The 446,929-nt window shown below is 34.7% G+C and overlaps 19 protein-coding genes and 1 long non-coding RNA gene across 40 annotated transcripts; 14 read left to right on the top strand and 6 right to left on the bottom strand.

The window, feature by feature from the left end:
* Positions 1–379: 379 nt before the first annotated feature.
* dvl1a (dishevelled segment polarity protein 1a) lies at positions 380–46,319 on the bottom strand. Of its 3 annotated transcripts, none has more exons than XM_051096043.1 (15): positions 45,882–46,319; positions 32,449–32,518; positions 27,452–27,573; positions 22,550–22,662; positions 15,609–15,747; positions 13,242–13,335; positions 13,091–13,160; positions 12,761–12,900; positions 11,137–11,213; positions 10,222–10,289; positions 10,055–10,132; positions 9,823–9,957; positions 9,503–9,670; positions 8,801–9,019; positions 380–3,212 (listed from the first exon to the last, which is right to left on the bottom strand). In XM_051096043.1, exons 1-15 carry the CDS (start codon positions 46,049–46,051, stop codon positions 2,677–2,679), a joined length of 2,199 nt encoding a protein of 732 aa, XP_050952000.1. In that variant the 5' UTR covers positions 46,052–46,319; the 3' UTR covers positions 380–2,676. The 3 variants fall into 3 exon arrangements, with proteins under 3 accessions (XP_050952000.1, XP_050951999.1, XP_050951998.1); XM_051096042.1 differs by having other exon boundaries at positions 22,544–22,662; XM_051096041.1 differs by having other exon boundaries at positions 13,242–13,341; positions 22,544–22,662; positions 45,882–46,318.
* A 2,569-nt stretch (positions 46,320–48,888) lies between these two features.
* Positions 48,889–59,609, bottom strand: mxra8b (matrix-remodelling associated 8b). Of its 2 annotated transcripts, XM_051096052.1 has the most exons (10): positions 59,438–59,609; positions 57,928–57,954; positions 57,521–57,823; positions 57,326–57,427; positions 55,978–56,481; positions 51,701–51,859; positions 51,533–51,557; positions 51,311–51,381; positions 49,805–49,882; positions 48,889–49,716 (listed from the first exon to the last, which is right to left on the bottom strand). In XM_051096052.1, exons 1-10 carry the CDS (start codon positions 59,454–59,456, stop codon positions 49,691–49,693), a joined length of 1,314 nt encoding a protein of 437 aa, XP_050952009.1. In that variant the 5' UTR covers positions 59,457–59,609; the 3' UTR covers positions 48,889–49,690. The 2 variants fall into 2 exon arrangements, with proteins under 2 accessions (XP_050952009.1, XP_050952010.1); XM_051096053.1 differs by lacking the exons at positions 48,889–49,716; positions 49,805–49,882 and having other exon boundaries at positions 51,533–51,559; positions 51,702–51,859.
* Positions 59,610–61,118: 1,509 nt separating this feature from the next.
* aurkaip1 (aurora kinase A interacting protein 1) lies at positions 61,119–63,563 on the bottom strand. The gene is made up of 4 exons (XM_051096069.1): positions 63,486–63,563; positions 62,667–62,762; positions 62,110–62,576; positions 61,119–61,396 (listed from the first exon to the last, which is right to left on the bottom strand). The coding sequence occupies exons 2-4, from the start codon at positions 62,716–62,718 to the stop codon at positions 61,280–61,282; spliced, it is 636 nt and encodes a 211-aa protein (XP_050952026.1). The 5' UTR covers positions 62,719–62,762; positions 63,486–63,563; the 3' UTR covers positions 61,119–61,279.
* A 3,557-nt stretch (positions 63,564–67,120) lies between these two features.
* On the top strand, positions 67,121–79,122 carry slc25a33 (solute carrier family 25 member 33). The gene is made up of 7 exons (XM_051096060.1): positions 67,121–67,287; positions 71,020–71,193; positions 72,060–72,137; positions 75,637–75,737; positions 75,902–75,968; positions 76,549–76,829; positions 78,213–79,122. Exons 1-7 carry the CDS (start codon positions 67,247–67,249, stop codon positions 78,413–78,415), a joined length of 945 nt encoding a protein of 314 aa, XP_050952017.1. The 5' UTR covers positions 67,121–67,246; the 3' UTR covers positions 78,416–79,122.
* Positions 79,123–80,796: 1,674 nt separating this feature from the next.
* tmem201 (transmembrane protein 201) lies at positions 80,797–95,835 on the top strand. The gene is made up of 11 exons (XM_051096044.1): positions 80,797–81,002; positions 82,113–82,233; positions 83,345–83,533; positions 83,815–83,994; positions 84,472–84,824; positions 85,637–85,840; positions 88,621–88,847; positions 93,710–93,772; positions 93,892–94,173; positions 94,821–94,949; positions 95,042–95,835. Exons 1-11 carry the CDS (start codon positions 80,809–80,811, stop codon positions 95,137–95,139), a joined length of 2,040 nt encoding a protein of 679 aa, XP_050952001.1. The 5' UTR covers positions 80,797–80,808; the 3' UTR covers positions 95,140–95,835.
* A 2,296-nt stretch (positions 95,836–98,131) lies between these two features.
* foxl2l (forkhead box L2-like) lies at positions 98,132–103,126 on the top strand. Of its 2 annotated transcripts, none has more exons than XM_051096061.1 (2): positions 98,132–98,939; positions 102,977–103,126. In XM_051096061.1, the coding sequence occupies exons 1-2, from the start codon at positions 98,169–98,171 to the stop codon at positions 103,124–103,126; spliced, it is 921 nt and encodes a 306-aa protein (XP_050952018.1). In that variant the 5' UTR covers positions 98,132–98,168. The 2 variants fall into 2 exon arrangements, 1 of the variants encoding a protein (XP_050952018.1); XR_007825487.1 differs by lacking the exon at positions 98,132–98,939 and adding an exon at positions 102,687–102,829 and having other exon boundaries at positions 102,977–103,105.
* Positions 103,127–103,134: 8 nt separating this feature from the next.
* On the top strand, positions 103,135–131,226 carry pik3cd (phosphatidylinositol-4,5-bisphosphate 3-kinase, catalytic subunit delta). Of its 2 annotated transcripts, none has more exons than XM_051096035.1 (23): positions 103,135–103,359; positions 105,028–105,202; positions 106,460–106,688; positions 107,693–107,919; positions 110,716–110,895; positions 111,556–111,711; positions 113,521–113,610; positions 115,705–115,923; positions 118,524–118,620; positions 118,845–118,975; positions 119,065–119,115; positions 119,341–119,508; positions 121,589–121,710; positions 122,028–122,171; positions 122,262–122,361; positions 122,916–123,094; positions 123,510–123,610; positions 123,732–123,810; positions 124,785–124,952; positions 126,007–126,130; positions 126,314–126,459; positions 128,023–128,155; positions 130,129–131,226. In XM_051096035.1, the coding sequence occupies exons 2-23, from the start codon at positions 105,062–105,064 to the stop codon at positions 130,261–130,263; spliced, it is 3,120 nt and encodes a 1,039-aa protein (XP_050951992.1). In that variant the 5' UTR covers positions 103,135–103,359; positions 105,028–105,061; the 3' UTR covers positions 130,264–131,226. The 2 variants fall into 2 exon arrangements, with proteins under 2 accessions (XP_050951992.1, XP_050951991.1); XM_051096034.1 differs by having other exon boundaries at positions 105,031–105,202.
* Positions 131,227–136,350: 5,124 nt separating this feature from the next.
* On the top strand, positions 136,351–160,766 carry ctnnbip1 (catenin, beta interacting protein 1). Of its 2 annotated transcripts, none has more exons than XM_051096074.1 (4): positions 136,351–136,502; positions 144,990–145,107; positions 147,000–147,090; positions 160,235–160,766. In XM_051096074.1, the coding sequence occupies exons 2-4, from the start codon at positions 145,012–145,014 to the stop codon at positions 160,291–160,293; spliced, it is 246 nt and encodes an 81-aa protein (XP_050952031.1). In that variant the 5' UTR covers positions 136,351–136,502; positions 144,990–145,011; the 3' UTR covers positions 160,294–160,766. The 2 variants fall into 2 exon arrangements, with proteins under 2 accessions (XP_050952031.1, XP_050952032.1); XM_051096075.1 differs by having other exon boundaries at positions 136,364–136,502; positions 144,993–145,107.
* A 24,466-nt stretch (positions 160,767–185,232) lies between these two features.
* Positions 185,233–237,698, top strand: clstn1 (calsyntenin 1). 4 transcript variants are annotated; one of them, XM_051096036.1, is made up of 19 exons: positions 185,234–185,557; positions 203,529–203,651; positions 212,334–212,363; positions 213,776–213,971; positions 215,756–215,964; positions 216,226–216,375; positions 218,019–218,204; positions 218,405–218,653; positions 219,912–220,033; positions 221,811–221,973; positions 223,867–223,917; positions 226,450–226,607; positions 226,944–227,092; positions 227,194–227,432; positions 229,302–229,472; positions 229,652–229,797; positions 231,533–231,668; positions 232,086–232,270; positions 234,449–237,698. In XM_051096036.1, the coding sequence occupies exons 1-19, from the start codon at positions 185,476–185,478 to the stop codon at positions 234,635–234,637; spliced, it is 2,934 nt and encodes a 977-aa protein (XP_050951993.1). In that variant the 5' UTR covers positions 185,234–185,475; the 3' UTR covers positions 234,638–237,698. The 4 variants fall into 4 exon arrangements, with proteins under 4 accessions (XP_050951996.1, XP_050951993.1, XP_050951994.1 ...); XM_051096039.1 differs by lacking the exon at positions 223,867–223,917 and having other exon boundaries at positions 185,233–185,557; XM_051096037.1 differs by lacking the exon at positions 212,334–212,363.
* A 2,467-nt stretch (positions 237,699–240,165) lies between these two features.
* lzic (leucine zipper and CTNNBIP1 domain containing) lies at positions 240,166–243,187 on the bottom strand. Of its 2 annotated transcripts, none has more exons than XM_051096071.1 (7): positions 243,150–243,187; positions 242,601–242,708; positions 242,381–242,516; positions 241,140–241,238; positions 240,964–241,059; positions 240,786–240,867; positions 240,166–240,695 (listed from the first exon to the last, which is right to left on the bottom strand). In XM_051096071.1, exons 2-7 carry the CDS (start codon positions 242,699–242,701, stop codon positions 240,637–240,639), a joined length of 573 nt encoding a protein of 190 aa, XP_050952028.1. In that variant the 5' UTR covers positions 242,702–242,708; positions 243,150–243,187; the 3' UTR covers positions 240,166–240,636. The 2 variants fall into 2 exon arrangements, with proteins under 2 accessions (XP_050952028.1, XP_050952027.1); XM_051096070.1 differs by having other exon boundaries at positions 240,167–240,695; positions 243,046–243,163.
* Positions 243,188–243,190: 3 nt separating this feature from the next.
* nmnat1 (nicotinamide nucleotide adenylyltransferase 1) lies at positions 243,191–249,378 on the top strand. 2 transcript variants are annotated; one of them, XM_051096062.1, is made up of 5 exons: positions 243,191–243,281; positions 243,786–243,921; positions 245,352–245,535; positions 245,773–245,906; positions 247,698–249,378. In XM_051096062.1, the coding sequence occupies exons 1-5, from the start codon at positions 243,237–243,239 to the stop codon at positions 248,090–248,092; spliced, it is 894 nt and encodes a 297-aa protein (XP_050952019.1). In that variant the 5' UTR covers positions 243,191–243,236; the 3' UTR covers positions 248,093–249,378. The 2 variants fall into 2 exon arrangements, with proteins under 2 accessions (XP_050952019.1, XP_050952020.1); XM_051096063.1 differs by having other exon boundaries at positions 243,262–243,448; positions 247,698–249,375.
* Positions 249,379–249,760: 382 nt separating this feature from the next.
* Positions 249,761–252,270, top strand: rbp7a (retinol binding protein 7a, cellular). The gene is made up of 4 exons (XM_051096072.1): positions 249,761–250,452; positions 250,583–250,761; positions 251,442–251,543; positions 251,631–252,270. The coding sequence occupies exons 1-4, from the start codon at positions 250,380–250,382 to the stop codon at positions 251,682–251,684; spliced, it is 408 nt and encodes a 135-aa protein (XP_050952029.1). The 5' UTR covers positions 249,761–250,379; the 3' UTR covers positions 251,685–252,270.
* Positions 252,271–252,774: 504 nt separating this feature from the next.
* ube4b (ubiquitination factor E4B, UFD2 homolog (S. cerevisiae)) lies at positions 252,775–283,146 on the top strand. Its single transcript, XM_051096026.1, is given in 30 exon segments — positions 252,775–253,083; positions 254,697–254,916; positions 258,972–259,107; positions 259,440–259,527; positions 259,901–260,045; positions 260,131–260,356; positions 261,513–261,902; positions 262,009–262,119; positions 264,904–264,934; positions 264,936–265,046; positions 266,307–266,407; positions 266,929–267,043; positions 267,860–267,943; positions 268,156–268,212; positions 268,297–268,413; positions 268,523–268,621; positions 269,828–269,941; positions 273,468–273,666; positions 273,751–273,889; positions 274,447–274,546; positions 276,253–276,380; positions 276,488–276,586; positions 276,684–276,919; positions 277,004–277,130; positions 278,398–278,542; positions 278,790–278,924; positions 279,381–279,572; positions 280,109–280,283; positions 281,827–281,973; positions 282,114–283,146. Coding segments are annotated over 30 exon segments (4,053 nt in total). The 5' UTR covers positions 252,775–253,059; the 3' UTR covers positions 282,176–283,146.
* Positions 283,147–284,019: 873 nt separating this feature from the next.
* On the top strand, positions 284,020–375,321 carry kif1b (kinesin family member 1B). The gene is given in 49 exon segments (XM_051096076.1): positions 284,020–284,289; positions 287,878–288,022; positions 314,165–314,241; positions 314,426–314,605; positions 314,837–314,902; positions 316,010–316,188; positions 317,574–317,685; positions 318,290–318,367; positions 318,560–318,625; positions 318,738–318,755; positions 318,975–319,050; positions 320,554–320,632; positions 320,767–320,909; positions 321,290–321,331; positions 327,295–327,506; positions 330,735–330,814; positions 331,095–331,170; positions 333,540–333,619; positions 334,024–334,130; positions 334,336–334,419; positions 334,979–335,159; positions 336,398–336,470; positions 345,380–345,482; positions 346,736–346,884; positions 347,507–347,685; positions 348,098–348,238; positions 348,887–349,138; positions 352,553–352,671; positions 352,839–352,924; positions 354,503–354,632; positions 355,111–355,255; positions 355,410–355,503; positions 355,708–355,826; positions 356,812–356,867; positions 359,509–359,617; positions 360,440–360,506; positions 362,293–362,377; positions 362,538–362,643; positions 365,893–366,007; positions 366,097–366,230; positions 366,399–366,460; positions 366,872–367,017; positions 367,106–367,348; positions 368,094–368,165; positions 368,257–368,357; positions 368,449–368,601; positions 368,992–369,184; positions 369,274–369,392; positions 371,342–375,321. Coding segments are annotated over 48 exon segments (5,436 nt in total). The 5' UTR covers positions 284,020–284,289; positions 287,878–287,916; the 3' UTR covers positions 371,385–375,321.
* Positions 375,322–376,910: 1,589 nt separating this feature from the next.
* On the top strand, positions 376,911–383,909 carry pgd (phosphogluconate dehydrogenase). The gene is made up of 13 exons (XM_051097156.1): positions 376,911–377,064; positions 377,362–377,437; positions 377,527–377,706; positions 377,792–377,857; positions 377,941–378,059; positions 378,135–378,204; positions 378,288–378,422; positions 378,590–378,779; positions 381,265–381,395; positions 381,515–381,648; positions 381,948–382,047; positions 383,153–383,275; positions 383,425–383,909. Exons 1-13 carry the CDS (start codon positions 376,973–376,975, stop codon positions 383,542–383,544), a joined length of 1,536 nt encoding a protein of 511 aa, XP_050953113.1. The 5' UTR covers positions 376,911–376,972; the 3' UTR covers positions 383,545–383,909.
* Positions 383,910–387,200: 3,291 nt separating this feature from the next.
* LOC127154366 (uncharacterized) lies at positions 387,201–396,793 on the top strand. Its single transcript, XR_007825479.1, has 4 exons — positions 387,201–387,502; positions 389,498–389,632; positions 391,149–391,247; positions 396,649–396,793. It is a non-coding gene; the product is annotated as an uncharacterized LOC127154366 (long non-coding RNA).
* A 2,819-nt stretch (positions 396,794–399,612) lies between these two features.
* sst6 (somatostatin 6) lies at positions 399,613–400,844 on the top strand. The gene is made up of 3 exons (XM_051096934.1): positions 399,613–399,728; positions 400,022–400,200; positions 400,389–400,844. Exons 2-3 carry the CDS (start codon positions 400,051–400,053, stop codon positions 400,575–400,577), a joined length of 339 nt encoding a protein of 112 aa, XP_050952891.1. The 5' UTR covers positions 399,613–399,728; positions 400,022–400,050; the 3' UTR covers positions 400,578–400,844.
* A 685-nt stretch (positions 400,845–401,529) lies between these two features.
* On the bottom strand, positions 401,530–406,194 carry zgc:64002 (uncharacterized protein LOC393330 homolog). The gene is made up of 3 exons (XM_051097466.1): positions 405,904–406,194; positions 405,612–405,819; positions 401,530–402,244 (listed from the first exon to the last, which is right to left on the bottom strand). The coding sequence occupies exons 1-3, from the start codon at positions 406,061–406,063 to the stop codon at positions 401,818–401,820; spliced, it is 795 nt and encodes a 264-aa protein (XP_050953423.1). The 5' UTR covers positions 406,064–406,194; the 3' UTR covers positions 401,530–401,817.
* A 115-nt stretch (positions 406,195–406,309) lies between these two features.
* On the top strand, positions 406,310–422,444 carry c23h1orf127 (chromosome 23 C1orf127 homolog). Of its 4 annotated transcripts, none has more exons than XM_051097460.1 (12): positions 406,310–406,323; positions 411,525–411,629; positions 415,149–415,228; positions 415,306–415,407; positions 416,831–416,955; positions 417,076–417,219; positions 417,295–417,333; positions 417,429–417,566; positions 417,940–418,024; positions 418,120–418,316; positions 419,358–419,481; positions 419,609–422,444. In XM_051097460.1, exons 3-12 carry the CDS (start codon positions 415,201–415,203, stop codon positions 419,854–419,856), a joined length of 1,230 nt encoding a protein of 409 aa, XP_050953417.1. In that variant the 5' UTR covers positions 406,310–406,323; positions 411,525–411,629; positions 415,149–415,200; the 3' UTR covers positions 419,857–422,444. The 4 variants fall into 4 exon arrangements, with proteins under 4 accessions (XP_050953417.1, XP_050953416.1, XP_050953415.1 ...); XM_051097458.1 differs by lacking the exons at positions 406,310–406,323; positions 411,525–411,629 and adding exons at positions 412,733–412,761; positions 414,953–415,064; XM_051097459.1 differs by lacking the exons at positions 406,310–406,323; positions 411,525–411,629 and adding an exon at positions 412,718–412,761.
* tardbpa (TAR DNA binding protein a) lies at positions 407,161–412,681 on the bottom strand. Of its 7 annotated transcripts, none has more exons than XR_007825578.1 (7): positions 412,018–412,679; positions 411,668–411,831; positions 409,944–410,084; positions 409,590–409,760; positions 409,429–409,513; positions 408,473–408,619; positions 407,161–407,717 (listed from the first exon to the last, which is right to left on the bottom strand). XR_007825578.1 is itself a non-coding variant. In XM_051097463.1 (6 exons), exons 1-5 carry the CDS (start codon positions 412,256–412,258, stop codon positions 409,037–409,039), a joined length of 1,209 nt encoding a protein of 402 aa, XP_050953420.1. In that variant the 5' UTR covers positions 412,259–412,679; the 3' UTR covers positions 407,788–408,619; positions 408,988–409,036. The 7 variants fall into 7 exon arrangements, 5 of the variants coding, with proteins under 5 accessions (XP_050953420.1, XP_050953419.1, XP_050953422.1 ...); XR_007825577.1 differs by having other exon boundaries at positions 409,590–409,775; positions 412,018–412,677; XM_051097463.1 differs by lacking the exon at positions 407,161–407,717 and having other exon boundaries at positions 407,788–408,619; positions 408,988–409,513; positions 409,590–409,775.
* Positions 422,445–446,929: the final 24,485 nt, after the last annotated feature.

Genomic DNA, 446,929 nt, shown 5'->3' on the forward strand with positions numbered 1-446,929 from the left:
TTGTACTACTACGCCAAAGCTCTGGAAATATGATCCCAAACAGAAACTATGATGTGGAGAAAAATCTTCTCAAGTTTCATAATACAAGATAAGCGCACACATCACAGAGCTTGTCTAGTAAAATATTGGGCACATAGTACAATGATGAGTAGACATGAGACATCTGCTCTTTGAAAATGATCTGGTGTTGAACCAGCACTAATCATGCAGACAAAAAAAGACTGAGAAAATTCTTTCTTAATTCAAAACACAGACTATCACCGCCTTAAGCTTTTCCAGACACTCCTATGTTTTTTGGCCAAACAGTAAAATTCTTAGTAGTAAAAAACAATCTGTTTTTAAATAAAGAAAGGGAAAAAAAACGCGTCAAGACAATGGCTGGCCACTTCTTAATACATAAATTTTATTTTCTCAGTTTTATATATATATTTATATAATATATTTATGTTGTCATATTTACAATTATTCCTCTTTTGTGAAGAAACAATAAAGCAAAGAGCTTTCACTGCAATCAGCGTTTCATCCTAAAGGGCCCAGAAGTTACATTTCAAAAGTGCTTGACAAACTCTTGGCTCAGGCAGACAGGTCAGTTCATGGAACAGAATGTTACGAACGAAGACAACACCTCACTGCTTTACCAAGAAATTTGACCATAAAAACAACCTATTCTTTCCTCCATAAAAACAGCTGTTTTAGAACAAAAATCATGACTCACTAATTGTCAAGGGACTTTGGTTAGCCTATCTGCCTGTTTTGATATCTATATTATAACTCACAGGGCCTACTAGCACTCTACTGCATTAACTGTACAGTGACGTTCGTAATACAGTGGTAAATACTAAGACAACTGGTGACATCTGAACAGTCAGGTCACAGACTCTATGAAAAGCACCTGTTTGTTATTGTTAAAAATGTATCACATACATTTGGAGTTCATGATGGATGTTTTTGCAACATTACAATAAACATTTATTTAGCGATAGCTTAACATGCTATCAAGCTAATGAGGGAATTTTGAGTTGTAGCCTCACGAGACAATACATTCAGCGATGTTTAGGGATATCAATTGTCATTATGATGTCTGATTGTCAACAGGGTTATGACTCTGGGAGTATAGAGTCAAATGCAACTGTGTAAGACAAAAATCATCCAGCGCATGGATACGTGTAAAAGTACGGACTATGTAAAGAGCCGTCGTGCCAGTAGTCTGGCTTTTAACTTGTGCAAAGTGCAGAGCAGCTGAGTATAAGAAGCAGACAGTCTGATACACTGACTTTCCTGTTAAAAGCTTATTAGTTGTGTTATCTTGTGCTGCTACTGCAGTATTGTAGTTTTTGTGTCAGAGTCTAAATTAACTCTGCAGTTGTGCTTTTTTTTAGTGTCCTTCGGTGATCAAAACAACATTGAATGGACATTAAAGGAACAGGTGACCTAAAAATGAAAAATCTGTCATTATTTGTTCACTCTTATGTAGTTGTTGCTATTGTTTTCTTTTTTCTCAAATACTTTCTCTCTTTTGTTGAACAAAAAGAAATGTAAAAAAGAAAAAAAAAAATCCTGGTGGGTTTTTTTTTTTTTTTTTTTTTTTTTTTTTACCTATAATAGAAGTGAATGAGGACAGGGGCTGTCAAGATCTGAAAATTAAATTAAATAAAATAAAATAAAATAAAATTAAATTAAATTAAATTAAATTAAATTAAATTAAATTAAATTAAATTAAATTAAATTAAATAAATTAAATTTAAAACAAAAAAATCTGCCATCATTTGCTCACTCTTATTTTTTTTTATTTTATTTTCTTAAATACTTTTCTGCTGAACACATTTTTTGCCGAAGACATTTTTTTAAATATCTTGGTTGATTTTTTTCCATATAATAGAAATTAATGGGGTCTGGGGCTGTCAAGCTCTGAAATAAAAATAAAATAAAATTAAATTAAATTAAATTAAAAATCTGCCATCGTTTGCTTACTCTTATGTTTTTTTTTTTAATTAAATTTTTTTTTTCCTAAATATTTTCTCTCTTCTGTTGAACATAAGAATTTAAAAAAAAAATATATATATCCTGGCCATTCTTTTCCATATAATAGAAGTGAATGGGGACTGAGCCTGTCAAGCTATGAAAAAATAAAATAAAATAATTGAAATAAAATGTAAAATCTGCTTCTCTTCTGTTGAAATGTTGTTTTAGCATTATGTATATGCTTTTAATTGGCTTCATTTGAAAGTTTGTCATTTTATTATGTAAATTTGTCATTTTTATTAGTTATTTTTATATATTTCTACATATTTCTAGATAATATTTCTATATTTCATTTATTTTCAATTATTTGAGAACATTTCTAATTTTCATTTGTTTTTTTATCTAATATTTATATTTTATTTCAGATTTATTTCAATTACTGAAAACTATTTTTAATACTTTTAGTTAACAATTACAACAGCATTTTTTGTTTCACAGAAGAAAGAAAGTGGATAAATGAGTAAGTGACAAATGAGTAAGTATAATGAGTCAATGTCAGAATTTTCATTATTGGGTGAACCGTCCCTTTAAACGCTTTAAATGGGGCTGTCAGTTTGTACATTCTCAGTGCAGGGATCGTCAGTAGCAAAAATTCATGAAGCAAACTGCGGGAAATAGGCCTTGTGCTCTGAAGGGGTTGAAGGCACTCTCCTGTCACATAATATCAACGAAAAATTCACAAGGATTGCCCATAGCGTGTTGAAATGACTGCCGACTAGCCGTGAGTTCTGGGGGGACGTTTCCTAGCTCCCGGACGGGAGGAGCCCCAGGTGGGCTGTTGCTTGCTGCCGCTTTGGGGGCGAGGTGAGCGAGGCAGTATGGAGGGGGAAGACCCGGCGGGCCGTATGAAGAGCCGTGACTTCTCTCACTGTGGGCACAGGATAGATGATTGGGCTGAATGAAAGGGGCATGGCTGTACGTGAAGTTGTGGCTAAGCTGCGAGACGCTGTGACACTGGCCGTGGCTGTACCCAGAGTGAGCGTAGCTGTGGCTTGAGTGGGCGTGACTGGTGGCAGAGCGGCTGTGGCTTTGATGACTCAGCTGACTGGGTGCCCTCTCACCCCTCCTTCCAATCCATGTTCCCAGTTCTGATTCGCTGCCCCCACAGCACGGTGCCTTATGGTCCTTCTCTCGAGGGGAAGGTCTCCGTCCTTTGCCAGCGCTGGGGTTGGAGCCACTGCTTCTGCTGCCTGAGGTGAGAGAAAAATGTGCTTGGACAAATGTAGTATTATTTTCCCTCACAAAACCATATGCTAACCAGACTCGACAAGCAATGACAGCCATTTTTTCTATGTTGCCCGAATTTCGAATTACAGCTGTGACAAGCAAATCTATGTTTGGTTAGTTGCTTGATTTATATTTCTGCAGTGTCAACCCACTTGAAATCTCACTTGGATAAAAATCAAGCTTCTCATCTACACTATCTTTTAAAAGTTTGAGGTGAAGAGTTTTGGAAAGGACTGAATATTTTTATTCAGCATTGATGTATTAAATTGATGACAGTAAAGAGTTTTTGAACAGTAAGATTTGTAATGTTTTTTAAAGAAGTCTCTTCTGCTCACCAAGCCTGCATTTATTTGATCCAAAGTACAGCAAAAGCAGTAATATTGTGAAATATTTTTAATATTTAAAATAACTGCTTTATATATGAATATATATTAAAAAAATTTATTCTTGTGATCAAAGCTAAATTTTCAGCATCATTACTTCAGTCTTTAGTGCCACATGATCCTTCAGAAACCATTCTAATATGCTGATTTGCTAAAATGTTTCCTTGATGAATAGAAAGACCCAAAGATCAGCATTTATCTGAAATAAATAGCTTTTGTAATATTTTTATATATATATATATATATATATATATTTTTTTTTTTTTTTTTTTTTTTTTGGAAAGAAATGATAGTTTTAAGTTGCCAAAAGTTGAACAAATCCCTCATTCTGTTAAAAAAATTTTTTCAAATTCTTTCTCTTCTGTTGAACATAAAAAGAGATTTTTTTTTTAAATATTCTGCTCGTTCTTTACCTTATAATAGAAGTGACTGGGGCCGTCAAGCTCTAAAATAAAATACAATAAAATGAAATAAAAATAATACTTTAAATTGATCAAAAGTGATGATAAAGATTTCGATTTCAGATAAATGCTGTTCTTCTGAACTTTCTATTCATCAAAAAAATCGGAAAAATTATACTCAGCTGTTTTTAACATAATAATAATAATAATAATAATAATAATAATAAATGTTTTTTTGAGCAGCAAATCAGAATATTAGAATGATTTCTGAAAAATCATGTGACTGGAGTAATGATGCTAAAAATTCAGCTTTGAAATCACAGGAATAAATAACATTTTAAAATATATTTAAATAGAAAACAGTTACTTTAAATAGTAAAAACATTTCATAATTTTACTGTTTTTGCTGTACTTTGGATTAAATAAATGCAAGCTTGGTGAACAGAATTAGCTCGGTGAGTAGTGTATGCTGCTATAAAAATGTTTCAAATATGTTCTTATTAATTTTCTATTCATCCATGAATCCTGAAAAAAAGAAAAAGTATCAAGGTGTCATATTCTGAACAACTGTATTCAACATTAATAATAAAAAGAGTGTTTCTTGAGCAGCAAATCAGGAAATTAGAATAAGTTCTCAAGGATCATGTGACATTGAACACTGCAGTAATGACTTCTAAAAATTCAACTTTGTCATAACAGGAATAAGTTAAATTTATATTATAATAAAATATATTATATACAAAATATATTAATATTTTGACCAATAAAAAACTAATTTCAAAAACGTTAAAAAAAAACAAACTCTAATTTTACACCGGTCATGTATATTTAACATCAAGCATATATTTAAGGAGAGAATGATTGAGAAAGTTCGAAAAATCGAACAAGTCCCTAATGCTGTGCAGCATCATTTTTTTGACAACCCATTTCATTCCTGTCTCTACTGAAACTGCCAAAATTGCCAAAATATTTAGAAATATTCAGCATGTAATGCTAAAAACAAGCAAAAAAATACAAATCCCCCATTTCTGGCAAGAAACAGCATTAAAAAGCCATCTAGAGAGGCATCAACGAAGGTACATGTTCTTAGTTTTACGCTCTTCATCTGTGCTTTGATTGGCTGCAATGTTGTTGGGTCACACCTGGTTAGGATACGACGTGAAGGACATCAATACCATGAGGGTATTAACAACACCAATACATCAACAAAAACCATACAGTACGAATATGAACATTTTGTGGTGGTTATGCATTTGCACTGAAGGTACGTCAAAATGATGGATGGCCTAAATTTTTCAGACAACTCACGTCATACAGTACTGTCATACAGTACAGTAATGGAAATTTTTATTTTAACTGCTCCTAGTTGATTCAGACTTTGGCAAAAAGAGTGAGTGTATTACATATCAAACAATGAGAACCAGTTGGATTCTCATGCACAATGAGGGTAAAACTGCACATGCCCACACAAGAAACACAAACAAGCAACACAGCTGGGGAGTCACAGTGACCACCCCAATGAGTCATACGGCATATGAAGATAAACCACTAGAATAACAAGATGTCAAGGTGAAAAGGTGGAGCGGGAAAACGTTTAAATGAGAGTGCTAATCTTACCGGATCCCCCATGAATAGAAGAAATTTCCATCAGTCTACATATGACCAGCAAAACAGAGGGAACATCAGAATTACGACAAGTTGCCCAACCAGATTTTCTATCTCATACTCCCACACCGACTATACCAAGAAGTTCTTCAAAAAAACAAACAACAACCCTGCACCCTAGTTTCTGTGATGCCACCATATGTTATGTAGCAACCAAACTTGAGTATGCTGAACCGGTGTTAAGAAGTCACTAAAGGAGAAGTTCACTTCCAGAACAATAATTTACTCACTCCTTGGATGACATTTACTCACATCTTGGATGACAAGGGTGTGAGTAAATTATCTGTACATTTTTGTTCTGGATGTGAACTAAGGTCAGTGACCTCTGTACTAACTCCACCATGCCTATTATGCAAAGGGTGGCATAAGCAGTGTAAATGATTTAAACATCTGGCCATACCACATATATGGAATATCCAGCTGAAAACAGCAACAATGATGAAGTTCTGAAAATGGAATAATTAAAAAGAAAATAGTTGGCATTTGAGATCTTACTGTTAAATCAGATTTTCTCAGATATTTATTTATTGACTTATTTACTTTTTTTTTAATAAAGTCATTTAATTTAAAGAAAACAGAATTGCAACACTTAATAAATGTAACAATGATAAAGATATAAATATATTTTCACATACACTAGCAGTGAAGTATTTGAACAGTAAAATATACGTTTTTTAAAGAAGTCTCTTCTGCTCACCAAGCCTGCATTTATTTGATTCAAAATACAGCAAAAGCAGTAATATTGTGAAATATTTGTACTATTTAAAATAAGTGCTTCCTGTTTGAATACATTTTAAAATGTAATTGATTCCTGTGATCTATATATATATATATATATATATATATTTTTTTAGCAAGGATGCTTTAAATTCATCAAAAGTGATGATAAAGATATTTATAATGTTACAAAAGATTTCTATTTCAGATAAACATTCTTCTGAACTTTTTATTCATGAAAGAAACCTGTAAAAAATTCTACTCTTATTATTCTATAATAATAATAATAATAATAATAAAGTAAATAAATAAAATAAAATGATAAAGACATTTATAATGTTACAAAAGATTTCTATTTCAGATAAACATTCTTCTGAACTTTTTATTCATGAAAGAAACCTGTAAAAAATTCTACTCTTATTATTCTATAATAATAATAATAATAATAATAATAATAAAGTAAATAAATAAAATAAAATGATAAAGACATTTATAATGTTACAAAAGATTTCTATTTCAGATAAACATTCTTCTGAACTTTCTATTCATGAAAGAAACCTGAAAAAATTCTACTCTTATTATTCTATAATAATAATAATAATAATAAAGTAAATAAATAAAATAAAATGATAAAGACATTTATAATGTTACAAAAGATTTCTATTTCAGATAAATAGTCTTCTGAACTTTTTATTCATGAAAGAAACCTGAAAAATTCTACTCTTATTATTCTATAATAATAATAATAATAATAATAATGAACTAAATAAAGTAAATAAATAAAATAAAATAAAATAAAATGATAAAGACATTTATAATGTTACAAAAGATTTCTATTTCAGATAAACATTCTTCTGAACTTTTTATTCATGAAAGAAACCTGAAAAAAAAATTCTACTCTTATTATTCTATAATAATAATAATAATAATAATAATAATAATAATAATGTAAATAAAGTAAATAAATAAATAAAATAAAATGATAAAGACATTTATAATGTTACTAAATAATATTATTATTATTAATAATAATAATAATGCTAAAAATTCAGGTTTAAAAATCACAGGAATAAATTACATTTTAAAATATTCAAATAGAAAACACTTATTTTAAATAGTAAAAATATCTCAAAAATGTACTGTCTTTGCTGTACTCTGTCTTTGATAGAGGTATTTTAAAAATGTTTAGTGCAAGTTACAGAAAAAGCAATTCAATTTTATATTATTCTATATTACTCGTTATTATTCATGTATTATATATCATATTTTTAAAATTTATAATCAATCAAATCATTATAAATCATTGTCTCTCCTTTAAAGTTTAGTAGCAACAATACAAAACCATCAGAATTTTTCCTGTTTGTGCTGTGTATCTTTAGAATTTAATGTTTAATAAAATGCATTTTCCATATCAACTTTGTCAGGCATGCTGTTTAGTTATATATATCCGGGTGTCAATATTTAACTCTGTCCTAAATCTTTAACTTATAATATGTCTAGTTCCTCGAACGACATTACAGATCAATTACAATCATTCACATTATAAATGTTGTCCAGCAATGGCATTATGAATGCAACATCAGCCTTTGTTTACTTCTAGTTTACCTGTATCTGACTCATTACTTACTATGCATTTGATTTACAAGAGTAACAACTGCTAATACGTCATAATAGTAGATTTTTGCTCCCACTTTATATTACAGTAGGTGGCCTTAACTACTATGTACTATGTAATTTAAATTAATCATGATACAATGCACTCACTGTGTACATACATGTTTTTAAAAAAATACCTGCATGTAATTACATTTCTAGTTATACTGTAATTTAACCTAATCCACCCTTAAACCTACTCATAACACCAAACCTGGCCTTAACCTTACCCGTATCCCACCTAAATGGCAGCAGAAGTGTTTTGCAATACAATATGAACACAATAAGTACATTGTACATTTTAATGTAAGTACATAGTAATTAAGTAATATTTTCTGAATGAATGGACAAAACTGAAAAGTGTTCTAATTATGCAAATATGTGCACATGATTTACTAGCCTTGTGCCATTGATGTCATTCTGGCTAAGTGCCGTGTTCATTCAGGTACTGAAAGCAAAACTCATCTGCATGAACATATTGTAGTATTCTACCTATTCATCCTACATGTAGATTTACAATAAACCCACTAATGGTTTCCATTCTACTGTAATAAATTCCATTTACAATACATGTGAACATGTGAAGTTGTTACTTAACATCCTTAGGCACTCCTGAAACCAAAAGAAAAAGTCAGACAGGAAGCTCACGTGGGGACGAGCGTGGAAAGGGGTTTTCCCTTTTATCCATCAGTGCATCATATATTGCACTGTATTACACACAAAAACACCCACCTTCGCTCTGCTGGCTGCCTGCACTGCCACTGTGGAAACTGTGGCAAGGGTCCGAGTATCCTGGAGGGAAGCCTGGTGGAGGAGTGGGGTAACCTGGGTAAGGGTAGGGCTGACCGCCGAGGGGCCAAGGGTTGGTTCCCGGTGGAGGAAGAGGAGCGAGACCATCGTGGTCAGAGCCTCCACCACTAGATCCCTCATTCAGATTGAGAGAAGCCATATCTAAAACCAGAAGAATGTAAATAGAATTAAAATTATCAGTATTTGACAACATTTAATTGTAGTATTATTAATGACGTTTTATGACTCTAAGCACTAAATCTTTGACTTTAAACCTTTAAGCCAGATCTTATCTTAATGTATTAAAGGTATTCTAGTGTTCAAAAGTTTGGGGGGGGGGGTTTGACAGAAATTAATACTTTCATTTAGCAAGATACAAGAAATTGATCAAAAGTGACAGTAGAGACAGTGTTTGTAACTGATAATAATCAGTAATGTTTCTTAAGCACAAAATCAGCATATCGGAATGATTTCTGAAGAATCATGTAACACTAAAAACAGCTTTGCATCACATTAATAAATTACACTTCAAAATACACTAAAATCGAACACAGTTATTTTAAATTCTAATAATATTTAATAATAATTCAGTATTTTTAATCAAGTAAATGTAGCCTTGATGATATAACAGTGTGTTGACTGTACTTTGACACAGGTCTCCAAAGGTGTAGTAGCACTGCTCCGAAAAGGTAATTTTATTGACTGTGTGTCTCAGGTAGCCATGTTTCAACAAACTGCTGGCGTATTTTCTAGCATCCCGACGGTCCTTGAAGCCCTCCACCCGTGAGAATAACCAGTCGACAACATCAGCCCCTGGAACAGAGATTGAGCAATAAGAAAAATAACAAAAATTACACTGATTATACAAAAAAAATTACCAAAAACTTGATGCAAGTTACAAGGAAAGTACCTCTCATTCAACAAAATTTAAACCACAGCAAAAAAAAAAAAAAAAAAGCACAAACCGATGACAGCATTGGCTATAGTGATCTTCAACCACATTCGGTCTCTGATCTCCAGGCCTGAATCTGGTAACTGCATGACCTTTACAATAGTTGCCATATCTGTTTTTGACACTGAAAGGGGGACATCATCAAACTCTGTGAAATGAGGGAGAACAACAGTGTTGAGCATGATAAATCTGCTGTTCTACTATCAAATGATCTCCAGAATGCAATAATGTGACTTTGATCATACCATAATGTGGGTATGGCCCAGAAAGTGCTGTAGTGTGTGAGATCCAGGCAGCAGGGTCGATGGGTCTCACTGGTTCAGCTGAGAACAGACAGACAGCAGAATTTAAGTACAATACAAAAAGGTAATACATCTATAATACAGCTGCTATAATAGCAGGCAGAAGGTACCTCTAGGGATGGTGAAGTAGCTTCTAGGAGAGGGGTCCCAACATTTCGCCACTGTTAAGCTTATTGGCCTGTAGAGGAGAAAGACAACATGAAACAATGTTAAAGGATTAGTTCACTTCCAGAACAAAAATGTACTGATAATTTGCTCACCCCCCTGTGGAAAAAACATTTCAGGAATTATAGTGGACTTCTATGGAGTTTCAGTGCAGCTTCAAAGGGCTCTAAATGATCCCAGCTAAGGAGGGATTTCTTGAAAAATGTACAATTTGTACACTTTTTAACCATAAATGCTTGTCTTGTCCCAACTCATTTTCTCCTCCAACTTCGATATTGTCGTACATCGCTGTTTTACCTTTTTTAAAGGGTGTTTGACCTTCTTTGCACATTAAATTTCTTAACACTGGGTCGGTACTTCTGCATCGATGTAGGACGATTTTGAAGTTGGAGGAGAAAATGTGACGGGAGTTTATCGACATACCCTAACTGCATTGAACCGGAGTGCACAGAGTATGCATGCGCATCGCAGAGCTAGACAGGACGAGCATTTGAGGTTAAAAAGTATATAAACAAATTTTTTTTAGACAACAACTAATCGTTTTGCTAGATAAGACCCTTCTTCCTTGGATGGGATTGTTTAGAGCCCTTTGAAGCTGCATTTAAACTGCATTTTGGAAGTTCAAACTCAGGGCCACCACAGCAGCCCACTATATGGAGAAAAATCCTGAAATGTTTTCCTCAAAAAACATAATTTCTTCACAGCTGAAGAAAGAAAGACATGAACATCTTGGATAACAAGGGGGTAAGTAAATTATCTGTAAATTTTGTTCTGGAAGTGAACTAATCTTTTAAAGAAAGCATTACGACAGATTTACTGACAATTTATTAAACAACTGGGAGTGTAGCACCCAACCTCACCCAGGTTTGGAGACGATTTCCCGTAGGATCCTGACAGCATCATCATTGCTCATGTTTTCAAAGTTCACGTCATTGACCTGGGGGAATTAAACCTGACATTATTTAATGCATTAATAATTGCTTAAACTTATTTAAACTTTTTAAACTATAAACTTTTTAGCCAAAAACTTAAATTTTGTTATTAATTACTCACCCTGATGTAATTCCAAACAAGCAAGACCTTCGTTCATCTTCGGAATACAAATATAAAGGTTTTTTTGATAAAATCCGAGAGCTTTCTGAACCTGCATAGACAGCAATGCAACTACTACGTTCAAGGCCCCGAAAAGCAGTAAGGACATTGTTAAAATAGTCCATGTGACATTAGTGGTTCAACCGTAATTTTATGAAGCTATGAGAATACTTTTTGTTCGCAAAGAAGAAAAATAACAACAGAAAGCTCTCGGATTTTATCAAAATATCTTAATATGTGTTCCGAAGATGAACAAAGGTCTTATGGGTTAGGAACGACATGAGGGTGAGTAATAAATGGAAGATTTCTTTTTTTTTTTTTAACAAAGGAAACAAACAATCCTTTGTTTCCCTCAAACTCATGAGTAGTAGTACAGAACATAAAAGGAGAATAACTGAAGGGAATCCTAGTCACTCTTTTCAATAAAAAGAAAGTAAATGAAAACTAGGTCTCCCAAGCTCAAAAATGATTAAGAACTTCCATAAACGCATCATAAAAGTCATAAATGATGTTACGCTCTAGATTCTGAAGTCTGATAGCTATGTGTAACAAACAGATCAAAATTTAAGTCAACAACAACCTGTTCCTCACGTTAAGCTATTATATATAATATTGAGTTAAGTAGTTTGGACTTCTTTCATAGTGAATCTTTAGTACTATTTCATTGTAATTGCATGAAAAGGGATGTTCAGGACATTATCAAAAATATCTTTTACCTTTTATGTTTCACATAAGAAGGAAATTCAAATAAGTCTGGAGCAAAATGGTATGTAATTAATAATGTCTTTTAGCTGAATTCATTCTCCAAAAGAATGCCTACGAAACTGCCTGTTTGTTTATACATGTGACTTTTTCTGATCAGTTGGTTATCATTCTGCAAAATTCACCTAATAACACAGGGTCATTTAAACATGATGGTTTCTAAATCAGATCACTAGGGTTAGGAAAACCCCTTGTTATGTAAATAAATGACATGACCTGAAAGCACCACTCTGGCCTTTGAGGTTAGTGACACCCAAAAGGTCTTTCATACCAGGAAGAAAAGAGAGTGAAGCACAGTAAGGCTACAACACAGGGAGCTGACCCAACTAAACTTTGACAATTCCACAAGTGCATTTAGAAACTAAAAAGAGAAGAGACTTACAATAACAGGCCAGTTTCAGTTCTGTTAATAGAATCACTGTTAGAGTAAATTATCTATTTTGCAACGACATTGAGGATATACTCAAAATGTTTTTCCTGGTGATAACATTCAAGTGGTATTTACCTAATAACATGCGGGTGAGTAAATGCTGACAGAATTTCCCTTTAAGTAACATTGTGACTACTGGCAATTACTTGAACGCACGTATCATTTTTATTCTTCTTAAAAGTACAGTCTGAGTATTTTACCTGTAATAACATGTCTCCAGGCTCAATTCTGCCGTCAGCCGCCACCGCTCCACCTTTCATAATGGAGCCAATATAGATGCCTCCATCTCCTCTGTCATTACTCTGACCCACTATACTGATACCCAGGAAATTGTACTTCTCTGTGAGGAAAAGAGATAAGGCTGTTTCCAGTGAAGTGATCATCTATATTTAGGGCACTGTTGTGCACACTAGACCTTAAAAAACAGGAGGTACAGTTTAGCCAAGTGGACAGATAAAACAAAAGGGGGTGGAGGCACGGGGACAGATGATGGAAAACAGAAGGAAGTAAACTGGTGAATAAGCTCTTACCCATGTTGAGAGTGACAGTGATAATGTTGAGGCTCATTGTGGAGTCTGTAATACTACTGAAAGATGAGGACTGTCAAAAGAACATACAAAAGATTAGTACAGATCAAACACTAACACACAGAGATGTGTGCTTTTTCCTCCAAGTCCTCACCCTGTCCATTTTGGTGACTTTCTGCCTCCGTCGTCGGCGTTTGTGTCTACGCATGAGGTGTGATGAAGAGCTCTGCTCGGTTGAACTGCTAAGTCTGTGGCTTCAGACAAAATGAGAGGTCACGGCAGAGTTTAATGCTACATTAATGAAGCAGGATGTTATTATGAAAGTGCTTTATTTTGGTAGCCAAACATGATCTCCAATATGAGTTCCGTTTTAAGGTCAATTCTCAGTTCCCAGTTCTTAATTAAACAGAGTACTGCATAATTTATTTTGACATTATAACTTTTATTCTGACAGAAGCATGCATTCACAATTTTATTTTCCAAAATTTAATGTTGAAAGGGCCCTTGCACCCTGGCTCACTGCCACCCATTGGATTTAGGAAAACAGCTAACATGTGTCAAATATGAGGAATATGTCAAAGTCATTTATATGTGCCAAACTTCCCGCTGCCAGCTGATGGTGCTATGACTATTACTGAATATTGGCATGTAGATGTGTTCAAACCAGAACTTTGAACCAACATGTGAAGTTTGGAGCAGATTGAACATGGTAAGCCTGAGTTAGTGTAAATCATGACATATCCTGTTGCCAACAGGTGGCGCTATGATTATAACTGAATATTGGCCTTTAGATGTCTTCGGGCCAGAACTCTTCCCAAACATGTTAAGTCTAGTGCAGATTGGACATTGCATGTTTAAGTTAAATTCCTGTTGCCAGCAGGTGGCGCTATGATTGTAACAGTATATTGGCCTTTAGATGTGTTCAGGCCAGGAGTCTTATCGAATAGTTGCAGTTTTAATGTTAAATTCAAATATCAAATATAATGTTGATGTTATTAAATCTTTGGGAGGAGTTTGTTACAGCGTAAAACGTCACTTTCTGTTGCCAGCAGGTGGCCCCATGACTATAACTGAATATGGGCATGGGCATGTCTTCAGGACACGACTCTTATTAAACGTGAATTTTGGTGCAGATCGGACATTGTATGCCTGAATCATAAAAACCTTGTTGTTTCGTGGTGAAACATCGAAGTTTGGCCACGACGTAGTCAATTTGCGGTAATCAGTATTAAGCCGCAACACCGGTTTCGTCACTTGCCCACTGTGGCACCGCGATAAAGACAAAGCGGTGATGGAAGATTTAGTTTTGAAATGAAATACAAAAGCTGCTTTAAAAATATTTAGGATTTTGAAAGGCCTGTTGACTGTTGCTGTTTATCTAAAAGGTGATTTTGTAAACTCATTGGAAAAACATTTGTTTCTTATTTATTTTGTTCCACCATGTTGGGCGATTTTCAGTTTTTTTATAATTAAACTTTGTTATTTTATATTAGGCCTATACCATGGTGTATTTTTATTCATTTTGTTAATAAATTAATCATACTATGTTTAAAATAAGCAAGCTGTCGTGGTACTGTTTTGTTGTCGTCCATTCAATCAATTGATGCCAAACTGACGCATTTACAACCTATTTAAAAGCGAAGAAAACTCGAATTAACTAACTAACTAACGAGAAAATTCAAAATAACAGACCTCCTGTTGGGTTTCGGATTTCGTACCGGAGACTTTTTTGTAGGTATTGCTGTGTTACATGTGTCTACCTACTTTCGTACACATGCGTGAAACGTAGCTCGAGGGGTACGTCGTTGAAAGTTTATAGGTGGCGCTATCAGGCAATTTTAACACATCCACTTCTGAAACCCATGTCAGATGTAAATTTTCACCACTTTTCACGATTTTCAGAGTTTCATGATTTTTCAAGCATGTTTAGACCCTCAAAAATGCAATTCATTTTGGAGAAGAAGAAGAAACTGAGTAGTATTATTTAAATAAAATTAATTTTAAACCAATGAGAAGTTACATCAAACACCAGAAGAAAACTAATGTGTAGGTCAATGGCAAAATGTCCAAAAAGGTGGGAAAAGTTGTTTAATACTGAATACTGGATATCTGCAATTTTTTTTAGAGATGCACAATATATGGGCATCATAACTATTACAGCTTGAAATTAGAGATTCATTTAATTGAGGCTTATAATATAATAACACCTGATAATGTAATCTTCAGCAAATTTCAATGATTTTTTTTTTTTTTTAGTACACATAAATAATGATTAATGAATGCATTGGGAACTATGGGAACAAATGTAAGATTTCAACTGATGAACCATATTTCAAATTTAATTTTAAAGATCAATTTCATATTTATTTCTTTGGGCAGCTTTACAAATTAAATTAGAGGGAAATGTCATGCCAGTGGGCAAATAAGTAGTCATTCTCTGGAAAGGAAATGAATCCTGCATTCTGGCCCAATAAAATTCATATTAACTTCTTGTGAAATGAAACACTGAGCAATGTCTGACCTGCTGGCATCCTCATCCTCCTCGCTGTCGATAAAAGAGCTGGATTCCAGCTCACTGCTCATCACTGATGCACTGTCATAGCCAACAGCTGAGTCACGATTGGTCCGCTCCGATTTCGAGTGACCGTTCACGCGAGGGACTGAGAGAAAACAAAAAAGACATTGTTGTAAAAGCAGAGGAAGGTGACAGTATAACAGTTCAAAGACAGAAAACAGTACACAATTCTGGGAAAGGCATAATGACAAATTAGATAAACAGTGATGTTTTGTCTTGATATGGACTTATAAGAACAGTCATTGTTTAAATGGAATTGAGTCAGGATGTTTCATGTTTCAAACAATATACGAATAAAAGTGTGCAATCATACGTGCGTTATGCAGAAGAACTGAAGGTTTATGACCTTTTTTAGTCAGAAAACATGGCTGGGGTATACATACAGAGACAAGGACGAAGCTGCGTTTCTGGGTGGCATCGGACGCGCTGAAACGGTCTGACCAAACGATAAGATCGTTGTGGACCCCGAGAACGACCGAAACATTCCAGTACTGCAGGTGTGCCCATTTCAGACCATTATGTTCCACACAGCCATTCGTACGCACAAATGAATCACAGCTATATTAGCCAACCACATTTCACTCTTCACATAAGAGTAAGCTCTATCATTCTTCTGCCATATGTCTGTTCACAGAACAATGGTATCAAGGGTACAGGCAGAGGCCGGCAGGGAGGTGAGCTGCACGCCTGCAGCTGAGTGAAACAGCCAATTAGGAACCCCTTTTTTTCTGAAAGGACGGTTCACAGGTCGGTAATGCATTTATAGCCTCTCCAGAGTCCTTTTAGGCTCAGTTTAGTTTGTGCCAGGAAAGAGAGAGATAACGGAAGATGAAGATGAATTCGCTTAAGATGTGTGCAGCAAAACAATGTTTCCTCTACATCGGACTTCAGGAGATGACCTTATGCCTGTGAGGTGCAATAATAATGTAAGTGACCAGTATATTAAAAAATATACTAAAATCAAAACAGATTATAAAATAGTATAGTAATGCTTTTTATATTTGCTGAATTGTTCGCTAATCCAGTTAAATATACTTATTTTAATATATTAAGATAATTATATAATTAAGATACTTATTTTAATATATGAAGATATATATATAAAAGAGTATACGCACTAAAATAAATGCGCTGAACAAAAAAAATACATAAATAACAAATAATAAATAATATTTTTTTTATTAAAACATTATAATAAAATAATAAATGATAAAATAATAATATTATACATATATAACAAAATAAAAAAAATGTATGACTATTTTTATCAAATTATTTATTAAATACCATTTAATTAAGAAATAACACTATAATATAGTGCTATATATATATAATTATTTGTTACTGTTTTTACAAAAATTATTTATTAAATATTTTATTAATACATTTTGAAATAATACTAAGAGTATATTAGTTATAATAAATAATAGATAACTAATAAAATCTTAAAAATAATCTTATATTTTATATTTAAGCAATATATATATAATGCTTAAATATAAAATATAATATAAGATTATTTGTAAGATTATATATATATATATATATATATATAAAGTCTTACAAATAATCTTATATTATTTATATATATATATATATATATATATATATATATATATATATAAATGTATTACATTTTCATGAAATTATTTATTAAATACCATATTTAATTTTAAAATAATACTAAGAGTATATGCACTGAAATAAATTTGCTGAAATAAATAAATAATCTTACATTCAGTAATATATATATATATATATATATATATATATTTTCTTTCTAAATGAAATACCATTTCATTGTAATTAGTATGACAATAATAAAATTATTATTATTAATAATAAATGTCCTGAAGTATATAATCTTGTTATTTACTTGTATTTATCTTAACTTTATAACTAAAATTTTACTTTATCAGTAGCTCATTCTAGATAGTTCTAAAAATTCGCAGCATCAACATACAACAAAATAGAGCTTTTAACAACATAACTACATTTTTTCTTTGCATACAACATCAGTTCAAATTAATTATAGGGGGTGGTGCACATCAAGCAAAAAGAAATCGTAACGTTTATGATAAAATCATGCAATTTACTTTAAACTGAAAATATCTGCACAAAATACTCTTTTTATCAGAGAGATGCATTTGTCTTACCTCCGCTGCTGCACAGTTTTCATTACAGTGCTGCACCTCTCATTAGCTTGCAGCATTTCAAGAGCTCAATGAAACGTAACCTCCTTTACGCGGGAACTCATCTGTCTATCAGACGTGCCCTCGCATCAGTTTCCACTTTACTGGTGCAGGAGTGTGTAAAACAATAAACTGGCCCTGAGCAAGGGTGAAGTCATATACTACTCATATACTGTATAAGCCTCTGGGCACACCTGCCGCTGATAACTGATGGTTTAACGGTAAAGTTCTTCTCAAAGAAAAACTGTCATTTTGTTGTGTATTCATGTTGACAGCGAAACTCCACACAAAGATGAATTCACGAAATCTTGTTTAACCTAAAGACGAGCCAAACCCAAAACAAATCAACACCTACATGTGCACCACACAGCAAAATGGAAACTTAATATTGGTGGCTCAGCATGGTTAACAGATAAGCGCCTGAGGCTAGAAAAGAGATCTCGTCTCTCGCTCCTTCTGCCCCTAGGGCACACACCTGTCCTTAGTAACCAAACACATATTCTTCATCGATTCACACCCAGCAGAGGTCAGCACCGGGACAACCTTGACAATCCCCCTCTGAATCCGCAGGCATGACAGAAAGTGAGTGCAAAAGCCATCAGAATTTTGCATCTGTTGTTGTTGAAATGAAAAAGTAGGGCGACCATACACGCTCTTTTTCCTGGACACATCCTACATTACCTAAAATATCCAGGTTTTGTTTTCCTGTTATGTATGGTCACCCTAGAAAAAGTAAATCTGCTTTTCTAAACCAAGAGCTAAATGAAACTGCAAAGTGATTTCAGTTAATTAACTAAATTTAAAATTTAAAATTTAAAATTTAAAATTTAAATTAACTAATTTAAAAAAAAAAAAATCATACAAATCAATATATTTGATATATATTATACACAGTATGTATTAGATAATAATAATAATAATAATATATTCTGTTAAAATAAAAATACAATATAAAAGACTAAATTCTGATCAAATACAAAATGAGATTTTAAAAAACAGGTTTTTGAGCTCACCAAGGCTGTACTGTATCCAAAATAATGTATAAACTTTGAAATAAAAGATTTTTTAACTTTGAAATCATGACAAGAACACAAATATGTGTGTGTGTGTGCGTGTGTGTGTTCACTTATTTATTTTAATGTACACTACCACTCAAAAGTTTTTGAACAGTAAGATTTATAATGTTTTTTAAAGAAGTTTCTTCTGCTCACCAAGCCTGCATTTATGTTAAAAACTGTAAACTTTTGAAATATTTTAACCGTTTTCTACTGGAATATATTTTAAAATGTATTTTATTCCTGTGATTTCACAGCTGAATTTTTAGCATCATTTCTCCAGTCACATGATTCTTCAGAAAGCATTCTAACATTCTGATTTGCTGCTCAAAAAACATTTATTATTATTACTATTATTATTATTATGTTAAAAACAGCTGAGTAGAATTCTTTCAGGTTTCTTTGATGAATAGAAAGTTCAGAAGAACAGCATTTACCTGAAATAGAAATCTATTATTAGAAATTATCTATTAGAAATCTATTATCTGAAATAGAAATCTAAATATAACATTATAAATGTCTTTTTTATCACTTCTGATCAACAAGCATCCTTGCTAAATAAAAGTATTAATTTCTATTAAAAAATAATTAAATAAATTATACTAACTCCAAGTTTTCGAATGGTATAGTGTATAATGTTACAAAAGCTTTTTACTTCAGATAAATGCTGATCTTTGCATCTTTCTATTCAAAGAATCCTGAAAAAAAAATGTACTCAGCAGTTTTAAATATGGATAATATTAATAAAAATATGAAAAATTTCTTGAACAGCAGATCACCATATTAGAATGATTTCTGAAGGATCATGTGACACTGAAGAGTAATGATGCTGAAAATTTAGCTTTGATCAAATGTAAATAAATTACATTTTAAAATATATTCAAATAGTAAGCAGTTATTTTATTATATACGCTGCTTTTTAGATCAAAGATAAAATAAATGCAGGCTTGGTGAGCAGAAGAGACTTCTTGGTTATATATACATATATATATATATACATGTTCGTTTAATATATATTTTATCATGGTAGTGCGTGCAATATAAAGTGCACAATAAGTGCAATAGAGTACTATGCAAGACTATTTCTGGAGAATAAACGGGGAGCTGACCTGACACATTTCTCGCACGTTCTACATCCAAAAACCCCTGAGACACACCGCACAGCTACACGACTGCTCCAGACATACACATGCTAAACGAATAGATACTTTAAAGACAGACTCAAAAAACACCGGTATAGTGTGGATCACAACCATTAAACCAGTGTTGGGGAGCAACACTACACTCCAGAAGTTCCCTGTGGGAGTCTGATGTCTCTAACAGACAGTCAGAAACACAGGGGTTCAACAAATATACATAAATCATCAGTATATTCAGCAAGCGCACAAACACCTCCATCTGTCTCTTGTGTCTGACGGTGTCGCTGCTAATGAAGCTACACTAATTAATGCATTTGGCACTAATGAGGTGCAAACAGCAGGAGAAATCGAGAGGAAGAGCATGGACAGAACCGGAGAAACAGTGGGGCTTCCACAAATACATCAGATAGCTGTGAGAAGGAAGCAATCCTGTACTTTTCTATACAGTAAGAGGCCGTTCAAGATAATGAGGTTCAACAATGTAGACAATCCAGTTCGGACTTTTTCAATCACCTTGAAATCTACTGTCAATACACATAAACCTTTAATCTATTTTCATTACAGGCAAAAAAACCTAGAAGGAGCCAAGAACATTCTTTGCTGATGACAGAATATTTTTCCGTGCAAAAGGAAGTTTTTAGATTTCCAAGTGACCGCTCTTTACCCAGTGCTCAAATCAGCATGCACACCAACAAAAACAAACTCTCTGTACTGGTTTTAAGTAAGTAAACTACCACAGAACAAGGACATTTTGGGAAAAACTCAGCTACATCCTGCAACACCCTCTGACAACTGTGGAGCTCTAAAAGTGATGACGTTAAAGGAATATTAGAGGGAAATTACTTCAATATTTAGTCACTTTTATGGGAATTATTTTTGTCATACACTACCATTTAAAAGTTTGTTTTTTTTTTCCCAAAGAACAAAATCGTATTCAGCAAACTAATCGAAAGGGACTGTAATGTTAAAAAAGATTTCCATTTCAAATAAATGCCGTTCTTTTAAACTATCTATTCAAAGAACTCAGAAACATTAAGCACAACTGTTTTTAACACTGATAATAAAAAGTAATATTTATCGAGCACCAAATCATCATTTTGAATGATTTCTGAAGCATCATGTGACACTGAACTCTGGAGTAATGATGCTAAACACTTAGATTATGTCTGCTCATTTAAATTTTTAATAATATAATATTTTACAATATCACAGTTTTTACTTTATTTTCAAATAAATGCAGCCTTGATGAGAATAAAATACTTCAAAAACATTTTTACATTTTTTACTAACACCAGACTGTTGAACGCTAAAATAAAATAATAAAGAAAGAACTAACTTTACATTTAATATAACATTTTGTTAATATATATATTAAAAAAACAACATAATGATTGGTGATTTTTAATGTCATGAGGATGCCGTTTTTAGCCTGTTTCTACCTCTATTTTCCAATACTGCTGTTTTTTCAAATAAATGCAGCCTTGATGAGCATAAGATACTTTAAAACATTTTTACATTTTTACCAACACCAAACTTCTGAATGGTAAAATAAAATAAAATAAAATAAAATAAAACTCTACATTTAATATAAAATTTTGTTAATATATATTAAAAAACAACATTTATTGGTTGGTGTTTTTTTAATGTCATGAGGATGCCGATATAGCCTTTTTCTACCTCTATTTTCCAATACCGCTGTTTTTATTGTATTTTCAAATAAATGCAGCCTTGATGACCATTAGATACTTTAAAACATTTTTACATTTTTACCAACACCATGGTAAAATATTGAATGGTAAAATAAAATAAAATAAAATAAACTAACTCTACATTTAATATAGAATTTTGTTAATATATATTAAAAAACAACATTTATTGGTTGGTGTTTTTTTAATGTCATGAGGATACCGATTTTAGCCTGTTTCTACCTCTATTTTCCAATAACGCTGTTTTTATTGTATTTTCAAATAAATGCAGCCTTGATGAGCATAAGATACTTTAAAACATTTTTACATTTTTACCAACACCAAACTTTTGAATGGTAAAATAAAATAAAGAACTAACTCTACATTAAATATAAAACTTTGTTAATATATATTACAAAACAACATTTAATGTTTGATGCCATTTTTAGCCTGTCTCTACCTCTGATACTAATTGACAAATTGGCACTATTAAACTCACCTTACAAAACTAATTAAAACACATTTTATAATGACCCACCTGTAAATATTACTACCTGAGCAGCAACTGTCCTAAAACAACAACACATTCACCTACTCATAAGCTTTTGTTTTTGTTTTTTGTCTCGCGTGTCTGTGCTTGGAATGCTTAGCTCCTGACAGACACTCATCACCTGGGGAAACACCTGGGGCAAGAACTCCCTTTACAAACAATCTCATATGTATCATATGTTTCCTGATCCCTGGCACATGATATGTGATGTGTGTATAGTGTGCGAACCGGTCTGTTTTAATCTGCTCAAAGTCACTCACACTCACTTTCTCGTGCCCTCCTGTGAGCTCGCTCCCTCTCCCGCTCTCTCCGCTGGCTCTGGAGAGACTCCGTCCCTGTCTCTGTGTCCAATCCATCCCGACTACTCACCGCATTGGCACTAATACACACACACACACACAAAAACAAAGAGAGGTCTTTATTATATGGTTTCGAAACCATGTCTATTATGCTGAGTCACAATACACTTAGCCACAAAAGTAGAGAAAATGTTCTGAGGAACCTTATGATTATCTACATTCAATGTCATCGCCTACAGATATTTCATTGTTTAGGGGTATATGATTTACAGCCGTGCATTTTCAGCAGCTGTCACTAGTTATTCAAAGCTGAGACTGTAGAATGTAGTAAAAAGTATTTAGGAGCAGCTGAGATGAACAGCAGGAGTTCCAAATCCTGCAGGGCTGTGGTCTTGCCCTAGAAGAGCAGGTTGGGGGTAAATGGGGCCACGATGCAGTATATGCCAATATGCCAAAGGCTAGTTATTCTATCAGAGTCGGTAGAAGGCTCAGGGCAGAAAAAGAAACATGAGGTTGGTGAGAATAGCTCGCTGTGACAAAGCATAGATGCTAACACATGATAACGCATGAGAAAAAAGCTGTCATTTGTTGCACGGTTACTCTGTCGGAAAAAAAAACATAATGAAATCATAATCGGAAATCATAATGACTAAGAGAGTGATATTTTTGTATGTATTTTAGCATGGAAACCTGCAAAAGGATCATTCGTTCAACTTCCAAAGAACGCATAAATGCAGTGTAAGTCAATTTGGATAAAAGCACCTGCTAAAATCATAAATACACATAAATAAATATATATGTATGTATGTATGTGTATACACACACACACACACACACACACACATACACACATATATATATATATATATATATAAATAAACGGCCACACTATTACTACCTACAGAAAATATGCCGTAAATGTAATTTGATTTAATAGATGTTAATACACATTTAGTAGAGATTTTATAGGCATACTGTTACGGTTACATGTTTTGCATAATTCTTTTAATAAACTAACCACTGTAACAATGCAAATAGCGCTTACAGAATGCTTCTGAGTGATTATTCATGAACTTTTCCCAGTATTGTATCACTTAAATTTACCTAGACATAGATTTTCCCATTTAAATTTATTTGTTATTTAAAAGCATACATAAAAATTAACATGAACTCACATCTTAAAGGGATAGTTCACCCAAAAATGACATTTCTGTCATTAATTACTCACCCTCATGTCGCTCCAAACCTGTAAGACTTTTGTTCATCTTAGGAACACAAATGAAGATATTTTTGATGAAATCCGAGAGCTTTCTGACCCTGCATAGACAGCAATACAACTATTACATTCAAGGCCCAGAAAGGTAGTAAGGACCATAATTTTATGAAGCTACAAGAATACTTTTTGTGCACAAAGAAAATAAAAATAACGACTTTATTCAGCTTTCATAAAAGTTTCATAAAATTAAGATTGAACCACTGATGTCACATGGACTATTTTAACGATGCCCTTACTACGTTTCTGGACCTTGAACGTGGTAGTTTCTCTTGCTGGAGGGTCAGAAAGCTATTGGATTTCATCAAAAATATCTTAATTTGTGTTCTGAAGTTGAACAAAGGTATTGCGGGTTTAACCGACAAGAGGGTATTTCAATGACAGAATTTTCATTTTTTGGTGAACTATCCCTTTAAGAATTACCAAATTCTTATTATTTAAGTTTCAAGCCATTTTTCTCTGTATTTCAAACATACAATAAAGTTATTTATAAAGCTTGTGAATTTCCGTTGAACTTTTAAACCTGCTCACAAACAAGAATGTAGACAAACCATTGTAATTTAATGATACTGCTTTGGGAAAAATATCTTAAACCAAACAAATAAATAATACTTGAATGATTTCAATCTTGGAAATCGAATCTAACCAAAGTTCACTTGCATACAGTCATTCACATACCAAAAAGGAAAGTCCCGCCCGTCCAGCACGATTAGTTCAAAATATAAAGCAGTGTGCTAATGTCTCTCCCTGCTGGATGGAGTGCGTTATTTCACCAGTATGGTGATAATTCAGCACATCAAGTACATCAATCAAAACACCAAAATGTATACATTAAATCAGTGGTTCAAAATTAGGTCACAGGTCTGTGCTGAGAGCAAGCTTAAGGGAGAAACAAAGCTGAATGTAAATAATAAAATCTTCTAAAGGCAAAAGTGGCACAGAAGCACTTTAATAGTGGCATTTAGGTCTCTTCACATAGACTGTTTAATGCTGCTTATACACAACAATTTACACAGTGATTAAAAGGGGCTGAGGTGAGTCAGAACAGGTATAATTTAGCTTACCATTATGTCTTTACATTGACTTTTGAGTTGGCACTGAGCAGTCTTAATGGGATAGTACACCCAAAAATGTAAATTCTGTCATTAATTACTCACCCTCATGTCGTTCCAAACCCGTAAGACCTTTATTCATCTTTAAAACACAAATTCAAATATTTTTGATGAAATCCGAGAGCTTTTTGACCCTGCATAGACAGGTACTTAAGGTATTAAGGAAATCAATAAAATAGTCTATGTGACAGCAGCAGTTCAACCATAATGTTGGTTTTCTTTGCAAACAATAAGTATCCTCGTAGCTTAATAAAATTATGGTTGAACCACTGTTGTCACATGGACTATTTTAACAATATCCTTACTACCTTTCTGGGCTTTGAACGTGGTTGCGTTGCTGTCTATGCAGGGTCAGAGAGCTCTCGGATTTCATCAAAAATATCTTAATTTGTGTTTCGAAGATGAACAAAGGTCTTATGGATTTGAAATAACGTGAAGGTGAGTAACTAATAACAGAATTTACATTTTTGGGTGAACTAACCCTTTAACTCAACTGTGTAAAGATCCCTTTATATAATCATGAATAATTAGGACAGCAAAATACAATTTATGCATTTGCACTATATGCAATTAATGCATTTATTGCATATTTCTTGTACTCTATGAGTGCGTTTATGTTGGATTTTTAATGGGGCAGCAGGCAGACGGACGGTTCAGTCCTAAAGGAGACCGAGGCAGCTGTATCACCCCGCGGAGCCCGCGGGGCAACTGAGACGGGTGCTTTTAATGTCCACTAATCCGGATTAGCTGCTCAAGGGACAGGCGAAAACATACTCTCCTCACCCTACCAAACGTATTCAGCAGATCCAATAAATAATGCACAGCACAAAGAGAGCAGGCAGAGGATAACATTTGGTTACTTACTAATGCTTACAGTGAAGCTTTTATGATGGAAATGAGGGAGATTTCTTGTGGGAGAAACATTCATATTAATTTCAAGCAAAATTGGCTGGCAGTCTGTTGGAGAGACGCTGGGGAAAAGAACTGATGGGAGAAAAGAAGGGGTCTGTGGTTCACCTTCACGTGTTCTGGCACTAGATGGCACTAGACACTATAGAAACAAGCGATGAGAATTCTTTGGTGAGGTGAGGAGGTTACAACAAAAAAACAGTCCGAAAGTCAAACATTAGATAAAGAAATTGCAGGGCTTTCACAAAGTGAACAGGTGCAACAGAGATGCACAAAGAAAGGCTGTTGCAAAATCGCCCTGAAGCTCGTTGATCTAAATTTAGCCTTCAACATCTTCAATATGAACAAAGAGAATATTTAATCTGTGTGTTTGCGGTAGAAGCACAACATAACCAGATCTGCAACAGTGCACAATTCTTAAAGCCTTCTTTTTTTGAACCCAAGCAAACGGGGACGATTTTATGTATATATACCAGACAAACGTTTGTGAACAGTTGGATTTTTAATGTTTTTTAAAGAAGTCTCTTCTGCTCACCAAATCAGAATATTAGAGTGATTTCTGAAGGATCATGTGACTGGAGTAATAATGCTAAAAATTCAGTTTTGAAATCACAGGAATAAATGATATTTCAAAATAAATTAAAATATAAAACTTGTTTTAAATAGTACAAATATTTCAAAGTGTTATTGTTTTTGCTGTACTTTGGATCAAATAAATGCAGGCTTGGTATGCATATATACAATTATATAATATATTCCTTTAAGTGTTTGAGTCAATTTAATAAAATCTAAAAACGAATAGGTCCAAGAAAGATTCCTGAATCCAACATGAGCTTTGATTTTTATGACAGCTATAATTGCTATAACTGGTATTTTCCCAAGAACATGAATTATTATGTGGGAAGCTGCATATGAGTGAAAGCATGCATTGCTAACATGACTGGTTGAAGACCTGACCGCATAAAGGCTGGCAAATCAAACAAACACATTGAACTTTGTGGGGCAAACATGTATCCTATTAAAATGCAGCTCAAGAGACAGTCGCTGAAATTGGACTGTGATTCACACATGTGGCTCCCGGAAGGACAAGAATGATATTTTCCCTCCAGCTGGATAACAGACATCTGCTACTGCTGCGACTGTGGTCAGGAACTCAGAACAACTCAAATCAAATCAGCAGTTTTGTAATGCCTGTCAAAAGTGTGTTTTGAGTTCATGCAGACATTTGCAGATGTATTTTTTTGATTATTCAAAAACACAATGCATATAAAGTGCATTTATACAATTCATACAATGACTTAAATACACTTCTTCTGTGTTGAACAGTTGTATTTTTAGGCCTTAACATGTCTTAAACTGTCCAGAGATTGCAATGCAGAAGAAAGGCCTATTAAAAAGCTAAAATACAGTGAAATGTATCGTTTTAAAAAACCTTGATTGAAATTTAATTTCATTATCTTTATTTGTCAGACATCAGGTTATAACATCAGGTCCTTATCAGACCTTAGTGGTGAACCACGGGCCTAAAAAGTGAGTAATAAATGTCAGACAAATTATGTGCACAGTATTACTCACTGGAAAGAGGGGGGTCTGGAATCTCCAATCCCTCCAGTTCGCTCCAAGGGTGGTGGCAGCTCTTTGTGGCTCTCTGTGCACTGAGATCCCCCATCCGAATGTGTGCCTTCAGCCAACACCAACTACAGCCAAACACACACACACACACACAATTACCCACAAAAGCTTCAGGAAGAAACTCTCCAGACTAACTACTAGCCCTGCATAAATAAGTAGACCAGCAGAAGGAAGAGAAGAGAGTGCATTTGTTTGAGCAGACAGGAGTGTGAAACATTGACGCATTAAGGCAAGTCAGTTCACTTGGCAGACTTCTCAATAAAGCCCCTGGGTGGCTATTTCAACATATTATTCAACATAATATGCCATTACTAATATAATTAGGGTTTTTTTTGTAAGTAAGCTATAGCATATGTGCATTTATAATAAATGTATTTAGACTGTTTTTCATACAAATACCTAGGAACCATATTACATTTTTACCATGGTATGGAGGTGCTATATTTGTGGTTTTAACTGTTATTATCATGATTTATGGATTATACTATGGAAGAGCAATGGTTAATAAAAAAAAAAAAAACTCAAACAGTAAAAATAATTAAATTTCACCATATAAAAATGAGGTTGCTACAATTTTTTACAGATATTACTGATTTTGATAATGAACATAAATCTACATCTGCGTCCTAACTCAAGCTACTATCAAATGTGTATTTCTAAGAGACAAAAAAAGTTATATTATTATTATTATTATTATTATCAGGAAACACAACCTGTTTCTTGATTTGAACCAATATTACTCAATAAAACATGCAAAACTAAGAATTTTTTTTTCTATCAAGATTTTTATCTTGTTAAGGAAAATGACTGGAAAAAGTGTGAAGAATTAAAAAAAACATGAAGCGTTTGTCATGTTCTGACCATAAAGAATGTTTTAAAGCCACATTTAACCATCTAGTTCAGGGGTTCCTGGAGATCGACTTTCCTGCAGAGTTTAGTTCCGACCCTAATCAAACCCACCTGTGTGTAATTATCAAGCGCTCCTTGAGATTCTAATTAGCTAGTTCAGGTGTGTTTGGTCAGGGTTGGAGCTGAACTCTGCAGGAAAGTCGATCTCCAGTACCAGGGTTGAGCACCCCGTTCACATTGTAGCAAAAATCTGCCTCTAAACTTAAAAGAAATAAAAATTTGACATTTATCGTGATAATTATCGATATCGAATGATATGAAAAAAAATTATTGTGATAATTTTTGGACCATATTGCCCAGCCCTATTATTGATGCACACTTTGCTCAAATCACACAAAAAAATTCAGGTTGGTCCAGTTGAATTGCATGCAATAGAATAGCAAGTATTTCTATGAGTGGTCTGACTCCTCCACCTTATTTTGTCAGAGATTAAAAAGGTGTCTTATGATGTGGTAAAGTGCTTTCATGACCCTTATAATAGGTGGTGGATGTGGATACCTGAGGCTATAACCATATTGTTCATATTCTCTGCATGAATCAATGATAAAACCTTCAAGTACGGCAGAAATCCAATGCACTGTTACAGCAGTGATCATGTTATGGCACACCGAAGGTCTCCGTGTTTGGACAGCAGGCAGTGAAGCACATATTTCAGTGGAGCACAGCTCAATGTCATGTATCTCAGCATGTCTGTGCAGCTCTCTGCAGCTGGAGGCTCGCTGGAGTCCACTAACCTGTATTTTGCACCTCACATCAACTCTACACGACACTACTGGTGTAACACCTGCTTGTAGGAGTGTAGATGTGTATTTCAGAGGCAATTATCAGATTAATCGGATAAATTGCCTTGCTTTTGCTGCAACTATCACGTGTAAATATTTAATCATGCCTGTATTTGTATGAAGTTTACTGATATAATAAAGTCACAGAGTTTAATTTAGATGTAATCCATTTTACTTTTATGCGACATGAAACAGGACATATTCAATGAGAAAAATGTCAGAGAGGACTTGATTTTATCCACTGGGAATTGAACAGATATTAAAAAGTGGTTTGTACTGTAATTGTTTCAAAAGGCTTTGGTGTCATCATCACACACAAAAAAAAGCTTCAGAGGCAGAGCAAGTTTAACGGTTTAATCAAAGATTACAAAGTACAAACATCATTTGTGTAAACACCATGGACTGTTTTTCTGCTGGTTTTCTGGTCTTAACAGGTTTAAGATGGTCTCCCTGCCTGACCAAGCTGGTGTTTATCTATTTACCTGGTTGGCCAACTGAAATACGCCTGAATGGTTTTGATTTACCTAAAACAGCTGGTTCATAAGAGTCATTGATTCAAGAATCAGAATACACTGAACATGCTGTATTGGTTTATTCACTAAAAAGAACCAGCTCATTGGAGTAATTTGTTCAGGAATCTCAGGAATAAGAGTCACTTGATCAAGAATTGGACTACACTGGTCGTGCTGTATTTGACTGATTCACTAAAATTAACCAGTTCATTAGAGACATTTGTTCAATAATCGGACTACACTAATTGCACTAATTGATTTATGCACTAAAAAGAATTAGTTCACAGGAGTCACTTGTTCAGGAGTCAGACTACACTGGTCGAGCTGCATTTGTTTGATTCACTAAAACGAACCAGTTCATAACAGACATTCATTCAATACTAAAAACTACACTAGTTGTGCTTTATCGGTTTATTTACTAAAAAGAACTAGTTCATAAGAGTCACTTGTTCAAGAATCAGACTACACTGGTTGTGTTTTACTGATTCAGTAAAAAGAACTAGTTCACAAGAGACTGGTCGCGCTGTATTTGTTTGATTCACTAAAATGAACCAGCTCATAAGAGACAATCATACAATAATCAGACTACACTAGCTGTGCTTTATTGGTTTGTTAACTAAAAAAAAGTTCATAAGAGTCACTTGTTTGAAAATCAGACTACACTGGTCGCACTATTTGTTTGATTCACTAAAATTAACCAGTTCATAACTGGAGACGTTCTTTTAATAATCTGACTAGTTTTATTGATTTATTCATTGGTTTATTCACTAAAAATAAATAGTTCATACACTGTAAAAAACAATTTGCTGAGTCAACTTAAAATAATTTGTAACCTGACTGCCTTAAAATTTTAAATTCAGTCAACTTAAAAAAAGTTTATTCAACTTGAAATGTTAAATTATACTAAGTGACAACTTAGATATTTGATTTGAATCCACTTAAAATTTTAAGGCAGCTGGGTTACTTACCCATCTGTTAAGTTTAGCAAACACAAATATATAAGTTTTTACTTAGTACAACTTAACATTTCAAGTTGACTAAACTTATTTTAGTTGACTGAACTTAAAATTTTAAGGCAGCAGGGTAACAAATTATTTTAAGCTGACTCAACAAATTGTGTTTTTAATTTTTTAGAGTGTAGGAGTCACTTGTTCAAGAATTGGACTACACTGGTCGAGCTGTATTTTGTCTGATTTGCTGAAAATGAACCAGTTCATTAGAGACATTTGTTTAATAATCTGACTACACTAGCTGCATTTTACTGATTTATGCACTAAAAAGAACTAATTCACAAGAGTCACTTGTTCAGGAATCAGACTACACTGGTCGTGCTGTATTTGTTTGACTCACTAAAATGAACCAGTTCATTAGAGACCATTTGTTCAATAATCTGACTACACTAGTTGCATTTTATTGATTTATGCACTAAAAAGAATTTGTTTACAAGAATCACTTGTTCAGGAATCAGACTACACTGGTTGAGCTGTATTTGTTTGACTCACTAAAATAAAACAGTTCATAAGAGACATTTGTTTAATAATCAGACTACACTAGTTGCATTTCATAAGAGTCACTTGTTCAAGAATCAAACTACACTGATCGTGCTATTTAATCGATTCACTAAAAAAAAAACAGTTCATAAGAGACATACGTTCAATAATCGGACTACACTATTAGCACTTTATTCATTTATTCACTAAAAAGAATTAGTTAACAAGAGTCACTTGTTTAGGAATCAGACTACACTGGTTGAGCTGTATTTGTCTTATTCACTAAAATGAACCAGTTACAAAAGACATTTGTTCAACAATCGGACTACACTCGTTATGCTTTATTGGCTTATTCACTAAAAATAACTAGTTCACAAGAATCACTTCCTCAGGAATCCAAATACGCTGGTTTGAATCACTAAAAAGGATCACTTCATAAGAAACATTCATTCAATAATCAGACTACACTAGTTGCGCTTTATTGGGTATTTTCACTGAAAAGGAATAGTTCATACTATCGTACAAAAAGCCGCCCTCCTTAGTTACTGTTCCCATGTCCGACAAACAATGCTGCGCTCTACACATGATGTTCTCACGCAGTGAAAAACATTGCAGAAGAAAGAGGAAACTGATAACACACAGACAAGATCTTAGCTTTAAAATGTTGTAATTTTTTAAGAAATTCAAACAATAAAAAGCATTTTGTGGCACAATTGGACTACGCTGGTTGTGATGTAATTGTTTGATTCACTAAAATGAACCCGTTCATAAGAGTCATTCATTCAATAATCAGATTACACTATCTACACTTCACTGGTTTATTTACCAAAAAGAACTAGTTCAAAAGAGTCACTTGTTTAGGAATCAGACTACACTGGTTGTGCTGTATTTGTCTGATTTACTAAAATGAACCAGTTCATAAGAGACATTCGCTCACTAGTTGTGCTTTATTAGTTTATTCACTAAAATGAAGCAGTTCATTAGAGACATTTGATCAAGAATCAGACTACACTGGTTTCACATTTGTTTGATTCACTAAATGAACCGATTCATAAGAATCATTCATTCAGGAATTTGTTCCCTGTGTTTGTTCCTCTAAAACCAGCCAACAGACTGGCCAGAGAGACCATCTAAAAAGCTTAGGCTGTTTTAAGCTGGGCTTTTTTTCAGCAGGGTTGATACGCTGATATTTCGTAATGTCACAATCTGTCCAACACAAAGAGGAGGGCACCATCCGTCTCACTTACCCAGGACACCACTCTGCCGTTGAAGCAGGGCAGCTTGGCGTTATCATCGGAGATTTCTTCTTTGACGACTCTGCGGGAAAGAACACAAACTGTTAGGGAGCAGCACCCAGGGTTGCACACCAGTGTTCCCGTCTATTTGCAAAAGCTGAGGCATACTGAAAGCATGTCACGCTCAAACAGCGGAATTTTCCACTTAGCTCTCAACTGCTGGCTGCTCATGATGAGAATGCTGAACGCCCCTGTTGACCGACTACTCTGTTGAAAACTACTCCGTTTTACAACAGGCCTCATTAGTACCTCATGCACATTCCAGATTACCTACTAAAACTGCTGTTGCTGGACTGATAAAGTGGCTTAGTATAAATGTAGATCTAATGTTTCTCTAAGTGTGTGAGCGTTTATGAGTACTAAGGGGCTGCACGTATATATACATTCAAGTGTGGCCACATTTATATGTGTGAAAGGTACAGCAAGGGTGTCAGGGCACAGGAGGTTATTAATAGAGTGAGTGAGTGTGTTAGCAGAGTGTCCATCCCAGGCTGTAAATTCCCAACATAAATACCACACAGTTACCCTTTAACCCTCCCAGTCGAGTTCAGCAGTCACACACCTGCTGGTCTTCTGTCACTGAGCACAGGCCTAGTCCATACACACACATACAAACCACATGAGACTGGCAAGATCCCTTAAGGATCCATATGCAGCCTGACAAAATAGGATTACTTGGGATGTACAATATATCCGTGTACAATATGTGACCCTGGACCACAAAACCAGTCTTAAGTAGCACAGGTATATTTGTAGCAATAGCCAACATTACATTGTATGGGTCAAAATGATCAATTTTTCTTTTATGCCAAAAATCATGTTCAATGAAGATACTTTGTAAATTTCCTACCTTAAATACATCAAACCCTAATTTTTGATTAGTAATACGCATTGCTAAGAACTTCATTTGGATGATTTTAAAGACAATTTTTTCAATATTTAGATTTTTTTTGTATTCTCAGATTCCAGATTTTCAAATAGTTGTATCTCGGCCAAATACTGTCCTATCCTAACAAACTATGCATCCAAAAATTGACCCTCATGACTGGTTTTGTAGTCCAGGGTCCCATATATCATTCAACAGATAGACTACAGTACATTGGTAGCATTGCATTTGTTTGATTTACTAAAAAGGATAAGTTATAAGAGTCATTTGATAGATTTAAGACTCTATCTACACTGGCCACACTGTATGATATTGATTCACTAAAAAGAGCCAGATCATATGAGTAATTCGATCAAGAATCAGATTTCAGTGGTCATGCTGCATTTGTTTGATTTGTTGAAAAGAACCGGTTTATTAGACTAATTTGTTCAGGAGTCATGCTACACTGATTTCCCTGTATTTGTTTGATTCACTAAAAAGAACTGGTTCATCAAAGTAGTTGTTCGGAAATCTTACTATACTAGTTGTGCTGTATGTTTCTGATTCACTTCACTGAACATGCAAAGAAGATTAAACACCCTTAACAAAAAAGGTAAAACAGCGATATAGGGCGATTTTGAAGTTGAGGGAGAATATGAGATGGAACTTTTCGACATACTCTAACTGTCATAAGCCGGAAAAAAACAGAGTTCAGGCAGAGCAAAACAAGATGAGCGTTTGACATTAAAAAGTATACATATTGTATTATTTTTATGAAACTAACCGATCGTTTCGCTACATAAGACCCTTCTTCGTCATCTGGGATTGTTTATTACTATTCATTTTGGAAGTTCAAACTTGCAGGCACCATTGAAGTCCACTATACGGAGAAAAATGCTGAAATGTTTTCCTCAAAAAACATAATTTTTTTATGACTGAAGAAAGAAAGACATGAACATCTTGGATGACAAGGGTGTAGAGTAAATTATCTGTAAATTTTTGTTCTGGAAGTAGACTTCTCCTTTAAAGGGGTCATCAGATGCCCATTTTCCACAAGTTGATATGATTCTTTAGGGTCTTAATGAAAAGTCTCTAATATACTTTGGTTAAAAATTCTCAATGGTAGTGTAAAACAACACCCTTTTTACCTTGCCAAAATCAGCTCTGCAAAAATCATCTCATTCTGGTCGAGGCTGCTTTAAATGCAAATGAGCTCTGCTCGCCCTGCCCCTCTCTTCTCTCTGTGGAGTTACGAGCATGTTTACTTTAGCCACGTTTAGCTGTTAAACTTGCTAACTAGCACATTATTAGGAAAGGTGATCACAAAGATTCATAAAAAACCCTTATGCTCACTTCTGCTGTAAGTGAAGCTGGATCACGAATGATTCGCGTGAACAAAGACGGATATATGTAGATCAGGAGACGCATTCCCTTCACAAACAACGTAATCCACTGCATCTTTAGCGGCTCAGATGTCAGGAGTAAATGATGACCACTACGTTCATTATTACATCCAGCAACACAACACCTCAATCGCTCAATTTTTGTCTAACTTACATCCCTGCTCCAGCATCAAAACATGGAGGTTGGACTGTTACAGCTGATCTGAGGTAAGACACTCATGTCAATCAACTATCGTGGGAGCGGCCTCTGTGGGTGTGACGCCACAACGACAGGCATCTGAAAATGGCTCGATTTGAAAAAGGGAATATTATTTTTACAGATTCATTAAAAACCACTGCATGGATTGTTTATCATTATAGGGTAGATTTGTACATACACTGACAACACACATTAATGTTCAAACTACATGTAAAAGTGAACTTAGCATCTGATGACCCCTTTAAAAGAGCTGGTTCCTAAAATAACAACAACAAAAAAAAGGTACATAAGAGCCATTTTGCTCATTAATCAGACGATACTAGTCACGGTGTATTTGGTACATTAAAAATAACCATTACATTAGTCATTTGTTCAAGAATCGGACCACACTGGTCGACACTACCAGTCAAAGGTTTTTGAACAGTAAGGTTTTTAATGTTTTTTTAACCATTTTTACCATTTAAAATAACTGTTTTCTATTTGAATATATTTTAAAATATAATTTATTCCTGTGATTTCAACGCTGATTTTTTTAGCATCATTACTCCAGTCTTCAGTGTCACATGATCCTTCTGAAATCATTGTAATATGCTGATTTGCTGTTCAAGAAACATTTTTATTATTATTATCAATATTTAATACAGTTAAGTACATTTTTTTTAGGACTCTTTGATGAATAAAAATTCCAAATACCAGTATTTATCTGAAATAAAAAGCTTTTGTAACATTATACACCATACCATTCAAAAGCTTGGAGTTTTCAACATAATAGTAATAGTAATTGTTTTTTAAACAGAAAATATATTTTTAGAATAGATACTATATTTAGAATATTAGAATGATTTCTGAAGGATCATGTGAATGGAGAAATAAATTACATTTTAAAATATATTCAAATATAAACCAAATTACTTAGACCAAATAAATGCAGGCTTGGTGAGCAGAAGAGACTTGGGAATCATGCTGCAAGAAATCCTGAAAACCATTTGATTCCGGCTTTTTTTTTTTTCTCAGTTTCCAACCCAGTTTTTTAGAAAGATCACAGAGCTTAGCATCTGCAATCAAAACTGACAGAACAACATGAACCGAAACATCTCTCAAATTCTTCAAATACCAAACAACAAATATGTCAACAATTCCCTCATAGGAGAAACATCTGAAAAAGGTTTCACAGTTCAGATTTAAGGTATGAGTGCATGTTGCAGATTATGATATGAAGAGTGTCTTCAGATAATGTTAACCACAGTCTTATTTTAATCCTAAATTGAACACAGCCACTCTAAAAACCCATTAGAAGCTCCTGAGGGAACACATGGCAAATTAGCCCTATGGGTTTGCATACAAACTCCACTCTGCTTTTTGTCATGTACTAGCTTGTGCTTTTCTAACATTTTCAAACCTTTTTTAACTTGTTATGTTACTGGCTACTTATGTTATGGCAACCGCTCGTGTTGCAGAATTCCTCCAGATCCCTACTGGATTAAAGCATCTGCTAAATGAATAAATGAGGAATAGATGTAACATCAGTAATCATATTTCGACCACAAACATAAAAATCAATATTGTGCAGTGCTAAAATGTGTTGATGGAGCATTATGACTTGAGAAATTCCATCAGCCTCTCGTAATTATATCGTCTTCCTTTCTGCTCCTCCAGAACTTCCAGGTCACATCACCCACACGGCTCTGAGACCAAGGAGGTGAGTAGAGCGGGAGCATGTGGTTGCTAATAACATGGTCTTTTGGAAAGAGTCACAAAACAAGGAGAGCTGTTGCAGTTTGTTCAAGCGTCCTGAACCCAGCACAGGAAACAGGGGTGTAACTCTAGTCATGGGTAGGAAGTGTTTGTGTCCTCTCAAGAGGTCTTTACAATATACAGCAACATACAGCGAGGAGTGTGGGGGTAGCCATAAGGAAGTGTGGTTTGTCCAAACTCATGAGGAAAGGTAACGCCTTCGGTTACACTAGAGTATAAATCTGTTCTTCTGGGTAATTATGTCAGCTTTAAGCTTAAACACTTCTTACAACTATTTAAACTACTATCTGAACTTAATTCAACAATTACTTCTCTTCCGTGTCAGTCTTTGACACGCATTCATTAGAGTCAAAAAGTATTCTTGTATCTTCATAAAATTACAATTGAACCACTGATGTCACATGGACTATTTTAACAATGTCCTTACTACCTTTGTGGGCCTTTAACATGTCAGTTGTGTTGCTGTCTATGCAAGGTCTGAAAGCTACCTAATATATTAAAATCAATAAACAGCTGTGCTCATAAGTGTACATACCCCTTGCAAAATACGCAAATATGTTAATAATTTTAACAAAATAAGAGAGATTGTGAAACTTGCATGTTATTCTTTATTTAGTACTGACCTGAATAAGCTATTTCACGTAACAGATGTTTATATATACTCCACAAGAAGAAAAAAATAACTGAATTTATAAAAATTACCCCATTCAAAAGTCTACATACCCTTGAATCGTAATACTTTCCAACAATGACTGTATAATTTTGAGATCCACATTTTCACACTGAGGACAACTGAGGGACTCATATGCAACTATTATGAGTTGTCCTCAGTATGAAAAGATGGATCTCAAAATCATACAGTCAATGTTGGAAAGGGTTAAAATACACAAAAATGCTGGAAAACCAAAGAATTTGTGGGACCTGAAGGATTTTTCTGAAGAACGGCAGGCAGTTTAACTGTCCAGAACTATCAAGGGACTCTTAAACAACTATCACTAAACAGAAAAACAGTCGTGGATCATTCAGGAAACGACACACAGTATTAAGATTCAAGGGTATGTAGACTTTTGTATAGAGTCATTTTTATAAATTTAGTTATTTTTTCCTCTTGTGGAGAATATGTAAACATCTGTTACGTGAAATATCTTATTCAGGTCAGTACTAAATAAAGAATAACAAGCAATTTTCATGATCTCTCTTATTTTGTTAAAATTATTAACATTTTTGCATATTCTGCAAGGGGTATGTACACTTATGAACCATGCCCATGCCCTTATTCATAAATCTATAGGGCTTTTCTGACTAGCAACCACATGGTCATGATATCATTTATCTGCTTCAGGGATTTCCTGTGATGTGAGACCGTTCCATCTGTGAGCTGCGGCACAGCTCAGCATGATCCTATAACAAATAATGAGGCCCGAGACGAGGGCCAACTCAGTTCGGTTAATTCCTGATAATCAGTTAGTGAATGAGACCATGAGATAGATTATTTCACCTACAAGCTGTTAAGAACAGAGTGCCACTTCCACATCACTTCCAGCCAACCGCATCCCTACACACAACACACGACAGCAGCACTTTAAAAATTAAACACATCTGAAATCTTTCTGTGAAGTCAATAGGGGGCTGATAAAAAATACATCAACTTGGCCTGACACTGAGGAATCCATTACAGAGTAACCATTAGTTAAAACACGAGCGCAGCGTGTACTGAACAAAGGCAGCTTAAAAGCAATGAAATCCATCTGGATCATTATTCCCAGTCTTCATTCATACGCTCCACTGATATCCCGTTAAACACATCAGATTTATTTAAGATTATGTTAGCCAACAATCACACGCAGCAGCAGCAGTGAAATGGAGGTAACTCAGGCACGCATCGGCCCTCAGAGAGATGGTGTTTGGGTGTCTGCCGTTGCTGTCTATCTTCAAAGCCGGTTTACAGGGGCATTAACAGACTGTGGTGGATAATATCAGAAGATATTATCAGAAGCAGCAGAATGCTGTTTATTATTTCGGAGGACACACATGGTGGGGATCTGTGGCAGTAATAGTGGGATTAGCCATGTTTATGTTGGACACTGTAGGGCTAGTTATGATGTGATAATAAGGGGTGTGTCTCTATGCCATCCCAGAGTTCATAGGTTCATCTCATCACTGATCTGTAAATGTAAATGTTGACTAACTCACATTACAGAGGCCCATTTTTGAGACTGTGCTGGTTGAATTTCTTCCTGCTTTATGAATGGTAGAAGAATGAACAATGCAAGGCTGTCTAAAAATAATGTTCGCCGCATTTAGCTGCACACAAAATAAATCAGCTCCCCCTGGGACGCATTTATGGTTCTGAAATGTGTCCAGATCCAAGCTGTGACTCATAGTTTTGTAGTCAGCATACTGAACCTCAAAGTAGGACTGCTTGGTTATGGCAAAAAATCATAATCATGCTTATTTTGATCAATGTTGTAATCACCATTTTGTTTAATGATTAGGAGTGTATATCAAGTGTATTTTGATTTCCATACCACAGAAGAAACTAATACTAGGCTATGTAATGTAACTTTTTAAAGAAAAATCCCTCAAAAAAATCTATTTTTGAGTCTCGTCAGTAATACAACAAAAATAAATAAGATTAAAGCTGCAAGCAGCGGTGAAAGGGCCCTCGCATCCAGGCTCACCGCCACCCGGTGGCTTTAGGAAAACAGCGAACGGTGAGCAATATGCATTTAAAGTGGTAAATACAGGAGGAATATGTCAAAGTCATTTATATGTGCCAAACTTCCTGCTGCCAGCTGGTGGCGCTATGACTATGACTGAATATGTAGGTGTCTTCAAGCCATGACTTTGATCAAACATATGAAGTTTGGTGCAGATTGAACTTGGTATGTTTGAGTTAGTGTAAGACATGACATTTCCTGTTGCCAACAGGTGCCGCTATTATTATAACCGAATATTGGCCTTTAGATGTGTTCTTATCGAACGAGTGAAGTTTGGGGCAGATCAGACATTGTATGGCTGAGTTATAACAACATCCTTTTACATGGTGAAACATCGAAATTTGTCAGGCCGCCACAGACATGCCCTTTAGCGAAAACTCAAGATCTTCGCAATTCAACATTGCAAAGGCCTTTACAGTAGACTAACAAAATATAATGTTGATGTCATTAAATCTCTATGAGGAGTTTGTTAGAGTATAAAACATGCCACTTCCTGTTGCCAGCAGGTGGCGCTATGACTATAACTGAAAATTGGCATGGACATGTGTTCAGGACAGGACTCTTATCAAACATCTTAACTTTGGTGCAAGTTGGACATTGTATGCCTGAATTATAACAACTTTCTGTTTCATGGAAGGTTATCATGCCGCAATGGACACACCCTTTAACGAAAACTCGCAATTTAACGTCACAAAGGGCTTTAGATTACACTGACCAAATTTGGTGTTGATCTGTTTAAATCTCTATGATTAGTTTGTGTACATACAAAGCCTGGCAATGGCAAAACGGCACAAAACTTAGCTAGAAAATTAAAAATAACCGACTTCCTGTTGGGTTTCGGACTTCGTGACGGCAGACTTTTTTGTAGGTATTGGTGTGTTACATGTGTCTACCGAATTTCGTACATGTATGTGAAACAGCTTGAGGGGCACTTCGTTAAAACTTTTTAGGTGGCGCTATCAAGCCATTTTGCCACACCCACTTCTGAAGCCCATATTAGATATAAATTTTCACCACATTTGATGTGTGTGCAAAGTTTCATAAGTTAGAGCATGTTTAGGTCCACAAAAATGCAATTCATTTTGCACTGTAAAAAACAATTTGTTGAGTCAACTTAAAATAATTTGTAACCTGGCTGCCTTAAATTAAGTTCAGTCAACTCAAAAAAAGTTTATTCAACTTGAAATGTTAAATTATACTAAGTGACAAATTAGATACTTGAGTTGAATCAACTTAAAATATTAAGGCAGCTGGGTTACGTATTTATCTGTTAAGTTTAGCAAACACAAATATGTAAGTTGTTACTTAGTACAACTTAACATTTCAAGTTGAATAAACTTATTTTAGTTGACTGAACTTAAAATTTTAAGGCAGCAGGGTAACAAATTATTGTAAACTGACTCAACAAATTGTGTTTTTTATTTTTCACAGTGTGGAGAAAAAGAAGAAACTGAGCAATTCCAATAGGGTCCTCGCACCATTGGTGCTCAGGCCCTAAAAAATGATAAACAATAGGACAAAACAGAGAAATGCTTTAAGTCTGGGCTTTTAAGGAAGGACAAAAACGCCATTTTAAATCAAATAATAGTATTTGTTTTATCTTGATTATTTCATAATCATTCGAATCCAAAAACAAAATTGAAACTAAAATTCAGTTAATTGCACAACATATGTTGTTACTTCACATTTTAGTACAACAAAGTAGCCAAGGAGAACCTAGTAAACTATAGCAGTCTGGCATTGAAGGTCAAGCGTTGTTTGTTCACGCCATCAACTTCACGGTCACCAGGGCCAACTGTGCACTCAGTGCTAGGTGTGACAGGAAAGCAACGCTGTTAGTAAACTATCCTATGTTAACAGGAAAAGCAAGTTTTTTTAGAAGGTTGTGTTAGAACACCAACAAGCGTTGCAGTGCATATGAGTTTAAAAGGGTCTGGTGAATGGCAGCTATGTGGAATTAAAAAGCATTCAAGTTGAAATGAAGAAAAATAACCGCATTTCTATCCAAGACAAACCACTTAATTTCTGTGCCTGTTTCTTTGAGCCTTATCAGATTAAATGAGGCAGTCATTTCTGAACATAAATAATCAAGAGACTACCATTGCAAATCACATTACAGAAACAACGACAATAAAACAGAAAAGCAATATTGTTAGAAACACTTTTTCAGATTTACATTTTTCCATGAACGATAAAAACATTGACAGTCAACAGAACGGTACTGTGTTGTGTATAGGGTTGCAAAATTCTGGGAATTTTCAAGACTGGAAACTTTCCTTGGAAATTAACGGGAATATACAGGAATTAACAGGAATTATTGGGAATAAACTGGGAATTTGCTAAATTGCAGGAACTGGGAATGTAAATGTAGCTGAGAAGAAAAACTTGCAGCACAATCTTGGTTAAAACAACCAGATTTAATGCAATTTTAGTTGAATTTCTACCCTACACATTGTTCAATCACATGCACACAGCACCCTGCTTACTGCCACACACCCTACATGCATTGTGCATTCCTCTATAACATGCACAGATCATTTCTTGAATCCTGCACACAGAATATCAAAATGTTCATTATGTTTAGTGTTCATGTATATTACATAAATATTACAAATACCTTCTGCTAGCCAGTATCAAACAGAAGTACAGAACTGGTTAAAAGTTTGGACAGATTACTATTTTTAATGTTTTTGAACATCTCTTATGATTTCTTATGTTCATCAAGCCTTCATTTATTTTTCAGCATAAATACAGAACAAAACAGTAATACTGTAAAGTATTATTACAATTTAACATTTAAGGTTTTCTGTTTTAATATACTTTAAAATATAATGTATTGCTATGAAAAAGCTGAATTTTCAGCACCATTACTACAGTCTTCACTGTCACATGCGACATGATCCTTCAGAAATCATACTAAAATGCTGATTTATGCTGCTTAATATTTTTTTATTACCTGTGATACTTTTTTTGACAGGATTCTTTAATGAAAAAGAAAAAAGAACAGCATTTTTTTTTTAATATAAATCCTTGTTTAACAGTACAATACTGTTCAAAAGTTCGGGGTCAGTTTGTTTTTTTTCTTTCTTTGAAAAGAAATCAATTCTTTTATTCAACAAGGATGTGCTAAATGAATAAAAAGTAATAGTAAAGTTTTCAGTTTTGAATAAATGATTTTTTTTTAAGTTGAATCCCAGAAGAAAGCACTAGAGATTCCAAAAAAAAATCCAAAGATGTCATTTTTAAAATTTGTATTAGTTTGCATGCATGTCAGCTCATGATCAAACAAAATGCGGAAATTTATAGGTGTTTATGATACAGCTTCTCTAAATTTCCCCAAATTTCCAATTAATTCCCATAAATTTCCAAACTGGAATATTTCCAATATTCCCTGGACGAAGTTTCCATGAAAAGTTGCCCCTTTGCAACCCTAGTTGTGTGCGATCACTAACATATATAGCTACAGTTATCATTCTTGGTCTGAACAGGCCTTTAGTCAGTTCATTTGACTTTTGAGGAATGTAATTTGAGTTGAATAAATAAATAGCTGAACCAGCTGTTTTTGTTATCTTTGTGCACAGAAAGTATTCTCATAGCTTCATAAAATTACAGTTGAACCACTGATGTTTAATGATGTCTCTACTACCTTTCTGGGCCTTGAATATGGTAGCTGTGTTGCTGTCTATGCAAGGTCAGAAATCTCTTGGATTTTATCTAAAATATCTTAATTTTTGTTCTGAAGATGAACAAAGGTCTTACGGGTTTGGAACGACATGACGGTGAGTAATTAAGTACATAATTTTAATTTTTGTGCGTACTAACCCTTTAAAAGAAACTAAAAGAAAAATTGACAATCCCAGTTAGAAGACTGTTTATTATATGCACTATTAAAGATACAGATTATTGATTGATTATGTTGTATTTTCTTAAGTACTGTGAAATGAACAGCTTGTAATTCTGCACTGCTATTCTTATTGCTACTATAATTAAATTAAATAGCATGTAATATAACAGACACTGTTTCTAATGAGCATCATTTCTTTTTAGAATACACTCAGTGTTGTTAGAATATTGCCTACTCAAAACACTAGGTGACCTATTGTGAATGACTATGAATGCTTCTCAAATTTGACTCAATTTCAAAATGAACAGAGAAATAGAAAGCTGAATGGACAGCTGCTTGTTTTATCTGACAGCCTGTTTGCCATTTGGAAATATTAGGCAACTGATCCATTCATGTTGGGTGACATTGACAAATTAGAAAGTGACAGTTCTGCCTGACAGCTGCTGGTTCACAGACTCTCACATCCCCTCAACTAACCTCACTCTATTGCAGGTCATTTTGAAGTGACAGAAAATGACTGAAAATCCGCTATACTGAGTTTGCTGTCTGAACAAATTAGGACCTGTGAGATGTTCAGCGGATTTAAAGATTATGTTTGATGTCTTCTTTTGATCTGGTCAACACTGGTCAGTGCATCTGACCCGTCGGTCTAACATGGAAGCAATTCTGATCAATTTTAATTAACTTAATTGGGAGTGTGTTTGTTTTAGAGTTCTAAAAGGTGCTGTCACCTTTCAAAGAGCAGGCTGACTTTGCCATGTCGTGTTCAGATTTTCTGTTACAATGCATCTGAAGGCCTGGCCTTAACTTCAAAAGCTTCAAATCGAGAAAAACCAGAGCACAAGTCACTGTCAAATGGAGTTACAACACAAGACACTGTATTAGGAAACAACCATGATATATTTGCACCATGTGGACAACTGAAGCATGCCACTGGAGTTGACAAAATTAGCTCTGTTGCAGTGCATGTGTGGTGCTGTGGCAAGCCATTTCACATTTATTCATTAAAACTAACTAGTATTTATTATGTATTTATTAGTAAATATGCCATCTTTTTCACTAATCATTTGACTAATTTCACTCTAAACGCCTGCTGTCTGCAGAGGCTTGTCCAGTCCCCATTTTAAAATTAAATCACTGATGGTGCTCTACCCTTAATGCACAGCACATCTATTTCTATATATCTATAAATCGATAGATTTTTGTCCCATCCATTGCTAAGGTTATGACTGTCATTCACTGTTATTTAGAGAGTGCATAAATATGCAGATGTCATTCCTGAAACTTTGCAGTATATGGTCAAAAACTCAGCAGTGACTTTCTTTCTTTGAATTTGCATTCAAGAAATCAATAGAAATCCTTGTGATTGGCTACACTACTCAACACTGCAAAAACTTTTATTGTTTTCCAGAGTGCAAATGCAAATACGGATTGCCAGACCTTCAAATGAGGGTGCTTTTGCTTTCGTTTCGTGTTGCTTTCACTCTCTAACATTCTGTAGAACCTAGCCTGGACTTGGCTAACCGCTCCAAATTAAAGCGGGGCTGGCATCAGGGATTTCCAGACTAAATTGATACTGATACCTCCCAATGTCGCCCCTGTTGGTACTTATTTCAGTTGTGTAATTCAGTCTATTTAATTAGTCACTAGACTTTTTGAGTCTCTTCAGATATTAGTAGGTGTTATTTTTGCTACTAGTCACTGAACAGTGAGTATCTGAATATTAAAGTAACTTTTTTATTGTTACTGGTAAAAAATGCTATTTTTGTTACTAAATTACATGGTTACCTGCAATTCAGACAGTAATAGAAACCAGTAACTGCTAGAACTGTTACTGAAATTTTAAAAAAAGGACTAAGTTGCAATTTGCTGCCAGTGACAATTTCATAGTCAGGCTACTTGTCACTTGTTAGGGAAAAAATGAGTAAGACTTATATAATAAATACCAGTGACTACTGGAATAAGTACTAGTCCAATAAATATCCAATTCATAGTGAAAATTAAACTTGAAATTGAAAAGGTATTAGTCAGTCCTGGATTACTCACTAGTAACTGGTTTTGTTACACAAAGGTGACCGTGAAAGTTGAGTGATTAACTTGCATTCCATACAGACCTACTATCCACTTACTGACCTCTGTATAGATTCTAGATACATAATAGTCTATTATCTATATTTCAATCGACACGCCCCTTCAAACGTCACAACTCGGCAACTCCTTTATTATCTGGAACTCCGAAAGACTTCGCTTTGTGCTAGAATCGTAATTACGATTTTCGATACTTCTGTTTTGATTTTAAAGGACGGAAATGTTAAAGTGGCTTGCCACAGTGGTGGAGGGCTCTGAGTCGAGCACACGCACCCGCGCAGGAACGCGCACTTTAGAACACGGGTTCAAAGCAGGTGCCAGCAGCAACAATGTAACAATGTGGCAACGTCACAACGAACGTTTAGAACGAAACGTTCTAAACGCTTTCCAGGTTTGACAGCGTCTGTAAGGCATGTGACTGCCATAATGCTGAGTCGATCATGGGTGTGATCGGGTTTGATGAATATTAAGCACACTACAATATAAGAAAATCGTATTTCTCCCTACTTACCCGAAATCCTGATCCATAGATTTGAAAAAGAATTTATAACTGTTGACCGGACGGTTGTTGAGGACATTTTTAAAATCCGCCAACGTGACTTTTTCCGGAGAAACCGTCAGTTTCACTAAATAAGGGGTTTCTTCTTCGTCGATATGGTATATAATTTTGGTCTCCGCCATGAGTAGGCTTATATGGGTAGGACAATCATTGACAGAAGAAGGAGCAAGGGTTGCAGCAGCGCGATACAAAATATATTTGTAGACTATAACTCGTCAAGTGCCATATATGCGCTTTAAGGCGACATTGCTGGTTGCCGGTTTCACGTAGGCAAGCAAAAATCCTGGTCTTGGACGGAGTCAGCGGTTCCAGACATAATCGGAGCTTGCGCGTCTCTATCACGGCGTCAATGTTTCTCTCTGATCGCCAGTAAAACAGGAAGGGACGGTTCACATCCCTACGAGCTGGAGTTCAGGATATTTTACCATTACAGGTTTCTCGTAGAGGTAGGCTGCCCTCTAGCGGTAGACAGTGTCCGCGACAGTCACTCGACTGAACTGCTGTGGCTCCGCTAAGCCAACAGCTGTTCAACACTGGACCTCATATGTCCTTGCGAGGTAAACCTCTGCAAAAATGCTGTGTGTGTGTGTGTGTGTGTGTGTGTGTGTGCGCGTGCGTCTGTGTTTTCAACACAGGTCGAAGACAAAGGCTGGGGTAAACAAATACTATTACAAATATATAAATACATATTATATTAATAAATATATACATATATATTACTATTACAAGTATATTATAAGGGGTTTCAAACATTATATTTCAGAAGTTAAATGCGCTAAAAAAAACACGCTCGCGAACATAATATATAATAACATGCTTGGTCGTTGTCTGTATGGGACTGTACATTGACTAAACAGAGACCTACTGTCATCGACGTTGTAGATTTACATATCACAGATATATCATAAAAGTAATTTGTGACCCTGGATCACAAAACCAGTCATAAGGGTCATTTTTTCAAAATTGAGATTCATGCATCATGTGAAAGCTGGATAAATAAGCTTTTCATTGATGTGTATAGTTTGTTAGGATAGGACATTTTTTGACCGAGATACAGCTATTTAAAAATCAGGAATCTGAGAGTGCAAAAAAATCAAAATATTGAGAAAACTGCCTTTAAAGTTCTTCAAATAATGTTCTTAACTATGTATATGACTAATCAAAAATTCAGTTTTCATACATTTACAGTAGGAATTTTACAAAATATCTTCATGGAACATGATCTTTATTTAATTTCCTAATGATTTTTGCCATAAAAGAAAAATCAATCATTTTGACCCATACAATGTATTTTTGGCTATTGCTACAAATAAACCCCAGCGACTTAAGACTGGTTTTGTGGTCCAGGGTCACATTTGTCTTGCACTAGAGGCACCAAAATCTAAATGTCAAATGTTATTTGTTTGTTTGTTTAGAACAAAACAAATTGTACAAACAGGAATATATAGGCCTATATCCAAACATGTCGAAAATATAGGAAACATACAGAAAATACAGAATATGTACAACATTTGGTCAAAACTATGTTTTGACCCAGCAGTTGGGTTAAATTTTATTCAGAGTAGTTTTATTTAACTTAACCATTTGTTTAAAAAAATACTATATTTCTTGCTTAAAATGAATCCAAAATAGGTTGGAAATTAACATTTATAAATATAGTATGATTAACAACAAAAATAATAATTTACATTTTTAAATTGCTTATTAATAAATGTTCACCTTTTGATTATTGCTGATGCCTCTACTAATTATGTGTATGATTTTTAATTTACAACCTATGTGGGTTCATTTTAAGCCAGACATATATTAATCTTTAAACAATAGTTGAGGTAAATAAAACTACCCAACCCAACAGCTGGGTCAAAACATATTTCCATATTTCACCCAGCAGCTGGGCAGTTTTTAATTAACTGAATTAATGAAATGTAATTGTGTAATTAATTAAAAACGTAATTCATGAAATCAAACACACAAATAGATTTGTCTCACAATCTGATGAGGAACACATCACATCAGCTTAACAGCAACAATGCACCTTAGAACATTACCAAAATAAATTAATAATCAATAATTAATTTTTGTTAAAAATATTATTTATTGATCGATTTTTTTTATAGATAGATAGATAGATAGATTAAAAATGTATTTAATATATATATATAGACAATATGTGAAAATCATATATGAAAATGTCAACGACAGATACATCAGCATGAATCTATATACAGTATGCATTTAGCATTAGCAACTACAATGGAACATTTTATTGCACACGTGACAATATATAGTTTTAATAAATGTGGCAATGCAGCAGTCCTAAATAAAAGAAGGCTTACATAATACAGGGAAAAATTAACACTATTATCATAGTTGTGGCCAATCGCTTTATAAGGCAAAGTAACTAGATCAAGTAAGCAGTCATTCCCTTCTGTCGTGTTTAATGCATGTTGTTGCCACCACCACCTTACCCCATATCCGTATAAAAAAAGACAAAAAGTGTAATAAAACTATACAAACGTACAATGTTCTGAAGTGCATGTGCGAGCACCAATTACATACGTTTTGGGTGATTATATATTTTCTAACAGCAGGGGGCAGCTCTGTTCTTCGCTATACTTTCTATAGTCCAGAAGTTATTGAACCCTATACAGGACATCGTCTTTTTTAAATGACGCTTATAAAATTCCATTTAAAATATAATAATGTCCAACCAATTAATTTTAGTAATGTCATTTGACAAATACTAAACTTAGCTTGCTTTAAATATTGCACACAAGCACAGCTAGTTTCCCATTGCCAGTTCTCTGTGGGACATATGACATCCATTAAAACATTGCGATCAGAATCTGGTAACAGTGCGTCTGAACATTTGTTACATGGCACTTTGTCAAGTCGATAGGGGAGATAATGGAGCTACAATGTCTTACATATAGAAATAATGAATCTTAATTACACAAAATATTTCAGAATAAACTTTATTATATTTGTAAATTGGTCCTCTACACCGACATGATCATGTATACCTCTTTAAAGATAAATGTAGAATCCAGATCAAAGAAAAACTACTGCATGAATGCTTAGTAACCTGTGTAAATGAACATCACTGACCAAGGAAAGTGAAAGATAAATGGGACTTTCTCATATTGCAAAAGCAAATAAGTTGTAACTGTACCATCTAGGCCTACATAATGCTGTAAAACATAGACTGAAAAACAACAAAAGGACCAAAGAAGTCCTGGTCAAAAGGACTCAAAATTCATACAAAAGATACATGTACATCAGAATAGCAGAAACAGTACATTTAATTGCTTTTGAGGTTCACTTGTGTACCATTTTTGACTATTTTGACCTGAAGCCACAGCTATTTGTTTGCTTCCTGAGTTTTATAAGAAATTTCCATTCAGATCCAGACACTTACAGTGGTTTCTACCACAGACACAATTTTTAAATTGTTTAAATTTAGAAATTGAACACAGAAGAGTACCAAATGCTGAATTCAGAAAATTGCTCTACCACATTTTACATACGTGTAACTTGAAATCAATAGATTACCATTATGGTACACAGCGATTACGTTAAGAAAAAGATTTCAATTGAATTGACTTACCATTATCAAAAGAATCTAAGTATTATAAGTTCATGTAAGCAGTAATTAAGCTGTAGAAAGACAGTAATTCCGGTCCTCTTCTCAACGTAAATGTAAAGTCCTTGAATCTCTTCTCATTCAGAATGCTCTGGACCAGCCAGCAGCTCACTATGAATCACTTCCATGACATTCTCTCCATTTCTTTAGATGAGAGAGAGGAAGACAGGAGAGAGTGTGTAAATACATCACAATGCTTCTGAATTAAATTGACTAATTGAAACCACATTACCTCTGTTTAGGTCGATAACTTTTGGAGAGGGATAGTTGTTTGCCGCTGCCCTTTCTTTCATTATGTTGTTCTTGTACTCTAAAGAAAAATACTTTTCTTCAATAAATGCTGACATAAATATGAAAACATGAAAAAGTATGGTAAATCACCATCTATTAATATATAGTTGAAGTCAAAAGTTTACATACACCTTGCAGAATCTGCAAAATGTTAATTATTTTACCAATATAAGAGGGATCACACAAAATGCATGTTATTTTTTATTTAATACTGACCTAAATAAGATATTTCACATAAAAGATGTTTACATATAGTCCACAAGACAAAAGAATAGTTGAACCCTAACTGCCCGCTGTTCTTCAGAAAAATCCTTCAAGCCCCACAAATTCTTAGTTTTTTGAGCAGTTTTGTGTATTTGAACCCTTTCCAACAATGACTGTATGATTTTGAGATCTATCTTTTCGCACTGAGGACAACTGAGGGACTCATATGCAACTATTACAGAAGGTTCAAATGCTCACTGATGCTCCAGAAGGAAAAACCATACATTAAGACCTGGGGTTTAAACTTTTGAATGGAATGAAGATGTGTACATTTTTCTTATTTTGCCTAAAAATCGTATTTTTTTCATTTGGTACTGCCCTTCAGAAGCTACAGAAGATACTTACATGTTCCTCAGAAGACAAAATAAGTTAAATTTACCCTGATCTTCAAATTCAAAAGTTTTCACCCCTTGGCCCCTAATGCATTGTTTTTCCTTCTGAAGCATCAGTGAGAGTTTGAACCTTCTGTAATAGTTGCATATGAGTCCCTCAGTTGTCCACCAGTGTGAAAAGATGGATCTCAAAATCATACAGTCATTGTCACAAAGGGTTAAAATACACAAAAATGCTGAAAAACCAAAGAATTTGTGGGATCTTTCCAAAGAACAGCAGGCAGTTTAACTGTGCAGGACAAACAAGTGACTCATGAACAACTATTACTAAACAGAAAACACAGCTGTGGATCATTCAGGAGTATTAAGAATCAAATGTATGTAAACTTTTGAACAGGATCATTTTAATAAATTCAACTATTATTTTCTCTTGTGGACTAAATGTAAACATCTTTTATATGAAATATGTTATTCAGGTCAGTACTAAATAAAAAATGCATTTTGTATGATCCCTCTTATTTTGGTAAAATAATATTTTGCAGATTCTGCAAAGTGTATGAAAACTTTTGACTTCAACTGTACATCAGATGTGAGACACTAAAAAGAAAAAGAGACACAAAAATATATTTTACTGGAAAAAAATCCTGTGGTAATGTAATCCGGGAATCGTTGTTCTTGAGAATATTGAAAAACTAAAACTAAAAAACCAAACCAAATCACACTTCTTTAGACTTTACAGAGCACTAGTCTGTAAGCACTACAGTCTTTCCTGGTCATTTTCACAAACTCCTGCTTTTAAATGACCGACTTCAGCTTTAAGAGAAATTATGGAAAAATGTGGTTTCGCTTACCTAGTCGCAAGTCCTCTTGATTGTAGGGTTGCAGTTCTGTGGCATCGAGCTCAATGGATGTGCTCCGCCCCCTGCCAAGTAAAGCAAAAGTCATGCTTTTATGTATTACCAAATGTAAAATGATTATTGTGGGTCTTACTTGACTCAAAAACACTAAATAAAAAATTGTGAAGCAGAACTGACAAAACTGGAGAACTTTATTAGTCCATTTTCAATCCTTACCGCTCAGACCGTCGAACCTCAAACTCTGAAACAGACAGAATATGAAATGTCAAAAGAAAGTTCCATTAGATTCAAGCCAATTAATTTTACATTTAAATGTTTCCAACTTGCAAAGCCAAACATATTTATTTTCCTGTTCATCACTTTATCCATTCCTCATGATCCTACCTTTTTTTCTGCAGTGCCTCATGGTCATAATGATTCCAATGAGCATTAACAGAAGCAGCAGGAAGATTGCCAGGATGTAGCCCACTTGGTGCAAGAGGTTAGTTTGATTCTCAGGCAGAATTACATTGAGGACATGAGGCGCATCCACCATGTTTGTGTCTGCTCACCAAGAAGAAAGAAAACATGAGAAGACCAGATGAACGAGAACTCTTAAATATATGATTTTAAAACATTTAATTACTTTCTGCTGTACTAAAAGGCAAGAAACAAAGCTGAAAAGCCAAATTGCTAGTTTGTTTTTCCCATTTCACCCAGGCCTGGCAGGCAAGGGGAGAGGGACCAGGTTTCATGTCAGAATGGCCAAAACAGGCATAATGAGTTCCAGACCTGATGTCATGCCGCAGCAATGGAGAAAAAAAAACACAAACCACCAGAATGAGAAGCGATAGTGCAGGCGGAGAGAAATACCACCACTTCATGGTCAGTCTGTCTGGAGACATTTTCCACTTATTTAGTGTCCCACAATAACAATGAGAATTTAGATTTAATCTGCTATATTTTCAGGGACTGCATGTCAGTAGCGCTTATAAGACCGAACAAACCAAACAAACTCACTGAATGCTGCTGTTTGTGTTTTTCAGTATTGTAAATCTTGTTTTTGGCTTAACAACACAAAAATGACTTCATTCTGAAACTAACAGACATTATGATTGCTTCATGAGTCAGTATGTCTCATTGTAATGAACAATGAAGAATCAAATGAGTCACACATCGATCGTAGTTGTGTAATACTGAAGCGTGTAACATTTAACAATGCAAAATGTATTGGAACACAACACATACACAAATTTTGTGTATTATTTATAATGCCAATTAATGAATAATTACAAAAATTATATTATAGACATTATATTATATACACTACCAGTCAAAAGTTTTTGAACAGTAAGATTTTTAATGTTTTAAGGAAATCTCTTCTGCTCACCAAGCCTGCATGATCCAAAGTACAGCCAAAAAAACATTAAAAATTCTGAAATATTTTTACAATTTAAAATAACAGTTTTCTATTTTAATATATTTTAAAATATAATTTATTCCTGTGATCACAGCTAAATTTTCAGCATCATTACTTTAGTCTTCAGTGTCACTTGATCCTTCCGAAATCATTATAATATGCTGATTTGCTGTTCAAGAAACAATTTTTATTAATGTTATTATCAATATTTAATGAAAAAAAAAGTTGAGGGTTTTTTTTAGGATTCTTTGATGAATACAAACATCCAAAGATCAGCATTTATCTGAAATAAAAAGTTTTTGTAACATTATACACTACACCATTCACTATGGTATCAGTAGAATGTATTTATTTATTTTTAGTAATTTTATTTAGCGAGGATGCTTTAAATTGATCAGAAGTGATGATAAAGACATTTATAATGTTACTAAAGATGTCTATTTCAGATAAATGGTGTTCTTGTGAACTTTCTGTTCATCAAAGAAACCTGAAAAAAATCTTCTCAGCTGTTGTCAACATAATAGGAATAAAAAATGTTTTCTGAGCAGCAAATCAGAATATTAGAATGATTTCTGAAGGATCATGTGACTGGAGTAATGATGCTAAAAATTCAGCTTTGAAATCACAGCAATAAATTACATTTTAAAATATTTTCAAATAGAAAAAAGTTACTTTAAATAGAAATATTTCTAAATTTTACTGTTTTTGCTGTACTTTGGATCAAATAAATGCAGGCTTGGTGAACAGAAAAAATCATGCTGTTCAAAAACTTTAACTGGTAGTGTATTTATAAGTATTTTAAAATAAAAATTGCTAGTTACCGTATCATTTAAAAACTACAAAAAGGTCACATTCAGACAATACACTAAATCTATAAGATAGCTGACTGACACGGCCACATCTCTTTCTACTTATAGTGGACTGGGGCAAAATGTTTACAGGCATGTGAAGATGTGAATCTAACACGGACCATTCCCGCTTTGCGCTTTCATGTTACAGCGGGCCAGATGTTGTACAGATGTGGCTTTTTGTGTCAAAAACCAGCCCATTGCCAATGCAAGACGGGGAATATTGTCTGAGCAATGATGGTAAAATCTGCTAACCCCATAAGAAAGCAAGACGTTGCTGTGACCTTTTGTGGGGCTGTTATAGTTTATAAAGTGAGCTCAGCCATTGCTAAGCGGAGGAAATATGATGCACTCTTTCAATAAAACCTCCCCCACCTCCTTTATGACCTATTCACATTCACATTTCTGTTGAAAACATTCACTCGTACAAACTCATCTTGAGTGTTTTGTAACACAGAGACTGCAATGCCAGAGCCAAAATGATTGGAGTGAGTCAATCTGAACAAAGACTGAAAAACAAAGGCAGCTCTAAAAACAAAAAACTAAGAGAGAGATGGAGAGATTACTGTAAAAAACCCACTGCAGACTGGAGAAGACAGAGAAGAAAAGCAAACAGAGAGAAAAAGGCACAAAGTAAATATAGTTCTCAGGCAACATTCCTCCCCCAAACCCAAATATACATGTAAGGGGAGGAGCGAAGGAGCTGATTAGGAAAACACAGAAATACATGTTTACAACTTACAAGCTTGGAAAAATTCTTTTTTCTTAAAGGAGAAGTTCACTTCCAGAACAAAAATTTACAGATAATTTACTCACCCACATGTCATCCAAGATGTTTGTGTCTTTCTTTCTTCAGTCGTAATGAAATTATGTTTCTTGAGGAAAACATTTCAGAAGTGTTTCACCATATAGTGGACTTCTATAGGGCCCGTGAGTTTGAACTTCCAAAATGCAGTTTAAATGCAGCTTCAAAGGGCTCTAAACAATCCCAGCCGAGGAAGAAGGGTCTTATCTAGCAAGATGATTGGTTATTAATTTTTTTTTTTAAATGTACTATTTATATACTTTTTAAACTCAAATGCTTGTCTTGTCTAGCTCTGCGATGCACATGCAAACTCTGTGTAATCCGGGTCAATACAGTTAGGGAATGTTGAAAAACTCCCAGTGTTTACAAAGTGAACGAGCGAGGAGGGTCAAACACCCTTTACAAAAAAAAAGGTAAACAGCAATGTAGGACGATTTTGAAATTGGATTTTGAATGCATTTAAACTGCATTTTGGACATTCAAACTCACGGGCACCATAGAAGTCCACTATATAGAGAAAATTCCTGAAATGTTTTCTTCAAAAAACATAATTTCTTCACGACTGAAGAAAGACATGAACATCTTCGATGACAAGGGGGTGAGTAAATTATCTGTAGATTTTTGTTCTGGAATTGAACTTTTCCTTTAAAGTCCTTCATCTGGCATGAAGCAAAAAAGAAAAAGATGCAGAATTTGTTTGAAGAATCATATGACAGATCTTGCCATACAGCTTGCCAAAAAAAGCACCATAAAAGTGATTCATACACATTGTGCACTATATTCCAAATCTTCCACAGCCAAATAATAGTTTTGCGCTGGAAAGCCCCCAAAATGTAAGCCTTTATTCACTAATAACAACCTAAAAATTCAAAAATGGCACATCAACGTCACAAACATTGGTTTAACGGTATTTGTGATTTCAGAAAACTTGGAAATATAGTGCTTAAGTTGTATGGACCATTTATATGGTGATTTTTTTGGTTGTATATTGACATTCCTTGGTCACTTTAGGGTCAATAGTTGCATTACAGTTATTCAAAAACTAATACATTCAAATAAATTACACCATACATGACTGGAACAAAATGAGTAAATAATGTAAATGACACAATTTTGCAATTTGCTTCTAAAAAATCTAAGATAACAAATAAAAGACTTAAAGGGATAGTTCACCCAAAGATGAAAATTCTGTCAAGTAATTATTCACCCTCATGTTGTTCCAAACCTGTAAGACCTTTGTTCATCTTCGTGCATCGAAGACTGACTCGGAAGAGAAGAAATTGTTGAATAAAGTCGTTATTTTTGTTTTGTTTTTTTTGCACACAAAATATTCTTGTAGCTTTATAAACTTACACTTGAACCACTGATGTCACATGAACTATTTTAACGAAGTCCTTACTACCTTTCTGGGCTTTGAACGTGTCAGTTGTGTTGCTGTCTATGCAGGGTCAGAAAGCTCTCAGATTTTATCAAAAATACTTTAATTTGTGCTCCGAAGATGAATGAAGGTCTTACAGGTTTGGAACGACATGAAGGTGAATAATTAATGACAGAATTTTAATTTTGGTGTAAAGTATCCCTTTAAATCACATAAAAAATATTCTCTTACTTGGGTCATCAGCAGGCAGGACAGGATATGTTTTTGGTGCTTCAGAATAAGTTTTTGATGCTTCAGTAGAGGAACGCGCTGGAGGCAATGGCTGGACAAAAGGGCCAACGATCACCCTGAAGATTCGTCTTTCATGAAGGCCACAATAGTGATGGTGAAGGTGGCAGGAATACAGGCCTTTATCAGAGGGCTGAATGTTGTGGACGCTCAAGGAGAAATCCCCCATGGAGAAGGCATCAGCTGAGATGTTCATCTTATTCCGGAGGAAAAGCGGTCCGTATTGCCGATTCTCTCCAGAGGCGTACATATCGACGAGGCGGTCTGCTCGGTCACGGGTGACCCCAGGTGCCTGCCAGTCCCAGTGGACCACCTGCTGCTGGCCCTCGTCCCTCTGACTTTCCGTCCACAATTGTCTGCGATTCACACAGGGAAGCACCACACTCTTCCCCACCAGAACCACAAACACAGATTTTTCACCATCCCAGACACGCTTTTCCTTTCGAGCTGCAGAGATTGACATATTATTAAAAACTTCCCTTCTTGTGCTTATCCGTTTATACAGTTGAGGTCAAAAGTTTACATACACCTTGCAGAATCTACAAAATGTTAATTATTTTACCAAAATATCATATAAAATTCATGTTATTTTTTATTTAGTACTGACCTGAATAAGATATTTTACATAAAAAAACATGTTTTTTGTTTAGTAATAGTAGTTCATGAGTCTCTTGTTTGTCCTAAACAGTTCTGCCCACTGTTCTTTAGAAAAATCCTTCAGGTCCCATAAATTCTTTTTTTTGGGGGGGGGGGGGGGATTTTTGCATTTTTGTGTATTTGAATCCTTTCCAACAATGACTGAATAATTCTGAGATCCATCTTTTCACACTGAGGACAACTGAGAGACTCATATGCAACTATTACAGAAGGTTCAAACACTCACTGACGCTCCAAAAGATATTTTTTCATTTAGTACAACCCTTCAGAAGCCAAAGGAGATACTTACATGTTTCCCAGAAGACAAAATAAATTAAATTTACCCTGATTTTCAAATTCAAAAGTTTTGAACTGGATCATTCAGGTTACAACAGAGTATTCAGAATCAAATGTATGTAAACTTTTGAACAGGGTCATTTTTATAAATTAAACTATTATGTTCTCTTGTTGACTATATGTAAACATCCTTTATGTGAAATAACTTATTCAGGTCAGTACTAAATAAAAAATAACATGCATTTTGTATGATCCCTCTTATTTTGGTCAAATTAACATTTTGCAGATTTTGCAAGGTGTATGTAAACTTTCGACCTCAACTGTAGATAAACTATAGATGTCAAGATTATTCTCTTACGTGATTTAGTGACGTTGAGCTGGATTTTAATGGACTGGTGGACCTTGCAATAGTGGTGATGTAGGTTGCAAGTATAGATACCTTTATCATCCATGTCCACATCTGCACAAACAAAACAGCAACACCAGAATGGCAAATATTAAATATCACAAGCCAAAAGAGTGACATGGACATGGTCTAAAAGGATAAACCTACTATTAATAACTAGCGAGAAATTTCCATCGCTGAAGGCATCTTTTGAAATAGTAATTCGTCCCTTATTGTAGTCATTATACAAGCGCTCAGTTCCCCCTGAGAACATGTCTAAGATGCGCTCCACAGTGTAATCGGGTTGGTTCCGGATCAGGTCCCAGTGCACAACACGCTGACGGTCTCGCAGGCGATCCTGCCTCCAAACCATCCGCTGGTTATGACAAGGCAGAAGAACATCAGACCCGGCTGGAACGGTAATGTTCCTTGCCTCCACAACAACACTCGGCATGGTGTTTTGTGCCCAGGCTAAAAGACAACACATACATTACATTACATATTCATTTAGGTTTATGCAGTGTGACTAAATATTAGAAAAATTCTGCCAAACAACTGTTTTGTTGGACACTCACCACATGGTACGATCAAGGCAGTCCAGACTGAAATAAGAACAAGAACACAGGTGAAGTTAAAGGTGAAGTCACATTTAATGATGTAATCTGAATATGAAAATTTGGTGTTCTGCCCAAATCACTATCGGTGTTTATACTGTTAGTATTCACATTGTCACAGTCAGTGTTATATTGTAAATGCAGACACATTACAACTCAGAACTGCAGAAGACTTATATTAGTAAATGTTGTATTTGCTGCTGCGCCAACACAAAGAAATTTACAGCACAGAGAATCCATTCATTCCCTCTCAGCAGTCAGACCTGTAATCCAGAAGATAAATACTGACTTTCTGAAGGCCTCTCCACAACAATCACTAAAAGTACAGCAGATTTCTAAGTAGGAAAAAAATATATCTATAAAATAGAAACAGCCAAGGTCACAGCACATGGACTGTAAACTACCACCATCCAATACCAGATGTGTGGTCAAGTGAGGAATGCAAGGAGTGAATTTTTGATTTGCTAAATCTATAAAATATACATTTATATACTAAGGAATTCGTTAAAAAATGACTGCCTGCCTCTGTAATTCTTTTCAATAAATTGAGGCCAAGTAACACAAAATGTCAATATCATATTATTTGTTACATTGAAAAGAAACAACTAAATGCTAAAAATCCCATTTAAAGTAAGTAAAAGCTAACTTAAATGAAAGAGATTGTTTAGTAAAGCAGTTTGGTATAAGCGTCTGAACGCTGAGCCGGAAAGCAAGTATGGCCACAAAAAAAAATTCAAAACTCCAAACCCTGTAATTATCTTTATTGGTATGACATTGTCTAAACAAGAAGACTATTAAATATTGACGTGTCTTTCCACACAAAAGACTACAATTAAGTTTAAAAAAAAAATACAAGGTGAGCAAAAATAACTTTTTGGTTTGCCCTCCTCTGTGATGCATTTTGATATATATTCTCAGACTAAGTTTTACACTCTTTTAACAGAAATAAGGGAGAATTAAGAAAAACACTGCTACGCTTCCCTGGAAAAAGTAGCACATGGAGGAAAGCACACAACATCGTTTACTATTGCTGATGTTGCAGAATGACGGTGACTCACTGACTGGTTCATAACTAATAAATATGACAGACATTGGTTAGGCTTAAGCCCTAATTTAGTGCAGCACAATAACACACACTCTTTTAAACATGTCAGGCTGTATAACGTAAAAAGATACGGAGGGGGGGGAGAAGCAGAAAGCAGCTGAAAAGATGTTTTGCCAAATATATAGACACATTAGCATCTATTTTGACACAGAAAATCTAAAAACAATGTGAAGGGGAGTTGGCAGGACGCCAGCAAGAGACTAACTGCAAGACGTAAAGACAAAGTTAATGCGCAATTCCGCATTTACCGTGAAGGATGCAGCATAGAAGACAATATTCAGAGTGTTGTGTAGGTAAAGATGTCAAAGCATTTAAAATAAGTTAAAGAAGTTTGAGAAATCGTTAAAAAACGATTTGGCTACTTACTGTATGGCACAAGAAACATGTCCGAAAAGTGGTGAAGATATTTGTTAATTCTGTTGCGCGATGAAACTGTTGTTGTTGTTTTTTTCAAGGACTGTTACCTCACCTTTTAAGTTTCGTCGACCAGCGACAGAAAACAAAATCTTTGCCGTCTGCTAGTCTGGACCACTGACATGCTCCTCCTCCAGAACATTTAGCATCATGAAATACTAAACTCTCTCACATTTACTGCAAATATTTCCGAAATTATACGGGGTTTCAACCACAACGCAGGATCGTATCTACATAACAAAAAAGTATACGGGTATTTAAACAAAACAATAAAGTAGAAAAATATATACACTACCAGTCAAAAGTTTTTGAACAGTATGATTTTTAATGTTCTCACAAAGCCTGCATTTATTTAATCCAAAGTACAGCAGAAACAGTAAAATTATTACATATTTTTACTATTTATATAGTAGAATAACTGTTTTCCATTTGAATTTTTAAAAATGTGATTTATTCCTGTAATTTCAAAGCTGAATTTTTAGCATCATTTCGCCAGTCACATGATCTTTAAGAATTAATTCTAATATTTTGAGTTTGCTGCTCAAAAAAACATTTATTATTATTATGTTGAAAAGAGCTGAGTAGAATTTTTTTCAGTTTTCTTTAATGAATACAAGCATTTATCTGAAATAGAAATCTTTTGTAACTTTATAAATGTCTTTATCACTTTTTATCATTTTAAAGCATCCTTGCTAAATAAAAGTATTAATTTCTATAATTTCTTTACCCAAAAAAAGGGGGGGAAAAAATAAAAAATACTGACTCCAAGCTTTTGGTGTAGTGTATAATGTTACAAAAGCTTTTTTTTTTTTTTTTTTTTTTCTTTAGATCTTTATATTCACCAGAGAATCCTGAAATTTTACTCAACTGTTTTAAATATTGATAGTAATAATAAAAAAATGTTTCTTGCACAACAAATCAGCATATTAGAATGATTTCTGAAGGATCATGTGACACTTAAGTAATGATGCTGAAAATTCAGCTTTGATCACAGGAATAAATTACATTTTAAAATATATTCAAATAGAAAGCAGTTATTTTAAATAGAAAAAATGTTCTTTTGCTATATTTTAGATCAAATAACTGCAGGCTTGATGAGCAGAAGATAACACTTTAAAAAAATATTTTGACTGGTAGTGTAATTTACAACAAATATTAAATATACTATTTTGGATATACATATAAACGCTATTTTAACCAATTATTTACTTATACATGTAGTATTTATGAATATTTGCACTTTAATTATTTAAAAATATATTTAATAAACATCTAAAAAGGTATATTAAAACAGTAGCAGACAACTTAAATATAATACATTAGTAATACATATAAATACTTTTAGTAAAAGCTTATAATTAACTAAAAAACATTTGACATTTAACAGGTTCTTTTATAGCATTACAGACATAAATTGTTCTTTATTTCAGCTGTTGGTTTGGGACGAGGCCTGTCCTGAGCCTCAGGACTTACCAGACAGAAAAATATTATAGTACAGTAGGCACAGAGGTGATTTGCTTCACCCTAGTGGTGACTAGAGGATATACTTTCATAAAAAAAAAAAAAAAAAAAAAATGGAGATGGGTTTTGTTTGAGTCATTTATATAAGGGACTATATGCTTTTAAAACAATACACATCACTTAGAGGTGGGAAATGAGGTCTTTTTATTGTAGTAATAAGTACATATGCAGTACATACGGATTTCAAGTCACTGTTTTGCTCCAGATGCAGTAGCAGTAGAGTGAATTGTATTATGAAAAACCACAAAAACATTTAAATAACACAGATGTTAATTAATCTCTTTTATTCTGACTCGTTCTGACATAGACTTGGGGTGCTGTCCATCCGTCTGGGCCTCTCTTCAGTCCAGCTCGCCTAACAATCCGGGCAAGATCTCTTTCAAACTTAGCCTGAAAATTTAAGAAATAAATTAAATTGAACAAAACACATCAGTATGGTCTCTTAATGTAAATGTCTTGTATTCACAATGCTTCCTTCCTCCATTACCTCCATTATTAAAAAAAAAAAAATTGGAATTAATTTTTACTGTATCTTCTAAACTGCAAAAAAAGTGATGCTCTTCCTCAGTATTTCTGCTATATTTTTCTGTGCAAATGTCTAAAGAATCTTACATCAAGATACAATAAGAAATATTATTTTAAAAGAAATTAAGTTTATGATTAAAAAGTGAGAAAGTGAGGTAACGATTAAAACAAGAACAAATATTTGCCTGTCAGCTCAAAAAATCTTAATTTCAAGGGGAAAACAAGTTTCCATGCCTCATGTTCTTGCTTTAAGCATAAGCTCACTTCATTTTGTTAGATTTCTCAGAAAACATGCCTTCCTATGTTAAATTTTGGTATCACAAAATGTATCTTAATTTTAAAATGTCTAGAAAAAAATAAAGAGAAAGACATGTATGCAACATTTAATGCCATAACTTATGTCCTTCTGCTCCGATTTATGATCTTTCTAATTTGTTGAAGGGTGAATTAAGATTTTTAAAAACTTTTTTATACCCGAAGAAATCCTGAATATACTTACCAATTGAAAACATTTTATCACATTAAAAAAAAAAAAAAACACATTATTTACTATAATAATGATGACTAACATAACTGACCTGTTTTTTCTTTCTCCTGACATCTCTCACCCTCCTCCTCAGGAACTTGGTCCGTTTTAGCAGCTTCTTGTATTTGTGCCTGTTCATCTTCCTTCGTCGGATCTGCAGTACGTTCTTGCAGTTCAGTGGTGTTGAGCTTTCTCCATCTTCCAGTACTGGCACCGCAAATGGAGGCAGCACCATGGATTTTCCCACAATCTCACCTTCATCCAGAGGCGGTGAAGCCTCCAGCAATGGGGGGAGAGAATAGCGCAGAGAAAGCCAGCTTTCCAAGGGTGAAACCGATAGTTTACGGGGCACAAGAACCTCCTCTAACTCTGGCTCAAAAGGTGTCCATAGTTTGGGTGGAAGTTTGTTGTCAGCAGCTGAAGTAAAGCATCTGTTTGAATACTGAAGAGCTCTGAAATGGATAGAGTGACAGTGTTGCACAACACTGCATAACGCCTGGCTCTGTTTCTGCAATGAACCTAGAAAAGGAAAGAAAAATTATGGAGCGTTGCACAATGATTATTTTGAAGAATTAAATGCATTCTTGGCACAACATTGAACAAGCTTACCAGACACTTTGGAAAGCAGGTTCAGCTGTGAAACCACCCTTGGAAGAAACATGGCTTTTAGTCCTATGGCCTTTGCACCCTCAAGAGCATCATGAACTGAAACACAAAATACACAGAATTTTTCACATATTTTCTTTGTTATATAAAGATCACATTGAAAGTATCTTGGAAACTTTTTGCAAAGCGTTTATTTATTGCTATTTTTTTCTAGCATAAACATAAAATGCTTTAACATTTACATATTTTATTGTTTTTTTAAAACGTCATTCAGGACCCAGAATTTTCATTTCAATTTTTTGTAACATTTTAAAACTATAATAAACCAAACACAACGTAAAATAGTCAAACAATATATATATATATATATATATATATATATATATATATACATACATACATATACACACTTTTTTTATTTTATAATTATTCCTATCATTTTTACAGAAATTATGGTAACTTTGCTACCAGCAAATTAACTGCACGCTTTAGATGAAATATGAAAGTGTAAAAATAAAAACGATTAAAAATATGATGTATTTAAGACAAATAAAACAGCTAATAAAATCACTAAATGCTTTGTCAGTAATGTGTCAGAACTGATATAGTGATAGGAATGACACAGTATATACTACAATGCAGCTCACGCTGGAGGATCTTCCATTCAAACCAGTAACGTTAGCAACTGTTAACGTTAGCTGGCTTCTTAGCTTAAAACGATAACCGTTAGCATTACCTGATACGTATATATATACATTGATACATTTGTAAACAAATAGGCAACTCTTTAGCTTTTTTAGAAATATCAATAAGATTACATACCTTGCCTGTACAAAAATGTTCAATGTGACTCTGTCTACTTCCGGTCCATTGAATATGGACGTTCCCCTTGAAACGGATTTAACCTTCAAAGGTTCCGAGCCAGATGTGTCTGGTTAACGTTACAAATAGCTGTTGTACTGTATGCCTGAATCGAATCAGGTATTTGCTTGAGTGCTGAATCTTACTGAATTATGTTAACGGATAAATTCGTTTGTTTTGAGAAGTGTAAACGACACCAAATCAAAATATGGTCAAATATACACCAAAAATGAGCATTGTCAGTGTGGATAAGAACGAATGAAATATCTCACAATCACAAACATTTTAAAAATAGATTTGTTTTTTTTTATAAAACAATCTTGTTTATTAAACAATCTAACATTTAAAAAAAATAGTGTCTTTCTCACGTCTTGATGTCACCTGTTTCTCCTAAAGATGGCGCGGTTTTTCAACAATCTGAAACCGTATAACTAATCACAGTTTGCTTTGCAGGTTTCCTGTTTTTTTTTTTTTTTTTTTTTTTTTTTTTTTTTTAGTTCTTTTATTGCTTTTTGTTGTGTGGTTATTTTTTATAATACTTGTGTTTATTGTTAGGATTGCAATTTATTTATTGCTATCTGTAGCTATTAACTACTTATTATGTCATCCATTTGTTACTGTTTTTGAAAAGAAAATTTGGTTGAGAATAACAAGAATTCTTTTCATTCTAAATAGGCATATGTGACCCTGGACCACAAAACCAGTCTTAAGTAGCATGGATATATTTGTTGCAATAGCCAAAAATACATAGTATGGGTTAAAATTGTCAGTTTTTCTTTTATGCCAAAAACCATTAGAATATTAAGTAAAGATCATGTTCCATGAAAATATTTTTGTAAATTTCCTACTGTAAATATCAAAACTTAATTTTTGAATAGTAATATGTATTGTTAAGAGCTTCATTTGGATAAATTTAAAGGCGGTTTTCTCAATATTTTGATTTTTTTTTCCACAATCTGATTCCAGATTTTTAAATTTCAAATAGTTGTGCCAGTTTTGCCGATCTTGGTCAAATGTTGTCCTATCCTAAAAAAAATTGTGGTCAAGGGTCAGAGGAGAAATGCAGTAATAATAAATAAATATTGGCACTTGTGTAATTATAACCATGAAACTCATTTCCTGTATTGCTTTAGCTAGCAGCACTATTGCACATCCTTGCTTATGTAATACATTCGGTCTGTTGCCTGTTGTGTACCTTTGGTTGATCCAAAAGGCAGGACTCTGACCATGAAGGTCATGAACTGTCTCAACTCACTACCATATATCTGCAGGAATTTGGTACAGAACCAAAGACCGTGACATCTCAGTCATGGTATATTTGATATTCTCTTGAAGAGAAGCAGGCAAGATTAATATAGCTAATATTAGATACATGCTGTCTCATCTGAGAATTTCCCGGGAGTTAGAATCCATATGCGACAGTAACATCACCAGCCAAGTCATGTTATGTAAGTAAAGTGTTTTGCCAAGACTGTCTGCCATTACAATTCACGGTAGCCAAAAAAACACATGTGAGCAGAAACACCCACAGAACTGTCAACACTGTAAAGTAACTATAATTAGGTCTCATTGTTTTGATAAGTCTTATGTTTATAAGTTTAAATTTAGTCAGAATCATATCTTTAAACAGAGCAGTTAAACAAAAATAAAGTGGAAGTGGTGATGATAGTTATCGCTATCTGCAAGGCAAGGTGAATAAACATCTGGAATAACTGGTCCTACAGGATGTCAGTTAGTCAACCATAAATGTTTACAGTCCAGCCTTAAAATGAAAACAATAGAGACCTCTAGGTGTTTTTCTGTAGAGTGTTTTATTATTAACCAGTGGATATCTTCAACAAGATGATGATAGTGTTTTGTTTTGTTTTTTTCTGGCTACCCAGCATAATTAGCAAACGCAGTGTAGTGTCAACAATTCTTCACGACCTAGTTATCAGTACATAGTTAATAAGTGTGCAGCTGGAATTTTGTACCTCCCTCCCCTCACACACCCCCTCTTCTCATAGGCTGCTTTGCTCGTAATAGCTTGTCTGTCCAATTACTTTTTTACATGCCTGAGTGCTGGATATGGTATCATATTTATCCCACAATTAACCACAGATACACTGCAGGCGTCTCCACCATTTTAGCTTGTCTATTTTGGCACATTATACATTAGGCTGCTCTATAAGAAATAAACAATTACATTGTGCATTGTGCATAATTAAGCACATTGCATTGCACAGATAAATTAAATAAATTCCTGTAAAAAATTACACTACCAGTCAAAAGTTTTTGAACAGTAAGATTTTTAATGTTTTTAAAGAAGTCTTTCCTGCTCACCAAGCCTGCAATTGTGTGTTACAAAGTACAGCAAAAAGAGTAAAATTATGACATATTTTTACTGTTTAAAATAACTGTGTTCTATCTGAATATATTTTAAAATGTAAATTATTTCAAAACTGAATTTTTAGCATCATTACTCCTGTCACATGATCCTTAAGAAATTATTCTAATATTCTGATTTGCTGCTCAAAAAATATTTATTATTATGATGATGTTAAAAACAGCTGAGTTGAATTTTTTCAGGTTTCTTTGATGAAAAGAAAGTTCAGAAGAACAGCATTTATCTAAAATAGAAATCTTTTGTAACCAGTGTCTTTATCATCAATTTTGATCAGTTTTCTAAATAAAAAGTATTAAAATAAATTGCTAAATTTCTATTATTTCCCCAAAAATAAATAAAAATTATACTGACTCCAGGCTTTTGAATGGTATAGTCTATTATGTTACAAAAGCTTTTTATTTCAGATAAATGCTGATCTTTGGATCTTTCTATTCATTAAAGAATCTTGAAAAAAAAAATACTATAATAATTCTGAAAGATCATTTGGGACTGAAGGCTGGAGTAATGATTGAAAATGTAGTTTTGTTCACAGGAATAAATTACATTTTAAAATATATTAAAACAGAAAACAGTAAAAATATTTCACAATATTACTGCTTGCATTTCGGATCAAATTAATGCATGCTTGGTGAGCAGAAGAGACTTTAAAAAACATTAAAAATCTTACTGTTCAAAAACTTTTGACTGGTAGTGTACATAAAAATTCTTGACTTGTTTCTTTTTCTGTTTAACCTTTTATATACTGTAAAATGTTACATAAGATATTTAATAGCTAAATATACAAAATATTAATGTACCTATATATAAAAACCAAAATAGCCATTAATTTAAAATAAAAACTTTCAGATTCAAAAAGTTTAAAACATACAGTGCTCATTGATTCTCCGTGTTTGGTGATTGTTCAGGAAATATAGAATATAGAATATAAAAAAAGATTAATTAAATTTGCATTTTAGAGTATTTTTGGATTACATAATTCGGCAGCTACTATGCAGATAAATTAAATTCATATAAAATAAAGTCAGTACATAAAATTCTCGACTGCGAATTTATCCGTATTTAACCTTTTATATAATGCAGAATGTTACATGATATTCTGCAGCAGGTTCATTTTACAGTTTTGTTTGTGAACGAACCGATTGGCGTGACGTCATGGACAACACCTCCGTCCAGCCCCTATGACGTGAGTTCAGACTACTTCTCAGGTTCTGCGTTATCCGGGTTTTTAGAGCTAGAGAAGCCGGTTATCGAGCATCATCAGGCCGCTGGCCTAAGTGACTACATTTTGTTTCTGTTTAAAGTTTAACGTTTTTGTACGGTACGATGGCTCTTTGAAATGGCGCAGAAAGACACGCTGTTACATCTCTTCGCAGGGGGGTGAGTGGAAATGACTTTTAAATCCATATGAAGTCGAGCATGACGGTTCTCAGGCTGGAAGGTCGAAAGCAGTTTAAACGCACTGCGGTGACATGTACTGAATGTCACATTCATATCAGACAAGAACGCAATTTTAGAACAGTATTTCTGTTATTAATATTTAATCTGTGATATTTGGACGATGAGTTTAAATGAAGACAGCGCTTGTTAGCTTTTAGCTAGCGGTGAAACTAGCCAGCGCATCATCAGCCAGTCACGCGACCGAAGAGGTTTAGATTAAATCTAAATATGCGAGCAGGTTTAGTGCTCAAATCACATTCATACATGAATGAGTTAATAATACTTTATTACCGGCTGTAAAATAGTGCTTGAAGAGTAAAAAGTTTATTTCGGTCAAGCCTGTCAAAGACACACAGAGCAATGTGTCGCGTTACGTAATGTTATGTCAGGAACCATGAGACGAGGTCCTTCATATACCGCTATTAAAATGTAAAATATACGCATATACGTATGAAGTGTGGATTTAGGAAATAACTAAATAATCGTTTACGCAGAGCTAGTTTGATATAGCACCCTTTGAATGTTTAAATAATGCGTTTTGCTTTAGATTAATACATCCAAGGTCATTCCGTAATTATTTACGTCCTGCGACCTGTATTTGATACCAGTACTTGTATGCTACTAATATAAGACCGATATTGATTTATTCTTGTTATTTTGTACTAGTGTATATCACGCTTTTCTCAGTACCCACGAGAACGCGCCTGTGTTTTCTGCGCATTTAAATGCGTTGGTTTTGCGCAGGCTGATTCAATGCCACCTGCTCTTAGCGAAATGTGGCTGGGGGTAGTGTTTGATTCTTTCAAGGACAGAGAGCTTCATACTTATGTTGAACATGTGTGCTAGAGAGTAATGAATGTAGGTGAACGTGTGACTGTTATTTACAAGGACAATTGAAGTGCATGTGTTTGCAGGCTGAAGAATTCATATGCGTTTAGACGCTTTAACACAGTTCCTAAAATTGTGAAGTGATATTATTTTAATTAAAATATATTGCACCATAATTAAATTAGTACCTTTTATTTATTGTACTGAAAGTATTTTAGTTAATCAGTTTATTAGCATTTGTCTGAAATAAAAAGCTTTTGTAACATTACGCACTATACCACTCAGAAGCTTAGAGTCAGTATTTTTTGTGGAAAGAAAATATAAAAATTAATACTTTTTATAGCAAGGGAGCTTTAAATTGATCAGAAGTGACGATAAAGATATTTATAATGTTGCAAAAGATTTGTATTTCTACTAAATGATGTTCTTCTGAACTTTCTACTCATCAAAGAAACCTAAAAAACCTACTCGGCTGTTTTCAACGTAATAATAATAAATGTTTTTGAGCAGCAAATCAGAATATTAGAATGATTTCTAAAGGATCAGGTGACTGGAGTAAGTATGCTAAAAATTCAGTTTTGAAACCACAGGATTCAATAACATTTTAAATTGTATTCAAATAGAAAACCGTTATCTTAAATAGTAAATATATTTCAAAATATTTGATGTACTTTGGATCAAATAAATGCAGGCTTGCTGAGTAAAAGAGACTTCTTTAAAACATTAAAAATCTTTCTGTTCAAAAACTTCTAACTTGTCAATGTTGCAAAGATGAAGATTTAAAATGTATAATAATCTAAAATATGTACCATTCCCAAAATACTAAATTTTACTTACTGGTTCTTTGACCTTTGACAAGGTGTGGCGCCCCTTTTTAGATTATCTGCTGGCTAACTCTCTTGATACTTAAGATGATCATAAATATATAAATATATATATTTTTATCCATGCCTTTGCCTCTGCTTTTTTTCTTGCTTTGTTTTCTTGTAAAATTATAAAGTTGATATTCCATGCAGAAAATCTAATAGAGAAATATGAGAGAAAAAAAAACAAGAACAAGCTTAACAAAAAAAAAAAAAAAAAGCGAAAATACACTTGCCCAAGGCAAAACGTAAGTCCTCAAATTAAGTCTGTCAAAAAAACTGTTATCATAGATGTAATCCTGTAATTGTCACAAGTGTAAACCTTGACAGGCAAAGAGGGATGTTACCACATCAGGATTTTGCATGTTGCCAGTTATTGTTTGGTTATATAACTGAGGTTACACATTAATAATTTCAACACCAGATTGTTAACGATCTCACGAAGTTTTGAGCTCAAGTAACATTAGTTAGATTCAGGTGACTTGTTATGAAGGGCACAGACATCTGCATGTTTGTTGTATTCAAACGTGCACATTATATAATCATGCCCCAAGCTTTGTTTGTCTATTTCAAAATGATCTTTTATAAAAAAACATTACCCTTGGTGCTCTGCGAGCTGATGAAAAGGCAAACTATGCGAAGCAAGTCAATAGGAGACTTGCTTGCATCAGTGTTGGGCTCAAGGCTTTTGTTGAGGACGTCTGCCCTTGTAACTGAATGTGCTTCTCAGACAGATTTGTGATTAATCTGTCTCTTATTTGCGGTCTTGAGGTCAGAGGCATTGTGCTCTTCACATGTCTTGTACTTCTCTAACAACACAACCTGTGACCTGTGTCAACATGTTTTGATTTGGTGTGAAACATGATCTGTGATTTGAGCTCTTGCGAGTTTATTTGCCTCAAGTCTTACTAGCAATAAACAAGATACATAACAGGTTATTAATTATAATTATAATGTTTTTTTTTTTGTATTGGTTATAAAAATGTCTTACAGGTTGGACTGCATTTTTCCCTCTATATTATTTTGCAGCTTGTTTTTGTGTTTCATTTATTTACATGCCCATTCTCCTCTTCTCAGTTTTCTTTAGTTTGATTTAGAGCCAATTAGGTTAAACCAGTGTAAGCCTCTAATCTTTAATTTTGTAACGTGAATCACAATCAATGTTACCTGCGTCACATTATGTAATTTTGGCAAAGTTCAGTTTGTTTTTCTTGACCTTACTCTTGTTCTTTTAACTCATACAACGTCCAGAAAGGTTGTCCGCAAGCGTTGCTGACGTGCACACATATATTTGTGTCTAAAGTTTAGTTTGAACTGGATTTTAGTGTTACCTCAAACAGCAAATGTAACGGCAATCTTTATCAAATTTTGTAATCTTTTGTTTGTTTATTTAATCTAGAGGTCCTCAGCCTTTTTTGGACACATCCCAATTTTTAGGTTGCACAGTTCTTTTGAGTTTATATTAAACTTTTTTTTTTTATTGTTATTAGTTATATACAATATTTATTTTGCATATTTTTACCTTTATTTATTTTAGATATACATTATAGATATTGATGCTCTATCATTCAATAGTTTGGGGTTGGTATGATTATTATATATATATATATTTTTTTTTGTAATTGAAAAAAGTCTCATGCTCACAAAGATAAAAAAAAATACAGTAATATTGTGAAATATTATTGTAATTTAAAATAGCTGTTTTCCAATCAAATATATTTTAAAATGTAATTTATTCCTGTGATAGTAAAGCTGAATATTTAGCAGTCATTACTCCAGTCTTCAGTGTCACATGATCCTTCAGAAATCATTCTAATATGCTGATTTGGTGCTTATTATCAATGTTGAAAAAACAGTTGTAATACTTGTTTTTTCATGATTCTTTGATATATAGAAAGTTCAAAAGTTTTGTAATAATCTTTATTGTTCCATATGAGCAATTTAATATATAGATGCTAAATAAAAGTATTTTTCTCCACAGATGTGGTGGAACCGTAGGTGCCATCATGACCTGCCCCCTGGAGGTGTTAAAAACCAGACTACAATCATCTGGCCTCACCCTCAGACCTGTTTTCCAGGTTCAGCTGGGTACAGTCAATGGGGCTGGCGTCATTAGACCAGGACCCGTCACCCCTAGCCTGCTACAGGTGTTACGGTAAGCAAGGAAGTACAAACAATATGACACATTCATCCACCCTGAACGTTAATGTGCCTAAGCATAAATCCGGAAACTCTGTGGGGCGGCACCGTTTGACGTCTGAAGTCTGTTATGTGGATGCATTTAGCAACTGGATTTGATCTCCTAAATCAAAGCAGATTAAAGCAGCTCTTATCCTGCTGTTAGCTACAGCAGTTGATGATGATAAGGGGTGGCTTTGCCTTATGTAAAGGCACAAGAGTTTGTAAGTGTCGCTGTGAATGTCTATTTTGGGTAATTGGGCACAGCATGGCATTGCTCGCAGGAACCGGCACCGTCACATGATGCCGCCTTGCTGTGCTCAGATTACTAGACGCAAACTCAAGGTGTCCCTTACTAAGCGTCTCTGAGGGAGTGTCAGGGTCTGTTTGACTTCCAAAACCACAAGAGAGACATTTCAATTTAGTTGAACTCTTCAGTATCTATCTTGGCAAAAGGACACCATGTTTAGCCTTGTTTCTTCATGAGGAAGCAATTGCCCTGTGACTCATTTTTTTGTGGTGAAAAAAGTGGCTTTTCCTTTTAGGAAGTGATATTATTAATGTGTAATGACAAAAAGGACTCGAGGAAAGTCACTTCGTGAGAAGCATGATTCATCACTGTCAACACGCAGCATTTGTCTGATTGAGAGGGGGTTGTTTCTTATGGGTGGATTCTAAAGGAAATGAATAACCATAAAGGTGTCATTAGTTTTGCAGCATAATTGCAGTGTTTAAAACAAGCTGTGTTGGTGGATTACAGACTTGTTTGTGCAATCTGACTGAAATGCGAAGCCACACGCTAGTGTTACATCTGTCTAAATCTCATCTCTTTGTCCTCTTCAGGTCAATTCTAGAGAAAGAAGGACCAAAATCTCTATTCAGAGGATTGGGCCCAAATCTTGTTGGTGTTGCACCCTCAAGGTAATTGTTCAATTCAGTTTGTGCAAGTTAAGGTTAGATTATAAATTATTGACACTACTGGTTAATTTGTTATACTTGCATGTATACATACAGTGGGTACGGAAAGTATTCAGACCCCCTTAAATGTTTCACTCTTTGTTATATTGCAGCCATTTGCTAAACTCATTTAAGTTCATTTTTTTTCCTCATTAATGTACACACAGCACCCCATATTGACAGAAAAACACAGAATTGTTGACATTTTTGCAGATTTATTAAAAAAGAAAAACTGAAATATCACATGGTCCTAAGTATTCAGACCCTTTGCTCAGTATTTAGTAGAAGCACCCTTTTGATCTAATACAGCCATGAGTCTTTTTGGGAAAGATGCAACAAGTTTTTCACACCTGGATTTGGGGATCCTCTGCCATTCCTCCTTGCAGATCCTCTCCAGTTCTGTCAGGTTGGATGGTAAACGTTGGTGGACAGCCATTTTTAGGTCTCTCCAGAGATGCTCAATTGGGTTTAAGTCAGGGCTCCGGCTGGGCCATTCAAGAACAGTCACAGAGTTGTTGTGAAGCCACTCCTTCGTTATTTTAGCTGTGTGCTTAGGTTCATTGTCTTGTTGGAAGGTAAACCTTCGGCCCAGTCTGAGGTCCTGAGCACTCTGGAGAAAGTTTTAGTCCAGGATATCCCTGTACTTGGCCGCATTCATCTTTCCCTCGATTGCAACCAGTTGTTCTGTCCCTGCAGCTGAAAAACACCCCCACAGCATGATGCTGCCACCACCATGCTTCACTGTTGGGACTGTATTGGACAGGTGATGAGCAGTGCCTGGTTTTCTCCACACATACCGCTTAGAATTAAGGCCAAAAAGCTCTATCTTGGTCTCATCAAACCAGAGAATCTTATTTCTCACCATCTTGGAGTCCTTCAGGTGTTTTTTAGCAAACTCCATGTGAAGAGGCTTCCATCGGGGCACTCTGCCATAAATCCCCAACTGGTGGAGGGCTGCAGTGATGGTTGACTTTCTACAACTTTCTCCCATCTCCCGACTGCATCTCTGGAGCTCAGCCACAGTGATCTTTGGGTTCTTCTTTACCTCTCTCACCAAGGCTCTTCTCCCCCGATAGCTCAGTTTGGCCGGACGGCCAGCTCTAGGAAGTGTTCTGGCCGTCCCGAACGTCTTCCATTTAAGGATTTTGGAGGCCACTGTGCTCTTAGGAACCTTAAGTGCAGCAGAAATTTTTTGTAACCTTGGCCAGATCTGTGCCTTGCCACAATTCTGTCTCCGAGCTCTTCAGGCAGTTCCTTTGACCTCATGATTATCATTTGCACTGTGAGCTGTAAGGTCTTATATAGACAGGTGTGTGGCTTTCCTAATCAAGTCCAGTCAGTATAATCAAACACAGTTGGACTCAAATGAAGGTGTAGAACCATCTCAAGGATGATCAGAAGAAATGGACAGTACCTGAGTTAAATATATGAGTGTCACAGCAAAGGGTCTGAATACTTAGGACCATGCGATATTTCAGTTTTTCTTTTTTAATAAATCTGCAAAAATGTCAACAATTCTGTGTTTTTCTGTCAATATGGGGTGCTGTGTGTACATTCATGAGGAAAAAAATGAACTTAAATGATTTTAGCAAATGGCTGCAATATAACAAAGAGTGAAAAATTTAAGGGGGTCTGAATACTTTCCGTACCCACTGTACATAATCAGTCAAAAATTATTTAATGTTTTTAAAGTCTCTTCTGCTCACCAAGCCTGAATTTATTTGATCCAAATATAGCAAAACAGGTACAGTTTTTAAATATTTGCACTATTTAAAATAACAGAATCCTAAAACAAATGTACTCAACTGTTCTAAATATTGATGATGATAACAATAATAATAATAAATTTTTCTTGAACAGCAAATCAGCATATTATAATGGTTTCTGAAGGATCATGTGACACTGAAGACTGGAGAAATGATGCTGAAAATTTTGCTTTGATCACAGGAGCAAATTAAATAAATTAAATGCAGGCTTGTTGAGCAGAAGAGAATTCTTTTCAAATATCAAAAATCTTACTGTTTAAAAACTTTTGACTGGTAGTTACTGGTAGTAAAATGAACATGGAAAATTATTGCCAGTATTGTGTTTGCGTCATTCCTCAAAGGGTCAGTGACATGAATATTGACAAGGCATAAAACAGTAAAGATACTTCCTGACTAAGAGCTGACTTTTGGTTGGATATAGTCCAGTAGTAACAGTTGTTGTTTTTTATTTACGTGAGGAAAAAGAGTTTGTCTTAAGACGAGATAAAATGTGCCTACTTTATTAGAGGATGATATTATTATTATTATATTTTAAAAAATATATTTTTCTACCTAACAATAAAAATGCCTTTTCTTGTAGCTTTAATTTTCAATTAGGGAAAAAAAAGTTGGTGAATGAGTTTAGTCAATTTTTTTTTTTTCCCCACGTACATCATATGCACAATAATAATGTACCCTTTTCACAAGGCTGTGATGACAGGCTTCATCGGTTGTCAGCATCATGAAACCACCAAATTTATCTTTATATTTTCCTTTTGTAAAAAAATGATTTCTTTTTATTATATTACCTTTTGATTAAAAAAAAAAAAACAAGTTAACCCTAAAGCGAGGGTGTTTCTAATAAAGTGGGACTACTATGGGAGTGGTAGTAATTTTAATATCTTTTTTCTTGCTTCTGGCTACTGTTATCAGTCTCTCTATTTCCCCCCTTTTTTTGAAAGCTAAAACACTATTGTGGAGTTTTTTTTTTTTTTTTTTTTTTTTTTTTTGCTATTTGAGCAAAAGGGAATGCAAAAAATATATTTGCCGTAGTCTCCCATTGACTGCTGTAGATGTTTACCCAACTGTGATGACTTTGCTACTGAGAAACCTGGAAATGAGAAAAAGGTCCAAACTAATGTACAATAATAAAACCACAATATAATGGTTCACTAAATTTCTCCATAACAGTCACTGTACCTTTCCTTGTCATTTTGTTTGAATAAGAAAAGAATAGCTGATGTTTAAATAAGGTACAGAAGTGACATGTATTAAGTAATAAGTATTGTTTGTTAGTTTATTCTTGAGAATTGCTCTTAGGAACAATTCTCACGCTAGATTACTAAATTACATTCGAATTAAAATGAATTAAGCAAGCTACTATTTTTTTTTTTTTCCCCCACACTCCTTCAGGCTATAGTTACTCCCTAAAAATGTGGTCATTGTTTCTCACAGTCATCATGGCATTAGATCTGGTTGCTTATTCAGCTCTTTGTGCAGTCTGTTCCAGACATTCAGCAAAGAGAACGGACCGCACTGTCAGGAACTCTCCCTGCAAGCTGTTTGGCTTGATAAAACATTGGCAGCCTTTCAGTGCCAATGGCCTTTTTCATATTAAAATGAACTCTGCACTGTCATGCATGGAGAGAGGAAGCAGGGGGTGTTGAGTTCAGCAGAGTAAAGGTGCTGATGTTCTGTTGTCCTTCTGTTTTCTTCAGGGCCATCTATTTTGCAGCTTATTCAAAGTCTAAAGAGACTTTCAATGGCATCTTTGTCCCAAACAGTGGAATCGTCCACATGTCTTCAGCCGGCTTTGCAGGTGCTTTAAGCTTGTTAAAAAACATTTATGCAACATTGCTGATAACGTTTCCCAGAACCTGAGTGAAATTTATACAACTGTTTGATGATTGCAAAGAAGAGTGGGTGTTTGAATATCTAATTGCATTGTTTTTTTTTTTTTTTTTTTTTTTTTTTTTTTTACAGCATTCGTCACAAATTCCCTGATGAATCCCATCTGGATGGTCAAAACAAGAATGCAGCTTGAGAAAAAGTATGTTAATGCTGTAGACTTTCACCCTGGTTAATTCTCAACAGGGAAATTGCACGAGGACATGACACACATCTATATCAGATCCCTGCGTGTGAGATCTAACACACCCCGTGATACCGTGACGATAATGAGTTTTTTAGGAGGGGGGATGTATAAACTATTAGCACTGTCTGTGTTACGCAAGTGTCATGATTATTAGCATGTGATCCAGTCTGCTACAGTACAAATATCCACCTTGACACGGCCGTCGAGGCTTAGCAGGCATGTTCTATATTTATGCTATTAAGAACACCAGCAGTAAACTGCCAGAGTCAGATGAGAAAAGTATGTCAGATGGTACAGTCTGAAAATAGCCTGGCATTTAATTCTCCCTCCAGCTCTACACGCAAACCACGTTGTGCAATGTAAATTAAAGTTGCAAATGAACCTTTCAAAGTCTTTGACCTTGAATTAAGTATTCGGTGCCTGAGCTTTGTTTTGAAAAGCAGAAGTGTTACCTCACAACTAATCGTGTTAAATTCTTGACCTTTGTAATCCATATCTTCCAGCTCACCTGACCGACTGTCTCTTTGTCCACCAGGGCACGTGGGGAGAAGAAAATGAACGCGTTCCAGTGTGCGCGGTATGTGTACAAGACAGAAGGCATGCGAGGTTTTTACCGGGGCCTGACGGCGTCGTACGCCGGCATCTCTGAGACCATGATCTGCTTCCTCATTTACGAGACACTGAAGAAGTACCTAGCGCAGAGACGATTCACCACACCTGACACTGACACAGAAAAAGGGGCCTCAGATTTTCTGGGGCTTATGGTTGCTGCTGCATTTGCCAAGGGTTGCGCCTCCTGCATAGCTTATCCACATGGTAGGTTGTTATTACCTGTCAACCAGTGTAAACCAGCATCAGCCAGTCTGTGTCTAAAGATAAACATAGGTTGCTTCATGTTTATCGGTAGGACTTGCACTTTTATGAGAATGCATTTTATATCCATTAAAATGTTATATGAAGTTTTATTGGTCATTACCACAACATGCAGTTATTCCCAATGGGATGAATTGCTAAAAAAAAACACCCGTGAAGAACCTGTTAAGGTTATAATTATTAACTTTAAAATGGATAAGGAAATAATAAATGTACTTAAAACATGACGTTAAAGACAATTACATTGCAAAGTTATTTTGAACTTTTTCACAAAAAAAAAAAATCTAAATATATTCATGATGCATATAAAAAAATAAATAATAATAATATATATATATATATATATATATTAAATATAAAGAAATACTTAGTTATACAAAACTATATATATATATATATAAATATAAATATAAATATATAAATTTTATTATTTAAAAAAACTTCTGTTTTTGTGACTGAAATAATGGCAAATTCAGTTTTGTTATCACAGGATTAAAAATTAGATTAAAAAAGAAAATGATTATTTTAAATTGTAATATTTCACAATATTAATAATATAGCTGTAATTATACATTTTTTGATCAAATAAATTCAGCGTTCTTTTCATTCTTTAAAAAAAAAAAAATAAAATAAAATAAATTTTATATATATATATATATATATATATATATATATATATATATATATATATAATACCATCCCCAAACTTTTGAATGGTAGTGTATAAATATTTAATGAAAGGAAAAGGGAAAAAGTCACTTTTTAACAAAAGATATTATGTTTTTATACACTACTGTTCAAAAGGGGTCAGCAAGATTTTAAAAATATATACTTTCTATCAGCAAGGATACATGAAATTAATCAAAAGTGATGGTAAAGATAATTTTAGTGCTGTCAAACGATTAATCACTATTATTTGCATCCAAAATAAAAGTTTGTTCACATAATATATGTGTATATTTATGTATATATAAATACACACACATAGTATATATTTTGAAAATATTTACATGTACTCATTTATATAATTGATATTATATTTTAAAAAAAATTATATATAAACATATCATTTTTCTTAAATATATACATGCATGTGTGTGTATTTATATATACATAATAAATATACAGTACACACACATATAGTACATAACTATTTTATATTTTGGATGCGATTAAATCGTGATTAATCATTTGACAGCACTAATAATTTTACAAAAGTTTTTTTTATTTAAAATCAGTTCATTCAATTTGATATTGCATAAGGATTTGCAGAAACTTCTACATCTCCTCATTTTACTGATCAACTTTTCTTGGTGTGTTTTCCAGAGGTCATTCGGACAAGACTAAGAGAAGAGGGGAGCAAATACAAGTACTTCTTTCAGACGGCGCGCCTTGTGGCGGTGGAAGAGGGATACGCAGCTTTTTACAGAGGACTCATTCCACAGCTCATCAGACAGATCCCCAACACAGCCATAGTGCTGTCCACCTATGAGCTCATTGTCCATCTGCTGGGTGAACCCTCCAAATAAAGCTGCACACAACAAGCACAAAGATACTTTTGACCCGCAGCTAAAGTGGACAGAAAAAAATTCACTGCGGACAGGGATGTTTATTTGACTTACCCAAAGACTTTAAATAGCTTTTTTTTTATTTTATGTTGAATGCATATGATATCAGAACTGTTTTGCTTGTTTGTGTGTTATGTAAGTGGCGCATATTGCATAGCTACTCCAAGATGTTTCTGTATACTGTATCAGTGTACAGCAGAATGTCCTTTCAATAGTGCTTTTAAGTTAACTAAATTATTGTTATTATAAGTAGCGGAGTTCGGTTGTAGCCTGTTGAATTTTTTGGATCTATGATATGGTACATGTTAAAGAGCTTTGGAGTTAATCATTAGTGGATCCGGGTTTTATTATTACATTCTTGGAAAGAATGCATATGATACTGTAATGGGGGCGTAGAATAGCTTGTTAGGAGCCGACAAGCTCACGTTGCAATATTTTGTAATACTTTCCTGCTTTATGACAACTAGTAGCACTGGAATCTGACCAATCAATTCCATTCACCTCTTTACTAGAAACCTTTCATCTGTTTACTTCGTTACGTTGTTCATCTTTTACAGGAAAGGAGGGCCTTGATGCATATGCTGCTGTTGGTTTAATGAAATAAATTATGATTATTTTTTTGTGCAGATGAAATGAGCCACGTAAATAAATACGCCTTTTTAAGTTTGTTTGGATGAGTATATGACTGTTGGCAAGACTTTGAAAACAAAGGAAGCATCAATAATCCTAGGAACCCAGCTGTGTACTTGAATGTTCCAAAACATGAGCAAATCAACATGATCTTTGAGCCTCATAGTAGTAGATGTCCTATCTCTTGTAACACAATGCAGTGCAAAGTGAGAGGCACATACGAATCGGTTGTTTTGTTGAAGATAACATTCAAGTTATGTCAACATTCAGTTGAGGTCAAACGTTTAGATACACCTTGCAGAATCTGCAAAATGCATGTTATTATATATATATATATTTTTCTTGTTTAGTACTGACTTGAATGACTATGATTTTGAGATCCATCCTTTCACACTAAGGACAACTGAGGGACTCCTATGCAACAATTACAGAAGTTTCAAATGCTCACTGATTCTTCAGAAGGAAAAGCATTAAGAGCCAGGGGTGTAAACTTTTGAACAAAATGAAGATGTGTACATTGTTCCTATTTTGCCTACATATCTTATTTTTTTCATTTAGTATTGGCCTTCAGAAGCTACAGAAGGCACTTACATCATTCCCAGAAGACAAAATAACTTAAATTTACCCTGATCTTCAAATTCCAAAAGTTTTCAATCCCCAGCTCTTAATGCATTGTGTTTCCTTATGACACATCAGTGAGTGTTTGAACCTTCTGTAATAGTTGCATATGAGTCCCTCAGTTGTCCTCAGTGTGAAAATATGGATCTTATAACTTACACAGTCATTGTTTGAAAGGGTTCAAATACACAAAAATGCTGAAGGCTTTTTCTGAAGAACAGTGGGCTGTTTAACAGTTCAGGACTAACAAGGGGCTCATGAACAACTATTACTAAACAAAAAAACAAAACATCATTTAGTAACAACACAATTTTAAGAATCAAATTCAGTCATTATTTTCTCTTGTGGACTATATGTAAATATCTTTTATGTGAAATATCCTATTCAGGTCAGTACTAAATATAAATAAAAATAACATGCATATTTGTAAGTCAGTAACATTCTGCAGATTCTGCAAGGTGTGTGTAATCTTTTGACCTTTTAAGCATGTTATCTTATGTTATGATTTAGCAAGATAAGAATCCACTGTTCGGAAAACAGGTTTTTAGCATGTCGTAATATCTTTGTAAAGCTTGTGAATGGCTGTTACTTACGTTGCCTCAAGAGGGCAGGTTTATACTTTATAAACCTTCACTTTCTTGATCAGGCAAGATTTTATTTATTGAATTCATGGCGTATAGTAGTAATTACAGGAAAGGTAAACAGAGCTAGAACAGATAAAGATAATTGTTTAATGTTAAAAATGCAATATATATATATATATATATATATATATATATATATATATATATATATATATATAAATACTAAATGTATTGTGCAACAGGTATGGAGTCTACAAAATAATATTATGCAAAAATATTTCATTTTTTATTTAGGAACAGATAACTTATGTTATTCCATCGATTCATTATATATTTAAATTTGACATTTTAATGTTTTACATATTTAAAATATTTGATTTAAACAATTAACACGTAATAATGTACATTATTATTATATATTATTATTATTATTATTATTAATTTTCCGTTGAGAAGTGCAACTTTTATTTTGACAGCTGTTTGACCGCTTTCATGACCTGGATATGACCATGTTGTAGATTGATGTGCGCTTCTGTCGCCGCATGCACTACTTCCAGCGTGTGGCTTCTTGCAAATAACACTACAGTCAATATCCCGTTTTTTACAATGGAGACCTTTAACCAAATACTGTTACAGTACCCGCCATTTGTAGTCGGAGGTGTCGGAGCAACAGCGATAGCTGCAGGAGGAGCGCTCATCTATAGAATTGCAACCAGGTATTGTTTCCCTGCCCATAAGATGTCGCTGGGCCTCGTATAACAGACGTGAATATCTAGCTAAGTCTACAAAATAGACTGCATTTTCGCGGTTTCCTCTATAGTTGTCGTGCACTGGCAGTAGTAGCATTTCATTTCGGCTGAAAAATACTCGTGCGGAATTATTGAACGGAGCGCGGGTTATACAAACAAGCCCGCGAGATTTAGTAAAATGGATAAGGCGAGTCTTATCTGTGGTATTTCAAAACACACCAAATTGACCGTTATATTAATATTTTCCACCGAAATTGTTATAAGTACGACAGTTGTTACATCTTTAAATCTCCGATTAATAAATGTAATAATTTCTTCAGTCCTTTCATGGATTTATTTCTTTTTTTTCTGACGGCAGTGGTGGTTAAGTTACTGATAACTTACCTATTCTGAGTAATTATGTTATTGTGAATGAAAACTATTAATTAACTTACTATTGTAAGAGCAACTTCTCTGGAAATGACTCATGTCTATCAAACTGAAAAATGATGCGTATAATGCTAGACTGAAAGCAATAGTGGAAGATCACCACTTATTTTGTTGGTGTTACATAAATGCTCTGCTCTAATAATAAATGAGTCAGTCATAGTTTTTCTAGTCCAAGGTATTAATTTACACCTTTTAATGGAGTACTGAGATATGTTGTAATTTCCTGGATTTTAATTCTTTCGAATTTCTGCCTAAAATGTTTCATGTCATCACTTGTCTTCATGTGGATGACATTATCATCCTTTGTAATATCTCAGGCTGAGTTTGTCAGTGTAATCACGCCCTTATCAGCTTGTAAATAGAAACTCTATTCGTGCTATTGTTTGGTCCCCAGACACTGATTGTGCTGTCTGGAAAAACTAAATCACAGTTTTACATTAGAGTCAATGCTCTGGCTTTACATTAGTGTCCATGGAATGTCTTGGAATGTCCTATGGAAGTTGATACAAACACATTTGGCTGCTGTAGTTCTAATTATTAGATTGCAAAACTATAGTTTGTCCACAGAACAGGCCTGTTGAACTTTTCTGTTGTTAATGCATGGTAGTTTGCAGCAGTTCACCTAAATCTGAGCCTTTTATTCGACAGGAAAAAACCAACTCATGTCAAAGTGAATTGTTGGTTCTGCAATCAGGACACAATTGTCCCCTATGGGAACAGAAACTGCTGGGATTGTCCATACTGTGAACAGTATAATGGCTTTCAGGAGGTATTGACTTTTTGTGTTTATAAAATTTGTTTGTTCTGTCTAAAGTTAAATGTTTTGAAAAGACAAAAAATGTACATTTTACATATATTTATTTATACACTGTCTTTCAAAGTTTGGGGATGGTAAGATTTTTAAAATGTTTTTGAAAGAAGTCTCTTATGCTGACCATGCCATGCCTTTATTTGATCAAAAAATATGGTAAAACAGTAATATATTTTTATGTGTTTTAAAGTGCAATTTGTTACTATGATGGCAAAGCTGAATTTTCATTATTTCAGAAATCACTCTGATGTATTATATTCTATTCTATTTTATTCTATTTATTCTATTATTATCAGTGTTAAAAAACAGTTGTGCAGCTTAATATTTTTTGGTAAACTAATACATTTTTTAAGATCTTTTGATACATTATAAATGTCTTTCGAATGACTTTGAATTTATATGTATACGTACATACGGACTATCAGTCAAACGTTTTTGAACAGGATGTTTTTAAATGTTTTTTTTTTGTTGTTTTTTTTAAAGTCTCTTCTGCTCACCAAGCTTGCATTTTTATGATCCAAAGTACGACACAAACAGTAACATTTTGAAATATTTTTACTGTTTAAAATAACTTTTCTTTTTGAATGTATTTAAAAATGTAATTTATTCTTGTGATTTCAAAGCTGAATTTTTTGCATCATTACTCTAGTCACACAATCCTTCAGAAATCATTCTAATATTCTGATTTCATCATGTGACACTGAAGACTGGAGTAACGATGCTGAAAATGTAGATGTGATCACAGGAATAAATTGTATTTTAAAATATATTCAAATAGAAAGCAGTTATTATAAATAGTAACAATATTTCAAAATTATGCTGTACTTTGGGTCAAATAAATGCAGGTTTGGTGAGCAGAAGAGTCTTAAAAACAGTAAAAATCTTACTGTTCAAAAACTTTTGACTGGTAGTGTATATAACGTAATAACTATAATGTAATATTTGTTTTATTGATTATTTATATTAAAAAATAACAAAAAATAATAATAATTTCATATATATATGCTATAAATGTACATTAAGTCTGTGTCAAGCAACTTTTTGTTGTATGCTTGTTTTTGATCTGTAGAACGGGGACTACAACAAACCTATTCCTGCTCAGTACATGGAGCATCTCAACCATGGTGTTTCAGCCGGTGTCCCGGAGTCACCAAAGACTTTGCAGTGGGTCAACTGTCAAATGCTTCTGTGCAAGAAGTGCAACAACAACCAAACGCTGAAGATTAAGCAGCTGGCCTCATTCATTCCCAGGGATGATGTAAGTTTATAATTCACCCATTTAATCTCTTAATATCAAGATGACCAAGGTCTAAATCTCATGTCTGAACTCAATTAGTTTTTATGCTTTTTATGCAGTTTTGAGGCAAAAATGCCTTGTATTACTTGTAGGCATCTAAACCTTTCTATACCTGAAAGTTGTATTTATTTTAAATTATTTTTATGTGCATTTATTTTTAAAATGTGAAAAGCATCCGCACAAAAATAAGTTGCATGCATGCATTTGCTAATTTTATTGCAATATGTTCACCCTGATGGCAGGAAAACTATGATGAGGAGATTGAGGTGTATAAGCACCACCTTGAACAGACCTACAAGTTGTGCCGGCCATGCCAGACGGCGGTGGAGTACTACATCAAACACCAGAATCGACAGCTGCGGGCTCTGCTCTTCAACCACCAGCTCAGACGCAGTCGGGATGCTGATAAAGCCTTTATTAAGGTGGTTATCTCTATATATTTATGCAGTTTCAAATCAAGCCACAAGACATGACATGAAAAATATGGAAGAGTCCTCTTGTATAGCAACCTGAAGTGTATATTCTAGAATACTAAGAGCTTGATTAGGCGCCAAGGTCTTGACATGGAAAAATTGCACCGAGTTTAGATGTTGCCAAGATAAAACTGCAGTTTTACAGCAACCTAGGTATCGTCTGTAACATGTATCAAGTATGATTAATGACCAGTCTGTTACTAGTGCTTTCTTAAACTGCAGATAAATGTGTGGAATTGATTGCCAGAGATAAAGAAAAACCTGTTCTCTCTTGTTTCCTTTTGTGTCCTGAGTATTTTATTGTGCAGCTTCTGTTGATTTCAAGTTTAGATTTTAGTCAAGCTTGGCATGCAAGTTTCAAATGCTATTCCCATATCAAGTGATCTTTCATTTTTTTTTTTTTTTTTTTTAATCTTTTTTCTACAGAACACCTACTCGCTCACCACACCAGCCTGGTTGATCTTGCTCCGAGTCCTTGCGTTTCTCGCCTGTGCCTTTCTGGTAGCTGTGGCTTTGTCTGGATATGGAGATGTGGCCGCCTCTGTCACGCAGACCTTAACCGGAGGAGTCACGCCACCTAAACGCCCCCGCCAAAATGACAGTGAAAGCAAGGCTGAGGAGAGCAACATGATGTGGGATGATCTGGTGGGTCTTCTGCCGGAAAAGGCTGTGGAGAACGCTCGACTCGTCTGGCAGTCTGGAAGTGATCATCAGATGGCTGTGGCCTCCGTTGGTCTCCTAACTTGCATTACAGGTGTCTTAATGGCAGGACCTGTCAGGTGATCAAATTAAGATATATGTAATTTATTTTATATATGTAATTTATTTCATTTCTTCAGTGTCTCATGATCCTTCATAAATCATTCTAATATGCTGATTTGCTGTGCAAGAAACATTTTTTTAAATTATTATTATAAATATTTAAAACAGTTGAGTACATTTTTTTTTGTAGGATTTTTTGATGAATAGAAAAATCCAAAGATAAGCATTTATCTGAAATAAAAAACATTTTTAACATTTAAAAAACAAAATTATGCACTACATCATTAAAAAGCCTTGGAGTGGGGGGAGAAATTATAAAAATTAATACTTTTATTTTGCAAGGATGCTTTAAATTGAGCGGAAGTGATGATAAAGACATTTATCATGTTACAAAATGTTTCTGTTTCAGATAAATGCTGTTCTTCTATTCATCAAAGAAACCTGAAAAAAATTCTGCTTAGCTGTTTTCAACATTAATAATAATAAATGTTTTTTGAGCAGCAAATCACAATATTATAATGATTTCTGAAGGATTGTGACTGGAGTGATGATGCTAAAAATTCAGCTTTGAAATCACAAGAATAAAATACATTTTAAAATATATTCAAATAGAAAACTGTTATTGTAAAAAATAAAAAATATTTCAAAATTGTACTTTGTATTCAAATAAATGCAGGCTTGGTGAGCAGACGGTACTTCTTTAAAAGACATAAAAAATTGTACTGTTCAAAAGCTTTTGACTGGTATAGAATGTGAAATGGATAAATATATTTATAATTACTATATAAAAATGCATAATTGAATATATATACATTTATTTTCTTTCAAGGTTGAGGAGGATTGACGCTGTGGCCTCTGTGCTTTGGCTCCTGGTGATATGTTTTTACCTGGCAGAGTGTTACCTCAAGACGGACATCCCTGATTGGTTGGAAACGGTCAAGTTGGGCATCACTTCTGTGTGTTGTCTGGTGGGATTCGCTGCCGCTGTGGCAACACACAAATCCACGAGTCAGAGAAGAGCCAGAGGTCGCAGGTCAGAATCTGAGCAGTGACACTAAGCTAAGATATTTTATGGGATCTGTAAGCGAGGACACTGTTGGGACATGTAGAATCAAGGGTTTGGATTTTTTTTTTTTTTTTTTTTTTTTTTTTTGTCAGATTGGGAAAATTTTTCTCCCAACTGTCTTCAATTTACACTAACTAACTCATGCACTCATTATAAACCTCCATGGCCAAGAAACTGGCTAAATAGGCCGTGCTGATATATAAAAAATAGTCTGCGCTCAAAGTACTAGAAAAGTACTATAATTTCGTAGTATAGTGCTTGACATTACCACCGTGTGCATAATTTGATAAGGCAGAACATCAGGTTTAGTCATTTTATGTTTAAGTATGTATAGGTTTGAGGTACCTGGTAAAGATACAGACTAGTTCATGAGTGAATTATTTTTTTTACGCATCTTGTGGTGTGTAATGATGTTTTTGCATTGAAATAGAAAATGCATTGTTCACCAAGAAATTGCAATGGTGCTTAGGGATTTGAGGATTTTTTCCGTCTGATCCATTGCGTCATTTACTTCAGATTTAAAATTTACAAAACGTGCAGCTTAAACTACCTAAAGCTATAACCATTATGTCAAAAGTAAAAAATCCGGTATTATGCCAGTACTGCTCCAATCTCATAGTTGCAATCTTATAACAAATGTGATATTATCAGTATTTAGTTATTAACATACAAATATGTTAGACTTGTGTTATATTTTTATCTCAAGTACTCAGCATTGAGTTTTGAGGTTAAGTTACATCTAAACACATTTGAGAGAGTCTCAAAATATTTGTGCCTCTCTTTGTGTCGATTTTTAATAAACTTGAATTTCAAGTCCTTTTTCACTGATTTGTAATCGTTGCATCAGTACAGAATTTATGCAATATTTTTTTTTAAGACTTTGCATAGCACTATGCATATTATATTTACTATACTGTAAAGTGTTATAAGTGCACTACATTGTATTACATGTCATTTAGTTTAAAAACTACTAACCACACTAAAGCTCTATAACATGTAGCCATCTCTTTCAAGTGTCTGTAAGAAAAAGACACATTTTCAAAACTTCTACAAAGTTTTGTAGGGATTGTATTGATAACTAAACGTATTGTAATCGCATCTTGCATACTGTATTTTGGCTGTGGTCTAGAAACGTGTGACATTGTGACAGTACGACTGTAGATTGTATGTTTTTGTAGGTTTGCATCACTGTATTTCCCAAGTTACTGTACGCATGTGGCATATGCTGTGACGTTTGTTTTTTGCTGTGATTGAAGTACTTACTAATGTGACTTAGACACTTACTGTCTGCCACTTTTCTGTTATTTAAATCAATTATGTTCATTGCCATTAGATGTGTATCAGCTTATGCAGATCTCATGGTACCTGTCCATCTCCGACGAGCTTTAATATTTATAATTTTGTATTACCAAAAGGTAAAATGTCCCCAATGTAAAGCTTTTTTATGATGACTTGTGGCACATTTTACTTATTTGCGTATTTGACTGTAGACATCAGTATCGTTGAATATTCAGAAAATTTGTATCCTCATTATAATAGTTTTGCTTGCCAAAGGCTGATGGTTGGTAAATAATAATAATGGTGTGTATTTAGACTTGACATTCATGTAAGTATCTCAAAATGATGTATAACATTTATTTAGCGCAGCATTGTGTTTTTGAGGGTATACTTGATCCTTTGAGTATTTCACTAGATACATTTAGATTGTCTGGAAGTATGATGCCTCCCAAATTTCATATGATTCAAATGTGAGTAAATAAGTGAAGCTGAATTTAGCACTGAGGTAGGACCTGTCAAGGTGAAATCACAGATCTGTGCATGTTGTATCAGAAGGCGCATGGTTATGTCAGATTGATTGGAAGGATGGTAATTGATCCTAAAGAATATTGCCTATTTTAATATTGGTTTGTGTCTTGTCAAATCCAGTTACTTACTAAGTTAAAACTTTGATTTGGACCAGCTTAGGTGGTCTCTGACCACTACAAGTTTAAAAATCCGTTAGGAGCTTTTTGATACTTCATTGCTCACAAGTTGGAAGTAGCTGTCTAATTTTAAGAAACCTCCAACTGAAATAATCGGTTTGTCGCATTGCTGTGCTTTTTCTGGTATGTCATTAACACCTGATCAGTGGTTTCTGGTGATTTTGACATGGAATGATCCCAAGATATAATGTGAAATAAACAAATGCATTGTTGAATAGTGTAAAACCATTTCCGTCCAGAAACTTAAACTTGTGTTTTGAGTACAGCAGCATGTTGGAGCTGTATTATACTTGGGTTGTATTGCATCTTTTTATACTTGTATTATTTAACCGTATTATTATGAAAGTGAAATAAAACGCTGATAAAAATGCGAACTGTGTGTTTGCCATTTATTTATTTAGATTTAGATTACAGATTATTTGAGATGGAAGCTTTTTGTGCTTTTATAAATTAGAGAAACGTAACCCAGAAATTAGTATGACTTGTTAAATGTCTGTACAAGTGGATATGGACTGAAAAGTTGCTAATTTAAAATTTCATACATTTACACATATGCTATCTTAAATTGCTTGTATTTATCTGCACTGCAATCTACTTTATCTTTAGTTCATTCCAATGAAGAGCCATAATCAGATGTACCATTTCAACATGCTTTATTTATTTTCTGTATCTTCATGCTTTTGAATTCTGTGGAAGTTGACTACTTTAAGAGATATTTGCTCTATAGAACTCAGCAGTGGACCGATTCTCTTCTGTTTGTTGCAGGTATCTGTCTGGCAGCTCTCCCGGGCCGTACTACAGTAATCACTGTCCCTCACTGTCTGCACCTGTGTCTGGAACCTCTACCTTCATCCCAACACCTCCGCCCAACCTATCACAGCTGCTCATCCGCCAGCAAAGTCACAGAACGCGCAAAGCCTCGCCCTCCTCGCTGCCTGGGCGGCTCAACAGGGCCCTCTCTCTGGGAACTATCCCCTCCCTCGCACGAGCAGGTAAAATATTAGATGCACACTGTCACCTAAACTTATTGTAATTTTATAAGAAGTTCATTGTTTTTCGCTGTCTGTATGTGTATTTGAATTATATAAATATGTTATGATAAAAAATTTATTGAACAAAAATACAGTAACAATGAATATTCTTATTAAAATTTAACTGTTTTCTTTTTAAAATGTTTTATTCCTGTGAGGTAAAGCTGAATTTTTTAGCAGCCATTACTCCAGTCTTCAGTGTCATGTGATCCTTCAGAAATCATTCTAATATGCTAATTTGGTGCTGAAGAAACATTTCTTCTTATTATTATCAGTGTTAAAACCAATTTTTTCAGCTGAATGTTCAAAACATGTAAAATTTTGGGGCAAGATATGGAAAAAGTTTTACTCACCAATGAGAAATAAAATTGTATCATGGTTTCCACAAAAATATTGAGCAGTTTTCAGCTCTGAAAATAACTATTATTAATAATTGAACACCAATAATAATTAATAATAACTGAGCACCAAATCAGCTTATTACTATACTTTCTTATGACGATACTACACTGAAGTAAATGTTACTGAAAATTCAGCTTTGCCATTACAGAAATAATTACATTTTAAAATATATTACAATAGAACTGTAATTTTACAACATTTTACAACATTACTGTTTTTACCTTATCTTTTAACAAAATAATGCAACTTTTTAAACATGCATATAGCCTGCTGATATAAATATTAAATATTATTTTAAATAAAACTAATTATAACTAAATATATATTGCAATAAAAATTCATGTGCTGTGCAACAAAATGATTATAATAGTCGTATAATGTAGAACAGCCTTCATTTATCATGGATTCCACAAAAATTGAGCAATTTTCAACATAATAACTATTATTAATAATTAAACACCAATAATAATAATAACTGAGCATCAAATCAGCACATTAGTATAATTTCCAAAGATGACACTGAAGACTGAAGTAATGGTTACTAATAATTTTAGTGTTGCCATCACAGGAATAATTACATTTTAAAATAATAAAACTGTAGTTTTACAATATTTTACATCATTACTGTTTTTACTGTATCTTTTAAAAAATAAATGCATTTTTTTAACCATGCATAGCTTGCTGATATAAATATTAAAAAAAAAATTAAATAAACTAATTATAATTAAATAAATATTGCATATTATATTATATTATATTATATTATATGCTAATTATAGCTAAACAAACATTGCAATAAAAATTAACAGGCTGTGCATTGAAATGGGCTCTCTGTATAATAGTTGTAATAGTCATAAAATGTACAAAAGCCTTCACTTTGTTTGTAAAGTTAAAAGCTGTGCAGCTATAGTGAGAATAATTAATTGTAATAGTCATATAATGTAGAAAAGCCTTCACTTATCATGGTTTCAACAAAAACATAGAGCAATTTTCAACATTGATAATAACTTTTGTTAATAATTGAACACCAATCATAATTATTAATAACTGAGCACCAAATCAGCATATTAGTATGATTTCTAAAGCCGACACTGAAGACTGAAGTAATAGTTACTAATAAATTCATCTTGGCCATCACAGAAATAATTATAGTTTAAAATATATTAAATATATTAAAAGTGTAATTTTTACAATATTTTAAAATAAGTAATATAAAATAAATGTGCATTTTTTTTAATCCATACATATTGATAAATACATGCTGATATAAATATTAAAAATTGCCTTAAATAAAACAAATTGTAATTAAATGTCAATAAAAATGAATGGGCTTTCTGCAAAATAGTTGTAGTACTATAATGTAGAAAAGCCTTTACTTTGTGAAGTTGTGAGATGTGCTACTACAGTGAGAGGCCCCAGGTGCTGTTTTGTGGAACCAATGCAAAAGTGCATGATGGGAAGGATGTGGGTCACTGACTGACTGAATGCATGGTACATGGAACTCGGCTCACTCTTCACCCCAGACGGAGCCGCACCTAGCAGGGGAATTTTGCCAACTGCCAAAGAAAACTGCGGAGTGTGATTGAGAAATAGTCTGTTCTGTATCTCTGGCTACCGGCATGCTACAGGGGTTTTCCCACCGCTGATGAGTTTCACGTTACAGGAAGTGACAAATATACATTGTTTTATTAACAGCAGGTCTGTTTTATCTTGTTATGCCATTACGTTTAGAAAAGAGTAAACCTATACATGAAACCTGCCATTATTTACTCACCGTCATACTGTTTCAAATCTGAATGACGTTATTTTGACGTTATTGACCGCAAGCTATCAAGCTTCAAAAATTGAGTTGTGTGAAGAACATTATTCACTAAAAATGTCCATTAGCTCTTGTATTAAATATGATGAAGATATATCAGTGTATGGAAAAGATATTTCAAAATTCACATTTTGTAAAACAAAATGAGTAAATTGAATTTGATTCCTGCTTATGCTTTAAAAAAAATGGTTTACTTAATTGAGCCACAGTTTTGAGCTACCAATATATTGTTTATACTATATATCAAAGGGGATTGCAGGGGCAACAGCTTGGATCGCCATAGCTTTTAACTTTGACCTGTCAGTAAACGGGACTTTGTGATACACACAGGCTTTTAAAGCCTGGGATCAGGGTGATTTCGGGAGTGGTGTTTAAATGACTGTTGTGAGACGGTAGAAGAATCATGGTTCGTTTCATGTGTGGATCTTCAGACGAGACCAGATGAGATGGCAAACGTCAGCCTCCTGTAATCAGATGCAGTGGCTCGGCAGGTGTGATAAAAAGGGCCAGAGCTTGATCTTTACGCTCTTGATTTAATCGCACACACTTGTCTGAGAAATCTCAGTGCTTGATTTGTTTTCCACCTCATTGCATTATACGGAGATGGGTATGTAATTGTGATGTTTAACAGCTAATAAGTTTTATTTTTATGAAATATCACTAAGAGTCCAGTGAGATCTTTCGCAGCTCGTTTTTACAGAAGCATTAGAGTATCACTCATCTCCCCGTCACACTTCTACAGGAGGTCTTGAAAAGGCTTTTGTGTGAGCGGGGCCGGTACCTGCTCCATCATGTACCTCCATCCATCTGCTCTATAATGTTCAGTAATGGTGCTGCTCTTCTACGGCTGCAGCTGTGTTGGCTCCACATATGGAGACATTCCTGGAATGACAGTATGAGAGTGTTAAATGTCTCTACTTTGCAGTTGGATGGCTTGTGTTGTATGATAAAAATTGCTAGGAATTTCTGTCAGTCTTTTGTGGGATAGGTACCTTTCACTTTTTTAAAAAGCAGCCATGGAAATGTTACAAATAAGAAAATGTGGGGTTGGTATTATTATTTTAATTTACGATGCTTTTTAAAGTGACAGTAAAGACATTTATAATGTTGCAAAACATTAGTTTCGAGTAAGTCGCATTTGCCACTGAAAACTACTGTGTGCGACTATGAAAAAATATTTAGGAGCACCAGTGCGACTGACCCGATCAGCATATTTGTGTTTGCGCTGAGGGGAGCTTCAAAGGTTTCTGTGTTTTTGCAAAATTAAGTAATGTATTACAGACATATCTCACGAATTCCTTTCAAAGTATAGATAGAGTGTAAATAAGACATTCATTCATTGGAACTTTGTGAGATTGCGATGAACTAAGATGAGTGACAGCTTTTAATGACTTTTAAGGGAGTTTGTAAATGAGATATTGATTTAATACAACAGTTCAGTAAACAAGAAGTTAATATTAAGTAACTAACATTGTCTGATTACAACACTATTGCCTCATTTTGCTCTATTTCATCATCAAAATTAGGTTGAAACGAGTCATAACTGAGCCGCTGCACAACTCCGTTCAAACACAGCCGTGTTTTGTTTATGAATAAACTTGTTTTTTATCTAGTGAGTCAATGATTCAATTTCCCATTCATGAAGACAGTCACTTGCTTTATTCCTGAATGAATCAGACATTCGAACAAATCCAATGAATGAATGATTCAGTAATTAGATCAGTTACTTCCCAGCACCTACTGGTAGTTTTAGTTTCATTATTAAAGCATCTTTCCAGTTATTTAAATCATTTAATATTTCTGTATTCAAAATTTTATATTTAAAACATTAATCTCAGCATAAATTTATAAATTTGATTGCACTTATGCCACCTCTGAGCCTCATCAAACATGAAAATACACCTACAAGCCACTTTTGTGTTCTTCTGTGCCACCTCTGTAGTACAAATTAATTTTGTTAATACTGATTTCATTTGATTGGTAACATACCAAAAAAGCTTATAAAATAGAAAAGACATAAAATGTGACATACTTTTAGTAAAGTTAGAAAAATGCCATTACAAAGATAAAAACAAAATTCCCCTGTAAATCACTTTGAGTCAAATATCACCTCGTAATGCAAAGGCTAATTTTTGATCAGATTTTTAAATTGATTAGAAGGTGCTCCTGAAATTTGGGTGTTTTTTAGTTAGATGTAAAAGTGAACATAAGAGTCTTCATTTTCTCCCGACATCAGAGCCATTGAGGACGCAGTGGATTCGTTTTGCTTTTGATGGTAATGCACCATCGAGTACACACACAAAAAAAAAACAATTAAAGAGAGGGTGGAGTCAGCAGTCGCTCATTATCATTTAAAGAGCCATGCACCGGCTGCAACTGTCTGATGTACCATTTGTACATTTCTGAGTGATCATGTGACATTGAAGACTGGAATAATGGCTCCACAGCAGGAAAAAATGACATTTAAAAACTTATCAAAATTGAAAACAGTTATTTGAAACTGTAATAATAACATGATCACTTTTACTTTATTTTTGATTAAACAAAAGATTTTAAAAATAACTATCCAAACAATTGTGCTTATTTGTTCTTTTACTTGTAGATTCAGGTTTCCTGTTTAGTGGGAGTAGACCATCTTCACAGTGTAAAGACTCTCCACCTTCAGGTAACTCAGAGGAAGTGAAGGAATTGTTGTATACATCTTTATGAACTTAAACCAGATACTTATCTCTCACATCACCATTTGATAAAACAGCGTAATTAATTTCTTTAATTTTTCAATAGATTACTACTCTCTAAAATCAGGAAGCCGACCCTCCTCTCCTGGACCGTCTCCAACCCCTTCCGTGGCAGGATCCGTCACTTCCACCTCCAGCTCCGCCAGGCAACGTCGGCCACTCATCAGCCCGGCCAGACTCAACATCAGTGGTCAAAAGCTGCGGCTTTTCTCCTCTCCTCTGGAGCCTTTGAGTGTGGCCTCACCACTTCCCTTTCTTTCAGAGCCAAGCCACGTGCACAGCGGAGGATTCTTGCCTGATGTTCCCCACTTCCACTCACAGAATCATGGTATAGTAGGCTTTTTAATTTTCTGTTAAAGGGATAGTTCACCCAAAAATGAAAATTCTGTCATTGATTACTCACCCTCATGTCGTTCCAAACCTGTAAGACCTTTGTTCATCTTTGGAACACAAAATAAGATATTTTTGATGAAATGTGTAAGCTTTCTGACCCCAAAAAGTAAAAGTACAGTTAAACCACTGATGTCACATGGAGTGTTTTAGGGATGTCCTTACTACTTTTCTAGGCCTTGAACATGGTAGTTGCGCTGCTGTCTATGCAGCATCAGAAAGCTCTCGGATTTCATCAAAAATATCTTAATGTGTGTTCTGAAGATGAAAGAAGGTCTTACAGGTTTGAAACAACATGAGAATGAGTAATGACAGAATTTTCATTTTGGGTTGAACTATCTTTTTAAGAATTTGAGCTGATTGACAGCATAGAGTGCCCCCAACATTTTATCAAAATTTCCTATTTAAGAATTCAAATGCTTTTTTATGGCCGACAGGCTATTGCTAGTTTTGAGGAACAGTACTGAAGAACAACAACTGAAGAAATCTCAGTTTAACATATAAGGGCGAACCTTGTTTATATGTTCTGTTTTTAAAATTTTAACTGTTAATATTGACATAGATATGATTTTGTTTGGGTTTCAGGTTCAGTGATCGATGAGGGCAGTGTGTTTGAGCATGTAGAGAAGCGAATGGGCAGCTCCTCTACATCTTCAAACTGCCATGTAGACACAACCACAGGAAATGGAACCGACAACAAACCTGGATGGAAGGGTACGAATAGGACGTTTGTTAAAGTTGCAGCATTTAAACTAACTGGGTTACTCTGTTCAGCATAATTATTTGTTGTTTGTGTCTTTTCACAGGTTTTTTGGGCTTGACGCTTTGGCCTGGTCTGCTCTTCGCCAGCCTGACCATTAACTTAACCTTCATCGGTGTCTATCTATACTACAATTGGAGATGAGAATACAGATCAGACCTCAGGAGTTGAAGGTCAAAGTGGGATGTACACTGGTCTTTGTCACCTGTGTGCTGGAAATACGTGGATTGCATTTCCCTTAGGTGACGACTACAACTTCATTCTTGCTGCTCAATAAAATGGAGAATAAATGAATTCTCAAATAAATGAGAAGACCGAATTCTCTCAACTTGAGCTCTGTTAAATACAGCTGAGATTTCGCAAAGTATGATGTGAGCTTTGTAAAACATGTTTTGGTGCATGTTCAGTCATTTCTTTGTGTTTTTAAACACTGGATGTGTTTCAGAATGAATGATTGTGCTGTTTAGTTTAACAGAATTATGTCTGTTGGGCATGTAATGCATCTTTATAAAAAATTAGTTTGACGACTTTGCCATAATGCTGTACATTGAAGTGTTTCTGTTTATCCTACTTCCTCAAAGAATAATTCCATGTCATGTCATTATCGTAATGATGTGATATTACAAGGTGCAATATGTTTGTGTTGATCTAATTTTGTCAACAATGTGAGCCTGAAAGATTTGGTTTAGCAAATGTCTGTTACTTTGTCCACTGAGCCTCTGTCTCCATTTTATGATTCGACTCATAATGTCAAGGGAAACAGAATAACATGCATATTTTGTACATAAGATAAAGGTGTTTCAATTACCAGATTGAAATAAATCTCTCTTGTAATAGTTACACTGGTTTTGGTGTCTTCTGTATTTTTAAGTAAACGCTGCTAGAGATTTTTTGGAGCATGTATTTGTAAAGTCAGTTGTTTTGTTAAGGGTTTTCCTTGATCTTACTGATAAGTAAAATTTGTGTTGCAGTTCCCATATCATCATGCACATGAACCATTCCCTTATTCTTGCATGTTGCCCTTTTGAATTTTAGTATTAAAGAATGATTCAATAATTTTCAAAAAATATACAAGGGAAACTGAAAGTATTATAAAAGGTTTTCCAGAGTGCCAGAGTTTATCTTTCTCCATCACTGGCTGAGTGTAGACAGTCTGTCTCCTGAAAGAATGATAACAATCTGAATTCTCTCAGTATAGGACGTTATAGAGTGGGTGGTTATTTGAGAGATTATTAGGTTGTCAATGTCCATTGTCCACCTTCCAGAAAAGTAAAGAACAGAATGCAAAATCAATTTAATTACAAGCTGTTAATGTGTTTTGCAAATGGAGGTTTACCATTCAGAAGTTAAGTGGATAAGAAGGATTTCTGATCTATTTCAACTTATAGCATAGTGAGTGTGATGACTTTAATGGAGGTAACTGAAGATCTGAGGCACTGTAGTTCGCAATGTATTTGTCAATGCACATAAAGATGAAACTGGCAGAGTGGGAAATTCCAACAAAAAAAAAAAAAAAGAAAAAAAAGAGGCAAGTTAATACATGCATCTTGCTGTAAGAATGTTTTATGTTAGTTTTAAGACACATTCAGACCAAGAACATTAGCTGGTGGTCAATTATATATACTGTACACTACACTACCAATCAAAAGTTTTAGAACAGTAAGATTTTTAGTTGTTTTTTTTTTTTTTTAAGAAATCTCTTCTGCTCACCAAGCCTGCATTTATTTGATCCAAAGTACATTTTACTATTTAAAATAACTGTTTTCTATTGGAATATATTTTAAAATGTAGTTTATTCCTGTGATCAAACTAAATTTTCAGCATCATTCCTTCAGAAATCATTCTAATATTGTCGCCTTAGAATTATAAGGTTCTATCTGCATTCTGAGCACTTTTGACATATTAAGCTTCAAAGTTTTTGCGCTCCATAGACTTCTATAGATAGAACCATTTTTGTTCTCTAAAAAAGCCCCAAAATGTACACAGCTTACAAAAGAAACATCACATAATGTAAATAAGTTGTCCAAAAATTGTGAAATTTTACTATTACGTTATTAAAAACAAAAGCTGTACCTGTTAATATTATTTAATGAACTTTAACTAATATGAACTAACAATGAAGATTATTACTACATATTAGTTAATGAATTAACTAACCATAATGGACATTAGTGTTGTCAAAATTATAGTAATTCTGGTTCATTTTAAGCTCAATGTGCATGCAAGTCTTAAAGCAGAATGTAATCCACAAGACTTTCATTTTCAGCCTAAATAATGCTATAATTTCAGATAATCAATTCCAGTCCATAATAAGAACAAAAAACTATAAATTTAACTAATTTTTTTAAGCCTTTTTTTTTTTTTTTTTTTTTTTTTTTACTTTTTCCTCCCTTTTAGGTAGCCCATATTTCAAGAAAAAAAAATCACATCAACAAATATAAAGTTATATCTTAAACGTATAATTTATTATATCGAAAATATAGCCTTAACAAGGCGGTACCTTTGATGGCACCTTTCATATATTTGATTGGACGGAGCAGTTGTGGGAAACTGTGCAAAAGATGAAGTTTACAAACCAGATGCTCTTTGATCTTGAGACGTGCGCAGTCCACAAAATCCCAAATGCATTAGTTATAAATGTGTTTGAATATTATATGATTCTAATATTATTTTAGCCCATCAGGATTATTTTTAATTATAGACCTACGGAATAAAAAGGTGCGCATACACTTTTTAAAATATGATCAAAAAGAATAATAGCTGGAGTTTAAAATAGCAAACTTTAAGTTATAGTATCCTATAGTTTTTATTTAATCTAGTATTTTAAATGAAATTGCACAATCATTCACGACATTAATAATAATAATAAAACGAAAAATATATATTTTTATTTTAACGCAGTTAGCAAGTGTTTTTTTAATACCGGCGACATCAAAGAGATGTTTACTCTTAACATTTACCGAGCAGTCAAAATACGTCTGCGACCCTCGCGCACCTCTTTCATGTTGAATTCGCGAACTTTTAACCTCGGTTTCAGGATACCGACACGAGGCAGTGCAGGTAGGTGGAGACTAAAGCAAAACCGAAGCACACCTGGACACTTTTAACTTTACACCTGTGCTGTGCGCTGCAGAGAATCTCGCCGTTTCATTCATCCAGCTCAAGCCCATCTCATGGATCGCAGCGCGGAGTCTGGAAACCAGCCATCCCCCGATCCCGCAGAGGACGCCCCGTGTACCGCAGGGGATGGAGGAGCCGCTGCAGCCCCCGAAAAGCCACCTTATTCCTACGTGGCTCTCATTGCAATGGCCATCAGAGAAAGCGAGGAGAAGAAGCTGACCCTGAATGACATCTACAGCTTCATCATATCCAAGTTCCCATACTACGAGAAGAACAAGAAAGGATGGCAGAACAGCATCAGACACAACCTGAGCCTCAACGAGTGCTTCGTGAAAATTCCCCGGGAGAGCGGCGGGGAGAGGAAGGGGAACTTCTGGACGCTAGACCCGGCGTTTAACGATATGTTCGAGAAAGGGAATTACAGGCGCAGGAGGCGCGTCAAGAGACCCTATCGACCACCACCCTTACCGTCTGGATTTAACTTTACCGACTCGTACTGCCTGCAACAGGAGCCTGTTTACTGGCAAAGCCCGTTCGTCAGCACCAACTCCTGGAGTCACCAGTCCAGCTCTCCGACGCACATCTCCAGCTACCTGCCGCCCATGCTTGGCAACGCGCGCCCTCTGTCTCCAAACGATTACGCCAACTCTCCCGTGACTTATTACCACGGTCAACACCATCACCTTCACCCGTCCTACAGACCGTACCACCGGCATCCGAACGCTCTGGTGCCTCTGAGCGGCATGACGCCACCGGTGAGCCCGGGCGGAAGCTCCATCTCCACCTGCAGCTACCCCCCGCCGCAGAACAGCCACCCTGAACTGGTACACCATCATCCGTTTGACTGACGGACAGACATGTGAAAACTTAATATAAGTAGGCAAAAAATTTCATTTGGATATGGATTTGCTATTTTTGTTACGTTTATTACGTTGGAAATGTTAAATGTGCCGTTTCAAGTCAGTTAGGTCGAAATGTTGCGTTCGCTCAAGTAATGTTGCATTACTTTTATTACTGTATATATATGCAGTAAAGAGTTAACAGTTGTTTTTATGGATTTTCATCAATATAACATTGTTACATCGTTTAACTATTGTTCACTACGAAGAATCGAATAACTGTTCAAACGCACTTGGTTATTAGTTTCCATAAATTTCAGCAAATGCATCAAGATACATACACATATTTATTTTTTATCGTATGTTGAGGTAACGTTAGTTAATTAAAGATCTTGTAATGGATGTACGGTTTCCATCGTTTAAAAATGTTTTTGCTTCTTTATTTGGTTGAAACTCTTTGCACACGTGGTTTACAAGAGTTCTTTACACATGCAAAAGTGTATTTACTTTTAAAACGTTTTGTATATTGAATAGACATATTCATTGTCTGGATTTCTGGAGTTTGAGAATATTTTTATATGTAAGTGTTCATAACCTGTTTGAATTTTTCTCTATAAAATTCATTGGTCATACAAGTCTCATTTATTTGACCATTTATTTATGGATATAACTAATTGCTTTTGGTCAAACCTAATTTAAGAAATACAAATATTTTGGTATATGATTATAAAAATATGCGTTTATTTGTAGAAAAAGCACATTACCAACTTCTCATAGAAAAACGCATAAAATGGCACTGAAAATCACTTGTTCTTCAATATCTATTTATCCAGTGTCTGTAAATGCTGTGTGCACTGGAAATACTTAATTATAATGGAAATTCATGATTGATGGTGATTAAAATGATTAATGATATGATCAATCCAAAATATGAGTAAGATTATGATTATATGTAATTCTATAATACACGGTATAGCTAAATTGCACCCCCTTGTGGCCTTTTGACACATTGTCTTCTAAAAAGATGTTTTACTATTTCATTTTTCATTGTAACATGTTATATAGACAGATTATGTTGATTGACCACTGTTTATATAATTAATCTGAACATATATTTTATTATATAGAAGAATGTACAGTACCAGTCAAAAGCAGTAAGATATTTAATTTTTTAAAGAAGTCTCTTCTGCTCATCAAGCCTGCATTTATTTGACCCAAAAGCAAAAGCAGTAATACTGTGAAATATTTTTACTATTTAAAATAAAAAATATATAAAAATATCACTATTTAAATTACAAATGATATTTATTCCTGTGATCAAAGCTAAATATTTAGCATCATTACTCCAGTCTTCAGTCTCACATGAACCTTCAGAAATCATTTTAATACGCTGGTTTGCTGTTCAAGAATAATTTTTTAATATTATTATCATCAATATTTAAAACAGTTGAGTACATTTTTTTAGGATTCTGTGATGAATAGAACGATCCAAAGCATTTATCTGAAATAAAAAGCTTTTGTAACATTATAAACTATACCATTCAAAAGCTTGGAGTCAGTATTTTTATTTTTTGAGAAAGAAATTAAATTAATATTTTTATTTAGCAAAGGTAAAGACATTTATAATGTTACAAAATATTTTTATTTCAGATAAATTCAGTTCCTCTGAACTTTCTATTCATCAAAGAAACCTGAAATAAATAATCTCAGCTGTTTTCAACATAACAATAATAATGTTACACTTTCTGACCAGCAAATCAGAATATTAGAATGATTTCTAAAGGATCATGTGACTGGAGTAACGATGCCAATAATTCAGCTTTGAAATCACAGAAATAAATTATTATTAAAATATATTCAAATAAAAAACAGTTATTTTAAATATTTTAAATTGTACTGTTTTTGCTGTACTTCAAAATAAATGCAGGCTTGGTAAACAGAAGAGACTTCTTTATAAACATTCAAAACCTTACTGTTCAAAAACTTTTGACTGGTACTGTACATATATTGATGTGTGGAGGCTCTAAACATTTTTCTGTGATTCCATTTGCAGATCAAAGTTCACTGATCCTAATTTAAGTGATGTACAAAACAGACTACAGCTTAAACTGGTCATTCCCTGACATAAAGTGCCTTTGAACAGGGAAATATAATATCATAGTTTTATCTTGACATAAAAACCAGCCCATATTCAAACACAAGCTGCTGGTTGAACAAACAAGAGATCATTTGTACTGAAAGACGGCGTGTCAGAATCCCAAGGATAGACGAGGCTCTGAAACTGTTGCCATGGTGAGGAAAGACTGTTACTGTAACAGCAAAATTTCAAAGAAATGTTTGATGCATTGTAAGTGCAATATGACTATTGGACCATGCTCTCAGACGCAGGGTTGTAGTCCGTCCACAGTTTCCCTTAAAGGCATCCAAGGCTTCTTTCTACAGCCAGATTTGATTAGTTCATGGGCTGTAATGTTATTGCACGTGTTTGGTTTTCCCCATCACCTCCAGTAACTTCCCTGCGGTGGTCGGCTGTCTGGCAGCTGGGTGCACTTTGGCCTGCAATGACTGGTGGGCAGGGGTTGAAGGTGGGTGGATGTGGGCGCAGGGGTCTTTGACTTCATTTCACTGTGAGTTTCTGTTCTGCACATACACTTCCTGTTTTCACAAGCTGCGAGCTTTCAATGGTGCAGTGCATTTTGAAGGCTTGTTATCACCACAGCACCACTGTAGTCTTTTGGATGGCTGAAAAGAAGGCCTATAAACGTCTGTCCAGATGATTAAACAGCATGTGGCTAATTACATGCAGTTCCAGGCTTTGGATTCAAGTGTGTTTTCATAAATGGGGCATTGTACTCTGTTTGAATCACAAAACATGTATTTTTTATATAAATGCATTTTTTTTGTAGGGCACCTCTTTTAAACTTCACTTTATGCGAGTATTCTCAGCGATAAAATAATAGCCTTTTACTAGACGTCTCCTTGCTGAAGGCAGACATCCTTATTTGACTGAATGACTGGTGCTTTTAAGCGACTTCCCCATGGACCCATAATCGTTATTCGCTGTCAGTGGCATCCACAATTAGAGCTTCCTTACTCTCTCACAGGAAGACACGTCTGACCGGTTTTATTTAGAAATGAGGAAATAATAAGTTCAGTAATTCAGCCTGTTATGTACAGCATTTACCCATACAGGTATCACGTGTTGGATAATACTAATAAACATGCTCTGGACTACAGTTTAGAAGTGAATCATTAGTGTTTTTGAACAAATAATTTAGACATTGGCTGGCGTAACACCGCCCACCTTGGAAGACTGACTTTAACGTGAGCCAATAGCATTCGAGTACTGGGATTGACTGCGCATTTCATTGGTTGAACATATAAAATGAATACGCCCCCTACAGTGAAGCGTCGGCCTTTTTCAGTCTAAACAAGACGCGAACGAGGATCTTTTGAGTGACTGAACGAAATTGTAACGTAGGCCAGTCTCGACAAGAGAAAGCGGCTGAAAAATTATGATTCAAGTATTGAAACGTGACCGAATCGGTTGAGTGAATGATTCAGTGACGTAAATTCGATTTTGGTAAACAGATTCAAAAGATTCGAATCGATGGAATGAATCAAAAGGCACATGCGTTATATTGCATATGTTTTATTATCCTTTGTTAATTTCTAGCTAACAACGCATAAATATGATTGAAATGAATTAAGCAATCACAGTGACAGGTTTCAAACGAATGCAGCATGTCGCAAGCGTGCAAACAGACCTCAAAAGCAGAGGAAGCCAGACGGTGATGTGCTGAGGCAGAGTTAGGGACCGTTACTATTGTTTCAAACGTTTTGAAAAGTGTAAACATTTATGACGTGTGTGAAAGGTAAAATTATAACATCATTGTCATGGATAAAATGGCGTTAGTTCATTTAAAGTTGTAAATCAACAAAAATATCAATATATATATTTGATATTAAACTGTAAAGCTTTCTCCAAACATAAACATCATCTCATTTCTCTCTAAATGAAGGATTTCATGAGGCGCAGACGTTCTGACAGTCTCATGCCGTGCATGAATGACAACAAGGGAGAAAAAGAAAGAGAGAGAAAGGAGGAGGAAGCAAGTGAGGGCGAGAAAGAGGAAGAGAGAGAGAGGCACTACACACAACTATGTCGATGATCCCTGCGAGTTAGGAACGCGGTGCTCAACGCGCAGTGCAGACGGCCACTTTAACACGTCCAATCACTAAAGGATTATCAACACTTCTGCTGTCATTTCACACCATTCAAATACTGGCGTCTTGATCTGTGACCGAAATTCAGGCGCCTGGAAGATATCGATTTTCAATGTCAAAGTAAAGGAGCATCGCTGATTCTGAAGATGGAGAAATGAACCACCGGTGAGGCTTCAAGGTAAGTTCGCGCTGTCACATTGTCATGTTTGTTTCATGTTTCCCGTCACGACAAAATGAAACGAGCTGAGGCTTATTCACGGTGGATCACGCAAAAATGTGTTGACAACTGCCATTTTAAAAATGCATCATAAATAATGTGGTATTTTTAATGGCTACGACTTTATACACATTGTATATTTTCGACAGACGCGTAGTTAAAAATATATTACAATATTTGCAAAATTTCTATGTTGATGTGAGATGATGTGCGCCACGTTTCTCGGATATTGGCCCTCCGGCCGGCTTTGTAACCCTAGACAGTCCGACAATTCATCACAGAGCTGCAGTGTGTGCTTCAGACACATGCACAGCATATATGATATTAGATATTGATTAATATGATACAATAGAAAATCTCATGTCTGGAACACCATACTGTATATGATTAATTGCACTTGAATTCTGCTTTAAATTGATTTGATCATTTTTCATTAAAAATGTAAAGTGTAACTGTATTGTAGTGTGCATATACACAACATGTCTGCCTTTACAAGAGATTAATATTGTTTATTTTGACTGTATGTAATGTACACCCTGGTATGCACTGCTTTCATTTTCTTTAGCAGGTCATTGGGTTGATGTTACAGTGTTACAGCTACAGTATTATATTGCATGTAAATATTGCATAAAATGTATAAATGTACTGCATAATTAGACATTATAAACGTTAAATATGTAGCACATAAAAGTAATATATTTCATAATAAAAAAGCTCATGTGCAACATAATTGAAGTTTATAATAACTTGCATTGCAGTATACTTCTATGTATTCTCATTTCACAATGTATTAATTGTACTTGACGTTTTATTTGACGTATTACGAAAATATTTTGTAAATTCGATTAAGTTGTAGTGATCAGATCATAGTTAAGTTGTAGTGATCATAGAAATCTGTGATTATTCAAAACAATTTTCCGAATTACTCTTTTACTAACGTATTCGATTGCTGCTAGATATTATAAAATTATATTAATCATAATATGTGATCCCTGACCACAAAAGCAGTCATGAGGATCTTTTTTTTTTTAAATTGAGATTTATACATCATCTAAAAGCTGCATAAATAAACTTTTCATTAATGTACAATGTTTGGACAATGTATGGCCGATATACAACTATTTTTTGGGAATCTGAGGGTGCAGAAAAATCATAATATTGAGAAAATCACCTTTAAAGTTGTCCAAATGAAGTTCTTAGCAATGCATATTGCTAATCAAAAAATGAAGTTTTGATATATTTACGGTAGGAAGTGTACAAAATATCTTCATGGAACATGGTTTTTACTTAATGATTACCTAATGGTTTTTGGCATAAAAGAAAAATTGATCATTTTGACCCATACAATGTATTTTTGGCTACTGCTACAAATATACCCGTGCTACTTAAGACAGCATCTCATATGAATTCTATATTGTTCTGCACATTTACAAGCAAAGTGTCTTAATAATTATTTATTATGCAGCATATGTTGCACGCTCTCTCTCTTCTCGCTGAATATTAATTGAGCGTCTTGAGGTCACTCCCTGCCTCTGTAATTGGTTCAGTGGGTTGTAACAGCGAGTAAACACTTCATGCATGCTCAGTATTGTATGACTTGATCTGTTGTAAACATCTATCTTTGTTCAGCAGTGGGGTCAGCTGTAGATGAGTTTCCTGCACCATGCCGCCGGGGGTCTACGGCATGCAGGATGTGTGGGAGAGGGAGGGTCGGCAACAGGTCAACATGGAGTTCCTCCTCCCCACGGGGATCTACCTCAACTTTCCCGTAGCATGCAATGACACCATCAGTACCATCAAGAAGGTGAGGAGACCCTCTGATCACATGTAAACATGGGAGAACATTTTTTTTGTAATGAGAATCAACATTTTAGACTAAGATAGATAAAAAAAAAAAAAAAAAAAACAGAACAAATACGGAAGAACTTTGGAAGTCTTAATATAACTTCTAAGTCTTTAATATAACTAAAAAAAATATTTATTTTTAATATGAGGTCATAAAAGTAATAATTAAAATAACTAATGCTAACGATTAATTGTGATTAATCACATCCAAAATAAAAGTTTTTATGCACATGCACTTATGTGCGTACCGTGTATATTTATTATGTATATATAAATAAACACACATGCATGTATATATTTAAGAAAAATGTTATGCTTATATATTAAATATATTTTTTAATATAAATTATATGAATTTAAACATGTAAATACATGTAAAAATTTGCACAATATATATTGTATGTGTGTGTCTTTATATATACATAATAAATATACACAGTACACACACATATATTATGTAAACAAAAACCTTTACTTTGGATGCAATTAATCGCAATTAATCATTGCCCAGCATTAAAAATAACAAATAATAATAATAATCATAAAAAGAGCAAAACTCTTTTTAAAAACTGCACTTGATTGATGCATGGTGATTAAAAATCTAGTATTTAATTATTTGTATATATTTATTACATTTGCTGTTTATTATATTCATATATTCAGATGGTTTAAAAAAAATCTTATATTTGAGCAATTTATATAAATTTTTATATAAATAACTTGGAAGCAATGCAGTTGTTTAAGAAGTAAAATGTTTTTTTTTTTCTCCTTTTTACATTCAATATAGCCCTTCCAAGTTTTGTTATATGTACTCTTGTTTCTACAATATGCTTAGTTATCAATTACAAAAAAGTATTTTACTGAACGGGTAAGTTAGCACACAATAATAATAAATAATACAATTAATATGCTTAGTAAAACATCAGTTACTACTGATGATAATGGACAAGTTGTAGACTTCTCTGCTAGGAAGACTATTTCTGTGCTGGTAAACCAATATAGGCATGATGTTCGCTACCACAAAATGCATGTTTTTTCTATTGAGTCTGGTTGACTAAGGAAGCCTTACTGGTTTAGCTAGTCAGGGGGCTTACCAGCATCATATGCTGGGTAATACTATTTAAAACACAGCATTCACTGGTATTAGATTATCTGCAATAAAATTATTGGAATCCACTGCAGTCAAATAAATCTTAATTTGTGGCTTGTGTCTTAGATGGTATGGAAGAACGCCAGGAACGAGCCTCTGTTCAGTGCCCTGAGTGACCCGGATGCCTACGTCTTCACCTGCATCAACAGGACCGCAGAGCGGGAGGAGCTGGAAGACGAGCAGCGACGCTTATGTGACGTTCAGCCGTTCATGCCAATTCTCAGGCTGGTGGCCCGGGAGGGAGACCGAGTGGAGAAGCTCATCACCACCCAGATCAGTCTGCTTATAGGAAAAGGTTTGTGTCATACTGGTCCTCAGCTGACCTGGAAGCAGCTTAGCGTTTACACTCTTAAAAATAAAGGTTCTTTATTGGCATCAAAGGTTCTGTGAAGAACCTTGAACATCCATAGAACCTTTCAAATACAGAAAAGGTTCTTTATAGTCAAAAAAGGTTCTTTAGATTTTTAAAATGTTTTCAAAAATGGTTCTTTTATGAACTGTTTACTAAAAAGGTTCTTTGGAGAACCAAAAATAGTTCTTCTATGGCTGCAAAAACACCCTTTTGGAGCCTTTAATTTAAAGAGTGTACACTTTTGGTTCCCCAAAGAACCTTCAGTGAACAGTTTCTAAAAGAACCATTTTCATGAACCTTTTTCGACTATAAAGAACCTTTTCTGCATTTAAAAGTTTCCATGGATGTTCAGGGTTCTTCACAGAACCATTGATGCCAATAAAGAACCTTTATTTTTTAGTGTATTCACCACTGCAGCAGAATAATATGGTTTTGGCAGCTGTTGAAGGAATTAGGAAGAATAAATAAAAAATTATGAACATGATGGCCTGATTCAGAAATTCTGGTTTCTAAATGTCTCTTGGTTTTGATCGTTTCCCCTTTTCTTATGTTAGGTGGTTTTGTTAATGGTTTTTGAGAATGGTCATGCAATATCTTCATGTTGCCTTCTGCCTAATTCAACTAGCTTCTACCGAGTGTTTTGAATTTGCGCCAAAATACTCTAGATTTTGGCCAATGAAAGATATTTTAGGTTTTTTCTGTTTTATTTTGCTGTCCTAAAAATGCACGATTATACGATTAATTGGAATTATTATTCGGTTTTAGCATAGTTCTTCCCTGCTAATTTTTCGACAACATTACAGAACAGACTTGCAGCCTGTTTTTTTTCTTTTATTTTATTTTTGTCTCAGAGAGTTTTTTTTATTTTTAGCATTTTCATAATGACTGTTGAGAGTGCAGTTTTAGCATTCGGACTTTGTTCTAAATGGTAAAAACCTTCTCCACAGGTCACCATGAATTTGACTCCCAAAAGAACCATGAGGTGAACGAATTCCGAACAAAAATGCGGACGTTTTGTGAAGAGCGTGCTCAGGAGCGTCAGATGTTGCCGTGGGACCAATGGATGAAGTACAACTTCCCATGTGACTTGGAGCCGTGCTCTGTAGTGGCACAATCTAAGAAGTCGCGCATCGTCAAAAAGATTTTTGTCAATGTGAAGTTTGAAGGCAGCGAGGTAAGTAAGGTCATATTGTACATTGGGAATTCATTACTTTAGTGTAATGCTATGTGTTTTCTGATTGTGCTGATAATGTGAGCATGTAGTTGTTGACTGTTTAATCCTCTCATGCAAAAAAACGTCTAATTTTAGACTGACATATTTTCTGCCTTTGATATGACAAATCGTAACAGTCAGGAGACATTTACACGGTGATGATGTCACTGCAGCATCTGCATGCACACATGGCTCTCACTGACCCAGTTTTCCAGAGTGAAGCCTTTGATAGTATTTGTATGTGTTGTGATGCCTGTCAATCCCCCACCCACTCAACACGAATGTTATTTACCTATGATCTTCAACCTTGTAATGAGTCTGAAGCGTGCAAAAAAAACTCCAGCAACACTTGTTTTTATAATGCATGACATGGATCAAAAGGCAGGCTGTTTCGACACTGCATTTGCAGAGAAAAACAATCACATTATGAGTAATTAATCATACTATTGTGAGTGAAGCATGACCCTATCCGCATCAGTGATTATGAGCGAGTTTTCGACTTTTTTTACTACAACTAGAGCATGTTTTCTCGAACTTTTTGAACCAAGGACCCCTTTCATAACACAAACTGTTCAAAGACACAAGAGAAGTCACTGTTACCATGGAAATGAGAATCATGGCAACCGTGACCACCCACTCCCATAAAGCATAGTCTCCCCACACTCTCAATCAACTTGGCAGTCCGGCATTCTCAGTTTTTGTGTATATTCAGATGCAAAATTCCTATTTTTTTATTATACAGTTCCATTTAGGGTTGTTATGATGTTTTTAAGTTTCTTATGCTCAATAAGCACTATTTCATTGATTAAAAAAAACTAAAAACAGTAATATTGTGAACATTTTAAAAATTTAAAAGTTTTCTATTTGAATATATTTTAAAATGTAATTTATTCCTGTGATGGCAAAGCTGAAATTTCAACAGCTGTTACTGCAGTCTTCAATGTCACTCAATCCTTCAGAAATCATTCTAATATGCTGATTTTTTGCTCAAGAAACATTTCTTATTATTGTCAGTGTTGTGCTGCTTATTTTTGTGGAAACCGTGACATTTTTGTTCAAGATTCTTTGCTCAATAAAAGTTTTTAGGAAAAGAAACCACTGACAGTAAATTATGACTATAATAAAAAAACATTTTTTATGAAGCCCGTTTCTGACACTGAATAAAAAATGTAAAAGTTGTGACTTTTTATCTCACAACTCTGCCATTTTTCTCGCATTTGCGAGTTTTTGACTTTTTTTCGCAGAATTGTGACATATATACTCGCAAATGTGAGTTATAAAGTCCGAAGTGACGAAGTGTTAGATGTAAACTTGCAATTCTGAGAAATAGTCAGAACTGCAAGATATAAACTCACTATTCTGACTTTTTTCTCAGAATTGTGAGTTTATATCTCAAAATCGTGACTTTTTTTTCTCAGAATTGCGAGTTTACATCTTGCAGTTCTGACTTTTTTTCTCAGTATTGTGAGATATATACACCGAAATGTGAGTTATAAAGTCAGAATTGTGAGTTGTGAAATCGCAATTCCGAGAAATAATGTCAGAACTGCGAGATATAAACTCACAATTCTTTTTTTCTCAGAAGTGCAAGTTTTTATATCACATTCGTGACTTTTTTTCTCAGAATTGTGAGGTTATATCTCGCAATTGCGAGTTATAAAGTCAGAATTGCGAGATGTAAAATTACAATTCTGAGAAATTAAGTCAGAACTGTGAGATATAAACCCACATTTCTGCCTTTTTTTCTCAAAATTGCAAGTTTATATCTTGAAATTGACTTTCAGAATTGCGAGTTTATGTCTCGAAAACGTGATTTTTTTTTTTCTCAGAATTGTGAGATATATACACAGAAATGTGAGTTATGAAGTCAGAATTGTGAGTTGTAAAATGCGAGATATAAACTCACATTTCTGCCTTTTTTTCTCAAAATTGCAAGTTTATATCTCGAAATTGACTTTCAGAAAACGTGACTTTTTTAGTATAACTCACATTTGTGTGTATATATAACTCAGAATTGTGAGTTGTAAAATCGCAATTCTGAGAAAATCAGAACTGCAAGATATAAACTCACAATTTTAACTTTTTTCTCAGAATTGCGAGGTTATATCGCGCAATTGCGAGTTATAAAGTCAGAATTGCGAGATGTAAAATCACAATTCTGAGAAATGAAGTCAGAACTGCGAGATATAAAATCACATTTCTGTCTTTTTTTCCCTCAGAGTTGCGAGTTTATATCTCGAAATAGTGACTTCTTTTCTCAGAATTGCAAGTCTGACTTTATAACATGCAATTGTGAGTTATTAAGTCAAAATTGTGAGATATAAACTCACAATTCTGAAATCATATCAGTCTTTTTCCCCCTCATAATTGGACTTTATATGGACTTTCGCAATTGTGAGTGTATATCTCACAATTCTAAAAAAAATTTAAGAATTGCGAGGACAAAAAAGTATGAATTGCGAGATATGAATGTACAATTGCGAGTACAATTGCGGAAAAAAAAAAAAAAAAGATTTGAGAGATAAAAAGTCACAAAAACCTTTTTTTATTCTGTGGCGGGAACGGACTGTATCATGTTTTTGTATTATCGTCATGATTTATTGTCAGTAGTTCAACCTAAATTGTAGGCTTACTCTTTTACTAATGAAAGGATGTAGGAAATGAATAGGCAGATTTCTTCTGCAACCCAAACTGCAGGAACAGGCGGTCACTTTTTGGACCCCCCCTGGTTATGCGTTTCACATTTTCACTTTGCAGGAGACCTTCGTTCTCCAGCAAGATCCACAGGACCTGCCGATGGTTCTGAAACGGAACGCCTTGAGAAAGAAGTCCACCGTGTTCCGATCAACGAAGCAGGAGAGGGCAGAAGACTACACCCTTCAGGTTAACGGGAGATGGGAGTTCATTTATGGAGAATATCCACTCTGCCAGTTTAAAGTAAGTCTGAAAATCACAACATCTTCTCGACTTCACAGCAATTTCTTTCAAATTTGTGTGAGAGCACCACACTTTCAGACTCTGGGCTGTATGTCTTTTTATATCTTGTCTTACTGTTTCACTAGTTTTTCTTTATATACTCCATTTTGCTGCAATGTAAAGTTTGTCAGGCTCTTCAGAAGCCTTGATGATTTGAATTCATCATAGGACTTCACGGCTCTGAAACAGTTGTTGATTTAGAAACTACTTGTACCTGCAAAGATGAGTCATACATCTCCACCAGCCTTCAAAACATCAGCTACGTTGAGGATAATGTGATTTCAGCTGCATTACGCTACCTAAATGAACAGGCCGCAGGATCTGATGATGATTAGTCCAGGAGTACTGGATCTGGTCCGGTCTTTATAGTGTACATTTTGGAAAACAGGAACTGATAAAACCATCTGTACCTCGGCTAACATTTCCGTCCCTCGCTGTCTGCCTCTGATTGTCTGTTTACGAAAAAACATACATTTTGTCCTTTACCTAATTCATTTTTTTATTTAAGAGTTTTGGGGGCTTTTTTGATGGTGAAAAGATGACAAGAATGAATGGATTTATGACTTGGGCCAGATGTGAACTTGCGTCTCTAATATGTTCTCCTTTTTTCACCGTTCGCAGTATATTTTTACATGTTTGCATGGAGGCATTACCCCACATCTGACCATGGTGCATCATTCAGTCATCATCAAGTACCAGGAGGAACAGGGTGGCCTCAGTAACCAGGTGTCCAGGAGTCGAGCTCAGTCTAAACCGCCCCCACTGCCTCTGAAAAGGGTGAGAAGGCACTTTTACACCGGAACACGATCTGTTATTAACAGAGGAACTAGCTTGTCATGTTTCTCTTGTAGCTTGTGTTGTAGACTTTAACCTCTGTGAACTCAATTTGCAATGCGACATACTCACAATCATTTACCCGTGGTGACTTTTTGATCATCTGTGACCCCTTCGTGGAAGTGCTTTGAATTAATGAGATGGAGCATAAAGTGTTTTTTCCTGGCTAGTTGGCTTCCGGAATTTAAAAAATGTAAATAATTAATTGCAGCAACTCTGCTAGTTTTGATTAGCTTGACAGTAGCTGCAATTTCGTACACACTGTCATGGCAATTTCCAACTACTTTACGCTTTGGTGAATTTGTGTCTAATTTGTATGATTTTGTGTTTTTGTATAATCTACAAAAGGATTGGGGGTGGACTTTCGTGCTTACCTTTTTTTTTTTTTTTTTTTTTTTTTTTTTTCTAAAAATCAGGTTTCCATACAAATTGTATTGTCAAAAATCAAACAAAATCACAAAATAGTTACATTTTCTTGGTGAGATTAGGTTAGACATTTTCCAGCAAACAGAGATGTAGGGTGACAAAACGCTTCATTGCTAATGTTTGTTGTGTTGTTTTGGGAAGTAGAATTATTTGTAGTGAATTAGTTCATTTGGAGAGTTTATTTAAATAGACTGGTTGAACAATGATTCATTGATTCGTCACTGCACGGACATACCTCCTTCTTTAATTTAATTAATATTCTGTAGTTAAATATAGATGTTTTTCACCATTTTTCAACACATTAATATAAATTAGGGTGTTGTTTTGTTTTGGTTTTTGTGTAGATGTTAAAGTTATACACTATAAAGTTATACAGTCAAAAGTTTTTGAACAGTAATATTTTTAACGTGTTTTAAAGAAGTCTCTTCTGCTCACCAAGCCTGCATTTATTTGATCCAAAGTACAGCAAAAACTGTACAATTTTAAAAATATTTTTATGATTTAAAAATAACTGTTTTCCTAACTGTTTTGTAATTTATTCCTGTGATTTCAAAGCTGAATTTTTAGCATCATTACTCCAGTCTCATGATCCTTCAGAAATCATTCTAATATTCTGATTTGTTGCTCAAAGACATTTATTATTATTATTTTGTTTAAAACAGTTAAGTGAATTTTTTTCAGGTTTCTTTGATGAATAAGAAAGCTCAGAAGAACAGCATTCATATGAAATAGAAATCTTTTGTACCATTAGACATGTCTTTATCATCACTTTTGCATCAATTTAAAAGCATCCTTGCGAAATAAAAGTATTAATTTCTATGATTTCTTTACCAAAAAAAAAAAAATACTGACTCCAAGCTTGTGAATGGTATAGTGTATAATGTTACCAAAGCTTTTTACTTCAGATAAATGCTGATCTTTGTGGCAGAAAAGCTGCTCTGGTTTAAAAAGTAAATTGTAGCCTGTATTATTACAGTTATGCCTTTATTAAGATATTAAGAACTACAATTTTAAACAGGTAGCCGTTTCAAATTAACTTCCCCAACACTACTAAGCTTGTGCTTTTCTCATGTGGTTGTCTGATGTACCTGATATACCGTTCGATGAAAGAGAGATATTGAACCAAAACGAGCTGCTTGGTTTACATTCACAACAGTAGATTCTCACTCATGTTAGTTCCTCATTCTGTTGTTTGGTTTTGGTTTCTCTGTAACTGTTAAGCATGCTTGCACATTCAATTGTTAGCTTGCGATAAAATTACAAAGATATGTTAAGGAAAATGTTTCAAATGTTAAATAACTTTTTGTTTTTTTTTTCTCTTTACAGCAAAACACATCTTCGCTGTGGTCTATCCATGAGCCTTTCTATATCTACCTTCTACAGGGTAGCCGAGTGAATGCGGATGAAGGCATGAAGGTAAAATTGCATTCTTGTTTACTTGTTTGTTTGTTTATCTTCATTAGTTTATTGTTAGTAGGATGCGAGTTATGTTGTTTAGCGTCCTAACTGTGGCAGGTAGTGAGGGGTGAAATCATGAACACTGTGGTCATGTGACCCTGACCGCATATTTCCCATAATTCATCAGAAGCGGTTAAGTGAAACATCAAAACAGGAAGTGGGGAGTGACTATCTGGCTTTACGGCTCTCTCTTGGGCCTAGATTCTTAGAAAAGGCCAGCACTGTTGCTTATGTTCACCACTTGCATCTCCTTTTTTGCTTGTCGGAGAAGTCAACAGTCATTGAACGGTTGTTTCTATTTTAAAATATTCATGAGAAACGCATGAAGACTGGTTTTTGTTTTTATCACCTAGCCTGAGGAACAATTATTGCAGTGGTGGACGTTGTTAAATATGTTTGCATGACAAAGCATTTTAGCATGCAAAAACTATAAACTTTCATGCAGTTTCCTCATAGTGAATTGCTTAAGGAAATAATTTCTTGTTTTACAAAAAGGAACTAGCAATGATATTTTGATATGGGTTTGACATGATTTTCAGTTCATTGAACTTCATTGTTCACGGTATTTTGTTTGTTTTATTCTTAGTGTTTATTGTTCTGCAATTTTTGCTTGTCTCTTGCCGCAGAGCTCGAGATTTGTTTTAGCGCGTTTATCAGTCTTGTTCTCTGGCAGATTCTCTGTTTCAGTCTTAAGGGAAGCTTTTACACATTTTATTTGTGCTCTAGTAAGTGAAAACTGTGGTGAGTTTTAACCCAATTATGACTGAGCTAAATAGATAAAGGTTAAGTTTTGGTGTATTAAGGCCTAGTAAAGCTGTTTGCCCGGGGCTAGTTGTCACATTTTTACTGTCTGTATTACTTAGTAATTTCTATTATACATTTCCATCATTATTGTTAAAAAAAAAAAAAAAAAAAAATTAAAATAATAAATAAATAAATATGTATATCTCTTTATTTTTTAGCATTTAATTTCTATTAAATTTTCCATCATTATTGCTCACAAAAAAAAAAATATATATATATATATATATATATATATAAACATTAAAACATTAAAAGAATATAGATGTGTGTGTGTGTGTGTGTGTATATATATATATATATATATATATATTCTTCTTTTAATTTTTTTCATGTTTTTTTAAACATGTAATTTCTAGTAAACATTCTCATCATTATTGCTTACAATATATATATAAAATATACCTTACAAAAATACTGGTGCTGTAAAATAAACCTAAAATCTAAAATAAACGTTTTTGTTTACATATAATATGTGTGTGTACTGTGTATATTTATTATGTATATATAAATACACACAAATGCATGTATATATTTAAGAAATATGTTATGTTTATATATTAAATATATTTAAATATAACATAAATTATATGAATATAAATATATAATGTAAATGTTTTCAAAATATATACTGTATGTGTATTTTTATATATATAATAAATATACGCAGTACACACACACATGTATTATGTAAACAAAAACCTTTAATTTGAAAGCGATTAATCATGATTAGTCGCAATTAATCGCTTGACAACACTACAATATACCAAACCATCAAGCAACTGTATAAAGTGAAACCATTTAAAACATGGGTTTATGATAAATGCACTTGTCCTGAGGGCACACCGTCAACCTTTCAATTAAAATCTGTTTTTATTATTTTATTAATTTAAAAAAATATATGATTATTGTATATTATTGAATATTGATTATTGTAAGTTTAAAGTTGTAAAATTAAGTTGTAAATTTGAAGAATATAGTTATTTTAATTAAAGAAGGTTGTAAACAATTTTGCACAAACGAAAGCACTGCTAGAGAAAAACACATTTATTTCTTCTGACAGCTGTCCTGTGTAACGAGTTACCCAACATGCTTTTTATGCCAAACACTCATTTACTTCCTCATACTCGCTTCATTCATTCATCTTTTATTTTCATCAAAATGAAAGTAAGTTCTGTCTTGTTAAAACTGCACTCTTTAAGGCAGATTTGAGACTAATTTCCAGTTCTGCAAACATTATCTTTCTCTCAGCTGGTGGTTCAGGCCGGCCTCTTCCACGGCAGTGAGCTCCTGTGCAAAGTGGTGACCAGTAACGAGGTCAGCGTTTCCTCTGAACCCGTATGGGACCAAAAACTAGTGTTTGAGATCAGCGTGAGTGACCTGCCTCGCATGAGCCGCCTCTGCTTTGCCCTCTATGGCGTCATCGAGAAGACCAAGAAGCGCCCTACCAAGAAGAAAAACAAAAGAGCGGTATGTTTCAGTTCAGTTCAGCAACAAACAAGTCACTTAGCAACCAGCAGACTGACTAACGAGAGATGAGACACCTAACAGATGCTATACTTGGAGAGGCTGACATGCATGGCAGCTGAACATGTCCATACTGAATGTTGTTTTCATGTCAAATACACATAACATACCATTGGTAGTACAGTCAGCATGATGCAATATTATTTAAACCCTCATAACAGGATGTTGTGGTCCATTTTCTGCTCAATGCGAGTAACCCAAGTTAAAACGTTAGGACGGAGCAGGTAGCTGATGTCAAATCAGAACTCACCAGACCGCCTCTTCATGGCCCTGTCTCTGTCATATAGCGTGTGGTGTTAACTGAAGGCGCTGTGTTGAAATTCCCAGGTGTCAAAGTGTGTGTGCGTGTGTGTGTTTGTGTGTATGGTGGGCTGCTGTTGGCAACGCATCCACTTCTGCTTTCAGTGTTACTTCTCTTTCAGTGAACTAGAGAAGAAGTCCACATGGGTGTGAGACATGAAGAGAAAAAAACTCTCTCCTCCTGTTGTACTCGCATTGTACTAGTTCTGACGGAAGCCCATATTTGACCATTTTAAAATTGAAATGTATTGGTAATCTCCAGTTTCTGATTAAATATTTACATGTAGATGCAGTAATAATGTTCTATAAATAATATAAAATAGATTTTTTAAATTTGCAATGTTTTGTAAATTATTCTGTAATTCTTTAAGAATTATAAATTACTTTATAAAATTGTGTTAAAAATATTTGTAATGAATTCTAAAGTATTTTATTTAAAATTATTTTAAAAATTGATTATAAAATAATTTCTGAATAACTTTTAAGATTTTAAAATATGTATTTTTATACGCCGCTACTATGTAGATTTTGAAACTGAATTAAAATAAAATGTGCAATAGAGTGTTTTTTTTAACTAATTATTTATCTCTAGATTTTCACATGTAAATGTAGGATTTTGAATGTATAAATAATCCTTATTTTTTTTAAAAAGTTATCATTTTATAATTTATAATGCATTCTACATTATTTTATAACATTTTCATTTAAGGCTCACTCTTTCATATTTATTGAAAGGGAAAAAGAAACTAGTTTGTGATTTATGTAAGAATCTGTGGAGTGTAAAACTTTACTATTTTTACAGAATATCCATTTTAAAATGATACTATGTTTTTATTTAGAAAATATATTAATGGACATTTTTAAAAAGGATTCTCCTAAAATAATAAGGTTGAAAGACTATTTTAGTTTTAGTTATTTTTGGTTATTTTAGTATATATTGTTTTTTGTTTGGGGGTGATGGAATTGCTTTTGCCATAAATATAGCCATCACTGCTGGCATGGCATCAAATCATGAATAAATACATTTTATGTTTACGTTACCAGTCTAAAGTTTTCGAACAGTAAGATTTTTTTGCATTTATTTGATCCAAAGTACAGCAAAAACAGTCTAAATATTTTTACTATTTAAAATAACAGTTTTCTTTGAATATATTTTAAAATGTAATTTATTAATGTGATTTTTAGAATTTTTAGCATCATTACTCCAGTCACGTGATCCTTCAGAAATCATTCTAATATTCTGATTTGCTGCTCAAAAAAACATTTTTTATTATTATTATGTTGAAAACAGCTGAGTAGAATTTTTTCAGGTTTCTTTGATAAATAGAGAGTTCAGAAGAACAGCATTTATCTGAAACAGCAATCTTTTGTAACATTATAAACGTCTTTATCATCACTTTTGATCAATTTAAAGCATCCGCGCCAAATAAAAGTATTCATTTCTATAACCCCCCCCCAAAAATATACTGACTCCTAACTTTTGAATGGTAAAGTAATGTTACAAAAGCTTTTAATTTCAGATAAATGCTGATCTGTGGATTTTTCTATTATTTAAAGAAACCTGAAAAAACATACTCAACTGTTTTAAATATTGATAATAATAAAAAAAATTGCTGAACAGCAAATCAACATATTAGAATGATTTCTGAAGGATCATGTGACATTGAAGACTGGAAATAGAGCTTTAATCACAGGAATAAATTACATTTTAAAATATATTCAAATAGAAAATAGTAAAATATTTTAACATTTTACTGTTTTTGCTGTACTTTGGATCAAATACATGCAGGCTTGGTGAGCAGCAGAGACAAAACTTTTAATTAAATATTGTTAAAATGCACAACTATTTGCAGCAAACTTTTATTTTATATATATGTTTTTTCCGTATTACTTTTTCCTTTTATATTTGACTGAATCTCTTCACAAATGATGCGATTTTCTAAAAATACTATTGATTGCAGTGATGTCTGTCTGCACAAATGGCAGCACTTAACTCGACAACTGGACTACATTTTCAATCATACACAGGAAGTATTAGATCTCTTTTATGGGCATATTGAAAATCACTGCTATTGTGGCTGGAATATTTGGTTAGTCAGTTGAATTGTCACTTCCCACAGCTGAGACATTAACGTACAGCGTTGTTTACATGACAGTGTCACCTCTCCCACATAAAATGACAGTTGTGTAAAGTGTAGTGCCAGTATGGTTAATATACATCTAAATGGTCTCTCCTTCCACAGGACTGCCCTTTGGCCTGGGTTAACACGATGGTGTTTGACTACAAGGACCAGCTGAAAACTGGAGAATTTTCCCTGTCCACATGGCCATCAGTACCAGGTACTTTAAAATGAACAGTAGCTTGTGCTATTTACAGCTACTTCGTTTGGTATGACATTTGGTAGAGTTTTTTTAGGGGTTTCTGCTGTATGTAGTCGTAGGAGTGATTTTATAGCACTGCTAAGTCTTGTAAGTTCCCATATTTTGAAAAGCTATTTTTAGTTATTGCATATAAGGATTAGGATCCTCAATTTAGGTTTTAAGCTGAATTGCTTTATGTGTAGATGATAAAGGAGATCTGTTGAATCCAATGGGAACTGTGGAGAAAAATCCAAACATCGACAGCACGGCAGGTCTCATGATTCGGTTTCCCAACATCAGGCCACACCCCCTGTATTATCCTCCAATTGAAAAGGTGCCTTTTTGTAGTTCTCCTTAATGCTTTGTATGTTTTATGGAAATGACATGTAAATGCTCAATCATTATCTTTCTATTTCTTTTCAGCTAAATGAGCTGGGTATGAATGGTGAAAAAACTGTTGCTACAAAAGAAGAGGTAAGAAATAACATGCACTGGTCTGTTAGAGGAGAAACATGCAAATACGTCAGGCATGAAATTGAAATGGTTGCTACATTAGGGCCTGTATTTATACAGCATTGTTAAGAGTTGTGGTTTGCTGAAGCATTTAACATTTTCCAATCATTGGTTCATATCACAAGAGACGAAAGCAACTAAAACTACTTTAGCAGACTTCTAACGAATGTTATTGTCTTCTTTCAGAACGGGAAACTGAGAGAGATTGTGGACAATAAAAACTACACAGAGTTCTTTGAGGATGAGAAGGAGCTTCTGTGGAAGTTACGTGAAGAGGTGAGGCTACGATACCCGGAGAGCCTCCCCAAACTCCTCCTCATCACCAAGTGGAACAAACACGAGGACGTGGCTCAGGTATGTTGAACCACTTGTTTCTCGGAATGTGAATATTTTTAGACATTGAGAAATGTAACCCTTTCACTTAGCTAAGAATCTTTTATCTAATCTGGGACAAAAATGACTGGTGTTTTTAAAAACCGCTTGTAAATCTCTCATTATGCTGTATTGTCTTAGAGTCTCATTTTGTCAATGTTCACTCAAAAAACTGATGTCCAATGTGATAATATTACAGTAGTTATTAGTGTTGTCAAAAGTACTGATCTGGGTAACAGTCAGTACTGAAATTTTAAAATGTGAGGATACCAACATTTGACAATTCTTAAACATCTCTGACCGGCCATTGTTTTCACACGCTCAACAGAGATGTCTGTGATTGGCTGCAGTGATCTGTGTACAGTGATACAATGTATCTGCTCATAGACGGATCCTCTGATAGACGCGGCTTTCAAATGCTCTCATGTGTATCTGTGTAAGCGCTTGGTGAAGAGCGTGAAGCGATGATCACTGTAGCCAGTCATAGACGTATGTGACCTCAAAAACACAAAAACATTCATAAGGGTAAATGTTTTAAAATAAATTGAGATTTATACATCATCTGAAAGCTGAATAAGTAAGCTTGTTTGTTAGGCCAGTATTTGGTTGAGATACAGCTATTTGAAAATCTGGAATCTGAGGGTGCAAAAATAAATCAAAATATTGAGAATATCACCTTTAAAATTGTCAAAATGAAGTGTTTAGCAATGCATATTATTAATCAAAAATTAAGTTATGATATATTTATGGTTGGAAATTTACAAAATAACTTTATGGAACATGATCTTTGCTTAATATCCTAATGATTTTTTGCATAAAAAATGATAATTTTGACCCATGCAATCTATTTTTAGGTATTACTACAAATATTCTTGTGCTACTCAAGACTGTTTTTTTGGTCCAGGGTCACATATCTGTTGAGCGCATGAACACAATGGCCAATCAGAGGTGTTTAAGAATCAACAAATGCTGGTATTGTTATTGGTATAGTGATTTTTAAAATTTCAGTACCAACAGTAGTAATTACCATTTTCAGGAAAAAGATCTTCTCTGGGTCAAAATGACTCAACGCAAGGGTTAATTATTTAAAGAATACCACATTAAAGTCCAATTTAAAATAAATTCTGATTTTAAATTAAAAAATAAAAAAACAAAAAAATTAAAAAATGAAAAAATTTAAATTCTGTCATTAATTACTCACCCTCGTGTCGTTCAAAAACTGTAAGACCTTCGTTTATCTTCGTTACACAAATTAAGATATTTTTCATGAAATCCGAGAGCTAACCCTGCACAGACAGCAATGCAACTACCACGTTCAAGGCCCAGAAAGCTAGTAATGACATCATTAAAATAGTCCATATGACATCAGTGGTTCAAGTGTAATTTTATTAAGCTACGAGAATACTTTTTGGCTGCAAAGAAAACAAAAATAGCTTTTTTTTTAAGACTTATTTTTGGCATTTTAAGCCGTTATTATGACAGTACAGATCAGAATGGACAGGAAGCAAAGTGGGAGAGAGATAGGGGGCGGGATTGGGAAAGGTCCTCGAGTCGGGATTCGAACACGGGATGCCCGTAGCGCAGCCCACAAGGCTATCGCACCGACGAAACCAAAAATAACTTTGTTATTCTCATAGCTTCATAAAATTACGGATGAACCATGGACACATGGACTATTTTAATGATGTCCTCACTACCTTTCCTGGACTTAAACGTTGGCTTTCTGTCTATCCAGGGTCAGAAAGCTCTTAAATTTCATTCAGAATATCTTAATTTGTGTTCCGAAGATGAACAAAGGTCTTACGGGTTTGAAACGACATGACGATGAGTAATTAATGACAGAATTTTCATTTTTGGCTGAACTATCCCTTTATAAAATTACTGGCAAAACGGACAACGTTTTGTTTAATTGCGTTCATTTCCTTCTTCAGGATTGATTTGCTCATTACACCACATCTCTAACACATCTTTACCACCACCCAGAGCATTTCTCTTTCTGATATTATGGTTTGAGAGGCTGTTGCACACTCCCAATCAGTGCGGTTTTTCTTCCTTTTCTCAGATGGTTGGTTTGTTACGGAAATGGCCAGAATTGCCTGCTCTACATGCTTTAGAACTTCTGGACTACAGTTTCCCTGACCCTCATGTCCGCTCCTTCACCATCCGCTGCCTCAGGAAGCTGCGGTGGGTGGCACTACCTCTATAATCAACACCTGCTCTTGAGAGCTTTAAAAAAAAGTAGCAGGGATGGGTGCACAGGCTCTGTCATGCGTATATGTCAACTTCAGAGGAACAAACATCTTTATTCAAATTGCTTTTAACACATTTGTAGAGACATTCAAATAAGCACTTGCGGGTATTTTGTTAATATTTTATTTCATTTGTATGTCAAGAGAGCCTTGTCTGAGTTGGATATTTATGAGGGATTTATATTCAAATGAATTCATATTCATATACAAGTTAAAAATGGCTCATCTAACGTGCTTAGTTTTTCTCAACAGTGATGATGAGCTCTTCCAGTACCTTTTGCAACTGGTCCAGGTTCTGAAGTATGAATCCTATCTGGATTGTGACTTGACCTGCTTCTTGCTTGAGAGAGCCCTGGCCAACAAGAAAATAGGTCACTTCTTGTTTTGGCACCTCAGGTATAAATCCATCTTCTTACAGTGCTCTACAGCGATGCACCCCCATTCCTTTCAGTGTAAATTTAGGCTTTGTTTTTGCTTTCTCTAAAGGTCAGAAATGCATGTTTCCTCAGTCAGTTTGAGATTTGGACTTATTCTGGAGGCGTACTGTCGTGGGAGCATCTTTCACATCAAGAGCTTAATGAAGCAGGTTTGTTGCATGTATTCTTTATGTCTTTATGTTTGTGCATATATACTCTGTCTGTTTATGAACTGAACTGATGTGAACTACTATTTTGCTTTCCGGGGCCATTTTTGACACTTGGGGCCCAAACTTAGCACTTGACTTGTTTTCTCGCTTGCTCTTTCTGGTAATTGTCACTTTGCGTTGTGTCTTTTCTTGTAAGATACAACGCCTGTTCGTTCAGGCACATAAATGTACATGTGTAAATATAGTAAGTAAGCACAAGGGTGCTGGAATACGTTTTTTCATTTCAGCAGCAGTTCCAAAGTGACTGTGCTCAGAACTCGTCTTCTTTTGAATGTTTAATAATAGCCAAACCACTGGAAGGAAGGGGAACTTCACTACGCTGCTCAAAGTTTGCAGCTGTTTTTACATGCCTTCTCACATAGCGATTCTCACACCCTTGTTAAATGCCTGCTGCTTTAATTCAGTCCTGTTTTGTGATGGTGACCAAATTTAATGTGCACATATGGATTTGTGTATACACAGTATGTACTTATTATTATCTCTGTTTCTTACAGAATGAGGCTCTGAATAAAATGAAAGCTCTCAATGACTTTGTGAAGTCAGGCAGTCAGAAAACAACCAGGATACAGACAATAGAGGACATGAAAGTGTGCATCAAACAGGACACTTACTTGGAAGCACTTTCGGATGTTGTTTCCCCTCTCAACCCAAGCATCGTGCTGTGTGAAATATGGTACCATTCACATGCATGTTAATAAAGTAGATTTATAGTGAGAGATTTAAGAGGTTGTTGTGTCAGCTCTTGTTAACAAATGATATTTCTTTGGTTAACATCTTACAGAGGGAGTGTTATTTAGAAATGTAGATTTTGTGATAACTGGAATGATTGTGCAAAACATTTAAGTAATCTCTCATTATGCATTTTTTAAAAGTTTCTATCCTAGGTTGTTTTAGGTTTTTAAGATGTAACTAAATTTACGACATGGTGTAATATTACAGAAGCAATCATTTTAAATCTGTAATCCCGTTAAATGATTAGGTGCAATGCATACAAGTGACGTACAAGCAGTTACCAGAAAGCGAAGAGCCTGCTTTGCAACCATATGTGTACGTGTGCTGTTTCTTGATGCTAATCTGTTTTGTTTCAGTGCGGACATGTGTAAGTTCATGGACTCAAAAATGAAACCCCTGTGGCTCATGTACAAGAACAAATTTGATACTGTGGGCATTATCTTCAAGAATGGAGACGGTATGGACACATGCTACCACACTGTTTGTTTGCACTTAATTTTTTTTTACTTTTATAAATTAGTCATTGGAAAAAAGACTTTGACCTTTTTCTGTTTTTTTTTTTTCTTTTTCTTTTTTAGATCTGAGGCAGGATATGCTAACCCTTCAGATGATTCAGTTAATGGATGTTTTATGGAAATTGGAAGGTCTTGACCTGAGGTTTGTTTTCCATCAAGATGATACATTTTCTGCAAAAATGAAATGTTATATTTTAATTATATTTATTTTATATATATAATTTTTCTGTTGTAAAGGTTAATTTTTTTTAGATGTATTATTTTATCATTATACAATTATTATAATTTTTAAATATGTATGTTAATATAGAATTTTATTAATAAAACTTTTACAAATAAAATTACATATATATATTTAAAGATATAAATATCTTTAATATTTTTTGAAATAAATTTCATATATATATATATACACATATATATACACATATATATATATACATACATATATATATATATATATATATATATATATATATTTATTTATTTATTTATTTATTTATTTATATATATATATATATATTGTAAACTATAAATATTTTATAAATATATTTTTTATAATATTAAATATTTATTTTATATATATAATTTTTCTGTTGTAAAGGTTAATTTTTTTTAGATGTATTATTTTATCATTATACAATTATTATAATTTTTAAATATGTATGTTAATATAGAATTTTATTAATAAAACTTTTACAAATAAAATTACATATATATATTTAAAGATATAAATATCTTTAATATTTTTTGAAATAAATTTCATATATATATATATACACATATATATACATACATATATATATATATATATATATATTTATTTATTTATTTATTTATTTATTTATATATATATATATATATATATATTGTAAACTATAAATATTTTATAAATATATTTTTTATAATATTAAATATTTATTTTAAGATATAAATTTATATAAAAAAATAGAAATACAATTCATGTACATACGTACTATTTTTATATTTAATAATTTTATTTCATATTAATATTTAATCATTTTATTTTGAGAGCGAGAGAGAGAGAAATTCTGTGGAGGAAAATGCACTGCATAAATAAATAATTTCTGTTAATATTTATTTGTTGGGTCCCAGAATGCTTCCTTACGGATGCCTGTCAACCGGGGATAAAACGGGTCTCATCGAGGTGGTGAAAAACTCAGACACTATCGCCAACATCCAGAGAAACAACAGCAACAGCGCAGCCACTGCTGCCTTCAACAAAGACGCTCTTCTCAACTGGCTCAAATCCAAAAACCCAGGGTGAGCAGCACACTCTCTAACCTTACACCGCGCCACAGCCCGTGTGGTGTGATCGCTGCAAGTGAGCGTATCGTAGTCAACCACTTTAGCATCATTTTGCATGAGCCATGCATGCAGTTTTCTACTCTGAAACCTGACAGGGTTAAAACTGTCGTGGCTCATTTGACCTTTTGGTTTATATGAAACTGTAGTGTAACATCAAATGCACTTTGGTTGCATAAGTTGCAGCAGTGGAGTAAATTTACCCCGTGTTATGCTGCGTCTACAATTTCATTTGTTCTTGGCAGGTGTTTTCTACCAAAGTGGCTTGATGTGCATATTGTTTTTTGTGATAACAGCTAAGTATACAAGATGAAACCACAACGTGTGTCGCATTGTATAACACAGTCTCTTTTTGCAAGTTGCCGATCCTGTCAGGATGGAAAAAAAAATGACCTTTTCAGAAATGCACTGGTTTAGAGAAGTCTGAGTGTCGGGGTCTTTTTGGGGTCAAACTAACCTTCAGCATCAGCACTTATTCACGGTGTACTTGAGGACATGACTGATCTTTACACCATTTGTGTGTGTCTTTTAGCATTTAGGCAACTGACAAAACTACTTTTGGTTAAGTGCATGTGGCTAACCAAACAAAAAAACAGCTACTCATCATGATGCATGCATGATTTTTTCCTCGAGTATCCTGTTTATACATGACCTCTTGAACTCTTGAAACTAGAGTGCAATAAACTGAAGATGTTGATATCTTGTCTGAAACAGATATATGCCCCCTGTGGACATATCCAGTTCTGCTCGCTGGTTGTCAGCTTAATGTAAATGTTATGCTGTATCATAATGAATAACAGAGTATGGGACGCTCGTAATAGATACGATTCTGTCCATTGCTTCCAGAATGAATGATGTTGTCTGATGTTTTAATGCTGCATTTTGATCTATCGATTATATGTAATGTACATTATACGTTTGTATGCACATAGAGTATATGTATGCGCTAATGGGTTTTCAAATAGGAAGATAGCAGTTATGAATTACAATATTATTCTTTTCCCATTTTCAGGGATAAACTGGATCAGGCCATTGAGGATTTCACCCTCTCCTGCGCAGGCTACTGTGTAGCTACATATGTTCTGGGAATAGGGGACCGTCACAGTGACAATATAATGATCAGGGAAACGGGTCAGGTGAGAGTGAACTCATTGCCCCACTAGTGCTGTGTAATCATAAATTGTATCACAAGATGGCAGTAGCCATCCATATGAGAATGGATTGCACCTATCCTATTTCACATACTCAAGGATTGGTGCCATTTTATAGTAGTGTTTTAGGTTTGAATTTTGAAGTTGTTTTCTCCGTATTGTTTGTAGTTATTCCATATAGATTTCGGGCACTTTCTGGGGAACTTCAAGAGCAAATTCGGGATCAACAGAGAGCGTGTGCCTTTCATTCTGACATACGACTTTGTCCATGTAATTCAGGAGGGACGGACCAGCAACAATGAGAAATTTGAACGGTCAGTACATATGTACTTCTTAATTCTCAACTTTAATGCCACAAAGCTAGTTGGCATATTCTGACTTTCATTTAGTGTTTTGTTCTAAACTATAACCATTCTGTTTCTGTAGTATACTTTCATTTTTATCAGCTGCATTTATCAAAAGTTCAACACCTGTTTGAAACTGTCACACAAAGAAGCAAAGGAGAAGTTCACTTTCAGAATAAAAATGTACAGATAATTTACTCACCCCCTTGTCATCCAAAATGTTTGTGTCTTTCTTTCTTCAGCTGATAAGAAAATATGTTTCTTGAGGGGAAAAAATTCAGGAATTATCTCCATATGATGGACTTCAATGATGGCCCCAAGTTTGAACTTTCAAAATGCAGTTTAAATGCAGCTTCAAATGGTTCTAAACGATCCCAGCCAAAGAAGAAGGGTCTTATCTAGCAAAGCGATCGGTCATTTTCAAAGCAAATTGACAATTTATATACTTTTTAACCTCAAACGCTCGTCTTTTCTAAGTCTGCGTGAACAATATGTTCAATACAGTTAGGGTATGTCAAAAAACTCCCATCTAGTTTTCTTCCGCAACTTTAAAATCATCCTACATCGCTGCAGAAGTACAGACCCAGTGTTTACAAAGTGAACATGCGAAGAAGATCAAACGGCCTAAAACAGCGATGTAGGACGATTTTGACGTTGAAGAAGAAAACAAGACGGGAGTTTTTCAACATACCCTAACTGTATTGACCTGGATTACACAGACTACGCATGCACATCACAGAGACGAGACAAGACGAGCATTTGAGGTTAAAAAGTGTATAAACTGTCAATTTGTTTTTGAAAATGACAGATCGTTTCGCTAGACCTTTCTTCTTCAGCTGGGATCGTTTAGAGCCATTTGAAGGTGCATTTAAACTGCAATTTGAAAGTTTAAACTTGGGGGCATCATTGAAGTCCACTATATGGAGATTATTCCTGAAATGTTTTTCTTAAGAAACAATTAAAAGTAATTTCTTATTGACTGAAGAAAGAAAGACATAAACATCTTAGATGACAAGGGAGTGAGTAAATTATGTGTACATCTTTCGTTCTGGACTTCTCCTTTAAATGCATAGTTCAACCAAAAATTTTCATTATGTTATTAATTAGTCATTACCTCAATGTTGTTCCAAACCTATAACACCTTCGTTCATCTTCAAAACAAATTACGATATTTTTGATGAAATCTGAGAGCTTTCGGACCCTGCGTAGACAGCAACCCAACTGACACATTCAAGGCCCAGAAAGGTAGTAAGCAAAAATATCTTAATTTGTGTTCTGAAGATGGATGAAGGTTTTATGGGCTTCTTAATAAATGACAAAATATTCATTTTTGTGTGAACTATCATTTAGCATATCAACTAGCATTTTTGTACATTCCTCTGCAATGTATGGAAACTGCTCTCTGCTTATGACCTTAACAGGCTACATTTATATGTAACCTGCTAAAAAATAGAAGGTTTTTGTTTGGAAAGAGAATTTGTATAATTCATGGCTGAGTAAGGAAAGAGTGGATGTGTTTTTTATCTTTGCCAGGTTTCGTAAGTGCTGTGAACAAGCCTATAAAATCCTTTGCCGGAATGGGACTCTTTTTGTGAATCTTTTTGCCTTGATGAAAGCTGCAGGACTCCCTGAGCTCAGTTCTTCCAAAGATATCCAATATCTCAAGGTAAGAACTGCACAGACAGTTTTTATTTATTACCCAGGAGATGAAAATGTACAGTTTCTCTAGTGCTTTACAAGCATGAAATATCAAATATAAATGGAGGATGTCTAAAGACACTGTTATATATCAGATTTGTTTTTAGAACAAGGCTAAAACAAAATGTTACCTATAATTATTTGTTATAGGTATAATTCAGGCAATATGTATTGTTTTTGTGGAACACAAAAAATACACTACCAGTCAGAAGTTTTTGAATAATAAGATTTTTAATGTTGAAGTCTCTTGCTCACCAAGCCTGTATTTATTTGGTCCAAAATACAGTAAACGCAGTAATATTGAAATTTTTACTATTTAAAATAACTTTCTATTTGAATATATTTTAATCATCATTCAATATCTTCAGCATCATTACTTCAGTCTTTAGTGTCACATTATCTTTTGTTGATTTGCTGTTCAAGAAACTGATCAATAATAATAATAATAATAATATTATTATTATTATTATTATCCATTTTTTTAAAAACAGTTGAATACATTTTTTGGGATTCTTTGATTAATAGAAAGATCCAAACATCAGCATTTATCTGAAATAAAAAGCTTTTGTAACATTATACACTCTACCATTCAAAAGCTTGAAGTCAGTATAATTTTTTTGGGGGGCGGCGATTTAAGATTTCTATTTCAGATAAATACAGTTTTTCTGAAAAATTCTACTCAGCTGTTTTCAACATATTATTATTATTATTATTATTATTAATAATAACTGTTTTTGAGCAGCAAATCAGCATATTAGATTGATTTCTGGAAAAATTCAGCTTCTAAAAATTCAGCTTTGAAATCACAGGAATAAATTACATTTTAAAATGTATTCAAATAGAAAACAGTTATTTTAAATACTACAAATATTTCAGAATTTTGTTGTTTTTGCTGTACTTTGGATCGAATAAATGCAGGCTTAGTGAGCAGAAGAGACTTCTTCAAAAAAAAATTACAAATCTTTTGACTTGTAGTGTACATTTTGAAGAGCTGTTTCTGTACATAACATGAAAATATAATATGATGGGGTCCAAAAAAATCTTAAAAATATCTTCATATTATATCATATAATATATATAATATCTTAATAATAATATAATATCTTAATATTATCAATAAAAATACAGTAACATAAATTAGCAAATGATGACATCAAAAAGAATAGTTTACCCCAAAAAATAATGTTTGCTGAAAATATACTCCCCCTCAGGCCATCTAAGAAGTAGATGAGTTTGTTTCTTCACTGGAACAGATTCAGCATCACATCACTTGCTCACCAATAGATCTTCTGCAGTGAATGGGTGCCGTCAGAATGAGAGTCTAAACAACTGCGCAAAAAACACAATAATCCAAAACAAATTCATCAAGACGTTTTTAACTTCCAGCTAAAATACGAGTCCTCTATCCATAATATTGTCCCTTCTGAATCAGGAGAGAAATATGCACAGATCAAGCACTGTTTACAAGTATCATGTGAACAGTCCTAAACAGATATATTGATGGATTTTGATGTGAGAGGACAACAAGGGATGGACTTTTTCACTGAAGGAAGTGTTATTATGGCCAGTTAAAATGCCTTGATTATAGATTTATTTCTTACAAACACAGAACTTTTCTTTTCACAAGATGTTAACTGTTCGACTGGAGACATTACTTGTAGATTATTGTGATGTTTTTATCAGTTGTTTGGACTTTCATTCTGACGGCACCCATTCACCGCAGAAGTAAGTAAGTGATGTAATGCTGAATTTCGTCAAATTGTTCTGATGATGAAACAAACTCATCTACATCTTGGGTGGCCTGAGGGTGAGAAAATTAAGCAAATTCTCCTGTAAGAATAGTCTCGTTGATTAGAGGAATAATGAATGTCATAACTAGGTGGATTCAGAATATAATCAAGTGGTGACCTCCATCATGACCTCTTGTCCTTTTTCTCACAGGACTCTTTGGCACTGGGGAAATCTGAGGAGGAAGCACTGAAGAACTTTAAAGTGAAATTTAATGAAGCTCTAAGAGAGAGCTGGAAGACCAAGGTGAACTGGATGATGCACACTTTTGCCAAAGATAACAGATAAATGGCACTCGATCACAGGAGACCCACTGAACCCCTTATGATGCTGAGTTTTGATTTAAACCAATGCAGCTTTGAACACGATATATGTTGCACTGCTGTCTGGCATTTATGGCATTATACTTCCATGCAAAGGCAAAATGCAGTCAAAACGGTTTCTGCGTTTTGCCTTTGCAGGGCAGTATGTACATCAACAGCTGTTTAGCGAATGTTTACATCTGTGACGTAATAGTAAATAATGCTATACATTTGTTTTAGTGAGACCTACTGCTTGAAATGAGAGTCATTTCAGAAACATGTTGTATTTGCAACACACTGCACTGGGAATCGAAGCTACTAACTTAACAAACTATTGGCGTGCCACTAATTTAACTAGCATCTCTGGTTTGTTTTTGTCACACTTATGTACCTGCACGGAAAAAGCGAAGAGCAAGTTTGATTAACGTATTTATAATTTCTAACTGTATGGCATACATGCCTTTGTTCTGTGGAAGAAAGCACTTTGGGTGTTTTCATATGGTTTACATTTTTGTTTCAGGATTTTTGTTTCTCTGTTTACATGAATGTGTTTGGTTGTACATATTCTTTAGTGTATCATACTTATATTTACATTCCTTAAAACAGTATTTTTTCATTTGAATGATTTGTATAATAAGAAAATTGTTCAACAGGAGAGCCTTTGTATAGTGGTGTACATGAGAAGACATTTTGTATGTCTGTGTAGAAATGAGCCTTAAATATTTTGTATTTGTGAGGTATTCTGTGCCTTTGGGATGAGACACAAGCCATCTTGAAGTCGTGTCCAAAGAGTTCGCTTCGTGTTTGCTGAAATCTGTTTAAAGGGTATGAGGTGTGTACTACTGTACTATAAATCAGGGTAAAAGTGGAATATAATTGCTCTGTAGAACATTGCGCTGTTAATTGTGTGCCTATTTTGAAGACAAGAGTCAGTCAAGCTTGTGTTTTCTCTTCCGGTAAACCTTAATCAATTTAAGAATGTATCTCCACAGTATTCTCTGACTGAATCCACTGCTACCTGACTCATGAAGATACTTTTTTCTCAACAGATGCATAAATGTTGTTTATTTTGAGTCTTAAATATCCTCTACAATGTGAATTTTTAAAAGAGATTTAAAGTTAAATCCATCTACTCTTTATATATAAAAGTACTATAAACATCCACCTCATATCATTTTAATTATGTAAGGACGATTAGTGAGAGGAAGAATAACTTTCACATAATGAATGGATTTTAGCATCGGTTTAGGTAATGATTACCATCTATTGGACTACTAACCGAGTACCTCTCATGCTGTGGTCTTGTCCTAGCCATTGTTATTCTGATTTCACAGTGTGAAATGCCAGGATTTTGAATTTCTCGGTTTACTAATGTATTGTTTCAGTTTTTAAACATGACTGCTTTATGAAGTTTTCTCGGATGTAATGAATAATGGAAGTGTGCTAGCATTCTCATTTTGCCATAAATTATTGATTATGAAATTGATTTGTGTGTTATTTACTTTCAGTCAAATGGTTTTTGATAGTAAGACCTTTAGCTGTCTATGCATCTGCCGTCTGAGGCAGAGAAATAACAAACTGATATATTTTTCTCACATTAAAAGACTAGTTCATCCAAAAAATGAAAGTGTACTCACCCTCAGGCCATCTTTGGATGTAGATGTAATTTGTGTGTTCATCTGAACAGATTTGGAGACATTTAGCATTCGTGCTCACCAGTGGATAGAGTCCAAAGAGCTGAAAAACATCACAATAATCCATAAGTACATAAGTAATCCACATGACTCCACTATGTCAATTAATGTCTTATGATGTGAAAAATGTATTTGTTAGAAACAAATCCATCATTAAGAAAATGTTAACTTTGCTTTCACCTAAAATAGGAGTTCTGTATAATATTGCTTTCTTCGGCGTAAAGTCGTTTATAGTCTGAATCAAGAGAGAAATATGCACAGTTATACTATATTGCTGTTGAATGCTTGAATCTGATTGGCTGACGAACGTTCTAAGGCGTGCAAATATTTTCAGGGAAACGTATGGCGAACGTAGTTCCAGGCAGCTCTTGACCGCATAACATCCATATCACTTCGTTACACGATTTTATTTATTTCAAAGGTCCTTACAGTCTAAAACAGCAAAATAACCAAAACCCAAAACGAGGTGGCCGCATCACCACCTCGGGTGTGCATTATTTTCTAAGAATTCAACGCCCCGTCGTCAGTTATTGCGCTTATACTATGGTTACCACACCTCATGACATCGACTAGATGATATACTTCAAGGCATTCGTCCGGTTTTTGTCGTTAAAACGCTATTGTGAGTAGGATTAATTTCTTACGCAGCTCATCCAACGTGGCCGTATCACCACCTCTGGTGGGCGTTATTTTCTAATTCAACGGCTCGTCGTCAGTTATTCCTTACATCAAGTACCGTTTATATGTGAAAATTGTTCAAAACAGTTCTAAACAAATATGTTGGTGGATTTTAATGTGATAGAACAGCAGATGATGGGCTTTTTTAAGTGGAGGAAGTGTTATTATGGTTCATTTTAGCCAGCAATGGTTAAACTTAAAAAGCCTCAATAATTGAATTTGTTTTCTACAAACACGCAGCTTTTTCATATCACAAGAGGTTAATTGATGAGCTGGAGTGTGTGGATTACTTGTGGATTATTGTGATGTTTTTATCAGCTGTTTGGACTGTCTTTCTGATGGCACCCATTCACTACAGAGGATCCGTGAGTGAGCAAGTGGTGAATTATCTAATTTCTTCAAATCTGTTTGGATTAAGAAACAAATGCATCTCATCGTCTCTTGAGTACATTTTCAGCGAGTGTTCATTTTTGGATGAACTGTTCCTTTAAGACAACTGTCAGAATGTGGCCGATTTACCCGAATTCACCCTACTTAATTTCCAGAATTCAGATTAGTGTGGGACAGGAAGTTAAATACGCCTGATCAGCATTTGAATGTTATTATTGTGTGCGCTGGAGAAATATACACAACAAAAATGAAATGGAGATAAAAGGGGAAGTCAAAGCTGCATGAGACCTCAATCTTTATTGTGTAATGAATGATAAACGAGGCTTTCCCAGTGTGAGGAGTACAGTAAATGAGACTGCTGGGAAACTCAGTAACACATGCTCTCAGACTAAGCCATAGAAATAGTGCTGATAACAGTAAGAACAATGAATTCTGTTTCAGTTCAGTTAAAGGATTTTCTGTAATACAGCAATCAGTTTTTAATCCTGAGAAACGTGAAACCCACTCGGGCACTTTAATGACTTATTGTAAAAGCTTATTATACATATTAAGAAAGCTTTAATACAGTTTCTTACTCTATGGAATTGAAATGGGTTTATTAGTACCTGTCATGTTCGTGATGTCTAAACAACTGCAAACTACAAGTAATTGAATATGGTACTTAGTTATTACACCATCAAGGAGATTATATACTGTGTAAGGTTTATGTCAGTAATAGGAATATATGATGAAACTGTAAAATCCCATTAAGTGTCTTCTTTGTTACAGTATTTAGAGAGAAAAAGATTACATTGATAATATTATGTCAGAAAACAGCTGATGAATGCAATCAAAAGAACTTTACATGAGATTGCCACAAAAGCACTTTTTAGATAAAGTAACTATACTAAAACTGAAAAATATTATGAACTAGTACATTGGTCTATTTGTGAGTGGTAAACAGGACAAAAACTATGTGGTGTAAATGAAAAAAAACAAAAAAAACTATTGTGGTACAGCCAGTGTATATTCACTGCTCCAGAAACATTTATCATTTACATTTATTGTTATCAATCTGTCAGGTCATGCTTAGGTACCTTTCGGAATGGTATATGACTTTTCATATTTCTTGTTATAATCTAATATGATATAAAAATAATTATTTGTGTTTATTATCAACACATTATGTTGATTATATTATATTATATTATATTATATTATGTGAAATATGAAAGATTTTATTATTATTTGATTTTTTATTTTTATTTTAATTTTTTAAATTCTTTTTTACTACTGATCTGTCAGTTTAATGCTTAGCTACTTTTTAGAATGTTATGTAGACTTTTTATTCCTCTTGTTATAATATATTAAAAATATTTCATAATGTAATAGAATGATAAAGTGCGAAACATTTTATTTTATAAAAAAAAAGTGTTTTTTTTACATTTATTCTCAGAATGTTGATATTTCCACTTGTTATAATACAATACAAAAATATATAATATTATTATATTATATTATATTATATCATGATGAAGTATGAAAGATTTTATTATTATTTGATTTTTTATTTTTATTTTTATTTTTTTAATTCTTTATTGCTACTGATGTCTCAGTTAGTCATGCTTAGGTACTTTTTAGAATGTTATGTAGACTTTTTATTCCTCTTCTTATAATATATTAAAATGTTTCAGAATATGATATACTGATAAAGTATGAAACATTTTATTTTATTAAAAGAAAAGATTAGATCAGTGTTTTTTTCACGTTTATTCTCAGAATGTTATGACTTTTCATTCCCCTTGATATAATATAATATAATATAATATAATATAATGCTTAGGTACTTTTTAGAATGTTATGAAGACTTTTTATTTATCTTGTTATAATATATTAAAAATATCTAATTTAATATAATATAATGACAAAACAAGAAACATTTTATTTTAAAATAAGATTAGATCAGTGGGTTTTTTTTTTTTTACATTTATTCTCAGAATAATAATAATATAATATAATATAATATAATATAATATAATATAATATAATATAATATAATATAATAATGATAAAGTATGAAATATTTTATTTTACTAGATTTATTTATTTATTTATTTATTTTATTGCTACTGATCTCTCGGTTTAATGCTTAGGTATTTTTTAGAATGTTATGTAGACTTTTTATTCCTCTTTTTATAATATATTAAAATGTTTCAGAATATGATATACTGATAAAGTATGAAACATTTTATTTTATTAAAAGAAATGATTAGATCAGTGTTTTTTTCACGTTTATTCTCAGAATGTTATGACTTTTCATTCCCCTTGATATAATATAATATAATATAACATAATATAATATAATGCTTAGGTACTTTTTAGAATGTTATGAAGACTTTTTATTAATCTTGTTATAATATATTAAAAATATTTAATTTAATATAATATAATGACAAAACAAGAAACATTTTATTTTAAAATAAGATTAGATTAGTGTTTTTTTTCTTTCTAAGAATAATATAATATAATGTAATATAATATAATGATGAAGTATGAAATATTTTATTTTACTAGATTTATTTATTTATTTATTTATTTATTTATTTATTTTATTGCTACTGATTATGTAGACTTTTTATTCCTCTTGTTATAATATATTAAAAATATTTCATAATGTAATATAATGATAAAGTGTAACATTTATAATATATTAAAAATATTTCATAATGTAATATAATGATAAAGTGCAAAACATTTTATTTTCTAAAAAAAAGATCTGTGTTTTTTTACATTTTTCTCAGAATGTTGATATTTCCACTTGTTATAATACAATACAAAAATATATAATATTATTATATTCTTGTTATAATATATTAAAAATATTTAATTTAATATAATATGACAAAACAAGAAACATTTTTTTTAAAATAAGATTAGATCAGTGGGTTTTTTGTACGTTTATTTTCAGAATAATATAATATAATATAATATAATAATGATAAAGTATGAAATATTTTATTTTATTAGATTTCTTTCTTTCTTTTATTGCTACTGATCTGTCGGTTTAATGCTTGGGTATTTTTTAGAATGTTATGCAGACTTTTTATTCCTCTTGTTATAATATATTACAAATATTTCATAAGTAATGACAAAGGATGTCTACTGTACATTCTCAGAATGTTATGACTTTCCATTCATCTTCTTATAATATATGTAATAAATATATGCCAAGCCCTCTCTGTGCTTGCTCACTGATCACTAGTTGGATATTGGCACGAGTGTACCGCAGCGTCACAGCGCCCTCTGATGGCGACGGTCACGTGTCGCACCGGCAGGAACTGATTCAGCAGCAGCGGCGCGTTTACGCTCTTGAGTCACTCCAGCGCTGCCGACTGTCGGGATGTGACCCCGGAACAGGACGCCTCCTTATACACAACACAGCTCTCAAATACAACAAAAACGACAGAATCCTGGACCAGGAGAGGTAAGACGTCAAAGCGGAGGTGTTTGAGGCAGCATATGAAAATTACGCCCCAAAACGAGGCGCGAATGCAAGCGGTTTGGCTGTTTTTCGGTTGCTAGCGAGCTAATGTGTGTGTATGTGAATGGGAATTGTGGGAACTTCATTCAGGGCTTTGTTACAGCCCCACTGTCCGATTTGCCTGTTAAAACACCCCCTGTATTTTACGCACACTAACTTTTCTCCATTAAACACCTCAGTCGTAGATAAAATACAGTCTGTTTTACTGACATTCTTCATTTTGAAGATAAATGAGAGATGTATGCGCGCGTTTTGTCACAGAAAGACAGAAGGGGACTGGAGTCATTTCAGTCCGCTTACTGAGTGCTGTACTAGTTCAGTATTAGATATATACTTTGCACGCTTAAAATGTTATTATAATCTCATTTGCATATTAATGACGTCGTTTATGAGCTTTACACTTTGTACTGTTTGCCTCAGTGCTTTTAGTGCTCTTTCAGCACATGAATCTGCTGCTGTGAATGCACAGATGTGGTTGCTTTAATCTGCTTTTAAAGAAAAAAAAAATTCTCACCTAATTCTATAAGTGCAGCACTTTTGTGGTGAGTTTTGTGTTTGCTTGCATCAATTTAATTTTTCTAGGTTTATCTGACTCAGTTCAGGAAGAATCTCAGTCACTCAGCCACATTATCATGTCTTAGTGGCAATGATAGTCTATTTTTAGTCTCTCCACACCCTAAACTCATTGTGAATACAGAATACATCTGTCTGGCTCACATTCGGCTATGAAACTGGCAGTCTGCCTGTAGTGGGCACTTGAACCGCGCTGGCCTTCGAGAGCTGACGGGACAGGGCAGGGCCAGCTACTTGTGAACTTGGAAGTGAAACGGTATTTTCTTCAGTCTTCGCATTCTCCTGAGGGATTCTGATTCTTTGAAACCACGAAAGACGGTTCTCCTCCTTTACGCCAGGGGGGGCAGGTGCAGTTCATGGACCGCTCAACCTCTGCGTCCCGAAGGGAGATCATCAGCTGCCTTTGAGCTACAAGCTTAGGCATGAACTCAGACCTCCTGCCAAGCCAAGCTTCATCACATTTTTTTTTTGTTGTTGTGGGGAGCCCAGCCCCCCTGGTGTCGCTTGGCATCCCCCAACTCCCTCTCTTTTCTGTCCGTCAGACACAACACAGGCTGGGTTTATGCCTTACAGGCCTGCTCCTACATGATCAAGGCCGGGATCCAGGCTTAAATCAGCCTCTGCAAATGTGGCTTCTTTCTGCGGCAATTAGCGGAATCCTTTTCGTGTTGCTTAAATTTTCAGTGGTCGGCTTTCTTTGACTTTGAAGAATTTTGCTTGCACACTATTAATGATCTCAATCCTTTTCTGGCAATATTACATTTTAATACATTAAAAAGTGTATATATGATTTAAAAATGTAAAACATAATAATTTTGGACAGTAAGATTTTTCATGTTTTTTTAAAGAAGTCTCTTCTGCTCACCAAGCCTGCATTTATTTGATCCAAAATACAGCAAAAGCAGTAATATTGTGAAATATTTTTACTATTTATAATAACTGGTTTCTATTTTAATATATTTTAAAATGCAATTTATTCCTGTGAACAAAGCTACATTTTCAGCATCGTTACTCCAGTTTTCAGTGTCACATGATCCTTCAGAAATCATTAATATGCTGATTTGCTGTTCAAGAAACATTTATTATTATCAGTATTTAAAACTGTGTTTTTTGGGGTGGGGGAAAGAAATTATAAAAATTATTTAGAAATAATTTTATTTAGCAAGGATGCTTTAAATTGATCAAGTGTCATTAAAGACATTTATAATGTAACAAAAGATTTCTATTTCAAATAAATGTTATTCTGAACTTTTTATACATCAAAGAAACCTGAAAAATTCTACTCATAATAAACGTTTTTTGAGCAGCAATTCAGAATATTAGAATGATTTCTGAAGGATCATGTGACTGGAGTAATGATGCTAAAAATTCAGCTTTGATATCACAGGAATAAATTACATTTTAAAATATGTTCAAATACAAAGCAGTTATTTTAAATATTTAAAAACATTTAAATATTTAAACATTTTTTGTTGTACTTTGGATCAAATAAATGCAGGCTTGGTGAGCAGAAGAAATGTTCTTTAAAAACATTAAAAAAAAAAATTGACTGGTACTGTATATTTTTGTATCTTTATATTTTAGTTTATAAATTTTTATTTTTATCCGGTTTAAATCTCAGACAGATTAGCCACACCTTATGAAGACATGCCTGACTTCCTGCTTTGAAATCCAATGTTTGAGCCCATTTTGTTCAAGTTTTCTTAAATCGTATTATGAGGAGAACTGTCTTGTCATCGTTTCATATAGCTGTATATCTCCAACAGCCGGTGCAGCAGTGATCCCAGAGGGAGCTTCCCACTGCAGTGGGTTTTGTATTGTGATTCATGACGAGCACTCTGGTGCATGACAACCATCTTGTGAAACACTTATACTTGATGGATTTGAATACCGAGACATTGCATTGACAAAATAAGCCTTAGAAAGCTCCAGTAATATTTAAGATCCTTCACACCCTGTCATAAAAAGTTAGTTGCGATTAAACTTATGGTGAAATAAATTAAGGTCACACTTATTTTTTTAAACTGTATGTGTGCGAAGCTAAAATTCCAAAGTATGATTCAAATTCAAATTATTTTTGTAATGACTTGTATTTAGTTTACAGGGATTGCATTGCTGGGTCATGCTTCATGCATTGCTAACAAGTCATGACCTAGTTATCAGTCATACCGGCTCTGGCTGCCTCATCTCTATTGTTGTCAAATACACCAACTATTGTTTCCACACTATAAATAGCTGTTTTACCATTAAATTTCCTGGCAAGTGATTCGAGCATATCCGTACTTGGAATTTATAGTTTCTAAACGTAATTACAACACATTTTCTGTCGAAATCACCTCTGTTTGTCTTTTATTTTGTTTTTGTTAGACAGGAAAGTAGGCAGAGAGAAGGGGAACAAAGTAAGGACAGTCAAACCAGCTTGTTGTTTGTTGTAGGTGGTTTCTGGTTGTAATTATAATCTGATTATAACCCACTGAATGCTGATTGGTCCATTTAGCTTTTGGTTATCTCAGTTTGGTCAAGGGTTGGTGGTTGAGAGAAATGATGGTGGCTGAATCACCATTCACTCAGACAAAACTTAAAATTCTTTTTATCCCTTTTAGTATTACTTTATTAGTTAAAGTAATACTAAAAGGGATAAAATTTATTACTCATTCAGTCCAGCTGCTCTTGAAGAGGAAGTGATGTTGTTTGGCAGGATGACATGCTCGCTGACAGAATTACTTGGGCGTACAATTAGTTTTGGGATTTGGTAGTTAGTTCCATCCTATAAGTCAATATCATGTGCTTCCCTTGGGGCAAAGGTTGTATAACATCCTGTGATCCATAGCGAAATCCACTGTGTCTTGGGAATTTGTTACACCATGGAAAACCATTTGTGCTAATTATGTTTTAGATGACGATTGGTTAACCTTCCAACTGCAAATACAGTAGGTGGTTTGTTTATTCTCATTTTGAGGGCATCTTTTCTTGATGAGCTTTAGTTCTTTAGTTTAGTTCTTTATGGTTTAGATCTGGTCAACACATGGATTTTGATTGCTTTTCATACATTACACGGCTTAAAAAATATGTGGAGACCCAAACAACACGTCTTAATTTCTAAACCATGTGCATTTTTAAAGTTGGAGTTGGTCCTCTGTAACATCTTCCACTCTTCTCGGAAGGCTTTTCTCTAGATGTTGGAACACGACTGCAGGGATTTGCTCCCCTTCCAACACAAGCATCAGTGATGTCTGCCTTACTGCTTTTTGCATGCTAAATAGATGAGAAGTGCTCATTTTCGGATGTTTCTTACTGAGCTAATGCGAAAGATGTTTCTTGAGTTGAAGACTCATTCTGATGCATGATTTCTGTCACATGTTCAAACAATTGAGGAATCTTTCTCTGCAAGCTGTTTGTGAGGATTCAAATGACTTGATGAGTCTATAAATAGAACTGCTATCTGGATTGTGGATCTCCTTCCAGAGCTTCTGCACCTTCCCTACATGGATAGTGGCAGGAGTCACTGATAAACTGATCTTTTGCCGTATCGTTGCTTTGGCTCAGTGTTATGACCTTGCAGCAGTGAGACAGCACCCAGTGACCAAACCAAAACTGAAACACTTTGGCTTTGTCTGCTTTTAAAACAGGCGCTCTGTGTTGTGATTTGAATTAAGCTCCAATTAAATTGTGGGGAACCAAATGACACTAACTTGAGCCTCAGTGCAGCCTGGGTCATGACCGAACCAGAGGATGGGTGGTCTATATTTAGCCCATTGCCACATGATTTGACATCTTCCACCGTGAAATCAGGAAAAGTCTAAAATGACATCTGGTGGCAATGACACTGATTAGATTAGTGTTTTTTTTTTTTTCATAGAATCTTTCTGAGAAAAAAATTGTTTCAGGTAACATGCTGTGTGAAATTTGTATAGCTCTATTGAAACCTGGTTACAAATCCTATAGGATTTAAAACAGAATAAATATAGGAATTGTACAGTATATTTTATTTATTTATGGTTTTTTTTTTAGATTTATTTTTGGCATTTTTACGCCTTTATTTGAATAGGACAAGTGTAGATGGACAGGAAGCGAAGTGGAAGAGAGAGAAGGGGGTGGGATCGGGAAAGGTCCATGAGGCGGGATTCGAACTCGGGTCGCCCGCAGCGCAATGGTGCTATATGTCGACGCGCTAACCACAAGCAAGGCTATTGGCGTTGACACATTTTATTTAATTAATTTTTAAAAATGTATTATATTATAGTTAGTTATATAGTTTTGAGATATATATATATATATATATATATATATATATATATATATATATATATATATATATATATATATATATATATATATTTATATTTATATATTTATATATTTATATATTTATTTATTTATTTATATTTTAAGGTTTATTAAAAATACCATAATTGCATTGTTTAACATTTTGTTTTATACTTGGGGTAAATAATTTAAATTTGGGAACGCCTGACTAAAGCTTGTAAAATTTTTAGATTGCATCTAATTTTATGACTGGAATCACGGAATCCAGTCATAAAAATGGAATTTACTGTACAATGTGGAATGTCACGGAATTCGCTAAATTTTTGATGTATAAATCAAAACTAGGGCAGTACAATTAACAAGTGTCTGTGAATATTAGGGCACAAAAATACTATTTAAATATGAATCCTGCATGTTCTGTGTGTCTCTGTGTGAATGAATGGCACAGATGCGCAGTTTCGTTTACTGCACACATACTGAAGTGCGTGAGAAGCTCACAGTGTTTTCAGCCTCTGCTTTCTCAATATGTGAGTACATGAACACGTAAACATAATCTCCAGAGCTGCTCTGAGAATTGCTTCATGAGCATTTTACTGTTTCTCGTGAGAAAAACTACATGTACACTCAGAAACTTAAAGGTCTTTACAACAACCCGTCAAAATAAAAGTTTGGTTTAATTTCAAGAAACTGTGACAGAAATATATTACTCAATGTAATAATAGTACAACTACTACTGCTAAAATTATTGAACATTATTTTTAGGGAATGTTTACCAGAAAAATTGTTTTGCTTTCCAGAAAAAAAAAAAAATTCTGAACATAAGTAAATAAATAAAATAATAATATATTATTATTAAAAAAAATAATAATAGAATTTAAGTTTTTTTTTTTTTGTTTAGTAAAATCAACTAATTAGAGATGCTTTTGATTGTTAAAATTGAGTGAAACCATTCAAATGAAATCCAGTTAATGGAAAACAGAATTTGGTAAAAAATAAAAATTTTTGAGAAAAAAATATTTCGTAGGGCTTTAGATTATTTTTGTAAATCTTTTAATAAATTGCTGTTAAATTTTGTGTTTTTCATGATATCAATTAATTAGGCATGATTTTTGATTAATATTTCTTAATTTAACCATTAAAACACGGTCTAGAAAATTTAAAAATCGGGAAAAAACGGAAATCCAGAAAAATTTAATCTGAAAATTATAAAATCTGAATTTAGAAGAAAAAGAAAAGAATTTGAGAAATGGATTTTATTGATCCAGAACAATATAGGTCCATAATATTGATTATTTGCCATAAAACAATTAACATCTATAAGTAGGTATTTATAAAGCTGGATTTTTAATGTTGTGCTTCCATAACCTCCTCTTTTCCAAATTACATTTTCCTAAATGTAGAAATGTATATTTTGAAGTCATCTTGTGCTGTGGGATGGCTTGTCTTATCCATCTGCAATATAAAAAAATGTGACTCTGGACCACAAAACCAGGCAATAGCCAAACATGCATTGTATGGGTCAAAATGATCTATTTTTCTTTTATGCCAAAAATCATTAGCATATTAAGTAAAGTAAAAATCACGTTCCATGAAGATATTTTGTAAATTTCCTACTGTAAATATATCAAAACTTAATTTTTGATTAGTAATATGCACTGCTAAGAACTTCAGTTGGACAAATTTAAAGGCGATTTTCTCAATACTTAGGTGTTTTTTTGTTTTTTTTTTTGCACCCTCAGATTCCAGATATTCAGATATTTGATTTAATGTAATGTATATTTAATGTATTAATTGTCCTATCCTAACAAACCATACATCATTGGAAAGCTTTCAGATGATTTATAAATCAGTTTCAAAACATTTACCCATATGACTGGTTTTGTGATTGAGGGTTGCATATATTTTTTTTTGTGTCATTGTGTGTTGTCATTCTATGATTAAACTCAAAGGTGTAGTTAATTTAATTTATGTTAGACACAATTATGGGTCTAACACAAACTATAAAAATGTAAATGATTTTAACAATGATTTGCTTTATTTTTGCACACTGTCATCCACATATTTTATGAAATCTGCAGACTTGCTCAAACAAAACACCTGCTCCAGAGCCGCGGTGTGCTACACATCTAAAGCCCTGAAAGATTATGGAGCATTTTTTAGACATTCATACCCACAGTCTTAGAAGGATGAAGTAAGTGCGTTGTTATGCGTTGGCTTTCCATGGATGTTTGCGGCAAAGCTGAGCTGCAGTGAGTCTGCCTGCTGTCTGGCCTGTCTCGTCTCCAGCAGGAAGGACAGTCATGATCAAAAGCGAGAGAGGGAGAGCGAGCCGTCTCCCCCCTGAAGGTGTGCCTGGTGTCACAGAGCTGCCGAGCTGACGCTCCGGTCCCTCTTGTGTCTTTCATCTGCGAGCACTCCTCATCCCCCCACGGCTGCCAGCGAGACGCAGCAGAATAAAGTGCATGGTTTATTGAATACGAAGCCCTTTTGATGCCACGGCCCTTTGGTGACTGATGAGTCTGTGACTGTAGAGGAAATCTGGGTTAGTTATTTTGCCAGTGTCGCCCGTTTCTATATCACTTTGTCTTAAACGCTTTCCGGCTTACGTTAAGTGCCTTCAGAAATTTAAGCTGTTAACATGCCAGATTGGCCATGCGGAGGTACTGTCGTTCTTAAAGTCAAGGCCAGACAAACGCATCCGTCGTCAAATGAAGGTTTGAACCAGCTTTTCAATTAAATATAGGCTAACCCCACATCAAACAAGCTGTCAACATGTATTAGAGGCTCTTTGTGAAGATAAGAGGGCGTGAGACATCACAGGCTGGGTGTCGCCAAAGGATTCACTCTGACACATTCACTAAACCCAGAGAATACATTTGATGCCATTCATTTTGCTCCTTTCTGTGGGTGATGTACTTCCTCCCCACATCTGTTTTTTTCCTGCACGAGTTGCATTATTGCACTGATTATGGATTAGATGATATTACTGCAGTTTGTTTCTTTGTTTGTCATGATGCTGTTTTCTGGAACAGAACATTTGAGGCATCAGATCAGTTTTGCAAATTTACCGTGTTATTGCTTTCTTTTGTGATTATGTTCTTTTTTTCTCCTTAAGGTCCTTAAAAATGTTTCACATGGAGTGTAAGTTTGAAAATAGGTCATTAGGAAGTGAGCAAGATGAGGGAAAGCTGGGAGCACGGATAGATCTGCCATTAAATATGCATGAGGGCCATTTATGATGCTGTCAACCTGCTTCATGATCTGAAGTGTGTTCAGACTTCACACACTGTCATTCTGCTTAATTAGACGCTTTCTGCATTCAGCAAAGGTTACGATGGGTTTCATTTTTTTTTTTAAGCCAAATGTGTTGCCTGATTGCTGAAGGGGTTTTCTTTAGTATAACATTGTTTAGTTTATATAAACGCAATTGAAATGTTCACTGCAGTTCAGTTTAGGTCTGATTCACATTTCTCATAGATCATATTTTTTGCATGAAACCCAAGTAGGAATGCATTCAACTCACAAGTTCTGAAAATAAAATTTGGGGTATAAATAATTGAATGCTCTCTTGCTCTGTGTGTGGTTGCTCAGCAGTGCGTCAGGAGCAGGGGGGATGAACCGAGAGGAAGCCCCTGGCAAGTCTCCTGAGGAGATGTACATCCAGCAGAAGGTGCGGGTGCTGCTCATGCTCAAGAAAATGGGATCAAATGTAAGTGTCAGACCACTGAGAATAAGACGTCTTCTGATGTGCTTTAAAGATGACTTAAAATAGCGTTCACTTTTAACATAACAGATGTGACACATTTTGGAGTGTTCTGTGAGAAATAATATGAGCAGGACATGAATTTTTCTGTCAGGATTAAATTAGATGTCATTGGTTTATATTATGTTCTCCCAGCTGCACAACCTTGGTTACATTTTATTGAAAGATTGACTATTAAAACACTTTTTCTTTAGAATAACCGGCATTTTTTTTTTAAAATTTAATAATAATGTCTGTTGTCTTGAATTTGGTGACAATTTAACAATTTCTTTGTTCTGTCAAATTGATCTAGCGTTTGACAGTGGCATTTTAAAGAGATAGTTTACCTAAAAATGAAAATTCTGTCATTAAGTACTCCCCCTCATGTTGTTCCAAACCTGTAAGACCTTTGTTCATCTTCAGAACACCAATTAAGATATTTTTGATGAAATCTGTGAACAACTGATATGTTTAAGGCCCAGAAAGGTGGTAAGGACATCATTAAAATAGTCTATGTGACATCAGTGGTTCAACCGTAATTTTATGAAGCTACTAGAATACTTTTTATGCGCAAAGAAAACAAAAATACCAACCTTATTCAGTAATTTCTTCTCTTCTGTTTCAGTCTTTGATGCATGTTCACAAAAGTACCACTACATGTGTGTGTATTCAGGGCTCCAGACTAATATTAGAGAGCATTGGCAAAAGCGCCACTAAGTTCAACAGATGGTGGCGCCAGGAGCACATTTGTAGCGCTAGGGGCTGGTGTGTGGGAATATTAAAAATATAGATCATTTAATCATATTACTTTTGTTTTGCAGTAATAAGTACAGTCACTAATGCTCATTTCTTGTTTATTTCATGTACAGATTTGACAATAAAGCACTAAGTGAGTTGGGAAGCATACAAAATTTAATTTATTAATAACAGTAATGTGCAAAATCTAATTTTTATATAGAAAATGTGTACATTCTACTCTTATGAAATGTACCATTATTCTTCTATAGTATTATATGGAACTGAACAACAACTTATGTGTATGTAAAAATTATGTGTGTGTTAATCGCATTTTGAAGAAAAGTTCATTTTTTAAGGCACCTTGTGAATTTTCTTTCTTCATACAAAAAAAGTGTAAAATTCTGTTCAGGGCTCAGGCAAGTTTGTTTGCATTGCAGTCCGAGCTGATAAACAGCCCACGCCGTGCAGCTCAGCGTAGCGTGGTTTTGTTATGCTTTTGTTTATGCATTTGCCATTTGTGCAGCACTTATGAGTTGAACAACCTGGTGGTGCGACCACTTACAAAATTTAATTGAACCATCAGGAAAAAATGGTCTCAAAATGCAAGCATTTGTTCATGGTCTGGCGCCCTGGTATTCAGCTGCTTGTAAATAAGGTGCAGTGTGTCCGGGTTCTACGTCAGCGGCACCACACGCATACGTTGCGATACTCTCATGAACACGCGTCGAAGACTGACATGGAAGAGAAGAAACTGTTGAATGAAGTCGCTATTTTTGTTTTCTTGGCACACAAAAAGTATTCTCATAGTTTCATAAAATTTGGTTGAACCACTGATGTCTCTATTTTAGACTATTTTAATGAGGTCCTTACCACTTTTCTGGGCCTTGAATGTGGTAGTTGTGATGCTGTCTATGCAGGGTCAGAAAGCTCTCGTATTTCATCAAAAATATTTGAATTTGTGTTCTAAAGATGAACGAAGGTCTTGAAAGTTTGGAACAACATAATTAATGATGGAATTTTCATTTTAGAATGAACTATCCCTGAAGTGATTCTGGACACTGGCATGGATTTTCATTGCCAAATGTGAAGTTATTTTTTTTTTTTTGTCCCCACCCTTACAGCTGACACCAAACGAGGAAGCGTTTCTGCGGAATTATGCAGGCGTGGTGCACAGTCAGATGAGTCAGTTGCCACAGCACCCTATTGACCAGGGTAAGTCAACATTTACAGCCTGAACACCACAGGCCAAACCTCCACCCTTTACCACGAACACTCTTACTCACTGAGGTACTGGTTCTTATCAAACTGGACATTGAAAGATTAGAAGGATTATTGTCTTTATTGGTTGTTTAATTTATAATAGGAAGTGGTGTTGTGCATGATAGGGCAAGTCGACTCTAAATCATGTATAAATTGTATTTGAACTTGTGACAAAGGTGAAATAGGAATTTTGTAAATAACAACTACCATGTGTTAAGCAACTGACATAGTTATGTACATGTTTTTTTGTGGGGGCAAATTTTTATAAAATGATTAGCTTATTTAAACAATGTAAAAAATGTGTACATAAACAATGTTTAAATATTTTAATAATATTTGTAGAGAGAAAATATGTATAATGTGTACAGTGGTGGCCAAAATTATTAGAACACTAGTATTTTCACCAGGTAAAAAATGGTTTTAAGTCAGTTATTTCTATCTTTTGCTGTAATGTGTCAGTAGGAAATATCAGTTTACATTTCCAAACCTTCATTTTGCCATTAATTGTAATAATCCAGTGAGATTTTTGTTTGCACAAGGAGTCTGACAACAGCCAGTGCTCCACATAGAGATCTGATCCAGTCTGTCTGGAATGACGTGAAGAAACAGAACAAACTGAGACAGACTAAATCCAGAAGAACTGTGACAATGTCTCCAAGATGCATCAAGAGACCTACCTGCAAAGCTACCTGAAAAACTATGCACCTAGGTCAAAAGCTGCTTGAAATATTAAGGATAGTCACACCAAATGTTGATTATAATTTAGTTAATAAAAGCTATTTGATAAAGAAAATCTATTTATGACAATATTTTTGAGAGCATCCTCATTTTACAGTGCCTAAAACTTTGAACAGTACTGTAACTTTGCAGGTAGGTTTCTTGAAGCATCTTGGAGACGTTGCCACAGTTCTTCTGGATTTAGCTTTTCACAGTTTGTTCTGTTTCCTCATGTCATTCCAGACAGACTGAATAATGGCGAGATCAGATCTCTGTGTGGAGCACTGGCTGTTGTCAGACTCCTTGTGAAAAAAAAAAAAATCTCACTGGATTATTAGTTAATGGCAAAATGAAAGTTTAGAAATGTTAACTAATATTTCCTACTAACAGTCAAAGATAGAAACAACTGATTTAAAACCATTTTTAGCTGGTGAAAATACTAGTGTTCTAATAATTTTGGCCACCACTGTATATACATGGGGAAAAAAAACATTGCAGTATTTCATTGTTCTGTAGCTTGCTCCACAGGAGGGCGCTAGCACAACATAAATGTTTCAGGTAGGCAGTTTAAATGCTGCATGCTGTATATTGTAGGGCAATTTCCTTTTTAACCGAGATTATCAACTGATCTATAGGTTTAAAGTGAAATAACTTCACTTAGTTGCACTATATGCCATAGTACGAATTAAACTGTAATGCTTAGTCTTACTAAGATGCATTAACTGAGGACCTTGTTACCAAAATCACTTGCTCCAAGAAATGTGTTTTTTTTTTAATGTTGTGAATAACTCTAGGTGTATCGAAGAATTGAGCACACATTTTGTTTTCATTAAACATGCATATGAGCCGGGTTGTTAGGCAAGGAAACCAATGCTGTGCTCTTTTTGGAAGGATCTTCATAAATAATGCAGTAGCGGAAGAAAGATGGATGTAGATGTCATTGTGTGCTGTACTTCAGGGATTTTTCTAGCTCAAATTACTTTTTGTGCAGAGCTTTCTGTGTTTGCTCCTACATTAGAAAATATTCCATTGCTGATGAGCCAACATTTTGATGAGTGATTTTTAAGATGTTGTGATGTTTCTAGAATAAGAAATGTAAATGGCAGCCCTTAGATGAAAGCGATCAGTAGACGCTTTTGGTCTCCTGCAGTATAATGAGGTTGAGATGAAAGGGAGAGCACACTTAATGAACAACACACGATGAAGTACAATAACCTTTATTTAATGCACAGAAAGATGTTTGAGCAGTATCAGCAAGATTAGTCTATTGCTATTAGGAGAAACTGTGACATCTCATTCTCTGGCGTACAATCTGTTTCAACTCTTAAATAAAGCATGTGCTAAAAAGGTGAATTGGAGAATGTGTTTAGTAGTACTCACTTATTTTAGTTCAAATTAAACAGATAATGTAGTATCACTACATGGCTATCTGAGGATTTAGCTAATGTAATATTGGTGCAAATGGATGGCATTTCAGATCTACACATGCTAATGCTTTCCTTCGCACATCAGGCAAAATAGTGCCGCATCTCAGGAGGCTATACCGCAGTTGGATGAATTATTTACGTATCAAGCTGTCTCAGAGGGCTGCCTGTGTTTGCGTCCAACACCTTGGAAAATGAGTCACCCGGTGACTAGTATATCTGCAGATATGGCTATTTTTGTTTCTCATAATGCTTACGAAAAAAAAGAACATGCTTTATATTTAAAAGCATGAATGATCTGTAGGCCTCTCAGATTTCTAGTGTAAATTAAAAGGCTGCTGTCTGTATACTTAACAGGAACCATCTAATGAAAAGAGTTCATTTGTGTTGGGCACATTTGTGTGTAGAATAGACTCGGACCACTGACCTCAATGGTTATTGTTCTCACATGTGAATAAACACAGTTGTGTTGAACTTTTTTTTCTTTCTCTATTTTTTGGGAAAGAAATGTGTGCAAATCTGTATGTTTACTCCTTCAGAAGCTCCAAACCTGCCACTTGCCCTGTTTACTTGTCTACGGATTAAACAAATTTGCATTCAGGACCATCTAATTGGCTAATTAGCATAGACGCATATTCTAAATTTTGTAATGCAATTTTAATCAAATCTAAAGCCTTGAAGTTTAGAGGATGAAACTGGATAGTGGTGTCTGGGGGAGGGCGGTGGGCGTAAGAGAACTTTGAGAGTTCAGGCAGCTCAAAGCTACATGCCATGCCAAGCGAACTCATTAAAGGGATAGTTCACCCAAAAATGAAAATTCGGTCATTAAGTACTCACCCTCATGTCGTTCCAAACCTTTAAGACCTTCGTTGATCTTCAGAACACAAATGAAGATATTTTTGATAAAATCTGAGAGCTTTCTGACCCTGACAACAATGCAACTACCACATTCAAGGCCCGGAAAGGTAGTAAGGACATTGTAAAAATAGTCCGTGTGACATCAGTGGTTCAACCGTAATGGTATGAAGCTATGAGAATACTTTGTGTGTGCAAAGAAAACAAAAATAACAGCTTTATTCAACAGTTTCTTCTCTTCTGTGTGAGTCTTCAACACAAGAGTATTATGACACATGCATGTGGTGCTGCTGACGCAGAAGTTAGTGCAGAGCAACAATTAATCACATCCAAAATAAAAGTTTTTTTGTGTACACAATATATGTGTGTGTACTATTATATATGTATACATATATAATAGTACACACACATATATTATATATAATAGTACACACACATATATAAAAAAAAACTTTTATTTTGGATGAATCATGATTAATCGTTGCTCAGCACTAATTTTATTATTTATGTGTAATATGATTTAAATTATTTTTACATTTTATTCTTAAAATATAATAATAATATTTTTTTAAAAAATAGTGTAAAAACATAAGTTATATAAATAACAGGCATTTGTGATGCTTTTTTTTAAAATCCAGCGCTTAATATAATATATTTTTTATTTATATTTTTAAGGTTTATTAAAATGTAATGAGACTTTTTTTTTTTTTTTTTTTTTTTTTTTTTTTTGCAAAGATGTTGTAAACTGCACTATATTTTTAAAAATACTGTTTTATACTCAGGATAAATAATTTAGGTCACAAACTGTTAAAAAAAAATCTGTAAAATTTACTATATATAAAAAAGTGGCAGCTGTTTGTAAAAATTTGATTGTAAAAATATGGTAGCAATGTTTTAGGTTTTCAGATTTAACTTAAATTTACATTTAAAAACTGTTTCATTACCTGATGTAATGTTAATATATCAACCTTTTAAAATACTGAAATCTGTTTAGTACCTTTGTAATACACTGATAACCACCAAAAGCAGGTAGTGAGAAAGTCACATAATGAACCATAGTTCATCACTAGCAGCTTTTCCACAAGTGTATAAATATATATATATATATATATATATATATATATATATATAGAAGGTGTTATTCACACAAATGCTAAACACTATCATGGTAACACGTGATACTGAAATGCAATAAGCATCAATTTAACAACATTAGATGTAACATACAACCCTAACTGAACATAAACTGGTAAGAAAAAAACTAAGAGGAACATATTTCAATGAAAAAGCATCAAATGTGAAATGTAACACAGGGAATTATGGAAAGGTCCATTTTCATTGTTTTCAATGTAAATTATATGTTCTTTTTCACTTCCAAAAACTGTATTTTACCATAAAATTACATTAGTTTTTCAGTTTTCCATATATGTGACCCTGGACCACAAAACTTAAGTCGCTGGGGTATATTTGTAGCAGCAGCCAAAAATACATTGCATGGGTCAAAATTATTGATTTTTCTTTTATGCCAAAAATCATTAGGAAATTAAGTAAAGATCATGTTCCATGAAGATGGAAAAATTCCTACTGTAAATATATCAAAACTTTTAGTTTAGTTTAGTAATATGCGTTAAGAACTTTATTTGGACAACTTTATAGGCAATTTCTCAATACTAAGATTTTTTGCAGCCTCAGATTCCAGATTTTCAAACAGTTGTATCTCAGTCAAATATTGTTCTATCATTGTTCAAACCATACATCAGTGGAAAGATTATTTATTCAGCTTTCAGATGTATAAATCTCAATTTGGAAAAAAATGACCCTTATGACTGGTTTTGTGGTGCAGGGTGACATATAGTAAGGAAACTCACCGTTAACCAATTAATAATTGTAATTTTTTACCAGTTTTAACTGTTAAAATCACAAAATTTGAGTTGTAGCATTAGTAGAAATAATAATAAAAAGAAGTGTGAGTGGCAGGCCAGTCTGTGACTGAACTCTGATCCTCATTATTGGCTGAAAGCCGACAATGAGGCTGTGAGAGAGCCTGCCGCCCCTTTTGTGCAGGCCTTGGGGACCGAACAACAGAGCAAGTACAGTAGACAGTTTCCATGGCGATGGAATGGGTGGCAAACACGGGGTGGACAAGGGCTTGGTGGTGGTGTGTGAATGAGGAAGGGAGAGGAACAGGCCTCATTAGGGGACCCTCAGTCAAACCCGATTGTTAATTACAGACGGACGGTGTGAGAACATCGCACTTGCTCGTTTGACAGCGTTTGAAAAGATGCTGCTCTTTTACGTCCCCCATACAAGCTTTTATTGTCTTTGTTGTGTAAGTGCCTGCCCTTTTAAAGAGTTCAAAGCTATGCATTCGTTAGTTATGTATTATCCATCTTTTAGACTGACACAGCCGAGTCAACAGTCTTTTGTCTTGTGTCTGCCGGTATAATCCTCAGACAGTATAATCCCAGAATACACTTCATCAGTGGACCGATATGACACAGAGAGCACATTTAAGACCCTTCATCATTAAACCAGTGACTCTTTGCCTAAAAACACAAAAATTTTTCATAGTGTGCACAAACTACAAACCATTTTTTACTTCTCTAAATAGACCTCATGATGGCTTGAATGAATTACTTTTGCTACATGGCTCAAATTAATACAGTAAGTGTAAAAAAACAAGTTACATGATTAATTTCCTCTCTGGCGCTGTTTTTTTTAAGCCTAGCCCAAATATGTCCAGTTTTTGTGTATCTGCAATCGTTTTGTTTGCCAGCTGTGAACAGTGTGTTTTTTAGGTGGTCCACTGGCGCAGCATAATACTGCAGTCGATGTTATTAAACCGCCCTGTCGCCGTCCTGCTGTTCACGTCGTTATCCTCTTCTCCTGGAGCAGATTGTGACCCGTTTCTAATTGCAGTAGTAATGGTCTTAAAGTCTCTTTCCCCCGATAAGCAAATTAATGAGGCACAGAGCCTGCTTTAAGGAAATTTCACTGGCATGTGGAGCAGAAAGTAACACTGAGTGTCTGATATTTGAGATATTTAATTTATTTACAATATGAATGTGTTTTAAACTTATTTAATGTGTGTGTAATATCGTGAGTCATATTTTGGCTGGGTGAAGTCTTTTGTAGATGTAAAAATGTCTTGTGTGATGCACACAGAAGGGTGTGGGGGTGTATGTGTGGTTGTGTGTCAATCCCACACACGCTCACAGCTCGTGATCCATCACTGCTGGCCATGTTTTAACCACACTTCCTGAAATGGCCTACTAATACCATATCTGCTATCTCAACTCCTCAGCCGTGATCTGCACGCAATTATCTTTTTAAGTGTGCGCTGTTAAAAGTGTGCCCCGTCTGGTCCGTTATTACAGTATATTATAGCTATTATCAGATGATTTGTATGCGTGGGTTAAACAGTCTGTTTTACTATAGCTGTTAAACAGGGAACTTTTTTACATTTTCCTATAACCATACTAGGGATTTTGAATTAAAGGTGTACTTGGTCATTTAAAGTCAGTGTTTAATGCCATAGTAAAAATAGATCTTTTAGAATTTAAAAAAAAAATTTATTTAGATTTTCTTCAGTCAATTTTCAGTCTTTTTTTCCCTTTCCTTATTTTAGTCTCAGGGTTTTTTTTATTTTTAGTATTATTTTCTCCCATTTAGAGGCAACTCTCACAAAATAAAACAGCTTTTATTACATTATATTATATTATATTATATTATATTATATTATATTATATTATATTAATGGTATCCATTTAATATCTTTTTAATTACATGTAATATGGTTTACATAATTATCTTTACATGTTACTTCTAAAATAATAATAATAATAATAATAATAGAAAAATTATAGAAAGTATGTAAAAAGAGAAATTAGATACATTGTAAAAAAACAAAAACACAAAAAAAAGTGCTTAAAAATATCTATTTTTATTTATATTTTAAGGCTTAATAAAATGAAATAAGAAAAGTAAAATCTGACATATTCAACATCTGAAGATGTTGTAAAATGGACAGTATTTTTAAGCATTTTTTTATAGGATAAATATTTTAGGTCACAGGTTTGGGAACCCATATCATAATACTATTATTATTAATGTCAGTGTTTAATGTCTTTGTAGAAATAGATCTCTATATTTTTAAATTTTTTAATTTAGTTTTTTTTTTTTTAATTTGTAGTGTATTTCAGTTCACTTTTTTTCCCCTTTCTTTATATTATACTATATTATATTATATTACATTATATTAACTTTATTAATAGTATCCATTTAATATTATTTGATTTTATATGCTTATATACTATTACTGATATACACAATCATCTTAACGTTACCTCTGAAATAATAATATTAATAATAATATAAATTTTTCATAAATTGTTCATAATAATAGAAAATTTTCATAAATTGTTTAAAAATAGAAATTATATACATTTATATAAATAAATTTTATAAAATTATATAAATAAAAAATTCTGTGCTTAAAAAAATGTTGTTGTTTTTTTGTTTGTTTTTTGTTTTAGATTTTAAGGCTTATTAAAATGTGCTAAAAATAAAATCTGACATTCAACATGCAAAGATGTTGTAAAATGCACTGTATTTTTAAACATTTTGTTTTACACTTGGGATATATAATTTGTGTCATAGGTTTGGGGAACCATATAATAATAATAATAATAATACTATTTGTACCATATAATAATATTAATGCTATTGCAGAAATAGATATTTATATATATTTTTTATTTTTAATTAATTAATTAATTTTATTATTTTATTTTATTTTAGTGTCTTCTGTTGTCTTTTTTCCCTTTATTCTTTTTTTTCTCCCTTGGGAAAAAAACAACTCGCACCAGCTGAAATAAAACTGCTTTTATTATTATATTATATTATATTATATTATACATTTACTGTGAGTGATTAAAAAATCTGTTCTTATTTCTTTGTGTACTTTTTTTTTTTTTTTTTCTTTTTTTTTTTTAGTAAGGTAAAAATAACTGATTGCACATTTCTGGCACGTTCATTGAATTAGAGGAAATTGTACATGTAAAGATCTCCCCTTCGCAATTAAAACTGCTGTCTCTTTAGTATCATAGACCACAGGTGTTTTGCAATGATTATGGATTACGATGAGTGTATGGTTTTTAGAAGTTGAACAGGGCAGTATTTAAGAGCGGCAGTGATACAAGGAGGCAGACAGCTGCTGTTTGTTCATAGGTGTTTGCTGCCGGCCGGATTGTGATGCAATCTGATTCTGAGCTGTTGCTAGGCGACGGCTCATGAGGGCTCTGACGTCTACGGCGCGTTTGGCTTGTGCTCCTCTGACACAGCGTGCGTCGCAGGGAGTGGCTCCACCATAACGAAGACGGCCGGAAGATGGAAAGGGACATTTTCGTACATGCTCTCTCCATCCTCCCTTCCGCTTAACGCACATTCAGTTAAACTGTGAGGATTTCGAGAGTGGTTATAAAGCCTCGTCCTTGTCTTTGTCCCCTCCCTACCATGATCGGGCCGTTACGCAAGCATTATGCAACCCTAAGATGATACAGGATCAAAGACATGCTGTTGATGGTTTAGTAGCCACAGTCTCATTTTCTTTAGTTTGGTTTTCTTTGGGTTTGCGTCATGTTTACTGTCTGTACAGTCTTTACTATTTTATTTGGGTGTATTTTTTTATGCCTATTTCAGCTTGTTGTGCAGAGATATTTCCTAAAAAGTATAAAAATACAACTCTGTGACATTTTTTATTTTATTCTGCTGCAGACTGAAATTAGACCCATTTTTAGTAGAATCAGACGGCATTCAGCTTGTGAACAGGGTGTGAACCTTCACTGTTTTCAGTAAGGTGCTAACACTCTTGTTTGAAGCTCTCTATGTGAATGTTTCTGTTTTGTTTCTGTTCCTGTCTACTTAAAGGGAGAGTTCATCAAAAAATTTTAATTGTCATTAATTAGTCACCCTCATGTCAATCCAAACCCGTAAGACGTTTGTTCATCTTGAGAAGACAAGTTAAGATATTTTTGATGAAATTCGAGAGCTTTCTGACCCTGCATAGGCAGCAACGCAACTGACATTTCATCAAAAATATCTTCATCTGTTCTGAAGATGAATGAAGGTCTAATGGGTTTGGAATGACATGAGGGTGAGTAATTAATGACAGAATTGTATTTTTTGAGTGAACTGTCCCTTTAATAAGATTGTTAATAAGAATATTGTCGTTTGAGTGTTGACGTTAGAGGCCGTTACTGTTAAAAGATCAGCCTTTTATTTATTTATTTGATCCAAAAATCCCGAATTATTATTATTTTTTGTTTTAAAAAATAGAAATTTGATTGAGGGCAAAAAGAAACATAATAATGCTAAGATGTATATATATATATATGAAGAAATTGTTTTGTTTGTATTGTTTTGGTAATATTATTTTAATCATTTTTTGTAGATTATTTTAAACATTTTGTATTATATCTTCATTTTCAGTGCAGTCTCAGACTTAACAATTGTGTTAGACAGATCTCCCTAAATATGGACTATTCAGATTCCTTTTTATATTAATATTCAACTGTCCAACAAAATGCCAAAATTATAATGGATTTTCCTTGATTTGGAAGTTTCTTGTTTTGTTTTTTTTTTTTTTTTGTTTTTGTTTTTTTTTTTTTTTTTTTTTTTTTTTTTTTATTCTTGACCTTTACTGCATTTGATTGTAATTTGAGAGGTTTGTGGTTTTCGGTGCAGTACTTTTCTAGGGCCCTGTGAAATCCATTTAATTTTTTCTCCATATTCTTTTTTTGTTGTTGTTGTTGTTGTTGTTGTTGTTGTTGTTCCAAATTCATTTTTTCCATTTTTATTTTTCTAGATTCCGTTTTTTCCGTTGTAATTTTTCTAGACTGTTTAATTGGTAAAATTAAATTTTTATTAATCAAAAAGCATATCTAATGAACTGAAATCATGAAACTTACAATATGTAACAGCAATTTTTTTTTTTCTTCTCAAATTTTATTTTATTTTTACCAAATTCTATTTTTGTTAATGTTCTGGATTCAGTTTAAAAGTTTCAATAAATTTTAATAATCATAAGCATCTCCAATTAATTGATTGAGTGTATTTACATTTTTCTGCTAAATAAATTCTGGGAAATTATTTTTCGGGCAAAAATTGAAAGTGTTATTATAATTAAAATATGAAAATTTAAATTATGGGTAATAATTCCGCATTATGTCCATGTTTTCCACATCGCGAAAATCATAGGGCCCTACTTTTTGTATTTTTTTTTTTATTTATTTTTTATTTTTTTAGTACAGACAAGTTTTGGATAAAATATCCTAATATTGCAACACTCCACAGGAATGTCTAAGTAAAGAGCATCATCAAAATACACTGGCCTTCAGTGAAGTACAAAGGGCAGCTTTGATGTTGAGTGCGTCTTTTGCGTTTTGACAGTTAGACAGAGTATCTTAAAGTTCTGGAGGATTTAACTGGTCATTTTATGTAGAGGAAGTGGGGTGTTTGATTTTGTGAGTTGGAGTACATGAAAGGCAGAGGAAATTAACATGCCGACGTTCTGCTCTCTGCTTATCAAGCTTTGACCGGGACAGTCAAAACACTACTTTACTTCAAACCAGTTTAGAATAAAAATTCGCTCTAGAACTAAAGATTGCCAAACACATAAGACATCAGGCTACATCACCTAAACACATCAGCATTTTCTATGCAGCAATTCCTCTATGACCTTCACAATAATCCAGCCAGAACTCAAGGTTTTTTGCTGTTTATGTTGTGTTTACACATTTGTGGTATTGTTATTAATCCGTGTTCATCATGGTTCAGCTGGACCTACAAATCCTGTTTACCTGGTTTGCAGGGGTTTGTTTTCCTTCCCCTGGCGGGATCGTTAATTCAGGATTGGAATTGATTAACACCTTCCCTCTGCTGAGAATCTGCCCCGAACCTGACTGAAATCACAAACGCCCGCAGACTTCCCGCAGTCCTCTGGTGACATTTTCACGTCTTTAGAGGACATCTCTCACAGTGTTTGTTTTCAGATATGGACACTAGTAGATTTGGTTTATAGAGGCGTTCAGATGCATTTCTTATCAGTGAGGCACAGAACACCCTAAGCAGTGGTTGCTACTGCGGGTGTTGTGTCTCATGCCACATGCTACAAAAAGCAGATGCTGATTTGACCATGTGTTTGTGAACAAACTTTAGGGCTATAGGTGTCTGCTCTGTATTTATTATTAATATGATCTTGTTAGTCTCTTATGAATGGATTCATTATGATAGACTGTGAACAACCATCTCCACAGTTCTCCAGGTCAGAGATTAGGGCAGAAGGAGTATCAATTTGTAAAATATTGATTTGAGGGGTCAGCAGGGTCAGTGATGTTTAAACAAATCGCTCATCTTTACAACAGACTTTAGATACCTTGGCATTGTTTGAAATAGCACACTGCTAGCTTATTGTATGGACTGACCGACATGCTATTTAAAAATAATAATAATATGTATGCCTCCATTCAGAACACTGCCCTATATTATTATTGTTTATTTTATTTACCCCTAGTTTTACTGTAATTTTTCCAACTGGAGTGTTTGTAAGGCAGACGCTCGTAAGGCATTGTCTGAGTTTAATTACACACCACGCAGCCTCAATGTTTGCTCTTCAGCCATTATAATAATGTTTGGAGCCATTAGACAGGCTCACATAATTTGCTCTGTTCTGAAGATTACATTTTCCTTACCTAATAAAGTTGTTAAGGATAACAGCCTGGAGAGTGGCTATATTTATTTTTGTACGTGCAGTGTTGCAGTACAAATAGTCTTGAAATAATTAATCTCATCAGAGCATGAGTTATTTCATTTTTGAGAATGTCTTTATGTAGAATGCTTTGTGCATATGGTCAGTTGGGCGACTATTGTGCATTCGTGGCAAACACAGTTCGCGTCATTCGTGTCACCTGGCGCAAATTCACCTTTAATCGTGTCTTTGCATTGTAAGTACATACTGTTAAATATGTGTTTGGTGTGAACACACCATAATTCATTCAAGTCCCCAAAAAGGCTGGTCGTCCACATAAGACAAATGCACGAGAAGACAGGATAATGCAGAGACTCTCAGTGGGGAATGGGTTCAGCACTGCAGCTGGAATTGCTTGCCAGTTCAGTGCTGAACAGGGTAAGAATCTGTCTCGGGACGTTTAAGAGAAGTCAAATTGAAAGTGTAAAGCCTCTCATCAGCAGAAAGGATCAAAAAGCTGAGTTCAACTGCCGAGGAGGATGTTGTGTGGAGAGAGTAGAACTGGTCCAAAGTTCACTTTAGTGATGAGAGCAAGTTTAATTTATTTGGGTCTGATTGTAAACATTTTGTTTGACGTCAAACTGAGGAAAGACTGATATTGTGATACTGATTCGGAGGAAGTGTCATGGTTTGGGGGATGTTTTCTGTAGCAGGAGTTGGGCCTCTTGTACATGGAAGGGTGAATGCAAATGTTCATCAGAACCTCCTTCAGCAAAATGCAGTTCATTCCATGCAAGCATTTCCCAATCAGCCTGCAATTTTCATGCAAGACAGTGTCCCCGTCATTTCAAAACCGGTTAAGCAGTTTATTGAAGCTCAGAACTTTGAAATAATGAAATGCCCGGCTCATAGTCCTGACCTAAACCTGACTGAAAATCTCTGGAAAATCCTTGGCAAAGTTATGGCTAAGAAACACACTACAGTCAACGAAGAGAGTGGAAGAAGTCAAGATCACACCTGCACAGTGCAAGAAACTACTGATGTTATGCGGCCGCAGATGTGCTGAAGTCATTCAAAGCGAGGGCCTCTACACTTCCTATTAATTTCTGACAGTTGTAACCCTCCGAAATTTTAGTTGTAGTCATCTTTTGTTCTACAGTGGTTATTGCGATTTTAATTTTGATCACTGTGTTTTCCACAAAATAAAGGTTTTTGTTGAAATGCCTTGGATATATATATATTTTTTTATCCTCACTATATAGCATATAATCTGTGAATCTGTCCGATGCTAATCGAAATTATATCACTGGTTTTTATCATATCACTAATTTTGATTGTTTTGTCCTTTTCCCAGGAGCTGAGGATGTGGTGATGGCCTTCTCAAGATCAGAGACAGAGGACAGGAGACAGTGACCTCTCGCCATGCCGAGTCACTACAGCTGAACACAACACAACACTGTTGACGGATGGAGAGGGCGGAGCCTGAGACGAGAGAGGGGCGGGGCTCTGCTGCATGCCAGTTGCCCCACTTCCCTTCTCTTCCCCATTCCCCTCTTCTTCCTCACACTAACTGTTACACTATCAGGCCCTGCGGCCGCACTACCTGACGACTTACAGCAAACGAGTCAGAAAGAGTCCTGGCGGGTAAATATTTCGTTTTTGGGGTTTTAAGTTTAGTTTGTTCATCATCCTTCCGTAAGTGGCGTTTTATATTTGTTCCCACGAGAGACTTAATGGACCAAGAGCTTCATTTGTCTGGTCAAACTACGAAAGAATATAAATCGCCTTATGGGTTATGTTATTACAAACGATTACTTTTTTGTTTTCCGTGTATGTAGTTTCTTTTTATTGTCCACAGGATTGTGCAGGTAGACGTTTTTTTTTTTCCGTTTGTTTGTTTACTTTAATATTTTCAGGGTTTTGGATTGTTTGGTAGTCGTTCGCATCAAAAATTCATCAAAATAACATTAATGTTGTTGTGGAGGATACCGAATTGTCAAAACGGACGAGGCCCGTACACAAGCACACACTCACAGAACGTTGTACACAAATGATGTTTCATGATCTCTTTTTTCGATGTTTGGATTAATGTGAAATTTCATAGGCTTTTTTGTACAGAACGTGAGAAAAAAGTAGAAAAGTGAACGAGTTGTGCCAACTGTGTTTTTATGTAAAATATTTCTAAAGGTATCTAATGAATGTCTTAGGTCCTTATTTATTTTTTCAATGTCTTAAAATGTAGACAAATACAGACCCCTTTTAAACCTCAATTCTGATTTGTAACCACGTTTTAATACAAATGATTTTAGAAACGGTAATAACGACAAATTTACATGGAAAGCCTCAGCCTTAAGCGTTAACAGGACGTGCCATACTCAGATGCGAGTATGTGTCAGCATATATTTGACTGTCTGATTCAGTGGTGCTAGTGAAACACGTTTTTAGTTATTCTAATTGAAGTCGGAGATAATATAAGCTTGTGTGAATTCAGAGGACGCTAAACGTCCTGTGATGACTTAATGAAAACCAAACCTATTTTCTATTAGGAGTTCAATGAAATCGATTTTTTTTTTGTTGTTTTGGCCTCTGACCTTTTTGGTAACATTATTTCATGTTCAGTATTTAATGCGTATTCATGTTTTGTTAACTTGCTTAACATAATTATTGTATCTTAGTGTTTTGAAATGACGCATGCCTGCATTGTGGTCTCTGGTGTATGTTCAAGTAGCTCTGTAATAATGGTCACAGGAGCCTTGCTGCATTAAACATCAATGTACACCTCTTTTTAAATCTGTGGATGTAAGTCCTTTGAAAATGGCTTTTATAGTTCTCGCTAATATCAGCAATAAGTATTTGATTGAATGTCTTTTTTCAGTCATCAAGATTGCTTGTCCATTATGACAGGAACATGCATCTGATTTCTTTTTAACTATAAATCTTTATTTTGTCTATGCATTTTTTTTTTGTTAAAACATCAGAAGCATACGATCGTGTCTTACATGCAGTCATTTCAGGTTGGGTTTGTGGCCTTTGAGCTTTGCATCCATTGAATGTCACTCTGGATTCTTGGTTTAATTCATTGACTTCACTGCATGTTGTCCGTACTCGCTTGAGCTGTTAAACTATTTAATGTGAATTGCTTTTTTTTTTATTGTTTAGAAATTCAATTGAATGGTTGTTTTATGCCCTATGGCCGTCAACCTCGTCCCTTGACTTAAATGCGTCCAAAATCTATACCAACTGAACCATTAAAGGAGTTGAAAACTGCCTGTTGTATTGAACGTTTTTGTTTTCACTGGTGTTTATTCTGAAATCATAGAGTATGAAGGACTGCGGTGTGTTTTTGAACCTTCTGTCTGTGAGATAAGAAATAAGCTGGAGGAAGATCTCATAATAAGGGCATATTTTGCTTCTTTATAGGAGTCTCTAGAATCTGCTCTGGGTTCTGATAAGATACCAGCATTTGAAAAACAGAAGCAAGGACACAATAGATTATGGATGCGCAAAAAAATGTTTTAAACTTATATGAATGCAGTGTGATAAGTCATATTGTGTGTTTCCTGTTTTGGTTTCAAAACAAGCAAACAATTAATATTTAAATGTTACATACAGTTGAGGTCAAAAGTTTACATACACCTTGTAGAATGCAAAATGTTAATTATTTTGCCAAAATAAGAGGGATCATACAAACTGCATGTTGTTGTTTTTTTTTTTAATGAATGTTTCAAGATATTTCACATAAAAAATGCTTACATATAGTCTACAAAAATGCTTCAGGTCCCACAAATTCTTTGGTTTTTCAGCATTTTTGTGTATTTGAACCCTTTCCAACAATGACTGATTTTGTGATCCATCTTTTCACACTGAGGACAACTGAGGGACTCGTATGCAACTATTACAGAAGGTTGAAATGCTCACTGATGCTCCAGCCGGGGGTGAAAACTTTTGAACAATGGAGATTTTTCTTTTTTTTGCCTAAATATCATATTTTTTTCATTTAGTACTGCCCTTTAGAAGCTACAGAAAATACTTGCATGTTTCCCAGAAGTTAATTTACCCTGTTCTTCAAAATCAAAAAGTTTTCACCACCCTGCTCTTAATGCATCGTGTTTCCTTCTGGAGCATCAGTGAGCGTTTGAACCTTCTGTAATAGTTGCATATGAGTCCCTCAGTTGTCCTCATTGTGAAAAGATGAATCTTAAAATCACACAGTCATTGTTGGAAAGGGTTCAAATACACAAAATGCTGAAAAACCAAAGAATTTGTGGAACCTGAAGGATTTTTCAGAAGAACAGCAGTATGTATTTTATGTGAAATATCTTATTCAGGTCAGTACTAAATAAAAAAATAACATGCATTTTGTAATATCCCTCCTATCCTGGTAAAATAACATTTTGCAGATTCTGCAAGGTGTATGTAAACTTTTAACCTCAACTGTATGATTGGGTCTTTTGTTTTAAAGTACAAATAAACATTTGTGATTTGGTTCTCTTAATCACTATCATTTACAATATTACCAGCAATGACTTTGTCCTTCAGTGTGCATTACAGTATTTTGAAGTCAGAAGTGAAGGTACAGTATACAGGATTCTGCTAACCGCAGACTGCGCTCTGTTTCCTTATTCTGATTACATGAATTCCCTATATAATAACCAACATCTGTTGAGTGCTTCTCCCGCCATCTTCCACAGATGGTCAAATCCTGTGATTTAGAGGAGGCTGGCTGTGGGAACGAAGCGCCAGCTGCTGTGGAATTTAAATGGGTATGCATCATCCTCAATTGGATCACCATTTTCAGAGCATGACACTGACACACAGCTCTGTCACCTGACTAGATGAATCTGCGCCCATCCCACATCTATTAGGCGCAAAGTATTTTACCCCCCGGTCCCTTTCCTTCTGCCTGAAACCGTGCGCACATCTCAGATCTCTGCAATATGAAGCCTCTTGCCCTAAAACGTAACTTGAATATTCATGATGTCTGTTTAGAGAAAGTTGGCTAATGGTTTGAAGGCATACTGTATGCTCGGAATGGAGCCCAGCCTTTTGGCCGGCTTAATAAGCTGTGCTGATACTGTCTGGGGAGACATGAGTGCAAAATGAAAGCAATGATGTGTTACAGAAGCACAATAGAGTCTATAACCATCTTTAAACAGAGTTAGATGAAGTACACAATTCCTTAAAGGGTTAGTTCACCCAGAAATTAAAATTCTGTAATTAATTACTCACCCTCAGGTTGTTCCAAACCTGTAAGACCTTCGTTCATCTTCAAACACAAATTAAGATATTTTTGATGAAATCTGAGAGCTTTCTGACTGTGCATAGTATGATGCATGTTTTGTGAACACACATCCAAGACTGACATGGAAGGGAAGAAATGATTAACCAAAGTTGTTGTTTTTGTTTTCTTTATACACAAAAAGTATTCTTTTAGCTTCATAAAATTATGCTTGAACCAGTGATGTCACATGGATTATTTTAACAATGTCCTTGCTACTTTTCTGGGCCTTGAACGTGGCAGTTGTGTTGCTGTCTATGCAGGGTCAGAAAGCTCTTAGATTTCATCTTAATTTGTGTTCTGAATATGAACGAAGATCTTATGGGTTAGTTCTTCATTATTTGGAAGAAACCAACGCGATAGCGATGTCCGATTCATGAACGAATTGTTCTTTGGAACAAACTCATTCCAATGAACCGATTGAACCGGTTCACGAATCAAATAGATGATTCATTTATAAATGAAGGGATAATGTTTAGGCAATTACTTTTTATTATTTTTAAGAGTTTAAATAGGTTGACTTTCATTATTATTAGGAATTGTTAGAATTCATCTTGAGGATAATATTATCAACTCAGCGAACGGTAACTGACTCGCTTCGACCGGATGATTAAATCATTTTGATAAGCCGAATTTATAAATGAATCATCTATTTGATTCGTGAACAATCGGCTCATTGGAATGAGTTTGTTCAATCGGCTCATTGGAATGAGTTTGTTCCAAAGTTTAAACAACATTATTTCATGAATCGGACATCGCTATCGCGTCGGTTTCTTCCAAATAACGAAGTTTAGGGAATTACCTTTTATTATTTTTAAGAGTTTAAATAGGTTAACGCACATTATTATTAGGAATTGTTAGAATTCATCTTGAGGATAATATTATCAACTCAGCGAACGGTAACTGACTCGCTTCGACCGGATGATTAAATCATTTTGATAAGCCGAATTTATAAATGAATCATCTATTTGATTCGTGAACCGGTTCAATCGGCTCATTGAAATGAGTTTGTTCCAAAGAACAATTCGTTCACGAATCGGACATCGCTATCGCGTCGGTTTCTTCCAAATAACGAAGAACTAAACGATTTTCTGAAAAGTGGTGAGGTAAAAAGTAGTGTAGTAAACACTACATAAAGTAAAACATTCTCTTGCAAGAAATCCACAGTCAACGGTTTCTCCAGTAACCCCATCATAAAGGTAAATATACGATATTACATAAAGTTGGAATTAGACGGATAGAAGCCTAAATAAAAGTGTTCATCTTCTGAAAAGCATTATAATGAAATTGACCCACCATATTTTTAACGTAATATCGGGCGCGGCCACTTCCGGTGTCACTGGCCTAGATGTAAGAACAGTTTTTTATGCTGCTTCGGCTGTTTTTCTTATTATATCCCTTACGAAAATTAACCATGGTTTTATTGTAGTAAAAGTGTAGTAACTATGGTTTTGTGGCGTATTGATTACCATTTGTAAAACCACAGTTTTACCACAAATACCATGGTTAAACTGTGGTTAGATGGTTAATTTGTAGTTACCATGGTTTAACTATAGTAACCTTAGTTTTTTGGTTTTATTTGTAGTAAATCAATGGTTCATTTTCGTAAGGGATTGTTGTAATTCATCGCCATAATCATAAACACCAGTTTGAAGCACAAATACCGTGTACTTTCTGGTTATTTAGCTATAGGGGCTAATGAATCGGAATTCAGGCACATTAAGAATTTGAATAAATAAATAAATAAATAAAAATCACGTTGCAAAATAGCTAGGTCACTGCAAAATCTCATATTAGAGCCATGTGAATATCTGCCCACTGGTTGAGCTTATTTTAATAAGCTTGCGTGGAGAGCAGGACTCAACATGTTCTTAACTATCTCCTTCTGGCAATAATTTCACCACTTAATTTAAAGACACTTTCAAACGATCTGAAAACGCTGACATGCTCAGACTACTCCACACCTCAGCTCATGTGTTACCACTATATCCAGTGATGATATTCAAGCAATATCAAGCTTACACTTGTAAATCGCAAGGTAAATCACTTCTGAAGCGTTCTGTGATGAGTTAAACATTGCTTCTTTCACTCCATCCTCTTCCTGCACGCCTCTTCATTGTTTTCAACCATATACTTTATGGATTTGGCTGATATTAATGAGTCATATGTGGGTGGGGAGCCACTGTTTTTTCACTCTGAGTCTCCTGTCCTCAAACTGCTCTCTGTTTAAATGAGGAGCCAGAATTCAACCCATACTGATTAATCCTGGGTGCATCTCATCTCACTCAACCAGAGACGTCTGCATTCATTTGTGCCGGATCACAAAGAGCACATTAGTCTGACCATCTGCTGCATAAGTTCTTTCCTTCAATAATTAAAAGGATAACTTGACAGTTTTTACATAATCACTATGCTGCATTTCATTTGGATTCTGTTTAATTTGAGTTTCCAGTTGCTTCTAGTCTAGTCTAGTTAGAATCCACTTACAACTATAGACTTAGAATTATTTATTTACTGACATTTATACACTTTCATTAAATGGATAGCAGGTATAATTTGGAGAAGTAATAGCCACAGGTGGAAATCATAAAACATTTTCTTAATTAATGAAATGAGGAAGGATATTTAAACTATACATATGTTGTGCATTTATAATTTTATTTATTTTTACACCTGCATCGCAATAATTTAAAGTAACTGTGCACATGATGTAAAGACAATTATATTTTTGACAGTGTCCATTTTAAAAATTGTCACAGAAATGATGCACACATGAGCTGATGCTGTTTCAGGTTCATTTTAGCACGTCCTATTTATATACCGACTATGTTACAAGCATTAATATGAAGCATTCAGGATGGTGTCCATCATTCCTGGTGTTTTCATAATGAGTCCTGTCCACCTATGGCCTTCCCATGCACCCGTCTGTCTCCTGCTTTTGCCATCAGGATGTCCTCCCACCTCCAGCGGAGGTTTGAAATGTGTGTGAGAAAATAAGCATATCACTGGAAAATAGGAAAAACAGTTGATAGGAGATATATAGTTGAGGTTATTGCCCATATGGCCATATAAAACAAAGGTTCCCTTAAAAGCTTTTCTCCCATATCAGTTCTATCACTTATGTGAGCACTAATAGAAAAGAATGTGTTGATATTGTCAGGGCCAGTAACATCTCATTTAGCTTGTCTCTGCGGTTGCCATAGATACAGCACATTGCATGCTAATTATGCAGCGGTCAGGCTGCAGCCGAAGGTCTGAGTCTTTTATTAACCTGAATTTTTGTACCAGGAACTCCACAGAGACACACCTCGGCACGATCAGTTGCATGTTGATGGAACGGGATAACATGAGACGTGCTCATTAATATGGGCTGATAGGAGTATATATTAGATCACACATATTTACTGCTATTATAAGATCCAGTGTGTGCGTTACTAGGCAATCTTTATATAGCCTTGAACATTGGGAGCCGCAGAAAAAAACTGTGCTATGCCGTCAGTGTCTGTCAAGATGACTAAATGTGCTTCTATAAGAATTAAAATACTCACCTTCTTAATCAGTGAGACATTTTTTATTTGAGAAGTCAGATTTTGATCTCTTTATGGGAACACATCTCTGCTTTGTGACTTTGAGTCTGAAAACTTAAAGGAGAAGTCTACTTCCAGACCAAAAATGGACAGATAATGTACTCACCCCTTGTCATCCAAGATGTTCATGTCTATCTTTCTTCAGCCATAAAGAAATTATGTTTTTTTAGAGAAACATTTCGGGATTTTTCTCCATATAATGGACTGATTTGGTGCCTCTATTTTGAACTTCCAAAATGCAGTTTAAATGCGACTTCAAATGATCCCAAATGCGGTTGTAAATCATCCCAGCCAAGGAAGAAGGGTCTTATCTAGCAAAATGATTGATTATTTTCATAAAAATAATACAATTTATATATTTTTTAATGTCAAGCGCTCATCTTGTCTCACTCTGCCTGAACTGTTTTTTTCTGGTTTATGACAGTTAGGGTATGTCGAAAAATTCCCATCTCATGTTCGCCCTCAACTTCAAAATTATCTTGTATCACTGTTTTACCTTTTTTGTTAAGGGTGTTTGATCTTCTTTGCATGTTCACTGCGAAGACTGGGTCGGTACTTCTGCAGTGATGTAGGATGATTCGATATGATTTTTGAAGTTAAGGGAGAAAATATGATTGGAGTTTTTCGACATAATCTAACTGTCTTGAGGCAGAATACACAGAGTTCAGGGAGAGCAAGACAACACGAGCATTTGAGATTAAAAAGTATTTAAATGATATATTTTTTAATGAAAATAACCGATCGTTTCGCTAAATAAGACCCTTCTTCCCCTTCCTTTCCAGCGCATTTGGGATCGTTTGAAGCCGCATTTAAACTGCATCTTGGAAGTTCAAAATCGGAGCACCATATCCGTCCATTATATTGAGAAAAATCCTGAAATGTTTCCCTCCAAAAACATAATTTCTTTACGGCTGAAGAAAAACATCTTGGATAACAAGGGGGTGAGTAACCCTGCCTCTTTTGTGGTCGCTCCAACCCGTAGACATGAAAGTCAACTCGAGGCAACGGTGTTAAAGTAGCCCAATTCCCGTGGGAAAACTACAGACTTGGCAACACTGAGCTGGATGCCTTTGTCCATATAAGCGATTTCCTTGAAAGTAACTTGTTTTATTACTCCTATTGGTCTCACCTGTGGACTTTCTGCGCGAGGGCGCCCTCCGGTGTTGAGTATGAATGAAACAAATCACACATGAGAGTTGAATGCTTCATAATGGCGCTGGTGCTGGATTATTATATGTCAAATTATCGTATGTGTACTATTCATTTTCAAATATTGCCAATACGGTATATTAGGACATCACTGATTAACACAATAAGTATATTTAATTACTTAAGTATATTTAATTACTTATCACAATTATCATCAATATATCTCGACATCCCTCTATAATAATAATAAAAACTAGCAAATTTACTATAGAGAAATCTGTTTCTACTTGAGTTTTTTAGTAGACTGACTTTTACTACTTTTATGCTGCAAATTTTGAAAAGCCGCAGGCAGCAGCCAAAGACGCTGAGGCACAGACAGCGACGTCTGTTGCAAGCAATTCAGAATATGATTTTTATTTCTTTGGATTGTCAAAAAACATATTTTTTCTAGCTCAAACTACTTTTAATTTGACACAGCATCTTCAAAATGCATCGCTCATGCATTTGTACACAGACCAACAAATAAAAACGCCAAAATACAAAAACACTTCTACCTCTGAAAGATTGATTGCGACATTTCAGTCGACTGAACTAGAATCAGCAACTCTGTTCTCAATCTGGTATACATCACTTTTGTCTAAAAGGTAGAACTGGCCCTAGATCAGCTGATGTTGTTGTGCGAGACAGTTAATTAGGTCTCTAGAGCGGTTCTGGTGAGGGCAGGACGGGCATGTGGTGACTCAGCAGACTCAGCATAGCCTGGCAATGCATCCATCACTCCACAGGCAGCCAGCGCTGAGGAACCTGCTGTTCTTTTGACTCTTGGCTGATGATCTCCTGCTGGGCACAGCCACAGTACTGCTGAACTCAATCTGACAGCTTCCTTCAAGATTCTTTCTTGTTGCATTCCTATGCCATAGATGTTTTTGGCCTAAGATGAACACAGCCTCTTTGAATCCTCGTAGCGTGTCTTCTGAATCAGGAGCTGGAAGAGATGGGTAAATAATTCATCCAGCCACGTGTACCTTATCCTGAGTAAACAAGGGTGCAGCTCTGCCTGCCGACCATTAAAGCTGTGTTTTCTTAGCCTGTAGCATTATGAGTCAAAGTTCAAAGTTTGTGTTGAAGGAAGTAAAACAACCAGATTTTTTACTGCATCGCCTTCAGGGTTCGGATAGCATCTCACCAGGGGTTATTTGTGTACTTTTGTCCACATTTGTCCTTCCTGGCTATGTTGTTTTTCTTTTTTTCTATTTGTGCCAAGCAAAAAAATATGCTTTTTTAAAATATAAGCCCAATATAAAGGGATAGTTCACCCAAAAATGAAAATTCTGTCATTAATTATTCACCCTCATGTTGTTCCAAACCCATAAGACCTTCGTTTATCTTCAGAACACAAATTAAGATATTTTTGATAAAATTCGAAAGCTTTCTGACCCTGCATAGACAGCAACACAACCACCACGTTCAAGGCCCAGAAAGGTAGTAAGGACATCAATAAAATAGTCTATACATTTAATTGAAATCTTATTTTAACTAATGTAATCACACAGTAAATCTGCCTAGCGAATAACTCCAGGGATAATTTTGAACCTGGTATGTTATGCTATGCTGTTCTACACTATTTCAGTACATTGGACTGTGGATGGTTTTCATAGTACCCAGATCCACAGACACTAAACTTAAAATTAACCAGCAGCTGTTCTCACGCTATCTTATCCTGCAGATACAGATTCCCAAAATACTTCTGTGCCTTGTTCAAGAGTGCAACTGGAGACATTTTGAGACTGGGCTATTCTAGACAGGACCGTCCACTCTTCATGTGGACATGTGAGTGTGCGTCTACAGGATTTGGAAATGATGACATCTTTGATGGAGTGGACTATTTATGGTGAGTATTAGAAGATCCAAATAGGAAGTGCACTAATAGTTTCCTGTGGGTGTGGAAATGACTTCAGAACTCAAGTAATGTCAACATTAGATGGCTATATGAATCTGTAGACGAGATCATTTTTTGTACAGTGTTCATACAGATTATAAAACAGCGTTTTACTGCCACGTTAAAAGATAAAAAAACTAAGATTACAAGATTAAAGTCGTAATATAAGCAAAATTATGAGAATAAAGTCGAAATTACGAGAATAAAGTTGAAATATTTCAACAATAAAGTCAAAGTTATAAGAATAAAGTTGAAATGTGTCGAGAATAAAGTCAAAATTCCAAGAATAAAGTCAAAATGTTTCAAGAATAAAGTTGAAATATTACGAGAATAATTCCAAGAATTAATTCGTAGAAATTGTGAGATTAAAGTTATAATATTTTGAGAATATATTCTAGCCTTTTGTGCATGCAAATAGCCTGGATTGGGAGCACCAGGACATATTCCAAAGTCTCAGCTTTCAAAATCAGTCAGTTTTATAGCAAAATACAAACAATATGTCTTTTATAATAATGTCTTTTTCATGCTCTTTAATGTAGTGTGACAGATCGCTGTATTCACCTCAGTTTAAGCACCATGTGAATCAATCATCTTTCCGATGACAGTGAGGCATTCGTTTCATTAAATTAGGCTGTACTGTTTTTTTTCATTCCTTCTGATGTTCCTTCATGTTTATATCATGCTATAAACTTGAAATAAATATAATTTGTATTTTGTAATAAAATTGACAGAAATTGAAAGCTGAGCTGTGTTATATAAAAAGCAACAAAGCACAAAATTACTGCGATTACAGGGTGGCTGGCTTGCTACAGATAATAAATGGAAGATGAAGACGTTTATTTCCAATCATTTACTGTATTATACCATTAATAAAACAGTTTGTGAATAGTCACTTATATACCTCAAAAAATTACAACAATATAAATACATGTGAGAAATGAAAGATTGAACAGGCACAGACGTTTTTGCGGAGTAGGTAGTGGAATTTTCATAAAGAAAACTGTATAATTTAATGAAACGAATGTCTCATTGTAATCAACAAGACAATTGATTCACATGAATACAGTGATGTGTCCCACCACATTAAAGAGCATTGCAAGACACATTGTTTGTATTTCTCCCTAAAACTGACAGATTTTCTTCAGTGTTATATTAAAACTTTGTTTTACATTAAAAGTACCAAAAGCACAAAGCTTATTGCTATTGGGTGGTTGGTGCACTACAAATAGGCCTAATGATTGCAGTCGAAGACGTGAAATACTATTTCCAAGCATACTGTCCCTGCAAGTATAACACATGTTATGATTTCTGCTAATAATGCCACATATATTCAAATAAATTCTGATGGCCTGGCAACTTCTCCCAGTGCTCCCAGTCTGGGCTATTTGTATGCACAGGCTATACTCTCAAAATATTATAACTTTATTGCTACAATTTAATTCTCGTAATTTCGACTTTATTCTCAAAACATTTCAACTTTATTCTCAGAATTTCAACTTTTTTCTTGAAACATTTAGACTTTGTTCTCATAATTTTGACTTTATTCTTGAAACATTTCGATTTATTCTCAAAACATTTAGACTTTATTCTCATAATTTCAACTTTATTCTCATAAATTTGACTATTCTCATGATATTATGACTTCAATCTCATAATCTTCGATTTTTTTTTAACGTGGCACTGAAACACTGTCGTACATTATAATATCTAGTTCATGGAAGAGAAGAAATTGTTAAATAAAGTTGTTATTTTTGTTTTCTTTGCACACACAAAGTATTCTCATAGCTTCATAACGTTATGGTTCAACCACTGATGTCACATGGACTATTTTAACAATTTCCTTACTACCTTTCCAGGCCTTTTTTATAAAAAATATCTTAATTTGCATTCCGAAGAGTAACAAAGGTCTTATGGGTTTGGAACGACATGAGGGTGAGTAATTAATGACAGAATTTTCATTTTTGGGTGAACTATCCCTTTAATGAAAATAAAATCTGTTAGTATTAATAAAACACCAGTATCTGCAGCATACAAGTTAATGTAGCACAGGCAGTAGGCAGTAGTTTAAGCTGTCTGGATATGATTAAGAGAGAATGACTATGACATATGTGCACATCTCTGCTGCTCTTCAGTGTAAGCTAATGTTTCTCTGTTTTTCAGGTAGGGAAATATCCTCTCAGCTCGCGCTGCGCTGACAGCCTCAGATGAATCACCCTCGTTTATTCTGCTGATGCTGCAGGTCTACGAGAGCCGGGAATTTAATATGCGGCTGTGGGAGAGAAGAGCAACGGGTGCTGGAGAGGATCAATAATTGAAAGGTCACACAGAGTGGCTGAACCGCTGTATGTGAGCTATATGAGGAGCTCATTGTGTGTTTGAGTATGTGTGTGTGTGTGTGGTTTTTACACAGATAAGATGAGGTTTACTAGGCATGTGTGGATGGTGACACATAGGGCACAATGTTTTTATTTGCTGTGCCACAATATTCAGTGTAGATTATTATATACTATATGACAGATGGTGAGATTCAGTAATCTAATAATCAAATAAACAAACAATCAAATCTGAAATAATCTCTGTAGATGTTGTGATTTCTTCCTTATTTTCTTACAGAGGAAATCTTATTGCATAGTGATGCTCAGACCTCAGATGATTTGATTTTTGGTCCTGGAAGAGTTGGATGACAAATGTTTGATCAAGTCAAGTCACCTATATTTATATAGCGCTTTTAACAGTACAGATTGTGACAGCGGCTGTACAGTATTAAATAGGAAATAGTGCAACAATAATGCAAAAGGGCAACAGTAAACACTTAATTTTTCGGTTAAAGGCAGTTCATCATTTAATTTAATGATGTCATCATTTAGCTCAGTTCGGTTTAAATTTGTTGATGTCATATACTACCAGTCAAAAGTTTTTGATTTTTATTTTTTTTCTCTTCTGCTCACCAAGCCTGCATTTAGTTGATCCAAAGTACAGCAAAAACAGTAACATTTTGAAATATTTGTATTATTTAAAATTAGTTTTTTTAATTTTAATATATTTTGAAATGTAATTTATTAATTTGATCAAAGCTACATTTTTAGCATCATTACGGTCTTTAGTGTCACTTGATCCTTAATGATTTGCTGTTTAAGAAACATTTATTATTATTATTATTATTATTATTATCAACATTTAAAACAGTAGAGTAATTTTATTCAGGATTCTTTGATCAATAGAAAGATCCAAAGGTCAGCATTAATCTGAAATAAAAGCTTTTGTAACATTATGCATTATAACATTCAAAAGCTTGAAGTCTTGGAGTCTTTTTTTGAGGTTAAATTATAGAAATTATTACTTTTATTCAGCAAGGGTGTTTTGAATTGAACAAAAGTGATGATAAAGACATTTATAATGTTACAAAAGATTTCTATTTTAGATAAATGCTGTTCTTCTGGACTTTCTATTAATCAAAGTAACCTGAAAAAATTCAACTTTTTATTATTATTAAATTCCACTTAATAATAATAATAATAATAATAATAAATGTTTTTGGAGTAAACATTATAAAATATTCAGCTTTGAAATCACAGGAATAAATTACATTTTAAAATATATTTAAATATAAAAGTTATTTAAATAGTAAAAATATTTCAAACTTTTACTGTTTTTGTTGTACTTTGGATCAAATAAATTTAGGCTTGGTGAGCAGAAGAGACTTTAAAAACATTACAAATCTTACTGTTCAAAAACTTTTGACTGGTAGTGTATAAATCTGACTTTTTGTACATTTTTATTTTGTTTATTTTCTAACCCCATTTGGTTAGCGTCTCCTCAGTGTGTTCACTTTCTCAAGCTAATCTCACTATTCTTAGCTCTCCACCCAAGTTTTAGTGATATTCATTCTGTTCTTCCTCTTCAAAGCAACATGTTTTCACCAGAGCTTGCATGAAAGCCTTTGAAGAAGAAACCGGTCTTTTGCATCACTGAAGCTTTTTAACAGAGCCAGGTCTTTCGGTGAGTGTTCAGACTTGCAGCTGATATATCTAGAGGCTCAGCATTTCACCTGATTATACTGTGACCATCTTCGTTGATAAAACTCTGGATAAATCTTACTTCAGTCATATTATGATCTCCTCGCCATCAGGGGAGAAGCCCCATATTGCTTCCACAGGAAACTGCAACAAATCCATCCACCCCCAAGTATGGCTGCAATATGACAGAGGTGTATATCCACAGCTTCCTGCGTCTGGGCAGCAGGTTTTCTCATATATTTCTTAGGAATTTTTATAACAGAGGAATTATTGGTTATTTGTACAGTTTTTATTTAACTTGCAAGAGAGCTTTCTGGGCCTTGAAAATGGAAGCTGTGCTGCATTACTGTCTATGTAAGGTGAGAAAGCTCACTGGTTTCATCGAAAATATCTTAATTTGTGTTCCTAACAGGTATGGAACAACGTGAGGGTGAGTAATTAATGACAGAATTGTAATTTTTGGCTGAACTTTTCCTTTAAGCTCTGAGTGTTCAGTTCTCAGTATATGTTCTGATACCATTCTAAGTGTTTCTGGTTTGTGCTGGTTTCATTCCAGAGATGCCGTGACCCTTGCAGAGTTGCAGTTGCAGTAATGGGCTCTTACCCGTTAAGAGCCTAACCTCAGTGTCTCTTGGGATGGTTGTCTGCAGGTGAGTGATGGGGTTTGTGTGTGTCTGAGTATGTGATGGCGTAGGCCTTGTCCCTGATCGCTCTGTGTTGTGAGGTAGAAGGGCATGAAGGAGGCTTTTACTTCAAGGCCATGATACGGCACGTCAACATATCGCTTTTGTAGGGGTCAGAGGTCACTGTCTGTTAAACTCAATTGTCAGTTCTCTTCATAAGCAGACTGCACTCATCAAACGCTTCCCATATAGGGAAATTCCTACCTGTGTTGCACAGAACTAATAAAATTAGAGATGAGAACTGTAAGGAATCTGACTATTCTGGTAGCTGCATTGCTGTCTATGCAAGGTCAGAAAGGTTCACTTCCAGAACAAAAATTTACAGATTATTTACTTACCCCCTTGTCATCCAAGATGTTTGTCTTTCTTTTTTCAGTTGATAAAAAATGATGTTTCTTGAGGAAGAATTGCAAAGTCAGACTTCTATGATGCCCCCAAGTTTTAACTTCCAAAATGCAGTATAAATGCACCTTCAAATGGCTCTAAATGATCCCAGCCGAGGAAGAACGGTCTTATCTAGCAAACCGATCGGCCATTTTTCGAAACAAATTAAAAATGTATATATTTTCTAACCTCAAACACTCGTCTTGTCTTGATACGGTCAATACAGTTAGGGTATGTGAATATGCAAAGAAGATCAAACGCCCTTTACAAAAAAAGGTAAAACAGCAATGATGGACGATTTTGACGTTAAAGAAAACGTAATGGTTTGGAACGACATGAAGTGAGGCAATTAATGACAGAATTTTCATTTTTGGGTGAAGTATCCTTTTAAGAAGGTCAGACGTTTGGATCTCACTACATACTGGTTAAATAGATTGAGTATTGAGTGTTATGTGAGGCTATCTGCGGTAGCTGATCTTCACATAATAAACAAGTCAGAGCACATTACAAGATATTAGGGCAGGTCTAATGTAGGTCATATTCCAGTTAGTCTTTTCTCCAGGGGAAGCGATTTTTTTTCCTTCCAGATTTAAGCACCAGACACTGAGCTTCGTTCTAATAAGACCTTGTGGTTTTAGAATACAGCTCCTGTCTTCAGTTCTGTTTGACTCTGACGCACTCTGTCTTGTCTCTGAGGACACCTCTGCCAGGCAACAGATGAAAATGTTCTCCACAGCAAAGCAGCAACACCTCAGAAGAGAAAATCTCAATAATTGACAGGCCTCTGACAGCTCTGTCTCACACAGTTTGCGAGTGTGTGACGTGTTTGTACAAGAAGAGCTCTTCAGCTGCAACTAAACCTTTGAAATGATAATCTAAAATATGATATAGGCCTATCGTTTGAGCATTAAAGTATGAATCAGCAATCATTTATATATACAGTTTTAATCTCGTCTCATTTCTGTTTGCTTCATAAAATTAAGGTTGAACCACTGATGCCACATGGACTGTTTTAATGATGTCCTTACTATTATTCTAGGCCTTGAATGTGTCGGCGGCGTTGCTGTCTATGCATGGTCAGAAAGCTCTTGGATTTCTGAAGTGTTCTGAAGATGAACGAAGGTCTTACGGTTTTGGAACGATATGAGGGTGAGTAATTAATGACAGAATTTTCATTTTTGAGTGAAATATCCCTTTAATTTCAGGACTGAATCATTTGAATGAACCATTTAGACCAGTATAATAAACTACATCAAGCAATTCACTGACAAGTTCTGATTGAAAAAAATGATTCATTTACAAATCAGGCATTTGTTTTAGTGATTTTGACTGAATTTTGATTATTTAATGATTTGTTCCTTTAAAGAAACAGAGGTTTAATAGGAAATTGACCTTGAGCAGTAGTACAGGAAGCTGATTTGCATTTGGTGTGAAGATTGGAATGAATGAATCATAATATTGATGCTTTGAATACCCTCCCTGTTCAATATGCATGAAATAGACTTGAGGCACAGCTAATAGGATGATCCTCCGCAATCTATGGCCTCATTTTAAGCACCAACATCTTATCGCAAATTATCATACATTTCCTTTGGATTAAAGATTCCTCTTAATGTAACTACAGAATAGAAAAGAACAGGATGTCACACTACAAATTGTCAGACTTTAGCGGTGTGAACAGTTGTCTGCCCTCTTTATATGACTGAACCAGTGCATCAATCTTTTTTAATGTGTCATTTGAGATGTCTCACTCCAGTTCTTCCTCTTTCTTTTGTTCGTGCCTCTCACAGGACCACACACAAGAGAGCTGAAAGCCTATTATCTACGAACACTTTCGGTGGCGTACTGTTATCTGTTTTCATGTCTCAAAGCTAGTTTTAAGACACCCACAACTGAGTGTTTCTTCTCTTTTGTGAATTCGGAATCAGGGCAGATTTAAGAACAAACAAGTTCTCACACTAGATTTCAAAAACAAAGAAAGTCCGTGGCTTACAAAGAGTTAGGGAGGAAAATTGGGCCTCTATTATAATCACTGCACAAAGGAGAATTAGAAACAGCACAAAGGATGAGAATGCACAATATAGCACTGACAAAACTAATAATGCATTCAGAACCAAAGTTTCCCTCCTGTGGACAAAGAAATGGAATAACTATTTCCAATTAGACCAATGGAACTTCATAATAACTGCTACTTATGAAAGTGACGGATTTGTGGAAAACTCAGTTCAACTGGAAATTCAACTTTCAAGAAAAAAAAAGAAGGAGAGGAGATGAGAGCAGTGGATTTATTGATTTATTTACTGTGTATTACACTGCTGCCACACAGATCTAATATAAACTTGTGATTTCTTTCCCAGTTGTTCACCTTCACAGACATAACTGACTGTTTTTGTAACTCCTGTGTGTTTTTAACATAAACTTGTGTGTATTTGATAGTTTAAGCGCAATAAGACATGCAAGAGGACTTAGTTTAGTACTCACATGCTATGTAACAGGCGCTTTCTGGTGTGGTTTAAAACGCATGATTTCAGTGCCATAGATGTGATAATCAAAACCAAACTATGGAAGGCCGTTTCTGCCACTGAATAAAATTTTTTTTTTTTAAAAGTTAATTGCTACTTTTTATCTCACAATTTTGACTTTTTCACTTTCTCACAATTGTGATACAAACTCTCAATTCTGACTTTTTTCTCAGAATTGTGAGATATAAACTTGCATTTGCGTGTTAAGTCAGAATTGTGAAATATGAAATTGCAGTTCTGGAGAAATAAAGTCAGAAATAGTCAGATATAGTTTTTTTCTCAGAATTTTGTGATAATCTCACAATTGCAAGGAATAAAGTCAGAATTACAAGATAAAAATGTATATATATATATATATAAATATGATATACATTATATGTTTTTTTCTCAGAATTCTGACTTGCAATTCTGACTTTTTTCTCAGAATTGTGAGATATAAATTTGCAATTGCGAGTTATAAAGTCAGTATTGGGAGATATAGTCACAATTATGACATTTTTTTTTCTCAGAATTGTGTGATAATCTCACAATTGCAAGAAATATAGTCAGAATTGCAAGATAAAAACTTGTATATATATAAATATGATATAAATTATATAAATTTGCAATTGCAAGTTATAAAGTCCAGTTTTGAGGGGAAAAAAAAGACTGATATGTTCTTAAAATTGCAAGTTTATATATCACAATTCTGAATTGATAACTCACAATTGTGTGTTATAAAGTCACAATTGCGATATAAACCCACAATTCTGAGAAAAAAGTAAAGAAAAAAAAGATTAAAAAAACTTTTCTCAGAATTGTTAGATATGAAGTTGCATTTCTGAGAAATAGGCAGAATTGCGAGATACAGTCACAATTCCCACTTTTTTTTCTCAGAATTGTCTGATAATCTCACAATTGGAAAAAAAATAAAGTCAGAATTGCAAGATAAAAACTTGGAATTCTGATTTTTTTTGTCCCAGATTTGTGAGATATAAAGTTGCAATTTTAAGAAATAAGTGTAGAATTGTGAGATATAAATTCACAGTTCTGACGTTTTTCCTCAGAATTTTGTGATAATCTCACAATTGCAAGAAATAAAGTCAGAATTGCAAGTTAAAAACATATATATATAAATATGATATAAATTATATAAATTTGCAATTGCAAGTTATAAAGTCCAGTTTTGAGGGGAAAAAAAAGACTATGTTCTCAGAATTGCGAGTTTATATCTCACAATTCTGACTTCATAACTCACAGTTGTGTGTTATAAAGTCACAATTGCAATATAAACCAGCAATTCTGAGAAAAAAAGTCACAATTGTGAGTTTATAAAGATTTGTCTCGCAATTGTAACTTTATAACACACAACTGCAAGTTTATATCACGCAATTCTGAGGAAAAAATTCTAAATTGTGAAATGTAAACTCGCACTTGCGAGGTAAGTCAGAATTGTGAGATGACACTGATTATCTCTTTTATTTTTTATATACTGTAAAGACAGCTCTATTTTGGAAAAGGGGACGGGGAGCAGCAGCCCATTTGCAGTTAAAGAGACATGCATTAAAAGGTAATGTAAAATGGGGCATTATAGGTCTCCTTTAAAAAAAAAAGAGATTTGTGACATCAGTCATCAGGAAAGTCTTTTCGGTGTGCATTTAATAAGATTATAAAAACAAAAACATATTCTTTGGAACATTCTGCAATGAATCATGCAAAATAAGGCTTGCAATTGTAATTTAAAGGCTTATACTGTGGATAAAATGGCCTCACCATCAACTTTGTGCTATAGGACATTCACCAGGCTTTTCATGCACTGGGAGCCAGAAAATGTGGTCTTTCATAAAGATTGAAAGTGACTGAGGGAGTGAGGAATTGACTGGACATACAAGGACTGAAATCTTGTCGAACCAAGGAGATGACAAGTAGCATTACATTTGAGATGTAAGAAGACTTCAAGTTTTCTCCACAGGTCTTTTTTTACCTTTAGAAAAAATATGGAAGGGCTGGAAACGGTGCTGTCAGTTATCATCCTGATAGAAAGGTCAACCAATTGCAACTCTCTTTATTCAGTTTATTTATCTCACCAGAGCGAGACTGGACAATATCCAAAGGTCACTTCAAATAAGACAACTGCTCTCTCTTTTCTAATCACTTTACATCTAATGCATCTCGACTGATCTAACGTATTGTCCACACTTGTATAATATCCAACACACTTATATAAAAACATGCATGTTTTTGTTCCCAAATGTCCTCCATCACAAAAGAGCTCAGATCACCATGACTGCCGATTCTGCAGTCTGTTACTATTGGAAACAGGAAAAAAAAAAGATAGAGGCTGAAGCTTGGTATGAAAGAAGAACACTGGCATATCATAATTTTTCTGAAGTGATAAACTCTAGTCCTAAATCCCATTGTCTCTAAAGGGAAGGCTTAACATGAGGAGACAGAGACTTCAAATTCTCTCTGGCTTTGAGGCAGGGATGCTGAATCAAGTTGGAAGAATTGGATGATTTCAGTCTGAGCATGGTGTCTTTGATGTCTCGAGATGTTGCTTGAGAAGTGCTGTGATTCTTTGTGCTCTCATGTGTAATGACTCACTGATGAAATGGCGGAGAAAGATGAAAAATTAAAGAAAGGAAAAACAGATCAGCATGCAATCACAGCCACAGGTGGGCTCAGCAGGCAAACAGCTCCAAATATCGGGAAGAAATTTTACATTAACTCACTAGAATTTCAGGCATTTGTGTTGAATTTGTATAAGTGAAAGAGACTTCTTTCCTTTCAGTTTTGCATAGCTGTTTGTGTGCGTCTCTTTTTAGGGAATCTCAATATGTAGAAGGCATAATCAAGATAGCTAAAATATATAGCAATCAAACACTGAACAGATTCTCTGTGGGCCTGATGATGACTCATGCTAATCAATGTATTTTATTTTCTTTTTATGACATCAATTCGGTGCCTTCTTCAGAATGTCTTTCAGGAAGTATGAGCTGTCAAGCCCTGATGTGCCCTTTATTCTCTCTCTTATTTTGCATGGATGAACATGAATTGACCTTACACTCGATTCTTAATTGATTCTGTTTAGAATTTTTCTACTATATGGGCCATTCTTCAGAATTGGTTCGAAATCAGAGATGGAAACGTCTTCAAAAAATGTATTTTTTCACAATTTTTGTATGTATGCAAATTGTATAATATGCAAGGTACACATTTCTATTAATTGTGCAGTTAATTCTCATATTGTATTTTAAGAAAGTTTTGGAATATTTGTCCTCTCCCCAAATTTGTCACTACCAAAACACAGTGATATATAACTTAACCTATTTTGCTTACATCTTTCTTGTAAGTATATTTTGTCTAGTTTATTAAAAAGTGTTTAGAGGTAAATCAATAACAATTGCAAATTTAACAATATTTCAAGTGTGATTTATGAGATTTGTTGTATTTTGAATCCAGTTTTGCTTTGTAAAAGACAAAAATTTTATCATAATGATTTCAGACTTAAAGATTCATTAGCAAACACCGTCATAACGTTGATAATTCCGTATACTTTATTTTTGACAAAACATCCCATGTTTCGGTCTTAACTGCACTTTTTTTGGTAGTGACAGTAATGTTTTGGTACATTACAGACATTTAACCCACATACTAAAACAGTACTAAAACCTAAAATACAAAAAATTTGCATAACTGCGCTAAAGTTTTGTTTAGTTCCTCCAAATAAAGTATTATGTTTTTCCTTTTGTCACTACCGAAACAGTGATGACATGTTTCGGTCGTGACTGTTAAGGTAGTGACAATTTTATGGGATAACACCTAAAAAAAAAACCAAACATGTCACTACCAAAACACCAAATGTTTTGTTTGTGAGTGTTTCGGTAGCGACAATTTTAAATACTTTTTGAAGTTAGCTCAAAGATGCTAATCAGCACATGGTTGGCTAGCACAGTTATGAACATTGTACACATATAAAAAATAAATGTTACGGAGTAACTCTCAAAAAACTGTGCTTAATTACATAAAAAAGGTGGATGTCAGTGACGTTCTTTAAAGATACACAGATTTTTCATAATTTTGAGCACTACCTCAAAATGATGGGCCTATCTACTCACCATGTAGCTATGAGAGAGAGTGACGCTAATATTTCCTGATCATAAATGTAGGGGTGTAGTTAAAATCAGTCTCAGACAATGGACTAAAACATACACTGTTTTGGTAGTGACATGAAAATGCAGGACACTTTTTTTTTACATAAAGTTTCATCAAAGTTTCATCAGTTTACAAAGAAATTATTAAATGTTTTTTTGAACATCAGTTTATATATATGCAATATATATAAATATATATCTAAATTAGTAAAGGTTAAAACTGTCAGTATGAAATGGGGGGTGCTGGCTGTATCCTGAAATGCTCATAAATCAAAAATATCAATAGAGGGCTGGTGGGCCACTGCCATTTAAACAACTGCAGTAAACAAAATATCATAATAAATAATAACCATAATTATAAGGTTGGTAGTTATAAAATTTAAAATTCATCAGCTGTCCAGAGACGTAATGACACTGTTAGCCAGCCAGGAAGGAAATGTCATTAACCATAACTTTTTCAAAGATATCTGACCTCTCACCTCAGACCGATACTTCTCCATCCCCCACCTTCTGCCTTTAATTTCCACCCAGTGATTTTCACTGTGTGCATAGATTCAATGTTCTTTTGAAACGTCCTTCAAAATATATCAAAAAGCAACTCATAACATCTAATCATATGCTGTTGCTGAAAGCATCTTCAAAATGCACCAAAATTGAATGCTAATATTTTACACAGAAATGAGATGAATAAAAAAAAAACATGCTGTATCTCAGCCTTGGGAAGGAAAAACCTCCAATGTACAGTATGTGAGATTTAACAATGACTTGCAGCAAAGATTACAACAAACTGGATGAAATTCAGCCTTTAAAAATCAGCTTTAAATCTTCTGAATGGCACATTCAACAAAATCAGCCAAATAGGCTAGCTGAATCATTCCTGTTATACAGTTCTCACAATTTTTTAAAGATGAACATCACATTAGTTAGCGTTCTTTTATCACAACATCAAAATAAATCAGCATAGGGGTGAATAAATACTTTTACTACATTTGGGCTGATTCTCTAATACGAAACATTTCAAATGAAAACATGTTTCCTTGCAGATTTATTTTATAGGCTTTCTGCACTCCTACTTAACTTTCTATGTTAGTCTTCTTGCATATTTTTCCTTAAACTAACAAAAGCCAGGTCCTGCCTTTACAGGATAGTGTTTTCATGACGCATTATTGGCGCCAATGAGCATGACCAAAGCCAGTGAACCGAACAAAACTTACATATTTTGCTGATTATTGCTGCTGAAAATGGTAAATTATTGTCATGTTTTGGGCTGTACTAATCAGTTGGACCAGGAAAAACACAGACAAAAACATAAAACTATAGACTGACAAAATATATAACAAATCAGGGAGAAGAGTTTCAAAAACTACCTGAGGAAAGAATGCATTTGTGGTTGGCCAAACTGAACCAAGAATCTAGACATTTATGTTTGTTCTTATCATTTCCATTCAGGTAGATTAAATATTAGGCTAATATCTTAATTAATACTGCTTGTAAGTATCTTTACCACCTATTAACTTTAGTTTGTCAAAATATTGCGCCATTTCCTGCTTACTAAGTCATTCTCTAGCCTATATGATTTATAAACTTCCACACATCTTTTCCCCGTGGTTTAGACAGCATAAATTAGCAGAACAGCATATTTAGTAGTACATTAACGTGCAATCCACGCTGTTGTTTACATCCGAGTATCACCAATATGGCCGGCCATCCAGGTAACTGACCAAATCGTGACATAAGTGCAAACCCTCTACGTTATAGTCAGAAAATATTAGTCCTAATTGCAGTTTTTTTTGGGAATGAGGCTAAGCAACTAGCTTATGAAATCTCAAGTGCATTTTCCTGTTTGACAACTCGTAGACCTATTTATGATAATCCTGATTATCATATGTTGATAATTGGGAATGTTGGCCAAACTGACATTTATGTTTGTTCTTATCATTTCTGTTCAGGTACATTAAATATTAGGCTAACATCTTAATTAATACTGCTCATAAGTATCTTTACCACCTATTAACTTTAGTTTGTCAAAATATTGCGCCATTTCCTACTTACTAAGTCATTCTCTAGCCTATATGATTTATAAACTTGTACACATCTTTTCCCTGTGGTATTGACAGCATAAATTAGCAGAACAGCATATTTAGTAGTACATTAACGTGCAATCCACGCTGTTGTTTACATCCGAGTATCACCAATATGGCAGGCCATCCAGGTAACTGACCAAATCGTGACATAAGTGCAAACCCTCTACGTTATGAAATCTCAAGTGCATTTTCCCGTTTGACAACTGGTAGACCTATTTATGATAATCCCGATAACAAGGCAACAGGAAGTTACATCATTTCTGTGTGAAAACAACAACACAAACATGAGCGAGAGATTAATTTTATGGCATTTGTTTCACACTAAAACGCCCAGTCATAGTATAAAACTACAATGAAAATATTAAAATGTCAAAAGACGGTTGGAAACCTTCATACAAGCTAACTCAGTCGTTGACACTAAACCATCATAATCACGTCGGATTAAGCAGTAAAGGATTGGAGAACGTTTTGATTTACACACCGCATCTTTTCAATCCACACCCTCTCTCTGTCTTTCTGAGCTTGACTATGCAAAGGGCAAAGCGGGCGGCTCGCACTCCCACAATAACAGTCGTGACGTCAGCCCGTCACCGCTCCCGTTGGATGCAGCTGCGGAGCGGCGAGAGAGACTGAACGGTGATTGAAAGAGAAGAGAGCTGAACGGCGGTGGCGGCGGCAGCCATCTTAAAACAACCGCACTAATCCGAGATATACATCTTCTGGATATTTTTACAACGCTGAGCTAAATCAGATTCTACCGGGCGAGAGGAGACAGAGTAACATTGTTTAAATCCTTCGCTGTTTTTGTAACGAAGACGGGATGCGGATCCGTGGGGTGAAACCTTTCGCTTCTGCAGTCGGTCTGCTTTTAGGACTATTATGCGCGGTGGAGGCAGCCAAAGGTAAAGACCTCATTTTATTTCAAATGATAAAATGAATATGTAAATGTTTAAATTCTCTGGTGTGAGAAGATATTAATACAACGCGTTTTTTAAAGGTTGTGTCCTCAATATTAATAATCGCGCAATCTCGGTGTGTGGATGCTGCGCGCCGCACATCGCAGCTTATTAAAAATCAATCTCTGCTCTAATTTCCCGTCTCATACTAAAAAGTTGTTATGATAATAATTGATGTGGCCTGTCAGCTGTGAAATGTCCACTCTCCCTCACGGTTCCTCTTCGCTTGACAGCTATTTTTGAGTGTCAATCCTTTAACACAACAGTTTTTTGTGCCAACACCCCGTGGCCAAGACTTCAGCCTTCAGCTATTTGTACATCAGAGTGCATTGCTTGGAAATCAAACCTGTGCGTTCTCGAAGGCAGCGTGTTACATTTTATATATGACAGCTAAGTTGTTCGTGTTGTTATATATTATAGAGATAAAATGAAGTGTGCAGTCCGCATTGCAGATCCTCTGTGGAATACTATGTGGTCTGGTTTTAAAAATTCATCTTTGAAATGGCTCTAGCGCAGCTAAATATGACTGAAGGACATCGCTGCAGGTGCACGCGCAGACATTACAGCAATGTCACACACACACACACACACACACACACACCACTAGATGTGCGAAACATTTGGTTGTGAAACGCTGCCTTTCCAGAAATATCCGACTTTGCAGTTACCTTGTTCGTTATTCTTAAAGGTACAAATGTGAATTTGCTCTGAAGTTAAAGCAGAGTATGCGAATGCTATGAAAGAAATATACCATTTAACAACATTTACGTTGTTTGTTTGTTTACATCGGTCAATGACGTGTCGTTTTTCGTCGTCTGAGTATCATACAGCTTCAAATGTTTTTATAATGATCAGTTTTCTTAATTAAAATATCATTCCAGCGTTTTATCTTTTGAGGGGCAAAGTCAAAATTGCCAACTGTTTTGAACATTGAGTGTTTAAGGGGCAAAATTGTTAGATGGTTACACCACTTGACCTTTTTGGAGTCATTAGGTCAATTTCTTTGTAGAAAACAGAAGCAAATGAAACAAATGTGAAAACAATGATTACATTTCTAATGTCTTGTCACATGAAAACAAGGTTTTTAAAATATTGCACTTTTTTTGATCTTAGTTTGTATTTGACCCACATACAAATCAAATCAAAGTTGGATATCATTCATTAATAGGGGTGCTAATAATTGTCAGTCATTATGTTGTTGCCATGTGAGGCAGCTGGGAATGCATGGCCTGAGGCTATTAACATATAACATAATTACAAAATTGTTTTATGGTCTGTGGTGCAATTCATGCATTGGGCCTTCATTTAGAACTTTTGATGTTTGATCCATGGTTTTCAAGTATTTAACATTTTACATCAAGTAATAAACCAACCTGAGTACCTCAGTTGTTGTCCTTGAAATCAAGTATTGAATGCGTTAGTGTTATCATGACCTTCATAGACATATTAATAGGAAAAAATCCACATAACATTATCTGAACAGTAAAACTATGCAAATTCAGAAACAACAACAAAAGTGTGGTTTATCAGGCATTGAGACAAATATTGCATTTGTATTATCCATACCAGGGACTAGAGACTCTGCAATAAAATACTGTTGGGTTCGATTGGATGCAGAGACACTGATGTCAACAACAAATCAAATTATAGATTTTGAATATGCTTATAGGTTAATAAGCATATTCATCCACAACTCTTAACAGAACAGACCTGCAACCCATTTTTGGGTTGCACGCCATTAAAGAACCATTGGTTTCCTTGCTTTACCAAAGACATCTTTAGCCTAGTGTAAAATTGAAATAATTTTGTACAGTTCCTAACTTGTATACTATACTAAAAGTACTCTTTGAACCTGTGAATTTTCCTAGTTTTTCATCACTTGAAAATTATGATTGCTTGACAGCCAAAAAATGTGTCACTATTTCGAGTAGCACTTGTGATTTGTCTAAAACTCACAGGCGAGTAAAGTCCTCCATTTTGCTCTCTTTTACAGAGTCTCTGTAATTCACACCTCCACAGATTATTACCATGTCTCACTCTGTGTTTATTAGCCTTGAATAACTTTATTACCCATGATACATTTGACAGGGTCTCTTTTGAGTTTGACTAGCTTTGTTTAAACACACCTGCTCGCTTCCCTGCTGTTATCAGTTGAGCGAAAACCCCACCTTCACACCAAATTACACACCCCTGCAAACCACCACGAGACATCTGTGGATCTCCTAAGTAATATTGTGTTCGTTTAGTGGATATTTTTAAAGTTTAATTATAAAACTCCTCCAAAGGCTGCCATATTTTATTTTTCTGAAGAGTGGCGAGAGGTTAATTAACGCATTAATTCAAGCTGTACTCACAAAGCGGTTGCTTTTACTTTTTAAAAGGTGTGAAGGGATTTTCTTTTATTTAATTGAAAAGCTTCAGTAAGAAAAGAATCTTTGGAAAGTTACCAAAGTATTTCAGAGAATCTTACTTTTTATAGCGTACAACAGTGATTAATTTCTATAAAATGGCTTCTTGTGAGTGGTGGTTGTTTGATTTGTACAAACTTGCTCATAATTTTGCACGTTACGAAAAACTGGAGAAGAATATTCATAGCTACTTGTAGATCCCTTAAGCAGTTTACAAGATTTCAGATTGGAGAAGGTTTTGTATAAACAGCTGCTTGTTCAACTCCATGGCCCCCGGTCAAATGTTTTGCCTGTTTCAGCAAAGTGAATCCTGTAGCAGAATGTCTTAACTTAAAGATGGCTTGATGGATAATCTCTCAGGATTCTTCCCATAGGAACTAGAACACTTGATGTGTTGGTTTTGCAGATAGCTAGACGTCCATTAGCAGCTCTCTGCTTCAACGTAGGGCCCATTAATTCGAGGAACAGTGGGAAGAGAATATACACAGCGTCAAGGATGGATAAAATAAGCTGAGCAGACTTTCTCTCAGGAGGAGGTATTGGACTCATTGTTCCTTACGGTGAAGCAGGGAACGCACAGGGACTGTTGTTGACGCATGCTGTTAGAACTTAATTACTTTTAGGCTTTTAGGGTATATCTGAAGCGTTTTGGCTCATTCATTTATAAATTTATTATCATGCTTTTGTTTTCAAATGGAAAGGTTCCATTTTAAGTTTCTCTTTTGAGTTCATTGCCCTGTGAGTTGCAGTTGTTTATTTACTGAGAACCAAAAGTGTCATATGTTGTGCTGTTTATTCATGGAATTTGTACTCTGGGAAACAAAGGGTCTCTTGGCTGAGAGCTCAGAGCCGCGTGCCGCAATAAGCACGTCACAATGTGCCCACTGTTTGACGCAACTCTGAATTATTTGACTTATGTACCAATCTTGAATTCCAAGGACTTTGTAAGCATAACGGATAAGAACACATTGCTCATCTGTTTTTTAAAAATTGCTGCATTTTCACTTTTAGCGCAGCCAGTGTGGCAGAAATTCCCTTAGACAATCAGCCCTTAGTCATCGTGGCGGCTGGGCAGTCAGTGGTAATTTCATTGGCCCCATTGCGAGCTGAATTGAGTCAGTGATCTGTCAAGAATAGGTCATTACGTACTGAATATTGGGTCTGTCTCTTTGACTCGCATGGTAGCCGCTTGACTGCTATTGTTGGTCTTCCTAAAACAACACGGTGCGTTTGAAGTATAGAGGCCAAATTGTAATCTTTTTTTCTAGATAGGGATGTGCAAAACAGCAATAAAGGGAACCCGGGTATTAAGACTTGTATGGCTTAATATAACATAAATGATGTCTCCTACTGAAATATGTAGCAGAACACTCATGAAAAGCTTGCATTATTTAAAAAATCCATATCATTTTATACATATTTTGAAATATGGGGGCTATTATTTAGATTTTGATTATTTCGAAAAATGCTGATACAGTGCAACATTGTGTGGCTTCTGGTTGTAATTTTCAGTCGAAGGGCAACAAGAGAAGTGATTTAAGTCTTCACTGCTTTTCCAAGTAATTAAGAAGAGGAGAAAAGAATGGGAATATGCCTGTGGATGAATAAACTTCCTAAAGACCCACGTCTTTGTTCTCTCCACTTTAGCCCTGATGCCTTTAAGGCTTTTAGTAGACCACAGCTACTTAAAGAGCTTACAAACAGCAGAGACAAGAAACGCTAGATGCCATCCTGGCAGGAGGTAAACATGCAATGCTTGTCATGTCGCCACAGCCACTGAAGGAGTTTCTCAGCGTGTATTTCTCTTGATATCTGGGGTGTTTAAACTCATTGTGTGGGAAAAAAAAATAAGGAACGGCATTTGGTTTAATCCTATGCTTATAGCCACCTGTAAGCTCTTTCAATAGCTGTGGTCATCGTATCAGCATTTTATTTTCAGAGTTATGTAATCTGAATTGTGTTGCGGTAAAAATAGCACCTGTAGCTCACCGAGCGCAACTATTTCACATCATAATGGCGCCCCCCATAGTCCAAAATGTGTATAAAACGATGTGGATTTTTTAAATGGCGTAAATCATGGTTTTTCTACTACATATTTCAGTCATCATTTACATTATATTAAGCTATACATGTTATAATACCCAGCGTTCCCTTTAAAAAAATGTTTTTTGACAATTAGCAGACCAACAGATTGCATCTTCAGCTGTATATGGATACTCTTGAAGGTTTAAAGATAAATCTTTTTCTTGATCACTCAGGAAGAGCTGGAACAAAAGATTAAAGAGCATTCTTCAGTGCCCTAAAACTGAGACCTTAATGTAGATATTATTGAAACCTATTTGGACAGTAACCCAACCCATAACATCATTACCTGCTTACATTTCAGGTCAACCCAGTCCACATGCGGAGTGCTCTGAAGAGCGCCCATCCATTCAGTGTCTGTCAGGGTTTGCGCTCTTTGTTTAGCTTGATAAATGCAGCCCTCTGCTATTCTCTGCCTCAGCGCGTCAGCACCATGACTCCATGGGAACAGGTAACCAGAGAGTAGGTGTTACCTGTGGATAGAGGTCTGTGCAGCCCAGCCTCCAGAGACATGAAAAGCAGCTCTGTGTTCTATGGCTACGGCTCACTTTCACTCTCACTGGGCCTTTGTGCGCTCCATACTGAGCTGTGATTGAGCACCATTCACACGCCCTGCCCCCACCCTTACTGAAAACGCCTGGGCCTTGTTCTGTTGCAACTGCTCTGGTGGACAAACAGATACTTCCTTGAGTACACACTGACCCTCTGCTTTGGTTTGGGTATGAACCTGTCCTACTGGGAGATATATTGGGCAGTAGGGCTTGGAGTTTCCCTTACGTATTCACTACAGGGTCTTAAACCTCAATAAACTCTTAAGTTGCCTGGCCGATGTGGCCTGTTTTAACAGGTGATGCCATTTATACATTTGTGTGCAAACTAAACTATCCCTTTAAAACTTAATGAACATTCAGTTTTAACCGGTAGTGCCATTTTTAAGTCTGTGTGCAAACATTTAAGTGAAGTTGTCAACTTTAGATAAACTTTAAACTCATTTAAGTCTGTGTACTAATGAATTTCACATAGTTATAGGGAATTAGGGGCTTTATTCTCCCTTTAGAAAATCACAGTGATGGCCCTTATGAATATTTGCTGGGAAATTCATTATTATAGATGAGATGATTAGCTTTATCTGCGCATTATTTCTTTTAGTCATGAGGTAATAGCGAACAATAACAACAACCCATTTTCTTCAACCCATAAGCGGATTCATTAGATATTGTTTCATTAGAGACGTTTCCAGCACACAAAAATGAATACAGCACAAGCTGTGATGTCTGATTTAAAAACATGGCTCTTATGAACCAGTTCTTTCAAACTCGCTTGTGAGTTAGCAGTTTGTATCAGAGTCACTCAGTCGGTAGTTTCACTTTGTTGTTGTTTATAATTATTTATATTAGTGCTTGAAAATATTTACATGTATTTACAAGCATATATTTATATTCATATAATTTATATTATATATAAATGTAATTAATATATAAATACATTCTTAAATATATACATGCATATGTGTGGATTTATATATATACATAATAAATATACACAAGTACACACATATAATCTGTAAACAAAAACGTTTATTTTGAATGCGATTAAGCATGATTAATCACGATTACTCATTTGACAGCACTAATTTATATTGTTTTATATAAAAATGGTCTGTATGATTTATTAGCTAAGGTGTTTTGGCTCCTAAATGTGACCCTGGACCACAAAACCAGTCATAAGAGTCCATTTTTGATAGCTTTTTGAGCGGAATAAATAAATAAATATGCTTTCAAATAATGTGTGGTTTGTTATAATAGGACAATATTTGTCCGAGATACAACTATTTGAAAATCTGGAATCTGAGGGTGCAAAAAAAATCAAAATATTGAGAAAATAACCTTTAAAGTTTTCCGAATAAAGTTCTTAGCAATGCGTATTACTAATCAAAAAGTTTTGATAAATTTACGGTGGGAAATTTACAGAATATCTTCATGGACCATGATCTTTACTTAATATCCTAATGAATTCTGGCATAAAAGAAAAATAGATCATTTTAATATATTTTGGCCAATTGCTACAAATATACCCATGCTACTTGGTCCAGGGTCCATTTTAGGTGTAGACCATTCCTTAGTCTTTTTTTTACTCTGGAGCCCTGTATTGAGTTTCAGATTGTGCCTTCATGAGTGTATTCATGTTGCAAAACGCCATCTTATCCATCTGTATCCGTCGTTTCAGTCGTTGAGTGATTTGTACCCTAGCAGGCCATTGTATTGACATCTCAGGATGGCCCATTGTCCTGCATTATTCCCATGAGAATGGGGTTCGCTCAGCAAAGACGTCAAACCACGGTAACAAATTTCAGATGATGCTTCAAAGGGAAGCTGTTTTAAAGTCGCTTTCAAAAGTAACTGCAAATCCATCAAGTGTGAAAGCCAATCCATTTTCAGGTCTGCCGAGGTGTAGATCAGTAGTTATCTTTTACTACCACCGATAGACCTTGAATTGTGAAGCAGCTGTGTGCTCTGTGAGAACTCGCAGCTCGCTCGCACTCGAGGTGAGAACGGAGGCGTCTGTGGTGTTAATTGACAAAGGCTGTGGTAGATCGCACTCCGGGTGCAGTTTCTGGGCCATGCTGACCGGAAATAGCCACCCCTTGTTAAACCACTTAAATATCTATGTATCTGTACAGAACATAGGAGAAAGCCCATGTTGAAGATCTTTAAGATGATGTGTGGAAAACTGTCTAAACTGGCATTTTGGAGATTATTTTTGATATACATGTGGTTTTGATTCCCAGTTGCCATATATATAAGCGTTCAGGCTGTTTCGTCTTGAGGGATTGTAGCAGATGGATGAACAAGCATGGCTGACACCATAACCTTTAGCCTCCCCTCGTCAATCAAATCATAATGCAACAAACACACATTCACACTCTGCTATTGTTTCATCAGTCTGCTGTTTTAATTCATTTCTCTGAGAATATCATTCGGTCTCGCTCACCATTTTAAGACACCCATTCACCAGCACGTCCCCAACCCCCCCGTGTCAAATAATGGTCAAAATTAGGCTGAACAAAGTATGTTGCTTAATTGCTTTATGCTCGACTGCAACAGAAACTATTTCTCATGGGTTACTGAGCCAACAGCTAATTAATTGCTTCCGTTTGCCATTTGCTGGCTGTTGTTAGCCCTGTAGAGTAATGTATGAGTGGAAAATTACAGGAAAAAGTCTTGGTGGTTTCCTTTGGAGTTCCACCACCCAACAAGTGATATTCTTAAATCTACAACAACATCTGTGTAATTTAATTTTAGCAACTGCAAAAGAAGATTGATGGCGTGGCTATAGTTGTGATACACGGATGTAAACAACAGCATGAATTGCACTGTTAATGCACTACTGAATATGTTGTTCTGCTAATTTATGCTGTCTAGACCACAGATAAAACGTGTGGAAGCTGCTAAATCATAAAGAGAATGACTTAGTTAGCAGGAAAGGGTGCAACTAAAGTTAATAGGTGGTAAAGATACATACGAGCAGTATTAAGATATTAGCCTAATATTTCACTAATATTTTCCTAGATAGTTTTTTTGCACTCTTCTCTTTGATTTGTTATAACTTTTGGCAGTCTATAGTACTCCAAATGTTTTACCTGGTCCAACCGATTAGTACAGACCAAAACATGACAATAATTGACCGTGTTCAGCAGCAATAATCAGCAAAATATGCAAGTTTCATTCGGTTAAGTGGCATTGTTTACGTTCAGTGCGGCTTATATGGTCCACTCGATTGATGATGCCTCGTGAAAACACTTTATGTGCATTCTCGGTTCAGTTTCAAATAGAAACCACAATTCTTCCACGAGTCTGAACTAAGCAAAATAACATGTAATTTACCAGATGTTTGAATGCATTATCCACTTTATTTTTCAATGCGGAAGTAATCTGTTTGCTGGTAATGTGTTAGATGTCCGGTTCATAATCCACCATAGGGAAATAACAAGAAGAAAATCGAAGTGCAGTAAACCGTAAAACAGTTTGCACTGCAAACCAGTGTGTTCATAATTAAGATAATACATTAAAATAATATAGTAAGACACACCAATTTGCAATATCAAGCAGCAAAACGAGCTTTTTGTGCAGCTAAAAATAGCTGGAAGTGGATGAGACCAGAAGACACTTCTGGCTTTTTTTTTTTTGCTGCAAGGATTTTATCTGGACCTTTTCCCACCAAATGCCTATAAAAATGTTGAAATATGTTGAAACGTTTGACTCGAGCATATGTGACACACCACAGCACTTAGTAAAGTCGTACAAGTCTGTGACCTTGTAAGTGAATGAAACAGGAGCATCTCATTATGGGATTAGGTGTCAGTAGGTTTACATGCTGGCTAACAGGATTGCATGCCAGGCATAGCACAATAGTGCCTGACCCCGACCCCCCATCTGCGCTCGGGCGCATGCTGTCTGACCAGAGCCCCTGTAATAATATTTGTCATCGATCAGATAACGTAACGATAGCTGCACACGGTCTGCATCCTATCCGGTCACGGTGACGCAATCTGACTGGATGGCTGTGCTGGATAAAGTATGTAAAAGACTGTGACTAGGCGATTCTCTGCTTGCCAACTTCAATATGTAGCTTGGAATGTGTTTGGATATAAAGCCGCTGGCTTGTTCTGGATGCCTGCGCTGTAGTGTCACAGACTGGGTTTATTTATCCCTTTAGACATATACATGCAAAAAAACACACACAGGACCTGGTTAGTCTGAGGTTCTTTAGTATTTGTGTAAGATCTCCTAATCTTTGGTGCTGCTGGGACGGAGGCAGCTCCAGGCCAACTGTGTTTCCTCACTCGGCTGCATCATTAGCCACTAATTTGTGCCTGCTAGCATTCAAAAGATTTGATTACGGCTAAATGGCTTAATTTGCGGATATTATCCAAATGACTGTAATCTGGAGAATGGATGGTGGCAAACGGTTTGTGCTTGTCAGATACAAATATTATTGTCTGCAACTGTTGAAAATAGGTGCTCTTAATTGCTCTAATGACCATGTTCTGTATTCTCTAGTTTGGTGAAGGTGAAGGGTGTAATTTATGTGCTGGAATTATAAAGTAACTGATATAAGATAATAATAATAATAATAATAATAATAATACTTAATGTGCCAAAAAAAAAACTTTAATCATCTTTGACAAATTATTAGATTAGCATTATATTATATTATGTTATATTAATGTGAAATATAATGCTAATATAATGCTAAGAATCTTATTGTGTTCTTTCAGCCCCATCTATTTTAGTATTATTAATAATAAATGAATAAAGCATTGATATTATTATTAATGTTAACTTTAATGTCCAAAAATGAACTTTAATAAACTTTGAAAAATTATATTATATTATATTATTATACTATAGTTGTTAAATATAATGTTAAGAATCTTATTGTTCTTTCAACCCTATTTAATTTTGTATTAATAATAATAAAAAATAAACAAAACATTGTTGTTATTGTTGTTGTTATTATTATTAAATATATTAAATTATTATATTATATTATAATACTTTAGTATTAATAATAATAAATAAATGCATTATTATTATTATTGTTATTATTATTATTATTATTATTCATGTTGACTTTAATGTCGAAAAATGAACTTTTTATCAACTTTGACAAATTATTATATTAATTATATTATATTATATTATATTGTATTATATTACATTATATTATTAATAATAATATAATGTTAAGAATCTTATTTTGTTCTTTCAATATTACATTATTATGTTAATAATAATAAGAATAATAATAAAATCAAGAATGTGTAATTATTAATTTTAACATCCGAAAATAAACTTTTAACCACTCTGAAAAATATAATTATTAATTCTTATATTATATCATTATATTATGTTTATTGACCTAATTTGCTTTTGTAATACATGTTCCTGTTTTTATTATTAGTACTATTGGTTAATTTACCAATTAAAAATGAACTTGACCACTTTGACGCTTATATATTATATTATATTATATTATATTATATTATCTTGTCTTGTCTTGTACTGTTACTTTCTTTTCTGTTCCAGTCTGCTTGAGCCTTAAAAAAAAAGACATTCTAAAAATAAACGCATTACTACCCTTTTAGCATGCTGTTGATGAACCATTCTGAATAAAAATGGATTGAACGCCAATCTCAGCGTACTTATTTACTCTGCTGTGCTCAAGTGTTAGTACTGCTCTAATGCACCAGTTACATAACATTGATTTGCATGGCATTCATGTATAAAACACTCTGCTGTAACAACCTCTTCAGACATCGACAAAACCGAGAGCGTTTCCATCTATAGCGACCTGTAGCCTTTAACCACTTGTCTCGACATCCGTTACTTTTGTCGCAACAGTCGCACTGTATTCCTGCTCTGCAAGCATCTAAAGTGTTTCTATGCAAAACGCATGTAAAAACAGCCAACTGGCTGCCTGCCGTCCCAAAAGCTTGCCTTGTGCCAGTGCTGCAGGGCGTTCAGAAATGATATCAACCACATCAGAGCTCCTTCAGTAATCAGATTCATTCTACGCCAGCCTAGTAAGCAGCGCTTCCTCTTTGATACCCGCTCGTTTGGTTTATAATGATGCACACCAGACATCAGTGTGGGCTTTTCAAACGTAAGCTGTTTTTAATGGTTCATTAAGGGCTTCAAGGAAGTTTAAAGAAAAAAATAATTGGCGTTTGATTGGTAAATGTGTTTTTGGTAAATGAAGGAGTGATGTGTGTGCCATATGTTATATGAGTGTGTGTGGGAGTGTGGCCAGTGTTTAGCAGGTGTTTGGCTGCTGTGTTTAGTGGTTTTCTCTAGCTGGGATCAATGCCACGGCTGAACGCGCTCCAAGAGGTCTCGAGGACCCTTATTGAGATGTACCAAAACATTTCCAAATAAAGACTCATTCATTGAATTGTCTGGTTGTCCATGGAGCATCTTTATAATTCACACCTTGTTGCCTGTTCGTAAAGAGGTTCTCAGTGTGTTTCTTTGTATGTTAATATGTGACGATAATTGTGTTTTCAGTGTATTTGTTCTAGCAAAAGGGGTTGTGAGTACAAACACTTCTTTGTTGGTGTAAAACCAGCTTAACTTCAAGTGTTTGTCCACTCAGCTACAAATGTCCCACGTTGCTGCTTTGATTTATTTTCCTTTACCTACTGAGGCTTTCTAAGGCATTTTCAAATAGTGTAGTGTTGTTTGCCTGATGCAACAAGCATAATTCATGTTTTGATGTTTTAAAAACATGATTTGAAAGAATTTTGTTGTCCAGGGTCACATATGGTATTTTAAATTGTCCTAATATTGTTTAGGAGTCCCCTACAACAGGTCTAAATGCATCTAAGGTCAGAAAACATTGTAATTTTCTTATATACATTTAGACATATGATTTGGAAATGATTTGTTCGATCAGTTCTGAGCATGGTTGCCAGGTTTTCACAACAAAACCCTCCCAGTTGCTACTCAAAACTACCCCAATCACATTTCAAGGGGTTCCCTTATTAAAAATCGCATTCTGGAGGATAGAATACATGTTTTTTGTTGGAGTTCCCCTGGTAAATTCGTATTTCAGGGGCTAAATATGACATTATTGGGGTCACTTCAATCCGCGGAGATCAAAAACAACATGCGGCAACAGTGTTAAAGTAGCCCAATTCTTGGTAACACTGGTTCTGAGCGTAAGGTCTGTAAACCCCTCCCTTCCATAAGCCTACTCTGCTCTGATTGGTCAGCTGGCCAAGCCTATTGTGATTGGTACAGAGAGGAGTACTCGAGTAAGTTAGCCAGCGCTGCCATCAGAGTTCCCAAGTCTGTGGTTGTTTTTGATGTCCGTGGGCTCAAGTAACCCCAGTAACGTCATATTTAGCCCCTGGACTGCGAATTTATCAGGGGAACCCGGACAAAAACAAAACATGTATTTTACACCCCGTGGCATGAATTTTAACGGGGACCGTCTCGAAATGTGATTGGGCTAGTTTAGGGCTAGTTTTGAGTAGCGACAACCTGGCAACCCTGGCTACCGTTGACAGAGCATGTACCAAAACAATAATATAGTGCTTCAATCCATCTTAAAATAATGACATATGTTAACACTTACGTAAGCAAAACGTGCCCACAGCTAAAGTTTAGTGAACACTTAACAAAACAATAATGGTGGATACCTTAGCCAAGTGCTAATGTGACTAACTGATGAAACAGCACAGTTTGTAAACCAAAATATGTCTGCATTTTTTATTATTACACAAAGTAATTAGAACCACAGTCTACATTACTCAACACATTCTTAAGAAATGGTGGGTTCACAGCAAATTATCAGCACTATTCTAGTAATATCTTGGTTTACCTGGAAACCTAAAGCTGCAACACTTATCATCAAATGTTAGTACAAACAACTTGATATTTTGAGCACTCTATTGAAAACGTACTCATAACATATCAATTGTACTTACAGGTTGTGGTTCGGAAATGCTTTTGAGTCCAAATAAAGATGATTAGAAGCCAACAAAGATTTGTGGGCAAGTCAAACTGTTCGTATTACGTGGGCAGGCGGGATTATGCAAATGTGTTACCCAGTTATGTATATCAGTAACAGGCAGAAGATTCGAAAATATAACAACTCTTGTTGCACAATTCTTAAAAGCTGAAGAATTCCAAAGGAACTCTGTTACTTTGACAGGAAAATACAACAAATAATATCGTTTACATGTAGCGTGTCAATTCAGCATGGTCTGTAAGACTCTCATGCTCTCTCTCTTTGTGTGTGTGAGACAAAGCGACGGCGAGTCGTGCACCTTCACACTAGAGTTTTCGGTACGTCAAATACAGGTACGCTGTGCATCCATTGAGATAAACTGAAAAATATCGCAGATCGCTTGACAGAGAATGAAACGCTGAAGTGCTCAGTCATTGTTCAGCGAGTGAAATACTTATACTTAGCATCCAACTCACACACTGGCGAGTAAAATCTGAGAATTTATTAGCCAGTGTCAAATATTAAACATCATTTAGTCACCCAGAGGGAAGATTAGTCGCATATGCGAATGATTTACTCGCAATGTAGAGAGTTGTCAGTAGGTGGTGGCAAATAACTGCATGAGTGAGTCATTGAGTCGTTCATTCATTTAACCGATTCGTTCAAACAGCTGATTGATTCAGTAACAAAACACTGTCATGTGTTGCTCAGAGATGCAAAACAGTTTTGCTGTGGCTTTGTTTGAAACAATTTGTTGTCGAAATTCAGCAAGAACAGGAACTTGTCTAAAATGTAAGTCTGTTAATGTTATATTTTTGTTTATTGGGCTGTTTTATAAAATGAGTGTCACATTTGCCGTAATGCTGATGTTTGAAAACAAAAAAAAAAAGTCACTCTTTGTGTGATAATAATTAGGCTATATGAGATAATATAAATATAAAAAACATATAACAGTTGTATGGGGCATTTTTGCCCTCTTGAATTCTAATACATTCTAAATGTATTTTAATTAACTAAATCATTCAGTGAAAACGTGAACTCTATATGTGTAGTAGTCTAGCCTACATCGTCCTGTATGCGTTCACTCTCTGAATGTGTTTTTGTTTGGTTTTTACAATATACATAATCAAGTATATTGTAAAAACCAAACAAAAACACATCCAGAGAGTTTGTCAAATCGCATTTTAAAAAACAATTACGACTTATGGTAGACCATACATATTGCACAACCCTAGTGTTTAAAAGGAGAAAAAAACAACTTTGAGGGAAACTGGCACAAAATAGAAAGGTATGTTGTAGCTACTTACTACAGTCACTGTGGCTCTTTTGTTATTAAATATAATAAATTACACATTTCAGATTGTGTTTTATGTTTGCTGGTAGTTGGCAGATGAAAGGTTTTGGCTTTTGCATTTCAGATTGACCATAATAACATTTGTTTTTTTTTTTACCTGAGTGATTTAGTCACATGATTTGAGTGTGTATATATATAAAAATGCTTATTTTGGTAATTCTATTAATGGTTTTTCCATTCAACATTGAATATACAGTATTTAAAATTACTGTATTGTCTCTTATGCTTACCAAAGCAGCATTTTTTTGTTTCACAAAAATGTGAAATATTATTGCAAATTAAAATAACTGTTTTCCATTGTAATATATTTTGAAATATAATATATTTGTCAATTTATGCCTGAATTTTCAGCATCATCACTCACATGATCCTTCAGAAATCATTCTAATATGCTGATTTGGTTTTCAAAAAACATTTATTATTATCAATGCTGAAAACAGTTGTGCTGCTTAGTATTTTTGTGGAAACTGTTATACATTTTTCTTCAGTGTTCTTTGATAAATAGAAAGTTTAGAAGAACATCATTTTGAATGGTACTGCATGGAAATTTAGCTGTTGAGACACCCTAGTAACTTTCGAGAACATCCTTAATTTCTTCTGAATCTAGCTAGTTAAAGTAATATGTGACCCTAGACCACAAAATTAGTCATAAGGGTCAACATTGAGATTAATACATTATTTTAAGTTTGCAACTGATGTATGGTTTGTTAGGACAGCACAATATGTGGCCGAGATACAACAATTTGAAAATCTGGAATCTGATGGTGCAAAATCAAAATATTGAGAAAATCACCTTTAAAGTTGTCCAAATGAAGTTCTTAGCAATGCATATTACTAATCAAAATATATATATTTACAGTAGAGAATTAATCAGATATCTTTATGGTACATGATCTTTACTTAACATCCTAATGATTTTTGGCATAAAAGAAAAAGTTATCATTTTGACCCATACAGTGGTATTGTTGGCTATTGATACAAATATACCAGTGTTACCTTTGACTGGTTTTGTGGTCCAGGGTCACATATGTATCCTAAACAATGTACGTTATGTTCTGGTCTCATTCTCTTTATTAGTAGCGTTATGTCCCAGTTTGCCCTTTAAGCATGTGACTTACCTCGGCTCTTAAGGTTTTATAAACCTGGGATTTTAAAGCAGATTATCAGGGTAGTCTGGTCTGACAATCTGTCCACAGACAACCAGCAGAAGCTGCACCCTTAGGTCATGTGAACCCACTTTAGTAAGACGATTTATGAGCCAGATCACAAATTTCACAGACAATACTAAGTCCTGGCCTTCGTCCCAGCTCTCTTTGTACTGGATACAGCGTTAGAATCCTGCATCATGTGTTTGTAGCATTGATAGACGTACAATTGTCGGTTTCTGAACCATGTGCAGATTTAAATCACAAATGTATTGCAGCTGAAAATTAACAGGGTAAAGAAACATGGAAATGAAGCGACAGTTCTGTCAAGCATTCAGTTTTCCAGGAGGTGTGAAATTGGATCTGGCGTGTAATATGAACGGAGGTGAGCATTATGGTGTTATTGCTGTAGAGGTTATATCCTTCAATTAGTGTCACTGATCAGGCTTCTGCCTGCGGGGTGAGTCGTAAGACACCGCTGCACAGAAACCACGCCGAAGCCAATAAATCATCCGTATTCGCTCCAGCTGCTGCACACCACGCAGATATTTTTAGACAGCAGTTTTCTGAGGTGTATAGGATGGAAGCTGTTAGCACAGTAGATGTTGAAGAATTTACATGCACACGAGTCATAGATTTAGCTTTTACTGGTTTAGCTTGAGTGATGAGCTGACATAAGATATATCTTTCAGTCAGTGTGTATTTTCATATAGCTATAGGCATTTGCATTTATTCATTTAGCAGGTGCTTTTTATCCAAAGTGATTTACAAATGATGAGAAACACATTTTCATAAAGGAGCTAGCAATATTAGCACTACCAAAGTACAGAATTAGAGTAAATGTATAGATTTATCACGTAATAAAAATAAGTACACAGTTTTCATGACAATTATATTTGTATGTGTTTGCAGTAATCTTAATGGTTAAAAATGTACTTAAAATACATTTTATTTAAGTAAAATACTTATTTATATTTAAAAAAACTTTTTTTGAATTTTCATCTTTTTGTTGTTGTCATATGTTTTAAATTTTGTCATTTTAATGCATACCCATATTGTCATATATTTTTTATGTTGTAATTTAATGAATATTTGAAAATATACAGTAAATATACATTTACTTAAAATAAAAAAATAAACCTTTAATGGAAAAAAAAAAAATCTTTTAAGGTGAATACCTGTATTTATATTTGATATTATCAGTGTGTATCACTGAAAATGTGATCATTTTCTCACCTTTATTAAGTTGTATATTTTGCAAATGTATTTTTTTTTTTAAAGTAATGCATTTAAAATTACATTAATAATATATGACAAAAAATAAATAAATTATAAATGTAAAATGTTAATAAGTAATTATATTTATTTAATTATTAAGATTATTCTATATACATACACAATGATTTTCATGAGAGTTGTGTACTTAATATTTTTATTTTTATTGTCCACAAACAAATTTGATGAAAAAGACTGTACTTTATTGAGGATCTGTTGCTTGGAATATGGTTCCCATAAATATACAAAAGAGTAACTGTACATATGTATTTCAAAGTAAATATTTTTGTTATGCAATAAATGTAATTTTTGTATTTTACTCTATACTTTGGGACTGCTAGAAGATTTATTCCCTGACATTAAAAAAATATGCAAAACAGTAAGTAGTCAAGAGGTATTTTTGATCATAGCTCATATTAAATTGTGTACTGGGAGTCCATTTTGTCCAAATAGTATCTAGTACAATAACTATCTGTTTATAGTTTTGGTTAAGGATCAGCTAAGCACTTACTGAAGAGCCGTGTCTTTTAGCTATGTTTTGAAAGACGTGTTTCTCAACAGCTGATTCAGTCCGACAGCCTTGTGATGGACCCTGCAGTTGACGACATCAGTCTGCTGAGCTCATTTTGCTTCCCTGCGGCCTCCAGCTTCCTGCCGCTGCCTCGCTGTCAGCTCGGCGCACAATGAGATCAGCACTGCAGGAGTATCCCCTTTCACCCAGCAACTGCTGATGTACTCACATTTCGGGTACAGGCACTGATTAGCCGCTGAAGAGAGCAATCTGCCCTTCACATCAACCTCTGCGTCCAGACAGTGCTGCTGCTGTTACTGCAGTGTTTCTGCAGTCTGAAGCTAAAGCACACCGCATCTGTCCTTTCTTTCAGAGCTCAAAGCCTTCAGTCAACGCTAATGAGCTGCTGAGCTTCTGCGTGCTCTCAGCCCGAACAAACAGACGCGGCAAATGCCACTGCGCAGTACTTCTGCGTTATGTCAGAGTGTGATTTTACGCTCTGGCATACAGTTGTGCTGACACATAGTGTATCCTCAGAGAAAACCAAAATAATTGGTTGTTGTCTGGGCTTGGTTTTTATTCAGCAACAATATAAACTTCTACTGTTTCTGTTTTCCTCCCCCAACAGTAAATAAGCACAAGCCATGGATTGAGACCACGTATCACGGTATCGTAACGGAAAATGACGACAAAGTTCTCCTGGACCCTCCGCTGATAGCCTTGGATAAAGATGCCCCGTTGCGCTATGCAGGTAAGATCCTCCATCTTCTGGTCTCAAAATGAGGCTGTCAGCCATTTTGCTTCCTCATGCCTTCCAAACCATAAAGAGATGGAAAATGAAAGTTCTGTCATCATTTCTTACATAAAAAGGGTATTTTTTTCCTAGGTGTATCTTTCTGTGTAATGAAAGTGAATGGAAAATGGGACTGTAAAGTAACAAAATAACAAAATAAAGAACTGTAAAAGTATTGAAAATGTATACTTTGGTTATCAATAACTAAAACTAAAACCATTAAAAAATCCATTATTTGACATTAACTGAAATAAAATAAAATATAAAAAGTTGTTTTATTTTAGCATGTTGCCAGTGCAACATTTCTAGTTTTCATTTAGTTTAAGTTGAAATGCGAAAATAATTAAATAAGAGTAGGCTAAATATATAGATTTATTACATAATAAAAATATTAAATACACAATTCATGAAAATTTAAATTTATGTATTTACAATAGTGCTGTCAGTCAATTAATTGCAGTCAAGTACATCCAAAATAAAAGTTTTTGATTACATAATATATGGGTGTGTATATTTATGATGTATATATGATTACACACTTGTGTATATACATTAATATACATACTTTTTTAAAATATATACTATATTTATATATGCATAATGAATATACACAATATACACACACATATTACGTAAGCAAAAACTTTTATTTTGGATGTGATTAATCGTTTGACAGCAGTAATTTACAATAATCATAATAATTTAATAAATGTCATATTCATAAATAAATGTCATATTTTTAAAGTTGTAATTTTAATGCATAGCTAAAAATATACAGCAGCAAAATATACATTTAATGAAGGTGAGAGAATAAAAAAAAGATCTTTTAAGGTCAATCCCTATAATATAGGAGTTAATATTTTCAGTGAAAATCGAATCATTTTCTCTTACATTGTATTTTTTAAGGTATGCATTAAAACTACATTAAAAGTATATATAAAAAATACTTATTAAAATAAAACCAGCTGTAAAATATAAATGTAAAATATAAGTAAGTAATTATATTTATTTGTTTAATTTTTAAAATTGTTATATACATACATAATGATTTTCATGAGAACTGTGTACTTAATATTTTTATTATATAGTAAATGTAATTTGTGTATTTCTCATTTAGCATTATGTTGAAATGCTAAAATAACTAAAACTAAATAAGCTAAAATTAAAAAATGAAATTTCAAAAAATACTAAAAATGACAGAGAAACACAACATAATTGCTAAATTTAAAATGTAAGCAGAAAATATAAAAATAAAATTCAAAGTATTAGCAAAAACTATAATGGTATATCAGTGATACTAAAGTAACACTGCTTTGCTTTGGCTCTCAAATCAAAATGTGAACCAGCAGATTTTTTTTTTGCCGTAGTCCATTTGAAATGACATTGGTTATTGTTTGTCATGTGAGCAAATTGTTGATATTGAATCATATGAGGTGGTTTTAATAGTGTTTTTTTGTCATATTTGACTTTGACAGCCTCAGTCCTCATTTACTTATGTTATATGAAATAAATGAGCAGGATACTTGAAAAAAAATGACAGAATTTTCATTTTGATCATAAGAAGTTTGTTGCAATAATGACTGTGGAGTATATGCACCTGATTTGTCTACAGTTATTAAAGCTGTCAAATGAAGTTGCATTATGATGAAATACTTACTCATGTTTTCATGATAAACTAGTCAGATAGGAACCATAATTAAAGTCTTTTGTGAATTCGTATTGAACCGTTTTTCTCTTGCTCTGGACTTTTGGTTCTTTAGTTTGATAATGTATCAAAGGTACGACAAAGCTTTCGTAGCTACTCCCATCTTGCCAATTATCTTTAGTAAACAGTGTTACGCCTTAAAATAGCTCTGTAACAAACCATAATTACATTTTGAATAAAAGACCTAATATCATCGGCCTGCTGTTGAACTTGTTATAATGTACTGATATGATTGGTGAAGTCAGCTGTTGTTGGTAATTAGGTTTGTAGGTATTATTACAGACTCTAATGCTCTAGGTTAATGGGGTTGTTTGTTTCTCCATGTACTTCTTTATGCTTCTTGAGTTTATATTTGCTCATATCCCTAGACATTTACCAGCAGATGTAGTGCAAAACTGAATATCTAAGTTCCACTGATCCCTACAAAGTCCAGGTGTGGGTGATGATGGATGTTGGCCGTGTGCTTTTCCCTTATCTTTTTTCCACATTGGAGATAAGAAGCTAGCAGATCCAATTGAGGCATTTTTAAGCATGTTGGAGTAATAAGCTCATATTTAATCAGTACAGTTGAAGATAGGCAGTCCATAAATCCGTCCCTTTTTTTAAATTGCCTCTTCCGGCAGCTGGTCGGCAGACTTCTAGAGCTCTTCGGATATCAAGATCAATGAAATTTCTTCTTACTCGGCTTGTTTCCTGCAAGAGGGAATGTGCAGCCCTAGCATTGGCTCTGGCCATTTTTAATCACTTAGAGATTTACTTTGACCTCGTTTCAAATCTCTTTATGCAGTGGTCCATTGTCAACGCACTCCCTCCTTTCTCACGGTTTTAGTAGCAGTCCTTGTTATTCTCCTGCCGCACCCTGAATATGGGACACCGTTATCAAATTAGTGGGAAAAAGATTGGTCCACATGCACTAATGTGGTTTACCTTGAGTTAGTTGTATAAATATTAAAGCATTTAGGTCATTTTTCACTGATAATCTTCCCCTCAAGCCACAGCACCTCATAAATATATAATTCCTCCAATTGTTCATAAGCAATCATTTCAGTAAGCTTTGTTTGTGTGAGCCAGCAGTGAGAGTGCAGACATTTGGCACACTGATTATATTAACAAGCTTTCTTAAATTCACTTTGAAGTGTCACATGGCTGTGTGGGTGACTGCCGCATTCTTAGCATCTCTGCCAATGCCGGGCTGCTCAGGACATGGTGCCGTGCTGACTAACTCACTTTACTCTGATCAGGGAGCTTGGCGAAAGCCATACAAAACTGTTGTGCCATTTAGATTCATTTAAATCAGACCATGCTGCTAAAACTAACCTTGCTGAGGTACACAAACATCTTGAGTTGACTTCTTATATTGTATTAGGAAAAATTGACATTTTAATTGTATTTAGATCATTTATATATAATATATAATTAAATTATTTTTATAGTTTTAATTAATTTATATATATAGAGGTATATAGTATTAGTATTGGTATCAGTGTATTAAATAGGAATTTATTATATCTGTTTATTATATATTTCTATATTTCTACTACATTTGTACAAAATCCAGGGCTGGGTAAAAACAATCAATTTCTCGATTTTAATCGATTTTAATTTTTACAAAATGATATTGATTCTCAAATCCCAAAATCGATTAGTCTAGCCTGTTTTCAGTTAATGAACGGAACATTGTAGCGCGCCGCCCATGCAATAAATCGTAATAAGCTTTGTGCTTTGTTACTTTTAATATGAAACAAAGTCTCAGATTTCAAATTCTGTTAAATACTGTTTTGCCGCTGTTTAATTTGGCCTCAGTTTAAGAGAAGCAGCGTGAAGTGCACATGAACTGATCATCTCCTACATTTTAATGCCAGTTTCAGCACAAAATAAACATGAATGAACATCCGAAGTATGTTAAAAGAAAGAGCATAACTTACCAAAATCCGTTTTCTGTCTCATGTAATCGATCAATTAGTGTTTCAGCGTAGAAAGACGGCAATATAACGGCTTGTAAACAATGTGTCCCGTAACGTCACATTTACCTCAGAAAAAAAAACATTCTGTGACCATAAACTCGTTAGTCAGCTAGAAAAATGAACTCTAAAGATAAGCATTTTGCTAAATATCTGCACCATATATATTCATTAGAATTTTTTACTGTTCTTCAATGTTTCATTTATGTTTGAATAAATTTGTCAGGTTTTTATAACAGCCACCATTTAAATGTTTATATTTCAAAAAAACAAACTGGAGTAGAACTTGGAGTAGAACTTTGCTGCTCAAAAACATTTAATATCATTATGTTGAAAACAGCAACAACAGCAATTTAAAACATCCTTACTAAATAAAAGTATTACTTTCTATAATTTGTCCCCCCAAAAAAGACTGACTCCAAGCTTTTAAATGGTATAGTATATAATGTTATAAAAGATTTTTTTTATTTCAGATAAATGTTGATCTTTCTATTAATCAAAGAATATAAAAAAATGTTTTAAATGTTGATAATATTGTTTCTTGAACAGCAAATCAGCATATTAGAATGATTTCTGAAGGATAATGTGACATTTAAGACTGGAGTAATGATGCTGAAAATTTAGCTTTGATCACAGGAATTAATGACATTTTAAAATATATTCAAATAGAAAGCAGTTATTATAAATAGTAAAGTGATTTCACAATATTACTGCTTTTGCTGTATTTTGGATCAAATAAATGCAGGCTTATTGAGCAGAAGAGAATTCTTTAAAAAACATGAAAAATCTTACTGTCTAAAAATATATGAATGGTACTGTATATTCAGAATAATCGGTATTAAATTTAATTGAATCGAATCAGAAATCAAATCAAATTGCAACCTTGTGAATCAGAATTGAATCATGAAGTTTGTGTCAAATCCCAGCCCTACTAAGCTCCTAAGTGTTAGGCCTAGAATTAAACATTGTGGAATTTAATAGTTAGATTACTGATTGAATTCATAGCAAAGGCATTTTTGCTCCCAGCATCTCTGTGGTCATTTTGTTGAATGTGTGGATTTATTTAGTGTATATGAAAAGTTACTTCAAAGGGAGCCGTGTCCCATCAGGGGCAGACACGCAGCACCATGATTGATGTTCTGCTGGCTTTTTATAAACCAGCTCCAAGCATCGATTTCCACTGCAGACATTATGTACTCTATAGAGAGCTCTTACATTCCTATCAGTGGAAGACTATTCAGTTCCAGCTCGCTGTCAATTTCAATATTTCGTCTGCCTGAGACCTTTAACTTTTTTAGACCTCTAAAACTTAAATCCTTTGGCAGTAATGAAGCAGAAGTAAACCAAATAAACAATTAAGTCCCTCCACTCATCTTTTTGTCCCTCACATCTCAGCTATTGTTATCTTCATCGATTCCTCTGTGCAATATAGCAGTCTGAGGGAATGAATCAATATTCATTGTGTTTTTTCTGATGGGAAATGGAGAACTATTGGAGTTGGCACTTGGCATGCGGGCTGAAGCGCCAGTCAGGGTTTTAGGGGAAGTGTGGGGATGTACAGTCATTAAAGCTCCAGAATGCACTGATGAGGCACAAAGCTTCCACCGCATGACTTGCTCTGAACAGCAGATCCTAATGGAAAATCCATCTCTAATTGTTGGGGTAAAAACAGGGTGGACAGGTCCACCAGCAGAGGCCACCGATAGGGTCAAACAGGACTCTCTAGCACTCAGCCAAGCAGAACAAAACAGACACTTTTTAAAATAAAGTTGGCTAATTTTAGTGCTGATACAACTATAAATACATTTTTGGCTAACCCTTATGCTTTCATATGGTTGCACCATTTATTCTTTTAACCTTAACAGGACCTCTATGGCAATTTCCTCCTGTGCTCAAGGCTGTTTTTTGTGTTTCTGTGACTGTTAATGTGGGCTCATCAAAGTATATTGTTTTGTGCTGTATACAGTCATGTTAGGGCTCAGAATACCCTCACAGTTAGCATGATGCAGATTGCTGCAAATTATACTATCTGTGAGATTGTCTCACATTTGCAATACAAGGAGTATTTAAATATCAAAATGATCTGTACTAGGGCTGGGCGATATAGAAATGAAGGTTTTTAAGGAAAAAAATTCCAGGATTTTTCTCCATATAGTCGGTTTCAATGGTGGCCAGTGGGTTGAGGGTCCAAATTGCAGTTTCAGTGCAGCGTCAAAGGGCTCTACATGATGCCAGCTGAGAAATAAGGGTCTTACCTAGTGATATGATCTGTCATTTTCTCAAAAAATACACATTTATATACTTTTTAACCACAAATCCTCATCTTGCACTAGCTCAACCTCACGCATGACATAAGTACCAACCCAGTGTTTACAAAGTGAACGTGCAAAGAACGCCCTTTACAAAAAAAACAGTAAACCAATGTCACATGATTTTGAAGTTGGAGGAGAATGAGATGGAGTTTTTTGCCCTACCCTACTTTTTTTTTTAACCAAAGTACACAGACGAAGAACTAACCGCATGTGACCTTTCAAACGTGATTACGCAATGCATAAAACGCACATGCTCATCACAGTGTAAGACGAGCATTTGTGGTTAAAAAGTAGTTATTTAAATTAGGAATGGACAGTATTATTGCACCGATATCGGAATCGTCCGATAATGGCATTAAATGTAAACTGCCCTCCAATAGTTTGGAAACACCCCTGGCAAAGTGTGGTTTTGGACGATATCAGCACAAATCCTTATCATTTTTTGGTGCAAATAAATTAAAGTAAGTTGACATTATCATTACAGACCAGCAATAATAATTTTCATTTTGATTACATAATAATAGCAATATATACATGTCAAAGTCAGACATGCCCCTTTGCCAGCTGTGATGCCTGGTTACTGGTTTAAACTTGGCCCAGGTTTTTAAAAGATTTTTGGGTCAGCACACCTTAAACGCTTCACCAATTGATTGCCAATTTAGTTTAGAATGCAGTGAATTTAGGCCCAGATTATGCAGAGCTGTAATAGCTGCTAATGTTGGATATTTTGCTGAATCAAAAATTAAATTTTTTTTCTATGTATAAACTTTTTATGTAATAAAATATGTTTTTGTAGTTTGTGTTGTCCCTTATCAGTGCAAAATTACCACAAATTAAAAAGGATTCATGCCAATTTTGTCTAAAACCCCGCTTTTCTAGGGCGTTTCCAAACTTTTGGAGGGCAGGCCTAATGCCTGTTCAGTAAGAAGTTTTAATTCCGTAGGGGCGCTGTTGGCCTATTTCTAATAAAATGAAAGTAAAATACACAAATAACATTTAGACTGTTTCTGATTAAATAAAGCAGTAAATGATGTTGTAAAATTATGAGTATGTTTGTTTTACTTTAAAGGTCAGAAGCTATAGCTTACATGAATTAAAAAAAAAAATCATAAACATGACACTTGTAAATTAAGTAATTTTATATATACACATTTATTCATTAATGCATAATGTAGTATTTTTTTTAAACAAATTATGAGCTATAAAAAACTTTTTTTTTGCTTTGGACCATCTACAAATTTAATATCTTAAAATAAAATGTTAAGGTTACCACTGCATTATCCTGAAAAATAAATAAATAAATAAAGTGTGGTTTTGGATGATATCAGCAAAAATCCTTATCATTTTTTGGTGCAAATACATTAAAGTAACTTGACGTTATCATTGTCATTATCATATCATTACCACTGCATTATTCTAAAAAAATTAAAATAAATAAATAAATTTAAAAAAATGCAGTGATTGATATATAGTTTTTATAGTTATTTTCAAAGCTTCAATGTACTGTCATTTATAAAATAAATTCATTATTGTTTATTTAATTCTAACAAACAAGTTCTTGTTAAAAATGAACTAAAATTAAAAATAATTTGCTTATAATGTCTGCACAGTAGAGACTGTTGTTTCCAAACAAAAGGAAATGTATCGGTATCGGCATCGGTTATCGGCTGAAATGAGTTAAAAAAAATATTGGCATACTGGATATCGGCAAAAATCCAATATCATGCAACCCTACTACAAAGGGCTCTACAAGATCCCAACTGAGAAATAAGGCTTTTGTCTAGCAAAACAGTCATAATTTTCTACAAAAAATATGAATTTATACCTTTTAACCACAAATGCTCATCTTGCACTTGCTTGACCTCACATGTGACGTAAGCGGAAGTACCAACCCAGTGTTTACAAAGCGAACGTGCAAAGAAAGTCAAGCACCTTTTACAAAAAAAGGTAAAACGATGTTGGACGATTTTGAAGTTGGAGGACAAAATGAGATTTTTTGCCCTACCGTACCTTTTTAAACCAAAGTACACAGATAAAGAACTAACTGTACGTGACTTTTCCATGTGTGAAAACGCACATGCACACATGCGTTGATTAAAAAGTATATAAATGTTTATTTTTTTAAGAAAATGACCAATTGTTTTACTAGACAAGACCCTTACTCCTCGTCTGGGATTGCGTAGAGCCCTTTGAAGCTGCTTTGAAACTGCAAATTGGACCTTAAACCTGTTAGCCACCATTGAAATCCACTACATGGAGGAAAATCCTGGAATGTTTTCCTCAAAAAGTTTAATTTCTTTGCATCTGAAAAGAGAAAGACATGAACATCTTGGATGACAGTGGGGGTGAGTAAATTATCAAGAAGTCGTATCTGTCCCTATGCTCTCATAAAGAGGTTGTGACACGGTCTTCGAGAATCTTAATGGCCAAGTTAAAAGCACATTAAAACCATTTCTACATTCACAGTGTTGTTTAATTTTATATCGCAGCAAAGCGATCATAAATATTCAATATCGCCCAACCCAGCGTGAAAACTCAAATGAGGTATTTTGAGTCCTCGGCTGCTTTTGTGACATCTGTCTTCTCTTTCTTGTCTCTGTGTTTCTGTGCATCTCATTCTTTCTCTGACTGACCTGGGTTTATCTTTTCTCCCTTCTTGTAGAGAGTTTTGAGGTGACCTTCACCAAAGAAGGTGATGATGGGCTCTTTCTACTGCCTTGTAACCGTTTTATTAACCCACTAACGCAAAAAACAAAAGAATCGGCACTTCACATGGAAACTCCTGTCATGCTCTTTTTTTTTTTTTTTTTTTTTTAAACCTCTTCCCAGTTCTTCTTTTTTAGTTTGGTTTTCTGTTTTCTCTCACCTTTGAATTCGTTGGAAATGACAATTTAGCTACTGGATGACAAGTGTGATGCGGGGACAACAGAACATAGAAATATCTATGCATGAGACATCCATTGAAGTTTGCAGATCCTAACAGTACTTCAGCTCAAAAAAAAGGGAAATAATGCGCGTACACCAGATTCTGGGGGGGAACGTCAATCTGAACGTCTTAGAAGTTTGTTTTCCTTTTTGTAAAGTAGCTTTTAGGGGTTCACTGTTAGCACAACAGATTTTAAGTCTAAGACTCTGACGCTACGGAGTTTAGTTCCCGCTCAAAAGTGACATTGCTGAGATTGTTAAATGATGCAAACTCTCTGCTGTCCGGTCTGTGGTGTGGTTTGATCTCTAGTTTGAGCCTGTTCACCCTCTCCTCCACTAATTTTAAATACACGGCATGGCAACTACTGCTGGTTGATGTGGATGTCAAGCAAATGGATATTTCTAACCCCAGCTCTCATCCAGCCTTTAAGTTTACTGCCTCTGCTCCTCTGTTTTGTTTTATTGTTTCATTCTTTCAGTTCTTTTAAAGGTTTGAGAGAGACAACATTGCACAGGAAGACTTCCTTCACACCAAAATCTAGTTTTAAGGGCATTTAAAACTTCAAATGAGGGTTTTTTGCTTGTTTGTTTGTATATTTGCTTTGATTTGTGAACTTCTGATAGGATGCTGGATCTGTGTCATAAATCCTTCTCATCGCCCCATGGTTAACTTTTAACATTTTAACCTTGCTTTCTTGTTTAAATGTGTTACTTTTAACCAAAAATCTGCATTAAACACCTAAAGTACTTCCTTAAATATGTTATGCTATTAAAAATAACAGATATCTGTTCATTGGTTCATATCATTTCCTTCCTGTCCTTGTGTATTAAGTATTCCTGTGAAATGCCTGTCCACATTCTGGGTTTCTTACTGCATGACTGGATGCAATGTGATTAAATGGCTTGGACCAGACACTCAGTATCCCCCTTTTAACTCTCCCTTCCACTTCCCGAATACTCACCCCCATCCCACAGTGCTTCTGGCTTTCTCCACAGACGCCTTCACCTCCCACCTCCCCTCAGTGTTTCGATCCCTTTGGCTGCCAAACCAACTTTGGCTGTTCTTATTTGAGTGTGGCGTGTTATTAGTTTTGTTGTGGGTTTCTTTTATCTCGTGAACAGCAGCTGGCGCTTCGGCTCACGGGTGGGCTTGACTAAACACAAGTGTGCCGTTTGCAGGGGAGATCTGCGGCTTCAGGATTCACGGGCAGAACGTGCCGTTCGAGGCGGTGGTGCTGGATAAGTCCACTGGCGAGGGTGTCATCCGGGCCAAGGATAAACTGGATTGTGAGCTGCAAAAGGAGCACACCTTTACCATCCAGGCCTACGACTGTGGAGAGGGACCTGATGGCAGCAACATGAAGAAATCTCACAAGTGTGTATCCTGTTTGCAAGCTTTCATTGATAAAATAAAAAGTGCTGGAAATATTAGTGGGAATGACACCGAAATGTAGCCAGAATGGTTCATTTAAGCATTCTAAGTGTTTCAAAATGTTTTTAAAAGTGTGGTGTTGGTAAGATTTTAAAGTGTTTTTGAAAGAAGTATCTTGTGCTCACCAAGGCTGCATTTATTTGATCAAAAAAATATTATTTTAATTTAAAATAAATTTCTGTTTGAATATATTTTAAAATGTAATTTATTCCTGTGATGCACAGCTGAATTTTTGGCATCATTAATTCAGTCTTCAGTGTTACATGATCCTTTAGAAATGATTCTAATATGCTGATTTGGTGCCTAAAAACATTTCATATTATTATCAATGTTAAAAATAACATTTTTGTGGAAACAGTTTTCTTATAGAAGTAGAGCAGCATTTATTTGAAATAGAAATCTTTTATAACATTATAAATGTCTTTTCTTCACTTTTGATCAATTTAATGCATCCTTACTGAATGACATTATTTTAACATATTTAACTTTTAGAATAATTTTTAAAAAACCTTACGGACCCCAGAGTTTTGAACATTTATTTATATAATTTATTTCGACATAGTAACTGCACTGTAAAAAATTAATTTTTTAAAATTGCAAATAAAACAAAGATTATTGAAGTACATTTTACAACAAAATACTATTCCAGTTTTTCTACATCAAAATTTCACATTTACACTAACAGTCAAAAGTTTTTGAACAGTAAGGTTTTTAATGTTTTTTTGAAGTACAGCAAAAACAGTAAAAATATAAGAAATATTTTTAATATTTAAAATAACTGATATCTATTTGAATATATTTTAAAATGTAATTTATTCTTGTAATTTGAAAGCTGAATTTTTAGCATCATTACTCCAGTCACAAGATTCTTCAGAAATCATTCTAATATTTTGATTTGCTGCTCAGAAAAACTATTATTATTATTATTATTATTATTATTATTGTTATGTTGAGTATAATTTTTCAGTATCTTTGATGAATAGAAAATTCAGAAGAAGCATTTATTTAAAATGGAAATCTTTTGTAAAAAAAAAAAAATAAAAAAATACTCCAAGCTTTTAAATGGTATAGTGTATAATGTTAAATATTTATAATAATGATGATAATAATAATAATAATAATAATAAAATGTTTCTTGAACACCAAATCAGCATATTAGAATGATTTCTGAAGGATCATGTGACACAGGAGTTATGATGCTGAAAATGTAGTTTTGATCAAAGGAATAAATTACATTTGAAAATATATTCAAATAGAAAAGAGTTATCTTAAATAGTAAAAATATTTCACAATAATACTTTATTGTGTAAATTTGACCGATAGTGTAAATCAATGGGCTATTTGCGGTTTCTTCATGAAATTTCTTATTTGTTTCTTGATATTAAGAAAATTCAGCACTGAAAAATTAAATAATTTAGTAAACGGACGCATATGTATTTTCCCTTTTACCCTTGTTGTTAAATATCTTTTTTATCAGTTCTAGGTATGCTTATTTTTATATCTATTTTTTTTTGTACCATTCAGAAGCCATAACCCATTTGAAACATTCAATTCTTATGACACATAACTAGATATTAGAACACTAGAGGGTCCTGTCAATGACTGTGCCCCATCAGATCATGCTTAAATGAATCATCCATCTGTTAACAAACAAGACTTGCGTCACTGGCTTGCTTATTCCCACTTGTCCGATTCCAGTTTATTAATTACGCTTTGATGTTGCCCAGGGCTACCGTCCACATCCAAGTGAATGACGTGAACGAGTATTCACCGGTGTTCAAAGAGAAGTCCTACAAAGCCACAGTGATCGAGGGCAAAAAGTATGACAGCATCCTGAAGGTGGAGGCCGTGGACGCTGACTGCTCTTTCCAGTTTAGTCAGATCTGCAGCTATGAGATTGTCACCCCCGATGTCCCCTTTACGATTGACAAGGATGGTAAGTGCCACCAGTCCAGATCTCCTGCCAGAACTCCAAGTTATATCCCTCAGAGTGATATTGACTTCTAGGTCATTGTTATTCATGTGCCTATAAAAATTGATTTGTGGAAACAAGCAGCCATTTTAGGATCCAAAGCGTACCTAACATCGACGTTAGCAATCTGTCACCTTGAGTTGTGGTCTGAATTTAAGGATGATCATTTCGATTTGGCTTACCTACCGTGTGAGGTCATTGCTTGTCAATTCTGCTTATGAACAGGCAACATCAAGAACACAGAGAAGCTGAACTACAGCAAGGAGCGCATGTACAAACTCACTGTGACCGCATATGACTGCGGTAAAAACCGTGCATCTGAGGACGTTCTTGTGAAAATCAACATCAAGCCCACCTGCAAACCAAGCTGGCAAGGTATCAAAGACCTCTGGATCTTTTGTCCCCTCATACAGTCAAACAAACACAGCTGTATTATTTTGTTGTTTAAAGCTGGAGAGCTCAGCTATTTTGTTTGTGTACATGGACTTAACTGTTTAAAGGGGACGTCAGATGCACAATTCACTTTTACATGGTGTTTGCATATAAATGTGTCTTAGCAGTGTGTGAACACAACCACCCTACAATGACAAAAATCTATTCACTCCTTTTTTTTAATTCCCACAAAAACTAAACCGTCTCAATTATCAAGCCGTTTTGATTTTCGGAGCAGTATGACATCATACTGCTCAGGCTCCGCCCACAGCTGCTGACAGACTGTCCCATATTAGCATATTCCCACCCTTAGCCTTAATTATCAAGCCGTTTTGATTTTCTGAGCAGTATGATGTCATACTGCTCAGGCTCCGCCCACAGCTGCTGACAGACTGTCCCATATTAGCATATTCCCGCCCTTAGCCTTAATTATCAAGCCGTTTTGATTTTCTGAGCAGTATGATGTCATACTGCTCAGGCTCCGCCCACAGCTGCTGACAGACTGTCCCATATTAGCATATTCCCACCCTTAGCCTTAATTATCAAGCCGTTTTGATTTTCTGAGCAGTATGATGTCATACTGCTCAGGCTCCGCCCACGATCGCTGACAGACTTTCCCATATTAGCATATTCCCGCCCCTAGCCAGTTACACACTCTGCCATTTTCTCCATGCTCAGGCAGCTGTAATGACAATGTCTCATGAGCAATGCAGGTGTTTTGTATGTGGATGTAAAAGTGAACATAAGAGTCTTCATTTTCTCCCAACGTCAGAGACACTGCGCCACAGAATACACAATAAAAATTGGAAGAGAGGAGGTGGAGTTAGCAGTAGCTCATTAGCATTTAAAGAGACATGCAACGAAACAGGTCACTGTAAATGGTAGGCTATTGTTGGCTATTGTTGCAATAGCCAACAATACATTGTCTGGGTCAAAATTATAGATTTTTCTTGATTTTTTTTCGATTTACCAAACTTCTTTTATTGCCAAATATCACTAGGATATTAAGTAAAGATCATGTTCCATAAAGACATTTTGCAAATTTCCTACTGTAAATATATCAACTTAATTTTTGACTAATAGTATTCATTGCTAAGAACTTCATTTGGACAACAAAGGTGATTGTCTCAATATTTCATTTTTTGGCACCCTCAGATTCCAGATTTCCAAATAGTTGTATCTTGGACAAATATTGTCCTATCCTAACATGCATCAATGGAAAGCTTATTTGTTCACAAATTGACCCTATGACTAGTTTTGTGGTCCAGGGTCACATATGTCAACATTTCTTCTTTATCATCAATATTTCTTAAGCAGCAAATCGACATATTAGAATGATTTCTATAGTATTGTGTCACTAAAGATTAACTTTGGTATCATAGAAAGCAGCTATTTTAAAATATAATAATATTTCACAATAATACTTTCTTTCAAAATCATGACAAACCCAAACTTTTGAATGGTAGTGTATGTAAAAAATTATAATTTCAGGTGTTTTTCATTGTTAGTTCATGTTAACTAATATTAGTGAATACTCTTTGTGAGTGTGTTTTTTGGATGACACATTTTCTCTCTATTGTTTATAGGATTTAATAAACGGATTGAATATGAGCCTGGTACAGGCAGTCTAGCCCTGTTCCCCAGCATGCACCTGGAGACCTGCGAGGAGCCAATCACCTCCATTCAGGCCAGCATTATGCTGGAGACCAATCACATTGGCAAGGGCTGTGATCGCGACACGTACTCTGAAAAATCCCTGCACAAGCTGTGCGGTGAGTCCCAGCGTCCTTATTATAATAGAGTTACATTAACATCAATATCATTAAATGTGCTTATTACATTAAGCAACTCGAGTGTAAACTATTTTTGACTCATTAACATAATCGTATTACCTGCATAATCCCGCAGGCACATGCTGAACCATAATGCAACCAATATTTTGAGATGAATAAGTGTTTGTGTGCCCATCCAGGTGCCAGCGCTGGCACTGTGGAGCTGTTGCCTGCTCCCAGCAACTCTGCCAACTGGACCGTTGGCTTGCCCACTGACAACGGGCACGACAGCGACCAGGTGTTTGAGTTCAACGGCACCCAGGCCATCAAGGTCCCTGAGGGTGTGGTGAGCACCACCCTGAAAGAGCCCTTCACCATCTCAGTGTGGATGAGGCACGGACCTGGTGGCAGGGAGAAAGAGACCATACTCTGCAACTCTGACAAGACCAGTAATGACATTCACAAACAAAAAAACACTGACATGACTGATAGGATGATGATAGCTTAAATGTTTCTGTTTCCTCTTCGTCTTTTTACTTCAGTAGGGCTGTCAAAATAATCATGTTAGTTCATGCAATTAATTTAATGTGTTATTAACACTGTTAACACATTTATTTAATATGACATTATAATGGATGAAGTGATGCACTTGACTGCACTGTTTTATCACAGCTTATTATTTTTAAATCTGTTATTTTATTTCTATTATTGTTGTATTTTAGTTTAGTTTAGTCTATCAGGTATTTTATAGAGTATTACAAAATATAAACACTTCAATAATCAATTTTTTTTGTTGGTTTTATATAAATATATACACATAAATATACAACAGTGTTCAAAAGTGTGGGGTCAGTAATTTTTTTAGGAAATATTTAAATTGAATTTTAATTTAATTTAATTTAATTTTATTTTATTCTCTCGGCCATTTTATGTGTGGCATTCCAAAAAAATTCCATAAAGATGACTTATGAATTGTTCAAATTTGACTATTTTTATTTTATTTCATTTTAATAATAATAATAATAATTCTAAAAGAATATGTCTTTTAGCAAGGGTGCTTTAAATTGTTCAAATGTGATGGTAATTTTATTTTATTTTGATATTTTATTTTAATCTCTCAGTAATTTTGTTTTATATGTTATTCAATTGTATTTTTATTATTTTATTTTATTTTTATTTTATTTTTTTTATTTCTCAGCCATTGATGTATTGTTTTCTTTTCTTTAAAAGAAATTAAATGCAGCAACTTAAAAAAAAAACATTTGAAAACAACAATATAATTAGCATTGCTGTAAAATTTTCACTAGAGAAGCATCTCATGACATTTTTGAAGATTATGAAACGGTTGCTTATAGTAGTTCTGTGGGTTAGAAATCTCATACTATGATCTCACTCTCTGGTCATTGAAGCGAAATTCCCATCGCTAGAAAAAGCTCATCAGCTGGCCCTTATGTAAGGCCGGTTACATCACAGATATTCCCCCGTTTATGAGAAATTGCTCATTGTTTTCTAGGAGAGTGCGGCTGTAGCAATCCATGCATACTGCGAAGTGTACAGCACAGCACAGTGCATATTAAATCTATTTAGCCACATTTGACCGTGAAAACACCACAGATTTTTAACATGCAATCTGCCATATAATAAACAAGTGTATTAACATGAATTACCATAGACACAAATAATTCCTGTTTATTGTGTCTCCTGCAGAGATGAACAGGCACCACTATTCCCTGTACGTACACAACTGTCGTCTTGTGCTGCTGCTGCGTCAGGAACCTACCGAATCGGAGAACTACAAACCAGCTGAATTCCACTGGAAACTCGATCAAGTGAGTCAACTTAAGACCCTTTAGAAAAACTCAGTTTTCAAAGACGCCCTTGTGTTACAAAACGCTATGTTTAGCTTGGTAGCAATAAATAGGCCACCTCATGTGTTGAATTAGGGTGTAAACATACTTAAAGCTGTGCTCCACAACATTCTCTATTCATATAGTCCATATTACACTTTCTACCTTTCTAACCCAGTAATAGTGTTTTTATACATGAAACATTACAATAAAAAGAGAAGAAACATTAAAATACCTGATTTAAAGGAGAGCTCCACTTCCAGAACAACAATTCACAAGTGATGTACTCACCCCCTTGCCATCCAGGATGTTCATGTCTTTCTGTCTTCAGTTGTGAAGAAATTATGGTTTTTGAGGAAAGCATTTCAGGATTTTTCTCTATATAATAGACTTTGTTGGTGCCCCGATTTTGAAATTCCAAAATGCAGTTTAAATAGAGCTTCAAAGGGCTCAGCCGAGGAAGAAGGGTCTTATCTAGCGAAACGATCGTCATTTTTTCGGAAAATGAAAATGTGTATACTTTTCAAGCACAAAACTCGTGTAGCACAGGCTCTGGGATGCGCGTCTACGACGCTATGTACTATTGAATCACGTCGAAAGTCACAACGGAACTACAGGCAAAGTGTTTACAAAGCGAACGCGCAAAGACTAAGACAGTGCAAGTAAGTCAAACACTGTTTACAGACAAAAAGGTACGATGTTGTCGGACGATTCTGAAGTTGTAGGAGAAAATAGGATGGAGTTTTTTCACCATACTCTACCTTTTTGAGCTGGAGTACACAGATAATGAGCTTAGACGTGATTTGTAGTAGTGATGGGAAGTTCGGATCATTTTACCGACTCGGACCTTTGAGTCTCGTTCAGCAAAATGAACAAATCTTTTTTTTCGAGTCATTTCGTTCATTTTAGCAAAATATAATTAAAATGTTACGTGTTACTTCCCTAACACATCTACTGCTTACACAAATGTTGATCACACTACAAACAAGACAAAACTATAATGCTATAAGAAACAGAAAAGATTAATTCATTGTTTACCTGGGTGTTTAGTCTATGACTAGCTCACCTCACTATCTGACAAGTTTTCGGGTTTGAGTCGTTTGTTCTTCACATGACAGCCCCATAAGATGAACAACTCGAAAAACCCAAAGACTCGAAACAGGTGAGCTAATTCCAGTACAGAACCTAATAGGATGTTGCGCGTGCGCGACTGAAAGAATCCCCGAGATGACTCGTTTTTCTTGAGTCACATTAAAGATACGTTCAAAATGAGATTTGTTGATCACTAATTCGTAGCATCGTGGACGCGCATCCCAGAGCCTGTGCTACACGAGCTTTTGTGCTTAAAAAGTATACAAATTTTCTTTTTCCGAAACAAAATTACAGATCGTTTGCTAGATTAGACCCTTCTTCCTCGGCTGGGATTGTTTAGAGCCCTTTGAAGCTGCATTTGAACTACATTTTGGAAGTTCAAAATCAGGGCACCAATGAAGTCCATTATATGGAGAAAAATCTTAATGTTTCCCTCAAAAAACATAATTTCTTTACGACTGAAGACAGAAAGACATGAACATTTTCGATGACAAGGGGGTGAGTTAATTATTTATAAATTGTTGTTCTGGAAGTGGACTTCTCCTTTAAGCAAACCTAACTGTCCATTTAGGAAGGTACATTTTGTCCTCTAAATGCAAATCTGTATGCTGTAGCTGAAGCAGTCTACAGTTAAACCGAGGCCCTGATCTAGTATCTCCTCTCCCAGGTGTGTGACAAAGAATGGCATCACTATGTGTTGAACATTGAGTTCCCAGCAGTGACTTTGTTTGTGGATGGTGCCACCTTTGAGCCCTTCCTGGTCACGGAGGATTACCCTCTGCATGCCTCCAAGATCGAAACCCAGCTCACCATCGGCGCCTGCTGGCAAGGTACTCTCGCTAATGATCTATTGATTCTTCGCACACACAATGATGCAACCTCAGGTTTAGACTTGAAACCTCTTTGTCGCCAGCTGCAGCTGAAATATATGCATGCTCTATATTAGTAAGTAGTTTGTCTTTGCAATTTGTAGAGAGAGAGTTTAATAACCCCAGTCATAGATGAAATAAGAATTTGTTTTTGCCAGATGTCATTAATTAGATGATTTTACAGACATTTTGTGGCTTTTATTCCATGTCATTTTTTTTTACTAGTGTACTTTTTAAAAGTGTAAAAGTGTAAAAAAAAAAAGAATACTATTTCATTATTATTATTATTTAGGGTTTTTATTTAGGGTTATTATTAAGTGTGAAGAACTGAAACCCTATCATTTTTGTAGGGATTTTTACTATTATATTTACTATTATTATTGTAATTATTATTAACAACCGGTGTTGGGGGTAATGCATTACAAGTAATACGAGTTAAATAATCAGATTACTTTAAGTAACAAAAAAAAAAAAAAAAAAAAAAAAAAAAAAATATATATATATATATATATATATATATATATATATATATATATATATATATATATATATATATATATAAAATTAAATAAAAAAAAATCAATATAATATAAATAAAACAGGTGCAGAGGCACTTCCTTCAGCCTGAGGGTTATTAATTTCACTTATGGTCTTAAATGGCCTTTACAGTTGCTTAAAAATATAAATTTTGTTTTTTTGGTATAAAAAATTAATAAGCAAACCTAGCTCAGGTGACAAAAAGTAATGCAAAAGTAACATAATGCATTACTTTCCATAAAACGTAACTAAGTAATGCAATTAGTTACTTTTTTTATGTAGTAACACAATATTGTAATGCATTACTTTTAAAAGTAACTTTCCCCAACGTTATTAATAACTAATATTAAGAATTGTTAGCTGTATTCAATATTTTTTAAATACAGGACATTTAATTACTTGAATTAAACACTTACACACTAGCAGTCATAAGTTTTTGAACAGTAAGATTTTTCATGTTTTTTAAAGAAGTCTCTCTTGCTCACCAAACCTGCATTTATTTGATCCAAAGTACAGAAGAAACAGTCATTTTTGAAATATTTTTTACTATTTAAAATAACTGCTTTTTATTTGAATATATTTTAAAATGTCATTAATTCTTGTGATTTCTGAATTTTTAGCATCTGTACTCCAGTCACATGATCCTTTACCAAAATAAGATTTGCGGCTCGAAAAAACATTTATTATGATGTTGAAAACAGCTGAGTAAAATTTTTCAGGTTTCCTTGATGAATAGAAAGTTCAGAAGAACAGCTTTTATCTGAAATAGAAATCATTTGTAACATTATAAATGTCTTTATCATCACTTCTGATTAATTTAAAGCATCTGCGCTAAATAAAAGCATTAATTTCTTTAATTTAATTACCAAAAAATAAATAAATACTGACTCCAAGCTTTTGAATGGTATAGTGTATAATGTTACAAAAGCGTTTTGGATCATATCATCTGACACTGAAGACTTGAGTAATGATGCTGAAAATTTAGAACACAGGAATAAATTACTTTTTAAAATATATTTAAATAGAAAACAGTTATTTTAAATAGTAAAAATATTTAGAATTTGTACTGTTTTTGCTGTACTTTGGATCAAATAAATGCAGGCTTGGTGAGCAGAAGAGACGACTTTAAAAAACATTAAAAATCTTACTGTTCAAAAAATCTGACTGGTTGTGTATACAATATTTAGAATTAAAATTTGAAATACTGTATTTCTTGGCGTCTTTAATGCATGACAACATGTATCAAGTGACTTTCTTTCCCTTAACTATGTATATTGAGTCCTGGTCTTTCCCTGCTTTTCTGTCTTACCTCCACAGACCTCTCAGGACATGACAATGATACTGAGACTCTCTCAGAGCCTTTGACAGGTTGCCCTTGTCTTTCCTGATTACCCCAATATGTCAAAACGCACGTCTATTAACGCCCTGCGCATGTGCGGTTCTTCTGCAGTGTGAGATTCGGCTGCAGGAGGACCGTTCATGCACAGCTTCAGTCTGCAACGGCATAACATTTGTAGCATGATGCGATTAAGTCGAGAGACGCCATGTCATAAACCCTGCCTGTCTTGTTCTTCATTCCGTTTTCTTAATTCATCAGTCCAGCTCCATCTAATTTCAGTTTGCTTCCAGATCTGGTGAAGTACACAGCAGACAGTATATTACAAGCAAAACAACTCCAACTGACCTTAGGGATCTGCATGTTTTTATGATAAATCAGAGGGTTTGGCTGCATTCCTTGCTGTGGTTTGCAGGATTATTTATGCCAGTGCTATAAGTGCAGCAGTCAGACAGTGTCTCATTTCTTACTCTGTGACCTTGCTGCCTCCGAGAGCAGCTTTACAGCATCACTCAGTGTCACATTACTACTGAGGTCATTCTGACCATTCCCGCATCTCTCTGTGTCCTTCAGACGCAGTCGTACTATAGAGGACATTAGATGCTGCTAGAAACATACAGTACTATGCTTTCATTTTCATCTTAAAGGGACTGTTCACCCAAAAATGAAAAGTGTTTTTAAAATATTGTTTTGAATGTATGTAACATTTTTTACACAGTGCTTTTCCATACAACTACATCTGTCAAAGCCAAAACACCGTAAAAATAGGCCATATGACCCATTTGTCCAATTTAAAAAAGGTGGATTTTTCAAATTATAAAGTTATATTAAAATATTTTTTTTCTTAATGCATTTGTTATTTAATAAATTATAAACAAAATAAATAATTAATGTGTTTTATTAAAATAAAACATTTATTAAGCAAAGACGCATGAAATTGATCCAAAATGACAGCAAAGACATTTATAGTGTTACAAAAAGTATATTTAATTTATGTATATGTATATATTTTGTATATATATAGAGAGAGAGAGAGAGAGAGAATTTGATAGAACATGTAACAAAATTCAGCTTTGCCATCAAAGGAATAGATTACATTTAAAATATATTAAAACAGAGAACAGATATTTTAAATTGTAGTATTATTTTTAGTATTTTGTATCTAATAAATGTAAATAAATCTTTTAAAAACATTCAGAAAACTTACTGACTCTGAACTTTTAAAGGGTAGTGTTTCTATTTTAATATACATATATTTAAAATATAATAAATTAGAAAAAAATATTATATTATATTTTTCTTGTATTTTTGAGCTTATAAATGTGGATATATCTTTTGAAAACATAAAAAATCTTACAGACACTGAACTTTTAAAATGTAGTGTAAATGTACTGTTTTCTAGTTAAATATATATTTGTATTAAACTGTCTGTAATGTATTAAAATAGAAAACAGATATTTTAAATTGATAAATCTAATAAATGTAGATAAATCTTTCAAAAACATTGAGAAATCTTACCAACTGAATTTTTGAAAGGCAGTGTACAGGTACTTCTTTCTATTTTAATATATATTTAAAATATACTAAAACAGAAAACAGATATTTTAAATTGTAGCAATATTTGTAGTATTTTTGATCTAATAAATGTAGATAAATGTTTCAAAAACATAAAAAAAATCTTACAGACTTTGAACTTTTGAAATGTGTAAATGTACTGTTTTCTATTTTAATATATATTTAAAATATGTTAAAATAGAAAATGGATATTTTAAATTGTAGTAATAATTGTATTTTTTTATGCAGATAAATCTTTCAAAAACATCAAAAAATCTTACCAACTGAACTTTTGAAAAGTAGTGTAAAGGTACTTTTTTCTATTTTAATACATATTTAAAATAGAAAACAGATATTTTAATTCCTAGCAATATTTGTAGTATTTTCGATCTGATAAATGTAGATCAATCTTTCAAAAACATTAACAAATCTTACAGACTCTGGGCTTTGGAAAATGCACTTTTCAGACTGCATTTATGTTGCTTTTTGGTTAGTTTTTATGTCTTTTTGGAGCTTTACAGATGTGGTCTCTGTTAACAGTCATTCTATACAAGGAGCAGCGTAAGGTTCTTCAAAAATCTCTACTTGTATGTTTTATGAAATAATAAGCACATTTGATTTGAAATTATGCAAATAATGAACAGATTTTCCTTTTTGGGTTATCTATTCCTTAAATGTTGATAACAAGTTCAAAAACACACAGCATTATCCTCACCAAACCATTTAGAAATATACAAATATGTGTAGATTCATGTTGCCTCATTTTCTTATGTGCCACTTTGTGTTCATTCCCATTCATTTGCCTTTTTTCCCCCACCAAAAGTTGCATGAGGCTACAGGCCTAAATCAGGTCATCCATCATCCTGTGTGACGCACCGGGTGGCACCAGCACTGAACACTTAACATGCATGAGCATCAGTCACACGGCCTGTGCACACTGAGCATGCTTGAGCACAGCAGAGCGTACATTCGGTATCTAACAGGCTCTGTCCCGCTCCGGGTTTGTGTAGGTGGCAGCGCCCGCATGACTCAGTACTTCCGGGGCAACCTAGCTGGACTCATGATCCGCTCCGGCAAACTGGAGAACAAGAAAGTTATCGACTGCCTCTACACCTGCAAGGAAGGTCTTGACGTGCAGCTTCCAGAGGAAGTAGCCTCTGCTGTGAAAGTGAGTGCATGTGAATGTTGAAGAACACTGCTTTCATTCTTTTAGGCAAAAACAAACAAAATACTGAGAAAATCACTTTTAAAGTTGCCCAAAGAAAGTTCTTAGCAATGCATATTACTAATCAAAAATTAAGTTTTGATATATTTACGGCAGGAAATTTACTAAATGATTTTTACTTAATGCCTTATGATTTTTGGCATAATAGAAAAATGTATAGTTTTGACCCATACAATGTATTGCTGGCTATTACTACAAATATCCCCGTGCTACTTCCAGGGCCACATTTGTGTTTCCAAGGTTAACCAAATGGATATACGTTTCTCTGTCTCTCTCTAGGTGGAGTTTAACCCCAACCAGTCCTCTCTGAGTCTGGAGGGAGATGACATTGAGAGCTTTGAGAAGGTCATGCAGCACATCTCCTACCTAAACTCGCGGCAGTTCCCCACCCCAGGAATCCGCCATCTGCGTGTGTCCACCACAGTCAAGTTAGTTTCCATCATTACAGTTAATCTGCATTAGGCTAGCAAGCCCCACCCACTTTGAAATATTATTGGCCCAAAAAATGATCTCTTTTGCAATTCTTTAGATGCTTCAATGAGGAGACGTGCATCTCCGTGCCTGACTCTGAAGGCTACGTGATGGTTCTCCAGCCAGAGGAGCCAAAGATCAGCCTCAGTGGAATAGACCATTTTGCCCGCGGAGCAGCTGAATTCGAGAGCACGGAGGGCGTCACGCTCTTCCCTGAGCTGCGCATCGTCAGCACCATCACACGTGAGGTGGAGGTGGAAGCTGAGACCGAAGCCGAAGGCGAGGATGATCCCACAGGTAAGCTGGGAATGTGAGATACATATATTTTGCTGAGAAAGGTGAAGAGAGGAAAAATGGATTATGAAAGAAAAATAATTTATTCCAAATCTGTATGACATTTGTCTAATACACAAGAAAAGATGTTATAAGAATTTGGAACAGCACATTAAAGGACTCCACTTCCAGAACAACAGTTTACAAATAATTTACTCACCCACTTGTCATTCAAGATGTTCATGTCTTTCTGTCTTCAGTCGTAAAGAAATTATGGTTTTTGAGGAAAACATTTCAGGATTTTTCTGCATATAATGGACTTCATTGGTGCCCCGAATTTTGAACTTCCAAAATGCAGTTTAAATGCAGCTTCAAAGGGCTCTAAACGATCCCAGCCGAGGAAAAAGGGTCTTATCTAGCGAAACGATCGGTCATTTTTTTCGAAAAATAAAAAGTTGTATATTTTTCAAGCACAAAAGCTCGTGTAGCACAGGCTCTGGGATGCACGTCCACAATGCTACGAATTAGTAATGGGTCGTTCTTGAATCTTTAATGTGACTCGGGAAGAACGAGTCGTCTCAGGGAGTGATTCATTCAGTCGTGCATGCGCAAAATCCTATTAGGTTCTGTACTGAATTAATTCACCTCTTTCTTGGGGTTTTCAAGTTGTTCGTTCATCTTATGGGGCTGTCACATGATGAACGAACGACTCAAACCCGAAAACTTGTCAGATAAGAGGTGAGGTGAGCTAATCATAGACTAAAGACCCAGTTAAATTAATCTTTTCTGTTTCTTATAGCATTATAGTTTTGTCTTGTTTGTAGTGTGATCAACATTTGTGTAAGCAGTAGATGTGTTAGGGAAGTAACACGTAACGTTTTAATTATGTTTTGTTAAAATGAACAAAATGACTCAAAACGATTTGTTCATTTTGCTGAACGAGACTCAAAGGTCAGAGTTGGTAAAATGATCCGAACTTCCCATCACTACTACAAATCACGTGTAAGTTCATCATCTGTGTACTGTGTATGGCGAAAAACTCCATCTTATTTTCTCCTACAACTTGAGAGGAGGACATTGTTGTACCTTTTTGTTTGTAAACAGCATTTACAAACTTACTTGCACTTTCTTAGTCTTTGCGCATTCGCTTTGTAAACACTGGGTCTGTAGTTCCACCTACGTTCCGTGTGACCTTTCGACGTGATTCAGTAGTACGTAGTGTCATGAAATCGCATCCCAGAGCCTGTGCTACACAAGCTTTTGTGCTTAAAAAGTAAAAATTGTTATTTTCTGAAAAAAATTACAGATCGTTTCACTAGTTAAGACCCTTCTTCCTCGGCTGGGATTATTTAGAGCCCTTTGAAGCTGCATTTAAACTACATTTTGGAAGTTCAAAATTTGGGCACCAATGAAGTCCATTATATGGAGAAAAATCCTGAAAAGCTTTTCTCAAAAATAATAATTTCTTCACGACTGAAGACAGAAAGACACGAACATCTTGGATGACAAAGCGGTGAGTAAATTATTTGTGAATTGTTGTTCTGAAAGTGGAGTTCTCCGGAAAGTGGAAATGCAAATGGTTAAACAGTTTCTTGAAGCAATATTTTGGATTCAAATAGTGGTAGAAATACTGACGTTGTCTATATAATGGATTCTAGGATGAAATGTATAGCTTATGCTATAGGAAAAGAGAGTCTAAGAGGTTTTCCTTTAGCTAATGTATTTTTAATGCATTGTAAGTGTTTCTAACAGATTACCTTGCTTCTTACAATCGATATTTGCCATAAAATTGCATAGTGGACTGTTTCTGGACATTCAAGTCTTTCCTAGATTAAATTTAATCAAATGGAGAGTTTGCTCTAACTTACTTACGAATGTTTTTTTATTTGGCAGTGCAAGAGACGGTGGTATCTGAGGAGATCATGCATAACTTAGACACGTGTGAGGTGACTGTGGTGGGAGATGAACTGAATGGAGATCATGAGAGTTTGGAGGTGGATCTGGCTCAGATCCAGCAGAGAGCTCTGGAGATGAGCTCCTCCAACGTGGGCATGGTCATCACAGGTACTCATCCACCTGCATCAACAAACAACTGCTGTATATTTGTACTCATTTGTTGGATTACATTTGAGTTTTGTTCATCGTAGTTTATATTCAGCATCTTGCTGAAAGGCTGATCCGATGGTATTGAAACTTCGGTGCTGTAATCTTGACAAACAGTTAAAGCTTGTCTCTGTCCACAGGGGTTAACACCATGGCGAACTATGAACAGGTTCTGCACCTGATCCGCTACAGGAATTGGCACACAGAGGCTCTCTTTGACAGGAAGTTTAAACTTGTCTGCTCTGAACTCAATGGCCGCTACATCAGCAATGAATTCAAAGTCGAGGTATGACTGACCACACGCTGTTATCAGTGTCATTACTTAATGTATTACCTTCACTAAAATGTTTTACTGAAACCATAGTTTCTGCTTAAACACCACAGTACCTACAGTTAACTGTGTATATACACACATCCATTCAAAATCTTTGGGGTCAGTAAGATTTTTTTTCTTGTGTGAATGTATTAAACTGAACAAAAGTGACAGTAAAGACGTTTATAATGTTATAAAAGATTTCTGTTTTGAAATAAATGCTGTTCTTTTGAACTTTCTATTCATCAAAGAATCTTGAAAAAATCAAAAACAAGCAGAAAAACTGTTTTCAACAATGATTACATTAAGAAATATTTCTTGTGTGCCAAATCAGCATATTAGAATGATTTCTAAAGGATCATGTGATATTGAAGACTGGAGTAATGATGCTGAAAATTTAGCTTTGATCACAGGAAAAAATGACATTTTAAAATATATTCAGATGTTTTTTTAAGGCAGTTACTGTATTTTTGGTTAAATAAATGCAACCTTGATGCGTATAAGAGACTAGTTTCAAAAACATAAAAAGTCTTATGCACACCAAACTATTGTCTAGACTGAAAAAAAAATTACTTTTTTAATTAATTCTATTCATTATTTTTTTAAGCTTTCAGTTTTTACATATATATACAATGCCGTTCAAAAGTTTGGAATCAGTAAGATTTCTGTAAGATGTTTTCTTCTACGATGTTTTTATGATCTTGTGAAATATTATTACAGTTTAAAATAATTGGTTCTATTTTAATATATTTTAAAATATAATTTATTCCCGTGATGCAAAGCTGAATTTTCATCAGCCATTTTCCAGTCTTTAATGTCAGATGATCCTTCAGAAATCATTCTAATATAGTGATTTATTACTTTTAATTATCAGTGTTGAAAACACTTGTGCTGCTTAATATTTTTGGAAGCTGTGATTCTTTTTTTCAGGATTCTTTGATGAATAAAAAGTTAAAAAGAACAGCTTTTTATTAAAAATAGAAATCTTTCCTAACAATAGAAGTCTTTACTATCACTTTTTATCAGTTTAACAAATCCTTGCTGAATAGAAGTATTAATTTCTTTAAAAAAAAGAAATAATAAAAATGTACTGATCACAGACTTTTAAATGGTAGTGTATATTGTTACAAAATATTAATATTTTGAATAAATCCTGTTCTTTTTAACTTTTTATTCATTAAAGAAAAAAAAGTATCACAGGTTCCAACAAAATATTAGGCAGCACAACTGTTTTCAACATTGATAATAAATCAGCAAATTAGAATGATTTCTGAACGATCATGTGACATTAAAGACTGGGATAATGATGCTGAAAATTCAGCTTTGAAATCACAGGAATAAATTACATTTTAAAACATATTCACACATGTTTGTTTGTTTACATTGAAATAATATTTCACAAAAATACTGTTTTTTTTTTCTGGATTTTTGATTAAATAAATGCAGCCTTGATGAGTATAAGAAACTTATTTAAAATAAATAAATAAATAAAAGTATTACGGACCTTTTAACTGTCTAATTTTTTTATTATATGTAAATATGTAAATGCAAAAAATCATTGGTTATATTTAAGTGTTCTGTATGTTATATACAAGGCTATATCAAAATAAGCCAAATAAGCATATAAAGAGACTAATTCTGTAGCAAATTGTATTGTGTTGTACTGTGCAGATGGCAGTTGTATGACTGTCTTTGTTTATGTAATCAGGTCAACGTGATCCATACAGCCAACCCCATGGATCACGCTAACAACGCTATGGTACAGCCTCAGTTCATCAACCAAGTACAGCACGCTTCCGTGGACCTGTCTGGACACAACCTAGTCAACACACATCAGGCCTCAGGTATTTCTTCTTCATCCCTCCATTTCCTTCTCCTCCCGTTCTCTGATCCATCTGTTCAGCTTCTCGTGGAAATAAAGGCGTTTCATTGGCTGCACAGTATCTCTCCTAGATTATTGCACTAATCTCTCATTAAAGATAATCCAGACTTTGTAATCAAATGAATAAGCTGTTTAATGTCGAGCTCAAAACTGAATCCAGTTTCTTTCTATGAGTTTTCCCGCAGCTTAAAGTCAATTCAAAAAGTAGGGCAGTTATGGAGCGCCGTGTACTTAGCCCGTTTTTAATGGCGCACTTTTAGGGATTATATACAAGTGCTGTCTACAACATCTGGACAGCTGGTGAGGGGCACCTCAGACAACCTCTTTTAGGTGTTTTTTCATCCTGAATGCCAAATCTGTGTGCATCCATTCTTCACAGTTGTCCCCAGCGCTGCCACCATCGTTATTGTTGTGTGCGTGAGCTTCCTGGTGTTTATGATCATCCTGGGCGTCTTCCGTATCCGTGCTGCCCACCAGCGCACCATGAGGGACCAGGAAAACGGCAAAGAAAATGAGATGGACTGGGATGACTCTGCACTCACCATCACTGTCAACCCAATGGAGGTGCGTTCTTGAAACAGTGCTTACTCGCTTATGTATAATTAATGCAGCAGAGGACTAAACCCATCAAAAACTCAATGTACCATTGTAAAAATGCCCCATCCCACCTCCTTCTGCTTATTTATTCCACTAATTTGAATTTTCAATCAACTGAACAACAATTTTTTGAATAATGGTTGTTGTAAGAAGTGTTAAATTAGGTCATTTCAGGGATATTGCACTTATTGAGAGATCATTTGATGTGATTCATAAAGCCCAGACTTCCATTATAGGGCTTGGCATAAAATTATTGGTTCACTTCATTTCAAGTTTAATTTATTTTAAAAATTTTTTTTTTTTTTTTTTTAGAAATTATCTTGTACTATAATCCATTTATATATTTGATACATAATGGCTTATTTTATTTCATTTTATTGTGTGTCATGCATGTGACAGTAACTAACATCAGTGGACTGTGAACATGCAGATTGTGCAGCCCTCTATAATTATAAAATATTCTAAAATTAAAAAAAGGTTAGATATTTTATTTTATATTATTTTATTTTATTTTAGTTTGTCATGTGACATTAACCAACATCAGTGTACCGTGTACATACAGATCGTGCAGCCCTATATAAATAAAAATTATCCTAAAATAAAAACAGTCAAAATAAAACACTTACTAAAAAGTTTAGATAATTTATTTTATTTTTTATTTATTTTAATTTAGTTTTTTTATGTCGTGTGACATTAACCAATATTAGTGGACTTTGTACATGTAGATCGTGCAGTCCTATGTAAATGAAAATTATTCTAAAATAAAAACGGTCAAAATAAAACACTTACTAAAAAAAGTTAGATATTTTGTAGATATTTTATTTTTATTTATTTTATTATTTGAATGTCATATGATATTAACCAACATCAGTAGACTGTGTACATGCAGATAGTGTAGCCCTATATAAATAATAAAATATTATTTAATATAAAAACACAAAATAGAACAAAGATTAGATATTTTCTTTTTTATTTGTTTTATTTATTTATTTATTTTATTTTGTGAAATTAACTAACATCAGTGGACCATGTACATGCAGATTGTATGGCCCTATATAAATAAAAAATAAAACGTTAAAATGAAATACTAAAAAATATTTTTATTTTATTTTATTTTACATTAACATGCAAATGTGTTGTCAAATTATTGAAATATTAATGTAAAATCTCACGGGTGTTTCAATAAAACATTTACATTAGAGCTTCAGCTGACAAGAAAGTTTCGATTTTTTTTTTTTTTTTTTTTTTTTTTTTTTTTTTACTTATTTTGTGACATTAACATCAGTGGACCATATTCAAATTTAAAATGGTTAAAATAAACACTTACTAAAAAATGTTAGATTTTTATTTTATTTTAACCAACATGCAGATGTGTTGTTAAATTATTGAAATATTAACCTAAAATCTCAGGGGTGTTTCAAGTAAACATTTTACATTAGAGCTTCAGCTGACAAAAAATTTGGATATTTTATTTTATTTATGTATTTTTTTACATTAACTAACATCAGTGGACCATGTACATACAGATTGTGCAGCCCTATATAAATAAAAAATATTCTAAAATAAAAAACTTACTAAAAAAGGTTTGATTAATTTAATTTAATTTAATTTAATTTAATTTAATTTAATTTAATTTAATTTAATTTTAATTTTATTTTATTTTATTTTACACTAACCAACATAGAGATGTGTCATTAAATTATTGAAATAGTAACCTAAAATCGCACAAAGGTTTCAAGTAAACATTTTACATTAGAGTTTTATCTGACAAAAACGTTTGGAGACATTTGGTGACATTAACTAACATCAGTGGACCATGTACATGCAGATTGTGCAGCCCTATATAAATAAAAAAATAATAATTTTATTTCTACTTGTTTTATTTTAATTTTAATTTTATTTTACTTTATTTTATGTGACATTAACCAACATGCAGTTGTGTCGTTACACTGTTGAAATATTAACCTAAAATCTCACGGGTGTTTCAAGTAAATATTTTAAATTAGAGCTTCATCTGACAAAAAACTTTGGGAACTCCTGTTTAAAAAAAAAAAAGTATGATTCCTCATAAATCGACTCTTTTGAATGAATCCGCATACATCTATTATACAGTTTAAAGAACATCCCGTTCTCTCATCCACTTAGACTTACGAGGATCAGCACAGCAGCGAAGAAGAAGGAGACGAGGAAGAGGAAGAAAGCGAGGACGGAGAGGAGGAAGACGACATCACCAGCGCCGAGTCAGACAGCAGCGAGGATGAGGGAGGCGAACAGGAAGACCAGCAGGGCTCGAGCAGACAGCAGCAGCTGGAGTGGGACGACTCCACCTACTGATCCTCCTGAACACACAACAGTACACACTACTTACCAACACACACGTACACACACACACTCACACACACAATGACAAATCCACCCATGCACAGTCACATCCCTCTGCCAATAGGGACGCCCACGTTCCCCCTACCTAAGGAGCCATGCGTAAAAAACGCGGAAAACACTGAAAACTAACCGATTATACAATATATGTACAATATAGATGCGAATATATCCGGTGTCTGTCGTGACAGGTGTTGCAGTCCGCTTCATTTCCACCCGCCGAGGCTTCCCTATCGACATCTTATCGTGGTGGTATTCAGTGTAGTATAGTATCACAGCTCAATGCAAGTTCCTAATTTATTGAATCCTTTCCGAGGGAGTCCCGGCCTACGTTCGCATTTTCTTTCAACTCCGTACGGACGCATCCCTGCACTTTTACGTTCAAGCTTCGAGAATGATTTAATGTATATTCCTTGCACATGATGTTCTAGGTTGATTTGCTACAGGAATACTAAAGTTTTTTTTTTTTTTTTTTTTTTGTAGAAAAACTCCTTTCACTTTATATTGCATGGCAAGATTTGCAATCATGGGTATGGAAGAAAAACAACTGCTTTTTGATATTTTGTAAATACAACCATGTAATTAGTCAACGTGTTAGTGAAAGCCTAACCAACGGTTTCCGGTATCTAAAAAGACACTGCTGTAGAATATTTATGTCAGATGCTTTTAGCATGTTTCAGAAATCTCGTACAAAACACGTCCGCTTCACGGAGAGAAACCCATGACAGGCTGAGGTTTCTGTGGCAAAGTGTCGCTCATTTTGTCTTTTCTCTTGGAGGTGGGGTGTGCATCTTTTCGTTCCGTTTCATAGTGTTGGATGGGCGTAGAGTCGGTTCAGTGCTTTGGCTTTACATATTCTAATTCTAGCTGGGCTTGCGACGGCACAAATGCTACACCGAGGCTTCAATGTTTTTAATTCAGTGACGTTTTGGGGACTAATAATCACATTCAGGTGATAAATATACAGTTGTTGTTTTTTTTTCACGTGGTACTGTATGTTGTACAGTTTAGACACTGCAGTTATTTAAGCCATTCTTAAGTGATAGTGCTTGTATTTTCTGTAATAAATAGCGACCAATTGGAATCACAGTATGCACTCTCAACATTTATGACTGAAATGACATGGGAAATGGGTGCGCTGGTGATTTATCGACTGTCTGTTGCGTACTGTTACAACAGTCAGTTATATGAACAAAATTATGAGGGGTTATTTTAATTAATTATATATATATATATATATACACACACACACACCTCTAATTTTGTATTTTTAAAGTGATTTTCTTTCCTAATTTTAATATTTCAAGATTAACCCACGTTATTCTTCTCATTTCAAAGCCCCTAAAAGCATTAAAAGGGCTAATTTGCCTCATTAAAAGAAATTCAACTCTTAAAGCTTAAAATATTTTTGCAGTATGGCCGTTGGATTTTATTGTACATGGAACTGTACTGTAGAGTTGTGTAAAGATATTTGTTTACATTGGTAAACTTTTATTCCGTTTTGGTGACGCTATCAATCTAGTCCAGATTTGCAGGTCATTTCTCTTCAGAATCATGTCATAGTTTCATTTCCTACCGTGATTGGATGTTTCAGGATGCACCCCGTTTGAAAACGGTTAACTACTGGAGAAAATAATTTTTAGTTCGCATTGGGCTTGAAAGAGAATGTTAATATTTAGGAGATTGTACATTGTTTGATTGTTTAGGAAAGACGGATGTGAAGCTTTAGGGTACTACATTCAGATTTTTTTGTTTACATGCATGGATATTCTCAGTTTTAAGGCCTAAGCTATGAGGCTTTGTTACGATTGGTGGTATGAATATATTTTATGTTACGTCAGAAGGGGTACGAGTTGTCGAGAAGGTCTGTTTTTGTGACCCGGCAGATTTTTAGTTTTCGTTACATGTTTTGGTCATCAGGTTCCCCCTCAAAATTGACCTTTTGACCTTTTTAGAAAAGGTCCAGAATTCAGCTGGTGGAATTGGGAGTGCCTTTTGCCTATCACAGCGCATTAATAACAAAACTAACCAAACACTCATCCATGCCATTTTAGTTGTTGCAGTTTTCTCATTTTATAATTATTTAATAGTAGATTTCTTACAGGTATGGGGAAGTGATTTTACTTTTATTTAATTTTCTGTTAGGGATCAACAGCTAGTGGACGTTTGAATTGTCCTGCATAGATGTCTTGTGTTCATGTTGATGTGTAGAGAAAATAGGTCCATACTGTATCATCAATGAATATTGTACTAAATCATGTTTGAGGAAATCCACTTGGAAAAGATGTACATTATTATAGGCAGCATATGTGGGTATGTGTGTATAGTGAAAGGTGTATCTCCTGAAAACGCTGTATGAAATTCACAAGATGATTTCTCACAAGTCTCTCACAGTGCAGTCTTTTAAAAAAATAAAACGTTTGATTGATTGTAGACCATTCCATGAGACCAAATTTAGTATAATCAATGTTTGTACTGAAAATCGCACAATTGTTTGTATCTTCCCTCCTTTCCCCAGACGCAAATATTCATCTGCAGGTTCTCAAGGGAAAAAAAAAAATCATGTGAATTGTATTTCAAATGTGATTTTGTCATGTGGTTTTAAGACGCTGGCGCAGAAACTTTCCATAATAAATAAGCGGTCTGTGCCGAGTGTTGAACGGCTGCAGATGGTGGGTGTCTAAACGGGGCATTGTCTTTGCATGTATAACACAAGATATAAATATTTCCTGTAACTGGCACATGGTACTGTGGGTTTGGAGTGGAGTAGATGGGACAGGAGACTGGTGATACTACTGAATCAAAGATGATCTGTCTCAGATTTGCAGCCTTCAGTGGTCATTGTTCACGTTTTTGATTACTTTTATTTTTTTTGCTCTAGAAATGAAAACCGGGGATGTTGTAGAACTGTTGGATGCTGCCTTCCAGCTCATTCACTTTTCTATTATTCAGAGGAATAATTATAGTGAAGTTGATGCTTGCTCATGAACAAAATAAAGGATGAGATGGGAATAAAGTTGTGTTGAGTTTCGATTTTTTTCACTTGATACATGATACACACTTGCACAGTTTCGGTCTATGCCCACCTTTACACAACAAGAGACTGTTATTGTAAATAGAGAAAAGAAAAATGCTGACAGCTTTTCAGATGTTGATCACCAAATATATTCAAATACAAAATATTTACAAATTTCAATAATAATAATAATAATAAAAATAAAATTGTATATATATACACTACCGTTCAAAAGTTTGGGGTCAGTACATTTTTATTGTTTCTTTTTTTTTTTTAAGAAATTAATACTTTTATTCACCAAGGATGTATTAAGTTAATAATTAAAAGTTTATTAAAAGTTAATAATAAATAATTTACATTGTTATAAAATATTTATATTTTGAATAAACACTGTACTTTTTAAACTTGTTATTCATGAAAGAATCCTGAAGAAAAAAAAAAATCACAGGTTCCAAAAAATATTTGGCAGCACAACTGTTGATATTATCCAACATTGATCATTCTAATAATAAATCCGCATATTAGAATGATTTCTCAAGGATCATGTGACACTTAAGACTGGAGTAACAGCTGATAAAAATTCAGCTTTTCATCACAGGAATAAATTCTATTTTAAAGTATGTTAAAATAAAAAAACATTATTTTATATTGTAAAAACATTTTGCAATATTACTGTTTTTTTTCTATATTTTTAATCAAATACATGCAGCCTTGATGAGCATAAGAGACCCCAAACTTTTGAACGGTAGTGTATGTATATATATAGAGAGAAAGAGAGAGAGAGAACTTCACTTTTTAAAAATAAAATCAAAGAGATACTTTAAAAAACAATGGAATAAAATGCAAAAATTATTTCAACATCATCTTCATAAGTTGAAATTTTGGGGTTAGGTTTCGGGACAATTGAAAGTATCCACTACATGATGATTTTATTAGGGCTGGCAAACAATTAACCGTGATTAATCGCTTACAAAATAAAAGTTTGAGTTTGCCTAATATATGTGTGTGCACTGTGTGTAATTATTATGTATATATAAATACAAGCACATTCATGTACAAATTTAAGAAATATTTACAAGTATATGTATTTATTATAATTTTTATAGAATTTATATTATATATAAATAAAAATATTTTGTACATAACATATTTCTCTTAAATATATACATTAATTTGTGTGTATTTATATATACATAATAATTGTATACCGTGATTAATCGTTTGCCAGCTCTAGACTTTATATATATTAAGCTTAATGATATTAGCACAGTCTTTTTTATGAATTTATATATTTGAATATTATATTTACGATAATGTCTATATGTGTAATTATACAAATATTTTCATTTTTTATATTATTTACACATTTTACACATTTACACACACACACAGGGTTTGCACCTACGTCACGATTTGGTCAGTTATCCCGATGTAAACAACAGCATTGTCAGACCGATTAGTACAGCCCAAAATATTACAATAATTGACCATTTTCAGCAGCAATAATCAGCAAAAATGCGAGTTTCGTTAGGTTTAGTGGCGCCAATATGGCCGATTGATGACGTGTAGTGAAAACACTCTATAATGTATTGAATCTGCATATGTAATAAGTAAAATATATTGTCTGTCTACCCACCTTAATTCTCCCGTGAGAGCGGGCGCGGCCATTTGTAAATTTTATGAATCTGGCTTCCGGTTTCATCGAACAAAACTCGTTTTCCTGTTTAATATTGCACAATGGTGTGTTTTACCACGTTATTTTAATGTATTGTCTTGATTATGAACACACTGGTTTGTAGTGCAAACCGTTTTACCTTTTACTGCACGTTGTTATTCTTCTCGTTTCTCTGTAGCGGCTAATAAACCGGAAGTCTCGCCCATAGTCTTACTTTAGGGTTGAAGAACAAGGTGGGTAAGTTTGCCTATATTTATCTAACCGTTTAAAAGCTTCTACTATCCTTATTTCTTTTAGGCTTTAAGAAAAGAAATATTTCTTAATCGGAAGGGTTTTAATTATTCACCTTGATCTTTCCTCACGTATTTCATGTTTCATAAGGCCTGTATAATGAAGGTGAATTACAGACCACAGTAATGTTGACAGGACTAGAGTGCCACCTAGTGCTTGAAAACTGAATAATATTATCTAATTCTTTTCTATAAAACGACTCAGTGGTTTAAAGAAGATCCTGCTAATGTCATGGTAAAATGATTAGATTAACAGATCATTTTTTTTAAATGTTAAAAAAATATTATAAAAAAATTTGTAGTGTGGAATTTGGAATTTCTTATAAGGTTTATAAACTTTCACATATTCATAATGATCATAATTCAGTCTGTAGTGGAATTTGCAGAGATTAAACCTGTTTTTTTCAACCAAATACAACATGCAATGCAGTGCAAACAAAACCAAAGATACTGTTATTGTAAATAGAGAAAAGAAAAACGCTGACAGCTTTTCAGATGTTGATCACCAAATATATTCAAATACAAAATATTTACAAATTTCACACTGGTTAAAAAAGTAATGACAAACAAAATTAAAATGCATAGTAATTAGTCTATTTTACTATCAAATACTAGTACCAAAAGGCTTATTGGCAAACAGGTTGAAGATAAGGTTAATAAATTACATTACAACCAGAGGGTTTAAAATAAATCAAGAACTTTTTGAATAAAGACAATCTTACCTCTGTGTATTCTAAAATGATGTGTAAATGTTTGAGACATTCTACTGAAAATGTAAACATTTTTTCACTGTACCCAAATGTATAGGATGTACACAATACAAATAACAGTCTGATGAATCTCAACGTACATACTTTTAGTTAAATAACCACATGATGTCATTCGACAATTCTGTTCCTAAGTGTACAAACTGCCACCATTGTTTAAAAAATTACGGCAAATACTGTAAAATGCACGGACATCATTTAGGCCTTTATGTCTGGGTCTTCCCAACTCCAGAACTGGCCAATGCCATTATCTTATCCTCAGACCCTGGAAAGGTAAGATACATTTGATTATTAAAGAAGTATTTATTAAGCAAAGTATGCTTCAATAGTAATAATCAGCGGCTTCTCATCTTACCCAGGCTTGCAGTCACCTTCTCAAAGTGGCTCAGAGTGGCACTAGCATTTGCAGCAAGAAAAGCTTCATCCTCTGTTGTCAGCTGTGCATTCAGACAAGTTACAGATATCAGAAACAGTTTAACACGCGAGTCTTAAAATAGATGTGAGAGTATTTGTGTCAATAATAACCTCCTCACCTTCTCGCCAAGTTTTCTCAGAGCTGTGAGGATCTCCACTTTCTGCTGAGTGTACACATCTCGAGGGAGCTTTCCAACCATCACATCGCGGTCCATCTGAATTCAAACGGTATCATATGAACATTTTTAAGCCTTTGCATATTTGAAAATGTTAATATTTAAAAAGCGCTTGTCACCTCAGCCAGTCTTGTCCTCAGTTGCCCCGGCTGCTTTTTAGCAAACAGTCGAATGACTTCAGGGGTCTTGAATGCCTGACTGATGGCAGCTTGGATCGCCTGATAAATATTTGCAGTCATAAATGATCTCTCAACATACAAAATTAATTATACTAGTAGAGTAAAAGCTAGCAGTATAAATGTCAAAAAAATCATATATGGGCCATTCTACAGAATTGGTTCAAATGTTGAAAAAAAATGTCTTTTTCCACAAATTGTGTATGTATGCAAATTGTATAATATCCAAGGAACACATTTCTAGTGATTGTGTAGTTTACTCTCATATTGTATTTTCAGAAGGTTTTGGAATATTTGTCCTCTCCCCAAATTCATCACTACCAAGAAATATATAATTTAATAAGAAGGGTTATATTGACCTATTAAGATTTTTTTTTTTTTTACATAAAGCTTCATAATTTACAAATAATAATAGTAATAATAATAATAATAAAAATAATAATAATAAAAATAAAATTGTGTGTGTGTGTGTGTGTGTGTGTATATATATATATAGAGAGAGAGAGAGAGAGAGAGAGAGAGAGAGAGGTTCACTTTTTAAAAGTAAAATCAAAGGGATACTTTAAAAAAAACAATGGAATAAAATGCAAAAATTATTTCAACATCATTTTCATAAAATGAAATTTTGGGGTTAGGTTTCGGGACAATTAAAAGTATCCACTACATGATTTTATTAGGGCTGGCAAACGATTAATCGCGATTAATCGCTTACAAAATAAAAGTTTGAGTTTGCCTAATATATATGTGTGTACTGTGTGTAATTATTATGTATATGAAAATACAAGCACATTCATGTACATATTTAAGAAATATTTACAAGTATATGTATTTATTATCATTTTTATAGAATTTATTATACATAAATAAAAATATTTTGTACATAACATATTTCTCTTAAATATATACATTAATTTGTGTGTATTTATATATACATAATAATTGTATACTGTGATTAATCGTGTGCCAGCTCTAGATTTTATATATATATATATATTAAGCTTAATGATACTTTAAATATTATTGTGGCTTATAATTGATAACAAAATGATCTTAGTTAACATCTAAGATTTGAATACTTAAATGCTTTTTAAATATATATTTTTCGGTTGTGGGACAACAGCTTGCACCAATTCTGTAGAATGGCCTATATATAAATGTTAATATAATAAAATGTAAATTCTTACCAGTTGCATCCCCCCCAGTTCATCAACTAGTGTCATATTCCCAGACATCAACTTCTTTAATGACTCATTGAACTCGCTCAACTGTTCTAGTGTCTCTTTTTTGGTTTCTTCATATTCCTCCTCATCAAGCTCTTCTCTGCAATAGAAAAATTTTAAATATGAAATATGAAATGTGTGTATTTTTCTGTGCTTGTAACTGAATGTGGTGGGATGTCATTACCTGCACTCCTCTAAATCCTGCAGCTGTTGCATTAACCGGTCCAGCTGTTCTTCCATGTTTTGCCTAAGTTTGCTTGTTTCTGATGCCCCTCGAGAAGCCATTGTTTATCTTTTTAAATAAATAACAAGCATAATCACTTTTTAGCACCATCTATTCATGCATTCATACTACAAATAAGAATGTCACAGCTGTTATAATCTGATATGTAAGTTATTTCTGAACTGATCAGAATTAGTATACAGTATTGTTTGTATAAAGATACATATCTGGTATCACATTCATGAAATGGATACAATAAATCACATTCTTTTGTCACCCTGTTTAATTTCTATCTCACTGCGCAGTTAGCTTAGCTTGCACTAAAATCTATAACGTTATATATAAAGAAACAAATGCACGAAATATAAACGGCGTTGTTTTACGTGAATCGAATAGCGATTCTCACCCGTAATTTTTCTCCAAAAAAGTCCTATTGATAAAGACAAAATTACAATAAGATTTAAGTTCCTAAGTCCAGTTGCTAAGGTGTGGTTTGCTAACACTATTTACCTTCTATAGAAAACCAATGGATTTTTTTCTGCGTAAACTCTGCGCAGAGTTGATTCTCACGAACACGTAGGAATTGCGCATGATCACATGCGCATTGATCATTTGTTCCACAGTATTGCTATCACAACAAGGGTAAAATACGAATATTTTTAAGAACTTCATATTTTGTTTGTGCTACTGTTTCTAGCATTTCTATTTCGCTTCATCTGTTCGTTAATGAATAAAGTCGGTGAAGTTTTACTGAAGCACAACCACTGCAGGCAGATAAAGAGAAAGCACGAGACTAGTTGGTTGAATTGGTAAGAAGTAAACAGGTCCTGCTTGGAATGGCGTTTTATTGTCTGGAATATTATTCTTAAACGCATTTGTATCATTAAGAATAGTTATTTACTACATAAAATACAGTTTCCTCATTAACTATAGTAGTAATGCTACACCTTGCTAAGTTACCTACAAACGAGAAAACGAGATTTAGTTGTGATTTCAATTTAGGTAAAATTTATATTTAACAAAAACAACAATAAAAATATATTCAAAAACGAACCTTTATTATTAATTTGTATATGTATGTCATATATAAAATATGTTTTCTAAATATTGTCTATATTTAGATTACTTTTTTTTTTTTTTTTGCAGACAGCATCTTTCATTGGATCAATGTCATCACAAGAGAAAACCAAAGTGGTGCTGCTGGCATGTGGGTCCTTCAACCCCATCACAAACATGCACCTGCGTATGTTCGAACTGGCTCGGGATCACTTGGAAGACACTGGTATGTTTTAAATTAAAAATGTATTAGAGGGATAGTTCACCCAAAAATAAAAATCTTGTCATCATTTACTCACCCTCAAGTTGTTTCAAACGTGTATGAGGTTTCTTTTTTTCTATAGAACACAAAAGATCAACCAAACAGTTGACTTCCATAGTATGGAAAGAAAAATCATTCTTCAAAGTATCTTGAAATAGAACAACATGAGGATGAGTAAGTGATGACAAGAATTTATTTTTTGGATGAATTATTCCTTTAATGTTAATCTGTTTTATTGTACAGTTGAAGTTAAAAGTTTACATACACCTTGCAGAATCTGCAAAATGTTAATTATTTTAGTTTACATACATTTGATTCTTAATACTGTGTTGTTGCCTGAACGATCCACAGCTGTTTTTTTGTTTAATGATAGTTGTTCATAAGTCTCTTGACTGTCCTGAACTGTTAAATTGCTGCGGTTCTTCTAAAAAAATCCTTTAGGTCCCACAAATGTTTTGGTTTTTCAGCATTTTTGTGTATTTGAACCCTTTCCAACAATGACTGTATGATTTTGAGATCAATCTTTTCACTCTGAGTACAACTATGGGACTCATATGCAACTATTACAGAAGGTTCAAACACTCACTGATGCTTCAGAAGGAAAAACAATGCATTAAGAGCTGGGGGTGAAAACTTTTTGAATTGAAAGATCAGGATAAATTGAACTTATTTTGTCTTCTGGGAAACATGTACGTATCTTTTCTAGCTTCTGAAGGGCAGTACTAAATGTAAAAATATGATATTTAGGCAAAATAAGAAAAATGTACACATCTTCATTCTGTTCAAAAGTTTACACTCCTGGCTCTTAATGCATTGTTTTTCCTTCTGAAGCATCAGTGAGTGTTTGAACCTTTTGTAACAGTTGCATATGAGTCCCTCAGTTGTTCTGAGTGTGAAAAGATGAATCTCAAAATCATGTAGTAGTTGTTGGAAAGGGTTCAAATACACAAAAATGCTGAAAAACCAAAGAATTTGTGGGACCTGAAGGATTTTGTCTGAAGAACAGCGGGGAGTTTAACTGTTTAAGACACAAGGGACTCATAAACAACTACCCCTTAATGAAAAAAGCTGTGGATCATTCAGGTAACAGCACAGTTTTAAGAATCAAGTGTATGTAAACTTTTGAACGGAGTCATTTTTATAAATTCAACTATTTCTTTCTCTTGTGGACTACACGTAAAAGTCTTTTATGTGAAATATGTTATTCAGGTCAGTACTAAATAAAAAATAACATGCATTTTGTATGATCCCTCTTATTTTGGTAAAATAATTAACATTTTGCAGATTCTGCAAGGTGTATGTAAAATTTTTACTTCAACTGTATAAGTCATCTGTTTTGTTATCGCTCATCAAACATGCATATTTAACATACATAACTTTTTTCGTTGACTTAGGAAGATATAGAGTGGTGAAAGGCATAATCTCTCCTGTTGGAGACGGCTATAAAAAGAAAGGTCTGATTGAAGCCTGTCATCGGTTAGAGATGGCTAGACTAGCCACGCAGGACTCTGATTGGATCACAGTGGATGACTGGGAGAGCCAGCAGCCGGAGTGGGTGGAGACAGTCAAAGTCGTTCGGTGGGAATGTCTTAAGATCGTGCTTTCAGAGAACATTTCATTTTGGGTGAAGTGAAAGATAATTCTGACACACCCGTTCTGTTTTGCACCTATTGTAGTGTTTTCTATTTTTGCATGAGTTCAGTGTCACATCTAATCTTTTGTGTTTGGACGTCATATTTGATGTGCTACCACGTCAAAATGATTAAAGTGTTTCGCAGAATTAACATTAAATCAGATCATTCTGATCTTTACTAGGCATCATCATGCAGAACTTACTTCCAGCGAGAACAACAATGACGATGTGGACACAGTGAGGTGTGGGAAGAGGAGAAAGCTGGAGAAAAATAAAAACACCCATCAGAGCTGCTCTTATATTAACACAGAAGCAGGTATGGTAAACTAATAAAATGAGGGAAAATAAATGTTCTTACTCAGGGCACTTAAAAGGGTGTTTACCTTGAAATGTCACTCTGTCACAATACCTGAAAACAGACAATAAAATTAACGGCTGATGTACCCCCGGGACAGTAGAGAAACAATGTAAAGCGAGGTATATTTATGAGTGTTTACACAGTTCAACACAATCTGCATCTCTCAGCACTGTCTGACAGCATTCCTCTGCTAGTGGAACACTTTGAAGCAAATGTAAAGGTGTAATAAGTGAGAATTTAAACAACTAATGAAGAGAAACAGCTGAAATGCTTTTTTCCTACTGGATTTTGTCTTTGCAGTGTGCTCCTATTTATGCAGCAGTAACTAGTCTTAACAACATACTAAAATGAAACAATAATTTAAATTATATTTATATTTTTGTAACACAATTTAGTGTTTTTTTTGTTGTTGTTCTTTAATTAGTTTTTATTTTATTATATATATATTTTTAAATATTAAATATATAAAAATATTAAATACAAATGCAACAAATATAAAAATATAATATAATATACAAACTGTATATAAGTATATATATATATATATTCAGAAATTATTCTAATATGCTGATTTGATGTGCAAGGAACATTTCTAAATGTTAGTGTGCTGAGTTTTATAGAGTTTAAAAGAACAGCATTTATTTGTAATATAAATGTTTTGTAGTATTATAAATGTTTTTAGTGTCAATTTTTGATTTAATTTCTGTTTTTATTAATATATATATATATATATATATATATAAATATACACACACACACACACACACATTTTTTTTTTTCACACACCAGGATTCTTTAATAAATAAAAGTTAAAAAGAACAGCATTTATTTAAAATAGAAATATTTTGTAACAATGTAAACTACCATTTAAATGTTTGTGGTCAGTAAATTTTTATTCTCTCTCTCTCTCTTTTTTTTTTTTTTTTTTTTTTTTGAAAGAAATTAATACTTTTATTCACCAAGGATGTGTTAAATTGATAAAAGGTGATAGCACAGACTGTTCTTTTTAACTTTTTATTTGTTAAAGAATCCTGAAAAAAGTATCACCGGTTACAAAAAATATTAGACAGCACAAGTGTTTCCAACATTGATTAATAAAAGTAATAAATTAGCGTATTAGAATGATTTCTGAAGGGTCATGTGACACTGAGGACTGGCTTAATGGCTGATGAAAATTCAGCTTTGCATCACAGGGATAAATTAAATTTTAAAATATATTAAAATACAAAATCATTATTTTAAACTGTAATAATATTTCACAATATTACTGTTATTTTCTGTGTTTTTAATGAATAAATGCAGCCTTGTAAGCATAAGACATTTCTTAAAAAAAATCTACTAATCCGTACTAATCCACAGTGTGCGTGTATATATATATATATATATATATATAAAAATATATACACATTTAAGAATTCCAATGCAAAAGCCTCTAAAAGCAATCTTGGTCAAAAATGAGATAACGATACTAAATGTGAATGCTTTCCACACATAGTATGTGTTCATCAAGTACTTTCACTTCAGATGCGCTAAATCCCAGCCTTAACCCATTCAGAAATACCAGTATAAATAAGTTATAATGTCCTCTTTTGTTGGACAACAGGTTTAGAAAGCCTTATTGCATTTCATTAGAAGGGAAGACGCTTTGCATGTGTTGCTTTTTCAAATATAAACGGGGAGGCATTTCCTCATCTCAGCACGTGAAATCACTTATGTGCTGTGTATTATTGTCATAAATCTATATTGTAGACCCCCCTCATCTGAACCTCCTGTGTGGTGCTGATATTCTGGAGTCATTTGGTATCCCCAACCTTTGGAAGCCAGAAGACATTGAAGAAATAGTGGACCGCTACGGTGTGGCGTGCATCACCAGATATGGCAGCGACCCTGAGAAGTTTATCAATCAGTCGGATGTGCTATACAAACACCGTAAGAACATCCATGTGATTCGGGAATGGGTGACCAATGAGATCTCAGCCACCCATGTGCGCCGTGCCCTACGCAGAGGACAGAGCATACGTTACCTCCTGCCCGATCCTGTGGTGCGCTATATCAATGATCACAGTCTGTACAGCGCTGAGAGCGAGCAGAAGAATGCTGAAGTTATCCTTGCCCCTTTTCAGAGATACACCAGCACTAACTAGACTAATGCTAGTCTGATGTTTAAATGGAGCATTTAAACATCAGATATTTTTATCTGTGCATTTACGCACTGTAAATGATACACCAGCACTAACTAGACTGATGCTCTGATGTGTTTGAAGCAGTTTCTTGTTCCATTTGTGATCTTTGATAGAAGGCTGGTCTGACAAACACAGAACTGACCCATAAAGCTTTTTTGAACTCACTTGGTTGTGAGTGATTGCTTTGCATTGTATCATGAATGATTCATTATTATCAATAATATATGATGAATTTTATGAAATATAATTTTATTTGAGATTGATACATTTATGTAACTTTTATAGTAGTTCACTGCAAAGTACAGAAAATCACTTTTTTTTTTTTTTTAGAAAATATTTTTGAGATTTTACCTCACCTATTCCATTTGGCTGCTAATAAAAGGAAAATGTTTACAATCATCCTTTTCTCTTTTTCATTATAAGACATATCTGTAATCTATGAACCAAAATGCTTGCATAACAAGTGTTAAGGGTCATTGTGAAGGTTGCTCTAGAATTCAAGCTATGCCACATTTACATTTATGTGACAAGGGCGAACATTCGCTCTGAGCATTTAAACATCAGATATTTTTATCTGTGCATTTACGCACTGTAAATGATACACCAGCACTAACTAGACTGATGCTCTGATGCGTTTGAAGCAGTTTCTTGTTCCATTTGTGATCTTTGATAGAAGGCTGGTCTGACAAACACAGAACTGACCCATAAAGCTTTTTTGAACTCACTTGGTTGTGAGTGATTGCTTTGCATTGTATCATGAATGATTCATTATTATCAATAATATATGATGAATTTTATGAAATATAATTTCATTTGAGATTGATACATTTATATTACTTTTATAGTAGTTCACTGCAAAGTACAGAAAATCACTTTTTTTTTTTTAGAAAATATTTTTGAGATTTTACCTCACCTATTCCATTTGGCTGCTAATAAAAGGAAAATGTTTACAATCATCCTTTTCTCTTTTTCATTATAAGACATCTGTAATCTATGAACCAAAATGCTTGCATAACAAGTGTTAAAGGTCATTGTGAAGGTTGCTCTAGAATTCAAGCTATGCCACATTTACATTTATGTGACAAGGGCGAACATTCGCTCTGAGCATTTAAACATCAGATATTTGTATCTGTGCATTTACGGTGCTGACATCTTGGCATGTGGAGAGCAGAAATAGTGAAGATCTCACCATAGTTAGGACACGACCTGTTAGATCAGTGCTAATATATAAAACCCTTTGCTTTACCTCGCATAAATAGAACTAAATAAAAGTGGGAATTCCCAGGAATGAAATAGTTTTCCGTGGAGGTAAAACATATCCGTAAAACATCCGTCATCCCTTCAGGCATGTCCTCGTGACATGGTAAAATTTAGAAATAATAAACACAAATAAGACTACGTAAGTTTCACTGACTCACAAAACTCATATGACTGAAAGATTTTTTTCCCCATTCATTGACGAAATGTGTCCGTCACTTTCGTTGATTACATTTGCATATAATAAAAAACATCTTAGCAGGTGTAAAACTCACTTTCAAGTCACATTTGACACCTTTTAGTTTTATGTATTGTGATCAGATTTGTTTAATCAGTCATGTGATTCATAAAAGATGCCTTAAATAGATTATGCCCAACAACAGGATTATATTTTATCCATAATGCCTCTTAATTTAATTTTAGTTAACACCTACTCATCTTCACACGCTTACAAAAAAAGTTTCGGTCACTTTATCATCTTTCAAGAAATTCACAGTAATTTCAAGTGCGTGATTGTTTTTCTTTGTGGCGCTCATGTGATGAAGATATCATATGTGGGATCATGGAACTTTTTTTAGCATATTTTTGCTGCTAAGAAACCTTTGTTCAAGTTACAAGGAAGAACAGAAAAAACTGAAGGCGTACAAACGAAGCTGACGAAAGTAAAGTGAATGTAAACATTCTATAAAACGACACTGAAGACTTTGTAATGGATATATCGCAGATTTGAATCATTTTTATGACTGACTTAACCTCTAAACAGGTACTATTATGTTTACGGGTGTGTTTTAGCAAGCTATTTGCACACAAACACTTGCCAGACACCTTTACGTACGGCACGACCTTTGAAGAGTTGACGACGTGCAAATTAGAATACGTAGAATACTAACGACCGCCCACTCAGACAACACATAAAAGCGGTAGGAGTCCTTCTGTCTGTCATACCTTGCACCTTATTTTCTACTGGAAAATTTTGCAGACGGATAACAAAATGCCTGTAAGCCTCTGTGGAACATGGGACATGGTGAGCAATGTCAACATGGAGGGATACATGATTGCTTTAGGTAAGAGTGCATTCTTTTTACTATTGAAATTAATATTTGTTCTTAATTCTGTTGCTAAAATTGACATATAGCTTATTATTATATTACATTATGTCAGGAGTAATAGGTCCTAAACTTTGTCCTCTCACAGGTATCAGTCTGTACACCCGCAAGATCGCCCTGAAGCTAAAACATCGTAAGGTGATCGAGCAGGTGGGGGATCAATATGTCGCCAAGACTCTCAGCACCTTAAGAAACTACACTTTCTCCTTCAGAGTCAATGAGGAGTTTGAAGAGTTCACCAAGGGACTGGATGACAGACACTGCAAGGTACTGCAAAGTTTTATCATTATATATTGCAACACATAATTTGTGACCCTGGACCACAAAACCAGTCATAAGGGTCAATTTTTCGAAACTGAGCTTTATATATCATCTGAAAGCTGAATAAACAAGTTTTCCATTAATGTATGGTTTGTTAGGATAGGACAATATTTGGCTGAGACACGGCTATTTGAATACGTGGAATCTGAGGGTGCAAAAAATATCAAAATATTGAGAAAAATCACCTTTAAAGTTGTCCAAATGAAGCTCTAACTAATGCATATTACTAATCAAAAATTAAGTTTTGATATATTTACGGTAGGAATTTTACTAAATATCTTCATGAAACATGATCTTTACTTAATTTCCTAATGATTTTTGGTGTAAAAGAAAAATCAATAATTTTGACCCATGCAATATATTTTTGACTGGTTTTGTGATCCAGGGTCACATTTAGTGTCAGTACTGTAGTAAGTACAAGTAACATGTAGCATGACAAGGTAAAATTAAATTTTACCTTATTCTTTTATTTTCATTACATTTTATACAACAGAAAATTGAAAGCACTTGAAAGTCTTAAAGCACATCCCTTTAGGATGTTTGAATACAAATATTTGCTGCAAAGACAATATGGAGAATGCACTTAAAGCACTGTTTTAACACTATACGTAAATCTATTTGTCTAGTCTCTGGTGACATGGGAGGGGAACAAGTTGGTATGCATTCAAAAGGGTGAGAAGAAGAACAGAGGTTGGGCGCACTGGATAGAGGATGACAAACTCCATTTGGTAAGTGTGAAATGGATCTTACACTATAAAAATCTATAATGCATGTTACACACTTGACTAATAATCATAATTCTCAACGCTTTACAGGAGTTGTACTGTGAAGATCAAGTCTGCAAGCAAGTATTCAAAAGGGTTGTTTGAGGCCCTGCTGTGGCGTTTACTACAAGACAAGGTGTATTGATGTAAACAAAGCTGTTTACACTTTATATCAAAGGAATTTGAGGCAAGAAAATGAACCAGGAGTTTCAACTTGTGCCTCGAGACCTGACTAAGCGATTACATTCAGTGAGCGGCTTGCGGACTGGGCCAGAGTGTATAGGAGCATGATTTTCTAGTGCCACTAGGTGGCGCAATAACACCATGAACAAACAGGACTCGGGTCAACAGCAGTTTTCCCTGGAAGTACTGTATGTTGTCAATAGTTGTGCCATCATTGCCTAATCATGTTTACATGTAATACAAGAACCACACTCACAGACATTTAGCAATGTGCTTCTGTATTTCTGCAAGCCAGAAGCATTATTTCACCACAATGTGACTTAATAAGGACCATGCCGCTTTTTGAATGCTTTTTAAAACATATTTTGTGTTTTGTTTATTTTTATAATCTTAAGATTTACAGTTTTGTATGTGTATGTGACAGCTAAATATACAAACTTTGTTCATTCAATTACTTGAATTTAACACCTTGTTCAATTACTTGAATGCCCCTTACTGTGCAATAAAAATTAGAGCAAGTTATAATATACTTTGTGTGTTTATTTGCCAATACTGCAATGCACAAATCATCATCATCATCTCTCTTTTTAAAACGACAGAAGAAATACAAAGTCATTCAGCAAATCTACAAAAGAAACTATTAATATACTTTGAAAATAAGAGTAGTATGTTAAGAGTATAAGAGCCAGTCAAAAGACTACTAACAAATTAATCAGGAAGATAACAAACTTATAAGAATAGAAAATTAACCGATAAAGAAACATAAAGACATGGAGCGATTAAGAATTACTACATCACTTGAGTCAAAATGATGCAATATATTTATTATTTATTTATTCAATCGTGAACAGAACTGCTGTCATGATTAATTCTTTTTAAGCTATCTAATAGCTATGTAGGATGTATCCGCAGCTATTAATTTAACCAAATACGACTTGATTCTGAAGAAAACAAGTCTCTTGAGGTCGCCTCAGCAGTGAAATCAGTTTCCTGAACTGCCGCAGCCTGGAATGTGTCGATCTCGCGTCACGTGACTCCAGATCCAAAATGGCCGCGTCGGTGTTTTGACGAATAATACTTTTGTGTTTGTTTCATTCTTAACAGAAACCGAAGATAACCCTTTCCGATCGGAAAAAATCGGCCAATCGCGTTTGATGTTTTAATATAAAGATTTAAATTAGACAATCACAGCTCATTGATATTTGTTTTATGGTTCAGACTATGCACTTTTGGTGTTTATAAGGAAGCTAGCTGACTGGCTAGCAACATAATTAAGCTGAAAATTAAAAGAAAGGCAATGGAGCAGCTCAGTCCTGAAGAGGTAAGGCTATTTCGGCATTGTTTCGTGTATTTCCAGTCGAAACTGTTTTTGTGCTGGCATGCCTGTTATGTTTTTGTGTTTTATTAAAGGCTTATTGGCTTGTCATTGTCACCTTCTTTTTCAATCGCAGTAATGATAGGATAAGCTAACAGGACACCGGCTAATCAACAGCCCACTGTATCCAGATTACATTTATTTCGCGTAGAAATATGAAGCTAGGTTTTGAATCTCATTTTGAGCCACTTAAGTGCCGATACAGAAGCGAAATTAAATGAGAATACGGAGGTTATTTTCAGTCAGCTCGTTAGCAAGTGATACGTTTGCTTAACTGGATCTGCAAGCCTCGACCGTCCGCTTTTTTCGTATTTTTTATTTTTACAATTAAAATAACATCCTTGTCGTTTTCGGTCGCTGGGGAGCGTTTAACCAGTTGACAAGTTAAAATTTCTTTTGTGAAGCTTTCTTCACTGGGAATCCAAAATGGCTGAAAGACTGTCGTGTGAAGAAATAAAATCATTTTGCACCAGATGTTTACTCAATTTAACTTACAGTCGTGATAAAATGTGCAATTCAAGAGGTTAACTTTGCCAAGGGTATGCATTTGATTAAATGGCATCTGGTTTAGAAACTGAAATCATGCGCAACAAGCTTTTGTCAGGCGTCAGGTCAGTAATATTGATCATGGGGTCAGCTGTCGAAGCTTAAAATCTTTGTATTAACTCGAAAAAACGTAGTATTTATGGTAATGTTTATTATAAGTGCGTTTTATCCCACAAAGCACTTGGTTTCAGGTTTTGGATGTTGTTATGTGGCACTGGCTGTTGTTGCTGTACGACACTGGTGTGTATTTACAGTCAGGGCTTTGTGTTTAGTTGTTCTGCTGTAAATTAAGACCAAACTCTGCCCAGCTCTGACCTAAAAACAACTTAAACCAGCCTATGCAGGTTTGCTGGTCTCAATCTGGTCATGTTTGAGCTGGTCAGACTGGAGGACCAGCTAAACCCAGTAAAACAACTTAAGCTGGTTCAAGTAGCTTTTTCACCAGCTGTCTTATATTATGGTAAACTAATAGTTTCTTTTAAAAGAATGAAATAAATAATAAATTGAAATATAGGCCTACATTTTCCAAATAAGCTGCTGTATTCATCTATAATTGCTTTTATTCTGTGTTAGATACTGTGTTAGCTAAATCTGAAATATACAATTAAACATGATTTGCAAAGGAAGTATGTCTGTGAACTGTGATGCATCATCCTTTGCTGATTCAAACTAGGTTTTACCTTTTTTGCAGTTTTGTTTTATCTAGTCATGCATTTTCGTCCTTGCCATTTCAACAAACATCATTTGCTGTGGAAGCCGAGGCCTTCTCAATCTCAAATGACTCGTTCCACTTTGTAGAAATGATTTGTCAATACTGAAAATATAGGACTCTACAAACATACTACTCTTTGCCAAAGCATATGTGAAATAGTATATAGAAGTCTCTTTGCTTTTATAATAAAGGTCTGCCCTTGTGTTTACCAGCTAGGAGCAGTTGAGGTCATCAGACTGTAAACTATTGCTCGTTATTGATTTGTAATTAGATTAAATTGTAATTAATCTGCCTTGTTTAGATCCGTAGAAGGCGACTGGCCCGGTTAGCTGGAGGGCAGACGTCACAGCCCAGCACCCCCCTCAGCACCCCTTTGACATCCCCACAGAGAGAGACTCCCCCAGGACCCTTGCCAGGGCCCTCCGGGGCCTCATCACAGCCTGTCCCACCAGCTCCATCTCACACTCTGGGCTTAAATGCCCAAAATGTCACCCCTGCCACATCTCCTATGGGGGCCTCGGGTAAGTGCTTTGTGGACTTTATCATTCAAAAAGACTGACAGCAAAGACGCTTAGAATGTTGCAGAATATTTCTATTTTAAATAAATGCTGTTTTTTGGAATTGTATATGCATCAAAGGATTCTGAAAAATGTATTCTGTAAAATGTATCAGTTTCCACAAAAATATTAGCAGCACATTTATGACTTGTGTAATGATGCTAACAATTCAGTGTTGCCATCCCAGAATAAATATATATTAAATAAATGCATAATATTTGACAATTATGTGTGTGTGTATATATAAAAATATATAAAATTGTCAAATATTTTTACTTTTTAAAACAACTGTTTTCTGTTTGAATCCATTTTAAAATGTAATTTATTCCTGTGATTTCAAAGCTGAATTTTTAGAATCATTACTCCACTCCTACTTAAATATTGATAATAATAATAATAATAATAACACATGTTTCTTGAACAGCAAAGATCATGTGACACTGAAGACTGGAGTAATGATGCTGAAAATGTAGCTTTGATGACAGCAATAAATTACATTTTAAAATATATATTCAAGTAGAAAGCAGTTATTTTAAATAGTAAAAATATTACAAAACTTTACTGTTTTTGCTGTACTTTGGATCAAATAAATGCAGGCTTTTTGAGCAGAAGAGACTTCTTTAAAAAAAAAAATCTTACTGTTCAAAAACTTTTGACTGGTAGTGTTAAAATACACAGCACAATATATTTTACAATATGTATTACAAACATTTATTTTTAATGCGATTAATCATGATGAATCGATTTGACAACATGTACCTAAATAGAAAACAATTATTTACTATGTAATAATACATCATAATGTTACTGTTTCAAATGTATCTTTGATGGAAAAACGGTGTTAGTTCTGACATAAAAACATTAATATTATTGACCCCAAACTTTGAAAAAATAATGTATATTTGAGAGAGTAAAAATGTTACAGACATTCAGAACGTGGGGATTTCCCTTGTTTTCATTTTTAAAAATGCAAAGCGGATTGTTTTCTGTTCAGACACAGCCTTTCTGTTCAGGGGAATTTTTTGAAGGCATGAAACATGATTTTTATATTGCACCTGACCAGATCAATAAATGCAGTTTTATGCAGAGTTATCCATTATACCACCAGGTTGCAGGCGGCTCTGCTGCAGCATCCCAGTTCGTTTCAGTGTTTTTTAAATTACAAATATTGGGTATTTTATGGACACAGTGCATTTGAGCAGACAGATTTGTATCGGAGTTGTATTTGAAGTCCCATTCAGTGTAAATACATTTGCAATGACTATAATATTGTCTTAGTATAAAATGTTGAGGATAAAATGACCAATGTAATAATATTGAGGGCCTAAGTGGCCTATTTGAAATTCTGTGTGGATGAAGCTGGTTCAAGCTGTGTAGCATTAGCTGTTTGTACTTCACTAGTGATTTAATTATGGCCTTGTTGTAAAGATTTTTTTGAGCAGTGTTGATATCAAGGTAAGAGATTTTTGGCTCGCTGCGTCTTGCCGTGAAGAAATTGCACAGTCATGGAGGTGGCACAGCCTTGGCCAGGCTTTAAATAAGGGCACGTAGACAGACAAAGCTGATGATTCTTTTATTCTCGTGGTGCCGTAGTCCTTTTTGTTTTATTTGATAAATGTCAGTGTGCCCTGTTGTAAAGTTCCACTTTAGTTTCATTTTTACAGTGTAAAAACCTTTGGTCTTGTATTGTCTTGTAGATAAGATTTCTGTAATTTTAGGCTGTGTTATGTATTGAGAACAGAAAACATTACGTTTAAATTAAGCTGTGCTGGTTGATGCTAATTTGTTTCTTATTCTCTCGTGCATTCGTTTTTGTTTGTATCACACATTAGATCAAAACAAGCTTTGCTTGTTTTTTTTGTTCTGGTTTTTGGCACTCATCTACTGTTCATTTAAAAATCATTTCAGTTAAAGTCTTTATAATTGCATGTTTAATTACTTTGGAGCCTTGCTAAACTGAAATGGGGATTGAATTGTGTTTTGAGCTGGTGTGTTTTGTCATTGGAAACAACTATGTACTGTGTCCACTACCACACATTATTCCAGGTCTTCGCAGTTACATGAAAAAGCTGTTCCAGCACAAGCCTGCTCTTTGTTGTAGCTGCTTTCTGGACTGTACAGCATTGAGATGTAATCAATCATAAGACAGAAACCAGGTCCAGTGCATTCACTCCTCTATTAATATCCTTTAAACAGTCTGGTTCGGTTTGTTTTTAACCTCTAACTCAAAATATTAAATGACTGCAGTTAGTTTATTCCATTTTTTTTGTTAATCATTTTAGCCTTGGGAGATATTTTCAAAGAAATCTCAAATACGTTTTTGAAAATCTCCAGTATAATAATAATTCATTATGCAAATATACTGTATGTTAAAAAGATTAGCAATTCCAATTAAGAATGCAATTTTTTGTTTGTGCCTTTCTGCATTTCTTTACTCTTTTTTTTTTTTCACATTAGTGAAATTTTAGGGAAAATTCACAGACTGTAAAAGTTCATTGATAATAGTGTAGCAATGTATGAAGCAAGAGCAAGTCACAGAAACACAGAAGTCACTCTTAAACCAAGCAGCTTTCTCTTGGTCAACACAGCAAATTCACTTGGCTAAGATTATGAGAAGGCTGTCTGAGGAAATCTTTTGTCCTCACACAAAATTTTTGAAAGTGTGAATTCTAGTTGAAGTGACTGGATTTTTTTATGAAATATGGCTGCATGCACTGGTGAAAAAAAATCTAATTGCATGTTTGTTTGTTTGGTTTTTTTTCTTCAGTAATATTGTGATTTTTAAAATTTGATAAAACAAAAAAAATTCCAATTGCATGTTTTTTGTTTGTTTTTTTGTGATGAAAATTGTGATTTTGATTTAAAATTTTGTACATGGAAAAAAAAATCCAATTACATACAATTGTATTTGTTTTTTACTGATGAAAGCTGTGATTGTTTTTTAAAATTTGATAATGGAAAAAAAAAAAAAAAAAATCCAATTGCATGTTTTGTTTTGTGATGAAATTTGTGATTGTGATTTAAAATTGGATAAATGAAGAAAAAAATCCAGTTGCATGTTTTTTTTTTCTGATGAAAGTTTTGATTAAAAAAAAAAAAAAGATTTTTTTTGTGATGAAATTTGTGATTTGTAATTTAAAAATTGGATAAATTAAGAAAAAAATCCAATTACATTTTTTTTTGGTGATGAAATTATTGATGATTTAAAACTGGATAAAAAAAATCCAATTACATGTTTTTTTCCTGTGATTTGTGATTGTGATTTAAAGTTGGATAAACGAGGCAAAAAATCCATTTGCAGTTTTTTGTTTTTTTGTTTTTTTCCTGATGAAAGTTATGATTTTGTTTTAAAATTTGACAAAATGAAAAAAGGAGAAATCTAATTGCATGTTTATCTGATGAAATTTGTGATTTGTGATTTTAAAATTCAGAAAAAAAAGAAAATCGAGGTTTGCTTGCTTTAGGGCTGCACAATTTGGCCAAAATATTGTGATTATATATCAATAAGCCTATTAACTAGTAATATTATTATTATTATTATTATTATTATTATTATTATTATTACCGAATAAAAACATTAAAATTCTAAATGAAAACAATGAATATCCTAACAACACTCTGATTATTTTAATTGGTATATTGTTTTAAAATGTACTTTGATTCACTGTGGTGCACTAGTATGTGCTTCAAGAATTGCTGATGTAGATTTAGATTTTCCTTTCTCTGACTCTGCTTATTTTCTAGGTAAAAGAGGTCCATATTTTGAGACAAGTGTTTATTAACCTTGGAAGATTTTGTGAGAATTAGGGAGCCGTTTTCACTGGAAGAAACAGAATGTTTGATTGTTCAAAATTAATGTTCTTTAGTTAAACTTTAACTATGTGGTTTGTTTTCCAGCCATGAAAGTTTTAGAAAGTTTTTCTTGAGCTTGATTACAGCTTAGCCATTTTTTTCCATGACACAATCAGCAGGATCGTTCTCAAACACACTGTTTCCTTTTGTGCTTTCCATTACCGTAGGGGTTGCTTACCGCAGCCAGAGCAGCGAGGGGGTCAGCTCGCTCTCCAGCTCTCCATCCAACAGCCTGGAGACGCAGTCCCAATCCCTGTCCCGCTCCCAGAGCATGGACATTGACACGGCCTCCTGCGAGAAGAGGTGAGAGACAGCCGTGAACCTTTGTCCTCTCTGAACTCCTAATCAATGATATAGCATGACGTAAGAGGTCAAACTGAGATTGGGCTGGAGATGAAGTATTGTATCTCACTTGCTGACGGCCAGAGATCTCACTTTAAATAAAGCTGCACAATCTCTCTACCGTTGGATTGCGAATCATTTTGTACCGTAGCCACATATTCCCTAAAGTGCATATAAAAATACGTACAGCTGGAAGTTTATGTAATTAATGTAACCCTCTAGATCATTATCTACATAGTTTTTGCATCTCCTATGGTTCCTTTATAACATGCAGTGCTCTTTGTGGTCTTCAGCATGTCCCAAGTAGATGTGGACTCAGGAATTGAGAATATGGAGGTGGAAGACAGTGATCGCAGAGAGAAAAGGAACCTGGCTGAAAAGGTAACCAGATGCACCAATAAAAAGAGAATTATTTTCATTTTATGGTCGATAACTGGTAAGTGGCATATTGAAATGTCAGAAATTCTGTCGTTAATTAAACACCCTCATGTCATTCCAAACCCGTAAGACTTTAGTTCATCTTTGGAACACAAATTAAGATAATTTTGCTGAAATCTGAGAACTTTCTGACCCTGCATAAACAGCAACGCAACTGACACGTTTAAGGCCCAGAAAGATAGTAAGGACATTGTTAAAATAGTCCATGAGACATCAGTGGTTCAACTATAATTTTATGAAGCTACAAAAATACTTTTTGTGAGCAAAAGTTTCAAACTTTGTTTGGTTAAGTGACGTGCTGAATGAATATTTGCAGGATTCGTCATCCAGCTCTGACGTCTCTGAAGAGCAGGCTTTGCACCTCATCTGTAAGATCTTGCGTGTGTCCTGGAAGGAGCAGGACCGTGATGTCATCTTCCTCCCCTCACTTGCTGCTGAATTCCAGAAAAACCCTAGGGATGGTATGGACAGAAAGCAACAGATGATGTAACACAAGGAATTTAGATTTTTCTGTAATTGAATTGCGCTGTTTTTTTCTTCTTTTAGTTTACTCTGACTTCAAAGACCTGATCGGACAGATCTTAATGGAGGCTCTCATGATGTCCACACGTTCGCGTGACTGTAACCCATTTGCCAGCTTGACCGCCACATCTCAGCCAATTACTGCTGCCAGATCCCCGGACCGTCACCTGACGCTCGTCCCACCCTCCAGCCAGAGCGGCAGTCCCATGATGCCCTGCGCTGGTTCATTCGGTGCCAGCTCTCTTTCCAGGCAAGTGTGATAGCTGACAACCTCTCCTTCTCACCTACATTGGCGGCCAAAATTTGGACTAATTAAGATTTTTAAATGTTTTTCAAAGACATCTCTTATGCTTACCAAGGCAGCATTTAATTGAATGCATTTTAAATATACAGTAAAAACGGATATTGTGAAGTAGTATTAGAATTTAACATAACTCTTCTCTATTTTATTATATATTATATATTCTTCGTTTTTTCAGCATTTTTGTGTATGCATATGCAACTGTTACAGAAGGTTCAAACACTCACTGATGCTCCAAAAGAAAACATGATGCATTAAAACTTCTTGACTTTGAAGATCAGGGTAAATTTAATGTATTTTCTCTTCTGGGAAACGTGTACCTATTTTCTGTAGTCTCTGAAGGGCAATAATAAATGAAAAAAATATGATATTTAGGAAAAATAAGAAAAATGTGCACATTCTGAAAACATCAAGAGTTTTCACCCCCTGGCTCTTAATGCATCTTTTTCCTTCTGGAGCATCAGTGAGCATTTGAATCTTCTGTAATAGTTTCATATGAGTCCCTCAGTTGTCTTCAGTGGATCTCAAAATCATACAATCATTGTTAGAAAGGGTTCAAATACACAAAAATGCTGGAAAACCAAAGAATTTGTGGGACCTGAAGGATTTTTCTGAAGAACAGCAGGCAGTTTAGCTGTTCAGGACAAACGAGGGACTCATGAACAACTAGCACAAAATAACACAGCTGTGGGTCATTCAGGTAACAACACAGTATTAAGAATCAAGGGGATGTAAACTTTTGAACAGGGTCGTTTTTATAAATTCAGCTATTATTTTCTCTTGTGGACTATATGTAAACGTCTTTTATGTGAAGTATCTTATTCAGGTCAGTACTAAATAAAAAATAACATGCATTTTGTAGGATCCCTCTTATTTTGGTCAAATAATTGACATTTTTAATGATTCTGAAGCCTTGGTGAGCAGAAGAGACTTCTTTCAAAAACAAAAAAACAACAAAAAATAAATAATAATAATTCCAAACTTTTGGCCGCCAGTGCACACATCCACCTACACCCCTTTGTCTCACATTCTTGATTTCTCTTTCAATTTCCTCCGCCTTCTATGTTTCCGCCTTCATTTTCATCAATGTCTTTGTTGTTTTCAGTCTTTACGGTTGTAGCCCAAACCCACTCGCTCTGAGCTCTGCCAGAATGAGTGCTCCATCTGTCCCACTGGCTTCTGCAGCCGCCCTCCCGGTTCCCCCAAGTCCTCCTGTCTCTCGCCCTCCCACCAGCCTTGCACCTCCCTCTCCATCCGCCCCTCTGCCCATCTCCCAGAGATACAGACCCTACTCCCTTAGCTCATCCATCCCCATAAGCCCAAGCCCCAGATCTACTCCATCTGGTATGCTTACACCCCCTACAACTTCAGGTATACCCTCCAGCCCTACCCCTAGACACCATAGCACCCACACCTCCATGCCTTTCCCCATCCTCCCCGGCTCCCCCAGCACTATGGCCAGAAGGACCGCACTAGCTGCCCGGATGCCGTCTAGGTACCTTTTTTTCACCCTGCTAGATGTGAAGTTGCATTTTTGTAGTCTTTTGTGTTTTTATTCAGCCTATATGTCTGCTTTTATTTACACACTGTGGCCATACCAGCCCTTTCTCCCTCCTCTTCTTCGCCCTGTCCGACTTGCCTCAGGACAGCAGTGATGAAGAGCTGGAGGAAGAAGAAGAGGAGGATTTTTCAGGGGTTCAGTTTGGGTCCAGGTATCAGTGCCAACGTGTGTTGCATGCTTCAGCGTGCTGCCTGGCCACTAACAACAGCCCGCTGTGCCCAATGTTGGCACCGCAACGGGCAAAAAGAATGACACCAAATAGTGGAGTTTGATCATGTGGTAGTTGATCTCATCAAATTCAGCTTTTCTGTGGACAGAGCTTTGCTGTCAGCTCAAATAGTGTTCATTACACAAGGATTTTTTAGACCCATTCAGCTCAAAGCAGAAATGTGAGCCAGCAGACCTTTAAACTCCCACACAGGACGTGTGTGCTGGATAACAGCGGTGGTGGAGGACTGATTGTCGAGCGATCGGATAATGCTAGCTGACTGTGTAACAGAACTAATGAGAGCCAGAAGCCTGCTGTGGAGTGTTGTCTCACCCTAGAGTTCACTAATGCATGCTGTCTCATGACCAAAGACCGGCAGGGGGAACGCAAGTATTAGAGGCCTGCTTTTGTTGTCCTCTTGTCTTACGTTTTGCCGTCATTTACACATGGTATTAACATCTGTTTCCATGGGTCGAGTGACAAATGCTTGGTGCTAAATACAGATGTAAATTGATTCCAAAACAGTTTGTGTTCCAGTCACACAAAACAAATCAGTCGTAGTTACTTAGAAATGCATGTAACCACTTTATATTTGTGACCCTGGACCACAAAACCAGTCTTAAGTAGCTCGGTTGTATTTGTAGCAATAGCCAGAAATACACCGTATTAGTCAAAATTATCGATTTTTCTTTTATGCCAAAAATCATTAGGATGTTAAGTAAAGATCATGTTCCATGAAGATATTTTGTAGATTTTCCACTGTAGATATATCAACTTAATTTTTGATTAGTAATATGCATTGCTAAGAACTTCATTTGGACAACTTTAAAGGCAATTTTCTTAATATTTTGTTTTTTTTTGCACCCTCAGATTTTCAATTAGTTGTATCTCGGCCAAATATTGTAGCTTTCAAATGATGTAAAAATCTCATCATTTTGGCTTTGTCGTCCAGGGTCACATTTGTACATTTCATGTGAAAACCTAGAAATATGGATGTGTGTGTGTGTTTTTTTTTTTTTTTTTCCTCAAGCCAGGCAAATTATGATAATATAATACAATTTTTGTAATTTCTAAACTAAACTACCACTGAGAAGTCAAAAAGATGTTTTAAGTTAAGTCACGTATGCTCATCCAGGTTGCATTTATTTAATCAAAAATACAGTAAAAATATCACTGTGAAATATTATATTTAAAAATAATATTTCACAGTTATATTTAAATTATTTTTTAAATATATTTTAAAATGTAATTTATTTTTGTGATGGCGAAGCTGAATTTTCAGCATTATTACTCCAGTCTTTAGTTGGATTGAGTAAGAAAATATATAGATTTCTCAGTTTTAATTGTTTTGTATTTTTTGAAACTATATTGATTTCTAAATACCAAGAATCGATTAGTCTAGCCTGTTTTTAAGCAATGTATGCATCTCCCATACAATAAATCGTAGTAATCTTTGTGCTTTATTTTTAATATGAAACTGTCAGATTCTGTCCATTTTATTTAGAGATGCACTGATTGCAATTTTCTTAACCGTTTCCGATTTTCGTATTTTTTTTTTTTTGTAAGTGTGACCTGCCAATACTGATTTTTTTATTTTTTTTTTATTTATTTTTTTTTTGCAGATTCCTTTTTTCTTTTTAAGAACTATAATTGAGAGCATACACAAACAAAAATCTATACTTTTTTTTTTTTTTTCCAATGCAAAAAAATAAATAAATAAAAATATTTATTAAACATTACAATTCCCCCAATCTTGACTAAGTCATTCAGAAATGAGGCAAGTGTCTTTTGTGAATGGGTTTCTGAACCATTGACTCACTTCATTTGTTCAAAAGCAAGGATTCATTCAGTAACGAAACACCACTGTGTTACTCGGCTTTGATCGGAACTATATTCATCAGCGAAATTGAGCAAAAGCAGTCAATATTGTGACTAAAATGAAGGTCACTTAATTTTAACTTCTTGTTTATTGAGCTACTATTTTATAAAATTAGTGTTACATTGCAATCGCGTTGATATTCGGGTTAAACATCTTGCTTATGCAATGCTGCTTACCTAAATCATGTATTATAATATTTTTTTCTACCGCACTGTGCATCTCTAACTTTCTATGAGTGCTGTTGTGCTCACTTGTTTCGATTTCTGCACAAGTCTCTCTCACATACTTACTCAGACTGCGCAAGTCTCAGCTGGCACGACATGAATACATTATCATTCTCCGTAAGTGTGATGTAAAAATGGCCCATAATGTGGAAAAATGGCTAATTCCGATCCCTGTCTGGTCAATCGGTGCATCTCTAATTTTATTACATTATTCAAACAATAAATACTGTTTGGCACTGTTTAATGTGATGTGACAATCACTGTAGCGCCTTAGTTTAAGAGAAGCGGCTTTGATACCAGTTTCAGCATGAAGTAATCACATGTCAAGACGTCAATATACAGCTTGCATTGTGGGGCGTTTTGTTTGTTTTAACCATTGCTTGTAATGGAGATAAACTTTCATTTATATCTGAAGTTATGGCTGTTCTAAAGATAATTATTTTGAAAGCTTTGGTATAAAAGGAAAACATTTAATTTTGATAGACATGTCATTGATGGCTAAAGCTGTGTGGTTTTGGCTGTTTATTTAGTTTGGGGTTTTCCCCAGAAGGTTCATCCACTCCCTACAACCTCCTTTATTGAAGGCAATATTTATATCTCATAACTCTCTCTTTCTCTCTCTAGCCTGGGTGCATCCGGAGGGGGGGATGGCTGGTGACTCAGGTAGTGACCGCTTTACCATAGAGTCCTGTAAAGAGACGGAGATGCTCAACTACCTCATCGAGCGTTTTGACAGTGTGGGAATGGAAGAGAGAAAGGCCCCAAAGGTAGCTGCTGATAAACATTATGGACACATTTCTACAGTGTTAATTCAGAACCCAAGCAATGTAATTATATTCTGGTATAACTAGCGTTACAGGAAAACAACTCATTACTTAAGCGATTTATCAGAAGGTCTTTTTTTAGTAGGTCAGAATAGAAGTGGAGGTGTTGAGCAGGTGAAAGTGAAAGACAAGTCTTGTCAGGCTTAGGGTAATTCCGTCTTTGCCATGAGTCTTTCATATTGTGTCTCATTTATCAGCCTGTCTACACTAGACATGAGCGTCAAAAGTAATTTGCTCCTATTATAATCAGTTAAGCTCCCAGAAGTAGTTTGTTGCAGCATGTTGCTTCACGAAGGGCCTGTTTCAGTTTCTACCATGGTTTCTATTATCAGTCTGTCAGAAATAAGTTACTTAAAGGGATAGTTTACCGAAAAATGAAAATTACCCCATGATTTACTCGCTTTCAAGCCATTCTAGGTGTATATGACTTTCTTCTTTCAGACGAATACAATCGGAGTTATATTAAAGTCCACTTCCAGAACAAAAATTTACAGATAATTTACTCACCCCCTTGTCATCCAAGATGTTCATGTCTTTCTTTCTTCAGTTGTAAAGAAATTTTTTTTTTTGAGGAAAACATTTTTGAGGGAGAAAATATGATTGTTTGTTAGTGGAAGCTATAGGTTATGGTTTATAAAGTTTTAAATATGCATTTTTTTGTTACACAAACACATCGATTCGCTTCATAAGGCCTTTACCCCACAGAGCCATGTGGACCGCTTTTTATGATGGATGTATGCACTTTACTGGACTTTAAAATCTCAACACCCATTCACTGCCATTATAAAGCTTGCAAGAGCCGGTAACTACTTTTTTTTTTTTTTATATAACTCTGACTGTATTCGTGTGAAAGAAGAAAGTCATATACACCTAGGATGGCTTGAGGGTGAGTAAATCATGGGGTAATTTTAATTTTTAGGTGAACTACCCCTTTAAATTTTCTTTTTTTAATGTCATAGTTTTATTTTGCAATTAACTTATATAAGGCTGTATGTCAAAGCCAGATTGTGTGGCGTTTCTGGTCTGTTGTACTTTGCAGTTGTGTATAAATATAAGCTATATGATTATAATTACATAGAAAAAAAAAAAAATCTTTTCTCTTCATTCAGCCATTTTGCTTTTCATTGTTGACCTTGAGCTTCAAGCTCAGGGTATTTTGTCTATGTTCAGACACGGTGTTATTCATATGCTTTTCTTTTTCAGATGTGCAGCCAGCCAGCTGTCAGTCAGCTGCTTAGCAACATACGTTCCCAGTGCATTTCCCATGCTGCACTAGTGCTTCAAGGTGCCCTCACACAGCCCAGGTCAGTTACAGCAGCTTTTTTCAATGCATTGTAAAGGTTTTTTTTTTTAACAGGTTTTCACATTAGACCTCTGTGGATCTGAATCTTTGACCTTTGGAATTCAGTTTTGCTGTCCAAACCACATGGTTTCATTACATTTTGCAGTCCTACACAGTTTGTGCAAGTGAAACACTATAATATGTCTTTTAAAGTATAAAGCATTTCTTATAGCTGCCTGTCTGTGCAGAAATTAGCTTCAGGAAGCAGCTTCGTTTTGTACGTGTTAAGCTTTTTCCACGGTTGTTGCTTGGCTACAGCATTAAACATCAATTGCTGCTAGTACTCGCATTGACGATGCAGATAAACAGTATGAAAAGAGACCTGCGGGGAATGAGAGCAGAATCAAGCTCCAGTTCATAACCGTAGTGTGAAAACAGACCTAGTTTGAGTTTGTTGCATGGTCTGTCAGTTCAAATGCACATGAGCGTAATACATTTTGAATGAGATTGCCGCCCTCTTTCTCTCTCTTTGCTCTTAAATAGGGCCCCTCTACAGCCCTCCCTGCTGGTTCCCTACATGCTGTGCCGGAACCTTCCATACGGATTCATCCAGGAGTTGGTGCGCATGACTCACCAGGAAGAGGAGGTGTTTAAACAGGTGGGAGTTGCAGCAGATTACCGAGACGGGCTGCATGCTGCGTCATTTTACTTTTGAAGCTCAAGAGGTTTTTATTACTGATGCCAAACCTGTTTAATACCACAAGGAGTTTTTAAGTGGTTCATTTGTTTGTTTTTAAGAAAAAATGTCTTAGCATTAATATAAATCACTAGTTATTCTACATCAGTTGTGAGCCTGGACCACAAAATCAGTCATAAGTCACACAGGTATATTTGTAGCAATAGCCAACAATACACTGTATGGGTCAGAATGATCAATTTTTCTTTTATGCTAAAAATCATTAAGATATTAAGTAAAGATCATGTTGCATGGAAATGTTGTAAATTTCCTACCGTAAATATATCAAAACTTAATTTTTGATTAGTAATATGCATTGGTAAGGACTTAATTTGGACAACTTTAAAGGCGATTTTTCTCAATATTTGGATTTTTTTGCAGCCTCAGATTCCAGATGTTCGAATGCTTGTACCTTGGCCAAATATCGTCCTGTCCTAACAAACCGTACATAAACGGAAAGCTTATTTATTCAGCTTTCAGCTGATGTTTAAATCTCAGTTTCAAAAAATTGACTTATGACTGGTTTTGTGGTCCAGGGTCACATTTATCCCACTTTTTTGTGGTTCCAGTTTGGACAATTTAGACGTTGCACATTAGACATTAAAAATATCAGCATTTATTTTAAAGAAAGATGGCACAATCACACTTTAGAAGCAAAATTTGCACAAAAATATAGAATATACATGAAAAAATTGCTGTGCAAAAGTTTAGTAATAAAAAGAAATGTTTTTCTTTCAGATCTTTGTTCCCATTCTTCAAGGGCTTGTTTTAGCTGTAAAAGAATGTTCTTTTGACAGTGACAACTTCAAGTTCCCTCTGATGGTAAGAGACTGTATATTCTTTGTTTAAAAGCGTAATAAGACTTTATTAGCAGACATGCCAGGACCAAAGAAGCTCCTTTGATTTTATATACGAACACTGTTAGGCATCTCTGATCTTTCAGACAAGTTTCACACAGATTGCTCCTCTGAATCTGTGAAAGCCTTTGCAGTCTTTTGTTTTGTGTCTATAACTGAAATTGTGTTGTTTTACAGGCTTTGGCTGAGCTGTGTGAAATCAAGTTTGGGAAGACTCACCCTGTATGCAATTTGGTAGGTTTTGTATGAGCTTACAAATTCAAGTCAGTCAGGTTATGCAGTTCAATGTTAATATTGTCTGTCTGTGTGTATTTTTAGATCACCTCTCTGCCATTGTGGTGTCCTGACCCTCTCAGTCCTGGGACAGGAAGAGAAATTCAAAGACTGTCCTTCCTCGGAGCGTTCTTCAGCCTTTCTGTGTTTGCTGAGGATGACGTAAGTCATTTCACTTCTTAAACAAATAAATCTAATGCAATGTGAAGCATTGATGAATGATGACGGGAGGAAAGTGGTTTATTTTTACGTCCGTTTTGCTGTTCTGTAGACTAAAGTGGGAGACAAGTACTTCTCAGGCCCTGCCATCACTATGGAGAACACCCGTGTGGTCAGCCAGTCGCTGCAGCATTATCTGGAGTCTGCGAGGGTGAGCCGCCATCATATCACATACTCATAGATTTTTAATGAGCTGCTTCAATATTGAGGCAATGTTCTTTTTATAGAGCAGGGGTGCAAGTGGTGGCTCTTGCTCCGCTTCAGTTTTTGGTCATTTTATATGATTATAAAAGTACAATTTCATGTAACTGTTATTTACATTACAGAAATGTCTTCTCAAAATATTGGATGAAAACAAAATTGTAGTACAAAAATAAAAAACAATGCCAGTATTACAAAATATAACATTAAAAAGTGTGTAAATCACTTGTTATAATAAATCCGCGTCTCTGTCGCCTCCCCTGACCCCATTGAGTTTTAACAGACCCCTTAAAGTGTGCAGTGGGTTTGGTGGGGGGTTATTGAGAATGAATGGGGGGAAAGTCACACATCGCGATATGACTGGATATGTTTGACTATGATTGGTTCGTGTGATAAATCCCACCAGTTGTGTTTGTGCACCTTTTGCGAATCAGTCTGAATGAGCAATATGATTGCATTAATTGTAAGACTTTAAAAAAGTAAGTAAATAACTCACATACTTGGATATAACCACTTTGTTACATCAAAATAAGACTTAAAATGGCATGAAAACATGATTTGTAAGAGTTTTTAGTGAGTAATCAGCTTGGTGAAATTTGAAGTAAATCTCCATGTCTGTGACCAATATTTGCCAAGCTTTGATGACTGATCTGAAAAATTCAAACATAGTTTAAAGTTAACTATTAAAGAGAATAGCTGAACATAAGTTCACAAACCAAATATAATGCTTAAATTGTTTCTGCCTTGCGTTATTATTTTGAAATAAATGTAAAATGTTTGAAAAAACTTGATGAGATTCATACTTCACAAATAGAATAATGATTATGTTGTTAATGTAAAAACATAAAGTATTTTTATTTTTTTCTGATAGTGCAAGTAATGTTTATGTAACCAAAAAATGTGACTGGGACATGGATTTATATTTGATTTATAAAAAAAAAAAAAAAAAAAAAAAAAGAAGAAATTGAGGACTTGTATATATTGAGTAATTGAAGTAATAGTTAGTAATAAATTACTATTAGTTTAGTATTAAATTATTCCAATTACTCTAAATAATAATAAATTGAAATAACATATCACAGTGTGCTGGTGAAATGAGAAGGGTTTAAAAAAATATTTTTTTAATTCTGAGTGTGTGCTGATGTTGGTTCTCCAGGGAGATCTATTTAAAATCCTGCACAACATCTTGTTGAATGGAGAGACAAGGGAAGCAGCTTTGAGCTACATGGCAGCTCTGGTGAATCGCAATGTGAAGAAGGCTCAAATGCAGGTATGTCTGCTCAAGTATTTATTTATTTTTGTTTGTTTTTAATTAATGTTGACAATTTCTTAGTTAATGTAAACAGGCAGGACAAAAATGTCAAATTAAAAATACCTTACCAGGGCTGTACAGTGCAACATATGCTACGAAAAATAGTCTGTGCAATGAATAAATTTACCAATGTAGCACATGTAGCAAATAATGTACTCATCTCATTGTCGTCCAACATGTTCATGCCTTGCTTTCTTCAGTTGTAAAGAAATTGTTTTTTGAGGAAAACATTTTAGGAGTTATCTCCATATAGTGGACTTCAGTAGTGCCTGTGAGTTTGAAGTTCAAATGCAGGTTCAAAGGGCTCCAAATGATCCCAGCTGAGAAATAAGGGTCTTTTCTAGCAAAACGATCTAAAAACTACTTTTCAACCTCAAATGCTCGTCTTCTCTAGCTCTGCGATACGCATGCAAACTCTGTGTAATCCAGGTCAATACATTTAAGCCTGGCTCACACTACAGAAAATCCTAATTATGAAATCTGGTTGCAGTGCACACCAGTGGCGGCTACTGGTCTGTCAAATAGGGGAAGCTCATTTTCGGCCTACATCATAAAATTGTCTATTTATTTATTCACAAGAATGTGCCTTATTGTCATAAGTAAGTCACAATGCAAACAATCGTAAAAAAAAAAAAAAGCTTTAGTTTTATTATGCAAAATATGATGTATTTTTTCTTTTAGTCAGATGCTACTATATAGTATAAATATTTTGCAATTTAAATAAGGTTATTATGATTTATTTATTTATTTATTTATAAAGTATTTTAATAGAAATATAAGGTTTCATTATGTTATGTTAAAATTTTTCAAGATTACTATATATATATATATATATTATATTAATTTATAGTCATCCTCCATGTTAATATTTAATGTAGTAATCTATATATATATATATTGATTACTACATTAAATATTAACATGAATGAATGAATGAACGATCTAAAAAAAATATTAAACTCTGTAAAAGTGAAACAAGGAATGTGGTGTATAATTGTGTGAAATGTATGATGAAAATCAAGCAATTTCGCCAAGCAAATATAAAGAAATAGGTTGCAGCAGTTTTTATTTCGACTGAACTTGAGAAATCCGCGATGGGACTGAGCGCGAATAGCTTCAGCGATTCCTTATAGTACAAAATCGCTGTCAGTCAAAAGGAGATGCAATCTTTCGACAGACCCTCCAATCATCACGCAGAAGCTCGGAGTCCAGGCCAGCCCACTCCTCATTTGCTCCTCATTCACCCCCAGAGACGCTGAGCGTCCGTGGGCGGGACATAATCGCAGCGTTTATCCAATGACCGTCTAGTTTCAAAGCACTGAAAAAAAACGTTCAAAGCAGCCGCATTGAAGTCAATGGACGCTGGGCTTCAACGGGGAAATGCACTGTGACGCTACGGGAATGTATGAGAAGTTAGATAGTTAGATATAGCAAGTCAGCCGACCTGCTATATCTAACTGATTCTGAACGAACTCGTCTTTGAGATGAACGTTTTCTAACGCATTTTTAGTCAATAAAATGTTAATACAATAGTACATAATTTGACCATTAATTTTGTGACATTATAGGGGAAGCTGAGCTTCCCTTGCAGTCTTAAAGAAATCGCCACTGGTGCACACATAAGGAGAATCTTTGCAGATTATCTTCCCTGAAATCTTATACATGCACACAGTACAAGATTTGAAAATTGTGGCGCATCACACACTACAAGATATTAAGATTATCATGACGAAGGGAGCGCCTCACGTGATCTTACGCAACAGATCGTCATTTCAACAACTAATGTTTACAAATGTTAGTTAGCGTGCTAGCCAGCTTTATGCACTCACCCGGTATGTTGAAAACTGAGACGATTTCACTCCATAGCTTTCCTTGCTCCATGCGGTTGTAGTATGTTTTCAACATATTATACAGACAGTGTTACTACAAAAACATAAGAAGCAGTTGCCTCCATCTCCACTATCCAATGGACCGTACAGCAGCTGTTTTGCGTCGCGCATTGGCTGTTGTGAAAGTATTGATGTAATCCTAGCTGTAATCATAGCTGTGATCATCCCGATTTAAAATCCTGAATATCAAACATGTTTGATATGATCGGGGGGCCATGATTGTGTGAGAGCAGATCGGGAGGTGCAAGATTCGATTTGTGAACATCTCACATTACCAGATAATCCGTGCCAAACATCAGGACCGATTGAGGTGCTCAACAAGATTTTTGCTCCGATTCTCGGGAGAGAAAAATCCTGTAGTGTGAGCCCGGCTTTAGGTTATATTGAAAAACTCCCATCTAATTTTCTCCTCCAACTGTAAAATCGTCCTACATCACTGTTTTACCATTTTTTTTTTTCTTTTTGTAAAGGGTGTTTACAATCTTCTTTGCATGTTCATTTTGTAAACACTGGGTCGCTACTTCTGCAGCGATCTAGGACGATGTGAAGTTGGGGAAGAAAACGAGATGGAAGTTTTTCGGGATACCCTAACTGTCTTGACCGTATTAAACCGGAAAAAACTAAGTTCACGCAGGCTTAGACAAGACGAGGTTAAAAAGTATATAAATTGTCAATTTGTTTTGAAAATGACTGATCGTTTTGCTAGACAAGACCCTTCTTCCTCGGCTGGGATCGTTTAGAGCAGGGGTGAGGAACCTTGACCCTGAAGGGCTGGTGTGTCCATGCATAGTTTAGCTCCAACCCTGAAATATACCAACATGAATATCAACAATACCAACATGTATCCTGAAGACCTTGTTTAGCTTGTTCAGGTGTGTTTAGGGTTGGAGCTAAACTCTGCAGGAACATACCGGCCCTTGAGGACCAACGTTTCCCACCCCTGGTTTAGAGCCATTTGAAGCTGCGTTTAAACTGCATTTTGTAAGTTCAAACTTGGAGGCACCATTGAAGTCCATCATATGGAGATAATTCCTAATTTTTTTTCCTCAAGAAACTAATTTCTAATCGACTGAAGAAAGAAAGACACAAACATCTTGGATGACAAGGGGGTGAGTAAATTATCTGTAATTTTTTTTTTTTTTTTTTTTTTTTTTTTCCTGGAAGTGAGCTTTTCCTTCAGCTACGCAGTAGAGGGACACTCACGGGACACTGCACTTATTCACAGTCACAAAAGTGCATTATTTGCATCAGCTTTAAATTGTATATTTTGTTACCTTGAAAGGCTTTTTTTTTTTTTTTTTTTTTTTTTTTTTTTACAATAGGGAAATTAGTTTGCCTGTACTCCTCAGGGAACTTGCAAAATAGTAAAACCAACATGACAAAGAATCGTGATTAAAATCATGATATTCCTGAAAAAAATCGTGATATATTTTTGTTAACTTGTGCTACAGCTGTTTGGCCTGTGCTACAAAGCTTTCAACCTCTGTAGCACCAGTGCTATGTGCAAAAAAGTTAACGTACAGCCCTGCTTACTGCAAAAATACCTTGCAGTATAATTGCGATTTATTAAGATTATGTTCTCTTTCTTTCTTTAGACCGATGATAAGCTGGTGTCCACAGACGGCTTCATGATGAACTTCCTGTGGGTGCTGCAGCAGCTCAGTATGAAGATCAAGTTGGAAACAGTGGATCCTCTCTACATCTTCCACCCCAAGTGTCGGCTAAATGTCAGCACGGAAGAGACCCGGCTCAAAGCCACGATGGAGGACCTGAAGAGCTGGCTCGCTGAGCTGCGTAAGTGTGGGTTTAAACAAATCGCTTTAGATGCTCAGTTTGACTTCAAACAAGCCATTTACCGTTCCTTCCGTTCCTCCACAGGCGAAGACCCATCCAAGTTCTCAGAGCCCAAGTTCCCTACAGAGTGCTTCTTCTTAACGCTACACGCACATCATCTGTCCATCCTCCCGTGTTGTCGGCGCTACATACGGAGGCTGAGAGCCATCAGGGATCTGAACAGGTGCTTTGCGACTTGCAGATTCAGTCGTAAAAACAAACTATTTGTTACCATGTTAGGTAATGGTCTGCTTTGAAGTAAAGGGTACATAGTGTAACAGAAGTAATGAAGTGTGCAACATCTTGAATTCCTCATCATTTATGTCAGATAGCCTATCATAGATGTCATGCTTTGTGAAAAAGCCTTTAATCTCTTTCTGATGAGCTGGGCTAATCCTATCCTTTCCCAGTGCCTCTTGTAGAAGGTGTTTTCTTGCAGTGCCATTGTAGAGCAGCTCTAAAGTCATCTTAGTCCATAATGCCCGAATTATCAGCTCATGTGTTAGTGCTGCATCAGTGGCAGTGATTCAAGTCCTTCACCTTTAGAATATAGAAAGCTGCTCGAATTGTTTGTTGGCCTCGTGATGGCTGGCAGATCAGAGCCACAGTGACCCCTGCTGTCGACAGCAGGTATAACACTTAGATGGGCCAATTATATTCTCTGTGGATGTTTTTTTTTTATTTAAGCTGTCAGAAGAGGTAATTTTCACAAGGCTGAATGTGCATGTGTGTGTGTTACAGAACTGTGGAAGAGCTGAAGAACAGTGAGAACCAGTGGAAGGATTCCCCCTTGGCAGTTCGTCATCGTGAGATGCTGAAGAGATGTAAAACACAGCTGAAGGTGAATGTTGTTATCCTTATTAATAAAAAATACTTGTTTATTAAAATGCTTGGGGAAGAAAACATGGAAAGTGTGCTAGCGCTGATTTCTTAAAATAGCAACTCTCTATTCTATTCTGCAATTTCTGTAGTTGTTTATTAATGAGATTTGGGCAGCGACAGCTAATTTTTTTTAAATAGATAATTATAGATAATGAAAATAACAGATGATTACAATATTGATTATTAGCCCTCTGCACAGAGAGGCTCTATTAGCCACTTTAAAGTACTGAACAATGCATTTACTTGCATAGGGCTGCAATGCGAATGCAGTCATAAAAATGTAATTTACTGTATAATGCAGAATGCAATGGAATTTGCCCAATTTGAGATGAATAAATCAAAAGCAGGTCAGTACACTTAAAGCCAATTTGCAGAATAGACTAGTGTGTGGGCATATTAAGCTGCAAAAATATAGTTTGAATATGAGTCCTGCATTATCTGCGTGTCTCTGTGTGAATGAATGGCGCAGACGCACAGTTTCGTTTACTTCGTTTACAGTGTTTTTAGCCCTCCATATATAGTATATGAAAACAAGCTCTAGAACTGCTCAGGGAGTCATTTCATAAACATTTTAACCTTTCTTCTGAGAAAAACTATCGTCTTTGCATATTCAAACAATAACTTACATCATGTCTTCATAGCAACCAGTCAAAATGAGTTTGGTTTAACTTGAAGAAACTGTGATAGAAATATCTTACTTAATGTAATGATGGTACTGCTGCTACTACAAATGAAATTATTAAAACATTATATTTTAACGAAAATTTACCTGATTTTTTTTTTTTTTTTTTTAAATCAGAATTTATCAAAAAAAAAAAAGATAAATGCACAATGCAGTATTCCTGGTAAAAAAAAAAAAATAAATAAAAAATAAATAAATAAAACATAATATTAATAAATTAATTAATTCTAAAATGAATTAATAAGACAATAAAAGATTAAAATAGAATCTAGAAAATTAATGGAAAACACAGAGTTTGGTCAAAATAAAACTGAATTTGAGGAGAAAAAAAAGAAAAAAAAATGTATAGGGCCTTAAAATGAACTTTTTTTTTTTTTTTTTTTTTTTTGTAAGTTTAAAATTTAGTAAATTAGTAAATTCATAGTAAATTAACTGCTTTTTCGATATAATACGTTTTCATTTAACCAGAGTCTTGAAAAATTAAAAACAAAAAAATGGAATCCAAAAAAATTAAAACGGAAAAAACAGAATTTGACAAAAAAAAAAAAAAAAAAATTTCCAGCAGGATGGCAGAAGATTTGCCAACAGTGATAGTAAAGACATTTACGAAGATATTAAGCAGCACCACTATTGTTTGTTTTCAACATAATATGAAATATTTTGAACACCAAATCAGCATGTTAGAATAATTTTTGAAGGATCATGTGACACTGAAGATTGGAATCATGATTGCCATCACAGGAATAAATAACGTTTTAAATACACAGAAATAGAAATCTCTTCTCTGTTTTACTATATTTAAGAAAAAACTTAATCGAATAAACTCAGCCTTGGTAACTGTCATTGCTAAACTGTAAATACTTTAATAGAAACATAAACACGCACAGACCTTAAATATATACTTGTGTGTGTATATATAGAATATATGTTAAAATATAGAATATGTGCAATAAGTAAATAGCAAATAATGTCTTTTTTGACAGAAACTGGTGCGCTCTAAAGCCTGCGCGGACGCAGGGCTGCTGGACGAGAACCTGCTGCGCAGATGTCTGCAGTTCTTCAGTATGGTCATCCAGCTCATCTTGCGTATGGTGGAGCCTGCCTACCCACAGTCAGTTCCCTTAACATCTCCTATTTAGATACACATTACATTCTTTTAACCAAGTTGTAGTCAAGATGTTCTGTTCTGATTTCCTTTTGTCTTTTGTTGCCTTACAGCGTAACCTTGCCTCTGAATCCAGAAATCCCCAAAAGCTTTGCAGCACTGCCGGAGTTTTACATTGAAGATGTGGCTGAGTTCTTGCTTTTTATTGTGCAGTAAGTTTATGAGAGTGCAGTGAAATACACACATTATAGTATTAGAATCGAAATTTAGTTTTAGTGAAATCTGACTTTTTTCCTCTTTCTTTCTCAGGTACTTTCCACAGGCTCTCTATGAGCCATCCACTGAAGACATTGTGACCTTCCTGGTTGTCTTCATCTGCAGTCAGAATTACATAAAGAACCCATACTTGATTGCCAAGCTGGTGGAGGTGCTGTTCGTCACCAACCCTGCGGTGCAGCCACGCACTCAGCGTTTCTTTGAGATGATGGAGAGCCACCCACTGTCTGTCAATCAGCTTGTGCCAGCCCTCATGAAGTTTTACACAGGTGAAAAGGGGTCTAAAATATGGATTTTTTTGAAAGTTGGTTCTATGCATTTTGATTTGCTTATGCTAAATGGATGTTTCTTAGATGTGGAGCACACTGGAGCCACAAGCGAGTTCTATGACAAGTTCACCATCCGTTACCACATCAGCACCATATTCAAAAGCCTATGGCAAAACATTAACCACCAAGGCACCTTCCTGGAGGAGTTCAAGTGAGTTCACTATTTAGTTTTAAGTGAAATTGGAAACTGAGGATCAGCCAGGCCAATTAAGTGACAGAAAGATGGATAATGGATGAAAAGCTATGTTTGTTTGCGATTTGGTTTTGGTCCTGATGATCCAGTTGCACTTTCTGTATAATAAAAAGTCCAAAAAACTAATTAGGTTTATAAGTGAGGGCCAATCCTGCTTTTTTCATAATTTTTACTGATTTATGCACACTAAGTATTGGTTGAGTCCAGCAATTTCACGTTTTTTTTTTTTTGTTTTGTTTTGGTTTTGTTTTGTTTCGGATTTGTTTGCAATTTTAAAAAATCATTTTGGTTAATACTGTAATCTTAAATGATTGTAAATGTATGTAAAATAATCATGTTACACTAGCAGTAAGATTTTTAATGTCTTTTTTTAAAAGGTCTCACCAAGCCTGCATTTATTTGAACCAAAGTACAGCAAAAACAGAAAAATGTGGAAATATTTTTACTATTAATATTTCTATTTGAACATATTTTAAAATTAAATTTATTCCTGTGATTTCAAAGCTGAATTTTTTGCATCATTACTCCAGTCACATGATCCTTCACAAATGATTCTAATATTCTTATATTATTTGCTGCTCAACATTTATTATTATTATTATTATTATTATTATTATTATTATTGTTGTTGTTGTTTAAAAAAAGCAAAGTAGAATTTTTTTTTCAAGTTTCTTTGAATAGAAAGTTCAGACAAACAGCACTTGCTATCTGAAATAGAAATCTTTTGTAACATTTTAAATGTCTTTATCATCATGTTTGATCAATTTAAAGTATCCTTGCTAAATAAAAGCATTAATTTTTATATTTTCTTTCCCCCACTCAAAAATGAAAAAAAATGAATGGTATAGTGTATCATGTTACAAAAGCTTTTTATTTCAGATAAATGCTGATCTTTGAATCTTTCTATTGATCAAAGAATCCTGAAAAATTGTACTTAACTGTTTTAAATATTGATGATGATGATGATGATGATGATAATAATAAATTTTAATAAGTTATAAATAATAAGTTTCTTGAACAGCAAATCATAACAATTCAACACTAATTTGAAAAATACCATATAGTTTTACCATATAATGTACAATATCATTTTTTTATTATTGATTGTCAAATGTATTTCACATTTATTTTATTCTGTGTGTAATATTTTTGTTAAATATTTCTACATTTATTTTATACACTTACATTAATCATACCTTTTCCCTTTCTTTTATTTATTCTGCAGCTCTGGTAAACAGTTTGTGCGCTACATCAACATGCTAATTAACGATACAACTTTTCTGCTGGACGAGAGTTTGGAGTCTCTGAAACGTATTCATGAGATCCAGGAGGAGATGAAGAATAAAGAGCAATGGGACCAGCTGCCCAGGGTCAGTACATATCACAACTTCACCAATAATTCAGTTACCTGCTTTTTTAACTGCATTGTTTATAATGGATATAATGTACTGTTGTGTCAGGGGGAAAAAATCATTAGCTTTGAGGCTGAAAGGAAAGGGTTGACTTTTAAAGGGAATGGTTGTGCAGGAGTGTTTCTACTTGCGTTAACACTTTTTTTACACACTGTTTTCTAGTTCCAATCGCATTTAATTTTACGTGAAACGTTTTGATCCTCAGGAGCAGCAGCAGAGCCGACAGTCCCAGCTGACTCAGGATGAGAGAGTATCACGATCGTACCTGGCTTTAGCCACAGAGACAGTGGATATGTTCCATATCCTCACCAAACAAGTCCAGAAACCCTTCCTCAGGCCTGTAAGTACACACTCCTGCATACTGTAAAAACACACTGACACATATATATATATAATATGTTTAATATGCAGTAGGTATGTAAGCAGAGAGTTGTGTAAACATGACACATGACGTAAGGAACATTTCAACAGAGAACAAACAGATCCACTATAGGAAGAGGTAGAGGGTCTCTAATTAATTTAGGTTTGGTTAATAGGAAAAAGCACGAGGATTGTAATCTGCTGCTTGCCTGTAAATGAATCTCCTGCGCTCTGCTCTCTGCAGGTATTTATAGTCTTCAGGGAAAATTGAGCTACTGCCAGGGTCAGAACATTGAGTTTATTCAGAGGAGGTGTGAGAGGGCACTTTTAATGACACTAACAGAGCAAATACTATATTTGTAGGTTGTTAAAGATGCAAAAAAATGATAACAATCCTTGTTATGATGACTCATGTGTATTTTGTTGTATTGAACAGGAACTAGGTCCTCGTCTGGCTGCCATGTTGAATTATAACCTGCAGCAGCTATGTGGGCCTAAATGTCGAGACTTGAAGGTGGAAAACCCAGAAAAATATGGGTTTGAGCCAAAGAAGCTCCTGGATCAGCTCACTGACATTTATCTGCAGCTGGACTGTGCACGATTTGCTAAAGCCATTGCAGATGACCAGGTCTGTACTTGCTCAAGAAAATCTTTAGTAGTTAGACAGCAACTGTTTGATGCTTAAAGGGTTAGTTTACCCAAAAATGAAAACTCTGTCATTAATTACTCCCTCATGTTGTTGCCATCCCCAAAGACCTTTGCTCATCTTCACAAATTAAGATATTTTTGATGAAATCCAAGAGCTTTCTGTCCCTGCTTAGACAGCAATGCAGCTGTTAAATAAAGTTGTAATTTTTGTTTTCTTTGCGCACATAAAGTCTCATAGCTTTATAAAATTACAGTTGAACCACTGATGTCACATGGACTCTTTAAACAATGTCCTTACTGCCTTTCTGGGCCTTGAATGTGGTGGTTGCATTGCTGTCAATGCAGGGTCAGAAAGCTCTCGGATTTCATCAGAAATATTTTAATTTGTGTTCCGAAGATGAACGAAGGTTTTCAGGTTTGGAACGACATGAGGGTGAGTAATTAATGACGGAACTAACCCTTTAACTGTATTACAAGGAAAATAGTGGTTAACTCTGTTTTCTGCCTCATTTTCAGCGGTCATACAGCAGGGAGCTGTTTGAGGAGGTTATTTCCAAAATGAGAAAAGCGGGCATAAAATCCACCATTGCTATTGAGAAATTTAAACTTCTGCTGGAGAAGGTGGAGGAGATAGTAGCCCGCAATTCTCAATCTGAGATGGATTACAGCGACGCCCCAGATGAGTTTAAAGGTGAGACTCATCATAAGTTTTAGTAATACACGACCACTCAAATGTTTGGGGCTGTTGGGTGGCAGCAAATCTGTGTCTTAATGAGTGATTCATTGAATCATTCTTTCAAGTGATTCATTCAAAATGGCTGATACATTTAGAAACAAAGCTAGTGAATGGCATGAGTCACCCAATGACTCATGATTTGTTCAGAAACTGATTCATGAATGAATTCTAAATTCTTATTACTTAATACTATATCATATCTTGTAAATATATTTCTTTCATGACTTGAAATATAGTGGTATTCTAATTCAGTCAAAGGCTTTATTATGAAGTGAATGCTTTTGTAATCTCAAGATGTTTCGTTATTTGTTTTTTGCAAAATGAGTGACATACTCGATAATATCATCTTGCATATTGTTGAAACAACATTAAGATATTACATTAGATATTATCGCAGACGATAAATATTGCACACCGCTACTTGCAATGCATCCTTGCAGGGAAAAAATAATTTCTTAAACACGACAAAAAGAATCTTGAACTGTAGTGTAGCTAACATTGACATCAGTGTTAATTTGATGTAGCCTTAGTCATAGTCTTTTGACTAGTTGACTAAATATCATAAGATTTTAGTCAACTAAATCTACAGTAGATTGTCAGCTAAAATCAAATGGGTTTAGTTATATTGTAATGCATTTATTAAGCATTTCTCAATTTCCAAACTCATTGTATAGGTTTGATATTGAGGTTTTATAAGATAGACACAGATTTAACTTCTGTGACACACAACATGCCTTAATATTAAAATAAAATGAAACCACTTCTCATAAAGAAACAAGAACATGGTCTTCTTTTCAATTATATGCCAATGGTTATATAAGCTAATTATGCATTTTTATAACAACTTGTGTACCTCATTCTTCATTCTTTCAAGCAGACATATTTATTTAACTAAATAAACACATAAAGCTTTTTAGGGCTACTTAAGTGATTCAGTCAAGAGCAGTGAGTGATTTTTCTCTTTCTTTTGTTGTTTGATTAACATCAATGCCACAGACAATAGCAACTAAATTAGGCTGCTGTCCCTGTAAAACCGAACACACGGATGCAATATACTGATACATGTCTGATATTCTCCCATCTGTTTACGTTCACATAAGACATAACTGAGGATGTTTATGTGAATGCTCATCGAAACAGACAATTTGACCTGATTTTGTGTGTATGTCTTCATTCATGAGATTGTGTGCTGTGTGAGAGGCGCTGCTTTGGTGTGTCAGAAAACTATTGAATTTAGTTCTCTTTTGCGTCGTCAAATTTATCCATATGTCTGCTGTTCTCTTACTCCCAGATATTGACATTTTTTAATGTTTTTTTGAGACGTGCAGCAAATGATACAGTTCAAATGTACGCATGTAACCTCCTAACCACGCAGCAGATTCGTTCTGAATGAATCTCTTAAAAAATTTTGTTTCATTGTAGTGTTGTTTTGTCATTGATGAAATTGAACAAATTATTCATCAACGAAACTAACACTGTTGACATCCTATCTAAACAGATCCTCTGATGGACACTCTCATGAGTGATCCCGTGCAACTTCCCTCTGGCAACATCATGGACCGAGCCATCATTCTGCGACACCTCCTGAACTCTCCCACTGACCCCTTCAACAGACAGCCTCTCACCGAGAGCATGCTGGAACCAGGTATGCACCACACAGCTTTACAAAGACCAATCGTGCTGCCTATTTCAGCGCTGCTGCCAAATGCACTCTGTGACTTGTCTTTTTTTTTTTAATTGTTAGACTGTGTAATGCTGACTCCATGCTTTTCTCCCTCTCCACAGTCCCAGAGCTGAAGGAGCGTATCCAGGCCTGGATGAGAGAGAAGCAGAGTGGCCGTTTTTGAGTTTTCTCAGTGAGCCAAGCTTGCCCCGCAGTTTAAATGTTTTCACCACGCTGGAAGTGAACTGAAGAGACAGAAAGAAAAAAAAATGACAGTACACAAATTGTTTTCCCCCCTTTATCCTCTTTATCGAGCCACAGGCTCATGGTTCTAAATTGAAACATAATAAAGTTTAGACTTTTGAAACATTTTGATTTTGAATTTGTATGTCTGCATACATACCAAGCTGAAAGAGCACACAGTCTCACCCTAAAGTTAACAAATTTGAATATATAATAAAATTGCTTCCCATTTTGTTTTTGTTGTCCTCATGGATGCATTTTAGTGGTTCTGATGGTAAGGGAAAACACTGAGGAAGGGGATCCATTTCATGTTTGTGAAGAATGTTGTTAAGTAACACCAGTATTTCCATTTTTACACTCAGTAGAATGACAAAATGTTGGCTGTAGACATGCAGTTTACAGTTCAGTCACAAACTTGACGTTTTGGAGGAATACAGCATATTTTAAATAATCAAATTAACAAGCTCTAGACTGTCTTGTAGTAAAATACAATAGATGTTGGTGTAAATCGATGGAAACATGACAGTGGAGCATCAGATGGTGATTGACTCTGTATTAGAATTTTGTTGATTTGCATAGAAATCTCATATGTACACCATTTTGACTAAAATCTGAATCGGAGCTCAAACCCAGGAACAAATCAACGAATGTGAAGCTGTGTTGTAGCATGATCGTCATAAAAATGCCAGTACATCATGTCTTTTTGTTCTGTTCTCCAACATTTTTTTTTGGATCATAAAGGTTCGTCATCTCTTGTTATTACTATTAACCCCAAGTTGTCGGACTTCAGCGTAAATTAAGAGTTTTTCCAGTGACTTCAAGGGTTTATCTGTACAGGAATTTGCTTCCTTTGCTACAAACTTCTTTTGGACCCAGCTCTTTGAACTGTAATAAATGGTAATGCACACACAACGAGAACTGTTGCACTTCTTTTCACTCTTCCTGACTATTGTTAAATTCTTCAGCCACATGTTTTGAAAAATATTAGCAAGTAGGTATAGACTATAATATTTAAGTTTATTAAATAATATAATTCACTGATTTCATAGATGTCAGTGTGCTTTTGTATGTCAACTAGTTTAAAAAAAAAAATATTTTATTTTTAATATATATGTATTTTTAAATATTTCTAGTTTGTATTTTATTTCAGCTTTAGCTCATTTAGTACATCAAATAAAAAGGAGAACAGCTGGAGAAAAAAAATGTGTTACTTGAAATATATATAATATATAAATATATTTTTTTTTAGTCCATGTTAACTGTAATAACCCTGGTCATAATTTAATCTGGCCACGTTATAACAATATATAATTATGTATCAGTGATAGAAAACGTTTAAAATGTGTTTTTAATGAATAAATAGCTGCTTCATCAGTAAATTACCTTTTTATATTGTTCTGTTTATTTCATGACTAGCTCTCATGACTATTTTAGAACATTAATAGTATAATTATAATTTAAATGAACATTGGCACGATCACATTAATTATAGGGCTGCAATTTAGAATTCCTAACTGTTACATTTGTTCATTTCGGATAGCTCTGTTTTATCCGTGTTTCTGCTAGGCGGCGCCCTTCACTATTTTGTAGTCCGATGCCACGCCACAGCGGATCGTAAGCGACCCTGCAGTATTGCGTCACAGCTGCCCAGCCCACCTTAGCTTTTCCAGCATTCCTATTGGCTACTCGACGCATTGCTCACACGATACTTCATTCTTATTGGCCAGACGGTCCGTCATTCACGATGTTGACAGGGCAGTTGACGTAATCATTTCAGTAAATCAAGGCATTCATCCATATCCTAAGCCTGCGAGAGGAACGATCCAACGACACCAGCATCAGTCTGATAAAATATAGCAGAAACGCAAGCACCTTTCGCGGCGCTGGAGAATGAAACGCAGCTATAATGGGTGTATATAACAAAAAAGGAACTATTAAGAACTTAACCGTGAGTCTTTTTTGATTTTTGCTGCTGGTTGTAGACGTCATTGGAGAATTGGCATCGTGCAGGATTTCTATGCTGTTCTAGTCGTCTCTACGTGTGGATATATAGCGGTAAGTGCCGTCTTTTCCTAAAGATGATTGTGAACTTGTGCATATGAGTTTGAACATACATCCCTCGAGTCGCGTTTGGGAATGCAAATGGATGTTTACCAAAATGTTTGACTTGTTTTTGCAACTGAACGTTTCAGCGCAACTTAATTGTGGTATTTTAGCCGTGATATTATTACTTTTTATTCATAATTGAAATTAAATGTTTAATATGACAAAACCATATAAGGGTTATGCAAAGAAAATCACCGAGTTCATAGAAAGACGTCCGAATTAGTGATGGGAAGTTCGGCACATATCCACGAATCGGTTCTTTCGAACAGTACCGGCTTAAAACTGATTCAGCGTGTTGTATTTTCGATTTACTCCAAAAAAAAACATCTCACTTGCCACTCTCAGCTCTTCAGTGTTGAGGTGAAAAAAGACAGAGTCAGTCCGTGATTTTTCAATCCAGAACCGCGCGGACCGATTGCACTTTTAACAGAATCGTTCATACCGGTTGTTGAACCGATTCCCAGCAGAGATCCGATTCAAAAGAACGATTTGTTCTCAAATCGGACGTCGTTACGTGAGATCAATAAAGGAGGCGACATCATAAGATTACAATGTAACACTTGAGCTTGTTCTTTTTGGATTTATTAAACGTTTTGAGCAACGTTAGTTTTGTCTCATCAGCGGATCGTTATGACAGTGCAGCTATGGCAACGCCGGATATGTTGTTACTAGTCCATCAATATCTAGTCTCCGTTATTAAACACCGAAACGGATAAACGTTTTGTTTGTATGTTGTTTTATTGTTTCAGTGTCATTCGCTTCTATGAAAACAGATGGGAGAGTAAGTGCTTGTTCTTTTTCTTCCCTGAATACTTATGTTTTCTCCAGCAGATTGAATTTCATGGGCGTATGCCTTTAATTAAATGAATGACTACAAGGGCAACGATTAAAACATCGTCTTTTTGGATGTCATGAGATTGAATAGCGAACTGCTCGTTTTTCTGTCCCACTCAAGAGACTTGAACTTCAAAAATAATTGCTGCATTGTCAGATTCGTTGTAATCCACAGCCGGTCGATAAAACCAGTACTTAATAACAAATGTCACGCCCATAAGTGATACACGCATTTTTACTGGAACAGACAGGCGTTATGTGTGTGTCAGTGCATGCGATTTAATATGTCAAACGGTCAGGTGTCATTTAGGCAGATATGTTTACTAGTGTAGTGAGTGTGTGAATAGGCCCAGCCCTGCTGCTGCTGCAGGCAAACGGCAGCCATGTTTATGAGTCCGTGAAGGAACCATCTAATATTCCTGATATTCCTGAATCTGTTATTTGTATTCTGGATATTAACCTGCTTATTATGGTATTGCTTTTGAGCACTGGGCATTGGATATAGTAAATGAGTTGTTGACATAGGCAAGTTCATAGACATTTTTATATTAAATATTCAGTTTTTTGGTTAAAATTGACATATAATGGAAATTGTGTATATTGGTTATGTGACTGTTTCTTTCTGTATTTTTTCCTCGACATTTTAATCACATTGTTTACTTAAACATTAGTTAAACATTCTGTTGAATCACTTTAAATGGTCCTTTGATTATTTTATTTTATTATTATTTTTTTTTAAATATAGTATGGATATTCTATATTGTACATTATTTTGTTAAAAACCATTTTGCTGAGATTGCTTTAAATGTCATGTCACCTGCTCAAATATATTACCTGTACTGATGTTGGAGGAAAATAGTTTTTATTTTATCATCCGGAATTCCTACAGTAATGGAAAACTTAAAAACATTCCGAATTTTCAAAATCTGGTTATTGAACCTTTAGACGAAATATAAAAGACAATCTAAAAAAGTTTGCATATGTGTTTTCTGTTTTGTAACATACACTACCAGTCAAAAGTTTTTGAACGGTAAGATTTTCAGTGTTTTTAAAATAATTTTCTTCTGGTCATCAAGCCTGTAAAACACTATATCATAATAGCAGTAATATTGTGAAATATTTTTACTGTTTAAAATAACTGCTTTCTTTTTTAATATATTTTAAAATGTAAGTTATTTCTGGGATCAAAGCTAAATTTTCAACATCGTTACTCCAGTCTTCAGTGTCACATGATCCTTCACAAATCATTCTAATATGCTGATTTGCTGTTTAAGAATCATTATTATTACTATTTATTATTATTGTTATTAATATTTAAAACAGTTGAGTACTTTTTTCAGGATTCTTTGATGAATAGAAAAATCCAAAGATCTGAATTTATCTGAAATAAAAAGCTTTTGTAACATACGTTATACTATTCAAAAGCTTGGAGTCAGTAGGAGTCAGAAGATTTCTGTTTCAGATAAATGCTGTTCTTCTGAACTTTCTATTCATTAAAGAACCCTGAAAAAATTCTACCCTGCTGTTTTCAACATAAAAATAATAATAAATGTTTTTTGAGCAGCAAATCAGAATATTAGAATGATTTCTGAAGGATCGTGTGACTGGAGTAATGATGCAAAAAATTCAGCTAAAAATCATTAAATCATTAATACGATTTCTGTTGAATTAATTAGTTAAAAAAAAATTAAAAATCTTACTGTTCAAAAACTTATGTCTGATAGTGTATTTGATGCATGAGGCTTTTATGGCTCATATAGTATGGTATAGTGAGAATATGGAGCTCATACTCAAGGAGGAAAAAGCACACAAATTTAATTCAGTTAATCAAACTGAGCAAAATATACTGTTTGTTGCAGATGATGTTTATATAGCTCAAAAGCAAGATGAAGATTCTGATAGCTTGTAATGTAAATAAATAAGAATTTTACGACAGTATAACAGACCACTTACATGAAAGTGCATATAAATATATGCTGTCACTCTATATCTCTTGAAATAATAAGATGATACTTAAATGTTAAGTTTTATGTGTTAAACCTCTGTAGTTTTTATTGTGGGGACAAAATGCATTTCAATACAAATAATGATGAGAGATACTCACAAACATTCCTCAAAAGCCTGTTCATCTTGAAATATTAATATATTTAAGAATTTACTGTATAAAAAGATTTTGCAGGAGAACGACAAGTGTACCACGTGTAGAGTTTTATTATTAGAATTGCAAAAGGCATGTAGAAAATTTTGTACAATTGGTTTTTCAGCAAAGTTTTGATCATGTTGATCATTTAGAGGCCTCAGACATTCATATATCATGATGTAGCAGGCTTTTTAGGGTTAAAATCATTGAAGTTTCTATAAAGCTATAAATTGTTTGTTGTGACAGTTGAAAATAATTCCTAAAATGTAATATCCAGTAATCATAAGCTAATTGGTTAAAAGCTGTGGGAACCCTGTGTCTTCTTTTATGTTTATTTTTGGTGTGTTGTAATTGAAGAAAATCTTCTCAAATGCCACATAACCTCTAGCGTCATTGCATAAATGATGTTATGGTGCATTCAGCTCTCTTTGGAGGTCTTGTTTACTCAACGGAATCTGAATCTGATGTGATATTTCTGGAAAACTTATGTCAGATGTGTTCTTGTACCTTTAGCCTAATAGTTGTGACACTGGAAAAGAAAAACATTCTGTTTCTTTTTGTAGGAGAACATTCTAAGGGATTGAATCACAACAGCTTCAACCATGTCTGGCGCCTCAGTGAAAGTGGCTGTCAGAGTGCGGCCCTTCAACTCAAGAGAGACCAGCAAAGAATCAAAATGCATTATACAGATGCAAGGGAACTCCACCAGTAAGTATATACTCATCTCTATGGCTCTCATTGTTTGTTTCATTTAGAAGCTTCTCATATTTGGTCATGGAGCTCCAGACAAGGAGATGTTCAGAAAGAAAGAGAGTGTTGGTAATTTATTGGAAACATGCAACATGTGACCGAAAAGGAAGAATAGACGTGGAATTGATATTCTGTTTGAAACTAAAGCCTCTCTGAAATCCCCTTCTTTTTGAAAAGTGAGGGAGAATTTCTGCCTTAGGGGCTTTAGTGTATTGAGGTGCTGAGTATGAAGATACTGTGTGTCTCTCTTGTTCATCAGTTCTGCCTTAGTTTAGTGGTAAAGGAAGAGAGAGCCCCTGAAAGGAAATGAGTTGATGTTATCGCCCATGTTTTGGGTGTTATCGCTATTGCAGCCTAATGAAGAAGAACGTGACCACACATCAAGAAATCATGAAATCTTTGAAGTATTACATACCATTATGATGATCCTATTTGACACATTTGTTGGAAATAAACCAAGCAGTTCACATGCACTTTGAGTGTAACTCTGTGTAGTGTATTAGATGTTTTTTGGGCAGCATATGGGTTGGTAACGTCCATTTGCCAGTGGTGAGTCATTGTGCTTACAGAGACGTGATTCATCGAGCTGATCTGAACAAGGTAACATTAGGCGGATGAGCACAGAATGCTTTAAGAAATAATGTGGACCTAAGATGGAATGACAGCTTTAAATCTAAAGAAAGATGTAACTAATTTTTTTTTTTTACATGTTGAAATGTAAGATTTGGAGCTTACGTTTGCTTTTTAAAGTAACTGTAAACCTGTATTGATTTTAACTAGAACTGGGTATCAGTGCAGATTTTCTGATAATTTCAGAAGCTTTTAATTCTGTTTTTGCATGAAGTGCCCTGTGCTCAACAAGGCGGCACAACCCCTCCCCCCCAATAATGTTGTCAAATATTATTACAGATTGAAATAACCATTTCTATTTTAATCGATTTTAAAATGTAATTTTTTCTTGTGATGGTAAATCTTAATTTTCTGCAGCCATTACTCGAGTCTTCAGTGTCACATAATGCTTCAGGAACCGTTATAATATGCTGAGTTGTTGTTCAAGATACATTTTATTTTAAAAATTATTATTATCTGGGTTGCAAACAGTCGTGATGCTAAATATTTTTGTGGAAACAATGACATGTTTTTACAAATGCTTAGATGAGCAAGTTCTAAAGAACAAAATTTATTTTATATATATTACAACATTTTATTTCAAATAAATTTTTTTCTTTAGAACTTGCTCATCTAAGAATCTGTAATTTATTTATTTATTTATATTATTATTATTATTTTTTTTTTTTTTATCAACTTTATATGTCCTTGCTGAATAAAAGTATTAATTTCTTTAAAAAAAAATCTTACTGATTCCAGATCTTTACCTGGACTGGCTCAAATAAGTCATTTTTATTTTTATTTTATTTTATTTTATTATTTTTTTTTTTTATTCACTACAAAGAACTGATTTTAAAGAGTTTTTTGTGAATCAGACTACACTATTTGACTGGTATGTTAATTTTTGTTCATTTAAATGAATTGGTTCATGTCGTTTGGTTGCCGCTGTAAAGTAAACACCGGAATTTTGAAGAATGAATGATTGTGATTAATTGAATAATCAATATTTTACCCCCCTGTTGTAACTTTCCAGTGCTACAAATCTTAAGAAAGTTTTTACTTTTAAACAGTGAAATGTTTTTACAGATTCTTAGATGAACAAAGTTCTAAAGAACAATTTATTTGAAATAAAAAATATATTTAGTAAAATATAGAAGTTTTTACCATCTCTTTTGATAAATATATATATACTTGCTCAATAAAAGTGATATGTTTTTACAGATTCTTAGATGAGCAAGTTCTAAAGAACAAGATTTATTTTATTTTATTTTTGATTCACTACAAAGAACTGATGTTTATTTTTATTAATTGAAATGAACTGGTTCATAAGAGTCACTTGGCTGCCGCTGTGAAGTAACTGGCATTTTGAAGAATGAATGATTGTGATTAATTGAAAAATCAATATTTCACCTAGCTGTAACTTTCTAATGCTACAAATCTCATGACGGAGGATGCATTGGATATTCCTTTTAAAGCTTATTTTGCCAAAAGCTTTAATAGTCTGGTGTCTTGACATGTTTTAGTTGGGTTTCAGGACAGTCAGAAACCAATTCAGAAACTGCTAGATTCCGCAGAATTAACGCATTCATCTTTTTAATAGTGGTGTTATCTCATCCTGAATGGTTAGGCCGCGAGAGAGACACTTTTGTCATACCACACACATTTTCTTCATTTACATACTCATTATTTACCAAAAGCTGGCCTGAACCCCATGGTAAACAGTGGGGTCCGTAGGGCGTACAAGGTCACCTGAGAGAAAGCCAGAGCATACAGGGAGTTTCACAGGAAGTAGAGCTCAGAGACTGCAGTCACACAGCCCTCCAGCACACATGCGCAGACTGCGTACTGAAACCGGAGCGTGAGGTTGGCATTCGGCCCACCCCCTTCATTAGGACACTATTGCAGATGGTATGCTGGGAATGTTGTCTTATAACAGTGCTGAGCCGTCAAGGATGCTCGTGACAAACACACACAGCAAAAAGCAGAATGACCTTAATGTTTGGTCTCAGAAGTGTTTGCTTTGCTCTGGGACGTAGTAACCAAGGTGATGTCCACCGCTTAGACTGCATGTTCACGAGGAATGTTTGTCTGGACTGTTTGTTTTTTCTTCTTCCTATTGAAGATTCTCTCTCCATTCAGATTGAAGAAGATATAAATAAATTAAATCTAAACGTATATGCTAGAACTTGGTCATTAAGGGTATATAGGTAGCCATTTCTAATTATCACCGTGTGCTGCAAAATGTCTGTTTCTAGAAGAATATGTGGGTGTTTGTTTGAGTGGAGTATAAGTATGGTGTTTTGAGGTTGAATACTGTCTCTCATTTCTTTTTGTTGTTTTTAAGAGAAAAGATATTGAGCACTGGGCGTGTATAGAGATTAAACCTGTGAAAGCCTTTCTCTCTCAGATCTCTCTTGAGAGATTTCACAGAGTCTTTGGCTCTTGCCTCATCTACAATGCACTGAATCTATTGCTATTGTGACCTTTTCCTTTATGAAGGAAAACTGTTGAGGGAATGGAAACTCGTCTCTCTTTCCATCTTTAGCAGTGGTGTCGTGAACAAATATGAGCTAGGATTATTGAGCGGGGAGAGTTTGAACCCTTTCTGATGATAGATGGATTCATTGAAGGGATACAATACCTAAAAACGAAAATTTTGTCATTTACTTGCTCTCATGTTGTTCCAAAACAGTTCTTTCTTCTGTCAAACAGAAGCCCCCCATTGGGCTCCAGTGTTGTTTGATTCCCAAAGTTTCTTTCATGTTCCATAGAAGAAAGTCATACAGGTGTGGTACAATATGAGTAACTGATTACATAATTTTAATTTTTAAAGGATGCCTTTATAACAATGTGCCATACGTGTCCAGTGCGCATGTTGTCTTTATAAAGGTGCAGTCACATTTACCATTGCACAGTGAATTTTTATTAGTAAAGTCAGCAACGTTAAATCATTTCAATAGGAAACCGCACAACTGGCATTATGAGTGTGAAAGCTCTCCTCATGCTGATTTTGCAATGGGTTCAAGTTGGTTCATTCACCCTGTTGACCAACAGAACCCTCTTTGGTTTGAAAGTGTCTTCTTTGTGAGCTGTGCTTAATTTATTACGAAACCTTAATGTGAGTCACATTTTGGTGAAATTTGCATGTTAAAAGGTTTAAAGTGTGGCTTTCGTAGCCTTATGTTATATATTACTGTTTTGAGTTAAAAGTAATCTTCCATAGACGTCAGTACATTTGTGAAAAATATATTTAGAATTACTACAAAATAACATAATAGTTGTATGGTAATATAAGACATTCAGGGTTGAATTTGCACCAAAATGAACTGTCGTAATACATTACACTGGACCACAAAACCAGTCTTAAGTAGCACAGGTATATTTGTAGCAATAGCCAAAAATACATTGTATGGGTCAAAACTATCATTTTTTTCTTTTATGCCAAAAATTATTATTATTTTACGTAAAGATCATGTTCCATGAAGATATTTTGTAAATTTCCTACTGTAAATATATTAATTTTTGATTAGTAACATGCATTGCTAAGAACTTAATTTGGACAGCTTTAAAGGTGATTTTTCTCTTTTTTTTTTGCACCTTCAGATTCCAGATTTTTAAATAGTTGTATCTCAGCCAAATACAGTCCTATCCTAACAAACCATACATCAATGGAAAGCATTTATTCAGCTTTCAGATGATGTATAAATCTCAATTTCAAAACTTGACCCTTATGACTGGTTTTGTGGTCCAGGGTCATATCTTGATACTGCGATATATAGGGCACTATGAAATTCTAGACTCTGTTTTAATGGTTAAATGAATTTTTCAAAAAGCATGTCTAATTTCATTATTAAAAGTTAACAAAAATGACTTTTTTTTTTTTTTTTTTTTTTTTTTTAAGGCCCTATGAAATATTTTTTCAGTTTTATTTTTAACAAATTTTGTCTTTCAATAATTTTCTAAATCCTATTTTAATGGTTTAATTAAGTATTAATAATCAAAAGCATCTCTAATTAATTGATTTTATTTTTTAAATATTATTATTACTTTTTTTTTAATAGAAATAGTGTGTTGTATATTTACATTTTTCTGCTAAATAAATTCTGGTTAAGCATTTTCTGATAAATATTCCTTTACAAATTATGTTTTAACAATAATTTTATTAGTAGTAGTGGTACTATAATTTAATTAAGTTATAGTTCTGTCACAATTTCTTCAAGTTAAACCTAACTTTTATTTTGACGAGTTCTTGTGAAGTCCTTTAGGTTTCTAGGTTTACCCAAAAGAAACTGTAAAATGATTATCAAGTGGCTCTCAGAGCAGTTCTACAGATTGTTCATGTGCTCGTGTACTTATATATTGAGGTGGCAGAGGCTGAAAACAAAGCGAGCATCTAGCTTGCTTCAGTCTGTGTGTATTAAATGAAACCACGCTGCACCATTAATTCACGCAGAGACAGATTTTGCAGCTTAATATTCACAGACACTAGTCCATGTTGTGTTTTAACTGTACTTGCTTACTTTTGATTTATCCATCCAAAATTCAGCAAATTCTGTTACATTCTGCGTTATACAGTAAATTCCATTTTTATGACTGGATTCCGTGATTCCATCCGTGTTTTCCGCATTGCGGAGATCTTAGTGCCCCAGATATATCCCACTATCCCCATATATCTCCAACCCACTCCATATCATCAGCATTAGATTTTGAGAAGTACCATCTCACACCATCTGATAGAGGAACTGTCTTGTTGAAGAGAGGTTTGCTGATGCTTTTTAAAGCTTGGGATTTCCCTGGCTGCTGTTAAAACGAGCAAGTAAATCAAATAGACCAGCATTGAAAATGGGCCCAAGCTAAATCTAGATACTGTCATGCCACAGAGGCTGGAGGATGGGATCATTTGACCGATAAGTAACCATAATGCTCTAGCAACCACACAGAAGACCTTAGCAACAGCATAGCGACAGTATTAACTGCATACGGAATTGCAGCTAGTATATAAAATGGTCTCCCTGTAGCTAATGCTACTCTGACCTCTTATTTTAGACTGTTTCAGCTCTGCTGTGCAAGTAGATGGAGTCATCCTGACAACAGACCCTTGGGGACCGCCAGCGCAGACACTGGAGGGGAAGAGCTGTCTGTAAAAGCTTTCCACACTGAAATCGAGAGAGAGAAAAGCTTTTATTGATTGATTGAGAGAGAGAGAGGTGATAGGAATTCTGTGTCTCTTCTGGTACTGGGAAGGTCATCTTGCTATTGGGCTTTAAGTGCAGACAGAAACGATTGACCTGATTACGGATGTAATCCTGTGAGCGTGCCTGAGGTCACCATACTCCTCTGTTAATCCCAGTGACCCTTGCAGGTGCATGGGCGTCAACTCAAAATGACATTTCTCACCATGCAGATTATAGCTACACCTGGATTTCTCAGTATGAAGAAATTAAGTGATTCTAATGAAATTTGATGATCTACTTTCATTTTATTTTAAGATTAAGGTCTTTCCAGACCTTTCAGATTTCATCTGCTTGCTTATAGCACATTTCTAGCTTCTGTTTCAAAGTTTGCACGTCTTATCTTAGTTCTAGAGACTTTGGTTAACAAACTTGATTTATGTGTGGATGTAATGTTAGGTTTTATATCATCTAAGTGTAGTGTTGCTAATGACTGTGGAATTATGTAAGGTAGGCCTGTTGAATTATTACATAATTACCCTTCTCAGCCCTGTCATGATTTGATCATATAATCGTTTGATATTTCCAGACTGGTGTAATAGTGTTATGTGAACTCTCTTTAAATCTACTTGGAAATAGGGCTGTGAACGATTAATCGTGATTAATCGCATACAAAATAAAGGTTTAAGTCTGCCTAATATATGTGTGTGTACTGTGTGCAATTATTATGTATATATAAATACACACAAATTAATGTGTATATATATATATGAGAAATATGTTATTAATATACAAAATGATTTTATTTATATATAATATAAATTATATAAAAATTATAATAAATACATATGCTTGTAAATATTTCTTAAATATATACATGAATGTGTTTGTATTTATATATACATAATAATTATAGACAGTACACACACATATATTAGGCAAACTCAGACTTTTATTTTGTATGCGATTAATCGCAATTAATCGTTGACAGCCCTACTTGGAAATGTGAAAAATGTGCAAAATGTTTTTTTTTTTTTTTTTTTTTTTGATTAAGTAGTTTCATCCAGGAATGTGGCTTCAGGTTTTCCTCTCTTTGTACTTGGCAGTTCTGCTTTTTCTGTATTGTCTCATTTCTGCCCTTTTTGTCAGCTGTTTCCCATTTAGCTTCCGTTTTTGGTACCTCACACTGTGAGATGCTTGCAGCAGAGAAAAGGTTAGATGTAGAACAGCTGTTGCAAACCATCACCGGTGCACCTCAATCTTTTTTTACCAGCTGTCAAGTAGCTGGCTGATGTCTTATTACATTTGTCTTCTTTATCACTCACCATCTGTAAGTCTTAAACACCGGCTGTATCTCAAAACACAGTGAGGTGTCCTGCTGTCTGCTTCTTATCAGTGCAGCTGTCTGGATACAAAGAATTAAGAATGAACATCTGAAATAAATAAACATGACAAATGGTTATTTGCTTTTGACATGAAATACAAGACAGCTAATGCTCAGTTGCTTCTGATGTTAACATGTGGCTAAGCTAATGATTCAATAATCTTTGTCAAAAATACGGGGGGTATTTAATGTACATTTTAAATGGGATGTGGAAGAGTGTTTGCCCTGTGAAATACCCTCAAGTTGTTTTTCTACTGATGTGCTTTGATCTGATTTAGTGATATTCGTCCCACAACATCTTCATTAGGGATTCTGAGAAGCAAATGTTTGTGATTTACTGCAGGCCAAAAATAAAATCTTACTAATAGCATAAGTTGGGTCTCACTGACCAGCTGTAGAAACTAACAGGCTCGTAAACACTTCAAGACCACAGCAGCATCTGGATATATGAAATGTGAGTGACGAGAGACTGAAGTTGCCTCACATTCATATCATTTGAAACACTCACATAACTGTCATCACAGATTTGTTGGTTCTCCTGAACTCCTGAACTACAGTACGTTGTCTTGTGGCTACAACAAACAAATACATTTTGATAATTGATAAATCTAAAAATTATTAGAATGATTAGTCGACTAATCAACGATTAATTCGCAGATTAATCGGTAGGCTTTGTGGTATTCAGGTTTTGCAGTTGGTGAAAATAATGAGTTATACATAATCTAATTTAGGGCTGTCACTAACAATTATTTTGGTAATCAAGTAATCTGTTGATTATTCTGACGATTAATATGTGACGATTATTCTGACGAACCTAATCAGACAACTACTTAATTTTTTGTGGTAATAAAAATAGACTTAAGTGAATAATAGCTTTTAAAAAGACTTAAAATACATATATAATAGCAATGAGGCAACAATTATTAGTTCAAGTAAAGTATCAAAAGCAAGTAATCATATTGTTTTATTGAACAAAACTTTTAAAATACATAATGCATTATAAACAATAGAGCTATTGCACATTACGCATTACAACAAATGACTGCAGAGGGTGCCAACGGCCTGGCGATTTGTTTTTACACTTTACTTAGTGATCTAAACCTTGTTTAATATTGACTAAATAACATTTAATTCAAATGTCCTCTTGATCTTTAATTTTTGGCCATTTCTTTCTACAGTGTCTACAGACACTGTATTTCTTAAATATGTGGACATCAAAATGTGTAAACTCCGTGTGAGGGGTTGAGCTTTTATTTTGAATTTACGATGAACAGTTAGCCAGGGTTCCCACACCTTGGTTAACTACAAATTCAGGGACCTTTCAAGAACTTTCCTGGTCCAATACCCTCAAGTTCATGGACTTAATGTGTGGGGAAACATTTCAAGTGAGAGCAAGGTTACATCGTGTTATCTTGTAAGATACATTGTTATAGTTTTAAATCTGTCAGACACAACGATGCAAAAAACTATTTTTTTTTTTTGGCCATATGAAAGAGATCTGATAAATCTGACAGAAATGCACGTAATGCATAGGCCATGAAGTGTTGGCAAAATAACGCAATAGCGGACCGGAGGGAATCATAGATTTTTTTCCAGAAGACGTCTTGGACAAAATAAATTCAAGCACTTTCAAGGACCTGTATCTATGTATGTTTATTTTCAAAAACTTTCAAGGGCCTTGAAATTTAGTTTTCAGATTCACAAACTTTCAAGGATTTCAAGGACCCGTGGGAACCCTGGTTAGCATATTGAGAAAGATATTGATGTATTCTCCTGTGTTTGCAACCAAGGTTTATAAATGATTTATGTGAAGAAACGGCGGATGTTTTATTCCCAAATGAATGTTATAATAAACCCAAATTCACAGCAATATGCAGAAATGGAGTTTGAGATGCTCCACACATGTACATGATAAATGTTTGTGAGAAAAGGAATTACTGTGAACGGAGCGCCCTGAGATGCACGTATGTACAGTACAAATAATTAAGCACGCATATTAAACCTGCATTGCATATATTTATTTAATTAAATCGTACCGCTTGTGAATTCACAATAGCATTATGCTTTATTATGGTTTTATAGGTTTAATATGTCATGCATCCTTGGAAAACATGTTAATAATGCGTTTCATTGATTCTTGTAAAATTCGACATTTGACACAGGCATTCGACACAGGAAAATCCATTTGATTTGATCCTTTTGGGGTTTTTTTTTTTTTTTTTTTTTTTTTTTTTTAATCGAGTACTCGAATTGAATCTGGGAATTATGACAGCCCTAATAATCGATAAAACTAATGGTTATATCGCTGATTAAACAGTAAGTAGGCTTTGATCGATTATTCAGCGTTTGCAATTAGTTAAAATACTGAGTTCTACATATTCTAATAAATGAAACACTGTCACTTAAGCTTTTTGAAAATGTCAAACAATAATATTACTATTATAGAATTTGTTATAGTTATTTTTAAAAATATAAATAAATATTTGGCACAAAAAATGAGGTGAAAAACAGAAATATTCTGATTCACCATTTAATTAACAGTATGAAAAGGAAACTGACTGCCACATTCGGCCTAACATCTTACATGGATATGGGAAAAAATAAAGGTAAATAAGATGTTTTATTTTAGGATAAACTCTTTTATTCACAACATTATCACTCGTTCGTAAATCTCTCAATTTATTTATTTTTTTGCATTTACTGTGAAGAGATTTAACATAGCCAGCTCCGAACCATAATCTATTTACACTGAGGACATTTCCTTGTACAGGGAAGCCGGCTGTTTGTCGTGCCAGCCTGTTCTGTAATTACCCGTATAGCGGCTCTGGGTTGATCTCCTGCTGGAGTGGAGCAGGGATGGGATGAGCCGGGGGGTGGGTGAGTGAGAGATCCAGCGGTGAAGCTGGGAACAACCTCAGTCACATGCATGAGAGCGTGAGAGAGCATCACAGCCTTGTGCTTGGAACAGTGGGATTTTTCTCCTGCTTTAAAGATAGGGATGCATAGAAAGCTGCAAAGAGGAATAAATTAGGCCACAAAAACAGTTCTTCATCCACATCACACGACAGTCGTGCCTGCACCTCCTCCTTGTGAATGATAAGGGCAAGCTGTTATATCACCTCACACTTAACTATTATTGATGTAAAATGACATTCCACTTCCTGGACTGTCTGCAGTGAGACTGAAAAGCAGTTATTCATTCACTGCTGTAATGTGACATATTTTTGAATTAAATTGGATATTCAGTGAGGAAAAAGATTGATTTAAATTTTATCCATCAAATTATTCATTATTTGGATTGTGGAAAGCATTGTTGTACTCTCCTGAACGTGCAGCAGAGACTGACACAAAAGAGAAGAAATAGTTGTTAAAGTTATTTTTGTTTTCTTTGCACACAAAAAATATTCTTGTAGCTTCATAAAATTATGATTGAACCACTGATGTCACATGGACTATTTTATCAATGTCCTTACTACCTTTTTGGGCCTTGAACATGTCAGTTGCATTGCTGTCTATAATTAATTTGTGTTCCGAAGATAAACGAAGGTCTTACAGGTTGAGAATGACATGAGTGTGAGTAATTAATGACAGAAATTTTATTTTTGGGTGAATTATCAGTTTAAGTAAATACAGTTGGTTAGCATAAAAGACTTCTTTTAAAAACATTAACACAAAACCCAAACCTTTGAACAGTTTTGTATATTATAAACCACAAAAAGTACAAAACAACACTAACCTATAACATAGGAAATTATTTTTATTAGCGCTTTTGTGTTTTTCTAAACAATTTGTATATACAGGCAATTCAGGAGTTGATTAAAAGCTAGTATGTATTCATAAAAATGTAAAATAAAACATTTAAAAATAAAAACAATGAAAATAAAATGCTTACTTAAAAAGATATTTGGAAATATTTTATTTGTTAATTTGCATGTCTTGTTTACTTCCAGAAAAAAATTCTGATAATTTACTCACCTCCATGTCATCCATGATGCTCATGTCTTTCTTTCTTCATTTGAATAGAAATTAAGTTGTTTTTTTTTTTTTTTGAGGAAAACATTCCAGGATTTTTCTCCATACAGTGGACTTCAATGGGGATCACTGGGATGAAGGTCCATGTGCAGTTTCAATGCAGCCTTAAAAGGCTCTACACAATCCCAGCCAAGGAGTAAGGGTTTTATCTAGCGAAACGATTAGTAATTTTCTAAAAAAAATAAAATAAAAATGTATATACTTTAACCACAAATGCTCATCTTGCACTAGCTCTAGTAAATTATCAGGAAATGATTAGGAAATATTCATTCTAGTAATTTAACTAAAAATCAGGTGGGTACTTTTAGTAAATATCCCTCCCCTTCTCTCCCCCCAGTGCTGGTTTCTGTCTTAAAACCCGAGTGAACTGGGAACTGAATGTGAGAGTGGCAGCAGATAGAGCTTTGTAGTCCAGGCACGGCTAGTGGTGGCCACTACTTTTATTCATTCTGTATTATTCATGGCCATGAAAAGCAGAATTTGGAAGAAAAACATTGAGTCTGTCCTGGCCGCCAGTCATTTGGCATGGTGAACCTGTGGTCTGGACTGTGTCTGGAGTTGGAGGCCTGGTCCGCACCCACTTTTACCCACTGCTTTATCACATACTACACTAATGCCCTTCAGCTAACCTCGCGTATACACAAACGCATGAGCGTGTAGACAAAGGTATGACTTCAATTAATCACTTCTGCCGTTCCTTAGAAGTTAGAATGGTGTTATTAGTCACCTAAGATTAGGTGTCTGTCAAAACTGTCGTTTTGTAGCAGTATCTCATGCTGTGTAGAGTGCTGACTCAAGCTTGTTGCCCATTTCAGACCATTGAATCCCACAGACAAAAAGCACTGCATCTAACAGTGTTGTCATCCAAACGCTGAGGCTTTTTATAGTGGGCAGGATAGCGAACAGCGCTTTTAAAGTTCTCTTTATTGTTCTGTAGGTCACGGGCCTGTGGTGGGAGGAGTTTAATGGTCTCTCAGTTCATACTAGGCCAAAGTCATTATGGTGTTGGTGGAGACACAAAGAATCGAGCATATTCACAGCCTAATAAACAAAGGCTTCGTTGGCTCAGAGTTATTGTTTCTCCGTTGTTGTGTTGTCTTGAGATAAATATTGATCATTATTGTGCAATGAGTGGAATTTGTGTTCTGAAATTTAGCAATGAAGAGTCTGTGCATCATAGGGCCTTATGTAAAATGTGAGTGGTTAAAACAATTCATAGTAGTGCATGTCCTCCCGTAGCTTAGTTATTGCATCGATTTTTCAATATATCGTCTATAGTTAATGCTAACAGTAATTAATTTTAATTAATTTTAATAATAGTAATAATAACAACATTGTGTGTGCTTGTGTGTGTGTGTATATATATGTATGTATTAGAGATGCACGATATTGGATTTTTGCCGATATCCGATATGCCGATATTTTTTCATCTCATTTTGGCCGATACCGATACCGATACCGATATATATCATTTTATTTGGAAAGTTAGTTTTTAACAATAACTTATTTGTTAGGATTAAATAAATAGTAATGAGTGGTTTACATTCAATCCCTTCTTTTTCATCAGTAGACTAGCATTATTTATGATCTGAATTTTGTAAATTAAGTTCACTTTTGCTATGTTATAAGCCGAACTTCGGATGCTTTCACTTTCGATTTTGCAATCTGAATACAACATTTCAAAATGAAAACAGAAAAGTAGAACTAAACTGGGTGACTGTGAGGGTGCTTTGCGGGACATGAACAGGACATAATTCATTGCTACAATTTCTTAATTCGTTCCTATGATTTATTAATTTATTAATTTGTAAAATGAGGGAACAAATTAATATGTAGTATTAACGAATTGTTAATTTATTCCCACAAAATATGTTATTTCCCACCCGCAATTTATCACAGTAAGAGATACGAAAACATGGATTAAAAGTGAATGACAAGAAAATAAACCTAAGAAATTAAAGGGTGAGACGGTGAGGATTTGGGAAAATAAAAATATTAAGTTATGTCGCAATTCGTGACCAACTGGCAAAACAGTACACTTTTTTTGCACAAGAATACCAACATGTTTACCTTCTCTGGTTTAACAAGCGGTCTTTTACCCTACTCGAAAACCAAATCCTCCGTCCGCAATCTTTCCAGAATAGTCGCGTCCTTTTTGCCGTCACCGCCTGGCTCGTGCTGACACTACAAATACAAACCAGGCTTTACACCCGAAGCGCTCACAACGAAAACTACTCTTCGCGTGATCAGTGAAATCCTGAATATGCCACGGCTTTGTAACTCTGTAACCCGCGCTGTATGGAGCAGTGCGACCATGTCAAATTTTAACTTGCACATTTAAAAAAAAAAAAAAAATGTGACAGTTTTGATCAGTCTAGAGCCCTGCAATACAAAGGCATTCAACATGGAAAGAAAGTAATAGAAATGTAGTCACTAAGTCATGTTTAATTATAATTTCTAATTATTTTATATGGTGCACTTCGCTCTGACAGGGCTGCAGGACACGAACATAATTATTTCCTACAACTTGTTAATTCGTTCCTACGTTTTATTAATTTATTAATTTGTAAAATAAGGGAACGAATTAAAAAGTCGTATTAACAAATTCTTAATTTATTGCCACGAAATCTTTTATTTCCCACACGCAGTTTACCCGCATAAATGATCCGACAACATGGATTAAAAGTAAATGACAAGAAAACAAACCTGCGAAATTAAAGGGTGAGACGGTGATGATTTGTGAAAAGAAACTATAAATATTATTAAGTTTGTGGCAATTCGTGACCAACCGGGAAAACAGGACACACAGCCGCTTATGGCTTTAAATGTATTGGCTCGAACGGCATGAATCCAAAAGTATGGTCGCTACTAACATTTGCCTGCTAACCAATTATTTAACTTATAAAGAATGCTTTGTACCTCACTTGTGTCATATTCACGAAAAATGTTTCATATGAGCAACAGTGTGTTTTGCCGTTGCGCCGCCGAAGAAAGAGAATTCACTGACCGCGCGCCGTAATTACTTTTTATTTTAAATGCAGATCATGTCATGTGCAAACACAGCCATTGGGTTTCAAAATACAACAAAGAGCACCATAAAACCATTTAAAATGTGCATTTAGCGATCTAGTGACTGGATATGAAACAGGCAACAGTAAATTATCCCAAATGGAACAACGGCGGGTTTTCTCCTATAGCCGCTGCTGCCACTGCACGTGCTATTGCTATGCATCATTCTATATGTGTATTCTCAGTTTAAATGCAGCGATCCAAAAACAGTGAATCTACTCCTCATTCAGTCAAAACTTTGCTTCAAGAATGAGCCACACTGCTGACATGATCTAATCCCTAGCACACCCTTAGCACATGTGAGTTAACATATTCATCTTATCGGCAAAACATATCGGCATAATGTTTCATATCGGGCCGATGCCGATATTTACATTTGAAGTCATTATCGGCCGATTCCGATATCAGTCCGATAATATCGTGCATCCCTAGTATGTATGTATGTATGTATATATGTATATATATATATATATATATATATATATATATATATATATATATATATATATATATATATATATATATATATATATATATATATATATATATATATATATATATATATATATATATATATATATATATATATATATATATATATATATATATATATACACACACACACTTAAATAAATATATATATACCTTAATAAATATATATACCTTTTTTGTATATACAATTGTACAAAATTATGAATAGGAGCATTTTTCAGTATTTTATTTCATAATTTTATAACTATAAAATATAACTATTGTTGGGCCATTCAAGAACATGAGATTGTGCCATTTTTAATAATATTAATTAATATATTATTAATAAAACTTTTTATAACATTATTATTATTATTACTAATTATTATTATTATCATTATTTTATAACTATTTATAAATTATTATTTATTATTTTATAACATTAATAACATAATAACATTATTATTATTATTATTATTATATTATTTATTAATAGCAATACTAATGCTTATATTTAATGCAAAATTATTGATGGGATTTTTTTTCATTATTTATATTATTTTATATTTTTTTTATATAAGTATTGGGCCATTCAAGAACATGAGATTGTGCCATTTTTAATAATATTAATTAATATATTATTAATAAAACTTTTTATAACATTATGATTATTATTATTATTATTATTATCATTATTTTATAACTATTTATAAATTATTATTTATTATTTTATAACATTAATAACATAATAACATTATTATTATTATTATTATTATTATATTATTTATTAATAGCAATACTAATGCTTATATTTAATGCGAAATTATTGATGGGATTTTTTTTCATTATTTATATTATTTTATATTTTTTTTTATATAAATATTGGGCATTTCAAGAATATGATGTTGTGCCATTTTTAATAATATGAATTTATTTTTTATAATAGTAAAAAAAAAATTAGCAACTAATAATAATAATAATAATAATAATAATATTATTATTAAGACTATTAATGATAGCAGTGATAATATTAATTACATTTTTATTAGTAATATTTGTTAATAATTAATTTATTTGACAAATAATAATTATTTCAATGTTTTTTTTAATCATTATTGCATTATACAAAATTATTAGTAGGATGATTTTTATGTATTTTATAATTTTGTATAAATATTGTTGGGTCATTCAAGAATATAAGGTTGTGCCATTTTTAATAACATTAATTTATTTTTAATATATTGTAATATATTCAAGAAGATGATTATTAATTTAATTTATATTCAAGTAATACATTAATTAATAATAAGTTAATTTATTTAACATTTAATATTTATTATTTTTATTATTTGTTAATTTAATAGTTTTATATAACAATATTGGTGAACCATTCAAGTAGATGAGGTACTCTCCAGTTCTGCAGTCTTTATTCATTGGTCTATGTTTAGCAGGTGATCTGTAAAATTAGTTCAGCTTCCTGGACTTCCCCGTTTCCACTGGTGTGAATGGAGATTTATATGGAGTGGAACATGTCTGCCGGTCCTGACTGAAACTGAAGAGGTGTCATACATGCACTTACACTCTTACACACTGAATAATAATATGCTACTCTGAGCCTGATGCTCTTTCCTCTTGTGTACAGTATGTTTGTGTATGCTTGCAAGCACATAATTGTCACACTGTATGTACAGTGCTGACGTGAACTTGGCTGTCCTTCAAGAGTTCACAATTAGATCAATTTAAAAATCAAAGAAATAGTTCACAGTCCACATATGTAAGTGTGTGTGTGTGTACATAGCACGTGTCCCGTGCTGTTTTGCGGAGTGTAGTGTTTCAGAAAAGTCTTAGATCTGAAATCTACCCATTCCTTCCTTTGGTTGAGGAGCTGTCAGTATGGGAGGCAGCACCTGCCATCTGGTGCTACAGAAATAGACAGGGCACTCCAGACATCTTCTTGGCAGCTGGGCAGAGCTTCACTTTTCTGGTGATTTCTCCCAGTCTTATCTGACTTATACTTCTTGTAGCACGGTGTATATACAAAATAAAGCATAGGACTTCTTGACATAAACAACAAAAGAAAACGTCTGTTTTAAAAATCATTTTCATTGTGGTCGGTCTCTGAAAATGGCAATAGGCCTCTATAGTCATAACAGATGACCTCATGTTTTGCAGAGGGCCTGGCATTCACTGGCTGCAGTGCTTGAGCTCAGTATTGTTCTTCAGCCTTCCTGTTTTCATTCTTTTTCACCAAGCAACATGAGCGACATGCTGAGACTTTTCGAATGCAGCAAAACTGCTCAGAAACGAGAAGATGAGCTTAATGCACATTACAGGCTCTCTCTGTATCCTCAAATGCCCCTGCTCAAAAGCATTCTCTGATTGCACAGTCTGATGGATGGCAGATATTATTGTTGTGATATCATGCAGTCATATGCTGTTTATGAGGAACTTGCAGTGGTAAGAGGAAGTCACACTTTTTTTTTTTTTGAACCACAACATCTCTGTGTCCATGTTGTTTTCATTGCTCCGTGTAATATTGCGTTTATATGCTAACAGTGATTGTGAAAATGCATATTTTGAGTCTCTTAACAGTTTACTGCACTGTTAATATGTAGGTAAATGTAGGTATTCCTTGCCTTTTGAAATGTCTAAAGAAGAGTGACGGACTACTTAAGGGTTTGTGGGCACAGCCAGTGTGGTTGAAGCTGCTGTATACCCTTAGCATTTGCTAGTTTCCTAGTGATTTGTGGTTGTTTGTGATCTTCTGCACCTGTGGGAAGAATGTGAGGGCTGTGTTTTGCTCTCTACTGCCTCTACAGGTAGATGGGTGTGCAGTTCATAGATCATTCCAGATGGGAACGTGCTCTGTCCTCTTTAAGCTTTCCTCTTTAGGATACAGCAGGCCAGATTGGTGTCCGCAGATGCCATTCTGGATGAAAATCTTAGCAGGTGGAAATTTGTTTTGCTAGCTCAGTGTTGGTCTTAGATTGTTTTTTTTTTTTTTGTTTTTTTTTTTTTATTTTGTGTGTTTGTTGAGAAAAATGTATATTGTACAGAAACTGGTCTATCCGTCAGCTATATCTCAGGTCACACTTACCATTCCTGAAGCGAACACTGTTTTTTATTTTATTTTATTTTATTTTATTTTGTTTTTTATGTTTTGCTTTGTTTTATTTCATTTTTGTTGAGTGTTGTTTGTTTTGTTTTGTTTTGCTCTATTTTTTATTTTTTATTATTTTGTTTAGTTTTTGTGTTTTTGTTTTATTTTATTTTACCTTTTAATTTTTAATTTAATTTTATTTTTAAATTTGTTTTTTTTTTGTGTGTGTGTGTTTGTCATGTTTATTTAATTTTTTGTTTATTTTATTTTAATTTATTTCATAATTTCTTTTGTTATTTTATTTTGTGCTGTTTATTTTATTATTTTTATTTTTATTATTTTATTTATTTTGTAAGTTTTTGTTTAGTTTTTATTTTTTACGTTTGTTTTATTTTATTTCTTTTTTTAAAAATGTTTATTTTTTTGGTTTATTGTTGTCATCTGTTTATTTTACTGTTTATTTAATTTAATTTATTTTATTTATGTTATGTTTTTCTTTGTTTTATTATTTTATCTTATTTTTGTTGTTTGTTTTATTTTTTGTTTAGTTAGTTTTATTTATTTTATTTTAGATTTAACTTTAATTTTTAATTTTTACATTTGTCTTTTTTGTTTATTGTTTTGCCTTTTATTTTATAGTTTATTTTTATTTTATTTGTTTTTGTTGTTGTTTTGCTTTGTTTTATTATTTTAATTGATTTGTGTTTTGTGTTTTGTTTTATTTTATTTTATTTTATTTTATATGTGTTCTGTGTTGTTTTTCTTTATTATTGTTTTGTTTGTTTGTGGTTTGTTTTATTTATTTTATTTTTACATTTGTATTTTTTGTGTTTGTCGTCTTTTTATTATTTTTTTATTGGATTTGTTTTTTATTGTGTTTTGTTTTATTATTTTATTTTTGGTCAGTGTTTTTTTTTTAATTGTTTTTATTGTCAATATTTTTCTTATTGTTTTTGTTTTATTGTTTTTGTAGTTTATTTTTAAATGTGTAGTTTTTGTTTATTGTAATGTCTTTTTATTTTATTTCTTTTTTTAATGTTTTGTTTTTGTTTGTTTTGAAAACCAAAACCAGCATGAAAAGTGTACTGTACCACAAAAATTTGCTAATTGTAAAAACCTGGCAGCGCTTTTCAAATCAAACAGTTAGTCATTAGTACAGAAACTGTTCTGAAACAAGACTGAACAGAAACTTTTCTGCAGGCTGCTAAAATTTACTTTCCTGCGGTGATGCAGCTTGTTCTCGTATGGTACTCCTGAGGATATATTTCAACAGTTTAATGCCTGTTGTTGTTTGTTTATATTAAAATTCTGGCTTTTAAAACCACTGCAGGCTGTTAACGGTGGATATTGATTTGCCTGTGGGCTAAAGAGCAAAGTCTCATGGGGTCCAAAGCTGGAGACACATATTCCACTGCATTAGGCCAGGCATGGCTGCTATTCTCAGGTCATCTCACACTATCTGAAATAAGCCCAGGTTTATCATCACAGTCTGAAAGTTGATACGCTTTGAGCAGCCAGATGGGTTTTTCATTCTTTCCTCTAAGCTTTTCCTGTGCACACGCAGGTCAGGTGGTGCAGTCTGCTAACTCATTTAAAATCCCTCCTGCTTGAGTTTCCTACAGTGATGAAAGCCATTAGTCTTCATGCATCTGCACCCAGGCATCCTAGCAGGAAAACCACCGTGTGCGTTTTTGCTGTGCCAACTTCATCCACCCTTGAGTTGGTTTGTCAGTTGGCTGCAGAAAGTGCGAATTTGCATAATTGATTCTGTCTGGAATATCCTGCCGAACCAGTGTTGTGTTTGCATGCGAGCGAGTTAAACATCCAATCAGACTTTGTTTTTGACGATCACATGCCATTAAGCTGGCCTCAGCTGGAGAGGTTTGGGGATTGGGGTCAGGACATTGTTTGGGAGGAGTGAATAGCACGTTTAGTTTTGCATTTACATAATGAGCGGCTCTCCATTGGCTGATGGGTTGTGGTCTGCCTAAGTGTTTTGTCCAAACATAATTGGATGGATTTAGAGGTTGTTTTGAGAGGTTATTCACTCATTTCAGCCACCTCTGTACCAATTAGCCTCATGTTAGCTTCAAACTGTCATTCACAGCTTTGAAGAGGTTGACATGACTAGACTATCCTTGGCCAGCTGATGGTGTTCATTTTCATATATGAGCATAAAATGGGTTGATAAGGTTAATATTAAGGGTTATTTAGTACACAGTATTCATCAGTATACATTCTGCATTATAGTATACTAAATTCCTGAGATATATATATATATATATATATATATATAGGATTGTCAGCTACTTGTGATAATGTTATAAAATGACCGCTTCGAGGTAATTGCAAGTTTTAATCTCATAATCCTAACTTTTTCTCACAAATGCAAGTTTACATTTAGCAATTCTGACTTTTTATCCTCAGAATTCCGTAATACAAACTCTCAATTCTGACTTTTTTTTTTCTCAGAATTGAGTTGTGAGTGAAGTCAGAACTGTGAGATTTAGACTTTATTTCACACAGTTCTGAGAAAAGTCAGAATTGCAAGGTAAAAACTTGAAATTCTGACTTCTTTTCTTGCAAATTTGAGTTTGTATCTCGCAATTTTGTCGACTTTTCTCGCAATTCTGACTTTTTTCTCAATTGTGAGATATAAACTCACAATTGCGAGTGATAAAGTCAGAATTGGGAGATACAAACTCGCAATTCTGACTTTATTTCACACATTTCTGAGAAATAGTCAGAATTGCAAAAAATTCAGACTTATTTTCTTGCAAATTTTAGTTTATCTCGCAATTCTGACTTTTTTCTTAGAATTGTGAAAGATAAACTTGCAATTCTGTCTTTATTTCTTGCAATTGTGTTTGTATCACACAATTCTTGGGAAAAAGCCAGAATTGCGAGATAAAAGCATGAAATTCTGACATTTTTCGCAAATTTTACTTTGTATCTCACAATTCTGACGACTTTCCTTGCAATTCTGACTTTTCTCAGAATCACATGATATAAACTTGCAATTCTGACTTTATTTCTTGTAATTGCATTTATATCATGCAATTTTGTTTATATTATGCGATTCTGGAAAACAAAAGTCAGGATTGCGAGATGCAAACTTAAAATACTGATCTTTTTTTGCAAATTTTAGTTTGTATATTGCAATTCTGACTTTTCTCAGAATTGCATTTATATAAACTCACAATTGCGAGTGAAGTCAGAATTGCGAGATATAAACTTGTTTTCTCGCACATTTTAGTTTGTATCTCACAGTTCTGACCTTTTCTCGCAAATTGCAAGTTTTGCGAGAAAACAAGTTAGAATTGTCAGAAGTTTTTATCTCGCAATTCTAACTTTTTTTCTCCGAATTGTGAGATATAAATTTGCAATTATGAGAAATAAAGCCAAAATTATGATATAAGCTTGAAATTCTGACTTTTTTCTCAGAATTGCAAGATATAAACTCGCAATTGTGAGTGATAAAGTCAGAATTGTGCGATACAAACTCGCAATTCTGACTTTATTTCTTTGTAATTTTATATCATTTATATCATGCAATTTTGGGGATAAAGTCAGAATTGCAATTAAAAACATGCAATTCAGACTTGTTTTCTCGCAAATGCTAGTTTGTATCTCGCAATTGTGAGATATAAACTAGCAATTCCTAAAAAAATGTCAGAATTGAGTTTATATCTCAGTTTGGTTTTTATTCCTCATAATGGTGAATTTATTTTTTAAGAATAGTAAGTTTAAATCTCAAAGTTATTCTTTTTTTTTTTCCTCACACAGCTGCAAGTTTATCACAATTCTGGAAAAAAAGTTACAGTTGTGAGATGTGAAGTCAGTTACAAGAAAAAAGTCGCAGTTATTTATTTTTTTATTCAATGGTCGAAACAAGCTTCCATACTTACTGCTATGCTTGGTTCACTGTTGATGTATATTGAATCTTCTCAGGCCTTACGTCTGGTTTAATGTCTAATTTACAAATCCTAATGCTTTCATTTAGAGTCCTCCACATGTTCAGCCAGATTTAAGGGATTTTAGACTGTGAATATGTGAATTTTTAACAGTCTAATGGCATTACAATTGTCACATAATTTAGTTTTATATTTCAAGCCTGAAATTAAAGCAAGGCACATGTCTTTGAGTGAGCAGGACAGAATTAAATTGAATAACGCAGATGATGATGATTTTTATTTCTGCATCCCACTGTTCAGTGTGGTGGTAGTCATAGTAACAGGCTTAACTTTTGCTGTGGCTTGCGTGAGCAGTGCTGATGTAGGAGACATTGATGGAATGGCTATATAAAATCATTACTGTGTTTTAACTGTGTTTTCTTTTAATGTGAGTGCGTTTTCCTTATAGGTTTTAGGGACTTCAATGAATACACGTGCAAGTATTTACATGGGCTTTCAATAAAAATTCCTTTCACATTTACTCTTTCAATTGAAAATAGCAGAATGAAAGCTGTCTGCGTCATAAGACATACAGAAACAGACATGAGTGCCCCACACATGTGCGTATGTGAGCAAGGCCAGCCTTGCCGGCTGTCCACCTGTTTTTCGGCCCCCGTGTTGATCTTCCCATCTCATCAGTGTTCTGATATGACTGGTGATCACAGTGCATGATGGGGGAGGCATTTATAGTCCCTCTGTGCATTTTGTTCCAGGAAAGAGGGGCAGAATAACTGCAGTAATGTAAATCCCTGTGTGTTTTACCCACTGCTCCGGTTTCCATTTGGCCTTAGGTCAGAGGTGTAATCACTCTTTATTTAGCCTCTGTTTCTCTTGAACGACACAGGCCTGTCCTCTGTCACATTGACCATGTGAGGATGCAGGACTTGAGGAAAGGACCTGCTTTCACAAACCTGGGAACAGTTGTCTTTCCAAAACACGTGACTAACCAACTTTCTGAGAAAGAGGCCCTCTCCAAGAAAACTCTCGAAATACAATCTATGGATTTCACATACATGTATGAAATTCAGTAGACACATGTAATACACCAATACCTACTAAAAAGTCCCTCAATACGAAGTCCGAAACCCGACAGGAAGTCTTTTTTCTTGGCATGTTTTGTGCAATTTTTGCCATTTTCAGGCATTGTATTCAATACCAGATCAATACCAAATTTGGTCAGTGTAATCTAAAGCCCTTTGTGACATTAAATTTTCTTCAACGTTTTCGTTGAAGGGTGTGTCTGTGGCGGCCTGACAAACTTTGATGTTTCGACATGAAAAAGGAAGTTGTTATAATTCAGGCATACAATGCCCCAAACATGTATAATTAATTAAAATCATGAAACTTGCACATTTTAACAGCAATTTATTAAAAGTTTACGAAAAATTACACAAGGCACTATGAAATACGAAATACGTTTTATTATTTTCTTAAATTATTTTTTATTTTTACTGAATACTGTTTTAATTTTAATGGTTTCATTAAATTTTAATAATCAAAACCATCTATAATGGTGGTTCTAATCTAAATTAATTAATCTAAATTATTTTATTAGTAGCAGTAGTTAAACCAAGTTAAATCAAACTTTTATTTTGACAGGTTGCTGTGAAGACCTTTAATTTTCTGTTTGTTTATAAAAAAAAATTTCTCAAATGAATGGAAAATGTCCAGTGACCCTCAGAGCAGTTCTAGAGATTGTGTATATGTTCATGTACAATTTTGAGGCGGCAGAGGCTAAAAACACAAGCGTCACACGCTTCATGTATACATGTAGTAAAGGAAAAGCACGCATTTGTGCCATTCATTCACAAAGAGACACGCAGAACATCCAGAATTCATATTTAAAATAGTATTTTTGCAGCTTAATATTCACAGACACTAGTCAGTATCACTTTTTGATTAAAGTGTAGTTAACGATTACCCATTTATTCATGCAAAATTTGGCAAATTCTGAGATATTCCACGTTATACAGTAAATTTCGTTTTTTTTGATTCCGCGATTCCGTCTGCTTTTTCCACATAAGGCCCTAAGATTGTCCTAGCCTTTTGCTAGTAAAGCTAGATTTATATAGCATAAATTAAAATTAAAAGCTTTTTTTTTTTTTTTAATAATAATATTTGTGTCAGTATTTATTTGTTTCCTCTGAAATTACTTATATTAGCTTTGATGTTAACTAGCATGCTCCTTTATAATCATTGTGTCATCATTGTGATATTAAATTACTCAACTGCAAATCATTTCAAATAGTCCAGTATATTCAATATTCCTTATATACTTTCTAGTCTCGTACTCGACTTGTATCTCTCAGAACGAGGTGGCTCAATACCGAGCCCACCTTCTCATTTCCACTGAATAATAGATGAATTCTGTGAGATTAGCCACTGTCCCAGAGGTGCTGCTGGGGGATTTACTCATTGCAGGGGGCTCAAACGTCCTCGACTGCAGAGAGCCTCATGCTTAATTAGAATGTTGACTTTTTATGTATAATCCACACCTCTTTCCCTTCTCTCTTCCATCCACCCATGCTTTGAAGATGGAAAAAACACCACATTTCTCTATTTCTGGGCTGATAGGTCATTTTTTTGTTGCAGCAGAACAGGAAAGCTTGTTGTGGTGTTGTTTGGACTGTTGCTAAGACAGCACCGTGTGCATCCCATTCGTCAGTCTTTCTCTTTTTTTCCGGCCACCCAGCCAACTGACCTCACCACCCTGCGTTCTGCTGGTGGAATGTGTTCGTCTGGATCGAATCAAGGCCTGAACGCGCTCGGGGGCCCTGCTGGCCAACTCCCGAGTCAGTTAAGGGGACTGCAGCAGCAGCTGGCTTTCTGATACCTATAAATATCCTACAGTAGATTCCTGCGGTCCCACAGCCTTTTGGGCCGCTCACTCCCAGGCTTAGTGGTCTGACGGTGTGGTGGTGTTGAGACGAGGGTCGGCCTGAATGTTTGGGACACGCCAAATACCAGACAAGCCTGTAGATTCCTGTTTATTAAGACTGCAGGGATATGTAGCAACCTGCTGAGAGCGGGGTGGACAGTATGTGTGTGATCTGTCAGTGAAAACTGGAAGGGGTAAATTTGATTTTAACTGCGAGTGAACAGGAAAAAAAGAGAAGAGTTGTGAGTAGTCGCATCCAACAGGTGGACCCGCTGGTCTCACACACATACATTTGAGTCATCAGTTTTAAACAGGCTCTGCTGAGGTGAATGTGTCCTCTCTCTCAATTGTTGAAAACAAAAATAGCCCCAAATATGACTCTTTCATTTCTCATTGCACAAATATTTCATTCAATTGAAGGAATAGAAATGTTAGATGTTGGTTTGGCTACAGTGGTCGCTTTATCATATAGGGTGTTGATATCCTGGTAATAGAGCCATTAATAGTGATTTTTGTGCGGACAGGTCAGCAGTTCACCTTCCATTAAACACTATTACTGTCTGTTAGTGGTGGATTCAGTTTATCAGGTATCAGTGAGATCCAGATATTGTTATTTTAGTATTATTTATTTACTGTTATAGATTTTTTTAATGTATTGTTGTAATTTCATTTCATTTTTTTATAATTATAATAATTTAATTTTCAATAGTGTTTTTAGTTTGTATTTATATTTTGCTTGAATATTTTTATTTCAATTTTACCTTTAGTAATTTTATGATGACCGTTTAAACTTATTAATTTCTTATTTTAGTTTTTCATCATTTATGTCATATTTTATTTCAGATTTATTTCAGTTTTTTAGAGTTTTTTTTGTAAACTTGTGTTTGTCATAGCAGATTTGCATGTTTACACTTGGCTTTTTTATGTTTTATTAATTCAATTATTTCCTTTATTTTCAATCATTATGCAAAACTGTAACGAAAGTGTTTCACTTTTTTAAAATAATTTATTTTTAATGTATTTAATTTTTAAAATTACTGATTATATGTGACCCTCGATTACAAAACCATCCGTAAGTAGTAGCTTTCATTTTTAGTACCCTCAGATTTCTGATTTTCAAATAGTTGTGTCTCAGCAAATATTGTCCTATCCTAACAAATCATACATCAACTAAAAGCTTATTTATTCAAATTTCAGATTATGTATAAATCTCAAAATAGACACTGATGACTGGTTTTGTGGTCCAGGGTCACATATTATCATCATAATTTGAATAAATGAAAAGTATATCAGACATCTTGCCTCGAGATATTGAACAACCTATGTTGGTCAGTGTGTAACCCTTCTGGATATAATTTCCAGAAACTGACAAGCTGTTTTTTTTGTGTTAAAAAATTCTGTAAAATCATACTGATTTCCCCTGTCTTTTGCAGCTATTTTGAACCCCAAGAACCCAAAGGAAGCACCCAAATCCTTCAGCTTCGACTACTCGTACTGGTCTCACACCTCAGTAAGTCTCATATTCTCTTTCTTTCTCCTTCTGTCCTTTTCCTGCTCTTTCTGCCTTTTCCGCTGAGCTGGCTCTGTGGACAATAAAATGTGCATGTGGTCAGATTTACAGCTGTAATTAATCATCCCCCAAAATAAAGTCTGTGTTAACGTGTTTTGTTCTCTTTTCTTTATTTCTCTGCTAGCCGGACGACCCCAGCTTTGCGTCACAGAGCCTCGTGTACAATGACATCGGGAAGGAGATGTTGCAGCATGCTTTTGAGGGATATAATGTCTGTATTTTCGCCTACGGCCAGACCGGAGCTGGCAAGTCCTACACCATGATGGGAAAGCAAGAGGAAGGACAAGAAGGCATTATTCCTCAGGTATATATGTGACATCACGCCATATGTATCGCCTTAATGGATCCGAAGCAAAAGACATCCTTAAGAGCTCAGCAGCGACTGAGATGTTTCTGATCTCAAAGCAGACATTGCCAGAAGACATTAAGGCATTAGCACTCCGTCTAGCACGTCCGGCAGGGGTAGAGTTATTTGTGCTCTGTATCGATCACTCTCCCTCGCCTCCCTAATGTGCTCTTTTTGTCCCCCTCCCAGCTCTGTGAAGAACTCTTTGAGAAAATCAATGACAATAACAATGAGGAGATCTCGTACTCTGTGGAGGTGAGCAGCAGACACATCATGACTCCTCAGTCCATTCCTGTGACTCACTTCACACGCTCTCCATCTATTGAAATGCTGTTTGTGTTGTTACCTAAAAGCATTAAACTAAGGTGATGGGTTTGTTCAGAGCCCACTCAGTGGTTCAATAACTGAGAGCTAAACATGTTCAGTTACAAATTGATGTGGTATTAAATATGCTGTTAATATATATGGCTTTTTACAGGATTAGGTCACTCTTGAATTAAAATTTTCTGATAATTTACTCACCCCCATGTCATCTAAGATGTTCATGTCTTTCTTTCTAAAGTTGAAAAGAAACTGAGGTTTTTGAGGAAAACCTTCACAAATTTTTCTCCATATAGTGGACTTCAATGGGGATCAGCGGCTTGAAAATCCAAATTGTGTTTCAAAGCAGCTTCAAAGAGCTGTACACGGTCCCAGCCGAGGAATAATGGTCTTACCTGTCATTTCCTAAAGAAAAAAATTAAAAATGTATATTATTTTTGCTCTTGCACTGGCTCTGCGATGCACATCAATGACTTCATGCATTACGTAATGTTGGAAACGTCAAGCGTGGTTAGTTCTTCGTCTGTGTACTACAGTTCAAAAAGGGCGAAGAATCTCGTTTTCTCCTCAAACTTCAAAATCATACATTTTTAATTTTTTTCGTAAAGGATGTTTGACTTACTTTGCACAGTCGCTTTGTAAACACTGGGTTGGTACTTTCGCCTATGTCATGCATGACCTTTCCAACATGACTACATAATGTGTGAAATCGTAGACGCAGAGCTAGTGCAAAACGAGCATTTGTGGTTAAAAAGTATATACATTTTTTAAAAAAAATTTTAGAAAATCACCCTTAATCCTTTGTGTAGAGCTTTGAAGTTGTATTCAGCCCGTGGATTCACACTATATCCACTATATTGATAAAAATCCTGGAATGTTTTCCTCAAAAATAGGGGTGAGCAAATTATGAGGAAATTTTAATTCTGGACTGAACAAATCCTTTAAGGCAATATGTGGACTAGATTTCAAAAATATATACTTTTATCTCAAGTCATATATTCTGAGGTTATATATATCTAATTGTTTATATGCTCATTGTAGGTGGCATATATGGAGATATACTGTGAGCGGGTGAGGGACCTGCTAAACCCTAAAAATAAAGGGAACCTGCGTGTCAGGGAACATCCTCTACTTGGGCCGTATGTGGAAGACCTCTCAAAACTGGCCGTCACATCTTACACAGACATAGCTGACCTCATGGATGCTGGTAACAAAGCCAGGTGAGAGAGAAAAAAAACATATGTCTTATAAGTATGCCAGTTTTTTTTTTTTGACCAAAATCTGGTACTATTAGACCAATTTGGAGTAGATGTCACAACTTTGTCACTTGCAGCTACACATGCATTGTGATGGCAGAAAAACATTGGTAACAAGTGGCGGAAAATGGGTAAAAACCAATTCAATCGCAAATGGATTGAGCCTTTGGATGTCAGAATCGGAATGCAAATCATTTTATAGAATACTGTCATCAAAGATGTCATTTGGAGCTAAATGCAGATGTTTAAATGCTGATTCCCAGGGTTTATTTGTGGAGAATGTGACGTGTAAAGCCTGTTTTTTCATATCAGAATTGTGATGTAATCTCAGAATAGCGAGAATAAAGTCAGAATTTTGAAATATAAACTCAGATTTACCTGCTTTATTCTTTTATTCCATGGCTTTCATAGACTGCTACTTAAAAACTCACAATTCCTGTCACCAGATAGGCTCTGCCCACAAATAAAGAACATCATCACTGTTTGCAAACACCGAATTGGTCTAGTTTTTTTTTTTTTTTTTTTTTTTCACTTTGGATACTGGTGTTGAAGAATAGTGGGTGGACCTTTTGTCAAGAGGGAAATGGAAAAGCGTTATGTTTCGTCCAGCAATACTCTGACTGATAGTCATGTGTAAATGTGACTCTTGGGAAGGAGTAACACGCTTCTAATCCTCCCGTGCTGATTCCCAGGGTTTATTTGTGGAGAATGTGACGTGTAAAGCCTGTTTCTCTCGAGAGCATCCCACCCAGTGCCATATCCGGCACACGAGTTGTGTTGATGTCTTATTCCTGCACTTACTAGCACTTTCCAGGATTATTCTCTCACACTCTGGTGATAAGCATCTAGAGCTGACTATGAACTTCCAAAGCAGCCTTTCAACCATTTTCAAGCTGATAAAGAGATTATTAGTGGATAAAGGAAAAAGGACTGGCCTAACATACAATACCATATTAATGTATTTATGTACATTTTTCGTTATGATTCTTGCATTGCAAAGCCATTCAAATAATCATCTCAATGTTTTAGTTGTACTTTAGGGATAGTTCACCCATAAATTATGTCATTAATTACTCGCCCTCATGTCGTTCCAAACCCTTAAAACCTTCGTTCATCTTCGGAACACAAATTAAGTTATTAGACAGCAATGCAACTACCATGTTCAAGGCCTAGAAAGGTAGTAAGGACATTGTTAAAATAGTCCATGTGATATCACTGGTTCAACCATAATACTATTACATTATGTAATATCCCCTAATATACTTTATATGTAATCATACATTTGTTTTACTCAAATAATAATATCAATGTGACACCTATGACACTCATTTCGCTTTCTGTATCCTCAGAACTGTTGCCGCCACCAACATGAATGAGACGAGCAGTCGCTCTCACGCAGTCTTCACTATCGTTTTCACCCAGAGGAAGTATGACAGCGAGACAGACCTGTCCACAGAAAAGGTTGGATATTTTACACCCATCCACAGGCATTATGACATTTCGCAAAGCTCAAATTCATCCTGCAACCCAAAGTCAGCAAATCCTGTACCAAGCAGAAAAGAAAACTGCGAGAGAGAGCCGTCCCACTCATCCTGTGTTTGTGAGGCTCATTGTGTAATCAGTGCGGACACAAAGAGCACTCTATGAGGTCCACGGACACAATGGCTATTGTACATAGCTACTACATTAGATTCACTACACAGGTCTCGCCTCGGCCCTCGCTCTAATATTACTCATCCAGTTTGGCAGCGGCACCGCTGGCCCAAACTCAAGCATGACACAAAATGAAAAGATAACCAAAGCGTCCTTTAGCACAATTAGTTTTGCATGCACGCACCAATGATTTTACAAGAACCCTAAAAGGGTTGGACGATTGAACTGTTTAGTTAAATTATTAATGCGACACAGGATTTACAAGTGCTTGGTTTGAGAATGATTCACAAGTCACTATATCAGAAATATGTATATGATTCCCACGTAAAAGACTCCCACAAGGAGATTTCCTTGGTGTCTTATTTTAGTGTGTGTTGATCAGTCTGAAAGTATCTCTGCTGTCTGGTTTCAGGTCAGCAAAATCAGCCTGGTGGATCTGGCAGGAAGTGAGCGTGCTGACTCAACAGGGGCCAAAGGAACCAGACTGAAGGTACAGACTAATTTTACAGCCTCTCTAGAACTCAACAACTACCTGCCATATGTAAAAGTGACTGCGCTGTTCTTCACACAGCGCAAATATTCTGGGAATATGACATGCATGATGTGTATCACAGCTATTTTTATTCCTTTAATGTGTTTGTTTTAAATGTATTAATGTAATTGTATTTTTGTGATTTCATAGGAGGGAGCAAACATCAATAAATCTCTAACTACACTAGGAAAGGTTATTTCAGCCCTAGCTGAGGTGGTGAGTATTATTCATAACACCTGTCTCTCTCTCTGCCTGTTTGCCTGCATGTCTTCAGTACTGTAATTCTGTGTGCTGTCTGTCTCTCTCCTGGCAATGCTTCCCTTCTCAGGATAACTGTACCAGCAAGGTAATCTTTCCCGGTGTACAGTCACTAACCACTGAACCATGTCTCTATCTAGACCTATCCACCTTTATCCATGTAACCTATTGTCTTAAAAGTGTGTGATTATTCTAGTCTTGATTACTCATACATCAAGTCATTTCCTGAACCCTTTTCATTATTATACAGAAGGAGCTGTATTTACATGCTATATTCCAACATGTTTTACCACCTGTTTTGAAACAGAGCAAGAAGAAAAAGAAGACAGACTTCATTCCTTACCGAGACTCAGTGTTGACATGGCTGCTAAGAGAAAATTTAGGTATGGATGATGACCCATAATGATTATACATTATTGTATCTGGTGCATGGATATTATTAACTAGCTTTTAAAATAGAGCTGACTGTATTTCAAAATAATCCAACACTTCTATATGCAATATGATCAGACTCCTAAAGGAATAGTTCACCCTTTTATTTTATTTTTATTTTTATTTTTATTTTTATTTTTATTTTTATTTTTATTTTTATTTTTATTTTTATTTTTATTTTTATTTTTATTGACAGACCCAGTCTTCATTCACTGAATTTTTATTTCTGGTTGAATATTACTATCTATATTTAAAACACTAAAATATTATTTATATATATATATATATATATATATATATATATATATATATATATATATATATATATATATAATTTTTATTTTGTTTTATTGACAGACCAAATCTATATTTACTGAATTGGATTTTTTTTTTTTTTTGTTGAATATTATTTTCTAGATTCAACACCAAATATTTTATTTTATTTTATTTTATTTTATTTATTTTGTTTTATTTTCAAACCTAATCTTTATTCATTGAATTGATATTGTTGGTTGAATATTACTATTTATATTCAAAACAAAAATTTTATTTTATTTTATTTATTGACCCACCAAATCTTTATTTGTTTAAATTTTTATTTTAAGTGGAGCATTACTATCTATATTGAAAACAAAAAATATTTATTTTATTTTATTTTATTTTATTGACCCACCCAATCTTTATTCACTGAAATTTTATTTTGAGTTGATTATTACTATTTATATTGAAAACAAAAATAATTTTATTTAATTGTATTGACCCACCCTATCTTTATTTACTACTTTTTTATTTTGAGTTGAATATTACTATCTATATTGAAAACAAAAATATTTATTTTATTTAATTTTATTGACCTACCCAATCTTTATTCAGTGAATTTTTATTTTGAGTTAAATATTACTCTACTGCTATATTGAAAACAAAAATATTTATTTATTTTATTTTTATTTTGACCCAATCTTTCTTCACTAAATTTTTAATTTTAGTTGAATATTACTATTTATATTGAAATTTATTTATTTTATTTTATTTTATTTTATATTATTTTACAAACACAATCTTTATTTACTGAATTTTTGTTTTTGGTTGAAAAAAACAATCTTTATTGGAAACTAAAAAATTATTTTATTTTTATTTTTTATTTTGACAGACCCAATCTTTATTCACTTACTTTTTATTGTTAGTTGAATATTACTATCTGTATTCAACTAAACGTAATACTTCTCATACAATGCCAACCAATAGCTGTTAAATGAAAATATTGCAGAGATTTACCATTTAAAATTAATTTTAATCATTTAAAACAACAGAAAAAAACACTTGTGCTTTTTTTAATAGTCTGTGAAAGGTGCATCCTTTAAACTCATTGGCCTCTCTTAAATCATTACCCCAGTCGAAAGAAATTTCATCACTTGGTGTTTCTAATTGTTTGCATAATTGTGCTTGTTTACCAGGAGGGAACTCAAGGACAGCTATGGTGGCCGCCCTGAGCCCTGCCGACATTAACTATGATGAAACACTCAGCACACTCCGGTAAGAATTCACATCCTACTCCCACTTCCCATTAAGCAGCATGACTTCAATTCTAGATGGTCTTAATTGTGAAAAGTGGACTCTTGTGGTATCAAAAACTGTTTGGATGATTGTCATTGTTGGCTCATTCACAGATACGCAGACAGAGCCAAGCAGATCAAGTGCAACGCTGTCATCAACGAAGACCCCAATGCCAAACTGGTGCGGGAGCTGAAGGACGAAGTAACGCGTCTGAAGGACCTGCTCCGTGCCCAGGGCCTTGGGGACATTCTGGACAGTAAGTCAAGGCACAGCGCCCCCCAATGGCTACTGCTACACATGCCCAATTGCCAAATAGGAGGTCTATTAACTGCTCACAAGTGGCAAATACTTCAGCTCTGATCTAATGCTGCAGTCTCTGCCCAGTCTACATTGTCTTCATGTTCCTTGTACGTCTTCATTTTTAACCATTTCATCAACATGCGATGGAGATAAGGGATATGATGGTTAGAAATTACAGTAGTGTTGTCCATCTTGTTACAACAAGTGTTTCCATCTCATGTTTGTCTTCAAAGTATTTTGTCTAGTCAAATCTAACTGCTTCTGTCAGTCATTCCTCTACTAGTCCTCTCAACTCTGACCTCTCAACCTTCTCCTGTTCTTCCTGCTTCCCTTCAGTCGAGCCAATGGGGGATGATTACCTTGGAAGTGGAAGCAAATGTGTGTATACGCTTGACGGGGCCGCATCCTCTCGCTCTCCCCTTTTGTTACCAGTAGCTTATTCATCGCTTCTGGAATACAAACGTGTCAGCTTTGCATGCCTCAGTTTTTTTTTTTTTTTTCTGCAAGGAGTCCCAGACATACAACAGATAAATATGCGATGGATTGGACGAGTTGGCTTTGTGCTTGCTCTTACCCTAATTTGATTGACCGTCTGGCATGGTGCAGTCTTAATGGCAGGCTTTTCTCCAAATAAGCCCAACCCCACCCATAGCACGATAGATTTGAGAGACTGCATCTGGAAGCACTTAAAGGGATAGGTCACCCAAAAATGAACACTTTGTTATCATTAAATCTTTTGTGAAGCACAAGAATGTTCTAGCTTCGGTTCCATATAAGGAAAGGTGATTTGTTCCAAAAAGCAGCATAATGTATCATAACAGTTGTCCAGATGAGTCATACGACTAAAGTCAGTAGCTGTAATGAACAAACCAAATACACAAACTGTTATTTGCAATTAAAGGAAGAAAGTTTTGGATTTCCCTAAAAAAAAAATGATTTAAAAATCTATTTCTGTCTATCTAAAATTGGGTTAAGAAGCAGACTTGTATACATTGTCGTTCAGATCAGTACAATTTTTAATATTTTTTAAAGAAGTCTTTTCTGCTCTTCAAGACTACATTTATTTGATTAAAAATACATTAAAAAACAGTAATATTGTGAAAAATTATTGTAATTTAAAGTAGTGGTTTTCTATTTTAATATTCTTTAAAATAGAATTTATTCTTATGATGCAAAGCTGAATTTTCAGCTTCATTATTCCATCATTATTGTCAAATGATCCTTTAGAAACCATTCTGATATGCTGATTTATTATCAATGTTGAAAACAGTTCTGCTGCTTAATATTAGTATTTTTTGGAACTTATGATATTTTTTTTCAGGATTCTTTGAATAAAATGTTAGAAAGAACAGCATTTATTGAAAATAGAAATCTTTTGTAACAATATACACTACCGTTCAAAATTTGGGGTCGGTAATTTTTTTTTTTTCCTTTTTTTCTTTGTTAGAAAAAAATGATGCCTTTATTCAGCAAGGATGTGTTAAATTGATAAAAAGTGATAGACTTCTATTTTGGATAAATGCTGTTCTTTTTAACTTTTTATTCATCAAAGAATCCTAAAATGGTATCACAGTTTCCAAAAAATATAATATAGATAATATATCAGCATATTAGAAAGATTTCTGAAGGGTCATGTGACACGGAAGACTGCAGTAATGGGTGGTGAAAATTCAGCTTTTTATCACAGAAAAAAAAAAATATTTTAAAGTATATTAAAATAGCGAACTATTATTTTAAATTGCAATAAAATGTAGTAATTTTACTGTTTTTTTTTTTTTTTTTTTTTTTTTTTGGATCAAATAAATGCAACTTTGAGCATAAGGGACTTTTTTAAATAACATTGAAAACCTTACACAACTACCAATCACGAACGGTGGTATATAATATTAATATACGCATGCATACCCAGTATGCGTTGTCAAAAATAATAACAGTTCAATAGTTCAACAAAGTTTTTTTTTTTGATATATGTCTTGAATTTAAAATCTTTTTTATATCTGTAATCTGACAAATTTTGAAATTAAATAAAAACATAACAAATAATAAATGATTAATGTTCAATAAATGGATTTTGTCTAGTTCCATTTGGTTATCCATTTGTTTTAAACTAAATATATTGAGGTTTAGGCTTAAAACCAATTGGAAAAAAAAGTTTAATTGTTAAAGTCAGTAACTTTGTATTGTAGTATAATATTAAACAGACCGGTTATTCACAATTAAAATATGGATATTAGTGCATAATGACTTCAGATGACAATAGTCTAATGTATTACATTCTGAAATTTACAAGCTGAAAGTTATACTGTTTGAAATGATGTGGGTGAATAAATGATAACAAGATGTTCATTTTTAGGTGAACTATCCCTTTAGTATCACTCCTTTTAATCTGTTATTGTACTTTATTGGAATTCTCCTCTTTTTAGTTTCTGCCTAGTGAGGTTTTATCTGTCATTTAACTGTTTATTTCAGGTCACGATATTAACGATGTTAAAACAATGATCTATCGGAGAAAAGGTGCATGTTTTCATCATCTTACATTTGTAGAATAGAAACTTGCAGTGGTAGTCAAAGAATACGTAGCCGCTTGAGTCCTCTTCCTTCCCTGTTCTCCATATCCTCTTACGCAAGCTAGGCGTATCTTTTTAAAAGCTGCAGAACCGAATCAGTGCTCAGGTGGCTGTTTGGTTTTCTATCTGTCTGGGAGTTCTTGATATGCGCAGAGAGATGAACGCACACTGTGCTTTCTACCGCTACAACCATATGGCGCTGGAAAAGCGAATATTTTAACTTGACCAAAGTGCCTGCCATGGTCTGTGTGCTAGCGGCCTCAATCGCATCATCTGAACGCATGAACGGTAATGTAATGCAGTGTTGCTACGCCGCCATGTTGGCCTAGTTGCTTCAGGAGAGTCTTTTCAGATAAATGAAGTGGGGAAAAAATCCAATCTAGTGAATATGCAGCAGAACGCTCGACTGAACTCCGAGAAAGCACCCTGGGAGAGGCTTCATAAGCACAGTCCCCACCTAGTCACCGCAGATGTACCAAAAAGACGTTTTGAAGAGCAAACATTGACAGCATCATGACTTTAAGAGTGACATGCCGTATGGAAAAGACATTTTATAGCTTGATTCTGCAGCATGTTATCATACTGCTCTTCCAGCTCCCCCCTGCCAAGCTTCCCTCTCCTGGTTTGTGACCTTTATGCAATCCCTCCAGCCCACATCTCTTCTCTCACATCTGAGAAGTGATGTCAGTTTTCACCCAGGTCAAACTGATTTATCACAAGAAGTGTTTTATCACATTTAAAAGGCTTGTAAGATCGACTGCACTGTTTGTAGGCCACATGTTTGTTGAATATTACATAATATATTAAATCTAATGCATATTTATGGCATGTTTCTCTTAAAAAAGCTGATACCATTTATTGTCATAAAATAAGTGCCTATGTCAAAAAATCAAGTTCAAATATTGGTTTTAAAAATTACGTAAATTAGCGCTGTTAAGTAGATTAATCACAATTAATCACATCCAAAATAAAATGTTTAAGACGTATATGTAATATATACTTATATTTATATATAATATAAATGATATACAAGTAGAAATATACAATTAAGGTAATAAGTTTACACATCTTGCAGAACCTGCAAAATTAAAATGTTAATTATTTTACTAAAATAAGAGGAATGCGCTCACTGATGCTCCAGAAGGAAAAACAATGCATTAAGAGCCAGGGGTGTAAACTTTTGAACAGAATGAAGATGTGTACATTTTTCTTATTTTACCTAAATATCTTTTTTTTTTTTCATTTAGTACTGCACTTCAGAAGCTGCAGAAGATACTTACATGTTTCCCAGAAGACAAAATAAGTTAAATTTACCCTGATCTTCAAATTAAAAAAGTTTTTAAGTAGATAGAATAGAATTTGAATTGAAAGTATAGATATAGATTTTCAAGTTAAAATATTATAAATAAAAAATATTATGTAAATATATATATATATTTTTTTTTACATTTTATATTCTTTTTTTAAAACAAGTTAAATTTACCTACGAAGCAAAACTATTTAAAATATTAGCCTCCAGATATTACAATTTTAAATGCAGTGTTTTAAAAATGACACAATTTCAAAAAAATATTAAATACTGTTGTTAAATTTTATATTCTTTAAACAAGGCAGATTTACCCAAGAAGCAAAAACCTATAAAATAGTATCCACATTAAAATATTATATACAGTATTTTAAAAATTACACAAGAAGCAAAATTGTACATAATAAGATCTAATTTCTGAGAATGTATCTTTAATTGAAAATCGAAATGTGACCCTGGACCACAAAACCAGTTGTAAGTAGCAAGGGTGTATTTGTAGCAATAGCTAACAATATATTGTATGGGTCAAAATTATAGATTTTTCTTTTATGCCAAAAATGATTAGGGTATTAAGTAAAGATCATGATCCATGAAGATATTTTGTAAATTTCCTACCGTAAATATATCTCAACTTAATTTAGATTAGTAATATGCATTGCTAAGAACTTCATTTGGACAACTTTAAAGGCGATTTTCTCAATATTTAGACTTTTTTTTTTTTTTTTTTTTTGCACCCTCAGATTTCAGATTTCCAAATAATTGTATCTTGGCCAAATATTGTCCAATCCTAACAAACTATACTATACTATAGGGTTGGGTCGATAGACGATGCCATCGTCCATCGCCGATGGCCGATAGACATCACGATGCTGAGCCGGCATCGCGATCCTCCGCTCCGCCCCGCCCCGCCCCCGCCGCAGCAGCAACCCGCTCGCGAAAAACACACACTTAATCACACTATATAGCCAAATGAAATGCATGCTTTCAATTTCCGCATCTTTACTTATTTTATTATTATTATTATGAGGAAATAATAACAAGGAAGTTGTTAGCGATCACAATACAAATTACAGTGAACTCCAAACGAATTACACGAACTGGTTCGTTTACATTAATAAACGAGGCATACAAAAACAGCAGAAAAAAATCAAAATAATGTTAATTAAATTAGATTAAATAAACTACACCAAATATGCCTTTTTCATGGTTTTACCATAACTAACAGAGCTTGGAACAAAAAACAAGTTTAAATATGAAGGTTTCTGGACAGAAGTACTAACATGTTCACCTTTTCTGGCTTTAACACCCCTTCAGACGTGTCTCGTGGCTGTCCTCTTTCATTCGGCCTAAAGCCAAAGTATTGCCAGTAACTTATCTTTATTTATTTATGGTTTGGTTATGGGTAAAACAAAGACCATGCGGGTCAGGTAGTGGAAACGGTAGGCTACAATTAATTAATTCGTTATGAATTAATTATCAATCAACAAGAAATATACTATATTTCGTGCTACAGCGCACATTCTGTCAGACGCAATTCTGGCGCTCCCGTCTCAATGTACTGTACAACGCGGCATACATTCACATCAAATTATCACTCAGCTTCAGAGTTTCACTCACGCAGGGGCGTAATTTCCACGGGGGACACAATTTTCAAAACTCCTCCACCTTCAAATTGCTTTGTTAAATTAATGTCTTGTATTGTAGAATGGACGCTCAGCACCGCCGAGTTTAGCGCCATCGTTAAAACGAAACCGAAAGTAAAACGCATTCAAAAGCAATTTTAATACCCCACGTTTAGAGAGCGACCCCCCCCAACCCCGCTAAACGATGCCATCGTCCATCGCTTTGTTTCACATTAGACATCGTACGATGCCAAATTGGTCGACATCGCCCAACCCTACTATACTATATTTATTCAGCTTTCATAAATTTCCATTTCAAAAATTGACCCTTATGACTGGTTTTGTGGTCTAGGGTCAATTTTCAAATAAAACATAATTTTCAACAAGTCAAAAATAAATGAAGAAATTTAGAATTTAAGTGTATTTGTCTTGTTCCATTCATGTTTTTCATTTGCAACATTTAGTGAGGTTTACTTTTAAAGAATTGTTAATGGAACAAGAAAAAATACAGCTAAATTCAAGATACATTCCCTGAAACACTTACAGGTTGTTTTATGTATGACAGTAAGACACCGAAGTTGAATATGAATAGGATTTTTAAAGCACTGGGGATAGAAATGCATTTCTGTAGAACGACCTGAGGTGAAAACTGTATCTGACTGTCTGACTGTCTGACTGGCGTGTTTGTTGTAATCCTTTGATGTGAACTGTGTGTCTTACATTGGTCTTTCCTCCTCTTTGTCCTTTTTCTTCCTTTCTTTCTGTCTCCTGTCCACTCTCACGTTTCTGTCTCCACCACTTTCGCTTCTTCCTCCTTGCGTCGTCTGTCTCTCCTCTGTGGCTCAGACCTGAAAGATATACACAACAATAAGCATAGATACTTGCTTGCCTCAGAGAACCAACGGCCTGGCAATTTCTCCACAGCACCTATGGGCTGCCTGACAGCCTCTCCGTCCTCAGGCTCTCTGTGCAGCCAGGCAGGGCTGCAGTCCGTCTCGAGCATCCAGGAGCGCATCATGTCCACGCCGGGCGGAGAAGAGGCCATCGAGAGGCTGAAGGTACACAAACAAGCATTTTACAAACAAAAGACGAGTCAAGGGCTTAAGTGAATAAGCATTTCCTGGCGTCACAGAGAGGCTTCCTCTTGAATTAATCAAAATGAATTAGCTAACAATGTGAAGTAAGATAATGGAGGTGCTTCAGGCACCTGCTGACCTTTTACATTCAAAATGTTCTACTCATAATGATTTGCATGTTCTCATACATATGTATACTCGACTCTGGATCACCATGGTAACCTGAGAGGTAATTCAAGGACTTCATCTGCGCTGTTAGGCTTTCGTTACGACAGGCTGTGTCTAAATAAATGATATCTGACATACCAGCTGTCTGTAAACACATATGACCATTATGACATTGTCATAATAACAAAATTTCAGTTGTTGATAACAGTTTTAAAAAGATAAATGTTAATATAAATGTTAAAAATGTTTAAGTACTTATATTTTAAGTCCTACTTTTCCACCCACTAGTGGCTTGATGCCATTCACTGAGACTCTGTAAATGTGTGAGATAGTAAAGGAGAAAAGAGACAGAATAAGTGTACGTGGCTAGAGCTTCCAGGCATTAGTTTCCATGGTTACGGCAAGTGGCTCGCACCAGTGACGTCAACCTCCGACGCAGTTCGGCAGGAAATCAGACAGAAATAGACCTGTTCTTTTGTATCAGCCTAAAATATGGATGTATAATAAAATGTCTGAGCTTCCTTGACCTCAGTCAATAACCTAATCAGATCGAAGTCTGTCCTGTGTGATTCACATGCAAACCAGTCACTACATGTCGTCAGTGATTGCCCTGCATACAACCCATTTTATGCTCACCAAGGCTGTTTCTTTAATAAAATACATAATATTGTGAAATGTTAGAGAGATTTTTTTGAAAGATGATGTGATACAGCTGAATTAATGCTTAAAAAAGGTAGCTTTGCCATCACATGAATAATTTTTTAAATACATTAAAATAATAAAAACCCAGCTATTTTGTATTGTGCTAATATTTCACAATATTATGGTTTTCCTCCTTTTTTTCATGTAAATAGAGCCTTTGTAAGAATAAGAGACCTCTTTTAAAAACATTTTCACCAATAGTTCACCAAAAAAATGACAGTTCTGTCATTAATTGCCTTCGTTCATCTTCAGAACACAAATTAAGATATTTTTTAAATCTGAGAGCTTTCTGAAACTGCATAGACAGTAACGCAACTACCACGTTTAAGGTGGTTTCACTGATAAAACAGTCCGTGTGACATCAGTGGGTCTACCGTAATTTTGTCTACCGTAAAACTGTTTGAGAATACGGTTTGTGTGCAAAGAAAACAAACAAAAAAAGATTTTATTCAACGATTTATTCTCTTTCCTGTCAGTCTTTGCTTTATAACATGGTTGAACCACTGATGTCACACAGACTATTTTAACGATGTCCTTATTTCTTTTCTGGGCCTTGAACGTGGTAATATTGTTGCGTCTATGCAGGGTCAGAAAATTTTTGGATTTCATCAAAAATATCTGAATAAAACTGTTTCAGTTTTGGAACGTCGTGAAGGTGAGTAATTACTGACAGAATTCTAATTTTTGGGTAAACTTACCCTTATTCATTTCAAACTTTGGCCAGTAGTGTATATGTATACAAAGATCTAATATAATGATAATCCAGTTTTCCTAGTCCTCTGTAGTTACAGTGCCTTGCGAAAGTATTCGTACCCCTTCATTTTTTTTTTTTCCACATTTTGTTGCTGCCTTATGTTAAACAGTTTTAAATAACTTTTTTCCCCACATCAATCCATACTCAGTGCACCATAATGACAAAGCAAAAACAGAATTGTCACAACTTCATACATTAAAAATAAAAAGCTGAAATAAGTATGTTGCGTAAGTATTCATACTTCTAACTCAGTACTTAGCTGAAGCACCTTTACAGCCTCAAGTCTTTTTGAGTATAATGCAGCAAGATTTGCACATCAGCATTTGGCAGTTATCTGCCTTACCTCTTCACCTCTCAGGCTCTGTCAGCTTGGATGGGGTCTGGCAGACATTTTCAGGTTTCTCCAGAAATGTTTGATTGGGTTCAAGCCCAGGCTGTGGCTGGACCACTCGAGTACATTCACAGAGTTGTCTATAAGCCACTCTTGCTGTGTGCTTTGGGTCATTGCCCTGTTAGGTGGTGAACCTTCTGCCCAGTCTGAGGTTCTGAATGCCCTGGACTGGGTTTTTATTAAGGCTCAATATATTAGTGCATTGATCTTTTCTTCTACTCTGACGAGTCCCTCAGTCCCTGCCACTGAAAAACGCTACCAGCACACTTTACTTTTGGGATTGTACTTTGCAGGCGAAGAGCAGTGTCTGGTTTCCTTCAAATGTTCATCAGACCAGAGAATCTTGTTTCTAACAGTCTGAGGGTCCTTTAGGTGCTTTTTGAAGTGCATGGAAAGTATTGTGTTTATGTTGGAAAAAAAGTAATTTAAAGCAGTTTAACATAAGGCAGCAACATAAAATGTGGGAAAAAAAATTTGTGTGTGTGTCAGAAGGATCAGCACACAGGTTTATAAAGAAGCCACAGTGTTACTTTCTAAATGAACAGATGGTAAGGGTGTTAACCCTTTAGGAAGGATCTAGGGGGAGCTTCCTGTCCCTCAGGCCAGATGGTTCTGGTCTTCCTCCTGGCCAAGGACAATAAGGGCCAGACACAATAGAGAAAAATGAGTGTTGGGCTTCCAGTATTTAACTGTTTACTGCTCTTGACCCCACGTCAGGCATTTGTCCCATTGCACACTGACTTATAGCCTGGTTTTGCACTTTTAGCTATAGGAACCTGAAATTTATGACCTTGCCATGTCTGCAATGTTATGTGCTCCAACGCTGAGACCAGAATAAGCCTCTTAGTATTGTGCACAGGTCAGGCAAGTCACAATGGCAAGTGTGTGGAAATGCAAACTGGAAATGATTTCTGAAGGATTATGTGATTCTGAAGACTGTCTGTTGAAAATTCATCCATTCTTGTTTTTTACTGTATTTTTGATCAAATAAATAACCTTGGTGAGCATAAGAGACTTCTTTTTTAAAAACATAAAATAAACTTAATTATTCCAAACTAATGAATACTAGCAAAGATTAAGTATATAATCTGTATCTATATTTTTAACCATTCCAGGCCTTGTTTTATACCTCACAGCATAAATTTTTAATTTATCCTTTGAAATCTGCTGACCGTCTTTGTCTGCTGTCCTGCAGGAGTCAGAGAAGATCATAGCCGAGCTGAATGAGACCTGGGAGGAGAAGTTGAGGAAAACAGAGGCCATCCGTATGGAGAGGTCAGTAAGGGCTTAGGTGCCATCTGGCTCCCTTCCTATTGTCTCTGTGCCCATACCCATCTTGCCCATGAGGAGTGTCTGCTATGTGCCTGCGTGCTCAGCTGGTGCCAGTCTGTACCAGACTTAAGCAGCTGTCAAATTGCACATACCACACTGACCTCAATACATTCAGATATTCCAGAAATATTTTCCAGATGTCTTTAGTGCTAACTGCTCATAAAAAGGTGTTGAATGTAATGTCATTCAGCATGGGCCTGATGTTTTCCTTCCCTCCTCTCAGAGAGGCACTGCTGGCAGAGATGGGAGTAGCCATACGGGAGGACGGGGGAACCCTGGGCGTCTTCTCTCCAAAAAAGGTACAACACGTGTAAACTCCTCATTATCATTAATCACCATTCCTGTCTGCACCAGTCACCTCCTTCTCACGTCTGGGCCTTTCTTTCTTCGTATTTCATCATCTATCATTCTTCTTCCATTCCTTTTTTTTCTTTTATCTTTTGTTTTGCTCGCCTCTTGCGATGGAATCCTATTAGTTTGGTCCCGATAGACCAACGTCACTATCTATTGAGGACTTTAGTGTTTATTCTTCTAATCAGGTTTGTAGAATTTACATTTTTTTTTTTTACTCATGTAGCAAGCCATAGTTGTGTATTACTAAATAGTTAATATTTTCACACATCACTCTTAATTAAATTTATGTACAGATTAATGTACATCACCATAGGTGCATTATAGTGTTTCCTGCACCAGCGTGCATTGTGACCGATTTTGACAGATTCAAAAGCGAATGGTTTTTGCCTTTTGGAATTATTAGTTAAACCCATCAGAGCTGTTACTGATTTAATGTCCAACTGGATGTTTATATGTCAACATGTAAAGACACCTTTTACAACAGATTTGTATTTTTGTATTTTAATGTTGGGTAAAAAAACAAAAAAAAAAAAAAAAAAACATATAATAAAGTATATACTGTATGTGACCCTGGACCACAAAACCAGTCGTAAGTAGCACGGGTATATCTTAAAAACTGATGTTTTTAAAAGGGGTTTAAAAACATTTCTTTTTAAAAAAGTTTTTAATGTTTAATTGTTTGTTTAATTTGATATTTTGTTGTTTATTGCATTTTCTGTAGCACTTTGAGATTTTCTTTAAAATGTAAAGTGCTTTATAAATGAAATGTATTGTATTATTATTATTATTATTATTATTATTATTATTATTATTATTATTATTGTAGCAATAGCCAGCAATACAGTACATTGTATGGGTCAAAATTATCGATTTTTCTTTTAGGCCAAAAATCATTAGGATATTAAGTAAAGATCATGTTTCATGAAGACATTTTGTACATTTTCTACCTTAAATGTATCAAAACTTAATTTTTGATTAGTAATATGCATTGCTAAGGACTTCATTTGGACTACTTCAAAGGTGATTTTCTCAATATTTTGATTTTTTTTTTTTTTTTTTTTTGCACCCTCAGATTCTCAAATAGTTGCATCTCGGCCAAATATTGTCTTATCGTAACAAACATACAGCAATGGAAAGCTTATTTATTCAACTTTCAAATGATGTATAAAACTTAATTTTAAAAAATTTACCCTTATGACTGGTTTTGTGGTCCAGGGTCACATATAAAGAATTATGTTTTGTTAATATACTTCTATTTAAAACTGCAGAGTAGCTGAAAACATCAGGGACTAATGTTTTTGCTTGCAAAACAAGGTCCTTGTGTGCCAGAAAGTACATTTACCATAATTGCATTATGTCTGTTTAGTGTTCTGCCCTGAACGCATCAACACAGTTAGCTTGACTCTAGAACAAGGCCTCTCCTCCCTGTCATTTAATAATTTTTATTTGCCTACTTACTCATGCTTTCCTTTGATTTCTCTCCTTTTTTTCTCTTGACATCTCTCTGTCATTTTAACTGTCAAATAGCATTACGTTGAAAGGCCCTGTGAAGTCTATACAGACTTTAATGGGGTGTTTTCACCCAAAAAGGTTGGTGGTGTAGTAATTGATTGTGACGTACAGTAGTTTTAGTTATTTAGTTGATAGAGGCAAATGTAGTGCATTATAAGCCTTTAAAGAAGCCACTTTATGGCTTTCTGTGAGTTATTATAAATCATTGAAATGGCATTTAAAGGGATAGTTCACCCAAAAATTTTAATTCTATCATGAATTACTCACCCTCATGTTGTTCCAAACCCGTAAGACCTTCATTCATATTCAGAACACAAATTAAGATATTTTCTAATGAAGTCTCAGAGCTGCATAGACTGCAACAGTACTACCATGTTCAAGGCCCAGAAAGGTTGTAAGGACATTGTTAAAATAGTCCATGTGAGATCAGTAGTTTAACCTTAATTTTATGAAGATATGAGAATACTTCTCATGTGCGAAGAAAACTAAAATATTGACTTTATTCAGTAATTTCTTTTCTTCCGTGTCAGTCTTTAATGCGCGTTCATGCCAGTACCGTGCCGTTTGTACAAGGTCAGAAAGCTCTCGGTTTTCATCAAAAATATCTTAATTTGTGTTTCAAAGATGGACAAAGGTCTTACGGGTTTGGAATTAATGACAGAATTTAAATTTTTAGGTGAACTAGCCCTTTAACCTCATTATTTCATTTTTAATCGGCCTGTGAATGTCACTGTAGCTGTAGTGACATTAGTCACTTTTGTCTGACTTGTCTAACATTTTCATTGACCCTGTTTCCCTACAGACTCCACACCTGGTGAACCTGAACGAGGATCCTTTGATGTCAGAGTGTCTGCTTTATTATATCAAAGATGGAATAACAAGGTATAAAATCACTTCCAGAGCTGTCAGAAGTTTCTTAGCTCTCTGTATGTTGCACTTAGGCATTTTATGATTGCTACCTATCCAACCAGTCAAGGATCTTACAAAGGACATGATGTTGTTTACTGCTTTGATGTTAAGATTTTTTCCACTTCTCCAATTTAGACTACTTATTATGGGCAGGATATGCAATGAGCAAAATTTATATGTATACATGCTTCAAACTTCTGCTCCTCATATTGTTCATTAAACATAAAATATGTTTTAATTGTCTATAATTGTCACATCAGTTGTGAGATAAATAGCTTGTTGCTGAAAGCTTGTTGCATTATGTTTGGTTACGGTTTTGTAATGTGAATGTCAGAGTATCCCTGCGTTAATTAAAATAAATGTCTTTGTTTTGACAGGGTGGGCCAGGCAGATGCAGAAAGAAGACAGGATATCGTTCTGAGCGGAGCGCACATCAAAGAAGAGCACTGTATCTTCCGCAGCGAGAGGAATGCCAACGGAGATGGTTAGAGCTCACTTACATCTTTAGATCCATTTAACTGTTCAGTTCATCTGTCAGCTGTTAAACGTTTTTAAATCAGGCATAATCAGCAAACTGCAAATGAATGAATTTTCCTGTTAAAGATTATCTTTGTTCTTTACGCTTTTACTTGAACATCTGATATTAGGCTTTGTTGCTGGAGGTAGTGAATTGTCTTTTGTCTCTACAGTGATTGTCACGTTGGAGCCATGTGAGGGATCTGAAACATACGTGAATGGAAAACGTGTGAATTCTGCAGTCCAACTGCGCTCAGGTGACTCACTGACACGTTGCACATTCAGTTCTGGTCAGATTATGATAATGCCTTAAAGGAGAAGTCCACTTCCAGAGCAACAATTTACAGATAATGTACTTACCCCCTTGTCATCCAAGATGTTCATGTCTTTCTTTCTTCAGTCGTAAAGAAATTGTTTTTTGAGGAAAACATTTCAGGATTTTTCTCCATATAATGGACTGATAAGGTGCCCCGAGTTTCAAAATGCTAGGGTATGTCGAAAAACTCCCATCTCATGTTCTCCCTCAACTTCAAAATCGTCCTATATCGCTGTTTTATCTTTTTTGTTAAGGGTGTTTGATTTTCTTTGCATGTTCACTTTGCAAAGACTGGGTCGGTACTTTTGCAGCGATGTAGGATGATTTTGAAATTATTTTTGAAGTTTAAGGAGAAAATACGATCAGAGTTTTTCAACATAGAAAAATGGTAAGTAGACTCTGAGACCACAAGACTTGCACGTTTGTTTTTGATAATACATGTGCAAAATTTGTGTTTATAGGCCACTGTTCCAATGTGTACAAACCTTCTCGTTCCTCAGGTAACCGCATTATCATGGGAAAGAACCACGTGTTCCGGTTTAACCACCCTGAGCAGGCTCGCGCTGAGCGTGAGAAGACCCCGTCAGCGGAGACCCCCGTAGAGCCAGTGGACTGGACCTTCGCCCAAAGAGAACTGCTTGAGAAACAGGGTATCGACATGAAGCAAGAGATGGAGAAGAGGTATGAAAGACCTCATAATCATCATATTTTGTTAAACGACAGCCTCAGGTTCAGTACAAGAAGTAGATCATTTTGACTCATCCCTCAGGCACTGACAATAAAAATACACCAGTTTAGCAAGTAAACGTCCACAGTAGTTTCTGGTTACATACACATACGCTAACCAGTCAAAAGATTTTTAATGTTTTTTTTTTTTTTTTTTGAAGAATGCTCTACTGCTCACCAAACTTGCATTTATTTGATTCGAAAATACAGCAAAAACAGTACAATTTTGAAATATTTTTACTATTTAAAATAACTGCTCTATATTTGTATTTTAAAATGTAATTTATTCCTGTGATCAAAGCTAAATTTTCAGAATTATTACTCCTGTCTTCAGTGTCATATGATCCTTCAGAAATCATTATAATATGCTGATTTGCTGTTCAAGAAACATTTTTTTATTTTTATCAATAAGTACTTTTTTTTTTTTTTTTTAGGATTCTTTGAATAAAAAGATCTGAAGGTCAGAAATAAAAAGCTATATCTGAAATAAAAAGTTTTTGTAACATTATACATTATACCATTCAAAAGCTTTGTGACTGGAGTAATGATGCTAAAAATTCAGCTTTGAAATCACAGAAATATGTTACATTTTAAAGTGTAGTCAAATAGAAAGCAAAAATATTTTAAATAGAAAAATATTCAATTCAAAATTTTACTGTTTTTACTGTACTTTGAATCAAATATTTGTAGGCTTGGTGAGCAGTAGAGACTTCTTTAAAAAACATAAAAAATCTTACAGTTCAAAAACTTTTGACTGGTAGTGTACATGGATATGGAAACTGCATTTGAACATTCATTGTCTTAGCACAGGCCTTACTGTAAAATATAATTTCTCTTTAAAATACAGTTGAATCGGTTATTTTCTGTAGTAACTGATGCAATGCCTATATATACATGTGCTGTCGATAGAGTTTAACTTGTATTCAAACTCGCAAAATTCTTTCAAGGGAAGTGTGGATTCCGGCTAATACATAGTTTAGGGTTGGATAGCCAACCGAAGCCGGGGCACCCGACAGCTACAGAAGACAAAATCTACATTTTGTGAACTTTAAGCTCTTGCTATGGAATGTGAGCACATATGAATTGGATTATTGTAAGAAGGATTTTTTAGGATTATGTTGCGGAAAGGAAATGCAGTAAGCATAAGAAAGAACAGCTTTCTGATGCAGTGGTCTCGTACTGTATTATATCAGGCTTACAGAAATGGAGATCCTGTACAAAAAAGAGAAGGAAGAAGCGGACCAGCTGCTTGAGCAACAGAGACTGGTAAGGCTGAATCTCTTTGATAATTCTTGTTTCTTTTGTTGTTTATCAGAGGACCTGTTCTTTCGTTTCAGTTAGACCTTAATTGTCCTTCAAAATTAGACTGAGGGGAGAGATGTGCCATTTGATGAACCGAGTAAAACGGGCTCCTAGTTTTTCTACTTGCTCTGCTGAAGTCCAACCAGCACTAATTCTGCACTCTTAGCTCTGACAACTTGAGACTTTTGTGTGTCTGTATGTGTGTGAGAGAGAAACACTTCTCCCAGTGCATGGCTGAACCTCTTTGCATGGTAACTGAATCCACTCTGTCTGGATTGAGATAGCAGATGGCCCATTGCTGATATGGACTGATTTACATATTCAGTTTGATACAGCAAGAATTAGCGAGAACTACTTATTCAAATTTTCACTTCTCTCTCATAGATTTGAAATGTAACTTTGCAAAACAGCATCAGCAGAAAAATACAAATTCGGCTTTTAATTAGTAATCAGTGTTTTATGAATTCCAGTGTTGTGTAAGGCATTGGTTTGCCATGTACCAGTTAAAGACTCCATGAAATCGAAATGGGAGCTTTTTATTTTTATTTCTGAATGAAAATAAATTTGACGCTACAATGTTTTAGAGCTGTCATTTATTCAATTTAATTAAATGAAATGTCACTCTTAAGGGTTAGATATTTTTGTGTAATATTTGTGACCCTGGACCACAAAACCAGTCATAAGTAGCACAAGTATATTTGTAGCAATAACCAACAATACATTGTATGGGTCAAAATGATCAATTTTTCTTTTATGCCAAAAATCATTAGGTTATTATGTAAAGATCATGTTCCACGATATATTGTACATTTTCTACCGTAAATTTATCAAAACTTAATTTTTGATTAGTAAAAATTCTTAGCATTGCTAAGAACTTCATTTGGACAACTTTAAAGGCGATTTTCTCAATATTTTGACTTTTTTGCACCCTCAGATTCCAGATTTTCAAAATAGTTGTATCTCGGACAAATATTGTCCTATCCTAACAAACCATGCATTAATGGAAAGTGTATTTATTCAGCGTTTGAATAAATGAATAAAATTGATAATTGGTTTTGTGGTCTAAGAAGATCCGCCGTCATCTTAATTTGATATAAAGTAAAAATGTTATATATATTTTATATTGCAATAAGGTTTTTCAGCCAGTTTAAACCAATTTTTTAATTTTAAAAACATTTTGTCTTCATAACACTTATTTTTAATATCTTCTCACATAGTAGAAATTGGCCTTTGCCAATATTTATTTAAATTAATTTACTGTTACAGAAATCACATTTTTGACATCAGTCTATTCCCGTCACCATTTTTCATGGGGTCTTTAAATTAAATTGGAGATCTTTTCTTTGGTTTATTCTGTATGCTGCTTTTGCATGGTTTGTTTTTTGTAGCATGTTTAACAGATTAATTTACAGGGTACTTAGTACCTCATTTAGTATTTGTTGCTGAGCAGTGTTAAGCTGGTGAAGCTTGAGTCAGCGTTTGATTTACCCAAATAGATTTCGTTTCGTCTGAGTTTGTTGGTTTTCTCAATGCAATTGCTGATATTTCCAATGCATTGTTGCCATAACCCAAGATTTCTGCTGTAGTTGATGAAGGCTAGTGACAATGTGGTTTCTCATTGACGTCTGTAGCCTTGAGTTCTACACATCTGTGTCTGGCCAGGCACAGAGGGCATGCTATAACACAGCTATCCATGCTGGGGGTTTTAATCAATGATGACAAGCTCTCCAATGCTCCGATGGTCTCATTCACATAATCTCATACACAGAACGACACAGATATCATACACTGCACAACCGCGATTACACGGTCGCCAGCTGTCTCCTGTTATTTGACTGTGATTTTTGTATTGTCCTTGTTTTACTTGACCTGGAAAATGAGAAACTGCATTTTCTCTCAACTAACCTCTTAACTGTAGTGGATGAAATCGATGCTTTTAACCTCCTCCAAGCCTGTCCTTTCTCTTTTTTCTTCTCTATACTGACCTGTAATAAACACGCAAGAGTCTAACCCACTGCTAGAGCTAGAAAAACTTCTAAAACCAAATCTTCTCTATCAAGGACTTCATTTGAGGGAATGAAGCAAAACTCTTCAGGCTTTGCTGCATGCCACTGAAGCATGTTTGGGGTGCAACTTTCAAGAGCACTAATTGAAGAGGATGTCATGAATTTAAACTTGACAAAAAAAGAAAGAAACCAGCGCAACAACAAAAACGGCAGATCGAGCAACATCTATCCCCTTTTTGTTGACATTTTTCTCATAATCATGAAAGTCATGCCTTGCATTTACTTTTTATAGTGATATGCAACTTGGGAATAACAGTGATTTGAACTGTAAATCTAAAAAAATGACAGAAAGCTTGAGTATTATCAAATGCATCTGCAAGTACATATGTGACCCTGGACCACAAAACCTTAAGTCTTAAGTAGCACGGGTATGTTTGTAGCAATAGCCAAAAATATTGTGTATGAATCAGAATTATCTTTCTTCTTTTATGTGAAAAATCATTAGGATATTAAGTAAAGATCATGTTCCATTAGGATATTTTGTAAATTTACTAGTGTAAATATATCAAAACGTAATTTTTGATGAGTAATATCTATTGCTAAGAACTTAATTTGGACAACTTTAAAGGTGATTTTCTCAATATTTAAATTTATTTATTTATTTTATTTATTTTTTTTTTTGCAACCTCAGATTCCAGATTTTCACATAGCTGCATCTCAGCCAAATATATTTATTATTTATTCAGCTTTCAGATAATGTATAAATCTCAATTTCAAAAAAATTACCCTGGTTTTGTGGTCCTGGGTCACATATTTTTTATATCTGTAGTCAACTTACAGTCACAAAATATTAGAAATTGTCAAGTAGCTTGACTTTTTTTTTTTTTTTTTTTTTTTTCTCAGCTTAATGAATCCATTTGTACATTTTTCTGTGCTTAAATGTTGTATTGTTTTCTCGAAGATTTAGAAATCTCTAGAAAGTTTCACTTATGTAATATAATGTATCTATGTGTATAGTCACAAACAAATACTTAAGAAATGTACACATAAATGAAAACTTAACGTTTATCATACACAACCAGCAGCAATGCTTCTACTTTCATTATAATCTCATTATAGCAAAGCATCTTCTCATTCAGCCATTCCCATTTTGCATATCACACCACTGTCCATTCTTTACAGAAGACATTCCTTTTGATTTCGATATCCCATTTTAATTTTCCCATTTTGTTTTTCGCACTCTTTGGTTTGTTTCCTGTTTTGTTCTCTCAAGGATGGAGACTCTGATAGTGGCGACGACTCTGATAAGAGGTCGTGCGAGGAGAGCTGGAGACTCATCACTTCGCTTCGGGAGAAACTTCCTCCCAGCAAGCTCCAAACCATAGTCAAAAAGTGTGGCTTACCCAGCAGCGGTAAAAGACGGGAGCCTGTCAAAATGTACCAGATCCCTCAGCGTCGTCGCCTTACAAAAGACTCCAAATGGGTGACTATCTCAGATCTGAAGATTCAAGCAGTCAAAGAAATTTGCTACGAGGTGGCTCTGAACGATTTCCGTCACACCCGTCAAGAGATCGAGGCTCTGGCTATAGTGAAAATGAAAGAGCTTTGTGCCACCTACAACAAGAAAGACCCAAACGAACGTGATTCTTGGAGAGCGGTGGCTCGAGATGTCTGGGACACTGTAGGCGTCGGAGACGAGCGAATCGAAGATGTTATAACCAACGGGCGAGGTATAACAGACATGGATGACCTAAAGGTGCACATTGACAAACTGGAAGACATCCTGCAAGAGGTGAAAAAGCAAAACAACATGAAGGACGAAGAGATTAGAGCTCTGCGGAATAAGATGTTGAAGATGGAGCAAGTGATTCCGCTAATCTCCAACGAGTCCCAAGACAAAAACGCACGTAGTGCACCAATGAGAGCCCGGAGTTCAAGTGAGGGTAAAGCTCCTGAGGAGAAACCCAACACCGAACAGCCAGACGAGTCGGCATCTAAGATGATGGATGATGATTCTTCGTTTCGACGTGGGCGAATGCGCTGGATGCGACAAGAGCAGGTACGCCTCAAGAACCTCCAGCAACAGGAGATTTCCAAGCAGCTCCGGAGGCAAAACGGACCTCACCGATTCATCCCGCCTGAAGACCGCAAGCTACGCTTCCCCTTCAAGAGCAACCCCAAACATCGCAACTCTTGGACGCCTGGCACTCATATAATAATCACAGACGAACAGGTGATCGAGTTGAAAGTTCCCAAAGAAGCAGTCCAGGAAGAGGAAGACTGCAAAGGGGAAACTGAAGAGCCTAGAGAACAAGCAGTGCCCATCATCCACACGTACCCTACTCTTCCCAGTCCCACGGGTCAACATAGAAGCAAGGATTTAGAACAGGGCTTAAGCCATAGACACAATCAAAGCCAGAAACTCCATGAACGAGGTCGTAGTAACTCCTTCAACAGCAGCCAGCGTGCCTCGGACTCTACGGAGTCCCTCAACTCTGGGAACAGGAAGCCCCCTCACCCCCAACAGGCGTTTTACCAGCCACGCTACAACCAAAACCAGCACCATTATCCACAACAACAGTATCCACAGTTCTGTCATTACAATACGGATGCCAGCAACAACTACCAGCAGTACCCACCCAATCAGCAGCCGAGCCACCACAACAATTTTTACACGCCACCCCGTATGCGTAGGCAAATGTCTGCCCCCAATTTGAAGGGGAGTCGAGAAACCACAGTGTGACTTTGGGCATAGGTTCGTGTACAGAACTAGTTGACGCTACAAATCACACATCACAGACTCATCACAGCATTGGACAGCTTGTCCTCATCAAGTCAACAATTGAATGTTCTTGTTGTCATTTCTGATTCAATTGGAAAATACCACATGAGCACCTTGCAACAATTTTATCCCCCATCCATGTTAGTCAGCATATGGGTTAAAAATCTAGCAATAAGTGTGCTGGTTAAAGGTGTCCAAGCCACAACAAGATCTCAGAACAGTGTTTTTGTTTTTTTTAGGATTGGGAACTATGAGTTTAGAGAGAGACACCCTTTAGTTCTTGACTGTAGTATTAACTTTTTTTTTAGTGTGCCATTATGGAATTGAGAAGTACTTTACACTGATTTGCCTCAGTTTACTTTTGTTTTGCTGCTGGTCTTGATGGTCTAAAGCGATCTACAAGTTGAACACATAACCACTACACTGCAACATTTCATACTGTCCATTGAGAACCTTGAACCATTACTTGAATTTTAAGTTTTTGAATTTACAATTCAGTCATGTTTGTGCATTCAAGATGCATGGGTGATATGTTTAGCAAATGCTGGAAGGTTAATAGCCAACCTTTTATCCTCTTGAATGTTTCTAAACTGAATGCAAATGACATTTTTACTGTTACATTTTATGCAAATTGTTTGATTTCATGAGTTTTGGGTCCTTGGGTTGGTATCCCCCTTTACGTTGTTTGAATATGACTGGTGGCAGCAAAGGCCTTTTTGATGAGGAAAAGATTATGAAGGAGTGCTTTTAAAGTTTTTAAGTGCCTTATTGACTAACTAATGTGTCATTAACATTGCATTTATCTCGTGCTTGGCACCGAAACGAAATAATAGCAACATATGAAGAAAACAGACTGATTTTTATGTAAAAGATAAAGACACCACCTATAAATTTTCATCAAAATAATGACCTCTTTGTTTTTTATAAAGTTTTGTTCTGCCTTATTCTAAGTACAAACCACTCTGCACTAAACAACCATATCCAAAGAGGCAATGTTTTTTGTGAAACGTGGTAAAAGAACGGCTTCAGAGCTTGCTTTGCATCTATTGTTCCTCTAAACTGTCTGATCCTCAATAGGGGGACAGCCTGTTCCCACGGGATGGAGTCAGTGTTCTAGAACACTCTGCTGTTCTCCTCAATCTTAACATGATTAGAATCGCATTTATTTTCGGGTGTCTGCTGTGTGGCAAGCAAGCCCACAAAAAGCACTAGAGACGTCTCATGAAAAAGATCTCTAGCAGGGTTGTTCCCATGGCTTCCAAGGCATGTTTTTAGAGAAGGAATACTCTTAAAAGCCAAATTAAGTTTGCTGGAGAGGTAAATGCTGCACTGCGTTTTGTTTTTTTCCGTTTAGTCTCACGTATATGTAATGCCACTGAGCACTTGATTAAATTTACCACTGTTTTTAACTCATTAATTATGTTCACGTTAATGTAGTTGTATGTCCTTATACTTAAGCCACTGTGATTTCCCTGCTTAAGCCTTGATTTAATTATGCACTGGTGTGCCTCAGCGCCCAAGTGTGACCCATTACCAGCTGCGTATTACCAAAGCACATGTTCTGAAATCCTCTTCATGTCATCTCCTCTGCCCAGAGCCAAGTGTTAGCCAACTAGGTCAAAAGTCCATGCATTGCTCCATATGAATGAAGAACTTGACAGCTTTTGTTGCCAGAAATACTGCCTTGTTTCTATTGAAACTCTTGAGTTTTGGTATAGTAATGCATATTTGCATAAAACACAGTTGCTTTCCCTTCAAAAACTAAAGCAGGACTGTAGTTAAAAGGTGAAATGTTTAATTTTTATTTTGGCTCAACCAGTTATATCAGTTTGGGGGCGGAGCTCGCTGTATTTCTGTCCACTGACAAATCTGTTTAGTGCAGTAGAAATTACACATTTCACCTTTTGGTGCTGCACAGAAATTAAACTATAAGTCACTCCTCGATAATCTTTCTGTTGAACTGCTATCTAGACATGCCATTTCTCTGCTCCAATAAAGAATGTTATGCTAACATTAATGCACGGTGCTGTCAGCTACTCTTAACTACCACGAGAGGAGCTAAGGAAATGTGTAGTCAAACGGACAATGTATTTTTACCCTTTTTATAGGTATGTCACTTGTCTGTTCAGTGTTTTATCTATATGCAATGGGGATATCAAGTGCCTCCACAAGGCCCTGTATTATAATGTGTTGTTTTGGGGGGCATTTTTGTGCAACGTATGATCTCGTATGATGCTCAAAGATGTGTTGATGGTTTACTAATATTGCTATTACATCGAACTGTGCTGAATATATCAATTTCAAACAATGACTGAAATAAAGTGGACAAGTTTGAAATGTATTGAGTGTTGACACTGAGCTAAATGTCTTTATCTATGCAAATGTTGAATAGCAATCACATTTGTGACCCTGGACCGCAAAACCAGTCGTAAGTAGCACTGGTTTATTTGTAGCAATACCCAAAAATACATTGTATGGGTCAAAATGGTTTATTTCTCTCTTTTCTTTTTGGAAGATCAGGTTCCATGAAGGTATTTTGTAAATTTCCTACCGTAAATATATAAAAACGTAATTCTATATGCATTGCTAAGTACTTTGATTTTTTTTTTTTGCACCCTCAAATTACAAATTTTCAGCTAAATACTAAATAAATATGTTTTACATTAATGTACAAATCTCACTGTCAAAACATTGACCCTTATGACTGGTTTTGTGGTCCAGGGTCACGTTTAAAGAAATAAAGTATTAAATGTTGTAGATTTATCATGATCTTTTAGCATATTACAGCTTTTAGGAGGTATGACAGCAGTTAGCCAGTTAAATATGAAATGAGTTTGACTTAAAACCCAGAGCAGTTATATTATCCATCTAGTGTAAGTAGATTTACAGCTGCTTTGACATTGAGTTTACAGACAGAACATTTTCATTTGTTATAAAACTATGTGGGATAACAAAATCTGTTTAAATGTCAGGAAAATGTTACATAACCACATTTTTAGTGAAACCGCATACGGAATACCTCTCTTTGCGGCACACAGTCTGTTCTACCTGAAATCTTTTCATTACTATTTAAATGTATTATAAATGTCAGATGCATTTTGGTAGTGAAATGTCTAGACAGCTTGGCACCATGGAAAATCTTTCTATGCGGCAGTAGAGAACATACCTTGATTTTACCATTTTCAAAACTGCTGGAAGGGTGCAGGAAGGTTTCATGTCTCGGATGTTATCTTAAAAAAAAAAAAAGTGTTCCCACATAGTAGAACATCAAAACTAAAAGTGTTTTTTTTTTTTTTTTTTTTTTTTTTATGTTTTCACTATTCCAATCACATATGTGACCCTGGGCAATAAAACCAGTCATAAGGGTCAGGGTTTTTTTAAATTGAGATTTATGCATCATCTAAAAGATGAATAAATGAACTTTCCATTGATGTATGGCTTGTTAGGATAGAACAATATTTGGTCAAGATACAATTATTTGAAAATCTAGAATCTGAGGATGATTATTTTGAGAAAATCGCCTTTAAAATTGTCCAAACAATATTACTAATCAAAAATTAAGTTTTGATATATTTACAGTAGGAAGTTTACAAAATATCTTCATGGAATATGATCTTTACTATCCTAATGATTTTTGGCATAAAAGAAAAAAATCAATAATTGTATTTTTTGGCTATTGCTACAAATATACCCTGCTACTTACGACTGGTTTTGTGGTCCAGGGTCACGTATTTTTAAGTTATGGGTTTGTTCAAATCTAAAGTATTTCACTGGAAGGATGGATTTGAAGCATATATGGAAATGAGACTTGGACGTGAGCTTTTTGTTACCTGAACCACGTCACAATGCCCTAGCAACCCTATTTCTGTGTGCAAAATTAGTGCTGTTTACTTTTACTTCAGTCTATGTCATTAAAAAGTATTTTAAGAAGTGTAATTATTCCGGTGCCATGAACTAGCTAAATGGCAAACAGTTGCTTAAGCTGCAGTGTACCATCCTTTTGAAGCTTTATCTCTAAGGTTCAGTAAGTGTTTGTCGTGCTGATACGATCATGTCATGTCTCTCTTCATCAAACCTTCTCAAAGGTATATGAGAGTAAACTGCAAGAGCTGCAGAAACAGGTGGAGACTCGCTCGTTGGCTGCAGAGACCCCAGATGAAGAGGAAGAAGAAGAGGAAGAGGATGAAGGTAATATTTATGGGTGTTAGAGGATTAGTTCACTTCAAGAATAAAAATTTCCTGATAATTTACTCACCCCCCCATGTCATGCAAGATGTTCATGTTTTTCTTTCTTCGGTCGAAAAAAAATTAAGGTTTTTGAGGAAAATATTCCAGCATTCTTCATATAATGGACTTTAATGGGGATCAACAGGTTGAACATCCAAATTGCAGTTTCAATGCAGCTTCAAAAAGCTCCCAGCTGAGGACAAAGAGTCTTACCTAGTGAAACGATCAGTCATTTTCTTAAAAAAAAAAAAAAAAAAGTTTACTTTTTAACCATAAATGCTCATCTTGCACTAGATCTATGATGCGCATCAGTAAATTCACACATTACATAATCATGTTGGAAGGGTCACGCACGGTTATTCCTTCATCTGTGTAATTCGGTTCAAAAACGTAGGGTAGGGAGTTAAACGCCATCTTAATTTTCTCCTCCAAATTCAACATCATCCGACAGTCATTTGACTTTCTTTACACGTTTGCTTTGTAAACAGTGGGTCGGTATTTCTGCCTTTGTCACTTTTGACCTTTCGATTGTAACTACATAATGAGTGAAGCCGAGCTAGTGCAAGATGAGTATTAGTGGGTTTTTTTTTTTCTTCTTTTTTTTTTTTTTTTTTTAGAAAATGACCAATCGTTTTGCTAGATAAGTCTCTTATTCTTCGAATGGGATTGTGTAGACCCATTTGAGACTGCACTGAAACTGCAACTTGGACTTTTAACCCGTTTGCCACCATTGAAGTCCACTATATGGAGAAAAATCCTGCAATGTTTTCCTCAAAAACCTTCATTTCTTTCAACTGAAGAAAGAAAGACATGAACATCTTTGATGACATGGGGTGAGTAAATTATCAGGACATTTTTATTCTGGAAGTGAACTAATTCTTTAAGCTACCCAATGGCATGAAATGCACCCTTTTTTTCAAAAGAGGTTTATATGCAATCTATAGGGACACTGTACAAGTAGAACATGTTCCTAAATCAACATGGTTTAAATCACATTCCTGTCCTAACTCTATCCAAAACCTCAACCCAACCCCAACAATCAGAGGAACATCAATAATAGGCTGATAAGCCCCTGCTCCTTTCTCTATGCCAATAGTCTGTTTGATTGAATATTGTTCTAGGAACAATAAGGACATCCTGCCTGGCAAAATCACAGCCACCTACAGTATATCACTGCCGTGCCATGTTTGACAGTTATTCCTCTATTGTTGCAGTGCCCTGGACCCAGCATGAGTATGAGCTGGCTCAGTGGGCTTTCAGGAAGTGGAGATACCACCAGTTCACCTCCCTCAGAGACCAGCTTTGGGGAAATGCTGTATACCTCAAAGAAGCCAATGCCATTAGTGTGGAGCTCAAGAAGAAGGTACAGAAAACATTTGTCAGTTATCACTGAAAAACAGGCCAACAAGGACAGTTTAGTGCATGTTTATATACAGTAAAAAATAAGAATGCTTCCTGTCTGAATGACCTCTAAAACCGACAGGTCAGGTTTTTTACTGCCACAACATGATGTAAAACAGTGTATAACTGGGTTTTTCTTTGTGATGGCTGTTTACAAGTAGGTTCTGTATTTACATATTCTCAGACAGATCCCTGTTGCTTTATTCATTACCCATGTGTCAGCTTTCAATGGTTGTCTCATTAATGTCAAAAAGCACACAAACCGTTTCATCAGTTCTTTTTCTGTCACTTGCTTCACTTTTACTTGTTTATGCCATATGTGTATAACCTCGTGAAGACCCCTGCTGTGGAGCCTTGAGATGAAACATTTCTCTTCTGATTTATCATGCGCTCTTACTTTATATTTATAGCTTCAGTGGCAAATTTTAATTCATTAATCAGCGTGTGGAAATCTTCTGCTGTATTCAGCTTTGTTACGTACTTCAGTTTCCAAAAATGTCTGAACCTACAATCTTTCAGTCATCAGCTCACATTATTCATCCATGTTTATGTCCTTATGTCTCATTTACATGATCTGTTTGTAGGTCCAGTTCCAGTTTGTCTTACTCACAGACACCCTCTACTCTCCGCTGCCCCCGGAGCTGCTGCCTCCAGAACCAGAGAAAGAACGTGACCCAAGGCCTTTCCCACGAACGGTGGTGGCTGTGGAGGTTCAGGACTTGAAGAACGGAGCCACTCACTATTGGTCCCTGGAGAAGCTCAAGTAAGCCTCGCGCTGCCAACCCCCCTGTGGTCTACAGAGATTTGCGCTTATTTCTTGTGCAGTTATTATTTGGAACAATCCATTTAGAAATCCCAAAGCTCTATTTAAAATGTTCAACTTGTTTATTTGTTTTATATTAAATGGTGTTTAAACTGCTATTTATCAACTGTAATTGTTTCTCAGTGTGACATTTATGACACAACATTTGCATGGTTCCTTGTGTTTGAATGGAAAAACATTCACTGGAAACAATGAGTTCTGTCATTCTAGCAACTCAGAAGTCTGCTACCCATGTGGCCAGTCACATGGCCATATTCCAACATGACATTCGAAATGAATTATAACATTGTTGATTTATTTGATTTTGCGACGTGAGATCAAAAATGTGACTTGACTTGTCATGTTCTTACAGGCAGAGGCTGGACCAGATGCGCGAGATGTACGACCGTGCGGGCGAGATGGCCTCATCCAATCCGGGTGAGGATGGGGAAGGTGCTTTGACCGGCAGTGACCCATTCTATGACCGCTTCCATTGGTTCAAGCTGGTTGGGAGGTATGCTAAACGCCTAACCTTGTTCCTATAATCTGAAAAATAGGAACAAGTTTTAAATACCGTAAAATTAGGTTTAATTCTTCGCAAACATTTTGCACTTTTTTTTTATGGTTAAAACATGGTGTGAGTGTGTGAGAATTTGTGTTATGTTTGTTTATAAAAAAGCTAAGAAGGGAGTTCATAAATCATTCATGACATCTTTGTTTAGTCATTTACACTGTTATTTTTCTCTTCATATTTAAATCATCCTTTTTATTCACGTTTTTTTTTCCTGTTTGTTTTGCATTGTTTTCGCAATCATTATATGCTTGTTTCACTGTATACTAATGTAGTGTTTATTTATCTTTTTAAATGCAGTGTTTTCATCCATTTGTCATTATTTTAAACATTCATTTTAAATGTAGATTGCTTTTTGTTCTGTGCACATTTTTGTGATTTTTCTTTTTTTTTTTTTTTTATGTTTTATTCCCACAATCATGATAAGAACAGTTTCTGTAAATGCATTGACAGTTAAAAAATAGCAGTTATATATTGATGTACCTGTTTTCTACTGTATGTCTAAAGTCGAGGCCCTTAAATCTGGGTCATTTAAATAATCCTGTGAACTCTTGCTTGTGCCTGCATCCTACCCACGCACCTTTTTTTTAGCTCACCTATTTTTCACGGCTGTGTGAACGAGCGTCTGGCCGACCGCACTCCCTCGCCCACCTTCTCCACCACCGATTCTGAGATCACAGAGTTGGCCGACGAACGGCAGAGCGAGATGGAGGACTTCATGGATGACGAGGCTTTCGTGGACGACACCAGCTCAGATGCTGGGACCGAGGAAGGCTCTGACATCTTCAGCGACGGCCAGGACCCCTTCTATGACCGTTCGCCATGGTTCATCCTGGTGGGCAGGTTGGTGGTGGCCACTGCTCGGGGGAAACTCGAAAAATGAGTGCTGGAATAAGAGAGGAATGAATGACAAAGAAAAATGGAGACACTTGTGTGGCTCAGTGTGCAGCTGTTAAAGATCAAAAGATTTAGATACAGTGAAAATGAAATAAACTGAATTCATGTTCTAGTCATGTGAGATCTGATCTGATCTGAGAGACAGCTCACAGGGCTATACCAGATATCTCCTAAAGTTCTCCAAAGCCTACATTTAACCTCCATCTGTCTGGTTTAACATTAGTACTCTAAACATCAGTACACATTTGTGTTTGTGTTCATCCATTGTATTTATTTTAATCGGGCTGTCAATCGATTACAATGTGTTATAGTTATGGCTCTCTTTGCCTGTGTCGATTAATCGCCAAATTACCGGAAGTGGCGCTTTTCACAGCCGAGAATTCATAAAACGCATTATTAGGCCGTTTCCAAGGCTGCACATAAAGCCTAATACTATTGTGAAAACGTTATGATTAAATGCCATAGGTTTAATATGCCATATATATATGCCTTAGGTTTAATATGCGCTTTGTTTACATGTGTGTAGGTTACGTACATGCGTGTCAGAGCAGCTCCGTTCACAACTGTTTTTTTACACGTTTGGAGCGTCTCGAACGCCATTTCTGCATATTATTGTGAGTTTGTGTTTTTATAATGTTAATTTGCGAACGCAACGTGCGCCATTTCATCAGATTTGTGAAGTAAATCCTTTATAAACCTACGCAAACACAGGAGAATATACCAGTATCTTTCCTGTTCATCGCGATTTCAAAATAAAAGCTCAAACCCTTACTCTAAGTTTACATTTTGATGGCCACGTATTCAAGAAACGGCAGCATTTCTGTTGTAAAGAAATGGCCGAATTTTAAAGATTAAGTGGACATTTTAATTAAATGTTGTTTGGTCGATATTAAACAGCGATTTGATGGCGCTGTAAAGTTTAAAAACAATCGTCAGGCCGTTGGCGCCCTCTGCAGTTATTTATTATAATAGATAATGCATATTAGTTATGTTGTTTATAATGTTATGTATTTTAAATTTGATTCGGTAAACCCATAAGATTACTTTCTTTTGATACTTTATTTTAAATTATTATTATTGTCTCTATTATTGTAATTTTAAAGTCCCCCGTAGGCAAAAATTTTATCCCTTAAAACTGATGTTTGATCATCAAAATTACATTAAAATATTTTTTCTTGTGAAAATAGTTTTCTCATGCCTTAAAACAGCTTGAATGTAACTCTACCCCCCTTGCCTCATTTACTATACGCCGATCTATGAATATGCAAAATTAGCCACGCCCCCACGCAGTAGCACCAGCCAGAGCCCCGTGATCCATTAACTAATCTGTAGTAAACGCGATGTGATGGCGAAATACGGAAAATGACTGATAAAACTATGTTTTTACTAGCGGACAACTACAGTAGATACTGTAACATTTGTTAAAGTTACTTACTTGACGATGCGGTGCCTTGAAGGCTCGAATGCAGCCTAGTTTGTGAATCCAGTGCGCGCCCGCGAGCATATGCGAATGACGTGCAGACGGCAATGCGGGAGAGGTGCGTCTGACCCCGGGCTACTTTTACACTGTTGCCGCGGGATATTTTTCAAGTTGGCGGTTAGCATCTAGCGGTTGTGCTCTATTTAATGCTCTATATGCTTTATTAAATACCCTATTTAATGTTTGGTTTTGTGCTGAAAATCCTATTGGTATATTTTGCATGCTAATAATAGGAATCTGTCCTTTGACGTGATTGGTTGCTTATTTTGTGACGTAGCAAAAAAGGACTGTTTCAAACCGCATTTCTGGGACAGCCTTTGGGAAATTGCAGTTTTAAGGAGAAAATACTCAGCAATGGTGTTGATTAATGAACTGGGACATGGTTTGTCTAAAACATATTAAAAACACCACATAGACAAATAAACAACATAAAAATCTTGATTTTCAATACTAGATTTTTCACTATTGTTTGCTTAGGCCTATTTTTATTATCACAAAAATTCATTCTGATTACTCGATTAATCATCAGAATAATCGACAAGTCGCTCAAAATAATTGTTAGTGATAGCTGCTTTCTAGGTAAGAAAACTGGTCAGAATGCATTGCAAATGCAGACAAAGTAACACAGATGTAGTAGTAATAATATAATTCAATAATAAAACCATGTTCCCAGCACTTTATGAACTAAATCTTACATGTACAGACTTTTAGCCACCGGCCTGCTGCATTTGTTCTCTGCTGGGGTTCACATTAACATTTTTATGAATGACGATGTTTCACTTAAGGGTGATATTGCACTTAGCGTCGATGGTAATTAAATTTCACCATACTAGAATGCAAATGACTTTTGTTAAACATCCGTCTGGATTTATAAATAAATTATCCGTAAAAAACGTCTTTCTCCTGTGACTGAGAAACAAATGCTGTGTGTATAAAACACTGTTGAACACAAGGAATGTTCAGATCAGTTTTCAGAAGTCAGGCAAAAATAAAATTTAAATCTAAGAGCTTTAAAAGCTAACATTGTAACAATGTTTTATTAATCCCATCCGTTAACACATTAACTTTGATTTACAGCCCTAATTTATTTATTTTTATTAACTTATTCATTTATTGTGCTTGTATATTAAAATGTTAAATTGTGTCCATTTGTTTCATTTCTTTGTATAATTTTGTCTGTACTTGTTCCTTTAATATGAGTTTTCATTCGTTGTACTTCAGTAAGAGCTGCTATTTATCAGTCAGCTGTACAAGAGAGAAGGATAGAGGAGGAGAGAGGCAACATAGTCTGGATCGATGCAGAGGCGTAGATGGACCTGCGTCATCGTGACTTCACTGATGCGCTACACTGATAGCTCTCCTCCATCTTGGCCTTGAGGCTGCCTACGGGGGGAGGAGGAGCTCTTTGACTGCAAACAGCTTGTGAAATTCAGACTATGTGTGCCCCCTAGCCTCTGAAAATATAAAATATTCTAATACAGTCTTTCTTGGAACAAACCAATACATATTTTTTGTTGTGTATGAGTTATTTGGTTGCCCTTCTTTTTCTTTGGCATTCAATTTCAAGGTTGAAGGATTCATTTTTTGTTGTTATTTAGTGCTGTGTTTTGTTTGCGTCAGCTCTTAGTGAATGTGTCTGACACCGCATATCCATTATTCTCTGATGGTGTTAATCAGGGTAATGGAGATGAACCCAAGGCCCTGAAAGGAAGTCACTGTGTGTAACACTGCTCGGCAGTGTATCTCCTGTACCCTCCATACTAATACATATGGTTCTTGGTACATGTTGTGAACGTGTGTGTGTGTGTGTGTGTATGTGAGATAGTCAGGCGGCGACAGCTCTTGAGGCGGTACTATAATTGTTGTTCTTTTTCCTCCAGAGCTTTCGTGTACCTGAGTAACCTGCTGTACCCTGTGCCTCTGGTGCACCGTGTCGCTATAGTAACAGAGAAAGGAGAAGTGCGAGGATTCCTGCGAGTGGGGGTCCAAGCAATCGCTGGTGAGCACTGCTCTATATTAATGAATTAATTAAGACTCGGCTTAGATTTAATTAAGCGCCAGTTGATATCAACTTGATGTGCTTTATAAACATTCAGTCTTTTAAGTTGGTTTCAAATTGATGTTTGGAATTTATGTCCTTATTCTTTGGTGTTTGTGTTTTTGTAGCTGACGAAGAGGCTCCTGATTATGGATCTGGTGTGCGTCAGTCAGGCACTGCTAAGATTTCCTTTGACAATGAGTATTTTAAAAAGGTACAACCCTTTGAGATTTTTTTTGAGTTTTCCTGTTGTTTTAACATGAGTAGATGTGTACAAGGCAAAATGTAAGAAAAATATGTGAATGTAAATATAAATGAAATATGAAAAAAAGAATGGCAGAAATGTATATAAAAATAAATACTCCATTTGTTTATCTGCATGTGACCATATACCAATGACAGCATATATTAAAGTATTTTAAAATGTAATTTAATCTAATTACAAAGCCCTTTTCCGCCACTGAAAAAAAATAAAGGTAATTGCAACTTTTTATCTCACAATTCTGACTTTTTTGTCTGAGATATAAACTCGCAATTCTAAAAAAAAGTCTAAATTGTGATATAAACTTACAATTGCAAGTTACAAAGTCAAAATTGCAAGACAAATTTTGAGAAATAAAGAGTAATGAAATTGCAATTCTGAGAAAAAAAGTCAGAAGTTCTGACTTTATTACTCACATTTGTAAGCTTATGTCACGTGTTTCTGAGGAAAAAAAGTCAAAACTGCAAGAAAAAAAGTCTGAATTGGGAGATGTAAACTCACATTTGTGAGTAAAAAGTCAGAATTGTGAGTTTTTATCTCAAAGTTCGGACTTTATTTTTTGCAGTTGTCAGTTAATATCATGCATTTCTGAGGAAAAAGTCCAAACTGTGAGTTTATGTTTGATAGTTCTGACTTTGTAACTCGCAATTGTGAGTTTATATCAAGCAATACTGAAGGAAAAAAATCAGAATTCTGAGTTTATATCTTGCAGTTGTGAGTTTATGTTACAATTCTGAGAAAAAAAGAATTGTGAGTTTATGTCTCACAGTTCTGACTTTATAACTTGTAATTGTGAGTTATATTAATCTCACAATTCTGAATTTATTTGTTGCTGTTGCGAGTTTATATCACGCAATTCTGAGGAAAAATTCTTTATGTATCTGGCTGTAACTCGCAATTGTGAGTTTATATCATGCAGTTTTAAGGAAAAAAAAGTCCGAATTGTGAGTTTATATTATGCAATTGTTAGTTTATCATGCAATTCTGACTTAATAACTCGCAATTGCGAGAATATATTACGCAGTTTTTTAAAAAAAAGGTCAGAATTGTGAGTTTATCTCGCAATTGTGAGTTTATATCGTGCGATTCTGAGAAAAAAATGAATTGTGAGTTTATATCTCGCAATTCTGACTTTATAACTCACAATTGTTAGTTTATATCACGCAATTCTTAGGAAAAAAAGTCAGAATTGTGAGATTAAATCTTGCATTTGTGAGTTTATATCACGCAGTTCTGGGGAAAAAATTGTTTTTATCTCACAATTCTGAATTAATTTGTTGCAATTGTGTTTATATCACACAATACCAAGGGAAAAAAAGTCAGAATTGTGAATATTTTTGAGATAAATAGTCGCAAAAAATAAGATAAAAAGCCTTTATTTTATTTTATTTTATTTTATATTCAGTGGCGGAAATGGACTTCCATGTATAACATTTGTTCTAGTTTGGTGGTCAAACTGGAGGGACATTTTGTGGTAGGTGCATTTATTTATTTCCTTTCCTTTTTCTTCCTCTCTTTTACACCATCCAGAGTGATTTCTCCTCCGTGGTCATGACCCGCTCTGGCCTCTCCTTGGAAGAGCTGCGTATTGTGGAAGGTCAAGGTCAGAGTTCAGAGGTCATCACTCCTTCAGAAGAGATGAACAGAATAAATGACATGGGTGAGTGTAGATGCACAGACCAGCTGCCAGCCTCTGAGCTCTGAACAAAACAGTTCAGTCTGAGTGAAAAGAAATGCTTACACATCCAGTCGATGCTGTTGTGTTTTGCCATGTCGCATTTGATTTACACTGCTTCAGTGACCCGAAAGCTTTGGGACAAAACGGATTCTTCTAGCAGGCTTTAACAGGTCAATAAAAGAAGTCCATGGAAACAAACTTACAGACACTGTTATAAAAGCGTCAAAGAATATGAAAAAACTACCAGCCTGGTCCAGTTTGCTTGCTTTTTTTGCAGTATAATTATTTCACAAACACCCTCTAATTGTGTAACTATTTAAAATAGTGTAAAGAAATGCAAAGAAAATCAACTTGCATCAACAATAACATCAACAATTGCACAACAGTTGTTTACAGATCCATTTACATTAAAAAATATCGAATATTATGCATATTTGTACATGTGTTTTGTGTCTAAAAGACTTGAAGCTTGGCAACGTGGACACAAAACTGGGTGACGGTTTGGCAGAGCATCTGGAAGTGGGCAGTATTTTCACTTTCCGCGTCACCGTTCTGCAGGCGAGCGGTGTCCCGCCCGAGTACGCAGACATCTTCTGCCAATTCAAGTGAGTCAGCCTGTCTCTATGGCAACCCTTCTTTCCTGTCTCATTGGTCTTTATTCAGACAGAGCGCACACACACACACTCACACACCTCCACATAAATCACGCAATCGCACAGTCACGCTTCTCTCAGTAATCCTGTCTCATCCTGCCAACAGTTTCCTTCATCGTCACGATGAGGCGTTCAGCACAGAGCCCCTGAAGAACACAGGCAAAGGTTCCCCGCTGGGCTTTTACCACGTACAAATGTAAGTGTTGAAAGCAGCGAGAGAAACAAGCTTTTAAAGAGGAAATTGTACATAAGGGTGGCAGAACCCATCCAGAGTTGTTAATAGGGAATTCTCATTAAAGTATTTCATCAGGCTAGCTGTGCATTCAAAATTATGGCTTATTATTACACATTTATATTCAAATATAAATGTGTTGTAAGCTTATTTATCTGGTTTTTGCATCTAGATCTCAGTGGAAGTGACAGAGTCCTTTATTGAGTACATAAAGACCAAGCCAATTGTGTTTGAAGTGTTTGGCCATTACCAACAGCACCCACTGCACATTCATGGACAGGAAGTGGTCAGGTAACAACTTATCATCCAGCATTACATATTTGATAATTATTATCATATGTTTATCATGAAATTATTCAATATTTTGAGTGCATTTCAAGGCCATAACCACAAATGTGTCAATTGTATTTCTCAGTGGCTGATGATATAACATTTTCAAATAGCCAAACATGACATTTTTTTTAGTTTTTATAGTTTTTACAGTGCTGTAATGTTTTTTATGGTATGTCACAGTACTGTGTCAAGATTATTTATGAGCTATTATGGTGTTTATTAAAATTTTGAATTAGCTTTAATTTTTGTTTTCAGTTTTCATTTTACTGTGAGTTTGTTTCAGTAATTTTATTTGCTTTTTTATTTTTATTTCTATTTTTAGTAATATATTTTCTTTCAGTTTTGAGTGATTTTTAGTAATTTAATTTCAGCTTCATTTTGATTACCAATTTGATTAGCAATTAATAAATTTAGTTGTAGTTAACAGCAACAACACTGTATTATACTTCTGTTTTTTAAAATAAAACATATAAAACATTATATGAAAAATAAAATAATATAGAATAAAATAAAAATAATATAAAGTATGTAATAAAATGTATGTAAAAAATCAATAAATGTGCTGACAGAACTTCTATATATATCTATATATATTATTATTATATTATATATAAATATATATCTTATATCTTATATATTGCTTCAGGTCAATATTCCCTTTATCAACGACATGCTGATTGAGTTTGATTTGTATTTAACTTAGAAGATTACAATGAATTATTACAAAGTAAATAACTAAAACATAAGTATTTTATAGTAATAACAATATAACATGAATATAAGCAGGTAATAAATATTCCCATAATCCTAACATATGTGGTTATGGCCTTGGTGGATTGATTAAATCAGCTTAAATCATCATTGTTATTACAGTTGCTGGTGTTATTTATTTACTTATTTATTTATTTTACACGTCTGATTTAATGTTCTTCTTCTCTTGTAGCCCTTCTCAGCCTTCCAGAAAGTACTACCCCCCACCTATGCCTTTGTCTAAACCAGGTATGATGGTAACTACTATATAACCCCAAAATGACATCTCCATTTGTCTTCATAAAGAACGTCACATATTCATTAAGTCAGCTTTGAAGGGGCTTAAATTTGCACAAGTAACAATAAAGCAGATTCCTTGAATAATCCTCGCCCGGAGCTCGTATGCTCCCCTATCTCCCTTGTAATTATTAGTGTAATTCATTACATGATTCATTAAACAAGGAACTACCTCGCAGTTCACAATGCTGTAATCTGTAACTCTTTGGTTCGATACGGTTATCTCCTCTCAAAAGGGCTCTGGATCTTATTTAGGCAACAAGTCAGTTTGAAAGACGCAGCTGTCAGCCGTTCCTGTCCAGACTGTTGTATTTTTTGATAGGGAACGAATCTCCCTTCGCGACCAAAAATAAAACACAGGCTGTATAGCCTTGAAGTGTCATCAATCCTGACGGCGTATTGATCTTCACCCCGAGCTGTCAGTCTTTTATATCGCGATATGAATCTTGAGGTGCTACAGCTCAGTTGGAGATAATTGGAAAAGCTGTAGAGCTCTTTGTGAGTTATAGATTGGAGATGCAAAGTGTAAAAAAAACACTTTTAACACCTGACGTTTAGAATCACATTCAAAGAGCTGTGTTAAAAGTGCTTTGAGTCTCAAAGTCCCACTCAGGAATTAAAAAATAAAAAATAAAAATAAAATAATAATAATAATAATAACTGTTACTTATACAGTGGCCCAAAAAATTTTGACCACTTAAATCACCTAAAAATTTATGAATTTTATAACTTAAGATGATAAAATATCAGTCCAAATGGCATTTGACAACCAGAAAGTGTCAGCATTTATTTGAAATAAAAAGCTTTTGTAACATTATACACTATACAATTCAAAAGCGTGGAGTCAGTATAATTTTCATTTTTTTATTTTTTTGGACATAAATGTTAAAAAAGATTCCTATTTTAGATAAATGCTGTTATTCTGAATTTTCTTTTCATAAAAGAAACCCGAAAAAATTCTGCTCAGCTGTTTTCAACAGAAATACATGGGGTTTTTTTTTGAGCAGCAAATTAGAATATTAGAATGATTCCTGAGGGATCATGTAACGGGAGTAATGATGTTAAAAATTTGGCTTTGATATCACAGGAATATATCAGATTTTAAAATGTATTCAAATACAAAACAGTTATTTTAAATAGTACAAATATTTCAAAATGTTATTGTTTTTGCTGTACTTTTGGATTAAATAAATGCAGGCTTGGTAAGCAGAAGATAATTCTTTAAAAAACATTAAAAATCTTACTGTTCAAAAACTTTTGACTGGTAGTGTAACAATATAAAAGTATTTACTGTCACTTTTGACCAGTTCAAATCCATTTTCAAATATAATAAAATATATTTAATGGTATTAAAATCTTTCTATCTTTAAATAGTTGAATGGTAGTCCATATTTTTATATTTTATTTTCAAAATGCAAAACATTCTGTTATAATGCAAAGACATTCATACATTTTTAAGCATCCAAATAGAGGCAACTTCATCTTTTCCATTTCTCGCATACATTTAACTCCATCTTTGTCTCTTTCATTTCAATCCTCATTCTCCTCACCTCTCCCACCTGATGTCATCCGCTCAGACCATACACGTAAGATCGAGTTGATCAGGTACCTGATGAGCGGGTACGTGCACGGCCAGGTGTTGGACACGCTCTCAGAGCACGCCAATGCACTGGCCTCAACGGCCGTCGCCAGTCTGGAGGAAGGGGCAGATGAGCTATCCCACTTCCCCTTCCTCCCAGTACCCAACAGCCCCGTTCTCAGAGTGCCCAAACACGACGGTTGGTACAGAGCCTCAAAGGCCCAGAGTAGTTTAGATGGATAGTGATTGGCTCTGAGCTGTGCTTAAATGTACTGTGACTCAAGTGTCACCCCTAATCCCAACCCTATGACAGAATCCCAGTAGACGTTCTTTTAAATGTAGATATTCCTAATCCTGAAGATCAGCTATAAAGGCTTTTCCTTGAGCTGCTGTGTTTTTTTTTTTTAAGTGTCACTCTCTCTTTTATTCTCCCTTCCTGGTTGATCTAGACTGCAACGACAGCTGCTTGGTGTTTCCTTTTGTGTTACCGTGAAACTGTACTGCTAATTAAATCATGTTAGGTGTTTTCCATATGTTGTCTCTAGCTTCCCTCAAGAAGCTTTTTTTTCCACAAATGACGCGAGTTGCACAAGTGTTTTTCTGTCGTCTCTGAGCATAAGGTTTCCAGCAGCTTCCCCCAGCGCTATTGTCTCCCACCTCATCATACTGTAGAAATACAGCAGACGGCTTCAGGAAATGGAGTGCCGCCCCTCAGCTGCAGTTTTAGGAGCAAATCAGGCTGTATTGATTTTCCCCATGTAGTGTAGAATTTCTTGTGGCCAATTTTCCAAAGCCTACACAGTGACTGTTCTTTAAGCTGATGCTTTGTGTTTTCTCACATTACATGACTCATTGTGCTAATATTGTTCATATTGTTTATTAGTCACATTCAGTGATTTTCATGGTTAATAATAGAACCTGGCCTTTTTAGTAAAGAAATTAGGCTTATTTTAAATACATCAGCCATATGGTGCATCATATTCCTGCCCTGTTAATATTCTACTTTCCTTGCAGTGCCAGCCACCAAACTTAACACCATCACCAAGTCTAACCTGGGTCAGTGTGTGAGCAAGTATGACCTGCTGGCCTGGTTCGAGATCAGTGAACTGGAGCCCACTGGAGAGTAAGTGAACCATATCTACATGCAAGCCAAAAAATGTTGGTTCAAATGCTTTTACTCTGTCTCAGTAAATAAGCAACATTTAAAGGGAACCCCGGGTATTAAGACTTGCATGGCTTAATATAACGTAAATTATGTCTTTTACTGAAATATGTAGTAGAAAACCCATTAAAGATTTACGTTATTTAAAAAATCCACATCGTTGTATACATATTTTGGGCTATGGGGGGATGCCATTACTTCGATGACGTAAATTGGTAAAATAGCATTTCTTGTGTCTGCCGTTTGTAAGCTCTTTCAGTAGCTGTGGTCTACTAAAAGCCTCAAAGGCATCAAGGCTGAAGTGGAGAGAACAAAGACGCAGGTCTTTAAGAAGTTTTATTCGTCCACAGGCATCTTCCCATTAGTTTCGCCTCTTCTTATCAGTAGGAAAGCTTTTCTTGTTGCCCTTGAAAATTACAGTCACACAATGTAGCACTGTATCAGTATTTTATTATTTTTTTTAAGTTGCAGTAAAATTAGCAACAGGTAGCGGCAGTAGCTCACAGAATGGAACCATTTGACATCATCCGTAGTCCAAAATATGCATAAAATGTGGATTTTTTTTTAAATAACGTAAATCTTTCATGGGTTTTCTACTATGTATTTCAGTAAGAAACACCATTTATGTTATATTAAGCCAAACAAGTCTCAGTGCCCAGGGTTTCTTTAAAGAGAAATTACACTTTTATTTAAAAACTTAATTACGTATATTCATAATATGTTGTTTAAGTATTTCATATAAATATGTTTGTGATTTTTTAAATTTTGTGTTGTGTATTTTAGTTATATCCCAGCAGTAGTAGATCACACAGGAGGTCTTCCCTGTCATGGCACTTACCTTTTGCACCAGGTATTTATTCTTTCTATTTATGCTTTAACTAATAGGAATATAAATATTTGCTCTTAAAATGAGCCTGTATTTATTTGATCCAAAGTACAGCAAAACCAGTAATATTGTGAAATATTTTTACTATCTTCTGTTCAAGAAACGCTTATTATTATGATTTGAATACGGTTGGCACTTACTTGCATATCTTCTGGGACTGCCCAGATGTCTCTAACCTTTGGTCTTAAGTGGCAGTTTTTCTTGAAGGTATATTAGAGTTCCCAATTCCTAAACGGCTTACTTTATTTTTATTTAATGATGACTCATCACTTACTACTGGTACTAATTTGGCTTCAAAGAAAATTATATTTGCAGGTTTAACTGCTGCAAAAAAGACCATAATTCATTCTTGGTTTTCTTCTGGATCCCCATCAATAAAAGAATGGTATAATTACTTCAGAGATATTGTTCTTATAGAAAGATCACTGGCTGTCATTCATAAAGCACGAAGTTCAACTTTGGATGTTTGGAACAAAGTTATTGTCGCACTTTTGAAACCACCTGTTTTTCCTCAGGTTTAATGCATAATTTAAATGGGTCTTAACAGTGCCACAAATTGCATTGCATTCTATTTATTTTGCATTTATTAGTATTATTATTTATTTTTCAAGGCTTTGGCAACTGTAAATAGTTTTAATTTTGATGTATAACAACACAAATGTATATATCCTGTGGAAGTGAATTAAAAAGATAATCACAAAAGAAAAAAAAGAAACACTTATTATTATTATTATTATTATTATTATTATTATCAATATTTAAAACAGTTAAACAGTAAATTTTTTTCAGGATTCGTTGGTAAATAGAAAGATCCAAAGATCAGCATTTATGTGAAATAAAAAGCTTTTGTAACATTATTTACCATTCAAAAGCTTGGAGTCAGTGTGTGTGTGTGTATATATATATATATATATATATATATATATATATATATATATATATATATTTAGATGTTTAGATATTTAGATATATAAATATAGAAATGATAGAAATTAATATTTTTATTTAGCAAGGATGCTTTAAATTGGTGATAAAGACATTCATAATGTTACAAAAGATTTTTATTTCAGATAAATGCTGTTCTTCTGAATGTTCTGTTCATCAAAGCAACCTAAAAAAAAAGTTTCTGCTCAGCTGTTTTCAACAATAATAATAATAAATGTTTTTTGAGCAGCAAATCAAAATATTAGAATGATTTCTGAAGGATGACGTGACTGGAGTAATGATGCTAAAAATTCAGCTTTGAAATCATTGGAATAAATTACATTTTAAAGTATATTCAAATAGAAACTGTTATTTTTAAATAGTAAAAATATTTTAAAAATGAAGTGTTTTTGCTATACTTTGGAACAAATAAATAAAAAAACGTACTGTTCAAAAAGTTTTGACTTGTAGTGTATTCAAAAATATGCTGTACCTATGAATATAATATACTTGAAACATACAAAAACTACAAACACAATAGACCAGCACAATTTGATATAAAAAACTGTAAATGCATAAAATATTGTACAGCATTATAGTGCTCATAATTGAATAGCAAATTCTGTTACCAAAGCATTAAATTTTCATAGTACTTGTACATCATGTTGTTCTGTCTCTCCGTTCTATTAATATTAAATTCTCTCTCCACTTGCAGTCTGTAAATCTGTAGTTTATCTTAAGATCATATTTACTGTCCTTAGCCAAGGACGTATAAATGATTCAGATTGAGATTGCTTTTAGTAACCTGTGTTGCTTGTGTTTTCAGGGCATCCAGCGTAGAATAACAGTCACTCTGATCCACGAGAAGGGCAGTGAGCTGCATTGGAAGGACGTCAGAGAGCTGGTGGTTGGTCAGTATTAATTTTGTCCTAAAATCTTAAATAGAAGAAAAGATTGCTGTTAGCCCAGCTGGATTGCTGTATTGACCAATCAAAAGCCAGGGGCTAAAATAACCAACTGTGTATTATAAAAGCTACAGCAATCTCACATCGATTTTTGTGTTTGTTGTAGGTCGAATCAGGAATAAGCCAGAAGTGGATGATTCAGCTGCAGACGCAGTTCTGTCTCTCAACATCATCTCGGCTAAAAACTTGAAATCTTCTCACAACTCCAGCAGGTAAGTTGTGTTCGCTCTCCACATTTGACAACCTGTTAAATCAACTAAGTTCAGTCTGTCTGCAGTTTCTAAACAGCATAACAAGTCTGCAAATGCATCTGCCTAACTGCTTAGAATTCAGGAGAGCATGTTAAACATGAGTCACTGTTGCCTCAGTGAGAGGGAAAAAAATCCTGCAGGGAGCAAGAGAGCCATCTAGTGGATCAAATGGGAAACAGCAACTTAATCAATATGCAACCTATGTGTCCCATAAAGCTGTATTTATTATAAAAATATGCTTGTTGTCTTCTTTTAATGATGCCAGTTTGCTTTATTTTAATTTATTTCCTTTGCCTGTTTAATCTGAATGCTGCTTTTTGTCTTTTGATTTATAAGTATTTCTGTTGCTTGACTGTTTCTGCTTGTTTTGTCTCTCTTTTTTTGTTCTCGTCCTATTCCTGCTGCGGTCGGACTCTTGGTTTTGCTCAGCCTTTCTATTGATAGCGATATTGCTAGGTATCAGAACCAACCATAAAGCATTTTTACCATTAAAGTGCTTTATGGGACATTTGTGATCTGTAGGTGTAACAGTAGCAAAATTATGCATCTGTGTCAGTATTTTTCTGCTTCTCTCTGAATTCATTCTACATGATAGTATTAGTTAAGGTGAAGTATTTATGGTGAATTTGCAAAATATTTTTTTTTCTAATAATCAAAAGACGTTTGCTAAAATTTACATGCAAAGTAAAGATTTTATTTTGATTGGCCCTGACCAATTTAAAATTCTGAAATATTAAAATTAGGCATTTTACCCAATTTTAATATTACGTGATTTATACCCCACATGAACTTAACCCAACATGTAACTTACTTTTTTTTTTTCTTTTCACGTTTAGTATGTCATATTGGTATTTAACATAATATTTGCTTTCATGTGCATGTAGATTAACATAAATTGTGCCCTTCTCAAGATAAAATGCCCCATTAAATTTGCAAAATTAAAAAAATAAAAGTAAATAAAAATGCAAAAATTGTTATAAAATGTTTATAAATATATATATATATATATATATATATATATATATATATATATATATATATATATATATATATATACATATAATATAGCATTTATTACCTCACCTTACAACTATTAAGTAGATGAGCTCTTTCCACCAACCACCAACCAAAAAAAAACACTCAGTGTATGACTGTGGGTCTGACGTTATATTTGATTTTACTCTGCATTCACTATATAACTAAATTTGGCTTGTTAGCAGCTGAAATCTGAATTGATGAGTCTAGATACAGACGCAGGCAAGCCTTTGTGCATCTATGTGCCATTTAAACAGTGAATTGAGAACAAGAGAGAGAGGTGAGTGAGTGGAGAAAGAGATACATGGACCTTTGAGGATGAGTCACCTGCACCAATCTCTTTCTCTGTTTCTCTCTGTCTCAATGTCTGTTCATATAAATCGTGCGCCTTTGCTTATAGTCATCACTGCACTGTAGTCCTGAGTCACACGCACGCACACGGCTTCCTCACAGTCTGCTTCAAGCTCATGTCAGATCACTAATAATGAACTGTAGCACCTGTCAACACTCGTGTTGTGTTCATCACAATGTGACACATCAACAAACTATTTAGGCAGAGATCTCCCAACGCCGCGTGATACGGCTGGCATTACACCTCTTGTTTTTCACAGTGTTAAAGGAGATTGCCTGTCCATTAGCACCATCTGTTAGCTGAAAGTTTGTAGGCAGCATAACTGTGGTAGATTGATGCTGTGCCATGTGTGGTTTAAAGTCAGCATGAAATCAAATTTGAACCTATTTACTTAACTTAAGGTAAAAATTAAATGTGTTAAGTTTAATAGTCTTTCAGGTACGGTACTGTTTAAAAGTTTGGGTTCTGGAACATTTTTTTGTAAAAGATATTGTGAAATATTTTTACAATTTAAAATCACAGTTTTCTATTGTAATATATTTAAACATGTAATTTATTCCTGTGATGCAAAGCTGAATTTTCAGCATCATTACTCCAGTCTTCAGTGTCACATGATCCTTCAGAAATCATTCTAATATGCTGATTTGCAAGAAACATTTCTTATTTCCAATGTTGAAAACAGCTGCTTAATATTTTTGAGGAAACATTATAGATTTTCCCAAGATCCTTTGATGAACAGAAGGTTCAAAAGATCACCATTGATTTAAAATATATGTTTTTATATATCAAAGGCCTTAGTGGCACACATGATTATTTTAATGCATCTTTGCTGAATAAAAGTATGGAAGCCTGCTTCCGCCACTAAATAAAAAATAAAAAAAGGTTATTGCAACTTTTTATCTCACAATTCTGGTGGGTTTTTTTTCTCAGAATTGTGATATAAACTCACAGTTGAGAGTTATAAATTGCAAAAACTCACAATTCTGACTTTTTTTCAGAATTATGTAATTTAAATTCACAATTGCCAGAATTAAAGTCAGAATTTCAAGATAAAAACTCACAAATATGACTTTTTTCAGAATTCCATAATTAAAACTAGTCAGAATTTTGAGATAAAAACTTGCAGTTGTTTCTGTTTTTTCTCATAATTGATATAAACTCACAATTACGAGTTATTAAGTCAGAATTGCGAGATAAAAACTCTCAATTCTGACTTGTGTGATATGAACTCAAAATTGCAAGAAATAAAGTCAGAATTGCAAAATATGAACTCGCAATCGTGAATTATAAAGTCCAATTTTAAGGGAGAAAAAGATAAACTCAAAACTCTGAGAATTTTTTTATCATGCAATTGTGAGATATAAATTTGCAATTCTGAGAAAAAAAGTCACAATTACGAAATGTAAACTCTCAATCGTGAGAAAAAAGTCAGAATTGTGAGATAAAAAGTCGTCATTACCTTTTTTTGTTTTTTATTCAGTCCCGGAAACTGGCTTACATATAAAAGTATCAGTTTGTGTAACAAAAAAAACAAGGGTAACTGACCCCAAACTCTTTGAACAGTTATGTAACTTTTCATGATCCAGTCAATTCTTCCTCTCATTGTATATTGTTTCTCTCAGAAATGTCTTGTTACAAAGTAAAACGGGTTGTGAATGTCATTTCATGTTGTCTTTAAGCACATCCACACTCTAAACACGTGCTCAAATAATAGTGTACAGCGCAATTAATCACTTCAGCACCAGTAGATAACTAAAACATCCTTACAAGATTTCATATTGTTTCTAAAGCCTAAAATCTAATGTGTGTTTATCCTTGTTCAGGACGTTCTACCGGTTCGAGGCCGTCTGGGACAGCTCCCTGCACAACTCTCTCCTACTGAACCGCGTCACTCCCTACGGAGAGAAGATTTACATGACCCTGTCAGCCTATTTGGAGGTCAACCTTGACTCTGTCTAAAAGAGTAGTTCTTTAGAAAGTGCTTTTACAATATATAGTATTGACATGTGCTAACTACTCCCCTGCAGCTTGATCACTGCATCCAGCCTGCCATTATTACCAAGGACATCTGCATGGTCTTCTACTCTAGAGATGCTAAGATCTCGCCTCCACGCTCACTGAGGAACCTGTTCGGCAGTGGCTACTCCAAAACACCTGATTGGTAAAAAGAAATAGTTTCTGGAATTGTGATATTGATCAAAGAAAATTTAATGGACATCTTATGCATCAGTGGTCTCAAAATGTGAGACCTCTCCAGGAATTTTCTTTTCATTTAAAAGTGTAAGTAAAGAAACTTTGCTAACACTGTTTTCTGATGTTTTTATTACAGTAATAAAGTGACTGGAATCTATGAGCTAAGCTTATGCAAAATTGCTGACACAGGAAGCCCAGGTAAGACAATCCTGAAAATACTAACCATGTTCAGTTTTTACCGAAAAACAGTAAAATGTAGAATTTTACTATTTAAAGAAACAGTTTTCTACTTGAATATATTTTAAAATGTAATTCATTCATGTGATTTCAAAGCTGATTTTTTAGCATCGTTACTCCAGTCACATGATCCTTCAGAAATCATTCTAATATTCTGATTTGCTTCTAAAAAAACATTTATTATTATTATTATAAACAGCTGAGTAGAATTTTTTCTTGTTTCTTCGATGAATAGAAAATTCAGAAGAACATTTATCTGAAATTGACATCTTTTAAAATGGATGATTTTCCAGTTTATTCTGTCATGTTAACAATTTTGCATATTGGTATATAGGCCTGCTATATTAAATCAACTCTATCTTTCATTTTCAGGTATGCAGCGACGGAGACGGAAGGTTCTGGATACATCTGTGGCGTATGTGCGTGGAGAGGAGAACCTAGCAGGCTGGAGACCCAGAGGAGACAGTCTGATCCTGGAGCACCAGTGGGAGCTGGAGAAACTCGAGCAGTTGCATGAGGTGAGGACGGCAAAGAGAAGATCACGATTGAGCACTGCCTTTGTTTGTCTGATCTCCAAACCCTAATGTCTATTTCTATCCTTGTCAGGTGGAGAAGACACGTCACCTGCTGCTGCTCCGTGAGAAACTGGGTGAGACGGCTCCTCCTAAATCGCTGAGCGGCTCTTTGTCTCCCAGTCTGAGCAGCGGCACCCTTAGCACCTCCACCAGCATCTCCTCCCAGATCTCCTCCACCACCTTTGAGAGCGCCATCACGCCCAGTGAGAGCAGTGGTTATGACTCCACAGACATTGAGAGCTTGGTAGACCGTGAGAAGGAGCTGGCCACTAAGGTAAGACACCATATAAGGACAACAAACTTGAACTTTTTTTTTTTAAATCAGTTTCTTAAGGGCATAGTTCACACAAAAATTAGAATTTTGGCATTAAAGGAGAACTCCACTTCCAGAACAACAATTTAGAAATAATTTACTCACCCCCTTGTCATCCAAGATGTTCATGTCTTTCTGTCTTCAGTCGTAAAGAAATTATGGTTTTTGAGGAAAGGGCTTCAGGATTTTTCTCCATATAATGGACTTCATTGGTGCCCTGATTTTGAACTTCCAAAATGCAGTTTAAATGCAGCTTCAAAGGGCTTTAAATGATCCCAGCCGAGGAAGAAGGGTCTTATCTACCAAATCGATCGGTCATTTTTTTGAAAAATATAAATTTGTATACTTTTTAAGCACAAAATCTTCTGTAGCACTAGCTCTGGGATGCGCGTCCACAACACTACAAATCACGTTCATTCTGTGAGACCTTCATTCATCTTCGGAATGCAAATGAAGATATTTTTGATGAAATTCTCTGAAAGCTCTCGAATTTAATCAAAAATACCTTAATCTGCGTTCTGAATATGAATGAAGGTCTTACAGGTTTGGAACAACATGAGTTATTAATGACAGAATTTTCATTTTTGGCTGAACTATCCCTTTAAATACTGTGTTCCATTTAAAGTCAAATATGAGATATTAGATATTTCTGGTTTATTTTGTATGACATAAAATATGTGTGTTTATGTCTGTTAATTCTTTGCAGTGCCTCCGTCTCCTGACACACACCTTCAACAGTGAATACAACCAGATGTGCAACAGCATTAGTGACTGCAAGGTAACCTCAACTTAAACAATAAAAAACAGTTTTGTATGAACAGGAATATTTCATCTTAAATAAAAAAAAAACTCTTTTCTGTCTCTTTCAGTTGTCGGATATCTCTCCTATGGGTCGTGATCCATCCGTCACCAGTTTCAGTAGTGCTACCCTCACACCCTCCTCCACCTGCCCTTCTCTGTCAGACTCTCGGTACAGTTCAGATGTAAAAGCACAAACAATAAACACGAAATACAGTCTTCTAAAATTTAAGTATGCTAAAAACATCATCTGTCTTGTCCAGGACCCCTGAAGCTAACTCTCGTGCCACCAGCCCCTCATGCTCAGACTATGAGAACTTCCCCATGGTGCCCATCCTGGAAACGTCCTACCTGGCCCGTGCCGGAAAGCACGAGTTCCTCAACCTTGTGCCTGATATTGAGGAAATGAGACCTGGGTGAGAATTTAGTCTTGTTTATTTAATTCTCACAAAAATCAGGATTAATTTGAACACTTAAAGGGATAATTCATAGTTGTGTTATTAGTTACTCACCCTCATGTCGTTCCAATCCTGGAAGACCTTCATTCATCTTCAAACCACACAAATTAAGATATTTTTGATGAAATCCGGGTACATCGTTAAAATAGTCCATGTGACATCAGTGGTTCAACCGTAATTTATTGTAGCTACGAGGGTGAGTAATTAATAACTGAATTTTCATTTTTGGGTGAACTATCACTTTAAATCATTCAGTTAAGCTGTTTCATGTGGCAGGTTTCCTCATATGGGGCGGCAGAGATATACAGCAACATGCTAGACTGATGTGTCCTCCTTGTGTTCACTCAGGTCTGTGGTGTCAAAGAAGGGATTCCTCAGTTTCATGGAGCCCCGCTCCAACTCCTGGGTGAAGCACTTTGTGGTGGTTCGTCGGCCATACGTGTTCATCTACAACAATGACAAGGACCCAGTCGAGAGGGGAGTGCTGAATTTATCCACTGCCCAGGTGGAGTACAGTGAAGACCAGCAGGCCATGCTCAAGGTAAAGCCTTACCTGCTATGTGTAAATCAACAGTTTTCCCTGTAATATGTCACCTGAATGCCTGATTATTGCTGTTTGATGGCTTGCAGACACCTAATACATTCGCCGTGTGCACCAAGCACAGAGGGATCCTCCTCCAGGCCAACAACGACAAAGACATGAACGACTGGCTGTACGCCTTTAACCCACTGCTAGCAGGAACGATAAGGTACATCCCCAGAAACCTTTTTTTTTTTTTTTTTTTGGATGATTTCCTAGAATTAACCTAGTCTAGACCAAACCCGTAAGACCTTCGTTCATTTTCGCAACACAAATCAAGATATTTTTGATGAAATCCGAGAGCTTTCTAACCCTCCATAGACAGCAATTCAACTACCACGTTCAAGGCTCAGAAAGGTAGTACTACATATTAGTGCCACGTTAAAAAATCTAAGATTACGAGGTTAAAGTCATAATAAAGTCAACATTTTGAGAATAAAGTTGAAATTACGAGAATAAAGTCAAAGTGTTTCAAGAATAAAGTTTAAATATTTTGAGAATAAAGTCGAAATATTTCAACAATAAAGTCATAATGTTTCGAGAATAAAGTCAAAATATTTTGAGAATAAAGTCGAAATTAATAGCAATTACAAGATTGAAGTTATAATACTGTGAGAGTACATTCTAGCCTATTGCGCATGCAAATGGCCCGGATTGGGAGATACTCCTGGGGGATAAGTCTCAGCTTTCAAAATCTCAGTTTTATAGCGAAATACAAACAATACATCTATTAACCTACAATAATGTGTTCATCACGGTCTTTAATGTGACGTGACAGATCGCTGTATTTGCCTAAGTTTAAGATTCATGTGAATCAATCATCTTTCCGATTACAGTGAGACATTTGTTTCATTAAATTAGGCTATACTGTTTTTTTAATACCTTCTGATGTTCCTTTATGATTATATAAATGAATATAAACGAAATAAAGAGGAAAAACACATTTATAATTTATATTTTGTGATAATACAGCGATCTGTCCCGTCACATTAAAGAGCGTGAAAAACACATTATTGCAAGACACATAGTTTGTATTTCGCTATAAAACTGACAGATTTTGAAAGCTGAGACTTTATTTTATATTAAAAGTACCAAAAGCACAAGGCTTATTGCTATTATTGGGTGGTTGGTGCACTACAGATAGACCTAATGAATATAAATGAAGACAAGAAATATTATTTCCAAGCATACTGTCCCTGGAAGTATAAGAAATGGTATGATTTTTGCTAATAATCACACATATGTTCAAATAAATTCCGGTGGCCTGGCAACTTCCCTGGTGCTTTCAATTCGGGCCATTTGCATGCGCAGGCTATACTCTCGAAATATCGTAACTTTAAGTGCTACATTTCAGTTCTCGTAATTTCAACTTTATTCTCAAAACATTTTGACTCTATTCTCGGAATTTTGACTTTATTCTCGAAACATTTAAATTTTATTCTTTGAATTTCAACTTTATTTTCAAAACATTTTAACTTCATTCATGGAATTTCGACTTTATTCTCGAAACATTTTTGCTTTATTCTAGGAATTTTGACTTTATTCTCAAAATATTTTGACTTTATCCTCTAAACATTTCGACTTTATTCTCAAAACATTTTAACTTTATTCTTGGAATTTCGACTTTATTCTCCAAACATTTTGACTTTATTCTCAGAATTTCGACTTTATTCTTGAAACATTCCGACTTTATTCTCAAAACATTTCATCTTTATTCTTGGAATTTTGACTTTATTCTCGAAACATTTTTGCTTTATTCTTGGAATTTTGACTTTATTCTCTGAATTCTGACTTATTTTTTGAAACATTCCAACTTTATTCTCGAAACATTTCAACTTAATTCTCAAAACATTTCAACTTTATTCTTGAAGCATTTCCAGTTAATTCTCAAACATTTAAAATTTATCCTTGAAACATTCTGACTTTATTCTTGAAACATTTCGACTTTATTCTCAAAACATTTGACTTTGTTCTCTAAATATTTGGACTTTTCTTGAAATATTACGACTTTAATCTTGTAATTTTCGATTTTTTTATTTTTTAGCGTGGCACTAGAACGGCGTCATATTCCTCAAAATACTGACTGCTCATCTGTCTCTTTCTGTTGTTTTCCTACAGGTCAAAGCTGGCGAGGAGACGGTCCAGTCTGATGAAGAACTAAACAAGCGTGCACACACGCACAGAGATAGTGCTCATTTCTCTCTGTCTACCTTTACAACGTACCAAGTGTGTTAACACTTCTAAATCTTTGTGGTTCTTGACAGTTTCTCTTGTATGTAGACCTGTGGCTCTGTTCTCCTCTCCAGCAAATGAACTTTAAGTTCCTAAACACCAACTGTCCCCTACCTCCCTCCTTCCTCCCTCCCTCCTCTTCCTCCTCCCCTCTCTATTGTGTTATTGATTGGATTTATTCTGTCTTCAGTTTTGTTCTTTGTCATAACTGAACCTCCTTCAAGTAGCATGTTGTAATAGTCTATTTGTGTGTGCACGAATCTTCAGAGCAGGTTCTGCTTTCTCTTGAGTTACTCTCGTCTGTAAACATCATCCTTACAGTGTTGTCTGCCAGGAACATCGTATGCTCAGGAGAAAGTTGGTTTGCTATAAAACCCCTAAGCCAGTGAGTAAAAAAAAAAAAATAGATTAATAATAATGAAAAAATATATTCTAATAAAAAATATTACGTATTTAATCATCACAAAATCAACTTTCTCTAAAAGAAAATATATAAAACAAAAACAAACGGCTTTGCTCCAGATGTTGCTGAAAAAGATTTTTAAATGGACCAAAGCACTTGAAGATGATTCATTTTCTAAACAAGACAGAAATTGACCCTTAAACCGAATGTTACTGCAGTATTGGCTTAATGGATTTGCTAAATCAAAGCGAGCCATGATCGTTGGGACGTTGACCATGTACATACAGCCGTTTATTCGCCCAGCCTGTCGCGATGTATTTGCTTGACATTAATTCCACATATCAAGGACATAAAACATACCATTAGCAAAGTACAGTATGTAATCATAAGACATATAATACCAGGGAAAGAAAACGATGATGGTGATGATCTCTCACGTTATCTCTTTCGGTAGCCTACAGGAGTATTCTGCTCGATTTAAATGATTTCCTCAGTAGATTAGGTAAAAAAAATGGTGCAAAAGAATTACCTTAACACAGAACAACTGACCGAATGAATCCATTTGTACATAACGTTCAGGATTACTGTGCTTAACGCTATTCATGACGAGACATGATGCATTATGGGTTACTGTCCATGTTACTGTATTACCGAAAGAACGTTTTCAGGGCTGTTTTAGCAAGAAAGATCGATTGAAAGACCAAACGTTTGAGTGAGATACTGATTTAATTGGTTACCGTTATGAAATGAAGGATTGAATATTTGTGTGGTTTATTTTTGCTCTCAGCAGGATCTTTAAACCAAGCCTTTATTCCCCTTGAGAATGAGCAAGATCACTTTTTAATATTATTGAACATTTATGTTGCATCTACGGAAGCCCCTTTCCGCCACTGAATAAAACATAAAAAATGTTATTGCGACTTATCTTACAGTTCCGAGAACTGTGAGATACAAACTCACAATAGCGAGTTCTAAAGTCAGAATTGCGAGATATAAATGTATAATTCTTTTTTCTCAGAATTGCATGATATAAACTCACAATTGCGTGAAATAAAGTCAGACTTGCAATTCAGACTTTTTTTCAGAATTTTATGATATAAAGTCACAAAAGCGAGTTATAAAGTTAGAATTGCGAGAAGTAAAGTCAGACTTGAGAGATAAAAACTCACAATTCTGACTTTTTCTTGCAATTCTGACTTTTTTTTCTCAGAATTGTGAGATATAAGCTCATAATTGTGAGTTGTGAAGTCCAGTTTTAAGGGGAAGAAAAAGACTGATATGTTCTCAGAATTGCGAGTTTATCTCACAATTCAGACTTAAAAACTCACAATTGCGAGTCTGAATTATGAGTTTTAGAAAAAAGTCAGAGTTATGAGTTTGTATCAGAATTACAAGTTTACGTCTGGTAATATTGACTTTATAATTTTAGTTTATATCACGCAATTCGGTGAAAATAAAGTTAGAATTGTGAGTTTATTTCTTGCAATTCCAACCTGATCTCACAGCAGTTCATAAATATTTTATGTGGTGGCTAATGTTACGAATTCTTACGATTTTTGCTAAATTGTACATATTTTACGAGTTCCCCAATTCATACGAATTCATACGAGTGACCTACCCCATCCCCCTCTAAAACCTACCCGTCACTGGGGTCTAGACAATTCGTACAACGCGTAAAGTGCGTACAAATTGGTCGTGAGATAACGTAGCCATTTCTGACTGTATAACTCCCCACTGCAAGTTTATATTACACAATTCTGACTTAATTTCTCAGAATTGTGTTTAAATCTCACAATTTCTCCGAATTATGAGATGTAAAGTCGCAACTGCAAGAAAAAAAGTCAATTGTGAGATTAAAGTCGCAATAACCATTTTTCTTATTTTTTATTCAGTGTCCGAAACGGGCTTGCATATGTATCTCTACTTATTATCTTAACTTATTTTTATTAACATGTGATCAGTGTTTTACATTATACAACTGAAGGCAAGAAGGGCACTTTTCCTCATTTTTATTCAGCTGTTCTTCTTCACTTATTTGAACAGACCAAGTTTGACCACTAAAACAGTTTCATCACTGTCAGTAGAAATTGGGCCATTTATGCAGTTGACTGCAGTGCAGTGTGCATCTGCAGTGAGAAAAAAGGGATGGTAGTGTTCTGCTTTTTATGTTTTGTTTTGAAATCTTTGCTCTGTGTGTTTGAAGACATGCAGTCAAGACACAAATACTGAAGTTAGCAGTGATTCAGTTTCAACCATTTGGTTGACAACCTCTGGTCAGACAACCAGCAGGAATTACTGTCACACTGTCAGACTGATCACTGTCAATCCTTATGAAGTCAATATTCTTGCTGCTCATCACAGACTGCACTTTTTCTTATAGAAGCGCTTTAGTGCATTTTCACAGGAAACACATGAAAATGGCTCGGAAAGTCAAGTCCTTGGGTCAACCAGCCTTTAGGCCTCATCTGAGCTGTTTGATTGTTACGGCATCAGTGAAAATGTTCAATTTAAACATTCAGATCTGGCAGAGTTAGCGAAGGTTAGCGTTTATCTAATTACATGACAAGTGTGAGTCAATGTTACAAATTTTTGCCAGAGCAAAGGTTTTTGGCTTTTTTTTTTTTTACCATCTCTGTTGAGTGGCTTGGTTGACTAATGTAATATTCATAATGAATTTCATTAACTGTATTTATTGTTTTGCAATGTAAATATTAGTTTGCAGCTCTTTGCACATGTGTTTATACAACTAACGACAGAACAAATAAAGCTTGAACAATGTTTTTGTTGTTTTCTCAAATGCAAACCAAATGGTTTTAGGTTGTGGTGTTTTTCCCTTTGAAGTGGACTTTGAATGTACCTTGCGTTTCACTTAAAATGATCTGATGAAAGAAGAAGAATATCTTAATTAGGGACTGACATGTTGCTGTGCTTCTTATTTCTTGAGGAATCTGACCATGTTACAAGGGCACTTTTTTCACATTTAGATATGAGGGCAGAGTTATGATGAGGCCTGTTCATTTTGAGTTCTAACATCAGGGAATATATTTTCTTAGAAATATAACGTTTTGCTTTACCTCGTTGTTTTTTTTGTGCTCACTCATGCATTTTTCCCATGCTGCCTCTGAAGCAACCCTGGCATTACTGTATCACCCCATCAGATGAACATCATTCCCTGTCATTGTGATGAAACAACAGAAAACAGTTCAGCCGTGGCATTAACACTGTACATTATTTGTCAGATTGGCTTCATTTTCATACTTATTTTGTAAATATTTCATGTTGTATGGAACTTGGATTAAAATGTAAATATGTCTCCTGTATTTGTAATAATTATAATCCATTCGCTGTATAGCCTAGACGTGTAATGCATATATCTTAATTCTGTGTATGGTAATCTTGCACCATTGACCTGTTTAGTGAATGAGGTAAAAATAAAATTACAACCAGTGCATTAGACGAAGAACAGATCTCATTTTGTCTCTTTCTTTCTTTTTTACAGCTGGTTATTGTCTTTAAAAGGCTGTTAGTGACATTTTGCTTGTTATATCTCATATGATAACACATTATTAGGCCTATAAATTGATATGCCTGGTACTGTAATTGTTTTTGGTCTTCTGCCACTTTGTCTTAAAGCACAACAAGGCTAGCTTGTTTTTTTTTTTTTTTTTTTTTATTATTGGTTTAATTAAATATTTTAACCTTTTGACAAAAGCATCAAACTATGGAAGCCAGTGTCCAGCACTGAATAAAAAAAAATAGGTAATTGCGACTTATCTCGCAATTTTTTGCAATTACGAATTGCATGATACAAACTCGCAATTCTGACTTTTTCTTAGATTTGTGTTGCAATTCTGACTTTCTAACATTATGAGAAATTCTGAGAAATAAAATTGCAGAGATATAAACTTTTTTTCTCAGAATTTAGAAACTTTTTTCTCAGAATTGCGAGTTTATGTCTCAATATTTACATTTATATCTCACAATTCTGACTTTTTCCCCCAGAATTCCCCTCGAAATTGACCTTTTTTCTCAGAATTTCAAGAAAAAAAGTCAGAAGCTTGAGATATAAACCTGCATTTGTGAGAAAAGTCAGAATTGCACATTTTTATCTTGCAATTTCTTGCTATTGTGTTTTATATCATGCAATTCTGAGAAAAAAAAAAGTCATAATTGTGGGTTTAAATCTCTAAATGAGTTTTTATCACAATTTCGTAAAAAAAAAAAAAAAATTTTGAGCTAATTAAGTCGCAATAACCTTTTATATTATTATTCAGTGGCAGAAATGGGCTTCCATATCTAACAAATATAACTACTGAGTACGTAAAATACCACATTTGATATAAAAATAATATGCTGCAAAGTAATATTCCTACCTTATTATTTATGTTTGTCTATCTTTATATTTTACTATTTTGGAGTGATTAAACAACAGATTATTATTATATTTTAAAGATATTAAAGAATTTTAAAAAATCTCACCTGTAATATCTCTTAATAATAACCTAACATTTACTACATGAAATAAAGTACTGAGCTATGGGAAGATCGCCTTGTAAATAATTACGTACGTTATTATTATAATTATATTATTACATTATAATTACATTATCTTGGAAAAATTGCATGTTAAATACGTATAGTATTTTTTATCAAAAAGTATTACAAAGTCGTGCCATCTTTATTGCAGTTATCTATTTAATATGCAGTCATTTTCGCAATTAAACTGATTTATAAAGTTTTATTTTTCGTAAAATACTAGTTGCATTTAAATGTAGTAATCTACTTAATAATTAATCAGTTTGATGAAATTTCAGACCTACATAACTACAGTGATGCAACGGTGCTCTACAAAATCAATCGCCGGTCTCAGAGTTCGTCGTGAAACTCTATTTCCCCATTTACTTCAACGCCAAACGCACGCACAGCTTCTTCTGACACAGTGGGCGGAGAACAGACGGGGGAGGGACAAAACCAGACAGCCAACGAACAGCCTCTAATCTCTGCTCAGAGTGTCTCCGCCAATCACAGACGGCGATACGGATGACGCCATGACCACTGTAATCTGTCAGGCGTGTTCATTGGGAGCTGCGGTAGTGCTGTTGATCAGGCCGTGAATGAGGAAGTTCAGCAGAGACGGTGCTGCAGTAGTGAAATCCTTGATAGAAAGTGTCATTTTAAGACAGAACCAACCTTCAACCATGGCTCAGTAAGTATACATTTTGAATTTAAAACGCTTGGTAATATGATAGTGAATTTCTACAGCGCTTTTGAGTTTTTTATTCGTTTTAAATATAATAGTGAAAGCTCTTGCACATTATCAGCATTCATTTGATCTATACTGATCTGTGAAGCACTTTTTTTTTGTTCAAACACAGATTGAAATCACATCTGTCATCCAGTCAGAATGACATTTCTCATAATCACTGATTTCAATAAGTTGGCTCTCTATAATCTGTAATTATGAATGTTCTTTCTCATAATCTTCATATTTCTGTTTCCACAGAGCTGATATTGCTCTCATTGGTCTGGCTGTGATGGGTCAGAATCTGATCCTGAACATGAACGATCATGGATTTGTGGTAAGCGGCATTTTTATTTTTCATTTTCTTGCATAACATATTCTGATTCACATCAGGTTTAAGATTTTACAACTGTTGTCATTCCTCAGGTGTGTGCATTCAACAGGACGGTGTCCAAGGTCCATGAATTTTTAAACAATGAAGCCAAAGGCACTAAGGTCATCGGGGCCGAGTCCCTTGAGGACATGGTGTCTAAACTCAAAAAACCTCGTCGCATCATCCTCCTCGTCAAAGCAGGACAAGCCGTCGATGACTTCATTGATAAACTGGTAAACATCACCATGAATCGACAGTTCTAGTTTGCCTCGTCACCCTGCCAAGGTGATCAAGTAACCCTTTTTCCGCATTTTGTAGGTTCCTCTTCTTGAACCTGGTGATATCATTATTGATGGTGGAAATTCAGAGTACAGAGATACAACAGTGAGTCTGACAATCCAAACTTATGATCACATGAAGTGATAACAGTACTTGATTTAAACATGAACGCTCATTATCTCATGCAGAGACGCTGTAGGAGTCTGAAGGAGAAGAACCTGCTGTTTGTAGGTAGCGGAGTGAGCGGAGGAGAAGATGGAGCTCGTTATGGACCTTCACTGATGCCTGGAGGACATAAGGATGCCTGGTGAGCACTTAAAGAAGTTCAAACCTAAAAAAAGTGTATGTGTCCGGAATCTAATTTTTCTTTTTATTCCTTCAGGCCACACATAAAAGATATTTTTCAGAGCATTGCCGCCAAGGTGGGCACAGGAGAGCCGTGTTGCGACTGGGTGAGTAGTAGTTATCAATAAATACGTATGCATTTATATAGACCGTGAATGCACTTCTCCAAATTCTTTGTATATTTGTCTAGGTTGGAGATGAAGGAGCAGGACATTTTGTTAAGATGGTCCACAACGGTATTGAATACGGTGACATGCAGCTCATCTGTGAGGCGTATCATCTGATGAAGGATGTGCTGGGTATGGACCATGATGAAATGGCTCAGGTTAGATGAAAAGTCCACAATGTTGTAATCCTTCAAACCCCCTCTCTATTGTCTCTTCTGTTTCCTTCTTCCTTATTTTGAAATGCATCTCACCCTGTTCCTTCTGAAGGACTGTTTTGGTTTGCTTCCTCTTGAGACTAAATTTCTTTGTCTGGTTTGCCTATCAGGCCTTCGATCAGTGGAATAAGACAGAATTGGACTCTTTCCTCATTGAGATCACTGCCAATATCCTGAAATTTAAGGACGAGGACGGGACTCACCTGCTGCCCAAAATTAGAGACAGCGCCGGGCAGAAAGGCACTGGGAAATGGACGGCCATCTCTGCTTTGGAATACGGCACACCTGTTACGCTAATCGGTGAGATACAGTGTTGCGTAATTTCTCGGGTATGGGTGTGTTTTTTTGTTTTTTTAGATATAGAGGGAGAAAGTCACTTGGGCTTAGACGAGCATGTTGAATGAGGCGTTTCCATAAGCAGCTTTGGCAATCACCTCTTCAGTTGATGTGACATAAGTGGGATTTTCTGTTTTGGCTTTTGGTGCAGGGCTCAACAATAAGAAATGCCTGCTGTCCCGGGGCTATTGTGAAAGAGTTTAAGCCAGATTTTTAAAACTATATGTACTATAAAAAGCGCTATGTAAATAACTTGATATAGGCTTGTATATGTAATGTCAGCTGAGCAGACAAAAGGCTGGTTGTGCAGCACTGAAGCGTGAGAGCTCAGCTATGATTTGTGTGGTTGTAGAGGAGGGTTTTCTTCTCTCAATAGGCTGCATTCCAGTGCTGAGTTCACCATGACTGGCTGTTTTCCACTTGATCTTTTTTTTTTTTTTTTTTTTTTTTCCTTCCTTCCACTCGCCTCTTCCCATACTTGTTGGCCTTGGGTTGGGTGATAATTTAATACAAAGTCATGCTGAGTTCACGTTTTTGCTTTCAGCCTCTCATGTTTATAGATGTAGTAAGATCTGCTCTCACAATAGTCTGGCTGATTAGTCCGTACACTGAAGAGAGTTACGTTACCAGTGTCAACAGTGCCAGGGTCTGGTACCAGATATGAAGTGCATTATACATTGTGACTGCAGTCTTGAAGACACAGTAAATAAAATGCCTAAAATATAATTTTCTGCTATATAGAAGTCATAGATGAATCTGACAAAGAAATGTCTCTATGATATTTCACTTCAAAATCAAAAAGGAAAATGAAAAAGAATTTGCATTATATAAAATGTATACATTTTTAGGACCAGTAAAGTTTTTAACATTCACAATACTCTAAAACATTGATTTTTTTTTTTTTTTTTTTTTTTTCCACCTGGATTTTTAAAAATTGAAAATCAGTCTCAAAAAAAATATGTGCACAACAATATTGGAAATTTGGGGGGAAATGTAAATAATTTCCTGAAAAAAAAAAAAATGGCACAATGCATAACAATTTACTTAACAGCTTACTTAACATTTTTAACTAAATATATTTTTTTATTATTAAGAAAATGCAGTCTCATGCTTTTTTATGTTGGATATATGATTGTATTTTAATAATATTGTAATAATAATAATAATAATAATAATAATAATAGCAAAAAAATAAAAAAAAAACGAAGAAATATATATTTTTTAATTAAATAAAACATGAGGACTTATTTAATTTATTTAATAATAAAAATATCTAAAATAGAAAATATAGTCACCAGATTGTTACAAAAATAATAATGAATAAATAAATAATTTAAAAAACATGAGGATCTATTTATTTACTAATAAGTCCAATCATAGTAATAACAATAATACAACATGTCTAAAATACAAAACATGTCTGAGTCACTAGATTGCAATAATAATGATAATAATAATAAATAATAATTTTTAAACATGACGTTTTATTTATTTAATAACAAGGCTCATAATAGAAATAATAATAAGTAATGATTTTATGTTAGATATTTATGTTGTGTTTTATGTATATATGTTATAATCCATGTTCCATATTTTTTTTTATGTTGGATATATAATTGTATTTTGATTATATTAGTAATAATAAAAAATACAACAATATATCTAAAATACAAAACATGTCTGAGTCACCAGAGTATAATAATAATAATAATAATAATAATAATAATAAATTCAATAGTAATAATAATAATACATATTTTTTTATTTTTAAAGATCTATTTTTTTGCCATTTTTTGCCTTTATTGTGACAGGAGAGCTAAGAATTGACAGGAAGCATTTATATTTTAATATATATGTATATATATTATTTATAATATATAATTTATAATGTATAATATATAATTATTTATAATATTTATAATAATATATATATATATATATATATTTTTTTTTTTTTTTTTAATGTTAATATTTTTTATGTTAGATATATATGTTATGTTTTATGTTATACGTTATAATAAATGTTAGATTTTTATGTTAGATATATAATTGTATTTTAATTATAATAGTAATAAAAATACAACAATATATCTAAAATACAAGACATGTCTGATTCACCAGATTGTAATAATAATAATAATAAACATAGTAATTGTAATAAAAATGATTTAAAAAAATACAACAATATATCTAAAATACAAAACATGTTTAAGTCACCAGATTGGTATAACAATAATAATACTACTAATAATAATTTTTAAACATATTTATTTTTCTGTGGTTTTTCTGTGGCCTGTCTCTCATGTTTGGACTATCTAATGTTTTAATGTTTCTTCATGTGGTCATGTGGCATGGTTTAACAGTGATTATAATCTTATTATGCAACCAGAGATGCAGACTGTAACAGGAGATGACTGTTTGTGTTGTATGTGGTGTCTTTCATTCACAGGGGAAGCTGTCTTTGCCAGATGTCTCTCCTCTCTGAAGGATGAGAGGGTTCAAGCCAGTAAGAGCCTCACTGGCCCCCAGGGTGTCAAGTTCACTGGAAACAAGGCACAGTTTCTTGAAGATATTAGAAAGGTGGGATAGACGTAGTAAAAGACGGATCATTAATATACGTATCCATTAATATCAATAAATATGAAGCTGCTTCAGTTAATTGAGTTTAATAATAACGTGCTGCTTTATTTCTTTTTCAGGCTTTGTACGCCTCAAAGATCATTTCATATGCTCAAGGCTTCATGCTGCTCCGACAAGCTGCAGTAGAGTTTGGCTGGTCTCTTAACTATGGTGCTATTGCTCTGATGTGGAGAGGAGGCTGCATCATTCGCAGGTGAGCAGGCTTTGATCACAGGGATTTAAGAAAAATATATTACGTAAGAGTATATGCTATATTCAGATTGCTTATCAGAAAAGGCAGTGTCTGCTGAAACACTCAAGAATGAAATCATACGAAACTTCATCTTTTCTCCACCCTGTCAGTGTTGTAATTCTGTGAACAATAGGAAGTGGTGATAATGTTTCACGTAAAAATCCCACATGCACAAAAATGAGGAAATGGTTTGATTTTACAATATCATCATTGTGGATTAGCTATGATTAAAGGTCACGAATTGAATCTTTCATTTGCAGTGTTTTCTTGGGAAAGATCAAGGAAGCGTTTGACCGGAACTCAGAGCTGCAGAGTTTGCTGCTGGATAACTTCTTCAGTAAAGCTGTACAGGATTGTCAGGTACAGGAAGTGAGCCAAGAGTGGTCACAAATTGCGCCGTTTCCTGTAATAGCGCCACTACGTACGAAGAGAAATCAGCAGCACTAATGGAAGACTGTTTATGTGCATTCATATGAATGTATATATACAGTACCTCTAAAAAGAAACATACAAAAATGTCCACTTAGTGCCTTCCAAATATATTCACCATGTACACAGTCCAAATAGCATTTATGGATTATTGATTATTGTCATTTTTATTGTCATTTTATAATATGAATTTGAATTATTTAAAGGGATAGTTCACCCAAAAATGAATAATTACTCACCCTGTCGTTCCAAGCCCGTAAGATCTTTGTTTATCTTTGTAACACAAACTAAGATATTTTTGATGAAATCAAGAGCTTTCTGACCTTGCTTAGACGTCAATGCAATGTTTAAGGCCTAGAAAGGTAGTAAGGACATCGATAAAATAGTCCAACGTAATTTTATGAATTGTCAACCGTAATGTTATGAAGCTACAAGAATACTTTTTGTGCACAAAAAAGATTTTATCGATGTCTTTACTACCTTTCTGGGCCTTGAACATGTCAGTTGCGTTGCTGTCTATGCAGGGTCAGAAAGCTCTCAGATTTCATCCAAAATATCTTCATTTGTGTTCCGACAATGGAAGAAGGTCTTGCGAATTTAAAACAACATGCCAGTAAGTAATTAATGACAGAATTCTCATTTTTGGGTGAACTATCACTTTAAGATCTGTGTAGTTAATGAAAGTGTATCAAATGTAATCATGTCGTTTAACACCGAGGTTTTCATAAAATGCTGTGCTTTGGTGGTAATGGATTTTTATGAGCTGCAGTATTTAGCTACAATATTCCAGCAATTATCTGGCAACATAATAGCACACATAGTCAGAATGTAACATAAGTGTTAAAAGCTGAATTTTAAAGTCATTTATCAAATGTTAAATATGGTGCGAAAATCCACAGAGAAGTAATTTTGAAATGGAAATTTTGTAGGAATGCCGGTTTACTTTAAAAACTGATCTATAGGTTTTTTTGATATTAATGATGATAATACATGTAAAATGTGGTTTATTTACCAGTAAGTTGGTTGTGTTTTGCAGGACTCGTGGCGTAGGGTTGTAAGTACAGGTGTGCAGCAGGGGATCCCTATGCCGTCCTTCACCACCGCCCTGTCCTTCTATGACGGTTACAGGCACGAGATGCTCCCAGCAAACCTACTGCAGGTAAACCTCTCTACAACACAAACCACCTCTTTCTAACTATATGGAATTACTTCTGGATTCTAAAGGCCTTAGTATATATATGGAAGACATTTTATGTTTGATTTCATTATTTAAATTTATATCACATTTAACATTGTGTCACTCTTCAGGCACAGAGGGACTACTTTGGTGCCCACACGTATGAGCTGCTATCAAACCCTGGAAAGTTCATCCACACTAACTGGACAGGCCACGGTGGAAAAGTGTCGTCATCATCCTATAACGCCTAAAATCCAGAGTGTTTTTAGGTTAAACAGCAAAGAACATCATCTCCTCTTGATGAAGGACCAGAGCAGCTGAACACATTCCTCCTGAAGAGCTGAACTTCAGCACTTAGTAGAGCTCCTACTGAAGAGTGTTCAAATGCATATTTCTATTTATACTAAATCATAGTATATACACTATTTGTAAGCCCTGTTCTTGTAGTTTTAAGGTCCACTGTTGCAAACACTGCATTTCTGAGTAAGAGTGTTTCTGAGATTCTTCTTGCTGTAGACCAGTCATGCTTTGCCCCCAGAGTTCACAGTGTTAACCCTGGATTATGGGAAACTATTGCACTGCATTAGGCTAAATAAAGATTTCAATCCCTTTTTAATTAGCTTTTGTCTTCTTCACTTACATGTCGTCTACTGCAGACAGGATTTACTCCTGCTTACTTTTAACAGTAAATGCTAGATATGTAACTTGTTTATTTGTGTGTACTTCTAATTTGTCACCAGGAGAGGGCAGAAATGATTTTTTGGAACAACAGCTTGTTTACAATAGTAGTGAGTGATTATTCTTTGAGGATGAAATAATAACAACACACATATAATATATAAGACCCTTGTCTTTGCCTGCAAACAGATAGTTGAAATTTAATTTTTTGAATTTTAAATTAATTTTAATTTAATTTAATTTTTATGAATAGTACTATGTAAATATCTTAAAAGTTCTTGACACTATCCTGATGATCAAGTTGAATTTTTGATTTTTAACATTTCTTCAGTCGTAAATAAATTATGTTTTTTGAGGAAAACATTTCAGGATTTTTCTCCATATAATGGACTGATATGATGCCCTGAGTTTGAACTTCCAAAAGGCAGTTTAAATGCGGCTTCAAACGATCCCAAATGCGGTTGTAAACAATCCCAGCCGAGAAAGAATGGTCTTATCTAGTGAAACGATTGGTTATTTTCTTTAAAAAAATACAATTTAAATACTTTTTTGTCTCAAACGCTCGTCTTGTCTTGCTCTCCCTGAACTCTGTGTATTTTGGCTCAAGACAGTTAGGGTATGTCGAAAAACTCAGATCGTATTTTCTCCCTCAACTTCAAAAATAATTTCAAAATCATCCTACATTGCTGCAGAAGCACTGACCCAGTCTTTGCAAAGTGAACATCCAAAGAAGATTAAACACCCTTAACAGAAAAGGTAAAACAGCAATTTTGAAGTTGAGGGAGAACATGAGATGGGGAGTTTTTTTGACATACCCTAACTGTCATGAACCGGAAAAAAAAAACGGAGGTCGGGAAGAGCACGGCAAGACGAGCGTTTGACATTAAAAAGTATGTAAATCGGGGGTGTCCAACCCTGTTCCTGGTGATCAGCTTTTCTTGCAGAGTTAAGTTCCAACCCTAATCAAACACACCTGTCTGTAATTATCAAGCACTCCTTGAGATCCTAATTAGTTGGTTCAGGTGTATTTAGTCAGGGTTGGAGCTGAACTCTGCAGGAAAGTCAATCTCCAGGACCAGGGTTGAGCACCCCTGATATAAATCGTATTATTTTTTTATGAAAATAACCAATTGTTTCACTAGATGAGACCCTTCTTCTTCGGCTGGGATCGTTTACAACCGCATTTGGGAGCCTTTGAAGCTGCATTTAAACTGTGTTTTGGAAGTTCAAACTCGGGGCACCATATCAGTCCATTATATGGAGAAAAAACCTGAAGTGTTTTGAAGAAAGAAAGACATGAACATCTTGGATGACAAGGGGGTGAGTACATTATCTGTAAATTGTTGTTCTGGAAGTGGACTTCTTTAAGGCTCCTAAGTCAGCAGCACCACACCCATATGTCGTGGTATTCTCGTGAATGTGCGGCAAAGACTCACAAGGAAGAGAAGAAATTGTTAAAGTTGTTACTTCTGTTTTCTTTGTGCACAATAAGTATTCTCATAGCTCCCATACTACCTTTCTAGGCCTTGAACGTGGTAGTTGTACTGCTGTCTACGCAAGGTCAGAAAGCTCTTGGATTTGGAAAATTTTATTTTGGTTTTGTGAAATCTTAACAGTTATGTAGCACAAATACAGAAAATAATTTTTCACTGATGCTTTCTGAATATATAAACTACAATTAGTGTTGAACCGAACATAAACCATGGAAAAATAGCTGTAAAAACAGGATTTCCTCCTGGTTTATACACACTGCACCAATATGCTTAATTCACCTACAACCTGTTTAAAGATCAAAGAGCTGAAGAGAGCAGCAGGGGTCTCTCATATATGTGTGACCAATGACGTCACTCCCATGTCAAGTTTTTCAAATGATCCAGCCACTGAGAGAGCTTGTGATACAGAATTGGTTCAAAGTCAGAGTTGGAAACAAATGAGATGTTGAGATGTACCTTTGAGCTATTTCAGAGAACTGCTTTATCATTGGTTGATCTGTAGTCTCTACATTAGTGAAAGTCAATCTTCACTTAATTTATGGCAAATTTACAAAAAGTCTAATAGAAATGTGTAGAATATGCTTGACGATTTATGACAACTATGTAGCACTTACTGTAAAGACATATACGATGAGATAATGACTTGATGTTTTGAGGGGTAAGACTATAGCACAGAGAACTATAAGTCATACATTTTGAGCAACATGACAACAGGAACTGATAATGTAGGAAATAGCAGACAAATCGGTTGCATAATCAGTTGCATGAACATACCAAAGCAAACGCAATGTGTTCAAACAAATTAGAAACATTTTCTGATGTGCACAAGTGACTAGATGATGTGGAGGTTGAACAAGCAGTTTTGAGAATTTCATTTCTGATCTGAGAAATGCACCATACTGTGTGCTGACTTTGGCCCTTTTATCTCCATGGAAGGTTCTGATTGGTGTGTGAGAAATTTTGACTCCTAGTGTTTCCACTTGGGTAATTTTGTGCTAACTGAGCTCAAACTTTGCAGACTTGAGTGAACAATATTGAACATTAGTGCTTTCTAAATGATCACATGGTGTACAATGTTCAACATTGTTATTTCTTTAAGGCAACGCCCGCGCATTCATTCATCTATTTTAATACCGCTCTTATGAAAATTAACCACGGTATGTGTAGTAAAACTATGGCAATACAATTGGAAATCAGTCCGTGGAAAAAATAAAAATATAACATGATTACTACATTTACTATAGTAAATCCATGGTTAATTTAGTAAGGGTGTTTATTTAAAATGTATTTTAATGTAAACAGGTATAAAATATGATGAGAAAGACATTGTTAATGAGAAGACGAAATTGACTGCAGCGGGTTAAATGTATTTATTATTCAGAATGCACATTTGGAAGAGAAATATATTCATAGGAACATTTCAGCAGGTGATATGAGATAACATTCTCAGTTTCGAAATGCATACTCCACGCGAAAGTGCTCCTGCGTAATATTTTAGAAGGTCCTTTATTTTATAACGTCTACACCTACCCCAACCATAAACGTAGCCCTTACTATAATAAAAAAAAAAAAAAAAAAAGTATTATTGTTGTACAGTGTGATAAAATAACGTTAGATTTATGTGCGCATGCCCAGTAGCAATAGCTGTATTCTTTCTAGCCAACACGAGTTCACGCGGTGACGTATCGATCTGCTATTGGTCATACGGTTTCACGTGATACGAATTAGCAGGACAGAGTTTATGAAGCTTGTGCAGTGCAGCGAAACGCCAAACTTTTGCAGGCGTTTGCTTTTGTGAATGGAAGTCAATGGGACGAGAAGTGGTATCGACTGGAGAATCTCTTCTCCACCAAACGCTACACGATGATTATAGAGGAGAGAAGAAATACCCCCGAATCAACGCTGCAAACGAGCGATTAAGCGATGCGGCTACTAACATGAGAACACAAAGCCATGTGCGGTGAGTGTCTACTAGAGGCCACAACTCACGATTCGGGGATTTGATGGAAGAAGAAGAGTCAGCCGCTTCTGTCTTGTGGTGAGTGAGAAAATGTAACGTTAAACAACAACCGCAACAAAAGTAGTAACGTTAGATGTGGTAACCTCAATTAAATTGCTGCATGACCAAATACCGACGTAACCTGAAGGTCTAAATTAGGTTTAAAACATCGTAAATAACGCTGTTTGACCATTTTCAAAAAAAAAAAACCTAGTATGATGCAAAAAAAAAAAAAAAAAAAAAAATTATGAATAACACCGTTTGGGATAATGAGCGTTTAAAATGCCGTAAATAACGCAGTTTGACAATTTTCAAATAAAAAAAAAAAACTAGTTGAATGCAAAATAAAAATAAATGTAAGTTATGCTGTTTAGAGGATAATGAGTGGCGCAACTGACGTCGCTTTCTGTCGTTTAAAATGCTGCAAATAACGCCATTTGACAATATTTTCAAATAAAGAAACTAGTTAAATGCAAAACAAAAAAAAAATTATTTAAGTTACACCGTTTAGAGGATAATGAGTGCCGCAACTGACTGCGCTCTCTGTCATGCAACACCGTTTAGGCCAGAACTGAACAAGCTCTATCCTGGAGGGCCGGTGTTCCTGCAGAGTTTAACTCCAACCCTGATAAAACTCACCAGTTTGTAGCTTTCTAGTAAACCTGAAGACACTGATTAGCTTGTTCAGGTGAGTTTTATCAGGGTTGGAGTTAAACTCTGCAGAGACAACGACCCTCCAGGATAGAGTTTGCCCAGTTCTGCCCTAAACGGTGTTGTACGACAGAGATCACTGTCAGTTGCAGCACTCATTATCTCCTAAACGGCGTAACTTAAATGAATTTTCGATAATGAGTGCCGCAACTGACGTCGCTTTCTGTCATTTAAAATGCCGCAAATAACGCCGTTTGACAATTTTCAAATAAGGAATCTAGTAAAATGCAAAATAAAATAATAAATTTAAGTTACGCCGTTTAGGAAATATAATGAGTGCCGCAACTGATGTTGCTTTCTGTCATTTAAAATGCCGTAAATAACGCAGTTTGACATTTTTTTTTTTTTTTTAAAAAAAAAAAAAAAAAAAAAAACTAGTAAAATGCGAAAGAAAAAAATAATAAATTTAAGTTACGCTGTTTAGGGCAGGCCTGGGTAGACTCGGTCCTGGAGGGCCGGTGTCCCTACAGAGTTTAGCTTCAACCCTGATTAAACACACCTGAACAAGCTAATCAGTGTCTTCAGGTTTACTAGAAAGTTACAAACAGGTGAGTTTTATCAGGGTTGGCGCTAAACTCTGCAGGGACACCGGCCCTCCAGGACCGAGTTTGCCCAGATCTGGTTTAGGGGGTAATGAGTGCAGCAACTGACGGCGCTTTCTGCAGTTAAAAACACCGTAAATAATGCCGTTTGACAATTTTCAAGTGAAGAAACTAGTAAAATGCAAAATAAAAAAATTATTTTAAATTATGCTGTTTAGGGGATAATGAGCGCTGCAACGGACGGTGCGTTCTGACGTTTAAAATGCTGTAAATGACGCAGTTTGTCAATTTTAAAATAAAAAATCTAGTCATATGGAAAATAAACAAATTAAAGAGATTTTTTTGATGGATTTGCATCTGTAGTCAATTTTTCATGGGATTGCTGTCTTGGATGGTGGTGGATAACGTTGGGTGGTGAGTGCTGTCCCATCACACCATATCTATGGGAATGAGCCAAGGCATCAGGTGGTGTGACTGTCTCACTCGTCCAACGTTCACCTGAAGCACTCTTACCATAGCGAGACGCTGCTCTAAATTCTCGCACTGTCAGTGAGAGATCAGTAGTGAGGCATCGCTCGGTGGGTGACGGATGGTGTCAAAGACAGCTTCTCGTGAGATTGTTGACTACAAAAATAGCCCTGGCTTACGCCTCAGAGGGCTTGCAATGCCCTATAAGTGTAAGGGCCCGCTCCACAAACATGCAACTTTTCACTTTACAAGATGTTAAATGATAGAGCGGAGTCGTGTAAATTACTTACGGATTATTTTGATTTTTTATTAGGTGTTTGAACTCTCAGTCTGGCGGCACCCATTCACTGCAGAGGATCCATTGGAGGGCAAGTGATATAATGCTAAATTTCTACAAATCTGTTGTGTTGAAGAGACAAGCTCATCTACAATCTGGACAGCTTGCAAGGTGAGTAAATTTTCAGTTTTTTTTTTTTTTTTTTTTTTTTTTTTTTTTATATCAATCGGCTATAATCACATTCAAATACACAGGCCAAATTTGGAACGCCTGTCATTCATGAAGTCCTACACGTTGGCCGGATGTTCATTGAATCGCTAATTCAATTATGCTGTCAGCTTCCAAGAAGGATGTAGAGAATCTTGGCCCACTTTTACACATTTTACCACCATTCCACAGAATAATGTAGATTTTAAATTGGCATGGTTTATATATGATGCAAGATCACTAACTAATTTTGCAAACAGTTGCATACATTTGCATCAGAAAAATCCGTAGTGGGCTCCAAAAGCTTTGAAATACTTCAAAAATTCCCTGGAAATAGTACTTTTAGACACATTTAGACTTATGAGATATACACAACTAATCAAAAGTTTTTGAACAGTAAGATTTTTAATGTTTTTAAAGAAGTCTCTTCTGCTTACAAAGCCTGCATTTATTTTATCCAAATTACAGCAAAACAGTTACATTTTGAAATATTTTTAATATTTGAAATAACTGTTTTTGATTTTTATATTTTAAAAATTTGAATTTTCCTTTGATCAAATCTAAATTTTCAGCATTACTCCAGTCTTCAGTGTCACATGATCCTTTAGAAATCATTCTAATATGCTGACTTGCTGTTCAAGAAACATTTATTATTATTATTATTATTATTATTATTATTATTATTATTATTATTATTATTATTATTATTATTATCAATATTTAAAACAGTTGAGTACTTTTTTTTTTTTTTTTTTTTTTTTTTTTTTCAGCATTCTTTGAATAGAAAGATCCAACGATCAGCATTTATCTGAAATAAAAAGCTTTTGTAACCTTAAACACTATACCAATTAAAAAGCTTGGAGTCAGTATTTTTTTTTAGGGGAAGAAATAATGGGAATTAATCATTTTATTTAGCGAGGATGCTTTAAATTAATCAAAAGTGATGATAAAGACATTTGTAATGTTACAAAAGATTTCTATTTCAGATAAATGCTGTTCTTCTGAACTTTCTATTTAAAGCAACCTGAAAAAAATTATACTCTGCTGTTTTTAACATAATAATAATGATAATATTAATAAATGTTTTTTGAGCAGCAAATCAGAATATTACAATGCTTTCTGAAGGATCATGTGACTGGAGTAATGATGCTAAAAATGTAGCTTTGAAATCACAAAAATGAATTACATTTTAAAATATATTCGAATAGAAAACAATTTTTTAAATATATTTCAGAATTGTACTGTTTTTGCTATACTTTGTATCAAATAAAAGCAGGCTTGGTGAACAGAAGACAAAAAAATTTCAAAATCTTACGGTTCAAAAAATGACTAGTAGTGTACAGTTTTATATATATTGCGATTTTATTTTATTAAGATTCTGCTTGTTTTTTCTCCTAATTAGCTTTTTTTTTTTTTTTTTTTTTTTTTTTTTTTTATATTGATATCTAATGGCTCAATGATGCTTTAACATGTTTTGTAGAGTGCGGAAGAATATGGCCTGATATGGATCACCTCAGATTTAATATCTGTGGCGATTTGTCATCGGCATCTTCATTTTTCAGAAGCAAGTGCACCTCTTGTATGTCCTTCAAGTTGTTTCTTAATGCTTTTTAATACTGGAAGCTATTTTGCTGTGTCAGTAGTAGCTTTAATTTTCAATATGACTATTTCTGTGCTCGCACACATTTGCACGAAAGCAGTCCTTGGCGTTAATGTTAGGTTGTTTTGTAGTTAGCACGCTTGCTATATCTCTGCTGGGCGGCCGGGCGCTTTTCAACTGATGGCTCTACTCTTTTCTTCTTGGCAATCTCTACTTTCTATTTTCTCTCTGTCCTCTGCTCTTTGCATGCGCCTGTCCTCCGCTGCATGCTGAAATTGCTCAGTCATCACCTGATCAGGTAATGAGGATGAGTATTTTGGTATGTTGCACATCGCCACCTGGTGGCAGTCAAAATTGCACCTTCAATATCTGTATTCATACCTGCATATGGTAACACTTTACAGTGAGGTTAAACATCAGTTAATGCATCAGGTATCAAGAACAATTTTTTGTGATATTTACATAAATGTTATACGCTACCAGTCAAAAGTTTTTGAACAGTAAGATTTTTAATGTTTTTAAGTCTCTTGCTCACCAAGCCTGCATTTATTTGATCCAAGGTACAGCAAAAAAATCACAATTTTGAAATATTTTTACTATTTAAAATAACTGTTTTCTATTTGAATATTTTAAAATGTAATTTATTGGGGGGCGATCTCACAGCCGTCACCATGGTAACCCGGGACGGAACCACAATCGCCGTCCCCGAGCAATAGGGCCACACCGGGCGACACGTCAGATGGCAAAGAGATGCATTTTTCCTTCCTTTCCAAGTATCAACAAGGACGTATTTGCGACCGTTCGCAAATGGCGGATGGCGAAGTATGATTGGTCAGATCACCTGTCAATCAAGCTCCCTGCTGCGCAGTGTAGGTTACCTCAGTTGCTCATTTCGGTTAATTTTCCCAGCCGACAACCGCAAATCATTGTCCGATTATTAACCGTTAACTGATAAGATGGTAAGTTAACACTTTTCAATAAGGTTCATTCAGCGCTGCCGCTCCCACCACGCGGATCACGCACTGTGCGTAGGGTACCGAGTGCTGAGGGGGCACCAAAAAATAGTCTAATGAAAAATCAATAATTATATTTTAATTATTATATTAAATATATAGCTCACTGAATCTGATGGCCGCAAATAGTTTCTCCCGGAATCTAGAGCGAGGGAGTGAGTGCGCCCGCGAGACAGAAGCTGCGTCCGAAATCGCATACTTCCCTACTATATAGTACGCGAAAAACAGTATGCGAGGCGAGTAGTATGTCCGAATTCATAGTATTCGAAATTCAGTAGGCGAGAAGTACCCGGATGACCTACTGCTTCCGCCCGAATTCTGTAGTACGCATATCATGGACACTTTCATATCCCATGAGGCTCCGGGAGAGGAGGCGTCATATTCGAAAAATGGCGGAACATGAGAGACGTGGCTCATTTCAAGTGTAAAAAACGTTGTTTATTGTGATTAAATTACACTTGTTTAACACAATCTAAATAAACGGATGATATTGTAAATCGAAACGTTATTTGATAAATCTAGAAGCTGTGTACGAAGGCGTGATCTGCGAGCAGCTGACCGACGCCTTCTCTGAGCTGTCTGTCCAATCAACGTTAAAACGCCGAACACTGCCGGTGCCGGTGTTCGTGCAGTGGAGTCTCTTTAAATTTTCGCGCTGTTGTGACGACGCATGACACGTGACAACATCAATATGGCGGATGTAGTACGTCTGAATTCCATTCATACTACCCACATTCATACTATATAGAACGTACTTTTTAACGGTCGGGTAGTACGTTCATATTTAAATGTAGTGCCTACTTAAGCAGTATGCGATTTCGGACGCAGCAAGAGACTGTGCTCCAAACCGCGTAGCGCGTGCATGACGAGAGAGAGCAAGAGACCGCGCGTGTGTGCCTCATGAAGCACATGTAAGACAAACTCTACATTATCCCGCTTATTACATGGCTACCTACAAAATAAATCAATAATTTGACATAAAATATTGATTTTTAAAAGGAGTTTATTGATTTAAAAACGATTTATATTGCTTCCGCTAAAGAAAATAGTCCGTCTCACTTCTCGTTCTCAAGTAGAAGTACAGATACTTGTGTTAAAAAATACTCTGGTAAAAGTAGAAGTACTGATTTAACTTCTTTACTCAAGTAAAAGTAGCCATGCGAATGATAACCATTTTTTTTTATGCAAAGCTAACGTTACCTGGACCACACAAATGCTAGAGTGCAAGCTGAGAAACCTAAGTGGATATGGAAAAAAGTTTCTTTATAAGCCATTGCCTACATTTTAAATGGATGTCTGCAAAATAGGCCTAAAACATCACATAGCCTATATGATTATTGTGACAGAGACTGGGACTCCAGGTTAATGAGATTCTGACTGAGTAGGAAGATATGAATTCAATCGTGAATTCAACTGTGATTCTGTGAGAATTGAATTCACAGACCCAGTTTCTCTTTTTTAATCTTCCCCTTAACATTTAAAGGAATCTACATGTAGACTATGTAGGCCTAATGATTTTTCCGCGAATGAATGCTGCCGAATCTGTCGAGTCGTCTTGTAGTGATAGGTCAAGTGCAACGTATATTCCCATTCAATATTTTATTATATTATGCGTCGCTTGTCGGACATAGCAACAGTAACTAAAGGGAACGAAAGGGAATGGTTTTCTATAGCCGCTAAAGAAAATACTGTTGTACCAGTACTGTAGTTACTACCCACAGAGTGTACAAAAATAAGTTAAAATATAGCTGCAAGCAGCAATTGCGGGGCCAAGCACAAAAGAGGCAGAATGAGGAGTTAAGCACGGCAAGGAGCAGCAGACCGACTACAACAGTGAGTAACTTAAGCCATTTTAGGATAATATCAGTTGAAATGGCTGAAAAATCATAAATACAACCAATCGTAATAAAATTTAATGGCTTATCACTTTTGACCAACAGGTGGTGCTGTTTTCAAATTGATGTGACGTGTTCTGTGTGAAATGACAATGACACACACAAAGTTTGCCGTCATTATGTCAAAGGTTTGCAGAGATACAGCCTCATATGTAGTTTGGCATCTTTCCAGCAAATTTGTTGATGCGCTAAACGAAAACGGTTTCGTATATCGACACGAAATTCATAACTTTTTGCCAGCATAGTCTGAAGACGATCTGAGCCAAATTTGGTGAAGATCGGACTAACAGTCTGGGAGGAGTTCGAAAAAGTAGGTTTTGTACATTAATCAAAATGGCGGACAGGAAGTTTGGCCAATTTCGGCATAATGGGTATCAATGTTCTCGACTTGACCCAAGGAATCTATTGGCCTCAGTTTCATTCCAATAGGCTAATGTAAACAGAAGTTATTAGCATTTTTGTAAATTTCATTATTAATGTTTAGTGAATGGCGTATTACTTCTGACCCATAGGTGGCACTGTTACCAAATTGATGTGGCTTGGCCAGAGTGTGGTGACAATAGCACATATAAAATTTGGTGTCAATATGTCAAAGCTTTGCAGAGATACAGACTCGGATGCAATTTGGCATCTTTCCAGTAAATTCGTTGATGCGCTAAACGAAAACGGTTTCGTGTATCGACACAAAATCCATAACTTTTTGCCAGCATGGTCTGAAGATGATCTGAGTCAAATTTGGTGAAAATTGGACTAACGGTCTAGGAGGAGTTCGAAAAGGTAGGTTTTCAATATGAATCAAAATGGCGGACAGGAAGTTCAGCCAAAATTGGCAAAATTGGTATCGGTGTTCTCAGCATGACCGAAGGAATCTATCAAAATCAGTTTCATTTCAATAAGCTAATGTACGCAAAAGTTATTAGCATTTTTTGAAATTTCGTTATAACTTTTGACCACAAGGTGGCGCTGGCCCCAAAATTTTTATGTACATACAGGGCATGGTGCCGAACATTTTTGTAATTAATGTTGAAACGATACGCTAATCCGTTCTCAAGATACAGCATTTTAAAGCTAAATTCAAAATGGCCGACACCCAAAATGGCTGACATGGGAAAATTGGATATGGTTCGACTCGGTATGACACACCGAATCTAAAGAGACCAGTTTTGTGATTTTTGGACAAATCATTCAGACGTTATAAAGAAAAATAGCCATTTTTCGTATCTCCTGACCACTAGGGGGCACTGCACCGAAACACTGCAGTTAGCCTCAGGTCATGCTTGTTATAACACACACCAAGTTTGGTGTCAATATGACAAACTATTACGGAGATATAGCCTCACATTGATTTTTGCTAGCTTTTCGTAGAATTATTTTGCGTGTTATTCGTGAACGGCTGGACGAATCGACTTGAATTCCATAACTTTTTGCCAGCGTGGTCTGAAGATGATCTGGATCAATTTTTGTGACAATCGGTGCAACGGCCTAGGACGAGTTCGAAAAAGTAGGTTTTACAAACAATTGAGAATAGCGAAAAAACTAAACCTTACGATTTTTGAATTTTGGTGTCCATTCAACTCGGCATAAGCCAAGGAATCAGAGGAAAAAAGAATTTTTGTTGTGTGGCTTACGGTTCAAACGTTATTAGCATAAATCTTTTGAAAGTTTGTACAAGTGGTGGCGCTAGAGAGTTTGAGTTAGAGACTCCAAACTTGCTATGGTTAATGTTGGGACTGTCCTCTATCAGTGTGCAAAATTATACAACTTTCCCGCAAGCGGTTCTATAGGCTGCCATAGACTTGCGGCGGAAGAGGAAGAAGAAGAAGAAGAAGCGGAATAATAATAACGCCAACGGATACAATAGGTGCCACCGCACCTTCGGTGCTTGGCCCCTAAATATGGTTGTCTCAGTATATTTTCCTGCTTTTTTGTCCTTAGCCAATCACATGCCTGATATATATATATATATATATATATATATGTATTTATTTATTATTATTATTATTATTATTATTATTTTTATTATTTTATTATTTTATTTTTTTTTATTTTTTTTTTTTTATTTTTTTTTTTTATTCCTTTACTGGAGTTATTACAGCTCCAGTGAAACATAAACATTATATGATTGAAATCACCCAAAATGTTCAAAAATAATGTTAAGATGCTTCACATAGCCAGTGATTCAGAAACAAGTGATTGCGGTTGTATAAACTGTCACATGACACTCTGTCTCTCAGTCTGTATACTTACACAATCAGTGGTCAACAGTCCAGTCTTATTACCAGCACTGACATCACTCAATATGCAAGGGAAGATGTGGCACAAAAGTGTTGTTGTAGGCTCTGTGAATGTTCATTCCTCTTAAAAAAAAAAAAAAAAAAAAAAAAAAAAAAGACCTCCAATATTGCCCCCTATTGGACAAATCTGCCCTGTGAAACTCTGGCTAAAAAGTTTTATGTTCGTTTCATCCCTCAGAGATCAACAACGGTGTTGGGAGCACAGATGAGCACTCCGCATACACAGGAAACGGACTGGGCGCGTATGCATGCGATGACATCATGACACCCGCACGTCACGCAACTAAACTTTAGTGACGACTTGAATCCATTTTTTTTTTTTTTTTTTTTTTTATGGAGCACAAAACAATTTAGACAGAATTGCTTTTTGAACATTCATCTTCAATGGGTCTTTATTTTGGATGGTTTTTGTTGGTTCTCGGACACCCTGGCACTGTATTCCACTGATTCAGTGTTCTGAATCAGTGTCTTTTTAAAGTGATTTGTTTTGTAATAAAATCTCTGAATTGCATTTGTGAGTGTTTTTCATGAGGTGTTCAAATGGGTTTTAAAGGTAATCATTGCTGGAAATGAATCAGTATCCACCTTATTTTTCCTGTAAGAGCAGGCACGGCCATTTTGTAAATTTTATGAGTCTAGCTTCTGATTTTATCCACAACCAGCTCTTTTTTTAGCTGTACAAAACAGCTTGCAATATTGCAAATTGGTGTCTTACCATGCTATTTTAATGTATTATCTTAAAGGGGTCATCAGATGCTAAGTTCACTTTTACATGTTGTTTGAACATTAATGTGTGTTGGCAGTGTATCTACAAATCTACCCTATAATGATAAAAAATCCATGCAGTGGTTTTTAATTAATCTGTAAAAATAATATCCCCTTTTTCAAATCGAGCAATTCTCAGATGCCTGTCGGTGTGGCGTCACACCTACAGATGCCGCTCCCACGATAGTTGATTGACATGAGCGTTTTACCTCAGATCAGGTGTAACAGTCCAACCTCCATGTTTTGATTCCGGAGCAGGGATGTAAGTTAGACAAGAACTGAGCGATTGAGGTGTTGTGTTGCTGGATGTAATAATGAACGTAGTGGTCGTCATTTACTCATCTGAGCCGCTGAAGATGCAGTAGATTACATTTATGAAGGGAATGCGTCTCCTGATCTACATATATCCGTCTATGTTCACGCGAATCATTCGTGATCCAGCTTCACTTACAGCAGAAGTAAGTATAAGGGGTTGACAGCAAGGCAGAATTAATTTTAGCAAATGCGCGCTTTAAGATGGTTTCAGCGTGATACGCGCAGCGCGCACCTGCTTGAACAGCGCGGCCCTTCTCCGACAGCTTTTCCGAGCCCGTCTTTTTTCTCCTCTTCTCACAAAATAGCTTATACTACTGTTTCAGCTATTAAAATGGTTCCGTTTTTATGTAATGGCAACGTGATTAAATTTTCTTTTCGTTTTTTTAATAAGTTAATTTAGAAAAACGTTTAAATCATTTTTTTTGTTCGTTAAATGCAAGTTTTTGTTTTTTAAAGTAACGACCAAATGGCTAGCGGAGGACTGGTCATAGTCTGTTTGATCCATTTTGCCTTCTCAAATCATCACGGCTTGCCTAAAATAAAATCAATAGATTTAAAACAATTAAAGTATAAAACAATGTTATAATCTTTAAACCTATAAATGTGTGCTATTAGGCGCATCTCCAATCATTTGTGCGGAGAGCGGAAGCTGAGGCGCGCTTTGCAGGACATGGAGGCGCCAGCGCAATCACTGGCATTTTTTCAGTGGAAACCATTGAAAATATTCCGTCTTTTTTGCTCATAAAGGTAAGAGTAATACATCATTCGGAACTATAAAGGGTCTAATTTTATATCAACAAAACGTTAACGGTGCTTTAATTTAGAATGAATAGAAACTCAGCGAAGACATACCTCACAAATATCCAATATTCTTAAAAACACACATACTTATTATTTAAAGGTTCTTTTTTATTTTTATTGTATTTCATGTATTATACTTTAAATAAAACTTTTGCAGTGAGTTAGTAAAAACTATTTTAATGCATGTTTTAGCCTAAGTTCTTGTGACCATCAGGCGTCACAAGCGTGTGGTGTTTCGAGCGCTTCGAAACGGTGACAAGGGGAAGTCCGAGGCTTATATAGAGCGTCTGATTGGATGCAGGTGTTAGAGCAATCAGCGCAGTGGTTCATGGGAAACGTAGTCCGGGGTGTGATGCAACAGTCTGTGTGATGTTAAATGTTAGTGAAATGTACAGGCGACCTCTGGAGGCTGGCAGAGTCAGACCGGACAGGATTCATGACACTTACCATGTAGTTATTGTAGAGGGTGACGCATAAATATTTCGTGATCATAAATGTATCAGTCTCAGACAATGGACTAAAACATACACTGTTTCGGTAGTGACATGAAAATGCAGGACACGTTTTTATAAATATACAAGTTTCATAATTTACAAAGAAAATATAAAATAATAATTCTTTTTTGGAACTTTGTTTTTAAATGATCAAAGATATTTTTTAAAAAACATTTTCAGCATTTTCATAAGTTGAAATGTAGGGGTTAGGGTTCGGGACAGCCACCTCCCAATTGCAAAGACCAGCATAATAATAATTATAAATATTAAACTTCCTGATATTTTAAATATTATTGTGGGTTTCAACAGATAATAAAATGATCTTAGTAAACATTTAAAATTTGAATACTTCAATACTTAAATGTGTGGGACAGCAGTTTGCACCAATTCTGTAAAATGGCCCATATAGCTCTACCCTACAGAGTAACTGGAGTAACATGCAACATTAAAATGCTACAGCGATAAGTGTTAATCCGTACCATATTGCTTTACTAAATATATTTTAGGTAAAATATGTTGTTTATGCTATTAACTGTGACTGCTGTTTAAAATGGTGGGTTTAAGTGTGCCCATGGCCTGATTGCCCAGGAACAGAACATTTCAGTGATTAAAAACCACTTTAAAACAGAGGACACACTAGAACTAGGCTGTTTAGTATAGTGAAGGAGTCGTAGGCGAATGATGCTGAGTCATCATGGTGAACAAGGCAATTCAGCGCATGGAAAGCAGGACAGGAAGTGGACACCCTATTTTGAGCCGTCTGCTGATTAATTATACATCAGCGGGGGAGGAGTCTGGCTACGGATGAAGTCTGACACAAACAAGAGATGCTGCAGTTTGAACCGACAAATACCAAAGATCAACACTTCCCTTAAAAGCTAAAGTATGTATATAATAAAGCATGTTTTGTCTTTATGCATGATTACGGTTATGTTAAGGTGACCTTAAGGTGCCTTTTAGAGCATGTGGGGATTGTTTTTATTGAGATAATATCAATTCCGTACAGGAGTTACGAAATGAATTATTGTTGATTTGTTAAGGATATTTTTAAGTACCCTTATAAAAATAGTGCATGAAAGGATGTCCTCACAATCAGATAAAATAGATCCAGCAATGACCAAGACATTACTAAATAAGGTAATTTTTTAATGGCTTTCTTCCCCTGTATTGCGTCAGTATCTTTTGTGAAGGTACCTCTCTAAAACATGACGATGGGAGTTAGATGGGACAGTCGTGCCACGGCTGAGAGAAGCATGTTTATTATGCGGGTGATGCTGAGCTTGTTTCCTCTAGTCCTTGTGGTCTGGAATGGTGAGGCGTTACCTGTCCCAGACAAACAATCACACACCAATGAGGTGAGTATCTTATTTAAAGTGTTTTTAAAGAAAAAATTAGGTGTGTGGGCCTATATTTGGTAGTATTTCCTAAGATCTTTGTCACTGGCTAGGAATAACTGTACTGCAGTGTTGTAATGCTGTTAATGCTGTATAAATCAATAGAAGTGATCTAATACTCAAGCCCACAGAAATGCCTCATTTTCTAGATACTGACCAAAGACGAGAAGGACTTGTTGAAGAAGATGATGACGGACATGGCTGAGCTGAACCTCACTAGTAAAGAACTAGCAGACCCTGATTTTCTGAATGGCAAACTGGGAGAGAAGTCTGTCTTTGAACCAACCGCTAAATCACCTTGCAAGCTCTTCTTCTGGAAGACCTTCTCCTCATGTTAAAACTGGAAAACAGTACAGACACAGACGAGTCTGTTGAAATCTACAGTCCTGCCTTTACAGTTTGCGAATCTAATCATACACTGTATTGAAATCAATATGCATCTCTTGTCTTCTGCTGTTCCTGCATTGTATTTTATGTCATAGGACTTTGAAACTGCTGAATGTTTGAGGTCTCCAAAAAAACACAATGGCGTTTTGCATGTACAGTTTATACTGTTTGACATCCAAGTCCAAAATACTGTAATAAAAGTTATACAACTCCTTTCATGTCAGTCCTATAATTTAACTTCAAAATGATAAACAACACTGCTATGCTACGTCATTACGGCTTTGTTTACGAAAATCAAACAGCCGTCAGCGTGAAGTGTAGTCATTATTAACCCTTTCAGACCTGAATTTTTGTCCTCTTGATATTTGCTTTTCTCCAACATATAAATGAGTCTAAAAAAAAAAAAAAAAGATCTGTGCAAACTCATTTTTTATTAGATTTTTCTCATGTCCACTACAATGGATGCCAGGACTGAAGAAAAATAAAAATCTGCATATTTTAACCATGCATAATAAGTAGAGTTTGTGCACTATACTTGAACTAGTGTTTAGGATTTTTAACAGAACACATACTATAAGAATGAACAATGTGGGGAAAAAAATGTAAGATGATATGAAGTCTCAAAAAAACTTGTTTGATCCTTTTTTTTTTGTTTAAAGTGGGTGAATCTGAGTATATGTATAAATGTCTTTGCATGTATATGTATGGGTTGTGTACTTGCTGATTGTTTTGATAAATATGATTGTGTGCATTACTGCATCAAGGCATCAGTGTGTGTGGAGGTGGTGTGAGTGTGTGTGTGTTGCTGTGTATTCACTAATTCTCTAATATTCCACAAGTGCACAGATGAAGCTCTCTTTTGTATTATTTGTGTAAAGAACAAAAAACCCCAAACAAATTAAATATATTGCATAGTAATGTTTATTACATTTTATTATATTTACATTTTAAAAAGCAAACATTTTAACCAAAATAATTTTCTTCTTATGATCAATCTTTTTTAAAAGCCTTACATTCTAAATCAAGTTTTACGAGTTATGCATTCAAAACTTATCTAAAATGCCAGATCTTCTACAATGGATTTATTAATAAGCAGAAAAGCAGTAGGCTATAAAAAAGGAATCATTCTGGTGTGCTTTAGCTTTAATACAACTGTTTTGCTGTATTATATAAATCTCTCTCTTTGCTCTGTCACTCAGAGGGTTTTCTTGCTACAAGCTGAAAAACAGCTTCAAAGTCAGACACAGTGTTGTTCTCTCTGTCTTCTGCAGGCAGTATATTAAACTCATGGATTGAGAAGCCTAAACCACTGAGCACTTCTTTAATTTTATCCTGACTCAGTCTAAGACAAGAAAAGAGCTGTTCATCCACCTTGTAGAAGCTCTCACCCAGAACACCTACCATGACCAAAAGTCCACCAGGACGCAGAAGTTTGGTCAGCCCATGTAAAGCACGACAGTATGTTTGGATGTCTTTACACGCTGCTTCCAGACACAGAGATGTAATGACACAATCAGCTGGTTCCAGTGTGTGTGGATCAAATGGATTCTCCAACCGCACATCACATTTTAAAACTTTCTTGACTCGTTGCTTCACTGTAGCCTCCAGTTTGGACGGGCTGCCATAGTTCAAAGATGAATTAAAAGATAAATAAATTAGGACAAAATACAAAGAAGTGTTTTAGGAACAGGTGTATAAAAATGTAGGCTCTGTCATATTTATAAATGGGTGTTTCTTCAACTTTTGTGAAATTAATCTTAGCAAGACAAAGGAGCCTGCATTTTAACTCGGTTTAAAATGTTAGTTTATAATGGAAATGACACTGTATATATTATATTATATTATTGTTATACAATGTTAAGTCAACCGGGCCAATATAGTATGAAAGCCGATTTTTTTGGAAAAAAAAATGTAATTGTGACTTTTTGTCATTCTGGGAAACTTTATATATTTAAACTCTATATAATAAAACAAGCAAATAAAAAAATAAAGGAAAAAAAAAAATATATATAAAGTAGTCAACATTAAAAAAGTTAGTTTTTCTCAATTGCTTAAACACATTTCTTGAAATTATGCCTCTTTTTTGCGAAACTCTAAACACAAATCTGTAACTCAATTCCCAAAACTATATTCAGGTCAAAATGAAGCTCTTCACTCAAAACAACTTAATTTTGCTGAAAAAATCAAGACTCTCAGACATGACACACAAACCCTCAAAAATGCCCACACTACAACATAGTTTTACACACTGATGAGATCAATTCAAAACAATACTACGAAAACTGGTAATAAGTGTTGCTTGGAAAAAAAAAAAAATTCACATGATGAACAACAAATGTATGCATTTGCAAATGTTTTAATCCTTAATTTATTGTACTGTACAGCACATCACAAAACAGCAAACAACAACAAAACTAATTATTCTGCCCAAGCATCCTGTCTTTGGTCTGGGACAGGCCAAAGAACCTCCTCAACATCACAGACTAAATTGGCCCTGGGGTAAAATCCTCTAGCATGCCTGATCCAACCATGGCATGCATCAACTAAAATATATGAGACTGCTTGTTTTCTTGCCCTTGCCCTTCCTACTTCTCTTCCATGTTGTTGTCATCATCCTCCTACTTCTCCTCCTCGACCTCTTTCACCTCCTACTCTTCCTCTTCGAAATTACACATTACTGTATGCGGGATATTGATTGAAAAAGACCAGATAGGATTCACAGTTACACTTTTACTAGTGGTCTGACAAAAAAAATATGAAGATAAAAAAATAAATAAAATGAAAATACATTACAAAATCATTGTGAAATAGAAAAGAAAAAGAAATATGGGCAAGGGCAGAAATATAAATTAGAAAGTGCACTGTCAGAATTTGTAACTCTTGTGTTGTCCTCTGTCTATATATGCTTTCCAGTTAAAGGTTCATGAGATGTTGAGATGTACCTTTGAGCTATTTCAGAGAACTGCTTTATCATTGGTTGATCTGTAGTCTCTACAGTCAATATTCATTTAATTCATGGCAAATTTACAAAAAGTCTAATAGAATATGTTTGACAGTTTATGGCAACTATTAGCATTTACTGTAAAGACATATACGATGAGATAATGACTTGATGTTTTGAGGGGTAAGACTATAGCACAGAGAACTATTTACATGTCATACATTTTGAGCAACATGACAACAGGAACTGATAATGTAGGAAACAGCAGACAAATCAGTTGCATAATCAGTTGCATGAACGTACCAAAGCAAACGTAACTTAAAAAAATTAGAAAGGTTTAATGATGTGCACAAGTGACTAGATGATGTGGAGGTTGAACAAGTAGTTTTGAGAATTTCATTTCTGATCTGAGAAATGCACCAAAAAGGCCCTTTTATCTCCATCGAAGGTTCTGATTGGTGTGTGATAAATTTTGACTCCTAGTGTTTCCACTTGGGTAATTGTGTGCTAATTGAGCTCCAACTTTGCAGACTTGTGTGAACAATATTGAACACTAGTGCTTTCTAAATGATCACATGGTGTAAGCACTGAGAAATGCAGGGATTTGTGTGTAGAGTTTTTCAGTAACAGTTCACCAAATCTGACTCATGTGTTAAAGCAGGGGAACAGTGTTTATAGTTCAGGGAAATGGGTGTGCTTTTTGAAAAATGGCATTATGGTTTTGAAATTTTAGTTCTAATGTCTGGTTATAGTGTTTTAGCAATAGAGAAAAACTGTAATCAAAGTTGTCCTAAGAAAAGAACAGGTATTGTTTTAGGTTTTAGGACAACTTTGATCACACAGACACACACACACAACTGATTTTGGTGGCCACAAACAATCTTTGTTCTGCCTCTGTCATTTCATGCACAAGAACATGGTCTATAACTGTAGCTATAATTTCATCTGAAAATGCTGTTCTTGGTTTTCCTCTTCCTCGTCCTCCTCTTCCTCCACCTCGTATTCACACTCTTCTGTACCTCTCTGATTAACAGATGCACCTGTGCCTTCTGTGTACTTTCTTATATTTTGTATATTTAAATATTTAGAAACAAGTGTGAAGAATTTTGAATTACTGTGTGTAAACGATGACAACCCTGTTGCAGTTGTGCTTAACTTTTGCTTTCTTGTGTTTAGGGTTTTGCACATGTTCATCACAGAGCTAATTGTGTCTTAGTGAGTGAGATTGTGTTTAGAGTTTTGCAAAAAGAGTGCATGAGATCTGCAAACAGTGTCTAAACTGCCTAAACATGTTTAAGGTTTTGCAAAAAGAGTGATTTATTTGACAAACTGGTTTAGGCTATTGGGAATTTGGTTCAGAGAATGGGGTTTAGTGTTTCAGCAAATGTGAAAAACTGTAATTAACATGAACTAAGAATGAACAATACTTCTACAGCATTTATTAATTTTAGGTGTTCATTTCAGCATTCACTAATGCATTATTAAAATCACAAGTTGTGTTGGTTAACATTAGTTAATGCACTGTGTGCTAACATCAACAAAAAACAACTATTTTTATTAACTAACATTAACAAAGATAAATAAATAGTGTAATAAAAGTCTATTGTTCATGTTAGTTAATGCAATACCAATGTTAACAAATGACACTTTATTGTAAAGTGTTACCAAAAATTGCAACATGTAACATTGTAGGAGAACCTGAGAAAATGCTCAATTACTCTTTAAAAATATGTTTGTTTGATTTATTATTGATATTATTATTAATATTAGTATTAGCTGAAAAGTCGGAAAAGAAACTGAAATAAGAGCGTGCGGTCAAAATTGTGTAGCTAATTATTGTCTGTTAAACATAAAAAACTCTGTTTATGAATTATGAATATGTTGGCTACCGTAAGTTATAAATAAAGACTTTTAATGACATGAAACTGCGGTCAAAGTTCAATCATGGTGGCGGTGGTGGGGGGGGCGTGGTTATCTGCTGATATGTCAAAACGTCAAAATCAAATCTACGCCCTTTCAATATGCAGTATAGAAATATAATTACCTTTTCCCCTCCAGTTTACAGACATAATGCAGGACGGGTTTCCAATCTAAACTTCCTTCTTGGTTTTCCAGCCACTTCTCAATTTCTCTGCGATTGTTACTTGCGAAATCAGACAGCACGATCTCGTCATAATGGTCGCACGCGCTTAAGACGCTGTGGATAGATGGTCCACTGCCCACATCGATCAGCAGCTTGCCTTTATGTTCTCCTTTAAAACAAACATTTGTGCCAAAATTATTTCGGAAAAATAGAACATATAGACCTAGCGATTCGATTGATAGGGATTGCTCACCCGCTGAGAAAACTCCGCTAAGGCATCTCAAAACGAAAGTAAGGAAACTCTTCTCGTCAGGGTGACCACTAGGGCAGGAATAAAAATTCCTCGCATATGCTCTGGCGTCAAAATGCCCCTCATAGAACTCTCCCTCAGTGAAGGTCGTGGATTCACTCATAATCGCAACACGTATTGCACGTATATAACTTAAAATAAACTACGACTGCTGTGGATACTGTAAGAGCAAACTGTAGATCGCTGTCCGTACTGTCCGTGTGGTTTCCAGACTTGCTCAACATGATGTGAGCTCGAAATATACTTAAGTGAAGGTTTGGCACCACCTAACGGAAAGGCAAGAAAACTTGCTTCTAGACGTGGATTATTGTTCGGTAACCCAGTCACTAATAAAACCTGGCTGACGGAGAAATCATCTGACAGGTATGATACATATGTCAAAAGCAAACGGTAACTTTAGATGTCTTTCAATGATTTTTTGGGGTTCAGTCGACAGCGTTTGTATACTTGGTTATTCAAAGATAACAGCCCCATTAGTTGTTTTAAAGAAATGTACTTACAGTAGAAGTAAACAGGATCTAAATATTTTTAACGTCAGATTTGAGTCACGACGCAGTTAATGCACGTAGTCCGGGTAATTTAAGTAAATCCGCACAGGTGTTCTGACTTTTTACTTGGGACAGACGGTTTGCCAAATCGTTCATTTTAATCAGAAGAAAAGCAAAATTGTCTTTTTGCATTTGTCTGAATTTCTAATTCTGTCTGCTACATCTTCACCTGACACCAGCTGAGTGTAGAGTGAAGAGTCATAGTACTACTTACCTGTTTACCTGCATAACAAAATGTTCTTCCGCTCAGGACTAGTTCCACCGATTATTTTCATTCAAATCAACTTTCTAACTAGATAATACAAGTTTACAAAGGATTTTTTTAAGAAAAAAAAAAGAAAAAAGCAAAGCTGTCCAATAAACTAGGACTTAAAAGTTTATTAAATCGTTAAGGTTTAGTAAGAAAATCCATTGTTTCATATTATATTCAGCAGTTATTTACTTCAAGATAAAACCGTCTGCAGTTCTGCATGTTATACTGATATTCCACAAACAAGACACACAGCAAAACTACTAAGTAGTACGTTTGCTTTATACTAAAAACTAGTACTTTGCAATGTACTAAACTAATGCGTGGTTTTTTATATTTCAAATCACCAACATGAAATGTTTACAATTACACACTTTCAGGTAAAAATAAAAACAGATACAATTCCTCTGTGTATGTTTATTAAGTATTTTGAAAAATGGAAATCCTGCCAGTGATTCAAGTCATTGATAACACAAACCCCATTCACAAAATCCTATCTGTTCACCCACAACAGGACACTGTATGAAAAATAGGCCTTTTCAACTTTCACTAAACGATATTTACAGTGGGACAGATCATGTAAAAGCAATCAAACAGAAGAAAGACTTAAAAGCAAGATCAATGACTGCATTGAGGTCTTGCAATAAAACAGCTGGAAATACACGAGCATGGACATGAAGTCATTTGCAATGGGACTGATCCATAAACGCACTGGTTTAGCTTTTAGACTGCCACAGACTGTCTTTAGTCATGCACTCCGGGCCAATTGGGAATTGTCCATTGAAATTTCAATAAGGGAAATCCAAGGTTACAGTGAAGTGACGTAGTCCCTTTTCAGGTTAAAGGCATACAGCAGCAGTCTCCACAGACGGACTGTGTGAACTTCAGTCTTCAGCTCTCCCATTATAGACTTCACTCAGGGTTCTGAGGTAAACCTGGGCCAGCCGAGTCCAACGTCCCTATACATGCGAATTAAATAAGCGTTTGCAATTCAATTAATGTCTTGAAGCAAATAAGCCACTATCAAAATAACTAGTCAAATTATTTTTTTATTTGAGTTCCCTTAGATTCACAAAACATATAAAAAGCATTCAAAACACATAACAAAAGCAACCTCTTCTTGAAGCATTCTTCGCTTTCATCATCATCATCAATACATCACCCCAGTTAAGCCACTCAGAGCTCACGCTCGCCCTCATTCACCGCCCACTCCCAGAGCCCCGCCCACAGACAGCATCACATCACGTTCACACGTATGAGTTCAGTAACAGCGAGATAGAACACACACCATACACAGCATTCACATCAAATTATTAAGCAAGAACACAAATACTTAGTAGATCACTTCAACATTCCACTACATATATCTTTTTTTTTTTCTTTAAATATATGATTGCAATATAAGAAAGGGAGGAAGGTAGACAGAACAAGAGGGACGGAAGAATGTAAATGAATGTCCTTCTGATGGTCCTACAGAAAAAAAAAAAAAACACTCGCTGCCTTCGTTCACACTCGCTCACACAGGTCCTTCTCACAGTCAGCACGTCGCTTTTCGGCATCGCACACTTGCGTTCAAGTTCTCTCTCTCTCAGCGCGTTCGCTCATTCAGTCTCTCACTCGTGGCGCACCAACAATCCATCACCATATCACTCTCAGCTCTCAAAAAAGCGGACAGATTTCATCCATGAAAAGGGGAAAAAAAGACAACACCCACCGTCTAACACAGTATATGCAGAGTGAAGCTGTGCTCTTTGATGGCAAAGCATTTACACATGGGAAGAAGGGAACTGATACTGAGATCGCTCGAACATTGCGGCCAACGAGGGGCTTCTTCCCGGGAAATTGGAAAAGAGGTGATGAACTGTAGAAGAGATTTATGAAGGCTTGACCATAAAAAACGTTGAGGGAAAAAAAAACTGCAGAGAACACAACTCAAATGGCTTTCCACATGGAGCATCTTTTAAATGTACTGTACGTTGAGAGGGCACTGAAATGGTAAAGAGATGCTCAGATATGTGGGCATACTGGAATAATGCCTGACACAAAATAAATTATATCCATAGGGAAAAAAAAACTTATAGTGTTCATTTCATTCCTAACAACCACTCGAAATTAATCTTAAAGAGCAATCATTGTATGTATACGAAGAACATTCAGTTTTACAAAATCAAAGGCAAATATTTAAGGGACAGAATATCTGACTAAACTTTCTTCTCTCAAAATACTTACCATATAATCTAGATATTAGGATACTTCGAGACCCAATTGAAATCTCTCTCTACATTCCCCAGCTGGACTTTGTCTCCATGCTAGATCCAAAACCGGAGTTGAACCCACTGCTCGAGCCCGAATTGGTTCCCGCCCCCCACCCGAGACTAGCTGAGCTGCCGGTGTTGTAGTTATTGCTGCTTGGGTTGTAACTCTGGTTCTGATCTCTACTACCGCTGTTCTGCCCGCTAGGGGTGGTGCCGGAAGTGGCTGTCTGATTCTGCTGACTGGCCAGCATTCCCATCATGCCCCAGCTACTCTGAAGGGCTGCCTGAGCGGCTGCCATCATGGCTGGATTCAAGCTAAGGGCCCCAAAATTCACATTGCTGTTGGGACTGCGACTACTGCCAAAGCCCTGCCCCCCAAACCCCCCGAACCGCCCACGATCCATCATTTGCCTACTATTATTGTGCTTAGGCTCAGCGTTGGAGATGTGCACGCTTGTTCCTTTAATGATCAGGTCCTCGCCGCACAGAGACTGGGCAACCTGGGGGAAAACAACCACGCGTTAATTTGAGAAGAGAATGAGAGCGGGCCAAATAAGGAAAGCGAAAAACACCAACCTGATCATCAGCAAAGGTGACGAAGGCAAAGGCTCGGAAAGGTTTGGGAATGAACACATCTGTGACTTCACCGTACTGCATAAAAAACTGTCTAAGCTCATCGGCTGTCATGTCCTCGGTGCAACGGCCCACAAAAACTTTCCTGCTTCTCATAGGCTCATCCGGGCCAGCCTGTTCCAGGAAATACTAGATCATTTAATAGAAAACAGGGTCTACTCATGCAATGTTCACAACGGCAAGGGCATCACAAAACATTTGAAATGTGAAATGTGTATATGTTCAAATTTAAAACCTTAACTTTTATATCAAAATGTGAACTATGTGTGGTTTTACGTGGCAGTGTTGCTGAAATACCTTTGAGTTGGGAAGTTTGCAATCGCACCATCTTCCATCGATCATATGCCGCTGGGACATGACTTTTACTTGTGTTTCGTAGTCTGTAAATCTTACAAAGCCAAATCCTTTGGAATTTCCAGTTTTTGCATCTCTTTTCACCTGAGGGAACAAGCCATGCACAACATTTTAGTAATAGGTCACCAAATGACAATTCTATTATTATTTACTCATACTTTCCAAAACCTGTAAGACTTTTCTTTCTTTTTTTCCCCATTTGTATTTGTGTATACTTTCTTTCTTTCTTTTTTTTTAAATATATAACTACTGCTTTAATGGTTTGATGTTTTCTACAGTTTAAGAAAAAAAATCTGGAGAAAAAAAAAAAAAAAAAAAAAAAAAAAAAAAAAATTTGTGCAATCGCTCTGAAATCCTGATCTGAAACAAATGATTATTTGAACCTGCACCGAAGATCCGATCCAAATCAAATAATTTGCGATCAACGCTCTAAAGTTCCGTTCTAAAGCAATTCGCAAACCCGCTCCGAAGTTCCGATCTAAATAAAATGATTCATGATCCACGTTCTGAAGTCCCGATCTAAATAATGAATTGTGAACCATCATTTCAGATCAAGTCTTTTAACACGGATCATGAATCATTTGACTTAGATCTGACCTTTCATTTGATTTGCAAATTGCATATTGTGAATCATTTGATCTGAATCATTTAATTAGCAAAATGATTCCCAAACACATTACAATCTAAATCAAATGATTTGTGCTACGCCCTCTGAAGTCCTAATCTGAATCTGATGAATCGCAATTTGAAGTGCTGATCTGAAACAAATGATTTGCGATACGTGATCCGATTGGAACACTTCGAAACAGTGAATCATTTTGCCACTCATTAGTTTAACTGATTCAGAGTTTTGAAAAGCTGTTTCACCCATCACTATGTGCTTTTTAAAATCATTACAAGCTATGTTGAAATTTGAAAATGAATGGTTCTTTTAATTTAACTTTTTTTCTAATGAATCAAAATAAATGATTGAAATCACATCACAAATTTGAATCAATCACAGTGGTTCCAGTGTAAGTGACTACTTATTTCAAAAAGTTTAAGGCCTGGAGTTTAAAGTTTAAACCCTGTCCAAAGGAGTTGTTTAAAGCAGAATTCTGCTTCTGAATATGTATAGTACAAAAAAATGATCAAATACTACTTCATTGTAGCTAATTTGAAGTACCAGGGGAAAAAACAACAACAAAAAACTTTTTTTTACATTTCATTTTTGCCCATGAACATCACAACTATTGACTATTTTTTTTTCCAAGACCATTTAGCCTTTTCAGTTGTGTCCACATTTGTTTTTGTGTGTGTATTTAGCAAGTGCCACAAAAGTCACCTAGTTTTGTACCATCCCAATAAAGTAAAAAAAATGTCAAATGTAATTTTTTTTTCTAAAATTACTGAAAAAGTCAAAGGGTTCGGTAGGATTTTCAGTAAATAATTTAAAAATTTCAGTCTGTTTTCCCACATAAAGCTACTGTACAGTTTCAGAATACTCTGTATTATAATATATGTGTAATGATGCTTTCTTTTCAGTCATTTTTAGAGCTTGACAGCCTAAAAGCCCTTGGCAGCCCCAATCCACTTTCAATGAATGAACAGAGCAACATAAACAAATCTTTCATTTGGAACAACATGAGGGTAAGGTTTTTTTTCTGTTTAGGTTTGTTTATACTAACCTGCACCATGATCACCTCTCCAAAAGTGCTGAAGTAATCTTTAAGGTCTTGCTCTGTTGTTTTCCATGGCAACCCAAGCACAATCAAATCTGATGTCTTCTGCACACCTCTCTTGATTTTCACAGCCGACGCAGCATCCATTTCATCCATCTTCCTCTTGTTATCTGAAAACGTATGATATTTTGTTGTTATGCTTATTTGGCTTATTTAAAGACAATCAACTAGATTGAATTAACACACGCAATTTGCATTAGTAATAGAACAACTGGGTGACTGATATAAGACCATATTTTTTATTTTTTAATGTTACTGCAATCAAATAAACACAATACTACCATATCTGATCTTACCTTTTGGATAATTAACCACATACACCAGATTGCCCCAGTCTGATTCGGGTGCATGAAGAACCCCCTCCACTAGTCGGACCCCTCTCATGCACTGAGACACGGGGCTACGGTATCTAAGGCCGCATGCACCGGGAAACTGCGCGGCGACGGTGGAGAGTAGCACGGTGCCGTCCTCCTCGGACGGGATCTCCATCGGCTCCTCGTTCTCATCCTCCGCGACGCGAATATAACACTCCGTCATGTTTACACCGAGTACGCGAACTATGCTAACAGCTTCCGAACCGATCAATAATTCAGCAATAAGACAACAAACGGACCTGAAACCGAAACTAGTACACCGTAAAGACCCCAGAAGTAATAACAACCACAAATTGGTTGGCAAAAAGCCCGATGTCTATTGTTTACGTACGACTGTTGTCAAATAATGCGGGGTGCCATTAGCTAAGCTAAGCTACTTGCTAACCGCGCGCACGCTAGAAATGAATGGCGCGTCGCGTCGCACCCTTTTCCCGCCAATTGTCACTGCGTGCGAACACCTTCTCATCGACTGTACTTGATTATCTAACGATTGTGATTCAAATAAGCAATGTAATGTAATAAAAAGAAAGAAAACGCGTGGACTAGTGCATCCAGTTGTCGTTCCGACCCCCTAAACTGATAAAATGGCCACGCAGATGCGTCACCGTAGGAATGACATCATCAGTTTGGAGCGTCGCATCACAGCACATGGAGGGGTTTGCAAACGTAAAATGTTAACTTTTTTAACTCATATCATAGTTTGTGGTATACTGTATCGGATGGTGTGATTTTGTTGTGTCTGTTCGTGATCTTGATGGATTGGTGGGGTTGTTTTTTTTGTTTAAGGAAGTTGAAATAATGTCAAATATGCAAGAATCCACTGTACTGTTGAAAGCTTCTCTTCATATCGCATCTTACAGGTTTGTTACATCAGATTTAGAACAGACAAAAGCCCTGGAAAACAATGGATTTAAAGACAAAGGCCTCTAATATTAGTATATTACCAATGTCCAGCCGAGTTAATTGAGTAAAATAATCTGTGTATTCATGACAAAACAATATAAAACAAAAAACAAGTATTGTACAAAAACAAGTACTTGAATCAACTAAATATACTGATTACTTTAATTTTATTTAATTTATCAATTTAACATATTATATTTAACATAAAATGTTATGTAAGGAGCTCCAATATTGGATAATTCTGTCTGTACTGTAGTGCTATAACATTGTTTTCAACATTTCCCTCTACGGTTCGCAATATGATATCAATGAGGAAAAAAATATTTGTGATGTTATTCCTGCTTAAAATTGGACATTATAACAATATCAACAAACATTTTTATTATTTATTTATTTATTTAATTTTTTTTTGTTAAAGTTTGTTGCCTCAAGGCAACATTGTACCACAACGGACAAAATGAAATCTTTGATATTTTCATGCAGAAACAATTAATAAATTTATTTAAAACGTCAATTTCTTTAATCACACATTTGAACAAACAGATTTATCACACTTTTGATGTTTTGCACATCTCATATTTAACAAAAAGTAAGATTTCATACCCATATGTTGTGTTCAGGCAACACTGTGCCATTGTGGATCACAAGTATAACCAAACTATCATGTCTGTTATCATACCAAAACATGTATGATGACCAAGTTAAAAAAAAATAAATTATCATAACCATATGCTAATATATAACTTACCCTTACAAGCATGCACATACATACACAAGCACATGCATGTAAAATCTCCTTCCTCACTAATGACTCCTCACTGCTTGTCAAAGCTGAGGAAGCACTTCCTCTCAACAGAATATGTGCAAATATTGTATATGAATTACAATTCTTATAAATGCATTGCAATATCATGCAAAAATGCAAATACATTTAGATAATTCTAACTTTTTTCTTACAAATATCGTATACACGTATGCTATGCTACATGCCTGGTATGGCCATATGTGATTCCATTACGGTACAACATACAGTTTTTTGCGATTTCTTATGATATATTTGATGATATATTACGAAATGTTTTTGAAAATACTTCTTTACTAGCTAGTGAAGGTGATTCAGCTTTTTGTTTGGCAATTATATGAATGAAAATTGATGAAAAATGCATCTTTCTCTTGACAAAGTATGGAGTCATGTGACATGTGCACATGTCCTGAAAGAGGAAACAAAATAGACCCCTAGGGGTCATGTGAACACTTTTTTGCAATTTTATTTGTTAGTATTTGAATTCTTCTTTACCAAGATAGCATTGATTAATTAAATGGGTGGCTCATTTTATTTAAAACCCCAAAAATAGGCTATGTTGCCTGGAGGCAACATGGTACCATAGAGGGTTAACGTATTATATTTAACATAAAATGTTATGTAAGGAGCTCCAATATTGGATAATTCTGTCTGTACTGTAATGCTATAACATTGTTTCCAACATTAGGACAATTGAAAAGCTTCATTATATATTGTCTGGTTTCACAGAGTCTGAAATGGTTTGATCAGTCATCTCATGGGTGTTGTTAGGACCTACAATTGTTTTTATAGTTTTGTAATGGCCAAGAATGACACAGCCAGGTTTACATCATGCTGCCAAACATGATGCAATCAATATTCATTCTATCTATAAACATGCCTTTTTTAATCACAATCACAACTGAATGAAAGTTTACTGTACTGTAATCTTGCATAGTTCTTGGTAAACCGTTAACTTATGAAGTGGCCACGACATTTTTATTGGAAAGGGTAAAGCCTCATGTGAGGTAGAATGAGTGAATGAAAGAAAGGAAGAGAGATTTTTATTGCCTTGCAGGTGCAGGTTTCCCTCCTTTCTTTGCTTGTATGTGTTGTATAATTTTATGATGAAGTGGGCCAGTCTTGTTCTCACACTCACTTGTAACCTAAAAGGCCAAACACAGCTGACTTGTTAGCAGTACAAAAACAGTTGTATCACTCCTCTGTGCACAAGAACCAAATGAGCCATGGCGTTGATGCTTACAAGGGTTTTACTTATTTCAGTGTAAGTAACTATATACTTTTGCTTTAAGAATTTTCTGCTGTAATATTACTAAAATGACTATTTTTGCTCTTTTGCTTCATGTAGACTCTTCATTTTGCCCATATGGGGCAATGTTTTGCGACGGAAGAGAGACTGGATGGGCAGTCCATCTGCAAGCATGTCTGGTAATTATTACTTTACAGTATGTTACTCTTTACACGGTAGTAAAAGAATTAAAACTGACGGATTTTTACTTTTCTAGAAGGTGATGTGGAGTGTTTCTCAGAGTACATGGAACTTTGGATCCACAGAATGAGAATTGAAGGACTGAGGCTTTGGCTTTCTGGAATATTGAGGATTCAAGGTGAGATACATGGACATTATATTACTTTAACCCAAGAGAGGAAAACAAACTGATCTGTGGGTCACCATGAACACATTTTATCCTGTAAAATAGATGTTCTCTGAAAAAAAAAAAACCGAATATATAAACATTATAGTATCCACATTACATATTTTACACTTTGATATGAATATGTTGATTATACTAAAAGTAGGATAAGACACTCAAGACTGACAGATTATTCTTTTGGTTAAGTTTCCCCTTTATGTACTTTATGTCAGAATCTCCTGTCTGTAAAACACATTTTATTGGATTGTAGTGATGTTATTCCTTTCAGGAAATTTTGTTATTCTGCTGATATTCTCGAAATAGTTTTTATTAAATACAGCGCACCATCAATTTCATTAAATTTTATAAGGTTGAGGTCAAAAGTTTACATACACCTTGCAGAATCTGCAAAATGTTAATTATTGGACCAAAATAAGAGGGATCATACAAAATGCATGTTACTCCCATGAATAAGGTATTTCACATAAAAGATGTTTACGTATAGTCCAGAAGAGAAAATAATAGCTGAATTTATAAAAATGACCCCATTCAAAACTTTACATACACTTGATTCTTAATACCGCTGTTGCCTGAATGATCCACAGCTCTTTTATTTTTTATTTATTTATTTATTTTTTTTGATAGTTGTTCATGAGTCCTGAACAGCTAAACTGCCTGCTGTTCTTCAGAAAAATCCTTCAGGTCCCACACATTCTTTGGTTTTTCAGCATTTTTGTGTTTTTGAACCATTTTTTTATTTTGCCTAAATATCTTTTTTTTTTTTTTTTTTTTTTTTTTTTTTTTTTAAATTTAGTACTGCCCTTCAGAAGTTAAATTTACTTCAAATTCAGAAAGTTTTAATGCATTGCATTTCCTTCTGAAGCATCAGTGAGTGTTTGAACCTTCTGTAATAGTTGCATATGTGCCCCGCAGTTGTCCTCAGTGTGAAAAGATGGATCTCAAAATCATGCAGTCATTGTTGGAAAGAGTTCAAATACACAAATGCTGAAAAACCAAAGAATTTGTGGGACCTGAAGGTTTTTTTCTAAAGAACAGCAGGCAGTTTAACTGTTCAGGACAAACAAGAGACTCATGAACAACTACCACTAAAAAAACAGCGGTGTGGATCATTCAGGTAACAACACAGTGTTAAGAATCAAGTGTATGCAAACTTTTTTGAATAGGGCCGTTTTTATAAATTCAACTATTATTTTCTCTTGTGGAGACTATGTGTTAATGTCTTTTATGTAAAATATCTTATTCAAGTCAGTACTAAATAAAAAATAACATACATTTTGTATGATCCCTCCTATTTTGGTAAAATAATTAACATTTTGTACATGTATTTCAAAATATGTTCTGTGTACTAGTTTTATAAGTCTCTTGCTTATTTCAGTGGGTTTGGTGTCTATGGAGAATCTGAACCATCAGCTTTCCTCATGTGGGTTTGCCCTGCACAGAGATCTGGAAAAGAACTATATCTTCAGAGTCATGTACAGTGGATGTTTTGTCCAGTTAGAGGTCAGAAAATGTTCTTGTTTGTCACTGAGACATTCACTTCTGCAGTGTGCCAGATGCTAAATCTGTCCCTTTTTATCACTGTATCTCAAAATAACGTTTTGTAGTGATTTTTTTTTTCAGCATGGCAATTATGTGATTGTGCTGAACTTGCTAAAGAGAGTAAGTCGTTTTGGAGGCAGGACTGAGAAGTTCATGATGAAGTGTCCAGCGGTGTTAGCGCCTCCTAACAGAGAGTACATCCAGTGTGATTCAGACTTCATTCAGGTAAGAATAGGGTGATGTGAAAATTATTTTTTTGCTTATTCTTTTATTTTTCTCAAAGCATTTTTTGTATTCAAGGTTACCAGAGAGATCCCTGTGGATAACTGGAATAATGAGGTAATGTCTGATAAATGTGTTGATAGTTGAGGGCATGAAGAGATAAATGCATCTAATGTGAAATATTTCTGATGTCACTCTTTTTTCCCATTCAGCTTGATTGGTCTCTGGCTTTGAGAGGGAGTTTGGTTGTGGCTTTGGAGGATTCCAGTCTTATTCAAGTAAATGTTGAAATGCACAAACCAAACATAACGGTTCAAGGAAGGAGAGACACCATCTTAAATCCTGTGCAGGTGAGACTGTGCCAGTTGTGGCTGTGAGAATTTGTAAACGATTAGCAACAGAACACGTATACACCTTTTGTATACAAAAAGGAAAAGGAGGAAATCATTATTTTAAATTTGAGAAGTATTTTTTCACTTGAAAGCCCTTGTTAATTTTTCTGCCGCTGTTTGATCTAGAATTATTTGCTTAATTGTGCCACCTAATGGTGTGTAATTGAATAGCATATTTTTTTTGGCTCAGCTCATACAGGACCAAATGATTTTAATCCTTAAGTTGAGTTAAAAATATCCAAACTGGCTGAAGAATCTCTAGTTTAATCTGTTTTGTGCTTTAAATAGTGCAACAGAGGGTTTATTTTCATTAAAAGTCTATATTTTTTAGGTTTTCAAATCTGAAGGACATTTCTTACCTCTCAAACTGGTCAGTGGCCATTATGCCTACAGCATGGAGGCGACCTGCCCAAATGGTTTGTTACTATGGTCACATCTTAGGACTTATCTTCTTTATTTTGCATTTTTATCACTTACACATTTGAATAGCCATTCTGCATGTTTCTTTCAGTGAACCAGTCGTCATCTGAAGATACAGTGCTGCATGTCTATAAACGGCGTATGGGCCTGACCAAAAGAGGTGGATATCAAAATGAGACCCTGTCAGTAAGCACTGTGATCGTGGAACAGACTGACACATTCACCTGGTCAGAGACGAGTGACTTTGTGCAGCTTATCATTCCCACATCTCACATTCAACAGAAAAAGGTTAGAAGTTTATATATAAATAAGTATGTATGTGTATATATACACACACACACTACTGTTCAAAGGAATGTTTGAAAGAAATCAATACTTCTATTCAGCAATGATACCAACGACATTAGGGTGAGTAATTAATGACAGAATTTTTATTTCTGGGTGACCTATCTCTTTAAATGAATGACAGTAAAGGTAAAATAATGGTAAAATGTTAAAATCATTTTTTTTTTAAAATAATTGCAGTCCTAATCGTTCTGTTCAGAAAAAGAAAACTTTTTCAACATTGATAATAAGGTGAAATTTTTATACAGCAAATTATAAGAATTTCGAAAGGGTCATGTGACACTGAAGATTGGAGTAATGCCGGCTGAAAATTCAGCTTCGCCATAACAGGAGTAAATTATATTGTAAAATATATTAAAATAGAAAACAGTGATTTTAGTGTCTGCAGTTTATCTTAAATTTCTAATATAAAGCAGTTTTATATGATAATAGTTTTGCGTTTTAGAACTTTGAAATAAGGATTTTTGCATTTTGGTTTCATTTTATTTTAAAATATTTTTTATAATTTGTGTCCCTGGACCACAAAACCAGTCTTAAGTAGCAATAGCCAAAAATACATTGTATGGGTCAAAATTATCGATTTTTCTTTTATGCCAAAAATCATCAGGATATAACGTAAAAATCATGTTCCATGAAGACATTTTGTACATTTCCTACCGTAAATATATCTAAACGTAATTTTTGATTAGTAATATGCATTGCTAAGAACTTAATTTGGACAAATTTAAAGGCAATTTTCTCAATATTTTGATTTTTTTTTTTTTTCTCCCTCAGATTCCAGATTTTTAAAATAGTTGTGTCTCGGCCAAATATTGTCCTATCCTAGCAAACCATACATCAATAGAAAGCTTATTCAGCTTTCAGATGATGTATAAATCCCAATTTCGAAGAACTGACACTTACGACTGGTTTTGTGGTCCAGGGTCACATTTATAGTTGGTTAAAACTATATGTAATTTTGTATATATTTATTCATTTTTTTAGGAGTGCGTTGGTCAGGCAGGTGAGAAACTTCAGCAAAATTTCTACAAGATAGATGCTGTTCTCACCTTTAAAGAGACAAACCACAAAATGCACTGGATCATGGAAAACACCTCACCTTGTTCAGGTTAGTGTCTGTTCCTAAATCACTTCAATGTGTTTTTTTCCTTTAAACCCAAATTGCACAGTAGCATGAAAACAGCTCACCATGGCCAGGTTAGTTACTTTTCGACTGTCTACAAACTGTTTTTCAGAGATGTTAAAATCACACCTCCATTTAACACATGATGACCCACAAGAAGCTAATGTGACAACACATTCACCCAAGAGGATTACAGACAAGCCAGAAGTCCCTGTTGAAGAATTTACTCCTCCTGTCTCACCAGAGACTACATCTACAGCATCACAGAAAGCAGATAAAGAAACCAGTATAACGTCAGCACAAAGCCAACAACTCCAAACATCTGAGGCTCTTAGCACATCATCTCGCCTTTCACCATAAATGGAGATAGTGAAACAAAAGTATTTGCAGCGACACTTCCTGGCCTAAAGCACAACAAAGATCTCTCGAGAAGTTCATCCGTGCATCATTGACTGTGAGGGGCCGCAATGCAGAACGTATGGAAATGCAGGTACCGACCGCACACGTGTCAGTGATTTTCCAAACAACACTATTACTATTGGTAGTCCATTAATCACAACAGATGTAATCACAGTTTGAAATACAGCTACACATTTAAGCGCCATATTCACTCTGGGATTGGGACTGGGACTGGGATTTACAACACAACCGTCAAGTGGACCAATGCGTCTTTTCCGTTGACAAGCAAAGTGCCATTGGAATCACATGTGGGGAATGATTACATCTAAGACTGTGTTGGTCATGCCATTTAAATACGAGCTACTGTCTCAGAACTCCCTCAGCTGTGTGTCTCACATCTCAGGAATAAATATGGTGTCTAGCATTAAAAAACTGGTGTTGGTTCTCAAGTTGCACTAGAACTATTCCTGTCGCTTCCCTGAAAGACAGAAAGTGCCTGGCAGTTTGGAAATTGAAGGGAAATTTCCTTAAATAATGTAATATTATATTATCTTTAGTACAGTTTCTATTATCTTTTGTATTATATAATTATGTAGATGTTTATTTTATTGTGCTGCAGCAGTCCGATAGTTCCTAAAACTCATGCTCAGCCATATATTGCTGCATATCAGTTTGATCATCTGGGAAACTGAAAAACGTGTCTCCATCAACTATAGTTATACTCAATACAAAAATGGCATTATTTCAAAATATGCACAGTATTGATTATACTGTAGTACATAATAAAACATCCTGGACGTAATGCAATTTCTTTCACTTGACAGACTTTAAATGATAATAAACAAATGATCATTCTTTTAATTAGATAAATGTTTGGACATTAAACAGTTACGTACTGGCATTACTTTCATGTCTTTCGTATCTCACGGACTGGCAACTGGCACCATCTTGCATTTCGGGTATCGATTCTAGTAAAGATGACCTCATTAATATTACTGTAATATCGTTGCAGCGTTCAGCTTGTTGCAAAGCTGATTGTTTTGTACATTTTAATGGACTACATTCTGTGCATTATCTCTTGCATAGATGTATATAGATATGTAGGTGAATTAAATAACGCAGGTTTTTTTCTTAGAAAACAAAACAAATTACATGATTTTATGACGGATATGTGATCTGGATTAATCTAAAACTAAAACCGCTAGAGTGTTTGTAGTCTGGATGATCATAATGTGGACCAGAGATGTTTTCATGCTGAATCCCACCATCTGGCATCAATCTACAATGTTTTTTGTCGTTGTTGTTTTTTTAATTCAGGGATGTGAAACTGTAATTTTAGCTCTAATTTTTAAAAGTACAGTGGAGATTAAAACAACCTGCAATTTCCTAAATTTCAGTGTCACCGCTTAGTCTTATTTGAAGTTATTCTAGCAGGAGTAGAAGGGCAGTTTTAATCATATTTCATAAATTAATTGTATTCTGAAGCACTGTATAAAAAACTTAAATGAGATATTTGAAAAATAACCCTAATCAAAATTAGAGAACACTTACAGACACCTCCAAGTAATTGGTGTTAATCTGGCACCTGGCTAATTTCCTTAATTATATGGCAAACCCTGTTTAACTGGCAGCATTCCTCCAATTTTCACTGAGATTGCAAGATGACTGGCCGCTCTACGGTGACTGAAACCCTGCGACAGGAGGTTGTCCGAACACTTTCAGCCATTGCAAGAGATGTTGGTCATTCTAAATCTGTGATTTCTCTAATATTGCAGTTTTACAATGACACTAATTCATTCAAGTCCCCCAAAAAGTCTGGTCGCCCATGTAAAATAAATGCACAAGAAGACAGGATAATGCAGAGACTCTCAATGGGGAATCGGTTCAACACTGCAGCTGGAATTGCTTGCCAGTTAAGTGCTGAACAGGGTCTGGATCTGTCTCTGCATGTTAAAGAAGAGTCAAACTGAAAGCGCACTCTGCAGTGACCAAGCCTCTCATCAGCAGAAAGCATTCGAAAGGCTAGACTCACCTTTGCTGAGGAACATGATGTGTGGAGAGAGGAGAACTGGTCCAAAGTTCACAAAGAATTTGGGTTTAATGAGAAACATTTTGATTGACGTCAAACTGAGGAAAGACTGAAGCTCAAGTGTGTAAAGAAGTCAGTGAAAGATGGTTGAGGAAGTTCACGGTTTGGGGGATGTTTTCTACAGCAGGAGTTGGGCCTCTTCTACAGATACATGGCAGAGTGAATGCAAATGTTTATCAGGACCTCCTTCAGCAACATACAGTTCCTTCTCTTCAAGCGTCTCCCAATCAGACAATGCCCCATCACACTGCAAAACAGGTAAAGCAGTTCGTTGAAGCTCAGAACTCTGAAATAATGTAATGGCCGGCCCAGAGTCCTGATCTAAACCTGACTGAAAATCTTTAGAAAATCCTTGGCGAAAAAAGTTGCCAAGAAACCGTTACCAAACTATGAAAGGGAGTGGAAGAAGAGTGGACCAAGATCACACAGTGCAGAAACTAATGATGTCCTGCGGCCACAGATGTCCTGAAGTCAAAATTTTGGTTGTATTTTTAGTTCTTTCATGCAACAGTTGTTACTGTTGTCTAATTTTGATCACTATGTTTTCTGCAAAATAAAGGTTTTTATTGAAATGCCTTGGTTATTTTGTCAAGCATGTAATAGAGGTACACCTACTGCTAATATTCCTTCAAGTTTTGATCTCCACTGTACATCTTTGTTTTGTTTTTTTTGTAGCAGCATGGCAGTATGAGGAATAGCCAGAAGAGGTCAGTGTTGTTCAATGTTTGGCTTTTGCAGAAGGTTCCAGGTCACTCAAAGGCAATGAGCAACCTGTCTAAAACTTAGCATTTTGAGGTCAGTGTGAGCAAAACGCATATATATGTTTTATGCATATGCATGACTGACATTTAATGTGCTTAATTTTTTTTTATTCACAAGATATAAATACTGGGCATTGATATACTTAGATTTAGTGGGAAAACAACCTCAGATGTGAGGTTAGTTAATTTGCCTTTACTACGCAATTTCCCATGCTTGAATGAATTCAATTAGACTTTTGAAAGGGCAGGCCATTTTAATGTAACCCAGTCAAGATATTCTTCTAAATTCTGAGCATCTGAAAGAAAGACCACTGACACTCGTAAAATTTATTGTGATTACAGCCTCGATATTTGAGCAAACCAGAGAACACCCTTTCTCATCCTGATCGTGTTTGTGTCTAACAGTATGTGTTCTATATTAAATGACAAAACAAGAGCGCATTTGTATGCGTTGGATATTGTGTCCTCTAGAGCTTTGCACTCCGGCACAGTGTAATTCTCACCCAGGGGGTCAGAGGGGGGCCATGCCGCCAGAGTTTTCTTTGGCATCTGTTGCATGAACTTGTGAACAGGAAACACAATAACAGCACAAAGTACACCAACATCTCAAGTCTTTCATGTGGCTGTTTTGAGCCATTATGTTATTAGTGTAGGCTTCAAAATTCCTTTCATGTCCCCCTCCTTTTCTTTTTCATATGAGTTGCACATCTGTGAGATGTTTCAAACCACACACTGGTTAAATTTTGCATTGCTTTCAGAGATGTTTTTAACTGTCATAATTGATAACGATATGAGCTGAATATTCACACATTAACAAAACTTTGTTCTTTTTACAGATAGATGTATCCCTCCGTTTGTTATATCAGAATAATAATAATAATAAATAGAAAATCTTCAGTGTTACTCAGTGTTAGTGAGTATCTAAGAGCCTCAGATCATCAGTGAAAATGCTTTATTTTATTATATAAATAATAACAGTTGAAATTTCTAAATAAATTCTAATGTTAATTTAATTGTAATTGTAACAATACAAATTTAATATTTATTAATATTAAGAGTAACAAACATGTATTATGTCTCCTTTGACTTTAAAGAAAATCTTCTATAATTAAAATAAAAAAATGCAAAAAAACCTTTTGAACCCCACCTATATTAAATATAATAAACTGAAAAATACTTCTATATGAAATATTTTGTGAATAGATTTGAACCCCTATTTTGAATCCCAGTTATATCAAATATAACAAACAAAAATACAAATCTACTTTTTTATAATGTGTAACAATAAAAAATATAGTAGTTATAAATATTAACAGTAACAAACATTATCCCCCCCTTTGTCTTTAAGGAGAAAAATAGAAGAAAATCTTCCGTAATAAAAATAGAAAAATGCAAAGAACTACAACAACTTTTAAACCCCACTTATATTAATTATAACTAAAAGTATTTAGAATTCTTACTGTACAAATCAATTTTTATATAATGTATAATTGTATCAAAATATAGTATTTATAAATATTAACAGCAACAAACATTTATTATGCCCCTTTGACTAAAGAAAATATTCTCTTATTAAAATAGAAAAATGCAAAACTAAAACAACAACTTCTGAATGTCACTTATATTAAATAAAAAAACTAAAAAAAACTAACAATTCTTACTATACAAGTCTATTTTTATAATTTGTGTATATGTAATATAATATAATATTATTATTATTTATTTATTAAAGAAATGTACCTTGATTTTAAATGTCATTTAAATTAAAATGCTTTCAACTAAGTTGATTTTACTTCAACTTTAAGGCAGCAACTGAGCTGTCTAAGTTGAAATGGGTGGAAATTTTTTACAGTGATTTCTTGCTCTGATTTGTAAAAGCAGTGTTATTATTGCGGCTCAATTTGTTGAACCAATTCAGCAATGAGCTTTCCACAACAGGACAAGAGCTGGCAGAGGAAAGAGGCTCTTGGAAGGGAAGGGAAGGCTTTGGTGGTTACGCTCTGACTCTTTATCTTACTTGCTGGGCAATTACAGAATCATGGGTCAACCATGCATGTAACCACAGCCTCGTTGCACAGTAGCAGATGTACTCATGGCATTAGCTGGTACGAGCGTGAAGGTAAACATAAACAGATGCAGCTGGTTGCTAGGGACACTCGCCAACTCGTGTGCCCTAATGATTCCCATGTGTACGGATGCAGATCTGCAGCAGTGGGCAGAAAGCAGGCATACGCTGGGTTTCAGCACTGCCAGAGTTTCTTAATGGGATATTTGTGAATGAGTTTAGCAGCAGTGGTTTTTGGGAGGGTGTTCCCCTATTGGCATCGTGCCCCTCCTAGTAAGTTAAAGCTGATGAAGCAGTTTTCTTCGTGTCTTCAATTTGCCATTGGTTATAATGTTTTGAAATTAATGGAAAAGTCTTTTTTTATTAGTGTGCCACATGAGTGGTATGAAGAGATTGCTCTTAAAGGCCATTTACTATCGCAAATTTTCCTTTTATTGCATACATCATTGTATGATGAAAATTAATGTAACATCTATTTGTGGTGGTGCATTAGGCCTAATCTACATCTTCCAAAAAAGCAATTCCAAAAATGGCCCAAGACATATGATGGATACTTCCCTCATGGGCTCCAAAAGTCTGAAACCACATTGAAAATTTGAGATTACAAATCTAATTTAAACCTGTAAAAAATGCCAATAATGTAATTTATAATAGAATGCTAATAATATAATTTATGATAGAAAAATTCAAAATACAAACATTTTCAGTATTTGACTGTAGGGGTCAACCAATATGTGTTTTCCAGTGCCGATGCTGATTATTACAGATCAAGTAGACCGATAACCGATATTTTGAACCAATATGTCTGGTGTAAAGCTGAAAATTAATGTCAAAATTAAGAATAACAAGGGCTTTGACAAAAACCTTCCTTAAATTCTTTTAAATTATTTTATCGGCAAATTGGTTTTGAAAATTATGGATTGAAAATTTGAGATTACAAATTACAAAAAAAATGCTAAAAATGTAATTTACAATAGAAAAATTAAAAATACAAACGTTTTCAGTATTTGACTGTAGGGGTCGACCGATATGTGGTTTTCATGGCCAATGCGATACCGATTGTTACAGATCAAGTAGACCAAGAACCGATTTTATCTGGTGTAAAAATGAAAATTAATTAAAAAAACAAAAAAACAAAACAAGGGCTCTGAAAAAAAAAAAAAATTATTTTTTTACAATTATTTATGACAAAAACGTTTTGAAAATGACGGATACCAATAACTGTAAAAAAGCTTAATTTTGGCAGTCTAGTTGGCTATTTAAACCCCACTCACACGACCATTCGAAGGTCTGTTGTTGGTATGATTTTTTTTTTTTTTTATGTTTTTTTTTAAATGCTTCAAATTACATCACCGTAAAATTTCTCAAAAAGAATGCATTTATTAAATTTTATGTGTTTTATACATTATACATTAAACTGATATGTTTGGTGTAAAAATGAAAATGAATGTCAAAATTAGAATAACAAGGGCTCTGACAAAAACGTTCTTTAATGCTTTTAAATTATGTTTTGGCAAATTGGTTTTAAAAAAATTACCGATACCGATAACTGTAAAAATACTTAATCTTGGTGCCGATAATTGGTTGACCTCTAGTTGACCTCTAGTTGACCTCTAGTTGACTATTGAAACCCCACTCACACTACTATTCGAAAGTTTGTGGTTGGTACTTTCTTTTAATTAAAAAACAACAAGAATGCATTTATTTAATTTTATACGTTTTGTACATTATGCGTTGAACCGATATGTCTGGCATAAAAATGAAGATTAATGTCAAAATTAAGAATAACAAGGGCTCTGACAAAAATTTTCGTTAAATGCTTTTAAATTATTTTATTGGCAAATTGGTTTGAAAATAACCAATACCGATAACCATAAAAATGCTGAATATCGGTGCCGATAATCCAGGCTGATAATCGGTCAACCCCTCGTTGACTGTTATTAAAAAAAAAAAAAAAAAAAAAAAAGAAACCCCACTTACACTACCATTTAAAGGTTTTGGGTTGGTACGATTTTTTTTATTTTTATTTTTTTTAATAATGTTTATTCAAAGAAGACTCTTATGCTCAACAAGAATGTGTTTATTTTATTTTTTATGTTTTATACATTATGCATTGAACCGATATGTAAAAATGAAAATTAATGTCAAAATTAAGAATAGCAAGGACTCTGGCAAAAACTTTCTTTAAATGCTTTTAAATTATTTTATTGGCACATTGGTTTTAAAAAATGACCAATACCGATAACCATAAAAATGTATAATATCGGCATCGATAATCGGTCAACCAATAGTTGACTCACACTACCATTCGAAGGTTTGGGGTTGGTACAATTTTTATTATTTTTTAAAATGGTTTTGAAAAAGTCTTTTTTGCTCAACAAGAATGCATTTATTTAATTTTATACATTTTATTTTTATTTAAGATTCTTTGAATTGAACGTTCAAAAGAACAGCCTTTATTTACAATAGTTGTCTTTTGTAACATTATAAATATACATGTCTTTACTGTCTTGACTCAGTTTAATGCATCGTTGCTGAATGAAAGTATTAAAAGAAATTTTAAGGTGATGTAATTTATAATAAAACAAAACATTAAAATTTGCAGCATTTTTATTCAAAACTAGCAAACAAAAAAGCATTTTTATTAATGGTCTCTAACTCCACTTTTTTATAATTAAAATAACCTATATTATAAATATGTCTATCCACAAGAAATACCACAAGAAAATATTTTTCAAAGTCAGTTATGGTAATTTCTCAAAGGTCAAAGGTTATATCAACAGTACAGACTTTGCTGACTGTGACAGACAGACAGACTTACGCACCTGACAGGTTTAGTTTGGAGATTTAAATTTAATTGTGACACATTGCACTGTCTTGTCCTGGTCTTATAAGCTAAAGTCCATTAAGCATTCGATGTTTGCAGTAGGTGAAGCATTATAGCTCACAGAGGCCTTGTTCTGGTGATTGTCAGTTTGAACCCGATTCGTACGTGCCTGATGTTGGAGTGTCTGGGAGGTCCCTTTTTGAACCGTGTCCAGGCCTGTAGCCCAGATGAGATCTTTAGGAAGGGGCTCCGTTTTTGTGATATCCTGTGTGTGTTCGCCATCTGATTACACACAAGGCCCGATTCCTCCTTGTGAGTGTGTGCTAATGACATCCAGGTTAAACTGACTTCCAAAGAGCTCAGTGGAACTAAAGCGAAGGCTGATATTTTGATTAGAAAATGATTTCGCTTACATCTACTGCTTCTGTTCGGCTGGAATGAGTCGCTCCAGATCTCGGTGTCAAACTCCCCCGCTCTCCCTCCCCTTCTCCCAGCATCCCCTTTGCCGTGAAGCCCTCTGCCAACAGCCTGCGCCTCTCCTCTCTCTCTCATTAACCACAACTGTCAGATCCTCCAGATGATGAGCAATTAAACCAGATAATAAACGCTTGCCATCAATTCCTGTTTGTTTGTTGTTGTTGTTGTCGTTGGCGGCAGGGGCTCCTCTCATGCCACCTTAGCGCTAACTAGTACTTCTGTAATGCACCATCGGTAGCACGATCGCTCTCTCAGAGCCTTCTGCCAACACTAACAAAGCTCTAACTGCTCATTGTAAGGCACCAGATTGATAATAAGGCACACTGAATGTTAACAATTAGATCATAATCAGAGCCAGCACGCCAAGCCTGCTCTTTTATCCCCTGCTTGAAAGAATGGCAAACAAAGCTCTGCAAACTGCTAAGATAAAATATTACCTCTGAATAATCATGTCTCTCAGCTACCAAAAGCCACGTAAGCTGTACAGCGCCGCACATACGACACGCCGTAAAGACTCTTCTGTTTGCTTACGTATTAGTGCGATAAGACAGTCTTACTATGTTTTGCTAGCCGTCTCTTCCTGGAAAAGAGGTTAAAGGTAGAGTGTGTGTTTTCTGAGACATTAGCATGACCAAACAGGATTTTATATATACACTGCCGATCAAAAGTTTGGGGGCAGTAAAAAAAAAAAAAAAAAAATTTTTTTTTGGTAAAGAAATGAATACTTTTATTAAGCTTGGACACATAACAAAAAGTTAAAAAGTTTTTTTTTTTTTTCATTAATTTTTCATTTTTTTTAATTGTGTGTGTGTGTGTGTGTGTGTGTGTGTGTATATATATATATATATATATATATATATATATATATATATATATATATATACAACTATATGTATTTTAAGTATTAAATATTGTTTTTTTTAAATATAAAAACAAATAAAACCTGGAAAAAAAAAAGTATTACAGTTTCCACAAAAATATTAAGTAACACACATTTTCAACATTACTAATATATGTTTCTTGGGCATCAAATCAGAATATTAGAATGATTTCTGAATTATCATGTGACACTAAAGACTAGAGTAACGGATGCTGAAAATTCAGCTTTGTCATCACAGGAATAAATTATATTATAAACATATTAAAATGGAAAACAGTTGTTTTAAATTGTAATAATATTTCTCAATATGATTGTTTCTATTTTATTTTTAATAAAATAACTAGTTTTGCTGAGCATAAGAGACCTAAAAAATTACAAAACACAAGCGTTTGAACTGTAAAGTAAAATGTATTTTAAATTGCATATTAAATTGTACTGTACTTTGTGATTTTATGCGGTTTTAAATTTTTTTCTTTCTTTCTTTTTTTTTTTTTTTTTTTTTTTTTAAGCATATGAAAAGTTTTGAAATATGAAGTCTACAAATCTACAAAACAGAATGCATTACCTGCAATTACAGTTTGGCAATTAATTAATTAATTATTATTAAGCTTTTAATTTAAATTAGTACAAATATAAAGTTAAATATATAAAAAATAACAATTAGAATGAACAAATATATTTATTTTTTAAAATTTATATATTTATTATTATTATTATTATTTTTAAACATTTTTACTCTAGTGAGCATTGTGGGACCACTTAGCCAGATCAAAGTGAAGTTGGATTTGTTTGGTTTTCATGAAACCACGAAATTCTGAATTTGTTTAACTCGCTTCGTGGGTCAACGTTTTGATGTAAAAACAACTGTCAAATGACTTTCGTTTATTTAGTATACTATTCCTGGCCATCAGGTCTCAGATGAGTTACTTTTTGTCTGCGTTACTGTTTAAATGTAGTGTGTCTAAAGTTAACAATTTCAACATGTTGCTTCAACCCTTGTCCCGTAGATCACAATCGCGCTTGAATGGCGCTTGCATTTTGAGCATGGGCCAAGTGATAGTTTCAAACATCTTGAACTTTGAAACTTCCTTGCTACAGAGCCCTAAAAACAGGTTTTGTTATACTGGAAGTTTCTTGACAGAATAACAAAACAGTATCCATATATCTGTCACAACACAAGGGAGGCCTGCCAGGAAAAATACACGGGCTATTCACTGAAATAAAAAAAGAAGCACAGAAATCTCTGAAACATCTGATTTCCCCTTCTCCATGGAAAAAATGTAGGTGCCTCTTTGTATTGAAATAGAATTTCCCTCGAAAACACTTTGGAAACTAAACAAAAATTGACCATCATTAGATTTATTGTCTTTTCGGCCTTTGTTTCTGCAGGCTGTTTATGACTTTGCTATGGAAACGTAGGGATTATTTACTCTTGAGTCGGTTTACAATAACCTTCCCTTTCCTGACCAAACAACAAAGGAAATATCAGGTCAGGCGTCTCCCTGCTAACTTCATCTGGCAGATTCTGTCTCACTTTCAGTGTGTATACACAAACCGCGATAATGATGTGTTTGAGCGTCTATTTTTGAGCTCGAGCTGATGAAACTCTTGAACCTATCCGAGCACTCATCCTGTTTTGCCCACCTTCTGGAGTTTAGTGGAAACGGTGAATATAGATTTTACTAAAACACTTCTATTTAAAAGTACACTCAGCATCCTGGACGTGAGGCACATTTGCGTCACGGCGAGTCAGCGAGTCGTCAGTGATTGGGACTTTGGAATTCTCCGTGGGGATTTGGGAAGAGATTGCTAATCTTGAGTGACAAAAGACCAATTTCCGCTGCAGTCTTGTGTATGAAGGGCTGATCTGAATAGATGTGGCATTGTGACCAAGAGGCAGGCTGGTGGTTTTGTGGGCTTTTGGGGGATGGGCATGATGTTCCAGGGGACAGTATGTGCTGATAAATTCTAATGGCTGGAGATGCCCCTCTCTGACATGAGATGAGTCTGCGTGATGCCGTGTAGACGTGCTGTCTGACAGCCACCCAAAGGGTCTCGTGGCCTCAGGAGCCAAGATTTCAGAGTAAATGGAAAATTGTTTTGTTTCTTTAGACAGATCAGTGCCTGAAGAATTACTAGTGAAAGCACTGAGTGAAAACAGTGCAATATCATCTAAATATTTATTTATATTTGCTGTCTAGATAATTATTTTACATTATTGATTCATTGTTGTGTGTGTGTGTGTGTGTGTGTGTGTGTGTGTGTGTATATATATATATATATATATATATATATATATATACACATACAATGTGTATATATATATGTATATATATATATATATGTATATGTGTGTGTGTGTGTATATATATGTATATGTATATGTATTTGTATGTGTATATATATATGTATATGTGTATATATATATGTATATGTGTATGTGTATGTGTGTGTAAAATGTATATATATACATATATATATATATATATATACAGACACACACACACACATATATATATATATATATATATATATATATATATATGTATATAACATGCATAATATTTTTTGTGAAATGTTTACACAAGCATAGATTTTTTTTACATTTATTAGTATTCAATATTATTGAATTTGTTATTTTTAATTTGTATATTTGATATTAAAAATGATATGTATTATTATATGTTATATTACATTATATATTATATATTATATTTTATTTATTATAAATGATATCATTTTAAGTAGTACTTAAGTAACTACTTACTTTAAAGTATACATGTGCCTACACATGCATTTCAAAATATTTTTTATTAAATTATTTATAATAATTATTATTAATTTTAGATTATGTATTTTTTTTTTTTTAAATGAGATTTAGGAAATATTTACAAGTATATGTATTTATTATAATTTTGTATAGAATTTATATTATATATAAATACAAATATTTTGTACATAACATATTTCTCTTAAATATATACAGTAATTTCTGTATATTTATATACATCATAATTACACACAGTACACATACATGTGTTCAAACTATTTTGTCTTTTATTTTGTGTGTGATCAATCACGATCAATCGTCTGCCAGCCCACATATATATATATATATATATATATATATATATATATGTACATATATAGTATTGAGTATTTTTATAATATTAATGAGTATTAAAAAAAAGAAATTATATATGCATTTGTAAATATTTCATATTTATTGTTAAATCATAACTTTTTATTTGTTTTAAAAGTTAAAAATAAACTTTCTGCATATTTATAGGTTTAACTTTTCATTGTTGTCTCAGACAGTTTGGGCCTTTCTTAATGTCAGCCATTTGTTTTACCTACTGGAACATTTATGTTTTTTTAAATTCATAATTACTCTGTTCTTATTTCGCATGGTAATATTTTGGACATGAGCAGAAATTATAATGACACAGATGAGATAAAACCAGAAAGCGCTTGTCCTGAATGTACTTAATGGGCGACAGTCCCACAGTAGATCAGGTACGATTTACATCAAGAGCTGCTTTAATAAAGACTTTTTAAAATGTACATTGAAATTCAATTAGAGTGTTGAAAGCATAACCAAAGCCGTGAAAAATGAACTCATGGGGGGTCCGTCCTCCATTTTGCCCTAAGGCAAAACAGCCCATTAATTTACTATAATCTCACTTTATTCACATATGCATTTACTGCACATTTCTGTTCTAATGCACTAAATACAGAACCCTTGTAAAAGAAAAAGACTATTTTAAGCTAGAGGACAGAGAGAAACTGTGTAAAAGAGAAATGCACAGATTTTGAAAGGCACTATTAATACTTCAATAAATTGCTTTACTTTGGTTGTTAAATGGCCCCCATCTTAATTAGAAGATCGTCTAATTTTTTTTCCATTCTTGCATCAATGAGTATGAAGCTCTCCTTTGACTCCAGAACAAAACAAAGCGTAAGGTCTGGGATCCTCATCCTCTAAGAGAGGAGCTAATCAAAGCTTTAGTCATTAACAGCTGCAAAGTAAATATAAGTTTACCTGGAGGTCATTCCACTGCATCTGTTGAATTATGTAGCAATTACAGTGGATGGAAAGTTGTTGTTTGTAGGTTACAGTGTGCCCAGTAATGACAAGAGCAGGGCAGCCGTGTCAAAGAGGAGGACCTCCGTTGCTGATTCAGATTTGGCAAGCTAATCATTTGAAGTATGCTTGTTAGGCCACTTAAAGTTTTACCATTAATCCAACCAGCACCTCTGATCTAAATAATGCAATGTTTTGCATCCTATACAGGTGTTTTTGAAATCTTAAACAGAAAAGCTTCATAAGGGCCAAGATGTCTAGAAATGATTTACAATTTCAGTTTAAAATTAACATTGAAGGTTCCAGGTTCAAGTTGTGAACAATTAATAGAATTTTGATTAACACAACAAATGATTTAGACTCTTCCCTTGTTTTCTAAAAAGCAAAGATCAAGGTTATGGTAACACACTTAAAGTAGAAGTGAAAAAGGGCTTATTTTGGAGCATTTAAAAGCTTATGTAATAAGCTGTATGTAATAGCTTATGTAATTTTTAAATAAAATCACTTATATTAATTTTTCTGTTAAAACTTTTGTGTTAGCTATGGAAGCACGTTTCTGCCACTGAATAAAAAAAATTATAAAAAAATCTACTTTTTTCTCAGAATTGTGTGATAAACAATTCTAAGAACATATCAGTCTTGTTTTTCCTTTCAAAATTTGACTTTATAACTTGCAATTGCAAATTTATATCTCACAATTCTGAGAAAAAAGTCGGAATTGCGTAAAAGTCCGAATTGCGAGTTTTTATCTAAGACTTCTGACTTGATAACTTGCAATTGTGCATTTATATCTAACAATTCTGAGAAAAAATGTCAGAATTGTGAGAGAAAAAGTTGCAGTTACCTTTTTAAATTTTTTATTCAGTGGCAGAAATGTGTGAATTCCATAATAACCTTATAAAGAAAAAAAAAACATATAAAGTGATTTCTCAGTATCATTATAGTTGTGGTGTGGACCTCCCAAAATTTTTGATGGCATTCTGATGTTGCAAAATTGGGTGTAAGTTTAAACAGAAAAGGTTACAACATTTTTTTTTTTTTTTTTTTTTTTGAGCTTAATAAGACAGTCCATCCAAAAATGACAGTTCTGTTATAATTTATCCGCCCTCATGTCATTCCAATTCTGTGTGATTTTCTTTCTTTGGTGGAACATAAAAAGAAGATATTTTAGCCCCTTTCACAGAGTATTCCTGTAAATTGCCGCAAAATTACTGGAACGATTTTACCAAGAAGCACAAAAATGCACTGTTCGCAACGACATTCAGGCAACTTCATTCTGACTTTTTAACCGGTTAAGCACCATTGACACATCAGTTTCAAATTACCAGCAAATTCTGTGACATCAACCAAAAATTACCTCTAAATGGCTGTGCCTCCCAATGTTGTGTTTGTAAACATGGGGTTTTTGTTGACGTTTTAATTTTTGCATCAAACGTTCACGTTCATGCAGCTGCTTTTGTCCCAGAAACCAGGGTTGCCAGGTTGTTTTCACAACAAAACCCAGTTGCTACTCAAAACTAGCCCAAAAGTAGCCCAATCGTGTTTTGAGGGGGTCCCCCATTAAAAACTGCGATCCAGAGAGTAAAATACGCATTTTTGGTGGGGTTCCTCTGGTAAAATTATCATTCCAGGGGCTAAATAATAAGTTATTGGGGTGGCTTCAACCCATAGACATGAAAAACAACCCGTGGCAACAGTGTTAAAGTAGCCCAATTTCGCGGGAAAACCATGGACTTGGCAGCACTGCCAGAGACATCGTATTAGACAACTTTAAAGTGAACTACACAGCGTGTAGTAAATGCGTCATCTTCTTCAGAGTGATATAATTGGCCCAGTGTAAAGAAGTCTAACATTAGCACGTTTTGAACTAAACGTGTTCATACTGGTAATCTTATTCTGCGTTCACACAGAGGAGATTACCGTAATTTACTGGTAATATTACAACTTCTCATACCGGTAAATGAATTTACCAGTATTTTTGAAAAGGTCCTGTTTCGCACATGATCCCTTAATGGTAATTTACCGGTAATATACCAGTAAAGTCTGTATGTGTGAAAGGGGCTTTTGGTGAATGTTGGTTTCGGTAGCCATTAACTTTCATTGTATGGGCAAAAACAACACTGAGACAATTTTTTATAATCTTCCGCAGGTAAAAGAAAGTCTTACAGGTTTTGAACAAAGCAACGGTGAGTAAATTATGACAAGATATTTATTTTTAGGTGAACTGTCATTTTAACTCATACTAAATGTAGAATATTCTGTTAATGTACTGCTTACTGCCCGTTCAACAAGTCTTTTTTTGTATTTTTAATAAAAACAACACATGCAGTTTGACAGATCTCTCAAAAATTTAAGGCACACAATGTTGCAAGTCATAAATTACACAAGAGAGGCAAGAAAACAGGACAGAAGTTGTTAGATGTGAGAGATATGAATAATTAATTGAAAAACTGTGTACGCAGTGCTGCTTTTCCTTGTTTCAGCATGCATTTCTCCATTTGTCTCGTGTTGCTAAATTTTTAAGTTTTTCGTGTCAGATTGGTGCCGCTTTTGATTACAGAATTTACACCCAAATCGCAACTGACAAGACTTGGTCGGCACATTACGGCGGAAATCACCTGGGTATTGAAAGAGTAACGCGTAATTTAAATATTAAATGCACTTTCTCAGAAAAGTGGCAAAATCATTTGAATTAACAGAAAAGATGTGAGGCCCTAATTGCAAACGTTTTGATTTATTCATTCATATTTGGAAAGCGCCGCACATTTCCTGCTCCTCTGCAAACACGCATTTCCTCTCTCTATAATAAAGCGAGAGGAATCTCTAAGTGCCTGTTTTATTTATTTATCCTAAAACAGAAGGATTCTTCAAGCTTAATGCAGATTTTGCCGTTCGGAGACGGAATAATGGATGGTGGCCTCATGTATTTTTAATGGCTGCATGTTGTGTGGCAGATAAACATGGTGTTTGAGATGTTTTCTCTCCGCTGAGCTGTGTATTCCCAAGATGTGGCTGTACTCTATACACCGGGAAACCGCAGCCACAAAAAGGCCATTTATACGACCAATAAAAAAAATGACATTTTCAGTGAGTTTCAGTAAGTCACGCCAAAGCAGGATGGTTTGTTTGAAAAAGGAGATGAAATATATGGCTTCATATCACAGGAAAGAAACTTAATTTCCCCCGACCAATATCTGCTGTAATCCAGCCACTTTGCTTTGTTTCTCGACCTTTCAGAGACGTTGACACATTGACGGATGCTTGCGCTGCCCCAGATCTCTTAGGATTTTACCTGTTGCTGTGGGCTTTCACTGAGGTTTCGTCTATTGTGCGCAGCTTAAAAATAGAAGCTGTTTTAATGAATGAAATAATTTTGGCCACTGAGACTAACTGCAGTCTTACTAATAATGTGTTTGGGCTTATTTTTAATAAGTCATCATAATTACGTGGAGAATTTGATTGGGCATCTGTGCCCAGGAAGATGAAATATGTTGTGTGGGCATGACGGTAAAGGATATTGCTTGCTGTTCATACATAATTGAGAGATCTTGAATGTCAGACCTGCGGGAGCAAATGCCGGAAAAAGCATTGGAGTTCACCAACATCAGACGCATGGCAACCGCCGCATGCTGAATATCTGTACTAGAGGGACGTATGTCATAGATGAACTAGGTTTGGGATTTCATATGACAAGGGATGTTTGTTCATTATAAACCCGAAGGAAAACTTTATTGCTCATGGATGCAAAAGAAATAGATTTTAGTTATTGATTATATACATGTTCTTTTAAAAAGCCATTGTACTACTGTGTAAATGCACTTTTAACAACCATTGCTAATTTATTCTGCGAGTGAAAGCGTTTTGTTTTATAACTAATATAACAACTCCAAAGGAACTATATTGCTTAACAACCCTCAATGAGCTAGATAAATACAATTAATTTTTTTCAGTATTTGTAGATGTAAGCCATATGTAATCTAAACTTTATTTACTAAATTCAATTAAATGTTTTACATTAAATTCTGTTTACTATAGGTTTAAAACATTGAAGGAATATTCCAGGTTCAAGTTGTGGCAAATTAATAGAATTTGTGGCATAACGCTGGTTAACACAATGAATGATTTTGATTCTTTCCTTGTTTTCTAAAAGCAAAAAAAAAAAAGATTATGGTGAAACACTTAAGATTATGGTGAAACACTTACAGTGGAAGTGAATAGGGCCTATTTTTGAATAATAATAATAATAATATCTCTTTAAATTAACTAATTTTCACAAAATTAAAAAAAAGCCCTAGTCTTGGAGAAGCAACAGAATTTTTTTTTTATTTATAGATATTTTCTGTGCATTTATACACTTTTTTTTTTTAGTTCTCTTATGTTCACCAATATTTGCATTTATTTGATCAATAATAATAATAATAATAACAATAATAATAACAAATTATTATTATTATTTAGGTCAAAAGTTTACATCCCCCTTTTAGAATCTGCAAAATGCAAGTTATTGTTTATTTAGTACTGACCTGAGTAAGATATTTCACAGAAAAGATGTTTACTTGTAGTCCACAAGAGAAAATAATAGTTGAATTTATAAAAATGACCCCATTCACAAGTTTACATTCACTTGATTCTTAATACTGTGTTGTTACCTGAATGATCCACAGCTGTGTTTTTTGTTTAGTGATAGTTGTTCATGAGTCCCTTGTTTGTTCTGAACAGTTTAACTTCCCACTATCCTTCAGAAAAATCCTTTAGGTCCCACAGATCTTTGGTTTTCTAGCATTTTTGTGTATTTGAACCCTTTCCAACAATGTCTGGTTTTGAAATGCATCTTTTCACACTGAGGACAACTGAGGGACTCATATGCAACTATTACAGAAGGTTCAAATGCTCACTGATGCTCCAGAAGGAAACACGATGCATTAAGAGCCGGGGGTGAAAACTTTTAAAGATCAGGGTAAATTTCACTTATTTTGTCTTCTGGGAAACGTGTAACTATCTTCTGTAGCCTCTAAAGGGCAGTACTAAATGGAAAAAAAAAAAAAAGACAAAAAAAAAAAAGAAAAATGTACAGAAAAATGTCTCCATTCTGTTCAAAAGTTTTCACCCCCCGGCTCTTAATGCATCGTTTTTCCTTCTGGAACATCAGTGAGCATTTGAACCTTCTGTAATAGTTGCATATGAGTCCTTCATTTGTCCTTAGTGTGAAAAGATGGATCTCAAAATCCTAGTCATTGTTGGAAACGGTTCAAATACACAAAATGCTGTAAAACCAAAGAATTTGTCTGAAGAACAGCGGGCAGTTCAACTGTTCAAAGTATTCAAAGTTCAAATGAACCACATTTATTTGAAGTAGAAATCTCTTCTAACATTATGAATGGCTTTACTGTAACTTTTGATTTATTTAGTGCAACATTCTTTCAAGTGACAAATGATACCTTTTCTTACTTTGCCAGTAGAATTGCATTTTGAGGGCGTTCCAGGCAAAGTATCATGAAGAAGCATGTTGATATTCTTGCCAATCGCAACACCACACACACAGCTAACAGCTCCTCTGGCATCACTCCTTCAACTTAGCTGACCTCTGTTTTCCAGTAGTTCACGTCCAGGATGGCGGTCAATCATCTTTCAGTCCTAGCCGCTCCCTTGCGGTTAACACGCCACATCTGTCTACCTTGCCCGCCTTCATTTCATGCATTATATATGACCATTTGAAATCATGATAAAAGCAGACACTGTCACTTTTCTCTAGTTTTTGTTTGCCTGCGATCTGATTTCATTGATCTTCCGCTGTGAGCTTGAACTGCTCAGTTCTTGTAGTCTCTGACTCCATTTTTCATAACACACACTCTCTCTCACAGGCCTCTTACGCTTATGCTTCTTCTAGGAGGTCTCTGCTATGAGAGTCGTCCATAACACGAAAACCTGACTGTGTAACTCAATGAAATACGGGAGCTGACAGGATGCTATTTATTTCCTGTTGAGCCACAGTCTCCACTAAGATGAATGGAGGGCCTGTCGTGCGAGCGAAGAGCCAGCTTTATTTTTCTGACGTTTTCGTGTTTAATGCGATATATATTTCATATGAGCCATCTTTGTGCTCTCTCCCCTTTTTGCATTTTCTTTTAAAGCTCAGATGCAGTTATTGATGCGCTGGCTTGAGTACATTATGCTTTATTTGTCGGTAAGCACCATTTTTGCATATTGACAGTAACAAGCAAATGCATGTATGGAAATTCTAATATAAATTGACTGATGTTTAGAGGCCTGGTTTCTGCTCGCTAAGCTCTTCTGAGACTTATATACAGTTCTTTATTGCTAATCCTTGCAAGCAGCTTTAAAGAGTCCAACTTTTGACTTTTATCTTGTATTACAGTATATATGGCTCCTCTCTCTAATGCGTATAAAGCAATGAGGGGGAAAAAAAACGGCACCAACATGATGAAAAGGGAGCTGGGTCTATCTTGATATTTCGGAATGGGATGGGTAATCTTTCTATAATGGCTTTAGCTTTATGATGTCACTATTTCATCGGGTCGGCACACCTTTTATGGAATTTTTGTATTCATGAGAAAGTAAATACAAAGACAAACCACAAAGAACAGAAGGAAGATGCCATACTGTTTGATTTTTTTAATTTATTTATTTAATTTATTTATTTTCCCGCATTGGACACGACAGCCATATCGTAGTATTCTGCAGAAAAAATGTGTATTATGGTGTGAATCTCATCACAAAATGTCTAGGTAGCATTTCACAAAAAAGGAAGTTGTATTTATATGAAGCCTATTTTTTAGCAACATTACATTCTGGCTTTACAATCAAACATGTCTTTCCATGACGTTAGCCAAGTCCAGCGCAAGTTATGCAAAAACTCCCGTTATAATCACTGACGCTATGAAATGAATCTTTTATTTACGCCATTTCTGCACTTGTTTGGTTATGGTGAGGGAATTTGCAAGTGTCTGCACTCATTAACAGCTCCGGCGTTTTCAGCGCTGACTAATCTAAGTGCCTCTGATTGGCCAATGCATTCCTATACATTCAACAGAAATGCGTTTGATTGGTTTTAAGGCTCAACGCTGCACAAAACAGTGCGTAAAAGCAATCTGAGGCAGTATGAGTAAATATAAATGTATTTCCACGAATTGACACTTTTCATTCATTTTCACTTTCATTGTATTTGTGACAGCCATCGTTAATTTTCGACTCTGATGTGTACACACTAAAAAATGCTGGATTAAAAGCAACCCAGCGCGAATGTGAAATACTGTATGACAAACCCATCGGTTGGGTTCAGTATTTAACTGGGTAGTTTTTTTTAACTCAGCTATTGATTTATTAATATGTTCAATAAATGAACATTTAATAATAAGCTGAATACATAATAATTAAATAATAAACACATTTTAAATAGCTTAATAAATGTTCACCTTTTGATTATTGCTGATGCCTCTAGTAATTATGTGTCTGATTTTTAATTTACAACCTATTTTTGGTTCATTTAAACCAGTCATGTAGTAATTTGTAATAGCTAAGTTAAATAAATATTTAACCCAACCGCTTTGTCCAAAACAACCCAATCACTGGGTTTGTTTATATTTTACCCAAAGCTGGGTTGTTTTTAACCCAGAATTTTTTAGAGTGTAATTTTTGTGAATATTTTTAATATATTTTTTGGTCATTTTCAAAAATGTTTAATTTTTTTGTAATTAAAATAGACTTAAAAGAATCAAAATGAGCTTGTGAGGGGGGAAATAGGATAAGTTCTCAATAAAATGCAAACTTTTCTTTTGAGTTTGATGTTTTATGTTTAATTTAGCCTGTAATATTTATTATTCATGCAACACTGAGATCACTTGTTAATGATAAAAACATATTGAAAATGACATACGTATCACCACAGTATTATGTACTGCAGGGTGAAAAAAAAAAGTGTATTTCACTCCAAAAAAGAAGCGTTTTTATCAACATTAGGGCAACATTTTTGGATGGAAATATTGTTATTAAAGCATTACATTTTATATTTGCAGGGTAAATCTTATGGAAATTATTATAAAATGCCCAGGTTATATTTCACAAAAAAGGCATTTGTATTTATATGAAGCCTTTTTTTTTTATCAATAGTAATTTTTATTTTCTTCTTCTACCAAAAATTATTTATGGTAATTTTTAAAACATTTTTTTTTGGTAATGTAAAAAATTTACTTTAAAAGAATTAAAATGAGCTATTGGGGAGGAAAATGTGATGAGATCTCAATAAAATGCAACAGTACAAACCTTTTCTTTTACATTTTTTGATATAACATATGACCCCCTCCTTTTTATGATTTATGTCTATAATGTTCGTTATTTATGCAATACTGAGATGACCTGTTAATGCTAAATATGTTGGAAATGGCAGCCATATTACCTCAGTATTATGTATTGCAGGGTGAATCTTACTAAAAATTATATTTCACTTAAAAAAAGGAAGCCTGTTTCATTAAGGCAACATTTCATGACTGTCATTACTCATTTGTAATTTTCATACAATTTTAAAGAATCAAAATGAGACTTGAGGGCTTTTGAGACTTTTTTTTATAAGGTCAGCTAAAGTAACTTAGACCTGAGCTGAGTGGACAGGAGTGGATACAGTTTGTTTTTGTTGTGCGTCTTAATCTTCAGTTGGATCTTGAGTGTCTATGACCTGTCTCGGTCTTTGTCCACCTCACCTCGTGAGTTAGCGTCTCAGCTGACAAGGCTGTTCACATCACAGTCCTGACCTCAACATTACTGTACACAAGAGGACATAAGCAGGCCCAGCGAAAGCTGTGATTCTTGACAAGCTGTCGGAAGTGGCACTCTGTAACTGGAGACAAGCAAATTTGCTGTTAACTTATTTGTGGTCATTTGCTTAGTATTTGTTTAGAAATGGCTTTGACGTCACCAAAAGGAGTGTTCAGAACTTCAGTCACACATGGGTCTTATCATCACACACATAGTTGAAACCTTTTGAATGAGGTTCTCTTTGTGTTTCCAGTGCTTAAAGATTTTATAAGAGATGCTTACAGACAGCCTCAAACAGAATCAAGCTCTTTGAATCTGTTTAGATGATTTTAAAGAGGGAAGGCTACGACTCTGAGATTTATGGCTTTGCTGTCTTTCTCTGGATTGATGCTGAGCTTTTTCCGGCCCTTTCTGCTTTTACAGCATCATCTTGTATCCAGAGACATGGCATCAGCCCAGTAAAGGCCCGTTTATTGTTCAATACTCCGTGTTAAGAAATAAAAAATCCATTGTAAGCTTCTTTGGCTTTAGTTAAAGAACATTCGTTGCCGTCCATACATCAATGACGTGTTATTTGTTCTCTCGGAGTAAGCGCTCACAAACAAAATCTCAGAATGTAAGCAAGTAAAAGCAATTGCGCGATTTGCTTTTGTGAGCGGTCCACCCCCCCCTTTCTCCGGGTTCATTTTAATTCATGGTATTGCTATGTAAATGAGAGCGCTGGCTGAGAGCAAAGGAAGGTGAGTTATAAGGACAGGTGAAGCAAAGGAAGGGCATCCGTTTTGATCGGTTGTTACGCCGCATCGCATTAAGGCTCTAATACAATCGGGCTTAACACAAGCTTATCGTTTGAGCAAACAAGACAACTGTATCTTTGCCTCCGTTTCACAGTGCCGTGCGATACGGGGCAGTAAAATGAGTGATGTTTGTAAAACGGGACTGTTGTGCCCAGTAAGCATTTTTACATGGATGCTCTGGAGTTTTTATGTGGCGCTTCATGAGCCTGGCCGTCTAATGCACCCTGACACTCTGTTTTGATATCATTACTACATTATACTGGCAATTTTTGAGTGAAAAAATACACTACTTAGAAAGTCGAAATTCATAAATAAATTTATGTCAAACTGCACTTAATATTGATTTTGTTAGTGTTCAGATTCAGTAATAAGGTAAAGGGTGCATGAATATTTAAATATGATCTTCATTTCTGCATCTCCTAATGGCCTGAGCTCCTCCACACTCAATTTAAACACAATTTAGAAACTATAATGTATTGAAAAATACAGGGATTTGGCAATAAATCATGAAGAGAATATCTCAGGCCTATTATAAGGTAGTTCAATATTGGCCCCCAGAGGGGCCCGCACAATTAGATTCCTGTTTTTAAGCTGTTCAATTATCCTCCTGCTCTCATTTCAAGGGACTTCTATACCTTTTAAAGCATTTAGCTTATAGAAACAACACAATGGTCTGGTATTAAAAAAATCTAAGGGGAGGCAAGGGAGTTGAGGGGGGAGGTTATGGTCAATTTTGTCTGTGTGCATTTCTGGAGGGAAAATGCCATTTTCATAGGCCAAAAATCATTTTCCTAATCAGTATTTTTGCTTGTTTCCTATTAAAATTATTATAACTGAGTTTATATATTTTTTTAGCAGAATAAAACCTTTTTTTGTGACCCTGAACCACAAAACCAGTCATAAGGGTCAATTTTTTTAAATTGAGGTTTGTACATCATCTGAAAGCTGAATAAATAAGCTGCCCATTGATGTATGACAATATTTGGCCAAGATACAACTATTTAAAAAAAATCTAAATATTGAGAAAATCGCCTTTAAAGTTGTTCAAATGCATATTACTAATCAAAAATTAAGTTTTGATATATTTACAGTGGGAAATTTACAAAATATTTGCATGGAACATGATCGTTACTTATTATCCTAATGATTTTTGGCACAAAAGAAAAATTGATCGTTTTGACCCATACAATGTATTGTTCGCTATTGCTACAAATATACATGTGATACTTCTAACTGGTTTTGTGGTCCAGGGTCACATTTCTCAACATAAAATTTTATTTATTTATTCTTTTTTTTTTCAAGTAAATTTATCTTGTTTTAAAGACATTTAGTTATTTTTAGTGCAAAACACACATATTGAGTTTTTTTGTGCATTGTACAAGTTTTACAGTAATATTTTAAATTTAAATCAATTTTATTTTTTGTTAAACAGTTCTCAGGTAGATATTTTCTTTTGAGTATATCTGGGTATTTATACTGCAAAATCTAAGAAAATTAATACATTTGTTATTTAATTTGTAATTTTTATATTTAATTCAATGATGTATTCTTATATTTTTGTTCTCTTCTAACAGTTTTCACATGACTTGTTTTAAGATTAGTGTGTGAGTGTAGTTATTTTTACTGCAAAACAAGGCAAAAATGCTAATTAAGAAAATGATTTACCGGTTTCATAGCAATATTTTCAATTTCCACAAGCTGCTTCGTTGTGAGAATATGTCCATTTAGTGCTTAATGAGAATCTCTCCCATGCAGTCTCTAAAATGGTTTGTAATATTGCAAGGTTTGGTGTCTTGAGAGATGTTGTGGTGTCTAGTGGATGTGATTGGGGATGAGGTGAAACTAATGAGTGGTTTGAACGCTTCGTCAGTGATTATTGAGTCAAAGGAATGGCTCGCACAATCGCTCAAGTAACAGAATCTTAAATGACACTTTCAAAAGGTCAGCATAAGCAAAACATCCTCATTTGTCCACATGTCTGTAATGTCATCACGTGTTGATGTATATAGCTTCATTGCAGCCTTTATGTGAACCAAACGCTCTTTAGCGCACGCAAACACATTACAGAATTTTAAATGGTTCAGTGTGTGTGCAGTCCTACCGCTGGCTCCATCCAGACCTCAATGGCTCTGTGTTTCACACCATCTCAGTTGAAACAGCTGATTCTGCTTCGGTTTTGGAAAAAGCCTTTGTGTACATTTATAACCCATATGGTTTCTATTCGCAAAATCACACATTGTCATTCTCGCTTGTTGTCCAATAATAAAAAAGACTGCCTCAGCACTGCTGAGAGGCATTTTGTCGACATATTTACATTCTCGGTGTCAATGTGAAATAAGGACATCAAAAGGGAATGAATGGCGGCAGTCATATTCTCAACATGAAGTCATATCTTCCTATTCCACTGCAATAGATGTCACATGTAAAAGTAAGAACGTGTGCATTTCTGCCACATTTAAAATGCTTTACAGTTTAATAAGAATGATGACAAAATGTTAATTTTTAGCCCTCTTTTAAAGGGATAGTCCACCCAAAAATGAAAATTACCCCATGAATTACTCACCCTCAAGCAATCCTAGGTGTATATGACTCTTTCAGACGAATGCAATCGGAGTAACATTAAAGGAGAAGTCCACTTCCAAAACGAAGATTCACATATAATGTACTCACCCCCTTGTCATCCAAGATGTTTGTGTCTTTCTTTCTTCAGTCGTAAAGAAATTCAGTTTTTTGAGGAAAACATTTCAACATTTTTCTCCATATAATGGACTGGTATGGTGCCCCGATTTTGAACTTCCAAAATGCAGTTTAAATGCGGCTTCAAATGATCCCAAATGTGGTTGTAAACGATCCCAGCCAAGAAAGCAGGGTCTTGTCCAATGTAGCGATTGGTTATTTTCATAAAAATAATATAGTTTATATACTTTTTGATGTCAAATGCTCGTCTTGTCTTACTCTGCCTGGACTGTTTTTTTCCGGTTCATGACAGTTAGGGTATGTCGAAAAACTCCCATCTCATGTTCTTCCTCAACTTCAAAAATCATCCTATATCGCTGTTTTACCTTTTCCTTTTCTGCAGCGATGTAGGATGATTTTGAAATGATTTTTGAAGTTGAGTTTTTCGACATACCCTAACTGTCTTGAGCCACAATACAAAGAGTTCAGGGAGAGCAAGGCAAGACGTGCGTTTGAGATTGAAAAGTATTTAAATTGCATGTTTTTTAATGAAAATAACTGATCGTTTCGTTACATAAGACCCTTCTTCCTCGGCTGGGATCGTTTATAATCGCATTTAGGATCGTTTAAAGCCGCATTTTGAAAGTTCAAAATTGGGGCACCATATCAATCCATTATATGGAGAAAAATGCTGAAATGTTTTCCTCAAAAACATCATTTCTTTACGACCGAAGAAAGAAAGACATGAACATCTTGGATGACAAGGTGGTGAGTGCATTATATGTGAATTTTTGTTTTGAAAGTGAACTTTGCCTTTAAAAAAAAAAATGTCCTGGCTCTTCCAAGCTTTATAATGGCAGTGAATGGGGGTCGAGATTTAGAGAAAAGGGCATGTGTCTATCTCCGAGGGTTTAATTAAGGCCTTTTTACGTTTGTGTAAGAAAAATATCCATATTTAAAACTTTATAAAGTGTAATCTCTAGCTTCCGCCAACTGTCGTATGCGTATTCACAAGAGAGTGGCGTTACAAAATAAGGATTTGTAAAATAAATTGTTGGAGGATTTTTTATATAAGCCAAGAGGAGACTGGTTTTCCTTTGCTGTAAAAAAAAAACAAAAAAACTTGGTTCTTGTGAGACTAGCACATTCTCACCAGAGCTTACACTACGCCTACATCCTACGTCATTCACTGTGGTGTTTATTTTATTGACAAATAATTTTCGTCAACGTCATTTTTTTCCACTCACAAACATGAGACTATAAATGAAACTAAATTTCGTTTTCAATGACAAAAACTATGAAGAAAATCTATTGACATTTTCGTCAATGAATAAAAACGAGAGTGTTAGAGAGTGATGATTTGGGAAGAGATTCGTTCTAAACGAATCTGATGCATGGTTAGGAGGTTAGATGCGTACATTTGAAATGTATCATAGCCTATTGATCTATCCGGCAGAAAGGTATAGCATACATTTGCTGCAAGTCTCAAAAAAAACATTCAAAAATGTCAATATCTGGAAGAGAAGAGCAGATATATAGATAAATTTGATGATGGAAATGAGAACTTAACTTAGTCTGGCTTTCTGAGCACAGAAAGTACTCTTTTGCG

The sequence above is a fragment of the Labeo rohita genome, chromosome 23, assembly GCF_022985175.1.
Source record: "Labeo rohita strain BAU-BD-2019 chromosome 23, IGBB_LRoh.1.0, whole genome shotgun sequence".
Classification (NCBI taxonomy): domain Eukaryota; kingdom Metazoa; phylum Chordata; class Actinopteri; order Cypriniformes; family Cyprinidae; genus Labeo; species Labeo rohita.

What these genes read in the sequence shown, in the direction of transcription:
- dvl1a (XM_051096041.1), bottom strand. Translation starts at nt 46,051, where the DNA reads ATGGCGGAGACCAAAATTATATACCATATCGACGAAGAAGAAACCCCT. An exon ending in ACGGCAGAGTGGTGTCCTGG is followed by an intron (nt 27,574 to 32,448) that starts GTAAGTGAGACG and finishes GTTTGGCTGTAG; the next exon opens with TTGGTGTTGGCTGAAGGCAC. An exon ending in TATAGCCAATGCTGTCATCG is followed by an intron (nt 9,671 to 9,822) that starts GTTTGTGCTTTT and finishes TCTCTGTTCCAG; the next exon opens with GGGCTGATGTTGTCGACTGG.
- mxra8b (XM_051096052.1), bottom strand. An exon ending in GCTCAACGTCACTAAATCAC is followed by an intron (nt 56,482 to 57,325) that starts GTAAGAGAATAA and finishes CAATCTCTGCAG; the next exon opens with CTCGAAAGGAAAAGCGTGTC. An exon ending in TCAAGAGGACTTGCGACTAG is followed by an intron (nt 49,883 to 51,310) that starts GTAAGCGAAACC and finishes ATTTTTCTTTAG; the next exon opens with AGTACAAGAACAACATAATG.
- aurkaip1 (XM_051096069.1), bottom strand. Translation starts at nt 62,718, where the DNA reads ATGTTTCTTCCAAGGGTGGTTTCACAGCTGAACCTGCTTTCCAAAGTG. An exon ending in CCTGCTTTCCAAAGTGTCTG is followed by an intron (nt 62,577 to 62,666) that starts GTAAGCTTGTTC and finishes TTCCTTTTCTAG; the next exon opens with GTTCATTGCAGAAACAGAGC. An exon ending in TCAGGAGAAAGAAAAAACAG is followed by an intron (nt 61,397 to 62,109) that starts GTCAGTTATGTT and finishes TTAAATTTTCAG; the next exon opens with GCTAAGTTTGAAAGAGATCT.
- slc25a33 (XM_051096060.1), top strand. Translation starts at nt 67,247, where the DNA reads ATGGCGCAGAAAGACACGCTGTTACATCTCTTCGCAGGGGG. An exon ending in TTACATCTCTTCGCAGGGGG is followed by an intron (nt 67,288 to 71,019) that starts GTGAGTGGAAAT and finishes TTTTCTCCACAG; the next exon opens with ATGTGGTGGAACCGTAGGTG. An exon ending in AGCCTGCTACAGGTGTTACG is followed by an intron (nt 71,194 to 72,059) that starts GTAAGCAAGGAA and finishes TGTCCTCTTCAG; the next exon opens with GTCAATTCTAGAGAAAGAAG.
- tmem201 (XM_051096044.1), top strand. Translation starts at nt 80,809, where the DNA reads ATGTGCGCTTCTGTCGCCGCATGCACTACTTCCAGCGTGTGGCTTCTT. An exon ending in AGTATAATGGCTTTCAGGAG is followed by an intron (nt 82,234 to 83,344) that starts GTATTGACTTTT and finishes TTTGATCTGTAG; the next exon opens with AACGGGGACTACAACAAACC. An exon ending in TAAAGACTCTCCACCTTCAG is followed by an intron (nt 93,773 to 93,891) that starts GTAACTCAGAGG and finishes ATTTTTCAATAG; the next exon opens with ATTACTACTCTCTAAAATCA.
- foxl2l (XM_051096061.1), top strand. Translation starts at nt 98,169, where the DNA reads ATGGATCGCAGCGCGGAGTCTGGAAACCAGCCATCCCCCGATCCCGCA. An exon ending in AGAACAGCCACCCTGAACTG is followed by an intron (nt 98,940 to 102,976) that starts GTACACCATCAT and finishes CTCTAAATGAAG; the next exon opens with GATTTCATGAGGCGCAGACG.
- pik3cd (XM_051096035.1), top strand. Translation starts at nt 105,062, where the DNA reads ATGCCGCCGGGGGTCTACGGCATGCAGGATGTGTGGGAGAGGGAGGGT. An exon ending in TTCTTGTTTTGGCACCTCAG is followed by an intron (nt 122,172 to 122,261) that starts GTATAAATCCAT and finishes CTTTCTCTAAAG; the next exon opens with GTCAGAAATGCATGTTTCCT. An exon ending in AACAATGAGAAATTTGAACG is followed by an intron (nt 126,460 to 128,022) that starts GTCAGTACATAT and finishes TATCTTTGCCAG; the next exon opens with GTTTCGTAAGTGCTGTGAAC.
- ctnnbip1 (XM_051096074.1), top strand. Translation starts at nt 145,012, where the DNA reads ATGAACCGAGAGGAAGCCCCTGGCAAGTCTCCTGAGGAGATGTACATC. An exon ending in TCAAGAAAATGGGATCAAAT is followed by an intron (nt 145,108 to 146,999) that starts GTAAGTGTCAGA and finishes CCACCCTTACAG; the next exon opens with CTGACACCAAACGAGGAAGC. An exon ending in ACAGCACCCTATTGACCAGG is followed by an intron (nt 147,091 to 160,234) that starts GTAAGTCAACAT and finishes TCCTTTTCCCAG; the next exon opens with GAGCTGAGGATGTGGTGATG.
- clstn1 (XM_051096036.1), top strand. Translation starts at nt 185,476, where the DNA reads ATGCGGATCCGTGGGGTGAAACCTTTCGCTTCTGCAGTCGGTCTGCTT. An exon ending in GGTGACCTTCACCAAAGAAG is followed by an intron (nt 212,364 to 213,775) that starts GTGATGATGGGC and finishes TGCCGTTTGCAG; the next exon opens with GGGAGATCTGCGGCTTCAGG. An exon ending in TCCACTGGAAACTCGATCAA is followed by an intron (nt 220,034 to 221,810) that starts GTGAGTCAACTT and finishes CTCCTCTCCCAG; the next exon opens with GTGTGTGACAAAGAATGGCA.
- lzic (XM_051096071.1), bottom strand. Translation starts at nt 242,701, where the DNA reads ATGGCTTCTCGAGGGGCATCAGAAACAAGCAAACTTAGGCAAAACATG. An exon ending in CAGGATTTAGAGGAGTGCAG is followed by an intron (nt 242,517 to 242,600) that starts GTAATGACATCC and finishes TTTCTATTGCAG; the next exon opens with AGAAGAGCTTGATGAGGAGG. An exon ending in GAAGGTGACTGCAAGCCTGG is followed by an intron (nt 240,696 to 240,785) that starts GTAAGATGAGAA and finishes TTACCTTTCCAG; the next exon opens with GGTCTGAGGATAAGATAATG.
- nmnat1 (XM_051096062.1), top strand. Translation starts at nt 243,237, where the DNA reads ATGCGCATTGATCATTTGTTCCACAGTATTGCTATCACAACAAGG. An exon ending in GTATTGCTATCACAACAAGG is followed by an intron (nt 243,282 to 243,785) that starts GTAAAATACGAA and finishes TTTTTTTTGCAG; the next exon opens with ACAGCATCTTTCATTGGATC. An exon ending in GGATCACTTGGAAGACACTG is followed by an intron (nt 243,922 to 245,351) that starts GTATGTTTTAAA and finishes TCGTTGACTTAG; the next exon opens with GAAGATATAGAGTGGTGAAA.
- rbp7a (XM_051096072.1), top strand. Translation starts at nt 250,380, where the DNA reads ATGCCTGTAAGCCTCTGTGGAACATGGGACATGGTGAGCAATGTCAAC. An exon ending in GGGATACATGATTGCTTTAG is followed by an intron (nt 250,453 to 250,582) that starts GTAAGAGTGCAT and finishes GTCCTCTCACAG; the next exon opens with GTATCAGTCTGTACACCCGC. An exon ending in TGGATGACAGACACTGCAAG is followed by an intron (nt 250,762 to 251,441) that starts GTACTGCAAAGT and finishes CTATTTGTCTAG; the next exon opens with TCTCTGGTGACATGGGAGGG.
- pgd (XM_051097156.1), top strand. Translation starts at nt 376,973, where the DNA reads ATGAGGAAGTTCAGCAGAGACGGTGCTGCAGTAGTGAAATCCTTGATA. An exon ending in GGAGGACATAAGGATGCCTG is followed by an intron (nt 378,060 to 378,134) that starts GTGAGCACTTAA and finishes TTATTCCTTCAG; the next exon opens with GCCACACATAAAAGATATTT. An exon ending in TTCTTGAAGATATTAGAAAG is followed by an intron (nt 381,396 to 381,514) that starts GTGGGATAGACG and finishes TTTCTTTTTCAG; the next exon opens with GCTTTGTACGCCTCAAAGAT.
- sst6 (XM_051096934.1), top strand. Translation starts at nt 400,051, where the DNA reads ATGACGATGGGAGTTAGATGGGACAGTCGTGCCACGGCTGAGAGAAGC. An exon ending in AACAATCACACACCAATGAG is followed by an intron (nt 400,201 to 400,388) that starts GTGAGTATCTTA and finishes CTCATTTTCTAG; the next exon opens with ATACTGACCAAAGACGAGAA.
- zgc:64002 (XM_051097466.1), bottom strand. Translation starts at nt 406,063, where the DNA reads ATGAGTGAATCCACGACCTTCACTGAGGGAGAGTTCTATGAGGGGCAT. An exon ending in TAGCGGAGTTTTCTCAGCGG is followed by an intron (nt 405,820 to 405,903) that starts GTGAGCAATCCC and finishes TTTGTTTTAAAG; the next exon opens with GAGAACATAAAGGCAAGCTG. An exon ending in TGTAAACTGGAGGGGAAAAG is followed by an intron (nt 402,245 to 405,611) that starts GTAATTATATTT and finishes GAACTATGGCAG; the next exon opens with CCCGTCCAAACTGGAGGCTA.
- tardbpa (XM_051097463.1), bottom strand. Translation starts at nt 412,258, where the DNA reads ATGACGGAGTGTTATATTCGCGTCGCGGAGGATGAGAACGAGGAGCCG. An exon ending in GAGAGGTGATCATGGTGCAG is followed by an intron (nt 410,085 to 411,667) that starts GTTAGTATAAAC and finishes TTGTTCCCTCAG; the next exon opens with GTGAAAAGAGATGCAAAAAC. An exon ending in TCACCTTTGCTGATGATCAG is followed by an intron (nt 409,514 to 409,589) that starts GTTGGTGTTTTT and finishes GTTTTCCCCCAG; the next exon opens with GTTGCCCAGTCTCTGTGCGG.
- c23h1orf127 (XM_051097457.1), top strand. Translation starts at nt 412,894, where the DNA reads ATGTCAAATATGCAAGAATCCACTGTACTGTTGAAAGCTTCTCTTCAT. An exon ending in TGGAATATTGAGGATTCAAG is followed by an intron (nt 415,408 to 416,830) that starts GTGAGATACATG and finishes TGCTTATTTCAG; the next exon opens with TGGGTTTGGTGTCTATGGAG. An exon ending in CTCACATTCAACAGAAAAAG is followed by an intron (nt 418,317 to 419,357) that starts GTTAGAAGTTTA and finishes TCATTTTTTTAG; the next exon opens with GAGTGCGTTGGTCAGGCAGG.